Source organism: Pseudorca crassidens, chromosome 14 (assembly GCF_039906515.1).
Source record: "Pseudorca crassidens isolate mPseCra1 chromosome 14, mPseCra1.hap1, whole genome shotgun sequence".
Classification (NCBI taxonomy): domain Eukaryota; kingdom Metazoa; phylum Chordata; class Mammalia; order Artiodactyla; family Delphinidae; genus Pseudorca; species Pseudorca crassidens.
In genome coordinates, this window is record NC_090309.1 from 39,574,235 (window position 1) to 40,013,958 (window position 439,724).

Sequence of the window (439,724 nt, forward strand, 5' to 3'; positions counted from 1 at the left end):
GAGAACCAAGGGGCAGAAAGCTACTGCACATATTCTTGATTAATTCTACTCTTGTAAAACAACCCTTGGAAGTAGTGTAGTCCCTTTGGGAAAGGTGGGAAGAGAGGAAAAAATGTGTAAGAGTGCCTACGAAATATGAAAAGGGAGTAGAAAAACGAAACCAACTTGGGTGAACCTGTTTCCAGAGGATTAAATTAGCCTTCTATAAACCTAGACTAAAACCTAAGCATTTGAAGTGCCTCATGTTCGTGGAGAATCAGCAGCTTGGTATAATTGCTGTACTCCTAACTTTATAGGTCTTTGGCAAAAACTAGCATCATTTTAGTAGAATGTAATCATACATAAAATAGTCATTTTTTAGAACAGATGGTAAGATTTTTAAATGTGTTCAAAGAGGAATATTGAAGGGCTTTGTTTAAAACTTCAGCTTTGTTAAAAGCTTGATTTGATCACTGGTATTGGCCTGAAAATAAGAGGTTTTCTTGGATCAGTCAAGACCTCAAGTCCAAATCGTTTGCTGTATTTGAAATCAGCTGTAAGTTCATGTTTGGTTTAGAACAGCTGTCACCATTTCCATTTCCATTCCGTGTAATTTTCTTATCCTATAGCCCCATTGCCTACCTTGATATGTTCTGGATGTTTAAGAAACCAGGCTTTGGCCAAAATGAGACTGATAGCTATAGCAAATTAAATCTAGGATGGGCATTTCTTGCTTAATTGAAAGTTAATCATATCAGGCCAGCTTCAAAGGTATTTGACAGCAAAGCCCACTGATAAACTGGCCATTCGAGATGTTTGGTTTAGTGCTGTTTAACTCTTGGAACAAGGCAATGTCTCAGTTACAAATTGTGAAAGAGAACTAGAATTGTCTCATAAGTGGGTCTGAATCCTGGTCTAGGCACCCGTTAGAATCTTGGGCAAGTCATTTGAACTTTGAAGATGGGATCACAAAGCTAATTCCTGAGTCAGTTGTGAGGATATCCCAACGAACAGTAGGATGCATTTTTTTCTTCACATTTTAGCATGTCTGGAAATCAGGGTGTATTTTACAATCCATGGCACCTGAAAATTACAGTGGCGAGGCAATACCCCTGGCATATTTCCTTGCTTGTCCCTGTGTGAACTTAGTTATAATGGTTTGTAAGCATTTATTTAATTGCTATTTAAAAGTGTGTTACAAAGGATTGCTCAGCAACAAAATAAAATGTTACTTATATGCAAAATGGCAGAGGCAGCAGGATATAAACTAGATAATAAAGGGAGGAAATACTCATTGTTGGAAGGATAGTCACACTTCCATATTATCTTGCAAAGTGGCAACCAGGTTTTTTGCGGGGCCTAAGCAAGGGAGCTGCCCATAAGTTATAATGCAAAGAATTGTCCACCAAATGCCAAGCAGTGCAATTTTATTCATACGAAACTTTGAAATTTCAAAAAGGCTGCTGTAGCCAGTTCATGTATTTTGTAGTAAGGACTATCATATTGTCATAGTTGAAATTGTTTTCTTGTTCTCAATGGTACATAAAATTACTGGTACATCTTGCAACTGATATCTTAGAATTGAAATACAGCAGAAAGTAAAGTGTGAGTTCAGTCTTCACAGGCTGTCAACTCCACATTGAGTCAAATCTATGAAAGACTGACTCGGGTGCAGATGTTTCATGATTTGATGCCAACAGACATGCAAGGATGGAGTTGGAAGAAATACAGTATTAGAATACTGAGAAATTAATTGGTCTGGTTTGCTGGTGTATGTATTGGATTTTCCTCCTAGAAAGTTTCCAGCAGAATTAGTCTGTAACGTGTGAAGACTTAGGTCTATGGAAAAGAGGTTCAAAAAGTTGTAAGTCACATAGTCAACCGATTCTGGTGTTGTGATTAGAAGCTCAAGAACAAAATGGATTATTAAGTTACATAAAAGTATATTAATAAGTAGTACTTTGGAACTTAAGTACTGTTGTAAAGTTAACAGTAAGTACTGTTGTAAAGTTTCTTACCGCTTTTTGTGCTTTTCGTCTCTGATACATTCTGGGTAAACTTAAAAAATTAACTAATTCCATAATATATGTAGTCCATGTTTAGATTTCCCCAGCAGTTCCTAAGAATTGTTTTTCATAGCTTATGTTTTTCCAAATAGGTATCCAATTCAGATTCATGCTTTTTGCATTTGTAGTTTTTAATTTCAGTGATCGTTGTTTACTTGAAAAATATTTGGTTACTATGCGAACCTGTTTTTTAAAGTATATTCTCTTTTTTTCATGTTTATCTAAGCATAGTTTATATTCTATATTGTCTGTTGTCCCGATTGACAAAAGCCCTCCTCCGTACCCTACCCCCTGCCTTTAGAGTCCACTTAACAATATTATTTACAGATTTATTCTGGATGCCCTAGGGAGTAAAGTCTTACTAGCTTGCAAAGTGGTATGTATTTAAGAATATTTTTGTAAATGAACATTTTAAGGTTTTTTGTGGTTTTTTGCTCATGTAACAAGAAAGGTAGTAACAGTGACTTATTATAGTTTATTTTGTTGTGCTTTTATCAGTGACGTCCAGAGAACCAATACAGAATTTGGGAAGTGCTGCTTTATGATACAAGGTTCTGGCAATTTAGGAATTTTTTTCTATCCGCAGCACTTGGATTATACCCCAAGGTCAAATATGGCTGTGGGAATTTCAGCTATTATACCTGCATTCTAGGCAGCAGGGAAGATAAAAGCTTCCCCTTTTAAGACTCAGAACAAGTTGCAGAACACTTTTGAATAGATCTCCATAGCCCCACCCCATAAGAAGCTGAGAAATACAATCTATACAATCTTAAAGCTGGATGTGTTGCTGCTCTGAGTAGAATTGGCATTCGATCAATGAGGAAGGGGGAGAGTGAATTGAAAATAGCAGTCTTAACCACAAGTTCAGCAAAATTTAAGTGAAAGTAAAGGACAAGGCAGCTGACTCTGAAAAGTAAAATCTTCTCTAAGCATTGAGGTACTGAAAATGCCAAAGAAATTGCTCTTCTTACAGTGGCAGCTGTCTTTGTCATTCACTGTACACAATTCAAAAAAATACCCATCTGTACAGGGTGGCAGACAAAACCATTTACTCCTTGTCTTGTTACTAATTGCTGTGTGGTATCAATTTTCAAGATAAAAAGAAACTACTGAAACTAACATCCTGACATTACAAGAGGAAGACTTTAAAACCTAAAGGAGAGGAAGCATACAGAATTTGAGGGGGAAAGGCCATGTCTAAGAGCTGGGAAAGTTTATGTGTGGGAAACCTGTTGTTTCCTTTGTGAAAAAGGTCTTTTGGACAAATGGGTATCTAAACTTACAGAGTCCTTTTCTTGATCTACTCCTAAGTGAGCTATCACTGCTCTCCCCACTGTCAAGACACCTGAGGAAATTATGTCTTTTCCCCAAAGTTTGCTGACTAGACCTTTTCTTTCCTGACATGGAAGTACCTTCTCCATTTTCAGAAATCTTCCTTTATCCGCTCACCCTGTATTTCTTTGGAGACTATTATAGATTAACTTGCATTTAATTTTTTACATCTCTCTTCTCTTAGTCTGTTAGGATAAGACCAGAGTTTCAAGGTGGGATACACTTTTTTGTGCTCCAGCAAGACATGCGTAAGAGATCCAGCCTGAACATTAATTCTCTGTACTTGCTACCCTAACTGAAGTTCCTAATCCAGAATGTCCTTTTCCTACAACTATAACACGAAAAGAAACTCCAGGCCTACCACACTTTGATCTCAGAGTCCTGAGATCAGCCATTCAAAATGAGATCAGGCTTATTCAACATGCCCCATCAGGTAAGAGCAAACTATTCTTAAGTTTATTTTACCTTTTTTATGATTCATCAGACTCTTAGGCACAGAAAGTAGTGATGTACTTTCCACCTTGTTCAGACTATTGGTAATGGTCCACAAGAAATCCTTTTATTCCTGAGTCCACCTCAAATCTGGGTCTTCAGAGACATTTAAAAAGGTAGAACCGGGAACTTCCCTGGTGGCGCAATGGTTAAGAATCCGCCTGCCACTGCAGGGGACACGGGTTGGATCCCTGGTCCGGGAATATCCCACATGCCGCGGAGCAACTAAGCCCGGGAGCCACAACTACTGAAGCCTGTGCACCTAGAGCCAGTGCTTGATAAGAGAAGCCACCGCAAAGAGAAGCCCGCGTGCAGCAGCGAAGACCCAACACAGCCAAAAATAAATAAAAATAAATAAAAAGGTAGAACCAATGTCCTGAGCTTTGAAGTTGATGTATTTGCACTTTAGGTTGCCTTAAGCATTACAAATAGTTTGTTAACTGGCAGAAATAATTAACCAGTTAGTCTATAGGAAGAAAATTTTCTGCTTCTGAAGGTGATTGCAGCTAATTCACAAGTGAGCTGTCAGGAGGCTACAGTGTTAAAAATAGAAAAGACCTCATAACAATTGCTTAGATTCATCCATGCATAGCCACACACAAAAAATCTTCCTGTATGGGACTTCCCTGGTGGTCCAGTTGCTAAGACTCCATGCTCCCAATGCAGGGGGCCCAGGTTCAATCCCTGGTCAGGGAACTAGATCCCACATGCCGCAACTAAGATTCTGCATGCTGCAAGGAGGATCCCTCATGCAGCAATGAAGATCTGTGTGCTGACCTGCTGCAGCCAAATATTTTTTTAAAAAGTCATTCTGATTTTAGTAAGCTAGATTGCTCCCCCTTTTTGGTCAGTAATCTTTGTTCCATGAGGTGATGTGCGATAAATTACACTTCCCCATAATATTTACACATTTTGTGCTCCATAGAGTCTTAGCTGACTAGTGAAATTTCTTGTGCTGGACTAGGCTTTGCTTGTCTCTTAATTTAAAATCTCTGTGCTTTCTGACCGCTAAGGTAAAGAAGAGAGGACTCTTTTAGAAACAATTTTAAAAAGACAGGCATCATTTTTTACCTCTCAGCAATTCAAGTTCTAACTCCAAAATTTGTATTAATTTAAAATAAATTTTGTTTATATAACTGTATGAAGTTATAATACGTATCTAGGGTAGGAAATACTGTTAATTCATAAATTGTACCTGTTAATATTCACCTAAGTTGTAAACTAATGCACTAATTTGTTATATTTGCTTCGACCTTAGTTCTTCAGGGTGACCTCTAATGCCGTTTTGTTTTGTCATTTTGTCTCCATGAAGCAGCTGTGTGAAGCTTCTATTAGTTAAAAGAGCTTCCAGGGCTTCCCTGGTGGCACAGTGGTTGAGAGTCTGCCGATGCAGGAGACACGGGTTTGTGCCCCAGTCCGGGAAGATCCCACATGCCACGGAGCGGCTGGGCCCGTGAGCCATGGCCGCTGAGCCTGCGCGTGCGGAGCCTGTGTTCCGCAACGGGAGAGGCCACAGCAGTGAGAGGCCCGCGTACCGCAAAAAAAAAAAAAAAAGCTTCCAGAATTTTTCTGAATTCAGTCATCACAAAATATGTAGATGGTTAATACTAATGAATTTTCCTGGTTTCAATGGAATCATAACCTTTGAATAGCTACAGAGATACTTAATAGATGTAAAGTCACAACCTCAGGAAAGATTCATAGATTTTGGCAAGTCTGACTATGCTATAAATTCCTCAGGCTGCCTTTGCAAAATAAATTTGAGAATGTGTCTGGGTTACTGGTCATCTACTCCATTAAGGTGACTCGTTTCAGAATATCCATGGAATTTTGGAGATAAGAGTTTCAGAATAATCTTGAAAAGTATGCATTCAAACACAGCATAGTCCAGCTGTGGTTCTGTGAAAGCATATTTTTCATGAAACTTCTAAAATAGAAGCTGAAAGCTATGTTTGAAAAATACTATTTCTCCTCACTGATTTTTAGAAAAAGGCTTTTTAAAAAAATTCCAATAATCATTCAAATTTCAAAAAAACGTATTCCTCTGACAACTTTCTTGCTTCTCACTTTTGAGTTCTAAGAAGGGGAAGAGAGAGACAAAGACAGACAGAGATGACAGGACGAAAAATCTTACCAAGAGCTTGTTACCAGCCTCATAAAGGTACAGACCCCCTCTTCCAAAACACTCTGCTTTGCTCACAAGGAACTTAGGAGCTATGCCTTCTGGAATTGTCCCTTGGAAATTTTCACATCGTGAGGCAATAAATGAATGAGAGGTATGACTTTTATTTGTAAAGTGGGAGATAGGATATTTGAAAGGGAAGTGAAGAGTTAAACTGGCAAATGGCTGAAACATTTTGGGGCAAATTACTGTTGACAAAGTTCGTACTGAAGTTGATTCCATTAAAGGTACTTAAAGAGTACCCCCTGACAAACATTTGTGTACATAAAAGAAGCAAGTAGTCCAATGTGAAGATTTCTGGTCTTCAACATCCAGCATGATTCAGGCCATACCTGTTACCTTTTCAAGTTTGCTTCGCACTTAGAGGATAATTTAACATGAAGTTCGTGAAGTTTAGACTTCAGGGCCCCTGTCTTGCAAGAGCTCCTTCCAAAGCCTTTAGCTATGTGCGACATTTGCAATATTTGTCAGTTTTTAAAATTTGTGATGATTATGACTTCTGTTCTCATTCTAAGTAAGTATTCATTTTTGTACATAATTTTATATTTGCAATTTTGTATTTTTCTTGAAGCGAGCCCCCCTAATTGTGTAAGCTTTTGGATAACACAGAAGATAGATCCACCCCTATTTGCACCATTTTGTACTTACTTGTTTTCCTTTAGTCCCACAGTTACTTTGAGGATGGGGTTACTATTCTGAAAACAGGAAAATTAAATGGACCTGTGCATCCTAGATGCTGTGATTCCTCAAACCTTCTTTCCCTTCTTGGTTCCCAGGAAAACTAGTAGCTAGACCCTCAGGCTTCTGCCAGGAGACTGCAAGAATCTCCTCTGGGAATCTGTCCAGCTAAGAAGGAAGGAACCAGAGGTACTGGCAGAAGTTCCAGTTGGACCTCTCTACAATGAAGGTCACAGTAGACGAGCCCCACTCATGGGCATAGCCTTCCAGTTAATTTTTTTATTCTCACACTTTAAGTATGAATGGACAACTAAGGATTATCAGGCATCTGAGGGCAGCCTCAATATGAAAGATAAAAACAAAATGAACAGAAAAAAATTAAAAACTTGAAGAAAACACAGACCATGCATAGGCAAGGAAAGTAAACTATCACCAGTAACCTCAGAGAAGTTAAGAGAAGCTATAGCAACCAAGAAATAAGAAGAGGATAATATATTAAAGGTAAATTTAGAAAACGAAAAGGAACTTTTGCAAGTTAGGTTGTTTATTTCTGCTATTCTTTGAGTTGAAGGATGAGTTGAGGAAATCTCCCCAGAATAGAGTAAAAAGATAAATTACACAAAGTGTTGATTTGACATTTGCATACATTATGAAATGATTACCATATAAGTCTAGTAACCATCTGTCCCCATACAAAGTTATTATATTATTGACCATACTCCTTATGCTATATATTACATCCTAGTAGCTTATTTATTTTGTAACAGGAGGATTGTATCTCTTAATCCCCTTCACCTATTTCATCCCACCAGTAACCCCTCCTCTCTGGCAACCACCCAGAGTTCTCTGTATCTATGAGACTGTTTCTGTTTTATGCTTGTTTGTTTGTTTTGCTTTTTAGATTCCACGTTTGTAATCATTTAAATCGTTGGCCTGTCTGGAATTTTAGTGTTTTCATGTAAGATGCTATTATTTTGCTGCATTTATTTCAGTCTTTTCTTGTTCATGTTTTTATACATAGATATAATCATAGTGTATATACAATTTATTTTAAGCCTAAATGTTCTTTCTTAGCCTGGAGAGTCTTAACCATTTTGGGGGGAAATGTAATGAAATTTCAGACAATTGCATGTATACTACAAATTTTATATATAATTTCAGGTCTCTAATTAGATATAGTTTTTACACAAACAGTAGCTTATTGCACACTGGACTTTCTCACCTAGTGAGTCACATATCTTGCCTGTTGTCCCATATCAGTATGTAAAGGGCTTCCTCTTTATTATGGCTACATTATATTCCATTAGATGAATATACCATAATTAATTTAACCATATAGTACTATGATGAACATAGTACAATATCATGTAGAAATTAAAGGAGTCTGGAGCTGTACTGCCTGGGTTTGAATTCCAGCTCCAGCACTTACTAGCTGTGTGACCTCTCCGAACCTCAATTTCCTTATCTGTAAAATGGGAATAATACCTACTCGTAAAGTACCCATCTGTAAAATGGGAATCATACCAACCACATTAGGTTATGAGGATTAAATGAGTTAATATATATAAAGCATTCAGAACAATGTTTGATCCAGAAGTAAGTGCTAATTTCTTGCTAATACTCTGAAGAAACTTATACATGTGTGAGTATATACAAATGATAAATTTCTAGCAGCAAAATAGCTGGACCAATGTGTTTGTGTGTTTGTAACTTTAATGGATATAGATATGAGCTAAAATACGGCCTTTGTTGCTGCTGTGTGAAAAAATTAATTATTTAAATTCTACTAAAATGCATTAGTTCAAGCTAGTCATTCTAAGATACCATGATGATCGTTGATAAATGTGTCTCCTGACATAGTGACATCTGAGAAACATTTGCAGCATTTCTATCAGTTCAGTTCATTTCACAACAGGAAACCTGCCCTTTAGAAGGATCTCTGTTTATCCTTATCCTTTATGTAGTTGCTACTACTCGTAAATAAAGTTTTTACTCTAGTTTTATTTTTATTGCAGTTTTTGATATTTATACTTGGGTACTTTATAACAAAATATTAAAAACAAACACACAGGATAAAAAGACAGCAAAGTTGGAAAAGTTTCCTAACAGTCTTTTAAAATATAAAGTTGAATCTGCTGAATCTGCTGGAGGACAAAAGGGAGGTAGTTCTAGTGATGAATTGTAGCCTGAACTTGAAACACTGTATAAAATAAGAACAGTCCAGAATGTCCTTTGATACTGTAGAAGAATTGATACAATAATAAAGCAATTAGTTATATTTCCAGAATGAAAAAACAGCTTTATTATTTCAACAATATATTTGGGTGGCCTATTATTGCAGGTTACATAAATGTAGATACAATTTAAAATAGTTAAATGTAGTATTATTAAAGGTTGAAAGTGCTAATAACCACATATTCCATCTAAATCACAATTCTCTTATAGCTTATGAGTTTTAAAAATTGCAATGATCAGTGGGGAAATTTTTTTTAATTAAAATAATATCATGTTACTATTCAGCAATAAAAAAAGAAAAAATACTAGTTATACATGCAACAAAGTGGATGCATCTCAAAAGCATCATGTAGATGAAAGAAGCCAGACACAAAAGAGTATATACGTACAATTGCATTTTAATAAAATTCATGAAAAAACAAAACTAATGTGAGATAATAGAAAGTGATTATATGGGTATTATACATCTTTCAATACTCATCAAAATGAAGACCTAATATGTATATTTTTTATGTTAATTATACCTTAATTTAAAAATATGATAGCAGTTAAAATATAATAGCATGTTTCTGAGCATGCAGTCTGTATGTACAATAAACCATTAGAAATGATTCCCAAGGTTTTTAAAAATCAAGATGTTGATAAAAGCAAGAAAAATTGTATATATTTATATCATATATGTTATGTAAAATATATTTAGACATATATAACATAACCATCAACTGATTTTAACTCTATAGTTAAAATAATTGAAACTGAACAGTTTCAGATATAAAATATTTTAAAAGACTTCCAAAAAGCAGCACACATTATATAATATAATATTATGATCTAGATGAATGGTTCTGATTTTTGCAAAACATATATCTACTGAAATGTGAAAACTTTTAGGAAAACATACATGAAACTGGTAAAATTTCATCATTATTGATGAAATTTCAGGTGTTTTATATAAAAGTATTGTAATAATTTACTTAAAACAAATAGAGAAAAGTAATTTTATTTATTTATTGAGCTTCAAAGCTCCAAAGATAAGTTAGTGGTTTTTATTGATCTTATGGAGATGATAGAATCATCTGAAATAGTAGATCAAATTTATTAGTAGTATATTAAAAATTAGTTCAATAAGAAATCTTACATAAAATTCAAATTGAATTTTGTACAGACTGAGTGAGGTTAGAAAGAAAATCTGGACTTTCAGCCAAAAGTTTAGAAAATTTTCCAGATTATTTAAAATTATTTTTTTTAATTTTTATTGGAGTATAGTTGATTTATAGTGTTGTGTATGTTTTAGGTGTACAGCAAAGTGAATCAGTTATACATATATCCACTCTTTTTTGTTTTTTTAGATCCTTTTTCCATATAGGCCATTATAGACTATTGAGTAGAGTTCCCTGTGCTATACAGTAAGTTCTTATTAGTTATCTATTTTATGTATAGTAGTCTGTATATATCAATCCCAATCTCCCAATTTATCCCTCCCCCCTTATCCCCTGGTAACCATAAGCTTGTTTTCTACATCCATGACTCTACTTCTGTTTGGTAAGTAAGTTCATTTGTACGCTTTTTTTTAGATTCCACATATAGGCGATATCGTATGATATTTGTCTTTCTGTGTCTGACTTACTTCACTCAGTTTGACAGTCTCTAGGTCCATCCATGTTGCTGCAAATGGCATTATTTCATTCTTTTTTATGGCTGAGTAATATTCCACTGTATACATGTACCACATCTTCTTTATCCATTCATCTGTTGATGGACATTTAGGTTGTTTCCATGTCCTGGCTATTGTAAATAGTGCCGCAATGAACATTGGAGTGCATGTATCTTTTGGAATTACAGTTTTCTTCCGGCATATGCCCAGGAGTGGAATTGCTGGGTCATATGATAATTCTATTTTTAGTATTTTAAGGAACCTCCATACTGTTCTACATAGTGGCTGAATCAATTTACATTCCCATCAACAGTGTAGGAGGATACCCTTTTCTCCACGCCCTCTCCAGCATTTAAAGTTAGTAGATTTTTTGATGATGGCCATTCTGACCAGTGTGAGGTGATACCTCATTACAGTTTTGATTTGCAATTTTCTGGATATTTGAATTCAGCATTAATTGACTGTATTCAACTCTCTCTGGATGACGTGATTTTAAAATGTAAATCAAATCACTTTAAATGGTGTTGGGTAAGTTTGATTTTTCTATCACAAATCAAAAAAAATCTAAATTATATGGATGAAAGGTAGGGAATCAAAATAATAAAAATTGGAAGAATATTTGGATTTCCATGGGCAGCCTGTGATGCAAGAGCTGCAAAAGCAGTTAGAAATTGAATCAAGCCTCATATATTTAGTTTTACAGAAGTTACGGGGAATCCCCTGGTGGTCCAGTGGTTAGGACTCCAAGTTCTCACTGCTGAGGGCCCTGGTTCAATCCCTGGTCCAGGAACTAAAATCCCACAAGCCGGGCGGTGCAGCCAAAAAAACAAAAAAAGGAATTATGAAACTTGAGTAAGCCTTTGGAAAGTAAAATTTTCTTTAAAGATTCGGTTTTAATAAACAGTATTCTAACAGATGTCATTTATTTTTTGGCTTTACAAGAAGCCAGTTTCAGTTATTGAAGATGATAGATTAATTCATAATTGACTAAAATGATTAAATATATAAAACTAAAGTAAGGAAACTATGAAAGACAAGTGACAGATATAGAAATGAAGAAATATGAAATATAATATAAAACAAAACAAAATGAAGGGGACTTCCCTGGTGGCACAATGGTTAAGAATCCGCCTGCCAATGCAGGGGTCATGGGTTCGAGCCCTGGTCTGGGAAGATCCCACATGCTGCAGAGCAACTAAGCCTGTGCATCACAACTACTGAGCCTGTGTTCTTGAGCCCACGAGCCACAACTACTGAGCCCACATGCCACAACTGTTGAAGCCCATGTGCCGAGAGCCCGTGCTCCACAAGAGAAGCCACCACAATGAGAAAGAAGCACATGCACCCCCAGCGAAGTGTAGCTCGCCACAACTAGAGAAAGCCTGTGTGCAGCAACAAAAACCCAATGCAGCCAAAAAATAAATAAAATTTAAAAAAAGCAAAAGGCAAAATGAAGATTAGATTCTAAAAGAATAATTAAATTATCAAAGAAAATATATTAATATGTGTTTATTGTTTGATCATTAAACTGAAATTAAAAAATACAATGAACTTTCAAGTTCTTTCAACATTGAATCCTAAATCTTGGCCAGATTATAATTATGATGTTCTGTGGATTGAAGCTGAATAAAAATTAATATTATTAAGCTAGGTAATTAACTATGGGATTCCAATAAATATATGATTTAGTTGTTAGTAGAGATATTAAACATACACAAATTTCAGTATTATAAAAGTCAGAAATTTTTCAAAGTAATTTTTAGTGTAGTTCAGCAGAAGCTGAGATATAAATTCTCAACTTTTTGAATACATCTACTGACTCTCAGTTTAATGGGGAAGTCATTGGAAGAGTCTGATGATTCCCTCTGTTAAATCACTGCAGGGCTGCATTTAGTTAGCTAAGTGACAGTTGTATCAAATAAAAGATAACACCACCAATTTCTAAAAATCAACCAAAGCCTTGGTAGTTATAAGAACAATTTCATGATTGTGCCCTAACTTGGTAGTGTCTATAATATATGTAGTTTTAGTTTATTTAGGGAGTAAAAAGGAATATGTTTTAATTAAATTTATTAATTTTTGAATATCATTCCTGACTTTCATAAATATCGCTTTTTTTTCTTTTTTTTCCTTCACAAGCAATTTATGAGAATTCCTGTTTCTTTTTTTAAAAAAGTGTTTTGTTGGCCGGAATGTTTTGAGAATTTTCGAGGACAGAAGGTAAGTCTGATAAAGAATACAGATTACTTTTCTTTCATTTAGCGTTTTCCAGTTGACTTGGTTGCAAAGATAAATTTTTTTCAAATAGTGCATTTTCATCTTTCATATGCTGCTTTGCTATTATTTCAGTTTGGTAAGGGTCTTTCTAATCAGTTGAATATCAAATAGAATGCACACATCAAAAGTGAATTCACAATGTGCTGTTTCTTCTAAACTTCTCTAATGGACTGCAAGTTGCTGTCATTCTCTACAACCCAAAAGTGGGTTGGTGGTCTTGTGGTTGTAGCCAGACCACCATAGCAACATTATGAGCCCCTGGAGGTAAAGTTCAGGTAAATGCTTGGCAAGTGAATGTTTTTCAGTTCTACAAATACTAAGTCTGCTTATCATGTGCTAGGTCCTGTTAGATATTGCGGTTGCAATGGTGAATAAAATATCTAGGGCCCTACCTTCCACCAGAGATACAGAAAAAAAATTTAAAGTACTGAGTGCTACAAAAGGAGTGTGCACAAGTTGTGATAGGGTGTGAAAGAGGGGTACCTAACCCAGAATTGACTGGGCATGTTGGGAAAGACAAGGGACACTGTTTTGAGTAGCCTTAAAGAACCAAGGAGTCAGCTCCGTGGAGAAGGCAGGAAGGGCAAAAGAAGCAGAGAAAACAGCAAGAGTGAATGGCCCCAAAGCGTAGAGTGATGTGATGTGTCTGCTAAGTGAACAGTTAGAGGCAGAGAGTGGCTCTTCTCTCCCACATTAGCAATCCTACTATGTACAAAGATAGGGGCTGTTAGGGATACGTTGTAATAAGCTGCTGTAACATTTAATCCTCTCAAGAAACTTGTTGGATGCCAGATGAAGGAATCCGGGCAGGTCAAGTTTTCACTTGCCCCTGGTGACAGAATTAAGGAATGACGGAGCAGCTAGGATGCAAATCCAGGCCTCCTGGCTCCATGTGTTCTTTCTACCATTGTTAGGAAGGCACAATGCAGTCCCGTGGAGGAGGACAGGGATGTGTAAGCATCAAACAGGAATACAAATACGATGTTAAAATAATGCTTTGATGTCAGAGGGAGAATTCTGTCTGAATTTAAGGATGATTTATTGCTCAATCTCAGTAGTAATCTTGAAAGTACAACTTAAAACAATGAGACAGCATTTCACACAAAGATTAAAAAGGTCTGATAAGACCAAGTTTAGTGAGGATGTGAAGAAACAGGAAATCTCATGCCTGCTGCTGAGAGTATAAATTAGCACATCCACTGTGGAGAGCAGTTTAGCAATATCTAGAAAAGTTAAAGAGGTATATATCCTCAATCCAGCAATTCTCATTCTAGGTATATATTTCTGAGATTCTTTTGCACACATATCCAAGGAGATATACAAGAATGGTTATTGCACCATTGTTTCTAACACCAAAAACTGGAATTAAACTAAATGTCCAACAGGAGAATGTGCAAACTGTGATATAGTCATACATTGGGATACCATGCATAGTTATAATGAATGTATTAAGATAAATTTCAAAAATGAGTGAAAATCCCTATTTGCAAAATAGTATACCATCTACTTAAAGTTTGAAAAATATGCCAAATTGTTGTGTTATATGTTTTAGTTCATGTAGTCCTATGTATTAATAAAGACATGTAGGTGTAGAAAAATGCCGAATTTAGATAAAAGATTATGATTACTTGGGGGGGGGTTATGAAAGGGCTACTGGGAATAGGGAGGTTGATGTTTTATTTCTTTAAGAAAAATAAAGCAAATATGGATAAAGGATTTAATAGAGCAGAATAGTTGATAGATGGGTGTTTGTGTTATTGTCTATCACAATGTTTTACAAAATTTTTTGAAAAACAGGGAAAATGGCAGTTTAATTACCTGAAAAGTTAGGGTGTTGTTTTGTTAGTGTTTTTCAAAACACTGGTTTGTAACCCATTAGAAGGTTAAATCAATTTAGTTTTTGTTTGTTTGTTTGTTTTTTTGCAGTACGCGCGCCTCTCACTGTTGTGGCCTGTCCCGTTGCGGAGCACAGGCTCCGCACGCGCAGGCTCAGCGGCCATGGCTCACGGGTCCAGCCGCTCCGCGGCATGTGGGATCCTCCCGGACCGGGGCACGAACCCATGTCCCCTGCATCGGCAGGCGGACTCTCAACCACTGCGCCACCAGGGAAGCCCTAATTTAGTATCTTTTTAAATGACTAATTTTTATTTTTTTATTACATGACATATAACAGTGTTAATTTAAGGTGTACACCATGTTGATTTGTTACATTTGTATATTTTAATATGATTGCCATTCTAGTGATAGTACCTTTATCATATCACACAATTTTCTGTGGTTGGAATAATTAAGATCTGGTCTTTTAGCAAGATGATTAAAATACAATATCATTGTCTTTGTTCACTATACTGTGCATTAGATCTCCAGGACTTATTTACTACTAGTTGCAAGTTTGTACCCTTAAACAAATCTCTCCTGTTCCTCAACCTCCCAGGCCCTGATAACCACCATCTCTGTTTTTATGAGGTTGATTTTTTTAGATTACACATATAAGCAGTACCATATGGTATCTGTCTTTCTCTGACTTATCTCACGTAGCATAATGTCCTCAAGGTCCGTCCATGTTGCTGTAAATGGCATGATTTCCTTCTTAGTCATGGCTCCATAATATAGCATTGTGTATATGTGTGTGTGTGTGTATACATGTATATGAATAATGCTGTGATAAATATGGGAGTGCATATATCTCCTTGACATCTTATTTTCATTTCCTTTGGGTATATACCCAGAAGTATCATAGGTAGATCTATTTTTAATTTTTTGAGGAATCCCATCTGTTTTCCATAGTGGGTGGACCGATTTACGTCCCCACCAATAGTGTACAAAGTTCCTTTTTCTCCACATCCTCACCAACACTTGCTATCGCTTATCTTCTTTTTTTTATATATATATTTATTTATTTATTTATTTGGTTGCATTGGGTCTTTGTTGCTGCTCGTGGGCTTTCCTCTAGTTGCAGCGAGCGGGGGCTACTCTTCATTGTGGTGCGCGGGCTTCTCATTGCAGTGGCTTTTCTTGTGGCAGAGTGCAGGCTCTAGGTGCGTGGGCTTCAGTAATTGTGCACATGGGCTCAGCAGTTGTGGCTCGCGGGCTCTAGAGCACAGGCTCAGTAGTTGTGGCGCGTGGGCTTAGTTGCTCCACGGCATGTGGGAATCTTCCCAGACCAGGGCTCAAACCCGTGTCCCCTGCATTGGCAGGCGGATTCTTAACCACTGTGCCACCAGGGAAGTCCCTCACTTATCTTCTTGCGATAGCTGTTCTAAGAGGTGTGACGTGTTACCTCATTGCGGTTTTGATTTGCATTTCCCTGGTGATTTGTGATGTTGAGCATCTCTTCGTTTATCTGTTGGCTGTTTGGATGTCTTCTTTGGAAGAATGTCTGCTCAGTTCCTCTGCCCATTTTTTAAATTGGATGTTTTTGTTATTGAGTTGAATGAGTTCTTTATATATTTTGGATATTAATCCCTTATCCAATATATGGTTTCCAAAAATTTTCTCACATTCTGTAGGTTGCCTTTTCTTTTGTTGATTGTTTCTCTTGCTGAGTAGAAGCTTTTAAGTTTGTAATCCTACTTGCTGATTTTTCTTTTGTTGTTTGCGCTTTTGGTGTCATTTTAATGACTAATTTTTTTTATTTTTCTAATTTTTTTAACATCTTTATTGGAGTATAATTGCTTTACAATGGTGTGTTAGTTTCCGCTTTATAAAAAAGTGAATCAGTTATACATATACACATGTCCCCATATCTCTTCCCTCTTGCGTCTCCCTCCCTCCCACCCTCCCTATCCCACCCCTCTAGGTGGTCACAAACCACCTAGCTGATCTCCCTTTGCTATGCGTGTACTTCCCACTAGCTATCTATTTTACGTTTGGTAGTGTATATATGTCCATGCCACTCTCTCACTTTGTCACAGCTTACCCTTCCCCCTCCCCATATCCTCAAGTCCATGCTCTAGTAGGTCTGTGTCTTTATTCCCATGAATGACTAATTTTTAAAATAAAATAGAAATATCAGCTGAATTGCATGTAGTAAGGATTTATACATTTATACATTTATAGATTATATACAGGTGACCCCCAAATTACGATTGGCTCCATTTACAATTTTTCAACTTCGTGGTGGTGTGAAAGTGATATGTATTCAGTAGCAACCAGACTCTGAATTTTAAATTTTGATCTTTTCTCAGGTTAGTGATATATGCTATGATTCTCTTTCATGGTTCTGGGCAGCAGCAGCGAACCACAGCTCCCAGTCAGCCACATGAGCATGAGGGTAAACAATCAATACATTTACAACCATCCTGTACCCACACAACCATTCTGTTTTTCACTTTCAGCACAGCATTCAATAAATTACATGAGGGCCTCCCTGGTGGCGCAGTGGTTGAGAGTCCGCCTGCCGATGCAGGGGACACGGGTTCGTGCCCCGGTCCGGGAGGGTCCTGCAGGCCGCGGAGCGGCTGGGCCCGTGGGCCATGGCCATTGAGCCTGTGCGTCTGGAGCCTGTGCTCCGCAACCGGAGAGGCCACAACAGTGAGAGGCCCACATACCGCAAAAAAAAATAAAATAAAAAATAAATAAATAAATAAATTACATGAGCTATTCAACACTTTATTATAAAAATAGGCTTTGTGGGGAATTCCCTGGCGGTCCAGTGGTTAGGACTCCATGCTTTCACTGCTGAGGGCACGGGTTCAATCCCTGGTTGGGGAACTAAGATCCCACAAGCTGTGTGGTGCAGCCAAAAAAAAAAAAAACCAAAAGAAAAAAGAAAAAAAATAGGCTTTGTGTTAAGATGAATTCGCCCAACTGTAGGCTAATGTAAGTGTTCTGAGCACATTTAATGTAGGCTGAGCTAAGCTAAGCTATGATGTTCACTAGGTTAGGTATATTAAATGCATATTTGATTTATGATATTTTCAACTTACAGTGGGTTTATTGGGATGTAACCCCATCATAAGTAGAGGAAAATCTGTACATGTTTGTTTGTGTGTGTGTGTGTGTGTGTCTGTGTGTGATGTATGGGAGGGTAAGCACATGTCCTGGTTTGTCTAGGAAAGTCCCAGTTTATGCCTGTTAACCCAGAGTGATTTTCAGTAGTGCTCCCTTTAAGTCTAAAAATGTCCTGGTTTAGGAAAATAAATTATATGGTCATCCTGGTTCTAGGTCTTGATGTAACTTTACTATGGGTTGCAATTTTTAAAAAAGTATGAAAAATCCTGGGCTAGATGGTATCTGAAGCACCATTCTTTCCACACACCTATGGGATCTTAGCAGTATCCCATTGACCTAAATGCAGAGGAAGTTCCATATCAAAATGCTATCCAGGTGGTAAAAAAAAAATATGCTATCCAGTGAAATCTCCTATATAACCATGATTTATATTTACACACATTCATTATATGTATATTTTCTAACATAATAGCTGCCATTTGTTGAGCACTTACAATATGCTAATTATCATGCTAAGTTTTTTACATGTATTATCTCACTTAATTCTCACAACTCCTGAAAGAGATGGATTCTATTATTATTCCCGTTTTACAGATAAGGAAACTGACACAAATTGAATAACTTGCCTCAAATCATACAGATGGAGCTGTATGGAATTCCTACAGTATGCACCTGATTTTCACAATATTAACACAAAGAAGATTAATAAAATATATTTGCTGTAAAATTTTGTTTTGGAATATAGTAGAGGGAGTTTTCTTTCTTTTTAAATCTTTTTTAAGGAATTTCTAATAAGTATTAGAAGTTATCTTCCTTTGACATATTACAAGGACAACACTGCAAAAATTTACTCTCAAAATGCCCATCACCCTTACATGTTTGGTTATTGGTTGGAAATGTCCAAAAAATTTGATGAGATTCAGGTGATGGAAGTGAGGCCACAGCTCTTGCTCTCTGAAGGCCATCTTGATTAGAGGTGATGAGAGACAAGGATTCCAGCTTGAACCCAGATAGAGCTATGTTCTTTATTAGTGTACTTGTGTATTAACAAGAACTTCTATTGTTTTAAAATTGTAATAGTAGGATATCTTTCACTGTAGAAAATGTGCCAAATCCAGATAAGCAAAAAGAAAATATTACCTGTAATCCCTCCAATAAATGTTAACTGTTAACCCATTGCTAACCCATTTTTTTCCCAGTCTTTTTATTTTTAAAAAAATTTTTAAAAGATTTTTCTTGAAGTGGACAATTTTTAGAGTCTTTATTGGGACTTTCCTGGTGGTGCAGGGGTTAAGAATCCGCCTGCCAATGCAGGGGACACGGGTTCGAGCCCTAGTCTGGGAAGATCCCACATGCCGTGGAGCAACTAAGCCGGTGAGCCACAGCTACTGAGCCTGCGCTCTAGAGCCCGCGAGCCACAACTACTGAAGCTCGCATGCCTAGAGCCGGTGATCAGCAACAAGAGAAGTCACTGCAATGAGAAGCCCACGCACCACAACAAAGAGTAGCCCCTGCTTGCCACAACTAGAGAAAGCCTGTGGGCAGCCGAAGACCCAACTCAGCCATAAATAAATAAATATAAATAAATTAATTAAAAATAATAATAAGAAAAAAAAAACATGGGGCTGGGTGTGATCTCCTAGAAAGTAAATGAGAAGAGGTCGAGACCTGGGCACTCCAGTGTTCAGAGATGAAAAGAAGCCAATAAAGGAAATAGAAAACAAACATCCAGGACACAAAGGGTCTATTTGAAGATGGTCATACGCAATAACTCCATTTGTGAGAATTTATTCTAAGAAAATAAAAGAAACAGTACACAGAGATGTATGTATTAGGGTGTTTATTGTGGTGTTGCGTAAGACGAGAAACTTGGAGACAATTTAAATGTTCGTCCGCTGGGTCCAGTTTAATGAAATTATGGTGAATCTATACAATGAAATGCTATACTAAGGACAATAAAAGCATTATGTATCTATACATGTTAATAAAAAATACTTATTTAAACATTTTAGTCCCATTTTGATAAAAAAGATTTACATGCCTATTTAAAGAATGAAAAGCAGTGTATTAAGATGTTGACAGTGCCTCTGATTGGGTATTAGATAATGGTCAATATTTAGTTTCTTCATATTTTCTGTAGCTTTTACAATGAGTAATATTACTTTTACAAAGAGAAAAAAGGTTACAATAATAAATAATTGCAAAATATTGCAAGTAAGTTAAAAAAATTGCACAAATATAGGGAGAGATTTGGCAGCAGGAAATGTGAAAAAGACCTAAATATTTTAATTAACTGTAGTTTAGAGCCACCAAATATTGTCGCTAAATTAATTGGACTATGTGGTCTAGAACAAAAGAGATCATAATTTTATGCTACTCTGTGCTGTCAGACTATATTTCTAGATACGATATTTTATGAAAACATTTCTATTCTCTAGACAAGGCTTACTTTCTTAATCAGAATCATGTACAGACCTGAAACCATATTACATGAGGAAGAGGTAAAAGAGCTCTGGATATTCTGGGCCAAAGAAAAGTCAGTCACAATAGAAACCAGACTTCCTGCTTTCAAAGATAGGCAGGAGTATGATGAATAAATGGGATTAAACCTGACTATAGTGTTTCAAATAGATAGGGTAAGACAAGAACCATCTGCATCAGAATTACCTGGAGTTCTTAATAAAATAAATTAATAAAACTGCGTCACCAGGGAAGCCCGAGTGGTAATCTTTTTTCTGGTGAAAGTCTTGCCTTGATGTTGATGGATGCTGATTGCTCTGTCAGGCTGGTGGTTACTCCAGGTTGGGGTGCCTGTGGCAATTTCTTAATATAAGACACCAGTGAAGTTTGCCACGTGGATGGATTTTTCATTTCATGAATGATTTCTCTGTAGCATGCAATGCTGTATGACAGCATTTTCCCCACAGTAGAACTTCTTTCAGAACTGGAGTCAGGAGCTTCCCTGGTGGCACAGTGGTTGGGAGTCCGCCTGCCGATGCAGGGGACACGGGTTCGTGCCCCGGTCCGGGAGGATCCCACATGCCGCGGAGCGGCTGGGCCCGTGAGCCATGGCCGCTGAGCCTGCGCGTCCGGAGCCTGTGCTCCGCAGCGGGAGAGGCTACAACAGTGAGAGGCCCGCATACCGCAAAAAAGACAAAACAAAAACAAAAAAAACTGGAGTCAGTCCTCTCAAACCTGGCTACTGTTTTATCAACTAAGTTTACATAATATTCTAGTATTCTCAGTACTCTAAATCCTTTGTCATTTCAACAATTAAGTCTGCCATCTTATGTGGGTGCAGTTTGTGTCACCCCAAAACAATTAAAATAGTAACATCAAAGATCATTGATCACAGATCGGCATAACAAATATAATAATACTAGCGAAAAAGTCTGGAATATTGCTAGAATTACCAAAGTGTGAGAGACATGAAGTGAGCAATTGGCATTGGAAAATGGTGCCGATAGACTTGCTTGATGCAGGGTTGCCACAAACCTTCAATTCGTAAAAAAGGCAGTTTCTGTGAGGCACAATAGAACTGAGGTATGCCTGTATGTCGATTGGGCTGGTCAGAGTGATTTGTGTCTTTCATTCCCAACAACTGTCAAAGAAGGAATAGCTCTTGAGATAGTGACCTTGTAAGCAAAGAAAGCCTCAAACACATAAAAATGGCTTCTCCCCATCCCATATTTAAAGGTAAATAATTTTTTTTCAGCTATTCAATTACTTATTTCTAAGACATACCATTTGCTGGAAGGAAAATCACATTTGAATAGCAGAAGCAGTATATTTACTGGTGATGGTGTTTCCTTTTAATTTGGGGGGGGGATTATTGGATACAATAAATAAAATCAAGGTTAAAGTATCTTATAGAATTTCTTTCAGGTAAAGTAGAAATAAATCAAGAAGGCAATTACAACTTATTTGTCAAATCATGTAACATCTTTGTTCAAATTATAGTCAATTCTTGTCTTATTTCATCTTGTTAAATGCTTTATTTCCTACTCCCATTAACAAAAAAACAAAACTATCTGCTAGTTACTGGGTCAATCAGAATTTAGCAATATATACTTCTGTTTCACTAAATACACAGGAAGAGTTTGACCATGAAAACTCTGGTTTTTACATATATTCTTAATAGTCTGCAAAGTCCAATACCAAAATTTGATACATGCAAACATACACAGTAGTCTCCCCTTAACCACAGTTTCGCTTTCTGCAGTTTCAGTTACCTGAATTCAACTCTGGTCCAAAAATGTTAAGTGTAAAATTCCAGAAATAAACAAATGATTTTGCCTTTTATTTCAGGAAAAGCCCAAAAGTCATCTCATGGGAACTCCCTCAACTCCTGATCATCAGACAGACACACGTGGGTACCCATCCTTTCCTTCTTTCCTATTATCAAATGTCAATCTTTCCCTCTGTGCAATAATATTGATTCCGTCTCCCCTCATCGTCTTAGAAAACTTATAGCAACCACTCTGACTTTTCTGTCCTAGTATCATCACCGTCTGTCTCTGGGACAAGTTACTTAACCTCCCTGTGCCTTATTGTTTTCTTTTAGGAAATAGGGAGAACAATGGAACATTCCACACAAGGTGGTTGTGAGAATTAAAGGAGTGCTGAAAACAGTGTCTGTTACATAGCGTATACAAGGAAAGTTACCTATTATTTTCATGTTTCTATTAGCATTTATATATATTAGTCTTCTTCCTCATCTAGTTACCCCACCTTCTCTTTACAGTCCAAAGTCTCAAAATAGTTTTCTATTTTAAAAGAGTTTTCTATTTTAAAAGCTTCTATTATGAACGGTCTTCTGTTGGGGACTTCCCTGGAGGTCCAGTGGCTGGGACTCCACTGCAGAGGGCACGGGTACTATCCCTGCTCGGGGAGGGAACTAAGATCCCGCATGCCACGTGGCGTGGCCAAATGAAACAAAACAAAACAAAAAACAAAACCAAAAAACCAAAACCAAAACAAAAAGGGTCTTCTGTCTACTGTAATGAGGCTTCTGTATCCAGAATTCCTCCTCCCATGACCTCCATGCACTAAATCTAATGAATATTGGATAGATCTTATTTTAGTTGACTTCTCAGCACTCAACGAGTATAATTTTCATCCTTTTTGAGTTCTATTCCCTTGACTTAAATGGTACCAAAACCCCTCGTCCTTCTGCCACCATATTCTTTAAACTCTTCGGGGGCATCCTCTCTTCCTCTACCCAAATTTTAGATGTTAAGAGTTCTTCAAGGCTCTCTCTTTGGTCCTTTTCTCTTCACTGTATTCCCTCTCCCTGTACGATCTCATGGCTTCATTTACCATTTGCAGCAGATACTGTAAATAAACTCAATAGCCACTGCCAGCTAGCTTTTTCTTCTTCCACCATAGAGGCTGTAAAGTGAAATACTGGATTTCCAAGCTTTCTTTGAGGCTTAAAGGAGGCCATGTGACGGAGTTTGGGGTAATGAGACCAAATGTAAAGTTAGGATTTCTGGAAGGTCTTTGCTTTCCTGATAAGAGGACAGCTGAGGGAATTGGTTCTTTCCTCCTTCTTCATTCCTGGAACTTGTAATGCTAAACATTTAGCAGTTATCTTTTCCCCATAAGGCAAAGAGCTAGCACACTAAGGATTGTTTTCATATTAACATTTCCAGTCCAGAACTTTCTTCTGTGCTTTAGATTCAAACAACTGCCTAATTAACAACTCCTTTTGGTTACCTCTCAGGTACCTCAAGCTGAGCACTTCTAAAATAGTACCTGTCACTATTGACTACATTTTCCTCTGGCCCTCCTTTAAATGATCCCTATCTTGGTGAATGGCACAGCACCACCATTTACCCACTTGTGCAAATCACAGATTTGGAGACAGCTCTAATACCATCTTCTCTCCCCAAACCCAGCAACCAGTCTTGTGTTTCTCTCCTCCATTTATTTCCTGTTACCCTAGTCCAAGCTATCATCATCTCTCTGGATTAATGCTAATGACCCTCAGTTGTCCCTATCTCCATTCTATTCTCTACAGATTAGTCAGAGTATTTTAAAATACAATCTGATTGTGTTGCTTCCACACTTAAAAGCTTTCCATTGCTTTTGGGATCGAGGCCAAAATCTTAGCATGATTTGCGGAGCTCTGCTGCCTGGCACAGGCCTTCTCCCTTAACCATGTTCTAGTCATACTGGCTTTATTTCTGTTCCTAGAAATAGCCATGGAATTTTGTGTCTCAGAGGTTTTGCATGTGCTTTTCCCTAGATCAGCATGCAGCTTATATTAATTTTCTATTTCTACTGTAACAAATTACCACAAAATTTCTGGTAATAAAACAAACATTATTTTATAGTTCTGTAAATCAGAGGTCCCACATGGGTCTCATTGGGCTAAATCGAGGTGTCAGCAGGGCTGTGTTCCTTTCTGGAGACTAAAGGAGAGAATCTGTCACCTTGTCCTTTTCAGCTTCTGGAGGCCCCACCTTTTTTGGCACATCACCCCCTTCCTCCATCTTCAAAGCCAAGCATGTTTGCACCTCTCCGACATTCTTGTGTAGTCGCAGCTCCCTCTAAACAAAGCTGGGGAAGATTCTCTAATTTTAAAGCCCCATGTAATTAATTGAGCCCACATGAGTAATTTAAAATAATCTCCCCATCTTAAGATCCTTATCTGCAAAGTCCCTTTTGCCATGTAAGGTACCACATTCTGAGGAATAGGACATGGACATCTTTGGGGGTGGGGAACATTATTCTGCCTACCACACATTTTTTTTTTTTTTTTTTTTCTGTTTTTTGGCTGCGTTGGGTCTTTGTTGCTGTGTGCAGGCTTTCTCTAGGTGTGGCGAGTGGGGGCTACTCTTCGTTGTGGTGCGTGGGCTTCTCATTGTGGTGGCTTCTCTTGTTGCGGAGCATGGGCTCTAGGTGCATGGGCTTCAGTAGTTGTGGTGCACAGGCTTAGTTGCTCGGCGGCATGTGGGATCTTCCCAGACCAGGGCTCAAACCCGTGTCCCCTGCATTGGCAGGTGGATTCTTAACCACTGAGCCACCAGGGAAGTCCAACCACACAATTTTTAATGACTGCATTGCGCTACAAAAACTCCAGTAGTGGCTTTAGGGTTTTATTTTTTGTTACATAACCAAACATCTTATATAGCAACAAGTAGGCAGTTGCTAGCACTGATTCAGCTGCTCAACAATGCCACCAGGAACCCAGACCTTTTCTCTTTCTATTCTGTCATCTTCAATGCCTTGGCGTTTGGTTTTTGCCTATAGACTTATTGTTTCAAAATAAGTGGGAATTCCCTGGTGGCGCAGTGGTTAAGAATCCACCTGCCAGTGCAGGGGACACGGGTTCGAGCCCTGGTCCAGGAAGATTCCACATGCCGCAGAGCAACTAAGCCCGTGCACCACAACTACGGAGCCTGCACTCTAGAGCCTGTGAGCCACAACTACTGAGCCCATGTGCCACAACTACTGAGCCCACGTGCCACAACTACTGAGCCCACGTGCCACAACTACTGAAACCCACGTGCCTAGAGCCCGTGCTCTGCAGCAAGAGAAGCCACCGCAATGAGAAGCCCGCGCACTGAAACAAAGAGTAGCCCCTGCTCGCTGCAACTAGAGAAAGCCCACGTGCAACAACGAAGACCCAATGCAGCCAAAAATAAATAAGTAAATAAATTTATTAAAAGAAAAACCCCAAAACAAAATCGCTGCTGCTTCTCCACATATCGTCTCTGTATTCAAGGCAGACAGAAGAGGGAAGTGGGGATTTATAAGATACTGTCAGTGATCTGCTCATGTTCCCTAGTTCTTATCACTTCATCCACAGTGGCCAAACTTCCAACTGCTAGCACCTGCATTTCTATGTCTGAGGCTTTTCTCTGGCTACCTGAACATAGCGAAGCCTGTTTTGCTGCCTACACCCCTCCCCTGTAGCAACACTCAATCAATGACTAAAGGGAGAAGATATAAATACTCAGCTTCTTTGTCCCTCAGGTAGGAGAATTTTAAGGAACATGTTTTATACTGGTTTGTAGTTTCCCAGTGGGATCAGGCTCCAGTTACCCTCAGGAGTAAAGGTCATTTACTGATTAATTAATCCTTTACTGATTGGCACCTCCCCCCAATTTCCTATCTCACTTTTACACTATCCTACCCTTGATTCTTGGGACGACACCAAAATAAACTATCTCCATTTGTGTCCTTGTCTCAGGGTCTGCTTTGGGGGGAATCCAACCCAAGACAGGCCATCACCACCTTTCCTTCTTCTTCCTGTCTTTGAAACAGACAGTTGGTGCTGTCATGTAAAGTTGGTGCTATGGTGGCTATCTTACAACTAGATGACAAGCCAATATGTGGAGGCTAGAAAGAATCAAATAGCTTGGGTTCATATCCTTGAGCCATTGTACCAGCCGTGGACTGTTTACTGTCTGTCTGTTACAAGACAAAATTAAGCCCTATTTGTTTAAGCCATTTTCAAAAAAATTAATTTAATTAATTTATTTTTGGCTGTGTTGGGTTTTCATTGCTGTGCGCAGGCTTCCTCTAGTTGGGGTGAGCTGGGGCTACTCTTCATTGCGGTGCACGTGCTTCTCATTGCTGTGGATTCTCTTGTTGCAGAGCACAGGCTCTAGGCACGTGGGCTTCAGTAGTTGTGGCTCTTGGGCTCTGGAGTGCAGGCTCAGTAGTTGTGGCGCATGGGCTTAGTTGCTCTCTGGTATGTGGAATCTTCCTGGACCAGGGATCGAACCTCTGTCCCCTGCATTGGCAGGTGGATTCTTAACCACTGAGCCACCAGGGAAGTCCCTGTTTAAGCCATTCTTACTGAAAAATTTTTTACTTGCGGTCCACTGCATCCCTGATACAAATAAACATAGAAATAAATAATTATAGAAAGACATATAGTGGAAATAAACAGAGTGCTGTGATAAAATATTAGAAGGAAGGGGAGATTGTTTTTTTTTAAGGCAAGTCACTTCTTTTTTTATAAATCTTTTTTTGAATATTTATTTTTTTAAATTTATTTGGTTGCACTGGCTCTTAGTTGTGGCATGCTCTTAGTTGCAGCATGCATGTGGGATCTAGTTCTTTGACCAGGGATTGAACCCAGGCCCCCTGCATTGGGAGGTCAGAGTCTCAACCACTGCACCATCAGGGAAGTCCTGGGAGTTATTTTTTGAGATGATGTTTAAGTTGAAACTTGGAGGGTAGGAAGTTAGCCATTTCAAAATTAGAGAGCATGTGCTAGGAAGAAACAACATTCACCAAGACCCAGAGCAGGAAAAGCTTTTGTTAGAAAGCACACAAGTGTGGCTGGAATGTAACAACAGTGATGTTAAAAACAGGAGAGGTTGGGGAAGGCCCAAGTAGAGTGTATTCTAAATGTAACAGAAAATGCTGAAGGGATTTAGGCAGGGAAGTGATATAATCCAATTTATTATAGCAATTTAAGAACCAAACAGTAATTTGCTGAGTTTATGTACAAAGCATGAATGTGGTGTTATGGAGAGAATAAAACAGCATACCTGCCTTCTAATAATGACCCTAAGTTTCACAAAACAATGACGAGCCTAGGTGTGAGGGAGAAGAGTAAATTCTGCAGTAACTCTGGCTTCTAATAGTACACTAGGCTTTAACCCCAAACTCCAGAGACAAAAATCCTATGTTCAATTAGCTGCAATCAGAATGCTAAGAAGAGCAAATAATTTCCATGGCAATATTAATTTTCCAAAGTTGTTTATATACACTGGTTTTCACGCAAGTACCTAGGAATATACCACAAATGTACTACAAACTTCAGAATTAGAAATTTCAAAGTAGACTGTATAATTTTACTGAAAGCATAATTCTACCACTAGATGGTGACATGAATACAACATATTGAAAACTGTCACCTTTCCCTAGCTGTAGAGGGTATATGATCATTGCTGATTACTGGTTTGAAAATCCAGATTTACACGAGGAATTTAGGGGATATTTTTTACCAGAGATTCAGCTTTATTCTTTTGGAATGCACACCTTGTAAGTACATTCAAAGGTCTCTGTTGATACATATACCGCATCAGCACAGAAGAGTGAAGATTCTACAGTAAGGAGGCAGGCAACCTTGTTTTATTGGCTTCTTCTTTTTTTTTTTTAAAAGAATCTATTTTTATTTTAAATATTTATTTATTTATTTGGCTGTGCCAGGTCTTAGTTGCAGCATGTGGGATCTACGTTGCCGCTTATGGGATCTTTAGTTGTGACGTGCAGGATCTACTTCCCTGACCAGGGATCAAACCCAGGCCCCCTACATTGGAAGCATGGAGTCTTTGACCACTGGACCACCAGGGAAGTCCCTTTATTGGCTTCTATGCTTTTACCTCTTAAGCAGTTGAAGTGGATAAAGGGATGGTAAACTAGAGCCCATAGGCCAAATCTGGCCAGTTTCACATTTTTGTATGGCCTGTGGGCTAAGAATGGTTTTTACATTTTTAAATTGTTTGGAAAAAAGAAAAAGAAAAATAGTATTTTGGGAGTACTACAGGGGATACGGGTTCGAATCCTGGTCTGGGAAGATCCCACATGCCGCGGAGCAACTAAGCCCTTGCACCTAGAGCCCATGCTCTACAACAAAGAGAAGCCACTGCAGTGAGAAGCCCACACACCACAACGAAGAGTAGCCCCCACTTGCTGCAACTAGAGAAAGCCTGCGCACAGCAACGAAGACACAATACAGCCAAAAAAAAAAAAAAAAAAAAAGATTTTGTAACACATGAAAATATGAATCTTATTTCAATGTCTATATATTAAAAAATTTATTGGAACACATCCATACTTATTCCGTTATGTATCATCTATGGCTGCTTTTGTGCTAACAGAGTTGAGTAGTTGTAATGAGGGACTTGGACTGCAACGCCTAAAATATTTACTATCTGGCTCATCACAGAAAAAGTTAGTTGAGCCCTCAAGCGATGACTGAAGAGCCGTGATCATTTATGACAATAATTCTCTAGATTCTCAAAGCATTTTAAACTAAGCACCATTTCATGTAATTTTTTAAAGTAAAAAAAATTAGGAGGCAAGCGCTTGTTAAGAAAATATTTCTTTAAAGGTCAGTATTTCTTCCCTACCTCCTAGTACTCCACATTTATGGTAGTCCTCATTTTCAAGAACTGTTACGGGTTCTTTCTGGTCTTAAAAACATAGTTGACATATACTTACAAATACTTATTAAAAGAATGTCTGTATCAGTTAGAAATGTGTTTGGCTACAAGCAATGGAAATCTAAGAGTGGCTTAAGGAAAAAGGGATTTTTCTTGCATAAACAGTCTAGGGGTGGAGAGCTGCTCAAGGATGCATCAGGGTCCTACACATTATTATCAGCTTTATGGTTGGCTTTTACCCTGCTGTGGTTTCATCGTTTAAAAAAAAAAATCACAAACTGGATGCTGTATTACTTTGAGTATCAACACCTGTTTTGGGCAGAAAGAAGAAAGGATTAAGGGGCGTGTCTGCTGAATTTGTCCTTTTTTATTAGGAATAAAAAGACCCACTCAGCAGATTTCTGCTTACATTTCATTGGCAAGAACTCAAACAATATAGCCAACCCTAGAGAAACCATAACATATATTAAAAAAAATTTTATTTTATACTGGAGTATAATTGATTAACAATGTTAGTTTCAGGTGTACAGCAGAGTGATTCAATTATACACATACATGTATCTATTCTTTTTAAAATTCTTTTCCTGTATAGGTTATTACAGAGTATTGAGCAGAGTTCATAACATGATGTTTTAGACCAAACACAAATAGTCCTTGGGGCTTTCCTTTCGGAGACCAAGTTTCCCCAGTCTCAGGTCCACCTGAAAAACAAACTCGGGTTTGGCAAGTTTCCCTGCGGGAAAAGAAGAGGGGTGGGTGGGAATGACGCTAGATGGACAATGGCTGCTACAGGATACAAAGTCCGCAGAAATCCAAGTTTTGTGGGAGAGATAGGTAGAAGAGAAGATGATGGCACAACAGCTACAGCTCCTAAGAATCACCTGCTTCCATGGAACAACTTAAAACAGGTTTAGCAGACACTTTATAGCATCAAATTCAAGTGGCAGGAAGGCAAAGAATACCCGGAAGGTGGTCCTGGAGTGGAGGGATGGTGTGACCTAACCTCGACAAAACCTGTGTAAGAATTCCTACAAGGCCTCCATAGCTGCTCTGGCTACAGATCTTAGATACCATGTACACTACTTTTGGACTTTTCAGTCATATCTCTAAATAGACGTAGTGGATATAGAAATCAGTGAGGAAGGGTTCAATGCACTTGAGGAAAATTCTCCCCAAGCTAGCTAGCTGTTAGCACGACATCAAACTTCAGCTGAGTGTCCTCTTTCCTCCACCTGTTCTTCATTCTCCGCTCCCCGTCTCAATTCCCGTATAATTTGCTCTTCGCGGGGAAGCATATTACGCTATTTCAGGTGAAGACTCTTAAGGGCACTTCGAAGGGGGCCGTCTTGCGTAAAAAGGAGGAGATGCGGTGCGAACACTCTTCACTCCGCCATTTCTAGTCACATCAAGGTGTCTTGCTTGAGGACGGATGAGCCATACACACTAGAGGCTGGCGGAAAACACGCCTGCAGGTTAAGCCGGCCCCAGGCTGTTCCATTCTCACAAAACCCCGCGGGGAGAGCGCCGCGAGCCCCCACCTGGGCTGCGGCGTCGCACCGGCCAGCTCCCCTGAACTCTAGCCTCCCGCACCCCAAAGGCCTGAGCGCGGGGGAGGGGGACGGGACAAATTACTACCAAGTCCCCCTCGGGGACCCGGAGTTAAAATGGCGAAGCGCAGGGGCGGGGGAAAGGGCGGCGCTCGCGACCCGGCGCTCGCTGGTCCTCCGGGCTCGCAGAGTAGCCGCGGTGGGCGACGCCGCGCAACCGCGACCAGCTCTTTGCTCCGCCATCTTCTTCGAGTCACCCGGCCTCCCCCCGCGGCCGCGCTGGCTTCGCGCTTCCCTTCCGGCCGCTGACAGAGATCCGGGCTGGGCGGGGTGGGCGAGCGCGCGGAGGGGGTGGACCGAGGGCGGGGAGACTCGACGGAAGAGGAAAGGGAGGGCGGCGAGCTGGCCGCGGCGGGGTGTGGGGCGTGCGGCGTGTGTGCGGCGGGGGAGGTGGGAGGGCGGGAGGCGAAGAGAGGGAGGGAGGCGGAGGAATGAGAGCGCGAGGCGCTTCTCGTCGGCTCCTTCGCCCGGACGGAAAGAGCCGAGTGCAGCCCGAACGCTCTATTAAAATGGCGGCGGCGTCGGCGGTGGCCGCGGCGTCTGGTCGGTGAAGTGACTCTGCTGCTTCTCTCCCCACCCGCCCCCTCCCTCCCTCTCCCCTCCCCCCGTCCTTCCCCCCCTTCCCAGCCGCCGGCGCCTCAGCGCCCCTCCGGCCTGCGCACCTCCCCTCGCCCCCCTCCTCTCCCCCGCCCGCTCCGGGGACCGCCGGCCCCCTCCCCCATTCTCCTGCTCCCCGCCCCGTCCCCGCCGCCGCCCGCCCTAGTCGCCTCCCCGCCCGGCCGGCCGGCCCCCTCCTCCGCCTCTCTCCCCTCCCCCCCGCCGGTCGGGATCAGTCAGTGCGATCCGAAGCGGGGGAGGGGGGGGCGGCGGCCGAACGATGTGCGAGAACTGCGCAGACCTGGTGGAGGTGTTAAATGAAAGTAAGTAGCCGCGGCGGCGGCCTGTCGGGGTGCACAGTTTGGGGTCCCCGCGCCGCTCTCCGGCTTCCCCGAGCTGCCGTGGCCTGCGGGAGGCGACGGCCGAGCCGGGCGGCTTGCGGGCCTAGCGCTCCGGGAAGGTGCGCGGTGGCGCGGCCGCTGCGGCGCCTCGGGCCCAGTCCGGCCCGGTTACCTGGGCGCCCGAGAGGGGGCCGTCGCGGAGCTCCGGCCAGGCCGGGCCTGAGCGGTCTCCGCTCTCGGAAAGTTTCCTCATTACAGGTGTCAATTAACGTAGGCACTAATGAGCCTTCGCCTCCTTCGCCCTGCCGGGAAGGTGAGGGGAGGTGGGGTCCGAGGACGAGGCTCTCCTCTGTAGTCCGAACCCTTCGACCCTCCGGCCGCCCTCTTTGATTTTCAGCGTGCTGCCTAGGCCTCTTACCTGCTAATTTTCATTAAACTCCCTGCGAGGTGGTTGGTGGTTTTCCCGTCTCTTGGGGGTGTGTGGGTTGTATTAAACCTTTCTCTCTGACCTTAAATAGCTGAAAATGAGCTGATAGTGATGACTGGAACCTTTATACCTATTAAAAAAATTAATTAATGATGTTTCTTCTTAGTGTACCATTCGTCGTTTTAATGGTAAATTCTCTTCTCTTAAGGAGAGTACTGTACTACAGGTACCATCCCGGGATAGTCATGGCCTGTCTCCTGGAATGAAAGGCCTTATTCCGTATGCTTTTATTACAGAGCGTGCACTGCTCTTTTCTAGTTAGATTCCTTTCATTTATTTTACTCCAGACCCTTGTAAGACGGTATTTTAGCTTAAAGAAACAAGACGTATTGCAAACTATTTCTGGGCCCAAAGGCCTAGTTGGACGAGGTGAATTACATAAAAGATTAATTTACAAAAAGTTGATTGTTGAGAAAATACTCACGAACACCTTTTGTGGGTTTTGGATTTGTGTTTTGTGTGTGGTATTTCGAAAGACTTCCAAATTGTCTATTTTCTAATACCATTCTTAAAAACAATTGATTATAAAGTGTATAGTCTTGTTTGTGTTTGAATTTTACTTTATTGACCAAAGGCAATAATAAAAGTGGAAGGGTTCTAGTTTACTTTCAACTCTATTTACTTCCTGACAGGTGGAAGCAGGCTTTTGCACAAATTCAAACTATACAGTATTTGTGTCATTCCAAATTTTCCTAGAATTTTAAGGTTATTTGTATTTATTTTGAGGTACTTTTATTTTTGGTGTAGGTGGTTTATGAAATGATAAACTTAATTCCTTAGTACTTATTTCAGTGAACTCTATTTTAAATGTCTCAAATGTCAGTTGTGTGATTATGGCTTGGTTTTTCTGAAACTGGAAAATGAATAGCTTTGCTATCTTATATATTAGGAGAAAACTGCTTTTAATAGTTTCGTTGGTGTTTAAAAATTATTTTAAACCTAACTATGACAATTAATTTTAAACATAGTATCTAAAGAAACTAAAGTTTGCTAATCCTTATTACCTTTTGAAAAGAGACATAATGAAGGGTTCTATTGAGGGTTATTTGGGAAACCCCTAGAACTTTGTCTAGAAGCACTCAAAAATGCAATCGATTTATGGAGTTAGCAATTTAGCTTTTGTTACCTTTAATTAAATATGGTTAATTGAACCAGGTTCACAAAATCTGGCCATGCAGACTCTTAAGAAACCTGTTTTAATGAACAGATAAGGATTTTCTGTTTGTGTATGAAAAATACTTCGTTTCTTAATATTTCCTATAAAGCTCAGTTTAAAAATTTGCCCTTTAAACTCTAATCTGACAATGAAGATTCCTTAAAAAGAAATTACTTCAGTAATTTTATTTGTAGACTATACCAAGCTATGACTAGTTGCTTCTCCACTGCCCCCACCCCCAGTTCTTTTACAGTTGTTTTCATTTTCCCTTTGTGTAGTTCCTGTATCTCAAACATAAGATGCTCAAGTTCCCAGAGAGCAGAGGGTATTACTGTATCTCATTATGGTAACACTTATCCATGACTGGGTTGGAGCATAATGGCTGGAACTTGATAAAACTTATTGAATTAAAGTAGGTTATAAGTCTTTCTTATAATCTCACAATAATTATATATTAAGTCTGTCCTTTTTTCCCCCATAGGTTGTGTAAAGATGAGCATCATTTCATCCTTGATTAGAAATTCAGAGTTAAAGTCCCAAAATAATGTGCTCAGAATTCATCTTTCAATATAACTCCCCATAACAATTAAGAGAAGAAATAAAATTAGTATATATATATATTTGTTTTTTTATAAGAAACTTTATTCATTTATTTAGGCCACACCGTATGGCACGTGGGATTTTAGTTCCCTGACCAGGGATTGAACCCGAGCCCCCTGCATTGGAAGCACAGAGTCTTAACCACTGGACTGCCAGGGAAGTCCGTAAAATTAGTATATCTTTAGGTGGTGTGTTGGATAGAATTAAAATACCAAAAACTTATTTCTTGTCAAATTTACAAACACTGATCAAACCTAAAGAAGTCTTCCTTGACACACCAGTAAGTGTATAATCTAAAAATTTTGTGTTTTAAATGAAAAGGTAGACATGATGTGGATAGTATAGCTTTATATCTGATATGCTCAGAGTTTTGATAAGGTTAAGGACTTCCTATGAAACGTTTATTTTTAAATCTGGCAGAATGTAATGTAGTTAAACTAAAAATTGATGACAGAAGATAGTAAATAGCTTTCTTTGTCATCAGTTTTTGATGAGAATATTAATATTACCAGTTATACCTCTAGTCCTGCTGAGAATGTGAAGCTCTCAGCATAGAACCATATACAGGTATTCAGACACAGTACAGTTTTGCCTGTAGGTTAAGGGCCCATTGAAGCGTGTCCATGGAACCAGGCTAAGGACTTGGTGATAAGGACCTCCTTATACCCTTTTTTAGTAGTCTTGACGGGTATCTTAAAACTTGAAATTACATTTGAAAATAGCATTTGGCTTTAGTGTTAGAATAACCAGTTTCAACAGTACTAACATATTTGGGTTTTCATATTTTTTTCAATGCTTTGTTTTTAATAAGGAAGATGTTTTAAAATGTGGAATGTATTGAGTGAACTTTGCACCTATCAGTTTGTGGGGTTGCACTCAGTTTAGGAAATAATTTTAAGTTTATATCCCTTTGCTTGTTCTCTTGACTTTGTATATTTGCTACTTTAATAGCTACCTTTGTGAGCTAGTTTACTAAAGCTAAAAGCATTTCTGGATGTTGAGAAGCTGGAGGCCTGAAATTATGCTCTGGGCTATCAGCGTTGCTAGCTCAACTAGTAAATTGAGGTCACTGTTTGCCTTGGGGTAAATTTCTCAGAGAGCAGAGTGAAAATGGCTTTAAATGTACATCCATCTTTTAAACCATTTGTGTGTTGTGGATTTTACTCTGTGTGTTTAGTGAATGAACCCTTTACGAAATGTTTTAAATGGGCAATTCATTTGTTGTTCCTAACTATCCTTTGTGATAGGCAGGAGCAAGTATTAGTATCTCTCTTTTTTTTTTTTGGCCTTGCTGTGCAGCTTGCGGGATCTTAGTTCCCCCACCAGGAATTGAACCTGGGCCCACCGCAGTGAAAGCGCAGGGTCCTAACCACTGGGACACCAGGAAATTCCCTAGTATCTCAATTTTAACTGTGAAAACGTTGAACCTCAGGCTAAGTGGTTTGCTAAAAATCACCTGTCACCTGCTTAGTTAGTAGTCAGATCTAAGCTAGAACTCAAGGTACTCCATCAGTATTTGCATTTTTATTTTTAAAGTATACTTTATTGAGCCGTTTGTGTTGGGAACTTTTTCCATTCTTTGAGGTAGGTACTTTATCACCCTTTTTATTTTATTTATTTTATTTTTTTTTATCACCCTTTTTAGATAAGAGAACCAAGGCTTAGAGTTTACGTAAGTTGCTTAGAGTCACATGACTTTATTTGGTGGAGTCAGAATTTGCACGGGACTTATCTCACGTCTTCTAGAAGACCATGCTCTTTAACCATTATGCTGTACTGTATAAACTTTACGATGATCTATTCAAATGGAAGACATTATGAATACACTGAATGGCAAAGTAAAAAATTACTAAATTTTTATGTGTTTTCACAAATTTGGGCATAATTTTGTGGTAATTGTAGAAAGAATTTAAAAGTGGTGGTAGAGACATTGCTTTGGGAGAGATCCCTGGTGTTCACCTTACTTGCTACAAGTAGTAAATTCTTCTCTCTTCTAAAAGAAAAAAAAAAAATAATAAAAGTGGTGGTAAATGTAGCTGAATGGGAATGTCTTAATATATCTAAATGTTGTTAGCAGTGAGCTCTTTAGTAAACTAAACATTTCTGGGGTTTTTAAAAATATAAGTATATAGGCATGAAAAATCATTAGTAACATAACATTTTTTGGTAGACATTTAATTCTGAAATTTGAACTGATACTGAAAATTGGAAATTTGATTTTACTACAATACAAAATACCAAATTACCAAAATTTTTAATTTGGTAAATTAATCTTGCTAAGAATATATACTCTTAAAACAGTTACTATTTGAAGTACTATTTTTCAAAGATCATAATACAATTTCAACTCATATCTTTATAAAGTAACTTATAAACCATAAAGCACTGCAGTGTGTAGATTTTTAATAGCAGACTGCATTGTCAGTGATAGCTATTGATAGCTAGGTTTAGCACTATATTCATGAAACGTGTTAATGTTTCTTATATGTTTAATAATGGGGCTTCCCTGGTGGCGCAGTGGTTAAGAATCTGCCTGCTAATGCAGGGGACACGGGTTTGAGCCCTGGTCTGGGAATATCCCACATGCTGCGGAGCAACTAAGCCCATGTGCCACAACTACTGAGCCAGCGCTCTAGAGCCCGCGAGCCACAATTACTGAAGCCTGTGCACCTAGAGCCTGTGCTCTGCAACAAGAGAAGCCACCGCAGTTAGAAGCCTGCGCACCGCAACTAAATAAAGCCGGCGCGCAGCAATGAAGACCCAAGGCAGCCGAACATAAATAAATAAATAAATAAATTTTAAAAAAAAGAATATGTACTTAAGTTACAGGCCATGCCCCTGCCCCCCCTTTTTTTTAATAGACAACAGCCTCCCTTTCTGGATGCTGAATTCCTTAAAGTCAGGGGTCATATTTTGTTTCTTCTTTTCCCAGTACTAATATAGTGCCTTGTAGAGAGTAGGTGCCTAGTGAATATTTTAGTTAATGAAAAGTTTTTGTAGAAGAATGTGAGTACCTAGGCTCAGTGTTCTTGGGCCTATTGTCAGTAGTGATTTAGATATGAGAGTTTGTGGATAAATTATGCTGAAAGTGCAGATTATATTACATATATTGCTTATTCATAAATCAGTAGGTATGTACTTAAAATAAGTATCCATCCTAACCAACTGTGTTCTAATTTTTTTTTTAATAAATTTATTTATTTATTTATGGCTGTGTTGGGTCTTTGTTGCTGCACGTGGGCTTTCTCTAGTTGCGGCGAGCCGGGGGTGGCTGTTCGTTGTGCTGCGCAGGCTTCTCATTGCGGTGGCTTCTCTTGTTGCGGAGCATGGGCTCTAGGCGCCCGGCCTTCAGTAGTTGTGGCATGTGGGCTCATTAGTTGCGGCTCATGGGCTCTAGAGCACAGGCTTAAGTAGTCATGGTACATGGGCTTAGTTGCTCTGTGGCATGTGGGATCTTCCCGGATCAGGGCTCGAACCTGTTTCCCCTGCATTGGCAGGTGGATTCTTAACCACTGCATCACCAGGGAAGTCCAATATGTTCTAAATTAATAGATAATGCAAAAAGGCAAAAAGTTTTCTATATAGGTGGTGAGATTTGAGTCTGTGGGATGAAATTTCACTAAATAACTTTTATTTATGTATTTATTTATGGCTGTATTAGGTCTTCATTGTGGTGTGCGGGCTTCTCATTGAGTGGCTTCTCTTGTTGTGGCGCACAGGCTCTAGGCCTGCGGGCTTCAGTAGTTGTGGCATGTGGGCTCAGTAGTTGTGGCTTGTGGGCTCTAGAGCACAGGCTCAGTAGTTGTGGTGCACGGGCTTAGTTGCTCCACGGCATGTGGGATCTTCCCAGACCAGGGCTTGAACCCGTGTCCCCTGCATTGGCGGGTGGGTTCTTAAGCACTGTGCCACCAGGGAAGCCCACTAAATTACTTTTATTTAAGATTTTATATACCAGGAAAATAATTGGACTTTTAACCTTTTAATGTGATTAACACCTGTTAATGTTATTTTTCTCTCAAATTCCATAGAAATTAAAAAGTCTCCAAATGTAGGTTACTCAGTTAATTGAGAACTGATGTAGGATACACATTGCCTCCTCTTGCACCTTTTAAAAATAAATTTATTTATTTATTTTATTTATTTTTGGCTGTGTTGGGTCTTTGTTGCTGTGCATGGACTTTCTCTAGTTGTGGTGAGCAGGGGCTACTCTTCGTTGCGGTGTGCTGGCTTCTCATTGTGGTGGCTTCTGTTGCGGAGCACGGGCTCTAGGCACACGAGCTGCAGTAGTTGTGGCTCGCGGGCTCTAGAGCACAGGTTCAGTAGTTGTGGCACACGGGCTTAGTTGCTCTATGGCATGTGGGATCTTCCTGGACCAGGGCTCGAACCTGTGTCCCCTGCATTGGCAGGTGGATTCTTAACCACTGCGCCACCAGGGAAGCCCATTCTCTTGCACTTTTTTTAATTTTAACTATGGAAGGGACAGGTTTCCCTTCCTACCCTGGCTATAACCTCTTCTAGGGACCTTCTAGTTTACATCCCCTGAAAGACCTTTCTCCCTAACCATCGCTGATTGGATTCCAAATAGACTTCTGACCTGGTGGATTGGTGAGACTGTTGTCCATCAATCAGATTTTTTCCTGTCAGAATGTTTGAACTAAAGAGCCAGGTAAGGCTTCCCTGGTGGCGGAGACTATTTGCAGAAGAGAATTGGGGCAAATTTTTGGAAATAGTTGATATTGAAGCTCTATAAAGAGACAGAAGTTAATACCCTCTTGGCTTTCTTTTTTATTTATTTCTCTGCACCAGGTCTTAGTTGTGGCAGGCTCCTTAGTTGTGGCTCCAGGGCTCATTTAATTGTGGCATGCATGTGGGATCTAGTTTCCTGACCAGGGGTCACACCCGGGCCCCCTACATTGGGAGTGTGGAGTCTTATCCACTCTGCCACCAGGGAAGTTCCCCTGGTGGCTTTCTTCTTTTTGTTTTTGTTTTTTTTCGGTACGCGGGCCTCTCACTGTTGTGGGCTCTCCCGTTGCGGAGCACAGGCTCCGGACGCGCAGGCTCAGCGGCCATGGCTCACGGGCCCAGCTGCTCCGTGGCATGTGGGATCTTCCCGGACCGGGGCACGAACCCGTGTCCCCTGCATCGGCAGGCGGACTCTCAACCACTGCGCCACCAGGGAAGCCCAGCCCCCTGGTGGCTTTCTAATACTGAAGCTAGTGCTCCTATTTAGCTGTCTCCCCTGTACATACTATTTGAGTTAATGTGCAACCAGAAGAGTTTTGATTCAAGTATTGCCCCATGATGAGCTCTCCTGTATTGGAAATTAGGTGTAATCTTCAGCTGTGAGTGCTTCATTATAATCTGGCTTACTTTCTTGGAACATGTTGGGCAGGTGTCATCTGTGGTGTTTGGTGGCAGGAAAAAGCTTAAGAACCTCTGTTGTTTGCGTACTCATCTCTTTACCAGTGTGTTTAGTCTTTTTGAAGAGAATAAAGGTAGCCTTGTTGTTTTTCATTCTAAAAAGGATACCTGCTTTTTTAGAAAAAAATCAAATAGTGCAGAAAATAATAAAGAAAATTAGGATAACCGAAACTGTTTACCAAAGAAATCGTTCATGTTTTGGCAAACATCTCTTAAGTCATTCTTTTCTCTCTTTCCTCAGATACACTATTTCGTGTAAATAAACTGATTACATATTACTCTATATTATTATTTTTTAAAATAAATTTATTTATTTATTTATGGCTGAGTTGGATCTTCGCTGCTGCCCACGGGTTTTCTCTAGTTGTGGCGAGCAGGGGCCACTCTTCGTTGCGGTGCGCGGGCTTCTCATTGCGGCGGCTTCTCTTGTTGTGGAGCACGGGCTCTAGGTGTGCAGGCTTCAGTAGTTGTGGCTTGCTCTGGAGTGCAGCCTTAGTAGTTGGGGTGCATGGGCTTATTAGTTGCTCCATGTCATGTGGGATCTTCCCAGACCAGGGCCCGAACCTGTGTCCCCAGCATTGGCAGACGGATTCTTAACCACTGCGCCACCAGGGAAGTCCTTATATTATTTTTACTAATAAGATGTAGCTACCTTTCCATGTTAATATGCACTTACATTATCATTTTTAATGGCTTTAGTGTAGTATTCCATTACTTGGTCATACTGTAACTTAATCAGTCCTCTAATGATGGGCATTTGGGTTGTTAATGACTTTGTAATTGTCTGATTATCACCTTGAAGATAGCCTCTGAAATCACATTGCTGAGTAGTTCATGCAGCATATCTGGAAGGAAATCTGGCAATATGATAAAACTTTTTAAAAATTGTCCTTCCAACATTAGAGCATGAGTGTAAAGCCTTCATAATCTTAAAGTGTTTATTTTGACTCTGAGGTCTGTGGGGCTGTTTTAGCAATGTATTGGTTCTAAACCACCATAAGACAAATTTGGAAGGGACTTTTTATTCTGGGTAACTTTGCTGCCAGACTCATGAACTTTATTCTGATTATTGAGAAAGGCTCAGTAACCAGTGATGAATGTAGAAGTATAAGAGCAGTAGTAAGAGCACTAACTCAGAATAAATTGAGACATGAAAATGCTTAAGACAATAGAGCTTTTGAAGTTGTGTTCAAAGTAAGATAAGGGGATAGTGGACCCACTGCTTGGGTGGGTATATTAGAGGGTGGTGATCAGGAGAATGTTGTTTTACTCTAATAATTTTTCCATTTTCCCTTCTAAGAGGAATCCGCAAACCCTCAGGATAAATCACACATTAAGAGAGACTCTAACCTCTAGATTGGTAAGGAATAATGAGAGCTTTATCAGTAGTGTTAAGAGTTAAAAATCTTCAGGAATGGCAGATTCTTTGCAGCGAAGGGGATAGAGCTATGGTTGTGTGTGATTATGAACCTTTAGCTTATTAAATTTCTAGAAAAGCAGATATTGGCAGGTATTATTTTGGAAGCTATAAGAGAAACTTGCCACTATTAAATAATCAAGCACTTACTAAAGAGTGAAAGGATAGTAAAAAATTGATGTGGCACTAGTAACTTATGTTAAACCAATCTCATTTTATTTTGATATAGAAGTAAATATGGTAAAACCTGGAACTATCACTATAGATACGACATATTTTGATTACATGAAGGCACTTGACAGAATCTGAAGCTATCCCTGTGAAAGAAATGAGGGTTTTTTTTGGTCAACTTTGAGGGATTTCACTGATGGCAAGCCACAGAATCTTGTCCTTAATTCTTTCTTCTTCAAGATTTATAGTAATGAGCCTCAGTTTTGAAACTATTCCTTGGAGTGGCATTGTCCCTATTTCAGGGCAGTGAGGGTGACTTTGGAATCTGTTTCAAGATGAAAAGCTCATTTTGATCTGTTTTGTAAATTGGGGCTCCATGTAAGATTTTTTTGGCAGGGGAGCAAAGGGTGTAGGTGCTTTATAAATAAGCTTGAAAACCATTAACAATGTTGGTGCTGAAAAAGCCAGCACAATATGAAACTGTTTTCAAGTATTGTAGGTAGTAGTGCAGTGCTTATGCAGTTGAAATACTGTGTTGAATTATATACAACACAGAGACAGACAGCTTCTGAAGCTATTTGAATACTGTGCAGTTTCACATATCTTCATGGCACCTCATAAAAATCATGAGAAATAGAATGATTTGGCCAAGGTTACATAGCTAGTAAGTAGCAGAGCTTGGACTAGAATTTAGTTCTTATTCCTACTCAGTATACTTTTCTCTAACCATGCTGTTCTGTTTTTATTTTTTTAAAGAGGAACTTGACTTTGGGAGTTGGGAAACCCATGAAAAACAAAGGGACTATAGAGAGATTAATTCTGGCTAAAGTGGATTAGGCAAGGTTTCAAGGAAAGTGGAAGGTGAACTGGGCCTTTAACTGGTTGGAATAGTTACTGGGAATGAGGGGAGTGGACTAGCTTACCAGATTTGTGCGACTCTGCATGACATAGGCACTGCTAACCTCATCCCCTTGCTTGCTTTGTTTTCTTTCAGTGATGTTCTTTACTGCCATTGAGCCTTTATTTTTCCCTGGAACTTAATCACCTTTCTATGCCTTTCGTTTTTCAGAGAGGCCTTTATTGAGCATCCAGTCTAAAGTAGTTCAGGTTCTTATCCTTCATAGCACTTACAACAGTTTAAACTATTTTTATTTTTTATTTATTTATTTTATTTATTTGGTTGTGCTGGCTCCTTAGTTGTGGCATGCATGTGGGATCTAGTTCCCTGACCAGGGATCGAACCCGGGCCCCCTACATTGGGAGTGTGGAGTCTTAACCACTGTGCCACCAGGGAAGTCCCCACTTACCACAGTTTAGAATTATGTATTTATTTTTATTTACTTATTTAATGTCTTTTTAGTTTTTATTTTTTTTGGCTGCACCGCGTGGCTTGTGGGATCTTAGCTCCCTGATCAGGGATTGAACCCTCGCCCTCAGCAGTGAACACGCAGAGTCCTAACCACTGGACCACCAGAGAATTCCCTTTAATGTCTTTTTATTATACAGGGTTACAAGTTCTGTGATTGTGACTAGCTTACATTAACTGAGTTTCACAGTGTCTACACATACTAGGATCAATATGTATCTGCTAAAATATCTGAAAAATCTTAAGATCACTGGAAGTGGTTAATGGAAGATGAGGGTAGGCTGGATGTGGTAGTTTTTCCTGTTTTCTCAAATTTTGGGGACATTTCAAGTACTGTCAATCCTTGCTTTTGTGATGTCTTGCTCAGCACCCCCCTTCATAAAAAGGTGCTTCATTGATTTAAAAAAAAAAAAACCCTCATTTTGTTAAGTTGTGTTTTGTTTTTTTCCCTGAATGTCCCTTGAGATTAACCCTTATGGATTAAAAATCTAAGATTGGGAATTAGTTTTTGAACCCAAGTCAGGACTCTGTTGCAAGAACCAGAAAGAACGCCCCATTTGGCAGAAAGGAAAAGGAGTTTTTTATTTTATTTTTAATTAAAAAAAAAATTTATTATTTGTTCATTTTTGGCTGTGTTGGGTCTTAGTTGCTGCGCGCAGGCTTTCTCTAGTTGTGGCGAGCGGGGGCTACTCTTCGTTGCGGTGCACGGGCTTCTCATTGCAGTGGCTTCTCTTGTTGCGGAGCATGGGGTCTAGGCACGCGGGCTTCAGTACTTGTGGTGCACGGCCTCAGTAGTTGTGGCTCGCAGGCTCTAGAGCGCAGGCTCAGTAGTTGTGACGCACGGGCTTAGTTGCTCCGCGGCATGTGGGGTCTTCCTGGACCAGGGCTCGACCTGTGTCCCCTGCCTTGGCAGGCGGATTCTTAACCACCACGCCACCAGGTAAGTCCTGAAAAAGGAGTTTTTAAAAAGTTGTAACTGAGCAGTGCAGGTGTGTGCTATGTTCTGGTAGGGTCTACTCTTTTTTTGTTTGTTTGATTTTGTCTTTTAATTGAAGTATAGTTGATTTACAGTGTTGTGCTAATTTCTGCTGTACAGTGAAGTGATTCAGTTATACATGTATATACGTTATTTTTTATATTCTTTTCCCATTATGATTTGTCACAGGATATTGAATATAGTTTCCTTGTGGTATACAGTAGGACCTTGCTGTTTATCCATTCTGTATATAATAGTTTGCATCTACTAACCCCGAACTCCCGATCCATCCCTCCCCCACCCCCCCACCTTGGTAACCACAAGTATGTTCTCTCTGACTGTGAGTCTGTTTCTGTTCTGTAGGTAGGTTTATTTGTGTCATATTTTAGATTCCACATATAAGTGATATCATATGGTATTTGTCTTTTTCTTTCTGACTTGCTTAGCTAAGTATGATGAGCCCTGGGTCCATCCATGTTGCTGCAAATGGCATTATTTCATTCTTTTTTATGGCTGAGGTGTATTCCATTGTATATGCGTACCACATTTCCTTTATCTATTTGTCTGGTGATGGACATTTACATTGTCCCATATCTTGGCTATTGTGAATAGTGCTGCTGTGAACGTAAGGGTGTGTGTATCTGTTTGAATTAGTTTTGTCCGGATAAATGCCCAGGAGTGGGATTGCTGGATCATATGGTAGTTCTCGTTGTGGTTTTTAAAAAAAATAAATTTATTTACTTTATTTATTTATTTTTGGCTGCATTGGGTCTTCGTTGCTGCGCACAGGCTTTCTCTAGTTGTGGCGAGCGGGGGCTGCTCTTCGTTGTGGTGTGTGGGCTTCTCATTGCGGTGGCTTCTCTTGTTGTGGAGCATGGGCTCTAGGCATGTAGGCTTCAATAGTTGTGGCATGTGGGCTCAGTAGTTGTGGCTCGTGGGCTCTAGAGCGCAGGCTCAGTAGTTGTGGTGCACGGGCTTAGTTGCTTCGCGGCATGTGGGATCTTCCTGGATGAAGGCTTGAACCCGTGGCCCCTGCATTGGTGGGCGGATTCTTAACCACTGTGCCACCAGGGAAGCCCCTATTTTTAGTTTTTTGAGGAACCTCCATACTGTTTTCCATAGTGGCTGAACCAATTTACATTCCCACCAACAGTGTAGGAGGGTTCCTTTTCTCCTAGTGTGGTCTACTCTTAATCTGCAGATTCATAGCATTTTCAAGACTTCATTTCTCTGTGGCTTGCTCTGCTGTGCTTCCTTGGTTTTGACCTTAGTTTGGCCCTTCTCAGAGTAGCAGAAATGGCTACTGCACACCATCTTTATACTACACTGTTTGCAAATCACATGTTTATACTACGCAGAGCAAAAAAGAGAGAATCTCTTCTGAAACCTACTGTACAAGAACAAGGAAGCTGCTTTTTCCAAAACCTGGCTAGCAGATGGTGCTTCATAGATCATTGGCCCATGTTTTTATTATGGGTCTTATTCCTGAAGTAGAGTTCAAAGAGGATGGATTTTGGTTGGCTTAAACTGATGACCTATTCCTGAAGCTGATCCCACCAAACCTCATAGCTAAAAAATGGTAAGTGTTACCCCAAAAGAAATTTGGCATGTTGTGATTATGAAGAAGGTGAAATTGTTTTTGGACAGCAAGCACACAGATATTTAGTACACTGGTATACTGAAAACCTTTTTTTTTTTTTTTGGCAGTTTTGTAACTTTTTTTGACAGTCAACAGTTAGTTCTCATCCACATCAACTAAGTTTTTGAAAGTGGTGACAGGTACCTAGATAACCAACGTATAGAGTTTGTCTATTTATTTTATAAGTGTATTTTTTTAAAAAATTATTTATTTAGGCTGCACTGGGTCTTAGTTGCGGCATGCGGGAGCTTAATTGTGGCATGCAGACTTCTTGGTTGTGGCATGCATGCGGGATCTAGTTCCCTGACCAAGGATCGAACCTGGGCCCCCTGCATTGGGAGCGTGGAGTCTTACCAGGGAAGTCCCTAGAGTTTGTTTATTGAATCTTCATCCTCATTGTGTTTTCTGGATAACCACACATGGATACAGTATGGGACATTCCTAATTCTTTGGCTCATACTGTTTTGTTGAGCATGGTGTCAGTGTGCACATCTGGAGATCCTGTTTTCTAAATGGCAGATTTCTGGATCTCTTTCAGTGCTTGAGGGGCACGCTTCTTGAAGCTGACTCTGGATGCACTTGTGAATGTTGATGGTATAGTCTCTGGTTGCTAACCAGAATGGTTGAATGGCCTTCTTCTCTTCACCCTTCTTTGCAGGAGTCATTCTGCTGGGTCCAGTTTGGAAAATTGAAAACCATTTCTTTTTGTTTGCTTGCTTGTTTAAATTTCATTCATTCATTTATTTATTTTTGGCTCTGTTGGGTCTTTGTTGCTGCTCATGGGCTTTCTCTAGTTGTGGGGAGCAGGGGCCACTCTTTGTTGTGGTGCGCAGGCTTCTCATTGCGGTGGCTTCCTTGTTGCGGAGCGCGGGCTTTTAGGTGCGCGGGCTTCCGTAGTTGTGGCATGTGGGCTCAGTAGTTGTGGCTCGCAGGCTCTAGAGCGCATGCTCAGTAGTTGTGGCGTATGGGCTTAGCTGCTCCATGTCACGTGAGATCTTCCTGGACCAGGGCTCGAACCCGTGTCCCCTGCATTGGCAGGCGGATTCTTAACCACTGCGCCACCACGGAAGTCCCAAAAACCATTTTTTTTTAACATCTTTATTAGAGTATAATTGCTTTACAGTGGTGTGTTAGTTTCTGCTTTATAACAAAGTGAATCAGTTATACATATACACATGTCCCCATATCTCTTCCCTCTTGCATCTCCCTCCCTCCCACCCTCCCTATCCCACCCCTCTAGGTGGTCACAAACCACCTAGCTGATCTCCCTCTGCTATGCGGCTGCTTCCCACTAGCTATCTATTTTACGTTTGGTGGTGTATATATGTCCATGCTACTCTCTCACTTTGTCCCAGCTTACCCTTCCCCTCCCCGTATCCTCAAGTGCATTCTCTAGTAGGTCTGCATCTTTTTCCAAAAACCATTTCTTAACATTCTATTTACTGACTTGATTATTTTTTGTGTGTCTTACCTTAACTCTTTATGTTTGAATACTTTTTTTCAATATATAACAAATATATTGAATATTTTATACATGTAAGCATTTGCTGTATGCTGTGGTAGATACAGAGATACATTTAGATGTATATCTATTCTTAAGGAAGGTCAGAGTACAATACAGATGAGGCAGTAGGATAATAGTTGAGTGATCATTGATCTTACAGACCTGAGTTCAAGTCTTGTTCCTGTCATTTATTAGATCTCTGGCTTTGGTTATGTTCCTTAATCTCTTAGTGCCTTCTTACTTACTTGAAAATGAGGATAATAATGACTTAAATACAGGGATTTTGTGAGGATTAAATAAGATAATGCATATCAACACTTAACACAGTGCCAGTGTAAGAAATATACAAAAAACAATGGTATGAAAAGACAAATGGTAAATTCCATTAAAGTATATATAGCTGAAGTGCAGTGGTAGGAGTTTAGTTTTCTAAGATTGGAGAAGGCTTCATGGAGTTGATAGAATTTAAGTTGATCTTTGAGTAATTTTCTTTTTAATGATTGCAATTGGAGAAATGGTTATTTCAGTAAAAAGAGTTTTGTTAAAACTTTGGTATATATTATTCCAGCTAATTTTCGGTATTTATAAAAAATTGATTTCATATGTACTGTTTGCTTTTTTAAGGAGCATTTTCTCATTTACTTATGTATATCTGAGAACAGAATTTAATGGCAGCCTACTTTTAGTCTTTTGAATATAACACGTATTTAACTAGCGTTTTTCCTGTGAAGAAAAAAATAAATTAAAATATCCTTGCGCATAGAAATTTGGGTCATGTCCAGGGTCAATAGGTAGAAACTTTTAAGGCTTCTGTTGGTACATTGCCTACTAGAAGGGTTATACTAATTTATACCCCAACAGTAGTATTTGAGAGTGCCTGTTTATTTGCATTAGATATTTTGAAGAATCCATATAGTAGAGGAAAAACAGATATAGTCACTATCCAAAACTACTTGGTTCCTGCAAGAGTTCAGGTATTGAGGATTATTGCATTGTTTGTATTGACATATTTGGTTTCTGAGTTTTATTTATTTATTTTAAATTTATTTATTTATGGCTGCGTTGGGTCTTCGTTGCTGCCTGCGGGCTTTCTCTAGTTACGGCGAGTGGGGGCTACTCTTCCTTGCAGTGAGCGGGCTCCTCATTGTAGTGACTTCTCTTGTTGTGGAGCACAGGCTCTAGGCGCATGGGCTTCAGTATTTGTGGTACGCGGGCTCAGTGGTTGTGGCTCGTGGGCTCTGGAGCGCAGGCTCAGTAGTTGTGGCACACGGGCTTAGTTTTCTCTGCGGCATGTGGGATCTTCCCAGACCAGGGCTTGAACCCGTGTTCCCAGCATTAGCAGGCGGATTCTTACCCACTGTGCCACCAGGGAAGTTCTGGTTCCTGAGTTTTAATGAGTATTCTACTGTTATTTAGAAAAGCTTTTCCCACTCTGAGATCAGATATTCAGTTAAGCTTTTTTCTAGTTTTTATAAATTGTTTAATTTTTAATCCATCTAGAATTTATTTTGGTGTAAGTTATGAAGTGGATCTAATATTAGTTTTTCCAAACTATTACTCATTGATCTTAGCGTCCATCTAGTTTTTCACTGTTTTGATATGCCACCTCTGTCTTATACAGAATTTTTGAGTATATTCCTGGAGGTCTATTTTTAAGCTTTTTATTGTTTAATTGTTTGGTTTTAATTTAGTTGCTTCATGATATATTTTAGTACCTGAAAATATTAAACCACATTGCTAGTGAAAAGTTACTTATTCCTTGAGATAAAACTTCAGAATTCTTTTGTTGTTGTGTTGCCCCCCTTTCCTCACATTCTGTTGGAATTTTTATTGAAATTGCATAATGTTTTTAAATAGGAGCATGAGTTGACATCTTACAGTATTGATTCTGCCACTTCAGGAAGCATAATGCGCTTTCCCATTTATATAATCTTTGTGAAACTTTGTGGGGTTTTTCCTTTATGTAGATTCTGCACGTTTCCTTTATAATTATTCCTAGGTATTTTTATTTCTTCTTATAAATTGAATTTTCACACACCTTTATCATTAATTATTTTGCTTTATTTTGATAACAGTTTTATTGAGATACGTACCTTACATGTCACCCATTAAAACTGTACAACTCGGTGGCTTTCACTGTATTCACAGAATTATGCAGTCATCACCACAGTCAATTTTAGAGCACTTTCATCACCTCAGAAAGAAACCCCACACCTTTTAACTATCACTCTAAATCCCCTGTCCTCCCAGCCCTAAGCAAGAGTCTACTTTCCCTATGTATTTGCCTATTTTGAGTCTTTCATATAAATGGAATAATAGTATATCTTGTGACTGACTTCTTTCACTTAGCATATTTTCAAGATTCATCCATGTTGGACATGTATCAGTTCTTCATTCCTTTCTGTGACTGAATAATAGACATTGTATGAACATAGTCCATTTTTTTTTTCTTTTTTTGGCCGCACCGTGTGGCATGCAGGATCTTCCCCGACCAGGGATCAACAAACCCATGCCTCCTGCAGTGGAAGCATGGAGTCTTAACCAGTGGACCAGGAGGGAAGTCCCCACATTTTGTTAATGCATTCCTCAGTTGATGGACATTTGGGTTGTTTCTACCTTTTGGCTCTTATGAATAATGCTTCTGTGAACATTTGTGTAAAACGTTTTCCATGGACTTAGTTTTTACTTCTCACAGGTACCTGGGAGTGGAATTACGTGGTCAAACGGTAACTCAGTTTTACATTTTGAAAAACTGCCAAACTGTTTTCCAAAATGGTGCAACATTTTATATTCCCTTCAGCAGTGTATGAGGGTTCCAGTTCCTCAACATCCTCATCAACACTTGTTATTTTGACTGTTTTATTCTAGCCATCCTAGTGAGCTTAAAGTGGTATCTCATTGTGTTTTTTTTTTTTAATGTGGAATCTTTAGTTGTGGCATGCGGGATCTTTTTTGTTGTTGTTGCGGCATGCAGACTCTTAGTTGCGGCATGTGGGATCTAGTTCTCTGAGCAGGGATTGAACCCAGGCCCCCTGCATTGGGAGCATGGAGTCTTAGCCACTGGACCACCAGGGAAGTTCCTCTCACTGTGGTTTTGATTTGCCTTTCCCTGTTGAATGATGATGATGAATATCTTTTCATATGCTTATTTATCATTTGTATATCTCCTTTGGAGAAATGTCCATTCAGATCCTTTGCTCACTTTTTAATTGGGTTATTTATTTTTTATTATTGGGTTGTCAGAGTTCATTAATATATATTCTAGACACGCGTCCCTTATCAGATATATATAATTCGCAAATTTTTTCTCCCATACCGTGGGTAGTCTTTTCACTTTATCACTACTGTTCTTTGAAGCACAAAAGGTTTTAATGTTGAAGTTCAGTTTATTTCTTTTGTTGCTTGTGCTTTTGGTATCATGTCTATTGCCAGAATGCATTGCCAAATCCAAAGGCATGAAGAACTTACCCCTATGTTTTCTTGTAAGTTTAATAGTTTTGGTTCCTATATTTAGGTCTTTGATCCATTTTGAGTCAATTTCTTGTACACGGTATGAGGTAAGGGTCCAACTTCATCCTTTTGTATGAGGCTGTCCAGTTGTTCTGCCACCATTTGTAGAAAGACATTTTCCATTGAGTGATCTTGGCAGCTTTGTTGAAAATCAGTTGACTGTGGATGAATGGGTTTGTTTTTGGACTCTCATTTCTTCTTCTTCTTTTTTTTTTAAAGCAGACATCCCTTCTTTTATATATTTATTTACTTATTTATTTATTTGTCTGTGTTGGGTCTTCGTTGCTGTGCGCAGGCTTTTCTCTAGTTGCGGTGAGCGGGGGCCACTCCTCGTTGTGGTGAGCGGGCCTCTCATTGCGGTGGCCTCTCCCACTGCAGAGCACGGGCTCTAGGCGTGCGGGCCTCAGCAGTTGTGGCACACGGGCTCAGCAGTTGTGGCACACGGGCTCAGTAGTTGTGGCTTGCGAGCTCTAGAGCGCAGGCTCAGCAGTTGTGGTGCACGGGCCCAGCCGCTCCGCGGCATGTGGGATCTTCCCGGACTGGAACATGAACCCGCGTCCCCTGCATCGGCAGGCGGACTCTCAACCACTGCGCCACCAGGGAAGCCCCAGAGTATAAGTTTTGCATTTCTTCTTATTAAATATATTCCCAAGAATTTTATTTTTTTAAGTCATGAGATGTCACATTAAAGTCTCCTTTTTAAAAAAAATATTTATTTATTTATTTATTTTATTTATTTTTGGCTGCGTCAGGTCTTAGTTGCAGCACGTGGGCTCTAGTTGAGGCACGTGAGCTCAGTAGTTGTGGTGCGTGGGCTTAGATGCCCTGCAGCATGTGGAATCCTAGTTCCCTGACCAGGGATCGAACCCACATCCCCTGCATTGGAAGGCAGATTCTTTAGCACTCGACCACCAGGGAAGTTCCGAATTTTATTGTTTCTGATGTAAATGGAATTGTTTTGTACGTTTCATTAAAAAATTTTTTTTTAAATTTTTGGCTGCATTGCGTCTTCATTGCTGCGTGCAGGCTTTCTCTAGTTGCGGTGAGCGGGGGCTACTCTTCGTTGCGGTGCACGGGCTTCTCATTGCGGTGGCTTCTCTTGTTGAGGAGTGCAGGCTTCCATGGTTGTGGCACGTGGGCTCAGTAGTTGTGGCTCACAGGGTCTAGAGCACAGGCTCAGTAGTTGTGGCACATGGGCTTAGTTGCTCCGTGGCATGTGGAGTGCTCTTGGACCAGGGCTCGAACCTGTGTCCCTTGCATTGGCAGTGCCACCAGGGAAGTCCTCTGTTTCATTTTTGCATTGCTTGTTGCTAGTGTATAGAAATACAATTGATTACTTGTTTATTAATTTTCTTTAGTGATTCCTTAAGACTTTCTTAGGATTTATACAAGATCATGTCATCTGTGAATAGAAACAGTTTTACTTCCTTTTCAATTGGGATATGTTTTGTTTCATATAACCCTTTATTATTAAATCTGTATCTTCATTTGGTTCCATCAGTGGTTCTTAAAGTTTGATGTGTGGACCCTGGGGGTCCCAGAGAGCCTTTCAAGGGGTCTGAGAGGTAAGTCATATTTGCCTTTTGGTTAATATTTTCACTGGTACTGCAAAGGCATGGTGGATAAAACACATTGCAGGAAATAACACAGTGCACTAAGTAGTTAATGTAATCTTTGCTGCCAAGCACTTGCTGTTTAAAAAAAATGTTCACTTTATGCCTTTGATGAAGCAATGGATATTAATATTATTAAATCTCAGAAGCTTATGTGCATGTCTTTTAATATCCTGTGATGAAATGAGAAATGCATATAAAGCATTTCTTTTGTTTACTGCAGTAAGATGGTTGTCTTAAGGAAGTGCCCTCATGTGATTGAGTTGTAAGCTGAACTAGCTGCTTTTTTCATGAAACTCCATTTTTATTTGAAAGAATGATTGACTCAGAGGTTATCCAGATTTGGGTATATGGCGTGCATTTTCTGGAATGAATGAGGCAAGCATGTCACTTCAAAGAAGACTGATGGTGTTAGTTGCCAGTGATAAAATTGAGCTTTCAAGAAAAAATTAAGATTTGGAAAACTTGTACCTGTCACTGAGTTTGACAGCTGCCCAAAATGTACGGATTTTTTTACGAGATTGATGGAACTATTAATAATGATATGATTTTTTGATATTGTGTAATGAAATATGTCAACACTGGAAAGATCTACATAACTTAGTGAGCCAGTATTTTCCATATCACCAGTGCATGATGTTACAAAATCGTTTATGGTCAAAAGGTCTATTCAGAGAGCAAGATAGATCAGTGGATTTTAATGTAACAGTACTGATAAAGTTTTAGATTTCATATTGCAACTTGTCTTTTAGAAATTAACACTCGGGGCTTCCCTGGTGGTACAGTGGTTAAGAATCCGCCTGCCAATGCAGGAGACACGGGTTTGAGCCCTGGTCCAGGAAGATCCCACATGCTGTGGAGTAACTAAGCCCATGCACCACAACTACTGAAGCCCGCGCGCCTAGAGCCTGTGCTCTGTGACAAGAGAAGCCACTGCAATGAGAAGCCTGCGCACCGCAACGAAGAGTAGCCCCCACTCCCCACAACTAGAGAAAACCTGCACCCAGCAACAAAGACCCAATGCAGCCAAAAATAAATAAGAATAAAAATAAATTAATTAAAAAAATTAACACTCATTGAGTTTTGGTGTAATATCGAAGAATATCCAAAATTATCTGACAGGGCTGTTAAAATAGTCGTCTTATTTCCATGTTCAGATCTTTTAAGGATGGATTTTCTTTATTTGCTTTACCAAAACTATATGGCAGCATATAGAATGCAGAAGCAGTTAATGAGAATCCAGCTGTTTTCTATTAAGCCAGACCCTAAAGATATTTTCAAAAATTTAAAACAGCACCACTCAAGTCACTGATTTTTTAAAAATGGAAAACAGGTAATGAATTTATCGCTTATAAACTATTGAATAAATATTTCTAAATTTTAATTCAAAACACAATAAATACTGATAAATATAAATCACCTAAACATAAGTTCTTCAAAGTTTTCAGTTTTTTTGTTTGTTTTATTTTTGCAGTATGCGGGCCTCTCACTGTTGTGGCCTCTCCCGTTGCGGAGCACAGGCTCCGGACGCGCAGGCTCAGCGGCCATGGCTCATGGGCCCAGCCGCTCCGCGGCATGTGGGATCCTCCTGGACCAGGGCATGAACCCATGTCCCCTTCATCGGCAGGCGGACTCTCAACCACTGCGCTACCAGGGAAGCCCCAAGTTTTCAGTTTTTAAGCATGTGAAGGAGCCCTGAAAACAAAGTTTGAGAACTGCTGGGCTGCATAATCTTAAAATTTTCTCCTTCCTTATTCAGGGTTTTGTTACTCTAATCTCTTCGGTATGGAGATTACTCAGGGTTTAGTCCTTTGCTGTGTATATTATGAAGAGGTTGAAGTAAGGATTCAGTCTACTGCCATGACTTCATTATCTTTCAGAGTATATTTCTAGCACTGACTGATTTTCCAAGTGTCAGACCAATATCCTTAACTTAGTTCTAGACTTTTTTTTTTTTTTTTTTGGCGGTACGCTGGCCTGTCACTGTTGTGCCCTCTTCCGTTGCGGAGCACAGGCTCCGGACGCGCAGGCTCAGCGGCCATGGCCCACGGGCCCAGCTGCTCCGCGGCATGTGGGATCCTCCCGGACTGGGGCACGAACCCGTGTCCCCTGCATCGGCAGGCGGACCCTCAACCACTGCGCCACCAGGGAAGCCCCCTAGACATCTTTAGTTAAGTATCCTTCATCCTCAAATTCAACAGAAGTAAAACTGAGTCCTTCATCTTGTACTCATATTTTTTTTTTGCTTGCTTCTTTACGTAAATCTTGCTTAACTATGAATTTCTCACACTGGAATTTATTTTAGTATTCTACCTTCCATACTTTAGAATGATGCCTCTGGAACTTTAATGTACATATGATCACCTGGAGATTTTCTTAAAAAGGCAGATTAATTCAAGCAGTCTGGAATTTTGCCTGAGAGTCTTCATTCTAAGAAAGCTTCCACATGATGCTGATGTTGTTGGTCTTTAGTACACACTTTGAGTAGCAAGGCCTTAGAATACGTTAATTCCATTTATTCTGTTCCTGTCTTTTATACTATTGTTGTAGTGTATTTTAATTACTTACATGTATATATATTTATTGTTTTTTGCGGTACGTGGGCCTCTCACTGTTATGGCCTCTCCCGTTGTTGAGCACAGGCTCCGGACGCGCAGGCTCAGCAGCCATGGCTCACGGGCCCAGCCGCTCCGCGGCATGTGGGATCTTCCCATACCGGGGCACGAACCTGCCCTGTATCGGCAGGCGGACTCTCAACCACTGCGCCACCAGGGAAGCCCAATTACTTATATTTTTAAAGTTCAGTAAGACGTTATTGTCAAGTCAGTATTCATTTAGATTTACCCACTTTTATCCTTTCTGTTGCTGTTCATTTTCTTTTGCATCTCTGGGCTTTCATCTGGGATCATTTTTCTTTTAGAATTTCCTTTAGTGTGGTTCTCCTGTGGATGATCTTTCCCATATTTGCTTGTCTTTTAAAATGAAGATAAAATATATTTTCAGACAACAAACACTTAAATAGGGTATTGAATTACAGATTTGTGGGTGCTGTTGCTTCTTTCAATAAGTCATTCCATTTAAAAAAATTTTTGGCTTAAATAGTTTATACTGAGAATTCAGCCATCAGTTTTACTATTGCTTCTTAGGTAAGTTTTTTCTTCATCTGTCTGATTTTAAGATTTTCTTATTGTCTTAGGTCTTCAGCAGTTTTACTGTGATGTGTCTACGTCTCTTTTTGTATTTATTTGCGAACGATTCATTCTTGAATCTGGTTTGAGCTTTAAAAAGTTAGTTTTGTAGCCATTGTTTCTTCAAGTATATGTCCTGCTTCATGATTTCATCACTTTTTGGAATTCCAGTTACATAAATGCTATATGTTTTTCATCATCTTCCTTCTCTCTTTTGCTCTTCTGTATTTTCCATCCTTTTGTCTTTTGTGTGTCTGTACTTCAGTCTAGATATTTATTTTTGACCTACCTTCCTTAAGTTGTATGTAATCTAGTATTAAAGCCATGTATTGAGATCTTAATTCCAGTTATTGTATATTTTCATTGTAAAGCTTTTGATTCTCTTAATAGTTTTCAGAACTTTGCTGAAATTCTTTATCTTAACATCTACTGTCTTGAACATATTACTGTTATAAAGTTCAGGTCTGATAACTAATTAATCTCATTTTTTTCTTACTTTCTTTTCCCCTCTGTTTTGATTATGTGGTTTATGGTCTTGTTTTTTGGTATGCTTGATAAATTTTTTTTAACTTTGTTATAGAAAAACTTAGTCATGTGTAGAAGTAGGAAGGTTCATAGCAATGATGTTTATGAATCTGTCACTCAATCAATAATTACTAGCTCATAGACAATTTTGTTTCATTTGTATCCTCCTCATTCCCTTTCCCCCACCCACTGTATGATTTTCAAGCAAATCCAAGTATTATATGTTACCTGTATACATTTCAGTGTAGTTCTCTAAAAGACAAATACTTTAAAAATACATAACCACAAAAAAAAAATACATAACCACAATATCATCATTACAACTAAAAAATTAAGAGTAATGTAATACAAAACATTTAGTGGTCAAATTTCCCTCATTGTCTGAATTTTTTAAAGTTTTATTTAATTTTTCCTTTAAAATTTGAATCAAGGTTCAGATAAAGTCTATTGTAGTGGCTGATTTTTTTTTTTCTTCCCCGCTGCACAGCTTGCGGGATCTTAGCTCCCCGACCAGGGATTGAACCTGCACCCTTGGCAGTGAAAGAATGGAGTCCTAACCACAGGACTGCCAGGGAATTCCCAAACTTACTCATCTTGTAACTAGAAGTTTGTACCCTTTGACCAACATCATCCCATTTCTTCCACCCCCCACTCTCCTGGCAACCGCCATTCTAACTCTCTTTTTCTGTGAGTTCAGCTTTTTAAGATTTCATGTATAAGTGAGAATATATAATGTTTGTCTTTCTCCGACTTACTTCACTCAGCATAATGCCTTCAAGGTCCATCCATGTTGTCACAGATGCCTGAATTTATTCCATTATATATATGTACCACAGCTTCCTTATCCATTCATCCATCAGTGGACACGTAGGTTGCTTCCATTTCTTGGCTTTTTGTTGTGAATAATGCTGCATTGAACATGGGGGAATTACTATCTCTTTTAGATAGTAATCCATTTCCTTTGGATATGTACCCATAAGTGGGATTGCTAGATCATGTTCTATTTTTGCATTTTTTGAGGAACCTCCATACTGTTTTACACTGTGGCTGTACCAATTTACATTCCCACTTACAGTCCACCAGGGTTCCCTTTTCTCCAAATCATCAAAAACACTTGTTATCATTTGTCTTTTTTTTTTTTTTCTGGTATGTGGGCCTCTCACTGTTGTGGCCTCTCCTGTTGTGGAGCACAGGCTCCGGACGCGCAGGCTCAGCGGCCATGGCTCATGGGCCTAGCCGCTCTGCGGCGTGTGGGGTCTTCCCAGACCGGGGCACGAACCCGTGTCCCCTGCATCGGCAGGCGGACTCCCAACTGCTGCGCCCCCAAGGAAGCCCATCATTTGTCTTTTTGATGATGACCATTCTAACAGATGTGAGGTGATAGCTCATTGTAGTTGATTTGCAGTTCCCTGATGATTTGTGGTGTTGAACATCTTTTATGTTCCTGTTGGCTATTTGTATGTTGTCTTTGGAAGACTGTCTATTCGGGTCATTTGCCGTTTTTTAATTGGTTATTTGATTTTTTTTGCTATTGAGTTGTATGAGTTTCTTATATATATATTTTAAATTTTTTATTATTTTTAAAGATTTTTTTGATGTGGACCATTTTTAAAGTCTTCATTGATTTTGTTACAGTATTGCTTCTGTTTTTTATGTTTTGGTTTTTTGGCTGTGAGGCATGTGGGATCTTAGCTCCCCGACCAGGGATCGAACCTGCGCCCCCTGCATTGGAAGGCGAAGTCTTAACCACTGGACTGCCAGGGAAGTCTCCTTTATATATTCTAGGTATTAACTGTTTATAAGATAAATGGTTTGCAAGTATTTTCTCCCATTCTGTAGGTTGATTGTTTCTTTTGCTGTGCAGAAGCTTCTTAGTTTGATGTAGTCCTACTTGTTTATTTTGTTGTTGTTGCTTGTGCTTTTGGTTGTGATAGCCAAAAATTTGTTACCAAGACCACTGTAAAGTAACTTTTCCTCTCTGTTTTTGGTTTTAGGTCTTATATTTGAGTCTTTAATCCATTTTAAGTTAATTTTTGTGTATGGTGTAAGGATCCAGTTTCACTCTGTTGTGTGTAGCTATTCAGTTTTCCCAGCACCACGTATTGAAGACTGTTCTTTCCCCGTTGAATATTCTTGCCTCACTTGCCAAATATTAGTCAACCATTTACGCATGAGTTTATTTCTGACCTTTTCATTCTGTTCCGTTGGTCTGTGTGTCTCTTTTTATTCCAGTACTGTTTTATCATAATTTTTTTAAAATTATCATAATTTTGTAATATAATTTGAAATCAGGAAGTGTGATGCCTCTAGCTTTGTTCTTTCTTAGGTTTGCTCTGACTATTCGGAGTCTTTTGTTGTTTCATGTGAATTTTAGGATTTTTTTTTTCTTTTTCCTTGAAAGATGCCACTGAAAGTTTGAGGGATGTCATTGAACTTTTAAATGGTTTTGGGTAGTATGGACATTTTAACAATATTAATTCTTCTGCTTTGTGAACATAGGATATCTTTCCATTTATTTGTGTCTTCTTTCATTTCCTTCATCATTTTCTTGTAGTTTTCACCATCTTGCTTAAGTTTACTTCTAAGTATTTATTTTTGATGTTATTGTAAATGGGATTGTTTTCTTTCTTTTTCAGGTAGTTCATTGTTAGTGTATTGAAATGTAACTGATTATGTTGATATTGTATTCTGCAACTTTACTGGATTTGTTTATTTAGTTTTTTGTTTGTTTTTGGTGGAGTCTTTAGGATTTTTTTATATATGAGATCATGTCATCTACAAACATGATACTCATCTCAGGTATGAATCCCACTTGATGATGGTGTATAATGCTTTTAATGTGCTGTTGAAGTTGGTTTGCTAGTATTTTGTTGAAGAATTTTTACATGTATGTTCATCAGGAATATTGACCCGTAATTTTCTTTTCTTGTATCCTCATTGGGCTTTGCTATCAGGGTAATGCTGGCTTTCACTGTAAAATGAGTTTGGGAGTGTTCCTTCCTCTTCAGTTTTTTTTAAGGATTTGAAAAGGATTGGTGTTAATTATTCTTTAAATGTTTGGTAGAATTCACCTGTGAAACCATCTGGTCCTTGGCTTTTCTTTGTTGGGAGGTTTTGATTACTAATTCAATTCCCTTACTCATTATTGGTCTGTTCACATTTTCTATTTCTTCATGGTTCAGTCTTTGTAGGTTGTATGTTTCTAGATATTTATCCATTTTTCTAGGTTGTCTAATTTGTTGGCTTATAATTGTTCATAGTAGTCTCTTAAGATCCATCAGTTGTAATACCTCAGTTGTCTCCTCTGTCATTTCTGATTTTGAGTGCTTTCTCTTCTTTTCTTAGTCTAGCTAAGGATTTGTCCTTTTTTTTTAATCTTCTTAAAGAACCAGCTTTTAGTTTCATGGATTCTTTTCCTGTTTTTCAAGTTTCTATTTCCTTTATTTCTGTTCTGATGTTTGTTATTTTCTTCCTTCAGCTAACTTTGGGCTTAGTTTGTTCTTTTTCTGGGCTTAGTTTGTTCTTTTTCTAGTTTCTTGAGGTGTAAAGTTAGGTAGTTTATTTGAGGGTTTTTTTCCCCCCTTAACATAACATTTATCTCTGTAAGTTTCTCTCTTAAAACTATGTTTGCTGCATTCCCTAAGTTTTGGTGTGTTGCATTTCCACTTTTGTCTCAAGATATTTTTTGATTTCCCTTTTGACTACTTTGACTCATTGGTTGTTCATATATATGTTGTATATTTTATTTTTTAAAAATATTTATTTATTTGGCTGTGCCAAATCTTGGTCACAGCACGCAGGATCTTTAGTTGTGGCGTGTGGGCTCCTTTTTTTTTTTTTTTTAAGTTGCAGCATATGGGATCTTTTTAGTTGTGGCATGCGGGATCTTTAGTTGCAGCATGCAAACTCTTAGTTGTGGCATGTGGGATCTAGTTCCCTGACCAAGGATCAAACCTGGGCCCCCTGCATTGGAAGCGCGGAGTATTAGCCGCTGGACCACCAGGGAAGTCCCCGTATGTTGTTTAATATCCATGTATTTGTGAATTTTCCAGCTTTCCTCCTGTTTCTCATCTCTATTTTATACCACTGTGGCTTGAAAAGATAATTGGTATGATTTCTATCTTCTTAAATTTGCTAAGACTTCTTTTTTGACCTAACATATGACCTAGAGAATGTTCCATATGTGCTTGAGGAGAATGTGTGTTCTGCTGTTGGATGGAATGTTCTATGTATGTCTGCTAGGCTCATTTGTTGTAAAGTATAGTTCAAGTTCATTGTTTCCTTGTTGATCTTCTGTCTGATCTATCCATTGTTGAAAGTGGGATATTGAAGTTTCTTACTATTTTTGTATTATTTCTCTCTTCGGATCTGTTAGTATGTACTTAATATATTTAGATACTCTTATGGGTGCATATATATTTGCTGTTTTTGTATTCTCTTGATAAATTCACCTCTTTATCATCATAAAATGACCTTCTTTGTCTTCTGTTACAGACTTAGGCTTAAAGTGTATTTTGTGTGGTATAAATACAGCTATTCCTTCTTTCTTTTTTCCATTTGCATGGAATATATTTTTCCATTCCTTCACTTTGAATCTGTGTGTGTCCTTAAAGTTGTAGTGAGTCTCTTTCATGCCACATCTAGTTGGATCCTGTATTTTTTTTAAAATTTATTTAATTTTTGGCTTCTCATTTTGTGTATTTTTCTGATTTCATTGAATTGTTTTTTTGTATTTTCTTGTAGCTCACTGGTCTTCCTTAAAACAACTTCTTTGAATTATTTATTGGACAAATTGCAGATCTCCATTTTCTTGGAATTGGTTACTTGAAAATTATTGTGTTCCCTTAGTGGTTTAATGTCACCTTGATTTTTCATGTTCCATGATGTCTTGAATTGCTGTTTTTGCATGTGGAGAAGCAGTCATTTCCTCCAGTTTTTACTGACTGGCTTTGGGAGAGACATATCTTCTGATAGCCCTGTTAAGAATTCTGAGCCTAGGGCTTCCCTGGTGGCGCAGTGGTTAAGAATCCACCTGCCAGTGCAGGGGACACACAGGTTCAAGCCCTGGTCCAGGAAGATCCCACATGCTGTGGAGTAACTAAGCCCGTGTGCCACAACTACTTAGCCTGCGCTCTAGAGCCCACGTGCCGCAACTACTGAAGCCTGCGTGCCTAGAGCCCGTGTCCCACAACAAGAGAAGTTGCTGCAATGAGAAGCCCGCGCACTGCAACAAAGAGTAGCCCCCACTCGACGCAACTAAAGAAAGCCCGCGCGCAGCAACGAAGACCCAATGCAGGCATAAATAAATAAATGAACGAATGAATGGATTCTGAGTGTTTCTCAGACCTTTATTGATTGATTGATTGATTGATTGCGTTGAGTCTTCATTGCTGCGCTTGAGCTTTCTCTAATTACAGCGAGCAGGGACTATTCTTCATTGCAGTGTGTGGGCTTCTCATTGTGGTGGCTTCTCTTGTTGCGGAGCACGGGCTCTAGGCGTGCAGGCTTCAGTAGTTATGGCACGCGGGCTCATTAGTTGTGGCTCATGGGCTCTAGAGTGCAGGCTCAGTAGTTGTGGCGCACAGGCTTAGTTGCTCCGCAGCATGTGGAATCTTCCCAGACCAGGGCCTGAACCCATGTCCCCTGCATTGACAGGTGGATTCTTAACCTCTGCGCCACCAGGGAAGTCCATCTCGGACCTTTTTTTTTTCATTTGCGGTACGTGGGCCTCTCAGTGCTGTGGCCTCTTCCGTTGTGGAGCACAGGCTCCGGACGCACAGACTCAGCGGCTGTGGCTCACGGTCCCAGCTGCTCCGCGGCATGTGGGATCTTCCCGGACCAGAGCACGAACCCATGTTCTCTGCATCGGCAGGCGGACTCTCAACCACTGCGCCACCAGGGAAGCCCCATCTCAGACCTTTTTTAATGGATATATCTGCTCCTCATTTCTTGTTCTGTTTTGGAAGGTAATTCTAAGATTGTTGCTGTCTCCTGATCATACAAAGCCAGATTGAGTGCTGACAGTCTCTCATGTGCTTTTCCTACAGCAGTGCTGAATTCTCAAGTTTGTGTACTTTCTCCCACTTCTGCAGGGTCTGGACAGCTTTTTGCACATGCTGTTAATTGTCTGTGAAGGTTTGCTTTTGCTGCCCTTAGGGGTGCAGACAAGGAGCCAGCCACAGGGTGGGAGTGTGTGTGAGTGAGGTACATGGAGAGTTGGGGGTTCTTATGTGGGTTGGGGGCATCCTCAGACAAGATCTTTCTTGGCACTGTGCTGTGCTGCCTTGGGAGAAGGGTGTCACAGGTAAAGTGAAACTGTTCCTCTTACTCTCTTCAGTGTGTCCAGTCTTGGATTTTATTTTATTTTATTTTTTGCTTCGGAAATTCTCTGCCGTACTCCCAGACTTTCACAAAGGCACTGTTGTCCATGGTGATTGTCAGCATCAGTGTTCTTTGGGAGGAAGATGGTAGAAAACTTACATTTTGCTATTTTGATGACATCACTCTCTGCTGATGTACTTTATATGACCAAAGCTTAGATTTTTTTTTTGTATAACTTTATTAAAATGAAAATAAACTTTATGTGCTATGTGTATCTGACATTTTTTTCATTTAGTATATCACTGTAAGTTATCTGTGTTGCTTATTAGTGTATTAGAAGTTTGCTGCTTTTTACAGTTGAATAGAAAACTATAATTTTTTTTAAATCAGTCCACTCTTTGGACAGGTGATTTGTTTTTAGTTTGAGGCTGCTTGAATAATTTGTTTTGTTTATTTTGCTTTTGTTTGTTTTGTTTTGCTTGGTTGGTTATCTGCCTGGACTAATTTTATAGATTCTGGCTGCCCTGCTGTTTATAGTCACTGACATGTGTTTTTTTATTTTTAAATACATAATTCTTATCCTTTTTTGTTCTTGCTATTTATCTGTTGAAGAAACTACTGATTCCATGGATCATTTAGCCCATAAAGGTTTTTTCTTTTGGATGTTGCTTATTGTATCCTTGTGGGATTATTGAACATGTTTTTCTGTCTCCTCTATTTCTGTAATTTGATTATTAGATTTAGAGGCTTGATCAGATTTCGATTAGATTTCTTGGCAAGACTTTTATAGAATGTGTTGTATTCTTCCATCAGAGGGCAAAAAATGTCATGTTGTTGCTTTTTTTTGTACTGCCAGCAACCATTGCCTAGATCTTTTATTTCATTTGTAGTTGCAAAATGGTGATATTCGAATCCTATCATTTTTCTTCATCAGCTGGTCTGTTGCTATAAGGAGAAACTTCCTTTTATTACCCATTTAGTTACTTTGAATTACCATTAGTACAGGAAGGCAGGGTAAATGTCTCATTTTCCCCTTTTATTTACCAGTTTTCAAACAGTGAGTTCTTTAAAATTTTAACATTTGATTGGTAATTGGTCCTTTTTTTGAGGATCATTATAAAATTATGTAATTAAAAATAATGTTTTTGCCTTTATTCACCTAACTTTTGGGGGGTTATTTCATATTAGTTTATAAAGAGCATTTCCCTCCACTTTTTTTTTTCTGATGCATAGTTTTCCATTGTCAGGATGAATTTAACTTGTTTTCTATTGATAGGCATCTAGGTTATTTCCAGTCTTCTGGTATTAAGAACAATGCTAAGTTGAATATCAATGAGTGTTATTTTGGATGAGAAAAAAATGTGTAGAAAATGATGCTTAAAATAATACTCAGAGTTATCAGTGCATTCTTTTATTTATTTATTTATTTGTTTGTTTTTGGCTATGTTGGGTCTTCGTTGCTGCACCCAGGGTTTCTCTAGTTGCGGCGAGCGGGGGCTACTCTTCATTGCTGTGCGTGGGCTTTGCATTGCGGTGGCTTTTCTTGTTGTGGGGCACGGGCTCTAGGTGCATGGGCTTCAGTGGTTGTGGCACACAGGCTCAGTAATTGTGGCTCGTGGGCTCTAGAGTGCAGGCTCAGTAGTTGTGACGCACGGGCTTAGTTGCTCCACGGCATGTTGGATCTTCCTGGACCAGGGCTTGAACCCATGTCCCCTGCATTGGCAGGTGGATTCTTAACCACTGTGCCACCAGGGAAGCCCAGTGCATTTTTGATTTTGATAAATATTGTCAAATTGTTTTTACTGATGTATGAAAGCACTTGTTTTCTCTTGAGTTTATCAAGACTAGGTATTATTTAAACTCTTTGCAAACCTGGTAAGAAAAATAATAGTGTTTCAGTGGTATGTTTGAACCCCATGTGTATCATTTTTTCTTTTTTTAATCCCTTTTTTCTTCAGTTTTTCTTTTCCAATCTGTTTTTGAACTCAGAGATTACTCTTTCGTAAAGACTTTTCCTGGCTTGTAGTTCCTTTGAAGTTTGCTTTTTCGTTGTTTTTATCTGTAATTGAACTTTTTATATGCTCAGACGTATCAATTTAGAACACTTTAAGAATGCCAGTCTTTGTTTCTGCCATCTTCTATACTGTTATCTAGTGTTTCAGTTGGCTTTAAAGACTCCCAGACTACAGACAGCACCTGACTTATGACGGTTTGGCTTGCAACTTTTCAACTTTCTGATGGTGAGAAAGTGATATACATGCACTGGAAACTGTACTTTGAAGTTTGGTCTTTTCCTGGGCTAGCGATATGGGTATGATACTCTTGGCTTAAGGATGGACAGCAGCAGTAAACTGTAGCTCTCAGTCAGCCTTGCTCTCAGTCAACTTTGCAGTCATGAGGGTAAACAGCTGATACACTTAGCCATTCTGTACCCATAGGTCCATTCTGTTTTTCCCTTTAAGTACAGTATTTAATAAATTGCATTAGATATTCAACACTTTACTATAAAATAGGCTTCGTGTTAGATGATTTTATCCAGCTGTAGGCTGATGGAAGTGTTCTGAGTGTATTTAAGGTAGGCTAGGCTAAGCTGTGATGTTTGGTAGGTTAGGTGTAATAAATGCATTTTCACAATTTATGGTATTTTCAACTTAAAATGAGTTTATCGAGATGTAATTCCATTGTAAGTTGAGAAATAGCTGTAATAAGTATTTTATTTTGTTAATATTTTGTCAGTTTGCTTATTTAGGTTTACCCATGTATTTCCTTCTTTACCATTTTTCTTTCTTCTTGCTCTTAGATTCTTGGCCTTTTTCTTTTTTTTTTCTTTTGAGGAACCTCGTAATCTTTTTAAAATTTGATTTTCTATTCATGGCTTATCAATGATAAGCATATCCATTTGTCCAAAGTTTTATTTCACCCTTCCTCTTGAGGTCTACCCTGGGTATCAAATTCTAGGTTGAGGTTTACTTGGGTGTAAAATTCTAGATTGGCCATTTTAATGTTTTGAAGATTTTATTCTTTCAGTCAGAAGTCTGCCTCTCAGAATCTGTATTTTTGTTACTCTATGTAGTCTTTTTTTCTTTGAAGCTTTTACTAAAACTTTCTATGACAAATTTCTAATATATGCAAAAGAATAATATACTTACGGTATTAAAAGGTGAAATTTGTCTGGCAGTAGTTTATCCAAGTTCGTAACCATGTAGTACCTTTCTTTAATTGGCTTATATTCACTTAATTGTCCCTTTGAATAGTCTTTTAAATGTGTTTGTAACTAGGTCAAGTAGTAGATCATTTAACATTTTACTTTCAAGACAACAGGTCTTAAAGTATTCATGATTTATCAATATTGATAGAATTTTCTGACAGCATCTTGTTACATAATTTAGTGAATCAAGCCTTAGATATATGAGCTGCTTCAACAGCTTTATTTTGTTTTCCCATTCTCCTATTTAGCAGTTATCTAGTACACTATGTTTCTCTCTCTTAATTCTTCTTTTGCACATGATGATCCTTCTGACTAGGATTCCATCCCCTGTGGCCTTCTTTGCCGTCACTCCTTCCTTCCTATTCCTTTCCTGCTGTCCTTCTTGCTTCCCTTTTTACTAACTTCTGTCTTTCAGTTAGTTGTTATTTCTTTTAGGGAACTTTCCTTAGTCCTCTCCAAGATTGTGTTTCCATGTCCTGCTTATTAGGTTAAAAAAAAAAAGTTGCAAAGAATTGATGCTGAGTTGTTTAAAAAAAGTTCTCTTGAACTAGGTATTGTTCAAACAGATTGGGAAGTTTTTAAAAAGTCTAGAAAGTGTTCTGTATTTAGATTGCTCTGCAACTTGAGTAAGTGTTTAAATTACTGTAATAGAATGCTGGAATGGAAATGATAGCCAATGCACTGCTTTTGTTTCTTTTGAAATATACGATGCAGAACTCTAGTCAGTGGACTGAAACCCTAAGAAAAGGCCCTATGTCAGAAGATTGGTGAATGTGTATTAATAAGTTTTAAAATCAAGCATTAGTCTCATAATTTCTGTATACCCAAGGAACAACTCAGGCTAGGAGTGCTGGCTAGTACTGGTCCCCTGGAGCTGTCTGTACTTACGTTAGCCATTTTACCCACCTAGGTGGGTCTCAGCGGCTAACCTTGGTGCTGGCCAGGGTTCTGGATAGGGCCCAGGTTCTTGTAATTCCTGTTCTTTTGGGACTTTGCTGATAAGAAGTTATGTGAGGTTGTGTTCAGCACCTTTGGCTTGGTGAGCAGTCATGAATTTTTTCATCTGATGAGTTGTGAGATTGTATATGAGAATACTTACCCTTTACTTGGGGTAAGATCCGGGTCATGACTACTAATGGTTTCTCAGTAGATTCCTGGGTTATGCCTCCTGTCCTCTCATGTTTCCTTTTGGGGTGATGCTTGCCATCATACTATCATACTGTTCATTTCTGATCTTGAAGTTTTTATGAGCATTTTCTTCTTTTTAAATTTAAGTGACAAGAACCATTTACTTTTCACCCTATTTCCACCCTTCTACCTCACGCATTGTGTCAGTTGGGTACATTTCTTTCAGTTACTGAATTTCCTTTCCTTGCTTTTGGGGAATGGCATCTCTGGCACCCAGGTATTACCCAGCCTTAATGTTTCCAATTCCACTTGGAAATCTTCTCTTGGGCTGTATTTGGTATTCTTTAGATCTATGTGACAATTCCTCCACCTTGCTCTTTTCCCAGTCCAGGTGGTTGGCCCTTTAGAGTTGGAATTACAGTTCCTTTTCTATAGGAAATAGGTGGAAAGATTTCTTGAACTTGCCTTCCTCCCTACTTCCTTTATTTGCTTATAAATATTATACTGTGGACTTTAATGGATCTTTGATTTGTAAAGATCAGTGGCTTCTTTTAAACTGCAGTGTGGGGTACTCTATCTCCCTTTTTTAAAATTAATTAAACATTCTTAAAATTGTAAAAAACACAACAAATTTTCTCATCTTCACCATCTTTTAAAATTACTGAAGTATAGTTCATTTACAGTGTTGTTCCTGGTGTACACAGAGTGATTCAGTTATACATATGTATTCTTTTCCATATTCTTTTTCAGTATAGGTTATTACAAGATACTGAATACAGTTCCCTCTACAGTAGGACCTCGTTTATCTCATCTTAACCATTTTTTTTTAACATCTTTATTGGGGTATAATTGCATCTTAACCATTTTTAAGTGTACAATTCAGTAGTGTTAAGAATATTCACATTGTTGGGACTTCCCTGGTGGTCCAGTGGGTAGGACTCTGTGCTCCCAACGCAGGGGCGCGGGTTCAATCCCTGGTCGGGCAACTAGATCCCATATGCATGCCACAACGAAGATCCCGCGTGTTGCAACTAAGACCCAGCACAGCCAAAATAAATAAATATTTTAAAAAAAGGATATTCACATTGTTATGCAACAGATCTTCAGAACTTTTTCATCTTGAAAACTAAAACTCTGTACCCATTAAACAACTCCTTATTTCTCTCTCCCCCTGACAACCACCATTCTACTTTGTTTCTATGGATTTGATTACTCAAGATATCTCATTTAAGTAGAATCATACAGTATTTTGTCTTTTTGTGACTTACTTTTTGTGGCTTATTTACTTAACGTGATGTTCTCAAGGTTCATTCATTTTGTAGCATGTGATGGGATTTCCTTCCTTTTTAAGGCTGAATAACATTCCTCTCTCTGTATACACCACTTTTTGTTTATTCATCTCTCTGTGTGCATTTGGGTTACTTATGTCTCTTGCCGATTGTGAATAATGCTGCTGTGAACATAGGTGTACAGATATCTCTTTGAGGTTCTGCTTTCAATCCTTTTTTCATATATATACCCAAAAGTGGGATTGCTGAATCATATGGTAATTCTTTTTAAAATGTTTTGAGGAACTGCTGTATTCTTTTCAATAGTAATTGCACCAATTATTATTCCCACCAACAGTGCTCAAGGGTTTCAGTTTCTACATATCCTCATCTATACTTGTTATTTTATGATTTTTATTTTAACAGTAGCCATCCTAAGGCGTGTGAAGTGATATCTCATTGTGGTTTTTATTTGTGTACTTAGTTTTGAAATCATGAAATGAGTCTTCCAACTTTGTTCTTGTTTTTCAAGATTGTTTTGGTTATTTGGGGTCCCTTGAAATTCCATACAAGTTTAAGGGTAGAATTTTCCATTTCTGCAAAAACGTTGGGATTTTGGTAGGGATTGTATTGACTCTATAGATCACTTCGGACATTATTGACATTTAATGATGTTAAATGTTCCATGAATATGAGATTTGTTCCTATTGTACCTGATATCTTTCAGCAACTTTTTGTAATTGTCAGTTTTCAAGTCTTTCGCCTCCCTGGTTTAGTTTATTCCTAAGTTTTTTATTCTTTTTGATGCCTGTGTTCTTAATTTCCTTTTCAGATTGTTCATTATTAGTATATAGAAATGCAGTGGATTTTTGTACGTTGACTTTGTGTCCTGTCACTTTACTGAAATCATTTATTCTAACAGTTGTGTGTGTGTGTTTGTGTGGACTATAGCGGTTCCTACATATAAAATCATGCCACCCATGAACAGAGGTAATTTTAGTACTTCCTTTCCAATTTCTTCTTCTTGCCTAATTGCTCTGACTAGAACTTCCGGTAGTGTGTTGAATAGAAGTTGTGAAAGCAGCTACTTTGTCTTGATCCTGATCATAGAGTAGAAGCTTTCAGTCTTTCACTATTGAGTATGATGTTTGCTGTCTGGAGAGGTCTATTTTGTCTGGCTCTGATAAGATGTACTTCCCTTCCCTTTCTGGTTATGGGGTAGATATAATGAAATAGTAAGCTTATGTTGGTGAGCAGTTAGGTTGCCAGTTGGGCCTCAGGTGGGGTACGTGTTTCTCACCACACGTGTGCGTTTCCCAGAATGTGTGCCATTTGCGTTTTGTGTTAGAGAAGGATATGATCTTTGCAACCACTCTGTTCCCTGTGTTTTCAGGCCGGGGAAGGAAAACTGTTACTGTCTACTGTGGTCTCTTCTTCTTGATGAAATCACACAAGCCAAGAGCTTGCTTTTAGTAGTTACCTTATCTTATCCCCCACTATATCTTACTTCGTCATGGTTGCTAGGTTTTGTTGTTGGGATCTTCTTCCTGATGGGCATTAGTGTCTTTGGCTTCCAGGGCCGCCTCAGGTGCTGTTTACCTTGTTACCTATTTGTTTGGCATATACTTTTGCCCTGTGATTTTTCCTTCTCTCTCTGCCCAAGAGAATTTTTTTACCTGCCTTGGTCTAGTCAGTATTATCAGAGAGAAATCTTCCAACCTCCTACTTGGACTTCAAGCATTTCTGGAGCTGAGTAGGGGAAGAGTGCTGTAAGTCTCAACATGGAGTATATAGTCTGATCTAGAACAAGGTGAGGTTTTTTTTAAAACGAAAATTAAGACATACGCAGTTGGTAAATAGAGGGATGATACTAATATAATGGAACATCTTAATGGTTCATATGGGATTTCCCCCATCACATTAATGTTTTATAGTGATTCATGCAAGCTTTCTTGTGATTAAAGAGAGGACCCTACTGGTACATGAGAAAACAGTAACAAAGCTGACATTCCTCAAAAATGCCTTCTTGTGCATACAGTGATTGGTTTATTGCCTTCAGGGACCCCTGTGTTTTCTACTTTGTAGAGCTGTGTGGAGAAGGAAGTAGGTGCCAAGTCATTAAAATGATGGAGCTATGAGGATGGTTATATTTGATGTTTAATTTTTTTTGGAAATGACCTTTATTAGAATTGAATGCCCTCAGGCACCTTCATATCAAAAGATGAAGCATGAACCTCATGGGTTAAAGTTGCAGAAGATTGATTGACACTGGTTAGTGCAGATACCAGTAGAGATTTAACTGTGCTAGTATTTTTTTAAATTTTAAATCAGACTAGTTATTGGTTTTGTCAGTGTTCTGGTTATAAAGTTTCATAGGTATTGAGTAGTCTGCTTCTAATGTTTTATTGTTAGTCTCATTTTCTTTATTGTAAGGTTTTATATCACATGAGGCTTCTTAGCAGTGCTTACATGACACAGTAGGAAATGCCTGTACAGAGAGATTAAATGTTTTCAGTATGATACCTCCTGGCTTTCAGCTACCTGATTGTGCAAAACCCAGCGCTCTCTGGTTCAACATCTCCGGAGAGCAAACATAGTCTTTTAGAGATCGTGTGTGTGTGTGTGTGTGTCTGTGTGTTGGGGGGGTGATGAGGGTTTGTCGAACTGCTTCTTAATAAGACTTTAATATTTTTTAGCCCCACTTGTATTCCTTCTTTTAGAAGTACTCAGTGTTTCTAATTCCTGAGACTCTCTGAGACAAAGTTAGCATCGAATTGGTCAATAATTAACCAAGATTTATTTTCTTTAGTGAAAGCAAAAAAAAAAAATTATTGGAAATATTTGTATTTGTAAATCTAGCTTTTTTTTTAAGTGTTGACTTTTTTTTTTGGCCATGCCTTGTGGCACGTGGGGATCTTAGTTCCCTGGCCGGGGATTGAACCCATGCCTCCTGCAGTGGAAGCGTGGAGTCTTAACCATTGGACCACCAGGGAAGTCCCTGTTGGCTTTAATATTGGTTTGGCATTATTTATTCATAATTTAAAAGTTACTTTTTCTATTTTCTTTCAGTATCCGATATAGAAGGTGGTGATGGACTGCAGCTCAGAAAGGAACATACTCTCAAAATATTTGCTTATATCAATTCCTGGACACAGAGGTATGCATCTTTATGTATTTTGAAGAGTAACTTTGTCAGTTGTGTTTTGTTTTACATTTTTATTTTTTGTTTTTGGCCATGCCACACGGCTTGTGGGATCTTAGTTCCTTGACCAGGGTAGGAACCCGTGCCCCCTGCAGTGAAAGCACGGAGTCCTAACCACTGGACCACTTGGGAATTCCCAGTTGTATTTTATTTTATTTTTTATTTATTTATTTTTGGCTGCGTTGGGTCTTCATTGCTGCACGCGGGTTTTCTCTGGTTGTGGCAAGTGGGGGCTACTTTTCCTTGCCGTGCATGGGCTTCTCATCGCGGTGGCTTCTCTTGTTGCAGAGCATGGGCTCTAGGCATGCGGGCTCAGTAGTTGTGGCTCGTGAGTTCTAGAGCCACAGGCTCAGTAGTTGTGGTGCACGGGCTTAGTTGCTTGGCGGCATGTAGGATCTTCCCAGACCAGGGCTTGAACCCATGTCCCCTGCATTGGCAGGCAGATTCTTAACCACTGAGCCACCAGAGAAGCCCATAAATGAAATTTTGATATGTACAGTTTTAGGTAGTAATTTGTAGGCTTCATTAGAATATCAAAGGATGTAGAGACTCTCTGCCTTTATATCATGCTGTTCCAGAATATAGTGATTAAGAGTAGTATGGCCTTGGAGCCAGATAGATGTGGCTTCCAGTCCTGCTTCATCACTTGTGTACTAGGTGATTATGACAAATTAGTTAACTTCTGTAAGCTCTTACCTCCTCATTTGTGAAATGAGTAATAATAAAGCTACTACTATCTTCATGAGGTTGTGAAGAAACAAAATACTTAACATGGTGTCTGACAAAAGAACTTAATAAATACCTATTTTAATTAAAATTGTTGAAACATTTTAGAAAATGAAATATATATTGAAGGGTACATAAGCTAAGGCATGAAAAGTCAAATTGGAAAATAGTGTGTAATATTTATAATTCTATTCACATGTTAGTAAGTATTAACAGTTTTTAGCTGATAGTAAAAAGTACCAAAAAGTAGAATGTTACACTCTTAATTGTTCATGCTGATAGAAGAGAGAAATGACAATAAAATATACAGTTGGATCACAGTGCTTTAGAGTAAAAATTTTTTGCCTGTTTCCCTGCTCTGCCCTCCCCCCATCCTGTTTCTCTCTAGGGCATCAAAAAATATTGTCCAGATTAAGACTGTGGTTCTTGTAGGGGATAAAAAGCTACTAATAAAGCACAGTTAATTTACAAAAGAAATTCTTAACTTGGTGGCCCATGACCATGGAAGGTCCATAAATGTACCTTAGTGCACGAATGGATCGGATCCATGACATCTCATACAAAATGTTCTCTGTAGATTTTCTGGGAGAAAAGTGTTAACTTTCAAAAGATTATCAATAATCAAGAATCATTTTTTCTAATATGTTGGTTGACCAGAATATAGCTGAAGGAGAATGTTCACTTAAAAAAACAATATGTTAAGAATTTAATATTTATAGAAATTTCAAAGGCTTTAATATTTTATAATTTTCCTTCTATTTAAATGATATACTCATTGTGAAAGTCTTTTAGAAAATACAGAAAATCAAAATTTAAAAAAAAAAAATGCCATCACCCAGAGTAACAACTGGTAACTTTCTTTTGGTATATAACCTTGGTATGAGATTGGGAACAGTACAGTTTAAAATTTTACAAAAATGTGATTATAAAACTTGTATGCTTTATAATCTGATTTTTTTCATGTGAACTATGATCAGTCTCTGTGTCATCAAATATTATGTCATCATTTTTATTAATAATTGCTGCATCACAGTAATATAGCTGCCACTTCTTTGTTTTGTTCATAAGATTCAGGGAGTTAGTTATGTATATTACTTTAACAGATTATCATTATTTTATTAATATTGGAATGGAAAATTGGAATGAAATGGGAGGAAAATGAATCCAGAGAATGGGGAGAGAATATTAGGAGAATAAATGAAAGAATATAAATTTGCAAAAGAGCATACATGGCTCTGAAAGGAATATCGTGCATGATGAAGGCATTGATACCACACAGCAAAATTCTTCTTGTTGGAATTGTTGCTGGTTTTTGTTTTACTTGTTTAAAGCCTGTTACAAAACAGGCTTATGTTTTATATCTTGCAGATGCCTCAGTAGGCATTCAAGGTTCCTCGTTGTCTTCTACCTGTCTACTTTTTACCTTTATTTCAGGATTTCTCCCCTGAAATAATTCTGGGTGCTAGCTAGGTGGAGGTTCTGTCAGATCTTTCTATTTTCAGGCTAAAAATTTCACCTTTCACACCTGTCATTTGTACTTAAAGTTTGAGGCTGTTGCTTATTTTTATTGTTTTATTAAACTTTTATTTTTTATAACAGTTTTAGACACTATTGCTTTTAAACAGGTTAATGTATGTTCTCCACTCTTTAAGGGTCTACTTTATATTTTGGAATTAAGAAATTTGACCAGTGGGATATTGATATTGACCACTATTAAAGTAGTGTTTTTCAGAAATTAGCTCATAAATAAAAAAACTTTCGCTATGGTTGGATACTGTAGATGAACAGTCCTTTCATGTGTTCAGCAGTACCAGACCAGGAAAATGTTAGATCCATTCGAAGATTTGTTAGATGGAATTATGGAATCCAGGTTAAAATAATTTAATTTTGACATGTAGCTTCCTCGTGAATGTTAGTATTTTTATTAATTGAAGCTACATATTTTGTTAGTCATTTAGAAATTTTTATCATTGTGTGTTCTTAAATGTAAGCGTATTCCACTCAGATAGGCAGTATATAACTCTGCGTAGGTAGTAAAGTTTTATCAGGTGGGTAATAACGGGAAGGACTGAGAAGAAAATAGGATAAGCTCAGATAGTGAAAGGTAATGTATGATATTGGTGTACAAATACAGTATGTACAGAGTTTAAAAAATAAAATGGTAGGGAAAGGCCTATAATATAAAAGTCCATTGTCCCCTATCTCCTCAGCCCCATTTCTGTTTTCAACTTTTTGAGATGTTGGTTTTGATACTAACTTTTATGTTCTGAAATAATATTATATTGCTGTTGCTTTATCTGTCAATTTTAGGTATAATCTGTGAACTTCCTTTTCTGATATATAAAGATTTCACCCATTTACCCTTCCCCGTCCTCTCAATATAGTTACATCAGTTCTTGAGGTAGTTCTAAAAACAAAAATAATGCTCAGTTATTAGCCAAAAAAGATTCTGTGGTTCATTTTATATTTTACAAGATATAAATTGTTGTTTTTCTTTTGTTTTCATTCTTTGTTTCATAGAGTTTAGTGTCTTGTTCTTCATTTGATTAATTTTCTAGGTGTGGATCACTAATTTTTCCCAAACTCTCCAGCCCTTCTTAGTACTAGTTTTTACATTTTTATACATCATTAGGTGATCTGTTACTTTCTTACCTTCCCTCCATCTCCTTTGGCTTTTATCTTCCTACTCCAATCTGTATTGATTTCTCAGTAGGGTTACTGAAACAGCTATATTCTCTTCAGATCATCCTTGAAATTCTTTTGCTTTTCTATTATATTGGATATCCAGTTCACTGGATTCTATGCCATCTTTATTGGTTTACTTCTTTGTTTTGTTAGGATGATATCTTTTCTGAGAAAAGGTACATGGGAGACAAATGGTTTTTAGACCTTTCCGGCCTAAAAGAATGTCTCTTCTACCCTTACTTTTGTTGATAACTTTTGTTGGATACAGAATTGTAGATAGAAAATTATTTTCTCTCAGAATTTTGAAAGTGTTATTCCATTGTATTTTATCTTCCAATATTACTTAGGAGAAAGTATGAGCTGTTTTTATTCCTGAGCTTTTTCTTGTCACTCTTTTCACTCTCCCCGAAAGCTTTTAGGATCTTTATCCCTCCTTGGCTTCAGAAATTTCATGATGGTATGTGTTTCTTTCTTTTTTCAGATCCTTTTCCCATATAGGTTGTTACAGAATATTGAGTAGAGTTCCCTGTGCTATACAGTAGGTCCTCGTTGATTTTTTTTTTTTTAAGATTTTATTTATTTATTTATTTGGCTGTGTTGGGTCTTAGTTGCAGCATGCGGGATCTTTTGTTGCGGTGCATGGGCTTCTCTAGCTGTGGCTCGCAGGCTCAGTAGCTGCGGTGCGTGGGCTTAGTTGCCCTGAGGCATGTGGGATCTCAGTTCCCTGACCAGGGATCAAACCCACGTCCCCTACATTGGAAGATGGATTCTTAACCACTGGACCACTAGGGAAGTCCCTATCTATTTTATATATAGTTGTATATATATGTTAATCCCAAACTCCTAATTTATCCCTCCCCCTACCTTTCCCCTTTGGTAACCATAAATTTGTTTTCGAAGTCTGTGAGTCTTTTGTAAATAAGTTCATTTGTATCATTTTTTTAGATTCCACATATAAGTGATTATCATATGATATTAGTCTTTTTCTTACTTACTTCACTCAGTATGACAATCTCTAGATCCATACCTGACTGCACTTTTATAGTAAATTTGACTAGCTCTTTGGCTTTCCTAATCCAAAATCTGACCTCAAGGTTGTTGTTTTTTTTTTTTTTTTGCGGTACGCGGGCCTCTCACTGTTGTGGCCTCTCCCGTTGTGGAGCACAGGCTCTGGACGCACAGGCTCAGCGGCCATGGCTCACGGGCCCAGCCGCTCCGCGGCATGTGGGATCTTCCCAGACCGGGTCACGAACTCGTGTCCCCTTCATCGGCAGGCGGACTCTCAACCACTGCACCACCAGGGAGGCCCCTCAAGGTTGTTTTTTGAGGGGAAACTCAGATTTCATTTTCACTAAAGATAGTCAGATGTATGATCCTTCACTTTGAACTTGGTTTTTCCTAAACTTAAAGGAAGAAGCTACTCATCAGAAAAATGTTGAGTAATGTGTTTATTTTTCTTTTTGTAGAAATTGCGATATTATAGAATTTAAAACTGGAGGAGGCCTTAGAGATAAAATCCCTTTCATTTTGCCATGGAGAAGATAGTCCTGATGTATCATTTATGCATTTCTGTGTAACAAGGTACTCCAAAAGTAGTGTTTAAAACAACAGTAAACGTTTGTTATCCTCAGAGATATGTTTATTATCTCAATTACAAACATTTATCATCAATTATTTTATGGGTAGGAGTTTGGGAGTGGTTTAGTTGGTTGGTTCTGGCTTGGATTTCTTATAAGGTCGTAGTCAAGATTTGGCCAGGTTATGGTCATCTTTGGATGACCTTACGTGGGACTGGAGGATCTATTTCCAAGTTGACTCACTTCCCTGTTTGGCAAGTTGGTGCTGGTTGTTAGTGGGAGGACTCAGTTTTTTCTCATGTGGCCTTTCCCATGGCCTCCTTGAGTGTTTTTCATGATAGCTGGCTTCCCCCAGAGTGAGTGATCCAAAAGAGAACAAGGCAGAAGTGGTAATGTCTTTTATAACCTAGTCTCAGATGTCATACACTGTCATTTCTGCCACATTCCATTCATTGGAAGCCAGTCATTAAGTCCAGTCCACATTCAAGGGGAGGAAAATTGGGCTTCACCTTTTAAAGGGAAGAGTAGTATTAAAGAATTTGTGGCCATACTTCAAATTTGCCACACCTGGAGAAATGAAGTTATTCTTACATGGTCATACAGGAAGTTGGTGATCTATTTGGTACAATAAGAGTTTTGATTTGTTTCGATAATATAACTAGGTGCAAATTTTAAGTGATAGTTGCTTAACTGTCATCTGTTATTGGATACATTGTAACCTGGTACTGTGTATTATTTACTTATTGATTCACCAGACCCCTTTGATTATCCACAATATGCCAGGCATTGTGCTACTAACTGAACATGTCTAAGAGAACTAGATTTGTCTGTAGTAATTACTGACTCTTATTTTTATTTATTTTTGTTTTTTTACTGGAGCTGAAGTGTGAGAGAGAGAGAGAGAGTGTGAGCGTGTGTGTGTGTATATATGTTGTGTGTGTGTTCTTTAAACACTTTTGATCTGTCAGATAGGATAGGAATGTCCCTCCTAAGTAGCCTTCAAGCAAATTATTATATCAGCAGCATTATTATTATCAGCAGCTCCGTGTGGTATGGCATGCGGGATCTTAGTTCCCCAACCAGGGATCGAACCCGTGCCCCCTGCAGTGGAAGTGCGGAGTCTTAACCACTGGACTGCCAGGGAAGTCCCAAGCAAATTATTTTTAAATGTAACTTTTTTATTAGTTGACAACAAAATCCCTTATGTAAAATAATGAGCTGGGTTTACTAATAAGGTATTTTATTATAGCCAGTTTCCTGATATTTGTTAAACATGCACTGAGTAGTTAGTACTTAGAGAAGCAAAGATATAGCCATAATTCTTGTTCTTTGTCTAGAGGGACAGATAAATACATACATAAAACTGAAGATGATAGCTGTCGACCTAACATGGTGACTTTTTACCACTACCAGTTTTTGGTGTGATGCTGTCTTTTTAAGTTATTGTAGTGCTAACTCTACCAGGAAGGAGGAAATTAAATTATTCAAAAGATATTTTAGTATTTGTTTTTTTATATTACTTTTTAGAAAGATATAATTGTTGCCTCTCTAGGAAGCATTGATTTATTGAAAACTTTTTTTTCTCTTATAGGCAATGTCTATGCTGCTTCAAAGAATATAAGCATTTGGAGATTTTTAACCAAGTAGTGTGTGCACTTATTAACTTAGTGATTGCCCAAGTTCAAGTGCTCCGGGACCAGCTTTGTAAACATTGTACTACTATTAACATAGATTCCACGTGGCAAGATGAGAGTAATCAAGCGGAAGAACCACTGAATATAGAAAGAGAGTGTAATGAAGGAAGTACAGAAAGACAAAAATCAATAGAAAAAAAATCAAACTCTACAAGAATTTGTATTTTGACTGAGGAGGAATCTTCAAAGAGCTCTGATCCTTTTAGTTTATGGAGTACAGATGAGAAGGAAAAACTGTTACTATGTGTGGCAAAAATTTTTCAAATTCAGTTTCCCTTATATACTGCTTACAAACATAATACTCATCCTACTATAGAGGTATGTAAAAATAGGTATTGTGAATTTTAAGTAATACCAAGTCATGGTTATGTTGGTAATTTCTCACTTATGAATAAATATGAAGATAGTCATTATTGATGGAAAAAATTATAAAAATCACTGTTGTTATAAGAATTACTTCAGATTTCTTCAGACCATTTCTGTAGCAACTTGTGTTGAACATTTGCTCAGCATAGTTCTATTAAGGAAAGATTTATAAATTGAGCTCATAAAATTAAACTGTCAGTGATAGACATTTTGCTGATGTAGATCTGTGCTGTATTTACTGTGACTCTTTCAAAAAGTAGTAACTGAGGAAAAAGAAGCACATAGAGTTTTGAATTTCATTCTTAGAAACATAGGTTAACAGAATTTGGAATTCCTTTTGTAAAGAAAAAATGCTTAACAAATTATATGTAATTACTAGTTTTAAATAATAGTATTTTCTTTTGTATGTCAAGATGCTTTACTTATTTCACTAGTGATATTTTTCCACTCCCTCACTCCCTCCCTCCCCCCCCACCTCCCTCTTTTCCTCCTTCCCTCCTCCACTAGTGATATTTATACAAGCCTTTCCAGGAGATCAGTAACCCATCTTAGGTATTTACATAATGGCATTATTTCTACAGATAGCAGGAATTGAACAGTTATGTGATAATGTATTATAATAATGGCTTAAAACAACAGTGATTAATTATTTCTCATGATTCTGTGTATTGCTTGGGCAATTTCTTTGCTGGTTTTGTATGGCCTTACTTAGGCACTTGCATTTATTTTGGGAGTTGGATGGGTTTGAAAGTCCAAGATGGTCTCATTCACAAATCTGATAGTGCTGGCTGCTCTTTAGGGCTCCTTGGATTTTTCTCTACATGGCCTCTCTACTAGGGTAGACTATCTTCCTTACATTGTAGTCTTAGCATTGATCCAGGAAGGCAAAACTGGAAAGCTGTAAGGCCTCTTATAAAGGTCCAGCCTTTGAAACTACACAGTATCAACTTTACCACATCCCTGTTGGTTGAAGCAATTCACAAGGGCAGCTCAGATCAAAGGGGTGTGAAGTAGACTCCATCTCTGGATAGGAGGAGAGGTAAAGTTTCATTTTAAACTTTTAAGTACATTCTGTTTTTCGTGCATCCAGGAATGGGTAGAGTTGTGGCCATTAACAAATCTACCATATGCTTTTTGTTTTTTTAAGGCTGTCTATTTTCTCCAGCTTATTTTTTCTATAACCTCCATTCTGACTTCTCTAAACTTCCTTCTTCATCTGGAAAAAAAGTTGTCCTTTACTGGAAATATTTTCACATTGAATTGAGACTATTTAAAAACATAGCCCAGGAGGTGGGTGTTTTCCCTTTTGGAATTCTCCATAAGAATATTTTAAATCAGACTGTGCTCTGTCTTCTAGAATTTTTAGCCTATTATCTTCCCATGTAGAAACCTTTTAATAAATCTCTTATATGACATCAGATATTTATTAATCATTCTAAAAAATGTCATCTTGGAATCCTTTTTCAACAAAAAGGGGATCCATTTGTGCAAAGCTGTAAAATTTAATCTTAAGAACACCACACAAATAGTGTTTTTAATGCCTTAAATTGATAATTGAAAGATGCTAAAAATAGTTTGGTTAGGGATGTAGATATGTAAAATTCATGCAGTGTCTTAGAAATATTTTTTCTCCAGTTAAAAATCTGTTGGTAGAGTTACAGCAATACTAAATCTGCCATTTTGCTCTCAAAATCAATTTCCTCATCAGTTTTTTAAAAATGATTTTCAAATATGATAATCTCCAAATGTAGGCATAGTCACACTCCCCTGTACTTCTCCTTGTGGAATAAAATGCCCCATTATTACTCTTCTTTAGGATCATTCCATGTGACTACTTGGTTGAAAGCAGTGGCTTCATAACTTTAGGTAAAATTCTAATAAAAACCACTCTTGGATATAATAAAGTAGGAGTCTCCTTATACAGAATTCTGTATTCTTATACAGAATTCTAATCTCCTTATACAGAATTTATATGTGCTTCTTTAATATTCTGTTCATAAGAGCTGTTTCCCAAGTTTCTAATATCTTAGTAATGAGATGTTATAAATACTCTAAAATTTCTAGTTTCTGTCCTTTGGCCATGTTATTAAATATGTTAAGGGCCAGCTGTTTCAAAGGGTCTCCGATCAAAACCTTGATGTAGGGCTTCCCTGGTGGCGCAGTGGTTGGGGGTCCGCCTGCCGATGCAGGGGACACGGGTTCGTGCCCCAGTTTGGGAGGATCCCACGTGCCGCGGAGCGACTGGGCCTGTGAGCCGTGGCCGCTGAGCCTGCGCATCCGGAGCCCGTGCTCCGCAGCGGGAGAGGCCACAGCAGTGAGAGGCCCGTGTACCGCAAAAAAACCCCCCCAAAACAAAAAAAATCCTTCGTGTAGCATACATATATATTATAAAATTATGTGTATGTGTCTATATACATACACACAGATATCTTAAGAAAACTAATATTTATTATGCAGTGCTATAGAGTTTACTATAGAGATGTTTAATTCCACCTTTTTATAAGGAGGTAGTCCATCCAGTCTTCCCTTCATACTGTTATATGCATCCTTTCCTGATAAGACCTTTTACTTTTGGTTTTATTTATTTTTTTTAAGAGGCACAAATTGACCAAGACTCTAGGAGAAGATTCAGTACTCCTGTGTTAGTGTTTTGACACCTGTGACTTTAGAAACTTAGTCAGTATCCTTATTTCATGTAAGAGGAAACTGACTTACAAAGGTTAAAAGTTTTGATCACATTTGCATAGCATATTGCTCAGAGAGTTCTAGAATTCAGGTCTTAATTCTACTGCATTGTTTCTCAAATGTTTCAGACTAATCACTAACTATTGTAATCCATTGCCAATAGTGAATTAAGATGGGAACTTGAAGCCTTTCCTCCTCCCTTCCTCCCTCCATCCTTCTTTCCCTCCTGTTGAAGTTGAAAATATTTTTAAAGATGTAGTAATTTAAAATACATAATATTAATTCACATTAAAAGTTTTGTGGAGGCCAGTGGCATTCTTTTCCTAATCCTGAATAATATAGGTAATTCTATCAAATGAGGTATTGCTCTAGTGTTAAGTATTTTTCTTAGAGCGAGATGAGTATAAAAATTGTAGAGAGAAGAGAGATCTTTGCCCTTCTGTTAAAGGTAGGTATAATATGCTCTGGCAGATTAAATACATATATTGTTGTTTTATTGTCCAAGTTTCTGAATCTAGGCTGTTTTTTTTTCTTGCCACTTTCTACTGACTTTTAATTCGCCCTTTTTAAAGAAAATTAAATGTTTTAAATTTACTCTTTTAAAGTATACACTTTAATAAGTAACCATCACTACTATCTAATTCCAACATCAATGACCTTTTTATGCAAATATTTTATTCCTAATCTTCTAGCCTTCAATTCTTTGTGGTTAGATCATAGAGCAGCATTTGCTTAATTAGATATAGAATTACTTTCTAGTTACTCCTTTATTTCTCTTTGTTTTAGAGTATCTTTTAAAGTAGTAGGCATATTCCTCTGTTTAGTTCTAGAAAGAGAGTGGCATCATCTTATGTAATAAATGTGAGGTTTTGGGGAAAAAAACAAAAACTTAAAAAATTCTTGATAGGTTTCTTAACACCTTTTCAGGGATCCTCTATAATGAGAGCTTTTGAGAGAAGGTTCAGCTTTTATCAAGACTTCCTAGTGTTGCTCCTAGTATTGTTACCAACAGATCTATGTTCACTTCTTTGCATACTACTTAAAATGAGATTATAATAACACCTTAGGGTAGTGGCTTCATGTATCCAGAGTAGAAATATGAAATGGTAAAACAGATCTTCTGAGTAGCTAAAATAGATACAACCAAGTCCATGAGTAACATTTTGCACATCAGAATAGAATTCTGTTAGGAGAATTTCTAGCTGTGTTCATGTTAGGCAGTAGAAATCTTGACTCCAATTTGATATTTCAGCATGGTTCATCTGGTCCATGAATCGTATTTAGTAATACCACAGGAGTTCTTATATTCTGGATTTTTTGAAGACAAAAGGTTTGCTAAGAATAACTTAAAACTTTAACTGTGGCCCTGGTAGTAGAGGCTTGAGAATACATTTAAGGAGGTTTATTACACTTAATTTGACAAGTGTTTTGACCTCTCTTAGGACAGTTTTTGATTATTCTGAAATGTTCTGAGAGTTTTATGTATGCTCTCAATCAGTTGTTTTCAAACTTTATTTCAGCAGTCAAACTTTATGTAAAACAGGTAACAGCAAAGAATGAATGGGTTCCTTTGGCAGCTAACTTTTCAGCTGAAAGTATCTAACCTTCTGATTATAAAAGTAACACTTTCAATATGACTAAAAAAGCATAGACTATACAAAACATAGAGTTTAAAATAAAAGGCCTTGAATCTCTCCTTTTTCTCCATTCTCTCGTCAAAAAAAATTGTTACGAAATTAGTTCAGATATTTTCAGACATTTAAAAATTTATGAAAATTAGATCATGTTCATAAATTCTATTTTTAACAAATACAGGATATTATCTTTATATGCCTGTGCATGTGGAATTCACCTTATGTATTTTTTGATTCACCTTATTTTTAACAGCATTTTAAAGGTATACTTTACATACCATAAAAATCACTTGCTTAAAGTATATATTATTTTCATAAATTTATAGAGCTGTGCAACCATTACCACATTTCAATTTGAGAACATTTTCATCATCCCAAAAAGATAATCCCTCATGCCATTTCACCGTATTATTTTTGAAGGCTGCATAAGACCCTAGATGGTTATGTCACCATTTTATTTAGCCAGCCTATTGATGGATATTGAAGTTGTTTCTAATTTTGAAATGTTATAAATAGTTTCAGTGAGCATCATTATACATACATTTTCCAGCACTACTTTTACTAGTTGTTTAGGATAAATAACCAGAAGTTGATTTGCTGGGTCAAAGGGAAGGTACATTTTAAATGTTGATAGGTAACTGCCAAATTATCCTCCAACAAGGTCATACCAGCTTATATTCACACCAACAGTGGATGAGTATGCTTTTAGGTAGTTTAAATCTTACGTATGGAAAGCACGTTGTGGAACTTTTGAGTATACCTCTAGAGATTTCCCGAGTATAGTTTCAAAACCACTTAACTAAGTTTAAAATGTGTTCAAAAATTACCCCAATTATTTAAGGAAAGGTTTTTGTTTAAGAAGGCAAAATAATGTGTAGCATATAGTATAGAAAGATTTCTTTGGAGAAGAGTTAAAGTATACTTTAGAACTGAATCATATTAGCTTCAGTTAGGAATACTGCTGTTGATGATGAGAAGCAATTGTACAATCGGTGAGTTTTTATAAAATCAATCTTTAAAAAATCGTAGTTTTTAAAGATTGTCATGTAGTAGTGTGATGTAATTGTATTTACCTTTTTTTCTTTTTTTTTTTTAAATCAGGATATATCAACCCAAGAAAGCAACATATTAGGGGCATTCTGTGATATGAATGTAAGTGTTTATCTTTTTTCATTCTTAGGTTTATGGAAAATTTTACTTTTTCATGTAAGTCTTTTTGAGTTTATGCCTGACCAGTATCTTTCCAGTACTGGTAATAAAATAAAAATTGTTCCTGATAAGTTTTAAAATAATAGATTTTCTTTTTTCTTCAGGATGTAGAAGTACCATTGCATTTACTTCGTTATGTATGTTTGTTTTGTGGGAAAAATGGCCTTTCTCTCATGAAGGACTGCTTTGAATATGGAACTCCTGAAACTTTGCCATTTCTTATAGCACATGCATTTATTACAGTTGTATCTAATGTAAGTATTGTTTGGAATTGGTTTTAATCTTGAGATCAAAGTCTAGTATTTTAATAACATGAATTTTTATGTTCAGAAAAGCCAGATTATGAGTGATTTACATGTACAATCTTGTTTTTCTTTTCTTCTGGATTATACTTTGAAAAAATCGAGTACAGAAATCTTTTTTAAAATGTCTTTGTTATAATAAATTGGAATTTGTATCAGCGGTTAGGACTTGGTGCTTTCACTGCTGTGGCCCGGGTTCAATCCCTGGTTGGGGAACTAAGATCCTGCAAGCTGCACGGCACAACCAAAAAAAAAAAAAAAAAAAAAAATTTAATGAATTTAAGTTAACTAGATAAATTTAGCCATCTACCTCTTTAGCCAGGGATTTTGTACTGGGAAATTTTAGAGTTTTTGGTTACTTAAATGATGGTTAGCCTAGCCTAGGGCACTACTACAGTGTGTCTGACTTCCCTGTATATTGCAAGTGAAGAACTAACATTTCTTTTTGCCTTTGTAAAGAAGATAATTCTTTCAAATGTTGTGAATGTCAGCTACTGTGAAGCACAATATGTGTGGAAGCAGAGAGAAGAAATACATTTTACCACCTGTGTATTAAAATCTAACCTAAAATAATCTTCTATTCTGGTCATCATTTAAAAAAATAGTGAAGCAATACTTAAATCTAACTTTACCAAAGCCTGAATTCTTGTATTAACTGAGTGACCTTAAGTAATAACTACTGTGAAATACTTCAAGTGTGTATATAAAATACAGGGTGAAAAAAGACTGAACAAAATAACTTTGTTTCCTCGTTTCCAGTGTAGAAATAACACTGGAGAGGACACTGGCTTCACTCAAATTTATTGAGTATCTGGAACTCCATGTTTCCATATTTGAAATAATTAATTTGTATCAAGGTCATTTTTAGTCCCCAAATTCCTTGGTTTCTGACAGGTTGAACATGCTACATGTAATGGCAGTGTAGCATGGTAGGTTAAGAATATACACTTTGGAGTCACAATTGCATTTGAATTCTGAACCTGAGCCTCAATTTTTTAATTCGTAGAATGGGAATGATAAATATGGTGATCTACCTTAAAAGATTGTTGTGAGGTTTTAAGATTTTAAGCTCTTATTAATAGCACCTGATACATAGTAAGCCCTTAGTGACTGGTGCTGCTATTTATTTTAGCTATTATTAACACTTAACCTGATTCTGTTAGTCTGATTGACTTTATTTGTTTGAAAGAAAGTTTTATTCAGTTTGGCTTCCTTTGGGAGAAAGAATAAAATACAGACTTTTGAGTGAACTTAAATCCTGTGTTGACATTTTAGTTTTAAATTGTCATAAATTTAGAGAGGGTAAATAACTGAGTTTGAAATCCAAAGTTCAAAAAATAATTTATCTACAGTTTTCCTTAATCAGGAATATTAACCTGAATTAAAATGTATTTCTCGAATTAATTTTACTAAATCTTGGTGTTAAAAGTCTATTGTGGAAGCCTCGTTACAGGTAACTTATTGCTATCTCTTGAAAAGTAATCCTTTACTTTGGATTCTGTTTGGAGGTTTGGATTCTGTTTCATTTTTCTCTTCAGCCTTTTTGTGACTGCTAATTTTGGTGGGCTGTTGTCAATTTGCATAACTTTATCTTGTAACTCAACTGAGACTATTAAACCAAAGTTAAAATTAGTCATACTGTTTAAATTAATAATGTAATTGTTTGGATACAATAATCTATGTTTGTTTTTTTCCTGAGAGTATAACATAATGTACTTTTTAACCAAAGGTTTTATAACTTGATTGGGTAACTCTCATTTGGCATCTTTTCCTCATAAAAAAATATTTTTTGATTTTGCTTTCTTCTAATTTTTAAAAATATAGTTAATACTTTGGTGCAAATTAAGAGCTTAAATTATAATTCTTTTTGTAATTAAGTTGTCTGCAGACCCTGTACTTTATTTTTTTCAGAGTCTGGAGTTTTTCTTAAGGGACTGGTGACATTTAAAGCAATATAAGTGTTGGCATGATTTCTGACCTTTTTTTGGAGTTTTGACCACTCTGCCTGAAGTTTATATGAAAACACTTAGCAGCCACTTTAAACAATTGAAATAGACATCCTTATTGCATTTTGAGAAACTTTAAGGCCTTTAAATTTCAGACTTTTCTAGTCACATACAAGTTGATCTAGAGCAGAGTAGTTTCCTTTAGTGGATCATTGTAAATGATAAACCCTGGTCGTTTCTGTATGTCTCATTTCTTTTCTTGAGAAATAGGCAGCTTGTTTAGCCATGTTGTTTCAGCTTCAGTAAGGCTGAAGGTCCCTTATTTGGGAATCTCTGATTTTCCATGGGCTTTCATACAGGAACAAAAACTCCTACATTTAAATAATGAAAAAATTATTGAATTTTAGGGCAATCCTTTTCTTGAAAAGCAAAAAATTCTACGAATTATAAACTACTTTTATGGTAAGGTAGATAAGGCCTGACCTTATTGAGTACCTGTTTCTCCCACACTTGATTATAATAAATCACACATTCAGAAGAAAACATGTTTATATCAGTTCCTGGGAACCAAGCCATTCTGTTTGTTTTCTAGGGTCATTCCCTCACTCTTAATGAGGAAGGTGGTGTTATCTCCTAGAACTTTAGCTTGCAGCACAGGAAAACTCACTTTGCCTTGAGTCTGAGTTATCAGCAAAGAAGGAAAACTCTTACTTTGATCAGTTAAGGTTCAAATCTGATAATACGCTTAGGCCCATACACTTATTTCAGTCTCAGAAGTTTGCTTTAGCATTTCTAAACTAACACTGTTAGGAGAGTTCTCAGTTTTGCACAAGTATTACTCCACTCTTATAAGGATCTATTCTTAGTAATAATGACTGCCACCTCAGGGAAATAACAACAAAATCTTTATATATGTAGTTTTCTTATTTTGTATTGGTCTGTAGGTTTTCAGCAAAAGCAGTTAACCAATATTTAGCACAGCTTACAGAAGTAGAATGTGGAGTCCTCATAGAAGTTTCCCCACTGAGATGCATGGTGGTTATAGCTCATAGTATGTATCCTGCCTCAGCCTCAGCAAAGATGCCTGAGTTAGTCATCTCAGACATGACACCTTTTATTAATTACAAAATAACAAAGCCTAAGGACTTTGCATAAAGAAGTTAAGAGTCATGGGATTTATTTTACTAATATGAATGGAAAAGTACAAATGAGCCTTAATAAACCTCATGAATATATGCTTTACAAAACAGATATGACAAATTATTACCTAAGAGATGTTATCAGACATGCAAACTTGTAGTAACACAACAGAAGACACAATAACAATTTCCGAACTGTCAGTTTCCTAAGACTACTTTACAAAAAACACTAACAAGGACTATTTAATATCAGAAGTTAGGCTGGGATTATACATTTTCATATATTTTCACACTAATCAGGAGAGTTCGCTGACAGTTCAGTGAAGTTTTCATTTTGTCAAAACTAGCTTTGTGATGCAGAATACTGCCTACATTTCTGCAGTTATAAGGGGATCAGACAATATTTTTTCCTATTCCTGAGATTTTTAACAAGTACTTAGAAGGGCTACTAGAGCTCTGTTATCACAAAGAGGGGGAAGCTCAAAACTTACAGTAAGGAAAGAAAAAGGACCTATGTGATTAATAGCATATGGAATTTGATTCTTGTAATGGTATACCTCATAGTAGATTAAAGAATGTAGATTTTACAGAGAAATAATCTTGGGCTTGAATTGTAGTTCTGTTATATACTATCTAATTTTTTTGTTTTTTTGTTTTTAAAATTTTTTTATTGATGTAATATCTAATTTTGATTACATTATGTCTATAAGCCTCACTTTTTTCATCTATCACAATGGAAATATTAAGGGTTCAGTAAATGGTAGCTCTTCTATTAAAAATTTCTTTCCAGTGTTGACATTTTTTCCCTTGTCATTTTTATTTAAATTTTTGTTCGTTGGCATATTTGTTTATCCCCAAATAAAAGGTACTGTATCTATTTTCATTTTCATCCGTTCTAATGTATCTTATATATAATTGAATCTGTGAACCTTTTAAAAAAATTTGAAATAAACATATAGAAAAGTGAACAGAATGATAAGGTATGGCTCAGTGACTTATCAAAGTGAATATCCCATTTAACCACTACCCATGTCAAGAAACAAATCATTGTCAATTCCCCAGAAGCCTCCTTTATGATTCCTCTAAGTCACTATCCCATCTCTTTGCCCTTAAAGGTGAACACAATTCATACTTTTATTTCTTGCTTTTCTTTGTTTTATTACTTAAGCTTATATCCCTAAATACTGTGATTTAGTTTTGTCTCTTGCTAACTGTATAAGTAGAATCACATACAATGCATTCTTTCATGTATGGCTACTTTTGTTTAACATTGAGATTTATATTGCATGTAGTTCGAGTTGCTCATTTTGATTGTTGTATGATACTCCTTTAAAAATATACCAACATTGATCTGTTTTACTGGTGATGGATTAATGTGGTGTCAGCATTCTCTTACATGTCTTTTAGTGCATGTGTACATTATTTTCATATATATATAGTAGTGCAATTTCTTTATCACAGGGTATACATATATTCAGTTTTACACGTTAATGCTAAGATTTTCTGAAGTGATTGTATTAATTTACACTCTTACCAGGAATGAGAGTTCCCATTGCTCCATATCATTGCAGACACCTAGTATTCTAACTCTTAGAGATTCATGATGAACTAATAGTAGTATCTCCTTGTGGTCTGCTTTTGTGTTTTTAAATGACTAAAGAGATTGAGCACCATTTCGTGGGCATATTAGCCATTTCAATATTTTTCGAGAAGTGTCAGTTCGTTTTTTTTTTGCGGTACGTGGGCCTCTCACTGTTTGTGGCCTCTCCTGTTGCGGAGCACAGGCTCCGGACGCGCAGGCTCAGCGGCCATGGCTCACGGACCCAGCCGCTCTGCGGCATGTGGGATCTTCCCGGACCGGGGCACGAACCCGTGTCCCCTGCATTGGCAGGCGGACTCTCAACCACTGCGCCACCAGGGAACCCCAGTTCAAGTTTTTTTAATCTGTTTTAAAAATCAAATTGTTTGCCTTTTCCTTACGAATGTGTGGAGATTCCTTATATGTTTTGGTTACAAGTCTTCTGCCTGACATTTATGTATTGCTAATATCTTCTTCAACTCTGGTTTTGCTTTTCATTCTCTTGTGTCTTTTAAGAGTTATTTTTAACTTAACTATAGTTGATTTACAGTACTGTGTTAGTTTCAGATGTACAGCTTCAGATTCTTTTTTTTTTTTAAATAAAATTTATTTATATTTTTGGTTGTGTTGGGTCTTCATTGCTGCATGCGAATTTCTCTAGTTGCGGTGAGTGGGGCTACTCTTCACTGCAGTGTGCAGGCTTCTCGTGGCGGTGCTTCTCTTGTTGTGGTGCTTCTCTTGTTGCGGAGCATGGGCTCTAGGCACACAGGCTTCAGTAGTTGTGGCACACAGGCTCCAGAGTGCCGGCTCAGTAGTTGTGGCGCACAGACTTAGTTGCTCCACTGCATGTGGGATCTTCCTGGACCAGGGCTTGAACCCGTGTCCCCTGCATTGGCAGGCGGATTCTTAACCACTGTGCCACCAGGGAAGCCCCAGATTCTTTTTCATTATAGGTTAGTACAAGATACTGAATATAGTTCCATGTGCTATACAGTAAATCCTTGTTGTTTATTTTATATGTAGTAGTGCATATCTATTAATCCCATACTCCCAATTTATCCTTCCCTCTCCCCCTTTCCCTTTGGTAACCATAAGTTTGTTTCCTGTTTTGTACAGAAGTTGATGTGTATTATTTTTTTAGATTCCATTTATAAATGATATCTTATAGAATTTGTCTTTCTCTGCCTAACTTACTTTACTTAATATGCAAATCTCTAGGTCCATCCACGTTGCTGCAAATGGAAGGATTTCTTTTTTTTTTTTTTAATGGCTAGGTAATATTCTATTGTGTATGTATACCACATCTTCTTTATCCCTTCATCTGTCGAGGGACATTTAGGTTGCTTTTATGTCTTGGCTATTGTGCTGTGAACATTGGGGGGTGCATGTACCTTTTTGAATTAGGGTTTTTGCCTTTTCAGAATATATGCCCAGGAGTGGATCATATGGTACCTCTATTTTTAGTTTTTAAAGGAATCTCCAGACTGTTTTCCATAGGGCTTTACCAATTTACATTCCCACCAATAGTGTAGGAGGATTCCCTTTTCTCCAAACCCTCTAGCATTTATTATTTCTGGACTTTCTGATGATGGCTATTCTGACTGGTGTGAGGTGTCGTTTTGATTTCATTAAGAGTTATTTTCTAACCAAACTTAATGGTGTATAATTTATAAAAAATTTTTTTCTTTATGGTTAATGTTTTCATTAATGGATAAAAAATCTTCCTTATGAAGATATTTTTCTATGTTCTGGAATTTTTATTATGTTACTTTCACATTTTGATCTATAGTTCAGTTGGAATTGACTTTTGTGTGTGGTGTATGAGGGATCAGGATTCATTTTCTTTTCTATATAGACAGACACTGGACCTGTCGCTATTTATAGCAAAGACAGTCCTTTCCTATTGGTTCTGAAGTATCATTTTGTCATAAATCAGGTATCTTTATTTGTCTTCTTGTGCATGGGTCTGGGGTTTCTAGTATATTCCATTAGTCTATTTGATTAGTCTTGTGCTGTTTTGCATACCATCTTAATTTCTGCTGCTTTATAAGAAGTCTTGCTATCTGGTAAAGCAAGTTCTACCTCCCTGTCATTTTTTTAAAAAATTTATTAAGATGTAACTGACATATAACATTAGTTTCAGTTGATTCAATATTTATATATGTTACAAAATGATTACCACAGGAAGTCTAGTTAACGTCTGACACCATTCATAGTTAACAAATTTTTTTTTATAAGAACTTTTAAGAACTATTAGCACTTTCAAATATGCAAAACCATTTTATTAAGTATAGTCACCATGCATTATATCTCTACTCCCTGTCATTCTTTAAAGAGTGTTTTGTCTCTTCTTGGACTTTTGCATTTGGAATCAGTGCCTAAAGTTCCACGTATAAACCTTTTTGGGTTGCATTGAATCTGTAGATCAATTTGCGGAGAACTGTGTCTCTGCAATATTGAGTCTTCTAATGTATAAATATGGTAAATGTGTTTTTATTTACATGCTTTAAGATTTGTCTCATAATTTTCTGTGTTTATGTGGAGATGTTATATATGTTTGTTAGACAATTTCTAGGCGCATGATATTTTTTGATGCTGTTGTAAAGAGAATATTTTTGAAAATTTTATTTATTATTTTTTTCTGGTATGTAAGACGTGTATATATGTATTATATATATGTAATATAGTATGTGTATGTATGTATATATGTGTGTATATTAATTCATTTACTTACATTAACTTTCTAAGCAGCAATCTTGCTAAACTAGTTAATTCCAAAAAGGTTTATCTGAAAATTATTTTGGATTTCTTACTTACATAATCACATCATCTCAGAGTAATATTGATTTTAATTCTTCCTTTTTAGTCTTATGCCTTTTATTCGGTTTCTTGTCTGTTGCACTGTCTAGGACCTTCAGTTTAAGTTGAATTAAAGGTATTCTTGTCTTGTTCCTAGTCTCAGAGGGAAGAGTTTTAGCATTTCACCGTTAGTATTGTATTTGCTATAGGACTTATGTTTCATTAGATTAAAGTGAAGCCATGCAGTCTGTATTTACAAATTTGTTTTCAATTTGTATTACTTGCATGTGTTAAGGCTTAGTATTGTAGTTTCTTGTTTGATGATTTGCTTAGGATTTTTTTCTTACATGATATTTAAACTGCGATTTATGAGAATAAAACTAATATGAGCATATTAGATTTAGAAATGGGCTGGAATATTATGTAGAAAAAATTAAGTGAACAGATTATTATAACTTTCATTATAACTTAGATTGGGATACTTACAGTAAGAACTTAATTAAACAAATAGTTGTTGATGATCAGTGTTTGACTCTATAAAATATATTTGTCTTAGATGGATATTGAAGTGACCAGGTATCAGGTAATTTGATATTTTTTAGAAGGAAGGATGATTTATTAAAAAAATAATTTAGTTCTATAGTATTTGGGTTGCTACCATACAAAGAGGTATAGAGTAGCAGGTAGTAAGATGTTACTTGGATAGGTGATTCTCCCTTTTCAGGAAGAAACTGATAGTAATTCTTCAGATTGATTTTAGGTATATGGATTAGAATTGTTTATAGGTTAAATTACTTACCTGATATGTGTGCAGTCGTATTTCTTAGTTCATCCTTTTCAAAATAGATGAAATACATTTAGTCTTTAGAGGCAGGAAAATACTAAATGTTCTTGTTTTTAATTAAAGACATGTATTTCACATATTCATTAATCATTAATATCATTTTTATGTTTCTTTATAGATTAGAATATGGCTACATATCCCTGCTGTCATGCAGCACATTATCCCTTTTAGGACATATGTTATCAGGTAAGTTTATAAAATCTTTCTCCCCTGGTTATCCGTGTAGTAATGTTGTTTTTTTTTTTTTTTTTTGCGGTACGTGGGCCTCTCACTGTTCTGGCCTCTCCCATTGCGGAGCACAGGCTCCGGACGCACAGGCTCAGCGGCCATGGCCCACGGGCCCAGCCACTCGGCGGCACGTGGGATCCTCCTGGACCGGGGCACGACCCCACGTCCCCTGCATTGGCAGGCGGACTCTCAACCACTGCGCCACCAGGGAAGCCCAGTGTAGTAATGTTTAAACTATTCATAACATAGTACATAATTATATAGTTTGAAAGTCCTTTGTGTTCACATCCTCCAGAGAAAATTTTTGACCATTTGATGTATTTTTTAATGCACCTATGTAGGTTTATATTTAATGTTTACTTTAAAGCAATTTATGTTGGAATATTTTTTATGTAAGTATAAAGAATTAAACAGATTAACAGTGGTTGCATGATATTCCACTGTATTTATTCAGTCAACAAATGTATACTAAGTATTATGTTGTAGGCACTGGAGATACAGCAGAGAAGAAAATATATCTCCTTTTGTGCAGTCTGTGTGCACAATAAGTAAATGATACAGTTCATTAGAAAGTCATGAGTATGACAGAGAAAAATAGCGGCAAGGGTGGGTTGAGAGTTCTAGAGAGTGGGTCACAATTATACCTATGGTATAGAGAAGGTCTCATTGGGAAAAGGGTGATATTTGAGTTCTGGAAGTTCCAACCTAAGAAGGAAACCTAAGACGAGGATAGAGATATTATCATATTTATTAGGCTTAGAGTGTAAACTGTTGGAGTTCTAAGATTGTATTTCTTGACAATATTTATGAGTTCTTTATAATTTTTATTCATTTGCAAAGATTTGAGTGCCTGCTATTTTCTGGTTACTGTTCGGGTTGTTGGAGAAAGTATCAGGAAAAGAATCAGATAGTGATGAATCCTATGCAAGTAAAGATAAGGTGTTAGAGAATATGAGGCCTTTCTGAAAGGTGACATCTGAGGAACATGAATCTGCTAATCAGACGATAAGTAGAAGGAACATAAGGGCATAGGCTTTGAAGTTGGAAAGAATATGACATATTAAAAAATTAGAAGTAGGGACTTCCCTGGTGGCACAGTGGTTAAGAATATGCCTGCCAATGCAGGAGACATGGGTTCGAGCCCTGGTCCGGGAAGATTCCACATGCCGTGGAGCAACTAAGCCTGTGCGCCACAACTGCTGAGCCTGCAAGTCACAACTACTGAAGCCCATGTGCCACAACTACTGAAGTCCATGAACCTAGAGCCCGTGCTCCGCAACGAGAGAAGCCACCACAATGAGAAGCCTGCGTACCGTGAAGAAAAGTATCCCCCACTCACCGCAACTAGAGAAAGCCCGTGTGTAGCAATGAAGACTCAACACAGCCAAAAATAAAAAAATAAAGACATTTATATATATTAAAAAAAAAACTAGAAGTAGACTGGTGGAGCATAGTGTATAAGGAGGTAAGATTATGATATGAGGTTGGATATAAACAGGGGCAGATTATTCAGGACCTTCAAGACCTTTTAAGGAGCTTGGATTTAATTTTAGCAGTGGGATCTATTGAAGGGTTTTAAGCAGATGAATCATGATGGCTTTTTTAAAAAAAATATTTTAAGCTGCTTAATTTGTAATCTTTTTTAAAAAAAATTTATTTATTTATTTATTTATTTATTTTTGGCTGCGTTGAGTCTTTGTCGCTCCGCGTGGGCTTTCTCTAGTTGTGGCGAGTGGGTGCTACTCCTCATTGCGATGCATGGGCTTCTCATTGCGGTGGCTTCTCTTGTTGCAGAGCGCGGGCTCTAGGTGAACAGGCTTCAGTAGTTGTGGCACACGGGCTCAGTAGATGTGGCTCGCAGGCTCTAGAGCACATGCTCAGTAGTTGTGACATGCGGGTTAAATTGCTCCGTGGCTTGTGGGATCTTCCCGGACTAGGGCTCGAACCCATGTCCCCTGCATTGGCAGGCAGATTCTTAACCACTGCGCCACCAGGGAAGTCCTCATGATGGTTTTTAAAAGATCACTTTGGCCTTTAAGTGGCTCATAAATTACAGGAGTGTTGGAGGAGGAGCTAGGAGACCAGTTGAAAAGTTAATGGAGTAGTCCTGGAAAGAAGTGATGGTTACTTGTACAAGAATTGTTTATGGTGATTTGAAAATTGACTGGATATAGTTGAAAATGAAATCAATAAGGTTGGTGATTGTGGAGTTTAAGGAAAGGGATAGCATAGTGGAAGACACTTAGCTGCCCTCCCTTTGATTTCTCTTTTTGCTGTGAGTATCATTTACAGATGTGAAAGACTGGGAGAATTTAAAGACGTAATTTTGAGATGCTTGTGGGACATTTAAGTGGCACGGGGAAATTGGGAATATAAGCCTGTAACTTAGAACAACAGCGTTAATTTAGGAGTTGTCAGCATAAAGGTAGCACTTAAAAACCATGGGAATAGGGGCTTCCCTGGTGGCGCAGTGGTTGAGAGTCCGCCTGCCGTTGCAGGGGACACGGGTTCGTGCCCTGGTCCAGGAAGATCCCACATGCCGCGGTGCGGCTGGGCCCATGAGCCATGGCCACTGAGCCTGTGCATCCAGAACCTGTGCTCCACAATGGGAGAGGCCACAACAGTGAGAAGTCCGCGTATCACAAAAAAAACTAAACAACAACAACAAAAAAACCCATGAGAATAGGACTTCCCTGGTGGCACAGTGGTTAAGAATCCACCTGCCAATGTAGGGGAGATGGGTTTGAGCCCTGGTCTGGGAAGATCCCACATGCCGCAGAGCAGCTAAGCCTGTGTGCCACAACTACTGAGCCCATATGCTGCAACTACTGAAGCCCGCATGCCTAGGGCCAATGCTCCGCAACAAGAGAAGCCACCGCAATGAGAAGCCCACGCACCGCAAAGAAGAGTAGCCCCCACTCGCCACAACTAGAGAAAGCACGAGGGCAGCAATGAAGACCCATCACAGCCAAAAATAAATAAATAAATTTTTAAAAAACCTCATGGGTGGGCTTCCCTGGTGGCGCAGTGGTTGAGAGTCTGCCTGCCGATGCAGGGGATGCAGGTTCATGCCCCGGTCCGAGAAGATCCCACATGCCGTGGAGTGGCTGGGCTCGTGAGCCATGGCCGCTGAGCCTGCACGTCTGGAGCCTGTGCTCCGCAATAGGAGAGGCCACAACAGTGAGAGGGCCGCGTACCGCAAAAAAACAACCCAAAAAACCTCAGGGGAATAAATGAGGTCATCTGGGGAGAGAATGTAGAAAGAAAATAGAAGTGAATCTAGGGGACTTCCCTGGTGTTCCAGCGGGTAGAACTCCGTGCTCCCAATGCAGGGGGCCCGGGTTTGATCCCTGGTCAGGGAACTAGATCCCACATGTGTGCCGCAACTGAGTCCACATGCTGCAACAAAGATCCCGCATGCCGCAACTAAGACCTGGCACGGCCTAAATTAAAAAAAAAGAAGTGGGGCTTCCCTGGTGGCGCAGTGGTTGAGAGTCCGCCTGCCGATGCAGGGGATACGGGTTCGTGCCCCGGTCCAGGAGGATCCCACATGCCGCAGAGCGGCTGGGCCCGTGAGCCATGGCCGCTGAGCTGTGCGTCCGGAGCCTGTGCTCCACGACGGGAGAGGCCACAACAGTGAGAGGCCCACGTACCGCAAAAAAAAAAAAAGTGAATCTAGGATGGAGTGCTATATCAGTTTGCTTTTGCTGTGTGAGAAAACACCCAAAACCAGTAGCTTAAAATAACAGCCATTTATTATTTGTCACAGTTCTCTGGTTGGCTAGCTTTTCTGATCTGGGCTGACTTGGCTGGACCTGGGTGCTCTGTGATAGATAATCTCAGTCATTTGTCCTCTGGTTGGCAGGCTGATTGGTCTTGAGTGGGGAAGGGTGCTCATATGTATCTTGGCAGTTGGCTGGATGTCAGTTGGGGCATTAGCCGTGTCTCTCTCATCCAGCAGGCTATCCTGAGTCCTTTTCTCAGTGGTGGAAGAGTTCCCAGCAAGAGAGGGCAAGCTCAAAGGCTTTTTAAGCTTCTGCTTATGTTACATCTCTTAATACCCCACTGGGCAAAGGAACCTTCATGGCAAAGCTCAGATGCAAGGAAGTAGAGGAATAAATGACACATTTGTTGGGAAGAGTGGTAAAGTCACATTGCAAAGACTACTATATAAAGTGATGGGAGGAATTTGGGGCCTTTCTGCAATCCATTACAAACCCTGAGGAGCAATAATGTTGAAAGGTTGGGTACAGGAGGAGAGACTAACCAAATAGAATAGGCAGGGCCTGAGAGGAAAACCAGTGGTTTGTGATTTTTGAAAACCAAAAAAGAATGATGTTTAAAATGTACACATTTTGAAGAATTTTGGCTGTGTTGGGGAGTAGATGTACTATTTATATGAAGTCAACTGAAATTTACTAAAACAGGAGCTGTATACATGACAGGTACTAGAGAATAGTAAAGCTCTACTGGAGGTGCAGGTGCAGAATCCGATGTTAAATGACTTGGCTCTGTGCAGTTCCTCCCTCCCTTCCTCCCTCCCTCTTCGTCCCTCCCTTCCTTCCTCTTCCTCCCTGCTTTCCCCTCCCTCCCTCCCTCCCTCCCTCCCTCCCTCCCTCCCTTCCTCCCTTCCTCCCTTCCTTCCTTCCATGTTGTGTTAGGCTTTGCAGTTCCTGATTTATGTTGGACTCTCAGCAAAGGGCACATTGCCACAGGTCACAATCCTTGAAGCATTACTTAGAAATAGTTTAAATTGGGAGTATTAATCCCAGCATTCCAGGTACTACTGTACTTAACAGTTTGGAGGTATGGAGCAAAGGAATATTATTGAATTATTGAGTGGTCTTCAGAAATAGTTTGCAAGTTTTTGTGTATGTTGTATTTCTGTATCATTTCAGGTATTTATGCAAGCTCTCTGATCAGGAGTTAAGACAGAGTGCGGCTCGCAACATGGCTGACTTAATGTGGAGCACAGTGAAAGAACCATTGGACACGACGTTATGCTTTGATAAAGAAAGCCTAGATCTTGCATTTAAGTACTTTATGTCACCTACTTTGACTATGAGGTTGGCTGGATTAAGTCAGATAACGGTAAGCTGTATTTGCTTTATTTTTGGTAATTTTTTGTTTGTCCTCTCAGACTATCATCATTATGATAATACCTAGTATTTATGGAGCCATGCTAGTGGCCAGTATACCTAGTGGCATAAATACCTAGTATTTATGCCATGCTAGGCATTGTGCTAAGTACTTTACATGCATTACTTTGTGTGACCCTTACAAATAATTTCTATATGTTCTCTTTTTCCCTATTTTAAATACGAGGAGACTGAGGCTTAGATTTAGAAGGTTTTATACCTTAGGTCTTTTTGATTTCCTTTACTTTTTTTTTTTTTTAAACTGTTCAGTTTTTTGCATTTAGAAAGCAGTGTTTTCAGAGAGAAAAAGAGTCGGAGATTATAAGTAGTTACTTAATTTTCCAGGCAGAAGCCACAGATTATTGGGCCATAGGCCAAATTTGACTAACAGAAATGTTTGGTTTGCACAGTAGCAAGTACTGTTTTAAATAGGGAGAAATACATATTATTGGCTTCTCCTGGAGGGGCGGGGTGGGTAGAAAGACCTAGTGTCTTTGGGTCTGTCTTCTTGCATGACAACAATTTGCTAGAACTAAGTAGTTAGCTGCATTTTTTAGAATGGATATATTTTCTCTGGTTTACCAAGGTCTGCATTAGGTTTACTCCTTTACATTTGGGGCCTGTTTTTGTAGTGTAGTTATTCTGAAGTAGCTAGATTGTACCCATGTATTGAATTTTGTGACCTAGATTTTACCCATGTATCGGACTTTGTAAGTGTTGAAAACACTTAATGACAGTTTCCCAAATCAAATCTTAAAAGTGTATGTCTAGGAACCCTTTCCTGAAATTCGGTTTGTAATGACATGTTACTTGCTGCCTTGCATTAGATTTTTGTGTTTTTCCCTTGTTCAGCTTTTTCTCTAGCATATTTAGTGGAATAAAGCCTAAGTATTACTTGTGGAATGAATTAGTGTTTAAAAATGATAAAGGAAATAGACTAATTGGGAAGTATATATGTATATCTGATTACCTATCTTATATTTTATACTTTTGATCTGGTTATTGATTATGATCTACATGTATCAAACTGTGTTGGCAATTGCTAACATATGCAAGAATAATTTTGGAAAAAATCTTTAATTTCTTTTCTCTATTTATAGAATCAACTTCACACCTTCAATGATGTGTGCAATAATGAATCATTGGTATCAGACACAGAAACGTAAGTAGGAGCATTAATTTATGCATAAGTACTATTTTAATGTGTAGCTGTTTATATGGTAAATGTAATTGACTTTATTAGATTTGAAGTGTTTACTAGAAATTCTTTGCCTTGTGGCTTCATCTGTACAGTCTTTAACAAGCTTTCAGAGGAATATATTGCAATACTTCTCTTTTTAAAAAAACATATCGTGTTTTCACAAAATGCAAAGGGAGACTATACAGGAGAATTTAATAGTAAAGAGTATGGTACAGATAGTTTTCAGAAACCACACTTGATGCAGGAAAGGATCTCATTTAACACATTTTTCTGGGGAAAAAACCAAGTTCATGATGCTCATGTATGAAAAGAAGTAGTTTTTATAGCTTAGGGCTTTTTAAAGAAATATTTATTTTTTCCAATATTTATTCCATTTAGTTGTCCATCCAGTATAGAAATCATTTTTTAAATCTCGGTAGTAATATTTTCTGCTTGAACAGAGTTACATAGTTTTTTGTTTGTTTTTTCTGTGCCGCTGTGTGGCTTGCAGGATCTTAGTTCTCCAACCAGGGATCAAACACGTGCCCTCGGCAGTGAAAGTGCGGAGTCTTAACCACTGAACCGCCAGGGAATTCCCCAGAGTTACAAAGTCTTAAGGTGTTAGAAAATTTGTAATTATATGAATGAGTCATATTTTTGCTTTACTGTAACTTTTATGCATTGATCTTAGTTTTGCTCTATGGAGCTGATCTCAGTTGAACCCAGCCCTTCTTGAATTTGGAAACCAGAGACTATGTCTCTGCTTTTTCCCTCACATATTATGGTTTTTAGATTTATCACCAGACAAGTCATTCACTCTTGGCAACATTCTTTGTCAGTGGTGCCTTAAAATGTGTGGCCTAGAATTGGTAGTAGCATTATAAATTATGGGTCATACTAGGAGTGCTATTTCACACAGTCAAGATACTATATAGATTATGTCCAGTGTATATAAAACTACAGCTCTGGATTTCCCATTTGACCCCTCAGTACCCACCCTCCAACCCCTTCAGACTGCCTCTAGGAGAATCTTAAAATTGCCAATGCAGTAATCACTCCCTATCCCTGCAAAAAGACAAAAAAAAAAAAAAAATCCTGGAATCACTCGTGCAGTAACCCCACATGTCCAGGTTAGGTCTCTGTGTTGCTGTGGATAGAGAAAAGAATGAATTCCATTCAAAAATGTGTAAGGTTTATACATACTAAAGATATGCTTAAGAGGGAGGAGAGTAAAAGTTTTGAGGAATAGTGGGTAGGACAGTTTAAGTTGGGAAGAGAAGGGTCTGTACAGTGTGAAAAGATTGGAGCAAATACAAAAAGTGATAAATATTGTCGAAGCCTGTGAATTGGGTCTCTCTCTTTAAGCAGTTTTATTAAGATATAGATACATATAAAACTCACCTGTTTTTATAATGAATTTTAGAAAATTTACACAGTTGTGCAACTATCATCACAGTACAGTTCTAGAACATTTACATCACTTCAGAAAGGTCCCTTTTGCCCATTTGTAGTCAATCCCCATTCTCCCCACCACCCCCAACCCAGGGCCGCACCACATGGCACGTGGCATCTTAATTCCCTGCCCAGGGATCGAACCTGTGCCCCCTGCAGTGGAAGCTCAGTCTTAACTGCTGGACTGCCAGGGAATTCCTTCAATCCCCATTCTTATCCCCAGCCCCACTAACCTTCTTTGTCTCTATAGATTTGCCCTTTTTTGACATTTCCTATCAATGGAATCATACGACAGTGTTTTTTTCCATTGCCACCTTTCACTTATACTGTTTTTCTTGAGGTTCATTCATGTTGTGGTGTGAATCAGTACTTTGTTCCTTTTTATTGCTGAATAGTATTACATTATGTAGCCATATCCCATTTTGTTTATCCTTTTACCATAGTTGATGGATATTTGAATGTTTCTACTTTTTGATTAGTGTGAATAATGCTGCTTTAAACATTTGTGTACAGTCTTTTTGTGGACATATGTTTTCATTTCTCTTGGTAGATACGTAGGCATGCGATCACTGGTTTGTAAGATCATTTTATGTTTAACTTTTAAAGAAACTGTCAAAATGTTTTCCAACATTTCTGTATTATTTTATATTCCCACTAGCAATGTATGAGGGTTCCAGTTTTCCCCCCAGTCTTGTCAGGACTTGTTTTTATCTTTTTGATTATAGCCATTATAGTGGGTATAAAGTGGCATTTCATTATTATTATTTATTTATTTATTTTTTGCGGTACGCGGGCCTCTCACTGCCGTGGCCTCTCCCATTGCGGAGCACAGGCTCCGGATGCGCAGGCTCAGCAGCCATGGCTCACGGGCCCAGCCGCTCCACGGCATGTGGGATCTTCCCAGACCGGGGCACGAACCCGTGTCCCCTGCATCGGCAGACAGACTCTCAACCACTGCGCCACCAGGGAAGCCCTCATTATGGTTTTAATTTACATTTGCCTAATTACTAAGGATGTTGAACATCTTTTTATATGGTTATTTGCCATTCTGTTTCTTCTTCACTGAATTGTTTGTTCACTTTTTGCCTAGCTTTTAGTTGGGTTATTTGTCTTGTTTTATAGATTAGCATATGATCTGTACCACAGAATATTCATATGTGCTTAAGAAGACTTTATTCAGCTGTTGTATGGAGTGTTCAGTAGATGTCTTTTAGGTCTAATGAGTTTGTAATATTGTTTGTCTTCTATATCCTTGTTGATTTTTTTACCTACACTTGTTCTATTCCATTATCAAAAGTAGGGCATTGAAGTCTCCAACTTCAGTTTATCCTCATCTGTGGATTTTGTTTTTATTAATTTGCCTATTTGCTGCAATTTATTTGTGATCCCCAAATCAGTACTTTTGGTGCCCTCACGGTCATTTGTGGAAATGCACAGAGCAGTAAAAAATGAGTCTCCTAACATGCACATTTCCAACTGAAGTCGTACAAGGTGATGCTCTGCGTTGTTTTAGTGCTGGTTACAGAAATGACCAGAGGAAGGAAGTGGTAGGAGGCAGTGCAGTATAGGGCAAGAAGCTCTGGCTCTGGGCCGGTTGGAGGGATATGAATCCCAAGTCTAGCACATGGTATTGGGGCAGCCTCAGTAAAGTCACCTCAACACTTCTGAAGCTCATTTTCTCTTTTGTAAAATAGAGAAAATAGAATCTGATAAGTTATTTTTAGGATTTAAGATTCAAGGGTTCAACATGAGTAAATTTACTCCAGCAATTTTGTAGAACTCAGCTGCCATGAGTAACAAGAGTTGACTGTATTATTTGTTTTTTTGTCCTTTCAGTTCTATGGTGAAATATTATATACAATGGAATTCTATTCAGCCATAAAAAAGAATGAAATCTTGCCATTTATGGTAACATGGATGGACCTTGAGGGCATTTTACTAAGTGAAATAAGTCAGAGAAAGACATCATATGATCTCATTTATGTACGGACTTTAAAAACAAAAACGCTGAGATCAGCTCAGTGCTTTGTGACCACCTAGAGGGGTGGGATAGGGAGGGTGGGAGGGAGACGCAAGAGGGAGGAGATATGGCGACATATGTATGCATATAGCTGATTCACTTTGTTATACAGCAGAAACTAACACAACATTGTAAAGCAATTATATTCCAATAAAGATGTTAAAAAAAAAAAAGAAAAAAAACCCCAAAACCCTAAGCTTATAGACACAGAGAACAAATTGGTAGTTTCAGAGGTGTGGAGGTCAGGGGAGGGCAAAACAGGTGAAGGATGTCAAAAGGTACAAATTTCTAGTTATGAAATAAATGTCATGAGGATAGTAATGTATAGCATGGTGGCTATAGTTGATAATATAGTATTGCATATTTGAAAGTTGCTAGGAGAGTAGATCTTAAAAGCCCTCATCACAAGGGAAAGAATTTTTTTTCTAACTATATATGATGATGGGTGTTGACTTACTGTGGTGATCATTTAGCAATATATATAAATATTGAATCATTATGTTGTACACTTGAAACTAATATAATGTTATATGTCAGTTGTACCTCAATTATAAAAAGAGTTTTTAGAAAAAGATCAAATAAAAGAAAGCAACATTGAGAGATCATTGGAATACGCAAATGAGAGCCACGTCTCTTTTTTCTGAGGGAATGGGGTAGGGGGAAGGATGTTGATGGTCTATCTGTGATGGCATTTTTACATAAAGGGAAGAGCCTCCCTTGCATTGTTCTGACTGAAGTGGGAACTTCAAAACAAATCTTAGTTTTGTGAAACATCTTTCTTTAAAGGAGTTCTGCAAACGGATTGTAGAACAAATTGTGTATCTAAAGTTACTATATAAGATTTGCATTTAATCAAACCCTCTGTCTTCTTCCAGTCAAAGGCAAACAGCTAGTCACATTATTGCACTGAGTCATTCTTTTAAAGAGAACCCACTCTAGGAAGCACTTGATGCTAATGACATGTTCTTTTTACCCATTAAAGCAGTGGGTGACAATAATTTAAAAAAATACTCAGGGGTTCAGTATTAGCTAATTCAGTGCAGTGACGTTATAGAATATAACTGCCAAGAGTAGTAGGAATTGGCTATATTTCTTTTTCTCCCTTCAGTTCTGTTGGTTTTTGCTTCATGTATTTTAGGACATTTTGTTGGGTACATATATGTTTATAGTTGTTATGTTCCTGATAATTTCATCCTTTCATCATTATAAAATATCCCTCTTTGTCTCTTTAAAACAATTTTTAGTTTAGTGTATTTTGTTTGATGTTAGTATAGCCATTGCAGCTTTATTATGCTTACTGTTTTCATGGTATATCTTTTTCCATCTTATTTTCAACCTGTTTGTTTTTGGATCTAAAGTATGTCTCTTGGAGGTAGCATTTGGTTGGATTGAAGAAGAAAAAAAAATCCACTCCTACCATCTCTCCCTTTTGATAGGAGTATTTAATCCAGTCACTCTTAATATTAGATAGTTGGATTTATGCCTGCCGTTTTGCTGTTGGGTTTTTGTATGTCTTCCTCAAAAAATTTTTTTTTCTGTTTCTCCTTTACTGCCTTATTTTGCAGTATGTCAGTATACGGTAGTACAGTTGTCCCTTGGTATATGTGGGGGATTGGTTCCAGGATCACCTGTGGATACCAAAATCTTCAGATGCTCAACTCCCTTATATAAAGTCATGTAGTATTTGCATGTAATCTGTACATATCCTCCTGTATACTTTAAATCATCTCTTGATTACTTACAATACCTAATACAATGTAGGTGTTAATGTAAATAGTTGCAAGCATTTGGCAAATTCAAGTTTTGCCTTTTGGAACTTTCTGGAATTTTTTTTAAGAAATATTTTTGATCCTCTGTTGGTTGCATCTATGGATGCAGAACCCATGGATACAGAGGGAGTACTGTATACCATTTTAATTCCATTTTTTTATACTTTAAAAATTATTTTGCCAGTGGTTGCTGTATGGGTTACAATATGCATTTTAATTTAATACTGTCTACTTCAGATTAATCACAATTCTGGTAAAATATAGGAACAGTGCTTCAGTATAGCTCTATTCCTTTGTTTCTGATAAGTCAGCTGCGAATCTTATTGTGGTTCCTTTCTATGTGCTTAGTTCTTTTTCTCTTGTTGCTTTTAAGATTTTTCTGTTGCTCTTTGGCTTTTAAGAGTTTGACTCTGATGTCTCTGGGTGTTGATATCCTTGTGTTTATCTTAGTTGGCGCTTGTTGTGATTCTTGGCTGTGTAGATGAACATTTTTCATCAAATTTGGGATGTTTGACCATAGTTTCTTCAAATTTTCTTTCTGTTCTCCTTACTCCTTCTGGGAGTCCCAGTATATATATGTTTCCAGAGCCCTGAATGATTGTTACTGATAACATTGTCCAGTTTTATGCTTGCTCAGTTATAGTTACAGTTCTCGGCTGTTACAAAAGTCCCTGAGTCTCCTTTCAGTGTTTTTCAAGAAACTGAAAGAATGGGATTTATTTTTTAGAATTATTTTTAGTTGTTGAATTGTCTTTTTGTATGTTAAACATCATAGAGTTGATTCATGGATCATAGCTTCTGTTGGGTTACTCAGAAATAGGTAAAATATACCACTACTAGTTTTATTTTAATGTTTTACCCTTTGAGGTCATATATCTAATTCATAGCTTATTAAAAATCTTTAGAATAATTTTAAAATTAAATATAATTCTTCTATGGATAAACAAGAAAAGAAATTGTTCAGTCCTTCCAGTTTTTCTGTGTATAATTTACATAACTGAAAAAACTTGGGGTCTTTTCACTGCTCATCCTATTTTGAAACCGTTTTTCTTCTACCCACAATATACATATCACTACTTTTTTCATTAGCTGTTCTTCTGTAGTAGCCATTTGAATTTTTTTTAAAGAATTGCTCTGAAAGGGCCTGTCTCAATTAAATAAATTGAATCAACAGTTAATGACCTTCCAACACAAAGTACCAGGACCAGATGGGTTCATTGGTAAATTTAACCAAATATTTAAGGAAGGAATTATACCAATTCTCTATAGTCTTTTTCAGAAGATAGCAGAGGGAAGCCTTACCAGCATTACCCTAATACCAAAACCAGACAAAAGCATTACAAGAAAACGACAGACCAGTACTTCCCATGAACATACATATAAAAATCCTCATAAAATATTAGCAAATCGAATCCAGCAAGGTATAAAAAGAATTATACACCACAACCAAGTGAGATTTAGCTCAGGTATTCAAGGCTGGTTCAGCGTTTCAAGATCAATTAATGTAAAGTCAAAATTTTGACAAGGTCAAATTTTATCATTCATGATAAAAAAAACCTCTCAGTAAACTAGGCATAGAGAGGAACTTCATCAACATGTTAAAGAACATCTACAAAACCTCCTACAGCTAACATCATACTTAATGATGTGAAGGTCAAAGCTGTTTCACTAAGGTCAGGAACAAGGAAAGGGTGTCCACTCTCACCACTGCTTTTCAGCATTGTACTGGAAAATCCTACCTGATGCAACAAGAGAAGAAAAGGAAATAAAAGGTGTATAGATTAGGAAGGCAGAAGTAAAACTGTCTTTGATCACAGATGACCTGATCATCTATGTAGAAAATCTGAAAGAATTGACAGTCTCATGGAACTAATGAGCATTTATAGCAGGATTGCAGGATACAAAGTTAGTAATCAAAAGTCAGTCACGGGCTTCCCTGGTGGCGCAGTGGTTGAGAGTCCGCCTGCCAATGCAGGGGACACGGGTTCGTGCCCCGGTCTGGGAAGATCCCACATGCCGCAGAGCGACTAGGCCTGTGAGCCATGGCCACTGAGCCTGTGCGTCCGGGGACTGTGCGTCTGGAGCCTGTGCTCCGCAACGGGAGAGGCCACAACAGTGAGAGACCCGCGTACCACAAAAAAAAAAAAAAAAAAATTCGTATATATCAGCAGTGAACAAATAGAATTTGAAATTTAAAATACAATACCATTTACATTAACACCACAAAAAATGAAATACTTAGGTATAAATCTAACAATATGAAAAGGTCTATATGAGGAAAATAACAAAACTCTGATGAAAGATAGCAAAGATGAGCTAAATAAATGGAGAGATATTCCATGTCTATGGATAGGAAGACTTAAAATTGTAAAGGTATCAGTCCTTTCCAACTTGATCTATAGATTCATTGCAGTCTCAATCAAAATCAAAGTAAGTTATTTTGTGGATCTCGACAAACTGATTCTAACATTTGTTTAAATAGAGAGGCAAAAGACCCAGAATAGCCAACACAGTTTTGAAAGGAAACAACAAAGTTGGAGGACCGACATTACCCACCTTCAAGACTTACTGTAAAATTACAGTGATCAAGACAGTGCAGTATTGGTGAAAGAACAGACAAATAGGTCAATGGAACAGAATACAGTGCTCAGAAATAGGCCCATATAAATATAGTCAGCTGATATTCAACAAAGGAGCAAAGACAGTAGTACAAAGCAGCAGAGATAGGGTTTTCAACAAATGGTGCTGAAACAATTGGACAACCACATGGGAAAAAAAATCTAGACACATCTCACACCCTTCACAAAAATTAATTCAAAATGGACCACACACCTAAACATAGAATGTAAAACTATAACGCTCCTAAAAGATAACATAGGAAAAAATCTAGATGGCCTTGGGTATGGTGGTAACCTTTTGAGTTCAACACCATGATCCATGAATTGGTAAGCTGGACTTCTTTAAAAATAAAAACTTCTGCTCTGCGAAAGACAATGTCAAGAAAATGAGAAGACAGCCGTAGACAGGGGAAAATACTTGTAAAAGACACATCTGTTAAAGGACTGTTATCCAAAATATACACAGAACTCTTAAAAATTTAACAGTAAGAAAATGAACGATCTGATTAAAAAATACACTGACTTTAGCAGACACTCCACCAAAGAAGACATACAGATGGCAAATGAGCACATGCAAAGATGCTCCTCTTTCATCAGGGAAATGCAAATCAAAACAACGATGAGATTGCATTACATGCCTATTGGAATGGTCAAAATCCAGAACACTGATAACACCAAATGCTGACAAGGATGTGGAGCAACAGGAATTCTCATTCACCGCTGGTGGGAATGCAAGAAGGTACAGCCACTTCGGAAGACAGTTTCATAGTTTCTTAAAAAACTCAGCGTACTCTTCCCATATGATCCAGCAGTCATGTTCCCTGGCATTTATCCAAAGGAGTTGAAAACATGTCCACACAAAAACCTGCACACGGGTGATTATAGCAGCTTTATTCATAATTGCTCAAACCTGGAATGAACCAATGGGCTAATGACAAATGAAAGAAAATGGATAAATCTTAATGCTGAGTGAAAGAATCTAAATTTTATAAAACAGTACATCCTGTATCTTTTTTTATATGAAGTTCTAGAAAATGAAAACTATGTAATAACAGAAGGCACATCATGGGTTGTCTGGGCAGTGGGTTGTGGGAGCTGAGAAAAAGAGGGATTAAAAAGGGGCATAAAGAAACTTTTTTTTTTTTTAAAAGAAACTTTTTGGGTTGATGTGTTTGTTATCTTGGCAGTGCTGATGGATTCATAGATGTACATTTAAGTTTAAATTCATTGAACTCTATATACTTCAAATATGTTTAGTTTACTATATTTCATACATATCTCAAAGCTGTAAAAGACAAATTAACTGATAAACTTACATTACCTTATTGGTAACATAATAATTTAATTTTCTGTGCCAGTGATTTATTACTCTAAAAGAATTGATAGCTCTTTTTACAAAATGAAGGATAATCTAAAACTGTTCAAAAATAAAAAGTTTACTTTTTGAAATGAAAGATGAGTTGTTCCTAAGTGTAACCAAGTGTTCTGAACAGTCAGTTGATAACTTTAGGGATCACATTAGCAGAACCTTCGTTAATATCAGGCAGGAAGGAGACTTGCCATTTGGCTTGGAGATTCTTCTTTTTTTCTTCCCCCACCCTTTTGGTAACCTACTTTTCTGATGTTATCTTACCATAGAGGACATACGGGGAACCCTTCCCTGAATGCCTCAGTGCCTACTATGGAAATTAAAAATGGGAAGGCAAGGTCTTTGAGTAAGAAAATACATCAGTTTTTAGGTGTTACCCTTGGTATTCTCACCTGTGTACCTGGTGTTAGTTATCCTAACTTTTCAGATTTTTTTTTGCTTGTTTATAAATTCAGGTAGTATTATCATTTCTTGTATTTCTGTTTCAGTTATTCTTCATAGTACTATTAACAGTTAATTGTATATAATCACTTCTTTATAATTGGTATGTGAACAGTTTTAGATTTTCACCTGAGTCTGCTTTTAGACATGGGAAAGATTGATACTAATATTTTCTTAAATGTATTAACTATTTTTATTATTTGACTTTAGGTCCATTGCAAAAGAACTTGCAGACTGGCTTATAAGCAACAATGTGGTAGAGCATATATTTGGACCAAATTTACATATTGAGGTTTGTGGACTAATATGTGACTTATCTGCTCTATTAAGAGAGAAGAATGCTTTTAAAAATTAACTGTAATAAGTTTTTCTTTTCCAGATTATCAAACAGTGCCAAGTGATTTTGAATTTTTTGGCAGCAGAAGGGCGACTGAGTACTCAGCATATTGACTGCATTTGGGCTGCAGCACAGGTAATATCAACAGCTTAACATAAGTGCTTCTTTATTATTTGTTCCGTTCTAAGTTCTTTACTCCCCTATAAGGTACGTTCTATTATTATCCTCATTTGTCGCTAAAGAAACCATGCCATGGGAAAAGTTGGGGATCAAATCTAAGAAATCTGGCTTCAGAGTCCATGTCTTATCTTACTGTACTACTGGTACAATCGAAGGAAATGAGAGTCAGTCTGTTAGAGGTTCTTGGTTTATTAAGAGATAGTTTCCTATTAATTTATACAATCAATGCTTCTGTCCTGAACATTGTATTCATATGTTTTTTTCTATTATACTATTTTCTTCTTTAATTTAATTTTTTGAATAGGCACATATCCATATAGTTCAAATTTCAAAAAGTAGATATAAAAGGATATGCTATACATTTTCCCCCTTCTGCCTATGTCTCCCATGCATGCAGTTCCTAACCTCTCAGGTGCATCATAGATTTTCTATATAAATTGCCAATTGTAAACATTTCTCTTCCCTGTCCTCTTTTCCACAGATGTATCATACTAAACGGATTTGGCTTTTTTTCACTAACAGTTTGTCCTGGAGATTATTATTCCATGTCAATATATAAAACACATTTTTTCTTTTTTAGGACTGTATAGTGTTTCATTATATGCATGAACCATAATTTATTTAACCAGTTCCTGTTCATAGGCACTATTTTTTCCAATCTTTTTTATTATAAACAATGCTACAATAAGTAACTTATAGTAGTCAGCTAATCCATATGCAAAACTATTACATAGGATACATTCCTACTTATAAGTAGTATTGTCAGGTTAAAGTAAGTGTGGTTTACTTGTGGTAGCTAATGGTGTGATAGTGCCACTTTCACCTTATTCTCCTCAATAATTTTTTTTTAACATCTTTATTGGAGTATAATTGCTTTACAACGTTGTGTTAGTTTATGCTGAATAACAAAGTGAATCAGCTATATGTATATATATATCCCCATATCCCCTTCCTCTCGTGTCTCTCTCCCACCCTCCCTATCCCATCCCTCTAGGTGGTCACAAAGCACCGAGCTGATCTCCCTGTGCGATGCAGCTGCTTCCCACTAGCTATTTTATATTTGGTAGTGTATATATGTCAGTGCTGTCTAACTTCGTCCCAGCTTATCCTTATCCCCTCCCCGTGTTCTCAAGTCCATTCTCTATGTCTGCGTCTTTATTCCTGTCCTGCCCCTAGGTTCGTGAGAAACTTTTTTTTTACAGATTCCATATATATGTGTTAGCATGTGGTACTTGTTTTTCTCCTTCTTACTTCACTCTGTATGAGACACTCGAGGTCCATCCACCTCTCTACAAATAACTCAATTTTGTTTCTTTTTAAGGCTGAGTGTAATATTCCATTGTATATATGTGCCACATCTTTATCCATTCATCTGTTGATGGACACTTAGGTTGCTTCCATGTCCTGGCTATTGTAAATAGAGCTGCAGTGAGCATTGTGGTACATGACTCTTTTTGAATTATGGTTTTCTCAGGGTATATGCCCAGTAGTGGGATTGCTGGGTCATATGGTAGTTCTATTTTTAGTTTTTTAAGGAATCGCCATACTGTTCTCCATAGCGGCTATACTGTTCTCCATAGTGGCTATATCAATTTACATTCCCACCAACAGTGGAAGAGGGTTCCCTTTTCTCCACACCCTCTCCAGCATTATTGTTTGTAGATTTTTTGATGGTGGCCATTCTGACCGGTGTGAGGTGATAACCTCATTGTAGTTTTGATTTGCATTTCTCTAATGATTAATGATGTTGAGCATCCTTTCATGTGTTTGTTGGCAATCTGTATATCTTCTTTGGAGAAATGTCTGTTTAGGTCTTCTGCCCATTTTTGGATTGGGTTGTTGGTTTTTTTGATATTAAGCTGCATGAACTGTTTATATATTTTGGAGATTAATCCTTTGTCAGTTGCTTCGTTTGCAAATATTTTCTCCCATTTGAGGGTTGTCCTTTAGTCTTGTTTATGTTTTCCTTTGCTGTGCAAAAGCTTTTAAGTTTCATTACGTCCCATTTGTTTATTTTTGTTTTTATTTCCCTTTTTCTAGGAGGTGGGTCAAAAAGGATCTTGCTGTGATTTATGTCATAGAGTATTCTGCCTATGTTTTCCTCTGGGAGTTTGATAGTGTCTGGCCTTACATTAAGATCTTTAATCCATTTGGAGTTTAATTTTGTATATGGTGTTAGGGAGTGTTCTAATTTCATTCTTTTACATGTAGCTGCCCAGTTTTCCCACCACCACTTACTGAAGAGGCTGTCTTTTCTCCATTGTATATTATTGCCTCCTTTAACAAAGATAAGGTTATCTTTGAGAGATTATCATATCATAACATGCACATATGTTATCATACGTGCATGGGTTTATCGCTGGGCTTTCTATCCTGTTCCATTGATCTTCATTTCTCTTTTTGTGCCAGTACCATACGGTCTTGATTACTGTAGCTTTGTAGTATAACTACAAAGTCTTAAGTCTGAAGTCAGGGAGCCTGATTCCTCTAGCTCTGTTTTTCTTTTTCTTTTTTTTTTTTGCGGTACGCAGGCCTCTCACTGTTGTGGCCTCTCCCGTTGCGGAGCACAGGCTCCAGGCGCGCAGGCTCAGCGGCCATGACTCATGGGCCCAGCTGCTCCGCGGCATGTGGGATCTTCCCGGACCTGGGCACGAACCCGTGTCCCCTGCATCGGCAGTCGGACTCTCAACCACTGCGCCACCAGGGAAGCCCCTGTTTTTTTTAAGATTGCTTTGGCTATTGGAGGTCTTTTGTGTTTCCATACAAATTGCGAAATTTTTTGTTGTAGTTCTGTGAAAGATACCATTGGTAGTATGATAGGGATTGCATTGAATCTGTAGATTGCTTTGGGTAGTATAGTCATTTTCACAATGTTGATTCTTCCAATCCAAGAACATGGTATATCTCTCCATCTGTTTGTATCATCTTTAATTTCTTTCATCAGTGTCTTATGGTTTTCTGCATACAGGTCTTTTGTCTCCTTAGGTAGGTTTATTCCAAGGTATTTTATTCTTTTTGTTGCAGTGGTAAATGGGAGTGTTTCCTTAATTTCTCTTTCAGATTTTTCATCCTTAGTGTATAGGAATGCCAGAGATTTATGTGCATTAATTTTGTCTCCTGCTACTTTACCAAATTCATTGATTAGCTCTAGTAGTTTTCTGGTAGCATCTTTAGGACTCTCTGTGTATAGTATCATGTCATCTGCAAACAGTGAGTTTTACTTCTTCTTTTCCAATTTGGATTCCTTTTATTTCTTCTCTGATTGCCATGGCTAAAACTTCCAAAACTATGTTGAATAATAGTGGTGAGAGTGGGCAACTTTGTCTTGTTCCTGATCTTAGCGGAAATGGTTTCAGTTTTTCACCATTGAGAACGATGTTGGCTGTGGGTTTGGAATATATGGCCTTTATTATGTTGAGGTAGGTTCCCTCTATGCCTACTCTCTGGAGAGTTTTTATCATAAATGAGTGAATTTTGTTGAAAGTTTTTTCTTCATCTGTTGAGATTATCGTATGGTTTTTATCCTTCAATTTGTTAATATGGTGCATCACATTGATTGATTTGCGTACTTTGAAGAATCCTTGAATTCCTGGGATAAACACCTTTTAATCATGGTGTATGATCCTTTTAATGTGCTGTTGGACTCTGTTTGCTAGTAGTTTGTTGAGGATTTTTGCATCTATGTTCATCAGTGATAGTGGCCTGTAGTTTTCTTTTTTTGTGACATCTTTGTCTGGTTTTGGTATCAGGGTGTTAGCTCTTCTCTTAACGTTTGATAGAATTCACCTGTGAAGCTGTCTGGTCCAGGGCTTTTTGTTGTAGGAAGATTTTTATTCACAGTTTCAATTTCAGTGCTTGTGATTGGTCTGTTTAATATTTTCGATTTCTTCCTTGTTCAGTCTCAGAAGGTGGTTCATTTCTAAGAATTTGTCCATTTCTTCCAGGTTGTCCATTTTATTGGCATATAGTTGCTTGTAGAAATCTCTCATGATCCTTTGTATTTCTGCAGTGTCAGTTGTTACTTCTTTTTCACTTCTAATTCTGTTGATTTGAATCTTCTCCCTTTTTTTCTTGATGATTCTGGCTAATGGTTTATCAATTTTGTTTATCTTCTCAAAGAACCAGCTTTTGGTTTTATTCATCTTTGTTATTGTTTCCTTCATTTCTTTTTCATTTATTTCTGATCTGATATTTCTGATTTCTTTCCTTCTGCTAACTTTGGTTTTTTTTTGTTCTTCTTTCTCTGATTGCATTAGGTGTAAGGTTAGATTGTTTATTTGAGTTGTTTCTTGTTTCTTGAGGATTGTATTGCTATAAACTTCCCTCTTAGAACTGCTTTTGCTGCATCCCATAGGTTTTGGGTCATCTTGCTTTCACTGTCATTTGTTTCTAGGTATTTTTTGATTTCCTCTTAGATTTCTTCAGTGATCTCTTGGTTATTTAGTAGTGTATTGGTTAGCCTCCATGTGTTTGTATTTTTCATAGTTTTTTCCTGTAATTGATATCTAGTCTCATAGCTTTGTGGTTGGAAAAGATACTTGATATGATTTCAGTTTTCTTAAATTTACCAAGGCTTGATTTGTGACCGAAGAGATATGATCCATCCTGGAGAATGTTCCATGAGCACTTGAGAAGAAAGTACATTCTGTTGTTTTTGGATGGAATGTCCTGTTAATATCAATTAAGTCCATCTTGTTAAATGTGTCATTTAAAGCTTGTGTTTCCTTATTTATTTTCATTTTGGATGATCTGTTTGGTGAAAGTGGGGTGCTAAAATCCCCTACTATGATTGTGTTACTGTCAATTTCCCGTTTTATGGCTGTTAGCATTTGCCTTATGTATTGAGGTGCTCCTATGTTGGGTGCATAAATATTTACAATTGTTATATCTTCTTGGATTGATCCCTTGATCACTATGTAGTGTCCTTCTTTGTCTCTTGTAATAATCTTTAAAGTCAGTTTTGTCTGATATGAGAATTGCTGCTCCAACTTTCTTGTGATTTCCATTTGCACGGAATATCTTTTTCCATCCCCTCAGTTTCAGTCTGTATGTGTCCCTAGGTCTGAAGTGGCTCTCTTGTAGACAGCATATATATGGGTCTTGTTTTTGTATCCATTCAGCCAGTCTATGTCTTTTGGTTGAAGCATTTAATCTATTTACATTTAAGGTAATTATCAATATGTATGTTCCTATTCCCCTTTTCTTAATTGTTTTGGGTTCGTTATTGTAGGTCTTTTCCTTCTCTTGCGTTTCCTGCCTAGAGAAGTTTAGCATCTGTTGTAAAGCTTGTTTGGTGGTGCTGAGTTCTCTTAACTTTCACTTGTCTGTAAAGGTTTTAATTTCTCCACCAAATCTGAATGATATCCTTGCTGGGTAGAGTAATCTTGGTTGTAGGTTTTTCCCTTTCATCACTTTAAATATGTTCTGCCACTCCCTTCTAGCTTGCAGAGTTTCTGCTGATAGATCAGCTGTTAGCCTTATGGGGATTCCCTTGTATGTTATTTGTTGCTTTTCCCTCGCTGCTTTTAATATTTTTACTTTGTATTTAAGTTTTGATAGTTTGATTAATATGTATCTTGGCGTGTTTCTCCTTGGATTTATCCTGTATGGGACTCTCCTTCCTGGACTTGATTGACTATTTGCTTTCCTAGGTTAGGGAAGTTTTCAACTAAAATCTCTTCAAATATTTTCTCTCAAATATTTTCTTCTGACACCCCTATAATTTGAATGTTGGTGCGTTTAATGTTGTCCTAAAGGTCTCTGAGACTGTCCTCAGTTCTTCTCATTCTTTTTTATTCTGCTCTGCAGTAGTTATTTCCACTGTTTTATCTTCCAGGTCACTATCTGTTCTTCTGCCTCAGTTATTCTGCTATTGATTCCTTCTGGAGAATTTTTAATTTAATATACTGTGTTGTTCCTCATTGTTTGTTTGCTCTTTAGTTCTTCTGGCTCCTTGTTAAACGTTTCTTGTATTTCCTCCACTGTATTTCTGAGATTTTGGATCATCTTTACTGTCATTACTCTGAATTCTTTTTCAGGTAGACTGCCTGTTTCCTCTTCATATGTTTGGTCTGGTGGGTTTTTACCTTGCTCCTTCATCTGCTGCATATTTCTCTGTCTTCTCATTTTGCTTATCTTACTGTGTTTGAGGTCTCCTTTTCAGAGGCTGCAGGTTCGTAGTTCCTGTTGTTTTTGGTGTCTGCCCCCAGTGGGTGAGGTTGGTTCAGTGGCTTGTGTAGGCTTCCTGGTGGAGGGGACTGGTGCCTGTGTTCTGGTGGTGGGGCTGGATCTTGTCTTTCTGGTGGGCAGGACCGCATCCGTTGGTGTGTTTTGGGTTGTCTGTGAACTTAGTATGATTTTAGGCAGCCTCTCTGCTAATGGGTGGGGTTGTGTTCCTGTCTTGCTAGTTGTTTGGCATGGTGCATCAAGCACTGGAGCTTGCTGGCCGTTGGATGGAGCTGGGTTTTAGCATTGAGATGGAGATCTCTGGGAGAGCTCTTGCTGATTGATATTACATAGGGCTGGGGGGGTCTCTGGTGGTCCAGTGTCCTGAACTTGTCTCTCCCATCTCAGAGGCTGAGACCTGACATCAGGCTGGAGCACCAAGACTCTGTCAGCCACACAGCTTGTGGAAGGGGACCAGAGCCAGCTGAAGCGGAGAGTCCTGCAGAGAAGTGAATAGGCTGCTAGATCTTTTTTTTTCCTTCTTTTTTAAAATCATGTTCTTAAACTTCTTTTTATTTGCTAAACTGATGGGTGAAAAGTGTTTTCATTGATGTTTTAAATTCGGATTTCTTTTGTATGAATCAGGTTGAAAATCTTGTGCTTAACAACCCTTTTTGTTTCCTTTTCTGGTGATGTTTATATTCTTTGCCATTTATCAGTTGCTTTACTTAGTTTCTTTTTTGTAGGAGATCTTTATATATCAGTGAAATCAGACTTTTGTTTGTGTTATGAGTTATGCCTACATTCTGCTTTGATGTCTTCTTGCTGTTTTAGTTAAGGTGGTTTTTGCAGTTGAGTTTTAAGTTTGTGGTTTCACACTTGTGGTTGAATTTTTCATGGCCTGTGGCTTTTGTGTTATGGTTTGAAATGCATTTCAAGATTATAAGAAAATTCCCCTTTAGTTCTTTTCTGTACATTTTGTTTCAATTTTATATTTTAATCTTCAATCCAATAGGAATTTATCATGGTTCAAAGGGTCATGTACGTATCCAACATTTTCCCCCCATTTTTTGGTTATATAGTTGTCCCCATTCCATTTGTTCAGTAATTCTTCTTCTCCTCACTGATTTGAGATACCAGTTTTATCTTGACTGGGTCAATTTCTGGACTTTGTAGACTGACCTATTGGTATATCTAGTCATGATCTATATATCAGAGATTGGTAAACTTATGACCTGTGGGCTGGCCACTTGATTTTGTAAATGGTTTTCTTGCAACTTAGCCTTGCCTATTCTTTTTCATATTTTTGTCTGTGGCTGCTTCCACACTGCAGTGGCAGAGTGCAATATTTGTAACAGAGACCATATCACCTGTAATCTTAAAATATTTATTGTCTGGGCCATCAAGAAGACATTTGCTAGTCCTTGGTTTTATACTAATGTATTTTCTTTTTCCCCCTTGTGTCTATGTAATATTTCTTATTATCTGGCAAGGCTGATTGTTTCTCCTTATATTTTTTTAAAAGAATCTTTATGTCTCTTATTTTTCCATGTGAATTTTAGCATTGATTCTTCTTTAAAAATATTGTTGTTTTTACTGTTATAATGATTATTTTGAGAGGTGAAGTTGTTTTCCTATCCAAAACACGATATGCCATTTGTTTTATTTTGTTTCATTCAGCATTTCAGAGTTATTTGTGTATAGATTTTATTTCATGTTAAGCTTATTCTTAAGGATTTTTTTTTTTAGGATTTTAATTTTATTTATTATTGCTATTAAAATAGCCATTTCTCCCCTTATATTACTTGCTTTCGTCCATTATACTTTATTTCTTCCTTATACTTAATGATCATTGCATATATACTTTTTATATACTTAAGCATTTTCAAATTTTTGATTTTTAATAATTGTGTGCCTTGAAACCTAATATTGGTTGTGGTAATTTTTCAATATAGTTTTTTAAAATTCTCATATTTAATATTGTCTATTTATACATCATTATCATTTTAACACATTAATGAAGCAGTTCATATTTCAGAGTAATCCTAAAATACTTAGGAAGTTCTCTTTCATAACTTTCAGAAAATGTTCTTTTTAGTAGATTTTTAAATTTTATTTTGTTCATAGCAAGGCAAGCAAAATATGAGAACAGTGATATGGTAAGTAATATAGAATAAATAACTAAGAATAGTGAAGCACTGTTTATTGAAGGTGAAATTCATCAAATTTATAATTAATAATACGGTGTATTAAAACTTTTAGTGTTTTACCCTAGCAAGAGTTTCAAGTAACCTAATAAGGAAATGATTTAAAAATTCTGGCATAATCTGTGATACAGTCTGAAACAACTTAAAATATCTATAAAAGTTAGTTTAACAAGATTAAATAAGTATATTTTAAAGGTCATTTTATTTGGGTGTTTCTGTGTTTTGTTACTGCTTTACTTTTGAATATACCACAGATGTAGAATTATCAGGAATTTTTACATTTTGAGTTCTTTTTATTTGAGCACCAACTGTAACTGGCTTCCAAGTGTCCAGGGTTGGTTGGTTTCATACAGAGTCTTGCGTGAGTTTTTTTTCCCTTCCCTCTGGAGTAAGTTTTTGAGGTCACTTTGCTCACTTGGTACACACACTTCACCCAGTAATAATTGGATTGGCTGCTGGTTTTTTCATTGTTTGTATCACAACTCTTACATTGGAATCCAAGGAGAAAAAAGACAAAGGTGATAAACGGGAAATTGATTGGGAAAAAACAAGTGGTTTATAAATATTTGAAAAATGCTTATCTTTGATTATAATTAAATGTAAGTTCAGCTAACATAATAGCATTTTCATATATTGGGTAATTCTCATTATGTTTAACAATACACTGTATTGACCAGAGTGTGGTATAGCTTTAGGAGAACAGTATAGCAGTTCTCTTTCTGGTAATTTATCCTCTAGATACATGTACATGAAGATGTTTGATACAACATTAACTACACTAGCAGATCACGAATGTCTGTCACTGTAGGGCTAGTTAAATAAGTTTTGGGAAATCTGTTTAATAGAATGTTCTGTGGCCAAGAGAAGGACTGAAGTTGCTGTATTATGCTTATGTGGAACAACCTCCAAGAAATATTTTTATTAAACACTATTAAATATTTATTATTTTATCTAAAACAGTAGTTATTTTATTAAGAGAAGACAGCAAGTACACAGTGTATTCTTTCACTGCGTATTAAAACAGTTATAAAAAGGGGATGTACATACACGTATATGTACTCTTTGTACTTGTGACTGTCTGGAACTATTTTGGAAAGTCAGACAAGAAAATTTCACAGGTTTGCTTTTGGGGAAGTGACCTGAAGTAGATGGAGACTTTTATTGTCTATGTTTATGTAGACTGTGAAAATTTTACATGTATTTATTAATTTTTCAGTACATATAAAAACTAGTGTATAAAGTAAACAGTAAACATTTAGACATTTAAATGACTTTCTCTGCCGTTTAAAGTTACTTATTATTCTGGTTTGACTGAGTTACCTCTCTACATCTCCCTCTTCATACCCTCTCACCATAAAATCTTTTAGTCATAGGACATCAAATAAATAAACTTCAGAATCTTTCCACTGTATTGGAATTTATTGTTAAATGCTTTCCGTATTTGAAGAACTTACACATAAATTTATGTAACTTCCTGAGGTAATAATCTTATCTTAAAATGCAGCTAATAGCTTTTTGGGAATAGATTTTCATGTCTCAATGACAGAAGTAAAATTCCCTAGGATTTAGAAGGAACTTAAATATCATCTGATTCAGATGTGCATTATGTATATTTTGAGGGGAAGTAGTTCATAATTTTCATCAGATTCTCAAAGGGTTTATGTGATGACTAATTTTAGAAATGCTGATATACACTCTCTTGGTTATTAGCTTCTGCATGTATATTTGTACACACATTTAGATTACTGTTTTTTTTGTTTGTTTGTTTGTTTTCGCGGTACGCGGGCCTCTCACTGTTGTGGCCCCTCCCGTTGCGGAGCACAGGCTCTGGGCGCGCAGGCTCAGCGGCCATGGCTCATGGGCCTAGCCGCTCTGCGGCACGTGGGATCTTCCCGGACCGGGGCACGAACCTGTGTCCCCTGCATCGGCAGGCGGACTCTCTCAACCACTGCGCCACCAGGGAAGCCCTAGATTACTGATTTATGAGACATTGCATACTGTTAGCATGTGAAGTTATGATTGTACTTGAATTATAATCTGGCCACTGCAGTATCTGCCTCTATGTTACATCTTATGATTTGAATTCTATTCATTCCTGCTTTTTTAGGAGCTGTTAATATGAATGATGATTCCTTCTTGTATTACATATTCAAACCTCTTGTCTGTACTGTATTCTTTCTTTTATGTTGTTGGGTCTTTTCATATGCCTTTGCTGTCCATACTTAAGGAAGACGACTGGTAAGTGGCCTAGATGTTCTTGGGTGTTGTGAAATATTTTTCCATTACAGCTCTCAGATGGACTCCTGGGAATGGGAAACAGAGGAAGGAATGAGAAAACAGAGGATTTCATGTTCATGTCTCACTCCTGCTGTCCATCAGATCTGGTACTCAGATGAGTTCAGAAATTTTCCCAGTTACAGTGGGAAGATAGACCTATCTCCTCTGCAGCTCACTGACAAATTATTCTGAGCTACAGCTTTCTCTACCTGTACATTTAAAAATGTATTCCCATTCATTTCAGTCATTCAGAAATTTGTTGAAATCTCATATCTATTATTATTAATAGTAATTTTTTTTTTTGGCTGCACTCTGCGGCATACGGATCTTAGTTCCTTGACCGGGGATTGAACCTGTGTCCCCTGCATTGGGAGCACGGAGTCTTAACCATTGTTCCCCAGGGAAGTCCCTCATACCTATTATTGATGCTCATTTTCTTTGTGGGTGTGTTTCTTTTCATTCTAAAATACAGTAACGATTGATTTTCCTCTGTGGAAGATGAGGAAATTCTCATCATTTTTCTCTCCTCATTTTCCACTTGCAGTTTTTATCATGTTATTTTTATTTTATCAAATTATGTAACTTTTAAGATCTATACTATAAATTATAATTTCCACAGTTGTTTAATATTAATTTTGTATTTAGCTATATGATTTACCACATATTCTTTTCCTTCATTTCTGTTTTTCTCATTCCTTTTTCCTTATTCCAGGGTTAATTTGTGTTTATTCTCGTATAATTCACAGAGTAGACTTTTGTTTTCCCTTGTTGGTTTATAAACTGGCCCTGTATACAGAGGTCAGGGAGAAACTGAAGAAAGAGGCAGAGAGATCACTCCAGATTGGTAGGTGGCAGGTTTAATAAGCAAGGGAACTTAACTTATGAGGCTTGTCTTCAGTGGCTGCAAGATGAGTAGATCTCTGCACTCACCTGTCAAATCTTACAAGTTTATAAGAGAGGCCTTAATTGGGTTTAGGCATAAATACTATCCAGATGGTCTCAACCCCTTACTCTCCCTCAAGGTTATGTCCTGGGAGTAGCTCCCACTTTGGGAATGGCAGGCAGGCCGAACATATATTCTAATGATGGAGGGTAGTGAGGAGCCACTGCTTCCCCAGTTTTAGTTCAAAGGTCAACTGGCAGTCCTGTCCTCTCAATTATCTACACCCCCGGTCTCTGAAGAGAAATTTATGGATATTTTGTTCTGGGTTTCTACACACTTGAGATGTCTGATTTCTTTGTACTTGAAGAGTTTGATTGAATGTCATATTACTAGAGCCACTCTTTTGGTTTCCATCAGAACTGTGTAGTATACATGAAGAGTAGTCGTTTTCTGAACAAACAACTTTTATTTTTAATATTTTACAAAGATAATATCCTATCATTTTTTGTTGGTAGAATATTTCTCTCATGTTCAGGTGTTCATAAATCCCATGAGGGTTTTTCTTTTTAACTTGTTTTGAGTTTTTGGTTGATGGCCTTTAACATATATTTTTTCCTTTATTTAAAAATTTTTTATTGTGGTACAAATATATACAACATAATTAACCAGTAATTTAGCATTTTAACCATTCGTAAGTTTACAGTTCAGTGGCATTAAATACATTCACAGTGTTTTTTTAACCATCATTTGTCTGTATCCAAAACTTTGACATCATCCCCAGTAAAAACTCTGTACCTGTTGAACAATAACTCTCCATTCCTCCTTCCCAGGGGGCTTCTAGTTTCCTCCATTCTACATTGTGTCTGTATGAACTTGCCTATTCTAGGTACCTCATTTGATGGAGTCATACAGTATTTGTCTGTGTCTGGCTTATTTTACTAAACACAGTTTTTTCAGGGTTCATCCATGTTATAGCATATATAAAATTTTTCTTTTTATGATAAATAATATTCCATTGTATGTATATACCACATTTAGATCCATTTATCCATCAGTGGACATTTGAGTCAATTCCACCTTTTGGATGTTTATTGTAGATAATTACTTCTATGAACATGGATGTACAAATACATGTTTGAATCTCTGCTTTCAGTTCATCTGTATATGTACCTCAGGGTAGAACTTTTGGGTCATATGGTAAATCTAGGTTTAACCTGTAGCAACTGCAGTATTTTACATCCCAGCAGCAATACAGGCAGGTTCTAATTACTTCACATCCTTGTCAACACTTTTGTCTTTTTAAAAAAATTTAGCCATCCTAGTAGTTATGAAGTGGTATCTAATTGTGGTTATAATTTGCATTTATTTGCATCTTAATGACTAATGATGTTGAGCAGCCTTTCATGTGCTTATTGGTCATTTGTGCATCTTCTTCGGAGAAATGGTTATCCTTTTTTAAAAAAAAATTAATTTATTTTTGGCTGCGTTGGGTCTTCGTTGCTGCACACAGGCTTTTCTCTAGTTGTGACGAGCAGGGACTACTCTTCCTTGCAATGCGCAGGCTTCTCATTGCAGTGGCTTCTCTTGTTGCAGAACACAGGCTCTAGGCATGCAGGCTTCAATAGTTGTGGCATGTGGGCTCAGTAGTTGTGACTTGTGCGCTCTAGAGCGCAGTCTCAGTAGTTATGGCATACGGGCTTAGTTACTCAGCGACATGTGGGATCTTCCCAGCACGGGGCTCAAACCAGTGTCCCCTGCATTGGCAGGCGGATTCTTAACCACTGCGTCCCCAGGGAAGTCACAGAAATGTTTATCCTTTGCCTGTTCTTGAATTGGGTGGTTTGAGAGTTTCTGTTAAGTTTTTGGAGTACTTTATATAGTCTGGATATTAATCTCTTATCAGATAACGTAATTTGCAAATATTTTCTCCAGCTCTGTAAGTTGTCTTTTGCTTTCTTGAAAGTACCCTTAGATGCACAAAAAAGTCTTAATTTGGGGACTTCCCTAGTGGTTCAGTGGTAAAGAATCGGCCTTGCAATGCAGGGGACGCGGGTTCAATCTGTTGTCAGGGAACTAAGATCCCACATGCTGCAGGACAGCCAAGCCTGCACACCACAACTATTGAGCTTGCACGCTTCAATGAGAGAGCCTGAGTGCCACAAACTACAGAGCACATGCACTTTGGAGCCTATGCACCACAACTGCAGAGCCCACATGCCCTGGAGCCTGCACATCATAACTAGAGAAAGAAAAAACCTGCAGGCCACAACTAGAGAGAAGCCTGAGCACTGCAATGAAGAAACCTCGCGCCGCAACGAAAGATCCCATGTGATGCAACTAAGACCCGACCCGACACAGCTCAAAAAAAAAGTCTTAATTTTGATGAAGTCTGATTTATTATATATTTTTTCTTTTATTGCCTGTGTTTTTGGTGTCATACAAGTGAAACCGTTGTCAAATCGAGTGTTGTGAAGATTTTATCCAGTGTTTTCTTAAAAAAGTTTTATATATGTCCTGAGTTTAGCTCTTTGATCCATTTTGAGTTAATTTTTGTGTGGGGGATAAGGTAAAGGTCTATATTAACTCTTTTGCATGTGAGTATCCAGTTTTCTGAGCACCGTTTTTTTTTTTTTGTTTTTTTTTTGTAAAGCCTGTCCTTTCTCCGTTGAATGGTCTTGGCACTGTTGAAAAATCATTTGACCATTTATGTGAGGTTACATTTCTGGGTTCTCTATTGTACTCCATTGTTCTATGTTTGTCTTTACGCCATTGCCACACTGTTTTAATTACTCTATTTTTGTTGTGTTTCAAAGTCTTTTTTTGAAGATTGTTTTTGGCTTTTCAGAACTCCTTCCAATTCCATATGAATTTGAGCACTGGATTTTCCATTTCTGCCAAAAGGCTCTTAGAATTTTGATAGGAATTGTGATGAATCCGTAGATTGCTTTAGGTAGTATTAACAATGTTAAGTCTTCCTATTCGTGAACATAGGATGTCTTTCCATTTATTTAAATCATTAATTTCTTTGAGGCGTGTTTGATAGTTTTCACTGTACAGGTCTTTCACCTACTTTGTTTCATTTCTGAGTATTTATTCTTTGTATGCTATTGTAAATGGAATTGCTATCTTAAATTTCTTGTCAGGTATTTCACTGCTGGTATATCGAAACAGCTGAATTTTGCTTGTTGAGCTTGTACTGTATAACTTTGTGAATTTGCTTATTAGCTCTACTAGCTTTCTATATGTATAAAATCATGTCATTTATGAATAGTTTTACATCTTCCTTTCCAGTTGATTTGCTATTTATTTTTGTGGTCTGATATCTCTGGCTAGAATTTCTATATGGTGTTGAACGGCAGTGATGAATGCGAGCATCATTGTCTTGTTCCTGATCCTAGGGGAAATTTTTTCAGTCATTGGGTACTGAGTGTGATGTTGGCTGTGGACGTTTTCTTTATTCTTAAAGTTCTGAGAGTTTTTATCATGAAAAGGTGTTGGATTTTTGTCAGATGCCTTTTCTGCATCAGTTGAGAAGATTATATGGCTTTTTTCCTTTCTATTAATAGGATGTATTACAGTAAGTGTTTTTCTTATTGAACTACCCTTGTATTCCTGTAGTAAATCTCACTTGGTCACAGTGAAAATTCTTTTAGTATGCAGTTGTATTTGATTTGCTAATATGCAGTTGTATTTGATTTGCTAATATTTTTTGGAGAACTTTAGTATCATTGAAAGAGATACTGCTCTGTGATTTTCTATTCTTAATGAAGGCTTTGGTATCAGGTCAGTGCTAGTCTCATAGAATGAGTTAGGAAGTATTTCATTCTCTTCAGTTTGGGGGGAGGGTTTGAGAAGGATTGGTGATAATTTTTCTATAAATGTTTGGTAGAGTTCACTAGTTAAGACCATGTATTTTAGTACTTTGTTGGGAGGTTGATTACTGACTCCGTCTCTTGTTAAAGCTCTATTGACATTTTCCTTTTCTTCTTGAGTCAATTTAGGTAATTTGTGAGGAATTTTTTTTGGCATACAGTTGTTCATGGTATTTTCTTATAATTTTTTTTTAACCTCTAAGTTTGGTAGTAATATCCCACTTTCATTTCTGATTTTAGCTATTTACATCTTCTCTCTCCTCTTCTAAAAATATTTTTTAGTCAGTCTAGCAAAATGTTTGTTATTTTGTGAATCTTTAGAAGAACCAACTATTGGTTTTGTTAATTTTTTAAAATTGTTTTCCTAATCTGTATTTTATTTATCTGTGTTCTCATCTTTATTATTTCCCTTCCTTTAGCTTTGGGTTTAGTTTATTATTTTTCTGGTTCCTTAAATGATAAAATTAGGTTGTTGATAATTAGATCTTTTTAAATTTACATTTACATTTAATAAATTTCTGTGCAGTGCTTTTTTGCATCCCATGTATTTTGTTTTGTTGTTTTTCAAGTCATTTGTTGCTAAATATTTTCTGATTTCCCTTGTCATTTTTTTCTTTGACCTATTGGTTGTTTAAGAATGTATTATTTAATTTCCATGTATTTGTAAAATTTCTAGTTTTCCTTCTAGTATTGATTTCTTAACTTCATCATTTTGTGGCCAGAGAAAACACGTATCTTTTTAAATCTCTTGAGACGTGTTTTGTGGCCTAACATATGGTCTGTCCTGGAAAACTGTATTTTAGAAAAGAATACATTCTTTAGAAAAGAATGTTTTCTGCTGTTGTTTTGTGGAGTGTTCTCTCTATATGTCTGTTAGGTGTAGTTGGTTTATTGTGCTCTACGAGTTTTCTCTTTCCTTTCTTTTCTTCTGTCTAGTTGTTTTATCCATTATTGAAGTGGGTTATTGACATCTACAACTATTATTGTAGAACTTTCTATTTCTCCCTTAATTTCTGTCAATTTTTTCTTCAGTGTTTATTATACATTCTTGCTATATTGAACCTTTTATTAATGAATAATGTTACCTTTTGTCTCTGTTAACCTTTTTTTTTTTTTAAATCTTTAACTGTGGTAGGGAAAAAAAAACCCATGAAATTTACCCTCTGAACCATTAAAAAATTCTGATGGTGTTAATTATATTCATATTGTTATGTAACAGATCTCTAGAACTTTTTCATCTTCCAAAACTGAAAGCCTGCACCCATTGAACAACAACTCCCCAATTCTCTTTCCTCACATCTCCTGGTATCCATCATTTGACTCTGCTTCCATCATTCTGTCTATATATTTCATATTAGTGGAATCCTGTAGTATTTGTCCTTTTGTGACTGGCTTATTTCACTCAGCATAATGTCCTCAAAGTTCACCCATGTTCACCATGTTCACCCACGCTGTGGCATGTGACAGGATTTCCTTCCCTTTTTGGCTGAATTATATTCTGTTGTATGTATGTGCCACATTGTATTTATACATTGATTTGTTGATGGGCATTTGTGCAGCTTTCATGTCTTAGCTGTTGTAAGAAATGCTGTAGTGAACATGGGTGTGCAAATATCTCTTTGAAATCCCACTTTTAACTCTTGGATATATACCCAGGAGTGGGGTTGTTGGAGTATGTGATAATTCTTCTTTTTCTAGTAACTTTTAAAAAATTAAAACTACTTGATTTTAGTATGGTCAGCCCAGCTTTCTTTTGCTCATTATCTACATGGAATATCTTTTTCCATCCTCTCCAGTTTGTGTCTTTGGATGTAAAATGAATCTCTTGAGGACATTGTATATTTGTATCACGTTTTTTAATCCATTCTGCTGTTCTTTGTCTTTTGAATGGAGTGTTTAAACTATTTATTTATTTTAAAAACATTTTTATTGAAATATAGTTGACTTACAGTGTTGTGTTAGTTTCAGCAAAGTATACAGCAAAGTGATTCAGTTATACATATATAAAAATATATATATTTTAAAATTCTCTTCCATTATAGGTTATTATAAGATATTGAGTATAGTTCCCTGTGTGATACAGTAGGTCCTTTTTAATTATCTACTTTTTATATATAGTATTGTGTATATTTCAATCCCCAAACTCCTGATTTATCTCTCTCCCCAAACCATTTATGTTTAAAATAATTACTCAAAGAGGAGTTTAATTCTGCCATTTTTCTGTTTGTTTTTTATAGGTCTTTATAGTATTTTTGTCCATTATTTTCCTCCATTACTGCCTTCTTTTTTTAGTTGATTTTTTTATAGTGAAATATTTTGATTACGTTCTCATTTCCTTTTGTGTGTATTTTATAGATATTTTGTGTATAAAGTGGTAATTACATTTGACATATTGAAGTTTTTACAATCTAATTTGAATTTATGCCAATTTAAATACCATACGAAAACTTTGTTTCTGTACAGCTCCATCCCCCTTATTTTGTTATTAATATCACAGATGGCAGTTTTATATAATTTGTGCCCAGTTGTGTAGAATAATAATAATTTTTCTTGTTTTTGTTCTTTAAATCATGTAGGAATTAAAAAATGGAGTTAGAAATGAAAACTATAATAATACTAGCTTTTAATTGTCTGTATATTTACCTTTACAGAGATGTTTATTTCTTCACTGTTGTCTAGCTTCCTTTCATTTTATTCTGAAGGACTTCCTGTTGCATTTCTTGCAGGGCAGGTCTAGTTGTAGGTCTAGTTTTGTTTATCTGGAAATGTATTAATTTCTCATTATTTAAGGACAGATTTTGCCAATTGTAGAATTCTCAGTTGAAAGTTTTTTCTCTCACCCTTTGATATATCATACTTCTTCCTCTGGCTTCCAAGGTTTGTAATTAGAAATTGGCTGATAGTCTTATAGGGTATCTGTTTTATGTGAATTGCTTATCTCTTCCTGCTTTCACGATTAGTTTATTGTCTTTGGCTTTTAACAGTTCGATTATAATATCTCATGGTATAACTCTGAGTTTATCCTACTGGGAGTGTGTTGAACTTTTTGGATTTGTAGACTTACGTCTTTCCTCAAGTTGAGAAGCTTTTGGCCATTATTTCTTTAAATATACTTTGTGTACCTTTCTTTTCCTCTGGGATTGCTACAATGAGTGTATTGGTAGACTGAGTGGTGTCCCACAGGTCCCTTAGACTCTCTTCACTTTTCTTCATTCTTTTTTCTTTCTGTTCCTTAGATTCAGTAATTTCAGTTGTCCTATTTTCTTCAGTTGTCCTGTTTTCAAGTTTGCTTATTCTTCTGCTTGCTCAGATCTGCTTTTGAGCCCCTCTAGTGTATTTTTTATTTCAGTTATTTTACTTTTCAGCATTTCTTTTTGGCTCCTTTTTATAATTTCTGTCTTTTTAATGATATTCTCATTTTGTTCATGCATTGTTTTCCAGTCTTCATCCTTTTCCTTGAGCTCTTTTAACATCTTTAAGGGAAGGTGTTTTAAGGTCTTTGTCTAGTAATTCCTATGGGTGCGCATTCTACAAATGACGGGTACATTTGTGTTGATTTATTTTATTTATTTGGATGGGCCATATTTTCCTGTTTCTTTTTATACTTTGTGTTGGTTTTCTTCTTTTTTTGGTTGAAAACATTGAATTTTATAGTATGGTAACTTTGGAAAAGAGATTCTCTTCTTTTCTCAGAGTTTGTTCTTTTTTAATTGATCCCTAGCCTAAAAATGATCTAATGTGAAAGCTCATGGTCTTTTCAGGTATTTTTCTGAGCTGTGTCTTTCCCTGGGAATGTACAGTACCTTTCTAAATTGTTCTACATATTTGGTTGTTATTGAATGTCTAAAAAAAACCCTGGTGTGGCTCCTTTAATTCCCCCAGTAGTCAGTCTCGCTGATTTGGGTTGAAACAATGGCAGCTAACCTCTGTGCCCATACCTCACCCATCAGATGTAGTAATCCGAATTCAGAACACAGAAGTTTGTTATTTGGACATTATTATTTGGACAAGATCATTATTGCCCACCCATGGCTCCAACAAACTGTACCAGAGTCACATATTGCTGTCCCCACAGCTGCCTGCCATAGGGTCAAGGAGTAGGAAATGGGTAGCTGCTATCACACTGAAGGCTGAAATTGGCCAACATTAACAACAGTTTACCAGCCAAGCTTTCCTTTGGGAGCACAAGAGTTCAAATTGGCTATTCCAGAGTTTCAGAGTAGTTACATCAGACAGTTTCTACTAGTAGTACAGTTGCTTTCTAGGTACAGAGCTGGATTCCTGGTACTTCCTGCTCTGCCATCTTCCCTGACATTCTTTTCTTCTCTTTTCTTTTCAATAACTAGTTAAGAAGCGTCTGTGAACCAACTCCACACTACCATTTTTACCAGGAACGAAAGCTGTCAATCTTAATATTTTTTTCCTGACTTTTGGATGTGTCTTCATAAAGTGCATCTTGAAAAGAGCCTTATGTGTCTTTTGCCTCAGTTACAGGATTACATAATTATCTCTTATGGGTCTTGTTACTTAAAAATAACCAAAATTATATCTATTATGAAAATCCCATTTTATTAATATTTACGCTGGTACAAATCAGGAATTTATCACACAGTATGTTTTAATCACATTTTCATTAGGAAAAGTGTAAATCTGATAGTTACTTCTTGACAAAAAGCAAGTATAAACTGTTAGTACAGTCCAATTATAATGTTAATTAATACTATATTAAAATATTCTTAGGTGAGATCTGTAAAATCGGCAGACTTATAATTGATGATTCACTTCTCAAAATCAAATGATGTTTTTGGTCTTAAAGTACTGCAGTTGTGTAAAGAACACTGTTGAATTTAATAGTAGCATTGAAGTAGATAGAGTAGTTTATTAGAAGTTACCTCAACGTAGAGGAATTCTTCCAGTGTTATTTTATTTTACCTTCTGTTTTAAAATTAGGTTGTATATATTTACCCTGATAAGATGATTTAGTAGAAGAGAGTTTATATGATTTATACCTGAAAAATATAAAAGTCAGTGTTTTAGAATACATTTTCTTATAGACTTTTTATGTATTGTAGATAAGTAGGATACATTTTACCTTTGGAGTCCTGAAATTGGGTATTTCTGACCAAGTCAGATTTGTTGCTGTATCTTGATTTAGCAGTTAGCGCCTTTGTAGCTGTAAAAGATGCTTATTTTACATGACATTGTAATATTTACTAGTCATATCTTTGTAAATATTATATTTTCCCTCATATTTACATAATTCTGTTTAGTATAACAAAGGAGACTTTCCTAGTTTATATTATGAAGACCTTGATTATAAAGGGGTTTCTATTTTGTACTGTATTTCAATTAATGACCATGTTATAGAAATACTTTATAACCACTTAATGTGAGAAATATAATACAGTCAATCCTTGATCAACATGGGGATTAGGGATGCCAGCTCTCTGCACAGTCGAAAATCCATGTGTAACTTTACAGTTAGCCTTCCGTATCCACAGTTCCATATCTGTGGATCATTATAGTACTGTAGTATGTATTTAGTGGAAAAAAAACCCAAAACCTTGTATAAGTGGATGCACACAATTCAAACCTATGTTGTTCAAGGGTCCACTGTACACTTAAAAAATAATATTTATTTGGTTTTCTCGTCTAATTGTAATTTATTTTATTTTTTATTGCCTACATTTTAATTAACAGTTTAACTTGTTTTTATATTAGTGATATGTTCCTAAATTAAATTGGAATCCTTTTTATACTTGGATTCCAGAGACTATTTATTGCAGGCTTCCTTCTTGAGGTTAAAAAATTATGCTTGTGGTTTGCTTGGATAAAGTGAAGTTCTGCATAAGTGGAATTTTATTTTCACAATTTTATGTACTGCGATTTATGACATTTGGTAATTAACATTTTACTAATATATTTAAAAACATCAGTGTACTAGCCAGCTTCTTCACTTTTAAACTTACATAACTTTTTTGGTGTCAGGTTATTTATATAGTGTGATTATTTTTGACTGTTGTCTCTACTTTTATTTTCTAGCTGAAACACTGTAGTCGGTATATACATGACTTATTTCCTTCACTCATCAAGAATTTGGATCCAGTACCACTTAGACATCTTCTTAATCTGGTCTCAGCTCTTGAACCAAGTGTTCATACTGAACAGGTAATTCATTCAAAACTAATTTTTTTTTTTTGTAAAGTGAAAATTTATTTGTGATCCAGATGATTTAACTTGTAGTTTATTACTGTTGGCATTTCAGTTAGGCAAAAGGATATTAAATTTCTTACAGTATTTCCTAAAACCGCTAATTTCAACCTCTCCTTTTTTTTTTTTTTTAAAGACACTGTACTTGGCATCGATGTTAATTAAAGCATTGTGGAATAATGCACTAGCAGCTAAGGCCCAGCTATCTAAACAGAGTTCTTTTGCATCTTTACTAAACACCAATCTTCCCATTGGAAATAAGAAAGGTTAGTAAAGTATAATGGTTCATAGTTTATAACTCAAATTTGAAATAGTTTCTGCAAATTAGTTTCAGTTTAATCTCAATTTTGAAATAAGTTGGAAAGGGAGGTGTTGGTTTTCTTAAAACGTTAATAAATTGGGGTTAGGTCATGTTTTTGGTTTACTGTTCAATTAACAGCAATAACGTTTCAGTAGTTACTGGATCTTCTTTCATTAGTGTTCTTTTAAGAAAAAAACAAAACTATGTCATAAAAGCTTTAGAGCTTTTGGTTAGAAACCAGTCAACATGATTTCTTTTAGAAATAATTTTGAGAATAGAACATAATGATACATTTCTCTTTCTGTGTTTTCTACTTCAAAGTTTTCTGTCTTTCCAGGTATTTTATATGTGCTTTTACATGTATAACTTTCTAGGGTTTCCTACAAGTTTATCAGCTTTACCCCTCTTTTTGTTTCCTGACATCATATACTACCCTTTTCTTAGGCTTTCCTGTGCAGGCACCCACAAGTACTACGACACGTGGTGGGGACTTATATTATTGCAGGTTTCCCTACCTATATCTTGTTGATTATGTAATAAAAACAACTGATATGTGCCCCAAAGAAATTCAGTCACTTAGATTATTTCCATCCTGTTTTTTCCTTTTCCTTCAGAGGACGAAGAGCTCAGAAGAGCTGCACCATCACCTTGTAAGTTGAGTCTTAGAAATGTATGGCAAGATGACTTGTAGTTTTATTTTGATGATCATCTAGATTTAATTAATTTTATATAATATATTTGTATCACATTCATAAAGTTCATTTTGCATAGGAGATGTAAATCCTGACTACCTGTCTATCTTACTTACCCTTTTTGCTGAAATCATTAGTATCCTGACTTTTAATTGAAATCATGTATATCTTCTTTAGAAATAATTGGCAAATGTTAACATATTTCCAGATTATATTTTTGGCTACTTAGCGTGAAGCTTTGGTATATCAAAGAATCAAAGGATTATGACATTCTGATAGATCCATGTTAATACAAGTTAGAAGTGAAAAAATCCCCATCATTTTAATATAGGGTCACCTGCAGCCAGTCCTCAAAGCAGTGATAACAGCGATACCCATCAAAGTGGAGGCAGTGACATTGAAATGGATGAGCAACTTATTAATAGAACCAAACATGTGCAGCAGCGACTTTCAGATACAGAGGTATGAAAATACTTTTTCCTCCCGCTTTAAAGAGATTTTTTGATTTTTGGGTTTGTGCCATGTTTATCCTTCGAACTGGGAATATAAACATGATGCCAGTTGAGGCCTTTCCTATCTTTTAAGTATCATTGAGGTTCTTTACTTTTCTTTGAGTTTTTAATTCCATTTTGTATTGTTCAATGAAATTTGTCAGGACTGTGGCAGCCTTTTAAAAAAGTACAGTGTGTTAATGTCATTTACTTTTTTCTTACTAGTTTAAATATTTATTTAAGTCTCTTTGTTTCTAAATATAGGAATCCATGCAGGGAAGTTCTGATGAAACTGCCAACAGTGGTGAAGATGGAAGCAGTGGTCCTGGTAGCAGTAGTGGACATAGTGATGGATCTAGCAATGAGGTGAATTCTAGCCATGCAAGCCAGTCAGCAGGGAGCCCTGGCAGTGAGGTACAGTCAGAAGACATTGCAGATATTGAAGCCCTTAAAGAAGAAGATGAAGATGACGATCATGGTCATAATCCTTCTAAAAGCAGTTGTGGTACAGATCATCGGAACAGGAAATTAGAAAGTCAAGCAGGCATTTGCTTAGGGGATTCCCAAGGTCCATCAGAAAGAAGTGGGACAAGCAATGGAACAGGAAAGGACCTGGTTTTTAACACTGAGTCAGTGCCATCAGTAGATAATCGAATACGAATGCTAGATGCCTGTTCACACTCTGAAGACCCAGAACATGATATTTCAGGGGAAATGAATGCTGCTCATATAGCACAAGCATCTCAGGAATCTTGTATTACACGCACTGGGGACTTTCTTGGGGAGACTATTGGGAATGAATTATTTAATTGTCGGCAGTTTATTGGTCCACAGCATCACCACCACCACCACCACCATCATCACCACCACGATGGGTAAGTCTACCTAAAAATAAAACAGCTTACATTTCCTTTAGGGAGTTAATTATAGCCTATATTTATTCAATTGTGATATATTCTAGATCAGTGCTGTCCAATAGGAATATAATGTAAGCTAAAAATGCATGCCATAAGTATGTAATTTTAAATTTTCATAATTAATTTATTTTTGGCCACGCCCTGCAGTTTGTGGGATCTTAGTTCCCCAACCTGGGATCGAACCCATGCCCCACTGCAGTGGAGACATGGAGTCTTAACCACTGGATCGCCAAGGAAAGTCCCAATTTTTAATTTTCTAATGGGCACATTTTAAAAAGCAAGATGAAACAGAGAAGATTAATTTTAATTATAAATTTTATTTAAAGCAGTAGTATCCAAAATATCATATATCCACATGTAATCCGTGTAAAATTTTTAATAAAAATTTTTTTGTACTAGGTCTTCAATAATCTGTGTATATTTAATACTCCTAACATCTTCATTTAGACCAGCCATTTTTTACATGTGCAGTGACCACAGGTGGCTAGTGGCTGTTGTATTGGACAACACAGATCTAGATCTTCAGCTCCTTGTAATAATTGCCTAATAGTAGATAGTAAATTCCTTGTGGAAACTTCCATTAAAGTGTGATCACGAAAAGGGAAATTTTATGCACATTCTAATTTTAGGATATTAGTAAGGATAAAGCCTCAGCATAAAGCTTTTTGATTATCTGTGAAATATACCTATGGTGTTTAATAGTAAGTGATTCTGTCATTTACTAGTGTTACAGTATTGGGCAAGGTACTCAGTTGTTCTTACTATCATTTTCTCATCTATAAAATAGAAACAGTAGTACCTATCTCATGGGCTTATTGTGAGCATTTCATGGGCTGATATGATTGGCACATAATAAGAACTTAATAAATATTAGCTGCTATTTATTATTACTATCATTGCAACTAGTAATATTTGAGTTAATGATGAAATAGGGATATGTAGTTTATCAGGATTTATCTTAAACCTGACTATTTGCCGGGCCTTTCAGAATTTAATATGGTTGTTTGGGAGAACTACACATCCATACATATTCCTACTTTATTTCCTTTGCCTTTTTCTTCTTATCGTTAACCCATATGAGTTTACAGTAATATTTCTTAGTCTTGGCAGTATTGATGTTTTGGGCCAGGTAATTCTGTGTTTTGGATTTACAGCAATGTGAATGCTGCCCTCTGCATTGTAGGATGGATGTTTAGCAGCATCCCTAGCCTCTAGGCCTACATACTAGAGGAATATCCCAAGTTGTGATAACCAAAAATTGTCTCTAGACATTGCCAGATGTCCCCTTGGCCTTCTGTTTGAGAACCACTGGTTTATGGTCTGACATTACAGAAATGCACATTCAGAGTTCTCCCCAGGACATACTGGAGACAAAGCAATTAGTTCATAAAACTGAGGAGGGTAATATGTTCAGTTTGGTACATTGTAAATCTCTTATAGTGTTCACGCCAACCCTCTACCTGAAAAGACCTAATGATTTATTTTTTTATGTTAGCCATTTCCATATTCTCTGTGTATGGGTACCATTTGTGAGTCTAAATCAATCCTGAACTTTTCTTCTTCGTGTTATTTTTATCATTTTGTCTCTACATCCTTAGAGCACCCCGTATGGTATGTTTTAGAAGGGAGGGCTTAATAGGTGTTTATTGAGTTAAAAGTTGCTCAGTTAATACTAACCACATCTAGATTGCAGCTGTAAATTGAAATTTTTTTCCTTATCTGATTTGATTCTGCAGTTGGATGAACAAATGTAAATAAATTTTAAGGTTTCACTTTAAGATTTGAGTTTATAAAAAAATTATCTAACAGTTAAGTTTACTGATTTTGTTTTTCCTAAAATTATTCTCTTTGAAGTTGTTTTAGTGAAGTGTGTTGATGAGCCAGATAATATGTAGGTATATATTGTATAATTAATATATAGTGCAGACTTTGTGGGCTTTTTATTTTTTGTAAAGCTGTCAATATTCCATATTGTTAACAAACAAATGTAGCTTTATTCTTGAGTGGGTTGTAACTTGTGCCAAATGTTTTGAGAGATATTTTTTTGTGATTCACAATGTGTGTTCAAATTTGTAATTGCTGACTTTGTACTCCTCTCTGTGTTACAGTCATATGGTTGATGATATGCTAAGTGCAGATGATGTCAGTTGCAGCAGCTCCCAGGTCAGTGCAAAATCAGAAAAAAATATGGCTGATTTTGATGGTGAAGAATCTGGGTGTGAAGAGGAGCTAGTTCAGATTAATTCACATGCAGAGCTAACATCTCATCTCCAACAACATCTTCCCAATTTAGCATCTATTTACCATGAACATCTTAGTCAAGGTAAGGTTCTGTAGTAAGTAAAATATATTCCTTTATTTAAAATAGGAATAATTTATATAACACATTGTTAAAAGGAATCAACAGTCAATGTTTTGTTACTTCAGTGTTTTTGCCAAGTAATTTTCATATTATAGTTTTTTTCCCCAAGGAAATGAAATTATTATGAATACTCCATCATGAATATGAAGGCTGCAGTTCCATCAAGAGATATTTAACAAGGAAAAGAAATAAAAAATAATATGTATAAAAATTATAGCTTTGTATTTGAGAAAATATATGGCTGCATTAGATTTTATATTCAGGAATTTTAGGACTTAAAAGTAGGAGATTACACAGAATCACATGTTGTATGATTCCATTTATATAAAAGGACTAAGATAGGCAAATCTGTAGAGATAGAAAGTATAGATTAGTGGTTCCCTGTGGCTAGTGAGGATTGGGAGAAATAAGAGGAGGGGTGACTGCTAAAGGGTGAGGTGTTTCTTTCATCTGGGGTGATGAAAATGTTCAAAAAACGATGGTTCTAATCACTCTAAATCAGTCTTAAAAAGATGATAGGACATGACCAAACTCTAAAGAATAGAGGTTAGAAGAGGTTAAAGAATAGGAGGAGATAAAGGAGGAAAGGGAGAAAAATTAAGAGGGAAAACAGTTCTAGAATTGGCAATTTAAAGGTCCATATCCAGCCTCTTGCTTAGTTACATACCATCAGCACTTAGTAGCCTAGGACATGGGTTTTGGGATGCCAGTAAATTATAAACTAAGTAAACCAGATAGATTAGGTTTATGCTTTTAAAGCCACGATCAGACTTGGAGATGCAATTTGTGGATCTTGGCAACAACTTTCTGATTTCAACTGTTACTTGCGTATAATCTAGATAAGGTTATTTTGACTTTTTTTTTTTTCCTTTTTTTTGGCCGTGCTGCGTGGCTCGCGGGATCTCAGTTCCCCGACCAGGCACCGAACCCAGGCCCTCAGCAGTGAGAACGCGGAGACCTAGCCACTGGACTGCCAGGGAATTCCCTGTTTTGACATTTTTGTTATTGTGATTGTTGAGAAATGAATGGGTTAAGATTGAGGTCAATTTAATTTTATACCATATTTATTAAATTTTCACCATTCTTCTATTCTTAACCTGTTTTCCTTTTATTCAGTATTGTACATGTTTTTTTACTATATGAAGTTAGAAATTGAGCAAAATATTAGATGTATTATTGGTCTCCAAATCTACCTTGTATTACTGTGTATTTAATACTATAGAGAACTCTTCCAACACAGTAAGACAAACAATACAATTTAAAAATGGGCAACAGGTATGAATAAATTTAGTTACTTCATAAATGAAGATATAAAAATGGTCAGTAAATACATGAAAAGATGTTCAATATCTACAGTCATCTGGGAAATTCAAATTAAAACTACAACTGGATATTTCTACTCATTTCGGATGGGTAAAAAATTAAGGACTTAATGATATCAAATGACGCTAAGGATGCAGAGCAACTACAACTCTCATACATTGCTGTGAAGGAGCTTAAAATAGTACAGGCAGTTTAGAGTACTGTTTTAGCAGTTTCTTTTAAAGTTAGACTTGTACTTACCATATGACCCAGCAATTCCTATTCTAGGTATTTACCCAAGAGAAATGAAAACATACGTCCACAGAAAGATTTGTACCTGAATGTTCATAACTGCTTCATTTATGAACCTCAGCTGGAATTAACTGGTAGATAAACAAATTGTTGTATATTCACACTGGAATAAAAAGGAAAGAGCTACTGATACGTTCAACACCATGACTGAATATCAAAAAACATTCTAAGCAAATGAAGCTAGACAGAAGAATACATACTGTATATCATTTATATGCACTTCTAAAATTTCCTAAAGTAATTTATAATGATTGACATCTACTCAGTGATTGGTGATGGGGATTGATTGTAAAGGGACACAAGAGAACTTTTTGGGGTGATAGAAATGTTCCGGATCTTATGTATTTATATTGTATTTTAATAAAATTAATTTTAAAAAGTAAATACCAAAACAAATAAACCAAACAAACCCCAAACTTAAAAAGTCAAGCTACAAACTGGGAGAAATATTTGCAAATCATATATCTAATAAAGGGCTTGTATCCAGACCATATAAGAACTTTTACAACTCAGTAGTAAGACAACTTAATTAAAAATTGGGAATTGATTTATTTCACCAAAGAAGGTACACAAATGGCTAATAAGCACATGAAAAAATGCTTAGCATCATTAGTCATTAGGGAAATTAAAATTAAAGACCAGAATGATATTCTACTGCATATCTATTAGAATGGCTAAAATTAAAAAGAGCGACCATACCTATGTGTTGAAAAACAGTATGGCAGTTTCTTCAAATTTTAAACATACGTGTTTACCTTATGACCCAACAGTTCCACTTCTAAGTATTTACCCTAAAGAAAAGAAAGTGTATGTCTATACAAAGACTGGTTATATCAGTGTTATGGCAGCATTATTCATATTAGACAAAAACTGGCAACTATCCAAACTTTCAGTAATTGGTAGATATATAAACAATTTTTTCATATAATGGAATATTATTCTGTTTATTATTATTCTATTTAAAAGGAACACACTACTGATAGATGCTGCAACATGGATGAACCTCAGACATTTTGCTAAGTGAACAAAGTCAGACATGACTATACATACGTATTGTATGATTCCATTTATATGAAATTTCTAGAAAAGGCTAATTTATGGGGATGGAAGAACAGACTAGGGCTCGGGAATGGGATCAGGGATTAAATGTAATTAAGTATGAGGGAATGCTTTAGGGTGGTGAAAGTGTTCTAAAACAGAATTATGGTGAAGGTTGCATAGTTCTCATTTTAATGAAATCAATGTACATGTACAGTTTAAGAGGGAAATTTCATGGTAAAGCTGTTAAAGACAATGAAGCATTTTTGCTTAATATAACAGAGCTAGGGAGAGTTCATAGTCTGGCACTCAAAGTCTGAATTATTATAATAGACGCTTTGAATTTAATTGAATGTTTTGAGTAAATCATCTCAATTAAAAAAATCTTTAGGTATAAGACACTTTACAGAAGGTCATTTAGAGGAACGTCCCTTGGCTATATAGTTAATTCAGTTAAATTTTCTTCTTAATGTTTAATTTGGGTTTCAAATATTTATATATAGTTCTCTTGACATGTGGAAAACATTAATCATACTTATTAGTAATAGTGAGGAGGCTATGAAATAGTGGAGAGGCTATGAAAACTTTTCTTATTTTACTTTCGTAGTATCAAACTCTAAACAGTACTATTCTGTCTCATTCATAAAGCAACTGTGTTAATCTTGTTTTTATCTTGTGATGTAAGAAGAGATTTATTGTTATACTTCACTTTGAATTTGTTAACTTTATGAATGCTGTAGTTCACTTTACAATTTCAGTCAACTGTATTGCTCTATAGTGTGTTATATTTTGCCCCTTCAGGACCTACAGTTCATAAACATCAATTCAGCAGTAATGCTGTAACAGACATTAATTTGGATAACGTTTGCAAGAAAGGAAACACTTTGTTGTGGGATATAGTCCAAGATGATGATGCAGTAAGTTATTTAATAAACCCAAAAGACTACAAAATTACAGCAAAATGCATTCAGTATAAACAGTAACTTTATGTATATACATTTTTTTGTAGGTTAATCTTTCTGAAGGATTAATAAATGAAGCAGAGAAACTTCTCTGTTCCTTAGTATGTTGGTTTACGGATAGACAGATTCGAATGAGATTCATTGAAGGTTGCCTTGAAAATTTAGGAAACAACAGGTAAATAGGAATTTAAAATTTTTTATGCAGTAATCATATTCATAATCAATATTCTTATTGACCTAGATATGGTGGGTTCATAGCATTTAATGTACTGTTATCAACCTATTTTTTTTTAGTAATTGTGGTTTTTATATTAGTTCTAAACTGTTTTCCCCCACAGGGTTTATATGTTATCACACAGTCTTGCTTTTTTCAGCACTTTTCGGCACTCTTGATTAGATCACCTCCAACAGAGACAAAGGAATACTGTCTTATTGATTCTGGGAAACATGGTGGTGATTACTCTATTTTCAGATTACAGTTTAAATGTTCTTGAACTGTTATATATAAAGAAAGCTAAATAAGATAAGTTAAACTTAAGCTGAAATATAAACATTTTGATAATGGCATTGTTCTTCCATCTGGGTGGATCTTTTGACTTCTGTAGTGCACAAAGAATTAGGTTAGTTGTGTTTTTTTCCTAGTTTGAATTCTGCTGTATATTTATATACTTCTTATTGGGGCTCAAATAATTACCACAAGTTTCTTGATTTTCAGTTCTGTTCTGTTGATACAGTCTCCAGTTTCCCTTATACTGCTCTGATAATATTGTTCCATTCTCTGATGTGGTGAATTCAGTTATTAATTGAATATATATATATTTTAATTTATTTTTTTGTTTATGATTTTTGGCTGTGTTGGGTCTTTGTTGCTGCGTGTGGGCTTTCTCTAGTTGCGGCGAGCGGGGGCTACTCTTTGTTGCGGTGCATGGGCTTCTCATTGTGGTGGCTTCTCTTGTTGCAGAGCATGGGCTCTATAGTGCGTGGGCTTCAGTAGATGCGGTGCGTGGGCTCAGTAGTTGTGGCTCGTGAGCTCTAGAGCGAAGGGCTCAGTAGTTGTGGCGCACAGGCTTAGTTGCTCCGCGGCATGTGGGATCTTCCCGGACCAGGGCTCCAACCCATGTCTCCTGCACTGGCAGGCGGATTCTTAACCAATGTGCCACCAGGGAAGCCCCTAATTGAATATATTATATTAATATTTTCAGCTTACCTCTGCCCAGGCTCAATATAAATGTCTAATTTTATTGAATATTTAACTGCTTCAAAAAATTTTTTTACCTAATTGAATTAGAAAAAGTATCTGCAATATTTAATTTTCTTCTTTTGATCTTTAAAGGGCTATAATTGGTACAATCACAATAGAAAAATTGCTTATTCATGCAGGTATAAGAAACTACTAATAGACCCCTGTTAGTTGGATCAGTTGCCTCATTTGGCATATATTCTTTAAAAAGAATGCTTTTAATGGGTGAATGATATTTCATCATTTACATAGGTATTATAGAAATTAGTTTTAAAATGTTTTGTCTTTTAAATATTTTTAAAAATATTTATTTATCATTTATTTATTGTGGCTGCTCTGAGTCTTAGTTGTTATGTGCGGGATCTTCATTACAGCACGTGAGATCTTTGTTGCGGCCTGCGGACTCTTAGTTGTGGCATGCAAACTTAGTTGAGACATGCATGCAGGATCTAGTTCCCCAACCAGGGATTGAACCTGGGCCCCCTACATTGGGAACGCGGAGTCTTACCCACTGGGCCACTAGGGAAGTCCCTAAAATGTTAATTGTCTTTTAAAAGTCTTTGTGAAGCTAATGAATACTTTTTTAAGTTGTATCAATTTTTATTCCCCAAAAGTGCATCTGCATATCCTGTGGCCCAGCAGTTGCACTGCTAAGTATGTGCCTTTTAATAATACATCCAGAAGGTCACCAAAAGACACATTCAAGAATGTTCATAAAAGCATTATTCAAAATAACTATTCTTTCTACTCCTATCTAAATGACAGAAAAAGAATAGGAAGGAAAATTAAATTGTGGACTGTTTGTTGAATGAAATAGTATATATATAGTAGTAACAATGAAAGAACTACAACTGCATGGAATAGTGTGGTTGAATCTCACAGACAAAGTTTTGAGTGAAAGAAGCCAGATGTAAAAAAGTATATCTCTATTACTCTGTTTATACAGAGTTTAAAAACAGGGAAACTGGGACTTCCCTGGTGGCGCATTGGTTAAGAATCCGCCTGCCAATGCAGGGGACACGGGTTCAAGCCCTGGTCCGGAAGGATCCCACATGCCGCAGAGCAACTAAGCCTGTTCGCCACAACTGCTGAGCCTTGCGCTGTAGAGCCCATGAGCCACAACTCCTGAAGCCCGCACGCCTAGAGCCAGTGCTCCACTACAAGAGAAGCCACCGCAGTGAGAAGCCCATGCACTGCAATAAAGAGTAGCAGCAACAAAGATGCAATGCAGCCATAAATGAATAAATTAAAAAAGAAAATCAGGAAAACTATTGTATTTAATAGGATAATGGTTACTCTTGGGTTGTTAGTGAGTGGAAAGGGGGCATATCCCAAGGCTTCTGGGATGCTGGTAATGATTTCTTTCTTGATGTTGGTGCATGTTACACAGGTATGTTCACCTCCTGATATTTTGAACTGTCACTTAGGTTTATATGTGTTTTTTCATGTATGTTACTTCAATAAAAAGGAAAAAAGCTATGTGAAAGATGAAATATCATGTAGCCTTTAAGAGTCAAATGTTTTCAAAGATTATATAATGATATGGGCGTATACTCATAGGCCCGTTTGTTAAAAAGATTGCAAGCAATATGTGAGACTGTAGAATGGTTATTTCTGGGAGGATTCAGTTAATTTTTTCTTCTTTATGGTTTTCTATTTTCTAATTTTTCCATAATGAGCATATATTTTTCTAAGTAGTGTAGCTTAAAAGAGACGAGAGGGGGCTTCCCTGGTGGCGCAGTGGTTGAGAGTCTGCCTGCTGATGCAGGGGACACGGGTTCGTGCCCAGGTCTGGGAAAATCCCACATGCCGCGGAGCGGCTAGGCCCGTGAGCCATGGCCGCTGAGCCTGCGCGTCCGGAGCCTGTGCTCCGCAACGGGAGAGGCCACAACAATGAGAGGCCCGCGTACCGCAAAAAAAAAAAAAAAAGTAAAAGAGACAAAAGGAAAATTCTGTGTATAAAATGGAAAATCATCATTTTGGATTTTTTTAAGCTTTAATTTGTTCACTCCCAAATCACTTGAAGTTGAAGCATTTTTCATTTGTTGGAGGCAGTCCTGTACCTAATCATAGTTACTTAATGGTTTATTGATATATAGTAAACATAACTATTATATTGATGTTAATTTTGGCCTCAAAATTTACTCAGACGGTTGCTGTGTGTATTATGCTAGGCCTCTTATTAATTGGTCATATATGCCAGTACTTAGAGCATAGTGGCATTTTTTAGCCTGTGACATATGCAACACATCCAGTGTATACCAGCTGAACTTACTGAAGTTATCATGCAAACTGAAAAATAATTAATTTTTTTAAACATTATTAGTTCCAGTTTCCTGATAAACTAGTGTTTTTTTTAACATCTTTATTGGAGTATAATTGCTTTACAATGTTGTTTTAGTTTCTGCTGTATAACAAAATGAATCAGCTATTTTTATACTTTTATCCCCATATCCCTTCCCTCTTGCACCTCCCTCCCACTCTCCCTATCCCACCCCTCTAGGCAGTCACAAAGCACCGAGCTGATCTCCCTGTGCTATGCAGCTGCTTCCCACTAGCTATTTTACAATTAAACCAGTGGGTTTTAATGGGGGTGATTTTTTTTCTCCCTAGGTAGTATCAGTATCTGGAGATATTTTTGGTTGTCACATTAATGAGTGGAATTGGAGATGTTACTTTGGGCTAGGGATGCTGCTAAACATCCCTCAATGCAGAGGACAGCTTTTCACAACAGAATTGTGTGAAGTGTCAGTATTGATATCAGAGTTTGAGAAATCCTATTCTGAACACAAGAATCCTTTCTCCAAGGATTCCTCTCCCCCTGAGTTTGCCATCACAGTAGGAAAGGAATGTTGCACAAGGGTGTTAATATTAATAGGAAAGCTCTTCCTTATGTTGAAATAAATGGGCCACTGAAATCTTAACTCATTTACCATTTTCCTGACATTTGACCGAAAAAACTGCACAGATGTCTGCTTCTTGATGATGTCAATTTTTTATGTAGTTTACACAGGTTTTATGTTTCTTTTTATTTTCTCTATGTTGATTTTTCTTTTTTTTTTTTTGCGGTACGCGGGCCTCTCACTGTTGTGGCCTCTCCCGTTGGGGAGCACAGGCTCCGGACACGCAGGCTCAACGGCCATGGCTCACAGGCCCAGCCGCTCCGCGGCATGTGGGATCCTCCAGGACCGGGGCACGAACCCGCGTCCCCTGCATCGGCAGGTGGACTCTCAACCACTGCGCCACCAGGGAAGCCCCCTCTATGTTGACTTTTTAATTTTCCTTCTAGTTCCTCACTTTCCATGGTTTATAGACCTGTCACCAATTTTTGTTAGTTTTTGCTGTTCTATGGTCTTATTACAGTTTATTTCACAAAATGAACTTAGCTTTCTTTTGAACAGTAATATAGGCTCATTACTTCTTGGGAAGCATAGAGATCTGAAAAAGGAAAAGTCTCCCATAAATCACCCATAATTCTGCCATTTATACGGAACCCACTGTTAACACTTTAAAACACTTTAAACATGCAGCATGTGACTTATGCACATTTAGCCTTAGGCAGATTGTTTTATAAGGCATATAACATTTCAGCAGTGCAGGAGGTTTAAAGTTACACACGGAAACACATAGTAGACTGGTTTGCAGAATGTTGTCATAAAGTGAGAGCATGAGGTAGACAGTAGCTCCCACAGTGAAAAATCCATTACTCTTCAGCTTGGTATTTGTTACTTTGGGTGAGTGAGATAAGGCTGCTGTCTAGTGAGTAGGGCGGAAGTAGGAGTTGGGTTGTAATCAGCCCCTTTGGTGTTTTATGTTTACTAGGAGGCAGGTAGCTTCACATGCAGGTTCACATCCTGGGCTAGGTACCTCCTGAAATTCTGTGGCTTCTTGAGAATTGATTTGAGACTCTGTCTGGGAACCTATCCAGTGTGCTATTTTTTTGCCATTCTTTATGCAGTAGGTAGTTTAACCCACGTGTGAAATTTTTTGCCTTTGAATACAAAAGTAAAAATGGTCACGAGTCAGGGATTCTGTTTACATAAATAAAGGTTCATATAATTAAGAAATGCATGGTACTATGTACTTTTTTTTGGTTTTGTTTTCTCTCTGTAAAGACTATATTATATACAGCATTTTTTGTCAACTCTTGGTATATACTATAGTTTAAAATGACTGAGGGACTTCCCTTGTGGTCCAGTGGCTAAGACTCCATGCTCCCAATGCAGGGGGCCTGGGTTCGATCCCTGGTCAGGGAACTAGATCCCACATGCCGCAACTAAGAGTTTGCCTGCTGCAGCTAAAAGATCTGGCATGCTGCAACTAAAAAGATCCTGCACGCAGCAACAAAGATCCTGTGTGCCACAACTAAAACCCGACACAGCCAAATAAGTAAATATTTTAAAATTAATTAATTAATTAGTTGACAGCATTTTGTAGAACACACCAGTCTTCTTCAAATATGGAGTGTAGGATTAGGAAAAAATCGTCCAAATGTAACTTTAACTGTGAAGACTACTACCAAATGTGTTCATTCTACTAAAGCAATATAAAGTTACATTGGTAATTCTTAGAGTCACATCACACTATTGTATAGTAATAAGCTTCAGCAAAGGTTGCAACAAAACCTTTGTATCAAGCAAAGGGCAGTCTAAGGTAGTAATAGCATTTTTCTTGAGTGTAAAATTAGTGTAGTGATCCCTTTGTATCTTTGGGGGATTGGTTCCAGGATCCCCCTGCAGATACCAAAATCTTCAGGTGCTCAAGTCCTTTATATAAAATAGAGTAGGACAGTTAGCTCTGTATCCACGGATGAGGAACCTGCATATGGGCTGACTGTATCTTGTTACTCTGGACCATTGAACCTTTTCATCTTAAACATATTGTTGCCTAGGGTTGTGTGGTTTGGTATTTGAAATTTTCACTCTTGGAAGAATTTGTGAATGTAAGTTTGAATATAACAGTAATTTTGATGTTTTTCATAAGCATATCAGCAGTCAAAACTGTTTGGGCAAAAAAGTTGATAAGTCAGGGTGTAGTATCTCATAGTTGTTGTAGGAGAAGTGCTATGACATTATTTCTTTTATTTTAAAAAAATTAAATTTTTTATTGGGTGTAGTTGATTTACAGTGTTGTGTTAGTTTCTGCTGTACAGCATGATATAATTTTACTTGGAATAAGTTGGTATATGTGATCTTGTGAAGTTTCCTTTAATATTGGAATATAAATTATTATAGTCAGCAAACAAATACATGATCTTACCCTGTTTGTAAATATTTTACTAATTTTCATTCTGTAATCAGTACTTTATATCATTTTTCCTTTCAAATTTATGAGTTTAAATAAAGTGTTCCAGAGTTTCAGGATCACTTTGATTCTGGATTTGGTCATTTCTTATATTCTTAAATTTATGGCACTTAAAATATGTCTCTTCACCGTTCTTTGAAATCTTTTTTTTTTTTTTGCGGTACACGGGCCTGTCACTGTTGTGGCCTCTCCTGTTGCGGAGCACAGGCTCCGGACACGCAGGCCCAGCGGCCATGGCTCACAGGCCCAACCGCTTCGTGGCATGTGGGATCTTCCTGGACTGGGGCACGAACCCATGTCCCCTGCATCGGCAGGCGGACTCTCAACCACTGCGCCACCAGGGAAGCCCCTGAAATCTTCTTTTGAGGAGAAAAATTTGGAGTTTTTCTGAATCTTTGGAAAAACTTAAAAAAACTGTTTTAGTCACGTAAGATGTAATTATTAATAATTCAGTGTTTTTGTTATAAATTATGGAGAAAAGCATTCCCCTTAGGTAGTAGAGGTAAGACGAGTCCCATTTCTACAATCCTATTTTGGATTCTTTTACATGAACCACATCATTATTCACTCAACTCAACCAATACCTGCTCAATGCCTGACATCCTATTCTCTAATGTCAAGCATCATGTGCTTGCTTCTACATTACATTTTATAAAATGAAAACATGTTTATTGTAGAAAATTTGGAAAGTAAATTTAAACAGTCTAGACTCTTAACACCATTGACTGCAAAAGAGGTAATAAGATTTTCAGAAAATATACAACTGCTGCACACTATAAGACTTGCTTTAGTGAGATATGGTATCTCTAGTCTTTGTTTCTTTGTATTTTAAAAGTATTGTTGAAATTACACTAGGTAAACAATTTTGGAATTTGCTTTTGTGATTTTAGGTGAAATTTTTCTGTCCTTTGTGATATCTCATTGATTTTATGCTTTTAAAGTCAAATTAATATATATATATATATATATACATTCCAGTTTTTTATGTCTTAATTTTTAGGAAAAACTCTGCTAATGTTTCTGAAACTTTGACAAAGGAGTTTAGATAAATAATCTAAAATTGAAATTGATTTCCCCTGCTCTATCTTGGTCTATCTTCCCAAGCACCACTTCTGTGCGACTTGTTGAAAAATATTAAATACTTTAATATTTAAAAGTATACTAAAAATTTAAATGTTTTTGAATATTTAAAGAATATTTACTTTGCAGTTACTGGATATCAGGCATTTACTGTCTTCGTTGCTTCACTATATACTTATTATTATCATTGGCCACAGTGTGCAGCGTGTGGAACTTCTCCCACCAGGATCAAACCCGTGCTCCCTGAAGTGGAAGCACGGAGTGTTAACCACTGGACCACAGGGGAAGTCCACTATATACTCTTTAATCTATACTAATGTTGTTTTGATCCTTTGACATACTTCTAACATGCTGTTTCTTTTATCTTCCAGTAGTATTTTTTCTGTCCTTTTCCTTCATAACTGTAATATAGCATTTTACACTGTTGGTCTTCCTCCTTCCTTGAAAATCTTGCCTTTAAGTTGTTTGCTGGTTTGTTATTTAAGGAAATATATACTCAGCATGCACCATATGCAGGGATTTTTAGTGAATAAGACACTCTTCGCTCACATCAAGCACGTTCTAGTGGTAGACATATTAAATAAAGGAATATTCATTACGTGATGATGACCGAAGGAAAATTGGGAAGGAGTCAAGAATAATAGAGGTTCGCAGAGCAATGGAAAGGTGATATTTAATATAGAGTTGTCAGGGTCATCCATTCTGTTGACAGTTGAGGAGACCTTAATAAAGTGAGGGAAGGAGTCCTTCAGGTAGCTATTTAGGTAAAGCGCATTCCACGCAGAGGCAATAGAAAAGCCCTGAGGCGGGAATGTGCTCGTGTGTTTTGAAGGAATAGCAAAAAGGGAGATGGGGGGCCTTCCCTGGTGGCGCAGTGGTTGAGAGTCCGCTTGCCAATGCAAGGGACATGGGTTCGTGCTTCGGTCTGGGAAGATCCCACATGCCGCGGAGCGACTGGGCCCGTGAGCCATGGCCGCTGAGCCTGCGTGTCCGGAGCCTGTGCTCCGCAACGGGAGAGGCCACAACAGTGAGAGGCCCACATATCGCCAAAAAAAAAAGGAAGATGGGAAGGAAAATAGGTTAGACGGATAGAAGGAATGGGGACAGATCAGACAAGGCTTTGTAGTCAAATTTAAGTACTTTGGATTTTATTCAGAAAAAAAGTTTTGTAGTTTCTCCTACTCAGCATTCGCCACTGTTTTCCTCCCACTCAGAAGTGTAGTCCTGTATTCGAATATACCTGGTACTCTTAAAAAGAGTAGGCATTTTTGAGGACTTATTTGTACTCCATACTTGTGGGTAGGGTGCCAACTTTTTCTCTTTGTAAAAATTCTTTCATGAAGCAATATTGGCTCCTAAGCTTAAAAATAAAAGAAATTCAGTAACTTTATTAGAGTGTGTCCTGCTTCTTTCAAGGCTCATGCAGGCAACCTTCTTGCCTACTAGGACTTCTGGGATTTGCATGTCAATATGTTCCCTGTACCCCCTTTTCTTCCAGAAGATAGACATGCTCAGATCTTCTTGAGGTTTTAGAATGATTTCCTATTGCCTTTTGGCCCTTTTATACTTGAGGTATGTGGTGTGCTTCTATTATTAGCATGCTCATAACGCAGTGATTCTCAATTTAGATGGAGATGATATTAAGTGAGAATTAGGGAGAAAGTGATAATTTATATAGTTTGAAAAATGTTCTCTACATTTATTGTTTGTAGTCCACAAACCAGCAGTTGAGTATCACTTGTGAGCTTGTTAGAAATGCAATCCTGAACCTACCCCGACCTACTGAATCAGAATTTGCATTTTTAAAAAATCCCCCCAGCTGGATCAAGTGCACACTAAACTTTGAGAAGCCCTGCTCTAGATAATTTGCCCAAGCTGCTGCTTCCTGTTTTCCTTGATTAAATCCTCAGAAGCACCTATGACTTGTTAAAGAATACTGTCATTAAAAAAATTTATATTTAAATGCCCTTCACTTGCTTTTATACTCAGATATTTATATGGTGTATTTTACTTTAAAAGTCTTGGATTGGTTTTTTAAAACTTGGATTTCTTGCCCCAGTGTATAATAAGTTAATACTTAAGGAAAAAATTTTGTGTTTGCATAGAAATGTATGTGAAGTTCATTAACTCTTTTTGCATTTAAGATTTTAAATAGCTGAATTTCTGTTAAGATCTAGAATTGTTGATACTATTTAAAATTATTTTATTCTATAAATACCTGTTTTTGCTGTTTCAGATCAGTAGTAATTTCACTTCGTCTTCTTCCAAAACTGTTTGGTACTTTTCAGCAGTTTGGGAGCAGTTATGATACACATTGGATTACAATGTAAGTAAATAAAAGAAACAGAAGTATTCATTTTAAAGATTTTTTTCCCAGTCATAATTATCAAACAAGGTTTTGAGTAACTTACTAGCTTTTATTCTGCACCAGGAAAATTTGAATTTTGTGTAATTCAAATGTTTGCTTAGATTTCTGAGTGCTGTCTCTGCCACTTAGCCCCATGGAGATTATGTATATCTCTGTCACCAGGAAGTCTGACCTTTGTACTCATTGTAGTTTGAGAAAAATATTGTAGCAAATAATGCGTTAATTTTAAGATAAAGATTTTTAGTGTATCTGACCATGGCAAAGGACTCCTGAAGAAGATCCACACATTAAACACTCTAAGGTGCCTTTAATTTTTCCCATTACTAGGAGTTGGTTCTAGACATTACATCACCTTAGGGATAATTTTGACACCACCCTATTACTCCTTTACATATATAGAGAACTTATGATTAATGTTAAAGAATTCTTTCAAGGATAGTACTTTGATGTGATATTGATCTAATGTTTAAGAATATTCTAGAGAAAGTTGGCTATCACACACACTTCATTAACCTCTAAGAATGTATTATTTGCTTTATTCAAAATAGACTTTTTGGAGAGATTTCAGAGACTTTAAATTTTAGGAAAAATTAGACCTGTTGAAGGATTTATTTGTGAGGTCAAGTAGGATGGAGTTTTATCTAATTCCTCCTCAAATCTAAGATTAGTTAGTAGGAATACTTGCTTTCAAACTGAATATGATTTTTAAAATTCTTAGAAGTCTGTACTATAGTTCTAAATAAGATGAAGTTAGTTCTTCTGAGTTATAGCCCTTGCTGGTTTTTTTTCTTTTAATAGGGGATCTGTTTAACCTGAACCTCTATTACTGTTTTTTAAATTTTTTTGTTGTTGTTGTTTTTGCGGTACGCGGGCCTCTCACTGTCGCGGCCTCTCCCGTTGCGGAGCACAGGCTCCGGACGCGCAGGCTCAGCGGCCGTGGCTCACGGGCCCAGCCGCTCTGCGGCATGTGGGATCCTCCAGGCCCGGGGCACGAACCCGTGTCCCCTGCATCGGCAGGTGGACTCTCAACCACTGCGCCACCAGGGAAGCCCTATTACTGTTTTTTAAGAATCATCTTAGAAAGTCTCTTTCTTTGGTTACTATTTTAGGGTGACCCTAGTGACAATTCTATTTGTGAGTGCAAGGAAGTTCTTTGAGATACTAAACAGAGGAGTAGAGGAAAGCATTTAGCATCCTTTAAGTACAAGAGTACCATGAGTTTTACTTCATTGACTCTCTTCCCATGGTTTTTAAATGGCTGAATTACAAAATTCAGAAGTATTAAAGTGATTCACTTGTAGCTTACCTGGGCAAGTTGATATTATAGTCATGTGAGGAGGTTTGAATTAAGGAGTAACAAAAGATAACATTCTTATAGAAGTGCAAAGCTGCGAATATTCAGTTACTTATCAAGTATACCTGAACTTAAGTATATTGAGTTGAAACCCTTTTAGCTTGGTCCTTAAGTTAAATATAAATAAGCTCAGTTAATGCCAACATGAGACTGGTATCCTAAATCTTATCAAGTAGATCACTTAAAAGAACTGAGCTCTTATGATTAGTTGGCATCAATAACAACAAAAACTTCCACTTGGTGTGAACCTATTATGTGCAGTAACACTCAGCATTTGGTACATACTGTCTCTTAAACTCTTACGGCCCATATTTTAAAATTGGAAATTATCTCTGATCATCTTAGTAAATCTTCAGGTAACCAGCAAACAGACTGGCGAGTGATTGGCAATGCAAGAGTAACTTATTTGGAAAAGAAGGCTATAGCAAAAACATAATGTAAATTATATTTGAAGTTTTGGAATTTCAGTACTTCTACATGTTAGTAGTTATATTGCTAATAATTATTGTGTGAGAGAGATTATGTTAGTTATGGACCCTGCTATCTCTAATTGTATTTATCACTATTTCTTTTTTCTTCTATTGTTTCTAGTTTACTTTAATATGTGAATATTTATTTGATTAAAATAAGTTATTTTAAAAAATAAGCAGTTATTGGCAGTAGAAAAAAACAAACTGATTGGTTCATTTAGTTTATATTATCTGTGTTCTGTATGCCACGCACTGTGCTAAATAATGACCAAGGTACACAGTCCATCCTTAACATGGACTGTATTGTACTGTTTTTTAATATTAACTCATATTAGTCATTTATAATTAGCATTCTGCCAGACATTTTATCCCCTTCACAGAGATTGAGTATTTTGAGATTAAAACACAGTGGTGGGCTTCCCTGGTGGCGCAGTGGTTGAGAGTCCGCCTGCCGATGCAGGGGACATGGGTTCCTGCCCCGGTCCTGGAAGATCCCACATGCTGCGGAGCGGCTAGGCCCGTAAGCCATGGCCGCTGAGCCTGCGCGTCCGGAGCCTGTGCTCCGCAACGGGAGAGGCCGCAACAGTGAGAGGCCCGCCTACCGCAAAAAAACAAAAACAAAAACACGGTGGTGCTTTAACTTCATAAAAATTAAGGTGCACTGCTTTATATCTTTTCACAATTCAAATATAAACAGAACTTGTAAGTTTTTGATAATTGATAGATTTTGCTTTTGAAAATGTTTTACATAGAAGTTTTTTTCCTGTTCTAGAATAGATTTATTCTCTTACCCTGTGCCTCTAAAACTATTTCTTCTTTCAATTGGTCCAGGTGGGCAGAAAAAGAACTGAACATGATGAAGCTTTTCTTTGATAATTTGGTATACTATATTCAAGCTGTAAGAGAAGGAAGACAAAAACATGCACTGTAAGTATACCTTAACTACGTAAGTTACATGTAAGTGTTGATTGTCTTTCCTGTGAAAGGTAATTTTCCAGTATTCCTACTCCTAGTCCTTTTCTTTCATATAATAAATAAATGTAATGAACATTTTAGTTATGAAATTTTTAAGAGAAAGTTTCTTTTTTGTTTTTTTTTTTGTTTTTTTCTTGTGGTACGCGGGGCTCCGGACGTGCAGGCTTAGCAGCCATGGCTCACGGGCCCAGCTGCTCCGCGGCATGTGGGATCTTCCCAGACCGGGGCAAGAACCCGTGTCCCCTGCATCGTCAGGCGGACTCTCAACCACTGTGCTACCAGGGAAGCCCGAAAGTTTCTTTTTTAAGTTGAATTCTATAAGGTTATTTTTATAATTCTTAACCTTAGGAAAATGTAGGTTATATAACTTTGGGGGTTGATTAATCTTCACTGTTGAGTTCTGTTCATAAGTCAGTGTTTTCAGGAATCAAAAGTAAATGTTTTTTTCAGAAATCACCAGTATCCTTGTATTAATGTATTAGGGCATTGATTCTAAAACTTATAAATATTTACTTCTGAACAAGTATATTTATCATAGAGTTAATTTAAAACATTTTCTTTTATTATTATAATTGAATACTAGTATTAGAAAGTTTAGGACGTGTGAAAACGTTAAGAATTGTGATGTTATAGCTGGTTAATATTTCATCATTAAAATATCTGGATATATTGAAGTGAGTTTGGTTAAGAATTGGTAGAAGTTGGGGTGTTAGTAGTATAGCTGTGTTTAAAGCTTCTTATAGGGAGATGCCTGCCTAGAAGGAAGCTTGGAGATTTCAGAAAGTTTTTGTTTGTAAGTCAGTTGGTGGAAACTAATAGTCAAGTCTAGGAAACCAGCTAAGTGTCTGTATCAGCATGTCAGTAAATAAGAGAAGTAGGCACAGTATTTATTGAGAAAATATCCACATAGAAAACTTTCATGTAGATCAGAATTGATCAGATTGTAGAAGTGTTCAGAAAAGCCATAGGCCTTTGGGCTTCCCTGGTGGCGCAGTGGTTGAGAGTCCGCCTGCTGATGCAGGGGATACGGGTTCGTGCCCCGGGCCTGGAGGATCCCACATGCCGCGGAGCGGCTGGGCCCGTGAGCCATGGCCGTTGAGCCTGCGCGTCCGGAGCCTGGGCTCCACAACGGGAGAGGCCACAGCAGTGAGAGGCCCGCGTCCCGCAAAAAAAAATAAAAGCCATAGGCCTTTAAAGCATACTTATTCACCTCCAAAAATGAAATCACATTTTCCCCCGACAAATCAGTTCTTTCTCCAGATTACTCTACCCTTCAGTGTACCACCCTCCTCCTAGTCACCTAAAACTTAGAGACTTGGGGCTCTTTTCATATACTTTTATTTCCAAACATGAATAATGATGTTAGTGGTGATAAAAATAGCCAGTATTTGTTGATGCTTACTATGTGCCAGATACCTTTTAAATATTATTAACTTCAAGATACACAACTTATTTGAAGTAGGAATTCTCATTTTAAAAATGAGAATGTATAAGCTATGAGGTAATAAATAATTTGCCCAAGGTCACAGTTATAAATTTTTATAAATTTATAGATTTTATAAGTAGTGGAGCTAGAATTTCTATAATTCATTTTATAAACACTCATTTTATTAATAGTCAAGCAGTCTGTTTTCTGTAATTCATATTCTTGAGTGCCACATTATACTGTCATTAATCTCTAGTTATCTTAAGGCTAAAATATATCCCATGTTTTTTTTTCACAAGTTGACATTCCCACAAACACTGTTCCAGTTCTTTAACCAACATTTGGATCAGTTTTCTTCCCTCAGCCTCCCCCATGCTTGTTAATTCCTTATCCTTATTAAATGAGGAAGGCATTAATGATATTGGTAGAAAGCACATGGGCTTGAGAATCATACAGACCTGTATTTAGGTTATGAATCTATTGTTTTGATCTTATTTCAGTTACTTACCACTCTAATAAATCCCCATTATTTACCTCATGAGTTTTTTCCTGTTTTTTTTTTTTAATTAATTAATTAATTTATTTTTGGCTGCGTTGGGTCTTCGTTGTTGTGCACAGGCTTTCTCTAGTTGCAGTGAATGGGGGCTACTCTTCCTTGCGGTGTGCAGGCTTCTCATTGCGGTGGCTTCTCTTGTTGCGGAGGACGGGCTCTAGGTGCATGGGCTTCATTAGTTTTGGCACGTGGGCTCAGTAGTTGTGGCTCATGGGCTCCAGAGTGCAGGCTCAGTAGTTGTGGCGCACGGGCTTAGTTGCTCCGGGGCATGTGGGATCTTCCCAGACCAGGGCTCGAACCCGTGTCCCCTGCATTGGCAGGTGGATTCTTAACCACTGAGCCACCAGGGAAGCCCCCCTCATGAGTTTTTTTAAAGAATTAAATGCAATAATTTAGTAAGCTGTATCTGGCACATAGTAGGTTATGTATAAATTGTAGTTACTTGGCTAAAACAAACTATGGTATAAAATAAACAAGAAACTTGCCTCCTACCCCCATTTAGATTGTCTACTGCATAAAAAATAAATTCTACTTTATTCAGTCTAGTATTCTGGGCTCTCAAAAATCTAAACTCAACAACTTTTCCTGTTTTATTGTTCAGTGATTGTTTTAGACATTCTGTTCTTCATGCCTGTCAAATTATTTCTGATATGTTTCCTTAAATTTACTCTGTTCCACAGCTTGGCTTACAAAGTTACCTCTATACAAGATGCATTCTTTTTAAATCCTTTTAAAATTCTAAGTGTTCTTCAGAGTCTCTTCTTTAATTATTCTTCTTCAAGCAGTGATGAGGATTAAAACCTTCTGATTCTGTATGTCCATACATTCTCTATAAAAACCTTAAGATCAACAAGGAACAGGAATAAAACCACACTGACCAGCATTATTAGGAGGCAGAATTCAAATTACATGTCAACAGAGAAATAAACACTTAAGTTGCAAAAAAGCTCCCACCAGAGTCACAGCATGTGGGCTTGAAGAGCAGGGATGGGAACTTAAGAGAGGAGCATGGAAGACATAGATGAGTCATGCTCAAAAAGAGAAAGTCCAACATTCAGTGCCAAAAAATGTACACAGATCTGAGACTTGGTTGTTGACAGCATCGACAACAGGGAAGTTGCTCACTTTGTTAGTGAAGGCAGACAGGAAGAGCCTCACAGAAGCATTCCTTCTTTTTTTTTAATTTAAAGAAGCATTGTTTCTGTGGTGGAAAAAATGTGGTGCTCTTTGGAGATGAGTTTTATACTTTTCTAGGGTACACCAGAGTATCCTTCCAGTCCTCCAGTCTGCCTTGTTTCCTGATATTTTAGGAGAATAAAATCTTAGAATAGAGAGCTGTCCAGACTATTTTGTTATAATTCCCTTGATTCTTCAGGCTAAAAACAGAGTTGTACATTTGCTGCTCTTTGTTAAAGCATACTGATTTCATGAGTTTGTGGCACATTACTTTGCATTCGTTCTGTGGCGATTATAATAGTAGGCAAGTTCTAAGATTTTCACGTAGGACAAAAAGATTCTTGTGGCATTAAAGATAACATTTCATTTCATAAATGGACGTGTTACATATTTCTTGAATCCAGTTGCCGCTAGAGAAAATTCTGTGTTAACATTGAGACTATCAAGTGAAAGATTTTTTTTAAGGTGTCAGTTTGTCACTAAAGTTTCATGCCCGTGGGGAGATTATTTTTGTCCTATATTTTCTGTAATGTCAGGAGCCATGGACAAGCCCATGAGAGTTTATTAGTATTGATAACACTTTTGATTTGCATCCCAAGAAATTTCCTGGTTGGTGATTTCAGCAACCAATGGGATCCTGACAGAGCAGGCGGAGTCCTTTGAAGTGTGCAGCCAATGGTACTACTGTGGAAGCCGAAGAAGGGAGGACAAAGGGACTGGATCCATGCCTTCTAGGGTTATAGGTCCCTTACTCTGAGATGCAAGTATAGGGGAAGGAAGTATTCAGGAAATAAAGGCACTTTGTAAAGGACAAGAAGACATCATTCCCCTTTTATGTCTGTGACCAACGTTCCTGATACTCAGGGCATATATGATAGATCTCATGTTTGAACCTGTACTCCAAGGTCTCTGCTACAAAAATCTCTGTCCTTTTAGTAAAAGGATGAAAACTATTAAGAGCAGGCCTTGAATTTTATCTGAATAGTGTTCTAGTTTGTGAGTTCCACCCCCCACCCCCCACCCCCAGTTCCCAGTCACCTTGCCGTAAGTACTTTCATCTTCATGAAGGGCACTGCAACAGTGACGAAGCAAAAGTTCATCTTTTCCAACGTTAACATGAGACAGTAAAGAGAAGCAAAGATATATCCAGCAAATTCAACCTTTAGGAAGCCTTAACTTAAAACTTCAATGACGAATCTAGTGTAGTTTTTGAAACCAGCTAACTTTAGGAAGCTTTTAGAATTTTGCACTTAACTTAAAGATGTTAAGAAATTGATTTAAGAGGCTCTATGACTCTCTGCAAGTTGAGATATAGATCATGGCCCAGACTGGCTGCTGCCTTTTGTTGGCAAGGTAATTTGGGCAGTTCCTCCACAGCCAGCCTTTTGATTTGTAACATAGAGATAAGAACTCATGATTGATTTAGTCTCATTGATTGGGTACTCAGGTGCTTGTGGGAACTAGAATATTGTGATACCACAGTCACAGTTCAATATGCAGTTCATGGAGTTGCTAAAGGAATCCTAAAATGCAAACCTGATCATTACTACCGTTTTTTCCCCAACACCCTTCAGTGACTTCCTTGTGTTCCCAGAACAGTATCAAACTCCTCTGACATTCATGCTGGCCGTGATTTGGCCCCTGCTTACCTCTTTAGACCCATCTCCTACCCTTCTTCCACCACAGACCAACACTTGCTTCTTAAAATGCTGTTCCTATAAACTGAATTCCCAGAGAACCATGTGAAATCACCTACTTAACAAGCTTTCAGAGCAACTCTTAAATTATCCATTGAATTTTGTACACATGAATTACAATTACTTAGATTTGAAATAACATTCAGAAATGCTCATTTTGTATCCACTGTTTTATGAATTAGACTTATGGAAATGATATTTTATTAACATTTCTTGTTAAAGGAATATAGTATTATCCCTGGAGGGACAATGATAATGAAACATGCAATTTCTAGATGGAAATGTTTTTTATTAGCTATTCTAATTTATGTACATATTGCATAATTTTAAATTTGTTTATTTATTTTATTTCTTTTTGGCTGTGTTGGGTCTTCGTTGCGGTGCGCAGGCTTCTAATTGCGGTGGCTTCTCTTGTTGCAGAGCCCAGGCTCTAAGCCCAAGGGCTTCAGTAGTCGTGGCTTGCGGGCTCTAAAGCGCAGGCTCAGTAGTTGTGGTGCATGGGCTTAGTTGCCCCACGGCATGTGGGATCTTCCCGGACCAGGGATTGAACCTGTGTCCTCTGCGTTGGCAGGCGGATTCTTAACCACTGCGCCACCAGGGAAGCCCCATATTGCATAATTTTAAAATGACATTTCTTTTGTTCCACTGTTGAGTTCTTATCTACTTATCTAATTTGAAAGTATGTGTTCTAATAATTTGCAGATTTTTATAATATTAAATAACATAAATCTCACATGTAACATTTGGCTTTGTGGCCATTTTTTGCGTGTATAACCAAAGATATAATTAAAATATTTAATAATTATGAATGTTATTAAATGGAATTTTACTTATTTTGTATAATTTAAGATTAGGACCATTAAATCTTTAAAAATAATTAAGAAATAGGATCTCTCAGTTAATTATTTTAATGACTTTTTAAATACAGGTACAGCCACAGTGCCGAAGTTCAGGTGCGGCTTCAGTTCTTAACTTGCGTGTTTTCAACTCTGGGATCACCTGATCATTTCAGTAAGTTTTTAAATCAGTATTTTAGTCAGTTTTTTGATCTTCCTTGGCTCTTGAAATAGTCCAGTTAAATGTACTCATGCCTTTAGATTTCTGTGGTGATCACATTATTCTCAGTACTGAATGTCCTCTCAGTATGTATGGCAATGAGAACTCGCCACTGACACATTCTTGTTTCAGGCTCTGAAAGTGCCAGTTTCTTAATGAATAAGTGACTCATTTCAGGAACAAAATATTTGGGATAGGAGAACGTATCATGTTAGAGTGACTGTATTTTTTATTACCTTTGGTTATAGAGTATTCCTTTTACTCCGGTTGGAAACAGCCACTGTCTGCATATTATTATCAGGGCTCATCTTATCCAAAATTGGTTGGCTTCATAGGTGATAGAGACTTAGACACCCTAGTTTTATTTAGATGAATCTCAAACTCAATTTCATTAACAGTTAATCTTATTTAAAAAAAAAAAAAAACAGGGACATTGGTCTGGTATATTCAGAGTGTGGACCATTTCCAAATCCACATGCTAGATATTCTCACAAGAAAGGAGGAAGCTTGATTTCTTTTGGCCAGAGCTCCTTTCTTCTTGCTAGACTGTGTTTTCTTTCACACTCCACACACTTCTTTTACTGTGTGTCCCTGTCAACAAACCTCATTTGTTAGAAGGGCATTCTTTCTTTAGCTGTGGTTAATATAATCAAACTGATGAGCGTTTTGCTAGCCTGAGAGATGTCTTCATGACTCTTAAGTCCATATATGCTTGAGATATGCCATGCATTTATTTTATTGTTTAAGTCTATAATTTCTTCTTTAAGTCAAGCTGTTTGTAATGTCACTAACATTGTGATACCAATAGATATCAAAATGAAGACACCTGTTTTTGATAGGAAGCTTCTGTTTCATATTACTAGGTCATTTATTACACCCATTATGACTCATAATATATAAGAAACAAATAATATAAAATATTTTTAAAAATCTTATACATGAGAAGTCAAGCCAAAACAAATATTGTCAGCATAAATAATTTCACATGACCATTAAGTTTCATGTTTGTTGAGTATAGATTTTTATTGGAAAATGTTAATCACTCTTTTCAGTATTTGAGTAATGAATTATTTATTTTGCTGCTCCCATTCCAGTGAACACAGTATGTATTCATACACAGTATGTATGGGCTTTCAATAGCTACTGTACATATAGAATCATACTGAAAACTTCACTTATCCCGCATCATAATTGTACTTATCTAACTGGCACAGTTCCTTTCAGGTATAATATGGTTACTCCAAAGTTATATTTGATAAGTTAATACAGGTTTTTAATATACCAATAACTGTATTCCTTTAAAAACTTAAAACAGTAACGGCAGCTTATACATTGCCTATTAAGATTGTGAATTGGTGATTTAGCCATTTATGAATACGCTTTGGTTTTGTTTACTATAATTAACCTGGATGCTTTTTTTTAAGATTCTTACCTATTTTTACCTATCTTCACTTATCTCTCTTCTTAATTACTTAATGTGTTTAAGTTATAATATACACTAAAGGTTATTTCTGGTTTTTTAATGTTGGCTCCCAGGGGCACAAATTCTTAGAACAAGTATTCCATACATTAACTGTTTTTGTGAGAAACTGACTGGATACATTTTTCTGATTAAACTCTTTAGACTGATATTGCTACTAGGTAAATATTGGGTTGGCCCAAACGTTCTGTTCAGGTTTTTCCATAACATCTTATGGAATACTTTCTGAGGTGCTTTTCATATTCTGAATCTCATCTACTTTTTTTAGGGGATGGTGGTTCTTACGATTCTGTCATCTTTTCAGATGCCTTCTGATTCTGGGGAATAAGCCTAGGCTCTAGAATCCCTTATGATATACTTTAGAAATCCCATTATACTTTTATTCTACCCTTTTGGATTGTCTCACTTATCCATATTCAGACTTGTGATTGCCCTAATGCCTTCTCTTTGATTCTTAATAGTTCTTCTGATTCCTTCTGCCACACTCTGGAATTATCTAATACTTGGGTCAAAGTAGTATACAGATTTTGTCTCATTACATTGGCTTCTCAGCCAATTGTATCCCCTGATGTGTTGCTGTTCTGTTTTAGGCCGTCAGTTCCCTTTTGTTTTATTAATTATAAGGATCCCTTTTTTCATAGTTTTCAAAAATAATGCTTATTGGCATTTATTGTTTATCTCCTATGTGCATAGAATGAGCTTTGAACATGACATGGTATCCACTCTATTCTTAACCCTTAAACCTTAGAACTAACTGGACTTTGGGAATTCCCTTTAATCATGTTTGCTGTAATACAATGATATGTTCATATTTTAGGGAAAATGATTTCCAGAACAAATGACTCTTCTAGGATACTTACATAAGTCATGTTTTTTTAGATGATTTATATATGGAATATATTTAACTACATTTGAAAGCATAAATTATATGAAATCTCTTACGAAATTTTATAGAATGATATGAAATATCTCCTTTATATTTCTATATATATTGGTGCTTCTAGTATATTTAATTAGGATGAAAATGTTGTATGTACCAGGATTTAAAATTTGTAATTTTTATCTAGGGTTAAGTTTGGAGCAAGTTGATATTTTATGGCATTGTTTAGTAGAAGATTCTGAGTGTTATGATGACGCACTCCATTGGTTTTTAAATCAAGTTCGAAGTAAAGATCAACATGCTATGGGAATGGAAACCTACAAACATCTTTTCCTGGAGAAGGTAATTTTATTTCTTGACTGTTTGTATTGTTTTTCTATATTTCCTTTTTCTTTCTTGAAATGTAAACTGTAATGTTCATTTTTTCCTGTTTGAAATACTTTTAAAAAAACTAGTCAAATATACTGCTTTTCAGCAGTCCTTATATAATTTTTGCCACTTAGATTTTGCTTTAATTTTGTCCTCTACAGTGTTTATATCTAAATGAATACTTAGTTTATGTTTACAAAAATGTTATGTTCCTTAGCTAAAGTACTTAAACTGACAGTAATTAGAGTAACTCTTGGTAAACACTAATAAGAAATGTGGGGGCTTTTGGTGTGTATTTTAAAAAATCATGAGTAACATTGTAGTTCAATTTTTCAGGGGTGGTGCCCACCCCACTAGTGTGAGAGCCGTATTCTGCAAGTCTTTCCCTAAATGGTATGGTTTTAGCCAGTCTTCCCACAGATATAAGCCAGTGTTCAGATTTGTAGATTTCTGGGGAGGCGTTTTTAGGAAGTGCTGTCATGGTACTAAAGATACTCCTCTATCCAATTTTTGTTTTTATTTATCAGGTGCCACAGTTGGTTCAGGTGATAATTTTCCATTTGAATTTTAAAACATTTATGATAAAGCAATAGACTTTATTATTCCTATGCTAATATTTGAGATTATAAAGGCTCTCTGGGAAGTCTCTGTGACAGAATTGAGTACATATGAATGAGTTTTGGTAATGTAAACTAAATCACTTAATAGATCCAAGACAAAGCTACAAATAGACCTTCAGTTATCTTAATTTCAAGCTCTAACTTATATACAAACTGTACATGTGGCTATACATATTATAAATGTGTGTAGTGTAGGTATACAATAAATAATAAAATTTAAAAATTTCCTTTGGTTCGGGTCGATGTACATCTCAAAAATTGAAACACGTATCAGGTTTCACTTATGTCATGAATAAAATTTTCATTAAATTATCTATTTCTAAATTGTCACTAAAAATCTCAGTTGATACATTTTTTTCTGCAATATTTTTTAGTAAAACTAGGTTTATTAATTTAAATCTGTTATGTTAAATCCAGTAAAATGAAATCTGCTAACTTAATTATCATACTAAACCCTTAAAAAAATTTTTTTTTAAGATGCCCCAGCTAAAACCTGAAACAATTAGCATGACTGGCTTAAACCTGTTTCAGCATCTCTGTAACTTGGCTCGATTGGCTACCAGTGCCTATGATGGTGGTTCAAACTCTGAGGTATGGATTTAGGTTTGTCATTTTATTAGGTCAGCTTGTAGAATTTTTGTTGTTGTTGTTCCTCAAATTAGATTATTGAATTATATAGTCTACCAAGCACTGAATTTACTAACTATGCAGACTTTTATTCTAAGGTTTTAAAAAGTTTTATCTTTTGGTTTTAAAAAGTTTTATAAAGCAAAGTTGATAATTTTGCATTACTAAAGATAACCTCGGTTGTACATAATGAAAACTTGGGATACAAACTTCAAGCTATGAAATAAGTAAGTCACGAAGATGTAATGTACACACAGGGAATATAATCAATAATACTATAACGACTTTGTATGGTGCTGGATGGTAATTGATCTTATTGCAGTGATCATTTAATAATGTATAAAAATATTGAATCACTGTGCTGTACACCTGAAACTAATGTAATATTATATGTTAACTATAACTCAATTAACATGACTTATTATACATTCCTTGATTAGTAAAGAAGAAAGGTTGATTTGTCTAAAATCTGTTTTTCATGCCATTTGTTGTGGCCAGGCTTTTCGCTGCTCTTGGGCAACTCCAGAGTTCCTATTGGTAACTTCTGTTCTGGAATGGAGTCCACCTAAAATCATTTCTGACCATGAGGCATGATGATCAATTCATTAACTGAAGACTGTCACAAATTCCTAGTCTTTTTTTTTTTTTTTTTTTTAACATCTTTATTGGGGACAAATTGCTAGTCTTATCTCTGTTTCTGAGTTCCATTTGCCTAGTTGGGTGGCTGCAAGATTTTGTTGAATGCATTATTCCTAAACTCACCTAACACAGATTGTTATTTGAAAGTCTTCCTTATTGGACATTTGTTCATTAATGATAGCTTTGATTTATGCAGTATACGCTAACATTTTTCATTAATTTTCTTTAGAGGTTGAGTTGTTTATAATAGAAAACTGATGTTAATCTATGTGGTAAAAAATAATTTTAATTGTATTTAGAATGCTTTCATAGTATCTTCCTACCTTCTTTCCTGGTTTGAATAGTGTTCTGTTTGTTTTTGTTTTTAATTTTTTGGTCCTAACTCTTACTTTGATAGCACTATGATAAGTTTCAATTTGGTTATTTCAGATAACCAGACAGATCTGATTTACCTAATTAGTCATACTCTAATTTTGAGATAATACTGCTTTTTAAGTAGATGATATGAACACTAAAGGTGTTCTGTCCCCTATCAGGTTATCTTTCTTCACCCTGTTCAACTTTTGAGAACTTTCACTCTCCACTTTTTCTGTAATTTTCAGTGAAAACTTTTTTTCATCTCATGGTTAATGTCATAAATTTAAATGTCACCTTCGGTTAGCAAATCTTTTTAATTTTCTGTGAACACCTGAAAGCAATGACTTTTTCAGAATAAGTTGGATGAAAGCGTTAACATGTGATGCTAATAATTATGTGTTGTTTTTACTTTGTAGCATGTTTTGAGGACTTGAGTTTTTCCCACTATGTAGTCACAACTTTTGAGTTAAACATTATACACATACATAGTTAGAAGATTTATAACTAAGTATTTTTACAAGTACAGGTATGTTTCAGTGACTGAAGAGATTTCCAAGACTTTTATCATTATTATTAAATATTAGTTAATAACACTAAGTTATTTTTAAATATTTTATAGGATATTAAAACTCTTTGATATTTAATGCCTTTTAAATTTGTAACTGCTCTTCTAATAATTTACATTGTTTGACAAATAATAACATTTATAGATGTCATATTTTTCTTTCTTAGCTTTGTGGTATGGACCAATTTTGGGGCATTGCTTTAAGAGCACAGTCTGGGGATGTCAGTCGAGCAGCTATCCAGTATATTAACTCCTATTATATTAATGGTGAGTGATTTGAAATATTGTCTGATAGGTAATTTTTTATGCAAGTATTTTTTGTTTAGCTATAACTTGTTTTCTTTAATATAGCTAAACAAGAATATAGGATTGATATACATATCTAAACATCTGATTTTCAGGTAAAACGGGTTTGGAGAAGGAGCAAGAATTTATTAGTAAGTGTATGGAGAGTCTTATGATAGCTTCTAGCAGTCTTGAACAGGAATCACACTCAAGTCTCACTATTATAGAAAGAGGACTCCTTATGCTGAAGACACATCTGGAAGCATTTAGGAGAAGGTAATTTTTTAATACCACATTATTAGAATGAATTTTAGACTTTTTTTTTTATGCTGATATGTCCAAAATATTCTTAAAATTAAACTAAAGGTTTTCTTGGGGGCAGGTAGAAAGCATAACTTACCAGAAGTGAAGGGTTAGTAATGGAAGTAATTTTTATTCATGATATGTACCATTTTGCTGTGGAATAGGCAATATAGGTTCCTGGTAAATACTGCAGAGCTTTAAAAATCATAAGACTGAGAAGATATGCATGAATAAGAATCTCTAGACAGAATTCCATCTCTGAGAAAGTATTACTATGATTGAAATGGCAGAACACCACTACCAAAAAAAGTTTCACTAAAACCCTCACCAAGAACATCAAATAATCTCTCATAGTTGAATCAAGTTGAGTCATTTGTTTCATTTGCTGTTTTTTTTTCTTCCTGGACTAGGAGACAGTATTTTAATTTTGAATTTCCATTTACCATGGAAACATGATCAAAAAATTCTGTGTTAATGAATATCTGTATAATTAATTTAGACATACCCTGTGTAATACAGAAATAAAGCAAATTAACATTTATGAATATATCGACTGAATTGAAAGGTGAGTAGATAGTTTTAATTAAGAAATTCTGTTTGTTAAAAATCATGAGTAAATGTAAAAGTACAAAGAACGGTTGAAAAAAATTGTTAAGATTAATAACTTCTTTCAACTTCAGAGCTCAGTTTGATAATGAAAAACTTATACAATTTGTAAATATTGACCTTTTGTTTAAAATATCAGGGAATACTGAATAAAGATTTTCTACACATTCCTTATAAATAACATGGCTCCATGCTTTAAAACATTTAGGTATCGCAAAATTCTTTATTTTGATTATGATTATAATTTGTGGAAATTCTACTTAATTCCTTGTGTTTTTAAAGAATGTGTAAGGGAACGCTAGAGTTTTTTGCACAGAAACTTCACACTGCCTCATAATTTTGACCACTTTAAAAACTAAAAATAAAAAAGCAAATGTGATGTTTTATTCAAATTAATAAAAAATTAATACATACTCATAAAATTCAGATATTACACTAAGATAATACTAAAGAAAATCAAAGTCTCTATCTTTTCCTATCAGAGATATTTACTCGTAATGATACGATAGGTATTCTTCTAAAATTTTCTCTGTGCTGCAGGGCCTACAAACAAACGAAAAAGGTCCTTTTGATTCAAGCCCCTAGTCCTCATACAGTGTTACCAATGGTTTTAAAATAAGCGCTTATTTTAAAAGTCTTTAAAAACAAATTGTTTCCTAAGATTCAATGGTGCGTTTTATAAGTTTAACGAATTTCAGTTCAAAAATTCCTTCTCAGATGTACAAACTTTTTTCTAACTCAAAAAAATTGATTATAGTATCCTTGATAGAAGTCTTTGTATTTGTTTATGTTTTACTCTAAAAGTTAATGTTGGTGTTAAATAATTTATATAAATACTATTTTGTGGATGGCAAGTAAAGAAACTAGGAAACAGAATTGAATATTCAAAAGCTAAGAGCTAGTTTTAAAAATTATCTAGGAATTTTCATGCAAATCCTTGTGTAGTATCATTGTACAGTTCAGGTGCTTAATGTGCTTAGTGCTACTCCTAATTTAAAATTGCCTTAACATTTATAAAATGAAAATATAAAGTAATTATTGTGTTTATGTATTCCTTATATTAAAAAAGTAAATAAAAAATGTCTTTTTAAAGGGGTTGCTACTCCTAATTTGAAATTGCCTAACATTTATAAAATGAAAATATAAAGTAATTGTTGTGTTTATGTATTCCTTATATTAAAAGAGTAAATAAAAATGTCTTTTTAAAAGAGTATTCTTTAAAAGAAAAAAAAAGGGGTATTCTTTTTAAAAAGAGTTAAGGTTATAGTCTTAAACAGTGGTCTCAACCAGAAGCGATTTTGCCAGAAGCGATTTTGTTTCCCAGGGTACATTAGATAATGCCTAAAGACATTTTTGATTATCACAGCTTAAGGGAGAAGGCGGTGCTGTTGGCATATAGTAGGTAGAGGACACTGCCAAACATCCTGCATTGCACCAGATAGACCCCTCATAACAAGAAGTTATCAGGCCCAAAAAGATTACTGTTTTGCTCATAGAAGCTGGACATTGGATCACTTCTAGGAAATCAAGTACATTTATTCCCTTACTTGCCTTCCTTCTATTCTAGAATTGCTGATTAGTTTTAGACATTGATAATTTTTTCTTAACTAAATTCAGGTACCCTGGATCCTGTCTTCAACAACTGAAAATAAGTTAGAAAATTAATATTTAGTGAGTGTCATGCTAGATGCCTGTTTCCTTTGAAATATTAATCTTTATAACTCATTTTATGGTTTTAGCAGTCATGGAATCGGCTCTCAGTTTTTAGGCTGGTTAACATATATTTACTACAATACAGTTCTGTCTTTGAAAAATATTTCTTAATACCTTTTTTCCTCTTTTGAAAATAGGAACGACAGCTTGCCATTTACTTACCGGATTAGTTTGTTTCTTTAAATTCCTCCTGCCTCTGCTACTCCCCTGCGTCCCCCCACCCTCCTTTAAAAAAAAAAGTGTTCCTAATGGGTCTTTTTTTTTTTCCCCAGTAATTTTTCTTAGAAACTAATTTTTAAGGAGCTCTTAGCTATATTTACACATTTAACTTTGATTCAATATGATGAATCCAAACTTAAACTTAATGTTGTAGAGTAAATTGGGACGTACTGGACCCTTTTGTGGGTGCTTTCATTTTGTAAAATAGTAAAAACTTCTGTAACATTAAAATGGTTTATAATGATATCCTTCCTATGTGTGGTTTTTGTGTGTTTTAGGTTTGCATATCATCTCAGACAGTGGCAAATTGAAGGCACGGGTATTAGTAGTCATTTGAAAGCACTGAGTGACAAACAGTCCCTGCCGCTAAGGGTTGTATGCCAGCCAGCTGGACTCCCTGACAAGGTAGTTACATAGTTTTAGTTTCGAAATTGATAACATTTCCCAGTTCAAATATATGTTCTTTTTGTATTTTTAAATTGGTTGCATCTCATATTTCAGATGACTATTGAAATGTATCCTAGTGACCAGGTAGCAGATCTTAGGGCTGAAGTAACTCATTGGTATGAAAATTTACAGAAAGAACAAATAAATCAACAAGCTCAGCTTCAGGAGTTTGGTCAAAGCAGCCGAAAGGGAGAATTTCCTGGTAAGTCCATCAGTTCATATTTTCTAGGTTCTATTATATATCGACTTCACACCTTTACTTCTTTGAAGACTACCGAGCATGTTCATGACTCTCCCCGCAACCCTTCCCCCCACCCCCGCCATGCCCTCCCCTACCCTTGGTATGGTGCCATTGATTCTTAGACAGGAGTTAAGTTTTTTTTTTTTTAAGATGTTATTTGCAAACACTTGTCCTCATTTTTCTCAAAAAAATTCTACTTTTGGAGGTTATTTGATAAGCAGTTTGAGAACTAATAAGTTTAAGTGTCCATACACTACCTAGTACCCAATTTTACTCAATAAATTTTTTTTTCTATTTTGATATATTTTGTTGTTGTTTTGAAGCATATGAAAACAATACATCATTAAGTTCCATCTATGCATCTCCCCTTACCTCCAAAAAAGTATCATATTAAGAAATTTTTCATATGGGCCTGATAGGCATATTTGATTCTTCCCTTACTGTTAAACCACTGGTGCATCTTTAGTGTCTTTCCATAGCACATAAAATAGGAGCTAAACAGAGGAACAACCAAGAAAGCTGTTGATTACAGTTTAAAGGTCTGACATTGTAACAGGCTAACTATATATATAGGGGAAAAAGTCTTAAAGTTTTAAAAGCTTCTTTTTAGGACTTTTAACCTGCTTGTGTGCAGAGTGATAATTCTTTGACATCTTTTAGTAAGGAGGCAACAATATTGCTACACCATGCTTAAGATGAAAGTATATGTATGTGTCTTCTAAAGTATATCAGGTCCTTTTAATTAATTAATTAATTAATTTATTTATTTTTGGTTATGTTGGGTTTTCACTGCTGTGCTCGGGCTTTTCTCTAGTTGTGGCAAGCGGGAGCTTCTCGTCGTTGTGGGGCGCGGGCTTCTCATTGCAGTGGCTTCTCTTGTTGCAGAGCACGGGCTCTAGGTGTGCAGGCTTCAGTAGTTGTGGCTCACGGGCTCTAGAGCGCAGGCTCAGTAGTTGTGGCGCACAGGCTTAGTTGCTCCACGACATGTGGGATCTTCCCAGACCAGGGCACGAACCCGTGTCCCCTGCATTAGCAGGCGGACTCTCAAGCACTGCGCCACCAGGGAAGCCCTAATAAGTATTCTTGGTTAGAGGAATAGAGGTTGAGAAGTCTCCTTCCTACCCCTATCTCTGAATCTCCCATTTCCCTTTCCTGAGGCAAATGTTCTTAGGTATTTTTCAAGAGATAATAAGATTATAATGTAAGAATATTTGTATATATACAGTTGACTCTTGAATAATGTGGGGGTTAGGGACACCAACCCTCCACACAGTCAGAAGTTCATGTATAACTTGTAGTTGGCCCTTCATACCCATAGTTCTTTCATATCTATAGTTGTGCATCTGTAGACTCAGCCAACTGAGAATCATGTAGTACTGTAGTATTTACTACTGAAAAAATCTGCTTATAAATGGGTCTGCACAGTTCAGACTGTTGTTGTTCAGGGGTCAGCTATATACTTAAAACACAAATGGTAGCATTCCATTTATACTCTTGACCCCTTGTTCGTTGTGCTTAATATCTTAAAGAACATTCCATATTAGTACATATAGAAAGTTACCACATTCTTTTTAAGATCTGCATTGTCTGTAATATGGTGGGTACCATGATTTATTTTACCTGTTCTCTATTAATGGACATTTGTTTCCTTTCTTTTGATATTATAGTATCATAGATAGTATCCTTAATACATACATAATCTAATGCATGTTGGCTAAATACCTAGGTATGGAATTTTGAGATCAAAAAGTATGTTTTTGTTAACATTGAAATATATTATACATAAAGAGAATATGAAATGAGTAATAATAAAATGAAGACCACCAATGTACCTACCACCCAGATTAAGGAGTAGAACATTATTAGAAGCTAGTTGTGTGTCCCTCCCTGATATCATCCTTTCCACTTCCCCTTAACACTATCTTGATTTGTTACTCTTTTTTTGGTGTTCTTTATAGTTTTACCTCCAGTGTATATATTCCTAAACAATGTATTTAGTTCTGTGAAACAGATAAGTGTGCACAAACTTGATGGATTAAGGAAAAGAGAGTATGGCCTTGTTAGGTCGCAGAAGAACACAAGCTAAAGAGGATGTACTTTCACCCTCTCTAAAGATTTGTGTAAAGCCTCATCTGAGGTTATCAGTGAGAAAATTCTCAAGTTTAGGTCTTGGCACAGTGAAGACATATTTTAGTGCTGTAATGTTGACAAGATGCTGAAATACCAACAGAAATACAGTCACAGAGTCTCTTCTTTTTCTAATCTCTTCATGACTTACTTTAGCTCTTAGGAATAGATCAAAATAGAATTTCTTCTGTGAGGTAATATGAATGTCTTCTGCTGATTTAAGCAGTAGGACATGAAAGTGAGAGTAAAAATTTCACTGTCATATTCTGGTAGTGAACATGACTGGTAAAGACAGTCTGGGTTCAGATAAGAATCTGGACCAGGTTCACTTGCCATTCTTTCCTTAGATAGAGAAGATATTATGAAGGCAGCAGAGATTTTGGTCATGTGGCCCTCAGTAATACATTTTTCTAGTCACACTGATCCTGTTCTCTATCCTTCACATCTGATGCATAGCAGTTGGATCTCCTTTATCATCCTCATAATTCTTTTTGTCTCTCTCCTATGTTGACTGTTCTCTTTCCAGTATTCCATACCTTCTTTATTGGTTCACTTTTTTATTTGGCTGGAATACAATGCAATTGTCCAGTAGCTTCTTGAGAGAATGATGATATGGGGTAAAGTCTGTGATTCTTTGAATGATCAAAAATACATTTCCCATACTTTAAGTGGTGATTTGGCTGGGTATAGAATTCTAGATTGGAAACAATTTTGTTTCAGAATTTTAGAGATATTACTACATTGTGTTTTGTGGTTCTGTTATTGCTGTTTAGAATTATGAAGCCATTCTGATACTTTTTTACACATCCAATTTTTTTTTCCTCTTCTAGAGCTTAATGAATCTTCTTGTTCCTAATATTCTGAAATTTTACAATACTAGGCCTGAGTATGGATCTGTTTTCAACAATTGTAATGGGTACTTTAATATTTAGAGGTCCATTTTAGTTTGGCAAGTTGTATCTTTAAGTTCGGGGAAATTTTCTTGAATTAGTCTTCCTGTGTTCTGTTTTATCATTTATCTCTAAATTCTTTATCTACGTGTTTCATCTCTTGGACTATTCCTAATTTACTTATCTTTTCTTTCCTATGGTTCATTTCTTTGAGTGTTAACTTCCTGAGAGATGTTCTCAACTTTATTTTACAATTCTTTTGAGTTTTTCATTTTTGCTGTCATGCTTTTAATATCAGACATCTGTTTTGTGTCCTCAGAGTACTCCTGTTATCTTAGTTGAGATATCTTTTTGAGAATATTGGGGTTTTTTCTTTCCTTAATTGTTGAATCTTTAAAAATCCAGACTGATGTTGCCTGCATTTCAATTAGAATGTTTAGCTAATTACCTCATTATTTTCTGTTAATCTCATCTCGTCTTTAACCTTATATTTACCACTCTGGCATTCTTTATTCCTACGTATAGATTGAAAATTTTCCATTTGCTTTCTTTTTTCTTCCTCTTTCTAATGAATTTCCCTTAAAAATGTTTATGTTGCAGATCTGGTGATGAATTTTCTCAAGCTTTTTTTGTTTGAATAAAAAGTTTGTTTTGCCTTCAATTTTGAAAGAAATTTTCACTGGATATAGAATTCTAGGTAAAGAAATTTTTTTTCTTTCAGGACTTCATAAAAAAATTTCCCATTATCATTTGGCTTGCAAAGTTTCTGACCAAAAGTCTGTGGTTTTTCTTATCTTTCATCCTTTGTATACAATGTGTCTTTTTAACTGTGCTTCGTTTTAAAGATTTTTCTTTAACATTGATTTTCAGCAGTTTGATTATTAATGTGCCTTGTTGTGTTTTTGTGTTATGCAGCTTGGGTTTAGTTCAGCTTCTGGGTCTGTTGTGTATTTATAACATTTATCAAATTCGAAAAAGGTTAGCAATTATATATTTTTTCAAATATTTTTTTCTTTTTCCTTACCCTTCACCATAATTTCTGGGCTTCTAATTAAATGTATCTTAGTCTGTTTGTTAGTGCCTCATAGATCACTGAGGTTCTGTTCTTTTCCTTTATTCCTTTTCTTTTCTTCTTCTTCTCTCTTTTTCTTTTCCTTCTCTTTCTACTGCTTCGATCCCTCTTCTCTTTCCCTCCTTTGTCAGGTGTTGATCTTGTTCCTGTGCCAAATCAGTATAAGTCAGATTATGGATTATAAATTTGTGTCTGGCTTAGGATTTATCTTTTTGAGGTCTTGATAGTAACTGTAAGTGCATTTGATTTCCAGCTTGCAAACTTGTTTGCTATTATCTGTTCTCTTTTTTTCCCTGTCAGATGTTTGTAAAATTTTTAAAATTTACTTTATTGCAGCTTCAGAGGATAAAAATTAGATATGTGTTGTTTAATATATCATCATAACCTAAGAATTTCTAAGATTTCTTTTTCCTTTTCTTGTTTTGAAACATTCATTGCATTAATATATTAAATTTTGGGGGACTTCCTTGGTGGCACAGTGGTTAAGAATCTGCCTGCCAGTGCAGGGGACACAGGTTCGAGCCCTGGTCTGGGGAGATCCCACATGCCGCGGATGCTAAGCCTGTGTGCCACAACTACTGAGCCTGCTCTGTTGAACCCAGGAGCCACAACTACTGAGCCCACGTGCCACAGCTACTGAAGGCCGTGCACCCTAGAGCCCGTGCTCCGCAGCAAGAGAAGCCACTGCAGTGAGAAGCCCATGCACCGCAACGAAGAATAGCCCCTTCCCACCACAATTAGAGAAAGCCTGCACACAGCAGCGAAGATCCAATGCAGCCAAAAAATAAATTAATTTTTTAAAAAAAGATACTAAATTTTTTAAAGATAGCAACTTTTTCGAGAACCGTTAAGGAATAAGCAATTCTTAAGTTAAAAAAGATCCTCAAAAGTAGTAGAACATAGAAAGCTGCTCAGTTAACTGTAAAAACCAATTCAGCCGTTATAATTGAAAGTTGATACGTTATGTACACAACATGTAGGCCTAATTCACATATCAAATAGAGTCCAAAATCCTAGATAAACTGCTAGCCATCTTAGTTCTATTTTGTAACAAAGTCGTGCATGCTTAGGGTCTCTAACAAACTGGGAAGCAAATCAACTCCATATTATCTTAGCAATACATCACTACTAAGGATGTTTTATCTCACTATTGTAAAAAGATGAACAGTCATAGATTTATTAGATTATCTCAGTAACATAGAAAAGAAATTTTATTAATAAAAATCTACCGAAGTATTAAAAGTTTAATATAGAGTTTCTGTTCATCTAGTAGCCCATGTTTTTCTTAAGCACTAATTTTAAATGATTTGGATAAAACATTACTATCAGAAGAGGGAACTCAGTGATAATTTGAGGGTAATATAATGATGAATAGGAAACTAAAGAAATCAAGTGTTTTGTAGCAATTTAACAAACATAAGATACTTGTTTGTTTGTTTTGCTGCACGTGGCTTGTGGGATCTTAGTTCCTGACCAGGGATTGAACCCAGGGCAGTGGCAGTGAAAGTGGTGGAACCTAACCACTGGACCACCAGGGAAGTCCCTAGTTAGGGTACTCTTAGTGTGACGTGTTTGTGGAATATATGAGACTAAAACATTTTTGAGATATGTAAATGAACACTTGAATAAGTGATTATACCTAGCATCTCTATATAAAATATTGTAGAGATGCCATGTTAATTTCTTAATATATTTTACCTAAATCTGAATGAATTTTTACTTTAAATTGGATGAAACTACTCTGAATAATAAACTGTGTGAATAAACTAAACAGTATCAGAAGTTCTGAGAGGAAAACCTGAAAGGATAATAGATGAATTTCAATACTAGCTATTATACATTTAAAAACTACAATATTATCTCATAAAGAGTGTTAATTAAATCACAATAGATAGCAAAGAAATAGTCTTATGAGATGTTCGGTTTAGGGGCAGAAAGAAAAACCCTGCTTCTCTCATGTTCAGGATGAACTTAAAGTATTTTTTATACACACATGCGCGTGCATACACACAATAAACTCTAGGACAATTCAGAAGATATAGGATTGAAAATTTATCAAACTTTTGGGAGGGCCAAGGTTTCTAGGCTTAGAAATAACAAGAAGGGAAAAAAACATAGGTTTAGCTACACAACAATTAGCAATTTTGCTACACAACAATTATATATTTTTTTAATATATAATTTTATTTATTTATGCATGCTGCCGCGGGTCTTAGTTGCGGCATGCAGACTCTTAGTTGTGGCATGCAGACTCTTAGTTGCGGCATGCATGCGGGTTGTAGTTCCCCAGCCAGGGATCAAACCGGGCCCCCTGCATTGGGAGCATGGAGTCTTGCCCACTGGACCACCAGGGAAGTCCCATACACAACAGTTATATTTAAGGAAAAATACTGAAATGAATCTTACTGGAGGAACTCATTTTCCTTTCCTGTGTTTGAAATATTTTCAGGTAGAATTTTCTTACTTGAGTGGAGGGAAAAGGTAATTTTAAAACGTTATGTGTTGTTGTGGAAAGCAGTAATCGTGCTTCACTCATTCCTGAAAATAGTTGGTTAGTGCCTATCCAATGGAATTTTCCTACATTAAGTTAATAAAATTTAACAATATTTGAGTTTAATTATTCATCAGATATTTCATCATTTTGCTTAACTTTCTTCCTCTGTCCAGCATTTTCTTTAAAAAAACTTTTTTTTCATGGATTAAACAATAATTAATTTGAATGCCTGCTGTTCTAATGCTGGGAATACATGTGTGCCTTTGTGGAACTGGGTTGGGTTTTTTTTAGTGGGGGAGACAGATACTTAAATATAATATCAGATGCTAATAAGTGCTTTACAGAAAGATAAAGCAGAGTAAGGGATTAATAGTGAGATGAGGCTTTTTAGATTGAGTAGTTAGGAGGAAGGCCTTTTAGAGCTCACATTTGATGAAAGACTTGAACTGTGGGAATGATCCATATGCATTCCTGGGGAGGAGCATCTTAGACCTTGAGATGGGAACATGCTTGATGCTTTCAAGAAAGAACATGCTTGTGTGGCTAAAGCATATTTTGGTAGGGACAATGGTGGGAAATGAAGTTGAAGCAAAGAGGACTTATGAATTCTAGAAATGAATTGCCTCAGTCTATTGAGTTCGTTGAGCTTACTGTAATCTAGAATGTTGTAGCTCATCTTTTTTCGTTTCTTGTCAGAACTTTTTTTCTGCCATATAATCTATTTTGTGTTGATAGGTAGTAACAGGGAAGAGAAAACTCGATCATTATAAATACATGCTGGTTACTTGTGAACTAAGGCATTAATGAATCTGTTTCTCCTGCATGTATTGCTAAGGGGAAAAGCTGTAGGTTCCCAGAAAGCTCTGTAGTGTTTTTTACTTGTAAAAATTTTCATATTATTAAGCAAGCAGGAATTGATCTTATTGGAGTGGTGCTAAAGGAGGATTTTCTTATAATTTTTACTGCCTAAGGCTAACATCAGACAACAGAAAATAATATAAGAAGTATGCTTGGCTCTGTTTCTTCTGCACTCAAGAATTCTATTTAAGCTTAATGTCCAGTGGAATTAATTACTATAACTGTGTATTCATGTTGGCAAGTAAGTTAACTCTTATAAAAAAGTTCACTTATGTTTTCTGTTTTTAAGGAGGCCTTATGGGACCAGTCAGGATGATTTCATCTGGACATGAATTAACAACAGATTATGATGAGAAAGCACTTCATGAGCTTGGTTTTAAGGACATGCAGGTACGCGTAAATGTGGTTTGAGTTTTAATCATCTGTTGACTTATAGTCAATAGTTATTTAGTTGAAGATACAGTTCAAAAACAGTTCTTACTGCTTTTGTTAAAATTGTAAGGGAAGTTATTTCCTACCTCACAGATTTATTAAACCAAAAACTTGATATGTCTAATTATGTGTTGATTTTTTCCCCCCTGTTGCTCCTGTTTTTATAGATGGTATTTGTATCTTTGGGTGCACCAAGGAGAGAACGGAAAGGGGAAGGTGTTCAGCTGCCAGCATCTTGCCTACCACCCCCTCAGAAGGACAACATTCCGATGCTTTTGCTTTTACAAGAACCTCATTTAACTACTCTTTTTGATTTATTAGAGATGCTTGCATCATTTAAACCACCCTCAGGAAAAATGGCAGTTGAAGATAGTGAGGTGACTATATCATTTCATTTTCACAAAATCTTGTTTTGTCTTTCTGTTGAGTGGAAAATAATTTTCTCAGTAATCTCTTAAAAGCAATAAAACCAAGGAATCAGTTTATTAATTCATTAACTATTTAAGTACTTAATATATCCCAGGCGTGCTGTTCACAAGGATCAAAATAGACACAGTTTCAGCCTTCATTGAATCCAGTGGGGAAGACAGGTAATTGACATGCCTAACAGATAGTTTCAAGTAAACTAACAGATAAATAGTTTCCGGTAGAGATAGTTGCTACGACTTGCCATTATTAAGGACTGGTGATAGACAGACTGTTTATATTTTATTTGGTCAAGGAAGGTTTCTCTGAGGGAGACCATATAAATCTGAGCTTGCAGGGTGAAAAGGAGCCTACTAAATGAAGTGGATGAGGAATGATCTGGATAAAGTAAACTGATTCCTGAAGCCCTTGATGTAAGAAGGAGTTAGGCAGGTCTGGGAATTGTTTGGGAGCTGGTAAGTAGAGTGTGGAAGGTAGTGGGAGAGTAAAATGAGGGGAATGAAATGAAAAGATAAACAGAGTCAAACTGGCCATGGCAGGCTATTTCCAGTTCACTCAAAGTAAAGTGGACAGCATTGAAGTATTTTAAGCAGAGAGAGAGACATATGTTTTGATTTTTGACTTAAAGGTAATAGGTTTGTTTGGCAAGAATAGAAGAAACAGTAAGGAACCTAATGTAGTAGTCCAAGGAAGAATTGACTTTAAATAACATCTTTTTAGTGATGACTCACAAACTTAGTTCTGCAGACCAAACCTCTTCTCTGAGTTCCAAACTCATATATCCAGTTGTTTACTTGATGCTTCCACTTGATGTCCCATAGGCATCCATTCTTCTTCATTCAACTGGAATCCACCCAGTTGCTCATGCCAGAAACCTGGATGCCATCTCTGTTTTTCTTCTTCCTGAACCCGAGTCTATCCCTACTTCTAATCCAATCTACCACAAGTAATGTTGTTTTGACCTGTTGTCCACTTAATTTATTTCCACTGCCGCCATTCTGTTTCAGGGCACCATCTTTCTTGGAAGAATCATTATTTTGAGACTGAGTGGCAAATAAAATAGTGGTGCTTTTATGACTTTCCTTATGTTAGGCTAACTGTTATTTCTTTCCCAACAATGTTAAGTGGCTTCTTTCTATGTTTCCAGAATGTGTTTGGTCATGAATGACCAAATTGAGTCATCTGTTCCCCATAACCTGGTTTCTTTTGTGGTGGCATATTCTTAAATTCCTAAGAAATCCCCTTTTTGTTCAAGCAGAATAATCAATAATAGATGTCCATAAACCTTCATTTCCTCACCTGTTAAATTTTATGCCATAAATACTTAATAACCTTTTACTTCATGTCAGCAGTGTATTGCCAGTTTAAAAGAAAGATAATTATAAGAATTTCCCAATTTTCCAGGAGGGTGCTAGTGTTCTACACAGTGTGTTATGGGAACATAAGCAGTAAACAAAAATTTGGGGAAGATTTCTGTAAAAGAGGAGTTATTTAAATTGGGTCCAACTGCTGATAAAAGAAGGAAGAGAAGCATTACAGAGTCACAGAAAAGTGAATGGCATGATTGAAAAATTGGGAGTGTGAGTATGATGTAATTCAAATATAAGGACAGAAAGGGAGATTGTAAGCTATACCACAAAGGACCTTAAGAGGTTTTTATTCTTAGTAAAATAGATGGCTGTTATCATGGAAGATTTTAAAACAACAAAATGAGATCTTTTTTGGACTTTCAGAAACAAAGTTTTGGTGTTAGTGTGGAGGATTATATTAGAGAAAACAAAGACCAGAGGTACAAGAGCCAGTTAGTAGGTCATTGTAATTGTCCATTTGAGGCCTAAACCAGAGAGAGAGCATTCATTTTGGGACAGTTATATTATTGAACTTGGTGACAAGTATGCCATTGGTGGCGTGGGGTTTCTTTGTTGAACAAGACCGGTTCAGTCTTGAAGAGGATTACCAGAAGAATAAAGGATCTCCACTGTGTATGACCCATATTGTAGGGCCTTTCAGTCATAATGTAGAACATAGTCTTATACACCTGGGAGATTTTTTTTTCTTCAAATAATTTTTTGCACAGAGTTCAGTCCCTTCCTCCTTTCCTCCCTCTCTCCCCACCTTCTCTTTTTTAAACTGGATGTTTACAAAGGAATGAATTTTATTTCACTGAAGAACTCTCAGTGCCTTGTCCCCAAATAAACTAGAAGTGTTACTTGGGTTGCTTCTCTTTCTTCATCAGGGCTGTGAAAAGCAAAGTTTACTTTGAAACTCCTGTCTCTAAGATTCTCTTGCCTTCAAAGTATATTAGCTTTATACCATTGTACAAAAAGAACGAAATTACTTTTTGTAGATGTGTAAGAAGATTCCTTTGGCATCCCTTATACTGTATAATACCTCAGAATCATTATGACAACAGCTAGTAGTAGAATAATACTATACAAATTCATACTTTGGAACATTCCAAAACTTCTGCTGCTTTAGCTTTTGCTGCTTGTTTACCTCTTGGGTTGTGCTTTAATTAAAAAAAAAAAAAAGAAAGTTGCCTATTTCTTACATACCTTCTGTAATATTCTTTAGCTTACTGTTATCTCAGTACCTTAGAGAGTTCAAATTTAACAAACGATAATGGAAAAAAGTAGGTTCTTTAAAATTGTTTGCTTTTCTCTTAATCTCTGCTTGTCTGAGACTGGAATATAAGGAAGGCATGGATTAGCGAAATAAGAGAAACAGGTGTACTCTTTTCCCAAATGTAAGGTCAGGGATTTAATTTTCCAGGTCTTTGTCATTCTTAGAATAGTGACCTGCAGGGAAGAAATAGATGATAGTCTTATTGAAATTTACTTGTTGGCTTTATAAAACAGACATTTTCACTTTTGTTTGAAAAGTTTTTCTGAGGAAAGTGGCCAGACTTGCAGATCACTTTTTCCCAGAAAAGTGTTCAGTAACAAGTTGAAAAACCACTACTTTGACATAACTTAATTTATTGAATAAATTTATTTACTGTGTAACAAATGCTTTATTCTCACTTTTAAAGTAAGATTTAAAAATATCAAATATGATAATTAGTGATTTTATGCAGATCAAACTTAAGTTTAGATGTTTCAAAAAACTGATCTGTCTTGATAAGCAGTTCCTCTTATTTGTATAGAGCTTAAGATGTGAAGAACTTCATCTTCATGCAGAAAACCTCTCTAGGCGTGTATGGGAGCTACTGATGCTTCTTCCTACATGTCCTAACATGTTGATGGCATTCCAGAATATCTCAGATGAACAGGTAAGTCCACAAAATATTTTTACTTCCCTGGAGGATGGTACCAGTTTACATTCCTACTGGTAGTGTATGAGAGTGCTTGTTGACTGGTAACCTCAGTAAAATTTTGCCCATTTAATAGGTAAAAAGTGCCAGTTCATTTTAATGTTCATATATTTAATTATTAGTGAGATTGAATAATATGGGCTAAATACAAGGCAAGGATTTTCTCTAAAATTATCTTTAGAAAACAGTGAATTTGCCTTTATATTAGTGTTTTTTCATATTACTTAATGTTCTGAATATTGCTTTGTTTTTGACAACAAAAAGTAACGTTTAGAGAAAATACCCTGTGATTTAATGACATTGCTTCAGGGCTTGTTTTGGCTGCTTATACAAGTCAACTGGTAGAAATAGAGAAAAAAGGAGTCAAAGAAATTTAATATATATTAATATTCCCAGAGGCATGACCTCACATGTATTAAGTGTTATATATCTTTGTAAAGATGTCTGTTAAAATTAAAGATTATTTTTAAAAGCTATATATTAAGGAGTTACTTAGTGGGGATACCAACAGAACACCTATAGGACTAATGGAAAAACAATGTCCTAATGTTATGCTAATGTTATCTATGATTTGGGACGTTGTTATGTGATTTCTCAGGGTCTTGTATTTCAAATGACTTGGAAGTGAAGAAGATGGGCTTAGAAAATGGTGGTTGATGACTCATTGTAGCTCTAATAATAATATCGTTGTCAAAGGATGCACATTAAGTGTGAATAACACTTTATAAATTGCGAGTAGAAAAGAACAATATTTTAAAGTTTATGTATTTGTATATGACTTTTTAAATGAGTAGGTGTCACATAAATATTAAATACACACTGTACTGCTTCTGTATCCTTAAAAGTTCACACATTCAATTATGCTGCAATGTGTTTTTCATTGGGAAGATGGCAAATTACCTCAACTGTTGTGGAGGTTAACATACAGTTTTTTCCTATGCTGCTGTTGTGTATTAATTTTAACAAAATTTAATGAATAATTGGTGTTTTAAGCATATAATTAGTACCAATTATATAATTGGTCTTCACTTGTTTGAACATATTTCAATATATATGTAATATTTGAGTTTTTATATAGTGTCATTTTCTTTAGTTTTTTTTTGGGGGGGGGTCTCTTGGTAAGTTGGTTGGAGAAACCTGTGTTTCTTTTTTTAATTTAAGTGTAATGATGGACTTAATTGGAAAGAACTGCTCAAAATTAAGAGTGCTCACAAGCTATTATATGCCCTGGAAATTATCGAAGCACTGGGAAAACCTAACAGAAGAATAAGAAGAGAGTCAACGGTAATTGCTTTTCCATTATTATCATTAAACATTTGTTTTCTCTTTGGAGCAAAATTCCAGAGTACGTTATCTTTTAATTCTCCTGCCACCCTTCCTTATTTATTTATTTATTTCTGCCATTCCCACAGGGAAGTTATAGTGATCTTTATCCAGATTCAGATGATTCAAGTGAGGATCAAGTGGAAAATAGTAAAAATTCCTGGAGTTGCAAGGTTTGATCATATATGTTTTGCAGTGTATTGGTAAAAATAATTCATCTCTAATTTTCCAGAAGTTACCATAATTATTGTTTTAAACTAACTTACCATTTAAATAAAGCATAGTTTAAAAATTATGTATTACTCTAATCACAGTAATAAATAAACTGAGATTATTTAATGCTTTGGTGCTCCTATTTTTAGCACTTATTATTTTTTCTCCTTCATTGGAATACTGTGTTAGGACATCCCAGTGCCTGGGATTAAATGGTTAATGGAATACAAAGATATGTATATAAATTTTTATAAGAATCTTTAAAAAAAATTCTTGAAAATTAGTTGTTTGCTGTTACTTTATTGTATAGACGTTATATTGGTTATATAGACGTTATATTGTATAGACGTTATATTGGTTATTTATCAAAGAATAATTTCTTATATGAAAGATACATAATATTTTACTTACACACACAGACATACACACACACCCAGTTACTGAATCAAAAAGCAGATCTTTACTACATCATGTAGCTCTTTCCTCTTACCATTACTCTCACAATTGCTTACAGTTTGTTGCTGCTGGAGGGCTTCAACAGTTATTAGAAATTTTTAATTCTGGAATTCTAGAGCCAAAAGAGCAGGAATCCTGGACTGTGGTAAGTGAAAATTCACATTTTCAACAAGTTGCAGTAGTTACCCCAGTGAGTCACTTCCATGAACCATTGGCAAGTGTAACGTTTGCTGCAAACTTTATTTTAGTAAAGGAAAGTGTGGAGTACAGTAGAAATAAATTTAAGAAAAAATAAGGAATCTGATAAACTAATTATGCAATAAGAGTTCTCCATGTCAACTCAGTTAAAAAAATTTAAGTGATAATATTAATGACTCTGAACTATAGGTAATTCATGAACATTTTTCCATTAGTTTGGTAAACTATATATTAATATTTACATAGTCTTAAAATTTGGATGCTTTTTAAGAAAAACTTGGTTTTATGTCTTCATTTTTTTGAAAACATCCTTTTTCTTCATTTCATTTTGTTTTGACCATTTCTTCCTTTAAGCAACACTACTGAAAAATGTATTTCCAGACCATTTGTGACTAGTCGGCAATGAAAAAGGTACAGGACTTGAGAGTAAATAAGCCTTTAGAAATTTTTATAGCAAGTGGACATTGCCGCAGTGTATTTTTTAATAGTATTTTACAAAATTTTTGATCCTTAACAAAATGGAAGTTTTAGAAGATGGTACTTTATCACTGTTAACTTGACAAAGCACTGTCCTATAATGTTAGGAAAATAAAATTATGGAATATTTAAAAATTCATAATGCTGGACCAAACTGTGAATCCAGTTTTGTATTAAATGGAAAGGATGCTCATTTCCTGACCTCCAGCAAAGCAGAATAGCATTATCAAACATTGCATTCAAATTTTAATTTCTTAGTACTTGCTTTTTAGAATTATTTTAGAACCTAGGAGTCAGATATTCTTGATTTACTGTCAAATGCTGATATATCCAAGATATTAATGAAAGAAAATACATTTAAGCATATTACTATCTACCAAGATTTTGTTAATCTTATCATTGCTTTCAATACTTTTTGCCATTTTTATTTTATATATTTTGCTACAGATATTTTCCTTTTTAGAATAGATACCTCTACTACAGTAATTGTTTTCTGTCTCTTAGAACTGAAATGTCTGTTGTGTTTTATTGTATTGTCTTTGTTGTCTCAGTGATCTCTCAGAATTATAAGGTGACTTTTAGTTCTTTGGCAAAGTGGGAGAATTTTAAATCTTTAATGAGTAGTTGTGTGTCGTTTATAGGACTTTTGTTTATAAACTGCTCTAAGTTTAGCTTTGAATAAAGTTTACAGGTAATCATATGCTAAAGATTTTCTCTCTTTGTTTCCTTTAAAATTGTGGACACTTTTATGAAGTATTAAGAAAAATTTACTGCTACATGGGACACATTGTAGCCTGGCAACACAGATGGCTTTCAAGTCAACTGAGATCCCATATTTATAATGTATCTCTCAATATATTATAGGGTACTGTGGATACTCTTACATGATGAACAAAATTTCAAGATTTTCATGAAGTCCAATTTGTCCATTTTTTCTTTTGTTACCTAAGCCTTTGGTGTACTATCCAAGAAATTATTGCCAAATACAGTGTCATGGCACTTTTGTTCTGTGTTTTCTTCACAGAGATTTATTTATTGAGATTTATTGTTTTAGGTCTTATTTATTGTTTTAGGTCTTATATTTAGATCCTTGATTCATTTTGAGTTAATTGTTGTATATGGTGTTAGGTAAGGGTTCAACTTCATTCTTTTGCATGTGGAGATCCAGGTTTCCCAGCATATTTTCTTGAAAAGACTCCTTTTCCCCACAGTGAATGGTCTTGGTACTCTTTTCAAAAATCGTTTGAACATTTTCGTGAGGGTTTATTTTCAGGCTCTCTATTCCATTCCTTTTATTTTTTTGTCTATCTTTATGCCAGTACTACACTGTATTGATTACTGTAGCTTTGTAGTAAGTTTTGAAATCAGAAAATGTGAGTCTTCCAGTTTTGTTCTTTTCTTGTAAGATTGTTTGTCTATTTGGAGTCCCTTGAGATTCCTTGTGAATTTTAGAATGGATTTTTCTGTTTCTGCAAAAAACATCATTAGGATTTTGGTAGGGATTGCATTGAATCTGTAGGTCACTTTGGGTAGTATTGATATTTTAATAAGTCTTCCAGTTCGTGAACACGGGATGTGTTTCCATTTATTTGTCTTTAATTTCTTGGAGCAGTTTTTTGTAGCTTTCATTGTAGAAGTCTTTAAACTCCTTGGTTAAGTTCATTCCTAAGTATTTTATTCTTTTTGATGCTATTGTAAATGGAATTGTTTTTTTAATTTCCCTTTCATATTGTTCATTGTTCACGTATAGGAATGCAACTGAATTCTGTACGTTGACTTTGTATCCTTCTACTTTGCTGAAATTATTTACTAGTTTTAAGAGCCTTTATATGGAGTCTTTACGGTTTTCTACATCAAAAACAGATAAATTTACTTCTTTCTTTCCAATTTTGATGCCTTTTATTTTTCTGGTGTATTGCTTAGGCCAAAGCTTCCATTACTGTGTTGAATAGAAGTGGTGAAAGCAAGTGTCCTTGCCTTGTTCCTGATCTTAGAGGAAAAGCTTTCAGTCTTTCACCATTGAGTATGATTTTCACTATGGATTTTTCATATATGGCTTTTATTATGCTGCGGTAGTTTCCTTCTGTTTCTATTTTGTTGAGTATTTTTATCATGAAAGTGTGTTGAATTTTGTCAAATGCTTTTTCTGCATTAATTGAGATGATGTAGTCTTTTCCTTCATTTTGTTAATCTGGAGTATTTACATTGATCATTGCTATGTGGAACCATCCTTGCATTCTAAGAATAAATCCCACTTGATCATGGTGTATAATCCTTTTAATATGTTGCTGAATTCTGTTTGCTAATATTTTGTTGAGGACAGTGTCTTTTGTCTGGCTTTGGTATGAGGGTTAATGCTCACTTCATCGAATGAGTTGGGAAGTTCCCTCTTCAGTTTTTTGGAAGAGTTTGAGGATCGTTGGTATTAGTTCTTCTTTAAACGTTTGTTAGAATTTACTAGTGAAGCTGCCAGGTCCAGAACTTTTCTTTTTTGGGAGATTTTTGATAACTGATTCAATCTCCTCACTAATTATAAGTCTGCTCAGATTTTCTATTTTTTTGTGATTGAGTCCTGGTAAGTTTTGTGTTTCTAGGAATTTGTTCATTTCATGTAAGGTATCCAGTTTTGGGGCATACAACAGTTGTTCATAGTACTCTCTTACAATCCTTTCTATCTCTAGAATTAGTTGAAATGTTCCTACTGTGATTTTAGTAATTTGACTTTTATTTTTTGTTAGTCCTTCTAGCTAAAAGTTTGTCAATTTCGTTCTTTTCGAATAACCAGCTTTGATTTTCACTGATTTTTCTCTAGGTTTTTCTATTCCCTGTTTTGTTTACCTCTGCTCTGATCTTTATTATTTCCTTCTTTCTACTGCTAGCTTCAGGTTTAGTTTGTCTTCTTTTTCTAGTTCATTAAGCTGTAAAGTTAGATTGTTGGTAAGAATTTTTCTTTTTTTTAATGTAAACATTTACATTTATAAATTTCCCCATTAGCATTGCTTTCATTATATTCCATAAGTTTCATATTGACCATGTTTTTTATCTTCTTTTGTGAAGTGTCTTTATATCCTGGGGGTTTTTGTTTTGATTTGTTTGCTTTCGTTTCTTTGGGTTTTTTTCTTTTCATTTATTTTATTTTTGGCTGCGTTGGGTCTTTGTTGCTGTGCATGGGCTTTCTCTAGTTGTGGCAAGCAGGGTCTACTGTTCGTTGTGGTGCACGGGCTTCTCATTGTGGTGGCTTCTCTTGTTGCGGAGCACAGGCTCTAGGCGCATGGGCTTCAGTAGTTGTGTACGCAGGCTCAGTAGTTGTGGCACACGGGCTTAGTTGCTCTGTGGCATGTGGGATCTTCCCGAACCAGGGATTGAACCCGTGTCCCCTGCATTGGCAGGTGGATTCTTAACCACTCTGCCACCAGGGAAGCCCCCTGTTTTTTTTTTTTCTTTGTAAAGAGCTATAAGACTTTTTTCCTTAATCAGTTGGACAAGTTTTTTGGTCAGATATATGTATTAGGAATATTTGCATTCAATGTGTAGCTTGCTTTTTCTTTATATTTACAGTATCTTTTAAGCAGAGAAGTTTTAAATTTTAACAAAATTTATATCCTAGCTAAGAAATCATTTTTCCAAGGTCACAGAGATTTTCTCCTGTGTGTTCTTCTGTAAATTTTATAGTTATCTTTTACATTTAGGTCTGTGTTATATTTTGAGTTAACTTTTGTATATGTAGAGTGAGGTTGAGGTTTTATTTTATTTTTTCCATATGGCTCTCCAATTTTTCTAGCACTGTTTGTTGAAAAGACTTTTTTTCTCACTGAAATTTCCTGGTACTTTTCTTGAAAATCAATTATATAGTATTGCTCTGTTTCTTGGCATATTGGTATAGTTATAACACTTAGTAGTGGTATTAGGAAAAGAGGAGAACAAGGACCATTGAAGAGAAAGCTCTGAAGCTCTCATACATAGGTGATATTCTTATTAATTTATTTGAAGGAATTGCTTTATTTTAAAAATTTTAAAGTAGAGCTTTAAATCAGAAATTTTACTTTTCATACTAAACAGTATTTTACTGATGAAATGCTTGTTTTATTTTAAATATACATATATACAGTGCAAATTTTTCAGTTGAATAATTTTCTAGAATTATTGAGAATTGCTTTCACTCCCAAATAGCAGAGTATATGCCACTTAGGTGGAGAGACAGCTTCCAGTATTTTTGCTCTCAATGCTGATTTTGTAGGTAAATATCTTTATTATTATTTTAATAATTTTTAAAATTGTAGTACATTGCAAGCAATATTTTTTTACATCCTGTATATCTCTATTACATATATTTGTATGATTCTTTCTTGATAGAAATGCAAAAATGATATTTTCTTCTTATCCACAGTGGCAGCTAGACTGTCTTGCTTGCTTGCTGAAGTTAATATGCCAGTTTGCAGTAGATCCATCCGATTTGGATTTAGCTTATCATGATGTCTTTGCCTGGTCTGGTATAGCAGAAAGCCATAGGAAAAGAACATGGCCTGGGAAATCGAGAAAGGCTGCTGGTGATCATGCCAAGGGTCTTCATATACCAAGATTAACAGAGGTAAAGTACAAAAGTCACCATGTAGTAATGAATTTTATTTGTCTTCTAAGAGAGCTTGTATATTTTTGTTTTTACAAAATGAATAATGTCTATGAGATGCTATCCTAGATTACCACAGTATGACCTAACAGCAGAAGCAATGCCTTCATTTTAAAGCAGTAGAAATTACGAAGCAGTAATACTTTTCAGTTCATCATCCAAAATGCAGGAGTGCATTAATCTTGTGCCATTTTAATGTTATCTAACTGTAGGATTGAGTTCATTAGTTGGTCTCAGTAATTTTTATACTGAGTGTATCAGGGTCCATTCAGGAAAACAGACCACACTAGATATTTCAACAGAGTAAATTTAAAATTGAGAACTGGTTTTATACATATGTGTTGGAGGGCTAAAAATGAAAAATGGAATGTTGAGGTAATGCGGGCAAGTAGCCATTCACCACCCCTAGGGTTTGAGGAATATATGTAAAAGGCTGTGGTTATCAGGAATGAGAAGCTTATAAGAGGGATCCTGTTGAACTGGAGTTTAGGCCTCCGAGGAAGTGGTTCTGTTACTGCTTCTGAAATCATTTGCCTCTTCTGGTTAAAATACTTATGGAACAATGTTAACAGGAAAAACAGGGGAAATTCCCTGGCTGTGAAGTGGTTAGGGCTCCACGCTTTCACTGCCAAGGGCCTGGGTTCAATCCCTGGTCAGGGAGTAAGATCCCACGAGCCGCATGGTGCGGCCAAAACAAACAAAAAAAAAAAGAAAGAAAGAAAAAGCAAGGAAGTAATCTCTCTAGTATCCCACGTTGACAAACCCAATAGAAAGCCAGCTGGCAGAGGAGAAATTTAGTTTATAATGTACCAGCCCTAATGTCACAGAGCAAGTATCAATATATAGTATGGTAGGTTTAGAGCCAAACGAAAATGGCACAATAACCAATGCATCCAGCAATAAAATTAAAATTCTTTTTGGCTGTGGATTCTGTTATTCATGTGATCAAATATTTGCCCTTCCAGTGTCTCTGTTAGTGAACTGGGAACTGGGGAGAGATGAAGATGAGTTTTTACTTAATCGCTTCTTCATTTTGTAACCATTTGAGGACAGCAGCTTACCTCCTACCTGCTCCAGAAACACCACAGTAATGAGTTGTTACTGATAGAGAAATAAAATACACATACTCATATATGGCATTTTAAAATAATTGGCTAGTTTTTTTTTTAACAAATTTATGCAAGTACATAATTACTGAAAACAATTTAGAATGTACAAGTGAGGGAATTCTTTGGCAGTCCAGTGGTCAGGACTCTGTGCTTTCATTGCTGAGGGCCCAGGTTCGATCCCTGGTCAGGGAGCTAAGGTCCCGCAAGCCGTGGCGTGGCCAAAAAAAAAAAAAAAGAATATACAAGTGAACCTTCCAAAGTCATATAGGTCACTACCATTAATAGTTCTATGTGTTAATCTTTTTATGTGCATATTTTTTCTTATGCGTATGCCAATGTTACATTTTTATAGTTTAGAAAAAGAGCATACAATATATATATTTTTCATTTGTTTATCATAATATTTAATTAGAGCTTAGAAGGTATATCTAAGCTATTTGGGGGGAAATTTTTGTTACCCTAATTCTGGAGACAAAGTCATCCAATAGTAAGGAAGAACACTAATTCTTTTAATAATTTACTATCATTCATTATTTCGTTTGTTCTCCTTTAATAGCCTTTTAGAAGGTTCAGAATCCAAATTGAACTTCCAATTCCAGCCTAAATATAGCTTTTCTTAAAACTCTTCTTATTTTGCCAGGCACAGGTTTAGTTGCTGCTCCCTTCTGTTGCTCATTTGGCACATTGCATATAATTGTGTTTCAGTGCTTTTGATGTTTTCTGCTGCACTGGACTAACTTCCCCAGGATGGAAACAGTGCTTTTATAAAATTAGTGCCCAGAATGGGTTCTGACCTGCAGAAGGGATTCAGTAGTTCTTTATTAAGTTAGCAAATATTTTTTTCCATTATATAGATGAAGAACTAGAACCTAGAAATTCAGTATTTATTAGAGTCATACAGCTTGAAAGTTAGCAAACTAAATGTTGAACCTCAAGGTTTTTAATCTGGAATCCATGTTTGGTATCTATGGTATATTATATTGCTTTTCTATGTTTATTTCAGGGTGGTTGAGGAATCTGCCACTGCTTGACATTTTTTTATTTCAAAACTGAAAAAGGTTACTTCACCTACCACCCAAAAAAACCACTGACTTGTGTAATACATAATATTTTTCTCACTCTATTGGGTGACATGCAGATAATCTGTGGACCAAATAGAAAGGATTCGCCTGTGTATTTCTAAATTTTTAATATTTTCTTTTTAAAGTTGCTATTCTGAGGTTTCTTTATAAAAATCTGGTTTTCTAATATTTAATATTTTTACAGTATTTTCCAATAACCATTTTAAGAATATTCCTATCCTTTTATAAATAAAAATCAAAGTAATTTGGAGTCTGGTTTAAAACGCAGTTCTGTGTTTTAGTGTACTTATAGATTTTTTTTAATGTTTTTATTTTAAAGGTATTTCTTGTTCTTGTCCAAGGAACCAGTTTGATTCAGCGACTTATGTCTGTTGCTTATACGTATGATAATCTGGCTCCTAGGTATGAAGTTTTTACATAATTTATGATTGTATGTATTTAGAGTAAGAATACAGTGTTTTAAAATTTTAATTTGAAAAAAATTTGAAACCTAACAGAAAAATTGTTAGGGTGTTTTAGTGAACTCTCATATCATTCATGTGGATTTGCATATTGTTATCAACATTTTGCCAGTTTTTATCGAATGATCATGAGCACGCATTTTCTGTGGGTATCCCCAAGCACACATTTATTTACATATCCTGAATCTTGTAAGAGTTCAGACATTATGATCACTTACTGATAAATAGTTTGATGTGTATCTCCTAAGTCCAAGGACAATTTCCTAACAACTATAGTAAGATACTCAAATTTAGAAAATTTAACATTGATATAATATTATCTAACATATAGTCCATACTCAAATTGTCCCATTAATATTTTTATAGCAATTTTTTTCCTCGTCCAGGATCACGTACTGCATTTGGTAGTCATATTTCTTCCATTTCCTTTAACTGGGGATACTTTCTTAGCCTTTCTTTCATGATACAGACATTTCTGAGTATCACAAGCCAATTCTTTTATAAAGCCTTTTAATTTAGGTTTTCCTGATTGTTCCTCACAATCAGATTCAGACTATACATTTTAGCAGGAATACTCCATAAGTAACGTATCTTTCCCAGTACATCCCAGTGATATCAGTTTGTCCTATTATTAGCGATATTAATTTTGATCAGTTAATCTGGTTTCCTCCAGGTTTCTCTACAATGAAGTTTCTGAGTTTTCTAATTAAAAGTAACCTATGGGAAGATAATTTGCAACTGTTTAAATTTCCTGCTTCTCATAAAACTTATTCATTTAGTTTTAGCATTCAGTGATGATTCTTGCCTGAATTAAATATTAGTATAATGTTTGCAAACTAGTGATTTTCTAACTCTTACCATTCATTTTATGTTTATTAGTTGACATTCTGTCGTGACGAAGAGCTTTCTCTTCCTTTTATTTAGTTAGTATCAATTTGGATGTTTTTCATTCAATGTAATTCATTACTATTACTATTCACTTTGCTCAAATTATACCTTAGTTGACATCTTCACGTTTGTTCATGTGTCCTTTGGCTATGTCCCCATTATTTGGGTGGAGGGGAGGAGTACTCCCCACCCCCACCCCCCCACCCCCCCCGACCCCCGTCATTTTAAGATCTTCCGGGCTTTCAGTTTCCCTGCCTTAGTTGTTGAATCAGCATTTCTTTAAGAAACCCTAGTTCCTTTTGGTGGGGAACCTGCAAAATATAGTATCATTGCTCCTAGTGTTTCCTTGCTTCTAGGCCCTCAATAGATAAAGCTGGAAATATGTGTATAAGAATATAGTTTAAACGTGTAATATGATTTCATTTATTTGGGCTACATTGGAGACTTTTTTTTTTAATGATCAAAATTTTAATAATGTATAAATGATAGTTGCTAATACATGAGGACCTGACTCTGTATGCCTCAAATAATCACATAAATTATGTTAAAGTGTGTAGAATTAATTTCCAAGTCCTGTATTCTGTAGGTGTTCATTTTGGGCTGAAGTTTGCCATTGTTAACTGATTTACAAAGCTAATATAAACACATTTCAAAGTGCTTAACGTTATTTATGGCTAATAGTTATCTGTTTTTAGATGCCTTTAAAAGTCACCTTCATAAGCAATGGTTGCATACAAGTAGCATGATTATTTTAAGATTATTTCTTGTTTAATGTATCTTTCTTTAGTGTCTGTCTCAGTTGAATTCACATTCATAACTCGATCAACATCTGCTCTACCCCACTGGACGTATAGTTCTATACGAACTATATCTGATTTTGCTCACCATTATATTATCAATGCCAGGCACCTTACCTCATTATTTATAAAACTTATGAATGGATAATGTGGGGAAACAAAGAAAGTGCTATAACATGACCTTGGTTTGTATGATAAAATACATTTTATACGCCAAGTAACAGTGACTCTCCAGTTAAATAATTCTTAACTCTTCCTCCTTGTCCTTTAACACAGCAGTCCCCAACCTTTTTGGCACCAGGGACCGTTTTCACGGAAGACAATTTTTCTACAGACCGGAGTGTGTGGGGGGGTGGTTCAGGCGGTAATGTGAGCAGTGGGGAGCCCCACATAAAGCTTTGCTCGCTCTCTGTTCACCTCCTGCTGTGCGGCCCAGTTCCTAACAGGATGTGGACTGGTATGGGTCCGTGGACCGGGGGTTGGGGACCCCCGTTCTAACACACATTCTATATACCTCACTATCCCACACGCCACAATATATTGATTAACAAGGCAGTTCAGTGACTGCTTTGGTCTGCTTTTATTTCTTTAGAATTAAGAAATGTTCACTTGACTCTTAACCTCACACAACGAAAAATATGCGAGTTTGATACCAGCTGCTGCTGTTCAAGCTGGTTCACTGTGACAGTTATTTCTATTCTACCAGTTCCATTCTTAAAGATCTCATTACAGTCTTTGTAATGTGAGGGCCCCCTACCCCCCACCCCCAATCTTTGTGTTTTTTTGACTCCTGTTCCTGCACCATTGTCTTTTCATAAGCCTCCACCTTCAGTTTATATGGTCCTGGGAGGTTTGTATCAATTAAGATAGCTAAAATGAACTTTTTGCCTGTTATCAAAATCTTCTAATGCTACATATTTAAAAGGTAGATTGGGAGGTTGCTCTTGGTAAAGTTAAATATATTAAACCAATATGATAAAAGTTAAACATGAAATATGGCCAAATACTAGATTTATAAGTTTTAACTTTTTAGTACCTTTTACATTTTAAATCAATAATACGGATGAGTCTTGCTCTTTCAGATTTTCATAGGTGTTTTGTTAATTATAACAAAGTAGGTATCTAGAGATCAGTGCTTTTTTTTAAAAAACAGTTTATTTGTAAGGTGAATACTAAATCCCTATATGCTGGTTTTATTAAAATGAAAGTTTTTAATGTTTAGTTTTCTTTAAATTGAGGTAATACATTTTCCATTGAAGTTACTACAAGTATCAAGGGGAAAAAATAGAGGTGAAGTAATATAGAATTAAATTAGTTATTTTTCTCTACTTTTCAATAATTTGCTTTTAACCATTCCTGATGAAAATTGACATTAACAATACAAAAGGAAGGGCATTTTATGTCATTGTATGTTTTTTTTTCTTTTTGTGAGTCGTATCTTTCTATTAGAGTAGAATATAATGTCGTTACAGATGCTATAACATTTAGAGCCAGAAAGAATATTTCATATGCCACAGATTAAGATTAAACTCACATTTCTAATAGTATGTGCTGACTGTTTTACTCAGCTAGCTCCTAGAATATATTTATGTCCTAACTTTTTTGTTTTATATTCATCTTATCTCCCCTGATAGGCTGTAAACTCCAGGAGGCCAAGGACTACTGCATAAGGGTGTTTTTTTTTTTTTAGGAGTCTGAAGTTTAGACTCTAAACCATTATAACCTTTCTCTTTGTAAGCCACGTCACTTTCGTAACCAAATCTTTAAGCACTTTTTGAGAGTTCACTTAAGTCAGTATGGGATTCACTCACATTTTGTTTATTAAATTGAAACACTCATTTAATGTTTGCTATAATAAGATTTTGCCAGTGATTCTTTAAATTAAAAATGAAGACCATAGGAAAATAAATTAGCAGCTTTCATAAAATCTAATCTTTTGGGGGGCAGGGAAAGTTAAAGGATATGTAGTAAGAAATTGAGTTATTTTTAGTTCGTTGCTGAATTTAATTACTGCTGGTGGTGTGTTTTTACTTTGCAGAGTTTTGAAAGCTCAGTCTGATCACAGGTCTAGACATGAAGGTAAGGGTTCCACAAAGTTAATTTTTAATAAAGATTTGGATGACTGGTTATATCTATATATAATATCTTTAATAATGAACATTTTGTTTTCATCATGCACAAGCCGTTATAGTAATTTTTTTTTTCCAATTTTTCTGTAGTTTCACATTATTCAATGTGGCTCTTGGTGAGTTGGGCTCATTGCTGTTCTTTAGTGAAATCTAGCCTTGCTGACAGCGATCATTTACAAGACTGGCTAAAAAAATTGACTCTCCTTATTCCTGAGGTAAGCTAAAGATTGAAGATTAGTACTACTCTTCATATTTTTTCGTATTAGCATCGATGATAAAAAGAGCTAATGGAAACAAATGAACATGATTCCATAAATATATCCTGTTGCCTGGAAGGTACTTAATAATCCTTTAAGATCTAGAGTGTTTTGAGCTATGTACACTTAAGTGTGAACATTAAATATTTTGTAGCATTCATATTTGTCTTTTTCTGCAATATTTGTTAACAGAGTGATTCTTTTGTTTTGGGTTTTTTTAATTGTTTTTTTTCCTGAGGGTTGAGAAGGATTTCAGCATTTATTTATTTATTTATTTATTTATTATTATTTTTGTAATTTACATTTTAGAGAAGTTTCTTTTACTTTTTCTATTTGAGTGTATCCTTAGATGCAAGAGAGACAATATATTTCCTTTTGATTTCAGTGTTGACACTGAAGTCAATATAATTTTCACCAATCGTATCTTGATGTTACTCACACCATATTCCTGAATGAAATAGTATAAACACACTAATACACTTAGCCACGATATTCATATCTTTTTTAGAGAACATTTTCTAATATTATTAGCTTTGTATTGAATGCATATGTATTCTTGTTCTGGCTCTGTCCCAGGTAACTGTTGTGACACTTGGACAAGATTCTAAAATCTGTAAAATGTTTTGGGTTAAGTACTTTCCAAGTTGCTTCTAGTTCGGAAAATACTGGGTTGGCCAACAAGTTTGTTCAGGTTTTTCCATAGCATCTTACAGAAAAACTCAGACGAACTTTTTGGCCAACCCAATATTTTTCCTGTTAATTAATCATGTAAATAAATTATTATAAATATCCTTATCTCAATCCTTTTTGTATTTGTCTGTTCTTGTATTTACTTGGTTTGTTTTTATGACCATATTGGGAATTTCTGAAATGTTTTTACATATTACCGTATACTTTGGGGTACTTCATTTGATCATGTATTATTTAGATGCATGAGTATGTGATCAGGACATTGTGTTTTAAAACATGTTACTAAAGAAGCCATCTAACATGTTATTTCTGCCAACATATTAACCTTAAGATTAACTTTTTAATACTAACTCAGACTATCTTTGGAACTTTTTCATTTAGACTGCAGTCCGTCATGAATCTTGCAATGGTCTTTATAAGTTATCTCTGTCAGGGCTGGATGGAGGAGACTCAATCAATCGCTCTTTTCTGCTACTGGCTGCCTCAACATTGCTGAAATTTCTTCCAGATGCTCAAGCACTCAAACCTATTAGGGTAAGATTTTACTGTGTTCAGGAGCAATTTCTATTTCTGCCATTTCATTTGCCCCAAGTTTATCGTTGTATTGTCCTTGCAAGTAATTTTGAGTACCTGTTTACTATCTGTAGTTTTCACCAGGAGGATGGTAGTTATATGTAATAGTTCCTAAAGTGGCAGCATTGTGACATATTGTGTCCATGTTACACCTAGGGATAGATCCTGTGTCCTTGGGTTCAGCTGTGTGGGATCTCTCATGGATATTGTTTTGGAAATAACATTTGTCCTTACTAGGTTCTGAACCTTGTGTTAATAAGTTGAATGATAGAAACATCATAAATGTAGCTTTCTTCTTATTCAGTCACAGTTGTTTTATTTTTATCTTTATGATACTCAGAATTTTCAGTTTTCTTCCTTGTTCCCATGTATACACTAACATTAGCCTTATAAAAGCCTTCTACCCCATAATAAATACAGGGCCCATTAATAAGTAAATTTTACTAATCCCAGAAATATGATGCATTGTAGGATTTACGTTTTTCTTCTCCATATTTACCGTCTGTCATTGACTATGTAAGAAATGTAATGTGTTCTTTATTTTTCAGCTTTCAAAACTATAATAGACCATTGTATGTGGGTAGATTTATATATACTCATTTTCTGTAGGTTTCTTTTGTTTCCACATTTTCATTGAATTTTTAGTTGGCACTACATTATTTAGTATTATACATTATTCATATCTTTTCCAAGTAGGTTATAAGGAATTTCAGAGTACTGTTTTTTTGAAAGTTCTCTTATTATTCACTTACATACATAGTTGTTCTAATTTTACAGACACTAGGAGTATTCTCTCCATTTTGGGGGTTAAATTTTGAAAACTGTTTAGTTTGTAGGGATTTAATTTTTTTTTATAAAGCTTGTAGTTTTTAAAATGTATTATAATTTTAAGTTATTTTCCCCTTTTAAACTATTTTCACAAGTTTAAATTTTTTTTTAATAGATAGATGATTATGAAGAAGAACCAATGTTAAAACCTGGATGTAAAGAATATTTTTGGTTGTTGTGCAAATTAGTTGACAACATACATATAAAGGATGCTAGTCAGGTATGTTCAGAAAGTTATACATTAACTTGTTAATAGAGATGTATTATGCACTTGTATGTTCATGCATTTATAGGTCGTTATCATTAAGGACATTTTTATCAATCTGTAATGAGTTGAAAATGTCATAATTTTTCTACTCTATTCGTACCTTTTTGTTCTGCTCTAATTTCTTCTTTTTACTCTGACTTTAGTTGAAATGTCTTCATTTGGTACTTACAAGTAGTTTCCTGTGTCTTGTAAGATTTGTGGATATAAAATCTTATTTGGAATGTGAAATTTAGACTTTAAATATACAGCTTTCTGTAGTAGCAAGTGGATTCTGAGAATGTAAAATAAAGTTGCAATTCAAATAGAAATTACTTTAAGCTAAAGAAACACTGTCAGTTTGCTGATCTACTAATTTTCTTATATGAGACTAAAATGATACTTCTATCCAAAGAAATACTTAAAACAAGTTTATTTCAAAGACATACTTGCCACATAAAAACTTTTATTTTTTCTTTTTATAAATTTAGTAAGCTAAAATACATCTAATTGATCTCAGAAGAATGAGAAATGCTTGAAAAAGATACATTTAAATATTTAGGAAACCTTTTCTGTCAATTTTTTTTTCATGTATTTCCATCAAAGTCCAGTATATACACTTTATATTTTAAGAATCCTATCGTGTTTGAACGTCCTACTTTTAAGGAACCGTTTACATCTGAATTCTTATTTTACTTTTCATTTAAGAAATAATTATAAAAATTAATATTGAGCATGTTTTAATTTTTTCTTCCAGTTTTATTGAGTTATAATTGGCATACAGCACTGTGTAAGTTTAAGGTATATAGCATAATGACTTGACTTACACATATCATGAAATGATTACCACAATAAGTATAGTGAACATCATCTCATATTGATATAAAATTAAAGAAACGGAAAAAAATATTTTTTTCCTCGTGATGGGTACTTTACTCTCTCAACAACTTTTTTTTTAAAATTAATTTATTTATTAATTTATGTTTTGGTTGTGTTGGGTCTTTGTTGCTGCACATGAGCTTTCTCTGGTTGTGGCGAGCTGGGGCTACTCTTTGTTGTGGTGTGCGGGCTTCTCATTGTGGTGGCTTCTCTTGTTGCGGAGCACAGGCTCTAGGCTCCCGGGCTTCAGTAGTTGTGGCTTGCGGGCTCTAGAGCACAGGCTCAGTAGTTGTGGCACACAGGCTTAGTTGCTCCACAGCATGTGAGATCTTCCCGGACCAGGGCGGGAACCCATGTCCCCTGCATTGACAGGTGGATTCTTAACCACTGTTCCACCAGGGAAGTCCTCAGTAACTTACAGCAGTGTTAATTACATTTATCATGTTGTGCATTACCTCCTTAGTACGTATGTATCTTATATCTTTTGACTACCAATTCCAGTCCTCCCTCCCCCCCCCGAACATGTCTTAATATATTTGACTTTATCCATAAAATGTTGATTCCAGATAGACATTGATTTTTTTTTAAACCTATGGTTGCCTATTTAAAGTATGAATCTAATATTCTTGCTTGCTAGTCAAAGTAATTTTCCTACTTAGTGATCTGAATTTCTTTGAGAATCTTTTTTTTTTTTTTTTTGGCCACACCATGTGGCTTGTAGGATGTTAGTTCCCCCACCAGGGATTGAGCCTGCACCCTTGGCGGTGAAAGCATGGAATCCTAACCACCACTTGGACAGCCAGGAAATTCCCTGGAATCCTCTTAAATTAAGTTCTGTTTTATGAAATCTGTTTTAATTTTGTTGCTCAGTTATAATGAGAATTAAAGCTCTCTGAAATGAACTGTGCATTTATTTCTAAAAGTAGTATTAGAAACAAAACTTGGTGAATTGTATGGTTTGTTAATTACATCTCAGTAAAATTGTTAAAGAAAAAATAAGTCAAACCTAGTGTCTTCTCGTTAAATTACCGTGACTCATAATTTATTACCAATATTTCATTGATTCTTTTTTGAAGGACTATCAGTGATGTGTTTATAAGTATAATTTTATTGACATCATGTATAAGTAAAGAATAGTTATATATTATTTATAATTTAATTGGCATGTTAATGAATTCGGAGAACCAAATTCTTGTTACTTGAAAGGATTTTTTGTTTTAATAGTATCTGAAATAGTGAACATAAAAATCTGTTTGAATTTTGTATTTTCTCTTTGTATTAAGACAACACTCCTCGACCTGGATGCTTTGGCACGACATTTAGCTGACTGTATTCGAAGGTAAAATTTGATGTGAAATTGACAGTTATATTGTTGCGAAAAGATAAAGAACGTAATTTTATGAACTGTCTTGTTTTGCTTGTATTCTTTTTTGTAGCAGGGAGATCCTTGATCATCAGGATGGTAATATAGAAGATGATGGGCTTACAGGACTCCTAAGGCTTGCAACAAGTGTTATTAAACACAAACCACCCTTTAAATTTTCAAGGGAAGGACAGGTTGGTAGTAAGACATCCAAGTATTTATATGAAATAAGTTTGAACTTTTTTATATTGTTTCCTTGTATGTGGATATGTTAAATTTCCTTAAACATGCAAAAATGAAGTTTACCAGAACTTTATTACTGGCAGGAACAGTGAACTTTGAATAAGATGAATCCTAGAAATATGAATCTTAGTCTTGTTTTTAGAATGCAGAACAAGTTTTAATTACTATGACTGTATATAGAGAGACAGTCTCTGCTTAATTGTAGATTTTTATAGAATTGAATATTTTGAATTAGTAACTTAACACAATGGAATTAATAAGTAGTCATTTTAGAGTACTTACTGGTTTCATTTCTTAAAGACCCATTTGATATAAAATCTATAATTGACTATTTTATAACACCTAATAACTCTATACCAACAAATGTCTAATTTCTCTTTAGATTACATTATTTACTGTCATTGGCACTTTTGTCATTGCCTTCATTAAGGGAAGTTAGTTACGGTTTGGAGGATTGTTTTCTTGAGGTTACTGATTGTGTTAGGAAACACAGGAATAATGAAAAGAATGGAAGATTGTCCCCATGAGGATAGGCTCAGGAATTCTTAAGATAAACTTAAGGTGACAGTCTTATCTGTCTTAAATCTGTGCTACTACCCTTATTTCACAAAGCCCTGTTTTGTGGGCTTTCTCCTGGATCTTTTAAAATTTTTCTATTACACTCACTGGGAATAACTTGATTTATTTATAGTCTTGCTGGTTGAAGTCTTACATTATATAAACCAATATGTAACTTTTATTCCAAAATATAAATGTATTAATTGATATTTCTGATAACATATCATTGTAAAGCAAAAGTCATTTTAAAGAAAGAAAAAAATTTTTAGGTACTGCTGACAAAAATATTCCTATATATTTTAATTTCATATGATATTTTGGTAATGGCCTTCCAGGAATTTCTATGGCTATATTAAATACATAGGTATATAATTTATATTATGTAAATGCTATTCTGTGATTTGTGTTCTTCATTTAAAATGAATCCATCAAAAAAGAGAAAATACATTAAAAAGTTGAATACATAAAGAGAGAAATAATTTAATCTTTATTGACATTTATGTTGTTGGTAGCTGTAAAAAAAAAAAAAACTGCAGGGAACATCTTTGTATACCTGTTCCATTGTATACTCATATAAATTCTTAAGAGTAAATTTGATTCATTTTAACCAGAATACATCAATTTACAAAAGGCTCTATCAGTTTATACTCCCAGCCACACTGTGTAAGAATGCCACTTTCTCAGACATCCCCACATTCCTTACATGATAAGTCTTTGCCACTTTCACTATTTTAGTTTTATTTCCTTGGTTATTGTTGAAGATGAGTGTCTTTTCATTTATGTATCGTCCACTTGTATTAACTTGCAATTTTCTGTTCATAATCTGCATGTATTCTTTTGTCATTTTTCTTACTTATTTTTGAAAGTTCTTTATTTTGAAAATATCAACTCTTTTCCTGTCACATATGTGCAGGAAATATTTCCAAAAGTTTTGTCTTCATTATTCGTATTTTTTTAAGACCACCTGTTTTTTTTCCTTCTCTCTTTTGTTTATTGATTTATACAATTGATATCTTAGGCAAAATTTTTGAGCTCTTGTGAGGTAGATACTGTCATTAGACGCCATTTTGACAGATGATGAAACTAAGGTATAGACAGGTTAAACAACTTGCTTCACTGAGGGCACTCAAGACTCTTTACTTGACCAAGCTTCTAACCACTAAGCAATACTGTCTGCAGGTGTTAAAACCTTAAATACACTGTTCTGTAATATGCTTTTTTCACCTACCTTATAGATTCTCCATATCAGTATATATAGAGTTAACAACTGCATAATATTCTTTTTCTGGAAAGATGTGATATATCTAACTAGCTTCCTAATGTTGAGCATTACCTTACACTACTATAAGTGATGTTGCAGGGGAAATGTTTATACATCCATCATTTAGGCAATCTATAGGAAAAAATTCTAGAAGTAGAAGCTGGTTTACGAGGTATGTACCTTTGTGATTTTGGTCAGAATAACCATGAAGCTCTCTGTGGAGACTGAACTGATTTATGGTCCCACCTACAATGTCTGTGAGCCAAGTGCCAATTTTCCCACATTCCTACCAACCCAGTGTATTATCAAATTTAATTTCTGCTAGTCTGATAAGTGGAAACCATTCTCTTAGTTTTATTTTTCATTTTTTTGTAAGTATGAGTAAGGTTGAGCTTCTTTTCATGTGTTTGAAAGCCATTTATTTGTATTATCTTTTCTCTGACCTGCTCAAATCCTGTCCTTATTTTCCTTTCATGTATATACATGGTCCTTTTCTTGATAATTTGTAGAATTTTTGTATGGAGGAAATTGGCATATGTACTTGGATTTATTTCTGGACTTTCTTTTTCACTCTACAGATCTATTCATTAACCAATACCATATCCTAACTAAGTAGATTCACAGTTTTTAGTTAATATCTTGTAGAGATGGTCCATCTTCATTATTACTCCTTTTCAGAATTGTCCCGGTTGTTTATTTTTCCACACAAACTTTAGAATCAGTGTGTCTCATTCTTTCAAAAATTAAAATTCGGATACTTTTTAAATTGGGGTTGTGTTAAATTTATGGATTGATATAGAAAAATTGAAATTATATTAAATTGCCTATACAAGGACAGGATTTGTCTTCTTATTTATAGAAGACCAGTGTTGTGTTTTTCAATTTAATGTTTTCATTTAGAATTTGAATTTTAGGAATTTTTAAATAAGGTTGTTCCTAGGGATTTTCTTTGTTAGGTATCATAAATGCACTCTTTTATTTTGTTTTCTGATGAGTTGTTTATGTGGAGTAAGGATTTTTGTGTGTGAATTTGTTGCAGGCCACCTTAAGTTCACTTACTGTTTGTAGAATTTTTTTCTCAGTTGTCTTTGTGTTTATCTTCAGTATTGTCTTTGATTTTTCATTTGTTTTTAGTTTATTGTCTTCGAGTAGTTTTTTTACTCCTTCATTTTTAAGTCTTAACTCTCTCTGTTCTTTCACCTAATTTTGTCTAGAACCTCCAGAACAGTGTTAAATAATAGTTGTTTTTATTGTTTATTGTTTACTAATAGTTGTTTATTGAGAAGGTTTTAATGTTTGTGTAGTCAAAACTTTAGTTTCCCATTGTGTTTTTGGTGAGATCAGAAACCTTTAGAAGCTTTTTTGCAGGAGAGGTATGTGGTCTGAATTAACATTTTCAAAGCTTTACTCTTGTTCTAGGGGGAGATCTAGACTACAGGTAGAGAACTAGGAGGGCAAGTGTTAGGGTTAGGGGCCCAGTTAAGAAGTTTTGCAGAGGGATGATGATGAAAAGTGGTTGGACTTAGGATATTTATTGAAGATAGAGTTCACAAGACTTAAATTTTGAGAAGATTGTGAGGTGGGAGAGAGAGAAACTAATCAAGAATGACTTCTCAATTTTAAGCCTGAGAAACTAAGTGAATGATAATGCCATTTACTAAGAAAGGGAAAATTTAGGATAGATAAGATTGGGGGGGATGGGGTATCAAAATCAGTAGTTCTATTTTGGACGTGTTAAATTTGAAATGTCAATTCGGTATCCAAGTGCAGGTGCTTAAGGTGGTTGGTGTTGGTGTATTATTAAGAAGTCGTCCTTATCGCCAAGATACTAAACATACCTGTGCTACTGTAATATTTTACTTTATTAATTTTTAAAAATGTCATCTAGAATTTATCGAGGAGTAACTGTTTTCCATAAAGAGACTTATAGTAAATATTTTAGGCTTGCCAGGCCACATATGGTCTCCCTCACCACCACCATCACCACCGCTACTGCTGCTTCCTCTCCTTCCTTGCCTCTGCTTCCTCTTTCCTCTTCTTCCTCCCTTCTACTCCCTCTTCCCTTCTTCTAATTCCCCTTTAAGAGTATAAACCCCACTCTTATTTCTACTACCTTGTATAGTACCTAGCAAATATATGTTGAACAAATGGATGATTAAGACTCAGTCCTGATTCTTAAGAACTGACAATCTAATGGTTCATTTGTTCAGCAGGTAATTATTGAGAAGTCTGCCTTATGCAAAATTCGTATGTACCTTCACAAATAATATCATGACTGCTCATGATATTTGTAATTCATGGTAAAAAATAAGAGCCATTAAAGGGATGTGATCAGAGGTATGGAAGATCAGATAGTATTGATGGGATTAGGAAAGGCTTTGAGGAAGATAAAGCTTTTGTAACCAGGATAAAGTCCTTAAGTAGAAAAGTAAGGGAAACATTTAAGTCACAGAAAACAGTATGAATGAAAAATCAGTCCTAGGAAACCACTGAGTATGTGCAGGTTATTGAATGATAAGTTCAGTTTGGCTTGAGCTTGAGGAAATATAGAGGAGGTAATTTGGGGAAACTAGGTGGCCATCTGTTGTGGTCACAGGAGGTTTTGTTTGTTTTTTTTTTTTTTTTTTGCGGTACGGGCCTCTCACTGTTGTGGCCTCTCCCGTTGCGGAGTACAGGCTCCGGACACACAGGCTCAGCGGCCATGGCTCACAGGCCTAGTCACTCCGCGGCATGTGGGATCTTCCCGGACCGGGGCACGAACCCGTGTCCCCTGCATCGGCAGGTGGACTCTCAACCACTGCGCCACCAAGGAAGCCCCAGGAGGTTATTTTTATATGTACAATAAAATAAAAGCATTATTTTTATAATTTAAAAGGGGGGCCTTTCAAGTTTTTGATCAAATAATGTCAGAAATATGCTTTAACAGAATAAATCTAGTAATAGATTGAGAGGCAGCATACTTTTTCAAACTTTTTTTGAAGTTGTCTTCAAACATTTTTGCTCACATATTCTTTAAAGAATTTTGGAAAACCTAGGTGTCCTGTCAACAGATTTTTTAATTTTAAGAAATTTCTAGATTTTTTTCAAGTTTAAGTATTTTTTTAAATTGAAGTTGATATAGAATATATAAGTTACAGGTGAACATCATAGTGATTCACAATTTTTAAAAGTTATACTCCATTTAGAAAAGAAGAGAAAAGGAAAAAAAAACATTAAAATTTATTTGCTTTGGTTGAGAACAATGAGTCCAGAAAGATCTTTAAAATATAGCACTTACAGAAAAAAATAAATACATAAAAGTTATACTCCATTTATAGTCATTATAAAATATTGGCTACAATTCCTGCATTGTACAGTTTATCCTAGCTTCCAGAGTATTGTTGAAATTGATAAAAATAGTTATTTCCTGTGACTACATGATGTTGTCTTAAATTTATTCCATATTTAATTATCATTACATTACATGTATTTGGACATGGGCAATGAAAGCAATGTAAATAGACTTTGAATTTTGCCAAGTAAGTATGAAACATTAAAAATGAAATTTTATTGAAATTATGCATTAACAAGAAGGGTATGTGGCTTTTAAAATTAATTCATATAGTTGTAGATGGATATTCCTTATTAAGCTAGAATGACCATGTACTCATTCTCTTCCTACTTTATATTTCTATAGATAGAAGTTGTGAGAAACCTTGTTTCACATTGTTTTACAGTGAGAAACCACAGTGAGAAACCATGTTTACATACTGTTTACAGTAGGAATGTTCTGTTCTAACAGCGTTATTTAACTCTTTGAATTTCTTCTGAATTACATGTCAAAGATCACACTCTATCATCAGAAATTATTTTTAATATTCTCTCAGGTATCAGTTTGAGGTTCTTCTTTCTGTGAAGTATACTAAAATGGCTGTACCATTATTTATCAAATGGATATGTTAATATATATGTTACTCTTTCACTTAAGGACACCTGCTTTCCTGGTAAACTCAGAGTGAGGAAAATAAAAATATTGTTCATTTCAGCAAGCTTTTACCAATCCTAATGTTTCAATAAAATATTTTTATCACAGGCTTTAAATATGTTTTGTCAATACTTTGGAGCTATGGTTATTTAGCTCATTCAGTTTTCTAGATCTAAACTGATTAGCAAAGATAGTTCATTGTTAAACTAGTTATTTGCTAATTCTGTTCCTGTTTGAGTGAGTGACTTTATTTTCCAGTTCATGTAAATACGTTACTCTGTGTCTCCAAGTCAGTCATCTCACCTCTGAATTATAGAATAGACAAGACATAATCTTACTGTCAGTCTGTCAACTATATAAAATAAGCCTCTATTCACCTTCAGTATTTCTTAGCCAAACGTACCTTTCTTTGCCAAGTCAGGAACTATGCACTGTACTTTCTTTGACAGTAGTGAGATGGAGAAGGTGAGGTCATTAATGGGAAAATATTCTGAATTGTCCTTCATTTGGTACCTGTGTTAGAGGTTCCCTAGACCACTCCCAGATTCACTGATTCACTGGAAGGACTCAAAGACTCAGCGTGTAATTGTATCCATGACAAAGTTTTATTACAGCAAAATAATAGAAAATGAAATCAGCAAAAGAAAAAGCATGGGGCCAAGTGTGGTGAAATGAGGTACACCCTTCTGAGAGTCCCCTCTCAGTGGGGTTGCATAGGACGTGCTTAATTCCCCCAGCAATGAGTGTGACATGTGTGAGGTGTTGTCTACCAGGATGCTCTCTTCAGCCTAGGAGTCCAGGGATTTTATCAGGGGGTGGGTCATGTAGGCACATAGTACCTGCATAACTGACCACAGTCAATGAAATTCCAGACTCCCAGATAGAAAGCAGGTATTCTGCATAAACGAAATACAGATTGGTACAGTGAGCCACTTTTATCACTTACGGAAAGTTTTATAACAGAGGAGGGAACTGTTGACCATTCAGGTGTTCAGGTGACAGCCAGGAGCCAACTTTACAATGTAGCCTTTCTAAGGATAGCAGAGTCTCGGTCTTAACAATATTACCTCTTTTCTATACAGTACCCTAGGAGGTTCTATACCCCAGAAAAATGTACCTTTGTACTACTTGCGATTGAGATGGGTGAGGGAGATAACTTTCTTTGGAATAGTAGCAAAGGACCAATTAAAGAACAAGTGGGAAATGTGGCCCTTTCTCAGGCAGATTAAATTTAGGGAAAAGTATATCTCGAATGGTAAAGCTTTGCATCTCAGTTTGAACTTCACTGGTATTGAAGTTAAGAGCTTGGTGTTTTAAATCCTTAGTATAACACCTGCCAAATCTGACTCCAGGCAAGATGCTTAACCTGTTTTGTTTGTTTGTTTTGTTTTGAGGCCTTTGAATAGTATCTTGGCACTTCTAAGTGCTCATTATGGGTACATTGCTGCTTTGGCTGCTACTGCTATTTTAATTATTAGAGTGAAGTAAGGAGAAACTTAAGTAAATGCAGAGGCATTCAAGATAGGGAGTAATGAGTCCTGAACTAACACGCTTGGTCACTGAATGGAGTGGAAAATAATAGCATTGTAGATGTGCCTCTAAGAATGAGCTATAAGGTATCAAGAGGGAGAGAAGAGTGAAGGTGAAGCTCCTCCTCCCATTCCATTTTCCCTAAGAGAAATGAACATTGGGAATACTTTCAGATGATGGTATATGATGCTCCTTTAAGTTTTTAAACAGCCTTTTAATAAATTGTAGATTTTCATATAGTCCATTTTATTCTGTGTAACTTATTAATTTTATTTGGAATATAGTTAATTTCCAAGTTTAGATAATATACTTGGTCTTTCTTTTTTTTTCCAGGAATTTTTAAGAGATATCTTCAATCTCCTGTTTTTGTTGCCTAGTCTAAAAGATAGACAACAGCCAAAGTGCAAATCACATTCTTCGAGAGCTGCTGCTTATGATTTGTTAGTGGAGATGGTAAAGGGATCTGTCGAAAACTACAGATTAATACATAACTGGGTTATGGCACAACACATGCAGTGTGAGCATTCTTCTTTTCCTTTAACCTTTCTAAATTTCGTTTGTAGAAATGAGATTTTGTAGGGCATGATTTAAAGAAAGAATTCCCCATTCGTACATTTTAACATTATAAACTGTTGTTGCTAGGACATACTGAAGTTAAAAAGTAAACATTAGTTTTTGGGAAAAAAACAGTTGTGATGGACTTTTTAGAGATATGTGAAATACTTTGGCATTTGGGGGTTAAATAATTTAGTGCCAAGTAAAGACAAGTTTTGGCAGTCCTTTGAATATTTAGGAATAAATTAGTTTTACTATGTGTTCTTACCAATTTTTAAAATTACCATGTTTTATGTATATGAACTAAATAAGTAATAGATGTAGTGGCTGTTAATGAAAGCAGAATATATTATGTTTAATTGTTTGGGGGGGCATCCTTTCCTCCCTCTTTTTTCAGCAGCTCATGCACCTTATAAATGGGACTACTGGCCTCATGAAGATGTCCGTGCTGAGTGTAGATTTGTTGGCCTGACTAACCTTGGAGCTACTTGTTACTTGGCTTCTACTATTCAGCAACTTTACATGATACCCGAGGCAAGACAGGCTGTCTTCACTGCTAAGGTACAGTTTTCCTTACTTTAAAAATTAAAACTATAGGGACTTCCCTGGTGGTGCAGTGGTTAAGAATCCGCCTGCCAATGCAGGGGACACGGGTTCAATCCCTGGTCCAGGAAGATCCCACATGCCGCGGAGCAACTAAGCCTGTGCACCGCAACTTTTGAGTGTGTGCTCTGGAGCCCGTGAGCCACAACTACTGAGCCCGCACGCCACAACTACTGAAGCCCAAGTGCTCTAGGGCCTGCATGCCGCAACTACTGAGCCCGCACGCTGCAGCTACTAAAGCCTGCGTGCCTAGAGCCCATGCTCCTCAACAAGAGAAGCCACCGCACTGAGAAGCCTGCACACTGCAATGAAGAGTAGTCCCCACTCGCTGCAACTAGAGAAAGCACGCATGCAGCAGTGAAGACCCAACACAGCCAAAAAAAAAAAAAAAAAAAAAAAAATTAAAACTACAAAACAAAATTTTAAAAATTCGTTGATAAATCTTGATTCAATTTAGTAAAATATTGTTTGAGAAAATAATTTGAGTTAAAATTGACAAACTTCGGGCTTCCCTGTTGGTGCAATGGTTAAGAATCCACCTGCCATTGCAAGGGACACGGGTTCGAGCCCTGGTCCGGGAAGATCCTACATGCCGCAGAGCGACTAAGCCCTTGCGCCACAAATACTGAGCCTGCGCTCTAGGGCCCGTTTGCCACAACTACTGAAGCTCACACACCTAGAGCCCATGCTCCGCCACAGGAGAAGTCACTGCAGTTAGAAGCCTGCGGACCAAAACAAAGAGTAGCTCCCACTCGCTGCAGCTAGAGAAAGCTCACGCACAGCAGCAAAGACCCAATGCAGTTAAAAATAAATTAAATTAAATTAAAAAAATTTTTTGACGAAATTTGATACTACTAGCTAACATGTATATTTTAATTATTTTTACATTTCAATTGATTACTCCAAACACTGTAGTATAATTTCTTTATTTATCAAAGGAAAACACAGTTGTAGAATATACACACTCAGTGTATCAAATGAACACGATATTTTCAGTAAAAATAAATGCAAATTTTAATTATATAGAAAATAAGCAAAGCCTAAAACAAAGTAGGAAATTAGTACCAGAATCACTGAACTTATGTATCCTAAAGTAAATTTGTGGCCTAGTATATTTGAGTAGGCTTTGCTTATGTTATTTTTGTTAACTTGTGCATTGTAGTTTTCATTTTTTGTTTACCATGGGCTATTTTTTAGTTTGCCTTCTGCACTGCTTTTACAATTTTTTGGCAGCCTTTTTTTTTTAAATAAATTTATTTTATTTATTTATTTTTGGCTGCATTGGGTCTTCGTTGCTGCATGCAGGCTTTCTCTAGTTGCAGTGAGCCGGGGCTACTCTTCGTTGCGGTGCGTGGGCTTCTCATTGTGGTGGCTTCTCTTGTTGCAGAGCACAGGCTGTAGGTGCACGGGCTTCAGTAGTTGTGGCTCGCGGGCTCTAGAGCACAGGCTCAGTAGTTGTGGCACACAGACTTAGTTGCTCGGCGGCATATGGGATCTTCCAGACCAGGGCTCGAACCCGTGTCCCCTGCATTGGCAGGCGGATTCTTAACCACTGTGCCACCAGGGAAGCCCTGGCAGACTTTCTTTATCCTTGCACTTGGGTTTTTATTTTCTTCCATCATGTCATCTGGATGTCCTTGCATTTTTCCCCCCTTACAAACTATTGCAATTCTTTATTTATCTTCAGTGAATCCTTACTACGTTTAAGTTATGCTTCAGGGTCTCTAAAGCATACTCAGTATACTCAAGTGGGTTCGTTTTTTGGTTTTAGTTAAATTGATATTTTTAAGTTGATCATCTAACTGACTATTAGAAATAGTTGAATAATTGATTTCATTTAGCATGTGGAAATTTTTGTGACTAAATTTGGTTGCCCCCATCTGTATAATTTTATAGAACCACTTATCAAAGAAGCATGTATTCATTGATTTTCTTGTTTAGGTGGTGACTTGACCACAATTTGTAGTTTCTCTTCCTTATATTTAATGATAATCTTTTAGCCATTAGCACTGTCAGGAATTAGTGTGTAGCAACAGAAAAAACAATCAGATGTGCTAACTGTAAATGAGTCTCAGAAATGGTATTTTTGGTTAAAAACTAAATTTAGACTTGTCTCTACATAAGGAATTCTTACAGAATAGAATTATTTTCTTTTCTGATTTTTCACAGAGAGATTAAAGAAAACTACATGTATTTTACTTGTGGTAGAATATACACAATGTAAAATTTATCCTATTAACCATGTATAAGTGTACAGTTCTGCGGTATTAAGTATACTCAGATTGCACCCATCACCACCATCAATCTCCAGAATTTTTTCACCTCCTCCAGGTGAAACTGTACCCATTAGATACTTTGCTCCCCATTCTCCCTTCACCCATACCCTTTGCAGCCATTATTCTACTTCCTGTGTCTATGAATTTGACTACTCTAGGTACCTCATATACGTGGAATGATACAATATTAGCCCCTTTGTGACTGGCTTATTTCACTTAGCATAATGTCTTCAAGATTCATCCACTTCTTCAAAATTTGAATCTCAATTATGTCCTTGAATATTTAGAGGACTTTAAAAGATCTTGGCCAGTAGTACCCTGCAGTGTTAAGGATCTGCTGCTCTAGAAAAAAATAAAGATATGACTAGATGAGGGTGAGATGTCATTTGTTAATATAATATACTCTTTAATGTGTGGATTTATTTGTGGAAAAGGTGTTTTCTGTTCTTGCAAAATCGCCAACTTGTAAAATGCTTCTGTTCAGCATTGAACCAAAAAGTGCTGATCTGGAAAGCAGTTTTAAGATCTCTTTATTCAGTTTCCTTACATAATAGTGATAGCCATATCTGTATAATGAACAAAGTACTCCAATTTTTAAAATGCTAAAATTGTTAACGAAAAAATACTGTGCTTTTCCTCCATATGGCTAAAAGAATGAAAACAGTGTTAAGCACATTGTAATACTTTCTTTTCTAGAATGTCTAATTTACCATCATCAGTATGTCTTAATGGAAAGTTTTTTCTTAATTTACAGTATTCCGAAGATATGAAGCACAAGACCACTCTCCTGGAGCTTCAAAAAATGTTTACATATTTAATGGTATGTTTGAGAATTGGGTATGGAAAACTAATTAGATATACCCATTGACCAAAGGTGAAAACGTTAATTGGAGTTCATTTGTATTGGCCTGTCCTGACCATATACTCTTATTTTTCCAATTGACTTTGTCAGTTGCTGATGCTCTTTGTCATAGTGCATTTTAACTGTCATATTTTAGTCATCTACATTTTGTTAATTTATCCTTTGAAGAATTTCTTGTATCTGATCCATTTTTCATCAGAAGGTCACACCTCCCCCCTTAGTCTTAGGGTTTTCCAACTGATTTTTCTTTGTCCTTCTTAATTTCCACCCCCAAAACTATAAAAGTAATTAATCTTTAAAAAATAGCAAATCTTAATATTATTACTCCCCTAGTTAAAACTCTTTATTATGAAAAGAATAGTATTCAGGTTCAGTCAGGATGGCACACATCCCCTGTGATTCTGCCCCTTCCCTTCAACCTCCTTTCTTGTCCCTCCCCACATCCAGCCTCACCCTGTAGTAACTGTAAGCCTTTTGAAGCCCATCACCCTTTTGCTTCATCACTTGTGCAGTTATTTATGCTGCTTGTACTGCCTGTGGCACTCTTCCAATAGTACTCCTCTCCATTTTCTTCCATTTATCATCCTTCAGGAATCAACTTGGTTTTTTTGAGAAAGGCTGTCCTCTAAGAGACCAAAATTCCACAGAGTATCTCCATGTCACCATAATTCTGTTGTACCAGCACTTGTATTGAAAGTTACTTATCTCACCTATTAGAATTTGGAGGACAAAGATCTTACCATATTTATTCAAACCATGTATTTCAGCTTGTGAGACTTAATAAATGAGATTTTTTTTTTTTTTTGGCGGTACGCGGGCCTCTCACTGTTGTGGCCTCTCCCGTTGAGGAGCACAGGCTCCGGATGCGCAGGCTCAGCGGCCATGGCTCACGGGCCCAGCCGCTCCGCGGCACGTGGGACCTTCCCGGACCAGGGCATGAACCCGTGTCCCCTGCATCGGCAGGCGGACTCTCAACCACTGCGCCACCAGGGAAGCCCATAAATGAGATTTTTAACAAAATAAAAAGGTTTGTTAGTTATCCCTTGATTCCACTTATAATCTCCTTTTAACAGAGTTGGAACATGGTATTTGAACTGGCAAAGCACTTTTACTGCTATTTTAAACTACTACTAAACCAAGGTTCAGTTGATAGGAGAACTTATGCACCCTGCAAAGGCTTTGTATTTTATGCTTCACAATACAAACCTCCATCCTTTGAATCCCAAATTTCTTCCTAGAAATTCCTAGGCTTAAAAAATAAAAATTTCTTAACTTAACGGTCATTTAAGCATCTTCTGGCACCGAGACTATTAAACTGAAAAGGCAATGAGAATCAAACAGAAATGAAATAGAAGAGAGCATTTTCATAATTTCTTTGTAGATTTACTACCTGTTTCTTTGTTGTTCATTCAATAACCTTGTGATAATTTTTATTTTTATTTGAGATCTAGATTTATTTGATTGTTTTATAATCCTCCTCCTCACCACCTGCCTTTTCTTTCACAGGAGAGTGAATGCAAAGCATATAATCCTAGACCCTTTTGTAAAACATACACCATGGATAAGCAGCCTCTGAACACTGGGGAGCAGAAAGATATGACTGAGTTTTTTACTGATCTGATTACTAAAATTGAAGAAATGTCTCCAGAACTGGTTAGTACCAGAACACTCAAGTTTCTTGGAAATTTTTACAGATTTGCTTAATTTTAAATTACTGACTTCCGTTTGTATTTTTTTTAAAGAAAAATACTGTCAAAAGTTTGTTTGGAGGTGTAATTACAAACAATGTTGTATCCTTGGTAAGTATTCTCCCTGTTCTTTGCTTTTTGGAAATCTTAATGTATATTTTAGCTTATTATAATTTACCAATTTTTGGCTATTGATTGACTAGGATTGTGAACATGTTAGTCAGACAGCTGAAGAGTTTTACACCGTGAGGTGCCAGGTGGCTGATATGAAGAACATTTATGTGAGTAATGTTGCATATATTTTTAATTTTTTTTTCTGCTTTTAGCTATTTGTGTATAGCAGGCTTATGTTTGTTACCTTAGGAGAAAATTAACTTTCACATTTTCACCTATTTTCTTCTTGTGATGCTACTCAAATAAAAATTAAAGGTAGATCACAAAGCTGATTTTTCCCAATCAAAATTTAAATACTTGAGTTTTTTTAAATGTAGTAAGATTCAGAGCACCTTGTCAATATTTTTACTAAATTTAAGCGTTTGCTTTTTTAAAAAAATGTTTTCTTCTGTGCATTCTGCCCAAATTGTAATTAATGCTTTTTGTATTTTTGCATGCTGTAAACAATAATGTGAAACTCTTAAGTGTGGTTTTATACACAGGAATCTCTTGATGAAGTTACTATTAAAGATACTTTAGAAGGTGACAACATGTATACTTGTTCTCATTGCGGGAAGAAAGTACGAGCTGAAAAAAGGTATGCTTTTTGAAACGTAATTTTCGTCATTTTGATAAATCATCAAATAGAAGTAAAACACAAACTTAGGATAAATTAATGTTAAACTTTTATGAAAATTATGTGATTAAGGTTATGGTCAGCTGCTTGGAACTCATTCTTATGCAGCAATTTTTCATTCAGTTATGCAAGTAAACTTTCAGGCACTCTTAAATCTTTTCAGATTTTTTTTTTCCTTTTTATTAAGCAAATACTTACCAAGGTCTATATGATTGCTTAGCTCTCTGCCGTGCACTCAGTGGGGCATGATAAAGAGTCTACTCATGAACTGAAGACCTCTGAATCTGTAAAGTGAGAGATGTTTTTTCTTAAGAGCCAGCCATAAGATGCTTGGTTTAGGACAGAGTAGTTGGTTGGGTAAAGATGTTTCAGTCCTACCGATGAACATTGAAATTAGATTGAAAGAGCATCTTATGTAGTTCGTTACTAGGAACTACAAAGGCAGAGAAGTAGTCTGGTTAGATTCAGGTCATCTCTTCAGATCTGTTTATATCTTAATGCATGGTTTCACTGCCCTCCACAAGTCCTTTAGTGATTCTTAGCTGTCAGGGTAAAGTTCATACTCTAACATTATACACAAGGCCCTTCATATCTTGACTTCTTTATACTTCGTAACCTCATCATTTACCAGTCTCCCAAATAAACAATAATGATGAATTTTTAGACTTCTTATTCCATCTGCTTGTGACATCTTTCCCCTACCTTCCTCAACTCCCTAAAATGCCTATTTAAAAGAGAAACTAAGCTCTTGCTTTAAACAAATTTTGTTATAAATCCTATATACACTGAAGAATTATTCCCTGAAATTCATATTTTTCATAAATCCAAGTTTTTAAGTATATTTTGTTTAAACTGAAAAAAAGTTTTTTTAAACCTGAACTAGCAGTAAGTCAAACCATATGATTTAGGTAATCAATTAGGTAACGTTATTCTTGTGGCTGTAATATGAGGCAACACTCGTTGAACGCTGTTTGCCAGGCAGCATTCTAAAAGTAGTAGGGAGTAGGCACTTTAACTTCCATTTACAAATCAGGAATTAAGCTCTGAGAGGTTAAGTAACTTTTTTAGGGTCATGTATCTAGTAAATGATACAGTCAGGCTTTGCAATTCTGCTGTACAAAAATAAATGCTTATTTAAGGTGGAAAAGAAAACTCTGAACCAAAAACCTCCTTGCCTTTGAAATATGATGTGACTCCTTTTTATGCTTCCGTAGCACCTTTCATAACTTCATCATGGCATATACCATAGTCCCCTGTAGGTTTTTCATTTGTTTTCCTCTCTAGACACAGGAAAGTCCTTTCAGAATGGAAAAAGTCATGTAAGAGGGGGATAGATAGATAGATAGATAGGTTGATTGATTGATAGATTTAATAAGAGCATGATTTAGAGTACTATTTATTATTTACTCTGAATTGAATATTGAAATAAGTGTAGTGTAAATGTAATTGATAATAGCTAGAGTACTTCTGAAAGATAATTTTTAACAAATCTTGTTCTTGTCTTTCAGAGCATGTTTTAAGAAATTGCCTCGGATTCTGAGTTTCAATACTATGAGGTATACATTTAATATGGTCACAATGATGAAAGAGAAAGTGAACACACATTTTTCCTTCCCATTACGTTTGGATATGACACCCTATACAGAAGATTTTCTTATGCGAAAGAGTGACAGGAAAGAAGGTAATGGAAAATCTTTCTCTTGCCTATGTTTATTGTAAGTCTTCATGACAAGATAGTCATATTTATAAAGTTGTAATCAACTACACATTTAACAAAATCAAACTGAATCTTATAAAGGAGAATATTTTTAAAGACAATATGGCATATTCAGTCAGTTGGCCCGTAAACGTTTTGTATCTACTAGGAGTGTGTTCTAGGCACCTTTCCAAGTGAATGAGATAAACATGGTTCCTGCCCTTGAAGAACTTAAGTCTATTGGGCATGGCATATATTAAACAAGGAATTATAAACATGAAGTGTTGTCAAATAGTGAATGTATCACAGATTGAGGGGAATCAGGGAGGGCTTTCAGGAGAAGGTGACATTTAAGCAGAGCCTGAGTAAGAGCTAGAGTGAGAAGAGTGGAGAAACTCTAGTGGGGGGCAGGGGGCTGATTAGGGGGTTGATGAGATAGGCAAAAGGGTGGCAGCCAGATTAGTTTTTTTGTAAGCCATGTTAATAATTTTGATCTTTATTTCAATGTGAAACCATTGGAAAATTTTAAGCAGGGAACTGAGATAACCAGGTGGGATCTTGGAAAAGGTTATTCTGACTATAACAATAGAAATGGATTAGAGGATGATAAAAGGAGTGTGGGGAGGCTGTTATGGTAAACCACAGTAATAGTAGCACAGATGAGAAAGCATACCAACCAGTAGGGTTGGAGAGAAGCACATGGCGATAGAGTTAGTAGAACTTGATGATTGAATGAATAAATGAATCGAACAAAGTTATTGAACATCTATCCACTATTTAATTTGCTGTTATAGTAATAGGAATATAGTGACAACAAAGAACAAGGTCTCTGCCCCTATGAAGCTTACAGTTTAGTCAGTCTACTACTAGAGGAAGGAGGAGAAGTCAAGAAAGGTTTCTGGCTTGATAGTTAGGTGAATAGTGGGATCAGTATTTCAGGATCTCAAGAAGGAGGGAGTGTGGTCAGAAGTATTGAATACTAAATAAAGAAAAGGAACAGTTCCAGTGAGACCATGAGGGAAAATTATCTAACATGTTGAAGATCTCTGGTTATCAGACCAATTTAATTTGGGTGTTGCAGTAGGAAGGTGGATTGCAGCGAATTTAAAATGGCACTTGGTTGGTAAGTAGTTACCTCCAAATTGCTATTATTACGTCCATAAGACCAGTGATTTTTGAACATCTGTGTGTATGTCCCAAGGACCATGATGAGGAATGGAAATAGGTGAGAGGAGAGAAGAAAGCAGAATAGGGCCAGCTCATACCTTTTCCATTCTTCTTTAACCAAGAGAAGTTCCATTTTACATAAGAGTCCTGGCAATGTTTTGTTTGTATAGAAAGTTATGCTGATGTAAATTTTTAAGATTTGAAGAGCCACCATATTATAAGTTATAAGAAAGAGAACCATATTTTAATCTTTATACTGCATTGCCGGGCACTTAATGAGCATCCAGTAAATGTTTTACTCTCACTAAATGGGAGCTGAGAGGTATAAACAATGAGTGTGGGCTACTCTTTCAAGAGAGGAACATATCTTTCTTTGAAGAGAGAGGATGGTGACTGTGGCTGTGAGGTGATACAGGGTTAAGGGAGGGAACTTTAAAGTTAGAATTGCAGTATGTTTAGAAGTTACAGGAAATGAGGTAGAAGAGGTAAGTTTGAAAATAGAGACAAAGTTAAGAAGTTGGCATTGTATATATACATCCTACTTTTTAGAACATTTTCAAACCATTTGTAAAATTATAGCAAGACTGCGTAGTAACTGCTTCACTGTATTTTTCATAATGTCTCCATGTGTGGAAATAGCAAAAATTTATGCCAAGATAAAGGAATTTATTAAGCCACAAGTGATGCATTCAGAGTCAGATTCTAATACATCCAAACTCCTCAGTCACTGCTCTGACACTCTCAGCCATTTCCTCCTCTTCACCTAATTGTTGCTTCAATTTTCAGGTTAGACTGTGCACTCAGGTTAACCAAATCTGCTCTCACTTATTTGCTTCTGATTATACCTTTCCTTTTGTGATGATGGAAATACAGATCGTAAATCATACATCTTCTGGAGTTTTTTCTTAATATCTCTTGTAATAACTTTTCAAATTGTAATCTCTGTGGGTGGGAAGTATATATTTTGTTTATTTTGTTTCTGTCTACATAAAGCTCCTAATACATAGTGTTTTCTATTAACTGGGAAAACAGTTGGAAGCATGCTGCCAGTACAATGCTCCATTTTCCTTAGCATGAGACTAACAGGCATAAATATGTTAATACTTTTCAGATCTTGCGTTTGCCTGCTCCTAATAAAGGTAATACAAAATGCTTCATTCAGATTTATCTATTTCAAAAGGAAGAGCCAGATTAAGCAAAAAGAATATATTTTACATTTACATATTACATGGAGATTGTCCCTAGTTACGCACTGACACATGGTTGTTTTTCCAGTGATTTGTATAAATGTTCCTTAAAATTGTAGGCTACGAATGATGAATGACTAGCATATAGGATTGTTTTGTACCTATTTGAATATATAAAGTATCTGTGCCTATTTCTGTGCATAAAGTTTAGTATATAAAGTGATTCTAAGATGTCACTGTGTGCAGTTTTCAAAATTATTGCCATTATTTTATGTAAATCATTCCAGGTTTTAAGGAAGTCAGTGATCATTCAAAAGACACAGAGAGCTATGAGTATGACTTGATAGGAGTGACTGTTCACACAGGAACAGCAGATGGTGGACACTATTACAGCTTCATTAGAGATATAGTCAATCCACATGCTTATAAAAACAATAAATGGTGAGTTTTAAATTTTTTATTCTTGGGATTTAAAAAAATCTTTTTTCTTCTGTTTTTAAAATATAAGCTTATGATAGTTTTCTTCTTGAGATACGTTTTCGGATTTTAGTTTTCTAAAAACTTTATAGTTGGGAAAGGGGGCACATAAAATGTTTAAATGAAAGCTTTCAAAAGACAATATGAATCCATCCTTAAACTTTATACATCTCCAGACTCTTTTGAGAATTTGATAAATTCTCGCCTAAGAAAAATGAACACACTCAAAGTTTTGCCCACAACTTTAGATTCACAGACAATATTGCACCTTCCAAATCTTACCTACCTGTGTTCACTTATTCCAGAACTGTTAACTGAATGCCTTTTATAGGGTGGCCACAAAGTCCTTATGTATTTCAGTTAGAAAATAACCTGCATACTCAATTTTCTTCACCTTACCTTTCCCTTCTGACACACATTCTTTTTATCATCTTTCGTCAAGTTAATGGCTGGAAGTCATTCAATCAGTCCTTAATAGCTGGTTTTTGGTCCTCGGAGGTTGTTGAATAAAGTCTCATGTGTAGAGACTATTGATGTGCTAGACATTGTTCTAAATATTGGGGATATTGCTGTGAACAAAGTGTACATTGGTAAATTGATCTGCACTTAATAGAACAGTTTCGTTGAAATATTTCTCACTCTTTAAACCATCATATCCATGGTATCTTTACTTTTTTTTGTCCATTTGAATATAAATTTTGAAATGGCATCTTTATCGTTGTAAGTTTTCCAAACTCTTAATGTTTTCTGTCCGATAGCTTTACATGTTAGAAAGTTATGCAAACTTTTTATTCCTTGCTTTTATGAACTCTTTTGTTACTCTGAGGTTATGAATAGATCTATCAGATTTTAAGGTGGTTATGACTATGTTGTGAAATTATATTCCCAATTTCTAGTGGATTAGAATTGTCGAAACAAGAGCTTAGTTAGAATTTACCACATATTAATAAGTTTGATCAGTATTTGTAATATATTAGAATGTAATCTAAATATTTTAAAAAGAGGCACAATACAGATATATTACATATATACTTGATCAATACTATATGCTCTGCTTTAGGTATCTTTTTAATGATGCTGAGGTAAAACCTTTTGATTCTGCTCAACTTGCTTCTGAATGTTTTGGTGGAGAGATGACGGTAAGTTTTATTCAAAAGTTATAAATGGTTCATGACTTTATAAGTGCTTTGCAGTATCATAAAATCCAATAGCAGAGTCATGTAACTTTCTCCTAATTCCTATAATTCAATCTAAAATGTTTTTTTTTTGTTGTTTAGTATAGTTTAGTATGTTTGGAGCATATACCAGACACTGGAAAATATTTTTTTTTGAAAATATATTTTAAATTACTATTTCTTCAACTGATTAAGAGGGTCTGATTAAGAAGGGTTAAGACTTACAATTGAAAAATAATAGTATAGGAATTGAATTACATTTCCACAAGACATCATGATTAAATAAGTTGTTTACTTAAATGCTTTGGGATTATAACAGAAAGAAATTACTCTTTATTGAATAATTACTTTATTGAGTAAGTACTTACTATGAGAAATCTTTGACAAGGAAGTTGGCTTAAGCTAAACTTTAAAGATTGTTCCTTTAGTGCTTTCAATAACAGAGGCAACAACCTAGTTATTACTGGTGACAGGATAGAAAAAGATTATCTGTTTTGTAATTGTCAGTTAAGATATAAGAAAAGACAATTAGGTTGGAGTAGTGCTATAATAATTACACTTCTTCATATGCAGTTTACCCTAGTACCAATTTTCTGAAAACTTTAAAAATAGCCTGTTGATTCTCACAAGTATTAAAAAGTAATTTCTATTTCATAAAGAAGCTCAGATAAAGTTTTATTTCCCTTTAATAGCCATGTTTATTGTGAAATAACTGGTCACATTCTGGATTTTAATGAAAAGACTTTCTTAACTGCTCTTTGATGCTCTTATGTACTATTCTGAATAGAAAAGGAAAATTAGACAAATACCTAACACTTGGAAAATGAGTAGAAGAAGGAAGGAAATAATGAGTTACCATTGAAGCCATAACTAAATCTATTGCATCTCTAGATGTTATTCCTAGAATATTTCCTCAGAAAAAAAAAAAGAAAAGATAAACAAGTAAACAGTGCAAAACTCTTCTTTTAAAAGGTAGTTTTTCAGATTGCATGCCCACTTTATTAAGTTTTATATATTTGAAGAGAAATTAAGGAAAAAATCCCATTCACCATTGCAACAAAAAGAATAAAAATCCCTAGGAATAAACCTACCTACGGAGGTAAAAGACCTGTACTCAGAAAACTGTAAGACACTGATGAAAGAAATCAAAGATGACACAAACAGATGGAGAGATATACCATGTTCTTGGATTGGAAGAATCAATATTGTGAAAATGACTATACTACCCAAAGCAATCTACAGATTCAGTGTAATCCCTATCAAACTACCAATGGCATTCTTCACAGAATTAGAACAAAAAATCTTACAATTCATATGGAAACACAAAAGACCCCGAATAGCCAAAGCAATCTTGAGAAAGAAAAATGGAGCTGGAGGAATCAGGCTCCCCGACTTCAAACTATACCAAAAGGTACAGTAATCAAGACAGTATGGTACTGGCACAAAAACAGAAATATAGATCAATGGTACAGGATAGAATGCCCAGAGGTAAACCCAGGCACATATGGGCACCTAATTTACAACAAAGGAGGCAGGAACATAAAATGGAGAAAAGACAGCCTCTTCAATGAGTGGTGCTGAGAAAACTGGACAGCTACATGTAAAAGAATGAAATTAGAACACTACCTAACACCATACACAAAAATAAACTCCAAATGCATTAAAGACTTATATGTAAGACCAGACACTATAAAACTTTTAGAGGAAAACGTAGGAAAAACACTCTTTGACATAAACCACAGCAAGATCTTTCTTGACACACCTCCTAGAGTAACAGAAATAAAAACAAAAATAAACAAATGGGACTTAATTAAACTTAAAAGCTTTTGCACAGCAAAGGAAACCATAAAGAAGACAATAAGACAACCCTCAGAATGGGAGAAAATATTTGCAAATGAAACAACAGACAGAGGATTCATCTCCAAAATATAAAAACAGCTCATGGAGTTCAATATCAAAAAAAACTAAACAATCCAGTTAGAAAATGGGCAGAAGACCTAAATAGACATTTCACCAAGGAAGACTTAAAGACAGCCAAGAGGCACATGAAAAGATGCTCAACATCACTAATTATTAGAGAAATGCAAATCAAAACTACAGTGAGGTATCACCTCATGCCGGTCAGAATGGCCATTATCAAAAAAGCTAGAAACAATAAATGCTGGAAAGGGTGTGGTGAAAAGGGAACCCTCCTACACTGCTGGTGGGAATGTAAATTGATACAGCCACTATAGAAAAGAGTATGGAGGTTCCTTAAAAAACTAAAAATAGAACTGCCATATGACCCAGCAATCCCACTACTGGGCATATACCCTGAGAAAACCATAATTCAAAAAGAGACATGCACCAGGGCTTCCCTGGTGGCGCAGTGGTTGAGAGTCCACCTGCCGATGCAGGGGACACGGGTTCGTGCCCCGGTCCGGGAGGATCCCACATGCTGCGGAGCGGCTGGGCCTGTGAACCATGGCCGCTGAGCCTGCACGTCCGGAGCCTGTGCTCCGCAACGGGAGAGGCCACAGCAGTGAGAGGCCCGCGTACTGCAAAAAAAAAAAAAAGAGAGACATGCATCACAGTGTTCATTGCAGCACTATTTACAATAGCCAGGACATGGAACCAACCTAAATGTCCATTGACAGATGAATGGATAAAGAAGATGTGGCACATATATACAATGGAATATTACTCAGCTATAAAAAAAATGAAATTCAGTTATTTGTAGTGAGGTGGATGGACCTAGACTCTGACATACAGAATGAAGTAAGTCAGAAAGAGAAAAACAAATACTGTAGGCTAACGCACATATATGGAATCAAAAAAAGAAAATAATACTGATGAACCTAGTTGCAGGGCAGGAATAAAGGGGTAGGCATAGAGAACGGACTTGATGACATGGGGTGGGAGGGCGAAGCTGGGGCGAAGTGAGAGTAGCGTCAACATATATACACTACTGAATGTGAAATAGTTGGCTGGTGGGAAGCAGCAGCATAGCACAGGGAGATCAACTTGGTGCTTTGCGATGACCTAGAGGGGTGGGATAGGGAGGATGAGAGGGAGGCTCAAGAGGGAGGGGATATGAGGGCGGGGATATGGGGTTGTCTGTATGCATATGGCTGATACACTTTGTTGTGCAACAGAAACTAACAAGGTATTGTGAAGCAATTATATTCCAATAAAGATTTATTTAAAAAGTAGTTTTTCAGATTGCAAGTCCATTTTATTAAGCTTTATATTATTGATGGTAAAGTACCTTAAAAATGTTTTGAATCTTTTTTTTAAAGTACTACTCCTATCCAAAAACTTCTATTAAAGATTTTTCTGAATATAATGCTATTTGAGAACTATTTACAAAGTTGCTATAAAGTATAAAATAGCTATTTATGAAGTATTTTATATATAAATACAGCTGAGTGTACCCATTTCTTAAAGAAGGAAAACTTTCATTTTTTTAAACAGACCAAGACCTATGATTCTGTTACAGATAAATTTATGGATTTCTCCTTCGAAAAGGTAACCATTTCTTTCATGTATAATTGTACATTGTTTTCTGACTTCCATGTTATCTACTTTTATAGTTATACTATGTCAAAATGAAAATATACTTTTTTTTCCCTCTTAAAAGACACACAGTGCTTATATGCTGTTTTACAAACGCATGGAACCAGAGGAAGAAAATGGCAAAGAATACAAATTCGATGTTTCATCTGAATTACTAGAGGTATGAGTTAATTTAACTTTAGCAACAATTTAAAAGCATGTTAAGTATTTATGCAAGTATTAGTTCTAGAATATAAAAGCAGGCTATATAAACAGCATCATTAGTATCTGTAATCCGAGGTAGACCTTAACCCTCTTCACAAATAGTCTCGGTAATACTGACATACAACAGGTGAATGTAAACTGAAAGAGATTAAAGGGAGTGGAAAACAATTATTAGTAACACTGAAGAAAAATAAGAAAGGTAAAAATGGTTGATGGAATAAGCTCAAGCTCACAATTAACTTGTATGGTTGGTGATATTCTTGGATTGGGTGGTAGGACTGTGAATGTTCCTTTTCTTACGCTTCATATTATACACAAGCGTACAGTGTATTTTAAATGCATTTAAAATATGTATTATATATATTTTAATATGTGTCTCATTTGTAGTAATGAGCTCTCTTCGTTTCATAATGTAGTTACGTGATAATGTTAGGGGTTTATAAAAAGTGTGCACACTCAATGTATGTTGTGTCATTGTTGTAAACTGACTCGGCCAAAAGTAAAAAAAAAAATCTCCAGAAAGGTATACCTGATACAAGTGTACTCTTCCATGTAGACAATTAAACTTTTACTCTCTGACTGATTGATATTTGCACTATTGTGGTCAAGTCTTAAAACTGAGTGGATTTTGTTCCTCAAACACTTTTTTTTTTTTTTTTTTTTTTTTTGCGGTACGTGGGCCTCTCACTGCCATGGCCTCTCCCGTTGCAGAGCACAGGCTCCGGACGCGCAGGCTCAGCGGCCATGGCTCACGGGCCCAGCCGCTCCGCGGCCTGTGGGATCCTCCCGGACCGGGGCACGAACCCGTGTCCCCTGCATTGGCAGGCAGACTCCCAACCACTGCGCCACCAGGAAAGCCCCCCAAACACTTTTAATGGTATCTTGCCTACCTGTAATTTACTGATAAAGAGCCAAGAATATTATCTTCTTCCAAACCCTCTAATTTAGGTTTACCAGCAGAATTAGATGCGTCACTAGATGCCAAGCTATTAAACTCACCTATTTATACAAAGATTTATTTCAACTGCTATCATAATAGCAAAATAAAATAGATTCTAATCATCATTATGTGCAAGACTTTGTGTCCCCAGGGTATTCAGATGTACACCATGTTGTAGATGAGGACCCAACAGTATTTAAAGATAGCCACCCACATGTGAAATAAAATGAAATTTTACATAAAACCTTAATGATGTACAGTTGGCATTTGAACAACACAGGCTTGAACTGTGAGGGTCCACTTACACATGGTTTTGGGTTTTTTTTTTTCAATAAATACAGGATCTGTAAGTAAACATGAATTTCTTTTTCACATTGTTTTCTTTTTTAAAAAATTTTTTTATTTATCTTTGGCCGCGTTGGGTCTTCGTTGCTGCACGCGGGCTTTCTCTAGTTGCAGCGAGTGCGGGCTACTTTTCATTGCGGTGTGCAGGCTTCTCATTGTGGTGGCTCCTCATCGCGGAATACGGGCTCTAGGCACGTGCGCTTCAGTAGTTGTGGCTCGCAGGCTCTAGAGCACAGGCTCAGTAGTTATGGTGCACGGGCTTAGTTGCTCTCTGGCATGTGGGATCTTCCCAGACCAGGGCATGAACCTGTGTCCCCTGCATTGGTAGGCAGATTCTTAACCACTGTGCCACCAGGGAAGTCCCTTATTTTGCCAGTTTTTTTTTTTTTTTTTTTTTTTTTGCGGTACGTGGGCCTCTCACTGTTGTGGCCTCTCCCGTTGCGGAGCACAGGCTCTGGACACGTAGGCTCAGCGGCCATGGCTCACGGACCCAGCCGCTCTGCGGCATGTGGGATCATCCTGGACCGGGGCACGAACCCGTGTCCCCTGCATCGGCAGGCGGACTCTCAACCACTGCGCCACCAGGGAAGCCCTATTTTGCCAGTTTTTAAACATAAACCTGTCTTTCATAACCTGTTGTTACCAGAATATCAGCCTACCATAGTTTTCATGTATGTTATCAATGTTAACATAATTTTATTCATTACATATTTGCTCTTCAGACAGATGGGATTTCAGAGTTCTTACTTTCAAAATTTTAATAAATAAATTGAAAAAAAAAGAAACAACGTGATTGCTTGAGGTAACCAGATAAGTAATGATAAATTGGATTAGGTTTAGTAACTACTTCTATATTCCATTTACCTGGAAAAAAGTCAACATGAATTTAAGTGCATGTATACTTTTTGTTTCTTCTAGAGCAAGTCTTATTTTGTCTAATAAAAATATTGGTAAAATGTTATGAAGCAAATGCTTTCTGATGTCTAATGTTAACATTTTTTTCTTCAGTGGATTTGGCATGATAACATGCAGTTTCTTCAAGACAAAAACATTTTTGAACATACATATTTTGGGTAAGCTTGGCAGATTTAGTAAGATTTTTTTGTTAACACTTTTAAAAAATCTTATTTTGTAAGAATTTTAACCTATTGTTTTCAAATTCTAGGTTTATGTGGCAGTTGTGTAGTTGTATTCCCAGTACATTACCAGATCCTAAAGCTGTGTCCTTAATGACAGCAAAGGTAATATATGTGTAGACTTAGGTAATTTCTTCAAAATTGGTGACTTTAAAATAATTAAATCTTTTTTGCTTAATTTTATCTTTTCTTGCAGTTAAGCACTTCCTTTGTCCTAGAGACATTTATTCATTCAAAAGAAAAGGTATGTGTTCTATTTCATAAACTTTTGTGCCATTCATGTCATTTATCATATCTTTTTTTTTTTTTTTTTTTGGCTGCGTTGGGTCTTCGTTACTACGTGGGCTTTCTGTAGTCGCAGTGAGCAGGGGCTACTCTTCATTGCGGTGCACAGCCTTCTCATTGTGGTGGCTTCTCTTGTTGTGGAGCACGGGCTTCAGTAGTTGTGGCTCGTGGGCTCTAGAGCGCAGGCTCAGTAGTTGGAGCACATGGGCTTAGTTGCTCCGCGGCATGTGGGATCTTCCCGGACCAGGGCCTGAACCTGTGTCCCCTGCATTGACAGGTGGATTCTTAACCACTGCACCACCAGGGAAGCCCCAGATATCACCTAATACCTTCAGTAACTTCTTTTTCTTTTTTAGCCCACAATGCTTCAGTGGATTGAACTGTTGACCAAACAATTTAATAATAGCCAAGCAGCTTGTGAGGTGAGGTGAATGATTCAACAAACAATGCATAGCTTAAGATTCACTTTCTTGTTTTCTTTTATTCTTAACTTAGATGATATAACAAAATTGTTTTATCTATTATAAATCATAGGGAGCCAGTGTAAGTTGTTCCTAAAATTACTTGATTGCCAAGAGAAATTTATAATTAATGTATCAAATTCATTACATTGATTAAATAATTGAGTTTTAAGTTACTTAAAAATCCTTGGGTTCCCCCCCACCATGTATTGGAAGGAAAAAGTATAGAAAATTCAGAACTGTACCAGATATTTCTTAACTACTTTTGTATGCTACTAGAAAATACTGAAAAATGCATATCTCCCTTCCCCCTCTGAGAAAAATTGCATATATCCCAGTAGATCAGTTTATGTCCTATTTTATCTTTTCCCATATTACATTATAAGAGAAACATACATCCCTAAGGATAGTATGCACACAGGTAATAAACACTTAGCCATATTGCCATCTTACTATCGTTTATCATTTGTGATGATCTCCCGGAGTGGTGTGTACCTTTCTAGGAATGCAGGTCTTATAAATTCCCAGAAGTGGGAGACAGCAGCATAGTGTACAATAGATGAAGTTAGTTGAAGATTTTTTCATAGGTAGAAGGTTTTTAGAAAGATTATTTTTTTAAATTTTTTTCAGTCGGTTTGTTTGAATTAGTATTGAAACAAGGTCCACATTTTGCTTTTGTCTTGTAAATCTCTTTTCATCTATAATACAGTTGACCCGTGGACAACACGGGTTTGAACTGTGTGGATCCACTCATACACAGATTTTTTCAGTAAGTACGTACAGTACCGTACAATCTGTGGTTGGTTAAATCCGAGGATGCGGAGGAACCTAAGATACAGAAGGTCAGCTATGGGACTTGAGTATCTGCAGATTTTCGTGTATGCTGGGGCTCCATACCAAGGAGCAACTGTAGTTACCTTCTTTTTTTTTTTCCCTCTGTACCACATTCTCATTTGTTCTGCAGGATTTTCCACATGCTGGCTTTGATCTAGTGCATCCTTTGCGTGTTATTTAACATATTCCTCTATTCCCTTCCCCCTTCATGATTTTTCAAAAACTATTCAGTAAAAACAAACAAAAAAAACTGTTCAGTAGATGCAGAAGCTTGATTAAGTCATAAATTTTTTTTGTTTTTGTTGTTTTTTTAAATAAAGTTGCGACTTCAGTTTTTTCACTAAGGATTTGCCTCTGGAACTCCGTCAAGGAGTTAAAATTCTCTACAGTTGTCAGTAATTATGTGTGTGCATAAATAGGCAGTACAGTTCAATAGAGGAGTTAAATATGTGATTAAGAGATATCTTGAAATTAATGGGAAATTGTCTTAGCCTAAAGAAGAGTGTTTTTTGTTATCAACAGAACATAAATTGGTTTTAAACAGAAAGTTTATCATACTCAGATCGTATATTATTAATAGGAACAAAAAATTCTGCAGTGTGACATTTATGAAGTCTAAGAGGAAAATAGTATTTGACTTTATTAAGAACTGCAGGTTGTCATCATGTAGGTTCTACACTATAATGTAAATGGCATCCATGGAATTCTGTATTGAGATGACCTTGATTATGACTTTAGACATTTTAGATTTTACACTTTCTACCAATTGAAGAATCTTTTTTGGTAAGAATTTAAAAGAATTCAGATGTCAACTAGAATTAAAATCTTTGTGTGATTTTTATCCCAATTGGCAAGTATTGATTGAATGTTAAAATCACACTATTTACTTACAGTGGTTTTTGGACCGCATGGCTGATGATGATTGGTGGCCAATGCAGATACTAATTAAGTGCCCTAATCAAATTGTGAGACAGGTAAGAAAAAATTTATTTGGAAAAGAAGTGGCTTTCAAGTTAATTGTTCGGAATTTGCCTGTGAATAAATTTTAACCCAGCATTGGAAGTAATTTGAAAAGATCGACCTCTTATCACAAAAGTCATTTTGCTCTTATTTTCACCACCTTCTTTTGGCAAATCAGCTATAATTTCCAGTCAAGTGATTAAAATCATTCACATTTCCTGGTTATAGGAAGATAGTTGTAACTGCCTATTTTCTCAGATCCTACTTTGATGTATGAGTTGTACTGATTCTTTTTCAGATCCTTAGGTATTCTAACCATGGTAGGGTACTGTAATGGCCTTGAAAGTTAAATGAATAGTGTATAACTTATTTCTGTGACAGATTCTCAACTGTCACATGAATCAATTTGTTTTTCATAAATCATTGGAAAAATTAACAAGGAAGAAAAATACATATGCATTTATGACACAAAACCAAAAATTTAATCTGAAATATGCTTGCAGTTATAATTGAGATACAATTCTTATATCATAAAATTTAGCAAAACTTTTCAAAATGTAAAATTAAGTGGTTTTTAGTATATTCCCAAATATGTGACCATCATCTACCTAATTTTATAACACCCCCAAAAGAAATCCCATACTTATGAGCAATCGCTTCCATTTTATCCTGTCCATTCTCTTCAGCCCCTGGCCACCATTAATATACTTTCTGCCTCTGTGGGTTTGCCTATTCTCACCATTTCATTTGAATAGAATCACACAGTATGTGGTCTTTTGTGACTGGCTTTTTTGATTTAACAATGTTTTCAAGGTTTACCCATGTTGTGACTTATATCTGTACTTTATTTCTTCTTACTGCCAAGTAATATTTTATATACCAAATTTTGTTTATCTATTCAGCAGTTGATGAACATTAGTGATGTTTCCACTTCTTTGCTGTTTTGAATAACACTGCTATGAACATATGTGTACAGATATTTGTGTGGACATGTGTTTTCAGTTCTTTCGGATATATACAGAGGAGTGAACTGCTGGGTTGTAACTAACATTCTTAGGGACTACCAAACTTTTTTTCATGATGTCTGCACCAGTTTACATTCCCACCAGCAATCTGTGAAGGTTCCAGTTTTTGCTACATCTTCTTCAACATTTGTTTATTGTTTTCTTAATTTTAGCCATTCTAATGGGTGTGAAGTAGTATCTCATTGTAGTTTTGGTTTGCATTTGCTTAATAATTAATGATAGTAAACATCTTTTCGTGTGCTTATTGGCCATTTGTATATCTTAATCCATATTTTTTGGATAAACTTAAATTGCATTTCCTTCTCCTAGTCATTGAAATTCTAATAAGCAGCTGTCCTGCCCCACTCCACTCTTCTGAAAGAGATGGATGCCAAGTTTTCTTTCCTCTGTATCTCCACTAGTAAAGGAGGTTTCATGAAGCTTTGTATTTGGTAATCTCTATTACTGAAACCTATAGTTTGTTTTTGCTTTTTCCCTTATAAAATTGTTTTTCAAGCTAACTCTACCTTTTATCTTCAGTCTGTAGTTGAGACACCAGGAAAGCTTTAGAATGTCAAAAGATAATCTGTGGGCAAAATATAAATGGGTAGCAGAATTTTTTTTTTTTTTCGGTACGCGGGCCTCTCCCGTTGCGGAGCACAGGCTCCGGACGCGCAGGCTCAGCGGCCATGGCTCACGGGCCCAGCCGCTCCGCGGCGTGTGGGATCTTCCCGGACCGGGGCACGAACCCGTGTCCCCTGCATCGGCAGGCGGACTCTCAACCACTGCGCCACCCGGGAAGCCCAGGGTAGCAGAATTTTTAATCGTGTTCATTTTTCATTGTCTTTGTTACCTGATGTGAGTTGACTCTTAGGTTGTCCTATCTTTTCATCTATAGATGTTTCAGCGTTTGTGTATCCATGTGATTCAGAGACTTAGACCTGTGCATGCTCATCTCTATCTACAGCCAGGAATGGAAGATGGGTAAGAAGTATACCTTTTGAACTGAACTTTTTTATTTATTTATTTATTCATTCATTTATTTATTTATTTAACATATTTATTTATTTATTTGGCTGTGCCGGGTCTTAGTTTCATTGCAGCATGCGAACTCTTAATTGCAGCATGCATGTGAGATCTAGTTCCCTGACCAGGGATCGAACCCGGGCCCCCTGCACTGGGAACACGGAGTCTTAGCCACCAGACCACCAGGGAAGTCCCTGAACATTTTATTTTTAAGTTTTTTGATGATCTGCCTACAAAGTATTTTTAAATATCCACACTGAAATATTTAGGTTCTCCTATTTAAAAATAATCTGTAATAATATAAATCAAGAAGGAATACTTTTGTTATATTTTTATTTAATTGCATTTTCAAAATCCTCTACAAGTAACTTTGACTTAGTCTTTTTGTTTTGATTTCAGCGAGACATGATAACTGGAATCCAACTTTTTGTATTATTGTAATTGGTATTCATTATTGCAAAGATGAAAGAGATAAATTCAGGTTTTTAAAATATTTCTCCTCCCAAAATATCTATCCCCAGACTTCATACTTTTTCTAAGGTGTATAAAATTGTGTTTTCAGGTCTGATGATATGGATGCTTCAGTAGAAGATATAGGTGGTCGTTCATGTGTCACTCGATTTGTGAGAACTCTGTTATTAATCATGGAACATGGTGTAAAGCCTCACAGTAAACATCTTACAGAATATTTTGCCTTCCTTTACGAATTTGCCAAAATGGGTGAAGAAGAGGTGAGGCTATATCTTGTTTATTTCTGGTATTATGTACTTATTTTCAGTATTTAAAACTTAATTGTTTTTATTTTATATTTTTAAATCAATATTTTTATTTTTAGAGCCAGTTTTTGCTTTCACTGCAAGCCATATCTACAATGGTACATTTTTACATGGGAACTAAAGGGCCTGAAAATGTAAGTACAATTCTGTCTCATATCAGGGATTTAGAGGCCATGTTTTCAAGTTTGCATCATAGAAAGATACTGGATTCCTTTGAAGTCCCTTCCAGCCCTGATATTAAATGATTTTAAGGGTCTAAGTTTGGTTGATATTTTTAATGGATATAGCGAGAGAAGAAACAGTCAAGTGATAAATTTCACTGGTATGGCCCTGGATCAAAGCAAATAAATTTAGGCAAAATGGCCATCACCTGCTTTAGGGTCTTACAGTAGCATTTTGTGTTTTGGTGAACATTTTTGCTGGCCATATTTTTAAAGCCCTTTGCTATATTAAGTCTGTCAGTCTTCCAAAAATTCAATTCATAATATTAAAACTATTACATCAATTTTGTGTTGTCTGTAATGACCACATTGGATTGAATGCTCTATTTGCTCTATCTTATTTAATCCTTGTTGTAACCCTAAGAGGTAAGTACTGTTGTTATCTCCATTTTACAGATGGGGAACTTGAGGCATAAAGAAGTTAACTTGTTTTAGATCACAGTGAGTTAGGCTTTGATCCTTGGTTAGACTCCTGAATGAAACTGTTAGCCACTGTGCTGTAATGGTTCTCCAGATACGTACTGTTATTATCTAATTTCAACCTAGATGGCTACTTATTTAGACTGCTTTTCTTTTGCTTTGTTAGATCATAAAATCTTTGCAGTGTTGCATTTCAAACCCCAAATGAGTATCTCTTTGAAATACCTACTGTTTGGATTATCTGAAAACTGCAAATATGGATTCCTTAATTTGTGTAACTGGTATTTTTATTAAATATGAAATACCATTTTATCATACTCATATAAATTTTGTTCCTGATTTATCTTCCAAAGAGCTTGCCTATAAGAAAAAAAATTTATTATTAAAGAATTTATATCTTTAGGTAAGGTAAATACAGTATTGGGAATTATTGTTCTTTACAGTTCTGCCTATTAAATCTAGAATTGTCCTGAATGTGGTTTAGACTTTTAAATAAGGTTAGGCCTTTGAGTGGTTATTTTTCATGATACATGCTCCTGATACATGCTTCCATGATACATGCCACTGTCTACCCTGCATTGTTTTGTGAGACAATCAAGCTCTTTTCTCTCAACATAATGTTAGAAAATAATATATTAAAAATGAATTGTGTTATGTTCTAGCCTCAAGTTGAAGTGTTGTCAGAGGAAGAAGGGGAAGAAGAGGAGGAGGAAGAAGATATACTCTCTCTGGCAGAAGAAAAATACAGGCCAGCTGCTCTTGAAAAAATGATAGCTTTAGTTGCTCTTTTGGTTGAACAGTCTCGCTCCGAAAGGTGAAATGTTTCAACATTCAAAATGCTTAAAGCATGTTTGATTTTATTCTTTTTACATAATTGTTTTACCATTATTAACTCAGTAGTTTTTGTTACTTAATTCCTTTTAAATAATAACAACACTTTCCATCAACTCTTGTAGCATAAGTATTTCGATCCTTTGTACCAAACTCTTACTTTGCCTGAGTCATGTTAGAAATATACATTGAAGAAATTTACAGTAAAATATCTAGCAAAATTATATGTGCATTCATCCTTTGACCTAGCAACCCCACTTCTGGGATTCCGTTCCCAAAACACCAAAAGATGTATGTGCAGTGCTGTTTACTGAAGCAGTGTTTATAAACAGCAAAAGACTGAAAATGTCCACAAAGATGGTACAAGTTGAAGAAACAGCATCCACTTGATAGAGGACTCTATAGCAGAAAAAAAAACAGGCAGTATGGACTGTATGTGTACCACCATGGAGAGTTCTTTAAGATACATAACACTGAGGTGAAAAAAAAACAAGGTGGACAAAAGTATATATAGTATGCTACTTTTTTTTTTTCTTTTGGCCACACAGCATGGCTTACGGGATCACTGAGTCCTAACCACTGGACCACCAGGGAATTCCCTATAGTATGCTACTTTTTAAGAAGGGCAGGCTGTGAGACACAAAGTGAGTGAGAGAGAAGAGAGTGTGTGTGTGTGTGTGTGTGTGTGTGCGCGCGCGCACGTGTGCAACCAAGCCACATTATTCATGGATCTCCACTTTGTGAATTCTCCTACTTAAATTTATTTGTAATCCCCAAATCAGTACTTGTGAAGCGTTTACAGTGATTTGTGGATTTCAGAATGTACAGAGTGGCAAAAAATTGGAGTTGACCTGACACACACTTCTCCAGCTGAGGTCAAACATGGTGACACTCTGCCTTCTTGTTTCGGTGCTCAAATTGTAAACAAATTTTTGTTTGCAATATGTGCCACATTTCTCACATTTATGCTCTTTGTTGGTGATTTGGCTGTTTAAAAATGGTCCCAAGCATAGTGCCAAGTGCTGTCTAGTGTGTTCCTAAGCTCAAGAAGGCCATAATATGCCTTAAGGAGAAAGTACACATTAGATAAGCTTCATTCAGGTTTGAGTTACAGTGCTGTTTGCTCTGTATTCAGTGCTAATGAGTCAACATTAAATCAGGTGTCTTTAAACAGAAACACACATTATACAAGGTAACATACTGATCTATTGATGAAAATGTTATGACCAGAGGTTCACAGGAACCTAAGTGTATGTTTTCCCTATGAGCAGTGATTCAGTGTTCACTAATTCAGTGTTCGCAGCTCTTTATAGAACGTAAGTACTACAAGTAACAAGAACTGACTATTTTTCTAATTGAAGACTAAATTTTTAAAAATAAATTTTAAATTTCCAGTGGTTGGGGGAGGGGAAAACAGGCTGGAGGGGACAGGAATGAAGGTTTGACTTCTTTGAATATAGTACACTGTTTTGTTTTTTAGATTTATCTTTGGAATCATGTAAATGTTTTCTATAATTATAAATAAATTAATAAAATGCAATCCCTAAAAATCAAAAGCAGACTGAAATAAATGAGCTTAACTGTATATTGAGTTGGTGACATAGCCACTGGAGAGGAATTAAAGTGACTTTAGAACACATTGATTTAACTGTAATTTTTAGTGGGATGTACCTGAAGGACAAAAAGAATTGTAAAATTATCCTCAAGTGTTTTACTAATTATATTGTGAGTAGTAGTATAATTAGAATTATTATTCTGAAACTGTATTATAGAATAAAACAAATAGATAATTGTTAATGTCATTAGAAACCAAGATTTTCAGAAAAAGAAAAGAGAAATACAAATATAAAATTGTAGGATGTTTACATAACTTCTTCAAAACTAAATTTGAATTTGGGAATATCAGTAGAGTTCATGGTATATTTTGTCTTAAGCAAACAAAAAATGTATTATGTATCTCCATTTTCTGAAAAGGCCTAGAAATCCTGTCCAACCCAAAAACCAGTGAGTGACCCTGGCATCTAGATAATATTTCCCACTGAAAAAAAATCAAGGTTCCTTGAGAAAATGGCCAATTCCAGGTCTTGGGCAAGAAATGAATGGGAAGCCTCGAACATTTTGTCATTTTGGAAAGCAAGGAGGCTATCAGAGACTACTGAGGTCATGTTAAAAGGTCTCAAGAGTCAACTTAAGGAGGTTTCTACTGGTTACAGATTGGACAACTTGAGCATCAATAATAGTAATAACAACTGCAAGTGGACTAAAACACATCATGGATGTTTACATCCATGAGTTTATAATGATACCTAAAAACAAAATTTTAAAAATTATTGACAACTTTTGGAGTATATTAAGAAACCAAGTAACAATTTTGGAAACTTATTAATAAAGGAACAATATCAAGTATTTATCTTACCTGCAAGAATTATACTTCATGGCAACCAAATGGTAAATGAGAGGGATGTTCATCGTCATAGAGGTATTTGAGCTAATAAATGAGCAAGTAATGCTGGAATTAGGATATCAATATTTTGCATCCCAAATGCAATAATGGATCTAGGAAATGATCATCATGGGCTGAAAACATTACAAAAAGAGGGACAGCTTTTCATTGTGTGCCTCCTGATGAAAGTTCACACTACCGTTTATTAAGGTATTCTTGATTAAAAAGTCAAACCTAGATCTGATCAAGTCTCTAGATCTAATAACTACCAGTTTATAGGAAATACGGGGACAGAGGAATATGTTAAAACAACACACCAAGGATATAAGCAGCAAAATGGAAATGTGGGAAATTCTACAGGTCAAACCACCTGCTTTCTTCAACAGATTAATTGCAAGATAAAAACAAAATCGGAGGGGAAACCAGTTGTCTAAAAGAGATTTAAAAGACATTTCAACCAGTGTCAACAGAGGACTTCATTTGGATCCTGATTCAAACAAATTATAAAAATATTTTTTAGAAACTTGAGGAAATTGTACATTGACTGGATTTTGTATGATAATAAGAAATTGTTAATTTATTTTAGGTGTGAATATTGGTAGTGTTGTTTATGTTTTTGAAATTTATGTTTGGGATATGTATTGAAATTTATGGACTAAGTGATAACGTATCTGGAATTGCTTCAAAATAGTTCATATTTGAACAAGTAGGAGGTACAGATGAATCAAGACCGACCGTAAGGTGGTAATTTGCAACTGAGTGATGGGATGCTTACAGTATTCTATTTTTGTATGTGTTTGAAATTTTCTATAATAAGTTAAATATGCAGTAATTTTAAACTTGAAAGTGAAATTCTCTATTTCTTAGAAGTTCGTTTTGTTTTGAAGGTTCTCATGTCAAAAAAAAGCTCTCTAAATTAGACCCATCCTCGTGTTACAGTACACCAACATTTTGAGTTAATTAAATGGAAACAAAGTAGATTTGGACTTGCATGTACCAATCTTGGAATTTTGAAAAATTGTCTAAAAGATGTCTAGTGAGCAAGTCTAGCTAGCGGAAAGTTCAAAAATCATTTTATGATGGTGGCTTGGTACACTTGTAATTGAATCAACAATTTTGTTATGTGTCATGATGCAAATGGCTATAAAGTAGTATAGAGGAAAGAAAAACTTATTTCCACTAATGTTTTCTTTCAGGCATTTGACATTATCACAGACTGACATGGCGGCATTAACAGGAGGAAAGGTAATACCGTCTCAATATTAGACCACTTGATAATCACAAAAATAACAACAAAATAGTTCTCAAATGAACAACTTTTGCTTTTAACAGGGATTTCCCTTCTTGTTTCAACATATTCGTGATGGCATCAATATAAGACAAACTTGTAATCTGATTTTCAGCCTTTGTCGATACAATAATCGACTTGCAGAACATGTAAGTGCTGAGAAACAGTCTTAAAGATTTTTGGTAATTTGTGGAAGAATATTCTGAAATTATCCCTTTTGTTTTGTTTTGTTTTGTTTTAGATTGTATCTATGCTTTTCACATCAATAGCAAAATTGACTCCTGAGGTATGTAGACATCTGTTCATTCATGTTTTTCAAGCTGCTATCAGCACTGACAATGCTTTCAAATGAACCTTTCTAATTGTTTTTGGGAAAAAATTTATCAAGGCTTCCCTCATAATACAACCACCTATTTTTAACTATGTAACTTGAATAAACTGAATTACCTCTTCACATCTTGTCACAAATGTCATTTTCCCAATTAAATTTACATATAAGTTGAATATATCAGAGTTCCACCTAGATACTGAGCTTTAAAGTTGTTTGGTTTGAAGCATATATCATATTGTACCTTAGAAGAAAGTAGACTAACCAGAATTCTGCCTAGGTGAATAAGTATGTATTTTCATAAAATGAAAATATTATAGCTACTTTGATAATACATGTCAAATATTAATATAAATTATACCTCAGAGAGCAGAGGTTGCTACAGGGAACTTTTAATCTAAATTTTTCTATAAACATGGTTGTCTCATTAACAAGAGTTTTGATACATTTTTTCCCAAATTGACATCCAGAAAAATAGATGTTTTCTGTTAAATGTGGCTCCCACACAATTGACACTGTATCCTGCGCTCACCCTTCTGCTTAATGAGAGTTCAGGTTCATATGTATGAGTACTGAGCTCTCTAACCTAATACAGCAGATTTAAATGTGATCTGTAGAAGAGTTATACTTCTTTGTTTTCAGCTGGAAATGATGGGTTCAAACAGATCTAAATACACAGTCATGTACATGTCTTATAGGCAGCCAATCCTTTCTTTAAATTGTTGACTATGCTAATGGAGTTTGCTGGTGGACCTCCAGGAATGCCTCCCTTTGCATCTTACATTCTGCAAAGGATATGGGAGGTAAGTCTTGCAGCAGATGTTTTAGTGTTTATTTTTCCGAGGGCTTTATTTTTCTAACAGTCACTCACATTTTAAGTACTAGTTTCTTCTTGCTTGGGTAACTCAAAATGGTTTTAGTAAGTCACAGGTGAAGGGAAGAAGAGATGCTTTAGTCAGAAGATCTAGGGGAAAAAAGAGTTCTTCCCTAGTGTCTCAGATGTTTAAAGATTTTCTCGTAGAGTCATAAGCAGTCTTCAGCCCATCCGAGGTCCTCATTCCCGTATCCTCAAAAAAGATTCCGTAAAGTGGTAGAAGCCCTAGAAATACAAGCCAGGTGCTTTCAGCAGTTGATAGAAAATACAGAGGACGCACCAACCACTTCCTTTCTTCCAGAGTTACTGCTGAGGTTACAGAATTTCTTCTTAGTGAGTGTTGGAAATGCCCACTCTCTAGACCAGGGGCCTGGCAAACTTTTTCTCTTCATAGTCCAGATAGTAAATATTTTAGGCTTTGTGGGCCATATGGTCTCTGTTAGAACCATTCAGCTGCTGTTTTACCATAAAACCAGCCATAGACAAAATGTAAATGAGTGGGCATGGTTGTGTTCCAATAAAAACTTAAAAACAGGCAAACCACAGAAGCCGTAATTTTGGCTTCTGAGAGCCATAATTTTCCAACCCCTACTCCAGATTCCTAGGATTTCCTTTTCCAATGAAAAAAATCTTCCCAGCAGTATAGTGAGCTAGTTTTCATTCTCACTTATAGTAGCAGATTGGGCAAACAATAAGAAAAGTAAAGATGGAAACTTTAGAGAATTAAAAGCACTTTTAAATAACTTTGTAAACTTAAGACCTTAAAGGTCATTGAGTTCTCTTATTGGTCCTGTGTTAGAGTCCTTGGTTATTATAATTTTATTTTGTAAACTAATGACAAATTCTCCTTGAACATATTCCTGTTAATAAAAATAAGTTGCTTTAAAAATGGGAAAAAACATGGGTGTGAAACTTCTTTCAGGCTCTAGTTTTCAAAAAACTATTTAGCTTTAAAGTGTCTGATGCACATACCAAAAGTAAGTTTAAAAAAGTAACTGCTCATTCAGTTAGCCTTATATTCTGTTCTTGTCATTTTACTTGTAGGTAATTGAATACAATCCTTCTCAGTGTCTGGATTGGTTGGCAGTGCAGACACCCCGAAATAAACTGGCACACAGCTGGGTCCTACAGAATATGGAAAACTGGGTCGAGCGGTTTCTTTTGGCTCACAATTATCCTAGAGTCAGGACTTGTAAGTCAAATATTCAGAATTTAAGAAACCATTTTGTTGTTGTTCCACGTTTCGTTTTGTTTTTTGTTTGTTTTAAGGTGATCATAATATGCCCATTGTATAATACAGAAAGGCTCTTAGAGATATTTTTTTAAACGCCAAGGTTATATTAGTATTTGAAAACCTATGGCGATGTTTTACAAATATCTATAGTGTTTTTGTTTTTTTAAGGATAGGAAACTGTGTCTTTTCTTGGGTGATATCACCACCACTATCATTTTTGTTTCCTTTCTTGATAGAATCACAAAGCATTATCAGCATTAGTGAAGAGAGTAATGGGTCAGAAAATCCTGTCTTAAAAGTAACTTGAGAAGGCTAAGAGTAAAGTGACAATTAAAACACAAAATAAGCTGAGAGAAAATATTCTCTGAAGTTATGGGAGTTAAATGATAAATATCTTTATTGTACCCAGGCCAGAAGGGAATAAACAAAGATCTTGGAAGACAGATGGACAAATACCAAAAATAGATACTTCACAGAATAGGTAACTGATTGTAAATAAACACAGAGTATGTTTTCTTTTGATAGTATTAAAAGAAATAAAAATCAAAGTAGTTAATTTTTTTAATTCTTTAATCATTCAGTTTAATCATTAAGATCATATTTCCTAGTTTTCTGCTGAGAGGGCATACAATCAGTAACATTCCAGTAGCAGCAAGCACATCGAATACCCAGATCCATGTTTTTAAACATCATTTCCGATAAAATGAAACACAGCTCCTTGGAGAAATGGCTGATTGTAGGACTAGGGCAGGGAATATACAAGATGAGCCTGTAGCATCTTGTGGAACCAGAAAGTAAGGAAGTACTCCCAAAACAAAATGATGGGGGTATGTCAAAGGGACATAGAACCAACCTGAAAGAGCTCCCAATGCCCAAAGCTGGAACAATTTGAGAGAAAAAATAATTAACATAGCACTGAATTGTAATCCAAAGTATAAAATAAATACCCATGAGTCCATACTGATATAAATGAATGACTGAATAAACAAAGAAATGGAGAAGAGACAAATCTCCCATACAGAAGAATTCCAAAAAATGTATGTACATCTTCCCCCCCAAAAGGGAAACCCCCTTGAGTGTGAGCTTAGTGACTTGCTTTCAAAGAGTAGAGTATGAGGGATAGAGAAAATAACGTTAAGAAACTTGACAAACATTAAGTCAGGCAGATAATTAAGGTTAAAAATGTCACTGATAAGTCATGTTGATAGTATGTGCCCTTGATATGGTGTGATGCACAGGGCACTTCATCATGTGGTCTTCCTCCCAAAATCCCATAACCTGAGTCTAACCATGATACTCATCAGATAAACTTAATTTGAGGGACATTCTACAAAAATACCTGACCACTACTCCTCAAAACTGTCATGGTCTTCCAAAGAAAGTCTGAGAAAGTGTCACAGTCAAGACGAGCTTAAGGAGACATGACATCTAAATCTCATTCATCCTAAATGAGATCCTAGAAGCAGGAAAAGAACATTAGGGCAAAACTATTGAAATCTGAAATGTGGAAATTAGTTAATAGTAATGTGCCAGTGTTGGTTCCTTAGTCACAACAAATGTACCATGGTAATAATGTTAACAGGGGAAATGGGAGAAGGGGGTATAGGAACTGTCTGTTCTACCTCTTCTAAAATAAAAGGTTTATTAGGGGAAAACATGTTTCAGTGGTGGGTACACATGGCTTGGCGATGGTACTCTGCTCATAGGCTTTTTTTCCTGCCAGTTTAGTTAACCCCACAGTAATGGGATATTTGTAAGAGCTGACACATATGCTGGTTGGTATTTATGTCCTGACTCCTGACCATAAAACAATTAAAAACTTTTGCTGAACCAAACAAACAAACCAAAACAAAAAGAAAAGCTTTTTAGCTAGCTGGTACACCTAACATTCATAGTAGTGCTAAAGAAATAGCATTCTCATACACTGCAGTGACATTGTAAGTTAATATTACCCTTATGAAATGCAGTTTAGCAGTATGTACCAAGATCCTTAATTTTTTTTTCCCTTTTTCAACTCAGTAATACCATTGCAGGGATTCTGGTATAAGTAAGTCATCCAATATATGAATGTCCAACAGCATTATTTGTAAGTGTGAAAAATTTTTAACTAGATGTTCAGATAAGAGATAAATTGTTATGCATCATTTAAAAATTATAATAGTGAAGACTATAGAAATACGAAAAAATGCTTTTGAAATAATGTAACTTGAAATCGGGGCCCAAATATTTGAATAGAATCAGTATGACTCAGTAAGAATGAGGGTAACATGGATAGAAGAAAAGCTACAGAGAAATACTTGTAAATCCTACAAAATAATTTTAAGGAATGACTTTAGAATATTTAGCGAAAAGAAAATGGTGACACAATAGGTGTCTTAAAATAGTTGAGTTGCCATATAGAAATGGACGATTTGTTCTAAGTTCTCTAGACCCAGGAATTTTTAAGTTATAGCAAGGCAGTTTTTAGAAAGATGGTCTGTTCTTCTACATTGACTTCCCTGTTTGTTCTCAAAGATAAAAATAATTTAAAAGTCGTGGGGTTTTTTCCCCTAGCAGAACTTACTTTTTATTTAAAAGCAAATAGTTTTTATAGAAATAAGTAGATGGTTAGGTATGTGATAAAGCAAAACAAAATGTTAATTGTAGAATTTATGTGGTAGGTCCATGGGTCATTATTTAGTAGAATGTTTTCAACCTTTCACAGTGTTCAAAATTTTTTCAAAATAAAATGTTGGGGTAAAAGTATTTAACTTAAACTGAATAATTTTTTAAATAAAATTATTTTCTCAATTGCAGTTTTATACAAATTTGATCAAGATGACACCTAAATGCCAAGTTTTTATATTTGAAACACATACCAAACTGAGCCTAACTGAAAACAGGCTAATCAGAGCAATATATAGGTGATGAAATATGTAGAAATGGAGTATTGTGCAAAAATAAAGTTTAATTTGACATCCATAAAAGAGATTACAATTAATTTTAGAAACCCTAACTGTATTTGCTTTGGTAGTATGATGGAAGTTATCAAATTATAGGTAGAATAGTGGGAGACAGAATTAGTAGGTGTATTGAAAAGGGTTATACTAAGGCATTAGATGCCTTGAGTAGGCTCTGTAATGAATGTTGTTAGGACGATTAACTCATGAGTCTGACAATCAAGGTTTGAATTCCAGCTCTGCCACTTGCTGTGGAAAATGGGGTAGTCATACTGTTTTAAGTCTGAGTAAAAGTGGAGATAATAAAACTAATACCAACTACATAAAGAATGTGTTAAATTTAAGCATTTGATAAATGTTAGCAGTTCTTGTTGTTGTTTGTATGTTACCATTATCATCGTCATCATCATCATCATCATCGTTTCTCGAAGTCAAGTCTGGGCTCCCCCTTTATCTGTGTGACCTTGGTCTTTGCTTCTCTAAGATTCAGATTTTCCAGTGTATCATCACCTACCTCCAGGATGATTGTGAGGGATTAAATGAGATAATATTTGCAACGTACCTAGCTTAGTGCCTTGCTAATAGTAACTCCTTTTACAGATGGTTTCAACTAATGAGTCATTATCCTCTCAGAATTATACCATAGGCTTAATAACATTTTCCAGGTATGTTGAAGGAAGGGATTCTTTCTCTGCATGCAAGGTTAGCCTAGAAGACTTTCAGAGATTTTCCAAAGTTAATGTTCTATAATTGGCATATATGTATATAATCTTTATAATACAAAAGGCTTTTAGATAGATCTTATTCTATCTTTATAATGTAAGTTTACCATTATCTACAAAATAATACTGAATTATTTTGTAATAATTGATAAAGAAGAGGAAAACTAAGACCCTAAATTAATGATTTGATATGTCAGACAGCGTTATGTAGGTCTTCTGGCTCCAAATGCTGTGTTCTTCCTGTTAAACCATATTATTCCCTGAGAAGAAATAAAATGATAAAACAAATGGGAAAATTCTACGTCTTGGGAAAGCTAAACAAAAGAGGTTTAAAACTTTCTGTTTATGCGATTGTTGTCACCACTTAAAAAATAGCAGTGACAAAATGGAAGGCGTCTGTTTTTGTCATTCCTTGGGATTTCTCTGGTACCAGTGGTAGAGCAGAAAGATATTAAAAGAGATGTTCATGTCCCTTAATTTTTATTCATTTTAATTTTTAAAGGGAAGAGTGACTTTGTGTTTAATGACTGCTCTTCAGTCTATTTTATATCTTGTAAGCATCTGACAGTTTTGTTTTACATTTTATAGCTGCAGCTTATCTTCTGGTGTCCCTTATACCAAGCAATTCATTCCGCCAGATGTTCCGGTCAACAAGGTCTTTGCACATCCCAACCCGTGACCTTCCACTCAGTCCAGACACAACAGTAGTCCTACATCAGGTCTACAACGTGCTCCTTGGTTTGCTCTCAAGAGCCAAACTTTATGTTGATGCTGCTGTTCATGGCACTACAAAGCTAGTGCCCTATTTTAGCTTTATGACTTACTGTTTAATTTCCAAAACTGAGAAGCTGATGTTTTCCACATATTTCATGGATTTGTGGAACCTTTTCCAGCCTAAACTTTCTGAGCCAGCAATAGCTACAAATCACAATAAACAGGCTTTGCTTTCATTTTGGTACAATGTGTGTGCTGACTGTCCAGAGAATATCCGCCTTATTGTTCAGAACCCAGTGGTAACCAAGAACATTGCCTTCAATTACATCCTTGCTGACCATGATGATCAGGATGTGGTGCTTTTTAACCGCGGGATGCTGCCTGCCTACTACGGCATTCTGAGGCTCTGCTGTGAACAGTCTCCTGCATTTACACGACAACTGGCTTCTCACCAGAACATTCAGTGGGCCTTTAAGAATCTTACACCACATGCCAGCCAATACCCTGGAGTAAGTAAAATGATAACTCTTGTATCTGTATCCTCAAATTGATTGGAAATACCTGTTTTTCCCATTGTGGGATGTAGCGACAAAATATGGGAGTACAGTCTGACTTTAACTGTTCTTTCTTAAAGACTTAAGGTTTATTTGTTTTCTTGAATACATGTATAAAATGTTATAAAATTGGTAAGTGTGTGGATAATTTTTCTTAGGTTGATACTGAAATTTTATCTCTAATGGAACTTACTTATGTTAATTTGTGGTTTTGTTAATGAGTCTTTCATATATACCTAATGAAAAAGTTCAGCTTTGTGGTACAGTTTTAAGGAAGTATTTACTGTTTAGATATTATCAACATATACATGCTATGCTAAGCTGTAAGCTAGACAATATTTTATCTTAGCTGTAGTATTCCCTAGGGTTTTTTTATTTGTTCACACTACGTTGAAGTGAATGAAATGGCTAAGAGGTGGGCCTATCAGAGTACAAATATATACCATCTAAATCTGATCCCTTTTTCTCTGCAGACTATAGGTTTTATTTAAAATTTTCCCCTCTCCATGTTAGGCTGTCATTCCTGGATATTTCTTTTCATTGTTGCCTCTTACTCTTTGTTGTAAACTCAAGCTTACACCAAGAGGGTATACATCTGGGAAGGGGGTTGGAAGCAGAGTGCAGAACGCTTTTTCAAGCTGTTGTCAACCCAGAGGCTAAAAACTGCTAATAAGAAAAATTTTTTGCTTACTTTAAGGGGAGTATAGGAGAAGGAACTTTTTCAAGACATTTTCAAGACATTCAACATTTACTTAAGAGCTCAGTCAAATGACTACAATAAAGGGTATTTTAAGTATTGGTATCCTTGAATTGTGTGCTACACTTCTTTTTCCTGTTGAAGGAAGAAAGGACATTAACTGTCCTTTAGACATAATGTAGTGAATTGTTATTTCTCACCCAGAAAGAATAACCTTATTTCCTGTTAAGAAAGTTAGAATGCCTATAATAAAGGAAAGAAAGTGAGTATATTAAGTACCAAAAGAGGTTCAAAGCCAAGGTTATAAGAATACGGAAGGAGAATGAGAGTCTGCCGAACTTAGAAGGAGTTAGGACAGAATTTATTAAGATTCAGTGGATTTTTCTCTATCGCATTCACATAAATAATCTCCGATTTAGTTACTAAACATGATGTCTGTAAGTTAAATATACCTTTGATGAGTGCTGGGTGAGTTAGAATATTTATCCCCTAATGTTGTTAGGCATCAATGAAATGTAACATCTTTATTTTAGAACTTATCAGTTAGAGATTTTTTGTGAAAATGGTGCTTAAATCAATTTTTGCCATGAAAAATATGAAGGTTGGGGGTTTCAGGTCTTTGATAAGTATGTATTAGAAGAACAGCCCTTTCCTAACATGCCCATGAGTAAATGAGTTTATAAAACCACAGCTAGTGATTTTACTAGAATATTAGATCCCACATTTCATCCATCTTGAGCTGGATCATCTATCAGTCTAGAAAGATCATTCCAGATGTTGGCACAAAGGGTTTTCTCAAAGCAGTATTAATTCAGGTGTAATTGAGGGGTGTAAAATCTTTGTGACAGAGTAATAATTTCTCATTTACTATAGAAAAGGGGGGCAAAGGATGGGCATACCATCTCTGGATATATTTGACATTATAAAGCTAGTAATTTAAACAGTTTTAAGACTAAAGTTGAATAGGTTGAATTTACTTGTAGTTTTTAATCTGGAAATTCTATTTTAAGATTATTTTCTTTTAGTGAATAATATATTGCATTTTAAAAATAGAATCCACTGCTAATTTTATAATTATTCTTGGATGGTACTGCAATCTAACTTAATTTGTGTAATTTTAAGAACTGGCTAATGAGCATAACACTTAGAAATGAGAAGAAGATAGATCATCATAATGCTTATTTGCCCTTTTCAGGCAGTAGAAGAACTATTTAACCTGATGCAGCTGTTCATAGCTCAGAGGCCAGATATGAGAGAAGAAGAATTGGAAGATATTAAACAGTTTAAGAAAACAACCATAAGTTGTTACTTACGTTGCTTAGACGGCCGCTCCTGCTGGACTACTTTAATAAGGTAAAGAGATATTTTCTGGTGTTTTTTGTTTGTTTTGTTTTTACAAGTGAAGGGATGGGGACCATCATCTCGACATTTAAAGAGGAATAATTTAAATTATTTATAACTGAAATTTTACCACTTCTTTAACGTTATTGGGAAAGCATTTAAACCTTTAGACACCTTGGAGGAATTTATATTTTGAGAGTTAATTAGCTACTTTTAATAGTTTTTATTTTGATTTGGTTTTGGATTATCTATGTGTGTTTTATCAGAATCATAGAATTTTAGGGTTGGAAGGAACCTTAATGTACCATCTTCCACCTAAAGCTTAAATCCTCCTCTCTGTGGCAATTCATTCTAACTTATGCTTGGACAGTTTAGTCCTAGAGGTCTCCAGAAATAGCTTACTCCATCTTTGGATAAGTTTCATTGTTAATATGTTTCTCATTTTAGTTAGCCCAGATCGATCTATCTTTTTTAACTATAGGAATTTGCCAAAATACCAAAATATCTTTACAGTTAATTGTTCAGAGCTTCAGAAGTTATTGAATGACTATAAAGGAACTGCTACAAATTACACTTAATTTCCTTTAACTGTAGAAATTAAGTCTAGGTTAATTTCTGTATATTAAATCTAAGACTTGGGGCTGATGTCTTTTATTAGGCCCACATTTTTTGGCAATGCTTTCTTTTTTTTTTTTTTTGCGGTACGCGGGCCTCTCACTGTTGTGGCCTCTCCTGTTGCGGAGCACAGGCTCCAGACGCGCAGGCTCAACGGCCATGGCTCATGGGCCCAGCCGCTCCACGGCACATGGGATCTTCCCGGACCAGGGCACGAACCCGTGTCCCCTGCATCGGCAGGCGGACTCTCAACCACTGCGCCACCAGGGAAGCCCCTGATTATTTTTTTTAAAAATGAAGAAAACATCTCATTAAAGTAGAAGGATTTCCAGTTGTACTATATAATAGCAGTTTCCAGTACCTAATAATGAAATAAAGTCGATTAACAGGAGTAACGCAGCTACTTTTGGATGATTATTATATAGATTATTTTCAAGGCCAACATATGTTTTGGGTTTTTTTTCCCCCCTCCTGTTGTTCTTCCCAGTTACTAGCTGATGAGTGCTTCAATAATACCAAGTGTATTTTATTGTTATCTGGAACTTAACATACTGTAGAAGATAAACCCATTATAAAAAGAAACATTGTTTCTACTGAAACTTTAAAAATATTCCTGTCAGCACCTCTCTTCCACCATTGTGGATAATTAAGAGTTGACTAGTGTAATACTAGTAGACATAACTTTTCTCTAAGTTGCACTGAGGGTTTCTTATTTAATATTATCTTTTATTATATTACTAAGGACTAGATGTAGCTGTCTCTTTTTGTAGGTAAGAAAGTAGAGAACCTAAATGACAATTTACTTCTATTTTTTTTATCACCTAAGTGTTCTGTTCAGATTCAGAGTTCTCAAACTGGTCTCTGTTTTCTAGTGCCTTCAGAATACTATTAGAATCTGATGAAGACAGACTTCTTGTTGTATTTAATCGAGGGTTGATCTTGATGACTGAGGTAAATACTTTATTGCGTTTTACTGTAGATTTATTTCAATTTAATGTTCTCACCCAAACTTCTTGTTTTGTGGATATTTAAAGTTTATTGTAAACTGTTTTACAGGTGTCTGGATTTTAAATATGCAGATCAGTAAATGCTAATTTACATTCCAAGAAGAATTAGGTCACAGTTTTTGGGTGCTGTTTTCTTTTTCCATAGTAATTACATACTTTTCCCCTCAGTTTGTATTTAGAACACTTGAAATAGACTAGTTTTATAAATTCATTTGTAAGACTAGAAATGGATGAGTCTGTAGGATTTAATTGAGGACACACATAATTTCTCAAGAGTGTGTTTATTTGACCCAGTTCCTCATCAGAGGAAGCTAGTGAGATTGTTACAGCTGGTTACAATCAGCTGTTAATTTTTCCCATGATTATTGAACATCCACAACTGTGAGATGATTTTAAGTCCACAGAGGTGCATAGTACCCTTTAGTCTGATAATGGAGGTAAGATGAAAGTATATGCCAAGGGCACCATGAAAATTAAGAGGTAGGATAGTTTTTTCAGTTAATGGTATTATAGAATAGGAATACAACATGTGAAACTGCACTTTGAAGAATTTGGACTTGCAGAGATAAGCGGGAAAACATTTAGATAAATGACGTAATCAGCACAAAGGCAAGAAGGTATTGGTTGTATTCAACAAATACCAAATATTTCTGTTTGGCTAAAACGAAAGTATGTGAAGAGGAGTAGTGAGAATTTCATTCTTTCATTCAACAGATGTTTGAATGTCTACTCTGTGCCAGGCATTGTGCTAGGCACTGGGGATACAGCAGTGAACAAGACAGACATGGTTCCTGTCTTCACAGCTCACAGGTTAAATGCCACACATGTACATTGTTCAGATTATGTACTGCCACAGATTCTAGGTTATGAATTTTCAGCTGTGAATTGCGAATAGTACATAGGCTATGGGGGACTGATTTGAGAGGATTAGAAAGAAGGTGTATTGGTGTAAAATGAAATAGGAAAAAACTAAGGATTTCATTAAGCTAGTACTGTTAAAGGAATCAAAAGATTTAACAAGGCAATATGATTAAAGGAATTCCTACCTTTTGGAGTTCTTTTACCTCTTTCAGACCTACTATTTTGAGTATGACTGACAGCTATTTCACCACTGTCTTTCATAGAAACCCTGGAAGGTTAGTTAAAGCAGTCACCTATTCTCCCCAGTCTTCCTGTTGCTGCTGCTTTGTAATCTCTAAAGCTTGCAGTCTTAGAGATATGTACTTAGAGCAAACAGTAGCCCCCCCCCAAAAAAAAAAATCAGATTAAGTAAATTATTCCTTCAAAGTAAAATGTAAACACAAAATATCACAGTGTCAACTGTGAAAGTGAGGACTATTTTGTATTTTAAAAGAGCTGAATGGGAGCATTTGACTTGTAGATAGAAAGCAGATACATTTGCTTTTGCAGATATGCACACACATAGTCTTAGTCTGAAAACATCTGTCATAGAGGATGAGCAGTACCATTTTGTGGCTCAATAAAGTAAAAGTGAAATGAAATTTTTCATTCTTTTAAATCACTTGTAGTCTTTCAACACACTGCATATGATGTATCATGAAGCCACAGCTTGCCACGTGACTGGAGACTTGGTAGAACTTCTGTCAATATTCCTTTCAGTTTTGAAGTCTACTCGCCCATATCTTCAGAGAAAAGGTTTGATTAATCCTACTTCTTATTTTTGTTAGTTTAACAATTAAAGAGAATCCACATGCTTCAGAGAATTTGTCGTCTTCTCTAATTTATGTACGGAAAACGGGGCTGATGTTAGCTAACCGTTAGGAAAATGTTTATCATGACCTCCTGATATAAAACTGGAATGATCTTGTCTATTTTCTCTATCTCTGCCTGAGAAATAGGCAAGCATGCTATAAGTGTCAAGATTTAGGAGATTGGAAAATATTTCTAAACACAGTAACAACATGAGTATTTGTGAAGTTCCTCTGGCTGGAAACTTACATGGCTTAGGTTAAATCATTTATTTTCAAGAGAAATAACTATAAAACAAACATCTCTGTGTCCCTGTAAAGTAGTGTGAACTTTGAAATGCATATAAATTCCTAGAAAATGGGGCATATCATCACTTAAAATATGTGCTTTTAAGAAATACAGCAGGTTTAACAATAGTAGCCATCTCATGAAAATAATCACTTAGCTTTCACCAAAGATGTTTATGTAATTAATTTGGATTTCTTAGTGTAAGCATTCTGTAGTTTACAACAGAAAATAATTGTGAGGAAGTTTGATCTCAAATGGCATATTTACATATGCTTTTGTGTTTGCAGATGTGAAACAAGCATTAATCCAGTGGCAGGAGCGCATTGAATTTGCCCATAAACTGTTAACTCTTCTTAATTCCTATAGCCCTCCAGAACTTAGAAATGCCTGTATAGGTAAGTTACTTGGAAAATATAGCTGTGTAAAAACCTAGTGGAAGAACATTTTTGTGGGATTGTGTGTGTATATGTAAGATGTAATGTTAGTTCTGTAGGGTTTGGAAGACATTTGTACTTCTTATGTGTGACTTACACTGGCCAGCAGATCCTAAGAAAATCGAGTTCTGTTTCTTAACATATCAATAATTAACTATGTCATTATAGGCAGGTCACTTTATATATGGGCTTGCTGACCTAAGGTTATCTCTAGATCTCTTACAGCTCTGAAATCTTCTGATCCTATTTAAACAAGGTAGAATCATGCAGATGTTTACAGATTAGAACTGACATTGTAAAGAGTGGGGGTGATTATTTCCCTGTGAGTTCTTTTGCCTGAAGATACTTCCTAGTAGCTCTTCTTAGACTCCTGAGTATTTTATATTTTTACTAATTGCATATTTATAATGATAATTTGTGTCTGTTAAAGGACCCCCTTGTTTTAAATTCATATTGAATTTTTTACTGCCTTAGAAGCCATTTAAATAATCTTTAGAGACTATAGCTACTTATTTACAATTTCTCAAAATGACATGTATAACTGTCATGTAGAAGCAGTCAGTTTTGGCAGGTGTTGGCCTGATGTTCTGTAGAATTACAGGCCTACACTTCTCCATTAAGAGGGGAAGGGTGCAGGACTTCCGTGGCAGTCCAGTGGTTAAGACTCTGCACTTCCACTGCAGGGGGCACGGGTTCAATCCCTGGTCAGGGAACTAAGATCCCACAGGCTGTGCAGCGTGGCCAAAAAAAAAAAAGGAGGGATGCATAGCAGTAACCTCTAATTGCCAGAAACTCCGCCAGTAGCCTGTCATGATGAGCTTTACTCCTATGTAATTACAGGATGAGAATCAGTCCAGCTAGCATCATGAAACATTAAAAGTAGATTAAGAATTCTCAGATCCAAAGAATTTTGAACCTTAGATTTATAAGCTGCTTTGGTTGATTTTATGAAGATACATAATCAGTATGCATTAAATATTTCCCTCAGTGTACTTCTCCATGATGCTTCTCTTAATAGTTTTAAACTTTGGTTTCTAAATGATGCCCGATTGTTGTTTAGTAACTCTGCTGATCCGGATTTGATTAAGCATCAGACAGAATTTCTCCCAGAGTTAAGTGCTAAAACAGTTTTAGACTCTAAAACTTTTTAGCTGCCACACTGCAATCAGTCACCCCAGTAGGATTTGTGAGTTTGAAAGTAGCAGGTAACATACTCCAGTTTTTTAATACCCAAATTGTGTTTTTATTTTCAGATGTCCTCAAGGAACTTGTGCTTTTGAGTCCCCATGACTTTCTTCATACTCTGGTTCCATTTCTACAACACAACCATTGTACTTACCATCACAGTAATATACCAAGTATGTATTCATCTAGCACGGTGGTGAACATGGTTGGCATTTAATCTTTCTGCACACTGAAACATGGAGATTTATTTTTTCAATTTATTCTTATTGTACACTTTTAATGTCTTAGTGTCTCTTGGACCTTATTTCCCTTGTCGAGAAAATACCAAGCTAATAGGAGGGAAAAGCAATATTCGGCCTCCGCGCCCTGAACTCAATATGTGCCTCTTGCCCACAATGGTGGAAACCAGTAAGGTATGTTGGGATGCCAGGAAAACCATGTTTTTCTAGTACACAGTAATTTGAAATTCCCCTCTGGCAGTTATGAGTATATTAGACTTAAATGATCATTTTGTGGATCCTAAGAAGATTAGACTCATTTGGACTTTTTCCTGCTCTGAAATGTTGGTTGAATATTTGCAAAATCAACAATAAGCACAAGTAGTAAGTTTTTTTCCCCCTCAAAAAATATCCTAACAGACTCATTAGTATTTGTCACTAGGCTAAATTATAAATGGGTCATATATCTAAATCTGAAAGGTCAAGTTAGGTACTTACTATTGTTTATATTTCGCCATATAATCAATGACTTCTTTTACTGCCCTCTAATTATAATCCTTTGACCTAAGCCTAATTATCACTGACTGATAGATTTATCATCATTTATAGCCTAGTTCTTATTCTCTAATACTTAACTCTAAAATAATGCTAATTCTAAATTATAGAGAGAAGGTACATTGACACAGGATAATTTATCTCAGTTCCAACACTTTTCTAAACAATTTTTCCTCACCCCACTTTATTCACATTCTCCCTTGCCCGCTGTCTTTAGATCTTAACTACATTTAAGAAGTTCTTATAAGATAAAATATTTAAAATAATTAACACTGTAGTAACCATTACAGAAATTATTTGGACTCTATTTCAAAAATCAAATTTAATTCACTCTTCTTGATGATATGTCTATAGAGCTCAAGTGTCACATTTTAAAATCCTACAGTAATTTTACTTTATTAAAGTATATAGAAATAAGGGGTAATTTTAATTGAAGGCATTTGCACACTGAAAATAAACTTGTGGCAATTAAGATCTTAATAACATTAACAGAAACTTGGAATTTAAAACTAGGTTCTTATAGAATTTAAATATTTAATCAGCTTTTTAGTTAAACTTATTACGTTTGCACAAAATATGCTCTTTAATTTATTATACAATTTAAGTGCAACCATTTTATCATCTTTAACCTTCAGGGCAAAGATGACGTTTATGATCGTATGCTGCTAGACTACTTCTTTTCTTATCATCAATTCATCCATCTATTATGCCGAGTTGCAATCAACTGTGAAAAATTTACTGAAACATTAGTTAAGCTGAGTAAGTATAAAAGATGAGCAGTAAATTCCACTGAATTATTTTAAGCCCGTAGCCATTCAGGAAGGGGAGGAAAAAAATGAGCCAATCCTTTTTTTTCTTTTTTAAAGTGAATGTTTAAAAATATTAATTATTCTCGGGAACATTTTTATGTTTATTAAGAAAACACCAACTTACTGGTTTCCATTGAATAGTTCTTCCCAGAGTTTCAGCTGGCTTATAAAGGAGTGTGGAGTAGGGCTGATGATACTTTTGTACATAGAAGCCCAAGTCCTCCTCCATCTGCCCAGCAGAATTTAAAAACAAAAACCAAAAACTGCTCTGCTTAGGGAGGCAGGCTTAGAGATGGACTTCCCCAGCCCTGATCTGAGGGTAAGATGAGATCAGTAGTGCCAGCTGGCAACACCGGGAGCAAGCCGAGTGGACTTGCCAGGGTGAAGCAGAGGTGCATATATGAGTAAATTAGGAGGTAAGTCTCATAAAATAGAGGGGTGAGTGAGAAGGGAAACTTGAAAAGGAAGATATGAGAAATAGAAAAAATAATCAGTGAATTATGAAGGGGGGGAAACCTTGAATTATTTTTATGTAATATTGTCTCTCTGAGGATGTGCCTGAGATCTCTTAGAGGACTGTTCCCTTTGGGTGACTTTTTCCAGCTGATAAGTCTTTAGAAGATAAGTAGCCCTCCAGGTGTCCCTTATCTCAGGACCTCCAGAGTTCTCAGGCTCTGTGTGCCCTGTGAATCTGATGTCTTTAGGGATGGCCCAGGATCCTCTCCAGTGTACTGTAGGTTTGTTTCAGAGCATGGGAAGTGAAATACTCATGGAACCACCACCCAGGTCAAGAAATAACAATATTACCATATCCTAGAAGTTCCCCCTTGTGCTCCTTCTCAATCACAACCCCTTCCTTCCTGTGGAAAAGGTTTTGGTCCACTATAGATAGGGCGAAAGATGCGAAAATACCTTAGGTTTTGTTATCCAAGAAGAATGAAGTGGTAACAACTGTCAGGGATAATTCCTCTTCAGAAAAACCATCTTATTGGTAAGTGTTTAGAGTGTCTTCAGATTTGAAAGGGTGTTCCTTCCACCGGTTTTCATTAGCTAGTTTTATATATATGTGGCTGAAGATTGGGGGGTGGGCGGGTGAGGATATATTCGGATCGGCCATTTCATGATTATATAATTGGGTCGTGGCACTTGGTAAAAAGCTAAAACCTGGCAGTGGCAATGATCAAGTGTGGGGAAATATCCAGGAGATCTAGTAACACAGCCTTGCTCCCAGATAAGAAGGAAGACTTATAAACATGCTGACCTTAAGAAAAGTTCTTAGTAATCGTGTTAATATGATTTATACCAAAAGTTACGTGAGGAGCTATTTTATCTACTTGAACAGCTCTGACCAAATAATGAATGTTCTACCCTGTGTGGGACTGTCTTCCTCATCAACACAAATACCTAGTTTTGGGGAAATTAAACATGGGGAGGAGAAGGAAGAGGGAAAGAAAGGAAACACACTTAGCCATCCATATTAGCTGAATCAACTTCCATAGTATTTTATGCTCTCATCACTTATACTCAGGAAGCACAGTTGTCCTGGCTTGTGGTGTTTGGTTCTCTACATAAGCACTATTCTTTAGAACTTTCTACCAGGATGGAAATATTCTCCAGCTGCATCACCATCCACAGTGTGATAGCCACTGGCCACATGTGAGTGTTGAGAGCTTGAAATGTGATTAAGGAAGTGAATTTTTTATTTTAACCAAATTAATTTTAAATAGCCAGATGTGGCTGGTGGCTACTGTATTGCGTAGGACAGCTCTAGATATAAACCAAAACCTTAAAAAATTGAGCAGGAAAAAAATTTTTTCATGGTTATATCTTAGTTAATGTAGAAAATTGGACATTGTTTTAGATATGAAGTAAAACAGAGACCTAAAAGCAGTGCTTATGCTTCTTACAAATGGAAGAATTATGTCCCAGTGTTTGAAAGTAACTGCCTCTTCTAGCTGAAATGACTGTTTACAAGGAGAGGCCACTAGGAAAGAGCTTGAGAAAGCAAAGCCCACATTAACGACTGTGATGGGAAGCAGAGAGTTGATAGGGAGTTTTAATTTGTATAGTTTCTTCAAGAAATTATATTTGGCAACAAGAGAGGGAAGGGTAAGCTTAAACTGGTTATGTCCTTAATCATTTGAGTCTTAAGGCTAGGTGGTCCAAGGGCCAGAATATCATGACTGTAGGTAGAAGTGTCTCAAGACCTGTATTGGATTGCAAGTCATTCCAGATTTGATGAAGTCTTTATGGTAATTCTTACATGGGTAACTGAGTAGATTTTAAGATTTGTTAGGGGGATGAAAAGGAATTACACAATAATTGTAGATTAGAATTACAGGGGATAGAGTTGCAGGTCCTAAATAGTAAACAAAGGGAGCGTTGAAGTGCTCTTGAAGTGAGGACAGTCAGGCATAGGGTTAGGGGAGACAGAGAAAAAGTGGGAAGAGAATTCAGGGAATGTGAACAAAGCTGCTGACTGCCATGTGAAATACTAGTGTGTCTGAGACCGCAGTATTTTGATATTTAAAAAGAGCCAATTTTTAGCCAGAAAAATTCTGCAAAAGAAGAATAGTGCCAGGTTACTGGCACTATTGATTTCCAGAATACTTACTAAAGATAACAGTAAATTTTAAAAAAATCTTTTGGTATTTAATACATAGTTCACAATTCAAAGCAATATCAAAAAGGTGTATACATCACCGTTTCACTCACAGACATGCCCACCATCAATTTTATTCATTTTTTTGCATAAAAACAGCAAGTATTGGTTTATTTTCTCCCTTTCTTATGTAAATGTCCTCCATATTCTCGGAGGACCAACTGTGGATTGAAATTTCCACTACAGTCATTGTATTACCATTTTATATAAGAATATTCAGCATCAGGGGCTCCTGGAAACCAATCCCCCATGAATACCCAGGGAATGACTGTAAATCTAATGATTAAAACCACACGATGCAGATATGGAAGCACATAAGTAGAACAGTGGAAAAACAGCCCCAGAACAAACATAAGGATACACAAGGATTTGATAGAAAACAAAGGTGACATATCAGAGTAGTGGAAAATGGGTAATATTGAGACAATTGGCTAGCTGTCTGGGAAAGGAAAGGCAAGAGTAATATCTTCTTTGCTCCTTAGACCAAAATACATCCTAGGAGGATTAAATATTTAATTGTGAAAAATAAAATCCTAGAAGTATTAAAGAAAAAACATAGGATCATATGGATACCACCTTGAGATTTGATGGACTGTGTTAAGCAGGACACGAAACCCAGAAACAATAAAATAAATTGAAATTTTTGACTACATAAAAATTGGAAGTACTACATGTTGAAAATGCCATAAATTGAATTAAAATACAAACAGCTAATGGGGAAAATATTTGCATTCTTAACAGATAAATGGCTAGTAGTGCCAATGTACAGAGAGTTTTTAGGATTCAGCAAGATGGTAAAGAACATTAAAAAAAGCAAAGGACACGAAGAAGGCAGTATACATACAAGCACACACACACACACAAAATAAATGTTTGGTAACCATATGAGAAGTTGCCAATCCTTACTAATAAAGAAAGCAAACAACAATTATTTCTCTTTTTTTCCCCCCCACCCCCAACTATGAGATGAAGTTTAGATGATATGCATACTTACACAGTTTGGGGAAAGAGGAGATCTTATAATGGGGTCAATTTGGAGAGGCAGTTTAGATTGTTCGTGCCCTTTGCCCCAGCAGTACCAGATCTAGGAATCCACCCTAAGTCTACTCATAAAAGTGTACAATAACATACATAGGATGTTTATTTTCAATTGGTTTGTATTGGGTAAAACTGGAAATAACTGAAATGTCTATCATTTGTATTATATAGTCTTTAAAATAAAAAGATAGGAATTGACCTTGTTTCACATGAAAAAAGCAAATTGGAAAACATACAGAATATGACCACATTCTTATAAACAAGGGGGAAAAAATCAGTACATGTAAAAAAAAAATGGAGGATTATAATCTTAACTGTATAAGGATAAAATTATGGAATGCTTTTATTTTCTAGGTTAAATATTTAGAAGATTTAAATTATTTGTAATGTTCATGCATTGGTTTTATATTTGAGGAAAAAAATTTTTTTCAAAACATAGAAAATTGGTACTGCAAAGCCTAATCGTACCAAATTTTTTAGGTACCATAGTTCACGTGCAGATTAACAAGATGTCCAAGTAAAATTAAACTCAATAACAAATCCCTAGATTTCATTGTTTAATTTTGATTTTTAGGGACAAAACAAGAATATCACCTTTACTGTTTGACATTAGTTTTTCTTTTGTTTTTTGGGTTTTTTTTTATTTTTTGACATTAGTTTTTGAAAGTTTTCTTAATGCATTAGTAAGTGAAAGATTTTTTTAAAGATTTTTTGCAAGTAACATGATGTACCTAGAAAATCCATAATCTTCAAAATCTCTATAATTAAAAAATTAATATAGTTGATAGAAGTAAACAGATTAAAAATTCATATTATAAAAAGCACAGCTCTTGTTCATGTTTCAGCTTTTTGTGATATCAAGGTGGTACTGATTGGAGAAACAACTGGTTAGCTGTTTCCCTTAAAAGGCTTCTTAGGATGAATATGCTTCAAACAAGTGCCAATCATTCAGTACAGATAGGAAACCAGCTTTTACCCATCCACCAAGGGCAAATCCATTTATCCTAGGTTATACATGGTAATTACATTTAATAGACATACATATAATTTAGGGGTTGGTTACCAGTTTGTTAATTTACAAAGAATTGGCACAGGGATCTGTATGTTACGTGGTAGGGCCAGCAGATTTTTTTCCAGTAACCTACATGGGAAGCTGAATAAACAGTAATAGGTTGCTCAGTGGGTATGAAGTCAGAAATAGGGGAATTAGAAGAATCAGATATGATATTCTAAGGCCGAATCTCTCACTTCCCATGGATAATGCTTGGATGGGATAAATACTCCTATAGAAAGCTGGACAAAGAATCATAACACAATTCAGATAGGAGAAACCCTAACTAGTAAATATACATACGAAATATTTCATCCTCACAGCAATCATCTGAATTACCATTTTACCTACAAAAACAGTTTTTAAAAGATTTTTCTTTTAAAAACACACTCAGCCGCTTCTACAGTATAAGGTGCTTCTGTTGAGGAAACAATATGTTTGGAACAGCTTTTCATTATTGCTTATTAGTTCCTCCATGGGTGGGAACGGGGTGGGGTAAGGACCCTATTGTTAAGGATGCCTGAAGTCACAGGATGAAGAAAGATAAGTGATACAGGAGCCAGGATGTTTTAGGCCTGCCCATCCTGTTTACCGAGGTAAGGTGTGGAATTGTGCCTGCGAATGCTGATGATTGCATCTCCCTGTGCTTTGCACCCAGTAAGTGACACCCCAGAAGGTATTGGAGGAGTGTGTGTGGAATAGAATGGCATTGGCCTCTACCTTAAGTCAACAGAGCCAACATACTCCTTATCCTCAGTGCTTTGTGAAAATGCTGGAAAGAAACTGAAACTTCTACTCTGAAGGGATGGCCTTCCTTCTAAAGGAGGTGCTGCTCAGATAGGGAAAAGGTAGGACTGTGAAAGAGGTGTCTTTAGCTCACCATGGGTGGCACAGTGTTTTCCGGAGTGTAGTGTACAAGATGGCCCAGGGAAAATAATTTTCATGTTAATAAGTGTGAATAGATCTTACTTACTACAAAAATAAATAACTCGTACACCAAATGCATGATTTTCCTGGATGTTATATTGCCGAAGACAAGGCTAATGTAGTATTAGCCTCTCTGAGTCAATCTGAAGAACAGTATCAAGTAAACAGTACAAGTGATGGACAGATATGAAAAGTCATGAAAATGATACATGAAATGACTAAAGTTTGGGGAAACACTGATTATTGAAAAGATTATGGGCTTTAGAATCAGATAAATCTGGGGTGGATACAACTGTATCATTCACTGGCTTTTGGGATGAAACATCAGATTATGTGATCTCTCTGAGCCTAATTTCCTCATCCAGAAACGCGGGCTAAATGAGGAAAACATAATGCCTTCCAAATTTGATGAGAAAATTAAATGTGATTATCTGACGTACCTAGCACAATAGATGTATGTTTATTTTGTTCTTCACTTGTAAAATATATTTGAATCAGAGTATTACCTGAAAACAGTCTGAGATCATAGAAGGCCTCCGTGTTTTTTTTGTTTGTTGTGGTAGTGCTAGCTTTTTAGTAGTTGTGGAAAATAGGAATAAAGACTGTTTTACTTTGAGGATAATGTCGGGGGTGGTGGTGGATAAAGTCTAGAGGATCTTAAATTGTAGTATGAAGCCTGCTTTCTTTCACATGAGAGGGTTTATGTCAGAGCAGCCCCTAGTTCAGGGGTTGGCAGACTATTTTTGCAGTGGGCCGTGGGCCATATTGCCAACCCCTGCTCTACTTTTATGGGTAATTATGCAGAGACATGGGAACATAGGAACTTTCTTCCCTGTAGCCAACAGTGTTGATGACATGCCCTTGTTTGCTTATGTGTATTGTGATCTTATGATGGGTAAATGCCTCCAATCCAAACCAGATTAGGGTATTACTTTCCTTGGGTCTTTACAAAGGAATTAATCTTGACAGGAAAATAAAGAAAAATAGGCTTTCCCGCAAAAGAGAGTCTAGGTATCCTTCGATGACAAAATTGGATGACTGATCTGATTTCCCTAAGATTTTCCCAAACCCATGGTCTAATATAGAGGCAAACGATAGCCTGCATGCTGCCTGTTTTTGTACAACCAATGAGCTACCTGCAAGTTAAGAAGAGTTTTTATAATTTTAAATGTTTTTTTTAAAAACTACATTCTATTTTGTGATATACATGAAAATTACATGAGATTCAGCTTTCAGTTTTCTTAAAGAATGTTTTATTGAAAGACAGCCACACCCATTCATTTGGTGTTGTCTGTGGAGTAATTGCAACAGACTTAAACAGCCAGCAAAGTCTAAAATACAGGTACCTGCCAATTTTGAAAAGTTTGCTTTATGCCACTGCACTTTTATGACATACCTACATTAGTACCTCTTTTTGCTAACCAAAAGAAATCCAAAGAGGATTTTCGCTTTAATGGAAAAAGGTAATTGCTTTTTCACTTTATGCTGTTTCAACTTATGAAAGGTTTCATAATCGGGGGAAACCTGTAATTACTATTTGGCCATTTACCATAAAGGTTTGCCAACTTCAGGTGTTACTCCTAATTTTTTTCTTAACTGGAAGAGGATAACTTGTATTATATTTCTCCTCCATGATTATACTTTCCCTGGGGGGTGGGAGTGTTGGAGGATGGAAAATGTACTTACAACTGACTGTGGCATTACAACTTCTGTGCTTTGAGAGAGCTAGAAGGGCAGAGGGTAGGGGAACAAATTTCTTAAGGACATACTTGACATCTGTAATAGTCAAGAAGAGGAAAGGTTGAAACCTTACACGTTCCAAATAGGATGCTGACATATAACAGCTAAGTATGATCCACCCGAAAGATCCTGGGGACAAGGCTAGAAGCTGTTAGAGCAGAATTTACTTAAATCTACTATAAAGGTAATTCGCTTTATCTTTGGAGAAATGAGATAAAAGAGGAAAGAATGATATGTTTCTAATTCTTCACATCCTCTGTTTGAACGTGCACCCTGCCCCTCCACTGTAGTCTAGGTATTCCATGTAATATGATCTAAATATGCAGAGTGGTACCTTAATCCAAGAAAACTTTGGAGCCACTTGTAGTAACTTTTATTACATTGTCCCAGATAAAGTTCTAATTCTCAAAAAGCAGAATTGGTTTAAGTTGTTTGCAGGTCCTTCTGGGAATGAGGTATGGGATATAAATAAAGTCAAAGTGTACTGCACTCTAAAATATTTCACTGGTTAAAACATTGAGATGAATTCTTCCCCTTTAAGTATTTTATGTATTTCTAAAACATAGAAAATATGCAGTTATGACTGGAAATAGCTATAATATTATACCTGCAGAGTTTAATATCTCAGTAGTGTAATTTATAATTATAACCTATTCTGATTTCTTTTCAAATATTAGGTGTCCTAGTTGCCTATGAAGGCTTGCCACTTCATCTTGCACTGTTCCCCAAACTTTGGACTGAGCTATGCCAGACTCAGGTAAAGAAAATGAGTTTTAGATGACCTGGTCTTTCATCTCATCCGACCACATGGTCGGTAATTTTAGGAACACTGGGTTGAAAACTGGCTGGAAATTGGGGATGTTTTCGAATCTTGGTAGGTAAAATACTATTAAATAACTGTTAAGCAATTGGCATCGAGTTGCCCTTTGAAGTTTTTTATGTCTGTAATATTTGTATCACAAAGGGTATTTCAGACAAGCTGTTTATAGTAAAGTTTCTCGTTTAAAGGCCAATATAAACAGTTGTGGTAAAAGTCTGAAACAGGGAGATATTAGGGCAAGAAGGCATAAGCCACTTCTTGCGCTCCTTCACCTCCCCCATCTATTTCTTCTCCCCTCCACCATTCCAAAAGCTCTAGCAGAAACCATTTCAGCATTCTGTCCTTTACCTCTCGCTTACCTGTTACCTCAGAGCAGTTTTTTAAGTCTGATGCACTTATTTTCTTATCAGCAATCTCACTGAGAACAGAAAACACTGTAACCTTCCTACTTTAAGTCCAAGAGCCAACCCCTTAAAGTGGGCACCTAAATAATGCTTGTTAAATTGTGGAGGGAGAATGGTGGGGAGAGGGGAAGAAATCAGATTGATCCTAAGGTTTGGCTTATTCCTTGGATCAGGCATAAGGAATCCCCACTCTCTTCAGGCCCTGAAAAAAACTATTGGTCTCTTGCCTGAGTGCATCTGCCCATTCCCAGAAGATGAGTTGATTAATTCCTTTGGCAAACCTTTACCCACATTTAGCATCTGGAATACTTTTGAGTCTGGTCCAGTCTCCTGCCCAGGCAGTTGTGCTCTGGATATTCTCCTAATGGATGTGTGTCACATGATACTGTAGTTGCTTCTCTGCCTCCTTGTCCCAAACCATGAACTCCTCTGAGTCATCTCTATTCCTATAGAAATTTCATTTTGTTTTCTATACTAGGAATCTTTGATAGGCTAGTATACTTAAAATGGTTTAGTACTTAGTAAACATTCAGAAACCAACTTGCTGGTTGACTTTTGAGCTGAGTGGTTTATTCAGTAATTTGCAACAAATCTCTTGCTCCACCCCCACCCCCACCCCTTGGCCACTTGCTGCTCTCTTTTCATTCTTCTTGATTTAGGTAGTTGCTTTTTTTGGTTTCTGTACTATGCCACTGCCTATTGCTTCCCTATTGCTTTATCTGCTTCTGCACTGTACTACTACTCTCTTGACTTTTTTTCCCACAGAATTCATCACCCCCAAAACTTCCCTTAAAGTCAGACCATCTAAGGCTTCCAATGACCCTAGCAGCACTATAGAAGCATCTGTGCTGTGCAAGAAATATAGGCAGCAGGCACACTACAACCAGTAGAATAAGGCAGGTTTTCCTGACACAAGGATCTGAAGACCTGGGTGCTGGTCCTACTTGACTCCTAATTTCTTGGGTGACCTTGAGCAGTTTACTTACCACAGTGCTTACTCTAATAAAATATATAAGTATATAGATGTACATATTATCTAAACTTTGTCCTATTTTTTTAAACAGTCCATTTTTCTTCCATATAAATGATTATTAAAACACATATATAATCAATCTAGGGAATATATTTACTCAAAGACATACTACTTGTGTTTAAGAGCCATGACCATTTGAAAACAGGAAAACCAAATTTTAGTACAATTTCCATATTTTGGGACCCACTAATTCTGTTTGAGATTATTAGGAAAAGAGGTGTGCTGTTTACCTTTGTGATATTTATGGGGCGGAAGGGTATTTACCAAATTACTATTGTTAATGAGATTATATAAGTGAAAGTTTTAACTCATTTTAGGGAGTAAATCTAATTCTTAAAATTTGTCTTTTCTCTATGGGTCATTTGGTTATCTATTAATTTTCCTCGAAAACATCATCCTATTTGTTAGTCTTACTTGTCCAGTCCTTATTAACTCTTAATGCTAGATAATAAAGCTGCATTTCTTTTAAAAACGTATTTGTTCAGTTTTGCCATTCAGACTTTTTACAGGTCTCTTCTGTGTCACCCATTTAAGTCCAAGTTAGTAATATTTTAATTTATTGGGAGGACAGTTGCTGTGACTGAAAATTTAGTAGAATGAAGTAAAAGTGGCTTTTCTGGGAATTCCCTGGTGATCCGTTGTTAGGACTCTGTACTTGCTGAGGGCCCGGGTCGGGGAACTAAAGATCCCGCAAGCTGCAGCCAAAAAAAAAAAAAAATGGCTTTTCCGGTAGGATGTTAAATGACTTTGGACGTATATCACGAGCAGTGTATTTAAGATTTGCAGTTATTTCAGTGCTCAACCAATCAGTGCTTCTTTTCCCCACTTCAGTCGGCTATGTCAAAAAACTGCATCAAGCTTTTGTGCGAAGATCCAGTTTTTGCAGAATATATAAAATGTATCCTAATGGATGAAAGAACTTTCCTGAACAACAACATTGTCTACACATTCATGACACACTTTCTTCTAAAGGTACGTCACAAGTTGGAAACTCAGCGTGTTACTTCCAGTTAGTTAGTGATTGTGCTTTCATTGTGTTGGTCTTTTGGAGATTTTTCTTAATCATCTTTTTCAGGTTCAAGGTCAGGTGTTTTCTGAAGCAAACTGTGCCAATTTGATCAGCACCCTTATTACAAACTTGATAAATCAGTATCAGAACCTGCAGTCTGATTTCACCAACAGAGTTGAAATTTCCAAAGCAAGTGCTGCTTTAAATGGGGTAAGAACTATGGAAGTCATGTGCTTCAGAACTTTCCTTAAATCAACTCTAAATTTGGCCTTCGTATGATTTTACTGTATACATAACTTTATTATTCAAACTCTGGAAGTCACATATGATGAAAAAAACTAACCAAATAAAAATGTGCTCACTCTGCCTTTTATGTATGTAGCACACACTTTCTGTTACCTTAGAAGACATGAGCTAATATCATTAAATGCTAAGGGCAGTGACCACTAAGGGGAGACATTCCCTTTATCTCTACTTTCTCACATTTTTTGAAATGTTACCTGTGATGTTTCTGTTAGTGCCTGCGACTCATAAGTAACTGAAAGTCAGATTAGTAATCTGAATGTAAAGCCAGTTAAAACTAGGGAATCGGTTGGGAATCGGTTGCCTTCTATAGACTCCCACGAAAGCCATGTCATGGAATTATGAAACACCCTGGAAACATGTGCTTGCACACGTCCAGCAGCAGCCTCCCAAGTAACAAAATGCTTAGATGCCAGAACGGATTACAGAGCTAAGTGAGGAAGACCTTATGACATCCACCAGAAACCAAGTAAAACTGACTCCTAGATTAATGAGGCCTAAATTTCTCATGGATCATTCAGGGTTTGCTTTTTAAATTCCTGTGTAATTCCCCCCCCCCCCCCCCCGCCTTTCCATTTTCAGAAAACACTATTTCGGTCTTCAGTCAGACTTAATTAGTGGTGTGGTGCATAAAATAATGGTATTAGTCACCTAGAACCAATGAAATATAAATAGTATCATAACACTGGCTTTCTAGTTTTAACATTCTTCTAACAATACCAGAGGAACCAGGATGGATTCCCGGAAAAGTAAACATGTGCATTTAAACTGTTAACGGTTGTAATGCTGGCTTTGGAATTTGAAGTGTTCCTATCTGGATTTCTGTAGGACTTGCGGGCACTTGCTTTGCTCCTGTCGGTACACACTCCCAAACAATTAAACCCAGCTCTAATTCCTACTCTGCAAGAGCTTTTAAGCAAATGCAGGACTTGTCTGCAGCAGAGAAACTCACTCCAAGAGCAAGAAGCCAAAGAAAGAAAAACTAAAGGTTAGCTTTATGGGCTAATAAAATATTGACTTTAGGGTGGGAGAAGGGAAGAATATTGACTTTACAATAGCTGTGTAAGCCTCCTGAATATAAATGCTAAAAACCAGAATTTCCACAACCACCCCCAGTATGATCTTAATGACTCCTTTCAGAGAATTTGTTTTGATGTTCCTTTTCACAGATGATGAAGGGGCAACTCCTGTTAAAAGAAGGCGCGTTAGCAGTGACGAGGAGCACACTGTAGACAGCTGCATCAGTGACGTGAAAACAGACACCAGGGAGGTCCTGACCCCAACTAGCACTTCAGACAATGAGACAAGAGACTCCTCAATTATCGACCCAGGAACTGAGCAAGATCTGCCTTCCCCTGAAAATAGTTCTGTTAAAGAATACCGAATGGAAGTTCCATCTTCGTTTTCAGAAGACACGTCAAATATCAGGTCACAGCATGCAGAAGAACAGTCCACCAACGTTAGATTTGAAGACTGTAAAGAATTCAAAGACCTCCACTGTTCCAAGGATTCTAACCTTGCTGAGGAAGAGTCCGAGTTCCCTTCGACTTCTCTCTCTGCAGTTCTGTCTGACTTAGCTGACTTGAGAAGCTGTGACAGTCAAGCTTTGCCCTCCCAGGACCCTGAGGCTGCTTTATCACTCAGTTGTGGCCATTCCAGAGGACTCTTTAGTCACATGCAGCAGCACGACATTTTAGATACCCTGTGTAGGACCATTGAATCTACAATCCATGTGGTCACGAGGATATCTGGCAAAGGAAACCAAGCTGCTTCTTGACATTAGATGTAGCATGTCTACTTTTAAGGTCACCCCTCACCCCCAATGCTGTTTGTATAAGTTTTGCTTATTTCTGTTTTTGTGCTTCAGTTCGTCCAGTGCTCTCTGCTTGAATGGCAAGATAGATTTATAGGCTTAATTCTTGGTCAGGCAGAACTTCAGATGAAACAATTTGCATCTTCAGTATACTTTCTAAAGGGCAATCAGATAATGAATATGTTTTATGTAATTAAGAGTTCACTGTAGTGGCTTTCATTTAATATGGCTGTCTGGGAGGAACAGGGTTCCCTGGCCCTGTACAATGTAATTTAAACTTAACAGCATTTTTACTGTGTATAATATGGTGTCCTCTGTGCCAGTTTTGTACCTTATAAGAGAGGCAGATTGCCTCCGATCGCTGTGGTTCTTATTATCAAAATTAAGTTTACTTGTATACGGAACAACCACAAGAAATTTGATTCTGTAAAGAATCCTCTTTAGCTGTGGCCTGGCAGTATATAAATGGTGCTTTATTTAACAGAATACCTGTGGAGGAAATAAAGCACACTTGATGTAAAAATAATTGTTTTATTTTTATTGACATGACTGATTGCTATTCTGTGCACTTAATTAAACTGATTGTGATGACTTTTTATTTGTTTACATACCTTGCTTCAAGTCTTCTCAGATGAAAGTAATGAGAAAACTGAATGGGGGAACATACACTTATCCATTATATTCTATTTCATTAGAAGCATAGTGGCAGTCCAAAAAGTACCTTTTTCCCATAGACTTTTCAATCCTCACCACCCTGAAGTGCGTAACTGCTGCAGGGAGAAGCATAACAATACAGCCAACTTGCCCTCACTTCAGCATGCTTCTAAATGCAGCATGCCACTGTTTCACTACCCAAGAAGAGCTACACACCTTAAAAACCCTTAAGTAAAATAAAGGAATAGTATTAACATGCCATTTATTTTTTGTCTTCCTGAACTAAAATTACAGCTAAAACAGCAAGCTTGCTAGGACGAGCTTTAGCTTGGGACACTTCAACTATCTGTACTCAGGGACTCAATCTATTCCCAGAGGAGCATCTATGGGAGGTAAAATACCTAATTTCACATTGCTTGCTTTTAACTCAGTGCAGAGTCTAGTCATATAAAGATTCAAACAATGCTTTCAAATGTAAGTTCATGGATTTCATTCAATATAAATTAAGAGTATTTGTTTTCTTTTTTTAAAGGAATGACAGAGGGAAGAGGTAAACGTTACACTTTTTCTGCTTACAAAATGTAATGCCCTTATAAAATCTTCTAACTCAACCATTTAGGGTGATCAGCTGCAGTAAACCTTGTATTTCTTCAAAATGCTGCTTCTGCCAACAGAATTTCATGTTCTCTTCTTCACAGACAGGAACTCCTTTACAGTCCAATTGTAATTCCGTCTGCCCTAGAGTAGGCACAAAATTCAGTGCAACTATTGCATAGTGTTCTGGAAGAAAAAAAGGAAAGCTTATTACTGCATTATGAAAAGAAAAATTTATCCATACAGTACCACTATTTGATTTTCATAGTTGGGGGGGGGGGAAACCGAGTGTTTTTGGACTTAAAACAAAAGGTGCTAATAACATACCTTCTGGCCAGTTCCTACATCTCCATTTCATGACGATCTTTTTATTTGTTAACTGAAAACAAAGGGGAAATTCCACTGAAAAAGCCCCTATGTACAAGAAGTAATCAGTGAACAACGTACACTCCCATCTTCCAGTTTATATGCCAGCACCATTGAGAATTCATTGTCCCTAGTGCCAAAAATGTAACGGCAGTAACATCAAGGACAGAAGCGTGACAACCAATGCAGAGCTGATGTCAACGGCAAGGCAACTGACATTTGGCAACACACACCCTAGTGGCAGAAACCTGAAACTTCTAGACCAAGAGTTGGGAGAAATTATACTTGTGTCTTCTAAAATCATAAACATTGCACAATTACTGTGAAACTAAAGCTTCAGCTTTTAGTATATATAACATTTATTTTCCCTGTAACCAACTTTATAAAGTGGTCAAGTTTCTGTGAACTCAGATAAAAACCAAAGCACATTTAAAAAAGGCATGAATAAAGCAATATTAACAGAAGTCAGTCCCAGCTTAACTTTCCTTTAACCTATAAGATTACTTACCAATTCTACATATTCACCAGTGATGTTCCCATCAAACATTTGGAATTTCCTTCCCTTTTCAGCTTCTAATACAGCAGGAGATTTGGAAAATTTTTGCACCAACTAACCAAGCAAAACATACAATAGACATGTTATTCTGGCATATGCTACCATGTTTTTAACCTAAATGTAAAGTACTAATATAAGCTACTGTGGTTTGTGTTCGTTTAACTGTGAATACATAGCTTTTGATTATAGCATTCTCTTTCTCTCCCTGTCTTTCAGAGGAAGAAAGCTCAGTAAATTGCTCCAAACCCCTCAATGCTGATAAATTCCCCCCAAATGCCCATCATTTACCCCCCTCAAATCTTTAGGATAACTTCCCTGCCTCAAGCTATCCTAAAGATTTCTAGATCTCTTCAATCAGAAAAACACGGCCATGCAGGAAACCATGAACCAGCTTCAGTTCTTAGTGGTGTAGGTGTATTTTCTCCCAATGTCAGCATTTCAGATCCTGGCTTGAGATGTGACTTACATCTTTCACAGTGAAGATTCTGTACAGCTGCTCAATAGCTGTGTCAAACAGTTCCGTCATGTGCAGTGCCACAGTAGGAATCCTTACGCCCAGCTCCACTGGAGAGGAGGCCTGAATCTCAAAAGAAAATATTCCAAAGCATAATTATTAGCATGACAAGAGATTCAAAAAATTCAGTCTTCCAGTCTTAGTAAAACACCAAAATGTCCCCAACACTATCCCTTCCACTAAAAGCCTTTTTAGCACCACCAATCCTACCTAGTCTTTATTTTGGAAACAGTTCAGTGCTCCTTAGCTCTGTTCCACTCCCAGGCTATGGCTTCACAGCCCAAATCCTACTTGGATATGTAAATATGACCCAGGGAGCATAAAGATAAGCAGGTGAAAGATACCAACCAGCACTTAAGGCCAAAGGGTGTCAATTCCCCATCACCAGATTCCAAGAACAGGATCTAAAACCTCCCAATCCTCCAAATGTCTGGAGAGAAGTTTCTTCCATCGTGGTATGTGACCTCAAAGTCACCTGCTGTTATTGTTGCCTACCGAAACAACACTGCCTTTACAACAGTCTTGAACTAAATTCAATATTTATCCCACAAAAAGGATCCCTTCCATCAAGGATGAAAGTCTCATTTCATCATTTCCCCCAAAATGGCAAGGGATGCAAGGGTGGATTAACTGGCCCATCTCAATATCCTTCATAGTTCTCCATCATCACAAGGCTGTTTAGAGCTTTGAAGCCCTCTCATTAAGCACTTCCTTTCTCCCCCTCCCTACATGTCTGCCACCAGAGATCATACCTGCAAGGTAGTCTCACTCAGTTTCCTTTTAACAGTCAATTCCTGGGTTGCCATAGCTTTGGTTGGTAAAATCATTCCCATTGTAAATTCTACAAAGAAAACGTATGAGAAATGTTTTAATAAAGAACTTTTTACTTTTCAGCACAAATACTAAGGCAGAAAACTGAAAATAAGATATAAGAATATAAAGGAACTGATATTTGTAAAAAGAATTCCTATAGTGTTTTGAGAATTTCAAGACCATTTTGTATTTTTTACATATAAAACTAATCATTAACCTGAGTTCCATGGCAACAAATGCCTTTTATCCTTTTCTTTTTATCAAATGCCTCACTTTTATCTAGTTCTTGATAAAATAGCATAATTTCCAAAGGTTGTTTTCCAAAAAGCTCCATTTTATACACCTAACTACTAATAGCTTTATGGCCTTCACTTACTGTCAAAGCCAGACACTTGGCTTATTGCTTCACTATCACTTCACAAAGCTTGGCCTCACAGTATTCAAGCCTGTGGGCCAGCAGCGTGTGTGATCTCGTAGGAAAAGTGTAAACCCCAAACCCATCTATGTCAATGCCTAGGTACTCAGCAGAGTCCAAGGATGAGGTGCAGACATACATGCCCTGCTGGCTATTTTACCTGGCAGGTAACTTCTCTAATTTAGGGAAGAAGACAATAACCTCAATTCCACACAGTGAAAGGATTAAATAAGTCTCAACTACACCTGTAATACCTGCAGTCACTTTCATTCACTCATTCAACAAAAATTAAGCACCTACTACATGCCAGGCATTGTGCTAGATGCTGGAGATATAGCAGTGAACAAGACAGGCTCCTTCCATGCTTCATGGAGCTTACAGTAGCAGAGAAGGCAGACATTAAACAAATAATTATAAAAACAACTGATAAAATAATTATCATTCCAGAAAACTCAACAATTCTGTAGGCAAAATGGTTCACGCTGTGTAAAATACTGATAATCACTAATTATGGTCTAACTCATAACTAGCTCTCAACCTCCAGACTACAATTTATCCTGCAGCATACAGAATTGTTTTCAGAGCTTTGGAAATCAGCCTAACCTGGGAATCCAGACCACAGTGCAGAGCATTATTTGGGTAAATGGAAAAGGGACCCTCTAGTTCACAAGGGATGCCTTCTTTACCCGTCTTAAGTGCCTTCAGGTAATCTCCAAGGGCTTCCCTGACCTTGGCGGTGCCTGCAGTTTTCATAAGATCCTTCAGTATATTCCCATCTCCTTTCTTTTTACTCACGTTCACCTACAAATCAGAAAAATACAAACCTAAGAAAAATCTGGTTTGACATAATCTTATAATACTGGGACATATGGATGAGGGAACTGTGATGGTGAGGAAAGGGAAAGAAGTGGATGTAAGAGACGTGACAGGTTTTCTTCATATAGTTTGAGAAGATGTAAGGGATTTTTAATCAAGGGTCCATTGACCTGGTTGGTGGCCAAATCTTGAACGGACTTCGTAGAATGTAAACCCCCCAATTTGCGTACGTTTTATGTATATATATATTATATCGATGATGTAGTCCATGGCTTTCACAGGGTCTAGAAATGCGCTGTCTAGTATGGTAGCCGCTTAGCCACATGTGGCTACTGAGCACTTGCAATGCGGCTGGTATGATGTGAGATGTGCTGTAAGTGTAAAATAATATACACCAGACTTTGAAGACTTAGTACCAAAAAAGAATGTAAAGTAACCTCATTAATAACTTTGATACTAATTACATGTTAAAATGATATTTTTACATTTTGGGTAAAATAAAAAATATTAAAACTAATTTCATCTGTTTCTTTTAAATTTTTTAACATGGCTGCTAGAAAATTTTAAGTTCCTTATGTGGCTTGCATTATATTTCTGTTGAACAGCGCTCATCTAGAACCCCAAAGCCAGTGTAATTAGGAAAACCAAGTTCCCAATACCCTGGTCTTGGGCTACATTTTTTTTGTCAGGGAGGAGAGTTGGGAAAGGGAGAGGAGGAGGGAGAGGAAAGAAAAGAGGGAAGGATGGAAGGAATGGACAGGAGGAGAGAGGGGGAGACAGGGAGAGGGAAGCGTCAAAATGCTGCTCTGGGGATGCCTCTGTAGTAGTCTCAGAAGGAAGAGGTGTTGGTTTGAAATATCTAGCGTCCCTGTGATTCGGTTGAGTTGGGCCTGCTCCCAGGCCCCAGTTCTAACCTGAAGAGTTTGTTCTGTAATACTATTGTACCACAGGCTGAATCTAAAAGACCAGTTTAATATGCTGCTGAAACACTTCTCAGCTGATGGATCTGAATACAGCAAAGTGAAATCACAGCCCGAGGGCAACAACCACACAGCTGAAGGTATGTCCGAGACAGCCCCACTTTTACAGCCTTTTATAACCTTTAAGAAAGGCAACTCATAGTGGCTCAACGTAACTTAGTTTTTATATCTTGAAGGCCTTCACACTGAATACGTTCACAGATCAAAAAAGACCCTGTATCAAACTATCTTCATTTGGCAAATACAGCTGCTGTACAAATGGTCTCGCCCCAAAACCAAGCTTTTGGCTGAAAGAGGGCACTAACTGTAAACCAAGCATGGGAGTTACACAGGCTTTATCTCCCAAGACAACCGGAAGAGCCAGTCAAAAGCAACACACACTAATTTACTAAAACACGTGGTATAACCAAGGGAGATCACAGCAAAAAGCTGAGAATTTTCACTATTGAAGGGAAAGAGCAACGATGCAGAGGAGAAGCAGCAAAATCACATTCACCAAGCTGTGCAAAATACCTGAGCACTTTCCAGTATGTACACTGTCATGTGTATCTGAAAGGTGAATTAACCCAGTGTCACAGATGAGGAGGCCACGGACGGTGCAGTCACCTGCCTGGGCCCGACTCCTGGTCCACAGGGGTCTAGGGCCTCCCCAGTGTGCTCTTCCTCCTGCACCACTCTCCCACCCCACGCTGCGCCCAGGTACAGCTATCCTCCTCGGCAAACGAGCCCTCACTGCTCACCAAAACTACCGCACAAGCACCACACAGTCCGATTAACAGTTTTTCAAATGCCCAACATGTCTAACAGAAACTTGATTTAAAAAAAAAAAAAAGAAACTCCATCAGATACCTCACCTCAGTGTCATCTACTTCATTTTCTTCAGACAGGTTGGGTATTTCAATCAACCCCTTGTGCTTCGCACCAGATTCTTTAATTATACCTAAAATGAGCAAAATACGTTCCTCAATTACAAAGTAACAGCCAGTTTACGTACACCTGCCCTGCCTAACTGAACGGCCCACCCTCCTCACAGGGCACCGCCACCGTGGGGACGAGGCAGGCCAAGCCTTCCCCACCACACACGCGCCCAAACCAACCCTGCTCCCCTGGCCTACATCACAGGTAAGCACCCTACGAAGGCAGGGGTAAGAACCTGGCAAGTGAAGTGCACACACGACCAGGGGCCACAGGGAAGCACGGGGCTGGAGTAAACGGCTCTGTTAACCAATGTTTCTTCTTTCATCCCCCAATATTCTTTACCAAGTTAAAGCAGGATAAAGGGCTGTCTTGAAGAGGAGTCACAACAGGAGGGACAGGAAGGCAAAAAGGGACAATGAGTTCTGATCACAGAAAGAGTGAGGGGAGGCAGGTGTGGCCTGGGGAAGTTTGTGTGGACTCTATGCAGCTGGTTTCTTTCAAGACCAGAGTGTTGACTTCAATGACGACATCAAGATGGTGACAGGTTATTCCCGACTTCAGTCCCCCTCACAAAAAAGACCAACTAGCTGCTATCCATGGACAAGACACCACTGTGAAAATTCCAAAACCCAGAGGTGAGGCTGAACACTCTCCTGGACCAGAGGCAGAAAAGGACTGCATTAGAAGGGTATGAGGAGTGGTTTAACACTCTGACCAAACTGCCCCTCCGCCAGGCCAACACAGAACCACACTGAGAGGGCCCCACTGCAGTTTTTCCAGTAGGAAAAGAGGGCAGAAGGTGGACATGCAGGTCCCCGGCACTGTTGGATGCTTCCTGGGAGGGCCACTGGGGTCTCGACTCATGGAGACCACTGGGAATCAGATAGGGATGGAGAAGGGGGGGGGGCAGGGCTTTCAGCAACCAGTGCTCAGATCTGGATGGGCCATGCTCCTGTTTGCAGCGGTGCATGAGCAGAACTCAGCTGGCAAATTCTGCCTGATCTGGGTCCCCAGGCAACAGGCCAAAGCCAGCTGTGGAGCCCATTCTACCGCCCTACAAATTCATAGCTCCACTCAACTGCTGAGTGTAGCTTCCCATCCAGGAAGCCCAACCAGAGAACGTGGGCAGCCTTGGAGCCCATCCAAACAGCCCCACTTGGGCAGGGAGCCAAGCCAGCAGCCCTGCCCAACTGTTGAGCATAGCCTCTGGCCCTGTGTAACCAAGGGGCCTGAACAGTGACCCGAAGCAGCCTCGGAACCCAGCCTACAGCCCTGCCCAACTGCTTAACACAGCTTGTGGCCTTGTCCAGACGAAGAGCCCAGCAGAGCCCCCACCCCGCAGAGAACAGTCTCTAGCCTCCCCACCTGCGGGATACAGCTGGAAGCCCCTCCTGACCAGACAGCGCAGCATGCAACCTTGTTCAACAGCTGAGCACACTCAGCACCCTACGGATGCTGAAGCCAGGCCTGCAGACCTGCCTGACTTCAAGGCACAATCTGTGTCCCCCACCTGGTCACAGAACACAGCCTGAGGCAAGGTCCTACCATGAAACCCTGCCTGCAGCCCTGCCTGAACACAGAGTCCAGCCAGCAGCACCACCTGGTCGGGGAGCATAGCCTGAGACCCCCCTCAACCTGCAGCAATGGCAGAGCCCAGTCCATAGCCCTGCCCAATCAGAGTCCAACCAGTGGCACCACCCTGCCAGGGAACACAGCCAGTGTTCCACAGACTGGAACCAAGGGTAACTGCAGAGCCCAGCTAATGGCCCCATGTAACCATGGAGCACAGCCAGCAACCCTGCCTAGTCAGGGAGCCCACTCAGCAGCCCTGCTTAAACATGGAGCCCAGTCGACTCACCCAACCACAAAGCCCAGCTACTGGGAATCCCCTATCCTGACCTCAGAGCACACTCAACTGGAGAGCCTGACAGCAAGCCCTGCCTGCCCATGGACACTACTAGTAGACACATCCAATAACCCAAGTTGAATGGTGAAGGTTTTTCCCTGCCAAAGCAAACCTGTAAAACATGGAAGAAGAGACCACTTACTTATACACACACATACCAGTGCAAGGAATCAAGGCTCAAGAAAAATCAGGTAAGCATGACACCACCAAAAGAATCAAATAAAGCTCTAACAACTGACGCAAAGAAATGGAGATGTATGAACTGTATGACCAGGAATTCAGAATAAACCTCTCAAAGAATGTAGTGAACTATAAGAACACACAGACAACTAAATGAAATTAGGAAAATAATGCATGAACAAAATAAGTTCAAAAAAGAAACAGAAATCATTAAAAAAAAACAAAGCCAGCAAAATTCCTGGAGCTAAAGAATACAATGACTATACTGAAGAATTCAATAGAGAGCTTCAACAGCTAACCTGACCTAATAGAAGTAAACAGTTAGTAAACTAGAAGATGGGTTATTTGAAATTGTCCAGTCAGAGAAACAAAAAAGAAAAAGTAATGAAAAAGAGTGAAGAAACAATATGGATCTCATGTGATACCATCAAATGAAATAACACATGCATTATGGAAGTCCCAGAAGGAGACGAGAAAGGGACAGAAAGTCTATTTAAAACAATAATGGTTGAAAACTTCCCAAACCTGAGAAGAGAAATGGACATCCAGATTCATAAGGCCCAAAGGACCTCCAAATAGGTTGAACTCAAAAAAGGCTGCACCAAGACACATTACAGTTAAATTGTCAAAAATCAAAAACAAAAAGAATTTTGAAAGCAGCAAGAGAAAAGCAACTCTTCACATACAAGGGAGCTTCATAAGGCTACAGGTGGATTTCTCAACAGAAACTTGACAGGCCAGCAGTGGGATGATATACTCAAAATACTGAAAGCAACAATATGTCATCCAAGAATACTATACCCAGCAAAGCTGTCCTTCAGAAGTAAAAGAGAGATAAGAGACTTGCCCAAACAAACAAAACCTGAGGGGGCTCAATGTCATTAAACCTGCCTTATAAGAAATGCTAAAGGACATTCTTCAAGCTGAAATAAAAGGATGCTAGTTAGCATCATAAAAACATATGAATGTGTAAAACTCACTGGTAATGGTAAATATACACAGTCAGATGATCTAATATTGCAATGGTGGTGTGTAATTCTCTTACAACTCTACATTAAAAGTTAAAAAACAAATGAATTTAAAATAACCATAACTATGAGAATTTGTTATTGGATACACAATGTAAAAATATGTAAACTGTAACATAATAACCTAAAATGTGAGGGGGGAAGAAGTATAAATTTCTGTATGCTATCAAATTTAAGTTATCAGTTTAAATAGGGTGTTATAAATATATTTTATATACACCTCAGGTTAACCACAAAGGAAAAACCACAAAAGATTATGATAAAGGAGTCAAAGCATACCAGCACAAAAAAGCAGCAAATGACTAAAGAGCTGGCAAGAGAGGAAGCAAAGAAGATAGGATCTACAAAACAGTTAGGAAAGAATTAATAAATGGCAATAGTAAGTCCTTACCTATCAATAGTTACTTTAAATATAAATGGATTAAATTCTCCAATCAAAAGGCACAGAATGCCTGACTAGATGGAAAAAAAAAACAAGATCCAACAACATGCTGCCTACAAGAGACTCATTTTAGCTTTAAGGATACACATAAACTGAGAGTAGAGGGATGGAAAAGATACTTCAAGGAAATATTAACCAAAAGAAAGTAGGAGTAGCTATACTTATATTAGACAAATAACACTTTAAGCTAAAAATGGTCAAAACAAACAAAGAAAGTCATTATATAATGCTAAAGGTGTCAATTCATCAAGATATAATAATTGTAAATATTTATGCACCTAATACTGCAGCACCTAAATATATAAAGCAATTACTTAGAAAACTTATAAGGAGAAATAAACAGCAATACAATAATAGCTGGGGACTTTAATGCCCTACTCTCAACAATGGATATATCATCCAGAGAGAAAACCAATAGGGAAATATCAGATCTGAACAACACTATACATGAAATAGACCTAACAAACATATACTGAACATTCCATCAAAGAGCAACAGAATGCATTTTTCTCAAGCACCCACAGAACATTTTCTAGGATAAATCATAAGTTAGGCCACAAAACAGGTCTCAACAAATTCAAAAAGATGGAAATTATAGTAAGCATCTTTTCCAACCACAAATGGTATTAAACTAGAAATCAGTAACAGAAAGAAAGCTGGAAAGTTCACAAATACATGGAAATTAAAATACTCCTGGGCTTCCCTGGTGGCACAGTGGTTGAGAGTCCGCCTGCCGATGCAGGGGACACGGGTTCCTGCCCCGGTCCGGGAAGATCCCACATGCCGCGGAGCGGCTGGGCCCGTGAGCCATGGCCACTGAGCCTGCGCGTCCGGAGCCTGTTGCTCCGCAACGGAAGAGGCCACAACAGTGAGAGGACCGCGTACCGCAAAAAAAAAAAGGGCTTCCCTGGTGGCGCAGTGGTTGAGAGTCCACCTGCTGATGCAGGGGACACAGGTTCATGCCCCGGTCCGGGAAGATCCCACATGCCGCGGAGCGGCTGGGCCTGTGAGCCATGGCCACTGAGCCTGCGCGTCCGGAGCCTATGCTCCGCAGTGGGAGAGGCCACAACAGTGAGAGGCCTGCGTTTCGTAAAAAGAAAAAATAAAAATACTCCGGAACCAATGGCTCAAAGAAATCAAAGGGAAAATTTAAAAATATCTTGGCACAAATAAAAACGTAAACACAAACACTTATGAGATGCAGCATAACCAGTTCTAAGAGGGAAGTTTGTAGCTATAAACTCATACAACGACAAAAAACAAGAAATATATAAAGAGCCTGACATTACACATCAAGGAACTAGAAAAAAAACAAACTAAGCCCAAAGTTAGCAGAAGAAAAGAGATAACCAGCAATCTACAGATTCAATGCAATACCTGTTAAAATTCCAATGGCGGACTTCTGGGAAGATGGCGGAAGAATAAGACGCGGAGATCACATTCCTCCCCACAGATACACCAGAAATACATCTACACGTGGAACAACTCCTACAGAACACCTACTGAACTCTGGCAGAAGACCTCAGACCTCCCAAAAGGCCAGAAACCCCCCACGTACCTGGTTAGGGCAAAGAAAAAAAATAAACACAGACAAAAGGATAGAGACGGGACCTGCACCAGCGGGAGGGAGCTGTGAAGGAGGAAAAGTGTCCACACACTAGGAAGCCCCTTCGCGGGCGGAGACTGCGGGTGGCGGAGTGGGGGAGCTTCAAAGCCACGGAGGAGAGCACAGCAACAGGGGTGCAGAGGGCAAAGTGGAGAGATTCCAGCACAGAGGATCAGGGCCGACCGGCACTCCCCAGCCGAGAGGCTTGTCTGCTCACCCGCCGGGGCAGGCGGCGCTGGGAGCTGAGGCTCCTGCCTCGGTCGGAGCGCCGGGAGAGGACTGGGGTTGGCGGCGTGAACACAGCCTGCAGGGCGTTAGTGCACCGCGGCTAGCCGGGAGGGAGTCCGGGGGGAAAAGTCTGGACCTGCCGAAGAGGCAAGAGACTTTTTCTTCCCTCTTTATTTCCTGGTGCGCGAGGAGAGGGGATTAAGAACGCTGCTTAAAGGAGCTCCAGAGACGGCGCGAGCCGCGGCTAAAAGTGCGGACCCCAGAGACAGACATGAGACGCTAAGGCCGCTGCTGCCGCCACCAAGAAGCCTGTGTGCGAGCACAGGTCACTATCCACACCCCTCTTCCGGGGAGCCTGTGCAGCCCGCCACTGCCAGGGTCCCGGGATCCAGGGACAACTCCCCCGGGAGAACGGCGCGCCTCAGGCTGGCAACGTCACGCTGGCCTCTGCCGCCGCAGGCCCGCCCCGCACTCCGTGACCCTCCCTCCCCCCGGCCTGAGTGAGCCAGAGCCTCCGAATCAGCGGCTCCTTTAACCCCGTCCTGTCTGAGCAAAGAACAGACGCCCTCCGGCAACCTACACGCACAGGCGGGGCCAAATCCAAAGCTGAGCCCCGGGAGCTGTGAGAACAAAGAAGAGAAAGGGAAATCTCTCCCAGCAGCCTCAGAAGCAGCGGATTAAAGCTCCACAATCAACTTGATGTACCCTGCATCTGTGGAATACATGAATAGACAAAGAATCATCGCAAATTAAGGAGCGGTGTGGATGAAAGGATCTTGGTGCTGCAGCCAGGAGTTAGTGCTGTGCCTCTGAGGTGGGAGAGCCAACTTCAGGACACTGGTCCACAAGAGGCCTCCCAGCTGCACATAATATCAAACAGCGAAAATCTCCCAGAGATCTCCATCTCAATGCCAGCACCCAGCTTCACTCAACGACCAGCAAGCTACAGTGCTGGACATCCTATGCCAAACAACTAGCAAGACAGGAACACAACCCCACCCATTAGCAGAGAGGCTGCCCAAAATCATAATAAGTCTACAGACACCCCAAAACACATCACCAGACGTGGACCTGCCCACCAGAAAGACAAGATCCAGCCTCATCCACCAGAACACAGGCACTAGTACCCTCCACCAGGAGGCCTACACAACCCACTGAACCAACCTTAGCCACTGGGGACAGACACTAAAAACAACAGGAACTACAAACCTTCAGCCTGCAAAAAGGAGACCCCAAACACAGTAAGATAAGCAAAATGAAAAGACAGAAAAACACACGGCAGATGAAGGAGCAAGATAAAAACCCACCAGACCTAACAAATGAAGAGGAAATAGGCAGTCTACCTGAAAAAGAATTCAGAGTAATGATAGTAAAGATGATCCAAAATCTTGGAAATAGAATAGACAAAATGCAAGAAACATTTAACAAGGACCTAGAAGAACAAAAGATGAAACAAACAATGATGAACAACACAATAAATGAAATGAAAAATACTCTAGATGGGATCAATAGCAGAATAACTGAGGCAGAAGAACGGATAAGTGACCTGGAAGATAAAATAGTGGAAATAACTACTGCAGAGCAGAATAAAGAAAAAAGAATGAAAAGAACTGAGGACAGTCGCAGAGACCTCTGGGACAACATTAAATGCACCAACATTCGAATTACAGGGGTTCCAGAAGAAGAAGAGAAAAAGAAAGGGACTGAGAAAATATTTGAAGAGATTATAGTTGAAAACTTCCCTAATATGGGAAAGGAAATAATCAAGTCCAGGAAGCACAGAGAGTCCCATACAGGATAAATCCAAGGAGAAATACGCCAAGACACATATTAATCAAACTGTCAAAAATTAAATACAAAGAAAAAATATTAAAAGCAGCAAGGGAAAAACAACAAATAACACACAAGGGAATCCCCATAAGGTTAACAGCTGATCTTTCAGCAGAAACTCTGCAAGCCAGAAGGGAGTGGCAGGACATATTGAAAGTGTTGAAGGAGAAAAACCTGCAACCAAGGTTACTCTACGCAGCAAGGATCCCATTCAGATTTGATGGAGAAATTAAAACCTTTACAGACAAGCAAAAGCTGAGAGAGTTCAGCACCACCAAACCAGCTTTACAACAACTGCTAAAGGAAATTCTCTAGGCAAGAAACACAAGAGAAGGAAAAGACCTACAATAACGAACCCAAAACAATTAAGAAAATGGGAATAGGAACATACATATCGATAATTACCTTAAATGTAAATGGACTAAATGCTCCCACCAAAAGACACAGATTGGCTGAATGGATACAAAAACAAGACGCATATATTTGCTGTCTACAAGAGACCCACTTCAGACCTAGAGACACATACAGACTGAAAGTAAGGGGATGGAAAAAGGTATTTCATGCAAATGGAAACCAAAAGAAAGCTGGAGTAGCAATTCTCATATCAGACAAAATAGACTTTAAAATAAAGGCTATTAGAAGAGACAAAGAAGGACACTACATAATGATCAAGGGATCAATCCAAGAAGAAGATATAACAATTGTAAATATTTATGCACCCAACATAGGAGCACCTCAATACATAAGGCAAATACTAACAGCCATAAAAGGGGAAATCGACAGTAACACATTCATAGTAGGGGACTTTAACATCCCACTTTCACCAATGGACAGATCATCCAAAATGAAAATAAATAAGGAAACACAATCTTTAAATGATACATTAAACAAGATGGACTTAATTGATATTTATAGGACATTCCATCCAAAAACAACAGAATACACATTTTTCTCAAGTGCTCATGGAACATTCTCCAAGATAGATCATATCTTGGGTCACAAATCAAGCCTTGGTAAATTTAAGAAAACTGAAATTGTATCAAGTATCTTTTCCGACCACAACGCTATGAGACTAGATATCAATTACAGGAAAAGATCTGTAAAAAATACAAACACATGGAGGCTAAACAATACACTACTTAATAACGAAGTGATCACTGAAGAAATCAAAGAGGAAATCAAAAAATACCTAGAAACAAATGACAATGGACACACGACGACTCAAAATCTATGGGATGCAGCAAAAGCAGTTCTAAGAGGGAAGTTTATAGCAATACAATCCTACCTTAAGAAACAGGAAACATCTCGAATAAACAACCTAACCTTGCACCTAAAGCAATTAAAGAAAGAAGAACAAAAAAACCCCAAAGTTAGCAGAAGGAAAGAAATCATAAAGATCAGATCAGAAATAAATGCAAAAGAAATGAAGGAAACAATAGCAAAGATCAATAAAACTAAAAGCTGGTTCTTTGAAAGGATAAACAAAATTGATAAACCATTAGCCAGACTCATCAAGAAAAAAAGGGAGAAGACTCAAATCAATAGAATTAGAAATGAAAAAGGAGAAGTAACAACTGACACTGCAGAAATACAAAAGATCATGAGAGATTACTACAAGCAACTCTATGCCAATAAGATGGACAACCTGGAAGAAATGGACAAATTCTTAGAAAGGTACAACCTGCCAAGACTGAATCAGGAAGAAGTAGAAAATATGAACAGACCAATCACAAGCACTGAAATTGAAACTGTGATTAAAAATCTTCCAACAAGCAAAAGCCCAGGACCAGATGGCTTCACAGGCAAATTATATCAAACATTTAGAGAAGAGCTATCACCTATCCTTCTCAAACTCTTCCAAAATATAGCAGAGGGAGGAACACTCCCCAACTCATTCTACGAGGCCACCATCACCCTGATACCAAAACCAGACAAGGATGTCACAAAGAAAGAAAACTACAGGCCAATATCACTGATGAACACAGATGCAAAAATCCTCAACAAAATACTAGCAAACAGAATCCAACAGCACATTAAACGGATCATACACCATGATCAAGTGGGGTTTATTCCAGGAATGCAAGGATTCTTCAATATACGCAAATCAATCAACGTGATACACCATATTAACAAACTGAAGAAGAAAAACCATATGATCATGTCAATAGATGCAGAGAAAGCTTTTGACAAAATTCAACACCCATTTATGATAAAAACCCTGCAGAAAGTCGGCATAGAGGGAACTTTCCTCAACATAATAAAGGCCATATATGACAAACCCACAGCCAACATCGTCCTCAATGGTGAAAAACTGAAAGCATTTCCACTAAGATCAGGAAGAAGACAAGGTTGCCCACTCTCACCACTCTTATTCAACATAGTTTTGGAAGTTTTAGCCACAGCAATCAGAGAAGAAAAGGAAATAAAAGGAATCCAAATCAGAAAAGAAGAAGTAAAGCTGTCACTCTTTGCAGATGACATGATACTATACATAGAGAATCCTAAAGATGCTACCAGAAAACTACTAGAGCTAATCAATGAATTTGGTAAAGTAGCAGGAGACAAAATTAATGCACATAAATCTCTGGCATTCCTATACACTAAGGATGAAAAATCTGAAAGTGAAATCAAGAAAACACTCCCATTTACCACTGCAACAAAAAGAATAAAATATCTAGGAATAAACCTACTTAAGGAGACAAAAGACCTGTATGCAGAAAATTATAAGACACTGATGAAAGAAATTAAAGATGATACAAATAGATGGAGAGATATACCATGTTCTTGGATTGGAAGAAGCAACACTGTGACAATGACTCTACTACCCAAAGCAATCTACAGATTCAATGCAATCCCTATCAAACTACCACTGGCATTTTTCACAGAACTAGAACAAAAAATTTCACAATTTGTATGGAAACACAAAAGACCCCGAATAGCCGAAGCGATCTTGAGAACGAAAAACGGAGATGGAGGAATCAGGCTTCCTGACTTCAGACTATACTACAAAGCTACAGTAATCAAGACAGTATGGTACTGGCACAAAAACAGAAATATAGATCAATGGAACAGGATAGAAAGCCCAGAGATAAACCCACGCACATATGGTCACCTTATCTTTGATAAAGGACGCAGGAATGTACAGTGGAGAAAGGACAGCCTCTTCAATAAGTGGTGCTGGGAAAACTGGAGAGGTACATGTAAAAGTATGAGATTAGATCACTCCCTAACACCATACACAAAAATAAGCTCAAAATGGATTGAAGACCTAAATGTAAGGCCAGAAACTATCAAACTCTTAGAGGAAAACATAGGCAGGACACTCTATGACATAAATCACAGCAAGGTCCTTTTTGACCCACCTCCTAGAGAAATGGAAATAAAAACAAAAATAAACAAATGGGACCTAATGAAACTTAAAATCTTTTGCACAGCAAAGGAAACCATAAACAAGACCAAAAGACAACCCTCAGAATGGGAGAAAATATTTGCAAATGAAGCAACTGACAAAGTATTAATCTCCAAAATTTACAAGCAGCTCATGCAGCTCAATAACAAAAAAACAAACAACCCAATCCAAAAATGGGCAGAAGACCTAAATAGACATTTCTCCAAAGAAGATATACAGATTGCCAACAAACACATGAAAGAATGCTCAACATCATTAATCATTAGGGAAATGCAAATCAAAACTACAATGAGATATCATCTCACACCAGTCAGAATGGCCATCATCAAAAAACCTAGAAACAATAAATGCTGGAGAGGGTGTGGAGAAAAGAGAACCCTCTTACACTGTTGGTGGGAATGTAAATTGATACAGCCACTGTGGAGAACAGTATGGAGGTTCCTTAAAAAACTGCAAATAGAACTACCCTATGACCCAGCAATCCCACTACTGGGCATATACCCTGAGAAAACCATAATTCAAAAAGAGTCATGTACCAAAATGTTCATTGCAGCTCTATTTACAATAGCCCAGAGATGGAAACAACCTAAGTGTCCATCATCGGATGAATGGATAAAGAAGATGTGGCACATATATACAATGGAATATTACTCAGCCATAAAAAGAAACGAAATTGAGCTATTTGTAATGAGGTGGATAGACCTAGAGTCTGTCATACAGAGTGAAGTAAGTCAGAAAGAGAGAGACAAATACTGTATGCTAACACATATATATGGAATTTGAGAAAAAAATGTCATGAAAAACCTAGGGATGAAACAGGAATAAAGACACAGACTTACTAGAGAATGGACTTGAGGCTATGGGGAGGGAGAAGGGTAAACTGTGACAAAGCGAGATAGAGGCATGGACATATATACACTACCAAACGTAAGGTAGATAGCTAGTGGGAAGCAGCCGCATAGCACGGGGAGATCAGCTCGGTGCTTTGTGACCGCCTGGAGGGGTTGGATAGGGAGGGTGGGAGGGAGGGAGACGCAAGCGGGAAGAGATATGGGAACATATGTATATATATAACTGATTCATTTTGTTGTGAAGCTGAAACTAACATACCATTGTAAAGCAATTATACTCCAATAAAGATGTTAAAATGAAAAAAAAAATTCCAATGGCATTTTTCACAGAAATAGAACAATCCTAAAATTTGTATGCAACCACAAAAGACCCCAAACAGCCTAAACAATCTTGAAAAAGAACAAAGCTGAAGGCATCATACTTCCTGATTTCAAACTATATTATAAAGATATAGTAATCAAAAGAGTATGGTATTGGCATAAAAAGCAGGTACACAGATCAATGGAAGAGAATAGAGAGCCCAAAAATAAACCCATGCATATGTGGTCAATTAAGCTTTGACAAAGGAGTCAAGAATATACAGTGAGGAAAGGACAGTCTCCTCAATAAATGATGTTGAGAAAACTGGCAGCCACAAGCAAAACAATGACACTGGACCACTATCTTACACCATACACAAAAAATTAACTCAAGGTGAACTAAAGACTTGAACCTAAGACCTGAAACCACAAAAGCCCTAGAAGAATACAAAAGTGATAAACTTTTGCACAATGCGATATCACCTCACACCTATTACAGTGTCTTTTATTAACAACTTATTGACCAGAGATGTATTAATATGTCTTTTGTTACCTGAACGTTATTGACCGGAGACGTATCAATACATTTTTAGAGAGTGATACAATTAACATCACCTTGAAAATTTGTTAGAACTTAAAATTGATCGAGGGTTCATTAATCAATTATGATTGTCGTTATCATTCACATTTTTCTCTGTTAGGTTTTTGTTCCAACCTTGTGTATATTATAAATGCAAGTTTATTACCGTAAAATTTTCAAAAATGACACATCGTGAAATTCTGAGTGAAGAATTTTTTGGTCAATTTTATGCAGATACTTTCTCTGACTGTCCGAGCAACATATATACTAGTGTCTCAGAAGATGATAATTCTTCAGAATATAGTTGATTCAGACGATGTGAATATTAGACTAACAAAAAGACAAAAAACCTTAGTGATTGATTCTGATATGGAAAGTGAAAACGAAACGGTGCTGGAGAATGCTCCTTTGCTTCTACAGAAGAGTGGATTGAAGACATTTCATGAAAATTAGAAGACTTTACAGGTGTGTCAGGTGTAACCACTGAATGTAATAACCCGAAACATAACAGAATTAATTTTGTTTTTTGGCAATAACTTTTTCGAGTTGGTCGCTTCTCAAACACACTTGTATCACCAACAGAATGAAAAATCATATAAAGAGTATGGTAAGGCTTTAAAATGGACTGATGTAAACAATAGTGACACGAAGAAGTTTCTTGGATTAATAATTTTGATGGGACAAATAAGAAAGTCACACTGGAAAGAATATTGGACTGATCCCTTACTTGAAACACCTGTCTTTCCAAAGATTCTGACGAGAATAAGGTTCAAACAAATAATGACAGCTCTTCACTTTAATAACTCAGAAACTCCACTTCCTACAGACAGAATTTCAAAAGTTAAACCTCTTTTAGATTATTTTCTACCAAAATTTCAATCGATCTATATACAAACAAGAGCTATCACTTGATAAGGCAATGATAAAAGTGGAGAGGACAACTCAAGATTCAAAACCTATAATCCCAGAAAACTTACAAAATATGGAATTTTGGTCAGGATGGTTAGCGAAAGTGAAACTGGATATATATGCTACCTTGAGATTTACACAGGTGAAGGAAAGAAACTACAACAATATTATCAGTCCTACAACCTTATCTTGGTTCACAGCACCATATGTACCAAGACAATTATTACAACAGTGTGTCCACATCTGAAACACTGTTGAAAAATAAAACCAGAGTTTGTGGGACTATAAGAGAGAATTGTGGTCTACCAAACCAATTAAAGGAGAAATCTAAAATCTACAGGAGGAGAAATGACATTCTTATGGAAGGGAGAAGTGATTCTTCTTATATGGAAAGACAAGAGGCTAGTCCGCATGGTGACAACTATTCATGATGCCTCCATAACATCTACAGGAAAGGAAGACAGGAGGACTGGCCATCAGAAAACTAAGCCCACTTGTATATTAGAGTATAATAAATATATGAGGGACTTCCCCAGTGGTACAGTGGATAAGACTCCGTGCTCCCAATGCAGGGGGCCCGGGTTCGATCCCTGGTCAGGGAACTAGATCCCACATGCATGCTGCAACTAAGAGTTCGCATGCCACAACTAAGGAGCCCTGGAGCCGCAACTAAGGAACCCGTCTGCCGCAACTGAGCCCACGTGCCGCAACTAAGGAGCTGGCAAGCTGCAACTAAGGAGCCCACCTGCTGCAACTAAAACCTGGTGCAACCAAATAAATATTTTAAAAAAATAGAATCATATCAAAAACAAAACAAAACACAACAAAAATGTATGAAAGGAGTTGATCGATCGATCGATCAATATCTGGCAAACTTCAATATCCTCCAGAAAACTCGAAAATGGTATAAGAAAGTGGGTTACTGTTTGAGTAATTACAGTTTATTCAACGCATTTAAAATTTACTGTAGCCTTAATGCACATAATAAAATGACTTAACAAGCAATTTTTGTTAGCAGTAGCTAGAGAATGGGTAACTGACCAGTCTGGTGAATGTAGTGGTAGTCCCACACCTGGTGCTTCTTGTGGCATTTCTAAAAGAGCCCCTCCACAAAGATCCACCTTGTTGACTATCAGGTAAAATAAAAGAACATATTCTATATGAAATAATACCCACAGGACTAATAAAAAATGACACCACAAAGTGTAGAATCTGATCTTCCAGGAGAAAGCACAGTGAAAAGTATATTTGTAATAGATGTTCTTTCCCCTGCACAGAGGTGCCTGCTTTACTGCCTATCACACTCTAACGAAATAATAGAATGCTTTAGTAAGACATGTACTAAGTTTCAAATAAATACATTAAATGAAAAAAAAGTTGTTGATATTTACTCAAACACAGGTGTTTCAATATTCACTTACATAACAAATTGCCAGCCACAGGCGTTAAGTTTCTGCAAAAATCCCCCCATCAGTAATGTGTTAAAAAGAGAAGAAATAATGAGTGTTGGCAAGGATGTGGAGAAAAAGAAATCCTTGTGCACTGCTGGTAGGAATGTAAACTGGTGCAACCACTATGGAAAACAGTATGAAGGTTCCTCCAAAAATTAAAAATAGAACTACCATATGATCCAGCAATTCCAGTTCTGGGTATATATCCAAAGGAAACAATAACACTAATTTGAAAAGATATATGCATCCACATGTTCACTGCAGCATTATTTACAATAGCTAAGACATGCAAGCAACCTAAGTGTCCGTCAGTGGAAGAACAGATAAAGAAAATGTAGTACATACACACAATGGAATATTATTTAGCTATAAAAAAGAAAAACACTCCTGCCAATTGTAGCAACCTGGATGGAACTTGAGGGCATTATGCTAAATAAAATAAGTCAGAAAGACAAATACTATTTGATCTCACTTATATGTGCAATCTAAAAGAAAAAAATAAAACGAAAAACCGAAGTTGGACTTCCCTGGTGGCACAGAGGTTAAGAATCCACCTGTAAATGCAGGGGACACGGGTTTGAGCCCTGGTCCTGGAAGATCCCACATGCTGCGGAACAACTAAGCATGTGCACCACAACTACTGAGCCTGCACTCTGGAGCCCGCGAGCCACAAGTACTGAGCCCGCGCACCACTACTACTGAAGCCTGCGCACCTAGAGCCAGTGCTCCACAACAAAGAGAAGCCACTGCAATGAGAAGTCTGCGCACCACAACAAAGAGTAGCCCCCACTTGCCACAACTAGAGAAAGCCCACATGCATTAACGAAAGACCCAATGCAGCCAAAAATTCATTTTAAAAAAAGAAGCAGCAATTAAAAATAAAATCCAAAGTCACAGATACAGAGAACAGATTAGTGGTTGCCAGAGACAGGGTGGTCGAATGGGTAAAATGGGTGAAAGTGGTCAAAAGTACAAATTTCCAGTTATAAAAATAAGTCATGGGGATGTAATACACAGTATGGTAATTATAATAATACTATATTGTATATTTGAAAGAAAGTAAACCTTAAAAATTCTCATCCCAAGAAAAAAGAAAATCTTATAACCGTATGGTGATGAATGTTAACTAGACTTATTGTGGTCACCATTTCTTGATGTGTACAAATATACAATCATTATATCACAAAATGAATATAATGTTGTATGCCTATTACATCTCAATTTTAAAAAAGGGATAAAGATTAGAGCAAAAATAAATGAAACATGGGACTTCCCTGGTGGTGCAGTGGTTAAGAATCTGCCTGCCAATGCAGGGGACACGGGTTCAAGCTCTGGTCTGGGAAGATCCCACATGCTGTGGAGCAACTAAGCCCATTTACCACAACTACAGAGCCTGTGCTGTAGAGCCTGCAATCCACAACTACTGAGCCCGTGTGCCACAACTCCTGAAACCCACGCACCTAGAGCCCATGCCCCACAACAAGAGAAGCCACCACAATGAGAAGCCTGTGGACCACAACGAAGAGCAGCCCCCGCTCACTGCAACTACAGAAAGCCTGTGCGCAGCAACAAAGACCCAATGCAGCCAAATAAATAAATAAATAAAATAAAATAAATGAAACAGAGAACAGGAAAACAATAGAAAAGATTAATAAAACAAAGAGCTGGGTCTTTGAAAAGATAAACAATTATTGACAAAACTTTAGCTAGACTAACCAAGGGAAAAACAGAGGATCCAAATAAATAAAATTAAAAATGAAAGAGGAGACATTACAACTGATACCACACAAATACAAAGGATAATAAGCAACTACCGTTAACAATTTTATGCTATAAAACTGGACGACCTAAAAGAAATGGATAAATTCCTAGAAACATATCACCTACCAAGCCTGAATCATTAAGGACCAGAAAGTCTGAACAGACCAATTATGATTAAGGAAACTGAATCAGTAATCAAAAAAAAACTCCCAACAAAGAAAAGCCCAGAATCAGATGATTTCACTGGGGAATTCTACCAAACATTTAAAGAATTAACATCAATCCTTTTCAAACTCTTCCCAAAAACTGAAGAGAGGGAACATTCCCAGACTCATTTTAAGAGGCCAGCATTACCAGGATACCAAAGCCAGTTAAGGACACTACAAGAAAAAATTACAGGGCTACTCAACCATCCAGTGGTTAAGACTCTGCGCTTCCACTGCAGGAGGCCCAGGCTTGATCCCTGGTCGGGGAACTAAGATCCACATGCCACACAGTGCGGCCAAAAAAAAATAAAGAAAAGAAAAAGAAAAAATTACAGACAAATATACCTGATGAATATAGATGCAAAAATTCTCAACAAAATACTGGCAAATTGAATTCAACAGCACATTAAAAGGATCAAATACTAAGATCAAGTGGAATTAATGCCTGGGATGCAAGGATGGTTTAATACCCAAGTCAAATGTGATGCATCACATTAATACAAGGAAAAATAAAGATAATATGATCATCTCAATTCATGCAGAAAAAGCATTTGAGAAAATTCAACATCCACTGATAATAAAAACTCCCAAAAAAGTGGGTATAATAGAAACATACCTCAACATAATAAAGGCAATATATATGACAAGCCCACAGCTGACATTGTACTCAACGGTGAAATGTTTGAAGCTTTTCCCCTAATAACAGGAATAAGATAAGGGTACCCACTCTCACCACTCCCATTCAACACAGTATTGGAAGTCCTAGCCAGAGCAATCAAGCAAGAAAAAGAAATAAAAGGCATCCAAATTGGAAAGGAAAAGGTAAAATTACCTCTATTTGCATAGCACATGATCATATATACAAAAAAATCCAAGAGACCATTAGAACTAATAAATAAATTCAGTAAAGTTTCAGGATAGAAAATCAACATACAAAAATCAGTTGCTTTTCAATACACTAACAATGAACTATCTGAAAAAGAAATAAAGAAAACATCCCATTTACAATAGCAGCAAAAACAATATATACTTAGGAATAAATTTGACCTAGGAGGTAAAAGATCTGTAGATGGGAAACTATAAGACACTGATGAAAGATATCCCATGTTCATGTCTTGGAAGAATTAATATTGTTAAAATGTCCATACTACTTGGGAGATTGGGATTGACATATATACACTAATATGTATAAAACAGATAACTAGTAAGAACCCACTGCATAAAATAAATAAATAAATAATTTTTTTAAAATGTCCATACTACATAAAGGCAATCTGTACATTCAATGCAATCCCTACCAAGATTCCAGTGGCATTTTTTTTTTACAGAAGTAGAAAAACCAATCCTAAAATTCACATGGAACCACAAAACACTCTGATAGCCAAAGCAATCCCAAGAAAGAAGAACAAAGCTGGAGGCATCACAATTCCTGATTTCAAACTTTACTACAAAGCAAGAGTGATCAAAACAGTATGGTACTGGCATAAGAAAAAGACATGTACCAATGGAACAGAATCAAGAGCCCAGAAATAAACCCATGCATATATGGTCAACTAATATATGACAAGAGAAACAAAAATACTCCATGGGTAAAAGATACTACCTTCGGGGCTTCGCTGGTGGCGCAGTGGTTGAGAGTCCGCCTGCCGATGCAGGGGACGGGGTTTCGTGCCCCGGTCCGGGAGGATCCCACATGCCGTGGAGCAGCTGGGCCCGTGAGCCATGGCCACTGAGCCTGCGTGTCCGGAGCCTGTGCTCCGCAACGGGAGAGGCCACAACAGTGAGAGGCCCGTGTACCGCAAAAGATAAATAAATAAAGATACTACCTTCAATAAATGGTGCTGGGAAAACTGGATATTCACATGCAAAAGAATGAAAATGAATCTTACACTATACACAAAATATACACTATACACAAAAATTAACTTGAAATGGCTTAAAAACTTAAATGTAAGACCTGAATCCATAAAACTCCTAGGGAAAAAGACAGGGAAAAAGCTCCTTGATGTTGGTCTGGGACTACTCAAACTAAAAAGCTTCTGCACAAGCAAAAGAAACAATCAACAAAATGAAAAGGCAACCTACAGAATAGAAGAAAATATTTGTAAACCATATCTGATGAGTTAATATCCAAAATATGTAAGGAATCATACAACTCAATAGCAAACAACCAAACCAAAACAAAAAATACCATTAAAAAGATGAGCAGGGCTTCCCTGGTGGCGCAGTGGTTAAGAGTCCGCCTGCCGATGCAGGGGACACGGGTTCGTGCCCCAGTCTGGGAAGATCCCACATGCCGCGGAGTGGCTGCGCCCGTGGGCCATGGCCGCTGAGCCTGCGCGTCTGGAGCCTGTTGCTCCGCGGCGGGAGAGGCCACAACAGTGAGAGGCCCGCGTACCGCAAAAAAAAAAAAAAAAAAACAAAAAAAAACAGATGGACAAAGGAACTGAAGAGACATTTATGCAAAGAAAGTATTCAAATGCCCAACAGGTACCTGAAAAGGTGTCCAACATCACTAATCATCAGGGAAATGTAAATCAAAACCATAAAGAGATAACACTGTACCCCTGTTAGAATGGCTACTATCAAAAAGAGATAACAAGTGCTGGTGAGGATGTGGAGAAAAGGGAACCCTCATGCACTACTGGTGGGAATGTAAATTGGTGCAGCCACTATGGAAAACCGTATAGAGGTTCCTCAAAAAATTAAAAATAGAATTACCACATGATGTAGCAATTCCACTTCTGGATATATAGCCAAAGGAAATGGAATCACTATCTCAAAGACATTTCTGCACCCCGATATTCAATACAGCATTATTTATGGTAGCCAAGACATGGAAACAACCTAAGCACTCGTCGATGGATGAATGAATAAAGAGAATGTGGCATATTTACACAACGGAATATTATTCAGCCACAAAAAAGAAGGGAAATCTTGCCATTTGTGACAACATGGATGATCCCTGAGGGCACTATGCTAAGTGAGATAAGTCAGAGAAAACCAAATAGTGTATGATCTCATTTATATGTGTAATCAAAAAAAAAAAAACCAAACTCACAGAAACAGAAAGTAGACTGGTGGTTGCAAGGTGGCAGAGGGAAGAGTGGTGAAGGTGGTCAAAAGACACAAAGGGCACATATAACTTCCACTTATATGATAAGTAAGTTCTGAGGATGTAATGTGCAGCAGGGTAAGCAATACAGTATTATACACTTGAAAACTGCTCAGACAGCAGATCTTAAAAGTTCTCAACATACACACAAAAAAATTGTAACTATATGAGGTGATGAATATTTTAACTAACCTTATTGTGGAAATCATTTTGCAATATACACATATATCAAATCATCATGTTGTATACCTTTCACTCATACAATGTTATAAATCAATTATATCTCAATAAATCTGAGAAAGCTATAACTTTAATATAATTAAAATTTAATTAAAAAAAAAAAGGAAGACCAGAGTACTGTCTCCTCCCCAGCGGGTCCCACTAGCCACCTCTAGGATTAACTACTAGAGGAGAAAGCACACGGGGTCAGGGAAGCCCTGTTCTGTCTGCCCTCTGGCTGCTGCCTGGGAGTTGCTGGGTCTTAACCTACAAAGGAGCTGGTTGCTGCTTTAAGCTAAGGGAGATGGAAGAGACACAAGACCATGAGTTTCCTTGGGGACCTCAGAGCCCCTGTCTTGAGGAGCTGGATGTGTAAGGAGCCAGATCCTGCTATGATCCAGCCAAGAGCAGCCACTGAGGGAGCAACTGAGAGCAAACCCCAAGCCAGAAGGTTTCAACGCACAAGTGGGACTGCTTTTGATGCTCGCTGAACATTCCCTGGGCTCTGGCCTGGCTCCAGTTAGCAAGACAGCCACTAGGACAGAGGCGCAAGGACAGCTCACCAGGCAGCTCTCTAACCCAAACTCTCAAGAAAGAAGCTGACACAAGCTGAGGCCCAAACACAGCACCATCCTCCAGAACCAGATCTTGCCCTCTCTCCTCCTTTTCCTTTTCCCTTTGTCTTCATATCCATGGTTATTTCAACAAATATTTATTGAGTATAGACGGTCCACCCAGCAAGGAGCCAGGCACCACGGGAGAAATTTATTCATTCAACAAACACAACGTTTCAGACAGTGATCGAACCAAAACCAATCAATCCCTGACCCAAAGACCCAAAGAATGAAAACAACCAAAATGTCTATCAACTGATGAACAGATAAAATGTGCTACATCTATACAACAGAACGTTAGTCAACAATGAAAAAGAATGAAACATGCTACAAGACAGATGAACCTTGAAAACATTATGTCAAGTAAAAGAAGCTGCTCACAAAAGACCACATACTGTGTGATACCATTCATATGAAATGTCCAGAACAGGCAAATCCATGGAGACAGAAATAAGATTAGAGGTTGCAAGGACTGGGGGAGTGACTGCTAACAGGTACATGGTTTTGGGGGAGAGATGAAAATGTTCTATAATTGACTGTAGTGATGGCTGCACAACTCTGTGAATATACTGAAAACCAGGCAATTGTACACTTTAAATGGGCGACCTGTACGGCATGTGAATTATATCTCAATAAAGCTGATATTTTAAAAAATCTCTGCCCTGATGAACGGGGAGAAAAGGGGAATCCAGAACAATAATAATGTAACCATATGTAGTGTGCCAAATATCAGTGCTTTGGGGAGAAATTAAGCAGGGAAGGGAAACAGTACAAGGAAGGGATCTGAAACTGTCAGAGAATGGAGACAGATGGCTTTACTCAGGATGCAAACCTGAAAGAGCTTAAGGAGCCAGCAGGCACCTATTGAGGGGAAGAGTACTCCAGGCAGCAGCTCCAGGAAACGCTAGTGCTCACAAATGCCTGGCAGATTGAGTCCAGCTGACGGCTAAGAGCCCTAAAGAGCTCTGAGTGCTGGGAGAAAGGGAAGCCCACAGCTGGTTGGACAAGGAACTCCACATGCAGTTAAGGGTGTCCAGAACTCCAAACACCAATTCAGGGCCCCATAGCAGGAGTTCTAAATTTATCTGTTGAATGAATGACTAATGAATCAACCAACTCTGCCCCAACACAGCCCCCAGCCCCACCTGTACCTGGAGGACCCTGTTACCTTTCCAGCCCAGTTTGATGTTCCACTCATAGAAGAAAATCAGCTTTCCTTTGCGGCTGCTGCAGGAAGCCTCGCCTTCCACCTGCTTCAGCTCACTGATCTCGCAACGGCCAGCCTCATTCTCCACAGCAATGCCCACCAGGAGCTCACGGAGCTTCCCCTTGGACCAGCTGGTGGCATCCCGCTCTGTCCTAACGAGGGCCAGAAGAAGGGCAGAGCTGTGGATGGAAGCCCCCACTGGTGTCCACACGCCCACTCTGGGGAATCAGGGTAATGCCCTGGCCCAGTCCAGATCAGCCCAATTCCTCTCAAGCAGCTGTTGGGTGGTACTTTGTCTTAAAAACACTGGTTTATTTGGGGGAAAGGAGGTCTCGAAATCTCACCTGGTGGAAATGGAGGGGTAAAGCCTGGGCCACATGAAAAGGTAATTATAACTGAAATAACTTTTATCGTAATAAGACAAATTATCAAGTGTTTTTACACAGATATTATCTCATACAATCTTCCCAAATAATGTTCCCATTTAAAGGGGTGGAAATGAGCAGAGAGAAGTCCATTAAGTGTCCACGGTGACAAGGCTGGGAAAGGAGAGGTCAGCTCTTCCTAACCCCAAGCCAGGACTCCCCCAGGGAAGGATGCCCTCACAGGCTAAGGCTTTGCTCTGCCCTGGACCTGCCTCAGCATCACCTTGATGGCCTTGAGATAGCACAGCCCTCAGAGGAGCAGAGCAGAGAACATCACTTCCTGAAGCTCTGACTTAAGAGTGAGGGGCAAAAATCAGCCCAAGCTCCATATGAGATAGAAAAAGAATGGGTAACTAGTAAGAACTCCTAGAAGGCAGGGCTCACCAGAGACTCATCAAGTTAGATGTGGAGTTGAGATCCAAATTCCTGTTCTTTCCAATACATACGTAACACACACACACACACACACACACACACACACACACACTTTCTACCTTCATTTTAACTCCTCCAAACTTCAAGGGGCTGGGGGGGAGGGGCGGCGCGGGGAGAACTTCTAAGGTCAGAGACTGCCGAAGCTGAAGCGGTAAGTCAAGAATGACTTCTATTCCTGGGACCCAACCCAACTTTCAAAAAGAGGAAAGTGAAGTCCCAGAGCCGGTGCAGATAAGACACCGGGTCTTCAGGCTCCAAGGGCTCCGCAAGCCCTGAGGCTAATGACGAGCATCTGCACCTGTGCAGCCCCCAACCCTCCCCACTCCCCCGGCCCGGGGCCCACCACGGCCCGGGAGGCGCCCCGAGACACCCGGCCGCCCCTGCACCCGGGTTACAGGGCGCCGGGCGCTCGCAGAGGGTCCCCACCCCCACCCCGCCGGCTCTGGAGGGAGGAGGCCCAGACGCCGCGGCCCCGGCCCCTGCCCGGCCGCACCAGTGCCAGTTGTTCACGTTGGTCCCGTCCTCCCGCTCCTCCACGATCCAGCGCGGGTCTCCCTGGCCCCACTTGGCCATGTCTGCGCCGCGGCGCGGCCTCAGCGGAGAACAAGGAAGAGCCGCGGCAGCGCTACGGCTCCGTCGCCGACGTTTCCGGCCTTCGAGCCCAAGATCAGAGCGTTCGCAGCGCCCAGAAAGTGCCAGAAATCCCCGCCCCCTGCGCCACCCGGCCCCGCCCGCCCCGCTCGCCCCGCTGCGGAGCTCCGGGAGAGCTGGAGCGGGGCTGTTTCCGAGGGGCGGGGGCGCGGGGCGGGGCCCGGAGGGTGGAGAGGGCGGGGGGCGTCTGGGCTCAGGAAGCCCGCCCCCGGGAGGGGGTTGGGCCCGAGGCGAGTGCGGGCCAGGAGGGGAGGGGTCGGGGCCCAGGAGACCCGCGTGGGGGGCGGCGGTGGGTAGGCTAAGGGCCCGAGCCACGGCGCTGGGCGGGGGGCGACCTGGGAGGCCGGGTGGGGTTTGCGGAGGCCTTGGGCCCCGCCGCGGGTCTCGCAAGTGCACGGGCTGGGGAAGGCCGGACGCCTCTCAACGGTTCGTTATTATTACTGCAGCGACGACCTTCAGTGCTGGCAAGCGGGGCGTTGAGTAAGGGGCGCCTGAGAGTTGCACCGGGGCTGCAGACAGGAAACGGCCGTCGGGCTGCCACCGGCAGTGCTGACGGTGTTCGGTCCTCTCGAGGACACGACCCTCGCAAGCACTTGGTCACCCTGTTTGCTGTGCGACCGACTTGCAGAGGTCGGAGCGCGCCCACGATGCGAGGCGGAGGTGGTCTCGGCGGAGCGCGCCGTGTTTACACCGTATTCGTTTTCTGTTGAAAGTTCCTACGGAGTTGGTGCACTCTGGCTCTCTCCTGGACGCCAAGTCTCACGCCTTTCCGCCACCTGTCCAAGTAGCACGAGCTACCAAGTTCCCAGTTACTTCGGGAATGTTTACATTTTATTCATGTAATAGTCCTTTCTAGATGACAAAAGAATGTGATAGCAAGCGTATATTACTGCAGCTCGATTCAATTTTACAAAAGTTAAGTGGATATTAATGATTCCTTTAACGAATTTTCACCTTTCAGCAAAAACTTTGCGCCAACTATTTGGGAAATGTTGCTGACAGGTCTGTGGATATTTATTTAGCAGGCAGAACAGGTATGGAATTTTGGAAGTCTGGAAGTATCTCACTGTTCTGTTCCACTGTGATGGACTGTCCTCTGCCTGTGGTCTGTTCTCAATGAAATAAACTGGTAGAGAATACTTTTCTCCATTTGCTTACTGGAGCTACTACATTCCAACGTCATTTTCCAAAAAGCTACAACAGTTTTGTAAGCAGACTGTTTACCAAGTGTTTTGACCCCCAAACAAAATGACATTTTGATTTCACCTTTTACACTTTACTTCACCAAACGCATGGACAACTAACACAAGGTATCAGATAGAAAAGAATTGGATGGGCAATACTAGTGGGTACTGTTTTCTTGTGAATTTTATCCAGTTCATAAAGAATATTACCAATGGAACAGCACATAGTGAGATATGTATCATTGGAACCTGGGGTAAGACTTACAAGAAAACTTACGGTATATGAAGTATTGAGAGTAGTCAAAATCAGAGGGACAGAACAGTGTTGCCAGGGGCTGCGGGGAGAGGGAAGTGGGGAGTTATTGTTTAGTGGGTATAGAATTTCAGTTTTACAAGATGAAACAAATTCTGAAGATGGAGGGTGGTGATGGTAGCACAACATTATGAATGTACTTAACACCACTGAACTGTACACATAATGGTTACAATGGTAAATTTTTTATGTGTATTTTACCACAATAAAAAAATTTTCGAAAAACAACCTCTAAATCAATGAGTAAAATGTTGCTGGGGAAGAGGATAATCATGAAATATGGAGGTATATCAAACATACCCCTGCTCAGTTTACTTACTAACTATATTCAAAAGGGAAAAGTAATCTTTACAAAGGAGAAATCTGGCAACTAACCACCTTAACCAAATGGTCAAACTCAGCATCAATGGAGCAAACTGACATGTGTACACCATCACCTAAGTAGCATTCCTGCCAAAAATGCTTATTCTGAATCTAATCATGAGGAAACAATCAGAAAAGTCCAAATTGAGGGAAATTCTGCAAAATGGATCTGGCCTAAACTCTACAAAAATAAACATTTCATGAATATCAAAAGAAGACTAAAGAGAGGTGGCAATAGATGCAATGCTTGATCCTAAATGAGCTCCTGGATCCAAAACAAACAGTTTAAAATGACATAATTGGGGAAATTTAAATTGCATTTCAGACTGCATACTGGATAATGTTGTATCAATGTCAAATCTTCTGAGCAGTTAAACTTTGGTTACAAACAAGAGCATTCTTGTTCTTTGGAGATTACATGCTGAAATATTTGTAGGTAAATTGTCATGATGTCTGCAATTAACTCAGAGAAAAGCAGATAAAGCAAGGTGGCAAAGGTTGACACCTGGTGAATCCAGGTGAAGTGTATCTGAGGGTTCCTTGAACTATTCTTGCAACTCTTCTGTAAGTTTGAGATTATCTTCAAAAGAAAAACTGGGGGGAAAAATTGAGTCAAAACATCTTCAGGGTCAAAGCATGGGTTGTAGCCTTTTGTAACCATCCAGTACTAGGGTGGGTAAAAATTACACCACAACATTTATGGAGCATCTACTGTGTGTCCAAGTCTGCTGTATGCTGGAGTGATCACGAAAATAAGACATGGGGCTCAGGCAGCAGTGGAGGAGACGAGTGTGAATTCACCTTCATGGTAAATCCAGTGTGCCCTGGGAGCACAGAGGAGAAAGTGCCTAATTCTCCCTAGGGGAGTGTGGTGCTTGTGTAGTTCTCTTCTCAGAGGAGGCTTATAGAGTGAGGACTCTTGTCTTCAAGAGAGCAAAGGGGAGCAGCAAGTGCCCAGGCACAGAAGCATGGAGAAGCATACTGCACCAAGGGGGCTCTAACAGTCATGTAAGGGGGGCTACAGGAGATGAGGCTGCAAGGGGGCAAATTGCCCCCTCATGAAAGGTCTCATTTGCCCTGCTGAGTATTGTGGACTTTGTTCTGTAGGCAACAGGAAAACACTGAGGTGATCTAAATGGAGAAATGACGTGATCGGACTTGTGTTTTAGAAAAATCATTCTTAGGACAATTTGAACAATGGACAGGAGTGGGATAAAAACTGGAAGGGGGGATATTTGTCAGAGTGGAGAGGAGGTGACAGATCTGAGAGGCATTAAAAGCGGAACCCGTGATATGGGAGTGCAGTGGAGGAAGTGTTTTTCAGAGCCTGGGACTTGCACCTTGCTTAATCACCATCATTCTGAGAGACTAGAATGAAAAGAGGCTGGCGGAGGGCTTAGGTGATAACCCTGGAGATCAGCATGCAGGGGATGGGCAGAAAAATGGAGCCTGAAAAGGGAAACCGAAAGAAGGAGGAAGAAAACAGAGAAGACATTTGATCATGGAAGCCAAGGGTCGGGATGGAGGGAGAGGTCAGCAGTGTTAGACGTGGAAGACGGCAAGTAGGATAATAAAGAAATTGTTCTTTGGATTTGACAGGAGGGCCATTGGGCCCTTTGCAGGGAGCAGTTTCAGTGAACGACTGGGGCAGAAGCCGGGTCACAGTGGACAGAGGAAGTGAGAAAGTTGAGACCATGCTTTCAAAATGTTTGACAGGGGCTTCCCTGGTGGCGCAGTGGTTGAGAGTCCGCCTGCCTATGCAGGGGACACGGGTTCGTGCCCCAGTCCGCGAAGATCCCACGTGCCACGGAGCGGCTGGGCCCGTGAGCCATGGCCGCTGAGCCTGCACGTCCGGAGCCTGTACTCCGCAACGGGAGAGGCCACAACAGTGAGAGGCCCGCGTACCGCAAAAAAAAAAAAAAAAAAATGTTTGACAGGATGGGTAAGAGAAATGGACAGTAGCTGGATACGGATATGGAGTGAAAGGAGATTTTGCCTTTTCCTTTTAAATGTTTTCACATGCTGATGGGGACTAGCTGGTGAAAAGAGGGCCAGGTGGTAAAGCAAATCCCCAGAAGCAATGGGAAGAGATGAGTCCAAAAGCAGGTGGGGCTCATCCTGGGATAGGAAGACCCAAGGAGAAAGGATAAGGATGGATGTTTCTGTAGCAAGCTTGGTTTTGATCAGTTTGATTTGGGGAGAGGGAGAAGAGATGAATGAGGTGGCAAGTTGGACAACTTCAGGTGGCATCTCACCTGCAGCAAAGTGAGGGTGATGACACTGACAGGCTTTGGGGGAAGAAATGCAAAATGCTGTAAGAATGTCTTTTTTCCCATAACCCATCTATACCAGGGTAAGACCAAATCATTGTCACCTTTTCTAAACACGCCTGCACCACACTTTCTCTGTCTAGTGACAGAAGAAAAGATTGTATCCAGGATTGACTTTCGTTAGCAATGCACTAGAATCAGGACTTTGATTCAAGTTTCACACCACAACAGGTCTATAAGAGGCTAAGATTCTGCTTTTATGGAAGTCACCACTCTAATTTATTTCTAAAATTCTGATGCCTATCTCTCAGTTTAGTTTAATTGCATTAATATTTATTCACCAGTATGCACGCCTGCCCCCCACCCCGCCAGAGCTTGTAGTGCGCCTGTGTTGCTCTCGGGCTCTGAGCTGTGCCCAGCACACAGTAGGCACCAGGAAATGTTTGTTTGGATAACTGAATGGAAAAGGGAACGAATATTTCTCAAACCTGTCTTTCCAACCTATTAGTAGGCTGTAAAAACAGTTCAACAGGCATCCACCATCAGTGTTATCTCAATGAAAGAGAATAGTTTAAATACTAGAGTGATTACATGTGGTAAAGGTAAACATTGCTTCTTAAATCATCACATGGGTGGGGTATGTTATGATTATATTGAGTGAGTTTGTTGTTGTTGTTTTGGTTTGGGTTTTTTTTTAGTGTTTGAAAGCCACTGTTGCAGCAAACACAAAGGTAGGTATGATAGCTTACAACTAACTGTTGATCTGTTTTTGCGCATTGTAGAATCCCCAGTGCCTAGCACACAGCAGATCTCAATAAATACTGGATGCATGAATGGGGGCAGGGGTAAGAAGGGGAGAAATTAAAAGGATTTATTTTATCATGGTTCCCATAGATGAGTTTATATAATAACACTAGGGACTATTTAGCACAGGAATTTCCCGTCTTTAGCTTTTCCATATGCTGTAGATTGAACAAGTCTTTTATACTCTCTAACTTCAGTTTGCATGTCTATTATTAGCCTTTTTCAACTAGGGCTCCTCATATGAACTGCAGAACACAAAATGACTTGAGTGACTATTTTCTTGATTCTTCCCAGGATGGTATATAAGTAGTGTCATTCTTAATACATAGGGGGAAAAAATATTGGTTGAATGAATCATTTCATAGGAGTAAAAGAAGACGTTGGTTGAAGAGATATGAAAGGAGAGAACTGGGCTTTGAAGGTAGAAATGGGAGAGGTCGGTCCAGACCAAAGAAGAAAAGTATTAGCAAAGATGTGAAAGTCAGGAAAGTAACTAGGGGGAAGTAGGCTGGACACAAATGGAATGGGCACTAAGACTGAAATGAGGACATTTTGAGGAAGGTGTGAAAGCCAGTGTGAAGAGTCTTTTTACGCCAATGTGAAGGAAATGTGTTCTGAGTTGTATCTCCCATAGCAGTATCAGACCACGCTGGCAGGCTCTGCAGCCCTGTGCTTGGATCCAGGTCTTGACTCTGCCACTTACCAGCTGAGTGACCTTGGGCAAATTCCCTAACCTCTTTGTTAGGTGTAACTTCATCACCTCTTTGTACTTTGTAAAATGGGGATAGTATTACTACCTATCTGTATTACCATTAGATTCAACTGCTAGTAACAAAGTAGCAATAACAGAATAATACAAGATAGCGTTTTCCTTTCATGTAAAAATAGGCAGTCCATGGTGAATATGGAAGATATACAATCATCAGGGACCTGAGCTTACATTAGCAATCCTCACCACATGGCTTCCATATCAGGGTCCAGTTCCAGTCAACACAACCACATTCTAACCAGAAGGAAAAAGAAAAACCAAGAGTACATCCTCAACTTGTAAGACATATCCCAGCACTTCTGCTTAGATCCTATTGGCCAGAACACGTCACATGGCAACACCTAGCGAAGAAGGCTGGGAAGTATTATCCTTATTCTAGTCAGCCATGTGCCCAGCCAACATTTGGAAGTTCTGTTCCCAAAGAAGGGAAGAAGAGATATTGGGGGAAAACTAGCAGTGTTTGCCACCCAACCTCATAGGTAAAGGGATTAATACAACTAAAGCTCTTAGAACAGTTCCAGGCATGAAGGAAGCAGTTAAAAATGTTTTTGTCTTATCCTCACCCTCCCTGGCTGGTCTCCTTTACTCCCAAACACAAGCTACCACCAAATTCCAAACACTCCTCAATTGACACTTCTAGATTTACCAGCCAAGCCAGGAGACTCCTAGAGGCAATATTCCTGTCAAGGGTGTCCTGCATCTTGCAGTAATGGTATCCTTGCCAATTCAGACATTAGTTAGGAGCACCCTGAGGGCAGCCTTGGCACAAATGCAGCAGTGACTCAGAGAACAGCAGCAGGGCTGACCCTCAATTATGCATCCTGCCCAGGAGATCTGAGAGGTACATTTTCCTCTGTCACTTTACACCCCACTTTTACATAGCTTCTCTAATAGGATACAAACCAGGCTTCTGTAGCAAGAGACTCTCCCCACCCCCATCCCCCATCCCCCATCCCCCAAAGTGGCTTAAACCAGTTGGAAGTTTATTTCTTTCTCACTAGTGGTTTAGGACCAGTGGAAGCTGGGTGTGTGGGGCTTTCAGATTGTATGTTGTTGCTCTGCCATTTCTGAGATGCTACCCTCATCTGCTTTGTCAAAGATGGCTCAAAAAAAAAAAAAACAAAACAACAACAACAACAAAAAAAGATGGCTCACAACCACTTCCCTATTCTTCCTTGCAGGAAGAGGGAAAGATAAAAGGCAGGTGTGCTTCTCTTCTTTCAAGGGCATGACTCAGAAATTGAGACATCGCTGCTAGGCTCACCTCAGTGGCCATAACTTAGTCACACACTCCCAGATAAAATATAGAGGAGGGAGTTGTTAATAAAGGAAGACGAGTAGAATGGACATTTGGAGAATAACTTACAAGCCCTGGCTCACTGCCACATCCCTGCTTCTCCTCTTGTTCCCCTCCTGGCTTCCCTCTGTAGGCCTGTGGGCAACATCACCTATCATCCAAGGGCTGGATGTTCTATTCATCTGTGCTCCACCCTGCCCTTGTCTCCAGAGCTCCACCCCACATAGCTCAAGGGGGCACCGTCCATGGTGCTGTCTACACTTCACAACAAGTTGTACAATAAGGCAACCTTGCTTATCCCTCACAGTTGACAGCCTATCAAGTCTACCTTCAGTGTTTTTCTTGAATCATTTTTTTCTTTATTCCATCCCACCCTATTTTGCTCTGGGTCTTCACTTTTTACTGCATGGCTCTTTACAATGTCTTTGCTAATGGTCTCCCTGCCCCCACTAGTTCCTTTCCTCTCCAATCTATGTGACTCCCTGCCTGCATCCTGTGCAGCAGCCACATTCTGGGGCTCTCCAACACATCTGTACCTCTGCACTTTCAAGACCCTCTGCCTTTCCTCTCTCGCCTCCTTCACCAAGACTTTGCTCTAATATTTTCCTCTGCAAAACTTTCTTTGATGTCTCCTTCACCTCTCAGAGAGTCACACTTCCCTCTACCAGTACATTATATCATAGCATTATAATCACATCACACATTTTAATAGCTCTGAAATCAGAGGGCATCTTCAATTGGCAGTGCCCTTGACCTCTATTGAAGTCAAGTTCTCCCAGAGAGGACTGCCCAGTCAACCAAGGCAGTACCGACCAGAGACTCTGGTAGACAGCCTCTAGGATGACCATCAACAACCTCTGCTTCTTGGCCTTCATGTCCTTGTGTATCTCCTTCCCTTGAGTGTGAGCTGGACCTACCGACTTGTCTCCAATGAATAGAGTACAGCCGAAGTCATGGCATGTCCTTTCCAGGATAAGGTTGCCAAAACCCTGCTCATCTTCTTATTCATTCTGGCTGCCTGTCTCTGAGAACTTGCTAGAGAAAGCCAGCAAGTTTATACATTAATAAAGTTTTTCAAGTGTATCATAGAGTAAATTCCAGGCAGTGGGATTGCTAGCTCAAAAGGTGCTTAATATTGACAGAAACTGCCCAGTTATCTTCCAGAGAGACTTAACAACTTATACACCTATTTATGCTTTTCCCCATCCCTTTATCAGTGTTATCCATCTTTCTAATATTTGACAGCTTGATAGATTAAAAAAATTCACAACTTATTGTTTTGATTTGAATTTAATTATGAAATCAGGATGAGCATTTAAAATTTTTGGCCATTTATTTTTCTGCCTATACATATTATCTTTGCCTATTTAATTTTATTTATTTTTGGCCATGCAATGCAGCTTGCAGGATCTTAATTCCCTGACCAGGGATTGAAACTGGGCCCTGGTAGTGAAAGCACTGAGTCCTAACCACTGGAATGCCAGGGAACTCCCCTCTTTGCCCATTTTAAAATTAAGTAATTTATATTTTTCTTATTCCTTTGGGTGAAATAATTCTTATGCCCCTGAGTGCTCTTAATAATTTCTTTATAAATATGGAAATCATCCTTTTGTCATAAGTGTTTTTAAAAATAGCCTTTCCCAGAGAACTAGAACAAAAAATTTAAAAATGTGTATGGAAACACAAAAGACCCCAAATGGCCAAAGCAATTCTGAGAAAGAAAAACAGAGCTGGAGGAATCAGGCTCCCTGACTTCAGACTATACTATGAAGCTACAGTAAACAAAACAGTATGGTACTGGCACAAAAACAAAAATATAGATCAATGCAACAGGATAGAAAGCCCAGAAATAAACCCATGCATCTATGGTCAATTAATCTATAGCAAAGGAGACAAGAATATACAATGGAGAAAATGCAGTCTCTTCAATAAGTGGTGCTGGGAAAACTGGACAGCTAGATGTAAAAGAATGAAAGTAGAACACTCTCTAACACCATACACAAAAATAAACTCAAAATGGATTAAAAACCTACATGTAAGATCGGATACTATAAAACTATTAGCGGAAAACAAAGGCAAGACACTCTTTCCCATAAATCACAACAATATCTGTTCAGATCCACCTCCTAAAGTAATGAAAATAAAAACAAAACTAAACAAATGGGACCTAATTAAACTTAAAAGCTTTTGAATAGCAAAGGAAACCATAAGCAAAACAAAAAGACAACCCACAGAATGGGAGAAAATATTAGCAAACGAAGCAACAAACAGGAATTAATCTCTACAATATACCAACAGCCCATACAGCTCCATATCAAAAAAAAAAAAAAAAAATCCAGGGCTTCCCTGGTGGCGCAGTGGTTGAGAATCTGCCTGCTAATGCAGGGGACACGGGTTCGAGCCCTGGTCTGGGAGGATCCCACATGCCGCAGAGCAACTAGGCCCGTGAGCCACAACTACTGAGCCTGCGCGTCTGGAGCCCGTGCTCCGCAACAAGAGAGGCCGCGATAGTGAGAGGCCCACGCACCGCGATGAAGAGTGGCCCCCGCTTGCCACAACTAGAGAAAGCCCTCGCACAGAAACGAAGATGCAACACAGCAAAAATAAATTAATTAATTAATAAACTCCTACCCCCAACATCTTCTAAAAAAAAATCCACATATCTTAAAAAAAAAAAAAAAAATCCAATCAAAAAATGGGCAGAAAAAAAAAAATGGGCAGAAGATCCAAATAGACATTTCTCCAAAGACATACAGATGGCCAAAAAGCACATAAAAAGATGCTCAACATCACTAATTATTAGAGCAATGCAAATCAAAACTACAGTAAGGTATCACCTCACATTGGTCAGAATGGCCATCATAAAAAGTCTACAAACAATAAATGCTGGAGAGGGTGTGGAGAAAAGGGAACCCTCCTACATTGTTGGTGGGAATGCAAATTGGTACAACCACTATGCAGGACTGTATGGAGGTTCCTTAAAAAACTAAAACTAGAACTACCATATGATCCAGCAATCCCACTCCTGAACACATATCTGGAAAAAAACATAATTCGAGAAAATACATGCACCCCTATGTTCATTGCAGCACTATTTACAATAGCCAAGACATGGAAGCCACCTAAATGTCCATCAACAGATGAATGGATAAAGAAGATGTGGTACATATATACAATGCAGTATTACTCAGGCTTAAAAAAGAGTGAAATAATGCCATTTGCAGCAACATGGATGAACCTAGAGATTATCATGCTAAGTGAAGTCACACAAACATAAATATCATATGACATCACATATATGGAATCATAAAAGATGATACAGGGACTTCCCTGGTGATCCATAGGTTAAGACTCCGTACTGCCAACGCAGGGGGCCCGGGTTCGATCCCTGATTGGGGACCTAGATCCCACATGCTGCAACTAAAATATCCTGCATGCCGCAACAAAAGATCCTGCATGCCACAACTAAAGATCCCGCACATGGCAACAAAGATCCTGCGTGCCGCAACTAAGACCTGGTGCCGCCAAATAAATAAATATTAAAAAAAATAAAAAGATGATACAAATGAATTTACTTACAAAACAGAAACAGACTCAAGACTTTGAAAACGAACTTATGGTTACCAAAGGGGAAAGGTGGAGGGGAGGGATAAATTAGGAGTTTGGGATTAACATATACACACCACTATATATAAAATAGATAATCAACAAGAGCCTACTGTATGGCACAGGAAACTCTACTCGATATTCTGTAAAACCTACATGGGAAAAAATCTGAAAAAGAATGGATATATGTATATGTATAGCTGAATCACTTTGTTCTACACCTGAAACTAACACAACATTGTAAATCAACTATACCCCAATATAAAATAAATTTTTTTAAATTTTATTAAAAAATAGGCTTTTCCAGCATAATAATCACCAAAATCAATGGTGCTGGAGCCAAGGATATGTGGCCCTGTGTTTGGTGGAATAGTAACATACAGTGGGATTGATAAAATGCATAAATGATGGAGCATAATGGGAACCAGGTTTCTCACTACTGGAGAAGGAAATTATGGAGCAGGTGTAGCTAGAGTAGACCTTGCTGGATTGGAATTGGAAGTATTGGTATAAGCTCATGATCTTTCGTAAGGATAGATAGCTATAGATATTGATATTTTGGTGGTTTTAAAATAGGTCCAGGGCTTCCCTGGTGGCTCAGTGGTTAAGAATCCACCTGCCAATGGAGGGGGCACAGGTTCAAGCCCTGGTCCAGCAAGAGCTCACATGCTGGGTAGCAACTAAGCCCATGCATCACAACGACTGAGCCTGCACTCTAGAGCCCGCGAGCCACAACTACTGAAGACTGCGCACCTAGAGCCCGTGCTCTGAAACAAGAGAAGCCACCGCAGTGAGAAGCCCGCTCACCTCAACAAAGAGTAGCCCCTGCTCGCTGCAACTAGAGAAAGCCCTTGCACAGCAACAAAGACCCAACACAGTCATAAATAAATAAATAAATAAATAAATAAAGTAGGTCCACATTTTGGTGGGTTTTTCTTTTATTCTCTTCCGTTCAAAGGTAGAGTATAATCTCCTTGCCCTTGAATGTGGGCTGAACTTAATGCCTAGGTGACCTCCAATACTAGGTCATGAAAAGGATACAGTATTCACCTTCTCTCTCTCTCTCTCTCTCTCTCTCTCTCTCTCTCTGCTTGACTTTGGAACCCAGTCACCAACTTGTGAGGAAGCCAGGGTCCCATGGACAGGCCATAGATAGGTGTTCCAGTGACAGCTCCTGAGCTGACAGCCAGGAGCAACTGCCACATATGTGAATGAACAACCTTTGGATGATTGCAGCCCCAAGGACCCAAACATCATGGCGCAGAGAAAGTCATTCCCCACAGTACCCACTTTGAATTCCTGGCCTCATAAACCATGAGAGACAATACAGAATTATTAATTACTTAAGTCACTGAGGGTAATTTGTTACATAGCAATAGATAATTAATACATATTATATGTCTGCATATATGTGTACTATGTGTTTGTACATACATATATTTCCTACCTCTGTCCACTGAGAGAGTCTAGAAACAATGATAACTCAGGGGTAATGAGCATACCTAGTGTGCAGATCTTGTTTTCGGAATACCAGTCTCCCCTAAAGAAATAGCGGATTCAGGGTCTGGGGCAGAGAAAGTACAAGATGAGCTTGGAACATCCTGTATAGCAAAGTGCTTAAGTATGTCTAAAGGACCAAGAGCCAACTTGAAGGGGTCCCCACTGGCCATATCTGGGAACATATGAGCATCCAAATAAATAATGATTGTAAAGGATTATAACCCACTGAATAAAACAGGAATCTAAAAGTTCATACCGATATATTGAAAGAATGAATGAATGAATAGGAGAGAAGGGAGAGCCTTCCTTTCAGTAGACTTCCAACTAATATTGTTTATTAATAAGTAAAAACTACTTATTAACCTGACAGGGGAGAAATCTGACAAACACCATCTCAACCTTGTGGTAAAAATTAAACTACATCAATACATATGACAGCACATGCCTCCTGATATGATGCACTGAGATCACAGGATCACCTATGGAATATTCCTGCCAAAGATACATGACCTGAACCTAATCATGAAGAAACATCAGGCAGACTTCCCTGGTGGCACAGTGGTTAGGAATCCGCCTGCCAATGCAGAGGACATGGGTTCAAGCCCTGGTCCGGGAAGATCCCACATGCCGCGGAATAACTAAGCCTGTGCTGAGCCTGCGCTCTGAGCCCGCGAGCCACAACTACTGAGCCCGCGTGCCACAACTACTGATGCCCACGCCTAGAGCCCGAGCTCCGCAACAAGAGAAGCCACTGCAACGAGAAGCCCGCGCACCACAACGAAGAGTAGCCCCCACTCGCCGCAACTAGAGAAAGCCTGTGCGCAGCAATGAACCCTACACAGCCAAAAATAAATAAATACATACATACATACATAAAAAAAAAAAAAAGAATCCGCCTGCCAATGCAGGGGACATGGGTTCGATCCCTGGTCCGGGAAGATCCCAAATGCCGTGGAGCAACTAAGCCCCTGCACCACGACTACTGAGCCTGCACTCTAGAGCCCACGCTGAGCAGCGAGAGAAGCCACTGCAATGAGAAGCCTGCGCACCACACGAAGAGTAACCCCCGCTCACCGCAATTAGAGAAAGCCCACGCACGGAGCAATGAAGACCCAATGCAGCCAAAAACAAATACATTTATTTTAAAAAATAAAGTCTTTATAAAAAAGAAAGAAAGAAAGAAACATCGAGCAAACCCAACAATGAGGGACATGCTACAAAGTAACTGATCTGTAATCTTCAAAAGTGTCAAGGTCAGGGGCTTCCCTGGTGGCGCAGTGGTTGAGAGTCCTCCTGCCGATGCAGGGGACATGGGTTCGTGCCCCGGTCCGGGAGGATCCCACATGTCGCGGAGCGGCTAGTCCCGTGAGCCATGGCCGCTGAGCCTGCGCGTCCGGAGCCTGTGCTCTGCACGGGAGAGGCCACGACAGTGAGAGGCCCGCGTACCGCAAAAAAAAAAAAAGTGTCAAGGTCAGAAAAGTCAAGGAAAGTCTGAGGAACTGGTCCAAATTGAAGAGACTAGAGACATGACAGCTAAACAGAAAGCATCATCCTGAACTGGATCCTTGACCTATAAAGAATATAACTGGGACAACCAGCAAATTTTGAACGAGGCCTGTCAATTAGATGGCAATAGTGTATCAGCGTTAATTGATGGATGGCCTTGGTTATGTGCATGTCCCAGTTTGTAGGAAATATATGCTGAAGTGCTAAGGCTGACTGATATAGTGTATTTGCATCTTACTCTCAAATGCTTTAAGCATGAATTTTATGGAGAGAGAGAATGATAAAACAAATGTGTTAAACTGTTAACTGGGGAATCTGAGTGAAAGCATACAGTTCTTTGTACTACTCTTGCAACTTTTCTGTAAATTTGAAATGATTTAAATATAAAACTTTTTTTTTAAAATAGGCTTTCCCAGTTTGTTGTTTGTCTTTTGACTTTATTTTTTCCTAAACAGAAGGTTTTGTAAAAATACTCTAATTTACCAAGCTTTTCCCTTTTGGCTTTTGGGTGATATGTCTTGCTTGGGTAATCATTTGAAGAAGGTCCCTGAGTCCACAGCTAATTAAAGAGGAAAGGTGGTGAGTTTGATCCCACTTCTACAAGAGAAACACCAATGGGCATTGAGAAGGAAAGCTCAGCTTTTAACTGGAGCCATAGCTTAGCAGATGGAAATGGGGAGTCCTACCGCTTTGCTGCCCCCTGGGTATCTTCAGTTGAATTTCTGGTGGACACCTCAAATTTGGCAGAGCTATCCCTTCAACTAGTCACCTCTCTGGACATTCCTATCTCTGACAGTCAGATATCCAAACTCAGGAGTCACTTTTGTGTCCTCTCATTTTTCCCATATCTAGCCAGAAATTGACATTCTTTACTCCAGGTGTTCTGCCACCTCCCTATTCCAGACCCTCATCCTTCAACCCTGAATTGTCACTAGAGTAACATGCATTCATCTCCAAGTTGCTACTCATCAATAACCTGATCCTGTAGAAGAGTTCTCAGGGACACCCCCTACCTTAACTGCCTTAAATTGTTTATTATACACAGTGTTACTTTAAACCATGTAGAAACATAAAACTGGACATCAACTCATTCTTAGAGCTCTCATTCAATTCTAAACTCAAAACAAATTTACAAGTAAAATACAAACAAAAGTATAAAACTAATAAAATTCAAATTAACATTTAGTTAATTTGATTCACCCCGTAGTTGTGGCACCATGGATTGGCTCTTCTGGAATTCCATGTGCCTGTACTATCACGGGCACTGACGGCCAATTTTCCCACTATTTTCTTCTACTGGAAGTTTTACAAAACCTCAGCTAGTACAGTCAGTCACCAGGAAATTGGCCTTCACTTTGACATAGATGCATCATTTATGGATTCACTCCTTCTCTACTCTTTTCTTGTTAATGACAAAGTAACTTGGTTTTATAAATATGGACTCATATACAGGCAATGAAACCATGACATCATATGGGAATACTCAGCTATAAATGGTCATCTAGCTATGTCTGAAATTTCTTAGAATTTTAAATATTCAGAGCAACATTATTCAAATAGAAAAAAGGTGAAGCAATACAAGTGTCCATCAAAAGATAAATGAATAAACAAATGAATAAACAAAATGTGGGATATGCATACACATGGAATATTATTCAGGCAATAAAAGGAAGGAAACTCTGACACATGGATAAACCTTGAGGACATTATGCTGGGTGAAAGAAGCTGGTCACAAAAGGACAAATACTGTGATTCCACTTGTATGAGGTGCTTAGTCAAATTCGTAGAGATAGAAAGTACATTGGTGGTTACCAGGGGCTGGGGTGGTGGGGAATGAGGAGTTCATGTTTAATGGGTACAGAGTTAGAGTTTTGCAAAATGAAGAGTTCTGTGGATGGATGTGATAGCTATACAATGTGAGTGTACTTAATATTACTTAACTGTGCACTTAAGATGGTTAAGATGGTAAATTTTCTGTGTATTATGGACAAAGGATTAATCTCCAAAATATATAAACAGCTCATGCAGCTCAATATTGAAAAAACAAACAACCCAATTAAAAAATGGGCAGAAGGGCTTCCCTGGTGGTGCAGTGGTTGAGAGTCCGCCTGCCGATGCAGGGGACACGGGTTCGTGCCCCGGTCTGGGAGGATCCCACATGCCGCGGAGCGGCTGGGCCCGTGAGGCATGGCCGCTGAGCCTGCGTGTCCGGAGCCTGTGCTCTGCAACGGGAGAGGCCATGGCAGTGAGAGGCCTGCGTACCGCAAAAAAAAAAAAAAAAAAAAAAAAAAAAAATGGGCAGAAGACCGAAATAGACATTCCTCCAAAGAAGACATACAGATGGCCAAAAAGCACATGAAAAGCTGCTCAACATCACTAATTATTAGAGAAATGCAAATCAAAACTCCAATGAGGTATCACCTCACACCAGTCAGAATGGGCATCATCAGAAAATCCACAAACAACAAATGCTGGAGAGGGTGTGGAGAAAAGGGAACCCTCTTGCACTGTTGGTGGGAATGTAAATTGATACAGCCACTATGGAGAACAGTATGCAGGTTCCTTAAAAAACTAAAAATAGAATTACCATATGACCCAGCAATCCCACTACTGGGCATATACCCAGAGAAAACCATAACTCAAAAAGATACATGTACCTCAATGTTCATTGCAGCACTATTTACAATAGCCAGGTCATGGAAGCAACCTAAATGCCCATCGACAGATGAATGGATATAGAAGATGTGGCACATATATACAATGGAATATTACTCAGCCATAAAACGGAACAAAATTGGGTCATTTGTAGAGATGGGAATGGATCTAGAAACTGTCATACAGAGTGAAGTCAGAAAGAGAAAAACAAATATCGTATATTAACGCATATATGTGGAACCTAGAAAAATGGTACAGATGAACCGGTTTGCAGGGCAGAAATGGAGACACAGATGTAGAGAACAAACGTATGGACACAAAGTGGGGAAAGCGGGGGGTGGGGGTGGGGGTGGGATGAATTGGGAGGTTGGGATTGACATGTATACACTGATGTATATAAAATTGATGACTAATAAGAACCTGCTGTATAAAAAATAAATAAAATTCAAAAAACATTTCTGTGTAGTTTACAATTAAAAATTTTTTAAAAATTTAATGTGACCATCAAGTGAAAGATCAATATTTTTAAGTGCCTGTAGACAACTCCCAGGCTCTGAATGAATATTTCTGTAGACCCCTCCCAGCGAACACTGCTCTACTCCATTCTCCACCCTACACCTCTAGTCTGGGATCCTCAGGGTTACCTTCCTCTGACCCCTCACTACACTTTGTTGTTACCTTTCAACTCTCCTCAATGCCAGCCTGGCTCCAGCTAACTGGTGCCCACCAAACTCAATACACCTTCTCACCTCTTTGCCTTGGCTTGTGCCTGTCGCCATTGGAAATACACTCTTCCCTCTGCTTGTATTAGACAATCTTTCCATTCCGTTAAGTCCCTTCTCCCCACAGTGGAATGGTCCCAGACCACAGGGACTTCTCCCCATCAAAGGGTGTCAATACTCCCCATTTAGCATTAATCACACATTCTAAATTATTTTATCACTTATTCTCCCAATCACTCAATAAATATTTATTAAGTGTATGCCGTATACGTGACAATGCGCTAGGCCCCTGAATCAAATGCTGTGTTTTCTGCTTTTTACCTCTCTCATAGCCCCTTACGTATCTTACAGATGTTTACTGCAGTGGTTTGGATGATGTTGTACTGGTCTGTACTGTCATATTCCACATATGAAAAGGAAATTTTAAACTACTGAAATCAAGAATAGTATCATCTCAGGATTTGCCTAAGTAACAGGATATTCTGTCGGTTGATGGTTGTTGTTTTGGTATCGACCTTAAAAAGCAGTTGTCAGGACAAAAAAGGTTTCAGGACTGAATTCAAAGGGAATTATATAGTAGGAGACGCTACATGAAAGTTTCCATGATGATAGCAGTAATGTTATTTGGTCATAAATGTCTGTGATCAAAGCATCAAGAACCTGTGCTGTTTCCAAAGTCCCCCTTGAATATTATTTACCTAAAAGACATCTGAACAAACACAAATAACTTTATTCACATGTTAGAACAGTGTTTGAGTAGACAAAGTTTTAAGGACACGATACAATCAATTTCTTGAGCTCAGATTTGAGTTTTTTAAAAAAATCTGTATTCAAGCTCTGGGTATTCTACTTATAGAATTTTGCACATACTCCACCTCTTTTGCACAAAGGTGAAATACTATCTGTATTTACTTAATTCCCCATTATTTTGCTGTTTCAACATGATTTTGTACCCCCAGCCATTTCATTGCTAGTCTAAGGTTGCATCTCTTTCACTCTCAGCCTTTTTTGTGCTTCATTTTCTCTCTTTATGTAATCGAGTATAGCTTCGAGCTATAGGATTGTCCTTTCCAAGGTCCACAACAATTACCTCCCTAGAAAATGTCACTCCTTTTAAAGGTCTTTTATGGTTATCAACAACTGAAGGACTTCCAGTGACAGGTATGGGTGGTTTTTGCAAATAGTCATTCTGTAAGAGAATGGAACAAATAGTACAAATGATCAATTTATGAATGCAAGAGCCCTGCTTTTAAAAATATAGGTTATATGTACCTTGTTAGTGAGAAACAGAAAAAGGATTTCTAAATGATATAGGAGAGCAGTAGTAATCCATCATGATCTAATTTTCATATTTCTATGGTTATAAAAGCACACATTGCTATATTCAAATAGCCGTTGGTGACATGTGTTATCCTCTCTACAAAGCAGTCAAACCCAAGAGCCATCTGGACCATCATTCTGTCTCCAACTGGCCACGGGTCTTATGTTGGGAGGGCACGTGAGTTGTTCTTATTAGGGAGCCCCAAACATGGAGCTCAAGAAGGCCCTGGCAATGTTTACAGGCTGTTGTAGAAGGAGCCTGGAAGTAGAACAGGCATTTGGGGTCTGGTCCTGAGCTCAGCCATGGTGGAGAAGTGACTTTGAACAATGCATCTTATTTTCTCATTTGTAACATGAGAGCGTTGGATCCCCAAATGATCTCCAAGGCCTCTTCCAGCTCTAACATCTTAGGATTCTGAGTAAAGCAAAATGAAGGGGAATTATTAAGAAAACCACAAATATAAGAATGAAGATGGAACAAGTGTCCAGGCATGGCATGTGTAACTGACTTAACAAAATGAAGCAATAAGCTAAGAAGAATGCTTTAGATGACTGTGAACATTGCACTCCTTCCAGATATAAACCTAAGTTACAGACAAGACCATCCTTCATTATACCTAGCCAAGGAATTTACCTCTTCTTCAATCAAACTTTAAATGCCCCTTAAGAGTAGAAAAGCCCATCACCTCTTGACCATTTTCTCCAGCATTCTCAGCCCTTTGCTTCTCTTTTATTTTGTCCTCCTCTTCATCTTTCACATCCTCTCCATTTCCTAAGGGTGTGGCCACCACTGCTTTACTCTGTCTCTGGACAAGAATGCCAGGCCTCGTGGGTACAAGAGTCGTAGAAAATCAATCAGCAAGGTTCTTGTTTGTTTGTTTGTTTTTAATTTATTTATTTTTATTTTTGGCTGTGTTGGGTCTTCGTTTCTGTGCGAGGGCTTTCTCTAGTTGTGGCAAGTGGGGGCCACTCTTCATCGCGGTGCGCGGGCCTCTCCCTGTCGTGGCCTCTCCCGTTGCGGAGCACAGGCTCCAGACACGCAGGATCAGTAGTTGTGGCTCACGGGCCTAGCTGCTCCGCGGCATGTGGGATCTTCCCAGACCAGGGCTCGAACCCGTGTCCCCTGCATTATCAGGCAGATTCTCAACCACTGAGCCACCAGGGAAGCCCGAAGGTTTTTGAAATTCATACATCTTAGCCACCATTATCACACACAAAAATGGCGTTCTACCACAGTCCAAGATGCAGACCTACTTTTCTTTGTCTCCTGAATTGTTCATCTCTGTATTAGCAGCTGTACAATCTTCACCTCCATTAGCATCTATACAAGGACCTTTTTCTGTCTCTTCATCTGTCCTGCTTTGGGAACTGAAATCAAAAATGAAAAAATTTGGAAAAGAAAGAATGGTCTTGATGTTAAGGCTTGGAAAGGAACTTCACTTTTAAACAGGAAATTAGCATTTCTAAAACCCTGAAATAGGAAAAACAGATAGCTACAGCCTTATTATTTGCTGCATTTTAAATTGTTTTATATTATTTCTAGATACATTTACTAGTGTGACTTTAAATCTGATCCCAATTTATCAGCATGGATTTATACCATTTATATTAAAAAAACCACCAATAAAAAGAAGATGCAACTGAGGCAAATTAGAAGGATGACGAAGAAAGTGAATGCTGTGGTTTCAAAGCTCATAGGGTTAGCTAGAAGACTCATCCACTCTCACAGTCACAGATCATCCAGATATACTTTTCCAGCTCAGTTTGAATGTAGTTCTCTTGTTCTTTAAATTTTCTGGAAACAGAAGAATAAAAGGGTGCTTTCATTGTTGTTCTTTGGATCCGCTTCATCAGATATGCTCTGCTTGCTTTGGTGGCGTGGACTCACACGGGTTAATTTCTCTCCACAAACGTGGTAGGGGCTGAGGTGGCTAGAGGGGAGACTGAGCTGGGGCACGTGGGGCTCAGCCCACCTCCCTTCACCCCAAAACTATCAGAATTCAGACGACAGAGGAATTGGAGCAGCTGGAGCCGAGCCCAGCTCCCCATTCTTCCTTCTGCAGTGACATCATAGAATCATGGAACCGTTGAGTTAGAGGGATCAGAGCACCAGGCCAACCCCACCCATCACCTGAAGTCAGAAGAATCACAAAACTCCCCCCTGGGCGGCAGTCTATCTGTCCTCCCTCTGAGAGGTCCGGAGTGGCTTTGGATAAGGATTTTCTTCCTACACTCGAAATACCATCTCTCCTTTCTTAACCTGAGCATATGTTACTGTTTCTTTCACAGACCATGAACAATCAGTCCACTTCCTTCTTATATAATTCCTCTCCACAGCCCTGTGGTCAGTAATCGACTTACTTCACAATGGTATTCTCTCCAGGCTAACTAGCCCACGTCCTTCAGATCCCACATCATCGAACGTAATTCCTGGACATACAAAAAAGGTGGCAGCTCTGGAGGCCAGAGCTGAAGAAGCAGGAGTAGAATAAGATGATCAGAGTAAAGATGATGCCCATGACAAGGACGGGGAGAGTAGTGCTAGGATTTTCTGAGAACAGGAGGATATAAGGAGGATGGCAGCTGCTGCCAACCATGTCTGAAAAAGTCCGAAGGTGAGCCCTGGGGGTTTTTGGGCTGCAGTGACACTGGCTCTTCTCTAGAGGGGCAGGGACATTGATTTCTTTATCTTTGAATTCTCCACCAAGTCAGAACCTGCAAATTCCATAAATGTTGAATGAATGCGTGTGTGCGTGTGTGTGTGTGTGTGTGTGTGTGTGTGTGTGTGTGTGTGTGTGTGTGTGTGTGTGTGTAGAGTTTGTTGGAGGGCTCAGGCCAAAGCTGATTTTGCAGAATATGTGAACATATGAATGTGAATTTTTGCAGAATTTTTGGAGGCTTCCTCCAGCTAAAGCTCCCAGTTGAAGACTCAGAGCCTGTCTCACCCTCCTCACACTACGCTGCTGCCAGACTGAGATTTTAAGAGCCCAAATCTTCTCATGTCTCATGTATTCTAGTAACGCACAATGGTAATATTTTATATCTACCTACTGGTGGTTACACAGGTCCAGATATACATAAAAACCCATCAAACTGTGTGCTTAAGATTAGTGCACTTCCTGTGCACTATGGTGTGGATAGTATACCTGAATAAAAAGGTATAATTTTTCATCCCTGTGCCTACATTTGAGTGTGTGTGGTGCAAAGAGTAATGCGGGACTAGAGGGCACTCTTGCTGGTTGGCTCTGTCTCCAAGATTGTTTGCTGCACATAACACATATTCTGAGACCAGGGACCTTTGGCAAGAATACAGTAGTAGCAAAAAGTAAGGGCTGGTAAGACTGCATCATTAGGGCTTTCTTTCACTGAATGCGGCTTGCGCACAGATATCCTAAATTGTTAGTTAACATAATTCTGAATATGTATAGTTAATATAATTAGAGTATAGTTAATACAAATTCTGAAAACTGGAAGGTTATCAAACTTTGGTCTCTAAATCACATTTTAAATGCATTGGACTGTAAACTTTGTGATGCCATGGAATCTTACTCAGAGACAGGTCTGCAGAACCTAACACAGTGTGCCTTACACACAGAAGGCATGTGCTCAAAGGTTATTTGTAGTGGAACATTACTACCAATTCTACAGAAATAAAAAATATTCTAAGAGAGTGTTATGAACAATTGTATGCTAACAAACTGAATAACCTAGATGAAATGGAAAACTTCCTAGAAACAAAAAACCTACCAAGGCTGAGTCAGGAAGAAATAGAAAATCTGAATAGAACTATAATAAGCAGGCTGAATCAACAAACAAACAACCTCCCAACAAAGAAAAGTCCTGGACCAGATGGTTTCACTGAGGAATACTATCAAACAATTAAAGAAGAACAAACATCAATGTTTCTCAAACTAATCCAAAAAACTTGAAGAAAAAGGAATACTTCCTAACTCATTCTATAAGGCCAGCATTACCTTGATACCAAAGCCAGGCAAAGATACCACCAAAAAAAAGCCTAAAGACCAATATCTCTCATGAATATTGAAGCAAAAATCCCCAACAAAGTAATAGCAAACTGAATTTAGCAGCAGAATATTAAAAGGATTATACACCATGACCAAGTGGGACTTATTCTTAGAATGCAAAGATAGTTCAACATACAAAAATCAACATAATACACCACATTAATACACTTCATTAATGGAATGAAGGGGAGGAAATGATCATCTCGATGAAGGAAAGGCATTCACCAAAATTTACCATCCTTTCATGATAAAACACTCAACAAAGTAGGAATAGAAGGAAACGACCCCAACATAGTAAAGGCCATATATAGAAACCCCACAGCTAATATCATACCCAATGGTGAGAAAATATTTGCAAATCATATATTTGATAACAGATTAATATCTAGAATATATACAGAACTCCTATAACTCAACAACAACAACAAAATCCAATTCATATATGGGAAAAGAACTTGATTAGATGTTTCTCCAAAGAAGATATACTAATGGTCAACAAGTACATGAAAAGATGCAACATCACTAATCATTAAGGAGCTAATCAAAATCACAATGAGATATCACCTCACACCCCATTAAAAGGCTATTATTAAAAAACAAAGAAAAAACGAAACCAAGTGCTGGTAAGGATGTGGAGAAATTGGAACTCTTGTGCATTGCTGTTGCAAATGTAAAATGGTGCAGTCACCATGGAAAACAGTATGTCAGTTCTTCAAAAAATTAAACACAGAATTCCATATGATCCAGCAATTCTACTTCTGAGTATATACACAAATGAAGTAAAAGCAGGGACTCCAATGGTACACCCATATTCATAGCAGGATTATTCACTATACCCAAAAGGTAGAAACAACTAAAGTATGCATCGACAGGTAAATGGATAAACAAAATGTGGCATACACATACGATGGAACGCTGTACAGCCTTAAAAAGGAATGAAATTTTGGTATGCTACACGTGGATGAACAGGTGAAGGCATTATGCTAAGTGAAGTAAGCCAGATACAAAAGGACACATATTGCATGAGTCCATTTATATCACATTCCTAGTATAGTCAAATTCATAGATACAGAAAATAGAGTAGTGGTTACCAGGTGCTGGGGCGAGGGGGAAATGGTGAATTATTGTTTAATGGATATAGAGTTTCAGTCTGGGATGGTGAAAGAGTTCTGGAGACGGATGGTGGTGATGGTTACACAGCAATGTGAATGTACTTAATGCCACTGAACTGTACACTGAAAAATGGTTAAAATGGTAAATTTTGTGTTGCATATATTTTATCACAATTTTAAAAAATTATTTGTGCAAAAAAGGAAGGGTAACTCATCTGTAAAGTGGCCTGGTATAAGGCAGGCACAGGAGAAACAAGACACCCAGCACATAGAGATCTTGTTTCAACCTCCATCCATTTGCTCAGTTTGTTTCCCCACTGTAATTGTCCTCCCCCTACCTCGGCCCTTTACGTGTCCCCACCTCTAAATCCTCCAAGACTTGGTTCTTGGGCCCCTCTTCCACGATGTCGTCACCACCCACTGGCCTTCCTTCCTTCTTGCTTTCGCTCAGTGACACACCATGTCACCTGCCTGCATCCCAAACCCTTGTCCCGTTCAGCTCCAGCCACAGACATGCCTCCCCCTCCTGCCTTCAGTCTCCTTTGGGGCGGTGGCCAGAGGATATGGACTCCTGGCAACAGGGTCCACAGCAATTTGTGCTCCAGATGGGTCCAGGGTGCATGTAAATCCCCAGCCACCTCCCTAAGGCCTTGATCCATGTGATCTGGTGAGCTCCTCTGACAAAGTATGATCCCTGAATTGCAGGATCAAGATGAGGACATTCAGAGCACCCACAAGTCACAGCTGCCTGAACTTGGAAATCAGGAATGAGCACAGGACTCAGGCCTGGCTGATCAGAACAGTCTACAGTTCAAGGCTCAACATGTGACCTAACCAGCTCGGTTAGTCTCAATGTCAAGACATTTGCAGAACCTATCAGCACAGAAGAGAATAGGGCTGAGAGAGGTGTATGGAGAGAGACAAATTGTACATGACTCTGCTTGATCTAATCATGCTTGAAGCCTTGATTTTCAGTGTGGACTGGAAGTGGGGCTTTCAGTTATATGAGCCAATGCTAATATAACATTTTGGCTTAAGGTGGTTTGAGTGGGGTTTATGTCTCTTGCAATCCAAGATTCATGACCAAAATACAATGTAACCAGCATCATACTGCCTCCCTTTCTGAGCCCTCGATTCCTAACCTGAGATTCCTTGATTCCTCACACAAGAGCAACTGAGCCCATCAACCATGTCCTGACTTTGCTGAACATCAGATATGTTCCCTCTAGCCTCCAAGGACAAGTGGAATAAAATGAGTACCTTTTCTCTTTCATCAGATTAGTGCAGCCTTTTTCCCTACCACAGCTAGTGGGGCTGCTTGGAGGTCTTATTTTAGATTTTGGAAAGCTAAGTGGAAGTTACTGAAACTCACCAACATCGAGCTATGACATTTAACAGGGCACTTGGATTGACACAGTTTTTTCCTTCTACCTTAATGGCCAAAACCTGTCACTTCTTACTAGAGGAAGGAAGAAAAAAATGATATTAAACATCAAGGTAAATGGCTAGTATGTCAGTACATATAATGTCCACACAAGAGAAACGTTCTGTTGAGAAACCTTCATTATTTATGATTTACAGTTAACCTTTTCACACAGAAACTGTTGAAAACTTCAGAAAGTCACTGCAGCTTGATAAGGTTTTTAGGCAATCCATTCATCACCCCGTTGTTTCTCACGGAACAAGTAACACTGAGCTAGACAACAGGAAACGCTGCCCTTGGCAGAGGTGATGACACCAAGACAACACTTCTCTCATTAAGGAGACAGGCACCAATTCCAAATGCCAGTTAAGCAGAAGAGCCTACAAATTCACTGTGAAGATTTAGCAACACTTTATAGCTAATATCTATCCATCTGGAATTGAAATGTCTTTGAGGGAGAGTATGTCAGAAGCAGTGTACTATTAATATTACATCATAACCACCAACATCGCGTAAATACATTCCCGGCTTCAACCACGATAGCCACAACACCCGTGCATACACCCATCCTAGGCCACATTTTACAAGTACCTCTGTCTTGCAGGCTTCGTGAGGATGGAAGAATATAGAGTTGAGGATTCAGCCACCACTGAGCCATCATCCCTGTGGGTCCTATTCTACCCTTCTGGTTTGTGAAGGGTATAGCTCGGCTGCAGGCAGAGGAGAATGTTCTTGCCTCATATTTGAGCATCTTCTGCCTTGCCCCATGCTACACGGTCAGTGAGGATCAAATTCCACCGACTTTGAAAACCAGATCGGTTTTGATTCTACACTCCTGAGATGTCTGAGAAGAGTGTTAAAGCTGACCTGATTCATCAGTTCCTGGGAGCCTTCCTGACCTCAGGAATCCAACCCAGGGAAGAGGCAATACGACATTCTTTCCTACCCCAGGGTTTGGAATAGGCTGCTTTTGCACTTAAATTGTTCTCAGGCCCCTTTCCCATTTCCCATCCCTGCAAAAACCCAGCACCTGTAACAAGTAGTGAGAGCCATAACCAAGGGGCACATGGGAGACTTCCTTTGGTGTTTTAGTTTGGGAGCTCGAGGCTTAGAGGTTGATGGCAGTGGTTTTGTTTTGTTTTCTACTTTTCTATTCATTTTGTTCAATCTGTAAGCTTTTTGCTTTTATTTCCTTCTAAACATAATTTTCTCTAATTCATTTGTACTGTTATGATTTTTTATATCTTATTTTAATGTCTTAGTTTTTAGTTTTGATCAACCCTTTGATCTCAACATTTCTGAAAAGGCTATTAAGGAATTATCTAGGGCAGAGCTTCACTAACTCGCTATGGTGAAGGAGCAGGTTTTTTTTGTTTGTTTGTTTGTTTGTTTGTTTGCAGTACGCGGGCCTCTCACTGTTGTGGCCTCTCCCGTTGCGGAGCACAGGCTCTGGACACGCAGGCTCAGTGGCCATGGCTCACGGGCCCAGCCGCTCCGCAGCATGTGGGATCCTCCCGAACCGGGACAAGAATCCACGTCTCCTGCATCGGTAGGCAGACTCTCAACCACTGCGCCACCAGGGAAGCCCCCAGATTTTTATTTTTAATCTCAGTCCACAGAGGACCAATATTTTAGTAAAACAAAACTAAAGCAATGATACACTTGGATATCACAGCAATGTAAAATAGTTATTTAAAGTTTCTAGGTATTTACTCTCAATTTCTGCATTTAGTTGCAGACCAGTGACAATTGGGACCAGCACCAGTTCACAGGTCACATTCAGAGTAGCACTGGTTACCAATTCCCTCATTTATTTGTTTTAAGTGGCATTTTTCATTGTAGAAAATTTGGAAAATGAAGAAAAAAGAAAACAAAATCTCTCATGATTCCACCACCTAGAGAGAAAAACTGTTGAAATATACTGATATTTTATACTATATATACTGATATATGTACATACGTATGTATGTGTGTGTGTATATATATATATAGACATATATACAGTGGTTGCACAGCCATCATCACAATCTAAATTTAAAGCATTTTTATCACCTCTACAAGAAACCCTCTACCATTAGCAGTCACTCCCTACTCCCCACTCCCTAGTCCCTGGGAACCACTAATCTAATTTCTGCCTCTATAGATGTGCCTTTTCTTGACATTTCGTATAAATGGAATCATACAATATGTGTTTTTTTGTGTTTAGCTACTCTCAACTTAGCATAATGTTTTTTTGTTTTCTTGTTTTTTTTAACATCTTTATTGGAGTATAATTGCTTTACAATGGTGTGTTAGTTTCTGCTTTATAACAAAGTGAATCAGTTATACATATACATATATCCCCATATCTCTTCCCTCTTGCATCTCCCTCCCTCCCACCCTCCCTATCCCACCCCTCTAGGTGGTCACAAAGCACCAAGCTGATCTCTCTGTGTTATGCGGCTGCTTCCCACTAGCTATCTATTTTATATTTGGTAGTGTATATATGTCCATGCCACTCTCTCACTTTCTCCCAGCTTACCCTTCCCCCTCCCTGTATCCTCAAGTCCATGCTCTAGTAGGTCTGTGTCTTTATTCCCGTCTTGCCCCTAGGTTCTTCATGACCACTTTTTTTTTTTTTAGATTCCATATATATAGCATAATGTTTTTAAGATTCATCCATGTTGTGGCATGTAACAGTATTTCATTCCTTTTTATTGCTGAATAACATTATATTCTATGAATATATCAAATTTTGTTTATCCATTCATCAGTTGATGGACATTTGCATTGTTTCCACTCTGGCTATTATGAATAATGCTGCTATGAACATTCATGTATAAGTTTTTGCATAGACATATGTTTTCATTTCTCTTGGGTAAATACCTAGGTGTGAAATTGCTGAGTCATATGGTAACTCTGTGTTTAGCATTTTGAGAAAACACATATCTATTTTATAATTTAAAAAATTGGAACCAGTGTATATACACTTTGTTAAACTTAATATCATTTTTATTATGAACATTTTGCAATGCTTTCAATAATCTTCAAAAAGATGACTTTTAATACTTATACATTTTTCCTTTTTATATAAGCATTGAAATTATTTTCTTATTGTTGGACAACCTACTGCTTTTATACATAGCATTGATGGGCATATTTGTACATAAATATGTGAGCACAACTCTGATACTATTAAACTTTTACTTTTATTAAATATTAATCTTTTCATTTATTTTCAAAAGCTTATTGGCTTCTGGCTCTTTTATTTTAAATCTCATCCATTTTGTGTCATTGCTTTTTGGCTCCAAATATCTCACATATTGATTCATTATTTTTAACTTCTATTTATTCCTCCCCCCCCTTTTTTTTTTTAACCTTATTTCTACTTTCTTAGATTTAGTCTCCTCTCAACCTTTGTTAAGGCAAAAGTAATATTCTGCTTTAGGTTTAGAAACTGTTAAAAAACACTTTGATTTCATTATAATTTGTCTCATTAACTTATACAAAGGGGGATAACAAAAGGGGATAATAAATCACAATTATCTGAAGAACCCAACACTTATTCTTGCTTTTTTTTTGCTTTGGGGAAGAAAAAAATTAGAAAAAAAAAATGCATTGATGATGTGACTTGAATTTTAAGAAACATATTTCATAAATAAGCACTATTTCCCATAAATGCACTCTTTCTGATTCGAAGCAATTTTCTTTTTTTTTTTTTGGCAAAATATTTAATGTCTGTAAGTGTGCCTCACCCTCCTATTTCTGTTATGATTCGATAGCCTCTCCAAACTGGCTGTACCAGAAAAAACATGGGCACATTTTCCCAGCAGGATTCGAAAACCATTAAAGCCCTGGTCCTCTTGACTCAGAAATGACTACAGGTGAGGTCCTTCCACAGCATGCCTCAGGCGTCTCTGCTCAAGGAAAAAAGCCCCCCATTTCTACAAGACTCCCGAGGTGTTCTGTTCTTCTGCAGCTTGGCACTGGGAGCTGGGCGGCTGGAAATAGTGGTAGGCTCGGGCACTGCAGAGGTAGTCCCCATACACAGTGAGAAGCATCATGGAGGAGGAGAAGGTCTTGTAGCCAATGTTAGCTAGTTTCTTGGCAGTTGGCATGTTGTCCCCCTCTAGGATTCGGCTCCCAATGCGAGCTAGGGCCCCGTGGGCCAGACGTAGCATAACCCCCCGCAGCAAGGCTGGAGCCTGCAGTGGTTGCCCAGAGCAATTTTATTAAGTCTAGAAGTTAGTCTCTCTTGTAGATGTCAAAGTCTTTCTTGATCACGAGCCTTTATTACACTATTTGAATTAAAAGAAACCCCAGATTCACAAATCTGCCATTTGAGCAATTTAGTTTTTTAGAAACTTGCTTAAACTTCATTAATCAAACACTTTCAACTTTTCTGTTGCCTTTTCAATCTCAAGGTAAAAATGATCATAGTACATCACTGATTACCTAATACTTCCTCTCTGTATAAGATTTTGGTTACTGCTCGGTAAAAAAGGAGAAAGAAAACAACTTTGTTTTAGTCGACTTTATTTTTTAGAACATTTTAAAATTTACAGAAAAATTGAGAAGATAGTACAGAGAGTTCTCATGTACCTCATACCCAGTTTCCCCTATTATTAACATATTACATTAGTGCGGTACATTTGTTATAATTAATGAACCAACATCAACACATTATTAATAACTATAGTCCATAGTTGTTTCATTTCCTTAGTTTTTGTCTAATGTCTTTTTCTGGTCCAGGATGCTACATTATAATTAGTTGTCATGTCTCCTTAGACTCCTCTCTGCTATTAAAGTTTCTCAGACCTTCCTTGTTTCTGACGACCTTGACTGTTTTGAGGACAACAGGTCAGATACATTGCAGGATGACCCACTACTGGAATTTGAACATATATTTTTTTAATTCCAAATTTTCTCTGAAGTAAGAAGAGAAAATTTTAAATTCTTTTTAATTTTATTTTTGGATGCATTGGGTCTTCGTTGCTGTGCGCAGGCTTTCTCTAGTTGCAGCGAGTGGGGGCTACTCTTCGTTGCGGTGCGCGGGCTTCTCATTGCGGTGGCTTATCTTGTTGCTGGGCATGGGCTCTAGGTGCTCAGGCTTCAGTAATTGTGGTTCGCAGGCTCTGGAGCACAGGCTCAGTGGTTGTGGCGCACGGGCTTAGTTGCTCCTCAGCATGTGGGATTTTCCTGGACTAGGGATCAAACCCGTGTCCCCTGCATTGGCAGGTGGATTCTTAACTACTGCACCACCAGGGAATCCCAACACATTCCTTTTTTAAAAATTTATTTATTTTATTTATTTACTTTCGGCTGTATTGGGTCTGTTGCTGCGTGCGGGCTTTCTCTAGTTGTGGCGAGCGGGGCCTACTCTTCATTGCGGTGTGTGGGCTTCTCATTGCGGTGGCTTCTCTTGTTGCAGAGCACGGGCTCTAGGCACGTGGGCTTCAGTAGTTGTGGCTCGCGGGCTCTAGAGCGCAGGCTCAGTAGTTGTGGCACACAGGCTTAGTTGCTCCGCAGCATCTGGGATCTTCCCGGGCCAGGGATCAAACCCGTGTCTCCTGCATTGGTAGGTGGATTCTTAACCGCTGTGCCACCAGGGAAGCCCCCAAGACACTTATTCTTAATCCAACATCTTCTATCCTTCTATTGTTGATTTACTCAAACATTTTAAATTGTCTTCTTCCTCTTTGTCTACATTTATATTTTTCCTTTATTTACATAGAAGTTTTAAGAAAGTTTTAAGAAAACAGCCCACTCTATGGCAGGGGGTTAGTGGCACCCCCATCCTGCACATCCTAATGCATTCTCTACACCCGATCACTCTACTTCTAGCCTTAGCACCTAATCACCCAAAGGCCTCACTTCCTAATAACCTTGGGGGTTAGAATTTCAACATGAATTCCGGTGGGACACAAACATTCAGACCATAGCATCAGCCAACACCAAGTGGAACAGATCCCAACCACCCAGTTGATCTAAGCCAACCCATGGAATTATAAGAGGTAAAAAAATCCCAAACTCCATTTCTTAACACATCAAAATGACAGGCTTTATTCTACATCTGAGTAGACCTCAAACCCCTTTCAAGATTTGTCTTGGGAGCAAGGGCAGAGGGGTCTCTTGACACTCAGGGAAGAGAAAACGTCTGATGTTCAGCAGGGGTGGGGAAGGTGGACCTTATTAAAAGTAATCAAAATTCAAAGAGACTATTTGAAAAGAGGATTCTGATCAAATACATTTGAAAAGAGGTCTAATAAATATTTGAAAAGAAGGGGAGTCATGGCGTTTCTCAAGAAAAACAAAGGAAAGTATGCCATTGAAGATCTGTAAAGGGATCATGATGTTTGTTCGAGGGGGTAATACACTAAGACTAATTTTTGTTCAAGCTTTAATTAACTATGTGACAAGAGAAGTTGCTGGGAGTTTTGGTTTTTTTGTTTGTTTTTGGCAAATAGATTAGGCTAATTTCCCCATCTTTATAATTTATCACTTTCACACTGGTTATTTCTACTTGGTGGAACCAACTGTGAAACTATCTTGTACTTTTTTCTCACTCTATCTGGCTCCGTCCTCAGTGTCCCTTTTGCTATGGGCCCTTTCAAGTTCATTGTATCACTGTCAGTAGGGGAGAGGGTTGTTTAGAAGACTGAGACCTGTTTGCTCTCTAGGGCACACATGCTCTGAAGATGTCTACAGTTGGGTATTGGCACTTTGACCAAGACAAGTCCTGTCTTGGGAGGAATCATTTATCACAAAGAATGAAAAGATTTTGTAGTCAGTATTGTTCTACTCCAGCTAATTTTATTTATTATCAAGGACAAATGGGGCAAATTCAATCAGTACTTGCAGGGTATCAAAAGCGAGTGGGTGAGACATATAATATTTCCTATAATTAACATACCTATAACAATTTGACATTTGAATATGCTGCTTTTGTAGAATATTTGAGCTTTCAATGTTTAGGACTTTTAGTAAACATTCAAAGCAAAAATGTCAGTTTTCCCAATAATTGTTCCATATGTCAGATTTCATGATTGTTGGAAAAAGAGCAAAAGGCTGGGAAACAAATAGATGCCTGCATGACAAAAATGAGATGGATCCATTTGGAAACAGGATTCTACTAGATAACCAACTTTTAAAAAAAATTTTTTTTATAATTATTACTTTTTAAATTATTTATTTATTTATTTGGCTGCACTGGGTCCTAGTTGCGGCACATGGGATCTTCGTTGCCGTGTGCAGGATCTTCCTTGCAGTATGTGGATCCTTAGTTGCGGCACGCAGGATCTTTTAGTTGAGGCGTGCGTGTAGGATCTAGTTCCCTGACCAGGGATTGAACCTGGGGCCCCTGCATTGGGAGCGTGGAGTCTTAGCCACTGGACCACCAGGGAAGTCCCAAGATACCCAACTTTTAGATAATAATATATTCATACAACTCAAAACATTTTAAATATAGAAAGGTTATTTCCCATCATAAGAAAAAAATTTGTAACTATATGTGGTGATGGATGTTAACTAGAATTATTGTGATGATCATTTCTCAATATATACAAATATTGAATCATTATGTTGTACACCTGAACCTAATATAATGTTATGTCAACTATATCAATTTAAAAAAAGAGAGAGGTTACATGGGAAGAACGTCTCCCACACAGCCCTGACTCATTCTGTCCAGTTTCCACACCAGCATCCATCCCATCCCCACGAAACCACTGTTATTAGTTTCTGGTGTTTTCTTCCAGAATGTCTTTAGGCATATAAGCAATACAGATATATATTCTTATTTTGTCTTAAAAAATCTTTTTGTTGAAGCATAACATTGATACATATAGTAAGTTCTAGTAGCTACAAGAACATTTCCCCAACATCTTCCCCAAAACCCTCACACTCCCTTCTAGACAGTAGCCCCCAAAGATAACCACTATTCTGACCTTTATCACTATAAATTAGTTTTGTCTATTCTTGAGTTCCATATACATGAAATCCTACAGTATATACTTTTCTGTGTATGGCTTCTTTCACTAACATTACATCTGTGAGGTCCATCCATGTTTCTGTGTATGGCAATCTCTTGTTCTCTTCTTCTTTGATATGTATTATTCCACTTTCTGATTATACCTCCATTTGTCTACCCATTCTACTGTTGATAAACAGGTTAGTTGTTTCCAGTCTGAGGCTGTTATGAATAGTGCTGCTATGAACATTTTTATACATATCTTTTGGTGGATATAGCACTCATTTCGGTTGCCTATATAGAATGGTTTAGATGGGTCATATATAGGCCTTAGAAGATACCATAAGACAGATTTCCAAAGTAGTTATAACAATTTATATCCCCCCTAGCAGTGTATAAGCTCTAGTTGCTCCATCCCCACAACAACCCTTTGGTATTGTCAGTCCTTTTAAACAATATGAAACAAAGTATCATTATTCACCTTGGGAGGATGCTAGGGAGCCAACTTATTATTTAAACCAGTAAATAAAGGGGGGGGGGAAATCAAGCCTTTTTCTGTTTTTCTTATATGATCTCTATTTCAGGATAACCAAATAATGAGAAATTTCTTTTTTTGGATAAGAGTTTCAGATAAGAAACAGAGGAGGACTATATTAGAACTCAGATATTATCATTTTTCAGTCCATCAGGTACCAATGGATATAAGCATTTCTATTAACATCACAAAAAAAGAGACAATCAGACACCAATTAGACTCCTAATGGGATTACACATCAACACCTATAATGTAGTCTTACCACACACTTCCCTGAAAAAATTTGAATCTCTATCTGAACAAGCCTCTAGATCTAATTACCAGTTTACAGGAAGCATAAGGGCCAGAAGAACATGTCAAACAATATCACAGGGGCAATCATCTAAACGCAGACTACAGGGAAATCTTTTGGAAGATAACCTGGTTTTGTCAACAACAAGAAATAAAGGAGAGTTTTTAAATGATAGAGAGGAAAACCATAGGTTAAAAGAGATTTAAGATACCTATGAAACAACTACAACACGTAAACTTCATTCAAACCCTGATTCAAACAAATTGTACTAAAAAAGAAATAAGACATTCAGAGAAGTGTGAACACTGATTGGGTAGTTAATAATATCAAGGAAGTGTTAAAATGCTTTTAGGTGTGATAAGGTATTGTGGTTATGTTTTTTAAAACATTCTTCTCTTTTAGAGGAATATACAGAAATATTTACAGATTAAATTACATGATGTCTGGGATTGTTTTAAAAATAATCTGGGGGAGGGCTTCCCTGGTGGCGCAGTGGTTGGGAGTCCGCCTGCCGATGCAGGGGACACGGGTTCGTGCCCCGGTCCGGGAAGATCCCACATGCCGCGGAGCGGCTGGGCTCGTGAGCCATGGCCGCTGAGCCTGCACGTCCGGAGCCTGTGCTCCGCAATGGGAGAGGCCACAACAGTGAGATGCCCGCGTACCGCAAAAAAAAAAAAAAAAAAAAAAAAAAAAAATAATCTGGGGGATTCCCTGGTGGCGCAGTGGTTGAGAGTCCGCCTGCCGATGCAGGGGACACGGGTTTGTGCCCCGGTCCGGGATGATCCCACATGCCGCGGAGCAGCTGGGCCCGTGGGCCATGGCCGCTGAGCCTGCGCGTCTGGAGCCTGTACTCCGCAACGGGAGAGGCCACAACAGTGAGAGGCCCGCGTATCGCAAAAAAAAAAAAAAAATCTGGGACTTCCCTGGTGGTACAGTGGTTAAGAATCCACCTACCAATGCAGGGTACACGGGTTTGAGCCCTGGTCCGGGAAGATCCCACATGCCATGGAGCAACTAAGCCCGTGCGCCACAACTACTGAGCCTGCACTCTAGAGCCTGCTAGCCACGAGCCACAACTACTGAGCCCTCACGCCACAACTACTGAAGCCAGCACGCCTAGAGCCCATGCTCCACAACAAGACAAGTCACCTCAGTGAGAAGCCTGCACACCACAATGAAGAGTAGCCCCCACTCACCACAACTAGAGAAAGCCTGTGTGCAGCAACGAAGACCCAACGCAGCCAAAATTAAATAAATAAATAAAATTAAAAAAAAAAATCTGGATGGGGAAAATGGAGGGTCTGGATGATATATGATTATCCATATGTTGATAGTTGTTGAATCTGGGTGATGGAAACATTGGGTTCATTATATTATTCTCTCTGCTTTTGTATATGTTTGAAACTTTCCATAACAAAGCTTTTAAAAATACTTTTAAAAACTGTCCCTATGGTATTTGCTATAATAGCAAATATTTGGAAACAAACTAGATGTTCACAGTATGAGAACAGCCAAAATAAATGTAGTATATTTGTATAATGAAATAATATATACAGTAGTTCTCAAACTTTTTGGTCTTAGAAACTTTACACTATTAAAAATTATTAAAGACCCCAAAAGTTTTGTTTATGTAGGTTGTAACTATTAATATTTGCTATATTACAAATTAAAACTGACAAATTAAAAAATTTGTATTGTTATATTAATCATTTTAAAATACTGATAATAAACCCATAATAATTTATTAAACAGAATATGGGACATGTAATTTTTTACATTTTCAGGATGCTTTCAACTGTAAGTAATAGAAAATGTGACTAGGGAATTCCCTGGCAGTGCAATGGTTAGGACTCCACGCTTTCACTGCAGGGGGCACGGGTTCAATCCCTGGAACTAAGATCCCACAAGCCATGTGGTATGGCCAAAGAAAAAAAGAAAGAAAGGAAAGAAAATGTGACTAAAAATAGCTTAAATAACAAGAGATTTATCATCTCACATGACAAGAAGCCTGAAGGTAACAAGGCTCCAGGGTTGATTAATTTCAGGGTCAGTGACATCATCAAGGGTCAAGATTCTTTCTATCTTTTCTCTTTGCCACCTCTGTTTATGAACAGGCTCCCTCGTAGTTATGAGATGACTATCACAGCTCTAGGTACCACACAAATGTCAAAGGCAGAAAAATGGGACCTAGAGAAAGCCTGTGTGCAGCAATGAAGACCCAACGCAGCTTAAAAAAAAAAAAAAAGAAAAAAAAGAACTGGTCTTGTACGGTGCATCCCTAACTCAGCTATTAAAAAGAAAAATGGGACCATCTGGGGTTCAACATAAACATCAAAGACTGGTTCTTGTTCATCTAAAACACCATAACAACGTTGTAAATCAACTATACTCCAATATAAAATAAAAATTAAATTAAAAAAAATAATAAAACACTACAGGCCAAGTTATAGTGTTAACAGTGAGAATGACCTCTCTCTCCTGAGGTTTCCCCTGAGCACACTGGAAAGGATGCCAGCAATTCAACTGGATGTCCCAAGCTAGTAAATACAATCCAAATGCAATATTAGGATAATAAGCAAGAAAAGTCCTCAGATTTAAAGAATAAACGATTTTATTTTATTTACTGCATACTTTTGCATTTATGCCAACATTTTCATCTATAGCATCTATTTTCTCAAAGGTTATAGTTTAAAGTAACAACTTGGAAAGTCAATCTATCACTTGTCAGGTGTTCTGTATGTATTTGGCTCATTTAATCCTCACAACAACAACCCTGTGAGTTAGGCATTATTATCATCTCCGCTTTCCAGATGAAGAAACTAAAGCATCAAGAGATTTTGTGACTTTCCCAACTCACACACCACTCTGTGTGGAGCTAGGATTCAAATCCTAGCAGTCTGGCTCTACTGCTTTCAACTAAATGCTTACCTCTATATGGTTTTAGAAGAATATGCTCAAGCACATGAGTTGAAAATTTAAGGCTAATTGGTAGAAGCATATAGAGTATAATTTTCAAAACGATAGGAGAAAATAATCAAATAAAACTTGGTCGATTCAGCAGAAGGCCAAAAAAGGTGGGGGAGGGGAATCTTCCTCTCTGGCTGATAATTAACCACCGTCATAAATGGCAGAGCAACTACCTACACCAGGAAGTTGGTGACAAACCTACTGCTTCAAAGGGTCATAGCTGTCCTTCACCCTAGAAAGGCAACAGTACCTAAGACATTAATTCTGCAAAAACACATGTGTGTGCAAAATCACAGATGTCATCTGTGTCTTCAGATTCAGACCCATTTTGTCATCGCTTTGGCATGAACTATTATTTCTAGGATTACACAAAGAAAAATAAACTCATGGCCTATATTGAAAGAGAAAGACCTCAAGAAAACAGCAAAAGGATTACAAAAATAGATGAAGAAAGTCAAGGGGTGGAGAAACCAATGTTGGAGCTAGCAACAAAGAAGGATTAAATGCCTTGATTTGTTTCACTAGAGAATAAACTGTATAAAAACGAAAAGGGGATGGATGGGATGGTAACAAAGAGAAAGGACAGTAAATTTTAAAATGCATCCAACTAGTCCAAAAAAATTGAACTTTGTCTTACCTAACAAACATGCCCTGCCCTTGAGCTCAAAGCTTCACCAGCTTCTCGGTCCCAAGCCAGAAGTTTGGAAGTCAGCACAGACGCCTTGCTCTTTCTCCATGTGTATCCAATAATGACCAAATCCAGCTGATTGACATCCTACTTATTTTCCAAACCATTCCACCTTTCCATCTGTACCACCTGTGACCCGGGTCAGTCAGCATGTCATTAACAAGAGCTGCCTAACTGGTCTCCTTGCTTCTGAATTTGTTCCTCTTCAATTCACCACTTACCAACTCATCAAAGTTATTGTGGTCAAATACAATTCTGGTAACACCACTCTTGGTCTAAACCCTTCGGCAGCTCCCCATCACCTACCAAATAAGCTTTCGGTTCAAGTCTCCGCCTCTTTTCTCCAGCCTCATTTCCCATTGCAATTCTTAGCATTCTCTAAAACTGTGGTGCTGTGCTCTTGCTGCACACCTGTCCGTACCTTGTCACCCCAGCCTGAACTCCTAATCTTTCCTCATGGTTCATCTCATGGTGTCCAAGAAGCCTTCCCTGCTGCCCAGCCACCCTCAGTGCTCTGCAGTGCTTACTGTGATGCACTGAAATCATTTCTTTTCCTGTCTGCAGTACCCACTAGACTGAGTTCTTTGAGGAAAGGGGTTGAAGCTTATTTATATTTGTATACTCCGAGTCTGGCATCCATTTGAAAAATATTTATTGAGGACCTGCTATGTGGCAGGCACTATTCCATGGGCTGGGGATACGGTGGTGAACAGGGCAGACAAGGCACCTGCATTTCATGGTGCAGTCTGATTCTAAGAGACACAGAAGGCACATCTGTGGAATGAGCTGGATTCTATAGGTGCAAATAGAAAGTATTTTTTCTTTCCCATCTCTCCTAGATAAGCTCCCTTTGCTGAATAACGTTTTCCCTGCCCCCACCTCTTAGATAATAAGTGGATAAATAAATGAATGCTCTCTTTGTTTTGACTTTTAAAATCCTAGCCCAGTGAAATGATCAGATCTTCAAACTAATTTAGAGCATCTCCCCTTCTCTAGGAGGGGTCTGACAAAGCCTTGACCAGTGAATCACTGCTGTTTCTTTCCACTCCAGACTTCCTCTCTAACACTCTGGGTGATACTGGGTGGAGTTAGAATGCTCTCAGCCATTCTGAAATCTGGGGAAGTTGAATTGGGGATATATTCAGTTTGGGTTCAATAGGATACATTTATATGATTTCCAGTTACTTCCATGTATAGTGAAATTATTGCTAGCTGTCCTGGTATAGGAATAGCTTCCTGGTAGGGAATACTCCTCCCTACCACTCACAGGGCTCACTGGCCCTGCAACATGAAACAAAGGTGCCAGGCCAGGGCTGGATAACAATATGAAAGTGTCCTACAGGAAATATTTAACAACGGAGGAGAAACAAGTTTCAAATATAAAGAGCTAGAAGCTAGTGTGTGGAGAGTTGTGTAGTTATTTGACTTGTGTCATTGTAAGCAGAGGACTCATTGGAAAGCTCATTGGTCAGAAAGAAGTTCTCTCTTGGGCAGGAATGTACACAGTCAATGTCATATGAAGAGGTGATGGAAGAGCATGCAGCCAAAACACAGAAGAAAAAGTATTATTGAGATGTGTCAGGCAGTTCATTTTAAGAAAATATTATCTTGGGACTTCCCTGGTGGTGCAGTGGTTAAGACTCTGCACTCCCAATGCAGGGGGCCCTGGTTCAATCCCTGGTCAGGGAACTAGAATCCCACATGCATGCCGCAACTAAGTGTTCACATGCCACAAATAAGGAGCTCGCCTTCTGCAACTAAGTTCCGGTGTAACCAAATAAAAATAAATAGATATTTTAAAAAATATATTATCTTATTTTTCTGGATTGTGACATCTGTGATATCTGTTTGTGGTATATTTTTAAATTATATAAATTGTTTATTTTCTCTTAAGTAAATATTTACTTTAATATCTCATTTTATTTGTAACTTTATGTTCTTCTTTTTAAAGAAGTCCCAAAGGTAGTAGAGCTTCAGGGTCCACAGAACTGCATCCAACCCTGAGCAGGGTATGTACGTCAGAAGCCCTCCAAGAAGTCTCTTTCAAAGAGGGGTGAGCCCCTCCCTCCCCACAACCATGGAAAGGGCACACATGCAGAGCATACTGACAATGATCCCTCCTGGGAAATCCTCCCTTGAGATCCCCCAAACTCTTTTATGGGTTATGGGTGGGTGATTGCTGTTGTAGGAAGAACCAACTTCTCCATCCCTTACTGTGCGTGGGGCTCTAGGAGTACTTGCTACCTCCTATACCATGCTTGGCCTTTGGAGTCTCTGATAAAATTCTAAGTCAGAGCCCCTTCCTAACATCCTACAACATGAGTAAACAAATATGAATTTCAGATCTTGGGTAATGCTATTAGGAAACTTAAATGATAGAGATTAAGAATGGAGACTACTTTCCAGGACCAGAACCTAAATGAGGAAAAGGAGCCACTATGAGAAGATCTGGGAGCAGAGAGAAGAGCAAGTGCAAAGACCCTGAGGAGGAAATCAAGAGTCCAAAAGAAGGCCAGTACATCTAGTGTGTAATAATCAAGGGGATGAGTAGTCTGAGTTGGAGTCAAAGTCTGGCAGGAGCTAGATCATACGGGACTTTGTGAATTCTACAGAAATTTATTTTATTCTAAATAATGGGAAGTCATTGGACAGCTTTAGTAGGGATGTGATGTGCACAGCTTTTTAATTTTATTTTTTATTATCATTATGGTTGCTATGGGAAAGTAGATTGTAGTCAGGAAGGAGAAAAAGCAAGGAGGCTGGAAACTGTTCAGATGAATTGGATTAAGTGATCCAATCAAACCATTGAGGTTAAAAAAAAAAGAAAAGAAAAGAAAAATCACTGTGGTGATACAGAACTAGCCTGAGACATGTGGGTGCCCTAAGCAGGTAAAGAATTCAGCACTCCTTCGGTCAGTCCCCAAACTGGCTGTTTTCAGGGTTGGTGGCAGTCAAGCCTTCAGACAACATTGCAGACCTTGGGATGCCACCCTGATTGCAGCCTTATGGGAGACTGTGAAGCAGAGGACATAGTTGAGCTGTGCCCAGAATGCTGACCTACAGAAACAACACATGTGTGTTGTTTTAAGCTGATAAATATTGGGATAAATTGTTACACAACGGCAGGTAACTAATGCAGCTCTCAAGTGAAGCTGATGCTCTTCATCTGAGGACCACACCCTGAGTAGCCAGAAAGGAGAAGAATGAGTTCACTGAAGAAGGGCTAAAGTAGTCAACAGAAGGCACTGGGTCTGTGGTTTGAGAGTGTCTTGGCTACTGCACATGTTGCTGTTTGTCCCCCTGGCGCAATTACAACCAGCATAAAGAAACCAAATGTTTGCATGCACGTGTTTCTTCACCTGTCCCAGAAGTTGCTAATGATTTGTAGGTTTTCTGAAGAAAGAAAATCATTGGGATAGGGAGTCAATAAAATTGGCAAATTCTCTTGAAAATTTACTTAGAATTAGAAAATTATAATTTTCTTCAAAGTTCATTACTGATGATTTCACTTATCTTCACAGATTTGATTTTAAAAACCAATACCTTCATTTTAGGTATTGATTTTTTAAAAACTTCTACTGAATTTAAGAACTTGAAAGAAAAAGTCAAGGTCATTGTTTCTCTCTTAGAATGTTGTATTACTAAAAGCCAGCCAATCAGATCTTCCAAGCGTGTGGTGGGATGAAGAGAAATACGTGCATTATATTTTTAAGAATGTACAAAATTGTTCATAACATAGCAGCTCTATTCATGATAGTGAAAAAAAAAACTAGGGGGGAAAAGCAACATCTAACAACTGGAAAATGAAGAAACAAATTGTGGAATATTCATACAATGGAATACTATGCAGCAATAAAAATGCACTACTGATATATAGAGCAACACAAATACATTTTAAAAACATTTTGTTGAGTGAAAGGAGCCAGACACAAGAAGATAAGACACTGTATGATTCCATTTATATGAAGTACAAGAACAGGCAAAATTGTAGTCATATTAGAGACCTCTGAGAAGGGGGTATTGAATGGAAAGGCCACAATGGAACCTTCAGGCATGACAGAAATGTCTCATGTATATATCTGGGTGGTGGCTACATGGATGTATATACATGTAAAATTCATTGAGCTGTATGCTTAAGATTTGTGCACTTTACTGTATGTAAGTTATACCTCAATTTTTTTAATGGAAAAAAAAGGAGGTAATGGGATAGAAGATCTGGTAAGATATCTGAACTAGAAATGTAAATTTGAGATTTTTCTGCACAGAAAATATTTAATGTCATGTCTGCACGAGATCAATTGGGAAGAGAGTTTAGATAGAGGAGAGACCCCCAGATTAAGCTCTAGGGAACCAGAGGTTGGGAAAAGGAAAATAGGTCAGCAAAATAGAGATCATGAATGAGAGAGAGAAGGAGAAGAATAAGGTCTCCGAGAAAATGAAGAATGGAGTGGTCACCTGCATGAAACACTACTGAGAGCTAGAGATGAAGACCGAGAAGTTTCAGTACAAAAGAGACATCCAGCTGTCAAAATAGGCTCTGTCTAAGGTCATCCAATTACCCTCCACTTCCAACTCTGACTCCACCACCCATGATCTCAACACACAGCCCTTCAGTCCTGAGAGCTTCTGATTTAAAGAACAATCATAGCTTTTAAAAGGTCTGTCTGAAAATCAGCTGTAAAATATTTTAAATTATTTTTAAACTCACCATATCGATAAAGCTCCAAGATATAATCTTACTCTAAAAATGTAAAAAAAAAAAAAGAAAAGAACATAAAACTAAAGACTTTTTTTCTCTTTAAAGAAGTCTTGAAACTTTTTTTTAAGTTATAAAAAAAGTTCTGCAGAATAGGCAATTTAGATCAATTTTCCTAGAGGACAACTGGAAAAGCCAGATAAAATATTCTAAAATATCTGTTTTAAAGCATATGAGAGCAAATAAGGCCCTGAAGAATTACACGCCAAGATTCAGAAGAAAACAGAAAGATGGAAATCTAGGTAGCTGAGTTCAGTCTTTGGGACTCTGCCAATCTTCCAATTTCAGAAGATGCAGCTGAGAAGCTGGACAGAGCTTTGTACAGACTCATGGGGTTGGGGAACATGATTTAGGGCAAATCCTCAGGCTTTGGGTTGGGACGCAAAGGGTCAAACTAGAGGAGTAGGTTGAACAGGCCCTCATAAGCACTAAAGCCCAATTCTGAATTATCTCAATTTTGGAACAGATTAAATTGTTCTGAGATTGATAGTGTTCCTAGCCATCTGTCAGAAGCAAACATGAATTCTCTCTTGAGGGCAAGGGCACTATTTTAGGCTTCGAATTATCTCTATAATTTTTCATAGACAATGACCACATTTCAAAAAAAATAGCCTGGCATACACGGAGACAAGTTGATATATTTGAAAATCAAGCGGGGGAAAAAAAAAAGACCCAAAGGGGAACCAGCAAGTGGAATTATCAGATAGATTTTAAAATAGCAATTCTTAATATGTTCAAAGAAAAAAGACAACTTTGGTGCAGAGCACTGAAAACTAAAAGAAATAAATGAAATTATAGAACTAAAACAAACAAAAAACCCCAGAAATTAAGAACTCAGTAAACATGTTTAACAGCAGATTGTTTAAACAGGACCAAAGAAAAAGTACCACCTATCTAAAAAAATTGATAATTGAACCATGTTAAAATTAAAACCTTCTGTTCATCAAAATATATTAAAGTGAAAAGACAAGCCAAAAAATGTTCATGTACAAAGGAAATATATTCAGAATGTATAAAGAACTACTCCAAATAAGAAAAAGACAACCTAATAGAAAATGGGCAAAAGACTTGAATGAGCACTTCACACAACAGGATATCCAAATGACTAACAAACATAAATGGTGCATAAATTTAAACATATAACAGACCAAGAGCTTTTGGTTTTAAAAACTCTTTCCTGCATATTTCTGAAGGATGTAAATAGCATACATCATAATTAAATTTTTAAAAATACTTTTAAGATTAAAGCAAGTAAGATGTTGGAAGAACATACACCTATCTATTAAAAGTAGTTACCTTTAGGGCTTCCCTGGAGGCGCAGTGGTTGAAAGTCCGCCTGCTTATGCAGGGGACACGGGTTTGTGCCCCGGTCTGGGAGGATCCCACATGCTGCGGAGCGGCTGAGCCTGCGCGTCCGGAGCCTGTGCTCCACAACGGGAGAGGCCACAACAGTGAGAGGCCCGTTTACCGCAAAAAAAAAAAAAAAAAAAAGTAGTTACCTTTAGAAGGGGAGGATTTTTCATTTTTTTATGTTAGATATTTCTGTACCGCAAAAAAAAAAAAAAGTTGTTACCTTTAGAAGGGGAGGATTTTTCATTTTTTATGTTAGATATTTCTGCATTAAAAAAAGTTACTATAATTTCATTTTTGTTTCTAATGGATAACATTCACATGGTTCAAAATGCAATACATTATAATGCATACACTGAGAAGTCCCTCACCCTGTCTCTGTCTTCCCCTCCACCCCACAGGAAATCATGATTATTCGTTTCTTATGTATCTTTCCAGAATTTATGTGGAAACAAGAAAGGGTCATAGAATCTTATTCTCCTTTCCTACACAAAAGGCATATCTTACTTACTTGTGAAGTAAAAAGCCCAGATATGTACCTGGGCTTTTTACTTAGCAAGATATCCTAAAGGTCTTTCCTTATCAGTACGTAGGGAACTTCCTCATCCTTTCTCACAGCTGCATAATGCTCCACTGTGTACTATCTATTTATTTGTTTATGGCTGCATTGGGTCTTTGCTGCTGCCCGCGGGCTTTCTCTAGTTGTGGCGAGCGGGGGTTACTATTTGTTGAGGTGCACAGGCTTCTAATTGCGGTGGCTTCTCTTGCTGCGGAGCACGGGCTCTAGGATCACAGGCTCAGTAGTTGTGGCGCATGGGCTCAGTTGCTCCGCGGCTTGTGGGATCTTCCCAGACCAAGGTTCGAACCCCTGTCCCCTGCATTGGCAGGCAGATTCTTAACCACTGAGCAACCAGGGAAGTCCTTGTACTACTGTTTTCAAAACCAGTCCTCTGATGGATATTTGAGTAGTTTCCAACCTTTTGCTAATTACAATAAACAACTTCATATGTCATTTCATATGGAAGCAAGTGTATCTATAGGAACAATTCTCCAAAGTGGGATTGTTGGATCAAAGTGTAAACGCATCTGTGGTTTGATAACCACGAAGGGTTGCGACATTCTGCTCTCCCATCTGCAGTGTGAGGCAGCGCTCGTTTCCCCATATACCCCTACAGAGTACAGTATATCGCCAAACGTTTCAATGTTTGCCAATCCAATGAGTGAAAAATAGTATCTCAGTGTAATTTGCCTTCTCTTATCACAACTGATGCTAAGCATCTTTTTGTATGTTTAAAGCGTATTTGTAATTATTTTTCTGTGAAGTCTTTGTTCTCCAGTCCTTTGCCTATTTTTCTAGTGGGTTGTTGAACATAAATTGTTAGATATTTTACAAGGCGTACTAAGTATATATTTGTACTTGGGAAAAAATGATTTAAGAAGGAAAAAAAGATGTTAAAACTTAAGTCATAAAAACGAATATACCACCAGCCTTTCTGCCACGAGCCTGGAATCCGGCCACGGTAGCGGTGGGGACGGGAATCCGCAAGGAGTCTCTGACCACTGCGACAGGCGCCAGACCCGACGACGCATGCTCGGAAGAGTCTCGCCTGAATCCGTACATCTGTTGCGCATGCTCCCCTGATTCCGCCACAAAATCTGTGTGCGCATGCTCCTAAACCTGCCTTCCTGGGAGATTTCTCACAAAGAACTGAAGGCGTTTGCTGCTACGGATTGCTGGCGCTGAGAGCCTCGCGTGGTCCCCTGCTGTCGGAAAATGTCCCGAAACACCATCCCTGGTTTGAAGAAGGAATTCCACTACAAAACCAGGCTTCTTCCTGTGGCTCTTAAACAAACAAAAACCCCACTGCATTACATCAGCGGGTATTCATCACCACCCCTCTCTAAACAGTGTCTACAGCGAGTCTTTCAAATTGATGCTTTATATTGAGGAGGAAGTAGATGATAAATGACTTTCAAGCGTGTCACGACTCTAATAGTAAGCCAAATACTTTTAATGTTCCATAGGCTGCGACAGAGAGAGAGAGAGAGAGAGAGAGACTCCTAGACAGAAAAGGCTGGGGGTGGGGGGGGGGGAGAATCTATTATTCACGGAGAAAAAGATGCTCTGCCTTTCCCCGTTTGGTTGACGCGATGGAGAATTAAACCTTATCGAAGGATACCATCGACTCCAAGAAGAATGCTGCACCAGTCACGTTTCTGCATTTTGTGAGGCTTTTTGAAAGCTCTAGAGGTAATGCCCAAGGTTTTTAAACTGAATTCTGGAGAGGCGGTTCTGGATGCCTGAGGACTGTTTTCCCCAATAAGAAGCTGTAATGTTGGCTCCACTCTCCCCTCCCCGCAAAACATCTTGTGTTCAATACCTGGTTATATGTGGCCTAAAGAGAGAAGTTTGTTTAGGGACCAGTGAATTTTTTGTTAGTGAGTCCTGCCAAACATTACCTTAATATTTTAAATTTCCCTTTCTAAATAATAATTTGAAATGTCAGATAGTACCTGCTAAGAAGAGGGTGAGAGAGCGGTGGCTGAAACAAATGTTTCTTCCAAACACGCAGTTTTCCCTACCATTTCAGAAGCTGCCAATGCCTGGTGAGATACTTCATCAAAGCTCTAATGGGCCAGCTTATTTCAGAAAATGGACCAGAGCCATGGCTGCATAAATGCAGCTTTGCACAACTATGGCGCTCCTGCTTGGAGCCAGCTGGATCAGGAGACCTGTCCCTAAACTAATGTATCCCATGCCCTGGTCTTTATTTATAAAGTTAGTTATAAAATAGGTGCACTGTGTAAGACCACTGTGAGAGTAAGTTCTTTAATAGCAACTTTGGGTCAGATTTCTGCATTAGAATTTCTTTTTATCTTTTCCTGAAGCTTATAACTACTTCTTACTCTTGATGTTTATTTGGACTTAGCAATGTGGATATTGTTGATGGCCTTTGTAAAAGTATTTTCAATGGCATTGCAGGGTCAGAGGTGCAATTAGGGTGGATTTTAAGAGACAATGGGAGTCAGTAGAAAAAGCATGTGTATACCAGTGGTCTTTAAACTAGGGCACACAAAGACTTTCCAAGGGACTAATTTTCAGGTCCTCAATTTCATATAAACTCTTTTCTAAAATTGCATTTTCCTAAAAACACTCTTCTTAAGAGCAGGCCTGTGTTGTGGGCACAGGTTCCCCTTTCCCACTTCAGCTTCCACAGTCACTCTTTTCCCTTTTTCCAAAAGAAAGGCATACATCTCCTCCCTGTATAACAATGGCATGTTGCCCCAGGCTGCAAAATTTCCAGGGATGACAAGCAGAGGGACAATTCACAACATTGACATTGAGTTGAGAAAGCAGTAACTCCAATAAATTATTTTGAATGTTGGGTGTTTTCATATTCTTTCAACAAAATTGAAGAAGATGACAGATGATAATGTGATAATAGTACACAGAGTCCTTTGGGGCATTAATTTAGGAGTCCAAAGAAATGACTGCTATTGCTGCAACAGATTTTCTTCTATTTCTGTCTACTTAGTAATGTGAACAAGTTTCTTATCACATAAAAATGAAAAATTGGAATTTAATTGATGCTGAGCCCCATCATTCTGAGCAGTAAGCTATCCTCAAAAATATAAGCCAATCAGGGAATTCTCTGGCAGTCCAGTGTTTAGGACTCCGCGCTTTCGCTTTCACTGCCAAGGGCTTGGGTTTGATCCCTGGTTGGGGAACTAAAGTCCTGCAGGCCATGCAACTAAAAAAAAATTTTAAAAAAGAGAGAGAGAGAAATATAAGCCAATCAAAAAAATCTACTCATTTCACTTAAGATAGCATTTCCAATAAAATTTTACTTCAATGTGATTTTGATCCGTTATGTTTTAATAATTACAACAAATCCACAAGACACTTTAACTTTTAGAGACTTCTGGTCACAGGAAAAATGTAAACATTTTAATTTCATATACTTTTTTCCAAAAAAGTATGTTAGGTAATCAATAGAAGACTTTGAAGCATAAGATATGTTACATTAGGATAAAATTCTGTGAAGAAAGTGAATTAGAACTAGGAGTTAAATTTTAAAAAAAGGAATGATGTAAAATTTGTGTGCTAAAGACGAGTTTTTTAAATTGTTTTTGGTTTTTTAGTGAATGATGATATCATATTTAGATTTACTGATATATTTTAAAGACTGATGTGGCAGTGTTAAAACACCAATATTTACAATACTCTGGAAATTACAGCCTTTGCAACTATCTAAACAATGTGAAAAAATTTAAACGTTAAACTAATAACGTGCCAAGTGGGTACATAGCTTTACAAAATTCTTCTAAGGTGCTGTAAGCAAAAAAATTTGAAGACCACTTCTGAGGAAAAATTCTTTCAGGTTCTGCTGTGAGGGAGAATGGAGAAATGGGATGGTGGCTGAAGGGTAAATATTGGGTCAACAGGGATGATATGAAGTATGAGATGAGGCATGTTTTGAAGCTGATGGGAGTGGAGGTGGGGGAAAGATTCTTCTCTACCCTCTTAGGGTCTCCAGGTGGGCTTCAGAATTAAGCTAACATTAGGACAGATGAGCAGGAGAAAGGCATACAAGTTTTATTAAATTTTTACATGTACATGGGGCCTTTACAAGAGACTGAAGGCCCGAAGAATTGACTAGATTAGAAAGCTTTTATACCTTTTAGACTAAGACACCATAAACTTGTGAAGAAATAACAAGATAAAGGGGTTTGGGCTGGTGCAGTAAATTAAAGGAAAGTGGCTTTGAGATATATTGGGGCAGGGCAAGACAGATGAGTTATTTTAGTAAGTTTGTTTGTAGAGATCTATTTCAGCATTGATTCCCAGTCTATGTCCTCCCTGGTACAGGGAGGACACCTTTCTCATGCGAAATTTTATGGTGTGTTTTTTAGGTAGAAAAAAGGAGGCCAGAGAGCCCTTCCTGCATCTGCTGTTTCTTAAGTGCCCTTGGCTCAAAATAATCAATATGCCAAAGTGACATATTTTGGGGTGGTATGTCCTGATAGAGCTGATGTAGGAGAGGGGAGTGAAGTTCTAGGCCAGTGAGAGCCAAAGGGATCCAGGGCAGAAGCAGAGTGATTGGTCAGTTTTGATACAGGAGGCAAGGAGAAGGAGGCTGGAAGTATAGGTAAATTGATAGACATGGTGGAAGGAGATGAGATAGTCTCCCTTTTTTTTTTTCAATAAAAAATGGAATGAGATGGGGCATCAGCTGAGAGGGGTGGGTGCTGTGAGAAGTGAGTGTTTAGGAGATGTTGAGAAGTAGGAGACAGACCACATTGTATGTAAGTATAATCTTATCTGAAATCTACATTTACAACCTAGATGTCCAAATGTGTTTGGTGGTCTGTGGAAAAACGTATGCTTTTGCTTTACGGAAGGGAACTTGTGATCTATCACTCAAGGAATTCTTATCAAGAGAGAAAACATTAAAATTAAAATTTTTTTCCTATTATCCAACCCCATATAAATACTATTACAGTTTTCACTCATATTTTCAACATTTTGAAATCCCCTTACAAATCTCAAAAAGTCCTTAACGTTTGATATATATTGTCACCTCTGACTCTGAAGGACTATGCTGGAATACTAGAGGATCGTCACTGCCTTTTTTGGTATATTTTCACACGTTTTATGTCAACTTGAGAAAAAATACGGCAGTCATATAAGTCAAATAATGATAAAAGTCCTTGTTATACCAGAAGTTAATATGGAAGAAATTTTTATTTTAAAACTCTGCTAAAAGTGCTTTGTTCCTAAAATCAAATTTGTTTTGTTTTCTTCATTGAAATCTTAGAATGGTGCTGAATATTTTAAAAAGTGTATTGGTTTGTGTAAAGATAATAGATTTTTGTCAAATTGATCACTTGATAGCAAATATATTTCCTTAGTTCTTAACAAGCCTACTATGTAAAACTAAAATACTAAAAAATAGGGCTTCCCTGGTGGCGCAGTGGTTAAGAATCCCCCTGCCAATGCAGGGGACATGGGTTTGAGCCCTGGTCTGGAAAGTTCCCACATGCCGCGGAGCAACTAAGCCCGTGTGTCACAACTACTGAGCCTGCGCTTTAGAGCCCGCAAGCCACAACTACTGAGCCTGCGCGCCTAGAGCCCGTGCTCTGCAGCAAGAGAAGCCACTGCAATGAGAAGCCCAAGCACCAAAACAGAGAGTAGCCCCCACTCGCTGCAACTAGAGAAAGCCCAGGCACAGTAACGAAGACCCAATGCAGCCAAAAATAAAATAACTAAAAAAATAAATAAATTTTAAAAAATAAAAAATAAATAAAATACTAAAAAATAGAGCTACTCATATTTAAAACTTTAATTTTGTCATACGTATACATTTAATACCATATGTCTTGGGAGCTCTCTCCTAAATACCAACTTATTAAAATATAAACTTCATATCTCATGATATAGAATTCTTTTTATCTAAAATATTGAACCTATATGGCAAGGAACAGAGCAAAACAAAACTTTCTCTAAAAACAAAACCAAAAAACAAATATACTTCAAATACGCTACTATCTAAATCCTGAGTTTCAGTTCCTGGCTTTAGGTAGGGAATCCAAAGAAATCTTGTTATCCAAATCTATTTGTTCCTGGCTATACTAGCCAATAGCAGGAGTTTAGATAGCCAAGAAATTATCCAAAAGATTACTTGAATCTCAAGTTCCCGAGTTTGGATAGCAAGGGTTGCCTTGGGCATTTTTCTCCACATATATGCACAAAGATGTTATAATTACTCAGATGTATCGTCTATCAGAAACAGTTCATCATTCTGTACTTTTCTTTCTCTTCCCTCATCCCTAAAACCCAATCAAGTCCTGAAAACTTGTATCTCCTTACTCAAATCTATTTCCCTCCATAATTCTCACTTACTCCAACAAGTCTCTTAATGGTCATCATGTAAATCATGCCTCTCTTTGGTCCATTGTTTACACTGTAACTGGAGAAAATATTCTAGACATTTTAATCATGCCACTGCCCTGTTTAACACCCTTCAGTGGTTCATCATTGCCCTTAGGATCAAAGCCTATGTCTCCAGAGCTTCATCCCACATCTTTTCCTGCTACCCTGACTCTATTCCAGGCACATCAAACTATTACACTTGCCTTTTATCCTGAAAGATTCACATCCTCTTATCTCCAGGGCCTTGTTTATGCTGTCTCCACCTTCCTAGAGCAATGTCATCCCCTTCATGTGGATAGCCTCTACTTCAGCTCTACGCCTAAAATGTTACTTTCTTTGGAGAGGCACCTCCTGATCTCCTTTCTCCTCATCTGAAGAGTAGATTAGGGGTCTATTCTCTGAATCCCATCAGAACCCATGCTCCCCACTGCATAGCAGTCTATTTTGTGAAGCACCTTATCTATACCCCCTAAACTCTAGGAGTATAGCCAGTATCCCTAGTTCTTAGCACAGTGTAGACACATAGTAAGTGTATGCTCAATAAATACTGCTGCCTGGATGAATTAACATTTCCAATAAAATTAGTATAACCTGCTCTATAAACTCAAATACACATATATTTGCAATGCTTTTATTTTTTCCTAACAATTGCTTAATTACCTAAAAGCCCTTTTAGCAGGAAGCCCATTATGTCCCAGTTGTAGAACACTCCCCCATAAATTGCCCAGATACCCCAAGAGATAACTTATTCAGTCTATAGCAGGTTCTGTTCTCTTCTTAATTGGAGTCTGATCAATTGGCTAATGCCATAGTTTCTCATTATCTCACATTGTCACTTTTGGAAACTGGTCCCCCTCGATCCAAAAGGCACTGCTTGTCCACTGCTTGTGGATGACGCCCTTGCCTGTCTATATTCCTGCTATGAGGTCGAACTCTCTGAAGGAAGATAAGTTAAGTTTGCCAAGGATGTTCCACATTTGGCCCCCCAAGGGCCCACTCTTAACAATCAGCCAGAGCAGCTCACACACAGCCACAGGAGGGCTGGGTCAGGACGACTCAAGTTATCAAGGTTCCAGAACTACATTTCTCCCTTTCCGTCCAGCAAGCACCACTTCCCAAAAAAATGAGGCAGTTTCTTGTTTATTTTGTTTATATCAAGACACAGAAAGTCTTGCTATGCCCTTCTCCCAGGACATTCAGAGCTCCCTACTGTTTGTCTATCCTTCTAAGTAAGGCTTTGCTTGTCATTCTCTACCCTAGCCTGTGATCTGAAAGAAAGGAAAAGCACAAATTTGATCTTTCGCAGAGTACTTTTCTGGTCAGGCACCATGGCATGTCAAGAAAGAAGAGACAGGTATGGAAAGATACTGAACTAGTTGAAGTTTGGAAACTTAAGTCTATCCTAATTTTGCAATCAACTGGTTGGCCTAATGACTTTAGCCTCTTTAGAGCTCAGTTTTTATCATCTGAAAAAGCAGAAGACACTTTGATCCTTTCCAGCTCTTTAGAATTCTATAATTTCAATATTTTTCTTAAAAATCAATTTTGTTGAAATATGATTTACACATAATGAAATGCATTTCAAGTATGCAGTTTCAAGTGTTTTGACAAATTTATACTATTATCAAGTTATAAACCATTTCCATCACCCCAAAATGGAATTTCCATTTCCATCATAGTTCCCCCTCATGCCTCTCTGCAGTGAATTCCCCTGCCCTAGGCAACCACTGATCTGCTATTTGTTACTATAGATACAGTTTTTCCTATTCTAGAATTTCATGTAAACGGAATGATACAGTATATACTCTTTCTAGTTTACTATTTTTTATCATGGTAACATATGTATAACAAAAAAATATGGAATGCTTCATAAATTTGTGTCATCTTTGTGCAGAGGTCATGCTAATCTTTCCTGTATAGTTCCAGTTTTAGTATACATGGTGCCAAAGTGAACTCAGTATGTAAAACACAGTATGTAAAGACCTCTTTCGTACCTGGGTTTGTTTTTTGTTTTTGCATGGCATAATATTTTTGTGATTCACTCCTTTTATTGCATGTTCAAGATATTTTAAATATATTTTTTAAGCAAATAGTGCTTTTAGACTGGATACTTTTTTGAATACCACCATTCAAATATTAAAAAGTTAAAAAGGGACTTCCCTGGTGGCACAGTGGTTAAGAATCCATCTGCCGATGCAGGGAACATGGGTTCAACCCCTGGTCCAGGAAGATCCCACATGCCGCAGAGCAACTGAGCCCATGGGCCACAACTACTGAGCCTGCACTCTACAGCGCATGCACCACAACTACTGAGACTGCGTGCCTAGAGCCCGTGCTCCACAACAAGAGACGCCACTGCAATGAGAAGCCCACATACTGCAACGAAGAGTAGCCCCCCGTCGCCGCAACTAGAGAAAGCCCGCATACAGCAACGAAGACCCAACGCAGCCAAAAATAAATAAAATTTAAAAAGTTAAATAAACTTGAGTAACTTCTTGATTTCACATTGTATTTGTTTATTAGCAAAGAAAAGGATCCTCTGCTATTTATTTTCAGAATTGATTGATTTCACAGGTGAGAACGTAATGGTGGCCCATATAAGGATGATATCAGAGGAGGGCAACAGGGATAACTCTAAGGTAGCAGGTAATGGCAACCCATTGTGAGGAGAGCATTGGAGAGAGTGGCAGCAGCAGGGGCAGGAGACTGGCTCATACAGAGGATTCAACACATAATAAAAAGTATTTCAGGGACTTCCCTGGTAGTCCAGTAGGTAAGACTCCACACTCCCAATGCAGGGGACCCAGGTTCAATCCCTGGTGGGGGAACTAGATCCCGCAGGCATTTCACAACTAAGAGTCTGCATGCCTCAACTAAGAAGTCCACATGCCGCAACTAAGAAGCCCACGTGCCACAACTAAGAAGTCCACATGCTGCAACTAAGAAGCCCACGTGCCACAACTAAGAAGCCCACATGCCACAACTAAGGAGCCCACATGCCACAACTAAGAGTCTGCATGACACAACTAAGAGTCTGCATGCTGCAACTAAGAGTCCGCATGCTGCAACTAAAAGATCCTGCGTACCACAGCGAAGATCTGGCGTGCCACAACTAAGACCCAGCGCAGCCAAAATAAGTGAATAAAATAAAATATTTAAAAATATATATATATTTCAGATAATGGTAGCCAGATTTCTCACTGACTGACAAGGAAGAAACAAAAACAAAAAGGGAGAAAATTAGATGAATCCCGTGTTATTGAACTGGGTTTGGAATTATCAATGTGAAATAATAGTTTACAATACAGGTGGATAGTTATAGAAATAAATATAGAAGGAAGGTATATACTTATACTTCCTAGGTCTGACCACAGAGTGGGACTGGAAGCAGAAATATCCTAGTAGAGTATATCTAGGACCTAGATGTTGGTTTCTAAATAACATCGTCACTAAAAGGAACCAGTGTTCCTTGAATAAATAGCTTATTCCAGAGAGGAACAGGGAAAATACCAGTTGAGCTTGGAACATCTTATTGTGCTGAGAAGTACGGAAGTGATAAAAAGTAAGTGATGGAGAGATGCCAAGAGGACTCAGGATCTGGCTTGAAGGGGCTCCCACTGGCCAAGTCTGGGATAATTTGAGCATCGAACCAATGATATATATATATTTTTTTAAACCCCATTTCTGGTACATTGTAGCAGAGTCACCACAGGCATTTAATCACCTTAAGCCTCATTATATTTCTTTTTTAAAAAAATTAATTAATTTATTTTATTTATTTTTGGCTGTGTTGGGTCTTCGTCGCTGCTCACGGGCTTTCTCTAATTGCGGGGAGCGGGGGCTACTCTTCTTTATGGTGCACGGGCTTCTCATTGTGGTGTCTTCTCTTATGGCCGAGCACGGGCTCTAGGCGCATGAGGTTCAGTAGTTGTGGCACATGGGCTCAGTAGTGGTGGCTCGCGGGCTCTAGAGCACAGGCTCAGTAGCTGTGGTGCACGGGCTTAGTTGCTCTGCGGCATGTGGGATCTTCCCAGACCAGGGCATGAACCTGTGTCCCCTGCACTGGCAGGCAGATTCTTAACCACTGCGCCATCAGGGAAGCCAGAAATCACTTTTAAAAAATATATTTACTATCTTGGCCAGAATTCCTTAGAACTTTTTTTTTCCCCCCTAGAATTCTTTAGGCTCTGTTAGGATGCATTTGCTTGCAAGTAACAGGAAATCTAACTCAACTGTCTAAAACAATAAAAAAAAAAAGCATGTTCTCACAAAATGTTCTGAGGTAGTTTAGCCAAAGTGTTAATCGCCAGCCCCAGATTTTCATTAAATTGTTCCCCTCTTTCGTTTCTCAGCATAGCAGCTTTGTCCTCCTCTCTTGGCTCTCCTCATGACTGCAATACGGTTTCAGCAACTCCAAGCTTAATGTTCTGACAATACAATATCCAAAGGCCTGAAAGGGAAGAAGAGTACATCCCTTACTCGTGCCTATATTTAAACATCAGGGAAATTTTCCCAGAAGCGCTACAACAGACTTTCCCTCACCTCCCATTATCCATAATCACATGCTTCTCCTTAAATGAACCACTGGCAAGGGAATTTGAATCACCATTACTAGGCTGGACTAATCAAAATTCATCTTCTGGGGCTAGTAAAGGGTCAGCTTCCTTTACAAGCATTTTACCACTTAATACCTGAACAAAATTGGAATTCTATTAGCAAAGAAAGAATGGAATGGCTGCTGGGTAAGCAACCAACATTATCTTCCACATAACACTCCTTAATTTGATTGAATAATATTTAAAGATTTCTTTAGATAGCTCTGTTTTCCAGTGTATAGGAAAGTTAAAAGAATATATGTTATATTTAGTGGATTAATGAATTTATTTCACCACATTCAGGGATTTGATTTTTATAAATCCAATTATAACCAGTTCAAACCTCCACTCACAGTCCCCTCACTCCTTTGAATCACATCCATCCCACTGCTGGCTTCCCTGGACACATAATTCACTTATCTAGTCACTGGCTTCCTCTCACCCTCAGCAGTCACTGAGATGGATTCACATCTTCATCTGATCACCGTCTGTGTGGCCCAGTAGAGACCAAGGTATAGCTTGAATGGAGTAGGAAAGAAGGGTGAGAGATGAACAAAGGGATTGTAGGGACGACCCTGCCCCCTTCTCACATATGTTGATTCTAAAAGTGGAAAACCAAAAAACAATGTTTACATTACTATGATTGTGTAAATACCGTTCACTGAAGAGCCAAAGACTTTTCTCTGATTGTACTTTCTTCTCTGGTTCCAGTGCATGACTGAAAGAAGGTCCTCTTCATGTCTCTCCTCTGTTGGGTCCCTTGTTTTTTGGGTAACCACACCTTCTTTTCCTTTTGCTGGTGTATTACATACACAAATAAACTCCTGAGAAAGTACGTATGGAAGGTAAACTTCCTGAGTCATTGATTAACTAAAAGTCTCTCCACTCTGCTCTCATACCTGATAGTTTAGGCACAGAATTGAAGATTCAAAGCATTTTCTATTGTCTTCTTTGCCTTGCTCCATTGTCCTCTACTTTCCCATGTTGCTCTTAAGAATACAACATCATCTCAACTCCCTGTAATTTGACTATGGCTTGGTTTTTTTCCCTCTGTGGAAGGTTTTAGAGTCTTCTCTTTATCTGTGGCATTGTGAATTTCACTACGCTATAGATACACCTTGTTTTTTTATTCTTGATTTTTTTTTTTGGCATCACTTACTTTTACTTTTTATTGTAAAAAGCACATACAAGAATTTTAAGAAATTATTAATATATGACAAATCAGAACCACGGTTGAGTTATTAAACCCATTTTTGTATACATACACTAAAATTCCAAAAGTAGAATATCATTAAATATGAGAAATATGGTAGCACTATCATATATACACAGCTCACGCAGAGATCTGTCTGGGTCATCTTTGAAGCTTTTATGTACATGTCATTGATACAAAAAGCCTGCAATTGAACTTCTACTCTCCAATTGTCCTTTTCCTGATATACATGGTTAAATATTTAAGGAACTTTAGAGATATAAAGAAAATGCATTGAATGCTAAGGGCTCTATGTGCTTTACTCTGAACAACTGTGCACTGTACCTTGAGAAAAAACTTTTGTAGTCCACTCCTAGCTAAGGTAGTGGAAGACTCTTCTAGTTCCTTTTTAGTCAGTTTAAGTTTTTCCTAGTCAGTTATTTGAGGGCAAAGTACAAAAAATAGCTTGGGAACCAAATCCCATTTTTTCATTGTTAAGTTCATTATAAAATGCCACTCAATTTTTTTTTTTTTTTTTTTTGCGGTACGCAGGCCTCTCACTGTTGTGGCCTCTCCCATTGCGGCGCACGGGCTCCGGACGCGCAGGCTCAGCGGCCATGGCTCATGGGCCTAGCCGCTCTGCGGCATGTGGGATCTTCCCGGACTGAGGCACGAACCCGTGTCCCCTGCATCGGCAGGCGGACTCTCAACCACTGAGCCACCAGGGAAGCCTGCCACTCAATTTTTAAAAGTCACTAAAAGGACACTTTCTGCAGTAAAAAAGGGCTAAGTTCAAGTTTTTGTTGTTTGACAAAGACACAATAATGCAATACATAGGTCATATAATCATTACAGCCTAAAGTGAAGTGTATGCAGTTTAGGGAAAAACAACTTTGCAATTATTTGTTTCTCGTCTCCTTCCCAAACAATGAGGAGAATCTCTTGTCATTTTATATATGTACTTCTTTTTTAAACCTTAGTTTATATGCTGAAAGTTTACTAATCTATTTATATTCAAAATGTATAATGGCACTTTTCTAGACACAGTGGCTTCTCAGTGGTTTAGCTGAGTTCTTCTGTACACAATGAATTGACTTCTAGGTAGTTGACAACTCCTGGGTGGGGCTCTCTCCTAGAATGTTTGTTTCAGTGTGGATGACAAGAAGCTAAGCACAATTCTCCCAGATGCCCCAATCCAAGTCTGCTCTTCTATTTTAATTTCTCATTTCAGCCAGTGGCTCTTCCAAGAAAAAAATCTTGAGATTATCCTCAATTTTCCACCCCTGTCCTACCATTTCATAACTCAATTTCCAAGTTTTGTTGATTTTATTTCCTAAACAGCTCTTGACTCTCATGCTTCCTATTTCATCCCCACTTAATCATTTTATGTGTCAATTTGGCTACATTATAGTACAATTTGGCTGTGTTGGGTCTTCATTGCTGCGTGCGGGCTTTCTCTAGTTGCGGTGAGCGGGGGCTACTCTTCATTGCGGTGCACGGGCTTCTCACTGCAGTGGCTTTTCTTGTTGCAGAGCACGGGCTCTAGGTGTGCGGGCTTCAGTAGTTGTGGCATGTGGGCTCAGTAGTTGTGGCTCGCAGGCTCTAGAGCGCAGGCTCAGTAGTTGTGGTGCACGGGCATACTTGCTCCACGGCATATAGGATCTTCCCAGACCAGGGCTTGAACCTGTGTCCCCTGCATTGGCAGGCGGATTTCTAACCACTGTGCCAACTGGGAAGTCCCAAAACTTTAAAACTTTTGAAAGTAAATATTGGTGTAAATATTTGAATAAGAAAGGATTTCTTAAATGAGACTCAGAAAGTACTAACCATAAGGGAAAAAACTGTCATATATGACTACATTAAAGTTAAATTCCACGAACAAAGGCACCTTAAACAAAGTGGAAAGCAAATGCCACAGTCTGGAAGAAGACATTTATAGTGCATAGAATCAATAAAGGATTAGTAGCCAGATTATAAACATATCCTACAAAATTAGATTTTTAAAACCCAATAGAAAAATGGGCAAAGGATATCAACAGGCAATTTTTAAAGGACTAAACACACTTGGGCAATAAACACCTGAATATATGCTCAACCTCAGTAATAATCTGGAGCATATAAATAAAAATAACAAGTCACCATTTCATACTCATTAGACTAATAAAAATTAAAGTCTATCAGTACCTTGGTAACCATTCACAAACATTCAGACCCTAAAGGTAGGAATGGGGATGCTTTGAGGTGATCACGTCTTGTTTTGGCCAATTAAATGTGAGCAGAAGTGATGTCCGTCACTTCTGTGCAGAAACTTTCACAGCCAGAGTGTGAGACCTTTAGTTCTTTCTCCCTGCCTCTCAGAAGCATGTGTCAGGATGGATCCTCTCAGCCCAGGTCCCTGAGTGACTGTGACAAACGGCCCTTCACTGTTTACCTGCACTGCACTTGCAGCAAGAAACAAACCTTTGAATTAAGTCACTGGTGGTTCTTGGTTATTGTGGCTTAATTTAGTCATCCTGATGATACAACCTTCATTTTTGGTGAGGAAGCTGAACAACAGGGACTCTCACATACTGCTAACAGGAGGCCAAGCTGGTACAGCAACTCTGGAGAAAAGTTTAGAAACTTTTAGTCAATTTGTGCAACTCATAAATGCACAAGGATAATGATGGAAAGTTTTTATTGTAGCATTATTTTAAGAGAAAAACTGAAAATAAACTCAATGCCCACTGACAGGAAATAGATATATACATTTTTGTAGATTCATAGAATAGATGACTATAGAGTAGCTAAAATAAATAAACAGAAGCTATCTGTCTCAAAATGTATAAATCTCAAAACCATAATTTAGAGTATAAAAAATCATATAAGGAGATAAGTTCACTATATAAAGTTTAAATAGTATATTATGTTATGGATACATAGTATATGTAGTAAAAGTATCACAACATGCATGGGCATAATAAACATCAAATTTCAGAGAAGTGTTTACTTCTGGGAAAGGAAGAGCTAGAAGCAGTGTCATCTATATAGGATGAGGGTATTTGAAATGCTTCAATTTCTTAAAAAAATATATATATATCATATTATTATGTTAAAATGCTGGGTGGTAGGTACCTGAATGTTTGTTGTATTATCCTCTGTACTTTTCTGTCTAGTTGAAATATTTAATAATTAAAAAGAAAACATAGGCAAACAACAATGAAAAGAAAGAGCATCTATAATTCTGCCTTACCTGCTCCATCCCTGAAATGACCTCTATTAACATATTGGTGTAAACCTGTCTAATGCTTCTCTGTGTCTTTGTGTCTCTGCCCAGCTGGCTAGGAGGAACAGGGTGGCAAGTCTTCAGATAACTGCAGCAAGGACAGTGCAGAGTTTCGCAGGCTAGATATTTTGGACCTCAACTTACTCATTTAGAAGACATAATTATGCTAAGTTAATATATTTATTAAAAGGAGAAACAGTTCATTATTCTATATTTAAGAATTTGCATTAATTCATTTCCCATCACTTATTTTGATTTTTTAAACATTTTTCCTCTCAATTTTTCAGAACTATTAGAGACTTCTAAATGCATATAAAACCTTTAGAATAAACATACAGAAGCATGGCTATGAGAACAGAAAATTCTGGCATTGAAGAAGGGCGTCATATTTAAGCTTGATCTTTTAAGTGGTGTATCTCGTTTTGTTTTTCTGCTTTTCTACCTTTTTCTCATTTGCCTTCTAGGATTCCTTATTAGCTAAAATTCCTCTTATCAGCTCTCTCCCCAATATTCTGTTTCCTTCTACAAACAATATGCGTATGCACACTTGGTAAGAAAGACTAAGCAAGCATGAAGCTTAATGTGATTTAATTTAAACTATGGTTCCCTTGAGCTTTTAGTGCCACCTTGTGGCAGCACTCTGATGTCAGAATCTATGCTTTCCTGATTTCTTTTTATGCTCGTGAACACAACTCTGACTGAGGTTTACAGTATTAGTCATTTAAAGATATCATGTCACATAGCAGTATGGTTCTCAACGTGTCTGCAATAGAGTCACCTGGTGACCTTTAAAAAAATACTAACCTAGGCCCACTCCAGAACCACTGTCAGAGAGACTTACACTGATTTGTTGGACAAAGGTAGATGTCATTTAACAAATATTCAGCTATTGCACATCATTTACTGGGAAAAAGTCATGTTTCTTCCCTGAGTATATGACTACTTAACATTAGAAATGAAAAATGCACTTTAGAAATCCCCCCTCAAGTATTTGTTCTTGATGTAAAATAATTCTGACAGTTGCCCACGTTTCTTGCTGAAGTTTCACTTTTTCTTAATTTTTTTTGAAATTCTCACTGGCACGTGGGATCTTAGTTCCCCGACCAGGAATCAAACCCGTGCCCGCTGCAGTGGAAGCGTGGAGTCTTAAACCACTGGACCGCTAGGGAAGTCTCTGAGAGTCTCATAATTTCAATGGTCAATAGCTTCTGGTTGGCTCAAATTTTTTTTTTTTTAAAGATTTTTTGATGTGGACCATTTTTAAAGTCTTTCTTGAATTTGTTACAATATTGCTTCTGTTTTATGTTTTGGTTTTTGGCCGTGAGGCATGTGGGATCTTACCTCCCTGACCAGAGATCGAACCCTACCCCCTGCATTGGAAGGCGAAGTCTTAACCACTGGACCACCAGGGAAGTCCTCAATTTTTTTCTTTAATTTGGGAAAATATATTAACTGCAGACAAGCATAGTCTAAACAACCTACCACTCAAAATTAACAAATGTGAACACTGTTGTTTGTTTCGTATATAATTTTACTAATACAGCATAAGAGTTGGTTGGGGAGTCAAGGTCAATAACAACAACAAAAGCAGTGAGAACATCTGACTGCTAAACTGTGGAAACGTTGTGAATGCAACATGATTCAGAGAAGAGAGAGGTCAGCAGATTCATGGAGAAGGTGAGATTTGAGCAGGGACCTGGGGCAAGGGGAAAACTTCAATAGGTAGCAAAGCAAGAGAGCAATCTAGATGGGAGAACAGCATGAGGCAAGGCCAAAAGTGGGAATGAGCACAACATAGTTACTTCTAAATAATAATGGTCTAATAATATTTTACATTTTTTGAGCACTTACATATGTCAGGCACTGTTCTAATTGCTTTACATGCATGTGTTAACTTGTTTAACATAGCAATACCGTCATCAAGGGCCCATTGCTCAGGTCATTCTTTTCTGTTTCTCTTAGACAAGTTGCCATGTCTGGGACTCAGTTTCTCCATCTGGAAAAAAAAAAGCAGATAATACTGTTCTGTGCATGGATACGTGCATATAGGTAAACACAAGAAGAGACTAAATAGAAAATGATATACCTGTTAGGGTAAATTGGTAGGTAAATGGTAACTCTATGTTTAATTTCTTTTGAGGAACTTCCAGACTGCTTTGCAAAGTGCAAAATAGCTGCTCCATTTTACATTCTCACCAGGAGTTCGTGAGGATTCCAATTTTGCCACATTCCTGGCCACATTATTAGGTGGCTTTTTGGTGATAGCTATTCTACTGGGTATGAAGTGGTAACTCGTGGTTTTCATTTGCATTTCCCTCATGGCTAATGATGTTGAGCATCTTTTCAAGTGGTTTTGGCCAAATGGCCATCTTCTTTGGAGAAATGTCTATTCAAATCCTTTACCATTTAAAAAACTGGGTCATCTTTTTAAAATTTTGAGTTGTAAGAGTTCTTTATAAATTCTGGATATAAGTCCCTTATCAGATATGTGATTTGTAAATATTTTCTCCCATTCTATAGGCTGTCTTTTCACTTTCTTGATTGTGCCCACTGAAACACAAATGTTTTTAATCTTGGTAAAGTCCAATTTATCTATCTTTCCTTTTGTTGCTTGTGCTTTTAGTGTCTTATCTAAGTATCCATTGCTAAATCCAAGGTTGTAAAGATTTACCCCTGTGTTTTCCTCGAAGAGTTTTACAGTTTGCTTTTACAATTAGGTCTTAGATCCATTTTGAATCAATTTTTTTGTATATAGTGTGAGATGGGGTCTAACTTCACTCCTTTGCAGGACCTATCATTTTCCCAGCACCATTTGTAGAAAAGACTATTCTTTCCCCATTGAATGGTCTTGGCACTATTGTTGAAAATCAGTTGGCCATAAATAGATGGGTTTGTTTCTGGACTCTCAATTCTGCTTCATTGATCTGTATGTCTATCCATATGCTAGGCCTACACTGCCTTGATTACTGCACCTTTGTAGGAAGAGTTGAAATCAGAAAGAGTGAACCCTTTGTTCTTTTTCAAAATTGTTTTGGCAGTTCTGGGTCCCTTGAGTTTCCATATGAATTTTAGGATTGGTTTGTCAGTTTCTACAATGAAGCCAGCTGGAAATCTGACAGGAACTGTGGTGAATCTGTAGATCAAGTTGAGGGGTATTACCATCTTAACAATAGTAAGTGTTCTGATCCATGAACATGGGATAATCTTCCCATTTATTTAGATCTTCTTTAATTTCTTTCAATGATATCTTGTAGTTTTCAGAGTACACATTTTACACTTCTTTTGTGAAATTTATTCTTAAGTATTTTATTCTTTTTGATGCTATTGTAAAGGGAATTTTTAAAAATTTCATATTCATATTTTTCATTGCTAGTATACAGAAATAAATTGATTTTTGTATATTGATTGTATATCCTGAAATCTTGAACTTAATTATATGTTCTAATAGTTTTTTAGTGGATTTCTTGGGATTTTCTATATACAAGATCATGTCGTCTGTGAAAAGATATGGTTTTACTTTTTTTTTTTAATTTATTTTATTTATTTATTTTTGGCTGCATTGGGTCTTCGTTGCTGCGCGCGGGCTTTCTCTAGTTGCGGTGAGTGGGGCTACTCTTTGTTGCGGTGCGTGGGCTTCTCATTGCAGTGGCTTCTCTTGTTGCGGAGCACGGGCTCTAGGCGCACAGGCTTCAGTAGTTGTGGCTCGCGGGCTCTAGAGCGCAGGCTCAGTCGTTGTGACACACAGGCTTAGTTACTCAGCGGCATGTGGGATCTTCCCGGACCAGGGCTTGAACCCGTGTCCCCTGAATTGGCAGGTGGATTCTTAACCACTGTGCCACCAGGGAAGCCCTACTTCTTTTCCTATTTGGATGCATTTCATTTTCTGGCATGGAAGACAAATTGCAAACCAATAGACAAAAAAGAAAGAAAGAAGGGGTTTCCCTGGTGGTCCAGCGGTTAAGACTCTGCCTTCCAGTGCAGGGGGTGCGGGTTCAATCCCTGGTCGGGATCCCACATGCCTAGGGGCCAAAAAACCAAAACATAAAACAGAAGCAATATTGTACCAAATTCAATAAAGACTTAAAGAAAAAAAAGAAAAGAAAAAAATAATGATGTAATAATGTCAGATTTGTGATTTGTACAGAAATAAACTATGATGATGTAATGAGAGTGACTTGGGTAGCTACCTTAGATTGGGGACATGGAAATGCCTCCTGTGAGGAAATGACATCTAACCTAAAACCTGAATTATAATAAGGAGGCTTCTAGACAGTGGGAACAGTAATGTGAAGGAACTAAATGGTGGGAATGAGCTTACTTATTGGAGGAGCAGGTAGGCCACGTGACTGGAATGTAGTAGCAAGAGGGGAAAGGAGACTGAGAGGCAGCCAGGGGCTAGTCTGTGTGGGACTTCGTAAACCCGGGCAATGGAAGTTGGATTTTATTCTAGGTTTGATGAGGTGCTACTGGAGTGTGATGTGATCTGATTCACATTTCAAAAGTACTGTAGTTGCTTTGTGAATCACAGAGGTTAGAGTGGGAGCTGGAATCACTTAGGAGGCTTGGAGATGTTAATAACTTGGAGTGATGGATTATGGCGATGGAGAGAGGCAAATGGATGTAGGTTTTATATCAGACTTGCCGATGAATTGGATGTGGGGAGTGAAGGAAAAAGAGGAATAATGAGGAATTTCTAAACATTCGGCTTGTGCACTTGAGTGGGCAGTAGTGCCATTTACTGAACGAGCAGGGAGTTGGTGGTGGGTTGGGGAGACATAACACAAGTCCTGCTTTTATTATGTTAAGTTGGAGACACCTACTGATACTCCAAATACAAATCTCAAGTAGGCACTTGGATAAACAAGGCTAGAACCACAGGGAGTGAGCTGGGATCACTTGTTTTCAGTTTGAAGGAGCTGCCAGTGAGCCAGGAGGCACTCTAAGAGAAAATGTTTCAGGCAATCCAAGGTAAAATTGTTTCAAGGTGTTGGAATGTGCTGATAGACCTAGACTTCAATCCCAGTGTGCGGATTACTTTAGCTCCCTGAACTTTCTTCTCCACCTATAAAATGGGGATAATACCCGATTTGGGGGTTTATGGTGAGACTGAAGGAGATAAGGCACCTTAAGAGAGCTAGCAGCAGTCTCAGCAGCTACTAATTTAGCAACCACTCTTCTACAGTTTGATAACTACTCTTGTCATAGACAAGTAGTAAAAGCGCAACTAGCTACGTTTTCTCAAGGAAAGATAATCTTGGAAGGAGAGCTGCTATAAGACCATGCTGCAGCCTCACTCTCTCCTTCAGTACCTCTTTGAAGACAGCACAGGTCACTCACCACCACACAGCAGGAAACAGTTTTCCTACCTCTTCCTACAAATCTTGTTTACACTGCTTAAATGAGGCAAGAGGTTTAGTATAACAAAGTAACAAATGATGCCACAGCAACCACTGAATTATTATGTGCCTCTTTTCTTTCTTGCATTAAACAAACACACATCAGTCTTAGCAACTCAAGTTATAGGAAGAGGGATATCAATCTCCCATCTTAAAGACTTTTAAGGGCACTTCCCAAATATTAAAATAACAGCGAATTCCCTGGTGGTCCAGTGGTTAGGACTCCACACTCTCACTGCGAAGGGCCCGGGTTTAATCACTGGTCAGGGAACTAAGATCCCACAGTGCAACAATAATAACAGTTAACATTTCTGGAGGCCTTACGATTAGCCAGAAAATACTGTGCTAACTGTTTTAGATCTCTAAATCATTTACCCCGCCCCTGCAACAGTCCTATAAAAGTGGAAATAATATTATCCCCATATCATCCTCCCCAATAGATCAGCTTTAAATGAGAGAGTTAGCCAATTAGAATTGGACTGGCTAGGGACTTCCCTGGTGGTGCAGTGGTTAAGAATCCACCTGACAATGTACAGGACACAGGTTTGAGCCCTGGTCAGGGAAGATCCCACATGCTGTGGAGCAACTAAGCCCGTGTGCCACAAATACTGAGCCTGTGCTCTAGAGTCCGCACGTCACAACTACTGAGCCTGTGAGCCACAACTACTGAGTCTGCGCGCCTAGAACTTGTGCTCCACAACAAAGAGAAGCCACTGCACCGCAACGAAGAGTAACCCCCACTTGCCACAAATAGAGAAAGCCCGCGTGCAACAACAAAGACCCAACGCAGCCAAAAATAAATAAATAAATAAAATTTAAAAAAGAATTGGACTGGCTATAGTTCTCAGTGCTATCCCAAGATTTACAGCCCAAAAGACATACTATAATTAGTGCACATGTACCATACCACTACCAGCTGTGTTCCCCTAATTTTTAAGGTCTTAAAAAACTCTTAGCTACTTGAGAGTTTAGACCTCTTCTCTTTCAAATAAATAAAGGATAACAAATACTAGGAGCCTTAACTATGCAAATTTGTAAATACTAATTTTCTACATAGCCTAGCATCACACCAAAGGAAAATTAGATTTAAGAAGTTTCATATTTACAATCAGATTTCATAAGACCTAACTATATATTTCTCTTAGCACTACAATTCATGGCTAGGTATCCCCAGTGCCTTTTAACTGAGCCACGTGAAAAGGTGAGGTTCATGATAGTTCTTTAAGGAACAGTTGAGGGTTGAAGAATTAATTCGAGGTACTGGAGATAAAAGGGTTTTTGCTTGTTTGTTTGTTTTTATACTAAGATTTGCCTTTGGCAGATTAGCATGATAGGGCTTCAGCCTCTGCTTCCAAAGCACTTAGCATATCTCACAATACCTGGCTGAGTGTTCTGAAGAAGGACAATAGCAAAATGGTCCAACAGTATGGAATCAGCACTGTTACCAAATTATCTTTTCTGAAGTATTTTACCCTTAAACGTTTTGCTGAATCTTTACCAGGATAATCTCATTTAAAACAACCTTAAAATTTACAAAGTTCACCTCTTCCATGAAAACCTGTGATCTAGAGCCCATCCAAACATTTTTGAGAAGATGGAATGATTCAGATCAGGGGACTTTGCAAACAACTTTTGTCATTAATGTTTATTTCAATTAAATAAATGTGAATTCAGAATTAATGGAAGATAAAACCTCAAAGTATTTGGCAAAACAAATGCTATTACGAGTTTGATTAAAATGTTTGTGGTACCTGTGCTATGAATTACAGACATCCACAAAATTAAAAGCACATTCTGAAGAAAATCAAATTCTGATAAATACTGTTTGTAAAAATTCAGCGGTACAGTCCCCCCAGGGGAGAAGTAATTTGCCTTGCTACCATCAGTTAAAAATCAAATGAGCATATTTTCCTCTTTTAATTGTGACCGTCACAGCACTGTAGAACATGTACAAACCTAAATCCTTTTGATCAGAGTAAACTAAACAAGACGCTGGTATTTAACAGGGCGTACAGATCATGTAGTATAAAACATTTTCTTCTGAAAATAAAAATTTTATAATCTGTTTCAAAAATATCAAACAATTGAAAAATATATCGACTGCAACAAAATTTCCAAAGAGAAGTTCAAAAATCTTGGCAAAGCCATATGTATAACATCAAATAAAATCTAGCTTCATTTACCAACTAAAACACTCATTAAAAATAATGATTTCTGTACGTCTAAACTGAGTGTAACACTTGGACATTTCAACAGAAATTGCTGTTCTGTCATACACTATTAAAGTCTGTTCTCTAATCTGAAGAAATTTCAATTATAAGGCAAAGGAAGACTAAAAATAGAAACAGTGCATCTTAAAGTTTTTCAGAGACCTACATACAAGTAATTTCCAAACGCATAATTTTTATATGCTTATGGTTTGGAACAAATTTTCCCTGAGCACTCTTTCTGCTTGGTTAGAAAATTAAAACATGATCTATAGAATAGAATTTGATTTTTATTTTTCTTAAATATATGCAATTTTTCATCCATCAAATGTATTTGGGAATCTTTCCTTCTAGACATCTCTAAAGTAATAACTAATTATAACTGTTTTAAGGGGCTATTCGAATGGCTATAGAAATATGGTTGAGTTTTAGTGCCCTGAGAACTGTACAGTGGGTGTCTCATACAACTGAAATGATTTACTAGCCTTAAAATTATCAATGGTTATTTTAACAAATTCAGAATGGCACTAGCTTCACAGAAGAAAGAGGTAATAAACAGTAATTCCAGCTCAGATGACCAATAAGTACTAAAAACTAAAAAAAAACCAAACCAACAACAAAAAAACACAACTAAAAAAAAAAAAAAAAGAGTTGGATTAACATTGTGCTTTCTATGGAATAATGCTGGAAAAAATTAAGGCTTCTGCCCAACACAAGAACTACTTCATCTTGAAAATTTATTTAATGCAGTCTTGAGATCTGTAACTCCTTAATAATCATGCAAACTTAAAATTAGCATCACTGGAAATTTCATCACACAAATTGCAGTTCTCAGTGCTATCCCAAGATTTACAGCCCAAAAGACATACTATAATTAGTGCACATGTACCATACCACTACCAGCTGTGTTCCCCTAATTTTTAAGGTCTTAAAAAACTCTTAGCTACTTGAGAGTTTAGACCTCTTCTCTTTCAAATAAATAAAGGATAACAAATACTAGGAGCCTTAACTATGCAAATTTGTAAATACTAATTTTCTACATAGCCTAGCATCACACCAAAGGAAAATTAGATTTAAAAAGTTTCATATTTACAATTAGATTTCATAAGACCTAACTATATATTTCTCTTAGCACTACGATTTATGTGGCTTGCAAGAATAATTAATAAATAACTTAAAACATTTAGAAGTCATCGTTCTGAAGACCTTCAAGAAGTGATGAACAATTTCAGATGTCCAGAGGTGAGTCTTCTGTCTTCTTATAGTTTAAGGTGCTTTACGCAAGCCGACCTTGACCAAAACGACTTTTAGACCTAGATTTTTTAAACAGAAAAGAAGGTCAGAGGTGCTTCTAAAACAATAAGTTGCCACTGCTTTAGGTCATGTTTGCTTGACAGTGTCAAAGTTTAATGAAACTTCATGTAGCTCCACAATCCATTTTCAAAAATTCTTGGAGATGTATTTTGGAATTCAGATATTTTTTTAATTTCGGGGAAATAATATGTACATATATTGTATATTATGAATCTGGAGCAGTGCCCCACAACCAAACACATTAATACTTCTTCAGTGAAACAAATGAGCATTTACATTAAGTGGGATAAATAAAAACTATAAATAGTACCACAGTAGCTCAGGTCAGGCTTGAGTTGCCACAAATGTATGCAAAAAGCTTTTGGCTTTCTGAGCTTTCTGGATTTCAGAATTGCAGATAAGGCATTTGGATCTGTAGTATTAATAATCAAATCTCAGTAACTGTTAATCTTTCAAAGAAAATCTGTGCTGTAAAATGACACAGAACATACAAATTAGACTTTATTAAGAGAGACAGAACAAGAAACAAGAAAGGTTTCAATGATTTATATAAAGTAGTAATATATTATCTACAAATAGTATAAAAATCCTGCTAATTCACACTATAGCTTACATTTTTATCAGCAGTTGGCTCAGAACGGAGCTGACTCAATAAACAGAAAACTTTTAAAAAAGTATACTTTCATTAAATTTTGTGATCATGACCTCTTCAAGTCTTAACTTTTAAGTTAAAATCTGGTTCTAATTAATGTCTGGATGATCAAATCCCCGAAACAAAATAAAACCAAACTCAAATTATGTGCTTCTAGTGTTCATATGATTTTTCCAAAAAAAAAAAAAAAAAATCACTTTGAAGCTAGTGGCATTCTAGATTCATTTATGCGGATTCACCTTGTGTTTTTCTCCGAGCTGCTTTGCCGTGCACTGACTGGCACTGAGGCCTTGATTTGTGCTTCGAGCCTGGAATAAATACCTCCTGCAAACTGCACAGTAAAGGAGAAAAATTAAGTTATTATCTTTAAGGAACCAATAGAAGCTCTGCTTTATTGAAATGGCATTACTTTTTAACTTAGAAGTAATTTTATTTTGATTTTTTTTTCGATTTTTTAAATTCAGGCTCTGAGTTACAATTTTATATAAGTAAAATTCACCCATTTTAGTGTACTGTTCTGAGTTTTGACAAATGCATACAGTTGTGTAACCACTCATAATGGAGACATAAAACAGTTCAAATACCCCAAGAAAATCCCCTTGTGCCCCTTTTAAGTCCAACGATTTGACACTACCAATTCCTGGCAACCACTGACTCGTTTTATGTCCCTATACTTTTGCATTTACCAGAACATTATATAAATAGAATCATACAGTCTGTAGCCTTCTGAATCTGGCTCCTTTTGCTTAGCATAACGTGTAGGATATTCATCTATGTTGCAGCATGTATCAATAGCTCATTCTTTTTATCTATTCTACAGTCTTACTCATTTATCATGTAAAGGACATTTGGGTTGTTTTTAGCTCTTGGCAATTCTAAATAAAGCCACTGTAAAGATATGTGTGAAATGATCTGTATGGTGAGTAAATACTTAATGCTATAAGAAACAGCTAAACTGTTTTCCCAAGTAGGCATTCCCTTTTGCATCCTTACTAGCTATATACGAGAGTTCCAGTTGCTCTATATTCTTGCCAGCATATTTAAAAAACTTTTTTAGCCGCAGAGCAACTAAGCCCGTGTGCCACAACTACTGAGCTTGCCTGTGCTCTAGAGCCCTCAAGCCACAACTACTGAAGCCCGCACACCTACAGCCTGTGCTCCAGACAAGAGAAGCCACTGCAATGAGAAGCCCGCACACCACAACGAAGAAGAGCCCCTGCTCGACACAAATAGAGAAAGCCTGCGCGCAGCAACGAAGACCCAATGCAGCCAAAAAAAAAAAACAAAAAAAAAAACCCAAACTTTTTTAGACATTCTAGTGGGGGTATAGTGCTATCTTGCTGAGGTGCTAATTTACATTTCCCTAATGACTAATGATGTTGCATCTTTTCCTGTGCTTATTTGCCACCTGTATCCCTTCTTTCTGAAGTGTATGATTAATCTTTTGCCCACTTATTGTCATTGGGTTGTTTATTTTATTATTGAGTTTTGAGAATTCTTTATATATTTTAGATATAAATCCTTTACCAGATAAATATTTTACACATATATTCTCATAGTTTATGGCTTGTCTTTTCATTCTCTTAATAATGCCTTTCAAAAAGAAGTTTTAAATTTTGATGAAGTCCAATGTGCCAATTTTTTTCTTTTATGGATAATGCTTTTGGTGTGGTAGCTAAGAAATATTTGCCTAACCCATGGTGATAAAGATTTTTTTTCCTGTGTTTTGTTCTTGTAGGGAAGTAAATTTTTAAATAAAAGAATTAGGGGCAAGTGTTACTGTGAATACATAATACTGGTACTAATGATGATACATAATGTTATGACTAACATGTAATTCAGTAAGAGTAAGGTATTTCTTGTGATCATTTTCATCAAGATAACATCTTATTTTAAAGATAATGTCTAAGCACTGCATGCAGAGTTGATGAAAATTAGCAACTTCCAGGGGTCACCCTCCGGACAGTTAATCTGCTCTTGGTTGGACATTACACTTTCAGTAACAATGTACTTTACTATGTGTGTTATAGAGAGGACCTATGGACTGTAAGAGGTGGTGAAAAACTTATGTGAACAAACTGGCTAACCGCTACAGAATATAAAAATACATAAAAAATTTACTCTTTTAAAATTATAAAGCATCTTTATACTTATGATGAAAATAAAGTAGGAAGGCATATCCAAGCAAGCGCAGTACACGAGTACATAATTCTTACTTCTTTTGCTTCCTTTGACTTGACTCGGTCCAGATCACCCAATCTCATCTTTATTAGGTGCCCTGTAATTTCAGACATCCGCCGTTGATCTGAAGGTAAAAATTAATAAACCTTACTTTTTATGAGGATGTTTTATTACTTTTATTTCTTAAAGAAGATTGCAATCATCAAGAGTTTATGAAAATATCATTGGATATTATTTATAGACACATACACCTATTTATCTTTGAAGGATTTTAGGCTGCAAGTGGCAAAATGGCTCATATACAGATAACTGTGCTGCTTTTAATATTACTGTAAATCAGCCTAAGACATATTCAGCCTTCTTGAGAGTGGAGGTAGTGGGTGAAAGTCAGTCTGAGAGGCCTCAAAATGACAGATACATAAAACAACATATTATCTACTGGGATTGTCTAGTAATGAAAACTCTGGTTGATGCCTAAGGGAATGTGCTAATTCTGGGCCTTATTCCAGTTGGAATCTTTAAAGCTATTCAGCATACTTCATAAAATAAAAGATTCCTATCATTGCTATTTAGACCTAATTTGTACACTACACAAATAATAAAACTTACCATCTTCTCTTTGTGCATCTTGGTTGAATCTCAAGGATCTTGTGGCATCCCACTTATTCTTCTGCATACTCACACTATTGAAAAAATTAAACAAAAATCAGCACTGATGCTTTTACAGTGAACATCTGACTGGATTAAGGAGCAATACTCACATGAAAGGAGACACATCTCTAGAAGTTGACTAAAAAAAAGTAGACAACATTAAGGCCCAATTAGAACATATTTATTGATTAGCGTTATAGGTAATATAAAAAGAGTTTACATTTATTGGATGCAAGATACTGTACCAAGAGCGTTACAAGCATTCTTTCACTGAAGCCTTGCAACTACCATGTGAGATAGGTGCTACTATTACCTCCATAACAAACAGCTTCAGAGAAGTTAAGAAACTTTCCACAGAGAAACAGACCTAGAATTTGAACCCAGTTTTATTTGTCTGACCTGGAAGCCCCCCACCTCTATGCAGTCTTTTAGAATTCACTCATTCTGTGCCTGTGGTCCTTAATATGGAGATGAACGTACAACCCATCCAACATATATTGTGTGGAACTTGTTTGAACCCCAGCTTTTCACACATTTTTAGAATCTATAGTTTCTCTTTTAGCCAACTGTAGTTATACTGTTCTCTTATTCCTACCTGGCTTTTTACTCCTTCCTTTGAAGGCACGAGGAAATAAGAATAATTTTAAAAGGTCATAAAATATTTATTTTAAAAATTTAAAGGCTACTTATTTTTTGAACAAGTAATACTGGTTCAAAATTCAAGAAGTACAAACAGCACATATATTAAAAAGCCTCTGTCCCCCAGACATTCAGTTCCCTTCCTCAGGGGCAACTAATTTTATCAATTTCTCATATAGCTTTCCACAGATATTTTATGGATATACAAGAAAATTCATATATATTCCTTCATCTAGTCTACAAAAATGGTAGCATAATATGCCACTATACATACTGCTCTGCACTTTTCCTTTTTTCTTTTTTTCTTTTTATTGAAGTATAGTTACTTTACAATGTTGTATTAGCTTCTGGTGTAAAGTGATTCAGTTATATATATGTATATATATGTATATATATATATTCTTTTTCACATTCTTTTCCATTATAGTTTATTATAAGACATTAAATATAGTTCCCTGTGCTATACAGTAGGACCTTGTTGTTTATCTATTTTATATATAGTAGTAGTTTGTATATGCTAACCCCAAACCCCTAATTTCTCTCCCCCAAACTCACTTTCCTTTTTTCACGTGTCAATATACCTTAGAGATCTTTAATCTCAGTCTTTATAGTGATTCTTCACTCATTTTTACACTGCTAGCATTCCACTGTGGCATTCATTACTCTTCTTTTTCGAATTTTTCCTGGCTGTACCTGCTTATTTCTCAATATGAACTTTAGAATAGTAATAGATAATTTAGTGTTACCTTCTCCAATGCCTTTTCTTTCTTCTGACCACAGGGTGAAGACATCTGCTTTTTTGGTTGTTTAGTGAATTTCTTTGGCTTCTCCTTTTTCCCTGATAACAGAAGGTCAATGTTATGAGCATAAGTCCCATATACTTTTCCCATGCACTTGTCACATTCAAACAATAAAACCACTGAAAAATAAAACATTGTTTTTAAAAACTAACAAATTACCTTGGGATAAAAAGTAACTATATGGAGAAATCAAACTAAAACTGCTTTACAGAGGTTCATTTTAATTACTTTTCTTCTTTCTACTTGGTGAAAATCTTTGTGGAAAAAAATGAGGACAATGAATTCCAAGTGCCAGTGAAATTAAATACAGAAAAATGTTGGGGAAATTATTCATATTTCTTTCTCTGAATTTAATTTGCCAGTGGAGTCACACCTCCTAATTCCAAATTTTTTATATAAAAAATAACTATAACCCAGAAAAACACAATTTGAGAATGGGAGGAAAGAAGAGCTCACAAAAAATCTTTAAAATGTCTTTTGTTCATGCAGGAGGTGGGCTATGAAGGTAGAACATAAATGATCTTGTGAAGAACCAGATCTGGGACAAAGTGTATTTGAAACTAAGGCATTCCTGCAGTCAGTATTCTGCTTTACTCTGGCTGACAGTTTAGTGCAGAAAGGAGAGAGGCAAAAAGGAGGGGAAAGAAGTATTTCTCTAAAAACAATGTTTAAAGGTTAAGAATAGCACATTAGAACACTGTTTCCCAAATATCAATTATTTGTACACCACCTTCACACTTTTTGCTCTATCTTAAAAGGGAAACTTTATCACTACCATAAATGAAAAACCTGTAAAATGTGCTACATAGAAGCTAATTTTGAAGATAACAGAAAAAGACAAAACAACATCAATAATCTGGATAGATTTATTTGCCTGCTGGCAAGCCCTGAGCCCCTGACGTGTCTCTTTGTTAAAGTGGGAGATTTAAGCGTTATAAAATTTCTAAAAGCCATGATAGGGTGGGACATATGATAATGGCAGTGTGAAAAGGTTGGATAATTCCTTCCCTAAAAACAGAACAAAAATATTACAAACAACCATCTGCAGGTACTGGGGAATAGTCAAAGGAAGACAGAAAGTTCAGTGTTTACGTTTGAAAGATGCAAGAGCTAAGAGCTGTGAGTTTGTGGCTTTCTTGTCTGAGGGCACTTCCCCACCTCCCCAGTTCAGGGAGGAAAATTACAGCCTTGAGTTCTAGGGAGAAGATGATAAAGTTCGAAGCAACAGAGAAGCTGGAATTTTTTTTTTGGCTGTGCCACGTGGCTTGTGGGACCTTAGTTCCCTGACCAGGGATTGAACCCATGCTCCCTGCAGTGGAAGCGCAGAGTCCTAACCATTGGACTACCGGGGAATCCCCAAGAAGCTGGAAATTTAAAGGGGAAAATATGGAAGCAAGAAAGAGACTTGAGGTCTAAAATGTGAGTATAAACTATGCCCAAATTCCTAGCTGAGTGTTAAACTCTGCAGGTATATGGGAGACCCTAGGAAGCCCCGCTAAAAAGGCAAGCAGAAACTAGGGTGGGGTGTTGATCCTTGCAAGACGGAACTGTTCTTTGCGAGATGTGGGAGTTTCTTGTGCCTTTTGACTGAATGATTTCCCCAAACTGCCTTTAGCTTGAGCTTCTGAGAGTCTTATAGTCTTGAGGTATCAGAGGTCAGACTTGGGAACTGGAAAAACAAGTAGGAATCTAGGAGGGAACCCAAAAAGCAAGGAAACCACTAAGCAGGTGAGCCCCCAAATCTGAATATAAATTCTGTCCAAATCCTTGGCTGACCACTAAACTACACAGGCTGGTGTGGCCCCTGTGGGTGGGGTGGGGGCAGGCTAACGCAGTAGCAGTCAGCAGCCAAAAAACCTGTGAAAAACACCATCCACTGCATACCAGCCAGGAGACAGATTTTGCAGTTTGGGTCCGGCAGGTTAACTGCTTACTAGAACAAAAATCCCAACAATCCTCAGAAGAACAAAAGAGATTTCAGAGTTGCACAAAGATAATCTATGATGTCCAGTTTTCACCGAAAAGTTATGAGATAAAGAAAGTGAAAAGAAAAGAAACAGTCAGAAAACACCCAGAAAAGAAACAGTCAATAGCAACTGATCCTGAGAGGGCCAGCATGTTGGACTTAGGAGACAATAACTTCAAAGCAACTATTATACATATGTTCAAAGGAGAAATGGTAGTATTGAGTAAGCACATAGAGAATCTCAACAGAGAAACGTAAAGTATAAAAGAACCAGGGGGAAATTCTAGAGCTGAAAGGCACAATAATTGAAATGAAAAAATGTACCAGATGGGTTCAAGAGAAAATGTGAAATGGCAGAAAAATGAATCAGTGAATGTGAAGTTATCAAAAGGTCATAGGTGTACTGGAGCTCCAGAAAACGAGTGAGAGAAAGGGGCAAAAAAAATACTTAAAGAATAAAGATTGTAAGACAACATTAATTTACAGACCCAAGAAGGTCAACAAATCCCAAGTAAGATAAACTCAAAGAAAGTCACATCTAGGCATATCATAGTTAAGCTTCTAAAAGTTAAAGATAAAAAGAAAATCTGAAAAAAAAAAAATATCGGGAAAGCAGCATGATTAAAAGTGCACATTACATACAGAGGGGAACAATTTTATCACAATGACTGACTTCTCATCAGAAACAATGGAGGCCAGAAGACATTGAAATGAAATATTTATTTATTTACTTTTTAACTCTGGCCAATATTACGTTTAATGGTTAAACACTAAAGGCATTATCATTGAATAAAGAACAAGACAAGAATGAAAACTACCACCACTGGAAATTTTAGCCTCTGTAAAAAACAAGGAAAAATATTGAGATATATGAGACCAATTTTATCACAATGACTGACTTCTCATCAGAAACAATCAAGGCCAGAAGACATTGAAACAACATATTTAAAGTGCAAAAAGAAAAAACTGTTATTAACAAAGAATTATATATCAAGAAAACTGTACTTCAAAAGCAAAAGCAGGGACTTCCCTGGTGGTGCAGTGGTTAAGAATCTGCCTACCAGTGCAGGGGACACGGGTTCGAGCCCTGCTCCGAGAAGATCCCACATGCCGCGGAGCAACTAAGCCCGTGTGCCACAACTACTGAGCCTGCGCTATAGAGCCCATGAGCCACAACTACTGAGCCTGCGTGCCACAACTACTGAAGCCCGCGTGCCACAACTACTGAAGCCTGCGTGCCTAGAGCCCGTGCTCTGCAACAAGAGAAGCCACCACAAGGAGAAGCCCGTGAACCACAAAGAGTAGCCCCTGCTCACCGCAATTACAGAAAGCCCGTGAGCAGCGACGAAGACCCAACACAGCCAAAAATAAATTAATAAATTTTTTTAGATGATGATATGGATTTTCTCCTTTATTTTGTTAATATGGTGAAATGTATTTCCAAATGTAAAACCAAACTTGCATTCCTGATATAAACATTACTTGGTCAATTACTTGATATATTAACCTTTTTTTTTTACTGGATTTTATAATATTTAGAAGTTTTTTATTTTGATGATCATATGTTTTTTATTCTTCAATTGTTAATATGGTGTATCACATTGATTGATTTGCGTATATTGAGGAATCCTTGCATCCCTGGGATAAATCCCACTTGATCACGGTGTATGATCCTTTTAATGTGTTGTTCATTTCTGCCTGCTAGTATTTTGTTGAGGATTTTTGCATCTATATTCATCAGTAATATTGGTCTGTAATTTTCTTTTTTTGTAGTATCTTTGTCTGGTTTTGGTATCAGGGTAATGGTGGCCTCATAGAACGAGTTTGGGAGTGTTCCTTCCTCTGCAATTGTTTGGAAGAGTTTGAGAAGGATGGGTGTTAGCTCTTCTCTAAATGTTTGATAGAATTCACCTGTGAAGTCTTCTGCTCCTGGACTTCTGTTTGTTGGAAGATTTTTAATCACAGTTTCAATTTCATTACTTGTGATTGGTCTGTTCATATTTTCTATTTCTTCCTGATTCAGTCTTGGAAGGTTATACCTTTCTAAGAATTTGTCCATTTCTTCCAGGTTGTCCATTTTATTGGCATAGAGTTGCTTGTAGTACTCTCTTAGGATGCTTTGTATTTCTGCGGTGTCTGTTGTAACTTCTCCTTTTACATTTCTAATTTTATTGATTTGAGCCCTCTCCCTCTTTTTTTTATTTTTTATTTAATTATTCATTTATTTAATTTTTGGCTGCTTTGGGTCTTCACTGCATGCGGGTTTTCTCTGGTTGCTGAGAGTGGGGGCTACTCTTTGTTGTGCACAGTCTTCTCATTGCAGTGGCTTCTCTTGTTGTGGAGCACAGGTTCTAGGTGCGTGGGCTTCAGTAGTTGTGGCACACAGGCTTCAGTAGTTGTGGCACACAGGCTTCAGTAGTTGTGGCTTGCGGGCTCTAGAGCGCAGGCTGAGTAGTTTTGGCGCACGGGCTTAGTTGCTCCGAGGCATGTGGGATCTTCCCTGACCAGGGCTCGAACCCGTGTCCCCTGCATTGGCAGGCGGATTCTTAACCACTGCGCCACCAGGGAAGCCCCTCCCTCTTTTTCTTGATGAGTTTGGCTAAGGGTTTATCAATTTTGTTTATCTTCTCAAAGAACCAGTTTTGAGAAGTTTTATTGATCTTTGCTATTGTTTTCTTTGTTTCTATTTCATTTATTTCTGCTCTGATCTTTATGATTTCTTTCCTTCTACTAACTTTGGGTTTTGTTTGTTCTTCTTCCTCTAGTTCCTTTAGGTGTAAGGTTAGATTGTTTATTTGAGATTGTTCTTCTTTCTTGAGGTAGGCTTGTATTGCTATAAACTTCTCTCTTAGAACTGCATCCCATAGGTTTTGGATCATCGTGTTTTCATTGTCATTTGTCTCTAGGTATTTTTGATTTCCTCTTGGATTTCTTCAGTGATCTCTTGGTTATTTCGTAATGTATTGTTAAGCCTCCATGTGTTTGTATTTTTTACGTTTCTGTGTAATTGATTTCTGATCTCATAGCGTTGTGGTCAGAAAAGATGCTTGATATAATTACAAGTTACTTAAATTTACTGAGGCTTGATTTGTGACCCAAGATGTGATCTATCCTGGAGAATGTTCCATGTGCACTTGAGAAGAAAGTGTAATCTGCTGTTTTTGGATGGAATGTCCTATAAATATCAATTAAATCTATCTGGCCTATTGTGTCATTTAAAGCTTGTGTTTCCTTAGTAATTTTTTGTTTGGATGATCTGTCCGTTGGTGTAAGTGAGGTGTTAAAGTCCCTAACTATTGTTGTGTTACTGTCGATTTCCTCTTTTATAGCTGTTAGCAATTGCCTTATGTATTGAGGTGCTCCTATGTTGGGACCATATATATTTATAATTGTTATGTCTTCTTCTTGGATTGATCCCTTGATCATTATGTAGTGTCCTTCCTTGTCTCTTGTAACATTCTTTATTTTAAAGTCTATTTTATCTGATATGAGTATTGCTACTCCAGCTCTTTTGATTTCCATTTGCATGGAATAACTTTTTCCATCCCCTCACTTTCAGTCTGTATGTGTCCCTAGGTCTGAAGTGGGTCTCTTGTAGACAGCATATATACGGGTCTTGTTTTTGTATCCATTCAGTGGGCCTGTATCTTTTGGCTGGAGCATTTAATCCATTCAGGGTTAAGGTAATTATCGATACGTATGTTCCTATTACCATTTTCTTAATTGTTTTGGGTCTGTTTTTGTAGGTCTTTTTTTTTCTCTTGTGTTTCCCACTTAGAGAAGTTCCTTTAGCATTTGTTGTAAAGCTGGTTTGGTGGTGCTGAATTCTCTTAGCTTTTGCTTGTCTGTAAAGCTTTTGATTTCTCCATCGAATCTGAATGAGATCCTTGCTGGGTAGAGTAATCTTGGTTGTAGGTTCTTCCCTTTCATCACTTTAAATATGTCATGCCTCTCTCTTCTGGCTTGTAGAGTTTCTGCTGAGAAATCAGCTGTTAACCTTATGGGAGTTCCCTTGTATGCTATTTGTTGTATTTCCCTTGTTGTTTTCAATAATTTTTCTTTGTCTTTAATTTTTGCCAATTTGATTACTATGTGTCTTGGCGTGTTTATCCTTGGGTTTATCCTGTATGGGACTCTCTGCACTTCCTGGACTTGGGTGGCTATTTCCTTTCCCATGTTAGGGAAGTTTTCGACCATAATCTCTTCAAATATTTTCTCAGGTCCTTTCTCTCTCTCTTCTCCTTCTGGGACCCCTATAATGAGAATGTTGTTGCGTTTAATGTTGTCCCAGAGGTGTCTTAGGCTGTTTTCATTTCTTTTCATTCTTTTTTCTTTATTCTGTTCCACAGCAGTGAATTCCACCATTCTGTCTTTCAGGTCACTTATCCGTTCTTCTGCCTCAGTTATTCTGCTATTGATTCCTTCTAGTGTATTTTTCATTTCAGTTATTGTATTGTTCATCTCTGTTTGTTTGTTCTTTAATTCTTCTAGGTCTTTGTTAAACATTTCTTGCATCTTCTCGATCTTTGCCTCTACTCTTTTTCCAAGGTCCTGGATCATCTTCACTATCATTATTCTGAATTCTTTTTCTGTAAGGTTGCCTATCTCCACTTCATTTAGTTGTTTTTCTGGGGTTTTATCTTGTTCCTTCATCTGGTACATAGCCTTCTGCCTTTTCATCTTGTCTATCGTTCTGTGAATGTGATTTTTGTTCCACAGGCTGCAGGATTGTAGTTCTTCTTGCTTCTGCTGTCTGCCCTCTCTAAATAAATTTATATTAAAAAAAAAAGGAACAAAAGCAAGGGACCTCCCTGGTGGCGCCGTGGTTAACACTCCACACTCCCAATGCAGAGGGCCCCAGTTCGATCCCTGATCAGGGAACTAGATCCCACATACATGCCTCAACTTAGAGTTCACATGCCACAACTAAGGAGCCCATGTGCTGCAATTAAGGAGCCAGTGAGCTGCAACTAAGGAGCCCTCGAGACGCAACTAAGTAGCCTGCCTGCTGCAACTAAGAGCCAGTACAACCAAATAAATGTTAAAAAAAAACACCACAAAAGTAAAATAAAGACATTTTCAGATGAATAAAAATAAGAGAATTCACTAATATACCTCACTACAGGAAATAATGAAAGAAGTCCTTCAGAATGAAAGAAAATAACATCAGATGGTAACAAAGATACAGAGACAAATGATAAATATAAAAGACTAATTGCATATATTTTCTTTTATTCTTCTCTAAATGACATATAACTGTGTAAAGCAAAAATATACATTTATATACATATAAATGTATGATATGTATATCATATGATATATGATATTTATATACACATATATATACGACAACAATAGCACAAAGAAGGGGAAGAAAATGGAGCTATATATTATTTTAAGGTTCTTCTATTTTACCTGGAATAATTCATATTACCTTTAAGTAGATTGTGATAGGTTAAAGAGGCATGTTGTAATCTTTAGAACAAATGCAAAGAATATAACTGAAAAGCAAATTAAATAATTTAAATAATACCCTAAAATTATTCTCTTAGCACAAAAAAAGCAGGAAAGGCAAAACAGAGAAGCAAAACATCTGAGAAAATTAGAAAATGAATAGCAAAATGGCAGACCTGATACAACCATATCAATAAACACATTAAATATAAATAGAATAAATGTTCCAGTCAAAATGCAGAGATTGGGCTTCCCTGGTGGCACAGTGGTTAAGAATCTGCCTGCCAATGCAGGGGACACAGGTTCGAGCCCTGGTCCGGGAAGACCCCACATGCTGCAGAGCAAATAAGCCCATGTTCCACAACTACTGAGCCTGTGCTCTAGAGCCCACGAGCCACAACTATTGAAGTCCACATACCTAGATCCTGTGCTCCGCAACAAGAGAAGCCACCGCAATGAGAAGCCTGCGCACCACAATGAAGAGTAGCCCCCACTCACTACAACTAGAGAAAGCCCGCACGCAGCAACGAAAACCCAACACAGCCAAAAATTAAAAAAAAAAAAGCAGAGATTGTCAAACTAGATAAACAAGCTATTACCAACAATATGCTATCTACAAGATACCCAATTTAAATTAAATTTTATTTATTCATTTATTTTTGGCTGTGTTGGGTCTTTGTTGCTGTGTGCGGGCTTTCTCTAGTTGCGGCGGGCAGGGGCTACTCTTCGTTGTGGTGCGTGGTCTTCTCATGGCGGTGGCTTCTCTTGTTGCGGAGCATGGGCTCTAGGTGCACGGGCTTCAGTAGTTGTGGCATGTGGGCTTCAGGAGTTGTGGCTCGCGGGCTCAGTAGTTGTGGCACATGGGCTTAGTTGCTCTGCAGCATGTGGGATATTCCCAGACCAGGGCTTGAACCTGTGTCCCCTGCATTGGTAGGCGGATTCTTAACCACTGCGCCACCAGGGAAGTCCCCACACTTTAAATTTAAAAACACGAAGAAGTTGAAAATAAAAGGATAGAAAAAAGATATGTCATCCAATTGGTAAACAAAAAAAATCTAGAGTGATTATGTTAATATTAAACAAAACAGACTTTCAGACAAGCAGTTTTACTATAGACAAGGAGGGGTAGATCATGAGAAAAGACTCAATACACTATAAATGTATATGTGCCTAATTACAAAGCTCTAACACATACACAAAGCAAAAACTGACACACTTGAAAGGAAAAATACATAAATTAACAAGCATAGCTTGAGATTTCAATACTACTCTCTTAGTAATTGATAGAACAAGTAGTCAGAATATGATTAGAGAAGACTTGTACCAGAAAATCAAACCAACTTGACCCTACCTTTAAAGACTACTCCACCTATAACAGCAGAATTCACATTCTTTTCATGCACATCTGGAACACATGTCAATAAAATTTAGAAGATGAAACCACAGAGTACATTTTCTGACCATGATGGAATTAAATTAGAAACCTACAACTGAGAAGTATCCAGAAAAATCTGAAAATATTTGGAAATTAAACACATTACTAAACAACACATGGGTCAAAGACAAAATCATAAGGGAAATTAGAAAATATTTTGTATTGAATATAAATGAAAAAAAGATATATCAAGTCTATGAATACTTAAAAGCAGTGCTTAGAGTGAATCTTATAGCTTTAAATGCTTATACTAGAAAAGAAGTAAAAAAACAATGATTTTGGGCTTCCCTGGTGGCGCAGTGGTTGAGAGTCCGCCTGCCGATGCAGGGGACACAGGTTCGTGTCCCGGTCTGGGAAGATCCCACATGCCGCGGAGCGGCTATGTGAGCCATGGTGAGCCATGACCACTGAGCCTGCGCGTCTGGAGCCTGTGCTCCGCAACGGGAGAGGCCACAACAGTGAGAGGCCTGCGTACCACAAAAAAAAACCCAACAAAACCCAATGATTTAAGTTTCCACTTTAAGAACCTAAAAAAAAGAGTAAATTAAGTCCAAAGTAATTACAAGGAAGGAAATAGTAAATATAAGAGGGAAAATCAATGAAATATAAAATAGGCAAACTATAGAGAAAGTCAATGAAATCAAAAGCTGGTTCCTTGAAAAGATCAATAAAACTAATAAACCTCTAACTAAACTGACCAAGAAAAAAAGAGATAAGACACAAATTATCAATATCAGGAATGAAAGAGGGACATCACTAGAGATCCTTCAGACAGAAAAGGATAATAAGAAAATGCCATGAGCAACTTTATGCCAATAAATGTGACAACTTGGATAAAATGGACACATTCCTTGAAAGAAATTATCAAAACATTCAAGAAGAAACAGAAAACCTGAATAGCACTATATTAATTAAAGACCTTAACTGATAATTAAAAAGCTTCCTATAAAGAAAACTCCAGGCCCAAATGACTTTACTGCTGAATTTCACCATACTTTTAAGGAACAAAGAATACAAATACTACACAAATTCTTTCAGAAAAGAGAAGTGAACATTTTCCAACTCATTTTATGAGGTATTAACCTGATAACAAACTTGAAGAAGACATCACAAAAAAACTACAGACAAATATCCCTCATGAACACAAACAAAAAATCTTTAACAAAATACAAGCAAGTCCAATACACTAACATATAAAGAGAAAAACACCTCACGACCAAGTGAAGCTTACCTCGGAAGACTGATGTAACACTTGAAAAATCAATGTAATTCATCATATTGATATAATGATGGAGAAAGACTATATTATCATCTCAGTAGATGGAGAAAAAGCATTTGACAAAATTCAACACCCATTCATGTGGCAAACTAGAAATAGAAAGGAACCTCCTCAACCTAAGAAAGGGCGTTTATGAGAAGCCAACAACTAACGTTACATACTTAACGGTTAAAGATAGAGGGGGCCTCCCTGGAGTCCCAGTGGTTAAGACTTCGCCTTCCAGTGCAGGGGGTGTGGATTTGATCCCTGGTCGAGGAGCTAAGATCCCACAAGCCTCGCAGCCAGAAAAACCAAAACATAAAACAGAAGCAATACTGTAACAAATTCAATAAAGACTTTAAAAATGGTCCACATCAAAAAAAAATCTTTAGAAATATAAAGATTGAATGCTTTCCCCCTAAGATAAGGAACAAGGCAAGGATGTCTGTTCTCACCACTTCTAATCAACATCAGGTCCTAACCAACACAAAAAGGCAAGACGAGATAAAAGGCATACATACTGAAAGCAATCTAATAAGCAAAGAAAAATTAAGTCAATTTAGCAAGGTCATAGGATACAAAGTCAATACACAAAGACCAGCTGTATTTCAATATTACCATTAATGAACAATTGGAAAATTTAAAAAACCTACTTCCATTTATAAAAGCATAAGAAAATACTTAGGAACAAATGTAACAAAAGATGTTACAACGTTTGCATAATGAAACTACAAAACATGATTGAGAGACATTAAAGAAGACTTAAATAAATGGAGAGACAGTCCGTGTTCATGGATTGGAAGACTTGCCATTGGGGAAAAAAAGAGCAACATACAGCTTCAACACAATTCCAATACCAAAATAAACTAAGACAAGAGAACAGTTTTGGAGGACTCACACCACTGATTTCAAGAGTCACTAAAAACTACAAAAATTAAGACAGTGTGACATTGATATACTGATGTAAAGACAGAAGAATCAATGGAAGAGAACAAAGTTCAGAAGTAGATCCATATGTAATGGTCAACTGATTCTTTAACAAAGTTGCTAAAGTAATCCAATGGGGAAAGAACAGTCCTTTCAACAAATAGTACTAGGACAACTGGCTATGCCTATGGAAAAAAGAAAGGAATCTTGACTCTTACCTCATACCACACACAAAAATTAACCTGGAAGGTATTGTATACTTAAATATAAGAGCTAAAGTCATAGAGCCTCTAAAAGAAAACATAGAAAATCTTTATGACTTTGGGGTAGCCAAAGATTTCTTAGCTAGTAAAGCCTGAAACATAAAAGGAAAGCTAAAAACTTATAGTTCACAAAATTAAAAACTTTTGTTTTCAAAAGACAATGTCAATAAAAGTAAAAGGCAAGTCACAGACTAGGGAAAAATATCTGCAAAACATATGGACTTGTATCCACAAATATATAAAGAACTCTTACAATTCAATAAGGCAAACAATTCAATTAAAAAAGATTTAAGGCAAAAGATTTAAACAGACATTTCACAAAAAAGACATATAAATGACCAAGAAGCACATGAAAAGATGCGAAGAATTACACACACACTAGAATGCCTAATATTAAAAAAAACCACAATAATACCAAGTATTGGTACAAATGTGTAGCGACTGGAACTCTCATACATTGCTGGTGGGATGCAAAATGGTACAGTCACTTTGCAAAACAGTTTGGCAGTTCCTTATAAAGTTAAACATACACTGAGCATGTGACCCAGCAATTCCACTTGTAGGTATCTACCCAAGAGAAATGAAAACATATGTCCACACAAACTTTTACGCAAATGTTCACAGCAGCATTATTCATAACAGCCAAGAACTGAAAAGAACCCAAATGTCCATGAAATGGTGGATGGATGAACAGATTATGGTGTATTTCTACAATGGAACACTACTCTGCAATACAAAGGAACAAACTATTGATACACACAACAAATGGATGAATCTCAAAAACATCATACTAAGTGAAAGAAGCCAGACACAAAAGGCTATTCATGATTCCATTTATATGAGATCTTAGAAAAGGTAAACCACAGTGACAAAAAGCAGATTATTGGTTGCCTGGGATTGGGAGTGGGGAAAGGGAACTGAGTGTAAAGGGTTAGAAGGAAACTTTCTGGAGTGATATTCTAGGTCTTGATTTTGGTGGTGGTTATACAACTGTGCTTAAACTCGTCAGTGTGTACACTTAAAAATGAATGAATTTTATTACACGTAAACTATACCTCAATCAACTGTGAAACACACACAACATAGTAGCATTTTCTCCTTCACTAATTAGTATTGATAAATGACTAGTTTTTTCATTAGGGGAATTCAACATGTAAAGAAAAATTATATAAAACTTAGAAATAAGACAAAGGGAAGACTGCATGTCCTTTAAGTGATATACTGGAGGACTGCTTACTTAATCCTCTAAGAGAACGTCCTTATGTTTGACTTTCCTGTCTACTATTGATTGAAGGCCCAGATACTGTGAATTTTCATGTTACCTTACAAATTTTTCTAACAGAAATGCAAATGATTTCTGTCCAATAGAAAAGATAACCCCAGGACTTCCCCGTTGGTCCAGTGGTTAAGACTCCATGCTTCCACTGCAGGGGGCACGGGTTTGATCCCTGGTTGGGGAACCGAGATCCCGCATGCCGCGTGTCGGGGCCAAAAAAAGGAAAAAAGGAAAACAAAGATAACCCCGGTGGTTATGGGTTTATTGCCTTGTATGACATTAATCAGTGTTGTATCTAATTTGCAGTCTTTTTTTAACATTCTTTTTTCAAATGCCTACAAATACCTGAGCCTTCAAATGCTTAACCCTAACCCTAACTTTCCCTGCTATTTCTCTCACTAATGGGTTGAAAAACTTTGACACAAGTTCATTCTATAGTTGTATAAAGTTATGGTTTTAACTTAAAAAATCATACTTTGATGACTATTATTTAATGCTTCATTTGAGTGTCACTTCAAATCATCTCAGGTACAATGAGATAGTCACACGTTTTGAGAAACCCATTAGGTTACACCTGAAATGAAAACTTGGAGGGTTATTTCTTAGTATACAGCACTTTAAAAAAAATAACTTTATGAGTATTCTGTGTTAGTGTCAGGGTTAGGGAATCTTGATGAAGCCTCTATTATTAATTTTTTCCATGTTGTAACCTACCATGTAGACTTATAAAGCCAATTCTTCATCCCTTGCATTAAATCCTTTGGAATATACCCTCCTCATAAAAGTGAGACTTGATTTTTAACTTAGAAATCCATACTTTGTTTCTTGGATACTTCTTCTTCATCTCCAACTTCATCTTCAGTGACCTCGGACCCAGTGGTATATTCTTCTTCTTCTGAAAATAATGACTGCTGTTTCTGAAAAAACAAATACATTGTATTAAAACTGTATATTATCACATCACCAATGAATTCTTTCGAACACACTCATCTAAATTTATTTTGGATGAATGAGCCAAACAAGAACTGATAAAATGACCACTGTCTAGCACAACTTTCAGGAAATGGATGTAAGAATTTCTACATTTAGGACAAGATAGCATTACATTAAATATTTTAAAAATTTATTTCCTTCACAGATTCTAGCAGAGTGATGGGCACATTATAAGTACTCAGTATTTGTTGAACTGCACTTCTATCACTCAATTGAAAGTATTTTCCTTGATATTAAGATTAAATTAGGGACTTCCCAGGTGGTCCAGTGGAAAAGAATACGCCTTCCAATGCAGGGGATGCGGGTTCGATCCCTGGTCAGGGAACTAAGATCCCACATGCCGTGGGGCAACTAAGCCCGCATGACACAACTACTGAACTCATGTGCCTTAACTAGAGAGCCTGCGTGCCGCAAACCAGAGACCACACTCTCTGGAACCCACGCGCCACAACTACAGAGCCCACGCACCCTGGAGCCTGCATGCCACAACTAGAAAAGAGAAAAAAAAAAACCCACATGCCACAACTAGAGAAGCGTGCGCAGCACAACGAAAAATCCCCTCATGACTCAACGAAGATCCTTCCGCGTGCTGCAACTAAGACCTGATGCAGCCAAAAATAAATAAATAAACCTAAAAAAAAAGATTAAACTAAAATACAATAATTGCCAATATGAATGTAGTCTCATAAACAAGTAAATGTGCACATTCTCTGGGTGAATGTGGTGCTGGATCATCTGAACGTATCGTCATCAGTTTCCTCCATCTATCTACCCTACTGTCTGTTATCACTGATACAAATTTCTATTCCATTCTTGTGAATACTGGTGGCAGATGGCACAGTAATGGCAAATAGGTAAAAAACAACAAAAAAATCAATCAATCAATCAAACAACCAAATAACTGGAACTTAATTGATATGTTGTTTTGTTCAATGTTCTAAATGTGACTTAAAAGTGACTTTAAAAAAGTCATTTAAGAAAACTTATGGATTATGCAGCTAGATAATGGAGTATGTGTCTGTTTTAAACAATGACTTTTTAATAAGTGCGAAATTACAGAAGCTGAAAAGGATGATATACATTTAACTAAAATCTATAAAATTAGATACTCATGAGATTTTATTAAACTGAACTTTGATTTAGGAAGAAAGAGATTCATGAAAGTGAAATATAGTTGCTCACTTACCAGCTGCAGTGTCCAGTTTTTCAGTGATAAGAACTATAAAAAAGACAAAGGAATAAGAGATTAATATATCTGCATCTACCCAGATTGCAGCTCCTTATTTTCATATGGATATTGTAGAAGAGTTGGAAAAAGTTAAAAAAGTTCATTCCCTTCTAGGTTGAAACATAATTTTAAACTCATCTAAAAATGATATAGTACAATCTTTTGTATTCCCTGCCCAGAAAAAATGTGTATGTCTACAAAAAAGAAAAAAAAAAAAATCAACATTCCCTAGGGTCATTTCCAAAGGACAAGTAAATCACATATAGAGATAATATAATTTTATATTGTGAATTATTTCAATCACTTTTTAATGTTTATATTCTATTATAAATTAAGGAACCAGATTATATATGGATATTCAAGAAATCTAATTTGCTATTTTGTATATAATTTATAAATAAATGTTAGTAATTAAACACAGCCATCTAAAGTTTATAATGCATTTTACATGGAATATTTCATTTTCTCAAGTAAATGCTACTTCAACTAACACAGACAGGAAGTTCACAGGCAAACAGAGACTCCCTGGCTGTTAGTAACAGGAATCAAAGGAATCAATGCTTTCCAGTCACCTTGAAAATATCTCAGTTTTGAAACCCTGGAAAAACTAAATGCATTACTGAATACAATTAACAAAAAGAATTTCATACCAAAAAATGTTTACAGGACTAGGAGGGGATAAAATATCCCATTCATACTGTCTTCATTTCTCAAATCATTATTTGTCCATAATAAACCCTGAAGACTATATTTTCCCCCAAATTTAAGTTGATTAATTATTAATTCTTTGAGTGCAAGGAATGCATCATCCTTATAGTCCTGTTAACTCAGCATAATACCTTGTTATGAGAGTTAATGCATATTAATGGAAAATTTCAGTATTAAACAGATCAAATTTCTGTCAAAAATTAAATATTATCAATTGTTTTTATAAATAAAGAATAAATGAAGCAAGCTACTTACAGCATTGAGCTCCCCACTCTTGGGGCCCCATGGTGTATTTGGCTCTAGTAAAACATCACAGTCTAGACCCTTTTCATCACAGGGACCACCAGAATCACTTGAAAGGAAAAGACATTTTATGGAGAAGTGTTCAATTTAAGATTTTTTTTTTGGCCTTGCTGCACAGCTTGCAGGATCTTAGTTGCCCAACCAGGGATCAAACCTGGGCCCTGCCAGTGAAAATTGCCGAGTCCTAACCACTGGACTGCCAGGGAATTCCCCAATTTCTTAAGAATTTAAATGTAAACAATATCTTTTCTTATTGCAAATGTTTTATAAATTGCTCTTTAGAAATACAGTTCTTGAGTATAAAGGTATGCCACTTCAACATTTACATTTCTTAATGCATCTAGTGACTCCCCCAGCATAAGTCACTCCATATGGGGGGAGCACCACTATACTCCAAACACTGTACCTGCCAGGTGGTGAAACAGGCTGCTATGGTGGATACTGCTTTGAGGACAGCTTTTATCAGAGAGTCCTCCTACCCCCAACCTGACAGCCTGTTGCAACTGTAAAATGATGGAAGTGACTTCATTAATTACTGAATCCAAGGAGTTCAAATTTATGCAAAGACAACCTCAACCATCAATTTATTTTTCTAGTTCCATCAATTTTTTTTTCTAGTTCCATCAATTAGCTAAGATGGGCTTAAGTAACTTGGAAAACATTTTTTAAATCCTCTAAAATTGGAGTGTGGGCCCCACCCTTTGAATCACCAGGAACTCCTATTATTAGTTTTTCTTCCCCTTGGACTTCCAATATTTAGAGGTTTTTTTCCTACCAAATAAACATCTGCTTGCTCTTATTGTAAGCTAACATATAATTTCAGCTAGGCTTTCTGAAATAACGAAAACGACTGCCATTACTGATTTGGGGAGGTACTGGGGGGTAGAGGATTCCAGGATGCGAACCATTGAATAAAGTCGCAGTACACCATTTCCCCCACCTCACCTGACTGTATCTTTAGCAAAAGGCACAAGAATGACATCTTTGTGTTTCTGCAGATCATCCAGTATTCTGGCAGTTGGGCAGGACAGCAAATCTTCACCTTCACCTTGATCACGAAGAACCACCACGTGGTCCTTCACTTTACAACCCTGTCACGTAAAAGACTAAATTTGAGAGGTTCGTTCATTATAGAAACATTCCTTTAAAGACGACTGTATGTTTCTGTTCTTCTTTGCCCCGTCATACCATCCTACTAACACTTTTACACCTTTCTCAGTATCTCAAAAAATAATACTCATACAGAAAAGAGCATGAAACATAAATGTATACCTTAACAAATATCCATGTAACACTATCCACACTAAAAAACAGAATATTGCCAATACTCCAGGATTCCTCTTGGGTCCATTCCCAACCATAATTGCCTCCATCCTTCCCAAAGGATAACCTCTTCCTTGACTTTTATGGTTCTCACTTTCTTGCTTATACCTTTTACCACTTAAGGATGTATTCCTAAACACTACAGTTTAGTTTGTCTCATTTGTATTGTTTTTTTTTTTTGAAATAAATTTATTTATTTATTGGCTGCATTGGGTCTTTGCTGCTGCACACGGGCTTTCTCTAGTTGTGGCGAATGGGGGCTACTCTTCGTTGTGGTGTGCCGGCTTCTCATTGCAGTGGCTTCTCTTGTTGCGGAGCACAGGCTCTATGTGCACGGGCTTCAATAGTTGTGGCACATGGGCTCAGTAGTTGTGGCTCGTGGGCTTTAGTGCTCAGGCTCAGTAGTTGTGGCCCACGGGCTTAGTTGCTCTGCGGCATGTGGGATCTTCCCGGATCAAGGCTCGAACCCATGTCCCCTGAATTGGCAGGCGGATTCTTAACCACCGCGCCACCAGGGAAATCCCATCTCATTTGTTTTAATACTATGTTTTTGTGATTCAACCATGTTACTACATGTAACTAACATTTGCTTTAATGGACAGTATGCCATTGTATGAATAATCACAATTTGCTTATCTATTCTACAGCTGGTGGATGGGTTATTTCCAGTTTGGAACTAGTCCAAGTAGTAGTATTATGAACATTCCTTAACATGTTTCCTGACGCACAAGTGCTCATGTATACCAAATTAAATTACTATCAGCAGTGTATGAGAGTTCTCATTACTCTATGTTCTTGATAACACTTGGTGAGACATTTTAATTGTAGTCATTCTGGTGAGCATGTAGTGGTATCTGTGGTTTTAATTTGCATTTCCCCAATTAAAAATGAGGTTGAGCTCCTTTTCATGTTTACTGAACAACAAGGAACTTTCTGGTGTGAAGTTCCTATTGTCGTTTTCTTATTAATTTGTACAAGTCAAAAAAATCTTAATATGAACCTTTTATGGATATGTGTTGCTAATATCTGGTCCCACCTGTGAGTTTGTCTCCTCAGTTTCAGTTTATTTAATGTAGTTAATGTACTTGAATTTAAAATCTCTCCCTTTATGGTATTACCTTTTAATAGCTTTATAAGTTTTTTATTCTTTTCTGGCTACCCTGCACGGCTTGCGGGATCTTAGCTCCCTGACTAGGGATTGAACCCGCTCCCTCGGCAGTGAGAGCACAAAGTCCTAACCACTGGACTGCCAGGGAATTCCCAGCTTTATTAGCTTTTGTTTCACATATAGGCTTTTTTGGGGGAATAGTTTGGGCTATTTTTTCCCCATTTTGATATCCCAATGTCCCGGTACCTCTTATTGGAAAGTCTATCCTTTGCCCACTGCTCTGTAACGTCACCTCTGTCACAGTAGCTAAGTAGCTTTGAGTACAAAGTACTCAAAGTATCTAAGTAGCTTTGAGTACAGACATTCCTTGGTATCTGTGGGGGATCGGTTCTAGGAGTCCCCATACATACCAAAATCCACAGATTCAACTAACCACAAATTACGTAGTACTGTACATCTTTATTTTTTTAAATTCATGTATAAGTGGACCTACACAGTTCAAACCAGTGTTGTTCAAGGGTTAAATGTATTTCATTCTCTGCTACTGATCCATCTGTTTAATCTTTATCAGTATCACTCTGTCTTAATTAACTAAGACTTAAAATAAATTTTGATACTGAGCAGAGAAAGTACTTCTACCTTTGTGTTCTCTGAGAGTATCTTAGCTATTCTTGGCCCTTTGTATTTCCATAAATATTTCAGGATTAGCTTAGAAAAGTTCCTGATAAAAACCTGTTAGGATTTTTACTGAGATCGCATGGATCTATATAGGTCAGTTTGGTGAACATTTATATCTTTACAATATTGAGTCTGAATCCATGAACATGGTATAAAAATCCATTTTTTAGTTTCATTTTCTCTGAATAATGTTTTATGTTTTCTATATAGAGTTCTTATGTTTTATTTTATTAGATTTATTCCTAGGTACTTATTTTTTAGGCTACTGTAAGTGGTTTCTTTTTATAAATTTCATTTTCTAATCTCATTGGTTTATAGAAATACAACTGATTTTTGTAAATGATTTTTAATAGATCAATCTTAAATTCTTACTAATTCTAATGATTTGTCTGTAGATTCTTCAGGGTTTTCTACATTCACAATTATCATCTGCAAATTATGAGAGCTCTGTTCAATCTCTATAACCTTTTAATATTTCTTTTTCTGTGTTAATATACTGTTCAGGACCTCCAGATCAATTTGAATAGAAGTATGTTGACAATGAGCATCCTTAACATGCTCCCAATTTCAAAGGAAAATTTTTCTACATTTCACTATCAAGTGTAATATTTGCTGTAAGTCTTATATTATCTATCCTTTATTAGATTACATCATGTCCCTTTTATTTCCATTAGTAAGAATTTTAAATTATTGTTTCTGCTTTTTTATCATTCCACTCATTCCCTTCACACACATTAATTCAGAAGTTATACACCCTTCTATGCTTTTAGTGGTTACCCTAGAACTTATTACATGTATCCTCGACTTATCAAAGTCTAATTTGTTAATACACTCCCTAATGCAAGACCTTTTAAACTCCATTTCATCACTCTCCCAACTTATAGGCTATTATTATGGGTTTTATTATTATACACTAAAATGTATAGTATATATCAATTATTTTAAAATTGTCTATATGATTAATGTAATTATACATTTATTAAAAACACACACATAAAGCATTACCACTATTGTTTTACCATTATTGCTTCATACAGCCAATGTTCATTTAGATTCACCAATATATTAATTTCTTTCTTTGGTCTTCATTCCTTCCTGTATCTTGAGAACATCCATTAGTATTTCCTTTTTTAAAAAAAAAAATTTTTATTTATTTATTTTCATTTATTTGGCTGCACCAGGTCTTAGCTGCATCACGTGGGATCTTTCTTGCAGCATGTGGGATATCTTTAGTTGTGACACGTGGGCTCTTAGTTGCGGTATGTGGGATCTAGTTCCCTGACCAAGGATCGAACCCGGGCCCCCTGCATTGGGAGCGTGTAGTCTTAACCACTGGACCTCCAGGGAAGTCCCAGTATTTCCTTTTTAAAGCAGTTTGCTAGCTGCAAATTCTTTCAATTTTTCTTTGCCTAAAAAATCTTTATTTTGCTTTCATTCTCAAAGGATATTTAAGGAAGGCACAGATTTTCTAGATTATTAACTATTTCTTTTGTCATACTGCAGACCTAGTAGAGGGACTTCCCTGGTGGTGCAGTGGTTAAGAATCTGCCTGCCAATGCAGGGGACACGGGTTTGAGTCCTGGTCCGGGAAGATTCCACATGCCATGGAGCAACTACCGAACCTGCACTCTAGAGTCCGCAAGCCACAACTACTGAGCCCACGCGCCTAGAGCCTGTGCTCCGCAACAAGAGAAGCCACCACAATGGGAAGACTGTGCACCACAACAGAGTAGCCCCCGCCTGCCACAACTAGAGGAAGCCCATGCATAGCAACGAAGACCCAACACAGCCAAAAACAAACAAATAAATAAATAAATTTATAAAAACAAAACAAAACAAACAAAAAAGACCTAGTGGACTATACCTTGGCTTCCATTGCTATTGCTGAGATGTGAACTCTAATTATTGATTTTTTGAAGAGATTCTATACTTTTTCCCTCTGGTTGCTTTAAAAATGCTCTTTTTGTTTTCCGCAGTTTCATTATGATAGGTATGGGTATGATTTTTTTTTTCTGAAAGACATTCTTTTTTTAAACTAAAAAATTTTTTTTCTTCCAGTTTATTGAGATATAATTGACCTACAGCACTGTAGAAGTTTAAGGAATACAGCATAATGATTTGATTTACATACATTATTAAGTTATTATCGCAATAAGCTTAGTGAACATCCATCATCTCATATAGGTACAGAATTAAAGAAATAGAAGATTTTTTTCTCTTGGGACAAGAACTCTTAGGATTCACTCTCTTAACATTTATATATAACAGTTACATTTATCATGTTGTATATTACAGGATTTCTTATATTATTGGGAGTCAATGAAATTCTTGAATCTATAAATTAATATCTCTCAATAATTCTGAAATATCTTAGCCATTATCTCTTCAAATTTTGCCTCTGATCCATTCTTTTTCTCTTCTAAGGGGAAACCCCATTAAAAACTTAGACCTTCTCACACAAAAACACAAATACTGTATGATTCCACAATAGAGGTAGTCAAATTCATAGAGACAAAGTAGAGTGGTGGTTGCCAGGAGGCAATGGGAATTGTTCATTAGGTAGAGAGTTTCAGCTTTGCAAGAGGAAAGAGTTCTGGAGATGGGCTGCACAACAGGAATATATTTAACATTACTGAACTGTATGCTTAAAAAATGATGATGGGGACTTCCCTGGTGGTGCAGTGGTTAATAATCCGCCTGCCAGTGCAGGGGACATGTGTTCGAGCCCTGCTCCGGGAAGATCCCACATGCCACGGAACAACTAAGCGCGTGCGTCACAACTCCTGAGCCTGTGCTCTAGAGCCCGTGAGCCACAACTACTGAGCCCACGTGCCACAACTACTGAAGCCCGCGAGCCTAGAGCCCATGCTCTGCAACAAGAGAAGCCACCGCATTGAGAAACCCATGTACCACAACAAAGAGTAGCCCCCGCTCACTGCAACTAGAGAAAGCCCGTGCACAGCAACGGAGGCCCAATGCAACCAAAAAAAAAAAAAAAAAGGCAAATTTATGTTATGTTTACTTTACAGTTAAAAAATATTAGACATGTACTCTCTAGGTCTCTTACTTTCTTTTATATTTCTCATAATTTTGTCTGTCTGTGCTTCATTCTGGATAGTTTCTTCTGACTTTTATTTTTCATTTTACTAATTTTTCAGCTATAACTAAGTTGCTGTTAAATTTGCCACTGATCTTAAATTTGTTATTACGTTTTTCAGTAGTAGCATTTCTATTTGTTTTTATTTAAACTCTGTCACTTTAAAAAAATATATATTTATTTATTTATTTGGCTGCGCTGGGTCTTAGTTGTGGCATGTGGAATCTTTTCAGTTGCTGCATGCGGGATCTTTAGTTGCATGCATGTGAACTCTTAGTTGTGGCATGTGGGATCTAGTTCCCTGACCAGGGATCAAACCCAGGCCCCCTGCATTGGGAGCATGGAGTCTTAGCTACTGGACCACCAGGGAAGTCCTTCTTTGTCACTTTTTATAGTTTATAATTCCCTGTCAAAAATTTCTGAACTTGGCTTCTATCAACTTAAACTAGTAATCTTACTATGTGTCAATAATTCCAATATGTGAGTTCTCTGTCATTTATTTTTGTTGTCTAAGTTCTGCTGTTCCCATTCTTGGTAACTTATTTTCATCTATGTCAGGTTATCTTTGTATGCTGAATATTTTGTTTAAAAATTTTTTTGTATAAATAATTTGAGGTATAGAATAATGTTCTCTTTCTTCAAAGAGGATGTTTATTGCTTTTGCCAGATGTCTGGGGACCATGGCAATCCAGGATTACCTTAACCCAAGTTCAGGGCCTGAATTTCTTAGGCTACCCAAATAAATCAAAACCAGGTTGCTATTCAATCAAGGGAAGGTTTGCTTCTCGTTTCCTCTTATTTTCTTTGGGATACCAACACAAAGTGTAGGGCTGGGGATGTTATTCATTAATGTCCCCATTCTTGGCATCCTAACTACTGGACCTGATAGGCACCAAAAGCTCAGCCCAGACTCTCAGCTGTCTCTTTCAGTTTGGTCATCACCTCCAGGACAAAAATGGCCCTAAGTGCTGGCTCACTTCTTTGGGTTCCCATCATCTCTTATATCTTAACACTAATTCCCCATTAGCTCTTTGATGCTTTTAATATAATCTTTACAGTTATATTTCATACTTCTTTTTTTAGTTACCTTTTGATGGGAGGATTAGTCTGAATTACTTAGTCTGCCATTACTGGAAATATAACTCACCAAATGAGCTATTCATATTTCACTTAGTCTAAGAAATCACTTTAATCAATTTCCATGATGTTGCACACCAGACTTAAAATACAATTTAGCTGCTATTTATTCCTGAATCCTCTCACAATGAATGGAATATCAGTAGTCAATACAAGCAGTAAATAGACAACAAAAAGCCAAAGAGATACAACTCTTAGAAATATTGTTCAAAGTGATATAAATGTGACAGTTAAAAGAGAAGCTTGACCATAAAGAAATGCAATGACTAAATCATGTTACTGCAAAAACATAACAATAATCATGAATTAATGCAATTATCTTGGGCCTATCAAAGCAAACCCCATTTTGCTTAAAGTCTCATGCCCCATTTAAATAGCTTTGTGTGAAAAGCATTATCTAAAACTTTAAACATGAACATGAACATTATAAGGGTAACCTATTTATTACTTCACCAATAAAATTTCTGACTAATCAAAACTGCTAATTGGATCGTAAATATAACAAATTTCTTAATCCAGTTTAAATTTCATGATCCATCATTTTAATAACATCTATGGCTAATACTCCAAATTCCTTGCCCCTAAATTTCATTATACTCATCAGGATGAGCTCAAATACCTACTTTCTCTATGCCTGCACTCAAGCAGCTAAGGACTGATGGAGAGAGTGATATAAAAAGGCATGTTGGATTTCACTGTAAATTCATGATCACCAATCTCCAAAGGGCTTCCAAACTGCCTCATAACCTACAAGATTTCTTTGGAAAATTCACTCTCCTGGTTTCCAAAAAGACTATTTCAAACCTTTGGTACTTCTTTCAAACCTTGGACCCTTCTCTCTTCCCCCTCATTCTTTTTTTTTTTTAATAAAGTATTCTTTTATTTTTTTAGATTTATTTATTATTTATTTATTTATTTGTATTTGTATTTTTTGGCTGCCTTGGGTCTTAGTTGCTGCACTTGGGATCTTCACTGTGGTGCGCAGGCTTCTCTCTAGTTATGGCGTGTGAGTTTTCTCTCTCTAGTTGTGGTGCGCGGGCTCCAGGGCATGTGGGCTCTGTAGTTTGCGGCACGCAGGCTCTAGTTGAGGTGCGTGAGCTCAGTAGTTGTGGCACGTGGGCTTAGCTGCCCTGCAGCATGTGGGTTCTTAGTTCCCTGACCAGGGATCGAACCCGCCTCCCCTGCATTGTAAGGTGGATTCTTTACCACTGGACCACCAGGGAAGTCCCTTCCCCCTCATTCTTAGCAGATGACTTTACCTTCTACTTTACAGAGAACAGAAAAGATAATAGGTTAGAACAACTTATCATCCAAATGACAAAAACACAATTTTACTATTATCTGCAACCATCCTACTCTTCTCTCCTGTTATAATAGAGGGGCTGCCCTTCCTCCTCTCTAAACAAATACTGCCATATGTGCTTAAAATTGCACCTTATCCTGCCTCCTCATAAACCTTGTACTATCAATCTCTCCTCCTCAACTGGATCCTTCTTACTGACTTTTTAAAATGTCTCTCCTACAGTCTCTTCAATAAGTGGTGCTGGGAAAACTGGACAGCTACATGTGAAAGAATGAATTTAGGACATTCTCTAACACCATACACAAAAATACACTCAAAATGGATTAAAAACCTACATGTAAGGCCAGATACTATAAAACTCTTAGAGGAAAACATACGCAGAACACTCCCTAACATAAATAGCAGCAATATCTTTTTTGATCTACCTCCTAGAGTAATGAAAATAAAAACAAAAATAAACAAATGGGACCTAATTAAACTTAAAAGCTTTTGCACAGCAAAGGAAGCTACAAACAAAATGAAAAGACAACCCACAGAATGGGAGAAAATATTTGCAAATGACGAGACCGACAAGGGACTAATCTCCCAAATATACAAACAGCTCATGCAGCTCAATATCAAAAAAAGCAAACAACCCAACCAAAAAGTGGGCAGAAGTGTACACACTGCTGTATTTAAAACAGATAACCAACAACAAGGTCCTAATGTATAGCACAGGGAACTATATTCAATATCCTGTGACAAACCATAATGGAAAAGAATATTAAAAAAGTATGCATATATGTGTATAACTGAGTCACTTTGCTGTAGAGCAGAGATTGGTACAACATTGTAAATCAACTATACTTCAATTAAAAAAAAACGAAAGAAAGTAAAAATAAAATAGACAACCAACAAGAACCTACTGTATAGCACAGGGAACTGTGCTCAATATTCTGTAATAACCTAAATGGGAAAATAATTTGAAAAAGAATGGAAAAAATAAAAATATTTTTAAAAAAAAGAAAAAAACGGGTGGAAGATCTAAATAGACCTTTCTCCAAAAAAGACATACAGATGGCCAAAAAGCACATGAAAAGATGCTCAACATCACTAATTATTAGAGAAACACAAATCAAAACTACAATGAGGTATTACCTCACACGGGTCAGAATGCCCATCCTCAAAAAATCTACACACAATAAATGCTGGAGAGGGTGTGGAGAAAAGAGAACCCTCCTACACTGTTGGTGGCAATGTAAATTGGTACAACCATTATGGAGAGCAGTATGGAGGTTCCTTAAAAAACTAAATATAGAACTACCATATGACCCAGCAATCCCACTCGTGGGCATATACCCAGAGAAAAGCATAATTCGAAAAGATTACATGCACCCCAATGTTCATTGCAGCACTATTTACAATAGCCAAGACATGGAAGCAACCTAAATGTCCATCAAAAGACGAATGGATAAAGAAGATGTGGAATATTACTCAGCCATAAAAAAGAAGATAATGCCATTTGCAGCAACATAGATGGACCTAGAGATTGTCACACTGAGTGAAGTAAGTCAGACAGAGAAAGACAAATATCATATGATATTGCTTATAAGTTGAATCTAAAAAAATGGTATAAATGAACTTATTTACAAAACAGAAATAGAGTCACAGATGTAGAAAACGGATATTGGGACTGACATATACACACTACTATATATAAAATAGATAACTAATAAGGACCTACTGTATAGCACAGGGAACTCTATTCAATACTCTGTAATGGGACTTTCCTGGTGGTCCAGTGGTTAAGATCCTGTGCTCCCAATGCAGGGGGCCTGTGTTCTACCCCTGGTCAGGGAGCTAGACCTCACATGCTGCAACAAAGATCCTGCATGCCACAACTAAAAGATCCCACATGCGGCAACGAAGATCCTGTGTGCTAAGACCCAGCACAGCCAAATAAATAAATATTAAAAAAACAAAACTCTGTAATGACCTACATGAGAAAAGAATCTAAAAAAGAGCAGATACATGTATATGCATAACTGATTCACTTTGCTATACACCTGAAACTAACACAACATTGTAAATCAACTATACTCCAATAAAAAATTTTTTTAAAAGACAGAAACAATAAATATCCATAACCTAATTATTGATCCATCTTCTCCCCTTCTCAAATTTCCCAAAAGAGTTGTTAATCACACTGTTTCCATTTGCTTTTCTTCTACTCACTCCTCAACCCATACTAATCTGGCTTCTGAATCTAGCACTCCATCAAAACAGTTCTTCGCACTTAAGAATTCCAGGTCACCAAAGCCAAAAGACACATTTCTTTCATTATTTTATTTGACCTCTTAGCAATAATTGGCATCGTGGACACTCTCTCCATCTTCAAATACTGCTCCCTTGACTTTCATGACAACATTCTTGGTTTACTCTGTCCCCTCCTGATCATTCTCCTTTGCAGGATCATGCTTCTCTATCCAACCAATAAATGTTGGAGTTTCTCTAGGCTCTGTTGTAGACCCTCTGCTCTTATGCTCACCTATACCTGCTGGCTTCAATTATCACTTATTTGCAAGACTTAGAAATTATTATCTATAGCCTAGCCACTCTCTAAGCACCAAAACCCACGTATCTAACACTCTTTGCCTGGTTATCTCATAAAGTACCTCAAACTCAAAATGTCTAAACCAGAACTCATGAGCTCCTCTCCAGACCTGATTCCTCTGTTGTTTTCCTCCTCAGTGAATAGCACCACCATCTATCCAGTAGCAGAAGCAAGAAACTGAGTCATCCTTGACTCCTCCAATCCCCTCTGTGAAATAATCCAATAGGTCAATTCAGTTTTACTTCCTAAATACTGAATTCATCCATTTCTCTTTGTCTCCACTGCCCTAGTCCAAGTCACCGTCATCTCCCTAAGACTACTCTGATAGTTCCCCTTGTACCTGACTCCACTGACTATTCCCTAAGCCGTTCTCCACACACAATTGATATTTTCAAAATCTGAAATAAAGAAGAAACTAAAGCACAGCCTAGGAGGTCCCGCCCCTGCATGGCTGGCACCTGCTGACCTCTCCAGCCCCGTCTTCAGCCATGCATGTTTTTTACAACAGGCACAGTTTCTTTCAGTCTCATTTACCCACTGTGTTCCTTTTGGCCTTGCTGTTCTGACCAAAGGGCTCTTTCCCTTCCTCTTTGCCTCACATTCTCCTACCCACCCTTCAGATCTCTGTGCCAACTCCTTACGGAGGGAGGCTTTCCCTGATTTCAACGTCCAGATCAAACCAGCCTATTACAGAAATTCTTCAAACATTCCTTTGCCTGCTTTTCCCCCCCTTTTGACATTATTGCCTGAACTGTAAGCTCCATGGAGGCAGAAACTACCCAGTTTTACACACTACTCTCTGCCTTGCACAGTCTGCGACACAACTTTGGCACTTCATAAATATTTACTGTATGGATGATGATGACGAAGACCTGAAGCTTCCTTTCGTCCATTCACGAAACTTAATTACATAACATTTCCAAGAATGTGAGTGATCAAGGACTCTAACCTAGAGCAATACTCATATATTCCACCAAGATACATGTGCAAGGATGTTCACTGCAACACTGTAATATTATTAATCTGGAAACAACCTAAATGTTCATCAATAGGAGACTGGTTCAATAAATTGTGAAATATGCACAGCTTGGAATATTACACAGCAGTTAATATTACACAGAATGGTCACCTAATTATATTATTGAGTGAAAAAGGCAAACTAAAGAATAACATGAATAGTCTGATCCTATTTCCAGAATGAAAAACAACATATAGTTTGTGCCTGAAACGTATAAAACAAGGTCTGAAAGGAACCTCTAAGAAGAGATGTAGAATGAGGGAGTGGTGTGAAGAGAGATTTCTACTTTTTACTATACTTACCTATGCATTGCTTTAAGTCTCTTCTACATGAATGTATATTTACATTTTAAAAACAATAAAAGAGGAAAAGACTTAAATACAAAGTGTTAGTGAATGCTGTAATTACAAAAGGGCATCATTCAAAATTTACCTTTGTAAGCTGAGTGGGGTCAAACCGAAGAACCTTTTGGTTACAGCAGGGATAGATTCCAGTGCCAACAGAACTTAGCGAACTTCCTGCAGTAGGATAAATCACTGTTTCTGAGTGATATTGACAATGTGAAAACTCTATACACAGAAAAGCCTGAATAAAAGAAATACGTAAAATCAAGTATTATTCCCACAATGAAATTATACATCTCAAAAATACTTCACTCAAGACCACATACTGTATGTTCCATCACATAAAACACAAGAGACACAAGGCAGATTTGTGGTTGCCTGGTGTTAAAAGTGAGACAGGGTTGGGGAATGGCAGCAAATGGACATGAGGGATCTTTCTGGGGTGATGGAAATGTACTAAAGTTAGATGGTGGTGATGGTTGCACAACTCTGTAAATTTATTAAAAATCAGTAAATTGTACACTTAAAGTGAGTGATTTTTATGGCACGTAATTATACCTCAATACAGCTATTAAAAAACAAAATCAAAAACACTAAGTTCAGATGAGTTAAATTGATCCTGATGTACATCTGATTTTATAATTGGTCAATCACATAAGAGGTTTTCCAATGGAAAAAATTAAATAAAAATTTGCCTCACTTATTCTTTTTTTTTTTTTCTCACTTATTCTTTGACATATTTTTTTAAGGTAAATACTTAGCATCAGTATTAGTGACAACTATGGAGTAACCTTGAATCACTGGTGAAAATCTTATCGAAGTTTAATTGTAAAATTAATAGTCATGTTTCAGATACATTTATAAGTTGGTAAGATAATTTAAAGAAAATAAAAAGATCCTGAACACAAAAGCAAGAAAGGATAGTCTATAATTCAGAATTCTTAGTTGTTAGTTCCAATTATGATTTTCAAATAATAGATTTTAATTAAAATTTTCTGCATCTGATAAAAGCTATAAGGTGTACACTCATACAAAGTATTTTGCATACAAACTATTTTATGAGTTTATGAACTCTCCATAGTAAAATATTAAGTATTATAAATCAAGACAATTTCCTATGAAGAAGAGAAAAAAATCCTTCAAATTTTCTGCATTCTGACATGCTAAACAAGTCAGGTTTTAGAAGCCTGATATCCTTGATTATAAGCGACACTCCATTGTGGGGAGGACCACTACACAGCTATTAAGTTAAAAAAAACAACAACACACCAAAAAACCAACATGACAATATCAAGTGCTAGTGAAGATGTTGGGTAACTGGAACTCCCATACATAGCTAGAAGGAATGCAAAGTGGTTCAGGGACTTTGAGAAACTGTTAGGCATGGTAAATGTTAAGCTTACATTTACCATCAATCCAGCGATCCTACTTCTAGGTAACTACCCGAGAGAAACATATTCACATGAAAGCCTGTAAGGGAATGTTTATAGATGCTTTCTTCATAATGGCCCCAAACTAGAAACACCTACAGTCCTTTGCTGGTAAGTGAATAAACATACTGGGATATATTCATATGATGGACTACTACCTAAGGCTAAAAAGGAACAAATTGATAGATACAAAAATGTGAATAAATTTCAAATGCATTTTCCTAAGTAAAAGAAGCTAGACTCAAAAAGCTAAAACTGGGCTTCCCTGGTGGCGCAGTGGTTGAGAGTCCGCCTGCCCATGCAGGGGACACGGGTTCGTGCCCCGGTCCGGGAAGATCCCACATGCCGTGGAGCTGCTGGGCTCGTGAGCCATGGCCGCTGAGCCTGCGCGTCCGGAGCCTGTGCTCCGCAACGGGAGAGGCCACAACAGTGAGAGGCCCGCGTACCGCAAAAAAAAAAAAAAAAAGCTAAAACTGTATGATTCTATTTATATGACACTCTGGAAAAGCCAAAACTATAGAGACAGTAAACAGAACAGTGGTTGTCAGAGCCTGGGGTGGAAGAAGGAATTGACTAAAAACGGGCACGAGGGAATTTTTTAGGCTGACAGAAGTGGTCTATGCTTTGATTGTGATGGTAGTTACATGACTGTATGAGTTTGTCAAACCTCACAAAAGGATAAATTTTACTGTATGTAAATTATACTTTAATCAATCAAGATTTTAAAAATTGTGGGGACATAGGGAGTCCACTGCTCTTCCTTCCTTCTACTGAAAATAATTACCCAAGTGAGAGAGGAAAAGAACTGGGGGCTGGGAGACCTGAGGGATTCAAAAAAATTTTATGTAGAACACTCTGGATTTATACATAAGACTAATCTGGAATGACTGCAACCAATAAAGATCTATTTATTCTAGAAAAGGATTTATTATAGGTACCTTCAAATAGCAAGCTTTCTTGTGCTTTTATGATAGACTTCATTTAGAAGAAAATGAACAAAACCTTTCTGGTAACACAATTATTTTAACAAGAAGGGCATATCTCATTAGTATCCTATCTGCAAGGGTGTTTCTGAATTTCTAAAGAAATTTATGGACTAACAGAGAAACAGTTTGGCTGGAAATAATGAAAGGCAGTGAGAATTCTGTTATCTTTTTTCCATTGAAAAAAATGGATTTGATCACTTAAAACCTGTTGGTTTTATAAAAATTCATCAAGTCATTGATTGTTTCAGCAATGGAAATAAAATAGAGGAAGAACCATAGTATGAGAAATGAAGTCAGATGCAAGCAATGTTTAATAGCACCATCGTTTTGACACTAGTTTCTTAAAAAGATGTCAGATATTGTACAAACACACCCTAATTAAACAGCATATATCAAAAGAGCCTGCTCTCAATGTTTGCAGAGCAGGATATTAAAAAAAGACAAAACTCACCTGATAACATCTTGAACAAGTTAGCCAGTTGACTGTTCCCCACAAGCGCCAATATACATCTCTCCAAGATTTTAATTCTTCAGAAAGACTATTCAAATACTCATGAACATCCCAAGTCTTATCTCTGGGGAAAAGAGCTTCAGTTGTTATATTATTTTACACTCAAGCAATATAAACAATTTAGTTCAAACAAATATTTTAAAATTTGTGACATAGTTCCAAGAACGTTCCCCAAAAGATGGCTGTGGAATGGACTACATTGAATGGTAGGTAAAATTTCATTTGGGAGTTTGTTTATTCTTTTTTTTTCCTGTGGACAACAGAAAAAGTTATGACAGACTGAATGCCAAATTATTTTACTACGCTAGATAAAGCGTTATAAATTAAATATAGTTTGAGCAGGCTAACAGTTGGAACTTAGGCTTAGGTTGCTAAATGGAACCTTTTATTCTATTTGTACATACTATAAAATAATTATTAAATATTGGTGATTCTAAACATTCCATTAATGTATTAGTTCTTTATATTATTTTCACAAGGCATTTTCTAGTAGTTGAGTAATAAATTAATGAAGAATCAGGTCTTGGTAATAACACATTTGTAAGTTATGTGATATAAACTTATAAAAAAACAGGCAAGGCTTATAACTCCATTTGCTATGGTCATATGTAACAGGTTCCTATTTTTGTCTAAGTCCCCAATCTTTTTGAACTTTTGTTAGTTTTGTCCTTAGTTCAATAAATAACAAAATGCCATCATGTTATTAGAAATTACATCTGTTTTAGGTTAAAGACATTTTTGAAAAATGTCATCCACAACTGATTTGCAGGAAAATACTTTGAATAAAACAACAAAACTGGATGTCGAAGTTAATATCCATTTATTCACATAGTAATATTAATACTTATTGCTGTCAAAATGGAAGTAATTTTCAAAACGTAAATCAAGTCTCAAGATAAAAAAGTATAAAATTTGATAAAGGAGGCAAGGATATACAATGGAGAAAAGATAGTCTCTTCAATAAGTGGTGCTGGGAAAACTGGACAGCTACATGTAAAAGAATGAAATTAGAACACTCCCTAACACCATACACAAAAATAAACTCAAAATGGATTAAAGACCTAAATGTAAGGCCAGACACTATAAAATTCTTAGAGGAAAGCATAGGAAGAACACTCTTTGACATAAATCACAGCGAGATCTTTTTTGATCCACCTCCTAGAGTAATGGAAATAAAAACAAAAAGAAACAAATGGGACCTAATGAAACTTCAAAACTTTTGCAAAGCAAAGGAAACCATAAACAAGACGAAAAGACAACCCTCAGAATGGGAGAAAATATTTGCAAACGAATCAACGGACAAAGGATTAATCTCCAAAATATATAAACAGCTCATGCAGCTCAATATTAAAAAAGCAAACAACCCAATCCAAAAATGGGTAGAAGACCTAAATAGACATTTCTCCAAAGGAGACATACAGATTGCCAAAAAGCACATGAAAAGCTGCTCAACATCACTAATTATTAGAGAAATGCAAATCAAAACTACAATGAGGTATCACCTCACACCATTTAGAATGGGCATCATCAGAAAATCTACAAACAACAAATGCTGGAGAGGGTGTGGAGAAAAGGGAACCCGCTTGCACTGTTGGTGGGAATGTAAATTGATACAGCCACTATGGAGAACAGTATGCAGGTTCCTTTAAAAACTAAAAATAGAATTACCATATGATCCAGCAATCCCACTACTGGGCATATACCCAGAGAAAACCATAATTCCAAAAGACACATGCACCCCAATGTTCATTGCAGCACTACTGACAATAGCCAGGTCATGGAAGCAACCTAAATGCCCATCGACAGACAAATGGATAAAGAAGATGTGGTACATATATACAATGGAATATTACTCAGCCATAAAAAGGAACGAAATTAGGTCATTTGTAGAGACGTGGATGGATCTAGAAACTGTCACACAGAGTGAAGTCAGTCAGGAAGAGAAAAACAAATATCGTATATTAACGCATGTATGTGGAACCTAGAAAAATGGTACAGATGAACCGGTTTGCAGGGCAGAAGTTGAGACACAGATGTAGAGAACAAACGTATGCACACCAAGGGGAGAAAGCCGCGGGGAGGGTGGGGATGGTGGTATGATGAATTGGGCGATTGGGATTAACATGTACACTGATGTGTATAAAATTGATGACGAATAAGAACCTGCTGTATTAAAAAAAATCCCAAGTGCTTATAGTAACTAATGTATATTCCCTTTATTATATGGAGAGAAAAATGAAATATTTTAATGTTGACTGTGCTATTATTAACACTAGGGTCAAATGTCATGTGTTTCTCTGAGTTTCTGTTTTAATGTTTAAAATATGAAATCTAACATTTGTAGGGTTTTTTCTTTAGTAAAAGTACTGTACATTTTTAATACAGGAAAAAAAGCAAACGAAAATCATCCATAATACTATCACTCAAAGGTAAAACCACAGTTAACATTTTAGTGAACATGTTTCTAGTTCTGTTTTATAACCTGTTTTTTTCTTATTTAATTTACCACTAACAATTTTCTGTGTGAGTATATATTCTTTTACATTCTCAAAGGCTGCACATTAAGAATTGATTAGATGTTTTATATAGATATACTATTTTACGGATATATCTTAGTTCACTTAATCATTTGAGTGTTTTTTTTACTTTTTCTTATTTATATAGAGCAATAAATGTCCTTATTAAGTGCTTTCACAAATCAACATTACCTCTCTGAATAAATTCCTAGCAGTAGGATACTGTCAGAGAATATACATATATATTTTGAAGTTTTTGTTATCCTGAGACATTATACCGATTTATAACACTCTCTCCCTACTCCCCAACTCAGGATGAGAACCAGTTTTGAACTTAAAGGGGAATTAAAAAGGACGATGCATTAATGGAATACTGACAAAGCATGAAGAATAAATTACAAAAAATCCAATTTTAAAGACAATTTGCGTCACTCACCAAAATTTATCTGAAAGTAAATTTGGTTGTCTTCTCAAAAACACTTATATAATAGATAACTAAAATCTGTTAGTGAAAAGAAATCATTTTAATGGCACTGATCAGAATATCTTTCAAGATAAAATAAAGCTTTTACAACAATTTTGTTTTGAAAGTAGCATCTTTCTAAATCAAAGTTGGATCATTGCAGAAAAGATATTATCCTATTCCTTATAAAAGTAGTTTTGCTTTTAATAAATACACTATTAATTCACATTTAAAAAGCTGTATTTTATTTTCACTACACCTTATATGAATGTAGATAATATTTCCATGTTGATCCACATTGATTTTTCCAGGAATGCACGGAATTCTTCTTTCTGTTTCTTTTGTTAAAAGTTTCTTACACAAACAGCATCTATAACACAAAGATACAATCAAAAAAAACAAACAACCCGATTAAAAAATGGGCAGAGGAACTGAACTGACATTTTTCCAAAGAGGAAATACAGATGGCCAAAAGGCACATGAAAAGATGTTCAACATCTAATCATCAGGGAAATGAAAATCATGACCACGATGAGATATCACCTCACATCCATCAGAATGGATATCATCAAAAAGAACATAAATAACAAATGTTGGCAAGGATGTGGAGAAAAGGGAACCCCTGTACATTGTTAGTGGGAATGTAAATTGGTGCTGCCACTGTGGAAACAGTATGGAGGTTTCTCAAAAAACTAAAAATAGAACTACCATATGACCCAGCAATTCCACTCCTGGGTATATATCAAAAAAAAAAACAAAAAACCAAAAAACTAATTTAAAAAGATACATGCACCTCCCAATGTTCATAGCAGCATTATTTGTAATAGCCAAGATACGTAAGCAACCTAAGTTCCATCAACAGATGAATGGATAAAGAAGATGTGGTGTACACACACACACACACACACACACACACACACACACACACACACACACACACACAGGAATATTACTCAGCCATAAAAAATGAAATTTTGTCATTTGCAGCAACATACATAGACTTGGAGGGCATCATGCTAAGTGAAATAAGTCAGACAGAGAAAGACAAATGCTATATGTTATCACTCATATGTGGAATCTAAAAAATACAACAAACTAGTGAATATAACAAAAAGGAAGCAGACTCACAGATACAGAGAACAGACTAGTGGTTACCAGTGGGGAAAGGGTAGGGAGGGGCAAAATAGAGGTGGGGGAGTGGGAGATACAAACTATTGGGTATAAGATAGGCTCAAGGATGTATTGTACAACACAAGGAATATAGCCAATATTGTGTAATAACTGTAAATGGAAAGTAAACTTTAAAAATTGTATAAAAAATTTGGGACTTCCCTGGTGGTCCAGTGGGTAAGACTTCACGCTCCCAATGCAGGGGACCCAGGTTCGATCCCTGGTCAGAGAACTAGATCCCGCATGCATGCCACAACTAAGAGTTCACATGCCGCAACTGAAGAAGTCTGCATGCCACAACTAAAGGATCCCTCATGCTGCAACTAAAGATCCTGTGTGCCACAACTAAGACTGGGTGCAGCCAAAATAAATAAATAAATATTTAAAAAGTAAAAATTGTATTAAAATTTTAAAAATTAAAAAACAACAAAAAAAAGATACAAAAACATCCAAGAAGAAAATTTCAAATGTAGTAAAATTAAAGAATTTAGCTGCATTATATAGCATACCAAAGAAAAACATATCACTGTACCTGTATAATGTTGCTGCATTATTCTGAGAATCTGGATTCAAGTATTCTGGATCAAACAGTCTCTCAATCTTCTTACAAAAAAGTTTACTATTAAGAACAAATGACCAACAAATTAATTTTTTATATCTACTTTATTAAAGTTACTTGATAGTGATGAAAATAAACACTGACCTATCTGCACATGTAGAAAATAAGACTAATAAATCCTTAGAGAGCCCTTCCTTGGGAATTTATAATAAATATTTAGTGTTCTAAGTAAATAAACCTACTAATGAGAACTGCCTGATCAAGAATCCATTTTCACAAGAAAAATGAGACAGATGGATATCTACCCCTCTTTCAGTCCTTTGTTAAGGAATATTCAAGACCGAGGATTTTGGAAATTTAACAATCCTGGGTCTATCAATAATTTGGTATGTGCTCTTTGGCAACTTAACATCTTTGAACCTTACTTTCTCCCTCTATGAAATGGGGCTAGTAATTTCAAATGCATAAGATTTTATGAGGGTTAAATGAGATAGTCTTTTAAAGAGTGCCAGACAGTATTAAACATTCAATAAATGTTAATACTTTATTACTATGCATAATATAATAATGTTCTGCATGAACTTTAAGTCTTCTAAGTATGTCATTAATTCCAAGTGTACACCCTGACTGTCTCCATTTTCTCTCAAGTAATGACTGCTATTAAAGGCCAATCTGGATTTAGGATCCTGATTCCATTTTCAAGTATTTAGCTCTTGGATAATTCCCCTGTGTCTCATTCCCCTTAAGGACTAAACTCTTAGATAATTCCCTGCACTATCAATTTCTCCCACTATAAGGAATCATCCTGATCAGCATATATAAATATAATCTAGTATCTCCCTTCTTAAAAAAAAATCATTTCTTGAGCCTACCTATCTATAATAGCTACTGCTGAATTTTTCTGCAATCATTCAGAGCAAAACATCTGGAAAAAAGTTGTTTAAATCCAACTGGCCACATTTCTGTTCTCATCTTACCCTACAGGGTAGCAGCATTCCACACATTTGACCACTTAATCACTTCCTCCTTTTTGAAATCCTCTTTCCTTTTGCCTTCCCTTTGACCCCCTAGCTCCTCCTTCTCAGGCTCCTCACTGGCTCCTCCCTTGTTGAACCTCCAAATGTTGGACAGTCTTTATCAATACTCTCTTGCTAACAATTAGAAAATAAAATAAATAAAAACAGCTTTTACAATAGCACCAAAAAATTCAAATGCCTAGGAATAAATTTAGTTAAAAAAGGAAAAGTATCTCTCACTAAAAACTAAAAAACATTGCTAAAATAAGTGGAGGGTTATACCGTGTTCATGAACTGAAAGACTCCATATTATTAAGATGTCTCTTTCCAAATCTACAGGTTGAGTATTAACCCTCAAATCTGCAGGGTTGTGTGTGTGTATGAGAGGGAAAGAAGAGAAAATGGGCAGGCTGATTATAAAATTCATATGGAAATGCAAAGTATACAAAATGACCAAGACAGGGCTTCCCTGGTGGTGCAGTGGATGAGAGTCCGCCTGCTGATGCGGGGGACACGGGTTCGTGCCCTGGTCTGGGAAGATCCCACATCCCGCGGAGCGGCTAGGCCCCTGAGCCATGGCCGCTGAGCCTGTGCGTCCAGAGCCTGTGCTCCGCAAGGGGAGAGGCCACAACAGTGACAAGTCCGTGTACCGCCAAAAAAAAAAAAAAAAATGAGCAAGACATCAATCTTGAAGGAAGGCAAAGCTGGAGAATTCAGATTACTAGATACCAAAAAACATTAGAAACCTACTGTACTTAAGACAGTGTGCTACTGATAAAAGTACAGACAAAGAAATGAACAGAACAAAATGGAGAATTCAGAAAGAGACCTCACACGTATAGTCTCCTGATTTACAGTAAAGGTGCCACTGCAATTCAGGGGACAGCATATGGTATTGCTAGGAAATCTCATTCACTTCCATGGTTTCAAACCTCACCTACTCTTATATTTCTATTTTAAGCCCTGACCTCTGACCTAAACTTCAGACTTACATATCCAACTATCTCCTTGCCATCCTACCTGTGTGTCCAAGAAGTATATTAAATATATTAAATAATCTTAACAAGACCCCAACCCATCTCCTGATTCCCCTCACCCCAGTCATTGCCCTCTCTATTAATGAAACTAGCACACTTAGTTGCTCAACCTTAAAACCTAGTAATTATCCTGAAATACTTTCTCTCTTCCCACATCATTCCATTTGAAAATCTGTCAGATCTTTCTATTAACATATTCTGAATCCATCTACTTCCTTCAAGCTCCCCTGCCTCCACTCTAGTCCAAAGCCTTTCATCTCTCACTAGACTGCTGCACTAGACTTCTAACAGGTCTTGCTTCTTATATTCTTATAGTCTATTCTCCACACAGAATAGACCGAGCTCTTAAAAACAAATCAGATCATGCTGCTCCTCTGCTTCCATTCCACCTAGAATAAAGTATACACTCCTTGCTATGACTTAAACAGCCCCTAAGTGCTGCTGACCTCACCTCATATCACTCTTCCCCTTTATACTAAGGCCTGTCTTAATAATTTTTAACATAATTCACCACCACAATCTGCTTATATGTGTCTTATTCAGAGTAACCAATTTAATTACTAATTTTTACCTGAGCCACTGGCTCAGGATATATTTTACTTCATTTAAAATAAAATGGAGGGCTTCCCTGGTGGCGCAGTGGTTGAGAGTCCACCTGCCGATGCCGGGGACGTGGGTTCGTGCCCCGGTCCGGGAAGATCCCACATGCCGTGGAGCGGCTAGGCCCGTGAGCCATGGCTGCTGAGCCTGCGCGTCCGGAGCCTGTGCTCCACAACGGGAGAGGCCACAACAGTGAGAGGCCCGCATACCGCAAAAAAAAAAAAAAAAGAATAAAATGGAAATAGATTTCTAAATATATTCTAAATATAGAATTTTTACTAAAATGAAATAGAAATAATACATTTCTTCTAATAGGAACATTACTTTTAAAATTAAATTTAGGGACTTCCCTGGTGATCCAATGTTAAGACTCTGTGCTTCCATTGCAGGGGGTGCAGGTTCAATCCATGGTCAGGGGACTAAGACCCACATGCCGTGCGGTGCCACCAAAAGTTATAAAAAATAAATAAATTAAATTAAAATTTAAAAATTACCTCCTAAACTTATCTTTCTTGTCCTTTAAATCATCAATTTCACTGTGTGTGAACAGATCAGCTATACGTGTAAGAAGATTTGCATTAATACAATTCATGTTGCATGGGGTAGCTACTATGGCATTCATATTTTTGTGGCAATACTGAATACATTGTTCAACCTAAACAAAAAACACAATAGAAAATGAATATTGAAGACAGTAGCACAAAGGATAATGTCATATCAATACTTTTCAAAGATAAGATTCATTAAAAGCCTAATCCATGTATTGCTACACAGTAACTTAGTTCTGCCTATTTGGGTTAATCTATACTGTTCCAAAGTGGTCTAGCAGGTCAAATTTGTACAAACATAGCTAGAAAAATAATTTTCACACTTCTTAGAATATTTCAAATGATAATGTAATGAACATCTTTCATGACTGTGGCAGATATAAATTTTAGTCCACAAACTCAAGGGTACAAGATATGTGACTTCCTATAACTAAACTTAGTGATAGTTTTAAGCCTCCGTTTCTCTGAGTGGCAGAAACACAGTTTCAGTCACTTCAGGGTTTTCTCAGTTGTGTTGTGCTTGCTCTCTGACTTTCTTCCCCTTTCTTCACTGTGAGGTGTATTTATATACTTTTTGAGGTAGATTTGGGTTTTGGGGAAAAACAGCAATGGTTAATTATGCATTCTTCTAAATATTTTGCTATGGCATAAAAATCATCCTTTAGGGCTTAGATTTCAAAAATCAAAACTCAGAGACTCTTTTAGTCTCTGTTTTTTTTCTATAACCCTCCCCTGAAGCAATAAATATCAACAACTGAAAGGAGAGGGACTAAGGAGTACAAAGAATACAGGGAACTAATAAAACTTCAAACAAATAAACTTCACATCTGTTAACACAGCAAAGGAGTATTTTGCTCTGCTTAGTTTTACCAGAGGTTAAAAGCAAATATTCATTTAAATGTTAATTTAAACCACAAAAAACATATAAAAAACATTTGAACAATAAAGAAATTTATTAAATAAAAGGAAAAAGAAGAAAAACAAATATACTTAATGTTACAGCTTGATATGTATGTGTATATATTATGCTTTTATGTTTTATCAACTATTCTTAAACAACAAACATGAGCATGTGGTTTACACATACAAAATTACATTTTTTAGTAGTTGGGTATTTGTTCTTAATTCGCTGAACTATAAATGAAAGACACAAATAAGTAAAACATGCTTAAACCAATTACTTTAATAGTAAAACAAATGTATTCCAATTAATTTTCATTTAATTTGGTTTCAGAGCAAAATCCCTTTTGGGGTAAAATTAATTCTGTTTAGTTTCACCTAATGCAATAGCTAACTCCTCCCTTGAGGATAAATTGTTTGTTTTATAGGCATCATATACTAACGATACATAGTAGCCTTAACAATAGCCTTCCCAATAGAACAAAGTACCTCCAAACACCAGCAGTTTATTCTAATGAATCACACTCTTGAATTAACAACTACTTCAGGAAGATGTCTTAGAATTTTCTAGATACTTGAAGGAAACGTCAAGTTATATGTTAAATCAAGTATGGGTGAATAGAAGAGCTTGAATCTCTTATTAATACTTACTAATGAATCCATTTTCAAAAATTCTGAAGAAATAAGAATTGAAATGACATTTCCTGGCTCTAAAAAAAAAAAGAAAAATTAAATTCTCCTTTGGATTTGTACTTCAATCTCCTTAGAACAGGCCCTTCTCACCTTAAAAGAGGATGTTACTTTAATAAGAACAATTTAATAAAACCTTACTATGGCTTATATACATGAAAGAAAGAAAATGCAATGTTAAAACTTACAGTATAGAGAAAATGCATAGTAAATTTGCCTTGGAATTAGACTGATATCAAGTAAAAAGACTCCAGCTAAAGATATGATATATGCAAACTCCTCCTTAACTAAACCAGGGAAAAAGATAATTAAAGTTGTGAATATAGCTCATCACACAAAAATGACAGTGAAGCTACTTCAAATGTGGTTCAAATGATTGTTATGAACAAATACTTAATTTAAAAGATTCTGAAAGATAATATAAAATTTACTATTGCAGAAATGCAAAATTACTTCCTAAAGGCAGACTTCGGAGGCACAACCAGGGAAAGGGGGATGCCGGCTGATGCTATCTATCATTTTAGTAAAACATCTTCAGTCATCTCCCATGAGGTATATTTTTAAGAAAAAGAAAAAAACTGTGATTTTTACCATTATAGTACTAAGACAATCCTCCTAAATAAAGGACTATGCAGGCAATGATTAAAATAAGTAATCCCAATCTTTCCTTAAGTAACAATTCTAGATTAAAGGTTCTCAAAGAGAAATGGTAAAGGGAGGAAGGAGACGGTGAAAAAGTTCCTCAGGAAAATATAATATAACCCATTCCAATTAAGACACAAGGTCTGGATTATCAGCAATTTAATTAAAAATTTTGGTAGTTTTCCTAGTTAGAATAAAGATTGCTTTTATAAAAGCTTACATTTGTAGCCACTGATTTAATGTCCAAGATTACAGAGACACCAGTTTTGCACCACTTTTTTAACCTGTACTATGTTCTTAAACATACTAGATCAAACAGTAATTTTTTTCTCTCTACGTATTTTGATTTTTATTTCACACATACATATCTGCATGGTCTGGAATCTCTGGGCTCTGACTGGTTGAAAATTTTGAGTTAGCAATTTTGTAATTTTAAGGACCATGAGAAACCTTTTTTATTAATTTGGTCACAAAAATGTATTAAATTATGAACTTCCTCAGAAGACTTCTTATATACTGTCAGTATAGGTTTATTTACTAATAAGAGTCTAGAAATATTTTGCTACTACTGTAAATTGCAATTCTCGTGCACAGAAAGACTTCATTAAACCACCAGTGTGATTTCCTATACAAGTCAATGCCCCAAAAAGATTACTTAGTAATTAGTCTTCTGATCCTCTAAAACACTGGTTCTCAAACTTTTGCTCTCAAGACCCCTTTAAAAAAATCTTAAAAACTGAAATTCCTGGAGAGCTTTTGTTTATGTGGGTTATATCTATCAGAATTTACCATATTGGAAATTAAAACAGAAATTTAAAAAAATATTCATTTAAAAATAATGAACTAATTACATATTAACATATTTTATGAAAAATAACTATATTTTCCAATAGAAACAAAAAATAGGTGAAAATAACACTGTTTGACATTTTTTTATAAATCTCTTCAATGTATGACTTAAGGGAAGACAGCTAGATTCTCTTGTATCTGTTTCCACATTGAATTTGTGAGTAGTCTTTCTTAAAGGTTAGTTGCAATGGGAATTGAAATCATATCAATGAACTTTTCCTATTCTGCTATCTCAAATCCACTGATTTATCTTGTACTTTGAGTGGACCTTCAACCCATGCATGATTTTTTTTAACATCATGCATTGGTCATTAGGAAGATATTGGTTCACTGAGTTATGCAAATCTTCCAAATGTTGAAATATTTCATTGCACAATACACACACACACACACAAAATCTCACCAGTCTCATCAGAAACATCTTTAAATATTGAGGAACTGTCAAGCACATGCAAGCAGATACAAGTTTTCCAATACTCTAAGTCTCACTTGAAAGCTTGAATTTTATCATTGGCAACAAATATTGTTAGTTGTTTCCCTTTAATTGACTGGCTCATTGAATTCATTTTCAAGAAAATATTTGTCTGGGGAGTTCCCTGGTGGCCTACTGGTTAGGATTCTGGGCTTTCACTGTCGTGGCCTGGGTTCAATCCCTGGTCAGGGAACTGAGATCCTGCAAGCTGCATGGTGTGGCCAAAAAAAAAAAAAAAAAAAAAAAAGGGAGAGAGAGAAAGAAAATATCTGCCAAATGCCTAAGTCTGAATAACCATAACTTGTCAGCCATTCTTCCAAGTAAAAATGGTTTCGTAAAAAAGCAGCTAGTTTGCAACTCAAGCAACTGTACAAATAAATGCTTTTCCTTCAGACAGCCATCATACTTTGGTGTGCAGCAGGAATGCACTTCCTGTGTCATTACACAGAATATCAAAACGATGTATACTCAAGAGTCAAGAGTTAATAAAATTAGTAATTTTTACTGCCTCACCAAGGATATTCTTAAGTGAAAATATTTTTTTTCTTTTTTCCTATGAGCACATGGTGTTGAAGAACACAGTGACCACTAAGACAGTGTGATGCTCCTTCCTTGATGTGTGCTAAAGCTCCAACAGTTTTATCCTCCATTACTTCTGCACCATCTGAACAAATGTCAACAGAGAGAAAGACAAGCAACATACTGGCATTATTAAGCAGATTCTCTTGACCTTGTGGATCCTCTAAAAGGATCTTTAGGACTCCAGTGGTCGGTCACTGTACCATACAGTGAAAATAGCTGATCTAGAGACCTGTCCATTGCCATAAATTCACTATAATTGGCTTACAAAGGGTGAGGTATCAGTTTCCTAAAAGGTGATTACTAATCTGAGCATAAATACTAATGTCTGAACAATTTTCCACATTTCATGTTTGGCCTGAAGCAACTTCCAGCTGACACAAAAATTGCACTACAAAATAAGCAATAGATTGTCTTTTACCTAAAGTGGGCATCTCACAATCTTTATTCTCCTTAGTGTTCCTTTTAACATATTTTATCAACCAGTTGAAAATGTGAACGTCACAATGAACTGAAATGTCCACCTCTTCCCAGCGCTGGGCGTCCACAGATAAATATTCAGCAAAGTACTTCATTTCTGATATCAAAAGATCTCGTGGGCAAATAAAATCTTCTTTCAAGTTTTTTGCTTCATCACATACATGGATCACCATGTTTGGCCTTCATAAAAAATGTTACACAGAAATGAAATTATTAGAATTTTAGAAGAGGAGCCAATAATATTGACATTTATTGGAAGTATGAGAACAAGATATTTTTCAAGGTTTTAACCACACATCAGTTTTACAGGGTTTGACATTCAGAAGTTTTCATAAGTGTCTTGCTAACCTGATCTGTATCTGAAAATTGACTAATTTTAGTTAAGCTATTGATTTAATAAAACAAAAATATTTTTACCACAGAACTTATAATTTACAGGGTTTTAAATTTATTTTCAAATTATAAGTTAATTATAATGTTTTTAAAAATACCAATTCACAAAGAAAAATTAAATTATACATTCTAATTCTTGTGAGGAACATAAAACAGCACTTTTACATGGTAATGGGTATGGGATGGAGATATAGATTAAATACTAAAATTTTCTTACTATTAATAAATAGGAAAAACAGTTAAAATTATTCATTGAAGTATCAAAAAATTAGCATAGCTACTTTATTATTTTTAACAGCAAGAAAGCTTGTTTCTAGGCATTCAATAAATATAAATTAGTAAATGTGGTTAAAAATTCTTAAGACTACAACATGCTTATTTACATATTTAAAAAACAATTTAAGAATAAGTTTAGATGATGCATCAGAAAGATTGCTTCAAAAATTCTATACTCCTTGAATTTATATGCCCTTGAAAATTACATCACCACAAAAAGAAACACTAGGTGATCCATAACTGCCTTCATGTCATTACAAAAGGAAGAGATTAGATAGGAAGTGACAGACTACCCTATAATATGAATTTAATGTGTGTTTAATTGAACTTCAAAAAATTTTAATACAGAGAAATTACATTTGAAACAAAACTGGCTACAGAAAAAGGATTAATAATCAATGCTCTGTCAAAGTCAAAGGAATTTATGTAACTTTGCAAGTTGTTCTTTCAAAGAAATTGTGGTCAAAATATAAACAGGTAATGGCTGGTATAATGACGTATGAAATTTCTGTGGCTTTTTGGGGCACAACATAAAATTAGATAATCCTAATTAATTTATCAGATAAATTTTTGTGCCATACCCAAAACCTATCAGTTAAAAATCTATGTGAGGGGGGCTTCCCTGCAGTCCAGTGGTTAAGACTCTGTGCTTCCAATGCAGGGGGCGTGGGTTCAATCCCTGGTCAGGGAACTAAGCCACGTGGTACGGCCGAAAAAAAAATCTATGTGAATAAACTAAAATTCACTAAACTATAAAAGGGTGAATTTTTTTATTGTGGTAAATACACATAACATAAAATTTGCCTTTTTTTTTTTCTTTCGGTATGCGGGCCTCCCACCGATGCGGCTCCCCCCGCCGCGGAGCACAGGCTCCGGACGCGCAGGCCCAGCGACCACAGCCCACGGGCCCATCCGCTCCGCGGCATGCGGGACCCTCCCGGACCAGGGCACGAACCTGCGTCCCCCGCATCGGCAGGTGGACTCCCAATCACTGTGCCACCAGGGAAGCCCCAAAATTTGCCAGTTTTAAATGTACAGTTAACTGGCAGTAAGTGCACTCATATTGATGTGCAATTATCACCACCATCCATCTCCAGAACTTTTCAAAAGGATAAATGTTATAGTATGTGAATTGTATATCAATAAAGCTGTTATAAAAAACTATCAGAACAGAAAATATACAAAGGAGCTTTTAGAGATGATGAAAATGTTCTTTATCTTCATTGGTTATATGGCTAAAACTCATCAAAGTGAATACTTAAATATGTGCAGTTTATTGTATGTAAAATACACAAAACAATACAAAATTATCAAAACTTGCATTATATTGAAAGATGTATTTTAATTTTTAAATATTTCTACAATGAATAATTATATTCAAATAGTTCTAAAACACACATCCAGTTTCTTTAATAAAGTTGGAGAACTAATGGCAGAGACTTTTCTTTGGGTTTTAAAATTCACTTTTCAAAATTTTATGTTAATAGATGTTATTTCTAATACTTACAAGATGAAAATGAATTTTTAAAGTGGAAAACTGTTGTCCAATTTATAAGTTATATGAATAAGCCATACGTTTACCTATCAGGCAACTGTTTATAGTTCAACACATCAACTACCCTCATTTTAATTATTTCAGCAATTGCATAATGTGAAATTCCTAAATTATGGTAACTGATATATAAAATTAGCAATCATATTTTTATAATTTAAAGTTGATATTCATATTAAAGCTTATCTAGCAAAGAACCAGCCTCCTACCCTTCAGATTCTTCAGTCTTTTCTCCACCATTATGAGTAGTACAATTTTCACTTTCTGAAGAACAATTCCTTGTGGAAGCTATACTATGTCTTCCTTAAATACAGAAACAAACACATACAAAAACAAAGGGGGGAGGTTAGCATTTCTAACTGAGAATGGGTTTTTACTTATTGAATGGTTATACTATAAATTCATGGTTCCCAAGAGTACTTAAAGATGGTACTTTGTCAGGTGCCTTAATATTTCTAAAGGTATATGGAAAAAAACAGTACGAAAAAAGGATCACAAATTGCTAACATTACACTGAAGATTTAAAAAATACTAACATGGTGTGTAGGGATGGGGTCAAATTTTCAAAAGCCTACAATATAGTTTTCTCTTCCTGAAGCAAATTTTTATATCAATACTCTGCTGCTGCTGAAATTAAAATAATTCACTACACTGAAGATTTCTAAAACCAGTTATTATTTCCAATGAAGTTGTGGAAAACATCACTTCTACACTGCTGCTATGTCATCTGAAGCTATTGCTGACTCCAATAGAGGGGAGCTGTAGCAAAGATAACATGAGAGGCAAGCAAGATTCTCCCAGTAAAAAAAGAAAAATTAAGTAAAAGGTACAGGTCAAATCCCTTTAAAATTTACAACATAACATAAATAGGCTAATGGACTAGAGTAGTAAATTTTGATAAAGTAAAAAGCTTTTTTTGGTAATAGTGTTTGACCTGTATGTTAACATCTACACTTTTTTTTTTAAATACAGCAAAGACAAATTTCTAAAGCTCAGGAAAATACTAATAGATTTTTCTATTAATGTTTCTATTAGCCTTTAAATAAAGAAAAGTTGATGGGAATGCATAATATTTTGTAGAATTGTCATAAGGACAAGCACTGCATTTTGTTTTTAAAACCTTACCTGTTTTAGAAACTGCATCCTGACCAACTGAAGTCTCCTGAAATTCTCTTTGTGTGCCAAGAAGCGAGGATTTGATATACGTGGCTAAAGTTTCAACAGGACTCTCTCCAGCAGCCATGAGGGGACTACAGTGGTTGTCCACAGGTGAGCTTCCACTGTTCTTCAGTTCATCAAACCTCTTTGCACACTGTAATGACATAAAGGAAGGAAATGCATGTCTGGGGGGTTTTAAATCATTTTTTATAAGTGAATATTAATCTCTTGGGTAACATCTAGAAAATTAGCGCACATTTCAATACATGAAAGCCTCTGACTTACTTTTTTTTTTAAATTCAGGGTGGTTCTTAAAAAAATATGCTTTAACTCAAAGGCATAATGTACTTATGCTTTTGTAGAAAAATGGAGAATGCGTTTATCAACCATATTTCCCCACGGTCTACGTCTATCATCAGTTGATAATTTTAATAATTTAGTTAAAAACTTGGCTTTTATTTTCACACTGAATTTCCACCAGGAACAAGACCAAATTCTAACCTTCAAAGAAAAAAAAACCCAAAAAGTATCTGATTTGTGACACTAGATCTTCTTTATTAAAATAATGAGTCTTTGTTCTTACTAACAGTGAGGTTCACCATGCACAAAATACTGTAGTAACACTTCACGGCCACATATTTGGGCAGTTTGTTCTAGAACAGTGTTTTCCCTTAACCCATTGTTAGTCACGGAATCAATTTAGAAAAGCCCAGATTAGCAACTAAAAAAAAAGAAATAAAATACAATAGATTAGAAAATATCAAGAGTGCATTAAGCATAATAAGGCTAAGTAGTCCTTCACGAAAATGTCATTTCTAAGTGTGTACTATGTCACAACATAAAATGCCTTCCTTAATGTGGGTCTTGGTCAAACAACACTTCTATAGCATTCATGTTTAAATCTCCAACAGTAGCAACGTGGGTGGCAAATTGCATAGCAGACCAAGTAATCTGGGAGGTGCAAAAGGAGAAAAATATATATCACGTATACACATATATGTTAAGTGAATAATGCATTGGGTATGTCATCATTCATTTATTACACAAAAATTTATCAAGTACTCACTAGATATTAAGCACCGTTTTCAGAAAAGATTGTCTACTAATAGTACTATAGTACTATTACTACAAAGAAATCCCTATTCAAGGCTTAGTCCTTTGAAAATGCATTTAAAAGACACGTAAGTGTAGGACTTCCCTGGCGGTCCAGTGGTTAAGACTCCATGCTTCCACTGCAGGAGGCATGGGTTTGATCCTTGGTCAGGGAACTAAGATCCCACATGCTCCATGGTGCAGCCAAAAGAATAAACAAAAACAAAACAAAAGGTACATAAGTTTAGACTAAAATATTATACTCAGTATGTATGCTCACCTCTTTAAGCAAAGTCTTAAAATTAAATAAAAATAATTAATATGATAAATGAGAAACAGAAAATATTTTTGTATGAGGACTGAAAAAAGCAGTGATGAAGGCCTGGCAAAGAAAAAAAATGCTGTAATGATTAGAAGAATGTACAGGTTCACAGGTACATCTATAGGATAAAGAATATAAGTGATTTAACTGAATCCATTTTTCCTACAAAATGAGTTTATTTTTTGTAACAGTGAAAGTGGTTAGGTAGGCTTTTTTTTTTTAATATAAATTTATTTTATTTATTTTTTATTTTTGGCTGCATTGGGTCTTTGTTGCTGCCAGCGGGCTTTTCTCTAGTTGCAGCAAGCAGGGGCTACTCTTCATTGCAGCGCGCAGGCTTCTCATTGCAGTGGCTTCTCTCATTGCAGAGCGCAGGCTCTAGGTGTGCAGGCTCAGAAGTTGTGGCGCACGGGCTTAGTTGCTCCGCGGCACGTGGGATCTTCCGAGACCAGGGCTCAAACCCATGTCCCTTGCATTAACAGGCGGATTCTTAACCACTGTGCCACCAGGGAAGCCCTAGGTAGGCTTTTAAACTGTAGATTCTTCTGATACCTTTTAGGTAATGCTTATAGCTATATTGGAAACTGAATGTAGGTTTATTTTATTTAACAAAGCTTACAACAATTTCTAATACTTATGAAATAATAAAATTATGAAACCTGAATATTTGAAATGAACACATGATTGCTTAAACAAAAAGCAAGTGAACTGTGAATAATTTAAAGTACATTGTTAAATCTTCTTTTGTGTTTAAGCAAAAATTACATGATATCTATATGCAAAAGAAAGGTTGGACCCCCTACCTCACACCATATAAGAAAATTAGCTCAAAAGAGATCAAAAACTAAGTATAAGAGCTAAAACTATAAAACTATTAGAAGGCAATATAGGTAAAAATCTTCATGACCTTGGTTAGGTGATAGTTTCTTAAACACTAAAAACACAAGCAATGAAGAAAAATTAGATATACTAGGCTTCAATAAAATTTAAAACTTTGTACTTCAAAGGACACCATCAGGGAAATGAAAAGACAGTCCACAAAATAGGAGAAAATATTTGCCAATCACATATCTGACAAGGGACTTGTATCTAGAATACATAAAGAACTCTTACCACTCAATGATAAAAAGACAACACAATTGAAAAATGGGCAAAGGATATGAATAGACATTTCTCCAAAGAAGCTCTATAAATGGCCTATAAGCACATTAAAAGATGGTCAACATCATTAGCCATTAGGAAAATGCAAATCAAAATCATAATGAGTTAACACTTCACACACACTAGGATGGCCATAATAAAAAAGACATAATAAAAGTGTTGGCAAGGATGTGGAGAAATTGGAACCCTCATACATTGCTGGTGAAAATGTAAAATGGTATAGTCACTTTGGAAAAATTAGATACATTATTTTAGCTAAGGTAAATGCTTATCTAGAAAATTTTAATTCATCCTTTCTCCACTTCCAAAATACCAACAGGTCAACTTCAAAATGAAAAAAAAAAAATCCGGAGATTTAGAGAACATTCAAGAAACTTTAAAAATATATAATTTTGGGGACTTCCCTGGTGGTCCGGTGGTAAAGAATCCGCCTTCCAATGCAGGGGACACGGGTTTGATCCCTGGTCAGGGAACTAAGATCTCACATGCCATGGGGCAACTAAGCTTGCACGTCACAACTACTGAGCTCGCGCACCTCAACTAGAGAGCCTGCATGCCACAAAACACAGAGCCTACGCACCCTGGAGTCTGCGTGTCACAACTAGAGAAGGGAAAACCCACACGCCGCAACGAAAAGATCCCATATGCCTCAACAAAGACCCTGCGTGCCGCAACTAAGACCTGACACAGCCAAAAATAAATTAAATAAATAATAAATAAACCTTAAAAAAAAAATATATAGTTTCTTTTTGTCCACCAGATAGTAAAACAATATTGAAAATAAGTCAGTACGGAACAGTCAATAGGATTAGATAGAGAGATCAATGGATTAGAATGGTAAGTCGAGAAATAGACCTGAAGGTAAAATTTCAAACCAGTAATAAAGAATGGACTATTCAATAAATGTTGAGACAACTAACTAGTCATTAGGAAAAAAGTTAAAACTAAAAACATTCCAGGGACTTCCCTGGTTGCACAGTGGTTAAGAATCTGTCTGCCAAATGCAGGGGACACAGGTTCGAGCCCTGGTCTGGAAAGATCCCACATGTCGCAGAGCAACTAAGCCCGTGCGCCACAACTACTGAGCCTGCGCTCTAAAGCCTGTGCACCACAACTACTGAGCCTGCACTCTAGAGCCCATGTGCCACAACTACTGAAGCCCGCGTGCCTAGAGCCCATGCTCCGCAACAGGAGAAGCCACGGCAATGAGAAGCCCGCACACCGCAACAAAGAGTAGCACCCACTAGCCACTAGAGAAAGCCAGCGCGCAGCAATGAAGACCCAATGCAGCCAAAAAAATAATTAAAAAAAAAAATTCCAAGTGGAGTCAACATTTAAATGTAAAATAAAAAGTAGTCAGCAAAATGTAGGTGATTTTATATTATTCACAGTCTTTAGGTTGAGAAGGTTTCTAAACATGACAAAAAAGGAGAACATCAAAGTAAAAGATTCACAGATTTTTAACATAAACTTTTAAACATGTGTATACAAGAGACTATCATTAATAACTTATAGGCTGAAAAAAAAACTGAGAAAAATAAGCTAGATTAAGGGTTTATATATTCAATACATAGAAAACTGTTATTAAACTAGTAAAACAACAAATTTACAAATACTAAAAGGATATGGAACAATAAAATATAAAACATTCATCCTTTAGGATTTAAAGAAAGGGAAATGAAAACTGTGATGAGATAACATTAAAATCATATAAATATTTATTTACATATAAATAAGAATTTTGAAAAGACACACAGAGAAATAACACTTGATATATAAAGTGCAAGGATCAGGCACTCGGCTATTTTGACTGGAGTACAACATGGATGACCCTTCCAGTGGACAATATGTAACAAAAGCCTTAAAAATGCACATGCCCTCTAATGAAGCAATTCTGCTTCTGAGATTATCCCCTAAGAAAAGAATAGGATATTTGTTACAGTAGTCAAAAGTTGGGAACAATAGCTTAAATATCCAATAAAAGGTTCAATAGATTATGATTTAGCTCAAATAACAGTATACTGTCATCAAATGTAGAACTCTAGCAACTGACACATAAAGATGTTTACAATATGCTAAGTGAAAAACAAAGCAGCAAAGTAGTACATTTGTTACATGTCCACTTTTAAGAATTCATATATGAATAGAAAAGAATCTGGAAGGATATATACAAGGTTTCAACAGCTTACTTTAGGTAGGGTCATATTTATAATTCTGATTTTTCACTTGTTTCCTTGTGTGTGTGTGTGTTATGTTTGTGTGTGTATTCTTTGAGGATATGTCTTGTTTAGTAATAAGAAATTAATTAAAAATTAACATTGCTGGGCTTCCCTGGTGGCGCAGCGGTTGAAAGTCCGCCTGCCAATGCAGGGGACACGGGTTTGTGCCCCGGTCCGGGAAGATCCTACATGCCGCGGAGCGGCTAGGCCCGTGAGCCATGGCCACTGAGCCTGTGCGTCTGGAGCCTGTGCTCCGCAACGGGAGAGGCCACAACAGTGAGAAGCCCACGTACCGCGAAAAAAAAAAAAATTAACATTACTTAAAAACAGTCTGATTCACATTTAGTTGCATTTTAGTTAAAAAAATAATTTCTTGGGAATTCCCTGGTGGTCCAGTGGTTAGGGGTCCGTGCTTCCACTACAGGGGGCACGGGTTTGATCCCTGGTCAGGGAACTGCAAGCCGCACAGTGCAGCCAAAAAAAACCAAAGTTCTCAACTGAGTGAATTTGAATATACAGTGGATATTAGATGATAAGATGGAGTTATTGTTAATTTTCTTAGGTTTGATCATGGTACTGTAGTTATGCAATAATATCCTTATGTTAAGATGTATGCTACAGTCTATGAAGTATTGTGATGTCTGAAACTTACTTCTAAGTGTCAAAAAAAAAAGTTACATAAAGAGATCAAGCAAACACCTAGAATTGCTGACTCCAAATAAAGGATATAGGGATGCTATACTATTCTGTTAACTTTTCTGTACGTTTGAAAATATTCACAATAAAAAGTTGGAAAAATAGTCAAATTCACAGGTTTGCCTTGTTTTAAAACCTAACACGTAAAATTCCAAAAGATGAAAAAGTATAGATTAGGGAATGATAACATACACTTAATAATAAATTCCCTCATCATTTCACAAAGACCTATAACATAACCGAGGGCAAGTAATCCCTGTGGGTACTGGTTTTCTCAGCTGTAAAAGAAGAGGGTAGAATTTGGTTCATTCACTGATCCTATAGGTATTTATTGAGTGTGTATTATGGGCCAGGCAGTGGTGCATATGCTTAAAACCTACTGGGTAAAATCACTAATGTCCTTTCTACTTCTAGAAATCTGAGAATGACTCATCCACTTTAGGGTTCCTTTTAACAGCAAAAAATTCTGAGGTCAGTGTTTCTCCAACTACGGTGCATAGATGAATTACCAGAAACCTAAGAGTTCCCTAGAAGAGTTTTTAGATTGTGAGTTTTGATTCTGAGGATAACATTAATAAAATCATCCAGGTCATTAGGATGACAGAATATTTCCGTGCCTATTCGCTTTTCTGTTGTAAATTAATTGTAAATTAAGTTGGTACCAAGAAATATTTTAATTGTCCACGGCTAATTTTATTTTTCTATTATTTATTTATGGCTGCTTTGGGGTCTTTATTGCTGTATGCGGGCTTTCTCTAGTTGCAGTGAGCAGGGGCTACTTTTCGTTGCGGTGTGCGGGCTTCTCACTGCGGTGGCTTCTCTTGTTGTGGAGCACGGGCTCTAGGTGCGAGGGCTCAGTAGCTGTGGCGCACGGGCTTAGTTGTTCCGCGGCATGTGGGATCTTCCCGGATCAGGGCTCGAACCCGTGTCCCCTGAATCGGCAGGCAGATTCTCAACCACCGCACTACCAGGGAAGCCCCCACAGCTAATTTTAATAAAGGACAATGTGGAGAAGAAACCTGGTATAGAGAAGAGATGTGTTAGTGCCAAGGGAAGGCAAGTAATGTCCTGGCACAACACACAGCTTCATGGTAGAGGGTTAAAGAGAGAAAAGTGGGGAAAGAGTGAAGGCTTTGAAGGGCACATGGCAGTACAGGCTAAATGCAAAAAAATTTGTGCCACAAGAGGCTACACAAATATTTGCATTATAATCAGCAATTTAATTTCAGCAAAACACTATTACTTATCACATTAAGTAAGCTTATTAGTTTGAATTGTGTTGGTTTGAGTTTTCACTTGTCTATAAAATGTAAATTTGGTTTATGATCGTATAGGTGTGTTTATACCCAGTATTGTTAGTGCACATTTAATTTCCACTATAATAATTTAAGTCATCATTGGCAGTTTTCAAGGTTTTTTTCCTTTAAAAAGTCTGTACATTACTCAAGTTTGAAAAGCATAGCATTAGCAATTTAATAAAACTGGATTTACAAAAATGTTATCTACCCATTCAGTTGTAAGCATTTAAGGTTGAATTTAAACATACCAGGTGGATTAATATATCATATAATTTACATAGATTATATTTAGCCAAATTGCATCGTATGTATGCATATTCAGTATTTATATGTGCATATGAATATGTAAAACTCAAATATTTCTTCTTAGTATAACAGTTATTCCTTTAAATTGATCACTTTTTCTGATCTCTTTTCAGTAGATACCTGGAAAACTGTTACTTACCTCTTTGGGTGTTAATCCAGGCACAAGCCTTGCCACTGATTCCCAGTTGATGGTCTGGTGGATTCCAATTAATGGGTAAAGGATCATGTCCAACACCATTTGGTTGTTATTGTTTAGGAAATTGTTGTTTTCTGAATATCCATGACTCATCTTTTGGAACTAGAGACAGAGAAGACAAATAGATTTATTTGCATCTGAAATCCAAATGTTTTCAGAACATTATAAATCAGTTATAATTCATTCCTAAGAATTATCTCCTAAGAATTATCTACTACTACATAAAGGAAAGATAAAACTGACCTAAAATCAAAACAGAATATATAGCTCAAATCTCTTCAAATATAACAGCATTTGAATATTATGGATGGGTGGATAGATAGAAGGATGGACAGATGGGTAAATATGTGATTAAAAAAGTATGATAAAATGTTAAGGGCAGAATATAAGTGACGGGTATACAAGTGTTCACTATAAAATTCTTTTGATTTTGCTGTATGTTTAAAATTTTTCATAATAATATGTTGAGAGAAAAAGTTGAATACAATATATCTTCCTTAAAAAAAATCCTTATGTATGCCTGATCTGTATTTTGATTAGCAGTTCATGGATGGTAGAACTAAACTGTGGAAAAAAAAAAAAGCTAGTTAAAAAGAATGATAATTTCATTGCAGTCCTAAGCCATATTTCCTTTATTTCTCTGTGAGTGAATGTCCATGCTATAAACAATGGAGGCTGAGTATACTTAATTTTGACTGATGTAATCAAACGAAACTTAGAATTAAGTTAATCTGACATTTTAGGGTAAGCATAATCATTGTTACTACGCATGTGATTATGAGTTATATATGGTGGGGAGAGTATATCAACAAATGTAATTAGCATTGTTTTTATATGTTTGAAACATTTTTTGGAAAGTCCTTATTCCTTATCTTCAGAAGCAATGTGACAACTGGCCTGATAAGGTTTAACCCTTACACACATCCAAACAAACACCCTGACTCTCATATATAAAAAGCCAAGGCACCTCCACACACATACACACATGCACTCACACCTGCAGAGTGGAGGCTTCGCCTGCTTCTTCATCGGGCTCCCCACCCTCTCTCCTACCATCACACATCCTCTGGTTCAATCCAGGAGACCTTGAATCAAGTGACTAAGGGTGTGTCCAAAATCTTCAGGCAACAGGATGACCAAGAAAAAAGTCTCTAGAAGGCTTTCCAAATGGATGTCGCTCAATAAACATTTAGTGAGTCCCAACTATAAGCCAAGCATTGGGGGTACCATAATAAATATGGCATGGTCCCTGTCCTCAAGGAGTTTACTAGTAGAGAATTGAGGATACAAACAGACAAACATCATTTTAATATCACTTGCTGACAGCCAAAGCAGAGGGGAGCCATCAGGGGCAGAGGAGGGACACATAATAGCTGTTGGTATTGTGGAGGAGGGTAAGGCCGCAGTACCAAAGAGAAAAAGAAGCTACCTCCTTCAACCTTAGAGAATTTTAAGAACTTATTTACTGAATATTTACTAGGAGCCTGGAGCTGGGCTAAGCCTTTTATGTAAGTTATTTCAATTCTCACCACAACCCTATAAGATAGATGCTTTCCCCAATTTTACAAGATGAAGAAACACATTCAGAAAAGTTAAATAATTTGTACAAGGCCACAGAACTAGTAAGAGGGAGATCAAAGACTCAAATCCAGGTAAAACTGACTCTCAAATCCATGCTCTTTCCATTATATTCTAGAAGGAGAGTATAGGGAAGACAGCAGTTGGGAATGATGGCTTAGGGTAGAGAGAGAGTCTAAACATTTTGAAGTTAGTTATGATTCAATGAAACAATTTTGAAAGCTGTTTGTGAGGCAAGGGAGGGAGAAGGCTGTGGTATCGAAGAGAAAAAGAAGCTACTCTCTTCAAATTTAGAAAATTTTGAGAATTTATGTCGATTATATCTCAATAAAGCTGAAATTTAAAAAAAAAAAGAATTTTAACATTTACTGAGGCCTCACCATGTGCCAGGCATTATATATGAAGTCAGAACATAAATTTACAGATGAAAATAATGACAAAGATTTACAGCTAGTCATATCTATGACTTAACTGATGTTGAATCTGGGTTGGGAATATAATCTCCAAATATAAGCTGTTCCTATGGAAAAATATTATCTATTTTAAGACAAGAAGTATAAAGCAAAGATCCACTGAGAAACCAGTATAGTGGAAAAAGCAATGAACATAGGAGTCTGAAGCTCTGGTTTGAGTTTTAACTCCACACAAGTTAGTCAAGGCAAGTCATTTGAAATTCTGCAATAAAAAATAAGTGCTGGTAATACCTCTACTTGACATCATACAAATAATCAAAGGGATTATTTTTGTGAAGGCACTTTGAAGACAATAAAAGCACCTTACAAATGTGATGCAACATAAAATAACAGTATCTACCTCCTAGGATCCTGCTAAGGATTATGTGAGATGTTTAAATGTTGGAATGCAGAAGTTCTCAGTTAAGTGTTAACTATGATTAGTACTATGTAATTGTTTACATAAAATACTGATGTAGGACATCAGGTGGTAGACATCATAAAGTTATCCTACATGTTTCTGCATGAACATTAAAAAGAAACAAAGAAAAAACTAAGCACTCTAAAAATCACAGCTTCCTAGCAACCAGAGAGGTACCTTGTTGATGGGCCAGAATCGTGTTGGGTATGGACCCTGGAGCCAGACTACCCAAATTTTTGTCCTGGTTCTACCACTTAAGGTATTATCTGGTTCTGATTACGTACCTCTATGCCTCAGTTTCCTCATCTGTAAAACAAAGAAAAATAGTAGCTAGCCCACATACTTTTGAGGACATATGGACAGTACTACCTGGCACTTAGTACTACATAATGTTTGTAGTGGTAACGTTACCATTCCAAAAATCCTCAGATTAAACGGATTCAAAAAGATAAATGTGACAGATGAAAGGAGAGACAGCAACTTTCCAAGAAGTATGCTCTCAACAAAATGAGTAGAAAGTCAGATCTAGATTCTTATCTAGTTTACCATTTCCAGCAGTACAACCTATGATTTCAGTGGTCTCGGCTACAACATAAGGAAAATAATACCTACCTTTGAGGTTATTGTAAGGATTTGATAATATATATAACACACTACCTGGCATACAAAAGGTGCTCAATAAATAATTTATTATTGCTATTATTATTTTCCTATTTTGGCCATTATTGGCATAAAAATTGCCAAAAATTAGTTTAATAATGTAAAACAATGCCTTGAGACCAGTTGAAAATAGATTTTACAGAACTTCACTGTTCTCTACTTGTGTGCCTAGCACATCATCACTTTTCATACCACGCAATTTGAGAAGTATGTTAGAGCATGGGGTATTTTATTACAATTTGTTTGGGTCTCAATAAAAATTAGTCTGAAACAGAATTCAGGGAAAGGACGTGGGTGCTGTTTTTTTACTTCGCTTCGAAAAAGATTCATTTAAAATTTCTAAAATATTTATTGTGGCCTACAACGTGCAGGCACCTGTTAGCTAATCAAAAATACTGTTCATATAAAATAATTAAAACTTGTATGTGTATTTCCAATATAGTACTACTCATTTATAATATATACGTTTAAGAATAATTTAAATCATCTAAATATGAAAAAAAATTTTTCTGTTAACATTTTCTTTACACAACTGAATCATACCAAGCAAGGGAAAACTACCCAGTATTAATTCCAGTTAAACGAATGTTCAAGAAAGCATCCCTTAAAGTCAGAATGTAAGTATGAAAGGTATAGCATTGATGGATAATCCTTAATAAATTCTCTGAGTAGCTGTCACAGTGCCTCCCATTCCGGTAAAGAAGTACAGACTTATTGAAAACTGCCAATAAGAAAAAGTCTGAAGCTCAAACTATACACTATTACTAGATCTACGCCCATTCATGATAAAACATGAAAAAGATGTTAAAGTTTAATGTGAAACGTGTTATTTACCAAAAATAAAAATTCTATTTGTTTAATACTCTACACTTTTAAAGAACACATCTCATGTCGTCTCCCCCATTCCCACAATCGTAGTTTATTTAAATGTATTAATAAAACCAATGTAATTAAGACCAGAGGTCCACGACTGGCATCTGTATTTTCGTTTTCTTTTTTCAAACAGAAAAAGGGTCTTGTAGACAGAGACTTCTTCCCCTGGGCAGAGGAAGGTGGGAAGCGACGGCGGCCAACAGGGCAGGTCAAAGGCCTCTGGCATAACAGAGGGTGGGGGATAACAGAGTTATTCCGCACTAGGGTAGAAGCCTTGTGCCCAGGCTTTCTGACCACGAATGAGAACGGAAGCAGCTGGCTTTCATCGTGAAGGGGAAAATAAAATCACAGCTGAAACCTAGGAAGAATAGATCAAAGCCCTGCAAACCGTCGGCCCAGAGGCTCGCTGCGCAGCACGTCCTTGGGGCAGCCCAGACCTTCGCGGTCTCCCCGCCTCCCCCAGAGGGGCAGAAGCTCCGAGAGCTGAGCGGGTGAGGGGCGGACAAAGGCGCGGGGCGGACAACTTAGGCGACGGAGGGGAAGATGCGGGGCAGGGACCCAGGGCGAGGCCGGGAGGCAGACGCCGGGGGTCCCTCAGCTGGTTCGCAGGCTGGACGGGCTTCGGGGACCTGGAGTAGTCACGACTGGCGGGCTGCGGGTTGCGCGTGGGGGCGTTCGGAGGCACTTTGGGCAAGCTGGACCCCGGCCGCCAGGGGAGGAGGCCGCAGAGGGAACCCGCTAGCTGCCAGCGGTACCGCCTCTCGCCACACTTCCCGCCCCCAACCGGCACGCGAGCCCCCTCAGCGTCTCGCTCACCTCTACGCCGGGGCGGCCCTCGCTGTGCCTCCGTCACCTGCAGAGGCCGGTACCGCCCGCGCCATGAACCGGCCGCAGCGCCCTCACAAGCCACCCCCGCCCGCTAGCAGGAGACTGCAGGGTACCAGCTCCGCGGGGCGGGGAGCGCGGGGATCAAAGCCGCTAGCCAATCGTAGGCCAGCGCCTCTGCGGCGCAGCCAATGAACGACAAGCCCCTGCCGGGAGGGAGGGAGCCAAGGAGCTGCGGCGGCGACTGGTGGCTGCGCCTAGCCTTTGCTTTCCTCCTCCCCGGCCCCACCTCGCATTCACTCTAGTCGCAGTGCAGCGTGCCACCCTACCAGCGTCTTGTCTCTTAGCAACCAGAGGCCCCGAGCCAGAACTTACATGATCAACTCTGAGTCCAGAAGAAAGGGGAACGTAGGGGAGATAGAAGAACTCAGATAAAAATTGGGTGAAATTGTTGGAGTCTTTGGTATACCTGATTAGGTAGAATGGGAAAATTGCATGATCTGAGCGACATCAAAAGAATCTAGGGTGAAGCACTGTCTTCATCAGGAGGCATCTCTTGAAAAATGTAAATAGCTCTGGGTTACAGGTTGAGTTTTCATACATTAATATGTTCAGCCAAATGTGTTATTGTGGTGACTACTGCTGGGAACCTAGTCAGATGTATAAAGTTCAGTCTTGTAGGGTAAATGCTACATGTCAGTGTTCCTTTTTTAAAAAAATTTATTTTATTGAAGTATAGCTTGTTTACAGTGTTGTGTTTCTGCTGTACAGCAAAGTGATTCAGTTACACACATATTCTTTTTCATTATGGCAGGATATTGAATATAATTCCCTGTGCTATACAGTGGAACCTTATTGTTTATCCATTCTATATATAATAGTTTGCATCTGCTATCCCAAACTCCCAATCCACCCCACCCTCTTTTCCCCTTGGCAACCACAAGTCTGTTCTCTATGTCTCTGAGTCTGTTTCTGTTTCGTGGATAAGTTCATTTATATCATATTTTAGATTCCACACATGAGTAGTACAATATGGTTTTTGTCTTTCTCTTTCTGACTTACTTCACTTAGTATGATAATCTCTAGGCCCATCCATGTTTCTGAAAATAGCATTATTTCGTTCTTTTTGATGATTGAGTAGTATTCCATTGTGGAATATATATATATATATATACACACACATACACACACCACATCTTCTTTATCCGTTCATCTGTCGATGGACATTTAGGGTGTTTCCATGTCCTGGCTATTGTGAATAGTGCTGCTATGAACATAAGAGAGGCCAATTGGGCCTAAGCCATTTTGTGATCTAAGCGTGCTGTGATGCTTGCCCTTGAACATGACTCAGTAATTAATGATCTTAAGGGAACAAAAGGACGCAGGAACAAAGAAAGTGCAGTGATAAAGCAGAGTCCTAGTTCCTCCTCAAGGGATATACATAATAATTATACCTTTGAGTTCTGCAGGAACTAAGGCCCCCATCCAGGTGAAGGATGGAATGATGATATTGACCCTCCTGACTTCAATCAAGTAAGACTTGGACTCTGTTGACCTTTGCTCCAATTTTATGCTGAATCCTCCTCTGCTCAAGCTCCTTCATGAATATGCATGTACCCTTAGCTTAAAACTTCCCCAGTTTTGCTGTTCGAGAGACACTGCTTTGGGAGATTCTTAAACTGATATACCACATGCTCAGCCTGCAAGTCCTCCATCTGTGTACGTGTGTATGTATACATACATAGTCCACACATATGTGCTATGTGTGTGGCAGTTCTACGCTCAACATTGTAGAATCTTGACTGCTTACTCCTGAACAATAACTTTTCCCCTTGTCCCTCAGTACCTGTGCTAGTAACAGGTAGAGATAATTTCCCACTCTTCTAATAGGATGCTACTAGAGAACATCTCTGTTCCAACCGCACTGTTCCACCTGATCCCCTGAGCAGGTCCTTAGTCTTTAAAGACAGCTCCTGATTCAAAACTGCATCTTGATAACATGGTTATTAAGAAGTACTTATCACCTTTAACAAGAGCCCTAATTATATGCTACCTACTTTGCTTAACACAGAGTATCCTTTAGACCTCTCAACAACTCAATAAAGTAGATATTATTTTGAACTTAATAAATATTACCAAGTTTCAGTTAGAAAATGTGTTAACCATTCATATCAAGAAATTAATTTTTGCTGGCTTTAAAAATTTTCTTCTTTCACATACAAATGGAAAAAGAGTAAAGCATTAAATGTTTAATCATTAATACAATGGTTAAGAAGTGGGGTTTTCCAATCAGTTTATTAGTTTAGTTGCCTTATCATATATGGTTGAACATACATGGATGAACAGTTTTCAAAGAATTTCAAAGAATATTGCCATCGACTATAAAAAATACATAAAACTACACTATTATAAATGTATCTGACTTTCCTTTGATGAGCCAGAAGGCACTTAGGAATCTTCCTAAATCTTAAAGCAAAAGTTTCCAAATATCTGTCTTAATTTAAGGACCTGTGAAGATCTGTGGCAAATGAGAAAAATAAGGTGAAATATACATGCTTGCTGGTTTATTAAGTTTACTAATAGAAATTATGCTTTGTTTACTTTCTGGTATTAATATCGTTTCTTCATTCCTGGTTTCTCCTCATGTTCCATTGGGGATATTGAGATTCCCAGTTAATTTCAATGTAAGGATTAGTTTTTATAAAGTAAACATTAGTTTTACAAAAAAATCTCAAAGAAACAAAAACACAGCTATATTGGATGTTCCACAATGTAAAATTTGAAATAACTGTTTATGAGAGTCTGGAAATTGGAGGGAACTTCTACTTTTGGCATTGTGATTGGCTACACGTGAGACTCTCCTGATGAACAAGTAAGACTCTGGCTGGGAAACGCACATTAACACACTACTGATCTCATATGAAGTAGGGGGAGAGGCAAAATCCATCAAAACTGGTGGAAACTGCAGGCAGAAGAGAGGGGTATGAGTGTCCCGAGAAGTGGATGCCCATGGCAACTTAGCTGTGAGGATTCTGAGCTTTGGCTCAGAAGTAGAGTGAGGGTGAGAGGAAATTAACTATCCCCTACAGTTACTCAAGACCTTCAAGGAAGGACCAAAATGGTCCCAAAATAATGATGCCTCTATTATACCAGCAGAGGCAAAAGTGAATCCTCTGCAGTCAAGCCTTACCCAGTTTTGGCCTGTGGAATTTACAGATTAACAAGCAGTGAATTCATAAAGGGCACCATAAATGTAAAGAGGCCAGATACTATGTGTGAGAGTCAGCACAAGCAATAAGCATTTTAACTTCCAAGGACTGCAGATATTTGAGTTCTTGTAGACATTAACGTAGCATACTTAAATAAAGGGCATAATAAATGATCAATAATAAATAGGCAGCTTGAAAAAAAACTTCCAGATACAATTATTGAAATATAATTAATTATAATTATTTAAATTTAAATATATAATTATGGAAATTTAAAGAAACCTCAGTGAATCAGTTAAATGGTAAATTAGAAATATCTGAAGAGTGAACATGCAGATGCTGTATACATGAAAAATTAACCAGATTGCAGCACAGGGACAAAGAGATGAAAAATATGAAAGACAAAGATATGGAGGGTAGAATGAGGGCTAAACATATGTCTAATATGAATTCTACAGAGAACAGAAAGGAGATAATTGTAAAATTTCCAGAATTGATTAAAAGATGAATCCAAAGATCCACAGATCCTGAAATCAAATGTATGTTGAATAGAATAAATAAAATGAAGTTGCTGGGGGCAATTACAGTATCAATTCTAATTATGTCATCTAAAAAGTATGCTATCTAAATGACTTGTAGTCTTTTCTCTGGGGCTTAATTTCTAACTGAAGCTTACTAAAGCTGGTTTTAAACTAAAACTTTAAGTATGCTAGGTTATGAACATATTATTGGAGTTGAAAATCAACCAAATTTAAACTACACAAAATGTAAATGATAAAGAGCAAACAGTTTGATATTTCTATGGATTTTAATCTTAACTTATTATTGTCTATTAATAGTATAAGCCAGCAGTCCCCAACCTTTTTGGCACCAGGGACCAGTTTCATAGAAGACAATTTTTCCATGGACCGGGGGTTTGGGGGTAGGGGAGAGAGATGGTTTTGGGATGATTCAAGCGCATTACATTTATTGTGCACTTTATTTTTGTTATTATTACACTGTAATATATGATGAAATAATTATACAACTCACCATAATGCAGAATCAGTGGGAGCCCTGAGCTTGTTTTCCTGCAACTTGATGGTCCCATCTGGGGGTGGTGGGAGACAGAGACACACGAAGTGTGTCGCTTATGTCCAGTCTACTCTGTAATCTCGTTTTGGTTGCTGTCACTGCAGAAAACCCTGCTTCACAAAGACGGGATGTTAGAAATGGAAGCAGGCTTTTCAGTGCTTTTGTGGCAATCTCAGGCTATTCCGCCTTGACTTTAATCCAGAACGTATGGAAATTTGGACTTGTCTCAGACATAATTTTAAGGCCATCGTCAATTGCGATCTCAAGCAGTTGATCCTCTTCTAGCACAGACAAGGTCGATTCACCTGGCTTATTCACAAATGGGTCACGGATCCATTCCTTCCCAGTTTGGGGGTCTTTTGTGGTTGGGAAGTAATGCTCAAACTCTTTTGAAAGCTGAGATAGGTGATCATGCACCAGCTGGGAGAAAGAAGGCCCTGGCACAGTCTTTCAAAATCTCTGCTAATGTTTGAAACATGTGAAAAATCCCAGTGTTCACTCGTTGCCCCCATAAATCCAGTTTGCCTTTGAATGCAGCCACATTATCTGCAGACTTGAATACAGTTGTCGTTCTCCCCTGAAGTGACAGACTGAGTTCATTGAACAGGTTGAATATGTCACACAAGTAAGCAAGTTTTGTGACCCATTCTGTGTCACTGAAATGTGCTGCCAGTGGTGACTGTTTTTCTAAAAGAAATCTCTGGAGCGGCTCTTGTAACTCAAAAACCCTGGCCAGTGATCTATCTTTAGAAAGCCATCTCACTTCTGTGTATGAGAGAAGACGTGTGTGCTCTGGGTGCATCTCCTCACAGAGCTGCACGAACAGACGTGAGTTAAGGGCATGTACTTTAATGTGGTTGATAATTTTAATCAAATCCTGCAAAATGTTGTTAAGTTCAGGTGACATTTTTCGGCTAGCCAGCATTTCTCTATGGATGACACAGTGTGTAGACTCACATTCAGAAGCGACCTCTTTGACCTGAGTAGTGAAACCAGAAAGTTGTCTAGTTATGGCAGCTGCTCCATCCGTGCATATACCAACACAAAATGACCAGTTTTCCTGTTACGTAATCATTCAAAGACTTGAATAGTTCTGCAGCTGTGGTGTTGGTTGACAACAAAAGTGCACATAACATATCCTCATGCACATCCTCCTGAAAAATATATCGCACAAAAACAAGCACTGTTGGCTTGTCAACATTGGTAGACTTGTCAACCTGGATTGTGTACCACGGTGACTCACTAGCCCTCTCTAACAATTGTGTCTCAATATCCTCTGCTATTTCATCAATTCATGTAGTTATGGTGCTAGCCAAAAGAGGAACACGTGCCACCTTTTGAACTGCAGCCTCTCCTAAAAGTTCACAACAAATGTCCTTAGCAGCAGGCAGAATCAACTCTTCACCAATGGTAAAGGGCTTCTTAGATTTAGCAAGGTGGTTAGCCACTAAGAATGATGCCCTCGGGACTTCCCTGGTGGCACAGTGGTTAAGAATTCACCTGCCAATGCAGGGAACACGGGTTCAATCCCTGGTCTGGGAAGATCCCTCATGCCGCAGAGCAACTAAGCTCGTGCACCACAACTCTTGGGCCCACGTGCCACAACTACTGAAGCCCGCACGCCTAGAGCCCATGCTCCACAACGAGAAGCCACTGCAATGAGAAGCCCACGCACCACAATGAAGACCCAACGCAGCCAAAAATTTAAAACTTAGTTAAAAAAAAAAAAGAATGATGCTCTTAGTGCAGACACATTTGATGAAGTGGTGGCCTTCAATAATTGCTTCTGTTCTTTGTGTTCACTTTTTTTTCTTTTGAAAAACTCCAAAGGCTTGTCTCTTAATGCAGCGTGCTTGGTTTCCACGTGGCGAAGCAGTTCTGAAGGTTTCATGGTTTCGTTGATAGCCAGTCGCCACATATTATACAAAGTGGGCTTGGAGAATGTGAATCACCTGTTGCAATGAACCCGTAATTTAAGTACGACTCTTGGTATTTTCTTTTAAATGCAGATTTCTTTTTGTTGGCAGTCTTAGAGTCTTCTGCTGTCTTCATCACTGGGTCTTTCTCCCTTTTCAAAGAAGCTCTCCAGCGACCTTTGTTTTTTACTCATTTTGGGTAGGGTTAGCTTGTGGGCTTACCAAAACTGACTGAGACAAGTGCACAGCGTGGGAAAGAGGTGTGAATGGAAGTGGTAAATAAAAGAATGGGCAGGGTTCTTCCCTGGTGGCGCAGTGGTTAAGAACCTGCCTGCCAATGCAGGGGACACAGGTTCGATCTCTGGGAAGATTCCACATGCCGTGGAGCAACTAAGCCCATGTGCCACAACTACTGAGCCTGCGTGCTGCAACTACTGAGGCCCACCTGCCTAGAGCCCGTACTCCACAACGAGAAGCCACTGCAATGAGAAGCCCGTGGACATTGTAAAGCAATTATACTCTAATAAAGATGTTTAAAAAAAAAAAGCCCGTGCACTGCAACGAAGAGTAGCCCCTGCTCGCCACAACTAGAGAAAGCCCGTGTGTGCAGCAACAAAGCCCCAACGCAGCCAAAAAAAAAGAGGCAAAAAAACCCACAAAAGGCAGACCATGTGCGGACTAAAATTAGTGTCAGATTCTGATTTAAAGCCTGCCACCAGATGCAGCTTGTCACTTGCCACTCACGGATAGGGTTTTGATATGAGTCTGCAAGCAATTGATTGATTATGGTCTCTATGCAGTCAAAACTCTCTAATGATAATCTGCATTTGCAGCTGCTCCCCAGCGCTAGCATCACTGACTGCCTCAGCTCCACCTCAGATCATCAGGCATTATTCTAATAAGGAGCGTGCAACCTAGATCCCTCATACGCACAGTTCGCAGTAGGGTTTGCGCTCCTATGAGAATCTAATGCCACAGCTGATCTGACAGGAGGCGGAGCTCGGGTGGTAACGTGAGCTATGGGGAGCGGCTGTAAATACAGATGAAGCTTCGCTTGCTTGCTTGCTGCTGCTCACCTCCGGCTGTGCAGCCTAGTTCCTAACCCTTGGTAGAAGCAACAAAACATTGATGAATTATACATATCTAGGGAAATATTGCATACTGTAGCTAGTAGTTATGAATTTAAGCCATTAACTTACCTTGCACTGATTTTGTCATTTACCATTAACATTAGTGTTAATTTCATAACACTCGTATATGCTCTTTTTATAGTGAAACGTTTTGACATTGAGAGTATTAGGAACAGGTAACTACTATGATTTATCCACTCATTCTTTCAATATAAATGAATGCCTAAATTTGCCAGGTACTTTCAAGTATGGGGATGCAGGAGGACACAAAGCAATATATGCTGCAAAGAAAAAAGGCAGAAGGATAAGGGAATGCAGAGGGAGAAGGAAAGGGTTGCAGTTTAAAATAGAGTGACATGGATGGGCTCACTGAGAAGATGACTTTTGGGCAATGACCAGAAAGATGCAGAAGAGGGCCGTGAGGATATCTGGGAGAAAAGGGCTCCAGACACAAGAAAAGCTATGTGCAAAGCTCCTATGGAAGCATGCCTAGAATATTCAAATAACTACAAGGGGGGCAATGTGACTCCTGGGAGGAAAGTAGAAGGCAAAGAGTAGAAAGGGTCAGATAGCTTAACACCTTGTAGACCACTATAAGGACTTTGAGTTTTTACTGAGTCAAATGTGAAGCCACTGGAGAGTTTTTAGCAGAGGAGTGTTGTATTATGACTTAGATTTTTTTAAAAAAGGATCACTCTGTTCTTGTCTTGACAACAGACTATAGGTCTGGTGAGGTAAAGGCAGAAGCAGAGCCACAAGTCGTAAGGCTATTACAATAATCTAGGCAAGCAATGATGTGGCTTAGACCAGAGAGGGGGCAGTGGAGATGCTAAGTGGCTAAATGCTGAATATATTCTAAAGTTACTACGAACAGGATTCCCTGATACATGTGGGGTATGAATGAAAAAGAGAAAGGATTCCAAAATTTTTGGCCTAAACAAAAGATGGAGTTGCCATTTAGTGACACATGGAAGAGAATGAAGGAGAAACAGGTTTTGAAGGAAACATCAGGATTTTTAAGCATACTAAACCTAAGATGCCTAGTAGATACCAAGTGGAGATAGTGAAATGGCAGGTGGATATGATTTTGGAATTCAAATAAAAGATGAGGCCTGAAGACAAAAATTTTGTAATCAAAACATATGGTATTGTAAGTCACCAGACTGGGTGAGATCATCAGGGAAGTGAGTATACAGTAGTGGTCCAAGGTCTAAACTCTGAGGTCCTCCAACATTTAGAGGTAGGGAGTACGAGAAGAAACCAGCAATGAAGACTGAAAAGAAGGGTTCAGTGATATTGCAGGGAAACCAGGAGAGTATGGTGTCCTGGAAGCCAAGGGAAAAAAGATTTTCAACAGGAGGAAGTAATCAACCGTGCCACCTTAAATCAAGTAGAATGAAGACTGAGAATTGGTCACTGGAAAGCAGTGTAATGGTCACTAGTGACCTCAACAAGAGTTGTTTTGATTGGGGGGTGTGGTGGTAGGAAAAACCTGTTGAATTGAGTTCAACACAGAATAGGGGGAGGTATGGAGGAATGAATGGGCAGCACTATGGATAACTCTCTCGAAGGTATATAACACATGGTTGCAGAAAACCACTTTGTTTTCTAGTTAAATACAAGAGATTATTCACCTTGTTCTCCTTTCCCCTCAAAATCTCCCCCAAAATGACAAAAAAAAAAAAAAAAAAAGAATGAGAGGTATTAAACAACCAGGACAAAGCATAAAGAGAAGACAACAATGGGTTTTTTTTGTTTTTTGGCCACACTGCGCAGCATGTGGGATCTTAGCTCCTCAACCAGGGATCAAACCTGCACCCCCTACATTGGAAGCATGGAGTCTTAACCACTGGACCACCAGGGAAGTCCCAAGAGAAGACAACAATGAGACTTTCAGAAGCAGTAAGAAAGCAAATAACTGACTTAGCAGAAGGGATGAAATTATACCAAAGACTGGGATTCTGACAACTAAGACTGTTTACACTGCAGAACTCCTGAAAGTCTCAGCACTTTGAAAGCATTAGGCACCACTCCTTTTAGCCAGGTACAGTACATAGAAACCAGACAAATAAAAAAGCAAGGCAATGTCAACACCAGGAAAACCAGAGAGTTACATAAGAAATAGAGAAGAAACAATACTTACATGGTCACAATAATGCAAACATTTTCACTGACTTGACTAAAAGTTAAAATAATATTAGGAAGATGGGTAAGAAGAAGTGTGGGATGGTAGTGTAAGGTAGCCAAATCCTCCATGGCAGGGGGTGGGAAGGAGAGGGTAACAGATAACCTCTAAAGTTGGTAAGTCAAAATACTGAGATGAGGGCTTCCCTGGTGGCACAGTGGTTGAGAGTCCGCCTGCCGATGCTAGGGGACACGGGTTCGTGCCCTGGTCCGGGAAGATCCCACATGCTGCGGAGCGGCTGGGTCCGTGAGCCATGGCCACTGAGCCTGTGCGTCTGGAGCCTGTGCTCTGCAACGGGAGAGGCCACAACAGTAAGAGGCCCGCGTACAGCAAAACAAAAAACAAAAAAAAAAAGTTAGATGATCACATTATTTTGAAATAAGAAGATAAAAACAGATTAGCAAGGAGTTAAATGTGGTTGATTCTGGGATCAGGACTCTGGAGTAAAGCAGGTGACTACTTCATTTCCTTATGTGTTTTTAATCACAATTTGATTTTTTAAAACCATGTGATTATTAGTTTGATGGTTAAACATGTAACTGAATGGATAAAACACATATAGGAAGTAAGGATAAATAGTAACCTCAGACAAGTTATTTGTTCTACTAGGCAAATATTCAAAATAAAAAATTAACTGGAATAAAAAACTCCAAGTGATACCAACAAGTGAAAGAATAAGGGCAGAGAGACAATAGGAAAAGTGTCTGCAGAAAGCAGGGAGGATGATAGTGTGCCAACATTCTTGTGTTATCGTAAGACTCCAACATTGATAACTTTAAACGCTGGTAGAGAAAAATAATCATAATTATGGGTTAGAAGTAACCACAACGAGAATAAAAATAGAATGTACAGCTTCCAAACCTGCAGAAACATCTGATCTATAAAAAAAAGAAACAGAAAGCATGCTAAGTACAAAACTTATAGTAAGGTAGCAAAAATATACAAAGTAACAACTGATAAAACCATGAGAATATATCAACAACTGGAGATTTTTAAATATATTTCTCTTAGAAACAGCAAAGAGACCACCCTAAAAGCAAATATGAAGACAAATCTAAAATATACATTCACTTTAACATACTGTTCAATCTAACATAATTCTCTACTCCATTTTTTCACATGGAAGTATTTCTCTAGAATAACACTGGTGCCTTTTTCTCCCTCCTTCTCTCCCTATTTTACTAACAGCTTCTTAGGGAAGGAGTGATTTAGCTGATTGGTGAGTTTGGAAGGAGAAACTATACACAAGCTGTTTTCCATTCTCTCTCTACTCTCATTGGAGCTGCCTGCCTACCTACAGTTAAAGTGCTTTCTGTTCTGTTTTCCTGACCATTCTGTAAGTTTGGTGGGTCACTCCACCTGAGACTGGATAGAAAGTTTAATTTAGGGAAATATTAGCAAATCGTATGTCATGCGTTCCAAACTACCTTTAACACAAAGTTCACCGACAACAAGCCCTCCCTATCTGCTCAAAGTCTTCAATCAGCTGTTCAGACTCTTATTCTTAAATATAAGCAGGCAGCCAAAGTTCAGCAGAAACCCAAGGAAAATCTTTATTGTGACAGAGATAAAACATAAACACACACACACACACACACACACACACACACACACACACACACAGTAACATAGGGGAAAGAAAAGACTATGTAGGAAAATGGAAACTTCAAAACAAAGTAATTTAGGGATTTCCCTAGTGATCCAGTGGGTAAGACTCCAAGCTACCAATGCAGGGGGCCCGGGTTCGATCCCTGGTCCGGGAACTAGATCCCGCATGCATGCTGCAAGTAATAAGTCCACATGCCGCAACTAAAAGATCCTGCATGCTGCAACTAAGACCTGGCACAGCCGAAATAAACAAATAAATAAAAAACAAAGTAATTTACAATCATTAATGTCCTCGGATGGATCCTACAAGCTTCTAGAGAGGAAAACAAAAACAAAACAGGGCACATATAAAGGATCAAGAATCAAAACAGCTTCAGCCTTCGCAGTGGCCACAATGGAAGCTAGAGACAACAGAGAAATCCCTTCAGATTTTCAAAGAAAAACAACTGCAAACTTGGAATTCTATATCCATACTATTATTCAAATTGAGATTAGAATTAAAGACATTTTCAGACATTCAAGGACCCACACTTTACCTCCCATGCAGCCTTTCTCAGGAAGCTACTAGATGTGCTTTACCTCTCCAAGAGAGTAAACCAAGAAAGAGGCAAATGTAGGGTACAGAAATAAGAAAGATCATAGGACTCCTCAGGAAAATACAGAACCCAGGGTAATTATGCACCAGGCAAAGAGAGCAGCCAGTTCAGATTTGTGCAGAATGACTCAAGAGACTTCAACTGATGTTTTCTTATGCTATACCTTATTTTTAAGAAATCTGACAGTGTCTGGGTGAGTCTGGCCTAGGTTATTTGCTGTACTTGGCTTGTGAGACCATGTGCTGATGGTTTAGCTCTTTTCTTCTGCTCCCTGGATCTTTTGAGAACACACAAGTGTTCTGCTTTGACCTACTCCTGAGTGCTGAAGGATAGCCATAGGGAACTTAAAAGCGGAAAAGTCTAAGCAGCCCACTCCTCCTGTGTCACAGGAAGTATCCAGCTCTAGAAGCTGGCACACATTTCAAAATACATAAACTGTGGATAACTCTAGGTTTCCCAATATTTGCTCAGGGCCTTGCCCAATTACTTTCTCCAGAAAAGGCTCTTGTAAAATTTCAGAGACAACGAAGCCAGACTATGACCCAGTGCCTCTTTTCAGCTTATCTTCTGGGACACCTCATCAAACAGTGGCAATTCTGCCTTCTGAATATAGTTACATTTCTGCATGATACCCCACTTTTATATTAATCATCTTCCATGCTCATTTATATGTATTTTTGATAAAACAAATTATTTCATTGAAAAAAATAACATCAAGTAGGAATGCAAGAATGGTTCAATACCAGAAGATCAATGTTATACTCTATATTACTATTACGAAAGGTCAAAAATCAAAAGACCATCTAAACAAAGGCACATTTAAATTATCAATAAAAGGGAACTTCTTTCGATAAAGACTAACTAGCATAAAACTCCAGCAAACATCACATTTAATAAAGCAACTTTAGATTCTGAAGTAGAAATAAGATAAAAATGCCAGCTACCACAACTACTGTCAAATACAGACTGGCAACCTGGCTGAAACAATAAAGAGGAAAGAAAGGTATAAGGACTGAAAACGAAGAAATACAACTCATTATTTGCATTTGCATTTAGATAGACAACCAAAGAGAATCAATAACTTTAGAATTAAAAAGCATTCATCAAAGCTGGAAATACAAGATCAACATCAAGTTCAACATGATCAGAAATAACAGGATACCATTTTCAATGGCAACGAAAAGTATGAAGTACCTAGGAATTAGTCAAAAAAAAACAAATAAAAAACCCATAAACACATGATGTCCAAAATAAATGAAGAAAAAAATTATGTTCACAAATGTGATGATTTGACCTTGTAAAAATGTTAATTCTAAATTAATATGCAAATTCAATTCAATTCCAATAAAAATCTCAGCAGCTTGTTTTGGGGAACTTCATAAACTGATACTAAAATGTATACATAGATACTAAAATGTATACATACATAGAATAAAAATCCACAAACAGCTAAGGTAATTTTAACAAAGTAGGACAAATAGATTCACCTATTAAGACATATTACAAACTTATATTAAAAGTGTTGTACTGGGAAAGGAATTGACATTTATCAATAAACAGAACAGAGAGCCCCAGTTTCATGCTTATGGAAACTTGGTATGTAATGAAATGGGAAAATATGGATTTAACAGATGGTGTTAGAAAAACTTACAACTCTACTCTACATACCCGGCAGACATTCACACTCACAAGACCCAAAAGGCACCAAGGTCACTTAGCTTGCCAGAAAGGTATAGCACTGTAAACACAGCAATATAGAGGAGAGCATCCACCTTAGGTAAGCCTCACATGCCACAGGAACCACTATGGTGTAAAAATCCCTAAAGGTGGGTTCCACATCTCCCCAAGGAGGAACAAGCTTGGTTATCAGTTGTACCTTACTCAGAGAAATCTCAAAGCCTGTGCTTTTTACAATAAAAAAATGTTGCTGGGTAAACAGCTGGCATTCCTTATTTAGCTTAACCCACTGTTTCAAGGAAATAGTGCTAAGGAAAAAGTAAATCCAAGATAATTTTCCTCTAGAGAGAGAGAAGTGGTTTTCTTAATAACACTTTTCCCTTAATGATTAGCTGGAGAAAAAGTTGGATTCATACCTTATACTATATCCAAAAATAAACTCCAATTATATTAAATGTAAATGGTAAAACTATAACACTGATAGAACAAGACCTAAAAAATACAAACAACTGGGGGCAAAATTTTAAATTTCTATTCCATAAAGGACACCAAAGACAAGAATTAATAAATGAAAAGCCTAAGTTATTTCCAACATCTGAACCTGACAAGGAAACATTATTTAGACTATATAAAGAATTTCTTGTACTATAATCAGCAAGAAAGAGAAAAGTCTAATAGAAAAATGGGCAAATTATAAGTATAGGCAATCCATAGACTGGAAAACCAGAATGACTAAAAAGCATATGCTTAGACTTATTAGTAATGAGATAATGCAGATTAAACAAAATACAATTTCATACATTATCAGATTAACAACAATCAGAAAATATCAAGTACTGCTGAAGATGTAGAGAAAATGAAATCATCATGTCTTGCTGGTGTAAGTGCAAATTGGTACAACCATCTCCAAGAACAATCCAGCATTACTAACTGAAATTAAATATGCATATACTCAAAACCCCAGCCATTCTACTCTAGGCCATATATACCAAAGAAACTACAGGGCAGGGTCATAGGAAGAAATGTACAAGTTTGTAGAAGTGGGAACAGCTGGAAATAACCTAAATATCTATGACTAGAGGAAAAGATAATCTACGGTATGTGAATACAATAGAATAATATGCAGCAATCAGAAGTATGCTATATACAGTAACATGAATAGTTCTTAAAAACCTAATATTTTATAAAAGTTAGAAGCAAAATGAAATTTATACCATAATATCATTTATATAAAATTTAAAATTTATACAAAATAAATGTTATTATACAGTTTTTCAAAGAAATATATCAAAAATTTGGAAGATGGCTTGGAAGGATAAACATTAAAGATAGTAGAGAGTGGGGAGTATGGAATTGCAGGCAGGAGATGAAGAAAAACTATTAAGGTAAAATGAAGCAGAACAAAAGTGTAGGTTTTCTAGACCAATGATACTGCTGTCATTAATAAAGAGTATAATTAATGATTGAGTCAATGCTGAGCACATGAAATCCTTAAAAAAAGAAACGATTTATATGAGGAGAGAAACATAGTTAAGTTAGACTAAAACTTTTCTTCATTAAATGTGAAAAACTATCCATAGGGCATAATATAGTAAGTACCCCACAGG

The 439,724-nt window shown here is 37.3% G+C and overlaps 5 protein-coding genes and 1 non-coding gene across 21 annotated transcripts; 1 reads left to right on the forward strand and 5 right to left on the reverse strand.

Annotated features, from left to right (window-relative positions):
• The first annotated feature begins 31,231 nt into the window (after positions 1 to 31,231).
• USP34 (ubiquitin specific peptidase 34) lies at positions 31,232 to 262,766 on the forward strand. 7 transcript variants are annotated; one of them, XM_067704952.1, is made up of 80 exons: positions 31,233 to 31,507; positions 70,093 to 70,180; positions 76,805 to 77,225; positions 82,694 to 82,744; positions 82,906 to 83,055; positions 91,529 to 91,596; positions 96,537 to 96,729; positions 97,877 to 97,938; positions 107,836 to 107,917; positions 108,005 to 108,097; positions 129,589 to 129,714; positions 129,893 to 130,022; positions 130,672 to 130,707; positions 131,081 to 131,211; positions 131,505 to 132,115; positions 134,266 to 134,480; positions 137,973 to 138,088; positions 138,181 to 138,308; positions 147,994 to 148,083; positions 150,781 to 150,876; positions 156,705 to 156,787; positions 159,380 to 159,534; positions 160,659 to 160,772; positions 162,537 to 162,636; positions 162,771 to 162,930; positions 165,774 to 165,900; positions 166,075 to 166,144; positions 173,914 to 174,014; positions 174,224 to 174,433; positions 177,628 to 177,753; positions 178,957 to 179,079; positions 179,208 to 179,291; positions 179,846 to 179,932; positions 184,850 to 185,050; positions 187,600 to 187,682; positions 191,465 to 191,505; positions 191,646 to 191,770; positions 192,884 to 193,036; positions 194,019 to 194,123; positions 196,310 to 196,365; positions 196,463 to 196,583; positions 204,279 to 204,462; positions 204,898 to 205,061; positions 208,134 to 208,199; positions 209,748 to 209,894; positions 209,984 to 210,040; positions 210,133 to 210,210; positions 210,586 to 210,680; positions 212,228 to 212,400; positions 215,057 to 215,210; positions 216,307 to 216,385; positions 219,875 to 219,928; positions 220,041 to 220,136; positions 222,474 to 222,538; positions 222,631 to 222,706; positions 222,798 to 222,845; positions 223,243 to 223,308; positions 225,075 to 225,155; positions 227,044 to 227,129; positions 227,734 to 227,902; positions 228,007 to 228,081; positions 229,251 to 229,402; positions 233,059 to 233,107; positions 233,195 to 233,299; positions 233,392 to 233,436; positions 234,177 to 234,281; positions 235,397 to 235,544; positions 239,836 to 240,470; positions 242,408 to 242,565; positions 244,041 to 244,119; positions 245,705 to 245,831; positions 246,461 to 246,568; positions 247,861 to 247,965; positions 248,081 to 248,205; positions 249,201 to 249,324; positions 257,470 to 257,549; positions 259,881 to 260,021; positions 260,125 to 260,268; positions 261,190 to 261,349; positions 261,531 to 262,766. In XM_067704952.1, exons 1-80 carry the CDS (start codon positions 31,465 to 31,467, stop codon positions 262,136 to 262,138), a joined length of 10,566 nt encoding a protein of 3,521 aa, XP_067561053.1. In that variant the 5' UTR covers positions 31,233 to 31,464; the 3' UTR covers positions 262,139 to 262,766. The 7 variants fall into 7 exon arrangements, with proteins under 7 accessions (XP_067561054.1, XP_067561056.1, XP_067561053.1 ...); XM_067704949.1 differs by having other exon boundaries at positions 31,274 to 31,507; positions 165,997 to 166,144; XM_067704950.1 differs by having other exon boundaries at positions 31,288 to 31,507; positions 165,997 to 166,144; positions 204,901 to 205,061.
• On the reverse strand, positions 262,692 to 292,208 carry LOC137206206 (activator of 90 kDa heat shock protein ATPase homolog 2). 2 transcript variants are annotated; one of them, XM_067704958.1, is made up of 9 exons: positions 291,996 to 292,208; positions 290,604 to 290,794; positions 268,737 to 268,822; positions 266,773 to 266,887; positions 265,611 to 265,699; positions 264,811 to 264,921; positions 264,297 to 264,398; positions 263,750 to 263,801; positions 262,692 to 263,608 (listed from the first exon to the last, which is right to left on the reverse strand). In XM_067704958.1, exons 1-9 carry the CDS (start codon positions 292,073 to 292,075, stop codon positions 263,436 to 263,438), a joined length of 999 nt encoding a protein of 332 aa, XP_067561059.1. In that variant the 5' UTR covers positions 292,076 to 292,208; the 3' UTR covers positions 262,692 to 263,435. The 2 variants fall into 2 exon arrangements, with proteins under 2 accessions (XP_067561059.1, XP_067561058.1); XM_067704957.1 differs by having other exon boundaries at positions 264,811 to 264,927; positions 291,996 to 292,207.
• Positions 292,209 to 310,157: 17,949 nt separating this feature from the next.
• C14H2orf74 (chromosome 14 C2orf74 homolog) lies at positions 310,158 to 312,158 on the reverse strand. The gene is given in 5 exon segments (XM_067703851.1): positions 310,158 to 310,331; positions 311,149 to 311,311; positions 311,717 to 311,830; positions 312,063 to 312,070; positions 312,072 to 312,158. Coding segments are annotated over 5 exon segments (546 nt in total).
• Positions 312,159 to 320,922: 8,764 nt separating this feature from the next.
• On the reverse strand, positions 320,923 to 321,182 carry LOC137205653 (cytochrome c oxidase assembly protein COX14-like). Its single transcript, XM_067703908.1, has one exon. The coding sequence runs from the start codon at positions 321,180 to 321,182 to the stop codon at positions 320,946 to 320,948; it is 237 nt and encodes a 78-aa protein (XP_067560009.1). The 3' UTR covers positions 320,923 to 320,945.
• Positions 321,183 to 341,878: 20,696 nt separating this feature from the next.
• SANBR (SANT and BTB domain regulator of CSR) lies at positions 341,879 to 434,459 on the reverse strand. 9 transcript variants are annotated; one of them, XR_010934526.1, is made up of 24 exons: positions 428,964 to 434,459; positions 419,857 to 420,015; positions 412,591 to 412,777; positions 411,675 to 411,768; positions 409,186 to 409,424; positions 406,184 to 406,242; positions 404,579 to 404,739; positions 401,405 to 401,491; positions 399,962 to 400,072; positions 396,664 to 396,787; positions 393,885 to 394,037; positions 382,141 to 382,286; positions 381,148 to 381,244; positions 380,143 to 380,175; positions 378,781 to 378,880; positions 365,331 to 365,422; positions 364,541 to 364,558; positions 364,056 to 364,084; positions 363,904 to 363,977; positions 363,330 to 363,418; positions 361,353 to 361,444; positions 360,354 to 360,460; positions 347,530 to 353,540; positions 341,879 to 346,942 (listed from the first exon to the last, which is right to left on the reverse strand). XR_010934526.1 is itself a non-coding variant. In XM_067704959.1 (22 exons), the coding sequence occupies exons 1-22, from the start codon at positions 428,964 to 428,966 to the stop codon at positions 360,424 to 360,426; spliced, it is 2,184 nt and encodes a 727-aa protein (XP_067561060.1). In that variant the 5' UTR covers positions 428,967 to 434,458; the 3' UTR covers positions 358,568 to 360,423. The 9 variants fall into 9 exon arrangements, 6 of the variants coding, with proteins under 6 accessions (XP_067561060.1, XP_067561061.1, XP_067561063.1 ...); XR_010934525.1 differs by having other exon boundaries at positions 341,879 to 353,540; XM_067704959.1 differs by lacking the exons at positions 341,879 to 346,942; positions 347,530 to 353,540 and having other exon boundaries at positions 358,568 to 360,460; positions 428,964 to 434,458.
• LOC137206281 (U6 spliceosomal RNA) lies at positions 344,344 to 344,448 on the reverse strand. The gene has a single exon (XR_010934596.1). It is a non-coding gene; the product is annotated as a U6 spliceosomal RNA (small nuclear RNA).
• Positions 434,460 to 439,724: the final 5,265 nt, after the last annotated feature.

Coding starts and splice junctions, on each gene's coding strand:
- USP34 (XM_067704949.1), top strand. CDS start 31,465: ATGTGCGAGAACTGCGCAGACCTGGTGGAGGTGTTAAATGAAA. Junction 150,877..156,704: donor GGAAGACAAAAACATGCACT/GTAAGTATACCT, acceptor TTTTAAATACAG/GTACAGCCACAGTGCCGAAG. Junction 210,041..210,132: donor CAAACAATGTTGTATCCTTG/GTAAGTATTCTC, acceptor TTGATTGACTAG/GATTGTGAACATGTTAGTCA.
- LOC137206206 (XM_067704957.1), bottom strand. CDS start 292,075: ATGGCCAAGTGGGGCCAGGGAGACCCGCGCTGGATCGTGGAGGAGCGG. Junction 266,888..268,736: donor ATGAAGTAGATGACACTGAG/GTGAGGTATCTG, acceptor TCTGATTTGTAG/GTGAACGTGAGTAAAAAGAA. Junction 264,399..264,810: donor GAATCTTCACTGTGAAAGAT/GTAAGTCACATC, acceptor TTGCTTGGTTAG/TTGGTGCAAAAATTTTCCAA.
- LOC137205653 (XM_067703908.1), bottom strand. CDS start 321,182: ATGCTACGTCTGGCCCACGGGGCCCTAGCTCGCATTGGGAGCCGAATC.
- SANBR (XM_067704959.1), bottom strand. Junction 396,788..399,961: donor ATTATCTACATTCATATAAG/GTGTAGTGAAAA, acceptor TCTTTTCCCCAG/AGATAAGACTTGGGATGTTC. Junction 394,038..396,663: donor CTTGTTCAAGATGTTATCAG/GTGAGTTTTGTC, acceptor TCTTTTATTCAG/GCTTTTCTGTGTATAGAGTT.